This window comes from Phascolarctos cinereus, unplaced genomic scaffold, assembly GCF_003287225.1.
Source record: "Phascolarctos cinereus isolate Bilbo 61053 unplaced genomic scaffold, phaCin_HiC Scaffold_4;HRSCAF=312, whole genome shotgun sequence".
In the NCBI taxonomy this organism is placed as follows: Eukaryota; Metazoa; Chordata; class Mammalia; order Diprotodontia; family Phascolarctidae; genus Phascolarctos; species Phascolarctos cinereus.
This window is the reverse complement of record NW_027555847.1, coordinates 685,946,955-686,480,162: the sequence shown is the minus strand read 5'-3', so window position 1 is coordinate 686,480,162 and position 533,208 is coordinate 685,946,955. Positions and strand designations below refer to the sequence as shown.

General features: G+C 43.1%; 6 protein-coding genes and 1 non-coding gene across 11 annotated transcripts; 6 read left to right on the top strand and 1 right to left on the bottom strand.

The window, feature by feature from the left end:
- The first annotated feature begins 32,253 nt into the window (after positions 1 to 32,253).
- MMP17 (matrix metallopeptidase 17) lies at positions 32,254 to 94,429 on the top strand. The gene is made up of 10 exons (XM_021004328.2): positions 32,254 to 33,895; positions 63,196 to 63,328; positions 69,494 to 69,620; positions 75,948 to 76,231; positions 77,173 to 77,349; positions 80,768 to 80,867; positions 86,011 to 86,093; positions 88,393 to 88,545; positions 91,187 to 91,444; positions 92,925 to 94,429. Exons 1-10 carry the CDS (start codon positions 33,776 to 33,778, stop codon positions 93,257 to 93,259), a joined length of 1,770 nt encoding a protein of 589 aa, XP_020859987.1. The 5' UTR covers positions 32,254 to 33,775; the 3' UTR covers positions 93,260 to 94,429.
- Positions 94,430 to 124,102: 29,673 nt separating this feature from the next.
- On the top strand, positions 124,103 to 182,711 carry ULK1 (unc-51 like autophagy activating kinase 1). 5 transcript variants are annotated; one of them, XM_021004325.2, is made up of 29 exons: positions 124,103 to 125,313; positions 125,935 to 126,027; positions 126,434 to 126,475; positions 141,327 to 141,359; positions 142,036 to 142,072; positions 146,171 to 146,344; positions 149,824 to 149,897; positions 154,854 to 154,955; positions 156,582 to 156,640; positions 157,932 to 158,014; positions 160,460 to 160,510; positions 160,627 to 160,709; positions 161,296 to 161,452; positions 162,511 to 162,571; positions 163,086 to 163,175; positions 163,948 to 164,055; positions 165,582 to 165,727; positions 166,265 to 166,366; positions 168,485 to 168,747; positions 168,995 to 169,185; positions 170,177 to 170,286; positions 170,909 to 171,052; positions 172,936 to 172,980; positions 173,984 to 174,174; positions 176,339 to 176,517; positions 176,688 to 176,806; positions 177,536 to 177,693; positions 179,070 to 179,205; positions 179,840 to 182,711. In XM_021004325.2, the coding sequence occupies exons 1-29, from the start codon at positions 125,224 to 125,226 to the stop codon at positions 179,893 to 179,895; spliced, it is 3,177 nt and encodes a 1,058-aa protein (XP_020859984.1). In that variant the 5' UTR covers positions 124,103 to 125,223; the 3' UTR covers positions 179,896 to 182,711. The 5 variants fall into 5 exon arrangements, with proteins under 5 accessions (XP_020859984.1, XP_020859982.1, XP_020859981.1 ...); XM_021004323.2 differs by having other exon boundaries at positions 163,945 to 164,055; XM_021004322.2 differs by having other exon boundaries at positions 163,924 to 164,055.
- Positions 182,712 to 200,932: 18,221 nt separating this feature from the next.
- PUS1 (pseudouridine synthase 1) lies at positions 200,933 to 230,448 on the top strand. Its single transcript, XM_021004374.2, has 7 exons — positions 200,933 to 201,002; positions 207,125 to 207,274; positions 207,376 to 207,622; positions 212,163 to 212,300; positions 222,468 to 222,570; positions 225,120 to 225,817; positions 230,066 to 230,448. The coding sequence occupies exons 1-7, from the start codon at positions 200,938 to 200,940 to the stop codon at positions 230,114 to 230,116; spliced, it is 1,452 nt and encodes a 483-aa protein (XP_020860033.1). The 5' UTR covers positions 200,933 to 200,937; the 3' UTR covers positions 230,117 to 230,448.
- A 12,643-nt stretch (positions 230,449 to 243,091) lies between these two features.
- EP400 (E1A binding protein p400) lies at positions 243,092 to 505,154 on the top strand. Its single transcript, XM_078154252.1, is given in 110 exon segments — positions 243,092 to 243,303; positions 261,175 to 261,311; positions 263,982 to 265,327; positions 280,056 to 280,146; positions 280,525 to 280,632; positions 281,516 to 281,937; positions 285,534 to 285,830; positions 292,381 to 292,566; positions 293,680 to 293,820; positions 294,769 to 294,847; positions 301,483 to 301,532; positions 301,999 to 302,056; positions 307,304 to 307,393; positions 308,694 to 308,801; positions 320,623 to 320,813; positions 321,340 to 321,517; positions 324,253 to 324,389; positions 326,778 to 326,947; positions 327,599 to 327,773; positions 327,890 to 328,026; positions 328,612 to 328,798; positions 329,889 to 330,055; positions 331,711 to 331,895; positions 332,806 to 333,048; positions 334,978 to 335,142; positions 340,931 to 341,098; positions 345,963 to 346,057; positions 346,710 to 346,993; positions 349,882 to 350,084; positions 350,178 to 350,347; positions 351,415 to 351,611; positions 352,624 to 352,735; positions 352,922 to 353,065; positions 356,687 to 356,845; positions 357,056 to 357,139; positions 357,833 to 357,964; positions 358,339 to 358,383; positions 358,471 to 358,624; positions 359,101 to 359,342; positions 359,525 to 359,698; positions 362,359 to 362,495; positions 362,676 to 362,732; positions 363,225 to 363,303; positions 363,457 to 363,507; positions 363,510 to 363,779; positions 368,129 to 368,174; positions 368,257 to 368,366; positions 370,085 to 370,289; positions 370,420 to 370,655; positions 373,760 to 373,972; positions 377,043 to 377,238; positions 377,979 to 378,103; positions 378,976 to 379,122; positions 379,449 to 379,526; positions 408,887 to 408,930; positions 410,888 to 412,223; positions 416,991 to 417,098; positions 420,723 to 420,810; positions 421,214 to 421,321; positions 425,668 to 426,071; positions 426,416 to 426,712; positions 438,877 to 439,062; positions 442,819 to 442,959; positions 443,051 to 443,129; positions 443,490 to 443,545; positions 444,815 to 444,869; positions 446,120 to 446,206; positions 447,440 to 447,547; positions 450,659 to 450,846; positions 451,207 to 451,384; positions 451,894 to 452,030; positions 452,683 to 452,852; positions 453,908 to 454,082; positions 455,000 to 455,136; positions 455,521 to 455,707; positions 456,476 to 456,642; positions 457,743 to 457,885; positions 458,315 to 458,557; positions 459,475 to 459,639; positions 461,163 to 461,330; positions 463,595 to 463,680; positions 464,197 to 464,492; positions 466,427 to 466,613; positions 466,615 to 466,630; positions 466,723 to 466,892; positions 467,950 to 468,146; positions 473,698 to 473,809; positions 477,120 to 477,263; positions 477,962 to 478,132; positions 478,467 to 478,550; positions 482,810 to 482,941; positions 483,632 to 483,676; positions 483,775 to 483,928; positions 484,593 to 484,834; positions 484,987 to 485,160; positions 486,138 to 486,185; positions 487,579 to 487,715; positions 488,859 to 488,915; positions 489,004 to 489,082; positions 489,378 to 489,593; positions 493,943 to 493,988; positions 494,086 to 494,195; positions 498,039 to 498,243; positions 498,708 to 498,793; positions 501,451 to 501,672; positions 502,163 to 502,316; positions 502,725 to 502,834; positions 503,452 to 503,598; positions 504,020 to 504,097; positions 504,909 to 505,154. Coding segments are annotated over 108 exon segments (18,495 nt in total). The 5' UTR covers positions 243,092 to 243,303; positions 261,175 to 261,311; positions 263,982 to 264,016.
- LOC144457331 (small nucleolar RNA SNORA49) lies at positions 350,815 to 350,949 on the top strand. Its single transcript, XR_013486644.1, has one exon. It is a non-coding gene; the product is annotated as a small nucleolar RNA SNORA49 (small nucleolar RNA).
- A 919-nt stretch (positions 505,155 to 506,073) lies between the features above and the next one.
- Positions 506,074 to 518,515, bottom strand: DDX51 (DEAD-box helicase 51). Its single transcript, XM_021004393.2, has 16 exons — positions 518,418 to 518,515; positions 514,066 to 514,412; positions 513,791 to 513,918; positions 513,398 to 513,548; positions 512,383 to 512,528; positions 512,161 to 512,232; positions 511,442 to 511,548; positions 510,862 to 510,970; positions 510,442 to 510,587; positions 509,939 to 510,134; positions 509,618 to 509,733; positions 509,413 to 509,529; positions 509,049 to 509,150; positions 508,833 to 508,896; positions 508,508 to 508,642; positions 506,074 to 507,987 (listed from the first exon to the last, which is right to left on the bottom strand). Exons 1-16 carry the CDS (start codon positions 518,438 to 518,440, stop codon positions 507,961 to 507,963), a joined length of 1,986 nt encoding a protein of 661 aa, XP_020860052.1. The 5' UTR covers positions 518,441 to 518,515; the 3' UTR covers positions 506,074 to 507,960.
- Positions 518,516 to 518,557: 42 nt separating this feature from the next.
- NOC4L (nucleolar complex associated 4 homolog) lies at positions 518,558 to 529,241 on the top strand. Its single transcript, XM_021004394.2, has 15 exons — positions 518,558 to 518,737; positions 519,772 to 519,892; positions 521,756 to 521,862; positions 522,840 to 522,947; positions 523,588 to 523,740; positions 524,112 to 524,214; positions 524,585 to 524,619; positions 524,772 to 524,822; positions 525,073 to 525,184; positions 525,699 to 525,759; positions 526,248 to 526,358; positions 527,368 to 527,534; positions 528,212 to 528,294; positions 528,525 to 528,638; positions 529,048 to 529,241. The coding sequence occupies exons 1-15, from the start codon at positions 518,633 to 518,635 to the stop codon at positions 529,165 to 529,167; spliced, it is 1,551 nt and encodes a 516-aa protein (XP_020860053.1). The 5' UTR covers positions 518,558 to 518,632; the 3' UTR covers positions 529,168 to 529,241.
- Positions 529,242 to 533,208: the final 3,967 nt, after the last annotated feature.

Here is a 533,208-nt window from a genome sequence, read left to right as displayed (position 1 = left end):
ATTCAATTAGACTTTATTTTCCACAGTAGTTCCAGTGCTTAATATAAGATGTAGCCTATCCTCTTGCTTCGAGGAAAAAAACTCAGCCTTAAATTCTCATAAGCAGATAGGTGACTTTCTGTTTCATACATTGCAGTCCCAAGATAAGAAGTCTTAACCCATCCAGTGATGAGTTTTCTGCCTAAACCAGATCTCTCCAGCCTTCTTATAAAGTTTCTTCCTTCTTCCCTCAGTCCTATCCAAAGGGCATTTTTTGATCGCCAGCTCTGTCCATAAGTGCAGCATGTCCCTGTCCTAAGGAGCTAACTATCTTGTTGGAAACACAAGATGTATTCCCATGAAGCAAGAAACCCTAGATCCTGGGCAGTAGGTGACTAAGGGACAGAGCGACCGATGAAGAAAAGTGACTAAGAGCTCAGGTCCCTGGGATCTAGATGCATGATGGAGGTGGGACTTAGAGAATCTGTAAAGGTTGGAGAGTTTAGGTGAGGGGCGAGGCTTTGTAGGCCATGAAGGGCAGAGAGGCACAAGTAAGTGAGCCTTGCGTGGGGCTTCAAGGACAGGGGCGAAGGCAAGGCCCACCTGGCTGGAGGGAGTTGACATTTCCTCCCAAACAGGAGAACTGTTCTGACAGTCAATGACTTCATACACACACATCTATAACAAACTGCTGTTGGTCACACAGAGAATGTTCTGAAATGTTTTCCTGTTGCTATTTTTCCCTCTGCAGGGAAAGGCTGGGATCATTAACCAGAAATAAAACCTCCCAGATAGGGAAATGGGAAACAATTATGTTGGTACAAAATTAACTAGTCCAGTTATTTTACTAGTTCAGCTCTAGGAGGTCGCTGCTAGAGGTTCATATAACCTCTTAGCCATTAAGAAAAAAAGATACTGGAGTGGTTTGTTTGGGGTTTTTGGTTTTTGGTTTTTTTTGTCAATTTAGAAGTTATTCCCCAGTAGTGATTTCCCTTGTTTTCCCATTGCTTCTTGTCAGATCTTATTTGACATTGTTTATCCTGTTTGTTCAAAGCAGGGATAAAAAAAAGTTATGGCAGCTTTCATTCTGGATCTGATTTAGTCATCCTCACTGAGCCAGCAGGGTCAGAACTCCTCAAGGATAGCTTCATTATTATAGTGAAACGTAGTGTTTAAATAGTTATTGTATGCCCACAGAGGAAGTTGGAATTTACAGTCCAAGGGAGTTTTGAGCAGTCTCCTGAAACCTGATTACCCATAGATCGCACAGAGCGCAGCAGGCTTTTTATATTTTCCCATTTGGGAACATATATAAGTATAACAAGCCATGTTGATGTGTTCTTATGAAGAGAAGCCATTTTACCTGAATTATTTCTGCCTTGGATACCCTCTTGGTGCCCAAGATATGGCCATCTCTGCCTAGGGACATTCTGGTTAGGTCACTTTCCTATTCATTCTTCTAAGTGACTAAGATATGTCCCCAGATAACTACGTTTTTATTGCGTGATATAGGCTAAGGAGGAAGTGCAGTTTGTGTGTGCTGATGGAGAAGAGGAAGTTTGTGGTCAGGATAACTTTTCATCGATGTTTCCTTAGATAAAATAAGTGAAGAAAAGGAAAAACTAGAATAAAACAAGGGACTATGATGAGAAAAAAGAAGGGAAAATGAGGAAGGGGAGGAAAAAAAAGAGGTGAACCTCTTTTCCGCTCAGCATGGTAAATAACTCATGGCACCAAGTTTGTAGATAAATGGTTTTGGTCATTCAGGTCATTCAAAACCAAAAGGTGTTTCTAAAGCTCCAAGAGGTGATTCCTATTGTGGCAAAGTTATTCCATTAGCCCCAGAAAGTTTCTATCAAGGATGAACCCAGTGGAGGTATTCCCAGGCACCACCTCACTGCTAGTCGTCCCAGCTTCCCTACACAGAGCTAGCAATTCAGACCTGGTAAAGTGGATAAGTCTTTGGACTTTCAAAGGATCCTTCTCCCAGCTGGTTCCAAGTTAAGATGGGCAAGCAGATGTCAGAGCAAAAGAGAACACTTCCCTACTTGGTTGCTTTTTTTTTCTGGTGACTAAAATACAAACCAAATAGCCCTTCATTTAAAGGATGGAAGCATAAAGAAGCCAGAAAAGTCTTTACTGGTTTATAACGTAACAAAAGTGTTAGATTCCATTCTACAATTTTTATTTGGGACCCTAGGATTTAACTTCATTAGTATGCATTCAGTAATTACTTAATGAATTGAATTAAGTTTATCTCTTTAGGTGGTCCATCTAATCTCAACCACCTTCAGTCAGTTCTGTTTAACTCACACCAATGAGTATTTTGGTTAACCTCAAGTATGAGGTATGTATCCTCTTAATTGATAAACTCCCTCTTGACCTCCCCAATGCAATCCAACAAGTATTTATTAAGCCACTGCTAAGTGCAAGTCATTGCTTGCTCTGGGAAGGGGACATGCAATGTGTGAAAAGGTAAGTACATGCAAGATAATTCGAAGGGAAGGCAAAAAGCAGGAAAGGCTTCCCTTGGTTGGTAGCTCTAGGGTACATTTAAAGCAGTCTCATCGGGAATATTTACCACTATTAAAAATGATGTCACCAGCCCCTCATAAGTTTAAATCCAGGAAAGTCAAATTAATTTCCCTGTCTGAGAAGTATGTAATTTAAATAGGGAAAGGTACTGTCTTGCCTTCATAAACAGCTAGCAATATGCCCTCAACCTGTTTTGAGTATGTGAAGTTACTTTCAATACAGTCCCATTAATCAATCAAGGCAGATTAGGAAGATGTGAGAGTGAGTTCTCTTCCTTTATTATCACTTTGAAAGTAGAGATGAGTGCACTTTTCTTTCTGTTTCTTCTACTGAGGAGTTCTCCAGTTATTGACCCTTTAAGTCATTTTATTTTAAATATTCTAGTTATATTCAGAAGACTTTAGTGCCAAAATCACTGTAGACTAAATATATGGTCATCCTGAACCATATGACCAGTAAACATGCCAGAACCCAGAGTCTGAAATGTCACAAAGCAACCCCCCCACCCCAAAAGAATATCACTGTAAACAGACCTATGTTCAGGAAGGACTCTACATCCTTTCCTGGGTCCTCTACAGTGTAGGACCTATCTCTCTTACCTCTGGGAGAAGCGTATTCTTCCGATCTTTAACCAACCTCTTCATGACTCTCTATGTTGTACACCTAAAGAGTCTTAATGGACATGCCAGCTGGTTTTTGAGAGAAAAACCAAATTGGAGAAAGGAATATTTTTTCATAGAGTTTAAAAAAAAATGTGACTGAAGCCAGTGACATTTTATTACTTGAAGAGAGAAAAAAATATTGATCTGCACCATGAATTCTAGTTGGTGCTTTTATTAGGAAGTACAATTTGAATGCATCTTTCCTTTTTGGCCGTGGAGGGATTGGCAGCCCTGCAATCACAAAAACCAGCAGGGCATATGTAAGAACAGGTTTTATCAGCCACGTGGGGTACAGTAAGATCAAATCCTTAACATTAAGGGTTCCCTCCAGCCCATCCATCTGTACTATCTGCTTTCCAGCCCTAGGAATAATTTCCTGCTCATCCCAGTGGCTTCTGGCATTCAGTCTATTAAGGCAGAGCAAAGGTGTTAGATTTTTTGGTTGTCCAGTACAGCAATGTGGCTCTACAATGCCAATATTAGAAAAGTTGGGGGGGGGGGGAGTAAACATTACTACCAGCCAGCTTCTTTGTCAGACTGTCAACGTTAATGGCATTTAGAATCCTTACAAAAGAAAGCAAAGCCTTGGTCATATTTGTTTGTTTTTCAAATGTGACATTGTAAATGGCAGCCTCTAATGGCATGGCTTGTTTGGCAGAGGAGTATGGGAGAAGGGACACTGGATTTGGAGGCTGAAGGCTTGGCTGGCTCCTTTACTTACAGCTGTGTGACCTTGGACACATCCTTTCCCCCATCCCTAGATTTCAGTCCTCATCTGTAAAGTGAGGGGGGATGATATTATTGGCACCACCATCCTGGCAAGGATACTGTGAGAAAAGTGCATCCTAAACTTTGAGTGGCTGTGTAAGTATGAGTTGTTGTAAGAACCTTATAAGGAAAAAACTTCTTAATAAAAGCTATTCGAAAATAGAACGAGCTGGCCAGGGGAAGGGAATGGATTCCTTTTTGGGTTCAGGTGGGACTAGATAGCTGCTGCATTTCCTTCCAGCTCAACTCTGATTCCGTGAACCAGAATTCATTTCTATCTAAAAGTCATGGGATGGGGTGGGTGGGTGGATGGGTGGAAGGATGGACAGATGGGTGGATGGATGGACAAACGGACGGATGGACGGGTGGGTGGATGGATGGATGGAAAAAAGCAGTAAGTGCTTACTTACTATGTGCTAGACACTATTAGGAGCATAATTTTAGAGTCGGGAAGGACCTCAGCATCTAGTCTAAACCTCTCATTTTACAGATAAACTGAGACCTAGGAAGAAATTACTTGTCTAAGGTCATTTCTGATGGGTTGAAAACACCAGAGGCAGGATTTAACCCAGGTCCTCTGACCCCGGAAGGATTGCTTTCTCCCCTATGCCATGCTATTTCCCTGTGTTCGATTTTTCATCATAGTGATAACTAGCTCTAGTGAAGTATCTCTAGCAATTACTAGCTCCTATACCTTACTTCAAGTTGGTGTTTTTATTGTTAGACACAACTACCAAAAGCTGAGCATTGAGCTCTCTCTTCCTCAGCTCTCAAAAGTACACTTGACAGAAAATGGTGGCATAACTCAGCTCAAACTTTGGGGGGAAAGGAGGCAGCTAGGTGGCACAGTGGATAGAGCACCAGCCCTGGAGTCAGGAGGACCTGAGTTCAGATCTGGCCTCAGACCATACACTTGACACATACTAGCTGTGTGCCCCTGGGCAAGTCACTTAACCCCAATTGCCTAAAAGTAAAAACTTTTTTTTCCGGTCAAATGGCAAGGTTTATTGTAACCCCAAAGCAGCGATCAGGGTTCCCAGTGAACCTACAACCTCAGCTCAAACTTTTGAATGACCTTTGTGTTCCTGCCCTTTAGGGAATTAGGTAGTGTAAACTAGCCTAGTTTATTATTTCCTGGGCCTTCCCAATGTTGTTCTGTAAAGGAAGTGCCATATTGCAGTAACTAAGCTTAGCCCTTGAGAAGAAATGAGAAAGCTCCCCTCCCTACCTTTGCAGAAGTTGAGGGACTGTAGGTATGAAATATGGCTTATGCTGTCCAACTCAGTGGATGTGTTGGTTATGCTCCTTTTACTCTGTGCTATAAGACATGCATGGCTCACTGGTCAAAGGAGGGGAGAGAAATATATTTGGGAGTGAAAGTGATGTAAAAACAAAAATTTCAATAAAATGTTTAATTTTGGTTTTTTTCCTAATTCTGGACTCGACAAACATACCAAAAATGAACATTTCCATATACAAAGTAAGATTTTTTTTAAAAAAAGATTATATGTAAAATTGCAAATTTCTATTAATTTGATTTTTAAGTATATAATAAATTCAATGCTACTATCAAAGTTTGTTTCCTTCTGAACTTCTTTTCTGTGCATGTTTTAAAAGTTTCAATTACCTTTTTTCTTTTTTTTTAACAATCCTTGTAACAAATAATTAAAATAAAACACAAATCCCCATGTTTGCCATATCCAAAAATCCATGTCTCATTCTGCACCTCAAGTCTGCTATCCCTCAGTGAAGATGTTGGTAATCGATTTCTTCATTTCTCTATAGTTGTGATTGATCATTGAATTGATCAGAATTCTTAAGTTTTTTAAAAAGATGCTTTACAATACTGATGACATTTTTAATACTGTTCTTACTAATTGTTTTCCTGGTTTCATTCACTTCACTCTGCATCAGTTCATATAAGTCTTCCCAGATTTCTCTGAAACAGTATCCTTCCTCATTTCTTACAGCCCAATAATATGCCATTACATTTATATACCATAATTTGTACAGTCATTCCCCAATAGATGGGTATCTCCTTTGTTTCTGGTTCTTTGCTATAACAAAAAGATCTGCTATAAATATTTTTGTATATGTGGGTCCTTTTCCTCTTTCTTTGATATCTTTGGAGTCTGGGACAATTGGTCCCAAGCACAGGGCATGCACAGTTTAGTGACTTTGTGGGGTGTGTTTCCAAATTGTTTTCTAGAGTGGCTAGACTACCTGTAGCACCAACGATAGCACACATCAGTGTGCTTGCCTTCCCAAAGTCCCTCCAGCAGTTATCACTTTCCTTTTTTTTTGTCCTTGTTGCCAGTTTGACAGGTCTGAGTCTTAATTTGCATTTCTCTGCTTATTAGAGATTTAGAGCATTTTTTAATACGGCTAGATATGGATAGATTCGATTTCCTGTAAGAATCTTTTGATTATTGAGGAATGGCCGTAATTCTTATGGGTTTGAATTGGCTACTTATATATCTTAGATATCAGACCTTTATCAAAGTTCCCCACCCCACGTAACTCTCCATTCTATTTTTAACTGGATTGATTTTGTTTGTGAAAAAAACTTTCCAATTCAAATGCTATCCACGTCCAAAAGAAAGAACTATGGAGTTTGAATGCAGATTGAAGCATACTATTTGCTATTTTTTTCTTCTGTTGAGTTTTGTTTCCTCTTTCTGGTGGTTCCTCCTATTGGTTCTAATTCTTCCTTACAACATCACTAATGTGAAAAATATGTTTAAAAGGAATGTATATGTAGAGCCTATATCAGATTATGTGCCGTCTTGGAGAGAGTCATGGGGAGGGAGGGGGAGAAAAATTTTAAACTCAAAAGCATATGGAAGTGATTGTTGATAAAATAAATATCAAAAAAAAAGGAAAAAAACTTTCCAATTCTATGTAGACAAAATGTCCGTTTATTTTTCCCCAGCCATAATAGGGAAAATTATTGAATTCCTCAATCCTCAGCCTTGTTTATGACATAGCCTTTTGTGTCTGTCACATATGTTTTTGGAGCTTCTCTTGGTATGCAGTGTAACATGCTGATCTAAATATGATTTCCAACAAATTGTTTTCCAGTTTTTCTAGAAGTTTTGTAGAATAGGGAATTCTTACCTTCAATAGTTGGGGTCTTTGAGTTTATTGAATACTGTGCTATTATGTTTAACTGCTTCTAAATGTTGTGTACCTAATCTGTTCCACTATCAACCTCTTAATTTAATTTTGTTCATTTTTTGTTATATTTTAAGTTCGAAACCATCTCCTTCCCTCTCTCCCAACTCCACACTAGAGAAAGCCATCATTTGACACAGAGATATAGCTATAGATATGTATAAAACTATACTATGCATACTTGTATTTATCAGTTCTTTCTCTGGAGGTGGACAGTATCTTCCTTCATAGGTCCTTTAGCCGATTTGAATATTTGTAACACTCAGAACAGCTTAATCAGGGGCAGCTAATAAGTGTCAAGTGTTTGGTCTGAGGCTAGATTTGAATTCAGGTCCTCCTGACTTCAGGGCCTGTGCTCTATCCACTTACTAGCCGTGTGATCCTGAGCAAGTCACTTAACCCCAATTGCCTAAAAAAAAAAAAAAGAATAGCTTAATCATTTACAGTTACTCTTCAAACAATATGGCTGTTACTGTATACAACATTCTCTTGGTTCTGCTCATTTCACTCTTCGTTATTTCGTGCAAATCTTTTTCCATGTTTTTCTAAAATCAACCTGCTCATCATATCTTATAACATAGTAATATTTCATCACAATCATATTCCACAATTTGTTTAACCATTCCTCAGTTGATGGGCATCCCCTCAACTTCCAGTTCTTCACCACCACAAAGAGTTAACTATAAATATTTTAGAACATGTAAGTTCTTTTCCTTTTTCCCTGATCACCTTAGGAAATTGCTGGGTCAAAAGGCATACAACAGTTTTATGATTCTGTGGCCTTAATTCCATTTTGCTCTCCAGAATGGTGGGATCAGTTCACAGTTCCACCAGCCTCATAACCAGTGTTTGTTTCCACATCCCCTCCATCATTTGTCATTTTCCCCTTCTGTCATTTTAGCCAATCTAAGAGATGTGAGATGATATCTCAAGCTTGTTTTAATTTGCATTTCTCTAATCAATAATGATTTAGAGCATTTTTCATATGACTGTAGATAGTTTTGGTTTCTTCATCCAAAAACTTCCTGTTCATATCCTTTGACCATTTATCAATTGGGGAATGACTCATATTTTTATAAATTTGGCAGAGTTCTGTATGTATTTGAGATATGAAACCTTTATCCAAGAAACTATCTATAAAATTTTTTCCCCAATTTTTTTCTTTCCTTCTAATCTTGGCTGTATTGGCTTTATTTGTACAAAGCTTTTTAATTTAATGTAATTAAATCTCCAAGTAAATATCATCATTTTTTCTAGCTCTAAAAGTCATCTTTTGGAAGTTTGATTGGTATGGCAATGAATAAGTAAATTAATTTAGGAAATACTGTAATTTTTATTATTTTGGCTTTGCCTACTCATGAGCAATTAGCATTTCTCCATTTATTTAGTCTTTTTTTTTCTGTAAGGAACATTTTGCAGTTGTATTCATATGACCCTAATCATAAGGGTTTTTTCTAAGATTCATAGAAATTGCCTTAACTTCAGTGTCTCCTATGTGTTGGCTTGAAAGGTCAGTTTAATAAATAACACACCACACTTACATAGTGATTTACAATTCACAAGAAACTTTCCTTACCTCCTTGTGAGGTAGATAGTGTTTGCGTTCTTAGGTTGACTTGCAGATATTTTATAATCTTGGTAATATATAAAATATCAAAGAATGGAGGAAAAAAAATCTTTTTAAAGCATGTTAAAACTGGAAGGGTCCTTACAGGTCCTGAAAAGTTCTCCCTTCTCCTCTCCGCCTACTAACTTCCCTGGCTTCCTTCAAATCTAACAAAAATCCCATCTTTTAGTGAAAGCCTTTCCCCACCCCTTTTAATTCTAGTGCCTTCCCTCTGCTAATTACTTCCTATGTAATCATGCATATGGCTTGCGTGTGTATATTTGTTTTCATGGGTCTCCTTCATTAGATGGTAAACTCCTTGAGGGCAGGGACTGTCCTTTGCCTGTTTGTGTATCCCCAGGGCTTAGCCCAGTGCCTGGCACGTAGTAGAGGCTATTTTTTTGAAGATTATCCCTCTCATTTTATAGAGGAAAGTGAGTCCCATAAAAGAGCAGTGACTAATGCACCTCCAATCAGTAGCAGAGCTGGGCTTCATACTCACGTCTTACGGTTCCAAGTCCCTGAAACCTGGGATCAGGTCTCAGTTCTGACACTCACGAAGGTGCCTGACCTCAGGCAAGTCACTGCACTTCCAGAAGGATTGATCCCTCACCTCTAAAATGTGGACAATGAAGAAAAATCACACCACCTACATCACTGGGTTGTAAGGAAAAGTGCTTGTGAACTATAAATCACTATTTAAGTGTGAATTGTTATCTATTCAACTGATCTTCCAGGCCAACACATATGAGACACTCTAGTTAAGACAATTTCTATGTATCTTAGAAAAAAATCTAGGGCTGGAAAGGTCCTTAAAAGTCACCTAACACAAACTCTTCAGTTTGAGAAGTGAGATATTAGTCATAGTAATAACAGCTGACATTTGTGTAGCACTTACTGTGTGCCAAGCTCTTTAAAAGTACTACCTAATTGGATCCTTACAACAGCCCTGGGAGTGAAGTACTGTTATGATCCTCATTTTACAGATAAGGAAACAAAGGCAGACAGAGGTTAAGTGACTTGCCCAGTGTCACACAACTAGAAAGTATCTGAGGTCGGATTTGAACTCAGGTCTTCCTGACTCCAGGCCTGGTCCTCTACCTGCTGTGCCAACTAGCTACCTTCCTAATGTTCCTAGCTGCATCTAATATGACAGCAGGGAACTGGAATGCAAGTGGACCTCCACTGATGGCGCAAACTATGTATGTGAATATAATGGATAAAAAAAATTTTTTTAATGTAAAACCAGGGCAGCGGGGTGGCGCAGTGGATAGAGCACCGGCCCTGAAGTCAGGAGGACCTGAGTTCAAATCTGGCCACAGACCAAACCCTTGACACTCACCGGCTGTGTGACCCCGGGCAAGTCACTTAACCCCAATTGCCTAAAAATTTAAAAAATAATTAAAAAAATAATAATGTGATGGAACATCATTGCACTCCAAGAAAAGACAACTGTGGAATCTGAGGATACCTGGAGTGACTTGTGTGGACTGATGTGCAATGAAGCAGAACCAGAAGACAGCAAGTAAGAAATCAAAAGCCACGTGAAGAGGCAACTGAGCTCAGATCCGATTCCTCAACTAACCCTGGTTCTGGAGGACAGACGAGGCCACAGAGTGTAGAGAGCTCTGAATCTGGAGGCAGGAGGCCTGTGCTCAAATCCTTGTCTCCACCACGTTACCTTAGACGAGTCATTCACCTTTGGAAGGGCATGGTTCGTGACGGCTTCTTCCATCTTCACGTTTCCACCCCCACCACCAACTCCTGCTTTTGCTGGGCTCTGCTGGAGACCAGCCTTAAAGCTGACCTCCTCATTCAGTAAATATCGACAATGACCTTGACTCCCCTTGCCTCCTAATTGAATCATGGCTTCGGGAACATCTGCCATCTGCAGATACTTTTCATCAGTCCTCCCATCCGCTTTGTTCACAGATGTGGTCCCTGCAGCAGCCTCATCTCTGATGGGCTCAGGCACAGGAAGCTGAGGGTGGGGGGGCAGGGCAGGTGCTGAAGATGGCAATGGATGTTTACCAAGCTTGGCCAGCTTGTCTCCTGCCCTGCTGCCCCAGGGCTCTGTTTATACTTGAAGATGCCAAGACAGGCTCTGTGATCCATACAATCAGCTGAGTGCAAGTCCAATGCTTGACCTTGAGGTGGACATGGCCCTCGGGTAGGCGCCTCCAACCTGCTCTGTCTCCATCCCTTCCTTTAGTCAAGGGCCAGATGGCATGGGCCTCAGGTGCTTGGATCCGGGCTGCTGAGTCTGTGAGACTCAGACTGTGTCCCTTTCATGTGAAAGGTTCGTCCCTGCTTTCAATCCCTTCTGTATCTCTGTAAGCCCTGACCTTTCCTAGGGATGAGCAGTCATTGTTTGAAGAGTCCTGAACTAGACGTCCCATGGCCACCCAATCAACCAGTAAGCATTTTCTTAGGTACCGTCCTTACTGTGTTCCAGGCACTGTACGAGGCACTGGGGGAAAGATGTAAGTAAAGCAGTCACCATATTCTAATGAAACAGTGCCTGCCCTCAAAGAGTTTCCATCCTGTTGAGGGCTGCAGTATGTACACATAGGCAGCGATGATGGGATCGATCGACTTAGAAAAGTTTGTAATTGAAGCAGCTTCGCCCGATCGAAGGCAACATGGAGTAGTAGAGATCTGGATATGGAATCAGAGAGACTTGGGTTTGATTTCTGCCTTAGACACTAGCTGTGTGTCCTTAAGCAAGCCACAACCACTCCGTGCCTCAGTTTCTCCATCTGTAAAATAAGATGATCCTCAACAACCTTTAAGATCTTTCCTATCCCTAAATCTGTCTTTCGTGACCTCAGAAGCATTTCACATTTTTAATCAGTCAGTGCGTCAGTAAGCAATTATTAAATGCTTGTTAAGTGCCAGGCCCTGTGCTAAGTAAGCAATGGGAGTACAAAAAGAGGCAAAAGACAAGGATCTCACGATCTAGTGGGAGAAACCAACAAGCAAACATATGTGCAGGAAAAAAGCTATGTACAAGATAAATAGGAAATAACAGGCACTAATTAAATAATTAACAGAAGGCACTAGAATCAAGAGGGGCTGGGAAGGACTTCTTGCAGAAAGGGAGATGTTAGCGGAGACTTGAAGGAATCCAGCAAAGCCAGAAGGCAGAGGTGAGGAGGGAGAGTGTTCCGCACCTGGAGGACCAAGAGATGGACGGTCTTGTCTGTGTAACAGCAAGGAGGCCAATGTGACTGGTTGAAGAATATGTGTCGGGGAGGGAGGTACAAGGAGACTAGAAATGGGGTGGGGCGGGAGCAGAGGAGTAGGCTATAAAAGCCGTTGAACCAGAGGGCTTTTATTTGATTCTGGAAGGAACAGGGCACCATTGAAGTTTATTGAGCAGAGAAATGGCATGGTCAGACCTGTGCTCCTCCCACCCTCTCCTCCTGCAAACTCTCTCCTTTCCAGGTTTTCACACCACTAATCTCTCCTGCTTCCGCTATCTTTCTTACCGCTCCTCCAAGACTCTTTTGCTGGATATTTGTCCATATCACACCCATCCACCCATTGCAGACCCATGTGTATCTGCCAAAGCTCAGTACTCTGTTATTCCACTTGGCTGATGTCATCAATTCCCATGGGCACAATTATTAACTCTAACTGATGGCCAGATCCAAATATATCCAACCCTAGGGTCTCTTGAAGTCCAGACCTTCATCACCAAACTACCTTTTGAACATCTTGAACTGGATATCCCTTAGGAATCTCAAACTCAGGAGGTATGAGAGATTCTCAAGAATAAAATTCTGGGGGCAGCTAGATGGCTCAGTGGATAGAGCGCCAGCCCTGGAATCAGGACGACCTGAGTTCAAATCTGTCCTCAGACACTTACTAGTTATATGACCCTCTGCAAGTAACCCCAATTGCCTCCCAGAAAAAGAGAGAGTTATCTAATGATGTGCAGGGAACTCGAAGTGTACAACGCAGAGGTGAAATGAAGGGCTGGAGCCGGGTTTATTATGTTCAGCTGAAGTGAAGAGAGCAGGAATGGCTGGCAATCATGATCTCAGACAAGGCAAAAAAGGAAAAATAGTCCTAACTGAAAAAGGTAATCAGGGGAAATGACATTACCATAGACAATAAAGTCAAGTCAAAAAAATTTACAGCAAGTTTCTTGGACAAAGGCCTCTTTTCTCAAACATATAGGGAACTGAATCAAATTTATAAAAATAAGAGCCATTCCCCAATTGACAAATGGTCAAAGGATATGGACAGGCAACTTTCAGAAGAAGAAATCGAAGCTATCTATAGTCACTATGAAAAAAATGCCCTAAATCACTATTGATTAGAGAAAGATGGATTAAAATAACTCCAAGGTACCACTTCACACCTCTCAGAAATGACAAGTACTGGGAAGGATGAGGGAAAATAAGTACATTAATGAATTGTTGGTAGAATAATGAAACTGGTCCAACCATTCTGGAGAACAATCTGGAACTATGCCCAAAAGGCTATAAAACTGTTCATACACTTTAACCCATCGATAAAGAGATCAGAGAAAAAAGAAAAGGACTTGTAGGTACAGAAATATTTATAGCAGCTCTTTTGGTGGTGGCAAAGAATTGGAAACCGAAGGGGATGCTCGTCAGTTGGTAAAAGGCTAAACAAGTTGTAGCATATGATTGTGATTGAATGCTATTGTGCTATAAAAAATGATAAGGGCTGGCAGAGCAGTCCAGAAAAACGTGGCAAGACCTATATGAACAAAATGGGTGCAAAATGAAATGAGAAGAACCGAGAGGTCACTGCACACAGTAACAGCAATATTATAATGATGGTCAACTGCAAACGACTTAACTATTCTGATCAATGCAATATCCAAGATGATACCAAAGAACTTACGATGGAAAATGCTATCCACCCTCAGAAAAAGAACTGGCAGAGTCTGAGTGCAGATTGAAATATAATTTTTTCACTTTATTTTTTCTTGCTTTTTGTGCAGCATGGCTAATATGAAAATACGTTCTGCGTGATTTCACATGTAGTATTGATATCACATTTCTTCCTTTCTGAACAGGTTTGAGAGGGGCAGGAGGGAGGGAGAGAATTCAGAATTAAATTTTTTTAATGAATGTTAAAAATAGATTAATAATAATTTTTAAAAGAGAAAAATAAAAAAGAAGTGTAGAGAAAATGGAAGCAAGGCCACGTGTTTTTGCTACTCAGGTTTCAGTAGCATCCAACTCTTCATGGCCCCATCTGGGGTTTTCTTGGCAGAGATACTGGAGTAGTTTGCCATTTCCTTCCCCAGCTTATTTGACAGATGAGGAACGGAGACAAACAGGTTAAGTGACTTGCCCAGGGTCACACAGCTAGTAAATGTCTGAGGCCAGATTTGAACTCAGGAAGACTCATCTTCCCGACTTCAGGCCTGGCACTTGATCCACCACGTCAACCTAGCCTGCCTAAGCAACAAAGAAGATAAATATATTCATGGCACACTCCTATAAAAATAGTGTCAGGAATAATAAAATTCAGAATGAACTGGAGATAAAAGCTAAAGCCAATTAAAAAAGGGGTTTTTTTCAAGTTATCCTAAGAGAAAGGAGAGGATGAAAGAAGAAAAGGCCTTTTGTTGAGAGTGAATGGGATGATGCTATTGGACAAGAGAGAATTGCTGCTCAAGAATTATTTTGTTTCTGTTTTCCTTATAAAGAAGAATAACCTTGTACTGGAAGAGACAAAACACAAATGACTTAAAGACAAGTAAAGAGACAGAAGAGAGCCATGGTAAACTACTCCAGTATCTCTGCCAAGAAAACCCCAAGTGAGGTCACGAAGTCGGACACGACTGAAGCCCCTGCATAACAAACAACACCACTTGGCCTTGCTTCCATATTGGCTGCCCTTGATGAATTCAGGTCACCTGGCTCAGATGAGCTCCATCCAAGGGTCCTGAATGAACAAGGCAGATGCGATGGCTGAGCCATCAGCAGGGACATCTACGAGAACTAACCTAAACTGAACCTCTGAGAGTGGGAAATGGGGGAGAGGTACCATAAGATTAGGGGGAAATGCTCACTGATTGAAGGAGTTCTTTCCATCTCTCAGTCTCATCTTCTGGAAAATGATGGGGTTTCAATGTCTCACATATATCTTAGTAAGTCAGTGATAAAAAGAAAGTTCCCCTATGTATCCAAATGTTCCTAGCTGCGCCTAATATGGTAGCAGGGACCTGGAATCCAACTGGGCATCGATTGACTGTGCAGACTAATGTTATTGTTGTTATTCATCTTGTTTTTGAATAGGACCAATGACATCATGGGTGATGTCTTGACTGGCTAATGAATTAGATCTAAGTAAGAGTTGTACAAAGTCATGAACCTCACTCTCTCTCTCAGAGTCATCAAAGTCCAGTGGCAAGACAAAAGTCAGGATGGTGATGGCCTGGGCTGCAGTGGGTGACCTTGGGGTCTTCCATAACCTGACCTAGCTCTAAGGGTGCCACAGCGCCTGCTTCAGCCGCCTTCATGGCAGTTGGACCAAATTTTCTCATCCACCCATTCTGCCAGGAGAGGTCTTCATGTGCTTGAAGTAAACATCCTCCTAATTTTTTAAAATTAATTCATTTTAAACTTAAATACTAAGACTTAAATACACAATAAGAAAAGAAAAAGAAACATATTATAAACTTAAATACAAAAGAAAAAAGGAGGGAAAAAGCATTGCCATGTGCACAGCAGAACGTAAGAGAGGATTCAAAATACACAGCAATAAATTTCCACTTCAAGAAAGCCTATACAATAAAATACTACACATTGTGTTCAGAGCTGTCCATATTTTCTTTGTCTCCTTATAAGCTTTCTTTCATTCTCTGCTATGTACTTTTTACTTTGTTCTTTTTCTCCCCTTCCCCCCCCAGGCTATAGTTAAGCGTGGAGATTTTATACACACACATACACATACATACATATATAAACCTATACATACACATGCACATACTTAGATATCTATAATCATATAGACATATACATTCATATACATCTATGCAAGACCATACTATACTTGTCCGGCCTCTGAATAGTAGATAGCATCTTCCATCATAAGTCCAAGTCTTTCTACATTTTTCTAAGTCCACCAACTCGTTTCCTACACCACAGCAATATTCCAGCCTTATAATGTCTGGTTATTTTATTTTTTAATAATTCATTTTATTTTCAACATTCACTTCCATAAGATTTTGAGTTTTAAATTTTCTCCCCTTCCCTCTCCTCTCCCTTCCCCAAGACAGCGTGTAATCTGATATAGTCTCTACTCATACAGTCATATTAAGCATATTTTCCCATTAGTCATGGACATCCCCCTAATTCACCAATAAGTTAACTGTAGTATGTTAATGTAATGGAACATCATTGTGCTCTAAGACAAAGATAGGAATCCAGAAACAACTGGGATGACCCTTATGGACTGATGTGGATTGAAGGAGAACCTGGAGACCAATGACAGTGACTAGGGAAACAAAAACCACACAAAGAGGCCACTGAGCTCACATCAAATGTGTTGATTCATCTTGGTTTCAGTTCTCTGACTGCAAACCCAGAATTATTTCTGCCCCACAACGCTACCTCAGCCATCCTCAAACCCCAGCCTTGTCTAAACTTCCCTGTTGTCATCAAGGGCACTACCATCCTGCTAGCCATGAGACCTGAAAGGGGGGACGCGTTCCTCGATGCCTCTCTTTGGCATTTTAAGCTCTTGCCAACCCAGCCCCTTCCTACCTTCCCAAGTGTCTTCCCCCCCACCCTTTATTCCATGAACCACCCACCCTGGTCTTCTTCCTGTTGCTCAAACACAACACTCTAAGGCTCATTTTGATGGGACTCTGAACTGACTTCATCCAGTGCCTAGAATGCTCTACCTCCTCACCTCTGCCTCTTCATTTCCTGGGATTCTGTTATGACTCAGCACAAATCCCACCATCTCCAAGAGGCCATTTTCAATTGGTCCAGTGGCAAGTATCATCACCTCTAGTAGTGCTTTTCATCTAATGTAGCTATAGCTGTATCTATGTATATGTGTGTGTGTATATAATGTATATTTGTTGTTGTTCATTTGTGTCCAACTTTTCAGGACCCTTTGGACCACAGTGCACCAGGCCCTCCATTATCTATCTATCTATCATCTATCTATCTATCTATCTATCTATCTGTCTGTCTGTCTAATTACCTACATATCTATGTGCATATCTACCTGTCTATATACCTACCTATCTACATATCTATCTATCTAACTATCTATCTATCTATCTATCTATCTATCTATCTATCTATCTATCTATCTATCTATATCTACCTATATCTATCTATAGCAATCTATCTACCCATTGTTATCTGTGTATTGTATATAATATGTTATATTACACATATATAATCTCTATATTATCTAAATTCATACCCACATGCCATATACACATATATAACATGCAAATATAAACATATGTGTTACAATACATGTGGATACATGCAATGTATAATGTAACATAAAATAATATTTATGTAAGTGTGTTGTGTGTATATGTATATAAGCACATACATGTGTACATATATGTTGTATTCATTTGTAATTATATAAGCAGATGCATGTATACACATGCATATGATATAATGTATACTATATTGATGTGTGTAAGTATGTGTACATATATTTATGTGTATGTAAGCATGTACATATGCAATATGAAGCATATTGTGACATGAGTATAATATAGAATACATGTATACATGCATGTGCGTGTGTGTGATGTGTACAATATGTTGGTGTGTTATGTAAATATGATATACAACATATGGTGTTATAAGGCATGCTATATATACACACACACACACATAAACATGCATGTGTATATGTATATATTGTATACAGGGCAACTAGGTGACAATATGGATAGAGTGCTGGCCCTGGAATCAGGAAGACTCATCTTCCTTTGTTAAAATCCAGCCTCAGACACTCACTAGCTGGGTGACCCTGGGCGAGTCACTTCACCCTGTTTGCCTCAGTTTCCTCATCTGTAAAATGAATTAGAGAAGGAAATGGCAAACCACTTCAGTATCTTTGCCAAGAAAACCCCACATGGGGTCACAGACAGTTGGATACGACTGAAAGGACTCAACAACAACGAAAAATATTGTGTCTACGCATATATAAATGTATTTGTGTGTATTGTGTGTGACATGTGATATTGTTTGTTATAGATTATACATGTGTATGTTTTGTAAATATTATGCATAATATTATGTTACACATGTTGTCACCCCAATGCTTAGCGCAGTGCCCAGCGCACAGTAAGCACTTAATAAATGTTTGTTGGCTGTGATCCTATGCTTTCTCATCCCCCTTGCTTGCTGGATCACAGCTGCCGTTTCCCAGAGAGCATCGCCCTGCTGCAATGGGCCTGGGCCTCCTCCGTCCTTGGAAGGAGATGGTGAGGCCTTTCAAATAAAGGGCTAGATTTGGAATCGGGAGGGTTACCGTCTTCCCGGAGAACTTGAGTGAGATGAGAAGGGTCTCAGGGATGGGGCTGTGCAGGGAGGAGATTCTTTGGTTGTTTTTATTGTTGATGATGTGTTGTAAGAAAAAGATTGTTTGATCCTGAAGAGAGACTTCTACTTCTTTGTCACTGCACAAAAATAACTCTTCCATATCGATTACAAACAAAGGTAAGAACGCCTCATACTCTTCTCTGCCTAGGGCTATAATTTCCCTTCTTGAAAGCTGGTGAGATTTGAATAGTCGATGAGGATGGTAAAAGAGACATCTCAATTCTGGGTCAATAGAGATGATAAAGATACTGCCAAAGTTGGGGAGGACTTGGGACCAGAGTCAAGAGACTCCTCCTTCAGACATTGCCCAGTTCATCACCCCTGGGCTTGCTTCGCGACATATTCAGATCTGGGGTTATAGGAAGTGCCCACAGTTCACTCTGACTCATACCCCTCCTGGCTTCTCTCCTGGGATTATCAGAATATTATTGATGCTTTGCTGTAGGTCAGTCATGTCTGACTCTTTGTGATCCTGTGAACCATACTGTCCACGGGGTTTTCTTGGCAAAGATATTGGAGTGGTTTGCCATTTCCTTCTCCAGCTCATTTTACAGATGAGGAAACTGAGGCAAACAGGGTTAATTGACTGGCCCAGGGTCACACAGCTAGTAAGTGTCTGAGGCTGGATTTTAACTCAGGTCTTCCTATGGCAAGCCCAGTGCTGTATCTACTGAATCACCTAGCTGCCTCCAGTCATGTCTAGGATCCACAGATGTTGGTGAAAGGGCTGAGTCTTCTGCAAGCACTCAGGTTAACCATATATATCATATACAGGACAGCTCTTATTTCACCCCATGGAAAAAATTAAAATGCACCAAGAACTCAGAGGAGTCCATAAGCATAAGAATTAATTCATTTCAACAAGTACTTGTGACATACATACTATATGCCAGGCTCTGTTCTAGTCACTGGGAATGCAGAGACAAGAAAAGTTTTGCTGAGAATACATTATGCATATGAATAAGTAGACAAAAGAGGTACAATCTCAATCAATACAAATCACTACAAAGTTACTTTCGATGAGGCACTAACAACCTGAGCATCAAGGGGAGCTGGAACTTCTAAGAGGCAGAAAGCGGAGAGCAGCTCTGGTCTGGGGTAGAGCATATGCAAAGGCAAGAAGGCCGGAGTTGTACACATGGAACAGCAGGGAAGAGGGCCCGTCTGGAGTGGAGTGCATCGAGAGGAAGAGTGTATAATCCACCCCCACCTGAAAAGGTAGGTTGGACACCAGACCATAGAAAATGTTAACTGCCACAGAAAAGAGATGGAATTTTATCCTCAAGGCAGGAGGGGCAGGAGAGCAGCATGGTCAGCCCTGTGCTTTACGAACACCTCTTTGGCAGCTGGGTGGAGGGTGGATTGAAGAAGGAAGAGGCTAGAAGCCAGGAGAGCCAGTCCTCCTTACCTCACTCGAGTCCCACTTTGTCCCAGGGGCCACCCAGGAGGTAAGACTTCCCCAGAAGAGGGACATGCTTAGGACTGCCCTAGAGGCAAAACCTCCACCTCTGATAAGCCCCTCTCTCTCCCCCCAGGATGGATCTATATAGTCTCCCAGAGTTACAGCATCACTCTAAGGTTTGGAGTACCCCTCAAGGGAATTATGCACTTAGAGCTGCTAGAAAGTCAGCCCATAGACCATTGCACCTTCACAGTCTGAATGACAGTAGCAGTGGAGGAAAAAGTCCAATTTGTTCCTTCCCTCCCACTCCCTATGCCCATGCCACTACTCACTCCTCCGGATGCTGGGGCCCTGCACCTGATTGGTTGGTCTGCATTCAAGGCCAGAATGCTCTGCTCCACCCTTACCTCTGGCTGTTGCCATCTCTTGGGAGAGGCGACTCCTTTATCCATGATTTCCATCTCTAGGACTGAGGCTATTTAAATAAGTCAACTCTCCAGGCTCAGGGACCCAAGTTCACTGTCCAGAGGCTTAGTTCTGTCTCTGTCCATCTGTCTTTCCCTATATATATATATATATATATATATATACAGAGAGAGAGAGAGAGAGAGAGAGAGAGAGAGAGAGAGAGAGAGAGAGAGATCCCTGGCTCTCTCTTGTGTCTGCTTTCTTGAACACTTGTTGAGGGCCGATCTTAAGAGTCTGATAAGGGTTTAAGATCCAAGGCAGAGTTTGACCTCTGCCCAGGCTTTTACCCAAAAGGGCTCAGTGATTAAGTGGTATGGCTCTCCAATCCCTTCCTGATTAGGAGGTCCCTGAGACATTCCTTCTCACTCTTTGAACCTTAGATTTACACATTCACTCTTCTATGCAGGTGGCACCAAGGCACCTGGGAAAACTTTGGAAAATACAACCCAATCTAGGAACCCTGATAACAAGGAAATGTATGTTGTCATGTTCTCAGCAGATGTTTTGGGAGTTATCTCACGGGGAGTATCTTTGAAGTTAGGCTAGATTTTCTCTGTATATCCTGTACCCTCAGATGAATAAACTGAGTCAGTTTTCTGCTCCACCTGGCCCATGTCTCAAGTTTATTTCATGCCTCTCCATTTGGTGTACAATCTGGTTGCAGGCAACAAACACTGGTTCTCTGTCTCTGTCTGGCTGTCTGGCTGTCTGGCTGTCTGGCTGTCTCTGTCTTTTTCTGTGTCTCTGTCTCTGTCACTCCCTGTCTCTCTCTGTCTCTGCCTCTCTCTGTGTCTGTCTGTCTCTCTCTCTGTCTCTCTGTCTCTGTCTGTCTCTGTCTCTCTGTTCTCTTCAGTGAGATGTAAATGGGCCAATAAGAACCAGACCAGTCATTCGGTCCATCAACAAGCATTTATTAATCATCACTGGGATAAGTGCTGGGGGTACAAAGAATGGCAAAAAAAAAAAAACCAATCCACAGTCCTTGCCCTCAAGAAGCTTCCATTCCAATGGGGAATAAAGCACATAATTAATTAAGTTACATACAAAGTACGGCAGTGAAGTGGCACAGTGGATAGAGTGCCATGCCTAGAGTCCAGAAGATGCATCTTTGCGAGTTCAAATCTAGCCTCAGACATTTAGCCGTTTGACCTTGGGCAAGTCACTTAAGCCTGTTTGCCTCAGTTTCCTCATCTGTAAAATGAACTAGAGAAGCAAATGGGGTCACGAAGAGTCAGACATGACTGAAGGACAAAAAATGTACAGAGTAGATGAGAAATCATCTCAGAGGGGATGGCATTAGTAGCTAGGGAAGAGAGAGAGAGACAGGGAAAGTCCTCCTGTAGAATATAGAATTTGCTCCCAGTTCTTGAAAGGCAGAAGTGAAGAGGAAGAACATCCCAGGCACAGAGGGACAAAAATTTCCTAGCTGTGTGACCCTGGGCAAGTCATTTAACCACTTATCTGCCTGCCTCAGTTTCCTCCTCTGTAATAATACCACCTACTTCCCAGGGTTGTTGTGAGGATCAAATGAGATAAGTTGTAAAGCATTTAGAACAGTGCCTGGCACAGAATAGATGCTATAATAAATACTAGCTATTATTATTATTATTATTCCCCCAGCAGAATGTAAGTCCCTCGAGGGCAGGATCTTTTCTTCCTGTCATGTGTCCCTGGTGCAGGCACATAACAGGTTATTAATAAATGTCTATGGACTTGAACCCTGTCCCTCCTGACTGCGGGTCCAGTATTCTATCCACTGCACCACCCTGCCTGCCACATGGGTAGAAGAAAAAAGTGGATAGAGCAGGCGGGCCAGAGAGCTAGGAGCTGCGGGCAGGGGGCTGGACTCCTCTACAGAGAGCCTGCGATTTTTTTTCTGCCAAGTGAAGGCTTCTCTGATGAATAGGTTGGCTGAGAACTTCCTAGAGACAGCTGGATGAGATAACTCAGATAAGTAACAGGTCTCGGGGCCAGCTGGGAGAAAACCTGAAGATTTAATGTTGTGATTGGACATGGAACCTGGGGCTGGGATACTTGGATCTTGTCTGAGAGACAATTCTGCATTTTTAATTCTTCTCCTCAAATACCAAGAGATAAATTTGAATCCTCTCAACTGGAATTGATTCCCCCTTTAATAACACCTCTAGGTGCCAGAGATTTTGCAAGGCTTAGAAATATTTGCTCTTTCTAGACAGTCTCGCTGAGGGACTAGAAGGAGAGTCTGGGCTCAGAGGGTTGGGAGCAGGGGGCATCTTCCCAGAACAGCAGACAGGAGTCCTGCCTAGTGAATGACATGGGCTGTGAGAAGCAGGGATGGGCAGCGGCCGAGGAAATAGTGAGACCTGATTGACAGGCTCAGCACAGACATTCCATCAGTCACAGAATACTTGGGGCTGATGGAATGGCACCCACCAATGCTTGGTGTATTCTTATAGCTAGTTAGTGCCGCAGATAGATCCCTGAACCTAGTCAGGAAGACTCGAGTTCAAATCCAGCCTCATATACTCACAAGCTGTGTAACCCTAGTCAAGTCTCTTCACCTATATCTGACTCAATTTCCTCATCTGTAAAATGGAGATAATAATATTACCTACCTCCCAGCGTTCTTGCAAGGATAAACAGAGATGATATTTGTGCCATCCTTGGCAAATCTTAAAGTACCACACAAATACTATTTAGTATTCATATACTAAATGCATATTTATAAATATATTTGGCCTCTCTCCTCACAGACCCCCCCCATAAGTATGTACAGAATAATTTTACACACATACACACATATATGCCTATTTGTGTCTAATGTTAGCCATCTCTAGGATGAGGGAGGAGAAAGGGAAGAAAAAAAGAGGAAAAAAAGAAAGTTATATGATAACTTTATTATATATAAAGGAATAGCAAATTGTACATAATAGATTTGCAGTTTCATGTATAATCATCTTTTTTCTTATACTACGTTATGAAATGCTTGTTTTATTCCATAAATTAAAAATTAAATAATTTTTTTAAAAAGTGAAAAACCAGAATCTAAAAAAAAGAGAGAGATTATGACTCTCCCCTCAGCAACCATCCAATCTGGGGATTGGGGGGAGACTTGACCACTGCCTTCAGAACCCCTGTTTTGAGCCCTTTGCTCAGAAAGCCCCCAGTCTCAGTGTAAAGACATGATCTCTATTCTCACAAAACTCCCCAGCATGACTTCTAGGGCTGTTTCCCAAAGAGATTATAAAAACAGGGAAAGGACCCACATGTACAAAAAATATTTATAGCAGCTCTTTCTGTGGTGGCAAAGAATTGGAAATCAAGGGGATGCCCATCAACTGGGGAATAGCAGAACAGGTTGTGGTATATGAATGTAATGGAATACTATTGTGCTATAAGAAATGATGAAGGGGCAGCTAGGTGGCACAGTGGATAGAGCACCGGCCTGAAAGTTAGGAGGACCTGAGTTCAAATGTGACCTCAGACACATAAAACGCACTAGCTGTTTGACTCTGGGCAAGTCACTTAACCCCAATTGCCTCACTAAAAAAAGAAAAAGAAATGATGAGCAGGCCGACTTCAGAAAAACCTTGTATGGACTGATGTTGAGTGAAATAAGTAGAACCAGGAGAACACTGTACGCAGTAACAGCCACGTTGTACGATGACTAACTTTGATACACTTAGCTCTTCTCAGCAATGCAAGGATCTAAGACATCCCCAAAAGTCTGATAATGTGAAATGCTCTCCACATCCAGAGAAAGAACTATGGAGTTTGAATGCAGATCCAAGCATACTATTTGCTATTTTTTTTTCTGTTTTGTTTTGTTTCTTCTTTCTTGTGGTTCCTATTGTTTCTAATTCTTCTTTACAACATCACTAATGTGAAAATATGTTTAATAGGAATGTATATGTAGAGCCTATATCAGATTGCACGCTGTCTTGGGGAGGAAGAAGAGGGTGAAAATTTAAAACTCAAAAGCTTATGGGAATGATTGTTGAAAACTAAAAATAAATTAATTAATTAAAACTCCCCAGCAAAGGGGGGAGGGGGCTGGGCGATGGATAGTCCCTTTCTTTGTTGACCCTCCCTCCACCATCAATCTGAGAGGGGAAGACAAAGTCTCATTCTCAACGGAGGTCTGAGGAGGAGACGTGGTGCCTCTTCCCAGAAGCCTTCCACATGAGGGTGAGACATAGTCCTGCCCTGGAAGACCCCTCCCCCTCAGTCTCAGGAGAGGAGGTGTCACCTCAGATCTCAGGGAACCTAGAGTCTGAGGAAGGAGACATGACCCTGTTCTAAGGGATTGACCAATGGAAGGGAAGGAATATGGCGCCTGTCCTCAGACAGCACCCATAGAAATGCAGAGATGTGTCCTGGCAAGATAGGCCCGTCTCTGCTTTCCCAGCCACTGACTAGGCTTTATCAGAGTTCAACCATTTTTCATGTGTCTCTCCTTATTTAAAACTCCTTCTGCAGCTCACCACCAGGAAGCTAGACCCTTCCCTCTCCTCCTGTGGGCTGGCTAACTGGGGGCTCGCTCCTCTCAGGGAGAGGGGAAGCAGCCAGCTGTCAGAGGCATGGCCAGCTCGGCTCCTCTCCCAGCATCAGCCAGTCGGGAACAGGCATCCCTGTCCTCTCCATCTGCTTGGATTGCACTGTTCCTTGGCTCTTTCCTCTGGGGCTGCCCTTCCTCCCTCTCCATCTGTATAGTCTTCCACCCACCTTAATTGTCTCCGACACTTAACAGTGAGTACTGTTAAATCTGTGCAGCCCTTGTGTGGGCCCAATCCTAGAAATGGAGCCAGGAGGAGAAAAGATGAGCTGACCTAAGATTCTATAGGTATCTCTATGGATAGAGCATGGGGCCTTCAGGAAAACCTGAGTTCAAATCCAGCCTCAGATACTTACTAGCTATGGGACCCTAGGCAAGTCACTTAACCCCTGTTTGCCTCAGTTTCCTCATCTGTGAAATGGGGATAACAGTAGCACCTATATCCTAGGGTTGTTGTGTTACTTTAAAAGTGCTTAGCACAGTGTCTGACACATGATAAGCACTTAATAAGTCCTTGACATTTCTTCTTTCCTCCCTCCTTCTCTTCTTTCTTCCTTCCTCCCTCCCTCCCTTCTTCCCTTCCTGATAAAGGGATTTACCTCACCAAGAGCTCCCCACTGAACCTATAAAAGCTTAGGTTCTAGAAAACAAAAACTAAGCCTCCTCTCCTAAGCCATAAAAAGAGTTGTGATCTGCTTTGACGGAGGTTCACAAACCAAAGAAATAAGGTCTTTGATGGCATCAGCTGACATTAATTAATAATTAATTTATATCTAGCTCAAAACAGATGGGAGACTGAGGCCTGAGAAAGGGGACAAGAATAAATGGTGTGTAGAATCTAAATTGGGTGGATACCTTCCTGGACTGTCTCTTGGGCCCAAGTGCTGGTATCAGCTCAAATCTGTGTTAGATCCGTTGTTAAATTTTCAATGAGAGCATTTACCCCCATGAAAATTGTCAAATGCCACAAATCAGAACTCAATTTATGGTGTTGTTGATTATTTAGGCTTAAGAAAGTGATGGAGAAAATGTCAATAATGCAAATTCAACCTAAAAAGCTTGTTTTTTCCGAAAGCAGATTGTTAAACATTTACCAGCATACCACTGCTTTGGCCCCAGCCCATGGTCCCTTAAGCAGACCCAGCAGTAATAGAGAGCGGGCTGCTGGCAGGAGGTAGTCCTCAGGCTGTCTCTCCCCAGAGATTGTCTGCACTGGGTCCTCCCCTCCTGTAAATGTTCCAGGATCAAATCCATTGGGGAGCGTGATTGATTACAGCTGGCTTTTAAAGACCCTAAAGAGGGGAAGGTAGAAACACAAGCCTGGCTCCAGCTTTCGTATCACTTATTCTCTCTACTTTGCTCCTCAGTTAAGTGGAAAAGGAGAGGGAAAGAAAGCAATTCAATTCAACAAGCATTTCCTGGGCACCTACTCTGTGTGGAGAGAGGGGAGACATAAATGAAAAAGACTGGTCTTCCTATCCAGGAGCTCAGAAGTCTTCTGTGGCAGGGGCCGAAAGTAAGAGCAGAAGGGGCCAACTTCCAGGCCTTCACTCCCTCAGAGGGGACGAAGGTCAATTAACTTTGAACGTAAAAGGGAAGGAGGGAGAGAGGGGACAATCAGAGAGCTAGGTGGGAGGGTCTGACCCTTGGCTAAGGCCTGAGAGGCTGATTTCTACCGTTCTACTGCCTGAACTCTAGGGAAATCAAAATGGCGTTTCTTTCACTTGGGTCCAAAAAGATCAACTTCATAAGTATAAGATGGAAGAGATACAGCAGAAAAAAATCTGGGGGTTTTAGTGGACTACAAGCTCAATAGGAATCAATAGTGTGATATGGCAACCTGCAATCATGTAACCCTAGGCCACCATTGCAGGCTGAGCCTGACTCAGTTCAGGTTTGATAATGAAACAAAATGAGACACTGGTAGGTGATTCAGCAGTTAACAGAAAGAGATTTACTTAGCTATAACCAGAGAATGGGCAGCTAGTGGGAGAATGGGCCTAGAGTCAGGAAGACTCATCTTCCTGAGTTCAAATCTATAAAGAAACTGGAGAAGGAAATATTGAGCCACTCTCATATCTTTGCCAGGAAAACCCCAAACAGCGTCACAAAGAGTTGGACATGATTAACAACAAATAATGTCTGAATAACAACAAAATCTTCACCCCATGAGAAGTCTCTGAGGGATCGCTCCCCTTCCTTTGTGGGGACCAGTTAGATACTTTCACCTCTCCCCTGTTACCAGAAAGCAAGCTCCCTCCCAGCAATACCACCCTTGGTGCTTCAACCCTCCCCAGGGAGGAGTTACACCATGAAGACCAGGTATGTACTGGCAGCAGTGTGAAGGGGCTAACACCAATGCCCATTCTTCTGCCACTGGGAGCCATTCTGAATGGTACTTCTACCCTAGTGTCAGGACAGGACAAGAGCCACTCCTGGGGCCTGAGCTCTCCTGCGCTATCCTGGATCAGAGCATTCCAGTAGGTCTGTGCACCACTACACTGCCTCTGCCGGGGTCCGACTGCCCCATGAGTGCAGGTCCTGACGCTGCCCGCTTTGGCAAAAGTGCTCAGCAGGCGTCTAAGGGTGCTGCTGCTGGGGCCTGACTCTGCCCTCCTGTGATGGGTCAAAGACAGAAAGCCTCACAAAAAGTCACAGAGCCAAGACTTCTGGAGACCAGGACACGGGCTCTATTCTCTCTGTGCAAGGAGTAGCAATTTCTGTGAGGGTGAGGAGATGCTCCTGAGGCCCAGTTCTGTGTCCTTTCCCTGGGAGAGATGGGAGGGGGAGAGACAGGCAGATTGGAAGGGAGGGAGGGAGAGACAGAGACAGAAAGAAGGAAAGAAACATGGACAGACAGTGAGGAGGGAGAGATGAGAGAGACAGAGAGACAGAGACAGAGAGAGAGACAAAAAGAGACAGAGACAGACAGAGAGACAGAGGAGAGAAAGCCAGAAACAGACAGACAGGGAGAGGAAATCACCAAAGAGAGAGAGACAGAGCAGCAAGATAGACAGCAACAGAGACAGGGGGTGAGAGAAACAGAGAGTAGAGACAGAAAAATGGGAGAGAGAGAGAGAGAGAGACAGAGACAGAGAGAAACAGAGAGAGAGACAAAGAGAGAGGAAACTTTCTAGACTTTTAAATGCAGCACCTCTGCCTGTCCTCAGCTAATGAAATGAGGTGCCACTGGCACGTTTGTCTAAATCCCCACATCCAGACACGTTCCTAGGCTCCTGGGGAGGATTGAGCATCGCCCTTCCAATCTCCTCAATGACTTGCACAAAACAATCACAACAACAGCAACAACCCAACAAATCCATGTGGCCAAATTGTGGTTGTTCTCTCAAACTCCAAATGAAAAGATAAGCCCCACTCCGAGAGTTCCTCCAGCACATCTGCTGGACAATCCTAAAATGCCAGAGATTTGCCTTGGGTTTTCATTCTCTCTCTATCAGGTCCCCCCCCCCCCCCCCACCAATGGCTGGCGATGTCCAGAAACAATTATAGGCTGAAGGACCGACGGGCCAGCTGCACAGTCATTTCGAAAAAGTCGTCCAAAACTAAACAGTTTACACAATTAAGAATCCCTTAAAGCTGGCAAGACCCTTTCAGGAGGCTTCCTCCGAGGCAATTGATGGCATTCATTTGATGCAATTCAAAGGCATCATCAGCAAGGGCTGAGTACCAACTAGTTCTTCTAAATTTGTCCTTTTCTAATAAGGGGGGACATCTCTTTCTTGATCCTAAAAAAATTCAATCCCTCCTGAGTGCTTTGAAGGTAAACTGAGTTGTGAAGACGTTTCCCCAATAGAACTTGAGGGAGGTTTTAATTACCTGCCTGGAAGGCTCAGCAAAGCTGGAAGACTTCAAGCAGTTTACTACATTTATCTTTAGGGTCCATGCCTCAAGAACACAGATCGTGCTCACGTCTGTCTCTCCTTGCTGAATGGCCACCTGCAGTTTACTCTCTAATCACCAGGAGTGGGTAATGCCTCAGAGTAAGAAGTTACAGTCTCTGGAGGCACCGTCTTAAAAGTTTTCATTGGCATGAAAACCAATCTGGGCTCACCTTGCTCTACACTGCCTCTCCCCCACTTTCAACTAGCTCATTGTGCCAACTCCTCTAGTGGGTCTGTTCTGGCTCTGCCCCTCGTAATTTTGATGCAGTTCAAAACTGGAACAAAACAAGACGTTGGTCAGAGATTTACCGAGCCATAGCCGGAAAAGGATATTCAACAAGGATAGGTATTGAGGTCATCTCAAGGTGACTCGGTGGATAGAGTACTGGGCCTGGAGAAGACCTGAGTTCAAATCTGGCCTCAGACCAGACACTTGACACTTATTAGCTGTGTGACCCCGGGCAAGTCACTTAACTGATGTCTGCCTCAGGTTCCTCATCTGTAAAATGATCTGGAAGAAAAAATGGCAAACCACTCCGGTATCTTTGCCAAGAAAACTCTAAATGGGGTCACAAGTTGGATAAAACTGAACAACAACTTGATTCGGCTGAATGAACTTCCCATATCTGAGTTGCCCATCATAAACCACCAATGAGGCATCCATTAGTGCCGTTAGACTGCTGAATGTTTCATACTTAAACTGCCCACAAGTGATGGCATCCGCCTAAATCTTTAGTCCTCTGGGCCAACCAAGAATTGAGAATGGTCTCCATAACTTTTAAGGAAAATTTAGCGTAACGTGCATGAAAGTGTTAGGATACTATACTACTCCTGCCATGGCTACATTAAGGAACATAATGAGTTGAAATCTGGCCTTAGACACTTGACACTTACAAGCCATGTGACCCCGGCAAGTCACTTAACCTCGATTGCCTCACCAAAAAAAGAAGAAAAAAGAGGCATGACATCCAGGAATAGGAAGGGGATGGTTGCATTCCCTTTTGCCCTATTCAGACTGTCTAGGGTACTCTGTTCAGTTCTAAGTGAAATATTTAGCAAAAAAAATTTTTTTTGATTGACCCAGAACAGGATGATAAAGGGCTGAAGTAACAAGGCACCTGAAGGAGAGACAGGAGGGCATGTACCAGGCAAATCCTACCACCTGAACACCACCTTGACCACCACCTCCCCTTAGATACAAATAGAATAGCCCAGAACCCTGAACCCCAAAGCCTCATCAATGTCAACTCTTCCCAGAACATTATCCCTGCTTCCAGCCCAGTCCCTAAAGCCATCCTCCAGGGAAATAGCCCTTGTAGAGATAAGACTCATCGACTCCCTCTGCAGCCCCCACCTCCCCTGCAGATTCAGGAGAGACAGTCTTCACCACTATCAAAGTCTTCCACATTGTCAAACAGTTCCATGTTATTAATGGATATGGTTTTATCAGTAGAGATGACAGTAAAGAAGATGCAATACCATTTCCTTTGCCTTTGGCGCCTTAGGGACCACAGGGCCTTTTCACTTGCCCCATAGCTGAATTTTCCTAAGTGTATGTTTTCCCCAATTAAAATGGGAGGTCCTTGAACCTGCGCTCTCTATTGGATCCCCAACACTTTGCACAAAGTTATCTGTTAATGGATGCTTTTCCATTCATTCATCCATTCATTCAAAATCAAGCCCTATGAGATTCAGTGGAAGGAACTGAGTTAACTGAGAGAAGAAAGGACATGGGGAGGACAAAAGAACTGTCTTTAAGTATTTGAAAGGTTGTCCAGTGGAAGAAGGATCAACTTTGTTTTGATTAGCTCCAGAGGGCAGGACTAGAATAATAGTGAGAAGAAACAGAGAGGCAGATTTAGGCTTGACATGGGGGGGGGGGGGGACTGCCTTACACCAGGAACTGTCCCAAAGTGGAATAAGCTGCCTCATGGGACACCCCTCAGTGGAGCTCTACAAAGGTTGGATGACCACTCATTAGGCTAAATGACTCCCAGGGCTCCTTCTCACTCAGAAAGTCTATGATTCTCTAAAACCAGGACAAGAAAATAGGGCGGCATTTATGCAGGTTTGCAAAATGCTGTGCATATATTATCTCATTTGAGATAATGAGATAATCTCACGCTGTGGGTAGAGGAATCCAGGATCTGCTTTACAGAGCTGTGGGGAAGAACACCTGCCTTCGGCCCTCTTGCATTTCCAGCTCTCCCACAGCCTGAATGCTGGTGGTCATGAAACTCTCTCTCTCTCTCTCTCTCTCTCTCTCTCTCTCTCTCTCTCTCTCTCTCTCTCTCTCTCTCTCTCTCTCTCTCTCTCTCTCTCTGTCTCACACACACACACACACACACACAAGCTGCATGTGAATCTTGGCTCTGTTACTTACTACCTGTGGGTCCTCTGGACAGTCACCTAACCTTTCTGTGACTCAGTTTCCTCATCTGTAAAATGAAAGGGTTGGACAAGATGGTCCTGGAGGTCCCTTCCAGCTCTACAGTCTTGATCCTTTGACCGACTTAATTTCTTGGAAGATGGGTGGGAACACAGAATTCCAGTCAAGTGATAGAGAAAAGAGTAATGACCTCAGTCTCCTCTGTAAACTAAGGATCCAATATGCCTGGAAAAGGCATGTCACAGAGTAAGAACAAATGATAACAGATGGACAACATTAATTCTACAAAGGTGATGTTAAAAGACACTGTGCCACCCAACCCCAATGTCTTCACCCAAAGTTACTTTGTATTTACCTTATAATACATGTGACAGTGGAGAAGCTAGGTGGCAGCTAGGTGGCTAGAGCTCTGAGCCTGGATTCAGGAGGACCTGAGTTTAAATTCAGCCTCAGACGATCACTAGCTGTGTGACCCTGGCCAAGTCACTTCGACTGTCTCCAAAGGAGGGGAGGGGAGCAGCACAGCATAGGGGTAAGTCAGACCAGGGTTCAAGTCTTGCCTGTGACATATATTGATTGATTGTGTGACCTTAGGAAAGGCAAGACTAAGATGTGTAGCTGCTTATCTGCTTTGAGAAAGTAATTCCCCTCACTGGGAGTGCTTCATAGGAATGAAATCACAGGTCAATACAAATGAAAGGGGGAAGGGAGTAAATAGAAATTTGGCTAGTTCAAATCAGGAATGTTGAGCCAGACTGGGAGTGGGGATAGGTTAAGGAGTTCGGGTTTGGGGTCCTTAGAGGACACATATGTACCCTTGGGTGGTCGTTCCTTCCCTGGCACTAACCTGAGTACCAGCCCCCTTACTGGGAGGGGGCGGGGAGGCAGGGAGACAAGTCTGCACAAATCTCTGTCAGAGCTCCAGGCACTTAAGAGTCTGATCCCACAGTCCTTCCCAATCAGTTGTTTCATTGTTCCAGGGATGACTTCTCTCTCTCAACCAGACTGTGAGCTCCCCGCCGTGGAAACAGCCCCACTGCCAGTCAGGAGATCTAGCTTTCCGAGGACTCTCTGGTGCCTTCGGACACGTTCCTACTGCTTTCTGGGCTTCAGTTTCCTTCTCCTCTTCCTTAGAAAGAAGAGGATGGACCAGATGGCCTCTACGGGCCCTGCCAGCTCGGATCTGACGTTTTGAGAGATGTAGTTGATCCGTAAACTGGATAGACACAGCAGGAGGGTCTCAGCCCGTTCAGGCCAAGGACTGGTTCGAAGAATAGCTTGACAGCCCTCAGACTAAATTCCTGTATGATCTCAGCCAGCTCACTTCCTCTAGACTTCAGTTTCTTCTTCCGTAAAATGAGGGAGAGGGAACTAAATAATGTGGAAGGTTCCTTTCTTATTCTCAAACCAGGATCCGAGGAATTTCGAACTCCTCCCTGCCGCTCTCTTCCCTCCCTCTTTCCCCAAGGCCCAGGAAACCCTACAGGGGAGGCAAGTGGGCCCTTTGGCATCAGCCTAGGTGAGTGTCGGGGGCGGCAGGAAAGAGGAGCAAGAGGGCGAGGGACTAGGACAAGTGTTGTGCAATATCTTGGATCCCTAGGAGCTTGTCCGGGTAGGCTGTGACCACATGAGGCAAGGATGGGGAGCAGGAGAGCTGTGCCCAGTGGCCCAGGTGACCCAGGGTAGGGGTGAGAAGGGAAGCAGGAGAGGTACTACACCCTCTCCCGATCCTCCCTGTCGGTGGGCAGCGCAGGTGTCTCGGAGCCAACGCTCAGGCAAGAGGGGACCCTCGGCACTTCCGCAGCCCCCAGATGAACCCCACTCCTCAGCTACAGGCTGAGTCAGCACCCTCAGTCCAATCCCTACCCCTTTGCGCGGGCACTGCGGTACCTTCAGCTCGGACGGAGCGGCGAACCGAGGGGTCACTCTCTTGGACCCCAGAGCTTCGGACAGCTCAGACACATATGTGTCCTAGCGCCGGAATGGTGCGAGATTCGGGTGGGGCGAGCTCCCCGAGCAGCCAGCCGAGTCTAACTACCAGGTGGCGCGATTATCCGATTCACTGGGGGAATCCACACTGCCACCGGCTTAAACTCGCTTCTTGGGACTGGCGCAATTGTATGGGCTGTCCGGGCAGCTCCGCCGCGGCCATGTAGACCCGGCTGCCCTGATTCTTCAGACCTGGTAGAGCCCTCTGCCTGCAGCCGGCGGCATTTCCCCAAAAGCCGGCGCTGGCCCTTTAAGGCTTCGAGGTGGGGCGGTTGAGATCTCACCCCCTTCTCCTTCATGCCCCGCCCACCAGGCTGGGCTCATTAGCATGGCCCCGCCCCTGTCAACTGCTAGGCTCTGGCGGCTCCGGCGCTGCCAGTGTCCAGGGCTGGAGGGACGCGCGGCGGGCGGCTCGGAGGTGGAGGTACTGGTTCCGTTTCTCCTGCCCAAGGGAAGGGAGCGGCGGAGCCCAAAGCGAGGGCCTTCTGCACAAACAGTCCGAGAGGCAGGAGTGGGCTTGGGGCTGAGCTGAGAGCTGGAGCCGGAGCTGGAGAAGGAGCCAGTTGCGCCCCGGGCGCACTCAGAGCGAAGAGCTGACCGCGCAAAGGGACTGAGTCTGAGCAGAGCAGCCAGCGCCCGGGGAGGCTGGCGGGGCGGGCGCGGGGCTGCCGGGGATGTGAGTCCGCAAAGCCCCCGGAGCCGGGATTGGAGCCAGCGCGCCCCTGGGGCGATGTGAGTCCCGCGGCCGGGAGCCGGAGCCTGAGCCCGAGCCGCAGCGGGCGCTACGCGATGGTGCGGGGCGCTCCCCGGGGGTTGGGGCCGCCGCTACTGCTGCTCGTGCTGTGGCTGCAGGGCCGGGGGGGCAGCGCGGCGCCCGCGCCCCGGACCGAGGAGCTGAGCCTGGGAGTGGTGAGTGCGGGACCGCGGGGGAAAGGGAGGATGGGCGGAAGGAGGGAAGGGGCGCTCGGCCAGCCTCGACAGTCATTCCCCCGACCCCCGGGCTCTGATCCCTGGCTCTCCGAGCCCGGAGGGCAAAGCGCAGAGGAGGCAGCAGGCCAGAACCCCCCCCCCATTGGCCCCGGGTGCCCGCGAAAGCACGCGGGGAAAAGTTTATCTGGAGCCCAGGAAGAAGACGGGGAGCGGGAAGAGGGGAGGAGGGTCAGTTGCCCCCAGAGGGGCGGCTGAAAATCCTGTCCGATAGACAGGAGGGAAAAGGGAGCGTTAGATGTATGTGGGAGGAGGGAGCTTCACAGCACAAGTGGCCAGGGCGAAGACCCTTAGACCCCTCCCCTCCTTGGGACCTTGGCAGCTGCGGGTCTACCGTGGCCTCAGTGACAAGAGGGCACCCCTACTCATCTCCAGCGTCGGAGGCTTAAAAGCCCCAATCTTTCTGGCCCGGGGCCTCCTTGAAGATGGGTCGGTGTGGTTGTGTCGACGGGCGGGAAGCAAAAGGCAAGCAGGTGCCCAGCCTGCTGGAGTGTCTGGGGCTTCGCGGAGGTGGCCTCCCAGACGTGTTGCACCCAGGAAAATTTGTCTTCGGATCTGGACCTGTCACATGAGACATTCCTAAGTCTGGTTCTTCCCCCTTCTCTGGAGCATCCTTCTTCCCTACCAGTTCCCAGCGCAGCTTCTTCTTTTCCCATGCTGGTCCTAGAGGATTTCTCAGAAGCTGGGAGCCCTGGGTAACTCTGGCTTGGATTATGTTTTGCTTTTTTCCTGGAAGGATTTCTGCCAGCTGAGCAGAAGACGTGAAGCTTCCTCGGGAATCTGATGGTGTGGAGGGTGCCCCGTAAAAGCTCCCTAAGCCTGCCCAGTGCCTAGAGCCTTAAGAAACCTGTTTCCAAGCTCAGGCCCCTCTGATGGTTTCCTCTCTGCCTCCAGCACCCACAGATTTTTTATTCTCAACGGCAGGGAGTAGAGAGATGTACCCAATTTAGACATGTAGAAACTGAGTCACGGAGCTATAGTGCAGTCATACAAGGGATCCAGATCTAGGAAGAGCGATCAGGTCCAAGTCTTTCCCTGGAAGCCTTCCATATCAGCTAATCAGCCCTCTTGCCATTCTTAGTTCCATCTTTCTAAGTGAAGGCGAGTTTTCAGTGCAGACTATTTTTTCCCCCCTTTTCCTACCCGGTAAGTGATGCTGCTGTTGCTGCTGCTGTTGCTGCTGCTGTCGCCCTGGAAACTAACCCGAGTCAAAGGACAAGAGAAAAGTCAAATTCTGCAGTTTACAATGTATGGTCCCCAGAGCAAAACCTGGATTGGCTTATTTTCTTCCGAGGTGTTTGGGTGTGAAACTTCAGCCCCCCCCAATGTCCTATCTCCCTCCCCTCCGAGCTCGAGCACACATACACACACACACACACACACACACACACACACACACACACACACACGGGGCAGAAGCACCAGGATCTGTCTCCTTTCAGAGTGGCATGGGGCAGGGGAGGGCTTCCTGGTGGTGGTGTTGAATGACTTGAATGTTTTTTACCCACCTGCTGAATCTATCTGGACAGCCCCCTCCCCTGAACATGCCAACCTTCCGTCTTCTCTGAAAGCGTTCTTCCCACCCACCCACTCTTTGAAATCCTCCTTTCATTTTTACACTAACAGGATCTGTGCAGAGTCTAAGTGGGCATCCTTGCCCTGCTGCCTCATCTGGGGCCTGTGTTAGCGATCCAAGATGGGGAAAGGGAGTCCAGGAAAAAGGAGACCTCCCCCCCCCGCCCCCAAGGCCTGGGTATTCACAAGGTCAGGGAGATGGGGGTTGGTGCAGTTTGGATAAGCCCAGGGAAAGGGGGTGGGCCAGTTCATTTGGGGGTGGCCCTTTGGGGGAGATGCTAGAGTCACTTTTAGCAGACTGATGGGGAGGGGCTAAAGCTGCTTGAGCTGAGAGTTGGAGGCAATTCATTTATTTAAAGGGGATAGTTGGGGGAAGCAGCAGAGATGCCTGGGCAGTTTCTGGTAGTGGTAAGGGATGGGTGGGGGCAATCCAGCTGTGGTACCCCCAAATCTGTGCAGGCAAGAAGCTGTATTATCTCCTGTGAATCCCTGGTCCATGTGTTGGCAACCCTGTAGGCGTCCTCTTTGAGCTGTGCTGCATCCTGCTAGGGATGGGAGGCGAGTTCTGAAGCCCTTCTGCTCGCCAATTGCCCTGGCAAAGGTCCTCTGTTCTTCCAGTGTGACCCCCTCACCCCACTTTCTCATTCTCAGCTCACAGAACCCAGATCTCTTTCTTTTTGGGTGTTCGTGCCTGCTTCGTCCCACCCCCACTATGGCAGGAAAGTGTCAGTCCCCTCCCACATCCGCTGCCTGGAGACCACATTTGCATTCCTTAATGGAGGTTCCTGTGGGGTCTCCCGCGTGCTTGGCCGGATGTGTTCCGGTTCCTGGAGCTGCCTTTGTTTCGGGTCTGGGGGCACAATTCCGGGGGCTTCCCTGAGTGCCCAGTTCCTCTGGGCTGATGAGGGGAGGAGTGACCCAGCCATACAGGTCAGCCAAGGCTCTGTCCAGCAGGAGTCAGGCAGAGCTGTAAGCCAGCCGTGAGCATACCCCCTTCCCAGGGGCATTCTCTCTTCCACCTGCCAGGACCAAGCTGTGCGTGCTGGTCTGTCCCTCACTGTTCCATCCCCCATCCCCAGTTTTCCTAGGACACTGAGCATATGTTCATGTATGCATGTGTGTATGTATATGTTTGTGCCAGGTTACTATGAGAATAGTGTTTCTGGGGTCCAAAGACAAAGACATTAAACCCACCCCCATACAAGGTTTGGAACAGATACGGGAAAGGGAGACAAATGAGTGGAGCCAGATTCTTCCCACTGATCCTGTCCAGGCAGCCCATGGTAACCTGGAAGTCTAGGATCTGAATCCCTATTTTCCCTTAGACTCTCTTCCTAGCATCTTGTGGACATGTTCACCCCAGCTGCTACCCAGGCTAGAGTCATTTCTTCTCTCTACCCTCCTCTCCTCTCCTCCTCACACAGAACCCAATCCCTGCTGTTCTTTAGGGCTTAGGTCCAAGGGAAGACCAGAGCCCTGGAGTGGGAGTGGGTGGGAGGAAGGGCCCCCTCTCATCCCCTTCTAGCCCTCATTTATGGAGTCCTTTGCACTTCTTCAAGGAGCACCACTGCTATCCTGAGCTCAACAGCTCTCTGCACATCTAGTCATTGGCGTCATTCTCAGGGTATTTCCTCAGTTGGAGTAAAACCTCTCTTGATATGTGACAATTTCCTTTAAACCTCAGGCAGCATCTCAAGTCCATATGCTTCCTTCCACCTCCTCCCCCATCCCTTCTGCAGTCTCTCCAGACCATCCACTCCCTCATATCTCCTCTCTCTTCTCCATTCTAACTATGAATCACCCTCTCTCCCCTCCTGTAGACTGCCAAAGAATGAACATAATTGGAGAGCGAGTGAGAAAACTTGAGGGCTAGATTTGGTTCAAATTCCAGGTCATCTTCCTAATACTTCTGTGACCTCAGACAAATGACCTAACCTCTCTGGGCCTTAGTTTCCTCATTTGTAAAATCAGAGAATTGGACAAATGACCTCTGCAGTTCCTCCTAGCTCCACCTCTATGAGGCTGTTTACTTCAGTTTTTTACATCAGCTTTGTGTTATTCTCCTTCATGATGTTTTCATTTCAATAGGAGATTCTGGGGGGGGGAAGCCTCAAAGATGCAAAGGATTGCATCTCTAATGGTACAAATTCATCCCCATACAAGGTTTGGAACAGATATGCAAAAGGGAGGCAAATGAGTGGAGCCAGATTCTTCCCACTGATCCTGTCCAGGCAGCCCATGGTAACCTGGAAGTCTAGGATCTGAATCCCTATTTTCCTTTAGACTCTCTGGGAGGGACAAAGGAGGGGAAGCTATTGGTAAGTAATATTGAAAGCTCTCTGTTCCTCAGTTCCTTCATCTGTAAAATGGGACCAATAATATTGTACTAATAAAGTTGTTATAAAGTACCTTGCAAACCTTAAATACCTTTAGAGATGGGGGTTGTCGCTTTTATTAATATTACCTGCCCCTAGTGAGACGCCCCATCAAAGGTATTGAGAACCCCAGCTCACAGAACACAGGCAGCCACTCCCAAAGGGAGGCAGTTCAACAGTGAATGGATAGGACAGCGGCTTCTGAGAGCTATGATCCTTAGAATTTTAACATTTATTAGGTACCTACTAGGTACAGAATATAGTCCTGGGAATGATACAAATGTTAACTAAAGCACCAATCTCTTCCCTCATGGGGCTCCTAGTCTAGTAGATGGATTCCTTCTCCTCAGCCACACTGGCATTTAAAATTAAGGTTTCCTATGACCTTGAAGATCTTACTTCGGAGTGTAAGATTACAAACCTCTTCTGTAAGAAGATCCTGGGCTTTCTTAATCCAAGGATCCCCGAGAGGAGATGTGGATAGATATTAGGGGATCCATGAACTTGAGAAAATAATTCTGTCTTTATTTCACTATAATTGGCATCCTTTATAATCCTCTATATTTTATTTCATGCACTTAAAAACCTTATTCCAAAAAGGAGCCTATAGGTTTCATCAGACTGCCAAAGGGGAGGCCATGACAAAAATGGTTAAGAACCCCTGCTCTAGGATACCTCTATTTTACAGAGGAGGAGACAGGAACCCAAGAGGTGAAGGAAGGTAGTTGTTCATGGTCAGCCAGGATTCAAACCCAGGTATCCCAGCTCCAAAGGCAATGGTCTTCCCCCCCCTTCCCCGTTCCCCATGCTGCTGCCCTGTCCTTGGTACCCTGTCCTGCTTGCAATCCCCTCCCTGGACCCAACAGCATTCTTCAATTAAGGGAATTTTTCAGCCCAACATCCCATGGAGTCACCACAGATGAAAGCATGTGCCTCGTTGGAAGAATTAGGTGGGGAGGGTGGCCAGCAGGCTGCCTTTAATCAGTGGCAGGCTTTAACTAACGCTCAGTTCCCCACATGAAAGAGATTTCAGATACAAAGTCACAAATGGGACATTTGCTGATTTTTTTTCTTCTTAAATACATTTGCAGTTACCAATCTCCAGTGCAAGTATCTATGTGCCTTTGGGCTCCATCTCCTACCAGGCAACCTCTCCTTGCTTGGTCTTGAGCTCTTTAAAGCTGAGGCAGTTGGATGAAGTCTCTCTTTGTCACTGACCCTTTCCCATAATTACTGTTCCCACATCACAATGGACCATACACCCAGGGACCTGCAACTGTGCCATGATGTCAGGGCCCTTGGGGTGTTCTCCACCTCCACCAAAAAAATAATAATAATAATCTTCACTATTAGCCTGCAAATTTTTTCCCCAAAGTCCTTTGTTCCTTGCCAATCTCTTAAAATGGAATCACCTGAGAGAAGGACAACACTTGATATTTCTATGGTAATCCGCTGCATACTTGGTTTCATTTGATACCTCCAACAACCTTGGAATGTAGGTGAGAATCTGATGACAAAATCCTCTGAGCCTGGGGCTGGAAGGGACCTCAGAGGTCATCTGGTCCAACTCCCCCCTTTTACAGATGAGGAAACTGAGGCCCAGAGAGGTTAAGTGATTTGGCCAAAGTCATACAAGTAGTGAGCTTCAGAGGTGGGATTGGAAGTCAGGTCCTCTAAATGCAGAACCAGCTTGATTTCCACTGTACCACAAATTACAGGCAGTATTGTCATTCCCCATCTTACAAGTGAGGAAACAGGTTAAGTGACTCGCTTGTCACACTTCTACTAAATGTCAGAGGGGGAATTTGAACTCTGGTCTTCATTACTCAAGATCAGGAGTTTGTGCCCACGTGTGCCCAAAGATCAAATGAGATAATATTTGTAAAGAGCTTAGCATCGTTCCTGGAACTTAGGAGGCATACATGAATGCTTGTTTCCATTCCCATCCCTAGAAGCCTGTGGATAGATTTCGATGGGGTCCATGATAATGGATGAAGGAAAAATGCATCTTTATTTTCACTAACTGTTCTTTACTTTGCAATGTCAGGTATCTTATTTTATGTATTTAAAAACATGATTCTGAAACTGGGTCCCTAGTTTTCACTGGACTGCCAAAGGGGTCCAGAACATAAAAAAGCTTAAGAACCCCTGCTCTGGGTCCACATTCTATCCACTATTGCACACATCAAAGCTACTGCTCAGTCACACCTTAGTGTGAATTAGTTGGTCAGTTCCCTTTGGGAGCTACTGAGAGTCAGGTGCAGGGAAGGGAGGTCTTCATGGGGTGTAAGAGAGAGGAGTTCATTTTAGAGTCAAACCAGGTTCTAATCTCCTTGGAATTGAAGGATTTCTGTAAGGGCATCTTATCCAGTCCCCAGCATTTGTAAAGTCACCTATACAACAGATAGTGGGATACAGAGCCCCGGGAGATCCTGGCAAGAGATACCCACTAAGCATGAGGGGGTTGGGGTGTAGGGGCAGAGGCCTAGTAGAGTTTGGATGTCAATAATCAGGTCAGAAGCACCTTGGTGTGGAAGGTGGGAATTCTCCTGGCCTGTCTTACCAGAGGTGGGGGGAAGGACAGGACAGGACCTAGCCAGGGCAGGTGAATCCTGAGCCTCAGTGAGGACTCAAGTTCCATCAGTGAGTCAAGGGCGACCTCTGGTGGTTGTTATGAGGACAGCAGATGCACCTGCCATTCCTTCCTGAGAGTCCCTAGCCAGGAAGCCTGCCGCCCAAGGAGAAGAGAGACTCCTTTCTCTTGTCCTTCCCCCAGTCACCACCCAAGGCAGGTGTAGAGTTAAGGTCCAGTCTTAGGAAAATGGTGGAGAAAGAGTTTTTTTGAAGTTCTAGTTTCTGTCTTAGCTTCAGGTTGTGGAGAAATTGGCAAAGGAAGTGGGGGGTGGAGGTGAGGTGTAGAGAGGACAGAGAGGGGATTAATTCATTGGGAAAGCCTGCCCTAATTAAGGCAAGTAGCCAATAAGGTCGCAAGTCTGAATTGGGTGGGGAAGGTTTGCACGCTGACTGGCTAAAGGGTCAGAGACTATATCTTGTGGGAAGCCTGGGGATGAGGAAGATGATTTGGGGAGCCCCCTTCCTTCAGGGGAACTCTGTGAGTGGGTTATGTTGGTGGGGAGAGGGCAAGGAATTGGTCTGTCCTGATAATATCTGATCAATGTATAGCTCTCCTCCCCTCCTTACAAACAGCCCTGGTGGGCAGGCAGGATGACAATTTATTCTCCCCATTTTACAAGTAGGCAAGCTGAGGTTTAGTTAAGTGGAAACTCCAGTGTGCCATGCCACCATGAAGAAAAAGCTTCTCTGAAAGGGTTCTAAGAGTGCCCCAAGCCCCTCTGCCTTGATCGTTGATACAGACAGTAGCTCCAGGAGTGTTGGCCTGGCGTGTCCCTCTCCCCCAGCAAAGGTGGTACCCACGCCAAGATTCCTACCCCAGGGGGCCCTCCTCCCTAGGGATGTAGCCTTTGGCTAGGTAGGAGCGGGGGACCAGGGCAGCAACGTCAGAGGGGTTGGCTTCAGGTAGAATGGGCCCTTGGAACTCACCAGAATTTGTTTATTGCCCGAGGTTGCTGGGCAGGCACTAGCGTAGTGAACCTGCCCCATGGTATATAGTGCAGAAGAGAGGATCCTGGACCAGGAGTGAGGAGACGGGGTTTCTACTTCCGCTCTGCTACTCACCGTAGGTGGCCATGGTCTCCAGGACTCAGTCTGCTTCTCTGTACCATGAGGGGCTTGGTCTAGTCCAGGGCTCTCAGCCTTTTTTTTGTCCTGAACCCCTTTGGCCATCTGGTGAAGCCTATGGAACCCTTCTAGGAATAATGTTTTAAGTGCATGAAATCAAATGCAAAAGACTATGAAGTTATCCAGTTGTATTGAAATACAGTTATCAAAATGTTTCTTAAAAACAAGTTCATGGGGAGTAACTACATGTCACAATGGATAGAGTACCAGCCCTCGAGTCAGGAGGACCTGAGTTTAAATCCAGCCTCAGACATTTACTAGCTGTGTGACCCTGGGCAAGTCACTTGATGCCAATTGCTTCCCAAAAAACAAGTTCATGGACCCCCCAGGTCAAGGACCCCTGGCCTAGATGATCTGTAAAACCCCTGCCAGCTCTGGTCATCTGTGAGCCTAGAATTAAATTCAGGTCCACAGTATGTGTTCTTGATGTGTCACACCCTGTGACTGAGAATTGGCGCTACAGAGATGAAGGGTCTGTCCCTAGATTCACACACACACACACACACACACACACTTTGGGGGGTATCTATGTGTCTATACAGAGTAAGGAGAGAGGGTTCAGACATGTCTGTGTATCTTCAGGAATGAAAAGAAGCTCTGAGCCTATTTTCTCTTGTTTTTGCTCTTGTCTCTCCCCATTCCTCCCTTTCTTCCTCTCCTTAACTCTCCTTATCCCTCTTTCCCTCTTGTCTCTCCTTTCCTACTGTCTCACTTTCCCTTTCTGCCTCTGCTGCCTTCCTTTCCTCTCTTTTCTTCCCGTTTCCTGTCTTTCCTTCCCTCCCTCTGCCTCTCCTTCCCTCCTTCTGCCATTTCTTCCCTCATTCTGCCTCTCCATCCCTCTCTGCCTTTTCTTCCTTCCCTCTGCCTCTTCTTTCCTCCCTCTGCCTCTTCTTTCCTCCCTCTTTCTGCGTACCCATCCCTCCTTCCAACTCTCCTTTCCTTCCTCTGCCTCTCCTCTCTCTCTGCCTCTCCATCCCCCCTTCTGCCTCTCCTTCCTTCTGTCTCTGCTGCCTTCCCTTTCTCTCTTCCCTTCCCACTCTCGATCTTCTCTTCCCTCCCTCTGCCGTTTCTTCCCTCATTCTGCCTCTCCATCCCTCTCTCTGCTTGTCTTCCTCTGTGGTGACTTGAGGGACCATCATTATCACTATTACTCAGGTAATCAGAGCAAGCCCCCTCAGGAGTCATTGCCCAGCAAACAGCAAAACAGACCCTCTGTGAGTGGAAGGGAGCCCCGGGCATCAAGCACCCGCTGAACCTGCAAAAGGGAAAGCTGGGGGTCAGCAGAACGACAGACAAGGCTGAGGACAAGAAGCCAGAGAGAGGCAGAGAGGCTGGAGAAAGGCGGCAGGTGGAGAAAAGATAGAGTCTGAGGATACATGGAGCAGAGAGATAGAGGAAAGACAGAGAGACTGAGGAGAGAGAGCAGAGATAGAAGAGAGACAGAAACCGAGCGGAGAGAGCAGAGAGAAGACACTGAAGAGAGACGAAGCAGAAAGATAGGGGAGAGACAGAAAGGCTGAGAAGAGATAGAGGAGAGGCGAGACTAAGGAAAGAAAGAGGTGAGGCAGAGAGACTAAGGAGAGATAGACTGAGAAGAGATAGCAGAGAGATAGAGGAGAGAAAAAGCAGAGACAGAGGAGGCTGGGGAGAGATGGGAAGCCAAGGAGAGATGGGGGAGTGGTGGGGAGGCTAATTAGAGAAAGACCAAGTTAAAACCAACGGGCTTACGTCTTGCAGCTGTTTTCCCCAGGAGCATCTGGCTGCTTCTGCCTTTCCTTCCCAGAATCCCCCTTAATCTGGAGATGTGGGGAGGAATTGTCCCTGTGAGACTTGAGCTGAGCTGGCTAAGTAAGTAAATGACAGAGAGGTGTGCGGCTGTATGCGTGCTCTCCATCCTGGGCAGGTTTTCAATAGAAGGTTTCCACTCTTGCTTGTCTTCTCCCATTCCAAGCCTGTGGGGGGGGGGGGTCACGGCCTGGGAGCAAGAAGGGAGGGGCCAGCTTAGGCCCTGAGGAAGGCCAAGCTTTCAAAAATGTAGGAAAACCAGAGACTGTCTCCATCTTTGGCTTTGAGTCAGAACAAACTTCTGTGGTTGTGTCACATCAGCATCCGGGACTCTTACTGCTCACAGCAAGTAACCATTCTGTCTTCACTGCATCCTTTAAGGGGAAGGGGTACTGGGTTTAGAGTCACACTTACTACCCATGTTATCTTGGACAAGTCACTTACTCCTCTGGGCCTCAGTTTCCTTATCTATAATGGACTACACAGTCTCTGAGGTTCCCTCCAGCTTTGAATGATCCTATGGTGTATTCCCCGTCTCTGGCCTTTGGCTACTGTCCCACTTCTCACCACCCCCAACACATCCCCAGCTGATTCTCACCTCCCTTCTCTGGTAGTCGCAGTCACAGAGAAGGCTCACTGGAGGAGGTGCGACTGGATCTGAACCAAGGATGGAGAAGGCCAAAGCACTAATCCTCTCTACCTCAGTTTTATTGTCTGTAAAATGGAAGGGGGGGTGGTGTTGGCCTCAGTGGCCCCTGAGGCCTCCTCCAGCTTTAAATCTGTGAATCTGTGGGAAGGAAGAAGGCGACAACTCCAGGCAAGAGGACAGAATGAGCCGCAGCTCAGCGATGGGGATTTGGAGGAGAGTCGGCCTGGCTAGAATGGAGGGCAGAGGAGGCAGAGGGGAGCAAGAGATAGATGAGCACATAATCAGGCAGGGGCCAGACTGGAGACCCACACGCCCCTTGGGGAAGCTGTGAGGGGACAGACCCCAGGACCATCAGAAGGGGGCAGCTTCTGCCACTTGCACTTTCTGTCCTCAGAACCATGGCTATGTTCCAGCTCTGGCTCTTTCCTCCTCGGGCTTGCCGGGGAGTTGATCATTCGCTCTCTTGGCTGTTGCTGGGCTGACCGTGGCAGGGCCCCAGATCCAGAGGCCCTGCCTCAGCCTCATCACTGGGGACCGGACTGGGCTTCTCATAATAATCCTAATCCACACAAGTTACTCAGTGGCTAAGGAGAAAGGGCAGCTAGGTGGTGCCATGATAGAGTGCTGGGCCTAGAGTCAGGAAGACCTGAGTTCAAATCTGACCTCAGACACTAGCTACATGACTGTGGGCAAGTCCCTTAATCCCTGTGCCTCAGTTTCCTCATTTGTAAAATGAGCTGGAGAAGGAAATGGCAAACTGCTCCAGTATCTTTGCCAAGAAAACCCCAAATGGGGTCATGAAGAATCAGACATGCCTGAAAAACAACTAAACAACAAATCATGAAGAGAAAGGATGGGGAAGAAAGAAGAGGGTCCCACCTCTGTGTCTGTGGGGATTAACTGATCCTGAACTGGTTCCCAGGAAGTGGGAAGTGTGATGCCATGGAAAGGGGTAGATTTGAAGGCTGAGGATCTGGGTTCAAAACCCAGCCTTGCCACCTAGTGCCTGTGTGACCTTGGGCAAGTTACTTAACCTAGCTGGGTTTCAGTTTCTTTAACTGTATAATGAAAAGGTTGGAATGAATGAGTGAATGAGTTAGTCAAGAAACATTTATCAAATGCCTACCATGTGCCAGGCACTGTGCTAAGCTCTGAGGATACAGAGAAAGGTGAAAGACCATCCCTGCCCACATGGCTAATGTGGAAATACATTGTGCGTGACTTCACATGTATAATCAATATCATATTGCTTGCCTTCTCAATGAGTAGGGGAAGGGCAGGAGGGAGGGAGAGAATTTGGAACTCAAAAAAATTTTTAATTAAAATGTTTACATGTAATTGGACATTTTTTAATAAAATAAAAACATATTTTTTAAAAACATAAGAAAGAAAACCAGAAAAAAAGATAGTCCCTGTCCTCTAGGAGCTTACAATTTAACAGGAGAGACCACATGCAAAAAACCATATACAAAAGCTATATACAGGCTAAACTGGAGATCATCTGAGAGGGAAGGTACTGAGATTAAGGAGGACTGGGAAGGGTGTCTTAAAGGAGGTAGGGCTTCAGCTGAGATGTGAGGGAGGCCAGGAGGCAGAGATTAAGACAGAGAACATTCCAGGCATGGGGGACAGCTGGTGAAAATGCACAGAGTTGAGAGATGGAATGTCATAGGCGGAGAAGCAGCAAGAAGGCTGGCATCTTACTTTGAGGAATCATTCTTGCTTTCTGCTAAATTCAGTTGTTTTTTTTAAAAAAATGTTAAATAGGTTAGATCTAGCTTCTTTCTTTTTAAAAAAGTTTATTATTTTTATTTTTTAAATTAACAAACATTTTAAAAATTAATCTCTCCCTCCCACTACTCCCTACTAAACAAATAAATCACACTGGAAAAAAATAGCTGCGTAATCTGGCAAAACAAACTGCTCCATTGGCTATGCCTGAAAATGTGTCTTTTTCTACATTTTAAGCTCTTCACCTCTTTTTCAGGAAATGAGTGTCATTTTGTCATTTTCATTCTTTTTGGACTTGTGATATCATTGTGTTGAGCAGAGTTGCAAAGTCTTTCAAAGTTGTTTTTCTCTATAACATTGTCATGGTATAAATTATTTTCTTAGTTCAGCTCACCTTGCATCAAGCTACATCAGTTCATAAAGGTCCTCCCCATTTCCTCTGAAATTGTCCATTTCATCATTCTTACAGTGTAATAACATTTCATTATATTCATATGCCCCAGCTGGTTTAGCCATTTCCCAGTAGGAAGACAGCCCCTTCATTTCCACTTTTGGGTTACCAAGAAAATATCTGCTATAATATTACTGTACATACCCTTTTCCTTTTATTTCTTTTGGGTAGAAACCTAGTAGAGGTTCAAAGGATATATGTACAATTCGGTAACTTTCTAGACATAGTTCCAAATTACTTTCTAGAATGGCTGAGCCAATTCACAGCTCCATCTTATACACCTGGTTTCCAACAGCCCCTCCAATATTTGTCACTTCCCTCTCTTGTCAATCAATAAACATCTTTTAAATGTTATAGTAGGCTATGTGCCAGGCACTATGCTCAGGGCTGGAGTTATAAAAAGAGGTAAAAGATAGTCCCTGCCCTCAAGGAGCTTACAGTCTAATGTTGGAGATAACATGCAAACAAATACATATGAAGCAAGCCATACACAGAAAAATAGGAAATAATTAACGGAGGGAAGGCACTGGAATGAAGAGTTAGGAAAGGCTTCCTGTAGAAGATGGGATCTTAGTGGTAGAACCTCAAAATCATTTCAATTCTCTAATTATTAATGATATAGAGCATTTTTCATATAATTGTTGATAACTTGACTGTCTTCCTTTGAAAACTGCCTATTCATATCTTTTGACTATTTATCTATTAAGGAATGGCTCTTAGTCTTATACATTTGAATCAGTTTCTTATCTATCTTGAACATAAGAACTTTAAAAAAAATTTAATTGATTTATTTATTTTTAGTTTTCAACAATCACTTCTATAAGCTTTTGAGTTTTAAATTTTCTCCCTCTCCCTTTTTGCCTCCCTCCCCAAGATGGTGTTCAATCTGATATAGACTCTACATATACATTCCTACTATTTTCACCTTAGTCATGTTGTAAAGAAGAATCAGAACCAATAAGAGGAACCACAAGAAAGAAGAAACAAAACAGAAGGAAAAAAACCAGCAAATAGTGTGCTTTGATCTGCATTCAGACTCCATAGTTCTTTCTCTGGATGTGGATAGCATTTTCCATCATGAGACTTTTGGAGATGTCTTAGATCCTTGCATTGCTGGGAAGAGCTAAGCCTATCAAAATTAGTCATTGTACAACGTGGCTGTTACTGTGTACAACGTTCTCCTGGTTCGAGCATGAAAACTTGTTGCAAATATTTTTCCCAGTTACCAGTTTCTCTTCTAATTTTTGCTACATTAATTTTTTGTGCAAAAACTTTTTAAACTTTGTATGACCAAAATTATCCACTTTATCTTCTGTGAACCCCTCTATCACATATTTGGTCATGAATTCTTCCCCTTTTCAATAGACTTGAATTGTAATTTCTCCCTTGTTCTTCTCATTTGTTTATGACGTGACCTTTTATATCTTTGTTGTGTACCCATTGGATAAGCTTGATCGTTTCTATGGTTCTGAAGGTACCATCAGTGCCCCCATATTTTGGTGCCCTTGAGAAAACCGTGCATATATCAACTTTCCCTTTTTATAATCATATATTGGGGGGCAGCTAGGTGGAACAATGGATAGAGGAATGGCCCTGGAGTCAGGAGGAACTGAGTTCAAATCCAGCCTCAGATACTTACCAGCTATGTGACCAGGACAAGTTGCTTAACCCCAGTTGCCTCAAAAAAAGTCAGTATAATGATATATTGAGGGGAGGGGTCCACAATCTTATGAATCTGAGAGAGTTTGTGTAGTGGAAAGAGATGGGAAAGACATGAGTTTGAATCCTGCCTCTTGCGCTTCCTAAATGTAGACTCACTAACAATGTCTTGCACACAGTAGGCACTTAATAAAAGTCACAAAATCATGAATTTAGAGCTAGAAGGAACCTCAGCATTAGCCTAGTCTAAACCCTTTATTTTACAGAAGTGGAAACCGAGGCCTAAGGAAATTAAGTTTGTCAAATTCACTTGTGTGACCAATGAGTGAACATTCAAAATCTCTCAGTCTCCAGGGCAGCTAGGTGGCGCACTGGATAGAGCACCAGCCCTGGATTCAGGGGGACCTAAGTTCAAATCTGGCCTCAGACACAAAATGCTAGCTGTGTGACCCTGGGCAAGTCACTTAATGCCATTGCCTAACCAAAAACAAAAAACAAAAACAAAAACAAAATCTCTCAGCCTCAGTTTTCTCACCTTCTAAGTTCCCTTCCAATGCTAGATGTATGATCATGCGACATCTAACAAGTGCCTACTATGTTCATGAGGCCATGGAACTCCAATTTATCCCAGTAATAAGGGCAGAGCAAAGAGTGTTTTTCCCCAGAGAGGACACTGACATCCAGACTGTAGTTGTGCTGACTGTAGTTGTATGACATAGGTATGGTGGCACATGCTATGTACATGCTTACCTCCAATGAGGTCATGTGGGAAGGAGGAGTAGGCATTTATGTAGCACCTACTGTGTGCTAAGTGATTTTTATAAATATGATCTCATAGCAACCTTGAGAGTGATGTGCTATTATTATCCCCACTTTATAGATGAGGAAACTGAAGCAAACAGAAGATAAGTGATTTGCCCAGGGTCACACAACTAGTAAGTTTCTAAGGCTGGATTTGAACTCAGGTCTTCCTGATTCCAGGTCCACTATACCACCTAGCTGCTTTTAATGAAGTAAAACCTCTGTGAGGCAGACAAGGCTGGACTAATTTCTGCACTCGGTGTACTTGACTGTGCCTATGCAGAGAGGCCCCTTACCCCCACTATAGGGAAATAGACATCTCTCCTCGACTTGGTCTCCCCAGGACATCCATCCCTCCTGCTGAAGAAGAGCCCACATGGCAGGGTCCCCCTGGGAATCCCAGGCCCTGTGAAAGTTGTACTGATGCTGTCAAACAGTTATAGTCCACATTTCTGTAGCATTTTGGTATTTCCTCCCAAGAACCCCATGAGGCTGACTGTGAAGAAAATGTCAGCCCCGTTTGATGGATGAGGAAATACAGCTTCAGAATATGGGAAATAAGCTGCCCAGAAAATGCTAGAGCTGGATGACCAACCTTCAAGATGCCAGCTGCCCCTCCAACACCTCAGCCTCTGGGCATGAGGTCAGCCTGCCCGGGCCCTGGGCCTGTTGTCTCAGGACTTTCAGGGGCACAGCCAAGATGTTCCTCCTGAGGGTACAACATTCCAGGGCCTGAGGGAAGCTCCCTACCCTCTCTCAGTTTCCCCCCCACCCCCACCAAGACCACATGGAACTTGGCCACCCTCCAGTCAGAGTCCACAGTCTCAGAGCTGGAATAAGGGGACACAAAGTCTCCCCCAGATTCTTCCTGCTGAGCCTGTTTTCCTCAATTCCTTCCAAAGAATTTATTTCTCCAACCACACATCCTGAGTCATTGACCCCTGAGGGTCAAGAGAGAGACTGACAGACATGGGGGAGGGAAGAGAGAGAGAAGAAGAAGAGGAAGAGGAAGAAGAAGAAAAACAAAAAAAAGAACAAGAAAAAGATCAAGAAGAACAAGAAAAAGAAAAAGAAGAACAAGAAGAAGAACAAGAAAAAGAACAAGAAGAAGAAGAACAAGAAGAAGAACAAGAAAAAGAAAAAGAAGAAGAAGAACAAGAAGAGAGGAGGAAAGGGAAAGAGAGAGAGGAAGGGGAAGACAGAGAAAAATAGAAAGAAAAAGGTAGAGAAAGAGGCAGGCAGAAATAGACAGAGACAGACAAAAGTAGGGGAGGTAGAGAGATAAGGGCAAAGAGAGAAAGGGAGAAGGGCATGGACAGAGGCTGAGAAAGTCAGATAGAGACACTCAGACGGGCAGAGAAACAAATGACGGAAGGGTAGAGACAGACAGAAAATTCAAAGATGGGGTAGAGAGATGCAAACACAAAAGGAAGAATCAGACCAGTAAATGAGAGAAAGTTAAAGAGAGGAGACAAAAGGCCCAAATCAAGGCAAAGGACAAGAAAGAGAGATTGACTTCCAAGGCCTGTGGATCATTCAGCCTTTAGAGTAGACAACTAATTTCTCCCCTCAACCACTCATGCCAACCACACAGCTGCTCTATCTTAGAGCCAGAGCTAGGTGATGAAGTGGTTAGCACACTTGGCCTGGAGTCAGGAAGACCTGAGTTCAAATCTGACCTCAGACACTTACTAAGTCCTGTGCAAATCACTTAACCTCTGTCTGCCTCAGTTTCCTCAAGAGCAAAATGGGGATAATAATAGCATCAACTTCCCAGAGTTGTCGTGAGACTCAAATGGGATAATATTTATAAAGCATAGTGCCTGGCACATAGCAGGCTCTTAGTAAATCTTATTTCCTCATCTGTAAAATAGAGTTAATCATGCCTGTAGCACTCACCTCATAGGGATATTGGGAGGATCAAATAAGATAGTGGACTTAGAGCCATTTCTGGTCCTAAAGAGCTGTATACACACCAGCCATTACCATCACTAAGAACGTCATCATATTAATTCATAATGTAGCTGGGCACATTGAAGATGTTCAGTAAATACGCCTTGGTTTGAGTGATCCCCATCTCACAGGTGAGGAAACTGAGACCCAAAAGGGTTAGGTGGCTTACCCAAGGTCACACAGGAAGTTAGCAGGGAAAAAACCAGGATCCAGCTTCACTGATACCAGGAGAGGGTCCAGGTGTAGATTGTCATCTGCCTTATCTTGGCACTGGTCTCAAAGGCTTCCTGTGCTCTGGAACAACAGAACATACTTATGGTTGGTTAGGCTTTATGAAAGAGAGAAGGAAGAGAAGGAAGAGGAGGAGAAGGAGGTGGAGAAGTAGAAGGAGAAGGAGAAGGAGGAGAAGAAGGAGGAGGAGGAGGAGGAGAAGAAGAAGAAGAAGAAGAAGAAGAAGAAGAAGAAGAAGAAGAAGAAGAAGAAGAAGAAGAAGAAGTAGTAGTATTTATTTAGTACTTTAAAAGGAAGGGAAGGGAATAAGTATGTATTAAGTGCCTAGTATGTGCCAAGCACTGTGCAAAACACTTTGCAACATCTCATTTGATGTTCACAACAACACTGGGAGGTAGGTACTATTATTATCATCCCCATTTTACAGTTGGAGAAACTGAGGCAGTCAGAGGTTAAATGACTTGACCAGGATTGCACAGCAAATAAGTGTCTGAGGCTAGATTTGAACTCAGGTCTTCCTGACTCCAAGCCCAGTGGTCTATCCACAATATCAACTAGGTACCTTAAACCTTTGAGGTTTGCAAAGTGCTTTACATATGTAATATGTACTCTCTGCCTCTCAGGGACCTGCATATTACATGTATACATATTATGTATGTAAAGCACTTTGCAAACCTTAAAGGTTTAAGGTATCTAGGACTTGGTGTGTCTTTCTCATACTGTCATGACTCAAGCTTCTGTTTTTACCATTTAACACAAATTAGTTTTTACAAAGGAATATTAACTTCAAATATATACAAAAATAAACATTTCCCTCCATGCCTTGGGTACCTAATGTCCCCTAAACTACTGAGGTGGAAGGAGAGATTGGGCTTGTAATTAGCCCAATTCCTACATAACACTGGTCCCACCAAGTTCACATATAGATGTGGCCTGACTTGTTGGGTAAGTCCTTCCATTGGCTGGAGTCCCATAGGCCACTCCCAAAGATTGCTTCTTCTTCCTCACGGCATTAATTCTGTGTGGGCTGCAAAACCTGAAAACCCAGCCTGGAATTCTGAATCCTTGTTTTCTATGGCCTAGTTCTGAGAACCTTTGAAACTCCCGAGGTGAGAGACCCCACTCCCTTCACCCAGAAGAGAAAAACAAACAAAGAGGCCAAAGCCCAAGGCCTGTTTCTTGGCAAGGGTAGAGTGTGCCATATGCTCTCATAGCGGGAAATGGCCCGAACGACCTTCCCCTTGCCACAGTCTTTCACAAGTCACTGTGGGCAGAAGAGTCACCAAGTGAAGCCAACAGCATCAGCCAAAGCTGACTCAGGCCTTTTTGAAAATGCCAACAGGTGCAGCTAAGCAGTCAGCTGAAAAAAGGCCCTTTCCAACCACAGGGTTAGCCAACTGAAACCAGTGACAGAATGCCCATGCATGATCCACAGTCTCTCCAACCCTCTTCCCTTAAAGCTCATCATAATTTAATTCTATTGGAAGTGAGCTCCCTGGAACCCTCCATACAGAGATGTCACGTCAGCCGAGCAAGCTGGTGCAGTCTATTCACATTACATATACCTTATTTCATTTGTTCCTCACAAAAACCCTGGGAGGGAGAGAGGTGCTATTACTATCCCCATTTTACAGATGAGGAAACTGAGGCTGAGAAACATGAAGTGACTTACCCAACATCACACAGCTAAGAAGTGTCTGAGGAAGGATTTGAACTCAGGTCTTCCCGACTTCAAGTCTAGCTCAATGAGCCACTGGTTTCTCCAGATGGCCCTAAGCAGTCAGTGCTAAATTGAATTATTTCCCTGTCCTTGGGAATATCCCAAACCTCCTGGAATGCAATGGGTCAGCAGAGATGTTTGCTTTACACAGATGGAGGCTTCTTTCAGAGCTGAGGAGCGCACCGCCTTAGCAAGGGGGAGTGGGAGAGGGTTATTTGTGGTTGAAATGAGATCTTTAAGCAAAGGGTTACTTACATGGGAAGGAGACCTGCTCTTGGCTCAAACTCAACCCAGCCCAGGTGGCATTAGCCCCAAACAATGTTTTCTTCATCTTAGGGCTTAGCACCAAGGCCAGCGCTCTGTAGTGTAGCCTCAGGCAAGTTGTAATGGTCCCATCTGGGATGACTCTCACAAAATCTCTATTTCCAAACCAGAGAAATCTGGTCCTTGGCTGTAAGGAACTTTGAGTTTCTCTCAGTCCAAAAATGGGGTGAATGTTGAAGACAAAATGAGGGATGTTTACTGTGAAGCCCAGGCTTTTGAGCATTAGCTAATGGTCATTAATTTCTGAGTCTTAGTAATGACTTAAAGTATTGATTGTTGATTATTGGCTATGAGTAATTGATTATCAGTTATTACCACTCATTGGCAAATTGTCATTAGCTATTACTAATTGGTGATTTCCCGTTAGCTATGGTACCTCATTATTAGCATGGCATGGTGGAAACATGGCTCCACTTAGACTCAGGAGAACTGAGTTCAAATCCCACCTCGTACTTATGAGCTATGTGACTATGGGCAAGTCATTGAATTTCTCAGAGCCTCAGTTGGACTTTTCTGTGAAATGGGATTAATACTAGATGAACTAGCTAACTTAGTGAAAGGTAGCATGGCATGGTATATCAAAGCCCAGATGACCTGGTTTTCATTTCCATCTCTGACACGTTAGCTTTGTCACCCTGGACAAATTACTTGCCCTCTCAATATACTAGACAACTCTCTATAACTCTTAAGTTGCAGAAGAGATGCCTACCTGCACTGGTAGAGGGAGTTTCTCATTTAGAAGTACCCTAAATAAATACAATTTTTATTAAATTGTCTAGTCTAGTCCCTTTTCTACCTAACTCACAGGCCTAACTCACAGGGTCTTTTTTAAGGAAAAAAGATGTTAAAGCATTATATAAATGTGAGTAATTAATAGGGAAAATAATAGCTGAGGCAAACTGAGGAAACTGAGGCAAACAGGGTTAAGTGACTTGTCCAGGGTCACCCAGTTAGCAAGTGTCTAAGGCCAGATTTGAACTCATGAAGATGAGTCTTCCTGACTCCAGGCCTGGCACTCTATCCACTGTGCCACCTAGCTGCTCCTTTGGCTATATTAATTAGTGGTTATTAATTATGAATTGTTGGTCATTGGTTATTGGTTAATGGTTATCATTTCTGAATATTGGTCATTGTCTATTAGATCACTGGCTACTCATCAGTAATTTATTATTGGTCTGGGGTAGGCTGAGGTTAGTTGGGGGATCCTCTGACTGAAATGATATCTCAAAAACAATGTGGGTCCCAAGAAGACATTGGTGCTCCCTTGATCTACCTTGCAAAATTCCTTAGAGAAGGGGGCATGTGATCAATTCAGTCAATTAATCAACAAGTAATAAGTGTTTACTGTGGTGCCAGGCACTATGCTAAGCATTAGAGATAAACATAAGAGACAATTAGGACGTCGAATCAATGAAACTTGGCAATTGATTGGCAGTAGGTGAGGAAGAGAGAAGGGTTGAAGACAACTCCAAGGCTACTAACCTGGAAGGATGGTGTTGCCCCTAGTGAAAACTGGCAGATTTGGAGAAGGGGCAAGTTTCTGGGAAAAGATCATGTGTTGTGCTTTGGCTGTGCTGAGCTTGGGATTTTAATGGTTCATCCAAGTGGAGATATCCAGCGGGCAGTTGGAGCAGTCAGACTGGAGCTCAAGAGAGAGGCTAGGGCTGGGGGTTTAGATTTGGGTGAGAGATGATAATTAATTAAGCCCATAGGCACCAATGAGATCACCTAGGGAGAGAGAGAAAAGTGTCCAGACAGTGCTTTGGAGGACACTTTCATTTATTATCCAGCCAAGGAAGGGAAGAAGGAATGGGGAAGCCAAAGAAAACAGTGTCACAAAAGCCAAGAGAGGAAAACTGTCCAGGAGGCAGGGTTGGCCAAAGAGGTCAAGTCATATGAGGCCTGGGAAAAAGGCTGCTGACTTTAGCAGTTAAGAGATCGTTGCTGACTTTTGAGAAAACAGTTTCAGTTGAGTGGTAGGGTCAGAAGGTAGAGTACAAGGAGTTAAGGAATGAGTGGGTGTTATCACGTCTTGACAAAGAGGTAATGGACTAGAAATACAGGATGAGCCATGCATTCTCGGTCATGGCCTATGGATTCATTCGTTTTGATAGACTGTTCCGTATTTGTTATAAGGGAAGAGTTTTACTGAGGGTGGGATGGGATAGTGGGTAGTGACAGACACGAAGAAGGGAAAGCATCCATAAAGGATTTTGGGAAAATGCGCAGAAAAAAATACCAAGGGGTTCCAAATAGAGGACTTTTGTTACTACCTTGTAAATTTGTGTGTTTCTTTTAAAACTAGCAAAGTATACATAAAGAAGCTTGGTGACTCAGGAGATTGAGTGCTGAGAGTGAAGTCAGGAAGACTTGAGTTCAGATCCAGCCTCAGATATACTTACTAGCTGTGTGACCTTGGAAAAAATCACTTAACCTCTGTTTACCTCAATTTCCTCAAATATAAAATGGGGATAATAATCACCCCTACCTCCCAATGTTGTTGTCAGATCAAATGAGATAATAATTGTAAAGTGCTCAGCACAGTGCCCAACACATAGTAGGTGTTATATAAATGTTAACTCTTATTATTCTGTGGGGGTGGGGGTGTGTTTATTTATTTTTGGTGAGGCAATGGGGTGAAGTGACTTGCCCAGGGTGACACAGCTACTAAGTGTCAAGTGTCTGAAGCCAGATTTGAACTCAGATCTTCCTGAATCCACTGCATGCTCTATCCACTGTGCCACCTAGCTGCCCCCTGTTTGTATATTAAAACGTTTAAGTTCGTTGATGATTTGTAAGTTAATGGTTAAAATTTAAGTGAGTGGGTGGTGGAGAGGCAGCAAGTGTAGACATCTCTTTCTAGGAGTTTGTCAGTGAAATGAAGGAGAGAGAGATGTAAGATGTTAGCTTAAGGAAATGAGAGAATCAAGTCAAGGGGATGTGTGTATGTGTGTGTGGTTTAAGGATGGAGCCCTGAGCATGTTTATAAGGAGCCAAGAGGAAACCAAGAAAGAGGGAGAGATTTAAAATGACGGGGGGACTTGAGAGGCTCATGAATGAGAAGAGATGGAATGGACTAGAGGGAGGAAGCAGAGGGGCTAGCCTTGGCGAGAAGGGTGACTTTTCAGACTTCTCTTTCCACCCTCCCACATTCCTCTCAATGCTAAATTTAGAAGAAGGGGAGAACAAGGGGGAAGCTAGGTGGCACCGTGGATAGAGCACTAGGCCTGGAATCAGGAGGACCTGAGTTCAAATCTGGCCTCAGACCAGACACTTGACACTAGCTATGTGACCTTGGGAAAGTCACTTAACCCCAATTGCCTCACCAAAAAAAAAGGAAGACAAATTATGTGATACCCATTTATCTCCTCCTAGGCTGTGTGGTGCACAGCAGCTCCCCACAAGGTTTGGATGACATGGATGGTAAGTGAATGTTGTTCAGTGGCGTCTGACTCTTCATGGCCCCATGGACCGTAGCTCTCCAATACTAAGGCTTTCTTAGCAAAGATGCTGGAGTGCTTTGCCATTTCCTTCTCCAGTGGATTAAGGCAAATGGAGGTTAAGTGACTTGCCCAGGGTCACATAGGTAGTAAGTGTCTGAGGCCAAATTTGAACTCAGGTCTCCAGGCCCAGTGCTTTGTCCACTGAGCCCACCTAGCTCCCTTAAGTCAACAAGCCTTTATTTAAGTACTACTATATACCAGGCGCCGGGTTAGGCACTGGGGGTATAACAGAAGGCAAAACAAAAGTCCCTGCCCTCAAGGAACTTACAGTCTAACAGGGAAGACAATAGATAAATGACTTGGTAGACATGAGAAGTATAGGGAGTAGATGGGAAACCGTCTGAGAGGGGAAGGCATTAGCAGCTGGGAAAATTAGGAAAGGCCTGCTAGAATAGGTGAGATTTGAGCTGAGCCAGGGGTGAAAGGCAGGGGTGAAAGGGTGGGAGCATCCCAGGTGTTAGGGACAGCTGATGCAAAGGCTCAGAGATGAGAGACAGCATGTCCTCTTCTAGTACAATGTTGCATCATAGCAATCCCTCTGCCCTTAGTAGCTCTGGCCTTGAGGTATGTGCCCCTCAAAGGAAAATGAAGAGAAAAGGACACACAATGGAAAAAAAATAACAGATCAAAAGTCCTGAGTTCAAGTTTTGGCTCTTTGTGGATTTCTCATACATACATACTCATCCCCAGTGAGACTGACTTAGGGAAAGGGCAGAACAGGTCATACCCATCCATCCGCCCTCTCCTTCCTTACTCCCAGACACCCCTAGGCTGTGCTTCTAGCCTTCCTGGGGAAATACAGAAGCAGCCAAGGGCACCGTTAATTTTTCATTACAATGAACAATAATGTATACCTTGTTTGGCCAAGCTTTTATCACTGGTAGATAGAGAAGTTAAATATTTTACAGTCTTGGCTCTGCTTTTAGAAAGTCCCTGGATGGGCAGGGAAAGTGTGTCTGCTGGGCACTTCTCTCTGCTCTCTTCCTCTCTACCAGAGGGACTCAGCCTCCTCCAGGGTATGGATCTTGGGTCTCCTCCTCACACACACACACACCCCCTACTCACCCCCCCCAACACACACACACACTCACAACTCTCCCTTTGGCTCAGATAATCCACCCAGGTTAGGAAAAGCCCCTGGGCATCCCAGGGAGTTACAGCTGGGAGACAGGGTCCAACTTCTGCCTCAAGACCTCCAAGGAGAGAGCCCCCAGCTCCTGAGCCTGCCTGCTCCACTATTGGATGCCTCTCATTGTTACAAAGGTTTTCTTTTTTTTGTTTGTTTGTTTTTTGTTTAGGCAATTGGGGTTAAGTGACTTGCCCAGGGTCACACAGCTAGTAAGTGTCAAGTGTTTGGTCTGAGGCCGGATTTGAACTCAAGTTCTCCTGACTTCACTGTGCCACCTAGCTGCCCCTTACAAAGGTTTTCTGACAAGCCTAAATTGGATTCTTTGCAGTGCCCACTCACTGCTCCTGAGTCTCTGGCCAGAGCTACTAGGACTCTTGTGGACCCTACCTGTTCCCTGAAGTGAAAAGGAAGAAGAGGACCCTCATCCTCTTCCTGTCCACGTGGTGCAGTGGAAACAGAACGGAACTTGGAGTCAGAAGTCCTGGACTCACATCATGGCTCTGCTGCCTGCTGGAGCCTATGTAACCTTGGCCACATACCTTGGGCCTCAGTTTCCACACTGGATCAAATGAAAGGCTTACCTTAGATGGTTTCTAAGGTCCCTTGCTGCATTTTCATACTTTTAGAATTAGGACCCCAATGAGTGGTCCTGGGGCAAGACGTTACCCAGAGGACCCAAGCTCCTGATTTTCTCCATGAGAAAGAGCCAGGGTGACTTAAAGCCCTGGACATTTGGACAGCTGTGGAAAATGGGACTTGGAGGGTGAGGGAAATGGGCAAGGGAACTTCTGCTCTCCCCTACATAGGGACCCTTGGGTTAGCTTAAAAAGATTCTCTGCAGGGGTTTCTGTGAAGAGGAGGAATTGATGCTAGTCTCCTCTATCTAGAAGGGACCTGGAGGTCATCCTGTCCATGCCTCTGCCTTTAGCCAGGCCAGCCACCAGCCAGTGTAGCCCTGAGTAGGCCCCTTGGGTGTTTGCTATCTCTGAAACAGAGCTTTCCAAGCTCAGGGAGACTCAAAGGGCCTTTGTCCCCAAGCCTAGAGAGCCCCCCTTCCTTGGGAGAAGGGGAGTTGTGGGGGATAAAAATTCTATGGCCTGATTCTAGTTATATGATTTAAAGCTAGCCTTCTCCAGTTCAATCAAAGTAATGGCCCAGATCGGATCGATTTCCCCTCGGCCTTTCTCCAGCTCCCTCCTTCTTCCTCCCTCCCTCCCCTGAGCCTCAGATTTTCAACATTTCTTCCCAACCACACCTCCCATCCCAGTCTTCCCATGGCAGCCGCCTGCCTCCAGCCCAGCCTCCATCTGAACAGAGTAGTAAAGGCATCAAAGCCAGAAATGCATAGTTAGTGTCTGACCTCTAAGTCCAAATGCCCTGATCCAAGGGTAACTAGGTTGGCATAGAAAGGAAGGTGTGGAAAAAAGAGTGGATCAAAAGGCCTAGGTTCACTTCTTGTCTGTGACACTTCCTAGCTAACTGTATAGATCACTCAATCCTTCTAGGACATAGTTTCCAGAGGATAATAAAAATAAATAAAAATAGGCCTACTTCAAGGAATTAGGGGTGTTTGGCCCAGAGAAAACTTGGGTGGGGTGAAAATAAATAATAATTAACATTCATATGGTACTTGTTACAGAAAGAAAACCTACTACATTACAATTTAGAATATGTCAGGTAAAAGATTTTATGGGCAGCTAGGTGACACAGTGGATAGAGTGCTTCACCAGGAGACAGAAGACCTGACTTCAAATCTGGCCTCAGACACTTACTAGCTATGTGACCCTGAGCAAGTCATTTAACCCTGTTTGCCTCAGTTTCCTCACCTGTCAAATGAGCTGAAGAAGGAAATGGCAAACCACTCCAGTATCTTTGCCAAGAAAACCCTAAATGGGGTCATGAAGAGTCGATCACTATTGAAAGACTGAAGAACAACGGAAGAAAAGATTTTATTACATCCATGGTTACCAGCCAAGGCAGGGAAAAGCATGAAGTGGCACAAAGATGTCTCTGTGAGCTAAGGGCTTCTGAACATGAACCATTTCTCACATGTACTTTTAGTATGGAGAAAACACAAGGTCATGTTGGCTTCATAACTAGTCAGCCACTGACCTTGAGAGCAGTTTGTTGTATTTCAAGGATGGGGAGACGGAGACTTCCTAATCTGCTAGTCTGTCTTCAACCTCAGGGGTCGGAGACAGGGAAGACCCTCTTTGTCTTGGTGGCTGTCCTTGCACATGATCTGGGGTAAAAGAAGGCAAAACAAAGGGGCTAGAGACTAAAATGTTGGTTTATTATAAAATCACATTATTCATATCAAGAAAAGGGAAATATAATTCCTCCCTTTCTGTTACCTAAATGCTAGTGCCTTCCCTCTGTTGATTATCTCCAACTTATCCTGTCTATATCTGGTTTGTACATAATTGCTAAGTGTCTCCCTCATTAAACTGCAAGCTCCCTGAGGGCAGGGACCCTATTTTTGCCTTTCTTTATTTCCTCAGTGCTTAATACAGTGCCTGGCACATAGTAAGTGCTAAATAAATACTAGTTTTGAGCTGTTATAAATTTCCAAAACAGGTTTTGGTGGGATAGAAAGAATTCCCTGCCAACGAGAACTGCATCAAAGTGGATGGGACCGCCTTGAGAGGTTGGGAGTGGGTCCCTATCGTTACAAGACTCCAGTCAGGGACAGGCTACCACTTGTTGGGGATGTTATAGGGGGTGGTGCAGAGGGGTAGGGTGTGGTTCAGGTATAAGCTGAGTTGCTTTAGATGGCTATCTGTGGTCCCTTCCAGCTTTGAGATCCTGTGATTTCAATGAAAGTGGTTTGTAAATCTTCAAATGCTGTAAAAATGAGAAGTGTGATGATGATGGTGAAGATGACCTCAGAAACAGTATGGGGTAGTGGATAGAGAGCTGACCTCAGAGGCAGGAAGACCCAGGTTCCTTCAGGTGCTACTGCTGACACATATTGGCTATTTGACCTTGGACAAGACTCAGTACTCAAGGCAGCTGTCTTACATATGACTACAAGTCGAAGAGAGGGTTCATTGTCATTCAGTCGTTTCAGTCATGTCTGTTTCTTTGTGACCTGATTTGAGGTTTTCTTGGCAAAGATACTGGAGTGGTTTGCCATTTCCTTGTCTAGCTCCCTTGACAGATGAGGAAACTGAGGCAAACTGGGTTAAGTGACTTACAACTAGTAAGTGTCTGAGGCCAGATTTGAACTCAGGAAGATGGGTCTTCCTGAATTCAGGCCTGGTACTCTGTGCACTATGGCACCATCTCACTGCCCCAGTAGAGTAGGCACAGATGGGCATTGGTAGAGAAAGAATCCTCACTGAGAGCTTTCTGTACTGATGAAATCGCAGGCCCAGTCTAGAATCAATGTATCATTATCATCAGAAGTATGGAGATGGGGCTCAGGCTCCAGGCTGCCTTCATTGTGCTCTAAGGTTACTTTATATCTACCCTGCGTATGTCTTATACATACCATTGGAATCTGTCCTGGGCCATCTTCTCTTCTCCCTCTAGATCAGTTTTGGCAATCTCTTCAGTGATCATCTCTATGCAGATGATTCTATCTCCTTATCCAGCCCTACCTCTCTCCTGATCTCTAGGCTTTGTTCCTGGCTTCCAGGTACCTTCTCCCCCTCCCCCCACTATATTCTTCCATTAGAATGTAAGGTCATTGAGGCCAGGGACTCTTTTTTTTTTTGCTTTTGTTTGTATCCCTATTGCTTAGCACAGTAATTTCTTAATAAAGCAACTAGTATATCATAATCACCAGCATAGCAATCACTTAATAAATGTTCGTTTCCTTCCTTCCTATTGGACATCTCAAACTGGATGTCTGTCCCATAGACATCTTAAACTCAACGTAGACAAAACTGAATTTATCATCTTTGCCATTACCCTTCCTTCTTCCTAACTTCCCTGTTACTGTAGGGAATTCTCCTAGTCACCCAGGCATACAATCCTACAACATCTCACTCCCTCTTGCCCTACCTCCCCCATAGCCAGTCTGTCCCCAAGACTTGTCAATTCTAATTCTCCCTTTGTAGCATCCTTCAAGTATGCCCCCTTCTCTCTTCTGATACTGCTACTGCCCTGGTGCAGACTCTCAGCTCCTGGACTATTGCAATAGCCTATGGGTGAGCTGGCCTGCCTTAGAGCTCTCCTCACTCCAGTCCATCCTCCTCTCAGCTGTCAAATTGATCATCTTTAGAGTAGGTCTGACTAATACAGAAATGTTTCACATGATTGCACATGTATAACTGATATCAGATTGCTTACCATCTCAGGGAAGAAGGGATAAAATCTGGAACTCAAAACTTTTAAAAAACCCACAAATGTTTTAAAAATTGTTTTATTATATAATTGGGGGAAAATAAAGTATTACTTTTGAAAAGAGTAGGTCTGACCGTGTTACACACACACACACACACACTTCTATTCAATAAACTCTAGTGGTTCCTTATTACATCCAGGATCAAATATAAAATCTTCTGGCTTTTAAAGCCCTTCATAAACTCAGGTCTTCCTGACTCCGCATCTAGAACTTGGTCCAGTGTGCCAGTTAGCTGACTATGCTGAGCATGAGGGCACGTGGTCTATTTAGGAATATGATAAGGAGGGGCACTTAATAGCTGTGCAAATAACATAATTTTTTCAGAGCCTTAGTTTCTTCATTTGTAAAGTGGGCATGATGATAGCACTTGCCTTCCAGGATTGCTGTAAAGATCAAATGAAATCATCTATGTAAAGTGTTTTGTAGGCCTTTGAGTTCTAAATAAATGTTAGCTATCAATACTGTTGTATGGCTGGGGCTGAGGTCAAAATGTGGGAAGAGGTCTGGAGCAGAGATGTCAAACCACAGCACCAGCAACACTCCTGAGTAAGGCCCTGACCAGATTAAAATGTAATTGGGAGATATTTACCAAAATAAATGAATACAGTAGAATTTATATAATGTTCATATGTGGTTTTCTAAGTCAATATGCAGCTCACAGGGAACCTTATGTACAGTTCAGTGGCCCCTGTTTCTATTGGGGTTTGACACCACTGGTCAGGAGCATGGGGAGGGAGAGAATTGTGTTTGGGATCAGAACCTACAGTCAGAGAAGGGATCCCAGAAGCTCCAAGTGGGGCTGGGATAATGTGGCCAGAGGACTAGCTATAGGGTGCTCAGGGTTAGGCAGGAATCAGAAAGAAGGTCTGAGCTTTTGCCTCGTGGACATTGCTAGGCTTTAGCCTCCTCGGGGAGGGGTGTGGGGGGTTGTGTTCAGAGTCACACCCCAGTGGGGGCTCCAGTCATCCCCTATAATGGAACTGATGCAGCTGGGAGCCAGCCCCGGGGAAGATAAATGAGCAGGTCTCCAGGACATAATCCAACATTTCCTCCTCTCTGTTCCCATTATCCAGGGCACTTTGCAGCTGGCTGGGAAATTAGCTGTCAGCATGGTAATGCATGAAGGTCAGCAGAGCATCAGCAGTGACCAACCAGCCATGTTTAGCCAGGCGGCAGCTTCCAGCCCCCAGCCCCTTCCTTATCTGCCCCTCTCTCCTCTTCCACAGGAGTGGCTGAGTCGGTTCGGTTACCTGCCCCCACCAGACCCTGTGACAGGGCAGCTGCAGACCCAGGAGGAATTGGCCAAGGCCATTGCAGCTATGCAACGGTTTGGGGGCCTGGAGGCCACCGGTGTCCTCGGTCAGTACCACCAGGGGGTGGGGAGGGGAAGCCAGAAGATGGGAAAGGGAGGCTGGGCTCAGCCGAGATACTCACAACCTAGCCCAAATTGACTTTTGATCTCTCTGCCCCACACACGTCCTTCCCAGACACATCCTAGCGCCCAGTGCCGGAGCATGGGAGCCCAATAACCACCTGCATGGGTCAGCTCAAAGGCTAGAACTCCTACTGTGGGGTTTTCCAGAAGTCCTATTTCATATGATCAGAGATAAAGAGTTGGAAGGGACCAACCTTGTGCCCCTCAATCACAGTGCACCCAGTTCAAGGGGCTGACTTTGCCCCTAATGTATGACCTATTGGAATGTAAGCTCCATGAGGAAAGGGACTGTATTTTGCCTTTCTCTGTATCCCCTGAACTTAGCCCCGCTTAGGTAGCTAGGGCACACGGCAAATAGAGCCCTGAGTCTGAAGTCAGAAAGACCTGAGTTTAAACCCAGCCTAGACAGTTACTAGTTGTATGACAAGTCGCTTGATCTCTGTCTCTCTCAGTTTTCTCATCTATGAAAGGGGGATAGTAATAGTACTGACCTCCCAGGATTGTTGTGAGGATCAAATGAGATAATAATTGTAAAGCACTTAGCACATAGTAGGCACTTTAGTAAATGTTTGTTGACTTAGCACAGTGCCTCAAACATAGTGAGCAATGAATAAGTGTTTGTTGACTGACTGACTAACCTGCACAGAACTGTGGAATAGAAATCCCCAGGGTAGGGCCACTGGCAGGATGGCCCAGCCTTGGCATTTGGAGGAAGGAAAAGGATGCTAAAAGAAGGACACTTCTTCTCATTAAAGGCTCCCTTCAAGCCCCTCCTCCCACATGCTGCCTTCCCTAAATACTGTTAATTATGATTATTTATGAGAATGGAGAGAAGCCAGACTGTTCCTGAGCAGCTCATTACCTCCTGCTGCCCTGGTACCCTCTTCTCCTTCCCCCACCCCCACAACCAGCCTGGAGCTTTGACTGAGGCAGGCTGGACACCCAGCCAGGAAAGCAAGAAAGAATCCTCCTTTCCCTCAGGGCTCTTAACTCCACCCCCTCCAAGCTCCTAGCCCCTGCCACAATGCCCCGTTCTGCCCCACTGCAGCCCCCTGTAGAAATGGAGATTCCAGCTACAGACGCATTAACACCTTGGGTGTGAAACAGTACATATAACATATCACAACCCGCCTTGATTTCTTCAACACCACAACAGCGCACCTTCCACTGAGGCAGTTTGGTACAATCCAAAGAATGCTGCCTTTGGAGTCAGAGGACCTGGGTTCAAATCTTGCCTCTGTCACTTACTGCCCTATAACATCAGACAAGATACTTCACTTTCCAGGTCTCAATTTCTTCATCTGTAAAATAAGGAAATTGATCTAGGTAGACTCTGAGGTCCCTTCCAGTTTCAAATCCGGGATCTCAAGATGGATTCAGCAATGCAAGTGGCATAGCTCTCAACCTCTCCAGGCCTTATTTTTTATAAGCAACCATCACCAAAAAAATTAAAAAATCAATTCTTAGCGGGCAGCCTTTGGTGTGGAGCCCTCTACCCTTAGTGAGGCTGGTCCGTCAGACCATGCTGGAAGCCTTTCCAGTTTGCAAGGCCCTGCCGGGGCTCATGCCCCAGTGGCAAAGCTTCTGAGAATCATGAGGAGACACTTTTAATTTTTTTTCCTGAGACAAACAAAATTTTATATATATATATATATATATACACAGTTTTATGTACAATGCAGCATCACATCATTAGGGCATTTACTATTATTTTACGCATTTGGATATTTTTGAAATACTTCTGACTACAAAACAGAGCATAGAAGAATAAACAGGAATATATTGAATCCTTTAAAAATGTGAAATGATAAAGAATATAAAGTACTGTATTCCTTTCAATACTTCAAAAGAGATTTCTATTTATATGCATATCTATTTCCATACAAGTAACATCACAAAGGAACGTACCTTCACATGCTTAAAGTATTATTTTTTGGCATAAATTATTATCATTTTTTAGACATAAAAGATTTAATTTCTAGTTCTGTAACAATGTAATTTCTAATCCATTCAAGGAAATTCAATGCCACAGTTGCCGTTGCCCCACAGCAGGACATAAACCCACCTCTCATCAATGATACAGGGACAGCCAGAGAGAATGTCTGAAAGCCAGACATGGAGTGTCTTGTTTGTGGAATAGCTAGGAGTCTAGTACATACCAAAGCAGGATTTGAACTTGGGTCTTCCTGATCCCAAGCCCACTCCTCTATTCACTACATGACCTAGTTGCCTCTGAGCTTAAAGCTGACAGTTTGACACAGTTCTACCATTCCTGCCTTCTTACAAAAGAAATCATTCCATACCAGGATTGGCTGAAGGAATTGGGTCCTGGAGAAGATTTGGGGGAGTACCTTCAAGGATTTAAAGGGATATCATGAGGGAGGGAGAGATACAAACCAGTCAATTCTATGTGAACTTGAGGATGTCCCTTCCCCTTCCTGGGCCTCAGTTTCCCCATCTGTAAAATGAGAGGGTTGGACTGGATGACCTTTAAGGTCTCTGCAGGCTCAAAGGCTCTATAAATCTGTCAATGAGTTGTTCTCTATCTATGTAAAGAACTATTGACAGATATAGAGATATGCTTCTGGGTGAAGCCTGTCTTTATAGATAGGGATGTTCACTCCCCTCTGAATGTCCTCAGGGACCCATTGATTTTCTCCAAGGCTCTCTGCTCACCAGGAGTCTGACAACTTTATTAGCTTGAAATAAGGTGCCGTCCTTCATTTAGAGCCTGTCTTCCTCACTAGCTCTGCTTCAGGCCTCTTCAGACCAAGGCAACGGGCTTCTCCTGAAGCCTCCTGGCAGGGCAACGAGTGTATCCACTGATGGAATTAACAGAGCTGATATCCATAGAGCGCTTGAAGGGTCAGAAAGCCCCCTGCGTACATTATCATCCCATCCAGCCCCACCACAGCCACGTGAGGTGGGTACTACTGGTGTTTTCATTGAGTGGGTTAGGTAGATGGTGCCATAGTGATAAAGAGCCTGGCCTGAAGTGAGGAAGACTCATTTTCCTAAGTTCAAATCTGGCCTCAGACCCTTACTAGCTGTGTGGCCCTGGGCAAGTCACTTAACCCTTTGTGCCTCAGTGTCCTCATCTGTAAAATGAGCTGGAGAAGGAAATGGCAAACCATTCCAGTATCTCTGCCAAGAAAACCCCAAATGGGGTCACAAAGAGTCAGACACAGCAGAAAGGAAAACAAACAAACAAACAAATGACTGAAATAAATGGGTGAATAAAGGTTCAGGGAAGTCCAGTGACTAGTCTAGGGTCACACAGCTCATAAGTAAGTGCCAAAGCCAGGATTCAAACTCTGGTGCCTCCTGACACTAAATCAAATGTGATTTCTGCTGCCTCTCAAGGATGGCCCACCAGATCCAGTGTTTCTTGGCCTACCTCGCTAATGGGAAGCTTTGGATTTGCTCATTGCAGGGAGGCAGGCCTGTAATTGAGATACTTACAACAACCCAATAGCTCCCCTGGCCAATTCCTGCCCACATAGCAGAACGGCTCTTTGTCTGGGGGGACCATCAGAACCATTTCTCTAGGTAAATGCTGAGTCTGCTTTCCTCTTGGAGAAAAGGTAGGTCCTTGAATAATAATGAAGCTAGCCATATAAGTAAAAATAATAAAATTAAAATGACAGCTTACCTTAAGGTCTGAGAAATCTTTTTTCCTCACAGCATCCCTGTGAGAGAGGTCATGCTGAGTATTATTATGCCCATTTGAGAGATGAGGTAACTGAGGTTCTGAGAAGTTATATGACTGGCCCACTGCCGCTGATAAGCAGCAGAGACAGTACTAGAAACAGGGTTCTAGTCTCCCAGTCCAGGGTCTTCTCTAATACCCTGTGTAGCCCCACTCCACCCTCTGCCCTAGGCCAGCCCCCCTTCCTCAGTCCTGTATTACCTTGTTCATGTCTTTTCCCCTTGATGTCTTCCTCTATAAAAGAAAAAGGAAGAAGCTGATTTAGATGACCTCTGAGGTCCCTTCCAACATTAAATCTATGTTCCTGTGACCTCTATGAGGCTTGATTTTTTTTTTGGTGGGGGAGCAATCAGGGGTAAGTGACTTGCCCAGTGTCACACAGCTAGCGTGTGCCTGAGGCCAGATTTGAATTCAGATCCTCCTGACTGTAGGGCTGGTATCCTATCCACTGGGCCACCTAGAGCAGCCCCTTGAACCTCAGTTTCACTCTCTGTAAATAAGGCAGATTGGACTCAGTGACCTCAGGTCCCTTCCAATTATAAATTTATGATGTAGCCAGGTGGTGAAATGAATAACACTCTGGGCCCAGACTCAGGACATCCTGAGTTCAAATCCAGCCTCAGAACACTTACTAATTAGTTGTATGACCCTGGGCAAGTCACTTCACCTAAGTTTCCTCATTTGTAAAACAGGGATAACAATAACACCTACCTCCCATGGTTGCTGTAAGGATGCAACAAGGTCATAGTTTTGTGACCCTGGGTCAGTAACTTAACCTTTTCCTGCCTCAGTTTCCTCATCCGTAAAACGGGAATAATAATAGCACCTACCTCCTATAGTTGTTGTGAGGATCCAACAAGATTATAGCTTTGTGACCTTGGGTAAGTAACTTAACTTCTGTCTGCCTTAGTTTTCTCAACTATAAAATGGGAATAATGCACCTACCTCCCAGGGTTGTTGCCAAGATAAAATGAGATTGTATTATTAAAACACTTTGCAAATCTAAAAACATATGTAAATGCTAACCATTTGCTATTATGATTCTGTGACCTTTAGGAGCCTCAGTTTCCCTCTGTAAAGCAAGGGGATTAGCCTAGACGGTCTTTGAGGTCCCGTCTAGCTGTAAATCTAGGACACAATGTTCCTACACTACAGATTTTGATGCCTGGCCCCATCCCATCCCTGGATTGGGGAGCCCAGTGGATTCCTAATTAAATCTTTCTTTTCTTTCCAAACTTATCCTGAACTCCAGGAGGAACAGCCGCAGTCATGGTTCACTACTGCCTGGTTTGCTGTTGGGGTTTTGCAAAAATGAGGAAGGAAAAAGTTCATTACCCTGCTCCTTGTAAATTGTATCTTTTAATTAATTTGCTTTAAAAGTTGCATTCCAGTGGGCTTTGTTAATATTCTCTAGCCATAGACCTTTAGGAAATGATTGCCCTAAGTGTGCAGAATGAATTCCAAGCCCTGCCTGGCTTTGACCTTCCCCAAAAATCTGGGGTGATTCGGGGAAGCAGGGGGCAGGGAACTAGAGAGAGAGGGGTCTGGAGATGTGGACACAGTGCTGGGGGCCCTGCTTTCCACGAGCTACTCCTGTGGGGTGGGAATGGAAAGGGCATTGAGTCTAGGTGAGGCAACTTGACATAGCAGATAGAATTTGGCCCTGGGGTCAAGAAGACCTGGGTTCAAATCCCACCACTGACGCTGACTTTCTAGGTGACCCCGGGCAAGTCACTTAAACTCTTGGGCCCTGGTTTCTCCTTCTTTAAAAAACCTTTCTTAAAAAGTGGTGAGAATCTATCTATTTGCAAACTTAAAAGCACTCCAGAAATGTTTTTTTTCTTTTAATTCAGAGGACCAGGGTTCGAATTCCAGCTCTGCCACTTCTGGCCCGTGCAACCCTGAGCAAGTCCATTTTTAGGGCCTCACTTTCCTCCCCTACAAAATGAGGAAATTAGATTGGAGGATTCCTAAGGTCCCTTGAGAGTCTCCTACCCCAGTCTGACCAGACAGGGCTGATGAAGCTCACAAAGATGTGCCCCCGGAGTCAAGGAGGGCAGGATGTGTTAGGCTAACTCACTGTTGCGCTAGGGACAGGGCTGTCAGTGAGACAGAGCAGAGCCCTGTCCTCAGGGCTAGTTTAGACATACATGCGCCAGATAGACACATCAACCCCAGAGGTGCAAGGGTAAGGGGTGGAATGTTGGAATCTCTTCTAGGACGGAGGGAGGGTGCTCAGGAGAGGGGAAAGGCAGCATGAGCCAAGAGGATAGAGAAAGGACCCCTAAGTCCACACGGGGTGGAAAGAGCCAGCTAGGGAACTGAGGAACTGCCTGGGCTCCTGACCCCTGAGCTCCCCTTCCCACTGCCTTCCACATAGATGAGGCCACCCTACAGCTGATGAAGACACCACGCTGCTCACTGCCAGACCTGGCTATACCTGGGGCCCGGAGAAAGCGGAACACCCCCACCCTAACCAAATGGAACAAGAGAAATCTGTCCTGGAGGTATGTGCATCCTGATGCCAGCCTGGGCTCCTCCTTGGCTGCCCCTTCCCCAAGGAAGAGGGTCTAAGCCCCAGCAGGGTGACATGGATGATGGTAAGTGTGATCTCCACTGCCCTCCAGGGCCACTCACCACTGGAAGCTGGAGGTATCTGTGTTTCTCTGTGGGTGTGTATCTTCTGGCAACTAGATTGTGCAATGGCTAGAACACGAGACCTGGGATCAGGAAGAGCGGCGTTCAAATCCGGCCTCAGACACTGGTGACCCTGGGCAAATCATTTAACCTTTGTTTGCCTCAGTTTCCTCATCAGTAAAACTATTAAGAAATAACAATAGCACCTACCTCCCATGATTGTTGTAAAGATCAAGGTAATATCTGTAAAATGATTAGCACAGTGCCTGGCACGTAGTAGGTGGTATAGAAATGTTAATTATCACCTATCATCTATCATCATCCTCATTATCTGTGCCCCGACATGTGCGTGTGTCTGTGGGTAAGTGTCCATCTTTCTGGTCGTCTCCTTACATATGTGTGTCTCTGTGGGTATATGTTTATCTATGTCCCTATTTGTGTATCTCTGGGTGTATCTGTCCAACCATGTCTTTGCTCAAACCCTCCACCATCAAGCCCTTACAACAGTTGTCCCAGACTCATCCTGAGGTCATCCATCTCCCTCAACCCTTTCCTTCCATCCGTCAAACCTTCTCAGCATCATCAACCCTTCTCTCCTCCTTCCTTCCAGTCACAAAATAAGACATTTCTCACCAAGACTGATCTCTCTGCCTTGTAACCTCGATCTCCCTCCCTCTCTCCTCTTTCAGGACCTTGCACCATCAATCAGCCCCTCTCCTTCAGGCATATTCAATCTCCCCACTGGCTCCTTCCCTTCTGCCTACAGACATGCTGAGGTTTTTCCAATCCTTTAAAAAAGAAAAAAAAAGTCTTCCCTTGATCCTATTTAACTAACACCCCAGCTCTCTTCCTTCCCTTCACTGACAAAATTTTTTGAAAGATTGTCTACACCTGATGCCTCTTCTTCCTCACTACCCACTTTTCAGTCTTTGAGGCCCACCATTGTACTGAAGCTGGTCTCTCAAAGGTCACCAATGACCCAACCAAAAAATCCAATGTTTTGTTTGGTTTTTTTAGTTTTTATTCTCCTTGATCTCTCTGCAGTTTGGGGCCCTGTTGACCACCCACTCCTACTAAATATTCTCTCATCCTTGACTTTACAGATACCATCCTCTCCTGAATCTTTTCTATAGTACAGCGGAGAGAAAGCGAATTCTGGAGTCAAAGGTTCTAGGTTCAAATCCTACCTGTTATACTCTCTGTTTGACCTTAAGTCTCAGTTTCCTGGCCTGTAAAATAAAGGGGCTAGACTAGAAGAGCTTTGGAATCTCTTCCAGGTCTAAATAGATGATCTTATTGTAATGTTTGTCTCTATTCCCTATTAGTAAGCTACTTGAGGGCAGGGACTGACCCACCTAACTAACCTAACCCGACTTTGTATACTCTCTACTTACTAATACTGTGCCTGGCTCATAGTAGGCCCTAATATGTTTTGGGTTTTTTTAAATTATTATTATTATTCAGTGATTCCTACCAAAAAGATAAATGGGGTGGAGTGGAGGGAGTGGAATTGATATGTCTTCTAAGATTTGAAAGCTGTCACTTGGAGGAAGGCTTAGGCGTGTTCTGCCTGGCCACAAAAGGCAAAACGAGGAATGAGGAGGAAGGGAAGAGAGCCAGAGCCAAATTTAGGCTTGCAGTCAATTCTTCCTAATGCTAAGAGATACTCAAAGTGGAATGAGTGGCCTCAGAGTTCCTTCACATCAATAGCTAGCATTTACGTAGCATTTGAAGGTTTACTAAGTACTTTATAAATATTAAGGGCAAATCTGGCCTCAGACACTTGACATTTATTAGCTGTGTGACCCTGGGCAAGTCACTTAACCCTGATTGCCTAGGCAAAAAATAATAATAATAATAATAATAATTTAAAAAACTATATTAAGGGCAACTAGATGGCTCAGTGGATAGAGAACTGGGCCTGGAGTCAGTAAGACCTGAGTTCAAATCTGGCCTCAGACACTTGCTATGTGACCCTAGGTAAGTCTCTTAACCTTGTTTGCCTCAGTTTCCTCATCTAGAGAAGGAGATGGCAAACCACTCCAGTATCTTTGCCAAGAAAACCCCAAATGGGGTCAGGGAGAGTTGGATACAACTCCACAGTGACAAATTATAGATATTATCTTATTTCATCTTCACAACAACCCTGAAAGGTAGATGCTGTTATTATTACCCCCATTTTACAAATGAGAAAACTGAAGAAGAAAGAAATTAAATGACTTGCCCAGAGTCACACAACTAGGTTGTATCTGAGGCCAGATTTGAACTCAGGTCTTCCTAAGTCCAGATCCAGTGCTCTATCCACTGAACCGTCTACCTGCCTATTATTGTTAGAGGCTTTCATGCAAAGGTTGAATGATAAATACATGTAAAGTACAATTTAGACAAGATTCTTGAGGTCAAAGACTATTCGTATTCCTGTTCCCTGGCACCAGGGCCTGGCCCAGAACAAGCCTGTAATAAATATTTGGTGATAGAGTAATTGATGTATATTGATCCACAGCCCTTCCAATACTAAGATTCTGGGATTCTGCGTCTGTTTTTGTATCTTATCTCCTGCCTTTGGGCAAGGATCCCATCTCATCTAAACTTCATCTCCCCTGCAAGCCAAATATACCTTGCATAGCAATCTCTGCGTATAAGGTGGCTTAATAAATGTTGGTTGGTTGAGTGAGTGACGGAATGAGTGTGTGTGTGTGTGTGTGTGTGTGTGTGTGTGTGTGTGTGTGAGAGAGAGAGAGAGAGAGAGAGAGTGAGAGAGAGTGTGTATGTGTCTGTGTCTGGAGGGCTGGCTCCTTATGTCTATAGTAATTGATTAGGAGGTGTTTGGGGCGGATGAAATTTGCCTTGGAGAATTTGGACCTAGTTTTTTCCCTTGATGACTTGGGACAGAAAAAAGCTAATACAGATTTGGTCAATATGGTGTCAGCTGGGGGAAGTGAGGAGAGAAGGGGGAAGGGGAAGGGGAAGGGAGAATCCAAATATTCTCCAGCCCCCCTCCTCTGCAGCCCTTTCTTGGAAGACAGGCCACATCCGGCCTTGAATAAACTCAACTCAGCCCTCGCACACTGAGACCCCATTGCCTCCTGCCTGAGGAGGACCAGCCCAGAGCCATTTGTGGGTCAGCCTTGAGGTTCAAACTAGCTCCTTGAGACCTTTTCCTCTGAGTGTCTCCTCAGGCCTCAGACCTTTGAAGCTTCCTGGCTTCCGGCCTAAGCTCCCTCAGGCCATGGCCCTCCCACGGTATCTGCCAAATGATGTAGTCAGACCTGGCTGAGATCGTTGGAAGCCAACACATTTATTAGGTGAAGCTGCATTAAATTAATCTGGAAATGGAATGCTTTGAGTGAGAGCCAGAGGGAGGATGGAGCAGGCAGTCATCCAAAGGTGTCAGGAAGCAGCTTATTAAGGCCGGGCCTGATTCCCTTCCCACCTGGAGGAGACTCAGCCCCTGGAGGGGAAAGGCGCCTCGGATAGGATGTGAACCTGGCCCCTCCCTGGATCAAGGGAGGCCTGCTCTGTGGAGGGAGCCTGGGGCAGTAGGCACAGCACTGGATTTGGGTTCAGGTTCCAGCTGGACCACTAACTTGATTTATGATGGCCTCAGTTTCTTCATCTATACAATGAGAGAGTTGTACTAGAATGATCTAAAATCTTATTGGCCCTTTCCCAAGATAGAAAAAGCCACAGGCAGAGCCTAAGACCACGGAAACTCAGCCTTTTTGGTTCAGTGGAAAAAGGGCTAGACCTAGGTTCAGATCCTTACTCTGCCATTTACTACCTGTGTGACCTGGGGAGAATCACCTAACCTCTCTGGCCTTCAGTTTCCTCAACCATAAAATGAGGGGTATTGAATTGATCGAAGGTCCCTTACATCTCTAAGCCTATGACCCTCTTAGGAAGAGAAGGAATGAATAAGCGTGTGTTAAACACATTTATGTATCAGACACTGTACTAGATACTGAACAGACAAATACAAGCAAGCAAGATAGTCCCTGACCTCAGAGAGCTTACATTCTAATAAGAGAAGACATCACATATAGGAGAGTGGTAGCCAGGGAGGAGCGTTTTGGACTGGGAGGTTAGAGGAATTGGAGTCACTGGGCCTTTGACTGATATGACCCAATAGGATGTTCTGCCTCAGGAGGTAAAAGGTTCCCCTCATTAGAGGGGAAAATAGATTCTCCTTCATTGCCCAAAGAGCAAAGCATAATGGAAAAGTACATTGAATTTAGAGTCTGAGGACCTGGATTAAAATCTGGCTCTGCCCCTTTGCCCGCAGGTGAAAGGTAGACTAAATGAACGACCCCATGAAGCCTCAGTCACAGACTCAGGATACCACTCACCCCTCCCTGTGCTCATACCCAGACTAACAAGAAATAGAGATTTCATAGATTTATCGATGAGTACAGATGGAAGGAACTTTAGAAATCATTTTTCTCATTTTTATTTTTTAAGTGGTATTTTATCTTTTCTGCCATTACATGTGAAAACAATCTGATCTGATCTTTTCTTTTAAGTTTTGAGTTCCAAAGTCTATCCCTCCCTACTCCCTGAGACAATCTGATGTGGGTAAGGGAAGAATTTAGGACCAAACAAGATACAGAGAGCATTAGGAAAGGTAAGCTCGATCATTTTGATTACATAAAATTAAAAGAAATCATCTTTCTCTTGAACCTCATTGACCAAGTTTCTCCAGCAACCTCTTCTGCTCCACCTGCACATCCTGATTCCCTGATACCCTCTACTCTCCCCCTCCCTCACCCCTGTGAGAGGAGGACAAAGCTTTGGGGGGTATGTACAGAGGCACGTACAGAGACATGTACGGAGGCATGTACGATACCTGGAAATTTCTCTGTCCCAGAATCTCAGCATCTCAGAGCTGGGAGACACCTCAGCCACTGTCCAGGACAAACTACACTTGAATCTGAATTCCTTCCACAACCTTCCCTTAGGAAAGGTCATCCAGCCTCTGCTGGAGGACTTCCAGAGAATGGGAATCCACTTCTTCCAGCCGCTGTGCTTGGGATCAGCTCCAAATGTCAGGAAGTGTTTCCTTATATTTAAAGTGTTTTCCTATTACACCTAGTTCTGTCCATGGTACGAGTCTGATTCTTCGTCGACATGAGACAAATGGTATAATGGAAATAGCCCTTGAGATGGAGTCAGAGGACCTGAGTTCAAATCCTCCCTCTGCCTCTTACCACTAATTTGACTTTAGGCAAGTCATCATAACTTTCTGGGCCTGTTTCCTCAAGTGGGTTTGGACTACATGACATCTAAAGTCTCATCTTGCTCTAAATCTTTCATTGTTGTTCAGACATGTCTGACTCTTTATGACTCCATTTGGGATTTTCTTGGCAAAGATACTGCAGTCGTTTGCCATTTCCTTCTCCAGCTCATTTCACAGATGAGGAAATAGGCCAACAGGGTTAAATGACTTGCCCATGGTAACACAGCTAGGAAGTACCTGAGGCCAGATTTGAACTCAGGTCTTCCTGATGCTAGGCCTGGTGCTCTATCCACTGAACTACCTGGCTGACCCATAGGATCTGTGATCTCTACGTATTTAAAGACAACTGGTATGTCACAGTCTTCCAGTTGGAAAGGGCCCAGAGAAGCCACCTAATCCAACCGGTAGCTGAACAATAATTCATGAATAAATGATAAATTTCAGAGCTAGAAGATATCTCAAAGACCATATGCTCAGCCCCTTCCTCCATTTTACAGGTAAGGAAACTGAGGTACAATGAGGTTTGTTTTTTTTTTAAGTGACTTGCCCAAGGTCATGAGCATATATCTGAATCAAAATTTGAATTCAGGGCTTCTTGATGTCAGGTCTAATGTCCTATGTCCCTGCTGCTTCTTAATTCCCGTTGTGATGTATCCAACAAGTGGTCATCTAACACCAACCTTTGAGGATTTCTAGTGAGGGGGAGCTCTCTACCTCCTGGGACAGCCCCTTCCCACTAGGGGACAGTTAGAATTCTCCACATTCCATTCCTGATGTGGGGAAGGAGAGATCAAGAGGGAGGAGGTAACATGGACCCTACTGTGAGGTGCAAAGACAGGAGAGAGGCAATGAAGCTCCTGTGCTAAGAATTTAGGCCCTCTGACTTGTGTGAGAAGGCGGACAGCCTCAGACCAGGCCAGAGGCCAGGTGTACTCAGGCTTTGCCATTCTCTGCTCTCCAATAGAGTCCGCACATTCCCACGGGATTCCTCACTGGGCCGGGACACAGTCCGGGCACTCATGTACTACGCCCTAAAGGTGTGGAGTGACATCACGCCACTCAACTTCCACGAGGTAGCAGGTAGCAATGCGGACATCCAGATTGACTTCTCCAAAGCGGACCACAATGATGGCTACCCCTTCGATGGCCCTGGGGGCACCGTGGCCCATGCTTTCTTTCCAGGAGACCACCACACTGCTGGAGATACCCACTTCGATGATGATGAGGCCTGGACTTTCCGATCCTCAGGTGGGGAGCAACCTCGGGGAAGACCCTACATATAGCTCAGGGATCCCAAATCAACCTCATCTAGTCTGAGGGGGCCACAGTGATCCCTCATAACCTGAGGGAGCCACACTAACTCCATGAGGCCTAAGAAAGCCCATGTAGGCACCATATATCCCAGGAAGCCTGTGTTAACCACATAATCTCACACTTGCCCATATACCCAAGGAAGCCCACAATGGCCCTATACAAGCTCCTTCCCTTCCTTTCTCCTGCCTTTTGTCAGACACATCTGCCTATAAATTTAAAATACGCCCATATTCTCTCACACACCTCTGTGCGTCCATGTTCCCACAGGCACAGAATGGAATTGAAAAACATATTTTTGAGCACTTAAGACGCATCAAGCACTGCAAATGAGCACTGGAAATATAAATAGAAAGTGAAACTATCCCTGTTTTCAAAGAACTCATGTTTTTATTGGGGAGACAATACATATAGGAGGCTTCAGATGCAGGGCAGATGGAAAGAACTGGTGGTTCTTATAAGGGTATAGTGAATGGGCCAGCAGAAAGGCCCAGGGCCCCTTACAATGTACTGCTGAGAAGTAGAGATACTGATGGCACCAGTAGTGGGCAGGGTCGGGGGTGGGACCGCTGAGAGAAGGAATCCTGCAGGGGCTCCAGGCCCAGAGTCCTGGAGTGTTCTCTGAACAATCAAGACTCAAGTTGGAGAAGTTGAAGGTACATTCCAGGGAGTCCTCTGGGTCTCTTCAATCAATCAATCAATAAACATTTGTTAAGTGTGTATTCTATGTCAGACACAGTGCTGAGGTTCTTGCTTGCATGTGCACTCAGAAATAACCCAAAAGCCTGAGCCAAAATCCTGCGCGAGGAATAGATGCCCTGGCTACCAGGGACCCCTCAGCCCCATTCTGGCTGATGGGTATTTTCATGTTTCCTCAGATGCTCACGGGACGGATCTCTTTGCTGTGGCTGTCCACGAGTTTGGCCACGCCATTGGGCTCACCCACATCTCAGCCATACAGTCCATCATGAGACCCTATTATCAGGGCCCTGTGGGCGACCCCCTGAAATATGACCTGCCCTATGAGGACAAAGTCCGCATCTGGCAACTGTACGGTGAGCTTGGCACCCAACCCTGACCTTTCCGTCTCTTCTGCTAACCTCATGTTCTACCCACCCCCACAACCCCCAGGCCTCCCTGATTCTCTATAGCCTTCCCACCTCCCATCTAAAGGTGAAGCTCAGGGGTGGGGGGGGGGGAGTGATGCCAGACAGGACATGGAGCCAAGTAATCACATTGAACTAGTCAAGCTTCCTAATGAGCTCCTTTCAGCCACACTGCAGATCTCAAAGGAAGGTCAGGGGGAAGAATGCTAAGAAGGGCTCTAGCCCCAGGGGCTAAAACAAGTGTAAGTAGCGAGCCTGTGGCCAAGGCACAGGGACCAGAGCACAGATAACATCTGCCCCTAATCTATACCCAGAGCCTGAAGGAGGGTTCTGTCTCAGGGGCTAGATGGATTCCACTCACCCGTATCAGCCAGGTCATCATTCACCCTTGTAACTACTAGCCCGGCAGTGAAAAAAAATGGCCAGCAGGGCCCAATGACTTGTATTCAATTTCTTGATAGTAAAAGGAGCATCAGCAGCCAGCATCAAAGGACAGGTAGATAAAATCAGGTTTGAGCTTCTGAACTAGGGTAAGACTTTGTGTATAAACTTTCAGGAACCAGAATAAATGGGAGGGAAAAACATTTATTAAGAGCCTACTATGGGAAGAACTTGGAAAGACTTATACAAACTGATGCAAAGTGAAGTGAGCAGAACCAGGAGAACATTGTACACAGTAACAGCAATATTGTACAATAATCAACTATGAAGGACTTAGCTCTTCTCAGGAAAACAACGATCCAAAGCGATTACAAAGGACTAGTGATGAAAAATGCGATCTACCTGCAGAGAAAGAACTCGTGGATTCTAAATACAGATCAAAGCATACTAATTTTCAGTTCCTTTATTTTTTCATGGGTTTTTTTTTAGTCTGCTTCTTCTACAACATGACTAATATGGAAGTGTGTTTTGCAGAATTGCACATATATAACCTTTATAAAATTGCTTACCATCTTAGGGAGGGAGTGGTGAGGGAGGGAGAAAATGTGGAACTCAAAATATTTTTAAAATGAATGCTAAAAATTGTCTTTACATGCAATTGGGAAAAAATAAAGTGCTATATTAAAAGCAAAAGAGGCTGCTATGTGCCAAGCACTGTGCTAAGCTCTGAGGATACTAATATAAAAGCAAAGACAGTCCCTGCCTTCAATGAGCTTACATTCTAATGGGAGAAACAACAAACATAGAGAAGTGGTGGCCATGGAAGGGACATTTTGGTCTGGGAAATTACAGAGATGGTGAGTTGATCCAAAGAAAAGTAAACTGACATATCCCATCCAGGAATAATGGCAGAGTAGATTCGACCATTATTCTAGATCAGAGGTGGGAATGACAGAGGCAGGAAAGGGCATTTGCCAGGAGGCCACACTGTGGAAGAAATGGCCTGAGAGGAGGTGACAAGGTGAAGCGTGGACAGGACTTTCAGTACCACCATGGTCACCAATCAGAAAAGGGAGGCCCAGGAACCGAAATCCCTTTCAGGGCATTGGTGGTTAGACCAGTGTGGAAGCCTTGAGCCAAGAGAATTCTGGAGAATTCTGATGATGCCAACCTAGGTCATGCCCCACAGATTTACCAGCTGATTCATTCTATGGATTAGTCATTCAGCAAACTTACTGAGTGCTTATTGTATGCCAAGCACTGTGCTAATTGAGTGATTAAAAAAATCGAGTGATACAAATCACTTTGAGTGATACAAAGTTTAGCTAAGACTCTGTCCTTGTCCTCAAAGTCTAGGTAGGTTATGAGACTGTAACAAAAAATTAACAAATAATATAAATATAAATACATTAGAATGTAGCTTTGGCCAAGTTACATCTCTGGTTCTCTAAGGTCTCTTATGGACCTAAAACTATAACTCTAAGTATTACAAGACACAGTCCTCTGGGAGTTCCAAGAAGGGAGATTGTTACCCACCTAGGGAATCTGGGAAGTATTCCTGTTAGAAGTGGCATTTGAGATAGATAAGAGGGCATTTCCAGGAGCAGGGAATAGCCTAATCACAAAGGCACAGAAACAGGAGAGCATAGAACATAGTAAAAAGAAACACCAGTTTGGTCGGTCTAACTGTGGAGTGCACAAAGAGGTATAATATGAGATAAGACTGGAAGAGGGGAGCCCCTCAAATACCAGGCTAAGGAGAGAGGGGGGAAAGGGTTTTGTTTCTCTAAACGTTTCTCTTTTTTTAGATTCCCTTTTTTTTTCTTTTACTGTTAGTTGAGTTTTAATGACTCATCTTCCTGAGTTCAAATGTGACCTCAAGACACTTAGGAACTGTATGACTCTGGGCAAGTCACTTAACCCTGTTTGCCTCATCTTCCTCATCTGTAAAATGATCTGGAGAAGTGGCGAACCACTCCAATATCTCTACCAAGAAAACCCCAGATGAGGTCACAAAGAGTCAGACAGACCTAAAAAACTCCTGAACAACAACGGTTTTTAACATTTTTAAGTTTCAAATTCTCTCCTCCCACCAATTGAGAAGGCAAGCAGTAGGGTACCCATTATACATGTGAAGTCATGTAAAACACACTGCAAAAAAAAAAGCAACAAAAATAAAGAAAGTGGAAAAAACATACTTCTGTCGGCACTCGGAGTTCATCAGTTCTCTCTCTGGAAGTAGACAGCCAGGCTACTCAATGGGTTAAGTAGGGAGTCATTGAAGATTCTTGAACAGAAAAGAGATGTGACCAGATAGGTCTATGTGTTAAGAAAGATAAATGTGGCAGTGATGTGGAGGATGGGTTGGAGGGGGAGAAAATGAAGATCAAAAGACTGAGAAGGAATCAGTTGCAGTCATCCAGGTCATTGGTAATGAGAGCCTGGACTAGGCTAGCTGCAACTGCAGTAGAGAAAGTGGGAATGGATTCCGCAGATGTTTCAGAGAGGAATTGACAAGGATGCTCTCACCTCATCCTCACGATACCCAGTAAGGTAGATGGCACAACCCTATTTTACAGAGAAGGACACTGAGGTTCAAACAGGAAATGTGGTTTTGAGTGGCTTTTTTGGATGAAGTTTATTCTACCATGGTATTCAAAGCACCACAATAATTTTTCAAAGCAAGATATTGGAGATTTGTGCAATGGGATTAGAGTTCTTGTCCAAATTCCTAAAACGAGTTGAGTGGTGTCCTGGCTCCCCGCCCTCTATGCTGCACTGTCCCTACTCAGCATTTTTCAATGTTATGGGGGTTTCTGAAGAGTTTTCTTGCTTTCCTTTCCTTTTCTTTGGTCCTAAGTTGGACAGAGAGGCTGGGGAAGAGAGGGGAAGACCAGTGGGAGAGGTGAGGGAGATGACTGGAGTAGGGGGGTTGGCTAGAGGTTACTTCAAAATCTCTCACTTCTTTTCTTATCTCCCACCATAGGTGTCCGGGAGTCTGTCTCCCCTACAGCCAAGCCAGAGGTCACTGAGACTGAGGATCACCCCTTTCTCCCAGAACTCCCAGACAACCGCACCACCATCCCGTAAGCCACCAGGTCACCCTGAAGTGGGGGGAGTGAGAGAAGAACTTGCCACCAGAGACAGCTGAGTCGGTCCCCAGCAAACCCTCAGAGCCACAGCATCTACTTAACCATCTCAGTATCTGATTGCAGATTCTCCACTCTGAGGAGTGTTGAAAGGGAACGTTTTACATCACGTTGGTTGGTTCCGACCCCCCAGTCCACACCTGTACCATTCTACTACTCGTACCATTCTACTACTCCTACCCAATCAGAGGCATAGAACCAGAGAATTCTCAGTTGGAAGGGACTTAAGGGGACATCTAATCCGACTCTTACCCAAAAGGAATCCCCCACTATCAATCAATAGTGAAGGCATATAGTAACAAAAATGAAACAATCCCTACATGCAAGGAGCTTAGGTGGGAAGACAAGTGCATAAAGAATAAACGCATATACAGCATAAAGTGAATAAATACACACACACACACACACACACACACACACACAATGTAGATAGACTATCAGACCTGGAGTCAGGAAGACCTAAGTTCAAATCCAGCCTTAGATACTTACTAGCTTTGTGACCCTGAGCAAGGCATTCTCAGCCTCAGTTTCCTTATCTGTAAAATGAGGGATAATAATAATACGTACCTCCCAGGATGGTTATGAGGATCAAATGAGACAACACATATATGTATAGTGCTTTACAAACCTTAAAGTACTATAAAATGACTAGCGTGGGAGGGGAGGGCATTAGCATTTGGGAAGCTTCATGCAGAAGATGGTGCCTGATCTGGGTGTTAAAGAAAGGGAGAAACTTTATAGAGTCAGATGTGAGGAGGGAGTGCATTCCAGGCATGTGATCAGTGCAGCCTCTGGTTGAAGACCTCCAAGGAGGGGCAACCCACCACCCCAACAGGCAGCCTTTGGGACAACACTAATCGTCAGGAAGTCTTTCCTCATACTGAGCCTAACTTGGTCTCCTGGAAACTTCTATTCATCATTCCTTTTTCTGTTCTCCTGAGTCAAACAGGACAAGTCAAATCCTTCTACATATCAACCTCTCAGATACTTTGAAGCCGGTAATTACATCTCCCCTACATCTTCTCCTTTCTGTCCTCAAAACCCCCAGTTCCTTCACATAACATAGATTCAATGCCCTTCACTTCTGGACACTTTCCCATTCATTGGCATGTCCTTCTTAAACTCTAGTGCCTGGAACAGAACACGATTCCATATTCCAGTTATGTGCTATCCAGTACTGAGGACAGTGGGACGGTCACCTCCTCATTCCTGGAAGCTATGCATCTCCTTAATGAGCCCAAGAACAAAGTGGCTTTTTGGCCACCACATCACATTGCTGACTCACTGAACTTGTAGTCCATTAAAAAAAAAATACAAACCCAAGACTTTTGAAGACCAAATCCTATCTGATCACACTTCCCCCAGCCTATACTTGTGAGTTTGACTTTTTTTAATTCAAGTCTAAGTCTTTCCATTTATTTTATTTGGATTTCATTAGATTTAACCCAGTGCCGTCAAGATCCTTTGGGATCCCAACGCTATTATCCAACACACTGGCTGTCTGTCCTTCCCAGCTTTATGTCAGCTGCGGATTTGAGGAGCAGTCCCTTCTCTAGGTCAAGATTAAAAATGCTTAATAGCACAGGACCCAGTGCAGATCCTTGTGGCACTCCACTGGAGACTTCCAGCCACATTGACATTAAGCCATTAACTACTCTTTGAGTCTAGCCATCTGGGCAGCTCTGAATCGTAACTGTATTACCTTCCAGTCCACAGGCTTGCCATGTTTTCCATAAAAATAGTAAGAGATCTGCTCACTATCTCCTTAATTATCCTGAGCATCAGCTCCTTGTTGGCCACTTCAGTTTGGTCATTTCCTGTACCAAGGTCACTCTTCTTGGCAGAAAAAGCAAAGCAAGATCAGAACTGAGCAGCTTAGCCTTCTCTCTTAATTCAGATATCATTGCGCCATCTACCCAAATGATAGTCCCTTACCATTTTGGGGGGGACAGCTAGGTGGCGTAGTGGACAGAGTGCCAGGACTGGAGTCAGGAGGATCTGAGTTCAAATCCAGCCTCAGACACTAGCTGTGTCACCCTGGGCAAGTTACTTCACCCTGTTTGCCTCAGTTTCCTCATCTGTAAAATGAGCTGGAGAAGGAAATGACAAACCACCTCAGTCTCTTTGCTGAGAAAACTCCAAATGGGATCATGAAGAGTCAGACACGATTAAACAACAACAAACCCCCCTTTGGGGGGGGGCTTCCTATTTTCCCCAGTGTAGCTTTCTAAGAAAAACAACCCTCTTTCTTAGCTGACAACTTTCCTTACCATATTATTCCATGCTATTGTGTTCATCCTCTCCTATCTGCTCGTATCCATCTTCTGGATATCAGGAATGGTTTTGTGAAAGCAGAATCTTTTGGAACCAAATCCCTTCTCTCCAGCACTCCATATGTGAGATGTATATATTCAATAACCCTTTATTAAGCACCTGCTCCATGCCAGGCACTGTGCTAAGCACTGGGGATACAAAAGGAGGCAAAAGACAGCCCCTGCCCTCAAGGAGCTTACGATCTAATGGGGGAGACAACATGCAAACAAAGCAAGCTATATTTCAGGATAAGTAGGAAATAATTAAAAGAAGGAAAGCATTGAAATTAAGAGGAATTGGGAGAGCCTTCCTGCAGAAGGTGGGTTTTATACGTATTTTGTTGTTGTTTTTTTAGTCATTTATCACTTGCGTCCAACTATTCATGACCGCATTTGGGGCTTTCTTGGGAAAGATACTGGAATAGTTGGCTGTTTCCTCCTCCAGCTCATTTTACAGATGAGGAAACTGAGGCAAAGAGGGTTAAGTGACTTACTGAGGATCACACAGCTACCAAGTGTCTGAGGCTGGCTGGATTTGAACTCAGGAAGATGAGTTTTCTGACTTCAGTAATATAGATATAGATAAATACACACACATACATACATGCTTTTATTTCATAATCATCTACTTAACTCTGCAGTCTGGCCAGGTTCCCCACCCCTGAATTAACCCTTCAGATACTTGAAGATTGCAATTAGGTCCCCTATGAGCCCTCTCTTTGCCAAGTTAAACAATGCCAGATCCTTCAACTGACTCTCATACAACATACATTCAAGGCCCTTTGCCATTCTACTTATTTTGCCCTTTTCTGGATGTTCTCCACCTTACCATGGCCTTCCTGAAATGAAGCATCCAGGATTGAACCTAATACTCCTATTGGGGTCTGGCTGCAGGCGTGGGGATCCTGCGGCCTCAAGGTCACATGTGGTCCTCTAAGTCCTCAAGTGCGGCCCTTTGACAGAACCCAAACTTCTGTGAAGGACCTAGAGGGCCACATGTAGCCTCAAGACTTCAGATTCCCCATCTCTGGCTAGGGCAAAGGCTAGAAGAACTAGAAGTCCCTTCTCCTGGATCCTATGTCTCTTTCCAATTTAAGACGACACTGGCTTTTTTGACTGCTGTATAGGACTATGGATTCATGTTGGGCTTGCAGTCCACCAAAACCCTCAGATCTTCTTCAGACAAGCTACTATCTTAACCATTTCTCCATCTTGTATAGAATCATGGATTCAAAGCTGGCAGGGACCTCAGAGATACATAGTTCAATCATTTATATAGTTCAGGGATACATAGTTCAATTCATTTACCAATGAAGAAACTGAGACCCAGGAGGGGTGTGCTTACCCAAGGTCTCACAGCTAACAAGACAGGACTTTAAAAAAAAAAAAACCAAACATTTATTAAACTGAGGGCCAGGCATTATACTAAGCACTTTACAAATATGATCTTATTTGATCTTCCCAACAACCCTGGGAAGTAGGTGTTATTATTATCCCCATTTTACAGTTAAGGAAACTAAGGCAGGCAGTGGTTAAATGATTTGCCCAGGGTCCCACAGCTAGTAAGTCTCTAAAGCAGGATTTGAACTCACATCTTCCTGACTCCAGACCCAGTGCTTTAACCACTGCCTTACCTAGCTGCCTAAAACCCAGGTCTTTTGACTCCGAAGCCATTGTTCTTCCACTGAACCACTCGATATCCCTGCGAAGTTGACTTTTTGACACCAAGTAACCCGATATATATCTCTATTAAATTAATTCAGCCGAATTTTGTAGCCAGTCAGAGTATTTTTCAGATCCCGTTCCTGTCATCCAACATTTTAGCTACACCTCTCAAGTTTGTGTCATCTACGAATGTGAGCAGCAACCAATATGTCTTTATCAAATTGATTGACAAGACTCAGGCCCTAGCGTAGATCCCTGGGGCACTCCACTGAAACCTCCTCCTAAATTGACATTCTGTCATTAATGACTACAAGTATAGCAGGAGATCCTTTATCAAATGCTTAGCTAAAACCTAAGTAAGCTATATCGAAAGCATTCTCCTGATCTACCAATTGAATGGCTCTGTTAGGAAAGGAAATAAAGTTGGTCTAACATAACCTGTGCTTGAGAAAGCCAGGCTAATCTGACTTTTTGTGATTGCTCATTCCTTTTCTAGCTATTCAGTAACCATCCCTTTAATAATATCTGTGTGCGAGAATTTTGCCAGAATCAAAATCCAGCCCACTGGTCTATACTTTGTAGATTCATTCCCATTTCCCCCCCTTTTTAAATTTAGACAGGTGCCCCCTGATTCAATCTTTCAGCTCCTCTTCTATTCAATCAATAACCATGTATTAAGCATCTACTGTGTACCAGACCCTGTGCTAAGCATTTCTCCATAGTTTGTTTTTTAATCAATGAGTATAGTCTCAGAAAAGGCAGGTTCATGTTAATAATTGCTGAGCAGAAAATATTTAGGAAAGCAAATCAAACTTTTTACAAATTCACATCATGGAGCTCAGGGGCTAGGAGAAATTACTGTTAGGTCCCCTGTCACTTTGGATTGTCCCCTGTTGTTTTTTAAATTACTCACAGTTTTGGATTGTAATTAATTTTTATCAGGGGTGGACTAAATGATCCCTAAGTCTTATGATCCTATGAATCATCCAGGTTTGGGGGATTATCTGCTATTTTAAATTACCCAGAGTGGAGGGAGGGCAAGGGGACGGGTGTCTCTGAGAAAGACCTCATCTGACCAGAGAGGGGCTGGGATCTCTCCACAGGCAAAGGAAGGATATACCCCATCGGTGCAATGTTAACTTTGATGCTGTGGCCCAGATCCGAGGGGAAGCCTTCTTCTTCAAAGGTAGCAGCAGGGCGAATGGGTATCAATTTGAAACATGGGGGAAACTGAGGACCAGGGAGATTAGGAGTTGACATATGTATCCTCACCTCCATCAGAGCCCAGAATGGGCCTGTAAATGTAGGGGTGAGGAGGGGAGTGGACTCTTGGGAGAAGGTTTCTGAGGGAGGCAGAGCAGTCGAATTAGTGAAGATGGATGGTGAGGCATCACGTGTATAAATGGACTCTTACGCATGTGACTACATCAGTGTCCGTGTATTTCTGTGCCATGGGCAGCTAGGAGTCATAATGGATAGTGCATGGGACTTGGAGCCAGGAAGACCCGAGTTTTAATCCTGCCTCAAACACTTCCTAGCTATATAACCCTAATCAAGTCACTCCCTCTCTCTCAGCCTCAGTTTCCCCATCTGAAAAATGATAATGATCATAGCACCTACTACACATGGTTGTTGTGTAAATCATAGGAGATGTTTGTAAAATGCTTTGCAAACCTTGAAATACCATATGCATTTTCTGTTATGATTATGTGGGGTACTATGAATATGTGTGGTTATGAGAGTAGATTTTTCAGGATGTATGTATTTCCATGTCTATGTGTGTGAATGCATGCTCATTCTCCACTACTAAGAAACCATCAGACCCCTGTCTCTTCCTGTCCTTGGCCGACTCTGTCACTCTACTTCTGCAGCATTTAACACAGTATGTGGCACCCATTAGTAGTCTAAAAATGGTTGTTAACTGATTGCTCGATGTTTCTGTGCTCCTAATATACCTACCTCCAGCACCTTCCTCCTTTTCCAGGCAGTGTGGTATGGTGGAGAGAGCATTGGATTGAGAGTCAGAAAGACCTTGGATTGAATCCTGCCTGGATGCTTACCAACAGCATGACTGGACAAGTGACTTAACCTCTCTGTGCCTCAGTTTCCTCATCTGTAAGGCCAGGATAATAACAATCAAGTCAATAAGCATTTGTTAAGTGCCTGCTACTAGACAGGCACTGTGCTGAGTTCGGGGGAAAACAAACACAGTCTCTGCTCTAGAGGAGAGCACAGTCTGATGCAGACGGCTATGTACAAACAAGATACATAACGATAAATCAGTGGTTATCCACAGGGGAAGACACTTGAAGTAAGGAAGACCAGAAAAGGCTTCCTGTAGGAGGTAGGATTTTAGCTGGGACTGGAAGGAAGCCCAGAGATGGAAATGAGGATGGAGAGCATTCTAGAAATGAGGGACAACCAGTAAAGATGCTAGAAAGGTCTGCAGAAATCATCCGCTCCACCCAACCACCCACCCTCACTTTGTAGACGAGAAACCTGAGTCTCAGAGAGGCAAGGTACTATCTAGTATAATGGGAAATCAGGTAGCCTTTGTCTATAAGCTTCCAGGACAGTCTGCTTCTTTCCTCAGGAGTTCAGTACCTGGCTCATCCATTCTCTTAGTCTCTTCCCCAGCTCCCGAACTCATACTAGAAAGCTTGAATATACATATTGATACTCCTTCCAAACATGCTTATTTGTCTCCAGTTCATCGTTGTTGTCAGATCATTTCAGGCATGTCTGACTCATGTGACCTCACTTGGGGTTTTCTCGGCAAAGATGCCAGAGTGGTTTGCCATTTCCTTCTCCAGCTCATTTGACAGATGAGGAAACTGAGGCAAACAGGGTTAAGCGACTTACCCAAGGTCACACAGCTAGTAAGCGTCTGAGGCTAGATTTTAACTCAAGAAGATCAGTCTTCCTGACTCCAGGCCTGGCGCTCTATGCACCATGGTGCCATCTAGCGGCCTAGCACATCTCATTTGTACATAGTTGTTTGCTGTTTGTCTCTCCCATCAGACTGTGAGCTCCTTGAGAGCCGGGACTCTTTTTGCCTTTTTTTTTTTGTATTTCTGATACTGAACAGAGTCCTTCACACATGTTGGTCAGTCATTTTCAGTCATGTCTGACTCTTCCTAATCCCATTTGGGGTTTTCTTGACAGAGATACTGGAGTGGTTTACTATTTTCTTCTCTAGCTCATTTGACAGATGAGGAAACTAAGGCACACAGGGTTAAGTCACTTGCCCAGGGTCACACAGCTAATAATGTCTGAGGCCAGATTTGAACTCAGGAACTCGGGCCCAGTGCTCTATGTACTGTGCCAACTGCTGTAAGGGTTTATATTAGAGATTCTCTAAAAGTCTAACTATGAATTTTTCTAATTCATCTTGAGTATTCCAGATGGGTGGGAGGATAAGGGGGAGGAGAGGAGCCTGTAGTGAGCTATGCTCACCCACACTCATGTCCTTTCTCCTTTCCCAGGTAAGTATTTCTGGAGGCTGACCCGGGACAGGCACCTGGTTTCCCTACAGCCCGCCCAGATCCACCGCTTCTGGAGGGGTCTCCCACTCCACCTGGACAGTGTGGACGCTGTCTATGAGAGGACCAGTGACCACAAGATTGTCTTCTTTAAAGGTGAGAGGTTCCCACCCTGCCCTAGAGAAGATATCTGGGACAGGTCTGAAATTTACATTTATAAAGAAAAGTGCCCCAGAACAGGATTAACAAAGTGTCCCCGGTAGAATCTTTAGGGGACTTGCTTTAATAAATGAGAATAAATAGAGACAGCAGTGAATACAGGACTGGCCTCAGAGTTTTGGAAAACCTGCTATATATGGGCTGTGTGACCCTGCACAATTCCTTTAGCCAGCAACTAAGACCATGTGTGCCGGTAGAAAACAAGGAATTTTCAGCTTCGTGGGCACAAGATGGAAAAGGTATGTCTAGACAGTAGCTCATCTGAAAAAGATCTGGAGGTTTTAGTGGACATCACACTGAAGACTGGTCAACAGTATGATATGACAGCAAAAAAAAAAACTAATATAATATTAGGCTGCTTCCAATAAACATTTATTAGGCCCCTACTATATACTTCAGGGTCTGTGATGGATTCTGGGGCTACAGAGACAAAAGCAATGCAGTCTCTACCCTCAAGAAGCTTATATTCAATCAGGGGTAACAACATGGGCCCACATAAGGCAATGCAAAATGTACATATGCAGAATTTCTTTGGGAAAGCTGCCACTGCCAACTGGAGGGTCAAGAAAGGCCTTGTCTGAAAGGCGGTATTTGAACGGAGTTTTGAAGAAACGGGTGATTCTAGAGGGCAGAAGGATGGAGGGAGATTATTCCAGACTTGGGGGACCAGCTTTGCAAAGGCGTGGAGGTGGGAGAAGCATCCTATGCAAGGAACTGAAAGTAGGCCAAGTGGACTGGAACTACTCTGTGTGTGTGTGTGTGTGTGTGTGTGTGTGTGTGTGTGTGTGTGTGAAGGAAGGAAATAAGTATTTGTTAAACACCTGCTATGTTCTGGGCACCGTGCTAAATGCTTTACAAGTATCATTTCATTTATTCGTCACAGCAACCCTGGGACATAGCTAGGTGGTGCCATATTGCATAGAGCACTGCGTCTGCAGTCATGAAGACTTGTCTTCCTGAGTTCAAATCCAGCCTCAGACACTGCCTAGCTGTGTGACCCTGGGCAAGTCACTTCACCCTGTTCGCTCAGTTTCCTCAACTGTTAAATAAACTAGAGAAGGAAATGGCAAACCATTCCAGGATCTTTGCCAAGAAAACTCCAAAATGGTGTCACAAAGAGTCAGATACAACTGAAACAACCGAACAACAACATCCCCATTTTACAGATGAGGAAACTGAGGTAGACAGCGGTTAAGTGACTGTTCCAGAGCTGGATTTGAACTCGGGGTACTGCTGACTCCAGCCCTAGTGTTTTATCCACTGCACCACCTAATTGAAAGGGAGCAATGTGAAATAAGCCTGGAAAGGTAGGTCAGACACAGACAGTAAAGGGCTTTAAATGTCTAGCAGAGCATTTTGTAGTTTATACTAAAGGCAAAAGGGAGCCCTAGAGCTTCTTGAGAAGGGGAGTGACGTGGTCAGACTTATGCTTTAGGAATATCAACTTAGCATCCGGGTGGAGGGTAGATTGGAGAAGGGAGAGGCCATTGGACGTGGCCATTTAGAGGTCATTGGCAACCTCAGAAAGAGCACTTTCAACTGAATGAAGACGTTGGAGGCCCAAGTGCAAGGGGGTTGAGGAAGGAGTGAGAGGAGAAGAACAGGGGCCAGGAGAGTCTTCGAGGAGCTTTCCTCGGCTGTAAAAGAAAAGATCACGGAGTCTGAGAATTCAAGCTAGGAGAGACCTCAGAAGTCATCTGTGTCAGTGGCAACAAATTTAAATAGCAGCAGGGGCCACTGATCCATATAGAGGAATCCTTGCGGGCTGCATAGTTTAACTTAGTTTGTTTTTTTGTTTTGGTTTGGTTTGGTTTTTTTGGTGAGGCAGTTGGGGTTAAGTGACTTGCCCAGGGTCACACAGCTAGTAAGTATTATGTGTCTGAGGCCAGCTTTGAACTCAGGTCCTCCTGACTCCAAGGCCAGAGCTCTAGTCACTGCACCACCTAGCTGCCCCTCAGCTTTAAAATATAATATTATCTATGTTTTATTTTTATTTATTTTGTGAAATATTTCCCAATTACATTTTTTTTTTGGTTAGGCAATGGGGGTAAGTGACTTGCCCAGGGTTACATAGCTATTAAGTGTCAAGTGTCTGAGGTCAGATTTGAACTCAGGTCCTCCTGACTCCAGGGCCAGTGCTCTATCTACTGCACCACCCAGCTGCCCCTCCCCATTACATTTTAAATTGGTTGGCGCTGAACTGGGGACTGTTACGGCTGGAATGTGCACGTTTGACACCTCTAATTTTGAGGTGAGGAAACTGAGGCCCAAAGATGGCAAGTGATTTGCCCAAGATCACAAAGGTTTGTGTGCAAAGACAGGGGTGTGAATCAGACCTCTCTGACTCCGTGCGGTGTTCTTTCCACTGGACCACATGGGTTGAGAGCTTGAGGGGATGGGAGGGTCACTAGGCCTTCTTAGATGCACTCCATCCATCTGTGAGGCAGCTCTGGTCTAGGACTCATCCCTCCCATCCCCTCAGCTGCTACCTTTTGCTGACCTCACCCCTTCCTTCCCAAGCTCCCACCACTTTACAGCTGCCATTTTCTTGCTCCATGCCTGTTTCCTCTCCCCCCAGGAGACAGATACTGGGTCTTTAAAGACAATAACGTTGAGGAAGGATACCCTCGGCCCGTCTCCGACTTCAGCCTCCCGCCAGGTGGCATCGATGCTGCCTTCTCCTGGGCCCACAATGACAAGACTTATTTCTTTAAGGACCATCTGTACTGGCGCTATGATGACCATACTCGGAGGATGGACCCCGGGTACCCCGCAGAGAGCCCTCTGTGGAGGGGGATTCCCAGCATCCTGGATGATGCCATGCGCTGGTCTGATGGTGAGTCCCCTGCCAAGCACAGGAAGCTTCCCAACAGCCTCTGGGGCTCGTCCATCCAAGGCTCAGAAATGTTGCCCACCCACATCCCAAGCTCACAGTCCCAAATTTTGTGTCTGTCCTTAGGCTGTAGTTACATGAACCACACCCTCAGCAAGGCCCCATTGAATGGTTCTGGCTAGAGATCACTTAGAACCAGAACCCAGAGGACCTAAAACAACAATATACTTATCCCGAACATAGAAGTGATGCGGTCCCTGCCATCAAGGTGATTACATTCTAATAAAGGAAACAACACAGTCATAGGTGCTATATACAAAACACATACATAATAGATACAACGTAATCTTAGAAGGGAAGTCACTAGCAGCTACATACACATGCATACAAAGGCACCCTGGTTCATTAGCTCTGGAGAGCTCACAGTCTGGGGAGAGACCAAGATGGTCATGAGGAGACCATAGCCCTGCCCTCAGGAAGCTCACAGTCTCGGAAGGGGAAGACACAACTCATACATACAACATTTAGAGAATAGTACAAGACAGTGTGGTATAATGGAAAAGGAATTGGAGGCAGAAAACCTGGAATCACAGACATAGAAATTGGGTTCAGATCTTGACTCTATTAATAATTCTACTTCCTGGGTGACCTTGGGCAAGTCACTTCCTTCCCCTCTAGGCCTCAGTTTCTTCTGTAAAATGAGAGATTTTGGGGTACAGATAGGTGGCAAAGTGGATAGAGCACCGACCCTGAAGTCAGGAGGACCTGAGTTCAAATCCGGCCTCAGACCAAACACTTACTAGCTGTGTGACCCTGGGCAAGTCACTTAACCCCAATTGCCTAAAAAAAACAAAATATAGTAAAAATGAGGGATTTTGGACTTGATGCTACGGAAGTCCCTTCCAGCTCTAAATCTGTGTATTCTGAGATCCCATAAGAGCGAGGTACAGAGAACAAGGAAAGCTCCCCAGGGCCCTTGGAGACAGCTACCCATGGGGCAATTCTCCTGTGAGATCAGATCCTCCCACCCTCAATGGTATCTGTACTAAAGCTCTTAGATACATGTACATGCTCAAACATGTATGTATACGTCATCAGAAATATATATACATGTATACCCAGGCATATAAACATATAGCTACAAAAATCTATGTATATAATCTATGTATGTATATATATATATACATATATACAAAAATCTATGTATATATTATACACTACACACACACACACACACACACACATCACACCCTGATCAGAGAAGATTCCTTCTAACAACCTCAAATTTAGCCAAAAATCTATCCCATTCAACAGTCCTTCTGCTGCCTAGTCCAAGTCTACCCTTCTGCAGGGCAGGTCCCTGGGCCAGGCCTCAGGAGGAGAGCAAGCTGTGCCCTGTAAGGGTGGGAATAGCAGGAGCAAGGTCTGATCGCAATCCCAACACCGTCCCCCCATGTATGGATGTCTTTGTCTTTGTCCCCAGGGGCCTCGTATTTCTTCAGGGGTAAAGACTACTGGAAAGTATTGGACAGTGAGCTGGAAGCCGCACCTGGCTACCCACAGTCCACTGCCAAGGACTGGTTGGTGTGTAGTGACATGCAGGCCGATGGCCCTGAGAACGAAGTCAGAGCCGAGGGAGCCAGGACTGGGGCCCGCTCGAGGCCCGGCCAGCATGACGAGAGCCGCTCAGACAGTGGTTATGAGGTCTGCTCCTGCACATCCAATGCTTCCTCTTTGGGGCACATCTCCAAGCTGCTCGTGGCCCAGCTGGCAGTGGCCAGCCTCTGGACAGCAGCCCTGACAGCCATAGTGCTATGACACCACTGATGCTGGGCTGGGAGAGGGAAGAGCTGGGGCTGCTCCCCCCAGGAACCACTCACAGCCAACACCAAGGGCAGGGATCCCCCCCTCCCAGGGCTGTGAGATATTCTCCAGGAGAAAATGGCGCAGTTTGGAGTTGCAGTCAACTCTTTTCTTCTAACTCAGCCTTGAAGATAAGGATGAGGCCTCTATCAGCCCATGGTCCAAAGCTCTTTGAATCCTGGTCTCACAGAAACTGGAGGGCCCTGGAGCAGGTGGGGGGGGGGAGCAGCAAACAACACAATTGTCTTCCACTCTCCTAGAGGGGCTGGTCAGACTCTGGCCAGACAGTTAGTAAATCTTCAAGGCTGTTGGACACAGGAAGAGACACAGGGTGAGGCCCCTAACTCACTCTTCCAGGCCCCAGGGCCCAGGAAGATGTCTCTACAAGGAGAACCAATTTCATTTGGCAGCCTTTGCCCTGTAACCCTATATCTGAAGCAAAGGCCCAGGCTGTCTGGGCCCCTTCTTGGGAAGTGACCATCTCTGACCACTATTGTCCCTTCCCCCAGGGAAAGAGCCCACAGAGCAGGGGATTCCCAAAGCAAACATGCTCTATTTTCCCCTCCAGGAGGCTTCGCATTCTCATTTGAGTGTCAAGAAGCATCAGTAAGCCCATCCCATCTCCCCAAATGGCCATCTTGACCTCACAGGGAGAACAGGGTACAAATTCAGCTTGACATTTATTTGGAAACACCCAAGTCTTTACAGTCAAGGTGCCCCGTGGCTCCAAGACAGCCCCATCCCTGGAATTTCCCCACCCCAGAGGCATGGGCTCCATGGTATAGAATACAGGCATTAAAAGACCCATCAGAGGACGGCTCAGCCCCACAGGAAGCCAGGAGTTGTTTGGCCTCTGCTGACAAAGGCTGGTTCATCTCTGAGGCCCATGTCCCTGGGAAGGCAGGCCACAAAATCCCCTGCAGTTGGCCATCTCTCCGCCTTCCACAGAAACTTCCCAGAGTGCAGGTCAGGGGGGAGCGGCTGGGGAATCTTCAGGAGGTGGACATCTAGACATGGCCTCATTGTCTCTGTGTGTGGGATTTGAATCAAACACAATCTCTTCCTGCTTTGTATACAGCTCTGATGTCTGAGTTTCTTGCTGTATAGACTCATCCCGCTTCTTGATTTGTCAGCCCTGAGTGTGTCTGTGTTTCCGAACTCAGGTATGCCCCCAAGTCCAGGGCCATAGCTTCTGCCCTGCCAAGCTGCCCCTCACTGGGAAGCTGGCAACCTTGGGACAAGTTTCCTCTCCAGTCGGAGGGTGGGAGTGGATTCTAGGGAGCATCCAGCACTTAGTAGGTGTGTTCGTCTGGACAGATTACTTCTATCTGGGCCTCATTGCCTTGTCTGTAAAATGAAGGGGCTGTACAAGATGATTTCTAAGGTCCTTTCCATCTCTGGTCCTCAAAGTGCAAAGTCTTTTTGGAGGGTCTGCAAGGTCAAAACTATTTTTACAATAAATACTGAAATTTTAATTTCTAATACAATGAATATTGATAGATATAGCCCACATTTAAAAAAAAAAGCTTTTGGGTAGAGGAGGATCCTCAATCATTTTTAAGAGAATATAGCCTAACTTTTTGAGACCAAAATGTTTGAGAATCAGTACCCCACCACCACCACCATTTTACAGAAGAGGGAGCCGAGACCTAGAGAGGATAAATGACAGCTAAGGTCACAGAACACGTCAATTTCAGAGCCAGGTGGAGAGCCTACATCCTCGGACTCAGCCCACGGCTGTTTCTCCCATGCCAGGATTTGGCAGTCATAGCCAGAGATATCGAGTGGGGGGCGGTGGGGAAGAGGGAGAGTTATCTCCATGCCCCATGCCCCATGCCCCTAAGGCGGTCGCTATTTTAGCTGAAGTGTGGGGCGATGAGATGCTGCGTTAGAGAAAGCCCTGCCCTCCACAGGTCAGTTGGGTCCTGAGCAGGGTTTAAGATGGGGCCAGAGGAGCTAGGGAAATGCAATGAAGATCTGTGCATTTCACCACCAGGGGACAGCAGAGACGGCATCTGGGACCGGCCCTGGAAACTGGGAGTCAGGTGTTCAGATCTCAGTTCCAGGACTGGCTTAGTGGTTACAGCCTGATTTCCTGTAGTTCCTTCAAGGGTCACTGGGGTCTTGGCCCACAGGCCCATGGATTGGCCAGGGCCTCAGGGTTGTAAGATTATAGGGTCATAAATCCAGACCTTAAAGGCACCTTAGAGACTCTCTAGTCCCAATCCCCTCATTTTACAGAGGAAAAAATAGAGACCCAGAGAGTTGTGATTTGCCCAACGTCACTCTGGTAGTAAGTGTGGCAAGTTGTGAACCCAGATTCTCTGATTACAAAACCAGTACTCTTCCCACTGTACTAGCCTCAGGACCCCAGGGTCTTTTTCTGGTGTCCTCAATCTGGCCCGAGACCAGGAGAAGGAGTCAGTGAATGAGGGGACTCTCACTGATCCCCCAGCCCTGACTACTGTTCCTGAGTCTCCCAGCTCCAACTCAGGCTCTCAGCTCCCCCCTTCTATAGGGACAAACTGACCAGTCCTAGCCCTGTCCCTCCCTCCAGTCTGGTCATTAGCCCCTCACAGGCTCCTGGCTCTGTGATTGATTTGGTATGGATGCTCTTTCCCCCCAACAAAGATAATGGAATGCCCTGAGGTGCAGAAGAAAGATAGCTTGATTCAGATTCACAAGGTACTTCACCTTGGTTTTTGGTCTAGAGGGCCACTGAGGTCCCTTCTAGCTCAAAATCTATGCTCTTATAACCTCTGTGCCTTGGTAAATGGTCTTCAAGACTTTCTGGGACTTTTTTTAAAAATCCATCATCCTTGGGCAGCTAGGTGGCACAGTGAATAGAGCTCTGGCCTTGAAGTCAGGAGGACCTGAGTTCAAATCTGGTCTCAGACCAAACAACACTTACTAGCTGTGTGACCCTGGGCAAGTCACTTAACCCCAATTGCCTCACCAAAAAGAAAAAAAAATCCATCATCCTGCAGCCATTCTGTGGTACAGCCTGGTATCAACCTGAAAATGAATTCTAGCTCTGACCGAATCCCTATGCGACTTGCACAAATGACTTCAGCTCTCTCTGCCTCAGTTTCCTCATCTGTAAAATTCAGAGGTGAGATTAGATGGCCTCTGAGGACCCTTCCTGCCCTAGCTCTCCTGCTCTGAATTTAGCCAGAATGGTGCTTGGATGCCAAACATATAGTTCATTTCCTCACTCAGCAGGACCTACCAAGTCTTATGCTTCAAATAGCCTTTGAGAAGAATCAATCAGCAAGCGTTTATTAAGGGTGTGCTAGGCACTGGGGATACAAGTACAAATATACCTGCTTAATACCACACAACAATGTGGTCTCAGGGGCCACTTTAATGGAGAACTGGCCATCCATCTTGGACGCTAAAAGTACAAGTGAATTGGAAATAAGAATGCCTCAGGGGGGAAAGGGGGAGGTAGGAAATCCTTCTCCTTCATAAAAACAAGGCTAATAATCTCTAGGACTAAGAGAAAGTAGGAGCCAAGGTTATATCAGCCAAGAGGGCCTAGAGCAGGAAAGGCCCAGGTCCCCACCCTGAAGCAGCAAAGTCCCTCCCTCCCACTGACCCTGATGCAATTTCCTACTCTGCCAGCCCTGGAGGACCGAACCAGAGGCCAGGGTTGGTGACTGAGGCCTGAGGCCAAAAGTGAGGAAGATGAAGTTACCAGGTCACGGGTGGGTCAGGATTGTAAGACCATAGATTTACAGTGAAGAAGAAAATCACCTTCAGTTGGCAGAGAAGGAAACTGAGGTCCTACCCACCCCTACACAATCCCCCAAGGGAAGTGATTTGCCCTAGGCGACACAGGGAGCAATAACAGAGCCTAGATTAGAACCCAAATCCTCTGATAACCCTGATCAAGGAGGCATGGGAGCAGCAAGCCAAGGACAATGAGTGGACTCTAAATCTGGGGTCCAGAAGTCGACAGGCTGAAGTCCACAGTCAGGCTTTTGGAGCCGGGGGAACTTTCAGGGGCTGAGGTCTGAGCTTAATGATTATTTGTTTCCTCCTTTTGGGAGGGCTTTGGTCGAGTTGGCTTAGGGAGCCAGCCCTTCAGGTCAGAAGGACCTGAGTTCAGACACTACCTGTGTGACCCTGAGTAAGTCACTTCACTTTGTTTGCCTCAGTTTCCTCCTCTGTTAAAATGGCAAAACACTCCATTATCTTTGTCAAGAAAACCCCAAATGGGGTCATGAAGAATCAGACACAACTGGAAAAGATTGAACAAGCTGTGCCAGGCCCAGTACTAGGCCCTGAGAATACAAAGACAGATAAAACAATCCCTGCTGTCAAGGAGCTTTTGCTGTCTTGTATGGAAAACAACAGACACACAGAAAAATTCAATACAAAATATATACCAAGTAATTTCTGGGGGAGGAACGTACTAGCAGCTGGGTGGATCCCCTCCCATCCTCTTTCCCCAAGCTCAGCAGCTGGTTTAAGTAGAGGAATGCAGGGCTCAGCATAGAAGCCAAGAATAAAAGGGTTCCCTCCGTGGCTCAGGCCCAGAATTCCAACTCATCCTGGGACAGCCACGTTCTTTAGTAGACTATGAAATCTGGAATATAGAACCTCTCATTGTGTGACTGGGCTGAGGGCCAAGGTTGCATCAGTCATCCATCAGGTTCTGGGACAGGAGAGGTCCAAGTCCCCTTGCTAAAGAAATAAGACCCTGCCCTCAAATGCTGATGCAATTTCTTCCCCCTCTTACAGGACCAATTCTGTGGCCTGGAGAATGGCTCTGCCGGTCACCCAGGAAACCCCCCCCCCAGCTCTCTACCCCACTCACAGAATCCCTTTTCAGCCATCTGATCCAACCCCTCCCAGAATAAGGATCCCTCTTTGATGTCCCAGACAAGTGGTCATGGAGGGAAGGAGGAATGAGAAGTAGTAATTAAACAGTCAATCGATCAAGTGATTCTCCCCCACTTATCCCTTCTCCACAAAGATTTAGAAATTGTGCCAGTCCAATTCTGATTGGAAAACCAAGGAAAGAAAATCATAATGAATCAATTTTTTTTCCAGCCCACGGCAGCTTAGGAAGATAGAGAGGTCTGTGGACCCCAGGGATAGGGTATGAATGTGGAGCACTCCAGCACCCAGGGATGGAAAGAGGGCCTATTTAGGACAGAGAAATATCCCAAGGGATCCCTGGACAAGCAGTGGGTACCATATGGCAGCTCTGTCCCAATACCCAGTTCCTGATCACAGACTGAGGCCAAGAAGAGTGATTAGGGACTCAGGCCCTTGCTGGATATTGAGCAAGGAAAATAGCCCAGCAGCAGTCTACTGAATCTCCCAACCAGAAACAAGCTGAGCAGCCCAAATTTGGGTCAGGCAATTGCAAGAGCTCTGACAGAAGACCAGCAAGCAGACTTCTCCCGATCCTGGGGAGCAGTGAAAGCTTGCAGGCCCCCAGACTGAGCTTCAAAAGCAATAAAAGGACTTAAGAGGACAGAAGCTCAGGCTGGCCATCTCCCCCACCAGAAGTACCCCTACACAATATCATATCCAAAGTCAAGAAATAGACAAAAAAAAAAAAAGAACCTGACCATAAAAATCTACTTTGGTGTCAGGGAAGCTAAAGACGCAAATCTCAAAGAAGAAAATGACTCCAAAAAAATCTACAGGTGAAGTCTCAAAGAATTTGAAGATTTTTTTTAAAAAAAAGGTTTTTTTAAAGGAGCTAAAAAAAAAATTTCAAAGACCAAATGAGAGCTATTTGATATCAAAAGAGAATTAATAATTTGGAAAAACAGGTACCAAACCTTACTGAGGAAAAAACATCTTGAGGGGCAGCTAGGTGATACAGTGGAAAAAGCACCAGCCCTGAAGTCAGGAGGACCTGAGTTCAGATCCGACCTCAGACCAAACACTTGACACCAGTTGTGTGACCCTGGGCAAGTCACTTAACCTGAACTGATTTAAAAAAAAAACACCTTGAAAACTAGAATTGACAATGAGTTATCCGGTCTCTGCTTGAAGGCCTTTAATGAAGGGGGTTTCATTCCATCCTGAGGCAGCCCATTCCACCTTGGGACAGCTCTAATTATTAAGTTCTCTTGACATCCAGAAAAAAAGCGGCCTTATCCACTCGTCGCTCCTCATTCTTGGTATGTTGAATAGAGTACTGGACTTAGAGTCAGGCAAGGCCTGAGTTCAAATTTCTGAGACATTTACTAGTTATGTGACACTGGGCCGATCGCTTGACTTTGTCTGCCTCAGTTTCCTCATCTGTAAAATGGGATAATAACAGCACCCACGTCCCAAGGTTGTTGTGAGGATCAAATGAGCAAATGCATTGTATTTTGTAAAACATAAAGAGTTATATAAATTCTGATAATTATTATCATTATTAATCAGAACAAGTGTAATCCCCCTTCCAGAAGACAGACTGTTAAGTACCCCAAAACAGCCGTCTCATTCCCACCTAAGGCTTCTCTTCTCTAGGCTAAACATCTTTACTTCCTTCAATGGATCTCCTTTGCTGATTTCATGCTCCCTTATTATTGGGGGGGTTTTTCTTTTTTTGTAGTGGGCCTGTTATTTCACTAGTTCCAGATCTCCTTGTGAAAGCATTCCCTGTACTGATGCAGATGGACAATTTATAGTCTTATTTTATTTTATTTTATTTTATTTTTGCTTTTTGGTAAGGCAGTCGGGTTAGGTGACTTGCCCAGGGTCCCACAGCTAGTAAATATCAAGTGTCCGAGACTGGATTTGAACTCAGATCCTTTTGACTCCAAGGCTGGAGCTCTATCCACTGTGCCACCTAGCTGCCCCTGGCAATTTATAGTCTTAAAGAGTTGCCTGGGATGTTGAAAAGTGAGACTTGTCTAGGGTCGGACACTCCAGACTTTCTGAGGCCAGCTATCTCTGGGCAAATCACTTCAACTCTCTGGGCCTCTGTTTCTCTAACTGTAAAATGAGGGGATAGGGCTAGAAGACATAAAAGGCTCCTTCCAGCTCAATGATCATGTGACATGCTATTTCTCAATATTATTATTGTTAATAACAATATCTCATATTTCTGCAGCATTTAAAAGCTTTCCAAGGGCTTTCATGAACTCATAAGGTGGGTAGGTAGGGTAATTCTTATCCCCATCTTACCGATGAGGAAGCTGAAGCACACAGGGGTTAAGTGGCTTGCCCAGGGGTCACACAGGTAGTAGTATCTGAGGGTGGATTTGAACTCAGGGCTTCCTGACCCAGGTCCCTCGCTCTATCCACTGTGCTGCCCAGTTACCAAATATTTAAGCAACTTTCAAAGTAAATCGATTCTAAGAGCTGCCTCCTGGGAGGAGGAGGAGGAGGAATAAAGCATCCAAGATTCCAGGTATGTGGCCTTTCCGGGTGAGGATCAGACAAAGGGCCTCCTGAGAATCCAGGCAACAGAAGGCTTCTGGGAGATGACACCCGGCCCAGTCCAGCCCACCCTGGCTTCGCGTTGGGGCCAGAGTCTCTCTCGTTTGCCTTTGTATTCCCCAACATCTGGTAGAGTACCTAGCACGTAGTAGGAGTTCAATAATAAATGCTTGTTGCTCGCTTCATTGTGGAGGTTAGGGGGGCAGGCGCAGGGGCCTCAGGAGAGGCACGTGATACCACCAACGTTTCTGGTTATATTCCATAATTTCCTCCCCTTAGTCAGGCTAACTAGGGGAAATCAGGACCACCCTAAGAGTATGAGCACTGACTAGCTCTGGGCCTCCGGGCTTTTAATAGGCTGTGGGCTGTTTCTGAGTTCTCAATAGTGAAGGCATAGGCAAAGAAAGGGAGCGAGGAAACTCAGAAAACCAAGCAGGCCCAAGTCCAGGAGTACCACAGCCCTTCTCTGCTCCTTTTAGGGGGGCTGGAGTGAGGGATGAGGGGAGATGGTTGGTCTGGCTGTGGGCGTCTGGCTCCTCCTGAAGACTCCTCTGTCTGCCTGGTTAATATGCAACTCCTCAGTCCTGGCTCTCTCTCAGCTCTGGACACTCATCTTTATCACAGAGCCCACACCTGGTCTTCGTCTGAACACAAAGGAATACAGAGAAGGGGAAAACCCATTTTCTCTGGCCTGGGCAAGAGCCCGAGGCCCTCCCTCTTGGGGCTGAGCCAGACACTCTGAGAGACCTTCTCCTTCCACCTGCCCAGCCACTCACACCCAACCGAGAGAAGGAGAAAGGGCTGTCAATCTTTGGATTAGGGGTCCTTAATCTTCCCTGGGGCACGGACCCCTCTGGCCTTCTGTTGAAACCTCTAGACCCCTTTTCACTTGCCCATGTGGCATCACAGGATTCCACTGCAGCCTTGGCTCTGAACACAAGGCATACTCACTGGGCATGCCCTCAAGCCACACAATGCCCATAGACAAAAAGGGGTCTCTAGTGGGAAAAGTTTTGGTCTTAAAACCTCTGGGGCCAGGATAATTTAATTCCATTCCATTCGATAATTACTATGGTACAGTAGATGATATCATCAGAAGATGCGGGTTTGAATCCTACCTTAAAAACTCTCTAGCTGTATGACCTTGGGCAAGTCACTTAACCTCACTAGGATTCAGTGTCATTATCTGTAAAATGAGGGCATTTGAACTTAATGTTCTGAGTTCTTTTCTAGCTCTAAATCTATGATCCTATAAAATTTATTAAGTGCCTATTATGTGCCAGAAAGACAAAAATGAAAAGCAGTGCCTGCCCTCATGGAGCTTACATTCACAGATTAACAACATATGAACATAAATCAATTAAAAAATATATATATATACACACACACATAAAGTAATGTATATATTATATATAGCATATGTAATATATGTACATTACACATGTAATCTACAATAATGTACATACATACATACATACATACATACATACATACATACACAAAGTAATTGAGGGCATTGAGGGATTAGAGCAGAGAAGAGAACAATACCTAGAGTGATAAGCAAAAGCCTTCATTTAGCTGAGCCACGAATAGAGGTAGAAACTCCAAAAGACCTGGGAAGTAAGATGTCCTGTACGAGGAGCAGGAACTGACTGTTTTGCTAGAAAACTGAGAGTGTAAAGAGAAGGATTTAAATAACAAACAGAGGAGTTTATAGTTTTCCTGGAGGTAATAGGGAGCCACAGCAGCTTCTTGAGCAAGGGAGTAATGGTCAGACTTGAGGAGTATCACTTGGCAGCTGGCTTAGAAAAGAGGGAGGCTGGAGGCATTCCCTGTGGACTCCTGGAAGCTGGGAGGAAAGAGATGGAAAGTGATGGGCTAAAGGAGGCTTAGTCAGAGATACCATATTTATGGGATGACACATTTGAGTGCATTTCGCAGGGCCATTTCAGAGGAATGGCATTTGCTTGAGAGGAACACTTAGTCAGTCAATTGGTTCAGGAATATCTCCTTTTCCCCAGGTGGCATCTCCTCCTCTCACCCTCTGGACATCCTCGGGCAGCGATAGGTTGCCCTATCTATGACTAATCCCTCCCAGGCTCCCAAACTCTGACCAATCATCCTCCTGGGAATTTCTGACCTCCCAATAACCTCAACAGGCTCCCTTCGGCTGACATCAGAAGCAGCTCCCAGCGACATCTGAGAGCTGAGGCAAATATGCCATCTGACCTTCAAGGCCCCAGGCAGGAGGCCCACAGCTGAGTCTGGGCACACTCCCAGCCTGTTTTCCTGGGAAGTAGGACGTAGCAATCAAACCATCACTCTTCTGTCACCCCCTGAGCTCCCAGCAACTGGGATCCAATTAGAATCTCCCTAGTACTTTTTTTTCCTGCCCCCTACTACTCTGTACCCTTCCCCCACAGGTCAATATGACCCTATACCTGTTATCAGGTGTCATCTATCAAGTGTCAGAGCCCAAGTCTGGCGCAGATGAAAACACCAGAACAGTCAGCCCTGGAGGCGCAGGGCTGAGAATGTAGTCTCCTTGAAGAGTGATTTAAATAAGCTAATTAGAAACTGGCCAGAGAATACCCCACTCTTCTTTATCTTATTAATTTATTTTAATTTATCAACAATCATTTCCATAAGCTTTTGAGTTTTAAATTTTTCTCCCCTTCCTTCCCCACCTCCCTCCCCAAGACTGATACAGGCTATACTTATACATTCCTATTAAACATATTCAACTCTACGTTATCCATAGGACTGGATGGGTGCCCCCCAGAAACTCAGCAGTTAGCAGTGGCCCCTAACCATCAGACTCAGACTTTGCACCGGGGGGAGGGAGGTGAGCTTTTCCTACCTAATAAGAAAACACTGACCCCAAACCAGTGATGGAAGGAGAAATGGTTCTCTTTTCAACCTTACTCTGCCAACTTCAACATTTTAGCTCCTCCCACCCAAGTGTCCCCTTAGAGGAGACTAAATAGGCACCAAAAGGTAGAAAGGAATTAAATTTAAATAAATTTGTCCAACAAAAGAAGTGGGACTCAGTCCTTCATGCTAGATACATCCATCTTAGCTCTCAGGTCATTACTGGCCAGGCCTGTTAGGGTGGGGTCTATACAGGAAACAGACCCGGAACTAGGGCAGGTGAACTGCATTTTGCCCCAGGGCACTAAAATCTAAAGGGTGCAGACCATATGGACAGAACTTGTAGTTCTTCCACAGCATAGAAACGACTAAGTAAGCTTAGCATCTAATTAGCAAGAATAACTCAAATCATCAACAAGAATAATTCAAATAGCAAGCTACCAGTTAGCCAGCTTCTTCCCAGGGACCAGAACCTTGGTGAAGCCCTGGCCCAGTCACCTGCAATGTTTCAGGGCAGAGTCATGTTCTCCAAAATTTCAACTGAATTTTTCAGAAGCTGAGTTGAACTGTCCTCCTCTTTGTTGACTATCTTTCTCCTGTTACAGCTAAATAAATAACATTTTAAAAAAATAAAAGAAGTTGAGTTGAAGGTACTTTCATAACATTTGTCCCAGGAGTCAAGTTTTCTAATTATGACTCTGACATGGCGTCCTTGGCTTATGTCAGACCCCTTTGGTCCTGCTACCTGGGTCACCAGAGCAGATTATTACTACGCTAGTTTGAGCAACATTCAGGTAACTACTCTGGTTTGGATCAGATCAATTTCTGCAACATTGCCCCTACCCCAAAGGATGCACACCCTGTCAGTGAGTCAGGCAACAAGCATTTCTCAGGTCCCCACTATGTGCCCGGCACTATACTAAGTAATAGGGATATAAATAAAGGCACAAGACAGACCCTGCTTTCAAGGAGCTCAGAGTCTAATGGAGGAGATAACATGCAAATAGCTATGTGTAAGGGACAGCTAGATGGCGCAGAGGATAGAGCTCCAGCCTTGGAGTCAGGAAGACCTGAGTTCAAATGTGACATCAGACACTTTGACACTTGCTAGCTGTGTGACCCTGGACAAGTCACTTAATCCCGATTACCACACACACACACACACACACACACACACACCCCAAGCTATGTGCAGACAAGATATAGAGATGATAAATGGAAGGTGATCAACAGAAAGAAGGCAGTAGCATTAAGAAGGAGCAGGGAAAGGCTTCCTGCAGAAGGAGGGAGTTTAGCTGTGACTTGAAGGAAGCCAGAAGGCAGAGATAAGGAGGTAGGGAGATCTAGGTGTGACAACGGCCTGGGGATGACCTTGGCATCTTTGATGTCTGACCAAGCTCTAAGTGCTCCTCAACACCTGCTTCCACCCCTTCAGAGCCCTTTGGGGTTTTGGGGGGCGGTTTGCAAGACATTTGAGGTTAAGTGATTTGCCCAGCTAAGTAAGTGTTATGTGTCTGAGGACGAATTTGAACTCAGGTCCTCCTGAATCCAGGGCTGGCGCTCCATCCACTGCACTACGTAGCTGTCCCTCAAGGCCCTTTGGAATAAATTGTTCACATCGGCTTATATTGCCAGGGAAGTCTTCACATACTTGGGGTAGACAGCGCCCCCCCCAACTCACCAACGGGTTTGAGGCCTGTCAGTTCCCCTCAACCTGGTGTAGGCTGTCTGCCAAGATAATTTATTGAGATGTGGCTGCTGAATATGCTACAGTTTCTTGGAGCCACAGGGCCACAGGTGTGTGGGGGGGGGGGGCCAGGAATAGATGACCGGCCCTGAAAGGGCTCAGCAAGCCCTCATACCAGAGCTGCTGGTCCTCCTTGAACACCTCATATACCTCATGTTTACATGGGGTTCAGAAAAGAATCCAGAGACCTTAAACTGGATGCTGTCTCCACAGTAACCTTGGGTAAGTTCCTGTCCCCCTCTGGATCTCTGTTTGTTCATCTCTAAAATAGACATAAGATTTCTCATGACCTACCTGGAAGGGCTATGTGGAGGATAAAATCCTCTAATGTTGGTGATTCTTACTTAACCTACAAAAATAAGGTATGCTATGCAATTGCAAAGGAGAAATACTTGAATATTTTTCAGGGACAAGAGAGAGGGAACAGAACTGTCTAGGCTGGAGGAGTTACCCCAGGATAGCACCACCCAGGGAGGGTCAGAGAGCCTGCCAGGCTGCTGGCACTTCAGCCCTCAGTCAATCTACAAGACCAAAGTGAAATGGTCCCAGACCTCCTCAAGAAACTTACACACTGATCAGTCAGTCAGTCAGTCAGTCAGTCAGTATTTATTAAATGTGTGCTAGCCAGTCACTGTGCTAAATAGCGAATGATGTTCTACTGCGACATTTTCATAGATAAGTAAATACAGGTAACATATAAAAGAAATACTGGCTGGGGAGGGGGCACTGCTAATAAGAGAGACAGAGACAGAGGAGAGAGGGAGGGGGAAAGGAAAGAAGAGAGAGACAGAGACACAGAGAGAGACAGACAGAGACAGAGAGAGGGAGCAACAGAGAAGAGAGAGAAAGAAGAGTGAAAGAGAGAAAGGAGGAGGGAAAGGAGAAATAGAAAATATTTATTAACTGAGAGAATACAAATACAAGCAAAAAAGACAATCCTACCCTCAGGGTGCTTATGTTCTAATTGGGGGGAGGGATCACATAAAGGAAAACTTGGGGAGGGAGAGGGAAAGATGGATAAGTCTGGACCACCTCAGGAGTGGAGATAGGATAGAAGTGGGCATGAAAGGCCAGGAACTCGCCATTCAGAGATGAGGGCTAGGCAAAGTTGGCTGCATCTCCGTGGTAAGGAGGCTGAAGTTGAGGAGGAAGTGGAGAAGCCTAGAGAGACAGAGGAGTGGAACCAGGGGAGAAGCATTATCAGAAAAGGTCTCCTGAAAAGGGCATAAGCCACCCTCCTAGCCAAGACCACTTCACTGCTATTCGAATCACAAATTAGCAACCTCATGCTCCAGATGAGACTATGCCTCCTGCCTTGATGGCTCTTGGGTGGTGTCAATCCCCCTATTAAGATACAAACACTGGGGCAGTGAGGTGGCACAGTGGATAGAGCACCGGCCCTGGATTCAGGATGACCTGAGTTCAAATCTGACCTCAGACACATAACACTTACTAGCTGTGTGACTCTGGGCAAGTCACTTAACCCCATTGCCTAAAACAACAAAAACAAACAAAAAAATAAGATACAAACACCACTGGGAGATGGTGAGACCTCCCTTCACCATTACCAAAGTGTTTGGTAGCCAAGATTAATAGACAGCTAGCTAAGATCCAAGACCTGAGTCGGGGAGGAGGCTGTGGGAGGCAGACAGAGGGTGGGGGAGAGCAGAGTCAGTGATAACAAGAGGATGAAAAGGGAGGAAGGAGGGGTCAAAGGATAAAGCCGTCTTGTAGCGCTGCTTGCTTTCATCTCTAATTTCCTGCTCTCTGAGCAGATGAGGTGAATAGGGACCTGGCACACCTGTAACCAGAGCCCAGGTGGTACTGCTGAGGCGAGGAGGGACAGAAGAGGTGAAAACAGGCTCCAGGTGGGAACATGGATTGCTGGTTTCTTTTCCAAGGAGTAGAAAGAACAGGCAGAGAACACAGCCTTCTCCGAGAGCAGTTTCTCAGTCCCAGACGTCCTTTGGCCCCAGAGTCAAGGGCTTTGCAAGGGTGGTCCCCTAAGCCATGAAAGCGGAGTGCTTATTTGGAGCACCTTAATGAGAGGTGACAGACAACTCTTCCAGGATGCTGAGAATCCAGGAGGGGCATCCCCAAGGACTAGTGGCTGGCCATGACTCAGGGCCTAAGCAACTTTGACATTCCCAAGGGGTGAGGGCCCTGAGCAGCCCCATCCACTCTACATGCCATTTGGATGCCCAGCTGGGCCTCGTGACAGCAGCCAGGCAGCCTCATCAGCTGGAGGCGAGTCACCCAGGAACAGAAGGGAAGGTGCAGGCCCTGAGGAGGATGGCTCAGATTCGGGTTAGGCTGATGACTTCAGAGTAACCAGCTGGGCCAGCTATGGGAATCATGCCAAACTGAGGGCAAAGTGTTAAGTCTGCAGCCAAGATGGGGAGTAGGGTCACTGCCCTGGCCTCAGACCAGAGCCCGGAGAGGAATAAAACAGGGAAGGAAGGAAGAAAGGGGGAAGGGGAGTTTTCCTGGGAATAGAGAACTATCAGGCTGGAGGTCTGAGAACAGCCTAGGGCCGGGCCTTTGGCTGGGGAAGAACCAAAGGAAAACAAGATTATTACCACTAATTCCAGACCCTTTTCCCCAAATCTCCAGCCTCAGTTCCAGAACCCTTTTTTTTCTGTTTTGCTTACACCTGGATTTCATCCTTGTGAAATTCCCAGTGTGAACACCTCCTCCCCTGAAAAAGAGCTTAGCTAATTGCTTAGGGCTCCGAGAAAGTTAATTGATTTGCCCAGGGTCACCAGGCCAGGAAGTCCTGCTAAGGCAGGATTGAAATCCAGATTGTTCAGACTCCTGAGCCTGCCTACCTTCTATCCACTTACCACAATGACTCTTACTAGGCATTTAATGCTGGATAATTATTTGTGGAGAGGATAACCCCTCCCTCCATTAGTAAATGTTCCCCTACCTCCAACTTCCTTGGTATTTGCTTTGTGTGTATTTTGCATTTATCTGAGTTCCTACCCAGTGAAATATAAACTCCCTGAAGACAAGGGGCTACTCATTTTGATTTGTATCCCTAAAACAGTGCCTAGGAGTGGGATTAAAATAGAGTTAATAAATTAATATCGGCAGCTAGGTAGCAAAGTGGATAGAGCCCTGGGTCTGGAATCAGGAAGATCTGAGTTAAAATCCAGCCTCAGACACTTAACTAGCTGTGTGACCCTAGGCAAGTCACTTAACCCTATTTGCCTCAGTTTCCTCCTCTGTAAAATGAAGCTGGAGAAGGAAACGGCAAACCACTCTAGTATCTTTGCCAAGAAAACCCCAAATGGGTCACAAAGAGTCAGGCACAGCTGAAAAATAATTGAACAACATAAATTAATAAATACGCATTGAATTGCATCTAATTCAATTGAAAATGGAGTCTGTGATCAATCAACCACCTTTATCTCTTTCTTCTAATCCCCTTCCCCTAGGAACTTGGACTTGGCCCAGGCACTTTCTTGTGTGTGGTCTGGGAAGAAATCTCCACACTCACTTCCCCTTTATGCTTTTGTCTTCATCTTCCATTAGACTGTAGCTCCTTGAGGGCAAGGGCTGTCTTGTTTGCTGGTATTAGTATCTTGAGTGAATGGCATAGTGCCTGGTATACCGAAAGGGCTTAATAAATGTCTTCTCACTCCTTCCTTCCTTCATTCAATCAATCAATCACAGAATCACAGAACTCAAGGACCTTCCATACAAAATGCTCACACATAAGTAAATACGATGCATATACAAAATAAATATAAAATGTCTTAGGAGGGACGATCTGCCCCAAATTCCACGATCTAATGGCCCGGGGCCACTTGCTTCTGGCTCTATCCCTTTGCACTGGCTGACTCCCATGCCTGGAACACTCTCCTTCCTCACCTCCACCTCTACCTCCTAATTTCCCTGGCTTCCTTCAAGATTTCACTCAGATCCCATTCTTTCTAAAAATCCTTTCCAGATAATCTCCCCAAAACATCCGCTCAGGGCCTTTTCTCTTCTCCACAGTATATCTCCTATAAGTACATAAATGGGAGAAACACTCAAGTAGGTGCTTGTCAGTAACAAACAGCACTAGGCTTTTTTTTTTTTTGGTGAGGCATTTGAGGTTAAGTGACTTGCCCAGGGTCACACAGCTAGTAAGTGTTAAGTGTCTGAGGCTGGATTTGAACTCAGTTCCTCCTGACTCCAAGGCCAGAGCTCTATCCCCTGTGCCACCTAGCTGCCCTGAGCAATAGCACTAAGGAAGGGGAAAAAGCATTTATACAGCAAACCTATGTGCCAGGCACTGTTTTAAGTGCTTTACAATTATCATCTCATTTGATCCTCACAACATCGCTGGGAGATGATGTTCTTGTCCCCATTTTACAATCGAGGAAACTGAGGTTAAGTGACTTGACCAGGGGTCACACATCAAATGAGGATCTGAGGCTAGATTTGAACTCAGGTCCTCCTAACTTCCAGTCCAATGCTCTATCCACTAGCTGCCCCCTCTGGGTTACTCTTCTGATCCTGAAGGGAAAGGTACCTAGCTAAGCTCTAGGGACCCAGATCAGCAATAGGAGTGGGGTTTGACATAATAGTCCCAGACCATATACTATATTCATATACATATACATATATTTATGTGTATGTTTTTTGTCTCCCTGGTTAGAAGATAAACTTCTTGAGAGTAAGGATTTTTGTTTTATTCTTTGTTTTCCCAGCACATAGTAGGCTGGTTGTCTGATCCAATGATCTGTAAAATGGGTCTATCTGTCATAAGCTGTTCATGTTATCTCCCCAACAGAAGGTAGGCTCTTCCAGCACCAGTACCATATTTTTGCCTTCTTTTGTCTCTGTGGCACTTAATACAGTGCTGGTATAGTGCAGGTGTTTAATAAATGCTTGACAGAGAAGTGGACGTTGGGGAAGGTCTCTGGAAGAAGCTGGCATCTGGACTCTTTGCTGAAAGGGGTTACAAGTTCTCGGGGGCTGAGGGGAGATGAGGAACATGTTTGTGCAAAGGCAAGAGGCTGGAGATAGAATGCTGTGGTCCAGGAACAACTAGCAGGGAGGTTTGGCTGGAATACAGAATTAGTGAGGGTAATAAGGGGTAATCAGCTTGCACTAATAGCCTGGAGCCTGGCAGTGAAAGGCAGCTCAGTGACCCTGTGCAGAAGGCACTAGACTTGAAGTCTGGAAGACCTGATTTCAAATCTGACCTCTGACGCTGGCTAGCTGTTTGCCCCTGGGCGAGTCACTTAACCTCCTTCGCCTTAATCCACTAGAGAAGCAAGTGACAAAGTACCCCAGGATCCTTGCCAAGAAAATCTCATAAGGGGTCTGGAAGAGTGGACAAGACTGAACAACAAAGCACTTTGCACATAGTAGGTGCTGTAAATAAATGCTTCTTTTCTTTCTTACCTTTTAAGTGCTCCATGGGTGGGGAGGATACTCAGCTCCATTATGGACATCCTAAATTTGAAATGCCTCTGGGACATCCAGCTGGAAACACCCAGGAGGCAGTTGGAGGTGCAGATGTGGGAATCCTCAGCAAAGACCGGACAGCTACTGGACCCCTCTCTTAAAATTTGGAAGCGGATTCTCAGTCTTGGAGGCTTCCTTTCCCTATTGCTGCACAAGCAGCCCTGTATATATAAGCCATCAGGGGGCCCCTGAGACCCACAAGGTCAAATACTTGGAGACTCTACCCAAGACTGCAGAAGAAAGAGCTAGATTTCTCCAGGGGCAGTGGATAGAGCACTGGCCCTGGAGTTAGGAGGACCCAAGTTCAAATTCAGCCTCATATACAAACTAGCTGTGTGACCCTGGGTGAGTCACTTACTCCCATTGCCTCACCAAAAAGAAAAAAAGTGCTGGATCTGGAATCAGAGGAGCTGGATTTGAGTTCCAGCTCTGTCACTCCCTCTGTGACTGTTGCCTCAGTTTCCCCCTTTGGATTGGATCATCTCTGAGCTCCCTCTTGGTTCTAATTCTGGCTCTTGGAAACTTTTCTGATTCAGGGCCCATTTTGGCAGAAACTTTAGCATGGGGGGTGGGGTGGGCAGAGTGTACAAGGTTGTCCAGGAGTAAGGACACAGCTGCCTAAGGTGTAGGGGAAAGAACAGGCCAGGTCAACATTTGAATCTGTGACCTCGGGCAACTCGTTTCCCTTCCCACCTCTCTTGGTTAATAGTGTAAGATTAATGATTTCTAAAGTGCCTTTTCAGCCTTCCATCCTATGGTCCTGGGAAAGACTATATATGAGCCTTGGACCCCTCTTCCTCCCTCACCCACACACACCTTCTACCCAAAGTCCGGCTGGCTTCTGGTGAAATGGCAGGTAATTAATTAGAGCAAAAACTTCAATCCTAACTGTGAGGGAGAAACGGCTTGAGAACAGGGAGATCAGCCCCCTACATCTGTAAGAGGGTCTGTGTGGGGAAAAAAAGTAGAAAAAGAGGGGCACTGGGCTATCCCTGAGTTTCTCACTAACATCCTGCCCCTACACCCAGGCACGCACATTATGCTCTCTTTCCCTCTCCTCTCTCTTTCCTCTTTCCTTCCTTTCTTCCTCCTCCTCCTCCTCCTCCTCTTCTTCTTCTTCTTCTTCTTCTTCTTCTTCTTCTTCTTTTCTTTCTTCTTCTTCTTCTCTCTCTTCTCTCTCTCTTTCTCTGTCTCTCTCTCCCTCTTTCTCTCTGTCTCTGTTTCTCTCTCTGCTCTCCCTCTCTTCCTCTCTCCGTCTCTCTGTCTCTGTCTCTCTCTCTCTCTCCCTTGTGTCTACTACAACAAAATCACACAGTCTCAGAGCTGGATGCGATCTTTGTGGCCAAGAAGACCAACCCAAAAGGACTCCCTATTTTGACAGACTGGATAAGCGGTCACTCCTCCAGAGGTCTCCTTGAAGACTCCCCAGTGATCCTCCTCAGGGAGCCAAATGCACTTTGGGACAATTCTAACTATTAGGAAATCTTTCCTAAAGTCAAACCTAAAACTGCCTCTTTGCAGGCTTTCACCCACTGTTCCTCATTGTGCCCTATAGCACCAAATGAAGGACATTAATTTCTCTTCCTGTTCCTAATGGCCCTTCAAAGCCATAAGAAGATAAGTAATCTTGCCCCAGGTCTTCTAGCAGATTTGGAACTGGAAGGGTAAATGACCATAATAATCTTGTATATGATGAACCCAAAGACCCAAGCTTTTGGAACAAAAACTCACTGTTTGACAAAAACTGCTGGGAAAACTGGAAAACAGTATGGCAGAAACTAGGTATAGACCAACATCTCACACCGTATACCAAGATAAAGTCAAAACGGGTATATGATTTATACTTAAAGGGAGATATTATAAGCAAATTAAGAGAGCATGGAATCTGTCGGGATTTATAGGTAAGGGAAGAATTAGGACCAAAGAAGATATAGAGCATTACAAAATGCAAAATAGATTACAAATTTCAAATTATATAATTTCAATTATATACGAATTTCAATTATATAAAATTAAAAAGTTCTTTGCACAAACAAAACCAATGCAACCAAAATCATAAGGAAAATAGAAAACTAGGGAAAATATTTTGCAACAAATATCATTTCTCAAATATATAGAGAACTGAGTCAAAGTTATAGAAATACAAGTCATTCCCCAATTGATAAATGGTCAAAAGATATGAACAAGCAGTTTTCAGGCAAAGAAATCAAAGCTATTTATAGTCATATGAAAAAATGCTCTAAATCACTATTGATCAGAGCAATGTAAATTAAAACAACTCTGAAGTACCACCTCATATCTAACAGATTGGCTAACATGACAAAAAAGAAAAATGTTGAATGTTGGAGGGGATGTGGGAAAACCTGGACACTAATGCATTGTTGGTGGAGTTATGAACTGATCCAACCATTCTGGTGAGCAATTTGGAACTATGCCCAACGGGCTATCAAACTGTGCATAACTTTTGATCCAGTACTACCACTTCTAGGTCTGTATCCCAAAGAGATCATAAAAAAGGGGAAAGGACCCAACATATACAAAAATATTCATAGCAGCTCTTTTTGTGGTGGCAAAGAATTGGAAATTGAGGGGATGCCCATCAACTGGGAATGGCTGAACGAGTTGTAGCATATGAATGTAATGGAATACTATCATTTTGTAAGAAATGATAAGGAAGTAGACTTCAGAAACAGCTGGAAAGACTTCTATGAACTGATATATAGTGAAGTGAGCAGAACCAGGAGAACAGCGTACACAGTAACAGCAACATTGTGCGATGATCAAATATGATAGGCAGCTCTTCTTAGCAATACAATGATCCAAGACAATCCCAAAAGACTGATGCATACTATCTACCTCCAGGAAAAGAACTGATATTGACTGAATACAGACTGAAGCATGCTATTTTTCACTCTCTTTCTTTCATTTTTTTCTTTTATTTGAGTCTTCTACAAAATGCCTAATATGGAAATGTTTTACATAATTGCACATATATAACCTGTATCTGATTGCTTACCATCTCAGGGAAGAGGGAGAGATCCAATTTGGAACTCAGATCTTTAAGTAAAAAATGTTTTTTTAAAAATTGGGGGAAGGCACAGCTAGGTGGCGCAGTGGATAGAACACCGGCCCTGAAGTCAGAAGGACCTGAGTTCAAATCTAACCTCAGACCAAACACTTGACACTTACTAGCTGTGTGACCCTGGGCAAGTCACTTAACCCCAACTGCCTTTAAAAAAATGGGGGGAAAAAAGAACTGGAAGGGAAGTTAGAGGTCATTGATCAACCTGCTCATTTTACAGATGAGGAAACTAAAGCCCAGATGGGTTGTGACTTGCCCAGGGTCACACAGCTAGTAAGAGTTTAAGGCCAAGACTGGAACACAGGCATTCCTGACTCTAAGTCTCTTTTCGCCTGCCTACACATCCTCACTCCCTCCAATCAACCCTTATGTAATATTAATTCAAGGCTCTTTGCTACCCTAGCTGTCCTCCCCTTGACTTCCTGCATCTTATCAATGTTCTTGCTAAACTCTGCAGTCCAGAACTGGATAGACCACTTAAGATTTGAGCTGACAAGGACAGAAAGTTCAGGACTCTTTTTTCCTGGAAAGCTATGCTTCTCTTCTGTAATGCAAGTCAATCTGTGAAGTACCTAGCAGACCATAAATAGTTATTACTATTGTTGCTGTTATGTTTCGGGACACTTAGGCTCTAGTGAGCCTTTCTCAGACTGCCCTCATCTTAACTCCGCTTCTATCTGGCTTTCCTTGAATGGCCAGATCAAGCCTAGGAGGCTCACCATATAGGTCTGGATGGCTTAGAATGAGTGTAAATAGCAATTGTTTTGCGTTCAGGCCAGAAACTGCAAGGGTCTTCCCCTCCCAGATTGATATTTTTGTGATGGTAAATTAGGTCATCTTTTATCTCAATTCTTACTCAGCTCTTAGTCATTGAGTGGGCGGGCCCCAGACAAACTGAGACCTGGGAAAGACCTTAATTTAGAAAGGTCAAGGTTACCGCTGACTCCTTGGCCAGGGACAAGTCATCTTGACCTTTGTCTAGCCACTGGACTTCGATGCCTCTGGAGGAGAGAGCGAGGCTGAGGACTTTGCTCAGCTCTGCCTCACTTCAACACAATTCACAAGCAAGGCAAGACGTCACCTGCATGATATCATTGGTCCTCTTCCAAAAGGAAGGGCCAGCAGCAACAACAACTTAGCATTGTGTCCTTGGAGATAATAAGCAAACAATCAATCAATCAGCATTTAATCCAGGACTCTTTTCTGTTTAAAGGGGCAGAGAGCTCTGCCCTCCCCATCCCCCACCAAGAGCTAAGGCATATATTGTACTTCTCACTTTCTCCTTTACCCCCAGTTTTTTTTTGTTGTCGTTATTTTGGTTTTTTGTGAGGAAATTGGGGTTAAGTGACTCGCCCAGAGTCACACAGCTGGTGAGTGTTAGATGGCTGAGGCCACATTTGAATTCAGGTCCTCCTGATTCCAGGGCCAGTGCTCTATCTACTGTGCCGCCTACCTGCCCCACGGCTCCAGTTTTTTAAGCAAAGGTTAGGCCCTCTGAGGAGCATAGGAGAGATTTCTTGGTAGACTGGCTGAATCCTAGCGGATGCTGGAGTCCTGAGATGGACACCTTAGGTTCCAAGTGCAGCATCTAAGCAGATGGTGGTGAGATAGGTTGGTTAGCTGGTGTATTTGTACCAGTCCCTGGCACATGCTAGGGTTCCCCTTGTAGAATATAAACTCCTTGAGGGCAAGAACTGTCTCACTGATAATACAGGTTATGTACAAAAATATACACAGTAATCGGGAGTCACTGGGAAAATCTAGAAAAGGCCTTTTGAAGGAGGTAGGATTTGAGTTAAACCTCAAAGAGACCTAGGGATTTCAAGAGAGCAGAGGTGAAGAGGGAGAGCACTTACAGGCCTATGGAGAGCCCATGCAAAGGCACAGAGGTGGGAGAAAAATATACTTAATAGCTTCTCCTTTGGATGGCTCCATCATGTAACCAGGAATTGCAAAATCCTGCAGGATCAAAAAGACTGGGGCATCTAGGTGTTGCAGTGGATAGAGCACTGGGCCTGGAATCAGAAGGACCTGAGTTCAAATTCAGCCTCAGATACTTACTAGCTGTGTGACACTGGGCAAGTCACTTAACACTGATTGCCTCAAAAAAAAATTACAAAAACCTTGGTACTCATACTTCTTTCTATCAGTACCCTCCACCCCTTGCACCTCTCTGGAATGCAGAGCACAGTTGCTGTTCAATGTCTTTCTTAACTCCAAATTCAGCTTTCCTTCCATCAGAACACCCTGCTTCAATCTCCTCATCTACTTGTTCCATAGTTGCAGTGATGTCTGAGTCTTCATGATCCCATTTGGGGTTTTCTTGGCATAGATACTGGAGAGGTTTGCCATTTCCTTCTCAAACTCATTTTACAGATGGAGAGACTGAGGCAAACAAGGTTAAGTGACTTGCCCAAGGTCACACAGCTGGTAAGTGTCTGAGGCTAGATTCAAACTTAGGTCTTCCTGATTCCAGGCCCAGCGCTCTATGCCCTGAAACACCTAGCTGTGCCTCAAAGTAGAGAACTCCTTCCAAAACCTCCATTTAAGGAAGATGTCCAGGCCAGCCATCTTTCCATTTTCCATCCCACTGTATTCCTTTCTTTTCCATGGTACTCTGCCCCCTTTTCAGCTTTCTTGCATGTATTGATTTCCCTTATTAGATTATAAACTTCTTGAGGGTAGGCACTGTCTTTCTTTTTCTTATTTATATCCCCAGTACTTAACACTGTGCCTAGCACTTAAGCTTAATAAATGCTAATTGACTGATTGAATGAAGGTCAGTTTGCCCAGACCAGAGGTTCTCAAACTTATTTGGCCTACAGCTCCCTTAAAAAAAAAAAATTACACAGCACACCCCACCCCCAATCTAACTTCTTTAACCTTTTAAGCATTCTTTTAAAAAATTTGCATCATTTCAAAAAATATTTTTAAATGACACATGTTAAATTTAGTAATTTATGGTAAATTCGTGGCTTTTTTCCTGCATTGAAATTTTGATGGTGCAATATTGCTTCATGTAACCATGTAGTATTGTATTATAAACAAGTCATTACACGAACATATTCCTGCTGATGAACACTGGACTTCCCGACAATGTGTGACACACTCACCTGCCAACACTTGCTTGTTAAGACCTGTGGTCAGACTTGACCACTGATTGGTTATAACTTGTATTTTGTGTGTTTATTTGGAAAATAATGTAATCACTAGTACTTGAAACACATATGAACAGTTTTTCAAAATGTTCTCCTTTATGCTTCCACTGCCCCCTTATTTTTATTCAACACCTCCCAATTGCACCTGAGACTACTATGGCGACCCCTTCCTCATCATTTCAGTGCCCCCCAGGAGGCAGTATCAACCCATTTTGAGAACCTATTGCTTAGTGGAGAAAGTTTACTGTATCTACCACAGAGGAATCAAAATATGGCCCACAACAGTCTCTACTGAGACAGGAACCAGTTAAAATATAATTGAAAAATATTTAACAAAATGAATAAAAACACAATAAAACCATAATATTAACATGATTTTCTACATCCACATGCTACCCACAGGGATTCTTCTCTATGGCTTAAGAGACCACCCAATCTATTTGAATTTGACCCCCACTGCTCCTATGATAATGCCCCCCACTGATGGCTGAACCTAGGTCCAAACAGTTAGTCAATAAGCATGTATTAAGTGTGCCGGGCACTGTGGTAAGCCACAGAATTACAAAGAAAAAGCAAAAATAATTCCAGCCTGCAGTTCCTCCGTTACATAGTAAACTCCTCGAGGACAGGGACTGTCTCTTGCCTCCTTCTGTATCCTCAGTGCTTGGCTTAGTGCCTAGCACGTAGGGATTTGATAATGTTTAATGATATCGATCCTGAAATAATAACAATTCCAGCCTTCAGAGAGCTTACTTTTTCACAAGGGAGAGGACGTGTACGTATCAAACATACCAGGCAACCTGGGCCCCCAGCAGAAGGCATTTGAGCCAAATCTTGGAAAAAACCAGGGGTCCTAAGAGACAGAGGAGAGCATCCCAGGCTTGGGCAAGAGCCAGCCTAAGGACATAGAGAAGGGAGATGGGGAATGAGAGGCCAGTGCGGCTGGACCCCAACATCCATAGATGGGGGAAGTGGAAGACTGGAAAGCTAGGGAAGAGCCAGGATGGGAAACAGAGGTGTTTATATTTGATCCTAGAGGTAAGAGGGAGACAGCTCTATCTCTCCCCCTGGCTTCAGGCTCAGTGTTCAGCTAGGAGTCCATAAAAGAGCCCTGATAGTGGGCACCTCTCCTAGTCTACTAGGCAGCCACACCTGTGATCCACAGGAGAAAGGGAGGCCTGCTTTTCTGATTTGCTTCAAATAATCACCCATTCAGGGGAATAAAGATCTCCCTGGGAAATAGAGATTAAAGTCAGGATTATCTCCAAGTTATCTCTCTTTGTACACAGTTATTTACACATTAGTTCCACCTGTAAATCCTTTGATTCACTCAAAGGTGAGTCCTTTGAGAGAAACTTCTTTCCCCACAATCCTGCCACCACCCAGGTGGGACCTTCCTCACCTCACACCTGGACATTTGCAATAACCTGCTATTTACTCTCCTGGTCCAAGTCTCTGTACACTCTGGCCTGTGCTTCGTTCATCAGACAAAATGATTTTCCTAAAGCACAGGTTGGGCTAGTCACCTCTTCACCCACCTCACTCATTATCACCTCCAGGATTAAATACTAAATCCTTTGTTTGGCATTCAGATCCCTTCAAAACCTAGCCCACCCCCTCCCCTCTCCCTCATCCCTTTCCAGTCTTCTTAAACCTTACATCCCACTTTGAAGACTTCCATCCAGTGACACTTGCCTCCTTGAAGTTACTCACAACCAGAGGTAGACTGAGTCAGTCATTCCACAAACATTTATTAGGCTCCTACTGTGGTCCAGGCGTCATACTAAGTACTAGAGATACAAAGAAAGGGTATATGCCCTGGCTAACATGGGCAGTCCTTGGCAACAGATTGGATATGAGAGGTGAGAGATAGAGTTGAGGATGATACCCAGGTTGAAAGCCTGGGTAACTGGGAGGATGGATCTCAATCTCTCTTAATTCTGGTGCCTTCCCTGTGTTAATTATATCCTATTCATCCTATATATAGTTTATACTTTTTATTTGCTTTTTATGTCCCTCAATAGAATTTTATGGGTTTTTTTGAAGGGGTTAAGCGACTTGCCCATAGTCTAAGTTAAGTTAAGTGTCTAAGGCTGAATTAGAACTCGGGTCTTCAGGATTCCAGATTCCAGGCTCAGTGTTCTATCTGCTGTATCTACTGTGGCACATAGCAGCAGCCTCTAGGCTTTTAAGAGCTTACTAGGTGCCAAGCACTGTACTAGATAAGGTTGCAAAAAAAAAAGGCAAAAATAAGGTCCTTGGCTCTGGGAACTTACATTCTAACTGTAGAGACAACAGTAAATTACTAGGTAATGTTCAGTATCACTTGGGGGTGGAGGTGGGAGGGAGCAGAGCCAGATACCAGGATACCTGTAACAGAAGGCCAGTGGGATACCCTGCTGCCCCAGTCCAGGAGCTGATCCCTTCAAGAAGGATACCGCAGAAGAGCAGAGAAATGGATGATTTAACAGATTGGCTGGAAGCTTCTTTTGACACACATTGGCCCAGGGCCTCTAGCCAAGTCATTGAACTTCCACAGTTCTCTAGCCCAGAGGTGCCACATACTAGACCCCACAACACTGCCAGTAAAGCCTGAACCAGATTCAAATGTCATTGAGAATTATCGGTCAAAACAAATGGAAATACAGTAAAACATAGATCAAATTACCTTTTAAAAAGAAGTCAAGATGCTGCCCCAGGGATCCTCATGAACTCCATTCATTTTTGAGTTTGACACTCTCATTAAGAAAAGCCTCATCTGTGGGTGAACCATATCAAAGAAAACATGAAAAGAGTCCCTTTCTATAAACAGAGAAATCCCTCTACCCTGGCTCCTTCCCCTCTTACTTTTAACCAGCATATGATTGCCCAAAAGATGACTACCAAGAGGACATCAGTAGTCGCTTAACCTCTCTCTGCCTCAGTTTCCTCAACTGTCAAATTAGCATAATAATAGCACCTACCTCCCAAGGTTGTAATGAGGATCAAATGAAATAGCATTTGTAAGGCACTTATCACGTTGCCTGGCACATAGTATGCACTTAATAAATGCTGATTTCTCCTTCTCCCCTCTCTTCTTCCCTCCCTTCTTTTCTCCCTCCTTTCCTTCCTTCCTTTTTTCCTTCCCTCCTCTCTCCCTTTCTTCCCTTCTTTCTTTTCTTTCCTTCTTTCCTTCCCTCTTTCCTCCCTGCCTCACTATTTTCCTTCCTTCTTTCTCTCCCCCCCCTCAAAAAAAAAAAACTCCTTCCATTCTTCCTCTGTTACAGTTGAGGGCCCCATAATCCTCCCAGTCACCCAGGCTAATAACCTTGGTGTCATTCTGGATTCCTCACTCCCATTCCCTCTACATATATAATCTAATGTCAAGTTTCATCATTTCTACCAACCCAAAATCTCTCCCCAAAGTCCCTTTCTTTCATCCACTCACATAGCCACCACAGTGGGTCCAAGCTCTCCTCACCTCATGACTGTATTATTGCAATAGTCTTTTTTCTTTAATGTAATTTTGTTTTTTTCAATGAACAAAAAACCACTTCAGGTGCTTGGATAGAGCACCAGGACCGGAGTCAGGAAGACTCATCTTCCTGAATTCAAATCTGGCCTCAGACACTTACTAGTTGTGTGACGCTGGGCAAGTCACTTCACCCTGTTTACCTTAGTTTCCTGGTCTATAAAACAAGTTGGAGAAGGAAATGGCAAATCACTCCATTATCTCCGCCAACAAAACCCCAAAAGGGGTCAGGAAGAATCAGATATAACTGAACAAAAACATTAGCACCTACTTCCCAGAGCTGTTGTGAAAATCAAATGAGATATTTAAAAAGCACTTAGCTAAATGCCTGGTACATGGTGGGTGCTGTATAAATGCTAGCCATTATTTATTTAGATGTGGACTATTCAGCAATGTATTAAGGGGTCCTCCCAGTCCCTCAGGCTGGTACCTTAGGCGTCCTCTTGGACTCTTCACTATCCTAGCTGCTGCCATCTCTCCAATACGCACCCTTCTCTCCTCTGACGCTGCCACTCCCCTGGTGCAGGTCCCATCCCCTCAAATCTGGAGTACTGAAATAGCTGCTGGGGGGGAGGGGGGTCTGCCTGCCTCAAGCCTCTCTCCACTCCTATCCATTCTCCATTCAGCCACTAAAGTGCTTTCCCAAAACCACAAGTTTGATCACATTACCTCCCACCTCAATAAATTCCACTGGCTCCCTATCACCTCCAGGATGAGATTTTAGTTTCGTTTTTGGGTTTTTGTTTGTTTGTTTGTTTTTAGGCAATTGGGGTTAAGTGACTTGCCCAGGGTCACACAGCTAGTAAGTGTCAAGTGTTTGGTCTGAGGTTAGATTTGAACTCAGGTCCTCCTGACTTTAAGGCTGGTGCTCTATCCACTGTGCCATCTAGCTGCCCCCAGGATGAGATTTTTAAAATGCTTTGTTTGGCATTCAAAGCCCTTCACAGCCTAATCCCCTTTTCCCTTTCCAGTCTCCTCATACCTCACTCCCTGACACACAGTCTTTGGTCCAGCTCTTCCATGAACAAGACCCTCCATCTCTCCCATGAACAAGACCCTCCATCTCTCCCCTCCAGACACTGTCTCTGATTGTCCCCCATACTTAGAACGCTCTCCCTACTCCACTCCACCTACGGACCCCCCTGGCTTCCTTTAAGACCCAACTAAAATCCATCTTCTACAGGAGGACTTCCACAGCCCCTCCTTTTCTAGAGCCTTCCCTCTACAAACTATTTGTTATTCGAGCCCTCCAAATCCAAACAGCAACAAAAGGCAACTGAGGCAGGTAACAAGGGGCTAAAGGTTTTAATAGATCTTGGGAACTCCTGAGGAGCTCTCAAGTGCTAGGGAGGTCTCTCCAGAATCGGGGAAACATCTATGATTGGATAATGGGGATGGGGACTCTTATCACTGGCTAAGGGCAAGTCCACCAACCTTTAGGCCTTTCTTAGCAGGTTTCTACTACAGGCTTCTTCTACCCACTAGCAGTCATTACCGACCAACATGTTAGCAGTATTCAGGGGCTTCCCAAAGGTCATAAGGCCCAGTCAGCAAGGCCTTGGGCCTTCTACTTGCTGGCAGTGTTCTAGGGCAAAGGCGTAAAATGCACGTTTATGACAAGTCATCTGTGGTTTTTCAAGCACAGAGCTCATAGTACACTCACAGGAGGTGGCAGTCATACAGCAGACCTCTGTCCCTACCCTCTAAAACAAATTAACATAGGCCTTACTAACACAGTATAGATCTATAAAGTATAAATCTATTCCCTAACCCAAATATAAGTAATATAATCATCAATACAAAGTGGGCAAATGAATTTTAACCCACGTAACTCTTATCCTAATAGTGTTAATCAAATCATGCTTAATGCTATCATACCTAACTGGCTTCCACAATCACTGATACCCATCAGTCACAATGAATAAATACTGATTGCCTCGAGTAGGAATGTCAAAATTATCTTCACACCTATTTATCATGTATATCACTTGTTTGTATGTATTTGTTTGCATGTTGTCTTCCTTAGTACATTATTAGCCCCTTAACAGCAAGGACCCTCAAATGTCTCTTCTTTGAACCCCCCTTATTTTCAATAGCAGTATTAAGGAATGTTAAGGGGTCTCCTTAAGAGTAGGCACTTAATAAATGTTTATTGATGGATTATTATTGATTGAAGGCTTTATTTTGAGAGGTTTCTTAATTTGGATAATTGAAGGATAGTGGGAGAGGCAGATTAATAAAGAAATTTATATATTTTCAAAATTATGTATTTTAAGATTATATATTTAAGTGTTTGTGGGGCAGCTAGGTGTTATAGTGGATAGAACATCTGACACTTCAAATCCAGCTTCAGACACTTACAGTCTGGACAAGGCATTTAATTTCTGTCTACCTCAGTTTCCCAATCTGTAAATGGGGATAACAGTAGCATCTACCTCTAAAGGTTGTAAGGGTCAAAACAAATAATATTTGTAAAGCACTTGGCACAGTGCTTGGCACATAGTAAGCACTAAATAAATGTTAGCTTTTATTACTATTAAAATCAATATTTATTATGCTAAACTTCTATTTCAAAACTATATTCTAGTTATTGATATTACTTTATTACATATTACAATAAGATATGTATTCTAAGAATTTCAAATATGAAATGTGTAAGAATATGCATTTCAAAATCATGTTATATATTTGCATCATCAAATTTACATATTTATAATATATAACCAAATCATATACTAAGTGCATTCTAAGAATTTTATATTTGCTCATTTCAGAATTATATATTATGTATTTGCATCATTAAGTGTTTCATTATGTTTATATATTTGCATTATAACTTAATAAAATTATACATTATATATATTCTAAGAATTGTGTACTTGGGCATTTCAACATTATATATTATATTCATACTATTCATTTTATCATGTACATGTATTTATATTGTACTATAAAATTATTATATACATCATATATGCATATGGAATGTACATATATGTATTCTAAGAATTGTATCTTTGCTTATTTCACATTTATTATAGATTCACATTATTATTTTATATTTGTTTATAATGTATAATAAAATTATGCATATGTATTCTAAGAATTGTGCATTTCACATTTATCTATTATAGATTCATATTATTGGTTACTTTATTGTATTTATGATATAATAAAATTACCATTATATATGTATTCTAAGAATTGCATACTTGAGTATTTCAAAATTATATTATTATGCTAGTTTTAATGTTGGTTATTTATACAACCATATGAGGTTCATATTCTAAGAATTATATATTTATATATTTTTAAAATGAGATCTACTTCTGTCCTAAAGGGCTAAAACTTAGCCTGGGGGCAAGAACCTGAATGTGCCCAGGCCAGCTGCGGGGGGGGGGGGGGGGGGGGGCGGAGGAGACTCAAGGGGAGGGGGGTGGAGTGGGAGTAACTGCCGCCCCGCCCCCGGCGCTTCCGCAGGCCCCGCCCCTCCCGCAGCGCGGCCCCACCCCCTCTCCAGTCTCCGCCCTCCCCGCAGCCTCCGCGGCCCGTCCGTCCGTCTGGGCCGTGGCTGGCTGCCGTCTGTCCGTAGTGCGGCTGCGCCGGGGCGGCCCAGGCTCTGGGGCCCGGGCGGGCAGTGACTCTTTGTCTCAGAGGCCGAGAGGCAGCGAAGGGAGCAGGAGCGGGAGCAGGAGCGGGAGCAGTAGCAGCAGCAGCAGCGGGAGCAGTAGCAGCAGCAGCAGCAGCAGCAACAGCAGCGGCGGAGGCCGAGCAGGAGCAGCGGCAGCAGCAGCAGGAGCAGCGGCAGCAGCAGCGCAGACAGGCTCGGAGCGCAGCAGCCCGCGGGGGACCCCAGCTGCCGCACATCTGGATCCTCGGAGCCCCGCCCAGCGGCGGCCCCAGCAGCAGCAGCAGCAGCAGCCCAGGCTCCGGCCCCGCGTCAGCCGGAGGAGGCCCGGCGGGGGGCCGCGCAGCGTTTGTGGGGCTCGGGGGAGGGTCTAGGGCTCCGGGAGGGCTGTGCGGGTGCCGGACCCGCCGACGAGAGGAGGCCTGAGCCGGGCCGAGGGTCTCCGGCCGCCCCTGCCAGACCTCGCCGCTCCGCCCGGTGCTGTGTACAAACAAGGACAGCGGGGGCTGGCGCCTCTTAAGGTGGACTTGACTGCTTAAGGTGGACTGGCCCCTGTGCAGGGGGGGCGGCGGGGGTGGTCCTTTTTCCCTCCCTATCCCCTATTTTTCATCTTTCCCCCCCTCTTGCATCAGACGCTCGCTGGATTCTGGCGCTGGGGCCGAACCGGGAGGACTTTGACCATTTCCCCACGGGGCTCGATCCTCGGGGTGCCCGGAGTTAAGAAGCCACAGAGAGAGAAGACCGGGAGCAGGAGGACAGACCCCAGCCCCCCAGCCCCCTTCCCATCCAGCTGCCAACAATGCCCCCCACCCATTTGTACTTAAGGGGAGAGCAGCCCATGGACCGGGAAGTGGGGGAAAGGAGCCACAGGCCCAGCGACCCCGAGTTCGTGGGAGCCCTCCGTGGGCCTGGCCAGCCCCGGGCTCATTCGTGAGCCTGCCCGTGCTGGAATCCGGCCCCTGGCTCCTGGCGCCCGCCGCCTGCTCCTGCGTCCAGCCCACGTCCACAGCCTTCTCTTCCTCGGACCCCCCACCAGCTGCGTGCCGGACGCCCCCAAGGGGATGGAGACAGTGGGGAAGTTTGAGTTCAGCAGGAAGGACCTCATTGGCCACGGCGCCTTCGCCGTGGTCTTTAAAGGGAGGCACAAAGAGGTGAGAAAGGGCGTGGGGGTGGGTTTGCTTTGGCCCCCTCCCCCTTCCTTCCCGGTTTCAGCCTTCGGCACCCCAGCCGGCCGGGGAGCCTGTGGTTGTACCCAGAGATGCCGAGTCAGCACATTTCCCCTGGAGTCGGCTTGGCCACGGTCCCCCTCCCCCTAGCATTCCCCCCTCCTCCATAAGGGTTTAGAAGAAAGCCAGAGGAGAGAGGGCTTTGACGTTGTGTTGGTTATCCTTATAGTGCGGGGGCCCGCAGCCCCAGTGAGTGAGGGGTAGCCATCTGTGCCCCAGCTCTAAGCTCAGTTTTCCCCTTGGGAAAGGGCACTGCCTCCCCCTTTCCAGACAATGGAGAACTTCTTTAAGAAGTAAAATTCTTCCCAGATTGGCTTTTTTTTTGGGGGGGGGTCGAGGTGGCTGTTGGTGGATCCAGGAGGAAACCTGGGCCAATGGGATCATGTTCTGACAAGTTTGGGCACCTGCCCCGATGGGGGCTGGGGGCCCGAGGCCCTTGACCAAGCTTGGAAATGTGTCTCTCTGTGGTTGGGGCCTGGTTTTCCAGAAATGGGGTAGGCCCTCCTGAGCCTGGGCTCCCTGAGAACGTGGGTCTTTGGGTTTCAGAAACATGATCTGGAGGTGGCAGTCAAGTGCATTAACAAGAAAAACCTGGCCAAGTCTCAGACCCTGTTGGGGAAGGAAATCAAAATCCTGAAGGTGAATGGAGGGGCTTGGGAGAATCTGGTGGCTTAGTTTGTGGGTGTATGTGTGTATCATATATGTATATCTGTGGGGGAGGCTAGTCGGGGTCCTGGTCCCAAGTTCTGCTCCATTGTGACCTAAAAAGAAGAAACACCTGGGTTCAAATAGCCCTACCACTGCCTACCTGTCTGTCCACTTGGCAAGTTAACTTCTGAACCTTCATCTGGAAAATGGGGCCAGTGCCTTCAGAGCTTTCTTTACGGGGTTGGTTATTCAGTCTGTCGGTAAACAATTTAATATTCTCCTATATTGACTGACTGAGGGTTTTTCCCTATCCAGCGCTTTGCATGCCTTAATTGTGCTATAGACATCTATTTATTATCATCATTTAATCTGTTTTTAACCTCTTCTCCTTTTCTAGGAATTGAAACATGAAAATATCGTGGCCTTGTATGATTTCCAGGTATTGATTTTGATTCTGTGGCTAGTCTTTTGTTTTTTTGAGTTGGGGGGGAGGGAAGCCTCTGGACCACATACTCTACCCTAAGGAGGGGGCAGGTCCAGGCCTGAGCTGATCTCTGCTGACTCCACAAGATGTTTTGGTGCCCACTTGGCCTTCCTGGAGCCTCCAGCTGCCGTGGGCAGCTGTTCCCTGGCACACTAGAGCCCGGGGTCTCTTGAGGACTTTCGGGTGCGTGTCTGGCCCCTTTTCCTGGTGCTAGTCAGGGGCCTGGCTGGGGGCCCTCAGATAGAGAAGGCCCTGAATGGGGCTTTTCTCCAAAGCCTCATGGGTGGAGGGGGGGGATGCTGAAAGGAGCTTCTATCAGCCCACCTGGACTGTTTCTTCTGGGTCTTTGAGGCTTGAGGGGCCCCGGCTGGGGGGGGGGCCTTTAAGAGAGCCTCAGCTGGGCTCTCTTCTGTTTGTTGACATTGCTCCTGGAGGCTGGCAAAGGTCCAGCCGCCTCTTTGCGTCAGAGTCTAAAGCGAGATTCCTTTATGGCCAGGCGTACCGGGATCAGGGGCTCTGCTCCTCCCTCCTGAGTGTCGTCTCCAGGGCTGTCCCTCAGAGGCCAGACTACTTTTCCCACGGTGCCCCTCACCCAAGGGCCAAGGGGGATGTAGCGGGAGGGCAGGGGCTCTTTGTGCCCAGGCCCCAGTTTTTTCTTTGGCTTGGCAGCTCAGGAACCTTGGACATGCTTGGGGGTGGGGGCAGAGGGGCAGGGGTCGGAGATTGGGGGGGTTTGGATCCTGCTGTCAGAGTTGGTACCCAGTCTAGGGATCCCAGAGAAGGGATTGGAGGCTTCGGTGTTTGTGTCAGTGACAGCTGGTCTTGCTGACTAATGGTTTTGAAACATGTTTACCCAGGACGGGAAGTTTCCGGTGCCCCAGGTTGGACTGGGCTGTGGTGGGGCGAGGCTGGGGGATGGGAGGAGGAGGCCTCCTTTTGTGCTGCTTTAACCGATAGGGGCAGCCCTGGTAAAGATCTCTGTCTGAGAAGGCTGGGTGGAGCTTAAGAGGAGAAGGGCCAGGGTCATGGGCTTGCAGATACCTGGAAAACTGGGGACAGAATACACCATGTCCCAGGCAGCCTCGAAGATGGGGAGGGACTTCCTGCCCACCCCCTCTTTCCTCCCTCTGCCCTGTGCGCAGCTCCTGTTTGCTCTTGGGGAGGGGGCTGGGGTGGCTCAGGCATCTCATAACAGGTGTGTAACAACACAAGACAGATTGAGGGGGAGGGGAAGGAAGGTTCTATATTAACCTTTTCTTCCCTGGCTTGCTGCTTTTTTCCTGTGAGGGAGAAGGAAGAGTTTGTATTAGACCTGGATCACTGAATAGAATCAGACTTACAACTGGAATGGGACCGTAGAGGCTATGTAGTTCCACTTGCTTATTTTACTGATGGGGAAACCGAGGTCCAAAGAGATCAGATTTTTTTTGGTCAAGGTCATACATGTAGCATGTGATACTTCCTCTCTCTGGCTTTGGGAAGCCCAGAATGATTGGGTTTTGGGGAAAATGGCCCCCTTGTTGTGGAATCACTGTCTTTAGTTACTTTTGAGGTGACTAGAATATTAGACAAAAATAAAAAATGAAAACAAAACTCTTGTATTCCCCATTACTTAGCTGGACCTGGAATTAGGGAGGCTTGGATTACATTCCCACTTCAGACACTGAACTACTTGTGAGACCATGGGCAAATCATTTCCGCTCTGGCCCTCAGTTTCCCTACCTGTAAAATGGGGAGATTACCTTTATCTACCTCTCTATGGGTTATTAGAAGACTCAAATGAGAAAATGCTAGACACATGTCCAATATTTATCGTTCCTCCTTTTCCAAACCCACTCCCTTGGCAGTAGCAAGGAGGGGGGGAGTCCAGAATCCTCTCTCTGGGTCAACCTGATTTTTCAGAGGGTAGGGAGTTGGAAGGGATTTGTGTTCAGTTTCAGCAATGTTTGACTCTCTCTGTGACTCCTTTTGGGGTTTTCTTGGCAGAGATCCTACAGCGGTTAGCCATATCCTTCTCCATCTCATTTTACAGATGAGGAAACTGAGGCAAACAGGGTGAAGTGTCACAGCTAGGAAGTGTCTGAGGCCAGATTTGATCTCAGTTTTCCAGGTCCAGAGTTATCTCAGCACTGCACCACCTAACCGCCCAGAGAGGGTTTTGATCATCACAATTCCTTTTTACACAAAAGGAAATCGAGGCTTTAAGGAAAGAGGAAGGGCCTTGGCTCAAGGTCAGAGAGGTAGTGTGTTTGGATTTTAAATCCAGTCTTGTCCCGCCTCCAGTCTTGTGACTTCCACACCTGGACATAAGACACCAGCCCTCCCTTCCTTCTGAGCCTGGGGAAGTACTTAAGAGAAACACAGGTCAGGCAGGTGCTCCTGCTTGTCCCCCCAAGAGGGGAGGCTAGCCCCTGGGTTACCCAGACTGACCCCACAGACACAGTGAGGAATGCCCAGGTTTCTGCTCCCATTTCTGGGCCTCCTCCCTCATCATCACCACCATCATCATCATTATCGTTGAGCCCCAGTGGTTCTGGATATTAGGTTGAACTATCATAATAGGTGTCATTTATATTTTATATATATGTATATATGTGTGTATATATATATATATATATATATATATATATATATATATATATATACACACACACATATATTATGTGACTCTTTAAGGTTTACAAAGCGTTTTCATCCCCCCCCCAAAAAAAAAACCTGAGAGGCTAGTGATTGTGATTTTTATTGAGCTAAGAGGTTAAGGTGAGTTGCCTAGGGTTACACAGAGAGCTAGCTAACAGGAGTGTGTTGGGATTTGAACTTACTCTCCCCAAATGCATTGTTCTCCATTATTTCTTGTTTGCTTAATTTAGCAAAAAAGGTTGATTTAGGGGCTGAGGCCCATCAGTACCCTCTGCCAGGGCAGTGTGGAGTAGAGGTGGTGGTGCCCTGGCCATAAGCTGGATATACAGTGGCTGTGGTGTGCCCAAGCTCCTGGGGGATTCTCAGTGGTGGCTGAATGAAGGCTCTGCCCACCCCTCTCCCCATCCCTGTTCCCATCTTTAGTACCTGGGTAGGTCTGTCCTCTGTAAGAACAGCTCCCTCTGGAGCCAGAGGCCCTGGGAGCTGGGGGATCCCCAGCTCTGACACCTTGAGGACTTGTATCTCCACCCCCAGGTAGGAGTGGGTGGGGTGGGCGGGAGCATAGGCTACCAGTGGACTAACCCCACCACAGGGACACAGCACCTGCCTAACCTGTTCTCCCAGCACCCTGGGAATTCCTCAAGATTGCAGTGACTCACAAGCCTTTTGCTGCATAGACTGGAATGAGAGAGGGGGTGTGTATGTGTGTGTGTGTGTGTGTGTGTGTGTGTGTGTGTGTGTATACATACACGTGTATGTACACACTTGGGGATTCTAATTTTTTGCTTTTCTTTTGAAGGCTGGAGGGGAAAGTGTGAGCTCTTCCTAACCCCATTTTCCTCTTCCTGTGTTTAAAGAAAAAAAAATAACTCATAGACTGATATCAGAGCTAGAAGCTTGTAGAGGGGATCTAAGTGCTTTCCCATCTCATTTTGGGTTAGGTTTGCAAAGGCTTTTTCCTGAGCTCTGGTTTGAATAGCCTTAGGACTGTTGGAGGGGTGTTCTGGTAGTCAAGTGGTAGCCCTGGGTAAGGGCCTGGCTTGAGGCCAAGCCAGAGGAACCCTGAGGGTGATGGGAGGTATGCCTTGGGGGCCTGTAGATTCCTGACTTGTAAGGTGAGGTGGAATCTGGGGGCTCTAGGGCAGCTTTTGTCTGAATACTCGCCCCTTTCCCCGTAGGGAGGAGGGGTTGAAAGTAATGCTTCCCTCATCCTCTCTACCACCAGTCTCCCCTACCCTGCCTTTCCCCCACTATGGAACATATCCCATCTCCCATCTTTGTGACCTTGGGGCAAGTTTCTCTGGGCCTTGGTTCCCTCCTGTCTATAAAATGAGCCAGTTGGACCTTCCAGAGCTCTCTTCCAGCTCTACACCTGTGATCCTTATTTTGAGAGACAGTGTGGTTAAAGTATGTGCCTGGGAATCAGGAAGATCTGAGTTCAAATTATGCTTCAGACACTTTGTGACCTTGAGCAAGTCACTTAACCTTGGAATCTACCTCATAGGGCCCCTTGTAAGGAGCAAAAATAAGTAATGTGGAAACCCTAAAGAGCTTTATAAATATGAACTGCCATTATTATTATTAACATTGTTGCTCACAGGCAGGCGGGCAGAGGCAATAAGGCTGAAAAAAGGTTGGTGCCTGGTTATGAAAAGTTTTTAAATTTCAAGTTATGTCAGTTCCCAGTAGACAGCTCTTTGTTCAGTTGTTTTTCAGTTGTGTCTGACTCTTAGTGACCCCATTTGGGGATTTCTTAGCAAAGATACTAGAGTGGTTTGCCATTTCCTTCTCCAGCCCATTATACAGATGAGGAAACTGAGGCGAACAGGGTTAAGTGACTTGCCCAGGGTCACGCGTCTAGGAAGTATCTGAGGCTGGATTTTAGGTAGGGTCTTCCTGACTCTAGGCCCCAGTGCTCTATATCCCCTGAGCCACCTCGCTGCCCTTAAATTCCAAACAGTTCATATTTGATCCCAGAAGGGAATCACTATCTGGAGTGGATAAAGTGTCATGGCCATACCACTGCCCCCATAACCCAGCATGCACATCTGCACGTGTTGTGGGTCTATGTGCAGGCCCTAGACTGACACAGCAGCCCCCTGGAGCCAAGAGCTGATGTGAGCTCCCTGAGAGGAGGGACTAAGGCTTATTTTTTCTGGTGTAGGGGACAGGTTGGCAGGGACCCTCAGAATTGGGAGTATTGGGTCTTTTTAGAAAACAGCTGAATTGGGGCTAGCCTTGGGACCTAGACTGTGCTTCCTAGGGGGTAATGGCTACTAGTCCTTGTCTGAGGCTTGGCTGAGGTGGGGCCCTAGTACCATGTTCTCGGGTCCTGAGGATAAGAGCGTCCAGATTGTAGTTTCTCTGGGGGAGTTAGGGGCTGGTAAGGAAGGAGTTAACTAGGTCAGATGCTCTCTCAGGCCTACGATCACCAGACCTGGCCTTGGCTTCTGGGCTGGGAGATCCTATTAGTCAAAGAGACTTAAGTCTCCCAGAAAGAAAAAGGGGGGCGGGTTGGCAGGCTTGGTGTCTTCAGTTGTGTGTGTGTGTGTGTGTGGTTCTGAGGGGCTGGAACCCCCTCTCAGTTAGGTTTGTTAGCAGGCCAGCTACTGCTATGGGGTCTCTGTGTCATGGGAGTGCACAGACTGTTTTATTTTACCCCCGTGAATGGTGTAAACCCGATGTGGAAAAGTTTAGGAAAGTCAAGTATAAGTGATCATGGGCTTATGCCCCAGTTGAGGTTATATGACCCCTCTTTTGTCAATGGAGGTCATATTTCCTGGGGCGAGTTGTTTCTCTGGTCCTTAGTTTGCCTATATGTAAAATGGAGTTCAGAATTCTTGGGTGCTACCTACCCCCCAGGATTATTGTGAGGAAGAGGCAAGTGTGGTATGGTAGGTAGGGGTATGGGTCTTGAGTCAGGAGGACCTTTTCTGTAAAACAAAGGGGTGGGATTCCAAGGCCTGTAAATCTATGATCCTGGCCTTGGAAGTAATGTTTTTCTATATAAATTATATATAAGCACACACACACTATAGAAATGACAAAGGTTTTTTTTGGTAGTTTGAATTATTAACCCTTTCAATGTCACCAAGATTCCATATTTGTGTGGAAGGCTGGATTTGGGCTCAGAGGACTGATCCCAGGTTTGAATCTCAGTTGTGCCACTTCCTATACTGGTCACTTCAATTCTCTGGTCCTCAGTTTCCCCATCTGTGAAATGAAGGGATTGGAGTAATTGACTCCAATTGACAGGAAGAAGTAACTTCACAATATATAACTTGCAGAGACCCCCATGGTACAGTTCCGGAATCCAGGAGACCTTGGTTGGAATCTCAGTCTCTCATGTTTGCTTCCTGTGATGTTTACCACTTGTGTAAATTTGGGCCTCAGTTTCCTTTTCTGTAAAATGAAGAGTTGATGCTTTTTTTCCATCCCTTCCAGCTCTACCTCTATGATCATACATAGGCTAGGATCAGATTTAAGCTTCTAAATGTGGGGGCCAGGACCTGAACTTGGGTTTCTTGGCTATTCTGACTTCATTGAGTTATCTCTTATTAAAGGTCCACAGATAAATATAAGTAAAATATAGAGCACATGATTTTGGTGTGTGAGGGCTAGAGGGTGGGGGGGAAGGAGGAGACCCCATGGGGCACGTTAGTTGTGTGTATTGTAAAGGGTGTAAAGGGTGGGGGGGGGAGGAGTGCCTTCCTGGCATGTGGACCACCAGTGCAGAGGCATGAGATGGCAGGTGGAATGTCATTTATAAGAGGTAGCAGGTGGGGGGCAGCTAGGTGGTGCAGTGGATAGAGGACTGACCCTGAAGTCAGGAGGACCTGAGTTCAAATGCGGCCTCAGACCAAACACTTGACACTTACTAGCTGTGTGACCCTGGGCAAGTCACTTAACCCCGATTGCCAAAAAAAAAAAAAAAAGGCAGCAGGTGGGTGAGTTTGATTAGAATGTAGTCTAATTGAGAATAGATGGAATTTGGGATTTTTTATTGTTGTTTTTAAAGTTCCCAGGGGTCCCAGCCTTAATTTAGACCTTGAGAAAGAAAGGAGTGAATGGTTCTTTTAGGTGGCAAGCCTGAAGATTGTGGCGGTCCAAGCCATGCCCAGGCCAGGGCCACCTGTTGCCTCCCTGGGGGAGGTTGTTCAAACCAAATTTAGCAGGATGTGATGAAACTTGATGCTCCGGCCCTGGGCAGGGCAGCTCTGACCCCTGAGCTCTTCCCCTGCCCAGGGACCCCTTCCAGCCTGAGAGGAGGCCTGTGCTTTGAGAGCGTCGGCAGGAGACGGGAGAGGAGTCGTTTCTGGTCCGCCATGCTGGGATGCCTCTGGTTGGAGGGAGGAGGGGGATAAGTGCTCACAGCCATTTGGAGATGCCCTAAGGAACTAGGAGAATAGAAGGGCTTCTTATAGTTAGTGCCAGGTGTGAAATGTAGGGTAGAAGGAGGGGGAGTTAATGAGGCCTGGACCCTGAGGGGAGGCAGGGAGGTAGACAATGTGAGTTGCCATTCTTTCTGCTTGGCCCCTTGGACCTCCCAGCCAAGAGCCTGGGAGGGTGGTTGCTTGCTGGCTGCCTGACATCACGGATTGGGGGATTTGGGTCGCCAGGCTCATTCTTCTTACCACTTTGGTCTCCCCAGGACCTGCCTTCCCAGCCTCTGCAGGAGCCTTCTTTTCCACTGACCCTGGCTGGGGAGAGGGGCTCTCTGGGCCCTTGCCCTATCTTCATGATGGTCCCAGACACCTCCCCTCCCTACTCCCCACGTGAATCATGGTGAATTCTTGGGTGGGGGTTGGGGCCTGTGGCTGATATTTCCCTTACTAGTGAGTAGGGGAGGGGAAGTGGTGGCTGTGGTGGTTAGGATTTGGTCCCTTGCCCAGGTCAGGGGGTACACTTCAGATAAAGTAGAGCCTGGCCCAATGAGTAGCCTTGCAGAGCTTAGACAACTGCGGGGATGTGGCCCAGCCTAGGGTCTGGAAGGAGTCCAGCACTTTAATTGACTTAGACCCTGTGACTAGAGGCGGGGATCAAACCAAGCCTGTGGAGACCTGTCTTGCCAGAAGGCCTGTGTAAAGGCTGGAGAGGCCGAGTGGGAGGTAGGGGGCTAAGGGGCTAAGCATCTGAGGGAGGTGCCTACTAGTTAGCATTTAATCAGCAAGCATTTATTAAGCACCTGCTGCATGCCAGGAATCTGCACCTGGGCCCCAGCCTTGCCAAGAGGTAGGGGGAGGGGAAGCAACAGGATGAGAGTGTGGAGTCAGAGCTAGGCCTGGCTTCCTTAGTATCCCCAGGCTGTCCCAGAGTGAGTGAAGCTTCCCACCTTCCAGAATCACTGACCCCTACAAGCATTGTTTACCTATCTGGCCCTGTGCCTTCTAGCATAGGCACAGACCTTCCTTCCCTTCCTCTCTGAGCAACAGGGAGCAGGGTGGTATCAGTGTGATTGATCAGCTCTGTCGTCTCTGGTCCTGTGTGTTTGGGGACCCTCCCAGTGAGAGCAGATGGCTAGTATCTACCTCTCTGCTATCTCTCTGCAGCAGCTGGCTCCTGCATGATGGGGGAGGCTGGGCTTAAGAGGCAACAGGGCTGCAGAAGGGGAGGGCCTCTGTTGTTTCTAGGAAGCGAGAGGAGAGCCTGGCTGGGTCTGCATGGGACCTGAGGACAGGGCCTCCAATGGGAGAAATGAGGTTGCCTCTGTCCCCGAGAACAGGGACCTGCAATGTCTGCCTTCAGATTGTAAAGGCGGGGGGCATGCCTCATCTCATGTCTTAGAATCACAGCATTCTCAGTTGGAAGAAACCTCAGACTAACCAGCCCCCCTCATTTACAGAGCACCCCTAGCCCAGGGAGTTTTAGGTGACAGGTCACAGAGCCAATTTAGGACTACTGTTTCACCACATCTACCCCTTTCCAGCCCAGGTTTCAGTTTGGTGAGCTTCTCTGAGATAGTTCTTAGTTCTAGGAAGATGTAGTCATTTTTCTGTGCTCAGACCTTGGTAGGGTCAAGGACTTGGGTTACCCTCCAGGGAAGTTGAGAGGTGAGCTCCCCTGAAGCCTGGATAAAAATACCTGAAGATTCTGAAGGGCATATTAAAAAGGCTTATTCCCACCACGCCAGGTCCAGAGTCAGGGAATCCTCCAGGAGTACAGGTGACTTCTCCTTACAGTGTCATGCTCTCAGCCTGTATGAGGGTCCCAGGGATATGTAAACAAGCTTTTATTAAGTGCCTAGGAAAGAGGCCTGTCTGGAGGAGGCAGCCTTGGCTCATTTCAGGGAGGGGAGAGGGATGGTGGTAGGGCAGAAGCTATCATTTACATCACACTTGGAAAGCTTTTGAAGCACCTGACATGTGTTAACTCATTCGATCCAGATTTGGGACAGCTTGTATGTGCATAGCAGAGAAGGAAATGGCAAACCACTCCAGTATCTTTGCTGAGAAAACCCCAAATGGGGTTGTGATGAGGAGTCAGATGTGACTGAAAGATGACCCACGTATGTGCATGGAGGTGCCTGGCCGGGGTTCCAGGGCTGCAGGGTCCAGTTCAAGGGACAGCAAACAGTCTGGTACATTGAGACTGGAGAGTGTTTGAAAGGAAGGAAGCGGCATGAACTAAAGCTGGAAGACTTGACTTCAGCTTGTGGAGGGCCTCGTACCAGGCTCAGGAGCTTGACATTTTATCCTAGTGAGCGGCAGTGAGCTGCAAAAGGTTTGGGGGCAGGGGAGTGCTAGTCAGGCCTGCCTCAGAGGCCTGTGCTCACTGTTGGACAACTTTATAGAATACGGTTGGAGAAGGGAAGCAGAGAGACCAGTTAGGAGCTGTTGAAATAAACATTTATTAAGCACCTACTGTGTGCCGGAACCTTTACTAGGTGTGAAGATGCAAAGACAAGAACAAATTGCTTTTGCCCTCAAGGAGCTTATTGCTTATGAGGTAGTTTGGAAACAAGCACCAGGAAGTGGGACCAGGAAAGGCTTCATAGACAAGTTTTGTCTTTTTTTATTTTTTTCCATTTTTTGGGTCAATTTAGTGGATGAGAAGTAGAACCTCAGAGTTGCTTTAATGTGCATTTCTCTAATTACTAGTGATTTGTAGCATTTTTCCATGTGGTTGTAATTCTTCCTTTGAAAAATGCGACTTCATGTCCTGACCATCTATCAAATTGGGGAATGGCTCTCATTCTCGTAAATTTGAATCCCTTCCTATATTTTGGAAATGAGATGTTGATCAAAGAAGCTGGCTACAAAGATTTTTTTTCCCCCGTACTTAACTGTTTCTTGAGTTTTAAGGTGAGGGAAAACAGATTCCAAAGACCTTGAACCAAGGGTGTTGGCTATGTGAATGTTGAGAAGGGGTTAAAGATTTTTGTGGAGGTTGTATCAAGAGGATTGACAACTAAATATATGGGGGGGGGGTGTCCAGGATGACCTTGAACTTGAGTGTCTGGGAGGGATGGTGATGGAAATAGGGTAACTTTGAAGGAGAGTGGGGAAGATTTACATAGAAGATATTCCTGAAAAATTGTGTAAAATATATTTCAGTGAACTGATGCCTTTGAAGAAATTCATTAGTGTTTGGGGGCAACTGGTACAAATTATACACAGCTGGGTTTGAGTCCTTAATTTGCTAGGTAATGGGGTTAAGTGACTTGCCCAGGGTCACACAGCTAGTAAGTGTCTGAGGCCAGATTTGAGCTCAGGTCCTCCTGAATCCAGGGCCAGTGCTCTATCCACGGTGCCACCTGGCTGCCCCTTGAGTCCTTACTATGACTGATGATCATGTCACCTTGAGCAAATCACTTAAAATGTCCAGAAATCAGTTCGTTTAGCTCTCTAGACCTAATTTACTTATCTGTAAAGTGATTGGGTTGAACTAGAGATCTCTAAGTTTCTTTCATTATGTCTTGTGATCCTCTAAATTGATAAATAGGGATAAAATGTGGCTTTGAGCTGTTGTGAACAAATTTCTTTGTAAATTGTCAGTCCTAGAAATAAGAGCTACAGCTATTGTACTTTGTCTAGTTAAAGGAGAAGGAACTTTCCCTACTTTCTTGGCTGTTCCCTTCTTCCCCCCACCCCACCCCAATAATCTATTCTTTGAATTCAAAATTTTCTCCAAGGGCTTAGGGGACACACCATCTTCTAGGACCTAGGAGCTCCAGGGGTATAGATCCAGGATGAAGGATGGTTTCCTGGCTGGGGGAAGGGGGCAGGAAGGACCACGGTGTGCCATCCTTTACCCCCCAAAACCTTGGGTTACATCAAGAGGAACTGAGATAGGGTGATAACCAACATTCTGTGCTTATCCAGCCCCATTTATTCAGTGCTGAGTGCCACAGTTTGAGAAGGCTATTGATAAACTGCAGGGCCACTAGAATGGTAAAGGACCTTGAGTCCACACCATGAGGATGAGAATGTTTGATTGGAAGGAGGTGAGGCCTGGGTTCAAGTATTGGAGTGAATTGAATGTCGTTGTAGATAACATGGATGAGAGGTGCAGTATATCAGAAAAACCTACCTCCAAAGAGCTGGAACCGGGTCTCACACCCAAGCCCAGTGGGGAGAGCCAGGGCACGAGTGAAAAGTTGGTCACGTAGCAAGAACCGAACCGCACAGTACTGGGAACAGCCTGAGTTCTCCACTGGAGTGCTCAGCGTGTCAGGAGAAGGGAAACTTTCCAACGTATTGGGGGGGTTCTCAGTTGGTTTGGCCAAAAGTCTACATGAGATAGTCAGGCATGCAGGGGTTATATGAACCAGTGGAAGGAATTCCAAATAAACGGGGTTTTGTTTGTTCAGTCATTTCAGTCGTGTCTGACTATGACTCCATTGGGGTTTTCTTGGCAAAGATAGTGGAGTGGTTTGCCATTTCCTTCTCCAACTCATTTTACAGATGAGGAAACTGAGGCAAACAGGGTGAAGTGACTTGCCCAGAGTCACACAGCTTGTAAGCGTTTGAGGCCAGATTTGAACTCGGGTCTTCCTGACTCTAGGCCCAGTACTCTATCCACTGAGTCACCTAGCTACCCATCTTGCAGGAGTAGCAAGAAAAAAAAGCAGTGAGGGGTATGGTTTGAATTTAACAAGTTTGATTGGAACAGCAGATAAAGTGGGAGACTAGAGACTTGGGAAGCTGCATTTCCAGTCATAAGAGCTGGGTTCAAAATATACATATATAAAATGTATGCAAAATATACATTATAGCTGCTTAATAAAAGCTAGGTAGTTCAATTGGCTAATCCAGGCATCTCCCCAGCTGTCCCCTAGATGATGGGATAAGAGACCTCTTTCTGGAGTATTTCGATTAAAGAAAAAAGAACATTGCTTAGGTATTAAGAGTTCTGTTCCTACCCTGTCACCCCACCCTGCCCCCAATGTCAAAGGCTGGAGCCCACTTGTCTGGTATGTTGGAGAAAGGTCTTGCACTTAGGTATGATTTGGATTCAATGTCCCATTTCGGTATCTTTTAGCTCTGAGATTCTGTGACTTTATCCAGCCAGTATTTACTGTGCTTGCTGAGTGTTTGAGTGGGATACACAAAAAAGAAAAGCGTTGCCTGTCCTCAGGGAGCTTATAGTCTCTCCCCTGGGCATTAGCAGCCTGTTGAGGCTTGGCTTGGTTTCTTTTGGGGAGGAAGGAAGGAAGAAAGAAAAAGAAAGATTACCCGTTTCATCATTTCCATGGGTGGGGATGAGACTGCGGTCAGGACCAGTAACCACATCAACCCAGGTTTCCTCCTTAGCCCCAAAGATATCCCTGTGTCCTGTCTCCTGCTGAATGAGCGATTTGTTTTGGGGAAAGGGAGGAGTAACTCAGATGGCCTGATTAATAACCCCGCCTCTTGGCTGGTCTGGGGAAGAGGAGGATGGTCATGGGCAGCTAAGAGCTGGAAAAGGAAGATACTTTGGGGACCAATGTCAAAACTCATCGTGTGTGGGCCAGCTGCATTTTTGGCAGTTTTGGGTGGGACAGGTCTAGGGGTGCTCATCCAGAACTGTGACCCCAGCTCTTAAGACATTCCTCCCCCAACCATATTTCTTCAGGGCTTCTGGTCTGCAGTAAGTGAGATCGGATGAATGATATTAGAGCTATGTCCAATAAAATGTGAGCTGCTTGTAGTGGAAGACTTTCTTTCCCTTTTTTTGGTCTTTCTAGGGTAGTGGATGTGGTGGGAAGGTCCTCACTCTGGGGCCACTGGTCAGGTTCATATCCTGACTGACATTTACTGTCTTTATAAGTTTGACCAAGTCACTTAAACCAATGGGGGGCTGTTTTCTCATCTGTAACATGGGGCTGGGGGTTATAGGTTGGACCTCTGAAGTCCATTTTAGCCCTAGATCTGTGGGGATCATCATAAGCTCTTAATAAATGATTGTTGAGTTGGGATTAAACAGCAGCATGGTGGATTCAGGGAAAGGCTTTTTGAGTGGGTATCCACATGGCTGGTGCTCCGGTGCAGCGGCAGCCCAGAGGGTGCTTTACAGTGCCTCCTTTGGGGAAGTAGTCCTAGGCCAAGCAGAGACCGTCTTGGGGGGGCCAAGGGTCTTTATTCAGCCAACAAACATTAATTAAATGCCTACTGTGTGCCAGGTGTTGGGGATTCAAAGACATGAATGAAACAGTTCTTGCCCTCAAGAAACGAAAGGCTTTGCTTGGTCATAGGCTTCCTCATCTCAGACTCTACTGTGTATTTCCAGCCCCGTCCTTTGGCACAAGTGATGCTGTAAATGTAAATATAGCCAAAGGACCAGCTTGTGTATCCTCATTCTCTCAACTTCTGACCTACTATACCCCTGCAACCCCGAAGGCAGCAGAGGCCTGGGGAGCTCCCCACCCCAGTCAGGCCAGGCCCTGATGCTGGCAATGTCATTCATGGCCCTCCATTCCTTACTGGAGGGATCTCATCTGGGCTAGGGGAGCTACCAGGAATCCCACCCCAGATCAGACAGGACAACATGTGGCTCCTGTTAACCATCCAGGATTCAGTCCTCCTTCCCCAAAACTTTCATGACTAGCTGCCTGGGAATATGTGGGGCTCTCCTGGGTTCCCTGGACTAGCCTTACTTAGCAAGAAAGTAAGAAAAAAGATGCCCAAGGTTTAGTGGATTATTTTGTATGTGAGCCTATGGATACGTATGTCTGCATGGTCTTTCCTTCAAGAATGTCAGTAGTTATCTGAAAAAGCATGAGGTTTTTTTCTTTTTGTCCTCCTTGTCTAAAATGCAGACCTACTCCTCAATCTTGAGATTAAAAAACAAGCATTTATTTTCTTTTGTTTACTTCCATCCCCCCCCAAATAAAAGGGCGAAAAACCCCCCAAAACCCAGTAACAGATATGTATACTTAAGCAATACAAATACCCACGAGGTGGTTAACTGTCTTCATCATCAGTCCCTTGGAATCAGAGTAGGCTGCTTGGACCTGAAAGGGGCTTCGGAAGGAATTTTAGTCCAATCCCCTCATTTTACATGTAGGGAGACTGAGGACAGATAGTTTAAAGACCTTGGGTCAAGGTCACATTGGTATTAAGAGACAGAGCTGGGATTCTAGCCCAGATCCAAATTCATTGCCCTTTCTACAGGACCAGGGTGTCGTCTCTCTTTGACTCTATCAGCACATGACTGCATGCACGTAGCATCTGTGTATTTTTATGTTTGGGGATGGAGAAGGATTCCGAGAGCTTAAGAAGGGAGGCCCAAGTCCTACTGGAGGTGGGGCCTCCCTGATACCTAGGGCCTGGGAGTGACCATTTAAATAAAAGGGGGTGGGGCAGAGATGCCAGTAGAATGCCCCACTGGTATCTGTGGCTGGTACAGGCTCAGAGCCCGCCCACTGCTGACATGGTCCCAGGGGCCTGACTCACCCTTGGTGTGGCACTGACCTATAATTTTCCTGGCGTCTTGCATTAAGGAAGCATTGAAATGGGCTGTTCCCACAAACCCAGGGAGGCTGCCTAGGCCTCTGGAGAGGCCGGTCCTCTCCCTTCATTGGCTGGGGAGCAGCCCCAGCTGGCAGTCCTTGGCTGGGGGTCTCCCTTAACACTCCCTTGGCTTGAGGACTCATAGCATCTTCCTCTCTGTGGTGTTGGAGGAGGGGGGTGGCTTTTCCAAAGTCCTCATCCGTTGACCACCAATTATTTACTTTTGTGTCTTTCAGGAGGTGGCCAGCTCTGTGTACTTGGTTATGGAGGTGAGCCCTTTGGTCCTGGCCCAGTGGCAGTGGGAGAAAAGAGCACTGTATGAAGCTGGGCCTCTTCTACTACTAGGAGGAGCTGTCAGGATGGCATCAGCTCAGAGCTGGGAGGACCCTGGTAGCACAGCATGTCTGGGAGGAGCCTTAGAATACAGACTGTCAGAGCTGGGAGGGCCCTTAGAACACAATGTCAGAGCTAGGAAGGCCTTTAGAACATAGGATGTCAGAGCTAGGAAGGCCTTTAGAACACAGACTGTCAGAGCTGGGAGGGCCCTTAGAACACAGACTGTCAGAGCTGGGAGGGCCCTTAGAGTATAGACTGTCAGAGCTGGGAGGGCCCTTAGAACACAGACTGTCAGAGCTGGGAGGGCCCTTAGAACACAGACTGTCAGGGCTAGAAGGTCTCTTAGAGCACAGAATGTCAGAGCTAGGAAGGCCTTTAGAACACAATGTCAGAGCTGGGAGAGCCCTTAGAACATAGGCTGTCAGGGCTGGGAGGGCCCTTAGAACACAGGATGTCAGGGCTGGGAGGGCCCTTAGAACACAGGATGTCAGGGCTGGGAGGGTCTTCAGAACACAGAACGTTGAGCTAGGGAGGGCGCTTTGGAGGTTTTACAGATGGGAAGCTTGTGTCGTGACCACCTGAGGTTGACTTTTCTCTTCTCTCTTTCAGTACTGCAATGGGGGTGACCTTGCTGACTACCTGCACTGTGAGTAACTCAGCCCCACTCGTTAAGAGGGCTCTTGGGATTGAGTAAGCGTGCCTGTAGAGCTGGGGAGGGATCTGGAGTGAGGTTTGCTGAGGATTGCCCAGCTAGTGGTTTGGATTTACCTGGTGAACTGGTAGTGAGGGCCTGGAAGTCAGACAAGGCGGAGTTCAGATCCCTCCTCAGGTACCTGTTGACTGACCCTGGATGAGTTGTTTCACCTGTGTGTGCTTAGTCCTCTTCTCTGTAAAATAGGAATAATAAGAGTGGTGGCCTTTCCAGCATTGTTGTGGGTATCAGTGAGGTAGCATTGAATAGTCAGGAAGAGCTGAATTCAAATCTGTCCTCAGTGCTGTGTGACCCTGGACAAGTCCCTTAACCTCTGTTTGCCTCAGTTTCCTAATCTGTAAAATGGGGATAATAATAGCACCTATTTCCCAGGGTGGTTGTGAGGACCAGGTGATACAATAATCACAAAGCACTTAGCACAGTACCTGGAGCATAGCAAGCACAGTATAATCCTTAGCTGCATTTATTAGTGTAAGTAAAATGCTTTAGCAAACCTTAAAGAGTGATAGAAATGCTACCTGCTTTCCTCAGTTTGGCTTCTCTGTCTTTGCCTTTTTATTATTGGCCAAGGAGGCCAATCACAGGCAGAGAGAATAAATTATTAATAAGATAATTTCTGACCAGAGCAGATGTTTTGGCCATGGAGAGAGAGGGAAGGGAGTGTGTTGGGGTCTAGAGCTTGGCGAGGGTGGTTTGGAGTGGGGAGGGATGAGGGGTGGACCAGCTCAAGGTTAGGACACTCATAGGCCCAAGGTCACTTCTCTCGCCCCAGGGTGGTCAGGCCCTGAGGTTTGCGGCCTGCCCCTCCGGATCTTCTTTGGGGACCCTAAATAAAGCGGGGAGGCATCTCTCCCAAGGTTGGGTGCTCCTTAGAAAGGTGTTTGGATTACTCTTGCCTTTATAGCCGGTGTTGGTGAGAAATGGGGGCTTGCGTTCTCTGGTTGCTGGGCATGACAGGGGGTATTAGTGGGGTAGCTACCAGGAGAGGGGGAGGCCTGTAGGAGCTCCAGAAAGCAAGCCTAGAATGAGAACCAGGGGTGTGGGATGCTGGGGGGAGGGAGCAGGGCTTGCTAGGAAGAGAGTGCTGGCTTTGGAGAGATCAGAGATGTCCTGGGTGTTTACACCTCACGTCTATCTGTTCTTGGGGCAGAGCAGGTCATAGTGTTCAAGCTTGTTTCCTCTCCTGTGTAGGGGAGATGAAAAGTCTTATGCTCCCAAACTCACTGGCTTATTTGTTGCAAGAACATGACAAAGCCCTTCATCTTAGATTCGGATGCTCTAGAAATGTGAGTCGTGTTGGTGATTGTACCTGAAAGAGGCACTATCTGAGGCCTCAGATGAGGCAAGTTAGCACCTTGCCCCAGGGTCATCCATCCACTCAGGGGCTGAGGCACTTAGAGGCTCCTCATTCCTAGACCTGGGTCCCTGCTATATCTGGCAGGGCTGAACATTGACAGATGGGCCAAAGGGCCACTCGCTGGGGTTAGGCCTCCTCCCATGTACACATACACTTACATAAGTGGTAGGCAGTCTGTAAATATTGGGGTTGATTGAAGGTGGTCTCTGATCAGTTAGCACGCCAGCCCTGGACCTAGCCCCCTGCTTTGTTTATTTTTCTCTTTGTCTGGACGGACTGTCTGAGCTCAGAGCTCAGCTCCATGACCTTTAGCGTGCTGATAAGCTTGTGTCCTCAGGGCTCAGTAAGGGGGCCGGCATAGCTGAGCTGTCCAGACTTTCCAGCCAAGTGCCCAGGAGGCCCCTCAGGGAGGCAGATGGCTCTTCCTCTCTAGCCTCTCCCCCTTTTCTCTGGGAGGCCCCTTCTGATCGATCTGTCCCAGAGCCATTGTTTGCTCTTTGTGGGGTGTGATGGAAGGATTCTGATTACAGCTCTGAGCACGGGTTGTGGTCTGGTGACATGCCATGTGGGCCTGGGTGCACGGCTCAGCTGTATGTGGCCATGCGTGCATCTGTCTACTAGTACCAGCCTGTGCACCCGTGGGCAGATCACTTCTTCCTCTCTGGCCTTGGATGTACTCATCTGTAAAATGGGGGAAGGAATCCCTCCCCCAGAGAAGCTGGTATGCAAGAAAGAACTTGAAGGGAGCAGGAGAAGGGGCCACATTTAGTGTCTAGGTAGCCCAGGGTTAAATGCTAATGGCCTGGGTTCAATTCCTCCATAATCCACTTAACTTTTGCATGTTTCCAAATTCCAGTCTGAGCTCCCTGTTTCTGTTCTGGTTATAAGGGGGCTTGGAGGAGAGATACTTTGGTGTTGCCCTCCCCCCACTACTGGCAAAGACCCCCTCCCCCAACATGATGGGAACCATGTCTAACTCGGAAAGACTTCTTCTAGGCATCTGGGCTTTGGGGGGTGGGGAGGGCAGCTGACCCGGTTTTGTCCCTCTGCCCTTGAAGTGTCTTCTGCTGAGTCTAGAGGACCATAGATTGAAAGCTGGGAGAGACCTTAGGGGTAATCTAGTCAGCTTTTTCATTTTACATATGGGGAAACTGAGTCCCACACTGGTTAAATGCTCATCCCCAAGGTCCCACAGCTAGTAAACGTCAGAGGCATGGCCCTGTGATGCCAGGACCATTTCCACAGGGAAACAAGCTGGTGACCACGGAGGCTGGCAAGGAAGGGTCATGGACAGACACAGACACACACACTCACACATTCACACACTCATGCATGGCTGTTCTTTTTTTTGTTCCTGAGTCCCAGTGGTTCCAGGTTTCTCTGGAGGGAGGAGAAACTGTAAGAATTTGCTCTCAACCCTATGACCTGAATGCTAGAAAAACTGAAATTTAGCCAAAACCAATCCTCACATCAGAAAAAAATGTGATGTTATTTACCATGTTCCTGCACCCATGGACCTTGAGAGCAGGAGGTTTAGAAGGGGGAAGGTGTCTTGGGTCCCAGAGGATATTTTTAAACAGATTTCTTAGTTCTTGTAATTTAATTTTTTTTGTTATGAAGTCACATCATTGAAACAGCATTTCAGTGTACAGAGAACTAAAGAGTGTTGTATGTGCAGTTGTTTTTAGAAAATGCACATTAACAAGGTGTCGTTCCTATATTTTTTCCAGAAATTTGCTGTGTGTGTGCATGTGTATGCGCACATGCCCGTGTTTATTTTCTGTTTTTGTTCTTTTGCTCAGTAAGGCCCTCCCCCACCCCCTTTCTCTACACATCCCTCAGAAGGGAGCATCTGGGATAGCCAGAGCTAGTCCTTTAAACAGAGAGCCCTCCAGCCTTATTTTTTTATATCCCCTTGGACGATTTGTTTAGGAGTTCTTGATGCAAACATCTGGTCTTTCCAGATGTTCTGCTGAAGATAAAACACACAGTGTTGTGTGTCCAGGAAGAGGGAAGGAGCCTTTCTTGGGCCTTAGTTGTGATGGTCAGATTACTAAAGGCTCAGATTGGAGACTTTGGACTGAGTTTCCCCCAAATCCCCTGAGCCTGGCCCCAGACTGAACTTCGGTCCTAATCCCAGGGCATGTGTAGGAAGCAGGTTTTACCCCCTATGCCCTAAGGACTCCTCCCACCCCACCTTCTAATTCTCTAGAAGGAGAACCAGAGTGAGAGGTTAGGTCAGGGGTAGGGTTCAGTCAAAGGGCCATACTTGAGGACCTAGAGAGCTACTTGTTGCCTTGAGGCTAAAGATTCCCCACTCCTGGGTTAGGAGGCTTTTATGTGAATTTATCCCTAGTTTTGTAGGTTAACCCTGTGAGCCTAGACATGTGCCTTGTCTTCCTTGGGCTTCAGTCTCTCTAAGATGGGGATAGTGATAATGGATGGTGGCAGGAAAGAGGGGTTTTGGGAAGTATAAAGAACTTCTGAATGGGGGTTGAGAGGTTGGAGAGTTGTTGGATCTCAGGAGGTGGGGACTCTTATGGGCTTAGTCCTTTAGGGAGGGGGGATGTTGTCAGTTCAGGTGAGCCCCAGAAACAAATGGGACCGTGGTAGGCACTTTACAACCATTGATGGTTGATTGGATTTTTTTTTTCTTTCTCTCCCCTTTCTGTCAGCCATGCGGACCCTGAGTGAGGACACCATCCGGCTCTTCCTCCAGCAGATTGCAGGTGCCATGAGGATGCTGCACAGCAAGGGTATCATCCACCGGGACCTGAAGCCCCAGAATATCCTCTTGTCCTACTCTGGGGGCCGAAAGTCCAACCCCAACAACATCCGGGTGAAGATCGGTGAGTGCCCGGAGGCCTGTGTGACCCAGCCCTAGCTCGGAGGGGATGGGTTCTGTCTCAGGACAGAAGCAGGGCCTGGGGTGCCATTTGGGAACTTACTACGCCATGCTTTTCCTTTAAAAAAAAAAAAAGAGAAGAGTCTTGTTTATATAGTTTGGTTTTATATCGCCTAAACTTGCCTCTTCTCAGTCTACAAGCATTTATTAAAGCACCTACTACAGGCAGTGAGGTGGTGTGGTGGATAAAGTCACAGGGCCTGGAGTCAAGGAGACCTGAGTTCAAATCCAGCCCCAGACGATAACTTGCTGTGTGACCCTGGGCAAGCCATTACACCACTGTCTGCCTCAGTTTCCTCAGCTGTAAAATGGAGATAAGAGTAGGACCTACCTCTCAGAATTGTTGGGGTAAAATGAGATAATATTTGTAAAGCACTTTGCAAAGCTTAAATGTGCTCTGTGTGTGTGTGTTATTTATATAATTTATAATTATATAATTATAATTATTAGAGAATTTTTAAGCAAAAAGAGAAAGTAATTCCACAATCTGCTAAATACAAATCTGTTCTCTGCAGTACTGCATGCCCATGGCTGTCCTCCACCTCTGTGAAGGGTTGGGCACCATTTCTCTCTTCTTCTCTCCTTTCTTTGGGGCCAGTTTCACAACGCCCATTTTCTCGACTTGTTCTGTGGTGGCTGTTTTCCATTTCCATTTAAAGCAGGTGCTAAAAGCAGAGTTGACTTGTCAGTCTCCCTAGAGGGATTGGTCCCTTGAGTAGAATCTCCTTCCCCTCCCCCTCCAAACCTGGGCCCATATTTACAAGATAGAGGCAGCCTGCGGCATTAAGGATTGAGCATTAACTTTGAAATTAGGAAGATCCAGGTTCGAATCCTGCCTCAGGCGCTTGTCATCTGTGACCTGAGCAAGTCATTTGATCTCTTTAGCTGCAGTTTCAAATGGGGATAGTAAGCGGGACGGGCAGCTGGGTGGGTGCAGTGGATAGAGGGCTAGGCCTGGGTTCAAATCCAGCTTCAGATTTTTACTAGCATGTGACCCTGGGGAGGTCACTTAACCTTGTTTGCCTCAGTTTCCTCACCTGTAAAATGAGCTGGAGAAAGAAATGGCAAGCTCCTCCAGTATCTTTGCCAAGAAAATCCCAAATGGGATCACCAACAGTTAGACTTAACCCCGTTTGCCTCAGTTTCCTCATCTGTAAAATGAGCTGGAGAAGGCAATGGCAAACCACTGCAGTATCTTGGCCAAGGAAACTTCGAATGGGGTCATAGCATCAGACATGATTGAAGCAAACAGCAACAGAACTTCTGATTGCACATCTGGCACTCTTTCCTAATCGCTGTTAAAGTCAGTGATTATCATGGATATCGACTTTGGGCACATGTCTTCCAAGGCACCAGAGGGAGAAGATAGAAAAGCTCTACCACTGGGGTAACTGAGGTCCAGACCTTAACCTGACCTCTAAAAGCATGACTTCATTATCTAGGCAGCCTTGGAAAGGTTGAGAAGGATGGAATCTGTAGTCCAAAGATTTGGATTTAGAAATCAGGAGACCTGGGTTCAAATTCTACTCTGTGACCTTGGGTAAGTCGCTGAATCTCTGGGCCTCAGTTTCCTCATCTGTAAAAATGGGATCTAAAATTTTTGGTTGCTGATCCCAAAGCCTGATTTTCCTGGGATCATGGATCTGGAGAAGTTATCTAGTCCAGCCCTCTGCTTTTAGAGAGAGGGAAACAGAGGCCCAGGGAGTCATGTGACTTGTGCTAGTTGGTATCTGAGGCAGTCTTGGAACCCAGGTCCTGTGACTCCAAGGCTACCACATGTACTCCCTGGGGGACACCCCTGGGGACGGGCCCTCAGTGAGGGACACTACTGAGCCATAGCTTTTTTCAGCTTTTATGTGGAGCTAAGACCAGGCAGGGTGGAGGCCGGGCCCCCAAGTCTTCTTGTCCCCACTTTCCCTCTCTCTGTCTGGGGCAGCACAGGTTAATGGGTAACCGAGTCAAGAGCAGAGTTGATTTCCGGCTCTGTCTCCCCACAGGTTTGTTTAATGAGTTAGCTTGTTTAATGAGTGCAGATGGGGTCATCTGAGGCCTTCCCCAGGTGTGAGCCAGGCTTTTGTGACTGGAAGATATGGGGGCTCGTGAATGCACATATTGCTTTGCCCTAGTCTTTCGGGGCTGGTGAGAGTTCAGGGACCCCCGCGGTGCAGGCCCCTTCTGGGAGAATTCCCTGGTCCATCCCTCTATCTCCGAACAGCTATCTTAGAATTTAGCCTGGAGGGGCCCTTAGAAAATGGTCTTCTCCAGTTTCCTTTGCAGAAGAGGAGACTGAGACCTGAAAAAGGGAGGGGATCTGAGCAAGGTGCCCTGAGTGGTAAGTGGCTCCCATCCAAACAGCCCCCCGGAGTCAGGAAGCCCTCTTGGGTCCAAACTAAGAATTTCTTGCTGTTGAAGTCAATACATTTCTTCTGACCTTCATGCTGTGGGGAAGCTATAGCATTGGTGATGGAAAGGGAAGGGAATAAGCATTTATTAAGCACCTACCATGTTCTAGGCACTTTGCAAATATTCTCTCGTTTGAATCTCACAACAATCCCTCTCTGGTGAAGGTTATACTATTATCCCCATTTTATAGTTGAGGAAACTGAAGCAGATAGAGGTTTCAGTAACTTGCCCAGGATCACAGAGTTAGTAAATGTCTTGAGTCTGGATTTGAACTCAGGTCTTCCTGACAGCAGGCCTAGCATTCTATCAACTCTGCCACCTAGCTGGGGAAGGGAGGGAGGGTTATAGAAGGCTGACACCTGGGTTCAAAGCCCAGCTCTGCATCTTACTTGGAGCAGCTCCTTTGGGGCTAAGTTGATCCAAAATAAACTGGGAGAGGAGAATTTTAAGCATCTTATTTAACTTGCTGTGCCTGGCATTGTGCCAAGCCCCAAAAGATGAAAAAGCAGTCTCTGCCCTCAAGAAGCTTGCATTCTGTTGGGAACGAGTTGGGACAAAGAAGCACCTGTATATCCCTATTTCCCCTTTGGTACATGACCAGCTGTCTCTGACCACGAGTAGCTAAGAATAAAGGATAGATACTGAGGCCTGGTATCCTTGTGATGGAGCTGAATCCAGGACTCCCTCCTGGCAGGGCGGGGGAGGGAGAGAAAATGGGAGGGGGGGAGGAGTAGGGAGAGAAAGAGGAATAGGAGGAGGGGGGAAGGGCAGCTATTAACTCCTTGGCTGCCAGAGCCTCTGGGCGGGGGCTTGGTAGGGATGGTCTGGTTCAACCAGTGTCTTAACTCCCGGAGGTCTCTGTGTATGTCTCTGGGGTTATGAGTGTCTATGTCAGGAGTTGGTCAGTATCATCATTTTCGGTGGCTTAGGACAGAGGTAGTTTGGGCATTGCTGGGCAGCCCAAGCAAGCAAGGTCTTTGCAGGATCAGCCCTGCATTCATTTTTATCTCTTTGTTGTAGCTGATTTTGGATTTGCCCGTTACCTACAGAACAACATGATGGCGGCCACGCTCTGCGGTTCTCCCATGTACATGGTGAGTGGTGTCCCTGTCTCTTCCCCCTTCCCTCCCACCCTGCCACATACACGCTTGCTTACATATGCATGGGCAGACACATGGGCAGGAAGGAAGTAACATGTAGAGATTCACTCATGTTATTGTAAACGCTACCCTCACACGTGCATATGTACCTATATAACAGATGGAGTTCTGTGTGTGTACAGAAACACTGTCCTTACACATGTGCTTGTATAAATGTGCACTTGTGGACGATAAAATAATTCTCTCATGTCCACAATAGGCCCTGTCCTTGTCCCATGTACACATACATGCGCGTGCACCACTCGCAGGGGTCGTCTTGTGACCCTTCTTCCTGCCCCTGTCTATATCTGTGCACATACAGAACCTCAGACATTCTGGGGTCTACAGACCAGGGTCCTTACTCCTTCCATGGGAGCCACTTGGTTTTGAGTGGCTTAGGAGGCAGATCTGGGATGGGCACAAGGAGGAGGGTTTCTGGCTCAGCTGTGGAAAGCTGACGCAGGGGGTCTCTCAAACTTCTTATCCCAATGTCATACCCATGGCAGGATATACCTTTTCATTTAACTGTTTTCTTCCCTTTAATGTATTACTGTATTTAATGTATTACTGATTTTTTTTCAATCATTCTTTTTCCAATGACTCCCTCCTCACCCCAGTAGAACCCTCCCTTCAGTCAGCAGGCATTAATTAGGGAGAGCCCACCATCAGTCAGTGGGCACACCCACAAGGTAGTTGGCATTGTCTTCGATGCTGGGGGATACATCACTTACACGCTATTAGCGAGTGGGGAGAGTGGCAGGGACACAGTAGAATGTGTCTATATGTAAGAGATAAACAAGGTCATTTTGATGGCGGGTTGGTAGCAGCTGTGAGGGACTCAGAAAGGCCTTGTACAGGGGTTGGGCCTTGAGTTGAGCAGATGTCCTCAGTGAGAGAGCCAGCACACACACACAAGGGTCATCTCTTATGGATACCCCATTCCTTTGACTTCTCTGCCGTGAGGGATACTTGGCCAACAGTCTTGTGAAGTCATGATTGCTCTCTGAATCATGGCAGTCATCATGTAAATTGTTCTTCTGTTTCTTAGAACTCTTCCCCCCGAGTTTCTTAGGATTCTTCATGCTTGTTTTTTCTTGTGAGACCTGTTCTTGACAACTACCAATTCATGTTGATGTACCCGGAGCCAGACTCACCCCAGCAGAAGGTCAGATCGATCTGTTCCTCCATGAGGATGGAAGCTTAATCCTTTGGCAGTTTATGTGTTATTTTTAAAAAAATGTATCACAGTATCAATACTGTTGCCTTCCACCATTCCCATATTAAGAAGGGTGTCGGGGCGAGGAAAGCTTGTAACATAATCATACTCAAGCAAAGCAAATCCATTCAGTGGCAATGTGAGAAAAGTCTCATTCTCTCTGTGGGGAAGTAGGTAACAAGCTTCATCGTCGGTTTTATGGTGATGGTCATGGTTTTGATCAGAGTTCACAGGTCTTTCAGAGTTGTTTTTCTTTACAGTGTTGTTGCAGTATTGATCTCCATGTTCTTCCAAATTCCATTTCCTACTCATTCTCATTTCCTAGGATTCTCTGAAACCTTCCCTCAGGTCATTTCTTTGTGACCTAATAATCCATTCAATTCACATACCAAAGTTTCTTCCAGCCAGTCCCTGATCGATGGGCATCTCTTTGATTTCCAGTTCTTAGCTTTTTATTTTTTCCTTTTCTTTTTAATCCTGTTTTCTGGGTGAAGAAGTTTGTTTTTCCTTTTAAACCATTTGACTCCTTTAATACCATTGGAAGACATTAAGGTTAGGGCATTGGAAGACATTAAGGTATTTTCCCCCATTAGAATATTAGTACTTTATTATCAAACAGCTCCTTCCTGTGTTGCTCAGATATGTTTATCTTTCTAGGTGTCTGCAGAGTATTGTGCTTCCATTTCAAAGTTCCTACTTAGCTGTTATCTTTTCATTAAGAATGATTAATAATCCTATTCCATTAAAAATCCTATTCCATTTTTTTCCCCTTTAGTCTTATACTTAGCTTTGCAGGTAAGTTACTCTTGGTTGCAAGCCCCCCCCCAATATATCTATAGATTTAGATATAGAGATAGTTATCTCTGTGTGTATACATACATAGATACATACATATATGTGAGAGAGAGAGAGAAGGGAAGGAGGGGGAGGGAAAGAGAAGTCTCTTTCTTTCTTTCTTGGTTTCCGTCTTGCCTACTTGAGAGTGAGAGATACAGATTTTTATATATAATCTTGCTTTTTGTCTTCCAAGCTCTCCTCTCAGGTATGGTAGAAGCTGCCAGGTCTTGTATGATTTTGGCTGATTCCCTTCTGGTGGAGCTCCTTTCTGGTTGCTTTATAGTATTTTGGAAATTCTGGATTTTGGCTGTGACATTCCTGTGACTTATCCTTTTGGTGTTTCAGCAGGTGATTGGCAAATTTTTTTCTTGTCTTTATTTGTCCTCTGATTCTAATATATTTGGACAGTTTTAATTGATGATTTCTTGAAATAGTGTGTCTGGGCTTTTTTTTTTTTAACATAATTTTCAGGGAGTCCAATGATAAAATTATTTCTCCTTGACCTATTTTCTAGATCAGTTGTTTGATGTCTGTCTGATATCCTACAGTTTCTTCAGTTGTTTTTTTTAAATATAAATTTATTTATTTTTCATTTTCAACATTTACTTCCACAAGATTTTGAATTCCAAATTTTCACCCCATGTCGCCCCTCCCCCCACCCCAAGATGGCATGCATTCTGAATACCCCTTCCCCTAGTCTGCACTTCCTTCTGTCTCTCCCCCCCCCTTCTCTTATTATCCCCTTCCCCTTCTATTTTCCTGTAGGGCAGGATAGATTTCTGTACCTCATTTCCTGTATTTCTTATTTCCCTGTTGCATGTGGAAACATTTCATTTTCTTCAGTTTTGTCTAAGACTTCTTGCTGACTCATGGAGTTACTGATGAATCTTTTAGTTTTCCGGGATTCCAGTTTTGGGTCAGGTTTACTACTTATTCTCCTTCCATATCTTTCCTCTGGTGTTTGTATTTTGTTGGGTTTCTTTTTTTTCTCACTTCATTTCTTTGATGTGTTGGTGGCCTTGTGGAAAATCCATGTTTTCCTTTGAGTCTCTGCCTATGGTTGTCATGGGATTTTGAGGGGTCTCTGGACATTGGTGGTCAGGGTTCTTTGGTTCACTTTCCAGCCTCAGTTCTTAAACTGGGGGCTTTGTGCTCAGCCAGGCTCCATCTCCTGCTCTGTTTGGGGGGTTGTCAGGCTTGACCTGGATCCCCAGGATCCCTTTACTGAGCCGCATTTCTCAGGGCTGTAATCACTTGCCCCCCATCTCCCATTCCAGCAGACTCCAACGTCTAGTTCTTTGTCCTTCAGACACCTGCTTGCTGCCCCTCTGCGGGGTTTCCAGATCCTATGCTGTGGTTTTCTACCCACCCCAAGTTTTTCTCAGGAAACCCTCAGGTCTTCCTTTCTTCAGACACTGTGTCCTACAAGCTTTGAGAGGCTGCTAGCTTTTTTGCCTTAGTATGGTGCTGCCTTTGCCATCAAAAACGCCCTCTGCTACAGAAGCCTCAGGTTTCTGGTTGACTTTGTGGTGTTCTGAGGTGGAAGAAGTCGCTATACTTTCGGTTTGGGTTTCCCAATCGTTAATTGGCCTGTTTAGGATGTAGATGGTTTTGCTCTTATATGTGGTGGGTAGCTGGTTTTCCTGCCTACTTTCAGGCAGCCACCTTGCCCAGAAAGTCTCCATTTGATAGTGTTTCTCAGCCTTCCCTTTCCCCTCTTCCTCTTCCACTTCCTTGACTGTGGAAGGGGACTCTGGTCCAGATCACAGACCGAGGAAGCCTGTTTCCACTTCTTCAGGGCATGGGCCACCATTCTCTTTGCTTCTTTTACCTGAAAGTTCCCTTTAATCTAGAAAAAATCATTAGAAATGCTCGATCACTTAGGCTCTTGACTGTCCATCCGTCCTAACGATCACTACATCCTCGAGATTTCGTGTATCTTTCAGGGCCAAGAGCCTAGAACCTGGCTGTGTCATCAGCATCATGGTGGTGGTACTGGTGGTGATAATAGTAGTAACAACAATAAAAATAGCTAACATTTATATAGCGCCTTCTGTGTTCCAGCACTGTGCTAAGTGCTTTGTAAATATCTCTTTGGCTCTCACAACAACCTTGGGAGGTAGGTGCTATTATTATCATCCCTATTTTACAGATGAAGAAACGAAGGCAGAGGTTAAGTGACTTGCTCGGGGTCACGCAGCTCCTATGTGTCTTAGGGCCTGATTTGAACTTGGATCTTCTTATTCTATGCACCACCTGTATGACCTTAAAGCAAATCTATTCTTTCTCATTTGTAAAATGAAGGGGGTTGGGCTGGGTAACCTCTGAGGGTCTCTTGCAGCTCTCAAGTCTGTGATTCTGGTCTCTCTGAGATCTGGCTTGGTGGAGGGAGATCCCACACTGAGAGTTCCCTGTGCTGAGAAAAGTCATACATACTCATGAATGTCGGCTCTGTGTGCCAGGCACCGGGGATGTTCCTAGCAGTGACATCCTCCCACCTTCATCTTTTTATGCTCCTGCAAATCCAAGGACAGGCGTCAGGGAGGGGCCGAGTTCTGTGGGGTCACGGACTTTCTTGAGGGCCGGAATCAGCCCTCAGCTGGTCCCCCTGGGAAGAAGCTGTCATTTACAGAACTTGGAGGTGTTCCCTGGAGGTATCCTCTGTCACTTCACCATTGGGTCATGTGTTGCCTCCCACCCCCACCATTCATTAGAACCTCAGGACCTTGAGGGTGAGGACTGTGGGTTTTCCCCCTTTCTTTCTCTCAGCAGTACATGGCATGGTGCACAGCCTGGCACATAGTTGACCCTTATACCATGCTCGTTGACTCACTAAGAAATACTTTATGTTCCCACAGGCCCCTGAAGTCATCATGTCCCAACACTATGATGCCAAAGCTGATCTGTGGAGTATAGGGACAATCATCTACCAGTGTCTGACAGGCAAGGCCCCCTTCCAGGTGAGTACTTAGGGGAGGAAGCCCTTTTAGGGACCTTGAGCCACTCCTAACCAGGAAAAGGGAAGTCCCTTGACTGGGTCATCCTTTTTTGTGTATGGTTTTTTTTTAATAAATCAAAACCTGCTTTTTTCTTGCCCTCTATTTTCCTCCCTCCCTCCCCAGTTAGAGGTAAAAAAAACTCTTGTAGCTAATATTCCTCATAGTCACTTAAAACAAGCTCCCATCCAAAAGTCCCATCTCCTTCTTGACCCTGAGGCCGTCACCTCTATCAGGAGATGGGTGGCGTGAAATCAGGAGTTCTCTGACGTGGTCAGTCATCGCTGTCTGTGAGTTATTTGTCTTTACGATGGTGATGTAACTTTGTAAATCATTCTCCTGGTTCTGCTTACTTCACCCTGGCTCAGTTCCACGAAAGCCTCTCTAAGCTTCTCTTGAACCATCTTTTTCATGTTTTTTTGCTTTGTTTTGGGGTGGGTGGGGGGCAATTGGAGTTAAGTGATGTGCCCAGGGTCACATAGCTGGTGTCAAGTGTTTGGTCTGAGGCTGGATTTGAACGCAGGTCCTTCTGACTTCAAGGCTGGTGCTCTACCCACTGCAAACCCTTTTCATGTTTTCTTTGAAAACAGGCCCTCTTTATCATATTTACATGCCATAACTGAACTCTTCTCCAATTGATGAGCAGCCCCTTAGTTTCCAGTTCTTTGCCACCACAAAAAGTACTGTAATTATTTTTGTATGTCCTTTTCTTTTTTTGATGTCTTTGGGATCTAGGCCTAGCGGTGGTAGAGCTGGGTCAGGGCATATGCATATGCACACTGTAGGAAGTTAAGGAGCATGATTTCCAAATTATGCTCTAGAATGGCTCCACCAGCAGTCTGGATTTTGTTTTGTTTTTAATGGGAGTTCAGTTTTTATTTTATAGCCTTGTTAAATGTGTATGCTATCATTTGGCAAGATTCATTAGATTTATGATCTGTTACATTTACAGTACCAACTTAGACTTTAAGGGTGGAGTCTCATGCCTAGGTATCCAGTCCCACATCAGCAACGTGCATGTTTTCATGTAGCCCCTCCAGCACCAGCATGTCATTTTCCTTTTTTTTGGGGGGGGTAAAGTGACTTGCCCAGGATCACACAGCTAGTAAGTGTCAGTGAGGTCGGATTTGAACTCAAGTCCTTCTGACTCCAAAGGCCAGAGCTCTGTCCACTGCGCCACCTAGCTGCCCCCATTTTCCTTTTTTTGGTCAACTTTCTGGATGCTTCTGGTCCCATCAAGCAAAAAATCTTGGGGTGTTAAAGGCCGCCCTCAGTTTCTAAGCACTTCATCTCTGCTGTGGAGGAAAGAAGGACCTAGTAGACTCCGTTAGTAGTCATGACGGTATAAGGGGCAGCTCAGACCCGAGCCAGCAGAAGAACCCTCTGCTGAACATCCTGCTCCAGCCTTGTAGACCCTGATAAGGAACCGCTACATCCTAAGTCAGCCCATTCCATTTGAGAGTGTGGGTCCAGGTGGGGAGTGGGTGGAGACAGCTACCCTGGTGTAAATGACCTCAGACACAGCCCTTTGGAAGTCTGCCCGATGTGCCAGTTATTAATATTATTATCTGGTGTTTTTCCCTCTTCCAGGCCAGCAGTCCACAGGATCTACGACTGTTCTATGAGAAGAATAAGACACTGTTGCCCAGGTGAGAGTTTCCCTTGGTAGCCCCAGCCCTTAAATCACCTTCCCCATTTTCCCCCCATCCCCAGGATAACCCAGACCTCAGTTGTTGCCTTTAGTGCCAGCTGAGGCCTGAGAGATGATCTAATCCAGTTCTCTTGTTTTACAAAGTAGGGGAGGGGACACTGAGGTGCAGAGAGGTCACCCAGGTCCTGGGTTAAAGGCCCTTTCATTTGAAACTGAGTCCTGGAGGGAGGTTTTTATGACTTTTCTGAGGTTCTGCGTGGACTGATTGTCCATGATGGGATTTGAACCCAAATCCCCTTTGCTCCATGCCCTGCACTCTGTCAACATCCAGGGCAGAGCCAAGTTCCCAGTGTTGGTACTCTGTGTTCCCTGGCATCACGCTCGCTCCAACCTTTGTAGGCTGACCAACGTGGCTCAGGGCAGAGGCGTCCGACACGTGGCTCCATGTAGCCCAAGCCAGGTTAAGATGCAGCTGGTAAATGTTTAACAGAGCAGATGAAAATACATAGATGTTAACAGTAATACACAGTTTTCTAAATCAGTATGGAGCCTGCAGGGATGCTTCGGTATGGATTCATGGTTCCTCTTTCTGTTAGTTTGACACCATTGGCCTAGTTCAGAGAGTTCTCGGCCTGTGAATCAAGGAGACCTGGGTTCAGAGATTGATTGTGGGCAAGTCATGTGACTTCTTTGACCCTCATTCAGTTTCTCCTTCTGTAAAATGGGGGTGATGATAATAGTCCCTATTCCTTGGGGTTGCTGTTAAGCATTTAACTTACATTAAAGTGTTATAGATAGTTAGATATAGATACAGATAAATGTAGCTATTATATATGTATGTGTACGTGTGTATATGTATATAATATAAATATTAGAGAAAGAGAGAGACATCTACATCCCAAGGTTGTTGGGCCTGTAGGTGCCCCTGATGGACAGACGGCCAGGTCTGCAATCAGAAGACTCATCCTCCTGAGTTCAAATCTGGCCTCGAACACTTACCTAGCTGTGTGACTCTGGACAAGTCACTTCATCCTGTTTGCCTCCGTGCCCTCATCTGTAAAATGAGCTGGAGAAGGAAATGGCAAACCACATTGGTATCTCCACCAAGAAAACCCCGAATGGGATCGTGAGTCAGACATGACTGAAACAACTGATGGCTGTCTCATATGTGTATACATACATACATACATACATACATACACATACATATATACACCCACACATATATACATTTTATACAATTATACATTTTTTTGAGTTGACATATTTTTGTTTCTCTGTACACTCAGCATCCCCAGGGAGACATCCAGCCACCTGAGACAGCTGCTTCTGGGCCTTCTTCAGCGGAACCACAAAGATCGGATGGACTTTGGTAAGTGGCAGAGCAGCCCCAGGTTTCCGGAGAGGAGGCTAACAGGGCCTCAGTCTGTTTATTCCTCTTGTAGACTGATTTCCCAGTTGGTGGGGCGAAGGTGTTGTGGAAATGCTTCCAATTACATACTTATGAACTAGAACATAAAGGATGCTCTGTACAGGTTTTTGAAAGCCTCCACTGCTGCCAAAGATACGCATACGTACGTACACACACACACACACACACACACACACACACACACACACCCCCCTTCATGCCCCCAGCACACCTTGCTTATCACTGGTGCACGGAACCAGTAGATGATTTATTCCCCAGGACTTTGTCCTTTCTGTTTTTGTAGGTGGGGTGGGGCATCAGATGAGGGAGGGCGAGCTTGATTTCCAGGCTAGAGGGTGTTGCAGTGTCCTAGGCACTTGGTCCAGTCTTGGATTTATTGGAGGCTCTGGACAAGCCCTTAATTCCTGGACAGGTGGGTAGATTTATAATTAGAGGTCATTCGGTTCAGTCTTTTTATTTTATTTTATTAAGTACTCGCCCTCTGCAGATAAGGGCACAAAGATGAAAATGAAATGATGATAGTGGTGATGTTTATGATGCTTTGAGGTTTCCAAAGCACTCTGTCATCATTGTCATCACAGCTAACATTTATATAACACCATGTGCCAGGCGCTGTGCTAAATGCTTCACAGTGAACTCATTTGGTCCTCGCAGCAACTCTGGGAGGTAGGTGCTATTATTGTACCCATTTTACAGATGAGAAAACTGAGGTAGACAGGTGAAGTGACTTGTCCAGGGTGACTCATCTATTACCTGCCCTAGGCTAAATTTGAACTCGGGTCTTTCTGACTCCAGGCCCAGCATTCTGTTCACTGTGGTGCCACCTAACTGCCTCATATTCACACATAGCTAATTTTATCCTCAAAACAATCCTGGGAGATAGGGGCTTTTATTATTCCTCAGTTTCTCAGGAAACTGAGGCACATAGCAACTGCTTTGCCCAGGGTCATACTACTAGGTCATGTCTACAGCTGGATTTGAACTCCGGTCTTCCCAATTCCAAGACTAGGACTCTCTGTGTTGCACCACTTAGCTGTGCTGAAGGCAGAAGACAAAGGGAGGGGGGCTGTGCATTTGCTTCAGTTGTGGAGGACTTTCTCTTAACTCTGCCCCATGGCGTGCTGGAGTGGAAGGCAGTTTTATGGTCAGCCTGAGGTTCTTTGAATTTGTTTATTAACTGGCATCTATAGGTTTGTAAATGCTCCTTTGAACCTCACAACAACCCCTCTAAGTGGTATAGGAATTATCTCCCATTTTGCAGATGAGGGCACTGAGGCAGAGAAGGAGTCATGCAGTTAACACAAGTGTCTGAGGAAGGATTCACACACACAGGCCTCCCTGACTCTGAAGTCCAGTGTACTGTCCTCATAATACCTAACTTCACTGTGTGTGATACAGGGTAAAATGGGTAGAATAGTTGTGCACTTTTTATATAATTCTTAAGGCCTTAGTATTCTGATCAGTGCAACAATCTGAGACACTTCAGAAGAATTTAGAATGGATGCTCTTCACCTCAGAGGACTGATGGGTGTCGGCAGACCAAAGCATAACTTGTTTTACTTTGTTTCTTGCTTTGTCTTTGCAACATGGCTAATATGGACATAGGTTTTTCCTGATTTCAAATGAATGATTGATATTACGTTTCTTGCCTTCTCAGCAGGTGGGAGAGGGACAGGCAGGCAGGAGGGGAGAGAATTCAAAATTCAATTTTTAGAGAAGGATCCTAAAATAAATATTTTATTTAAAAAACAAGGCCAAAAAAAAAAAAGATCCTTAAAGCCTTAGAGTGTTGGGAGCTGTAACCTAGACTAGACTTTTCCTCCTCTTTCGTTTACCTTGCTGGTCATTGGCTCTGCTTCCTTCTCTCTGCATCAGTTCCTGTAAGTGTCCCTGGAGCTCCTTGCTTCACAGTTCCTGGTCCAGTAATACTCATATTCATGGGGATCGCTGGTCATCTGCTTTGTCCCTAGTTCTGGCCTCTGCAAAAAGTGCTGCTGCAAATACAATCTGTGGGAACATTCTTTGTCTCTCGGACCTCTTCTGAGTGAGACTTCCACACCCACACCTACACCCCACCCTGCTCCATTAAGAATGCAGTGAGGTCTGAAAGAAATTAGACGGCCATAGAGTCCAGCCCCCTGTTGTTTTTTTCAGATGAGCAAACTGAAACCTTAGAGGACGTGCACAAAGTCAAAGAACTAGTAAAGTGGCTGAGGCATGATTCGAACCTCGGTCTTCCTGATTCCAAGTCCAGAGTTCTATCCTCTGGGCCTTCCTTCTTGTGAAATATGTAACTTGGGGCGTGGAGATACAGTGGGGGCCTACCTGCGCCTGGCTTTCCTTGGCCTTCTTGTTTCCTGAACTCTGCTTTCTTTCCTCATTTAGATGAATTTTTCCATCACCCTTTCTTGGATGCAAGCTCCTCCATCAAGAAATGTGAGTGAAGGGACCCCCCCACCCGCCATTACTCCTTCCCCCTCTGTCCCAGGGCCTTGGGGCCAAGGGTGCCTGGGAGTGAGATCAGTGGTGACGCCTGCTCTCTCTCTCTGCAGCTCCCCCAGTGCCCATGCCCTCGTACCCCAGCTCAGGCAGTTCTTCCAGCAGCAGCTCTACCTCCCACCTGGCATCGCCTCCTGTGAGTATCCTCCCAGACAGGATCAGTCAGTCCACAAGCATGTGCTGGGCCCAGGGGAGACAAAGGGAGGGTGGATGTCCAAGGTGAAGGGGCTGGTGTTTTCTCCTATTGAAGCTTGCCCACCACGCCTACTGCTCCATCCTCCGAAGGAGAGTAGGGTTATTGTGGAAGCGCATCCTTTTGGAGAACCTGGGCCTGAGGCTGGGCAGGGTTTGGGAGATCCAGTGAGCTCCCTTGACTTTGCAGATGGCGGCTGTCATTGGCCCGCTGACACAGTGAATTCATGGCAGATCTGGGACTATAACCCCTAAGTCTTCTGACCCCTGTCCAAGGTGCCCCAGTACTCTGGGTGCACAGGAAAAATTAATCATTAGATAGAGAGCTAGCTGTGACCTTCATGAGGTCATCTGGGCCACGTCTGCTTTCATTGCCTTAGATGAGAGTAGAGTAATTCTCTGCTTCAGAAAGCTGGTTAAGGTGAAGGGGATGTGTTCTGTGCCTGCCCTCTCTCCTCTCCCTTCCTTCCTCTGTTCCCCTTCCCCTCCTCACCAGCTGCTTTCCCCCCCTTCCCTCTTGCGTGGAGCAGTCCCTCGGGGAGATGCAGCAGCAGCTGCAGAAGACGCTGACCTCCCCAGCCCCGGATCCTGGAGGCTTCCTTCAGGGCTCCAAGGACTCGGGTGGCAGCAGCAAGAACTCTTCCTGTGACACAGACGACTTCGTCATGGTCCCTGCCCAGTTCCCAAGTAAGAATTGCTGTGAAAGATTGTGGGGGTGGCCATGGAGAGAAGTTCCTAGAGCTGTCTGGGTGCTCTTCCCTAGGCCATATGACTGTCTGTGTGGTTCTCCATGCCCTGTCTCTGCCTCTGATGGGTGCAGAGGTTCTAGCTTTCTGGATTTGCCAGTGGGCTCCTGTTGCTTTTCACCCTCCCCTCTAATACAAGGCAGAGAAGCCATGCAGGCCAGAGGTGTGATTGATAGCAAAAGGCCCATGTGAGCCCAACCCTAGATCACAGGATCACATTATTATTAATTTAGAGCTGGGAAGGATCTTAGAGGGCACGTGGTCCCATCCTAAACTCCATGGTTTTTGATCCCCAAATTCAAGGCGCCTGGTTTAATCACGTGGGGCCTGCTGAGTCATGGAATAATCATAACAATGGCATTTATGTGGTGCTTTATAGCTATCACATCCTTTGATCCTCACAACCACCCTGGGAAGGGAGGTGGTGTTATTATTCCCATTTTACAGATGAGGAAGCTGAGGCCGAGAGTGCCCCCAGGGTCACAAGGTGTTCAAGGCTGAATTTGAACTCTGACCTAGGTCAGGAGGCTCTAGGGTTCTTTGAGGGGCTAGATATGCCTCTAGAGCTGGAAGGCACCCCAGGCATCATCTAATCCGACCCCCTCATTTCACAGATAAGCACTCTGAGGCCCAGAGAGGTTAGTGTGGTCAGAGGCAGAACTGAGATAGGAACCCAGGTTTTTGGATTTCTCCTGGTGCCCCAAGAACGACACGTGTATGTGTATGTGGGTTGGTACCAGCAGGGGTGGGGCATGTTAGGACATGGGGGTCACAGAGGTTGGGGTAGGCTTGAATGCCCTGCTAAGGAGTTTAGACTCCTAGAGGCAGGGAGGTTGCCTAGAGGACTCAAGAGGACAACAGGGGTCGGGATGGTCTTTAGGAATCTCAATCCAGTTATGTTCCAGGCTACTGTGGTGGGGTATATTGGGGGTACAGGTGGAGAACGATGCCTGGTCCTCGTATCACTGAATGAACTTATCTCTTTCTCCCTGAACTCAGCTGACTTGACAGGGGAAGCCGCAGGAGCCAAGGCCACTCAGGACAGTCTGATGTACAGTGGGTAAGGTCCCCTCCCCCCTCCTGACATGGACTTCCCCTGGCCCACCCCTGCCATTCCCTCTGATACCTCAGAGATCATCAAATCCAACCCAGCCCTAAACAGGCATCCCCATTTACAGGGGGTCTAGCCCCTGCTTGAAGCCCTTCAGCAGGCGTGTCCCCCACTGTCCCTCCAACCGGCCCTTTCTAATCGTGGACGGCTTTCCTTTTTGGGAAGCCCAAGTCTGCCTCCTGCCTCCCATCCCGCTGCTCCTCCAAGGATGCCTTGAAAGCTCTTCATGCCGTCTTTATTTGTGCTTCATGACAAGGCACAGGGATTTTTTAAATGAAGTACAGAGAGGGGAGGGGACCAAAACAGGGAGATGAGAACCCAGGTGTCCCCACTCTCAGGAAGGCCAGTGTACTCTCTATCTTAGCTCATTTGCCAAGTTGCAGCCTGTCCTTGGGAAGCTGAGAAGAGAGAGAGGGTCTTGACAGCCTGGTGTGTCTCCACTGAAGGCTTATTGTCTTTCCAGGAGCTCCCTGGTAACTTCAGCTGGGCTGGAGAGCCAGGGACGGACGCCGTCTCCCTCACCCCCCTACAGTGGTTCCCCCAGCCCCTCTGGGTAAGTAGGTTTTGGTGATGATTAGGGGACCAGGGGATTGTCCGTGGCTCAGGGTGGAGGGGGTGATAGAAAACCCGATACCCTAGGAAATCCCCCCCAGTCTGTGGGAGACTAAAACCTCCTGCCCTCAGTTAGCCCATCTCATGGTGCAGCTCTCACAGATCTTCTCATTCGGGCACACACCATGGCCATGCTGCCATCATGTCTTCCTATGGCTCCACCAGAGCGCCCTGCCCAGTGTGTGTGTGAGACTAACCTTGCTCCCAGAACAGCCAAGGAAGCCCCCGGCTCCTTGGCTAATAGAGCAGGTTTTATGCCTCTAATTGGGGTAGAGGTTGGGGGCTGGGGTTCACTCATCCTAGACGCTGCTGTGACCTCAGTGTCAGAGCCAGGAATTCCCCAAGCCCACGATGGGGGTCAGTTTATGGGAAAAGTCCCCAGGGCTCAGCCATGGAAAACCCCAGATGTGTGTGACCAAGATGAAATCCAGCTGCTGCCTGACTGCTGGAGGCTGGGCTGGAGTTAGAGCCAATAGCATATGTGAGGTCCTTTCGAGGGAGTGTCTCTGTCTGAAGAGACTTGGAGAATTGCACTCTCTAGTTGAATTTCCCAAAGGAGCCCAAACTCTGAACATGGAGGGGGCTGAGTAGGGTAGGAGAGGGAGTCTCGCTCATTCCAGCCTTTGAGCAGAGGGCGACTCCAGTCTCACAGCCTTTCTTCTCTTGCCCTTCCTTCTCTGCCACCATAGCCGACCCAGTGCTTTCTCCAGTAGCAGGTACGGCCCGTCTGTCCCCATTCCTGTCCCCACTCAGATCCAGAACTACAGGAGAATCGAACAGAACCTCCAGTCCCCCAACCAGTACACTCCGCCACCCCCACGGTGAGTGTTGGCCTTCCTTCCCCAGGCCAGGGCTGAACTTCCTGGGGCCTTTCCCAGCTCTGGGCTGTGTAGGCCAGAGATTAGTACTATCTGTTACCATTACTAGGTCGATTACTTGGGTAATAGTCATAACCATCCTTAGAACATTAAATTCAAAAGACGAGTAACAGGAGAGAGAGAAAGAAGCCTGTCCCTGTGTCTGAACCTCAGGAAAAAGATGAGACTATTCTCAGTACAGCCCTGTAGTGTAGTAGATGAGGCAAGGATTATTATACCCGTTTCATAGGTCAGGGAACTAAGGCTTATAACGGAGAAAGAGATGGTCAGGGCCATGATTTTGAGACTAGGTCTCCTAACAGAATCCAGGAGGCTTTTTCTGCATTATCCAAACAGTTAGGTAGAAGGAAGGGAATGGAAGGGAATACGCATTTATTAAGCACCTGCTGTGTGCCAGGCATTGTGCTAAAGAAAGTTTGGGGTCCTGTGGCTGAGAAGAGGAGGAGGATACAAGTAGTGCACATGAATCGATCAGCTGGGCAAGATTTTGGGGGTTTTTTTTTGGTCCTTAACTGAGGTAGGCGGGCTATGAATATGAAGTACGGAACTTAGTCATGGGTGAGTAGAGGGGCCCCTCGGTCCACTGCCCCACTTCCTCTTTGAGGCTGCCTTTCTCCCCAGTCTGCAGGGCAGCTTCCTTGGGGAGAAAAGGCCAAAGATCATACATTTAGAGATGGAAGGACCTCTCTTTTTACCAAGGAGGAAACCGAGGTGAAATGGGACTTCTTGTCTATTCTCACCCCCATTTTACAAATGGGAAAACTGAGGTCCATGGCCACTAAGTGACTTACCCTAGGTTAGCTGGTAAACATCAGTGGTCAATGATCATCAAAGCAAAGATTTGAACCCCCACCCTCAGGCTCCCAGGCCTGTGCTTTTTTCCCCACTGTATCACAGTGCTTTTTCTCTGAAGTCTTAGCTCTCCGTCTCCCTGGGGTGGGCTAGCCTAGAGGCTGGAGAAAGGACCCCTCACTTCTTTTATTCATTAAGTATTCAAATCCTTTATCTAAGGCTGGGCCCTTGGGGGAAGGATAGAAAAATAAAAATGAAGCAGGCCCTGCCCTTAAGGAGTTTGTTTTCTCTGGGAAGAAACATTAATCAATCAGTCAACTTTTACTAAGCATCTGTCTGGCTCTGGGCTAGATAATGGGGAGACTACAAGAGGTAAAAGATAAAAGCTGCGCTCAAGAAGCTTCCAGTCTAATGTAAGCTAATCTATACAAAGCCAGTTACTTACTAGAAAAATGTAGGCCAAGGCACCAGCATTGAAGGGACCTCAGGAAAGGCTTCCAGTAGAAGGTGAGAGTTGGAAGGATCTTTGCAGTGGGATCCTCAGCAGCCTGGGCACTCAGGACCTTCTCTTCCTCTTCCCCTGAGGGCCTGATCGCTCAAATGCCACGCTGGGGGCAAGATTACATGAACAGGGGCCACGGTAGGGCACGGGTCTTACTGCCCCTCTGTCCCCCCAGGTCTGGCATGGTTCGGAGGTCCAGCAGTACTAGCCCCCTGGGCTTTAAGACTGGCATCTCCCCCCCGTGTTTCCCTGAGCATGGAGCCACCTTTCCCAGGAAGTCTTCTTTGGGAGGTGCCAAGCCATATAACCCATCTCCCCAAGGTGAGTGCCCCTCCCCTTTCTGCTGTAACTTTAGACCCTGCTCGATCTCATAGATTAGATGCTCCCAGCCCTGTCAGTGCTGTCTCCACCTGCCTGTGTGTCTTTTCCTATGGGCAGAGACCTGTCTTGGGCATTCTGATACAGTTGCACACGGTCCCTGGACCTCAGAGCCTGGTTGGGAGTATATAATGCGAGACTGAGGAAGGAAGGGTGGTAGATGGTATAGTCTGGTGGATGGAGCATAGTCAAGAAGGATTCCCTTGAAAGGAGGGGAGTGTGGGACCAAGTTTCAAGTACGAGACACCTGGATTAGTGGAGACTAGGGGGAGAACAATGTGCTCCAGGTTAGATAGAAGCTGTTTGTGCCCTGAGTGACTGGCTTCGCCCCAGATCCTAGGGGTCCTGAGACCTCATTGGTGGATTTTTTAAAGCCCCATTAGAGGTTCAGGAGTTTGCCAGGACTGGGAGACTGTCAGGCTGGGGGTGTCTCAGTTTCCCCCTCCTGCTAGGACTCTGATTCTTTTATCACTGTAACAGCTGGAGCCGTCCCAGAGCGTCCAGGCCAGAGCGGGGTCCCCTCCCCACAAGGCACTGAGATGTGTGGAGTTGGCAGCGGTGGCAGCAGGGTCTCCCGACCTGGTATGTTTCAAGGGGGTGTGTCGACTCTGAAGCCCCTATCCCTGGGGTGGGGAGATGCGGACCCTCTTTGTGGATTGCCCCTCATTTAAAGAGTCCACTATTGGAAGGCCCCAGTCTGTCCTTAGGAAGTGGCACTATAAGGCCTCAGCAGCCCTAGAGAAATTTATAGCTACTTGGCAGAGCAGATACTGTCATTCCAGAGAAGCATGGTGTTTGATCCTGGGATTCTTAACCTTGTTGGTGTCCTGGACTCTCTGACAGTCTGAAGCCTCGGGATCCCACCCTTCTCAGAACCATGTTTTAAATCCATAAAATAAGAGGATTACAAAGGAAACCAGACATACTGTTATCCAAGGTGGTTTTTTTTTTACATTTAATGATTTATTTTTTATATATTTTATTTTTCCCCCAATTACATGTAAAAACAATCTTTAACATTCTTTTAAAATTTTCAGTGCCATATTCTATCTTCCCTTCCTGAGAAAGCAATCGGATATAGGTTATACACGTGCAGTCATGTAAAACATGTAAAACGTTTCCAAATTAGTCATTTTGTACAAGAAAACTAAAAAAAAAGTAAGTGAAAAAATGGTGTGCTTTGGTCTGCATTCAGACGACATCGGTTCTTTCTCTGGAGACTGAGAGTATTTTTCATCAGGAGTTCTGATCATTGCGTTGCTAGCATAGTCATTAACTGCTGATCATCATACATTAATGCTGTTAGTACGTACAACGTTGTTCTGATCCCACTCCCTTCTCTCTGCATCAGTTCACGTGAGGTTTTTCTGAAATCATTCTGTTTGCCATCTCTTTATCCAAGCATGTTTTAAGAGTTCACAGATGACAGATAAAGAACCCCTGGTCTAACAGCTGACACTTTACAAAGTGCTTTACACATAGTAGGACCACAGTTTTAGATTTGGAAGGAATCCTCTTGATTTACATTTGAGACCCAAGAGGTCAAGCAGCCCAAGGTGGCACGGGTGATGAGCATTGAGGATGGGATTTGAAACCAGGTTCTCTGACTCCAGAACCAAGATCTTTTTCCATCACTTCTCTGTTTCGTTATGCCTTCACAGGCAGTACTGCTATTAACCAGGGATCTCATTGCTGGAAGGGATGTCTGAGGTCTTCACGTAAACAGAGAAAGCTCACAGACACATAACACTCACTAGCTGTGTGATTCTCGGCAAGTCACTTAACCCCAGTTGCTTCACCAAAAAAAAAAAAAAGCTACCACCATCTCCCTCTAAAATAAAATGTTTCTAGTTCCTTCGATGGACCTTCACAGGGAACGTAAAGTCCTGGGTGCCCTCTCGGTTGCTCGGTGTCCAGGGTCCCCTCCCATATGTTCAGTGCCCATCAGGACGCTCAGCACTCTGGGTGTCTGCCCGGTTGCTCTTGAGGTTGTCAATAGCCTTTCTAAAATGTGGCACCCAGAACTGGGTACATGGCTGCACCAAAGCTGTTCTAACCAAGACTGAGTACAATGGGACTGTGACCACCCTGGCCTTGGACTTAACATTAAAAGGCCTAGGATTTAAGAAGGCCCCAAAGGACTGGGCTGTGATCCTTGACAGTAGGATGAAGACTTTAATTTCAGTGTGAAAATTAAAACATCAGTTTGGCTTTACTTGTATTTAATGTGCATTTGCACAGATAGAAGAATGACAATATTTATTATCAAATCTCCTCATCACTTGACACATCTGATGATGCAGTCTAAGGTTGCATCAGCTTTCTTGCTTCTCCTAAACGTTTTTTCAAGTCTGTGCCCCTTGACTCCACCCATTCCTTTGTGTGCTTTGGGAAGCTGTGTCTCTTATTTTAGCCCAGCTCTCTGACCTGGCATGATCTCATTCTGTCTGTTGATGTTAACTTTCCTTCTCATTTTTGCAGATAGGGAAACTGAGGCCCAGGGTCTCATAGATAGTAAGCAGTGCTCAAACTCAGGTCTTAGGATTCTGGATTCTTTTGCAGTGGTGGGGTGGGGATCTTCCCCAGCCATACCAAGGAATGAAGGAGAGATTGGAGTTAAAATGAGTTTAGCTAGGGAAGGGTTCTTGGAGAAGCAGTCCTTCCTTGCGGAGTCTGAAGCCATATTTTTCTGTCCCTCAGGCACCTCTCTCCCAGACCATTCTCCCAGGGGGCTGGGCTACCGTCTGCACAGCGCCCCCAACCTCTCTGACCTGCACGCGGTGAGGCCCAAACTGCCTAAGCCGCCCACAGACCCTCTGGTGGCCCCCTTTGCTTACCCCCAGGCCAGTCCTCCCCAGCAGCACTATGGGCTGCAGCCCTGTCGGACCCTGAGGGCATCCCCGAAGCTGCCCGACTTCATGCAGCGGAACCCCCTGCCCCCCATCATGGGCTCTCCCACCAAGGTAACCGGATGTTTGGGGGCAGTCTGAGGCTGGATCTTGGACTCGGGGTATAAATAAGGGAGGGTGTAACTGGTTGTTTGCCATCCTTGGGGTGACAAGGTCAGGAAGCCCCTTCAGTGGCAGGGTTGGGGGGAGACAAAGTGGAGGCTAGGGTTTCAGGGTGCCAGGGTAGCAATGGTTGGGAGGATGAATTGGAAGACAGGGATGGGAAGACCCACAACCTCAACATTGCCATGTCCCCATCTAGGCTGTACCTGCTTTTGAGTTCCCCAAGACACCGAGTTCCCAGAACCTGCTTGCTCTTCTGGCCCATCAAGGGGTAGTGGTGACCCCCACACGGAACAGGACTCTGCCTGACCTCCGAGAGATGGGCCACTTCCAGAGCCCGCCCAGCCTGGGCTTGAGACCCGTGGAAGAGATCAAAGGACCCTTTGGCAGGTGAGGGAGCTGTGGAAGGGTGAAACTAGACCACTAGGGAAGGCCCTGGTAGCCCCCTGGCAGGAGTTGGAACAGGGGCTGGCACTCCGGCATCTTTTACAGATTTCACCTCTTGCCTCTGAGCTCCTCCCTCTTTGGATACATATCTATCCACGTGTGTATTTAACTTTTCCCTTGTCAAGGTGCTTCCACTTACTGGCTGCTCAGCCCTGGGGTATCAGAGCCCACGACTGAATTCTGGCCTTGATTCTGCCACTAATGGCCTGTGTGACTTCCCTATTCTGGGCCTCACTTTCCTCCTCTGTAAAATAAGACAAAGATTGGACCAGGTGGACTTAATAAGGTCCTGTTCACTTCCCTTCTGGGCCTTAGTTTCTCCGTCTATAAAACAAGGTGGTTAGATCTTAGATTCTCTTAAAGTATCTCCTAGTTCTGACTCGACGTAACTGATTAGTGGAGAGTCCAGAGCAAGTCATAGGCATGCAGTCTCTACCTGGCCCTGTCCTAGGTACTGAAGGGGAGAGCTCAGGGGTCTAGCAGAGACCTAAGCATTGAACCAGTATAGGACAGCGTGTGGTCACGCATTAAGTGGTGTTGCTGTACGCTAATTGGAAGTTGAGGTTAGAAGAGGGGGAGCAGGGAGGCTTTCTTTGATGGGAGTAGTTACTGATACCCAGAGTGGTCATTGAAACCAACAGCTGATTTCTGAGTTGGTAGAGAAGGGGGCTTGTGGAAGGCTGGGCCAGGGCCAGTTACAGAACAAGACTAGGTCTCTCTGGAGAGGTTAGAAGAGACAGTGGAGAAATCTGGCCTGCTGTGGATCTCAGGACCTGCTGGGATCCCCTGCCCTGAAGCTAGAGACCCTGGCCCCAGAACTGGGGCTAGCCTGTATCATGGTGAATGTTAGAGTGGTATCAGAGGGACTGAAATAACTTGATCCTCCCCTGGCATGGTCCCTGGCTCTCCATCACCTGGGTTGCTGTCCCCACAGGTCCCTCAGCACTGGCCGTCTCACTGACCTGCTCCTCAAAGCTGCATTTGGGTCCCAGGCCCCTGATACAGGGAGCAGTGAAAGCCTTCAGGAGAAGCCCATGGAGATAGGTGAGGAGGGCTGCAACGGGGCTGCCTACACTGTGTATGAAAATCAGAGGAGTACCCGGGGGTGCCTCAGAGGCAGCAGAGTATGATAAAAGGAGGATGAGGTCTGGAGTCACTTGCCCTCTAAAATGAGAGGTGTTTGATCTGGGAAGCCTCTGATGCCCCTCTCAGCTCTAGATTTCTGATTGTGTGGTCTGACATTACATATGTGAACTGCGTCACATCTCTTACCCTTTACTGGCCTGTTTCCCCATCTGTGGAAAGAGGGATTTGAATCAGGAAGCTTCTGGGGTCCCATTCAAATCCAAATCTGCCTACGTGACCTTGGGCATGTGTCTTGGGCCTCACTTTCCTTTTAAGTCTGATCCCCAGGGAGAGGGGAAACTGAGGCAGATGTCTAATAGTGAGATGGAGCTCAGTGAGCTTGGAGGAAGTGGGTCCTGAGTGGAGTTTTGAAAGAGATGAGGGTCAGTTGGGGAAGAGTTTATTTTGTTCCTGCTGGAGAGAAACTTTAGCCGTAGTTGTTGAGGAAGACCCTCAGCCAGGGAGGGGTATATTATGTCTGTGGTTGACATTGTTCTGGGACCTGGTTTATACCTACCTGTACTTCTTCTCTCTCCCTCAGCTCCCTCTGCTGGATATGGAGGGAACCTGCTCCCAGGGGCTAGGGCCGGGGGCTCTTCCAGCCCTTCCCCTGTCATCTTCACAGTGGGCTCCCCTCCCAGTGGCACAACCCCACCCCAGATCCCTCGGACCCGGATGTTCTCAGGTAAGGGTGCTCTCTGCAGCCCATCTCTCTGATACTCAGGCTTTGGGTTCTTCTGGGGCTGCTGCGACCTCTGCCGTCTTTTGTAGATGCTCCAGCCTGAGCCCCTAGGCCCACTTCAGTCTGATGTAGACCCGACCCCCATCTCCCTGGCTTGCTTGGAGTTCCCGCTCCTGTGGCTTGTAGGACTTTGGCCGAACCATGGGCCCTCATCTAAAAAATTAGGGTTGCTTCAAGTTCTCGGTGTGTGAACTAGATAGAGACAAACCAGAAAAGTAATCCCTGGCCTCAGTGAGTTTATAGTCTTCTGTGGGGTTTACAGCGTATGAAGAGATAAGCTTAGGTATGAACATTTGAAAAGGCTTCCTGCAGGCATTGCCTTGAGCTCAGCCTTGGAGGGAGCTGAAATATGGAGGGGAGGAAACAAGCACTTATTAAGCTCCTACTGTGTGCTGTAGGACTGTGTAAAGTAGCGCTGTGTTAAGCACTTTATCTCACTTGGTAGCTGGAAGCAGAGGTGGGGAGGTGGTGGGAGATGAGCCCCAGTCACATAGCCAGCAGCACGTTGGTTGGCATGTAGGATACGTGACAGGGAATAATGGGGCTGGCTGAATTTCTCAGAACCTGAGGTGACATCTTGATTGGCCCCCCCAGCTCTAGGAGGTTGGACGGGTAACAGAAGACTGTCGTCTCCATTTCCTTGGTGGGGAAATCAAACTTCCAAAGAGAGAAGCCAGGCCTCTAGACTCCAGCCCAGTAGCTGCTGGTTTCCTTTAGAACCAGCCGACAAGCATTTATTATTAAGGGCCTACTGTGTGCTAAGCATGGCCCTAAATTCAAGGGGTATAGAAAAGGGAGTTGGGGTGAAGATTCCTTTACCCCTCCTTCAACCCTCCCCTCTGCCCTGCCATCCCAATTACATGGAGATGGTCTGCACTTACTTAATCAAACCTATGTTTGGACATGGGGATAACACAACTTGATACTGTGGCTATAAGGAAAGCCTTTGAAACCTTGGGAAGGTCCATACAAGAGAGCCTAGCAGATTGTTACTGAATTTGGGGGTTTCATCAGAGTGGGGAGGACTTTGATGGGTTGTTAAGCCCCGTTTTAAGTGCTGGCTCAGACACTTCTCTAATCACTCATTTTTCTACTTGAAACTAACTTTTGGTGTTTTGGATCACGGGTTAGGGAATTCCCCGTGACCCCTGGTTATTCATAGACTGATTCTTTAAAGAACCTGAAGGCAGTGGTCTGGATTTAAGAAGGCCTGGTTCCAAATTCAGCCTCAGTTTCCTTATGTATAAAATGAGAGGTTTGAACTAAAAAAGCCTCTAAGGTCCCTTTCAGCTCTAGATTTATGGTTGCATGTCTGCCTCAGTTTCCTCATACGTAAAATGGAGATATGGAACAGCCTCTCCCTCCCAGGGTTGTGAGGAATGAATTATCTCAAGCACTTGGAGGGAAGAAACCTTAAAGTGCTTTTTTTAAAGAAGGTCTTCCTGACTGGAAACTCTGCTTTTCTATCCACTGGGCCATTATCATTAGCTGCTCCTTATGAGACAGGCCTTCACAAGGCAGTATGCCTGACACATTATTGGTTAAATGAAACAGGACCCATGCTGGGCCTGGTGCTGGTTCTGAACTTTTCCGAGCCCAGCGTGGTCCATTCCGCATACTGAGCACTTGCTTCCTTTCTGGACCAGTGGCTGCTAGTCATTGGTGTCTTCAAGGCTGTTCTCTCTGGCTGGCTCCAGATCCTGACCTTTGCTTTGGGATAAAGGGCTTCTCCACCCCACACCCCACCCCCCTTGCCTCTCTTTCATTCCCTTTGAGTTCCGTGGCTTAACCTCCATATCCCCTCTGGGAATGTATTATTCTCCTAGGTCCCTGCTGGCTGCCTCTCCTTCACACACATGCAGATACCCTCCGTGAGTCCACAGAATAAGTAGCAACTCTTTACCTGCCTTGCTGATGCCCAGACATGCCAGGCGAGGCGGAGCCTGTGCCCCTGCCCACTGCAAGGCACGAGTCTGTACCTGAAGCAGTGGCAGAGTTCTCCCTGCAGGCTGGGAACCTATAGCTCTTCTCCCCTCACCCCCATCTCCCCCCATCCGACCCAGGGAAAAAGGGGGCAGTGGTTTGGGGAATATGGAATATTGTGGAATATTGTAGCATGGCCCAAGCCCCCGAAGCATGAAGTAGAGGAAGGAAAGAGGGAGAAAGAAAGGAGGACCAGAAAGGAAAAGAGGGCATTTGGCAAAGAAGTTAGAAAGGGAGGGGTTGGGGCTAGTCCCCAGAGAGCTTAGAGATCTCTGCCCCATCCTTCTGTACATTCCCACATCTCCCCTAGGGGACAGAAGCCTGGTAGGATGGCCAGGAGTGGGCTGTGGGACATAGGGGAGTTCCCTGGGGAAATTTGGGGGGCCTGGAATCTTCACTGGGACAGACAGATAGGGAGAAGCAGAGAAGGGGCAGTTAAAGGCATGCGTTCCCCAAGAAGGGCTTCCTCTTCACCGGACGCCCTGTCTCCCTGCATGGCAAGAGGGGGCAATAATTTTTTCCCCAAGCCCTCTTCAGCTGCTGACAAAATCACTGGGCAGGGAAACAGGCTGACATTGTGGGGCATTGTGGGTAGCAGGAAGAGGGTATGTGTATATGTAAAGAAAGATGCCTCCAAAGATTTGTGGTCCCCACCCTTCCCCAGCTCCTTAGACTTGGTGGCCAACCCCTGTAGGTGTGTATTGGATTCCCATACTTTGGCTAGCCTCTGATTTCTTTCAGCCCCAAAGCTCAGCTCCTCCCCTCTCCCAGAGCTTTGCTTTAAGAGGACAGTCCCATGACCCGGATTCTCTGTGCCTGGCAGGGTGGGCTTAGGAATACCATTGGGCATCACTTGGGACCTCACCTGGGACTCCCTCCTCTCTCCACCAGTGGGCTCCTCCAGTTCCCAGAGCTCAGGCAGCTCCTTCAGTGGTCGCCATCTGATCCCTGGCATGGGAGGAGAGGCAGCAGAGGCCCCGGCCAATCTGCGTTGCTACGGCTTCACCGATCCCATCACTGCCAACCTGGAGGGGGCCGTGACCTTCGAGGCCCCTGACTTGCCTGAGGAGACACTTATGGAGGTGAAGGGATGGGTTAACCCTGAGAGCTTGCATGGGAGGAGTGGGTGGGTGGAGAGCTGGGGTGGGGGGGTGGAGAGGAGGAAGAGAATGAGTCACCTTGAAAAAAGAAAGGGAGGAGGGGGAGAGAAAATGCTTAATTTAGAACAAGCTGCTCTGGCTAGATTACGCCTGAAATTCTCATCTTCCCTGTCCAGCCGCATTCTCCCTGGGAGGGAGAGAGTATTTTTATCCATCCTGCCTGATCTGTCTAATCCTGTATTTGGGGGGGAGGGGAGGGAGAGAAGGGCCCCAAGGGCAATTCCCAGTGTGAGGCGAGGGCAAGATCTGCCTTCCTGGGCTTGTCTGGGATGAGTCTAGGAGTCATCCAGCCCCAGGAGCCCAGATTTCCTCCCCCTGCATCTTGCTTAACTTCATTAACAAGGGTTAGAGAGGAGCATTAGTGATAGAACCGGGTATGTTCAGCATGTCCGGCACCTCAAGCTTCCTTCACTAGTTGTTTGGGACTAGCCCAGTTATTTACTATATAACCTTGGTCAAGTGACTTTCCCAAGCTCATCCTTCCCCAGTAACATTCAGGGAAAGCCATGTAGACCTTAGTGACCAATCCCTGCAGCTGTGTGAGTGTTAGATTGCCATACTTTGGCTAGTCACTGATTTCTTTTGGTGTCTTCTGCCTGTATTCTTTTGGCCCTGCAACTCAGTTTTTTCCCTGTCCCCAAAGCCCGGCTTGTTTTATTTTATTTTATTTTTAATTTTTAAAAATTTATTTTGATTTATACATAATCATTTTCATAAGCTTTTGAGGTTTCAATTTTTCTCCTCCGACTCAACTGGTGTGCAATCTGATATATTCTATACATATACATTCTTATTAAATGTGTTTTCACATTAGGAAGAATTAGGACCGATAGGACGAACCACCAGAAAGAGGAAACAAAACAAAACAGATTTTTTAAAAAATAGCAAATATATGCTTCGATCTGCATTCAAACTTCATGGTTCTTTCCTGGCTTGCTTTAGAAGGACAGCCCTGTAGTCTGAGCCTCAGTTTCCCCCATAGGTAAAACTGAAGGTGATAACACACTTGTCTGCCTTTTAAGGCTGCTGGGAAGAAAGGCTTTATAAGCCATAAAGGGCTGTAGAAATGGGAGTTAACTCTCATCTCTCAGATTTTTAGAAGGCAAAGAACAGGAGGGAGAAGCCTGGCTAATCTTCAGTGGTCTGATTGGCCTCTGGATAACCCAGAATGAGGGGGCAGAAGTTTCTGCTTTTGAAATAATCATTCCCTGTTCCTCCAGCTTTTCTTGCCTAGCCCCCACCCACCTCCAAGGAGAGAAAGGAATCAAGTATTAAATACCTACTATGTGCAGGGATTGTGCTAGTCCCTGGACATACATGTAGCAAGGATGGTCCTATGCCAAGTGCTGGGGACAAAATAAACCCTGTCTTCAAAGAACTGACTTTTTGGGGTGGGGGGAGAATGAATGAGAACAGACACACACACACACAGTAGTTTGGGAGGGAAGAATTGGGGAAAATTTCATGTAGAAAGGGATGCTTCATACTGTTTTTTTTCTTGTGGTTTTCCCCTTTTGTTCTGATTCTTCTTTCACAACATAACCAATATGGAAATATGTTTAATATGATTGTACACGCATAGCCTATATCAGATTGCCATCTCAGGGAGTGGCGATGGGAGAGAGGAAAGAGGAAGGGAGAAAAAAGTTTGGGGACTCAAAATCTTATAAAAGTTCATGTTGAAAACTTTCTTTACATGTAATTGGAAAAAATAAAATGCTATTAAAAAAAAGGTAAGTGATGCTTCAGCCTAGGCTTGAAGGAAGCAAGGAATTTCAGAAGATGGAGGGGAGTAGCTATGGGAGTGCTCAGAATTTCCATTGGTTTCCTCACTGGGCCAGTGCTTAAGCCAAACCCCCTCTGGTTTCCATGGGGTCGTGAGTCAGAGTGGATGCTGTGGAAGGAGCCCTGTATGATATAGGATAGCACTTCGGATCTGGTGCGGGCTGAGATGTCTGAGGAAGAAGGTGAATGCTGGATGGAGGTGTTTCGGAGCTCTGGGGGTGCTTCCTCCCCCCTCCATCAGCCAACTTAGCTGGGTTCCCTGGCCCCACTCCTAAGCCCGGTCTGTCTTTTCTTCCTGCAGCAAGAGCACACAGACATCCTGCGTAGCCTCCGATTCACACTGGCCTTTGTCCACTGTGTCATGGAGATGGCCTCTGCCAAGGGCAGTGCGGGAGAGATGGGCAGCTCTGTGGCTTCCGAGTACCAGCTGCAGGAGAGCATCGTGGCCGACCAGATCAGCCTGCTGAGCAGAGAGTGGAGGTCAGAGGTCCTGGCGGGCGTAGACTGGGGCTGAGTTGAGGGCCACCCAAACGCCCAGGGGCAGGCCGTTCTCTGCTGTGCCATCTGTCCAGCCCCACCCCGACCCCACCCCCCGGGGATATGGGCAGCAGGACTTGGGTTCACTGGACACTCTGGTTCTTTCCCCTCAGTTACGCAGAACAGCTGGTGTTATATCTGAAGGTGGCTGAGCTGCTCTCCTCTGGCCTGCAGACCGCTATTGAACAGATCAAAGCTGGGAAACTCTGCTTGTCCTCCACCGTCAAACAAGGTAAGGCCGAGCCCTGCTCCCTTCCCCCATGGAAGATGTTATAGGGCAAACAGATTAGACATGGGGACGTTACAGACACACACAGACCTGCCCATGTCACCTAGTGAGCACATTCATTCATAGGATTATAGGACTGTAGGTCCAAAGCTGGAAGGGCCCTCAGAGGCCATCCACTTCAACCGGATTTCAGCCTCGAATTACAGATAAGGAAACTGAGGTGCAGGGAGATACCATCCCTTAAGGTCATACATAGAGCTGGAAGAGCCCTCAGAGGCCATCTCAAATGTGGGGCCTAAGTTCTAGGCTCACAGTTAGTAGTAAGTGTCTGAGGTGGGACACCCACAAAGAAGGGTGTGAACAGGGATCTTAACACCCAGAGGAAGGGAAGCCTCCCAGAAGTGTGTGCACAGAAAATTCCCGCACACACACAATCATAGTCATACATACATACACGTTCTTCCACATACACATTCTCTGACACACATGCACACTAAACACACACATACATGTGCACACACAATCATAGTCATACATACATACACATTCTCTCACATTCGTTCCCCTGTGCCCATGCTCCCTCCCTCCCTCCCTTCTGCAGCACAGGGCTGGGGGCCATGAGGCTCCAGCCCCCCTGGGTGGGTGGTCCTTGGGGCCGGGGGAAGGAGGTGTTCCATCCAGGGCCTGGGGCTGACCTCACCCTCTCTCCATCCTCCACTTACTGGGCTGCAGTCGTGCGGAAACTGAACGAGCTTTATAAGTCAAGTGTGTCGTCCTGCCATTGCCTGAACCTGCAGCTGCAGAAATTCTTCCTGGATAAGCAGAGGCTCATGGACCGAATCAACAGCATCACTGCTGAGAAGTTAATCTTCAACTACGCCGTGCAGATGGTACGGGGCTCCTTCCCCTCACCCCAAATCCAGGCTTCTGCCGTCCTGGCCAGGCTCCACACAAGAGGGAGAGGGAGGGGGTTTTCAATAGTTATGGGGTCCTAGATTTGTGTCCAGGTCCTCTGGCTGACCTGAGCCAGTGCACCCTTCTGCGCCCGCCGCCCCCCCACCCCCACCCCCGGTAACATACAACAAAGTATCCCAAAAGTCAGCACAGCTTAAAACTCCTAAGACTGGGAACACCCTGTGGAGTGCCTTAAGATATGCAGAGGGCATCATGGGAAGTTTGTTCTTTTACTCTCAGTCTGAAAATGTTTATTAAACCCCCACTATGTGGCTATGCCAAACCCTGCCCTCAATAGCTTATAATCTAATGAGGGAGACAACGGCTCACACCTTGAGAGAGATGGGTGCTTTTATTATCTGCAGGTTTTTGGGGAGTGTGTATGTGTTTGTCTAACTCCAGGTATAGAAAACCCTTCCCCTGGTGGAAATAAGCAACACCTGGGACTTAGTCTTAAAGAACCTGGGGCACTGAGAAGTTAGACCCATTTGCTCTGGGTCTCAGTCCGTATGTTTTGGAGGCCGGTTTTTGAGCTCACTTCTTCCCAGCTCCCAAATATGGCACTGTCCCCAGCATGCCCCACTGCCTTACTTCTCTCCCTGTGTATTGCGCTGGACCCAAGGATCCTTCTCCAGAGCCCAGAATTGCGTTCATAGAATCCTTTTAGGTCACTGGGAGCTTTGGTCCACCTTGAATAGGAATCCCCTGACATCATGCCTTAAAAGCCAGGAAGAGCTGGGTTCCAGTGTCTCCTCTGATATACTGTCACAGGGACAGGGACCCTGGGTAAGTCTCATAACTTGCAGGGGCTCAAGGCAGTTCTCTCAAGAGACTCGAGGGCCAACCTGTTTTGGTGGAGGGAGTTTTCTCCTCCAGGAATTCCCAATGCTAACATCACGGGTACCAAAATAAAAACAGACTACTCTGTAAGAGGCAGCTGTAAGACTTTTAAGATGCAGGGAAGGTGCTAACTGACCTGTATTGATAGAGGTCCAGTCTCCAGTTGTGAAGACCACCCAGTGATGGGAAGCTTCCCACCCCTTCTAGCAGCCTATTCCAGTGCATGTGATTTGAACCTGGCCTTGGTACTGGCAGGTCAATATGGAAGTCATAGGGGCGGTGAGGTGAAGGTAGAAACCCCGGCTCTGGTTCTGGAGTTTAGAGTCTAGGGAGAGGCCCTCAGGGTTCTCAGAAGGGAAGTTTGGAAGGCTCCCTGTAGGGGATGGGAGGGGAACAGTTTGGTGGAGCACATGTGAAGAGAGAGGATCTGCTCCCTGGTTCCTCACTTCTCCCCCGCCTCTCCTCTCCGTAGGTGCGTTCCGCGGCCCTGGATGAGATGTTCCATCACCGAGAGGACTGCGTGCAGCGCTACCACAAGGCCTTGCTGCTCATGGAGGGCCTCCATCAGATCCTCACGGAGCAGGCGGACATTGACAACATCAGCAAATGTGAGTTGAGCTGCACATCAAGGCTGCTCCAAGCAGAACATGGGCAAGCTATGAGAGCCATGGGATCCCACCGGCCCCACTTTGGACTGAGATGAGAACTATCCCAGAGTAGCTTTAGTGACGTGGGATTTGAACCTGGGTCTTCCTGACTCCAAGTTCAGTGCCAAGTCCACCAAGGCACACTGTCTTCCCAGGGCAATCCCTAGACCGAGGGGAAGGAAAGGCCAGGACTAGAGGTGAAGGAAGGTGAGAGCCAGGCCAGCCCTGCCCAGGTTTCTTGGAATAGATTGTATAATTAAATCTGGAAGGGACATCTGAGGTCATCTATTCCCACTCACTTCCATTTTTACGAATGATGAGAACCTCTCTGCTGACTGACTTGCGCTGAGGTCACACAAGGTGTAGTGAGTGCCTGCCACCTAACATTCTTTTTTTTCCCCTGTGACTCATCTCTCTAACCATCTCCCTTTTGGGAAACGTACCATGGTATACCTTGGGCCCTCGGTTCCCCTCCTCGCACCCTGTAGTTATTAAATGTCTCGGCGCCCCCCACCCCTTTTTCCCACCTGCTTTTTTCCCCTCATCCTGCCCAGTTGTAGAGAGTCACTGTCTTCTTTCTTCCCCGCGACCACAGGCAAGATGTGCATTGAGCGGAGACTCTCGGCCCTGCTGTCTGGCATTTGTGCCTAAGCCCCCATGCAGCTCCTCTTGCCCACCCACCACCCTTTTATGCTTCACGGGACAGCCGTCCACCCACTTGCCAACTGGGGGGCAGTTCCTGGCAGCCGTCTGGGCTGCATCACGTCTGCAGTCTCAGCCAGACGGACTTGTCAGGACAAAGGCTTTTGGATCCGTCTCCAAGAATCCACATCCCAGTTTTGGAGCCCTGTGACCTCTGCCTCCCTCCCAGGAACAGAGCAAAGGAGATTAGAAGTCACTACAGTCAGTCACCGCTGGCGCAGCCACCCCAAAAGAGGGGGAGGTGTTTCTCTCCCTGAGGGAGACCACGGAACTTCCGTCCCCACTGTCCCTTGTCCTTTGAAGAGAGTCACGCTGCTACAGAAATAACTTTTACCATTTCCAGGGGTCAGGCCCCTCCAATGCTACGTCCGTTGCAGGCAGTGGACACTGGGACACAAGGAGGGAACCCCAAGCATGAAACCCTGACACCAGGCCAGTTACTTTTCCCACTCCTCCCCCCACCCCCGACCCCCCATGCTTTCTGCCAGTCAATCACTTTTCCAAGATGGCTCTGCCCCCACCTGGTGCTGCCGCAGCAGACTAGCGACCTGCAGATGGCCAGGGCTGGAGCCACCCAGGTGTGTGGGGAACCAAAAAAACCGACCCGACTGTTTGCCTCAAGAACTCGGATCATTTTTGTGTGCTGGAGCTCTTAACGCCAAAATGTGCATATTCTCAGTGGCTTCGTCCTCAACATGCTCAAATGAGCCCAAATGAGAATGCACGTCATCTCTTGCTTTTAATCTGACTTTAAGGGGAATTTAAAAAAATGTAACAGAACAAAAAGCCCCTAAGCCAACCCATACTAGCTTTGTGAATCGGAAGGAGCACTTTACACACTATGGTTGGAGAGGAGGACCTTTGATCACGCTTCGCAGGTTCCCTGCAACCATACTGACTGCTAGAAAAAGCTCTCATCTTCTCACCTTTACTCCCCTCACACCCCCAGTTACTATATTGCACTACGAGCGTGTACATATATATATATATATATATATATAAATATATGTGTGTGAGTGTGTGTATGTTGTGTGTATTTAACAGAACTGTATCCTGTACTTGTGATGGAAACAACAGATGAGCACCACACTGTGCCAGCTTGGGACCTGCCGTTCCAAGAGAAGAGATACAGTCCTTTTAATTTAATGTTCTTATAAGGACAGACAGTATGAATATAAAGCCTCCAGGCTTTCTAATTTCAGAACAGACGTTGAAAAATCTCACACACTTCAGACCTAAAAAAAAAAGTGTTTTTCTTTTTAAAGAAAAAAAAACTTGATATAGAGTTTTGGTTTTCTTTTTGTTGTTTGGGTGGGGGCTGGGTGTGTGTGGGTGCTTGTGTGATTGTGTGAGGGAAAGCTCGATGTTTCTTTTCTGATGAGACTTTGGAGCCAAAATGACACCACGGCTGAATGGCTGAGTGTGTTTGCTTGGTGTGATTGGCGCTGGGGCCCGACTGGCTGTGGATGCATGAATGGAAAGGCGAGTTTCCGTTGGGTGTGGGCTCAGTGACCTCTTGGCTCTTCTGTGAACACAGGTCCTGGCAGCAGTATTGTGCGAACCCCTGAGAGGATGGTCTTCAAGACCACCTCTTTCCCAAGCACGCTTCTCCTTGGGTGACTAGTGACTCCCCAGCCGTGACAGAATATGGATTTTAGTTTGCACGTTCTGTGCCATTAAAAAACAACATGTGCAAGAAACTTCCCTAAAGCCTGCGTTTGGCCCTAGCATTCAGTGAGGGGACCTTCATGCTCTGCATCACAGGAACACCTTCACTGACTTGAGACCTTCTAATGGGGCCCATCGACTTCCAGGTCTTTGGCAGCCGGTTGAAAGGGGTCCAATGGTCATGGCCGGGTCTCCTGGCCTCCCCAACCCATGAATCCAGTTTCTTAGAGTACCTCCAGCTAGGGCAGGTAGTGGGGACTTACCCACAAACCTGAAGGGCAGTGGGTAGTGCCCCCCCCCTCCATCCCAAGCCCCCAACTCAGGTATAGGGCCCTGCTGTGTGCTTGAGAAGATAAAGCCATGTGAGTTGGTCAACCTGTTCCCCACCTGTGCTTCACATTACTTGAATGTATCACAAGAGTCCCCATTCAACCTATGTATGTATATATATACATATATATGTATATACACACACAAATGTGTGTATATATGTATATATATCATATATAGACTCATTGCCTTCCCCCACAAGTGGTTTACAAATTTTATATATGTATATATATATATATACACATGCATACATATATGTATACGTAAGATTCTTCTAGGTGTGTGTATACACATACGTATGTGCACACATATATTTTTTTCTCAATACTTGAAACTTTGCCACTGCTTGGAATTAAGATGGGGGGGAAGAGCGTGCTGTTTCTGTTGCCATAAGCTTGGCAACATTTTCACCTAACTGCATGTAGTGTGGTAACCTTCCCTGCTGATCAGTGGTCCATTATGGAATGCAAACACATCTCAACAGGGAAACATGGCACGGGGATTGTTGCTGGCATCCTCCATGGGCCAGAGTTGTGTCTGTGGCCACATTTGTGTGTTACTAGTGTCTCAATAGGTATTGAGAGCCTAATGATGAATGCGTAGCTTCAGGATTTCGTGGAAAGGACAGCCAGTTATTCTTCACGGTAATTAATGCCTGATATGTGTTGTGGTGTTTTTTTTTTTCAAAGGTTCTGTTTGAGTGATCCCCCTTTTTTTTTTCTTTGAATTGTGTAATATCAATTTAAATAAACTGATTTGAAATTGTTGGGGGCTTGTGTTTTTAAAGACTCCCAATACCCTCCCAACACTAATTATATGACTTTAGAGCAAGCTGACAAGCATTTATCATATGCTGCATGTCCAGCCTTCATCTTTGCTGGCAGCTGGGTCGTGCAGTGCGTAGAGTACCATTCCTGCAGTCCTTATTACTTTCTGATTATCTTGCTTTAAGGTATGTAAAGCATTTCGCATTTATCCTAAAGGTAGGTGCTGTTATTATCCGCATTTTACAGATGAGGAAACTGAGGCAGGTTATGTGACTACCCAGAGTCACACAGCTAGGACGACCTGAGTTCCAATCTGGCCTCAGGACACTCGCTAGTTGTGCAACCTTGGGCAAGTCACTGAATTCCTGTGTGCCTCAGTTTCCTCATCTGTAAAATGAGCTGAAGCAGGAAATGGGACAACCCCGAATGGGTACATGAAGCGTTGTACACAATTGAAATGGCTGAACACACGTATCCAGCCCTCATCTCCACTGAACTCCTGAGCTAAGTGGCTTAGTGGATAGAGCGCTGGGCCTGCAGTCAAACCCAGCCCTGGACACGTACTAGCTATGGGACCCTGGGCAAATCACTTAACTTTTGTCTGCCTCAGTCTACTTAACTGTAAAAAGGGGATAGAGTAGCTACCTCCCAGGGTGGTTTTAAGGATCAGATTCGAGAATTGTAAAACACTTAAGACAGCGGCACATAGAAGCTATCCTCCAATGCTCCATCACCAGCTGCTAGAGGCCTCTGCCTGGATTATCCCAGTTTCCTCCTCACTTGGAGGATACTTCCAGGCACTTGGCATTCAACCTGGGTGTCATCCTTGACTCTTGGCTCTCATTCACTGAGCATAGCCAGTCAGTTCAGCTATGAATTCTTCCTTATTCTCCCTCAACAACTAGGCTTCATTCCCTCTGCACTATTCACAACCCCACCACTGTGATTTCGTACCTTTGTTACCTCTTTCCTGACCATCCTGCTTTAAGGTATGTAAAGCACTTTGTGTTTATCCTAAAGGTAGGTGCTGTTGTTATCCCCATTTTACAGATGAGGAAACTGAGGCAGGTTATGTGACATGCCCGGGGTCACACAGCTAGAGAAGTGCCTGTAGCTAACGCACCAACACTTTCAGAAGGCCTTCCCCGATTCTCTTAGCTGTCAGTGCTCCCACCCCAATCCCTAACCCCCGACAATGTGTATTTTGAATTATATCCTATATTCACTTATCTGTGACTGTTGGATCTCACCATCATAGGGCCCTGGCCTTCATGGGCTCTCTCCCTAATTGGTCTCCCTCCAATCTAGGAGAGAATTTTTTTGGTGGGATAGGAATGGGGAAGAGGCAATGGGAGTTAAATGACTTGTCCAGGGACACACACAGCTAGTAAGAGTCTGAGGCCAAGTTTGAATTCAGATCCTCCTGACTCCAGGGCCAGTGCTTTCTCCATTGCACTCTGCTGCCCCAACAAAAGCGATTTTTCTAAAGCCTCTATCCAGTTGAATCACGCACTCTACTCAATAAATTTCAATGGTTCTCTGTTACCTCTAGTATAAAATAATTCCTTTTTTTGCATTTAGAGCTCTTCACAGCCTTCCTCTCTTTCCAGTCTTCTTACATATGACTCCCTTCCAGGCATTCCGGGGTCCAGCCGTGCTGGCTGCTTGCTTATCCAATGCCCATCTCCCATCTTTGTGTTTTGACTGTCTCTGGGGACTCCACTTCCTCACTTCCACCTCCCTTCAAGACTGGACTCACCAGGAGGATTTTGACAGTCGCCGCCCTTCTCACTCCTGTCTGCAAGGGCCAGAGACATATCATCTGTACATACCTTTCTGTGTACCTGTGGTCCCATCCCTTAATTAGAAAGGAACCTATTTTTTTCCTTTGTGCCCCCGACTTTCTGGCACAAAAGCTTGTTGATTGATTGGTTATTCTCTCAGTAGAATGTAAGCTCTTCAAGGACAGAGACTAGGTCTATTGAAGTTCTACCCTTCAAGGCCCAGGCCGGTTGCCACTCCTTCCCTTCCCTTCTGTCCTTCCCTTGCCTTGGGTTGTAGGGGGGGTTCAGGCAGGACTAGTGCCTCTGGTGTGGGGGCTGCTGAACCCTTTTCAGGGCTGCCCACACCCTTTGGTGTCCACCTGTCACCCAGCTCTCGCCTGTAACTCCAAGAAGCTGTAGCATGCCCAGCAACCACATCCTAATAAAACCATCTTGACAGACTAACCCAGGTTGTGGGTAACCAAGAGGCGTCAAACCTGTCAGCGTTCTAGGGAGACGTCCACCCCAAGCACGTGAAGACTTCCCCTGGTGGAATGGGTGGATGAGGACAATTTGTTCCAAGGCCATGAAGGCATCTGAGGCAGGCACTGTGGAGCAAGGCGTCAAAGATGCCAAGATCATTCACGGCATCCAGGGCCATCTCTAGTCATCCTGACTTTTGTCTGGACACGAGTTGGATGACTCTGAAAGAGAGAGGGAGGCCGGCGACTTCCCGCAGCTCTGCCTCACTTAAATCTAATTTATATGCAAGTCAAAAGACGTTATTTATACCAGGGCAGGACAAAGTCAGGACGACTGGCAGTGGCCCCGGGGACCTTGGTGTCTTCAATGCCCGATCAAGCTTCATGGCCATTGGAACAAATTGTTCCCATCTATCCATCCCCCTCACCCCAAGAAGTCTTCACATGCTCGGGGCAGGCATCCCCCTAACTCACCGATGGACTCCTTCAACCTGGTTTAGCTGGTCTGCCTAAATAGATGGCTTAGCAGATTGTGACCGCTTCACATGTTACAGCTTCTTGGAGCCACAGGTGAAAGCTGAATGCCAGGTGGACACCAAACGTGGATGAGCAGCCCCAAAAAAGGTTCAGCAGCCCTCACATCAGAGATGCCAATCCTCCTCAAACACTTCATACCCTCCCCCCACCCCAGGGACTTGAAGGAAGCCAGGAGATGATGAGGAAGGAAAGCATTCCAGTGAAAATGCCCAGAGTTGGGAAATGGAGTGTCAGAAAGACCTGAGTTTGAATCCTGCTGTAGACACTTGCTAGCTGTATAACCATGGATGAGTCAACTTAATCTTTCTCAGCCTCAGTTTCCTGAGGATGATAATAGCCCCTACTTCCCAGGGTGATTGTGAGGCTCACATGAGTTAATGTGTGTAAAGCACTTTACAGACTTGGAAAGGCTATATAAATAGGAGCTATTATTAAAATAACAACTTGCTTTTTAGTTATATGGCCCTAGGTGGTATTTCTCTTCCTACGATTAGAAAAAAAGTTTACCTTGTCCTTACCTTGTTCTAGACCCTCCCGAGTCGAGGCTGTTTCCTGGGCCCTGGTTTCATTACACCCTCCCTGCCCCTGCCCCACCCCATCCCCCAATTCCTCTGGCTGCGTCTCAGAGGCCGCTTCTGAAACTGCTTTATTTGGAGGATGAGAGAGAACAAATCTGTAGCTGGTCAACCCTGCCTCGACTTCAAGAACCCTGCTTTGAACCCTCCAGTCTGTCCCTTGAGGAGAGAAGAATTCTATGTTTATGTTTCCTTTTTATTCTGAACTCTGCTCCCCTAGCCTGCATCCTCCCTCCCCATCATTCCAAAGTGTTTGTTAGAAAGTGCTGACCTGGATGGTTCCACGAGCCTCAAGTTTGTCTTGAATGAGGTGACCCTGGACAGCCGGTCACACTCGTTCTTGACTATTTGCTGTGTGGGGCCTCTGTCTGCTCACCTTCCTGAGGCCAGGTGAGCCCCTGGATTTTTCTGGTGGGAGCTTTGCCCTGCAAGCAGAGTGCCCCCACCTGCCTGGATAGCCTCAGAAAGCTGGCACAAAGACCGAGCTCCCATCCCAAATAAAGGCTGCCACCAAACAGGAAGGTTTCTAAGAAGGCAGTGACCTGTTAGAAGGCTCTGGGGTTATAGGTGTCCATGAGTGGTACCTAGCCTTGGGCACAGAATGGGCAGGGCCTATGATGACTGCAAACCTTAAAATGGGGTCACAGGTAGGAGAGCACTTGAGTCTCCATCAGAGGCTCCCACCTCCTGCTTGTAGTGAACTGAGCTGGGGGTGAAGCTGGGTCCAGGCTGGCTCCATTCCTGGGTTAAAGTCTAAAGTGGTTTCTTTGCTGCCTCCCACTCATCGCTCCTGGTTCTTCCTCCTGGGGCCAAACAGCTTAAGTCTCCCTCTAACACATACCTCTTTAAATACCTGATGACCACGATCATATCCTCGCCTTGGGCCCCTCAATTTTGTCTTCTCCAAGCTGAACACGGTGACACCTCATGGGACCCAGCTTTTCACCAGCCTGCTCGCTCTCTGCTGGGTGCTCTCTGGCTTATCAACCTCAGGCCCAGGATTAGAGTTGAGATCTAGGCCAAGGTCACGGTCACAGTCAAGGTAGGAGTCAAGATCGAATGCAGACTTGGGTCAGGATCTAGGTCTATTCCATCCGGCCTAGGTGAAGTATAGTGTCAGGAGCCAGACACAATTCTAAGTCAGGATCTAGATCAAGGTCTAGTTCAAGGTCTGGGTCTGCTTTTGGAGCTGGACTTAGGTCTAGGGTTAGTATCAGGGTCTGGGTCAGGTTCTAGGTGAGGTTCTGGGTCTAAATCAGATACAGGCTTGGATCAGCTTGAAGAAGTAAGCTCGGAAGAAGTGCACAGTGGGATGAGGGTAAGGAGGGAGCCTCTTGCTGGAGACTTGGGGTGCGTAAGGCAAAAGGGGGAGTGGCTTTTATTTAATGGGAAGCTCTATCAGCAGTGAATACATCTGTGCTCGGGTTACTCAGGCATGGTTTGTATGAATGTGTTGGTTACTGGTGTAGCCCCTTGTGGGCTACTAGTGGAAAAGGGGAGCAAAGTCTGCAGGGCTTGAGGCCAGTCTATGCCCATAGCTAGTCCTGGGAAGGACATGCTAGTCTCTATCTGCTGCCCTCCCCTCCCCTACAGCAACTATTCCAGCTGAACAGAGAAATTATCTCAACTCAGACCACCACAGCCTTGGGCTCTCTAGACAAAAGGATCTGTCTCCCTCTAAGACTGAGTAGAATACAATGAGCTTCCCCACTTTAAATTAAATTCCTTGCAAGTTTGGGGGTCTGACCGAGGTGGAGGAGAGTCAATGCAATCTCATTATCAGTTAAGTCCTTCAAAAGAAAAGCTGAACTTAAAGTCTGGACTTTGGAAGAAGGGAGGAAGTTGAATCTCCCCCTGATATTGGTCATTAATATAATTTTTCACATATGGAAAGAAATGGAAAGAACACTGGCTTGGGAGTCAGGAAACCTGGATTCTATCCCATCTCTGCCACTCATTTGCTGTGTGACCCTGGGCAAATCCCTTTCCTTCTCTGGCATTTTTTGCATTTGGAGTGAGAGAGAGGACAATGAGCATGTGGAGAGGAGCTCACCTGGGGTGTGACAGCTAGGGGTTGCCAGAGGCCTCCAGAAATGGCCACAAACTTCCCCCTTCCCAGCCTTCCAATCTGCACAGCATTGAGTCAAGATTATTTGGTTATTGTTTTGGGCCTCTTCTAGAACAAAGCACAACAGTGTTGACTGGATGCTGTGGGGATCTGATGGCTGGGAGGGGGGAGATGTGTAGCCATGGAATATCCATGCTCCAGGAATGGCGCTGCCAGTCGATGAGGGCAGCGCCCAGCAAGGAAGTCGTTGTGGGGTGAGGGTGGTGGGCACCCAGTGGGGGTATAGCAGTTGGTGCCCTCTAAATGTCTGAGTGCTTGAGGCAGAGCGTCAGTCACTCCACCCTAGTTACTGCTTTATCTCTAAACCTCCATTATCTCTCTTTAACACAAAAGGCTCCCTAGAGTTCAGCCTTTACATTCCAGGAGTCCCAGAAGTTCTTGACATTTGTGCAATGCTGTCTAGGCTATTAATGACTGCAAAAGGGAAGGTTAACTACTCCCGTCCCTTCCTTCCCTCCCCCACCCCAAAGCAAACCTTAAGCCACCCCGGATATTCAGAAAGCAAACGCTATTTCCTAAAATGCTGTGATATTGGCCCAAAGACTCCTTTAGATAATAGCTCTGCTCACCCCAGGGCTCCCCAGGTTGTGTTTTAAATTCAGCTCTAGCCCTGGGAATCCTGAGTGGGCAGTAAGTGGCTTGTGGGACTGGCTTCTGTCCCAAAAGAGTAGAGAACCCAGCCTGCAGACTTCAAAGAACCCTGGCGCCATTGAGGAAGTGAAAGGTTGGGGACTTTGAAATTTTCAGTCCCAGGAGGGAGCGCTTTCCAGATTTAGCCTTTCTGAAACACATGAAAGTTTGTTTCCCTTGAAACAGGAAATCGAAAAACATAAACAGCAAAATGAGGAGAAACGTTTAGGCTGTGAATAACCCCACTCCCAACCCCACCCATCCCCAGCCTTTCAAGTCTGGGACCCACCTAAACAAAGCTGGGGAAGGTCTTTTTTTTTTCTTCTGTTGCATGTTTCTCCCCCCACACAGATTCTCTGGAAACAAATCTTCCCAGTTCTTGCCTTCTTCTAGGGGACAAAGTCATGAAGAGGTCATGTGTGACCCTAGGTAATGACCTAGACATTCGTAAAGCACTCCCTAATTGCTAAGCACTGTGCTAAAATGGGGAGAGGGTGGGAATAGATGACACGCCTCTTCCAAGTTGAAAATGATAACTCTAAGTCTCCCAGAAACTGATGGGAGGCAGAGTCAGAAGGGTGTGAGTCTGTGAGGGTCTTCCCCCCTGGCTGGTGCCAAGGATGTAACCACTCTTAGGATCATAGATCCAGAGCCTAAAGAAATCTTAGCCATCATGTAGTCTAATCTCATTTTCTAGATAAGGAAACTGAGGCCCAGAGAGTCTAAGTAAGGGTTGGGGAGTCTTCAGCCTTAAGGAGGCCTTCTAGGTCCTTAAGTGTGGCCCTTTGACTGAATCCAAACTTCACAAAACAAATCCCCCTAATAAAATTTTAGTTTATATAATTAAACCTAATTAATAAGGGGATTTGTTTTGTGAAGTTTGGATTCAGTCAAAGGGCTGCACTTGAGGATCTAGAGGGCCACATGTGGCCTTGAGGCTGCAGGTTCCCCACCCTTGCTCTAAGTCATAAGGTCCCACATAAAGTAGTATCACAGGTGGGACTTGAACCCAAGTCCTCTGATCCCAGAGCCAGTGTCCTTTCCATTGGACCACACTGCCTATTTTGGTACCCTGGTATCAATATGAGTTCTACTATGTGCAAGATTCGAAGAGACATAAGATATTAGGTAAGTCAGTGTCCTTGTCCTCATTAGACTAGGAGCTCCTGGAGGGTAGGGAGTATCTTTTGCCTTTCTTTGTATTCCAGGTGCCAGATGCTTAGTAGGAGCTTAATAAATGTTTATTGAGCGACAGATGGATCCCTGGAATTTATATCCGATGGGGATTGGTGGGAGGGGGAGGCAGGGAGGAGAAAATGCTGAATCCTAACTAGGGTGGGGTGAGGGAAGAGGAGCCAAAATCTAGAGGGTGTTGTCTGTACCTACCCTCCTGCAACAGGTAGAGACAATTGTAGTGAGAACCAATCTATTAAGGGGAAAAAAAATGGTTGAAAGGGGAAGGTGCTAGGCAGCCTCCTTCCACAGGCTGCGTGAGCGCCTCCTTGCTCCAGTCCCCACGCCCCCATAATAGATGGCCCAAGAAATGGCCTCCCAATTTCCCAGGGACTCTTACACCATAGTTGTGTGCTTGGGGTTGTGGTTTGTCCATCCTTCCTTCCAGAAGAGGACCGTGTCATCAGGATGGTGATGCCATGACTTGCATTTGAATTGGATTTAAGTGAGGTAGGGCTGTGCAAAGTTACCAGCCTCACTTTTTTCCCCCAGAGCCATCTGGGTCCAGTGGCCAGATATCCCTCGGACTTTCTGTCCCAAGGCCCACCTCTTCTTTCCCCCTCCCCTCTCAGCCGATTTTGTCTTATAAAGTTGATCTGTGGGAGATTTTTGTGCCATTTGCCTCAAATGCATCTGCCAGTGTTGATGCTGGACACCAGAATTGTTTGGTATGGCTCTGGGGAGATGTGACTCTTAAGCAGAAAAGCTAAGGAGATCAAGTGAGTGCTGGGTATCAGCTTAATGCCTTGCATCTAGAGCTGGGAAGGGATCCCAGCGGTCATCTATCTAGGCTAACTCTCCCATTTTATAGATGAGGAAGCTGAAAAAGTTCCATTCCTCTCCAAATCCTTGGAAAGCCTGTTTTATCTGGTACTCTAATGCTCTCTGGCCACCAGACGGCAGTGTCCTACAACCCAAGTGGAAATGGAGGTTCACCAGCCAGGAGGTTTTGAGGTGGTGGGGCTCACATCTCTGGGCCCCAACAGTTAACAATCATCCTGCCCCTGGCTGCAGGGTCAGATCATGGGGTCACAGGCTTAGAGCTGGGAAGGACCATCAAAGAGACCATCTAAGTCCAATTGCCTCATTTTATACAAGAGGAAACTGAGTCCCAGAAAGTTTAAGTCACTGTTTTATATATGTGTGTGTATATATATGTGTATATATATGTGTGTATATATATATGTGTATATATATGTGTGTATATATATATGTGTGTGTGTGTGTGTGTGTATGTATGGATTGACTGAAGACTGATACTGTTTGTAATATTTAATTCTGTATAGAAGTATTGCTGTGCTGATGGGTTCTGTATTACTGAGTCCTGTCTGAGGATTGATGGGAAGCTTCATTTGGCTTTCAAAGTGACCTCTAAAGTGTCCTGCCTTTTGTGAAAGCAAAGCACCCTGCACCTTGTTAGGGTGGGATACTTGTGCCTCCAATCCCCAGAAAGCTGAGGTTTTTTGCTTCTTGTCTAGCTGACCCTACTGGTCTTGTCCCGATAGGAGAGTTTGCAATTTCATTTGATTTGTCCTGACAGTAGCACAGATACATCGAGGCCACTTCTGGTGCTCCTTGCAATGAGGACCCAGAGGACATTGGCTCTATAGGGCAACCTCCTATGGTAGAGTGAGACCCCAAGAGTTTCTGAGTGTGTCCTGTATAGAAAGGGACACAGATGGCCTTGGGCGTAGAGGGAATCATGGGTGAGTTTCCATCCAGAACAGAGTTGTCAGCAGAGAAAGGGGTAAGGCCAGAGAGGTTTCCAGGTCCCAGATTCCTCAGGGGAAAGCTCCAAATAGTCTGGAAAGCTCAGAGAAGACCAGGTTTCCCTGGGAGATGGGAAGTCCATGTTCTTCACCTTTCTTTCACTTATGGGTTGAGAAAGGCCCTACCCATCCAAGCCTAGCAAGGAGAAATATTTGGAGAACTTTGTAAGATATGGTTTGTTTCGTGAATCTGCAAAATTTTTATTTGGGAATAATCATGATTTCCAGGTGTACATGTAAGATTGTATGTGTACGATTGTATAACATTGCCTATTTGGAGACTTGAGTGTAAGCCATTGGAAGATGTAAATGAATGGAAATTGTTTCTGTCGCCCCAGAGTCCACAAATTCTGAATTTGGAACGAAGGACTGTTTGTGGGAGACCCCCACTTTGTTTTTTTTGTTTGCTTTTTTTTTGCTTTGGCAATTGGGGTTAAGTGACTTGCCCATAAGGCTGGATTTGAACTCAGGTCCTTCTGACTCCAAGGCCAGAGTTCTAATCACTGCACCAAGTAGCTGCCCCGAGACCCCCACTTTGAAGCAGGAGGAAAGTGTGTAATGGAGCCTTTGGAGCTGCCATATTCAGGTGGCCCAATATGGAGGCAGTCTTTTTCCCTGAATTCCCTATCTTGTGCCTTGACTCAGGTGACTGAGCTGGGTGTTGGAGCTGTGATGAGCTTGGAGCCAGGATTCCATGGGGGGATGGTATAGCTGGCACCTGAAACTGAGAAGGACAAAGAGAAACAGGACAAGATGCAAACACACACCTCCAGACACACCAAGGTGTGTGTGTGTGGGGGTGCTCTAAAAGGAGAGAAGGGCTGGGAGAGAGGTATCGCACCCCTTCCCTCCTCCAGCTTTACTTCATGTCTATCTCTTTTTCTTGGTGTGATCGTGGGTTGGAGACTCCCTTCAAACCCAGGTCACACCAAGAAAAAGATCAAAAACTCTATTTCAACATAATTGGTTTCCTTTGTAAACCTCTATTATTTTATGCATTTAAAAACATGATTACGAAAAAGGGATCATAAGCTTCACCAGACTGTCAGAGGGGAACACGACACAAAGAAGGTGAAGAAACCATGACTTAAATTCTAGAATGTTGCATTTAGAACTAGAGGAAGGATGTGGGTTCAAATCCTGCTTCTTCCAGTTGCTACCTATGTGACCGTAAAACAGTGACTTAAACTTTCTGGGCCTCAGTTTCCTCTTGTGTAAAATGAGGGAATTGGCCTTAGATGGTCTCTGAGGTCCTTTCCAGTTCTAAGCCTGTGACCCCATGTTCTGGCCCTGCAGCCAGGGGCAGGATGATTGTTGACTGTTGGGGCCCAGAGATGTGAGCCCCACCACCTCAAACCTCCTGGCTGGTGAACCTTCATTCTACTTGGGTTGTAGGACACTGCCCCCCTCTGGTGGTCATAGAGCATTTGGGTACCAACTTCAGACATCCAGATAAAACAGGCGTTCCAAATATTTAGAGCTGAAAGAAACTTTCTGGAGACCATTTAATCTAACCTAAAACACTTTTTTTGCATTTAAAATATATTCTAAATTTATCAAACACCAATAAAATGAACAGCCCTATGCTTCCATCTACTCCTTACTTGTAAAAAACCCCCCTTTTTTTTTTAAAGGCAATTGGAGTTAAGTGACTTGCCCAGGGTCACACAGCTAGTAAGTGTCAAGTGTTTGCTCTGAGGCCGGATTTGAACTCAGGTCCTCCTGACTTCAGGGCTTGTACTCTATCCACTCTGCCACCTAGCTGCCCCCACCCCCCAAAAAAACCCTTTTAAAAATTTACATAGTCAAAACAAATTCCCACATTGACCATATCTTAAAATGTATGTCTCGTTCTGTACCTTGAGTCTACCACCTCTCTGTAAGGAAGTGGGAAGTGTTCTTCCTCACTGCTCCTTGGTAATCTTGACTGGTCATTGCTTTGATCAGAATTCTTCCACCGTTCAGCCTGTTTTTCTGAAGTTCCTGTGTGGATAGAGTACTGGGCCTGGAGTCAGGAAGACTTCAGACACTGACTAGCTGTCTAACCCTGAGCAAGTCACTTAGCTTTACTTGCCTCAGTTTCCTCATCTGTAAAATGGGGATACCTCCCAGTGTTGTTACGAAGAATAAATGAGATAAAATTTGTAAAGCACTTAAGCAGAAACAGTGCCTGGCAGAGTACGTGTCATAGAAATGCTTATTTGCTTCCTTTCCTCTCCTACCTTCTCACTTCAGTCTACATCAGTTCATACACATGTTTCCAGGGTTCTCTGAAACTTTCCCTTTCTCAAAATTTTTGTGGCTGTATAATATTCCATTACCTTTCTGTAGGTTAGCAGCATTTTAACAGTCAAAGTAGCAGGATGATGTAAGAGAAAGAATACTGGTCTTAGAGCTAGGGTCTAATCCATTGTTGTCTTTGTTTCTTTTTCTTGCTAGTTGAGTAATAAAATGAGAATATCAGTCCTGTCAATTTCTCAGCCTTGGTGAGAGGATTAAATAAGAAATATTACGTGGCAAAACACTTAGAAAACTATCAAAAAGTGTCATAGTAGAATCAAGTAATGTGTTTTTTTTTAATTTTCACAAGGCAATTGGGGTTAAGTGACTTGCTCAGGGTCACACAGCTAGTAAGTGTCAAGTGTCTGGTGTGAGGTTGGATTTGAACTCAGGTCCTCCTGACTCTAGGGCCAGTGCTCTATCCACTGCCCCACCTACCTGTCCCCCAAGTAATGTTTTAAAAGATGTAATAATTCCAAGTTGCCATTATCTATTCATTATAGTAGGTTCTCCAAAGCAGCAGTGTTACACTGAAATACCAGCTGCTTGTTGACTTAGAAAACCACAGATTAACATTATCTGTACTCTATTACAGGGGCAGCTCAGTGGCACAGTGGATAGAGCATTGGACTTGGAATCAGGAAGACATGTTCATGAATTCAAATCCAGCCTCAGACACCTACTAGTTGTGTGACCTTGGGTAAGTCACATAGCTGTTTGCCTCAATTTCCTCATCTGTCAAATGAGCTAGAGAAGGAAATGGCAAACCACTCCAATATCTTTTCCAAGAAAATTCCAAATGGGGTCATAAAGAGTCAGACGTGACTGAACAATGTTGTATTACATTTTTGTTAATTTCATTATGTGTCTCCCAATTTTATTTTAATCTGGTTCCAGGTTGCCATGGAAGTTTGACACCTCTGCTCTAAAGGACCTTGGTAAGGCATTTCTAGGTCAATTTTTTTTAAACCAGCTCTGTGAAGTCAAATTACCAAGTATAATATTAAGTCCCTATTATGTACCAGGTAATGTGCTAAGTGCCACAAATACAAACAAAGGTTAAAAATAGTCCCTGCTCTCTAGGAGCTCACATTCCAATGGTGAAGCCAACATGCAGATAACGTTACGTACAAACAAGATGTATAAATGGTAAATTGGAGATAACCTCAGAGGGAAAGCACTAAGATTAAAGAGAACTAGCAGAGGCTTCTTGTAGAAGGTGGGAATTTAGCTGGGCTTTGAAGGAAACTAGAAAAGTCAGTAGATGGAGATGAAGAGGGAGAGCATGGCAGGCATAAAGTACAACCAGAGAAATTGCCCACGGTTGGAAGATAGAGTATCTTGACTCACCAACAGCAAGGAGGTAAGTGTTGATAGATCCTAAAGAACATGGACGGAAGTGAAGTGCAAGAAGATTGTTAAGGTAGGAGGAACTGGGTTATGAAGTGCTTTAAATAGTATAGGCAGATTGGCTAACATGGCAACAAGGAAAATGATAAATGTTGGAGAAGATGTGGGAAAATTGGAACAGTGATGCATTGTTGGTGGAGTTGTGAACTGATCCAACCATTCTGGAGAGCAGTTTAGAACTAGACCCAAAAAGCTATAAAACTGTGTGTACCCTTTGATCCAGAAATACCATTGCTGGGTCTATATCCCAAGGAGATCAAAGGAAAGGGGAAAGGACCTATTTGTATAAAGATATTTATAGCAGCTCTTTTTGTAGTGGCTAAGAATTCGAAATTGAGGGGATGCCCATCAGTTAGGGAATGGCTGAACAAGTTGCGGTATATAATTGTGATGGAGTATTATTGTGCTATAATGACAAGCAGGAAGATTTCAGAAAAACCTGGAAAGACTTCTATAAATTGATGCAGAGTGAAGCAAACAGAACCAAGAAAATGTTGTACACAGTAACAGCAATATTGTAATGATGATCAGCAACTCAACAACTCAATGATCCAAGACAATCCCAAAGGACTCATGATGAAATATGCTATCTAGCTCCAGAGGAAGAACGGAGTCTTAACGCAGACTGAAGCATACTATTTTTTATTTTCTTTCTTTTTTTTAAAATTCGAGTCTTCTTGTACAAAATGACTAAAATGGAAATGTTTTACATGATTACACATGTATAACCTGTATCTGATTCCTTACCATCTCAGGGAGGGGGGAGGGGAGGGAGGGAAAGAGGGATAGAATTTGGAACTCAAAACTTAAAACAAATGTTAAAAATTGTTTTAACATAATTGGGGGGAAATCAAATATTATTTAAAAATTAAATAGTACAGGTAGAGGCTATTAAAATGTCAGTATAGGGAATTCCTGGTACAGGAATTCCCTCTACTAAGGCAGATGGTACCTGCTCTGTAATATATACATTCTTAGAAAGCTGCCTGGAGCTCTAGGAGGTTAGATGATTTACCCAAGGTCATACAGACTGTGATTTTACCCATTTAAAACTTCTGACTTCCTTTCCTCCTTCCTTCCTTTTTTCCTTCCTTCCAATGAATGTCTATTGATAAAATGGGTCAGAATTTTTAAGAAGACATATAAAACATTACTAATTATGGTGAGCAGCAGAAATGATTTAGTGGAAAAAACCTGAATTATATATTTTTTAAGTAAGTCAGAAGTTTTTTCACACGTATAATTGATATCAAATTGCTTGCCTTCTCAAGGAGGGGAGAGAAGTAGGAGGGAAAGAATTTGAAACTCAAACTTTTAAAAAATGATTGTTAAAAATGTTTCTGCATGTAATTGAGAAATATTTGATGAAGTAAATAAAAAATAATTTAAAAGAAAAGGAAGGAAGAAAGAAAGAAATGAGGGAGAAAAGAAGAGAAGAAAGGAAGGTCATAGAGAATTGGACACGATTGAAAATGATGAAACTTTAACAATCTATCCCCATTTTTGTGGTTGGGGATTATTATAGCACCTTATGGTTATTCAGTTGGATCTGACTCTCAAGGACCCCATTTGGGGTTTTCTTGGCAATGATACTGAAGTGGTTTGCCATTTCCCTCTCCAGCTCATTTGACAGATGAGGAAACTGAGGCAAACAGGGTGAAGTGACTTGCCCAGGGTCACACAGCTAGTAACTGTCTAAGGTCAAATTTGAACTCAGGAAGATGAGTCTTTCTAACTGCAGGCCCAGTACTCTGTGTCACCTAGCTGCCCCATGATCTCAAGGGTACAGGGGGCTTGTAAGGTGTAAAAAGACTGGAAAAGTAGGATTAGCTGGATAACGATGACAAACAGAAAGTCAGATGGTCTCTGCTGTCGAGGAGCTCAGAGTGGAGCAGACATCACATATGGAAGGGTTCAGAGGTACGTCAGAGGGAGAAGCCCCATGTGAGACAGAAGTTCTCAGGCACAGTACCAAAGCTGATGGTCAGGCATCTTCTTTCCTGTCATTTTCACTCATAAAACCATACCTATTTCTGGTGCTAAACCATGTGACAATGTCAAAAGCTTTGGTGTCAAGAAGCTTCTTTTCTGGATCTTCAACAGTTGTGCCCACTGGGTGGGATGGCATTTGTAGACACAGTTCCCAGGTTGTGTTTCCACAAGATTTACTTCCTTATGCATTGAATGACTGTGAGGGCCGGATTGGACACAGGGCTGGCAGTCTGGTGGCTGCTGCTATTCCTGGGGTCCTTGGGCATAGGGTTCTGGACTATTTCCACAGGGTCCTCAAAGGAGGTGTTGAGGTGGTGGCACGTCGCCATCCACATCCCTTGATCTCAGCAGTGGGCATGGCTTAGTTCCCCTAGAAGCCTGGAGTGGTAACTAGGGCTGGACCGGGATGGGGGCGTTGGTCACGGAATGCCCTTCTGTCCTGACTTGAGAATTTTGTTACATACCCATATCTAAAGCTGATTTAGCAGAAACTCCCCTTTTAGAGAACTGGCCCTCAGTTGAGGTTAAGTGGTTTACCTAACTAAGGTCAGATACTTGGTCAATGCAAAGTTGGTAACTGAATCCTCTCACTATGAGGTTCTAATTTTCTTTCATTGAGAGGCAGGCTGTAATGCAGGAAGAGCACTGGAATGAGAGTTAGAAGGCCAGGATTCAAATCCTGCCTGTCACTTATTAGCTGCATTACCTTGGGTAAGTCACTTCACTTCTATCTGCCTCATTTTCCTTCTTGTCAAAATGAGGGATTTATTAGGATAACGACTGAATGCTAGAGGAAACTTTAGAGGTTACCCCTTAATTTTATAGATGGGGAGACTGAGGCCCAGAATAATGAAGTGATTTATCCAAGGGCCAGGATTTGAGTACCCACGTTCTTTGATATTCCATCTGACACTCTAACCACATCTCACAGCTGCTTCAGGGTTAAATTTGCACTAGATTGCTATGATTTTTGCCAACCCCATAGTCACAGGTAGCATATTTCATTAGGGCACTATCTCTCTTTCCTTTCTCTTTTCTTTCTTTTGTTTCTTCCCTCCCTCTCTTCTTCTCTTCCTTCATTCCTTCCTCCCTCCCTTTTTCCCTTCCTTTTTCTTTCTTTCTTTTCTCTCTCTCTCTCTCTTCATCCTTCCCTCTCTTCCTTTTCCCCTTCCTCTCTCCTTTTTTTCTTTCTTTCCTTCTTTCTTCACTTACTGAATACTCAGTCACAAAGGACTCTATCTTTATTCATATAACAAAAGAAATTATAACAACTCATTACATGCAATATGAATGCCAGAGAGGCAAAGTACAATGGATAAAGAGCAGGCTTTGAAACCAGGAGAATTGAAGATATCTTCTGGATATCCAGATTGAGATGTCTAAGAGGCCTTTTCTGAGTCAAAAAAGTCGGGGCCAATCAGGCTTCATGGGGAATGCAAGTTTCACTAGGGAAGCTGCTAAGGAAACTGGGTCAAAGGAAGTTTTGTGTGTGTGTGTGTGTGTGTGTGTGTGTGTGTGCGTGCGTGTGTGTGTGTGTGTTGTGTGTGTGTGTGTGTGTGTGGTATGGGGAGGAAGCTGTGTCAGGAAACTTTTTCCTACTACATACTACCCCTCGGTGGGAAGTCCTAATGATTTTCCAGGGGACTTTCCATCATTTAAGTAACTAAATAGTCCTCCTGTCATGAGTAGTACTATGGTAGGAAAAAGAGAGAAAATGTGAAATCCTTAAGTCTTTGCTTCCTTCTTCAGACAGGCTGAGTATCAAAGGCTCATAGTCTGGCCCTTGTGATGGGTGATGCCACATCTTTGCAGTTCACAGTGGGTCCTAATGCAGAGTGGTGTTGATGAACCAGAAGGGCTCCACGAACATCAGAGCCACAGCACAGATGGTGGCACCCCAGCACAGTCGTGGCAGATTTCTCCTACTGATGTGAGGTGGCCACGATGAGCAGGACAGACCGATAGAAGGATAGAAGGGCCTGGCGTGCTATGGTCCATGGGATCACGAAGAGTCGGACACGATTGAATAACAAGCAATAAAAACGGTTCCCACTTTAGAGTGGAGGACAGAGGTTAAGTGAGCTGTCCAAGGTGACAGCTGGACTGAGCCTCAGAGATCACATCTGAACTCAGCTCTTCCTGACTCCTGACCCATCACTCTGTGCACTATGGCGCCCCATAGCGGCCAGTGCCGTTACTTCCGAGATGACCTTGCACCTGCCCAGCACTGCCCAGTATATTTCTTCTTTGTACCTTGTTTGTACCTAGAACTTGTTCATTCTCGCATTGGAATGCAAACTCCCTGAAGGCAGAGTCGTCCTTTTACCTTAGCCTAGTGCTTGTCACACAGCGAGAATTTAAAAAAGGGTGACAGCCTGAATTCTCAGCTTCTCTGGAACTTCATTTCCCCATCTGTAAAATGGTTATGATAACACCTCAGTCCCAGAGTTGTTTTGAGGATCAAATGAGATCACTGCAAATCTCAGAGTACGATAGAAATGAGTGCTGCTATTATTATTGGTGATAATAATATCATTATTATAGGGAGAATCACTTCTCCTCTCTGGGCCTCAGTTTCCTCATTTGAAAAATGAGCTTCTTGCACTTCTAGGACTATATCCTAAAGAGATCAAACAAACGGGAAAAGGACCCACATGTACAAAATATTCAGAGCAGCTCTTTTTGTGGTGGCAAAGAATTGGAAATTGAGAGGATGCCCATCCATTGGGGAATGGCTGAGCAAGGTATGGTATATGAATGTAATGGATACTATTGTGCTATAAGAAATGATGAACAGGCTGACTTCAGAAAAACCTGGGAAGACTTATGTGGTCTGATGCTGAGTGAAGGGAGCAGAGCCAAGAGGACTTTGTATACAATAGCAGCCACGTTATGCAATGACTAAGAATGTTAAACTGAACCCTTCTCAGCATTACGAGGATCTAAGACATCTCCAGAGGCCTCGGGATGGAAAATGCTGCCCACATCCAAAGAAAGAACTATGGAAGTCGAATCGCTATCATTTTTTTCCTCTTCTGTTGAGTTTTGTTTCATCTTTCTGATGGTTCCTCCTATTGGTTCTAATTCTTACTTACAACATCACTAATGTGAAAATATGTTTAATAGGAATGTAAATGTAAAGCCTATATCAGATTGTGTGCCGTCTTCGGGAGGGTGGTGGGGAGGAAGGGGGAGAAAATTTTTAAACTCAAAAGCATATGGAAGTGATTGTTAGTAAATCAAAATAAATGAATAAAATTAAAAATAAATAAATAAATGAAATGCTAAAAAAAAAAAAAGAGCCTCTTGGAATTCCGTAGAATCCCTCCTTCTCTCTTCTTTTTTTCTATTCCACTATTGCAGCGCGTTTTGATAATATTGTCCCTGCCCGGCTGCCGCCGCCTCCCTCGCTAGGCCCCGCCCCTCCATGCGCGCTCCCGGGACTCCTGGGCGCCCACGTGGTCCTGACCCGCTCGGCGCGCGCGCAGCTCCGTAAGTGGGGCGGGGGCGGGGGGTACGGGGCGGTGGGGGCTGCGGAGGGGCGCACGTGGCTGCGTGGGCGGGGGGCGGAGGGGGTGGTTGCGCGCCGAGCGGGAGGCGCGGGGAGGTTGGGGGGAGGGGTGGGTGAGCAGGCGCCACGAGGGGCTGCTGGGGTGGGGGGTGGGGGAGCCGGACCGTGGATGCCGCCGGGGCCGCCGGCGAGTTCTACGTGCCGCTCCGTGGCGCAGCGGGGAGTGCGGCCGCCCGGGGTCCTGAAGATTCGGGTTCGAGTTCTCCCGGAGGGTGATCTCAGTTTGTAAAATGAGGTTGTGACGATCCTAGCTTTGCCAAGTTGGGGTGTCGCATATTAACCCCGTTGTCAGTGCCACTTTTCATTGCACAGCCATGGCCAGCATACAGTAAGCGACCAATCCTTGCCTCTCCCTAGGCAGTAAGCACTTCATAAGTGCTCTTCCAGTGCACAGCTAAGTGGCCCTGGATGCCTGGCCTGGAGTCACTTAAGCGCCTTAACCCCATTTGCCTCAGTTACCTCATCTGTAAAATGAGCCGGAGAAGGCAGTATCTTGGCCAAGAAAACCCCAAATGGGGTCAGGAACGTCCAGTATGCAGTAAGGGATTAATTACTGCTTTTCCCTAGGCAGTAAGTGCTTTAATAAATGCTCCACACAGTAATCTATCAAACTGTGCTCCCTATATTGTAAGTGCTTTTAATAAATGTGTTTCCTGTATACAGTAAGTGATTGATAAATACTGGTATATTTTCTGCATCAGGGGTTTATTAATATATACACACACATACATACAAATACATACATATCTGTTTAGATTATTGCATTTCAGCATCATTGGTTACCTTGGTAATCCCCTTTTTTTTTTGTTAGGCAGTTGGGGTTAAGTGACTTGCCCAGGGTCACACAGTAAGGGTCAAATGTTTGGTCTGAGTCCGTATTTGAACTCAGGTCTTCCTGACTTCAGGGTCAGTGCTCTATCCACTGCGCCACTTAGCTGCCCCACTCTCTTGCTTTTTAAAAAAGCATTTCCAGAGGGGTTCAGGACATGTAAAGATTCTAATAATAATTGCAATGATAACAGCTAGCATTTATAAAGTGCTAAAGCACTTTACATATATTAACTGATACTACATATAATACATTTTACATATATTAACCGATATACATATAATAAAGGCTTACAAGGCACTTTACATATATTAACTTATTTGATACAATAATTTGAGAAGTAGGTGCTGTTACTCCCATTTTACAGATGGGGAAACTGAGGCTTATGGAGGTTAAGTGATTTGCTGAGGATCTCGCAACCAGTGTTTCGAGTTGAGATCTGAACCAGGGTCATCCTGACTCCCAAGTCCAGTCCTCTATCCACTTCATCCCTTCTCTTGAGGGCAGGGAAGAATGGGGGAGGGGTGGTGGTGAGAGGTTTACTGGGATGCTGGTGTGGTGGGGGATGTTCATGTCAGAGGCTGAAGTCATGAGGGGGTGGGGTTGAGGAAGTCAGTAGATACAATTCTTCGAGCATTTACTGAACACGCTACCTGTGTGGTTCAGCTTCATCATTTTACAGACGAGGAAACTGAGGCCCCAGGGAGGTTCACTTAACTTGCTACTGTGGTAGGTGCTGGGGATATCAAGACAGAAATGAAAATAATCTCTGTCATCAAGAAGCTTAAGTGAAGGGGGGAGACCACTTAGACAAAGGTGATTAAATACTGTGTGCAAAGCAGTTTGCTGAATTGGACTGAGGTAGAGATTGGGCAGAGCAGCAAAGTCCTTGTTCACAAAGGTCACTTAAGCTGCACCTTCATGGGTCCCAAGGATTCCAAGAGTCCGGGAATGGGATGTGGAGCCCAGAGCAGCGAGGAGGCCGATTTGGGGGATTCTTGAGTGTGTGGAGGAGGAGGAGGATGTGCGATAAGTCTGGAAAGACAGGTTAGGACCAGAGAGTAAAGACCTGTAAATGTCAGAAGAGTTTGTATTTTATCCTGGAGGCAATTTGGGGAAGAGACATACTCAGACCTGGGCTTTAAGGATATCTGTCTACCTCCCTACATGTCTATCTATCCATCATCTATCTAATAAATAGACTCAGACCTGTGCTTTAAGAATATCTACCTACTTATTCAGTGCCATACCAATCAAACTGCCAAAAAATTATTTTATAGAGTTAGAAAAAATAATAAGATTTATTTGGAAAAACAACAGGTCCAGAATATCAAAGGAACTAATGAAAAAAAATGCAGGGGAAGGTGGCCTAGCCATTCCAGATCTTAAATTGTATTATAAAGCAGCAATCATCAAAACTGCGTGGTACTGGCTAAGAAATAGGGAGGTGGATCAGTGGAATAGGTTAAATATGCAAGACACAGCAGTCAATGACTATAGTAATCTATTATTTGATAAACCCAAAGACCCCAGCTTCTGGGATAAGAACCCAGTCTTTGAAAAAAAAACTGCTGGGAAAACTGGAAAAGAGTATGGCAGAAACTAGGCATAGACCCAAATCTCACACCATATGCCAAAATAAAGTCAAAATGGGTTCAGGACTTAGATATAAAGGCTGATACCATAAGTAAACTGGGAGAACAAGGAATAGTTTACCTATCAGATCTATGGAGAACAGAAGAATTCATGACCAAACAGGAGACAGAGAATATTATGAAAAGCAAAATGGATCATTTTGATTACATTAAATTGAAAAGTTTTTGTACAAACAAAGCCAATGCAGCTAAGATTAGAAGGAAGGTAGTAAATTGGGAAAGAATTTTTACAACCAGTCTCTCTGATAAAGGCCTCATTTCTAAAATATATGGAGAATTAAGACAAATTTACAAGAAGACAAGCCATTCCCCAATTGATAAGTGGTCAAAGGATGTGAACAGACAGCTCTCAGATGAAGAAATTAAAGCCATCTATGGTCATATGAAAAAATGCTCTAAATCATTATTGATTAGAGAAATGCAAATCAAAACAACTCTGAGGTACCACCTCACACCTATCAGATTGACCAACATGACAAAACAGGAAAATGATAAATGTTGGAGAAGATGTGGGAAAATTGGAACCCTAATACATTGTTGGTGGAGTTGTGAAATGATCCAACCATTTTGGAGAACAATTTGGAACTATGCCCAAAGGGCTACAAAAATGTGCATACCCTTTGATCCAGCAATAGCACTTCTAGGGCTATATCCTAAAGAGATCAAACAAAAGGGAAAAGGACCCACATGTACAAAAATATTCAGAGCAGCTCTTTTTGTGGTGGCAAAGAATTGGAAATTGAGAGGATGCCCATCCATTGGGGAATGGCTGAGCAAGTGGTGGTATATGAATGGAATGGAATACTATTGTGCTATAAGAAATGATGAACAGGCTGACTTCAGAAAAACCTGGGAAGACTTGTATGGTCTGATGCTGAGTGAAGGGAGCAGAGCCAAGAGGACTTTGTATACAATAGCAGCCACGTTATGCAATGACTAAGAATGTTAAACTGAACCCTTCTCAGCATTACGAGGATCTAAGACATCTCCAGAGGCCTCGGGATGGAAAATGCTGCCCACATCCAAAGAAAGAACTATGAAAGTCGAATCGCTATCCTTTTTTTTCTCTTCTGTTGAGTTTTGTTTCATCTTTCTGATGGTTCCTCCTATTGGTTCTAATTCTTATTTACAACTTCACTAACGTGCAAATATGTTTAATAGGAGTGTAAACGTAAAGCCTGTATCAGATTGTGCGCTCTCTTGGGGAGGGTGGGGAGGAGGAAGGGGGAGAAAAATTTTCAACTCAAAAGCATATGGAAGTGATTGTTGATAAATCAAAATAAATTAATGAAATTTTAAAAAAAAATAAAAGAAAGCATACACAAAAATTTTTAAAAAAAGAATATCTACTGGGGTAGCTAGGTGGTGTAGTAGATAGAGCTCTGGCCTTGGAATCAGGAGGACCTGAGTTCAAATATGGCCTCAGACACTTGAAACTTACCAGCTGTGCGACCCTGGGCAAGTCACTTAACCCCGATTACCTCACCAAAAAACACCCCCCCAAAATCTACCTATTTTACTTCTATATGTCTAATAAATAAATAGACTCAGAGGCAGCTAGGTGGCACCAGCCCTGAAGTCAGGAAGACCTGAGTGCAAATCCAGCCTCAGACACTTGACACTTACTAGCTGTATGACCCTAGGCAAGTCACTTAACCCTATTGCCCAGCAAAACTAACTAAATAAATAGAATCAGACCTGTGCTTTAAGAATATCTGTCTACCTACCTACATGTCTGTCCATCCATCTATAAACTGTCTATCTAATAAATAGATTCAGACCCGTGCTTTAAGGATATCCATCTACCTACCTCCGTGTCTATCTGTCTGTCTATCTATCCATCCAATAAATATACTCAGACCTGTGCTTGAATGTTACTCTTGTGTGTGTGTTTGTGTGTGTGTGTGTGTGGTGTGTGTGTGTGTATACACACATGTATATCCCTTTGAAGCACAGGTCTGAGTACATACACACACAGTAAGCAATTATATGCATCTTATTTATAAACATTTACATTAAACATGTATACACGTATTTATATGTTGTATATGTATGCATGTGTATGTACACATATGTGTATGTACATGCATGTAAAGTGGCATGTGTGTATATATACACACAATAAAGTGTCTATATATGTGCATTTGCACATATATAGCCTCTGCCCCTCTCTCCCTCTCTCCTCTCTCTCTCTCATCCCCTCTCCCCCCCTTCCCTTTCCCTCTCCCCTCCCTTCCTCTCTCTGTCTCTCCTCTTCTCCCCTCTCCTCTTCTCTCTCTCCTTCTCTCTCCCTCTCCCCCCTTTCCTTCCCCTTCCCTTTTCTTTTCCCCCTCCCTCCCACTCCCCCTCCCTTCCTCCCTCCCTCTCTCTCTCCCTCTTCCCCCCTTTCCCTTTCCCTCTCCCCTCCCTTTCCTTTCTCCCGCCTTCCCTCTCTCTCTCTCTGTCACTCTCTCTCTGCCTGTCTCTCTGTCTCTCCTCTCCTCTCTCTCTCTCCCTCTCCCCTCCTTTTTCCTTTCCCTCTCCCTCCCTCTCTCTGTCTCTCTTCTCTCTCTTTCCCTCTCCCCCCTTTTTCCTTTCCCTCTCCCTCCCTCTCTCTCTGTCTCTCCTCTCCTCTCCTCTCCCTTTCCCCCCCTTTCCCTTTCCCTCTCCCCTCCTTTCCTTTCTCCCTCCCTCTCTCTCTCTCTTTCTCTCTCTCTCCCTCCCTCCTTCTCTCTCCCTTCCTCCCTCCTCCCTCCCCTCTTTCCCTTTCTCTCTCCCCTCCCTTCCTCTCTCCTCTCCTCTCCTCTCCCTCCTCCTCTCTCTCTCCCTCTCCCCCCCTTTCCCTTTCCCTCTTCCCTCCCTTTCCTTCCCCCCGCCTCTCCCTCTGTCTCTCAGCTACTTGGTGGAGGATGGATTGGAGAGATGACAGGCGCCGGGAGCAGGGACACCCATGAGCTAAGCTTCTTGCCTGGGCTCCTCTTGCTCCTCCTTTCCTCCCCCTCTCTTCTTAACTCTGAGCTGCTGGCCTCTGACCTCCTCCTGCCCCTAGGCTGCTGTCTGCAGTTACTAACGCTCCCCAGGCCAGAACATAACTCTTGCATCCAGGGCTGTGACCACTGGGCTGTTCCACAAAGGATCCTCCAGCTCTAGTGAGCATTTTCCCTGCTGGCCTTTGTGCCTGGATGCCCTCCCTCCTCGTCTCTGCCTCTTGGCTTCCGGGTGCGTGGCACATAGTAGGTGCTTCATAGATGCTGATTGATTGATTAATTGATTGATTGGCTTCCCTGGATTCCTTGAAGTCTAAGATGCTACCTTCTGCAAGAAGCCTTTCCCCATCCTCTTTAATCTTGGCGCCTTCCCTCAGAGATTATCTCCATTTTGTCCTGTTTATAGCTTATTGTCTGTAATTATTTACGTCTCCCACATTAGACTGGGAGCTTCTTGAGGGCTGGGGCTGCCTTGTCCTTCTTGCCTTTGCTTTTCTATCCCCGGTGCTTAGCACTTGCAGTGCCTGGCACACAGTAGGTGTCAAATAAATGCTGGTTGACTGATTTCTTTCCCTCTCCATGTGCCCTTGTAGCTGGTGCCCGAGGTACCCAGAGCCAGGAGTGTGGCCCCATCTCCTCTCCATGGGAGCTTCCCTCCTGAAATTTGAGGCTGTAGCCCAGCAAACTGCCTGCAGGACTCGCCCATCGCTGCCTCGGCTGCGCTCTGAACTACACTGCCTCAGGTAGCGGGCGTGCCGCCTCCCGCGTTGCCCTTGCCCCTTTACTGTTCCCACAGATGCCTCCGTGCAGTCACTCCTAAATCCCTTCTCTTGGTTCTTTTCAGACAGACCCTCATGGCTGAACACCTGGAGGCTGTGCCCGAGAAGGCCAAGCCTGCGGCTGTGGCCAACGAGGCCCTGGGGAGCAAGGTTAGGGAAAGCAAGGCTCAGGGGCTGAAGAAGTGGGAGGAAACGGAACCCCAAGCCAAGAGGCTGAAGAACAGTGAGGAGGAGGAGCACAGTAAAAAACTCCCCAAAAGGAAGATTGTGCTGCTGATGGCCTATTCTGGGAAAGGCTACCATGGGATGCAGGTGTGTGAACCAACTCCTGGCCACCTCATGCATGGGGATGGATCTGCTGCATAATTTCTGTGGGTTGATACTTCCAAAAGGCAGGGAGGTAGTGTCGAGAGCTGGCCTCAGCGGCCACAGCCAGCCACACAATTCTGGGCAAGTCACTGGGCCTCTTGCCGTCCCAGGCAAGAACGTGCTGACCTGCTTTGGTGTCGAGTCTCCTCCTGTGAGCTCCCCGTCCCAATAAATCACAGGTCTGTCAAAAAATGGTTAAGTAATGTTTAAATAAAAAAATCTTTTAAGGAAAATGTTCAAGGACGGCTGTGTGGCACAGTGGATAGAGCACCAGCCATGGAGTCAGGAGGACCTGAGTTCAAATCGGGCCTCAGACATTTGACACTTACTAGCTGTGTGACCCTGGGCAAATCACTTAACCCCAACTGCCTTGCCAAAAAAACCAAATGTTAAAAGGTCTTACTCCAATAGGGATGTTTAGATTGGAGCAGATAAAACTAGTGGGAGGAGGAAGGAATATGAGATGATGTTTGTCTCCAATTATTTGGAGGAGACTTACTTTGGAGTGGGATTGAATGTGTTACCAGATGGCCAAAGGTCATCTTCCAAGCAATGCTGCTGCTTCTCCTTCTTCTTCTCCTCCTCCTCCTTCCTCCTTTTCCTCCTCTTCCTCTTCTCCTTCTCTTCCTTCCTCTTCTCCTTCTCCTCCTTCCTCTTCTCCTTCTCCTCCTTTTTCTCCTTCTCCTCTCCTTCTCTTTCTTCCTCCTTCTTCTTCCCCTTCCCATTCTTCTCCTTCTCCTTCTTCTCCTTCTTCCTCCTCCTTACTCCTCTTCCTATTCTTCTCCTCTTCCTTCTTCCTCCTCTTCTTGCCTAGGGTCTCACAGCTAGTAAGTGTCTCACTCCAGAGCCTGTGCCTTATCCATGGCATCACCTCGCTGCCCCAAAGCAGTGCTTCTTCATCTTTTTTTTTTTGCCTCTGGACTCTTTGTGCCAGTTGGATAGGTAGGAAGAGGAAGCAGTCACTCAGTCATTAAAATTTATTTCACCAGGCACTGTGCCAAGTGCTGGGGCTACAAAAAGAGGTAAAAGACAGTGCGTGCCCTCAAGGAGCTTACAGTCCAGTGGGGGAAGACTACATGCAAACAGCTACGTACTAACAAGTTCCATACAAGATAAATAGGAAATAATTAAAAGAAGGAAGGCAGTTGAGAAAAAAGGAAAGAAAGAAGGGGTTGAGAAAGGCCTCCTGTAGAAGATGAGAAGCCTGTGGGCTCCTTCTCACAATAAGGTTTTTAAATGCATCAAATAAAATATGTAGGATCGCAAAGGAAACCAGTTAGGTTGAAATAGAATGATCAATCAGTGTATTAAAGTTAAGTCAAGAAGCTTTTGTTAAGGGCTCACTTAAGTGCCAGACACCTGGCCAAGGCCAAGCCGAAAGACTCCCTGACCTCAAGCAGCTTATAATCGAATAGGGGCAGACAGCGTATTAAAAGGAGCTGAAGAAGTGGTCTCTGAGTCGAACAAAGTGAAGAAAGCCCAGAAAGTCAAGAGAAATGAAGACATGGCTAACCTGGCCTGGGTACTTCCCTAAGGATGGAGGTTCTGGGAGGAACCAGTCAGTCAATGGAAAGGGCTGTTGGGGCAGAGTGAAGAACTTTTAGGGTAAGAAGATTGCTGTGGCCTTGGAGAGAGTCTAGAGGAATCCATGTTCATGGATGCCAGGGAAGAATCCTTGTCCTAAGGCATAGAGGGATCGCTGTCTGTATTGGTAAAGGGAATGGCTGCATAGATGGAGTCACATATCCTTGCCTTATTACATGGACAACCAGAGGGCAGTAGATTCAAGGGGTGGAAATTGCAAAGAGGCAGATTTATCTTCGAGGGGATGGTGGGAAAACTTCCTACCGATTAGGCTCCACTGCACTGCATACTTCCCTTTCTCTCTCCCTGCTTCCCCAGACATTCCCCAACAGTATGAGCAGAGGCTTGATGGTCACTTTTGGGGTAGGCTGTCAATGGGAATCTGGTTGGGGCTGCATGGCACCTCGGGTCTTCTCCGACCCTGGGGTTCTATGTAGGACTGTATTCCCCACCATAGCCTGAAGTGACCCTGGGGGGACTTGAGGAGGCAGTGCCAGCCTCCTACCAGAGGTACCACTGGGCTGGCGTGATCTGGAGCCGTGGCCTTGCATGGTGGGTCCTTTGAGGATGCGGAGAGGCTTGTGAGCCGGTGTTAGCCATTGGGTGATGAATGTCTTCAGCTTCAGCATCTCCTCAAATGGTCAGAGGCCCTTGAGGCATGGAGGGGTTGGTGGAGGGAGTCTCTGTGCTGATGAAGTCACGGATGCTTGGCATGCTGGGAACCACACCAAAGGGAATAGGGCCCAGGCTTCTGGGGGAAGGTGGCAGGTCACATCTAGGACCACGTAGGATCATAGATCAAGAGCTGGAAGGGGCCATCTAGGCCAGCCTACTCATTTTACAGGTGAGGAAACTGAGGCTTGGAGGTGAAGCAGCTTTACTGGTCATACAGCTCGTGTCGGGGACAGCCCTCAATCCTGTGTTTCCACCAGGAATATTTCCTGTTTTGGAATAAATCAGTCCTGCCCATCCCATGCCACTGCACCCCTACTCACCCATCCTTCCTGAGGTCAGTCCATAAGCATTTATTAAACACCTCCTATGTGCTAAGCAGGGCAGCTAGGTGAAGCCATAGTGCGCAGAGCCCTGGGCCTGGAGTCAAGAAGACTCATCTTCCTGAGTACAAATCCAGCCTTAGACGCTCACTAGCTGGGTGACCATGGGCAAGTCACTTCATGCTGTTGGCCTCAGTTTCCTCATGTGTAAAATGAGCTGCAGAAGGAAATGGCAAACCACTCCAGTATCTTTGCCAAGAAAACCCTAGAGTCACAGAGTCAGATATGACTGAAACAACTGAACACCAAAAATGTGCCACACATGGTCCTAAGGTTCTCACACATACACACACATAGATATATGAGAGCTCTATCTAGAAATATGATACATAACTTATTATACATATGTATATATAATACTGTGCAGTCATGTCCTACTCTTCACTCTATTTGGTCTTTTTCATTATGTGATATTACACATGCTCTATATTGATAATGTAATATATAGTATATTATTAATATCTCGTATATAATATATTATAATATAGCATAATCTGATATAATATAAAATTATAAATTTGTTTTAATTCTATTTTTAAGACTTAAGCAAGCCACAGTATCCTCTCCCTCAATCTGTGAGTCTAAAGTCCTTTTACCCTTTTAACTTCACCCTTTACCTACTATTCCGGAGAAACTTGCCTAAAGGTCAGGCTTTTGTCTTACAGTCACCTCCACATTTTCCTGTAGGAGCCCGAGGCCTTTGAGTCTCTGTTCTGTTGCTGTAATTTTTATCTCTAACCTGGTAACCTCACCCACCACACACTCAGCCCAAATTCAGTATCTAGATGCATATCTCATATACCAGTCCCTATATACTCATTGATATAGCATAAATATTAAAAATATCCATTCTGTCACATTAAATATTCAACATATTAAATATTAAAATATATCCAGATATATAGATATGTTGTGGTCGAGTTGTTTCAGTCATGTCCAACTCTCCATGACCCCACTTGGGGTTTTCTTGGCAAAGACACTGCAATGATTTGCCATTTCCTTCTCCAACTCATTTGACAGATGAAGAAACCAGGGCAAACAAGGTTAAGTGACTTCCCTAAGGTCACACAGCTAGTCAGTGTCTGAGGTCGGATATGAGCTCAGGTCTTCCTGACTCCAGGACTGGTATGCTTTATCCATTGTACCACCTGGCTGCCCCTAGATAGATATAGATATCTCCTATACCAGTCCATATACACAAACATATACGTGCAATGTATGTCATGTATGTAATATAGTAATATTATTGTATATAAAGTGTTATGTGTATGTGAATAATCTCATATGACAGTTCCTTCCAATTCACAAATTCTGTGATTCCAAGTGCTGTGCTTTAGAGACAGGCAGCCCTAGGTTCAAATCCTGACCCCAACACTTAATAGTTGGTGACCCTTGACATGTCATTTGACCTGTATATGCTTCATAGAATTGCCTCCTACTTATCTACAGAGGCATAGAACTTCCCCAAACGGATGAAATCAATCACAGATCCTTGGATATTTGAGAAAGATGCTGGAACTGGAGAAATAGGGGGAAGTCCTTCCCCTTTGAGGTTGGTCTCATGGGCTCCAGTCCTAGGCAGGTTTGCCAGAAGTGGTTGAGGTGTCTTGGGAGTCTGGAATTTCAGCTGGTGTCTTGGTTGAGAGAGATTGAAAGTAAACACCATCAGACTTTTTCATGCTCCAGATTCAGGAAAATGTGGGTGATCCCTCACATATTTGACTTGATAGTCATCTTCAATCATGTCATCTTTTAGCTTAGGGCAGGACTTTACCCGAATGGCTATTACCCTCTATTGCTTTGTATCAGCAGTAGAAAATAAAGCACCTTCCTCCCTTTCTCAGAGGAACTTGGGGTCCTCCCAGTTCAAGACTATTGAAGATGACTTGGTGTCTGCCCTTGTTCAATCTGGCTGCATTCCGGAGAACCATGGTGAAGATATGAAGAAGATGTCCTTTCAGAGGTGTGCACGGACAGACAAGGTATTCTCCTTTTCTTCAAAAAACTGGTGCTCTTTAAAAAAAATCCATGTCACTTCCTTCCCTGCCAACCAAAGCTCTCCCTTGTAACAGAGATATAATTGATAATAATAGCTAACATTTATGTAATGCCTACTGTGTGTCAGGCATTGTGTGAAGAGCTTTACAAATATTATCTCATTTAATCCTCACAACAGCATTGGGAGGTAGGTGCTATTATCATCCCCATTTTTAAAAAAAATAGTACTTTATTTTTTCCAATTACATGTAGAGATACTTTTTAACATTCACTTTTATATGATTTAGAGTTCCAAATTTTTTTCTCCCTCCCTCCTTCCCCTTCTCAAGATGGGGAAGCAATCTGACATAAGTTATACGCGTATGGTCATATTAAACATGTTTCCACATTAGTCACATTGTAAGAGAAGAATCAGAACAAAAGGGAAAAATCAAGAGAAAGAAAAAGCAACCAAAAAAAAAAGATGAAAATAGTATGCTTCAATCTTCATTCAGACTCCATAGTTCTTTCTCTGGATGTGGATAGCATTTTCCATCACAAGTCTTTTGAAATTGTCTTGGATCATTGTATTGCTGAGAAGAGCTAAGTCTGTCAAAGTTGATCATTATGCAATTTTGCTGTTACTGTATCATCCCCATTTTACAGATGAGGAAATTGAGGCAAACAGGTTAAGCAACTTGCCTCATATGTAGGTCCCTTGGGAACACTGAAAGGATTGCATATTTGCAGCCCACATCTAATTGTTATCTCAATAAAAGAAAGGTGTTATTCATACAGGTAAAAATCTGAGGCTGGTAAGTGTCTGAGGTCAAATTTGAACTCAGATCTTCTAAGTTCTTGACACAGAACTCTATCCACTTTGTCGCCTACCTATTAGGAAAAAACCAGCCATGCATTGGTTATGTTTGATAATCTATTCCTCATTCTGTACCTGTGATTCCACACCTTTCTTCTAAAAGGACTTTCTTGTTTTTAAGAATTAGATTTTTATTGATGTCACCTTGATGTCCCCTCCTCATCTCCCCTCTCCCACAAACAAAAAATTTAAAAATAAAAAATTAAAGGAAAAAAATTCCAGCAAAGTCAATCAACACTTTGAAAAAAAAAATATGAGACCATGGTGCAGTTCTGATTTGTATGAATGATGAATCCCGTGATTGGTATCATGCATTCAGATTCTCGCTCTTCAAAGTTAGTCATGTAAAATATGGTCATTGGTTCCAGCCCAGCGGAAACATTCTGGAAGGATTAAGCCACTTCACGGGATTCATCAGTTGTACTGACTGGGACCTAGCAGGAGACAGGTAGCATGCTTCTTCAGTGGGAAAATTTATTCTCCCTGAAAGTCATCTGGACTCATTCCATTGATTCCTGGTTCACTTAACTTTTGTGTTGGTTTTACTTGTGTGATTGTGGATGCTATTCTTCTGTCTCTGCTTACTTTGCTCTGCATCGGTTCCTATGAATCTTGGTTCATATTCTCTCTCTCTCTTTTTTTTTTTTTGGTTTTGGGTGAGGCAGTTGGGGTTATTATTAAGTGTTATGTATCTGCAGCTGGATTTGAACTCAGGTCCTCCTGACTTCAGGGCCGGTGCTCTATTTACTGCACCACCTAGCTGCCTTCTTGGTTCATATTCTTTGTGGCACAGTGACATTGCATTACTTACACATTGCCATGGTTTTTTTAGTCATTCTCCCAATCTGTGGTTACTTACCCCTTGTGTTTGCTACTACAGAAAAAGTGTGGCCAGAAGTATTTTTGTACATATGGGACTTTTCCCTCTTTCCTTTGACCTCCTTGGGGTATATATTGTCATGGTTGAAATTAAGGTAAACTGAGAGACAAAGTTCAGAGCATGATAAATTCATTAGTTAGATTAGCAGTAATCAATAAATAGGGCCAATGGCCTCTCAGTAACCAAAAACCTTGAGTGAGGGCTGACACATCAGCTAGATGACAGAGCAAAATCTTGAGCAGCATAGGTGTCTTCTTCTGATTGGTTCTCAATGACACATCAGAATTGAGATTACAAAATTTTGGACCTCCCCTTCTGAAATGCCCACAGCCAAGACTTGTGATGTCACAAGACAAAGGTTCCCAGGCAAAGGAGTAGTAGTCTTCAGTCCTGGGAAGGTGGGAGTTGCTATTATAGTTTAAATTAATGAGATTTGACTTTTTATGTTAATCATGTTTCTCTGGAAAATGGGGTTACAAAGGTGGAGGTAATTGTAAAACTAAAGTCTGATCTTTAGGCAAATTGTTCTATGCCTGGGAGAGCTTTGCACTCCAGCCCTGTCTTCTCCCTCCTTCCAATTAGTTTGTGTACCTTTGGTCTGATTAAGCTTAAAAAAACGCAAACCCTCTAGTCCCTTTTAATTAACTGTCAGGATGATGGTTAGAAGCTAATTGACCAAGTCAGTCATCTCATTTTTAGATTATAAGTTCTTTTTATCAGTTTTTTGAAAATTAGTGAATTCATGTATAACTTGTATCAAGTTGCTTGCCTTTTCAGTGAGGGTGGATGGGAAGGGAGGAAGGGAGAAAATTTGCAACCCAAAGTTGTAAAAACAAATGTTGAAAATTGTTTTCACATGCAACTGGGAAATAAGATATGCAGGCAATGGGGTATAGAAATCTATCTTGCCGTATAGGAAAATAGAAGGGGAAGGGGATAAGAGGAGGGGGGGTGATAGAAGGGAGGGTAGATTAGGGGAAGGGGTATTCAGAATGCATGCTGTCTTGGGGTGGTGGGAGGGGTGAGATGGGGAGAAAATTTGGAACTCAAAATCTTGTGGAAGTGAATGTTGAAAACTAAAAATAAATAAATTAATAATAATAAAAAATAAAAAATTAGTGAATTGCCCACACTCGGGTCCCCTGGGAAGACTGAAAGAATTTCAGACATGCAGTCCATGTCTGCTTCTTACCTATAAAAAAGACAGGTTAAAGTGAGGTATCTCACTTTTCCAAACTATGTGTAGACATGTGTCAGTCTTGTATCCGGCATAGGTGCACATCAGCAGTTTGGAGAAGGAGAAAGCCATACCTGTCGGTTTCATTCTTGTTCAGTTTTTTCTTTCTCTTTTTTTTTCTTAGAGGGGAAATCAACCGCTGGGCCTGGTACTCTGGCTGTGTGTACTCAGTCTTCTTGTCTGAGGCACTTTGAAATGGAGCCCTACCTGTGGACTTCTGTTTATCTCCCCCGTCCCTGCCCCCAGATATGTAGAGCTTGGATTTTTTTTTCTTTTTTTGCTTAACTCTTTTTATTTTTGGTGAGGCAGTCGGGGTTAAGTGACTTGCCCAAGGTCACACAGCTGGTAAGTTTCAAGTGTCTGAGGACAGATTTGAACTCAGGTCCTCCTGACTCCAGGGCCAGTGCTCTATCCACTGCACCATCTGCCTGCCCTTGGATTTCTTTTCTTTTTTCTTTCTTTTTTTCTTTTTTAAAATTTTATTAATTTATTTTGATTTATCAACAATCACTTCCATATGCTTTTGAGTTGAAAATTTTTCTCCCCCTTCCTTCCCCCCACCCTCCCCAAGACAGCGCACAATCTGATACAGGCTTTACGTTTACATTCCATTAAACATATTTTCACATTAGTGAAGTTGTAAGTAAAAATTAAAACCAATAGGAGGAACCATCAGAAAGATGAAACAAAACTCAACAGAAGGTAAAAATAAGTGATAGCGATTCGACTTCCATAGTTCTCTCTTTGGATGTGGACAGCATTTTCCATGCCGAGGCCTCTGGAGATGTCTTAGATCCTTGTAATGCTGAGAAGGGTTCAGTTTAACAATATTAGTCATTGCATAACGTGGCTGTTATTGTGTACAAAGTCCTCTTGGTTCTGCTCACTTCACTCAGCATCAGACCATATAAGTCTTTCCAGGTTTTTCTGAAGTCAGCCTGTTCATCATTTCTTATAGCACAATAGTATTCCATTACATTCATATACCACAACTTGCTCAGCCATTCCCCAATTGATGGGCATCCTCTCAATTTCCAATTCTTTGCCACCACAAAAAGAGCTGCTATGAATATTTTTGTACATGTGGGTCCTTTTCCCATTTGTTTGATCTCTTTGGGATATAGCCCTAGAAGTGCTATTGCTGGATCAAAGGGTATGCACATTTTTGTAGCCCTTTGGGCTAGTTCCAAATTGTTCTCCAAAATGGTTGGATCATTTCACAACTCCACCAACAATGTATTAGTGTTCCAATTTTCCCACATCTTCTCCAACATTTATCATTTTCCTGTTTTGTCATGTTGGCCAATCTGATAGGTGTGATGTGGTACCTCAGAGTTGTTTTGATTTGCATTTCTCTAATCAATAACGATTTAGAGCATTTTTTCATATGACTATAGATGGCTTTAATTTCTTCATCTGAGAACTGTCTGTTCATATCCTTTGACCATTTATCAATTGGGGAATGGCTTGTGTTCTTATAAATTTGTCTTAATTCTCTATATATTTTAGAAATGAGGCCTTTATCAGAGAGACTGGTTGTAAAAATTCTTTCCCAATTTTCTACCTTCCTTCTAATCTTAGTTGCATTGGCTTTGTTTGTGCAAAAACTTTTCAATTTAATGTAATCAAAATTATCCATTTTGCTTTTCATAATGTTCTCTATTCTCTGTTTGGTCATGAATTCTTCTTTCTCCATAGATCTGATAGGTAAACTATTCCTTGTTCTCCCAGTTTACTTATGGTATCAGCCTTTATATCTAAGTCCTGAACCCATTTTGACTTTATTTTGGTATATGGTGTGAGATTTGGGTCTATGCCTAGTTTCTGCCATACTCTTTTCCAGTTTTCCCAGCAGTTTTTTTCAAAGAGTGGGTTCTTATCCCAGAAGCTGGGGTCTTTGGGTTTATCAAATAATAGATTACTATAGTCATTGACTACTGTGTCTTGCATATTTAACCTATTCCACTGATCCACCTCCCTATTTCTTAGCCAGTACCAAGCAGTTTTGATGATTGCTGCTTTATAATACAATTTAAGATCTGGAATTGCTAGGCCACCTTCCCCTGCATTTCTTTTCATTAGTTCCTTTGATATTCTGGACCTTTTGTTTTTCCAAATGAATCTTGTTATTATTTTTTCTAACTCTATAAAATAATTTTTTGGTAGTTTGATTGGTATGGCACTGAATAAGTAAATTAGCTTAGGTAGGATTGTCATTTTTATTATATTAGCTCGGCCTACCCATGAGCAACTGATGTTTTTCCAATTATTTAGATCTGATTTTATTTGTGTGAAAAGTGTTTTGTAATTGTGTTCATAGAGTTCCTGGGTTTGTTTCGGAGGTAGACTCCTAAATATTTTATAATGTCTACAGTAAGTTTAAATGGGATTTCTCTTTCTATCTCTTGCTGTTGGGCTTTGTTGGTAATATATAGAAATGCTGATGATTTATGTGGGTTTATTTTATAGCCTGCAACTTTGCTAAAGTTGTTTATTATTTCAAGTAGTTTTTTACTTGATTCTCTAGGATTCTCTAAGTATATCATCATGTCATCTGCAAAGAGTGATAGCTTTGTTTCTTCTTTGCCTATTCTAATGCCTTCAATTTCTTTTTCTTCTCTTATTGCTAAAGCTAAGGTTTCCAGTACAATATTGAATAACAGTGGTGATAATGGACATCCTTGTTTCACCCCGATCTTATTGGAAATGCTTCTAGCCTGTCCCCATTACATATAATGCTTGCTGAAGGTTTTAGATAATGCTATTTATTATTTTAAGGAAGACTCCATTTATACCTATGCTTTCTAGTGTTTTTAATAGGAATGGGTGTTGTATTTTATCAAAAGCTTTTTCTGCATCTATTGAGATGATCATGTGGTTTCTGTTGGTTTTGTGTTGATATGCTCAATGATGCTGATAGTTTTCCTAATATTGAACCAACCCTGCATTCCTGGTATAAATCCTACCTGGTCATAGTGTATTATTCTTGTGATAAGTTGCTGCAATCTACTTGCTAGTATTTTGTTTAAAATTTTTGCATCTATATTCATTAGAGAAATTGGTCTATAATTTTCTTTCTCTATTTTGACTCTTCCTGGTTTAGGTATCAACACCATATTTGTATCATAAAAAGAATTTGGTAAGACTCCTTCTTCACCTATTTTCCCAAATAGTCTATATAGTATTGGAATTAATTGTTCTTTAAATGTTTGATAGAATTCGCATGTAAATCCATCTGGCCCTGGAGATTTTTTCCTAGGGAGTTCATCAATGGCTTGTTCAATTTCTTTTTCTGAGATGGGGTTATTTAAGTATTTTACTTCCTCTTTGTTAATCTGGGCAATTTATATTTTTGTAAATATGTATCCATTTCACTAAGATTGTCAAATTTGTTGGCATATAGTTGGGCAAAATAATTCCTAATTATTGTTTTAATTTCCTCTTCCTTGGTGGTAGCTTCACCCTTTTCATTCTTGATACTAGTAATTTGGTTTTCTTTCTTTTTTTTAATTAAATTAACCAAAGGCTTATCTATTTTATTGGTTTTTTCATAAAACCAGCTCTTAGTTTTATTTATTAGTTCAATAGTTTTCTTAATTTCAATTTTATTAATTTTTCCTTTGGTTTTCAATATTTCTAATTTGGTGTTTAGTTGAGGATTTTTAATTTGTTCTTTTTCTAGTTTTTTTAGTTGTATGCCCAATTCATTAATCTCCTCTTTTTCTATTTTATTTATGTAAGCATTTAGAGATATAAAACTTCCCCTAAGAACTGCTTTGCTGCATCCCATAGGTTTTGGTATGTTGTCTCATTATTGTCATTCTCTTGAATGAAATTATTGATTGTTTCTATGATTTGTTGTTTGACCCAATCATTTTTTAGGATTAGATTATTTAGTTTCCAATTATTTTTTAGTCTATCTTTCCATGGCCCTTTATTACATATAATTTTTATTGCATCATGATCTGAAAAGGATGCATTTAATATTTCTGCCTTTCTGCATTGGATTGTGAGGTTTTTATGCCCTAGTACATGGTCAGTTTTTGTGTATGTGCCATGTACTGCGAGAAAAAAGTATATTCCTTTCTATCCCCATTCAGTTTTCTCCAGAGGTCTATCATACCTAACTTTTCTAATGTTCTATTCACCTCCTTAACTTCTTTCTTGTTTATTTTGTGGTTAGACTTATCTAGTGCGAGAGGGGAGGTTCAGGTCCCCCACTAGTATAGTTTTGCTGTCTATTTCTTCCTGTAACTCCCTGAACTTCTCCTGTAAGAATTTGGATGCTATACCATTTGGTGCATATATGTTTAGTAATGATATTACTTCATTGTCTATGGTGCCTTTTAGCAGGATGTAGTTTCCTTCCTTATCTCTTTTGATTAGATCTATTTTTGCTTTTGCTTTGTCTGAGATCAGGATTGCTACCCCTGCTTTTTTACTTCAGCTGAGCATAATATATTCTGCTCCAGCCTTTTACCTTTACCCTGTATGTGTCACTCTTTTTCAAATGTGTTTCCTGTAAACAACATATTGTAGGATTATGGTTTTTAATCCATTCTGCAATCCTTTCCGTTTTATGGGAGAGTTCATCCCATTCACATTCACAGTTATGATTACTATCTGTGTCTTTTTCTCCATCCTTTCCCCCCCATTTATGCTTTTCTTTCTCCTTTTTCCTTTCCCCCTTCACTAGTGTTTTGCTTTTGACCACGCCTCCTTCAGTCCCTCCCCCTTTTATTATCCCTTTCCCTTTTCTTCCCCTTTAGTCTTACTGCTTCCCTCCCTTTCCCCCCTTTTCTTTCCCCCTTCCTTTTCTTTCCCCTTTTCCCTCCTACTGCCTATAGGGCAAGTTAGATTTCTATACCTAACTGATTATATTATGCCCTTCTTGAGCCAAATCTGATGAGAGTAAGGTTCAAACAATGCTCCCCACCTCCCTTCTTTCCCTCTGCTCTAATATGATTTTGTGTCTTTTCCTGTAATGTAATTTATCCTTGTCTGCCTCCTCCTTTCTCAATACATTTTCTAAGATCAGATTGATTCACTTATTTGCATCCATTCAACCCACTTGATTAGATTTTTTTTTATCATTACATCAAAGTCAATTAATATCCACCCTCTTTATGTATACTCCTTTAACAAGGTGTAATAACAATAGAGTTCTCAAGGGTTGCAAGTCTCATATTCCCTTGTAGGGGTTTAAACACCCCCCCCTTATTAACAACATATTGTATCTTTCTGTCCCGTTTCCCTTTTTCAGTCCTTCTTGAGTCCTGTACTTGAAGATCAAATTTTTTGTTGAGCTCTGGTCTTTTTATCAGGAAAGTTTGGAAGTCTCCTATTTTTTGAATATCCACCTCCTCCCTTGAAAAATGATGCTCATTTTTGCTGGGTAATTGATCCTTGGCTGCATTCCAAGCTCCTTTGCCTTAGGAATATCATGTTCCATGCCCTGGTCTTTTAATGTAGAAGCTGCAAGATCCTGTGTAATCCTAACTGTGGTTCCATGATATTTAAATGGTTTCTTTCTGGCTGCTTGCAGCACCTTCTCTTTCATCTGGTAATTTTGGAATTTTGCTATTATGTTCCTTGGCGTTGTCAATTTTTGGGATCTCTTTCAGGTGGTGATCGGTGAATTCTTTCTATGGTTATTTTCCCTTCTGGTTCTAGGACTTCGGCAGTTTTCCTTTATGATTTCCTGAAAGATACTGTCCAGGCTCTTTTTTCATCATGATTTTCAGGTAGTCCAATAATTTTTAAATTGTCTCTCCTGAGTCGATTTTCCAGGTGGTTGTTTTACTGATGAGGTATTTTACTTTTCATCTATTTTTTCATTTTTTTGTTTCTGTTTGACTGATTCTTGCTCTCTCATAGAGACATTAGTTTCCATTTGTCCAATTCTAGTTTTTAACAGATTGTTTTCTTCTGTTAGTTTTTGTACTTCCTTCTTCAATTGGCCAATTGTGTTTTTTAGGGACTTGTTTTCTTCAGTGTTTTTTTTTCCAATTGGCCAATTGTATTTTTGAAGGACTCTTCTACCTGTCTCATTTGACTATTAAAATCCTTCTTGAGCTCTTCTAAGAAGGCTTTTTGGGCTTCAGACCAGTTCATGTTCCGTTTTGTTGTTGCAGATGTGGGTTTGTTGACAATGTTGTCCTCTTCAGAATTTCTGTGTTGATCTTCACTCTTCTCATAATATGAATCTATGGTGTATTTCTTTTTACTCATGGTGTTTCTTTATTCCCTGGCCTTTAAAGAGATTGAGCTCTCCTGCTGGGGAACAGAGGTACTGACCCAAGCTTCTTGTGTTGGGAGCCTAGGTCTTGGTCACTGGCTTTGCTTCTGGGCCTCTTATGCTGGCAATTGGAGGCTGCAGGTTTCTGGCAGCTTACCTCGTGTTGGGCTGGAATCAGCAAGGCTGGAACTTTCAGGCAATTCTAGTTTGCCTGTTTTTCCTTTCCTTTAGCTTTCTTCAGCTGCTTTTAGATGGGTGCTACAGGGTGTTTATCTGCCTGGGGCCCCCTGCAGTGTCGTCTCCCTCGTTTCTGCTAATGCACTGGGAGATTCCTTTGCGGTGGAGTGCCGAGGCACCTGGTGGTTTTCTGAGCTGGTTCCCACCAGTTCCCCCCGCCCTCACTGAGGCACTCGGAGGTCCAGGTGTTGGTATTTGCCTGCTCTACCACCTGGGCTTCAGGATTTCTTCACAATTGGAGGCTGCTTGCCTGGTGTTGGGTTGGAATCAGCAAGGCCGGGGCTTTAGGAAGCCTTTAGCTTGTTTTCTTCACCTCCTTTCAGATGAATGCCGCAGGGTACTTATCCGCCTGGGCCCCTTGTAGTTCTGCCTCCCTTATTTTTGCTGAGGCACTGGAGACCCATTTGCGGGCTGCTGCACTACTGCTCCTGTCTTTCTTCTAGTTCAGTGTTCCAGGGTTTTTTTTCTGGGGTAATATTTTCTGGGTTTTCAGAGGTTGATAGGGGAGAGTGAGAGCGACTACCTTTTCACTCCACCATCTTGGCTCCCAGAGGCGGAAGTCTGGATTTCTTAATATAATTCAAATTCTACATGGGAATTCCAACACTGTCCTGTTTGTCTGTGTCCCCCCCACCCCCCAATAGCCCCGCCCAACACCCAACCCCCCCACCCCCAGCTGTTCTAACTGCCTTCTCATTTCCAGGGTGTGTCTGCTGCTGGCCAGATTGTATCCCTGAAGGTGTGGCTCATTGACAACATTTTGGAAAAGATTAATAGTCATCTTCCATCTCATATCAGAATCCTAGGTAAGAATAGAGAAGGGGGAGGACCTGTCTGAGGCTTAATGAGGCTTAGAGGTGGGAGACTATGGGTGTAGAGCATTGAACACACTGGCAGACTTGGTTAATGTGTCCATTAATTCCTGGATTAATTTACTAAATGAGTTATAAAATGAATATATGAAGAGATTGGATTAGGTGACCTCTCACTAGGGTCCCCTTCCAGCAGCAGTATTATTGGATTATAGCTAAAATGATGATCAAAGGTGAATGGTTGACAACCCAAACTTTTGAGTACTTTCTCTGTTCTGACAAGATGCGGCTAGTAAGTGTCTGAGGCTGGATTTGAACTCAAGAAGGTGAGTCTTCCTCACTGTCCGCCCGGCACTCTATCCACTGCACCACCTACCTGCCCTTGGAGTCAAGAAGAGCAGAATTCAAATCCAGCCGCAGACACATCCCAGCTGTGTGACCCTGGGCAAGTCACTTCACCTCTACCTGCCTCATCTGTAAAATGGGAATACTGATAGTACCTACCTCCTGGGTTATTGTGAAGCTCAGAGAAGATGAGAAATTGTAAGGAGCTTAGCACAGTGCCTGGCACATAGTATTCTCTTCCGTCTTCCCCTCTTCCCTGTAGGACTCTGGGAATGTTCTTGCCTCTGTCACACTGTTTTGTATAATAATCTGTGTTTCTGCCTCCAAGTAGAGTACAGGTTCCTTGATATCTTAAGAAAAAAAACAAAAGCAGCTAACGTTTTGCATGTATAGAACGTGCACTGATTTTTATCAGTATGGGGAATGCCACGTATTAGATCTTTCTCCATCAAGATGCGTCCTCATCCCTTGGAGGCTCAGAGAGTTTATAAGATTATCAGATTAGAAGGGACCTTAGAGGTCATCTAGTCCAACCCCACTTGTACAGATGAGGAAACTGAGGCTCAAAGGGGGAAGTCACGGAGAGCCACACAGCTGGCAAGCAAGAGCACTTAGTCCTATAAAGCAAGCGCTCTTCCCTCTGTACCAGCAGTTCCCAAAATTTTTGGTCTCAGGACCCCTTTATATTCTTAAACATGATTGAGGACCCCAAAGAGTTTTTATATATGTGGGTTATTGATATTTGCTGTATTAGAAATGAAAAACTGATAAAATTTTTAAATATATTCATTTAAAGATAATGAACCTATTACATGTTATCATAAGTAATACTTTTTGTAAAAAAAAAAAAAAAAAAAACACTTTATTTTCCAAAACAAAAAAGATTTAGTGAAAAGAATGGCAATTTACTAGCTGCGTGACCCTGGGCAAGTCATTTAACCCCGACTGCTTCACCAAAAAGGGGGAAAAAAAAAGAATGGCATTGTTTTACATAGTCTTGCAAATCTCTCTAATATCTGGCCTAATAGAAGACAGCAGATTCTCCTGTTTCTTTATTCTGTGGTGATATGTTGTTTTAGCTGAAGTATATGAAGAAAATCTGGCCTCACACAGGTGTGTAGTTGGTAAAGGAGGAGTTGTTTACAGGCAAATAACATCTTAATGTTATTTTGAAAATAGTTTGGACCTTGAGGACCCCCTGAAAGGATCTTGGGGACCTCCAGGGGTTTCAGGGCACACTTTGAGAACCACTGCTCTGTCGCAAATTGCCTTGTGCACGTGGGAGATGCTTAATACATTTTTGTTGAATTTTTGGTTGAGGGAGTAACATGGTATCAGTGTACAATATACTTGATTTTAACTCAGGAGACCTAGGTTCTGATCCTGGCTCTGCCAGTCATCGCCTGTCTGACTCTAGGTACGTCACTTACCCTCTGCTGGTCTCAGTTTCTTTGTCTGTATAATGAAGGGGCTGGGCCTCTGAGCTCCTTTGCAGTCTCAGATCTAGAATACTGTGAACAGTAGCCAACATTTTTATAGTGCCTACTGTGTGCCAGGCATGATGCGTGCTAAGTGCTTTACAAATATTATCTCATTTAATCCTCACCACAACCCTAGGAGGTAGGTGTTGTTATCATCCCCACTGGGAGGCAAATATCATTTAAGTGACTTGCCCGGGTCACACAGCTAGTAAGCATCTGAGGCTGGACTGGAACTCAGACCAAGTGTTTTGTCCACTGTGGTACCGGCTGCCTCTATGACTGGATGATTTCTAAGGACAGTCAGTCAACAAGCATTTTATTAAGCCATATGCCCTATACTCTGTGCCAGACATTGGATATACAGCTACAAAGAATGAAACAATCCCTGCCCTCAATGAGCTTACCTTTTAATTGGAGGAGACAGCAAGCACATATAGAATTACAAAGAGCCTAAATGTAAAATTAAAAAAAAAAGATATACACACATACAAAGGAGTTAAATACAAGATAGTTTGGGAGGGAGGGTGCAAGCAGTTGGGGGGATCAGGAAAAGCTTCCTGCGGAAAACCGAGAGATATTGAGTTTTGTGCCTTCTAGGCATGGGGGACGGCCAGTGCAGAGGCCTGGAGATGACAGCTGCCCCCCACTCCTAATCTCATTGCAATTTATAACATTTCAGTGTTTCTTTCCCCACCCTCTTTCATTATTCCTCCCCAGGTCTGAAGAGGGTCACCGGGAGTTTTAATTCGAAGAACAGATGCGACGCAAGGACCTATTTCTACATGCTGCCGACCTTCGCCTTTGCCCACAAGGACCACGACGTCCAGGACGAAAGATACCGCCTGAGCCCGGACACCCTGGAGAAAGTCAACCAGCTGCTGGCTGGCTACAGGGGGACCCACAACTTTCACAACTTTACCTCTCAGAAGGGCCCCAAGGAGCCGAGCGCCAGGCGCTACATCATGGAGATGCACTGCGAGGCGCCCTTCGTGCGGGAAGGCATGGAGTTCGCCGTGATCAAGGTCAAGGGCCAGAGCTTTATGATGCACCAGATCCGGAAGATGATCGGCCTGGTGATTGCCGTCATGAAGGGCTATGTGCCCGAGTCTGTGATGGAGCGCAGCTGGGGAGAGGAGAAGGTGGACATCCCCAAAGCGCCAGGGCTCGGGCTGGTCTTGGAGAGGGTCCATTTCGAACAGTACAATCGGCGTTTCGGGAACGATGGGCTGCATGAACCCCTGGACTGGGTGGAAGAGGAAGAGAAGATGACTGTGTTCAAAGAGCAGTATATCTACCCCACCATCATCAAGACGGAGATGGAGGAGCACTCCATGACGAGCTGGCTGAACAGTCTCCCCAACCACGACTTTGACACCGGCTCCCCGGAGGCCAAGGAAGATGCCGGGGACACCAAGGTGAGAAGGGCAGGGGAGTCCCCAGGAGGAAGCTAATTTCCGGATTTCAGAAAATGACTCTTGGGGTGGGGGATGGTGGCTTACTGAAATCTTGTGAGTTTGAGAACACTAAATTTGGCCCAAGGCTCCCTGAAACTTCCCACCACTGGGTGTCACTTGTGCTCAGGAAGCTTCTGGGACGGCCTGTTGCCTACAGATTCCTTCGCTGGACATTTAAACGTCCGCACATGCTGGCTACAGCCTGTCTTTCCAAGCTGATGACACATTATGCCCCTTGTGACGGTTAAAAAATTATGAGAGACCAAGTTTCTGGGTGAATGAAGATCAGTTTTATTGACTGTGTTTAGGAAGCAGTCAACAGAAAAAGGCTCAGTGTAGCCAAAGAGACCGAACCTCGTGAACCTTCAATATTTATGAAGTCTTTTGAAAAAGGGGTTCACCTGAGGCTGCAGTGGATAGAGCACCAGCCCTGGAGTCAGGAGGACCTGAGTACAACTCTGGTCTCAGACCAGACACTTGACACTCACTAGCTAGGTGACTCTGGGCAAGTCACTTAACCCCAATTGCCTCACCAAAAAAAAAAAAAGAAAGAATATTATAATGGGAGATGGGCTATATGTTAAAAAGAGGGTCTCGGGGATTTTTTTTTGTTTGTTTGTTTGTTTGTTTGTTTTTGCTTTTTTTGGTGAGGCAGTCGGGTCAAGTGGCTTGGCCAGGGTCACACAGCTAGTAAGTAGGGTCTTGGGTTCTTGACTTGTGTCACCCAAGTCTTGCTTAATAGAGACATCAATTTCCATATCACTCGTTAAGACAGAAGGGAGAGTCAGCACTTCCCCAGACGTGTCCGAGCAAACACAATGAGTAGGAATACACCCATTAGCCCAAACTTAGAATTTCTTTTACTGTCTATTAAGATCTTGGCCTGGTTGGTCAATCAGATTTCCCACACTAGTTGATTTCGGGATAAGGAAGCAGAAAAGGGGGAAAACCTTGGTCCTAATACAATAATTAGTTATTAAATACAAGAGAGAAATCTTAATTTCTCATACCCCTCACACATTTGACCTGCTTGCTGTTCCCCATCCATAACTCTCCATCTTTTACCTCCCTGTCTTTGCACAAGTTGTACCCCATGCCTGGGACGCTCTCCCTTTTTAACTCTGTATCTTGAAACATCGAGTACCCTTCAAGAAGTCCTTTTTTTGTTTGTTTTGCTTCTTGGTGAGGCAGTTGGGGTTAAATGGCTTGCCCAGGTCACACAGCCAGTAAGTGTCAGGTGTCTGAGGCTAGATATGAACTCAGCTCCTCTTGACTCCAAGGCCAGAGCTCTATCTACTGTGCCACCTAGCTGCCCCCAAGAAGTCCTTTTATATGAACACTTTGTGGGTACTTCTCTGCCATCTCCACCCCATGCAAACTCCTCAAAGGCAGGGATTGCTTTGCTTTTGTCTTTGCAGCCCTAGTGGCTGGTACGTGGAATGAAATAAGCATTTATTAAGCACTTAGTGTATGCTAGGCACTATGCGAAATGCTTTTCAAATATTTTCTCATTGGACTGTTAAAACAATACTGCAAGGTAGGTGCTGTTATTATCCCTATTTTACAATTGGGGAACTTGAGTCAGACAGTGAGTAAATGACTTGTCCATGGTTACAGAGCTAATAATTGTGTGAAGCTAAATTTGAACTCAGGTCTTTCTGACTCTAGACTTAGTACTTTACCCACTGCACCACCTAGCTGCCTCTGCATGTAATAGGGGCTTAATTTTGCTTGTTGACTGTTTAATTCATGGCTTCATTCCTTGACAAACATAAGGAAGACAAAGTGGTTTAGGGAAAGAGAATTGAATTTGTTATTAGGAGTCCTGAGTGTGAATCCTGGCTCTGCCTCAATCAATCAATCAATCAATCAATCAATATCTATTAAGAGCCTGCTATGTGCCATGTTTCTTTGTGACCTCAGGCAAGTCATATCACTTCTAGCTTACAGTTAACTTCTTAGTTAACTTATAGTTAACTAGCTAACTTCACAAAACAAATCCCCTTCATAAAAGTATTTGTTCTGTAAAGCTTGGACTCAGTCATAAGGCCACACCCAGGGACCTAGAAGGCCACATGCGGCCTTGCGGCTGCAGGTTCCCCACGGCTGATACACAGTAACAGTGATGCTGTCAGGAAGATCACGTAGTACATAGAATGACCTGAATGAAAGAGCAGTCACTAGTAGGGTGTCCCAGGGACCTGGCCTTGTGCTCTTCAGTATTTTCATTAGTGACTTGGAAGAAGCCACAGATGACATAATTATCAGATTAATAGCTGGTATGAAGCTGAGAGGGGATGACTAAACACACTGGATGAAAAAGGTCAGGCTCCTGAAAGATCTTGAAAGGCTAATGTAAGGAGAATGAATGTAAGGCCCTGTATTTGGGTTCAAAAAAATCAACTTCCCAGGGGCCGCTGAATAGAGCACCAGTTCTGGAGTCAGGAGGATCTGAGTTCAAATCCAGCCTCAGACACTAGTTGTGTGACCCTAAGCAAGTCATTTAACCTTGATTGCCTCCCCCACCCAAAAAAATTCAACTTCCCAAGTACAGGATAAGGGAAGAAGTATGTTCAGAAAACAATTGCTATGAAAAAGATCTCAAGTTTTGTTTTGTTTTTTAATGAACTTCAAGATCATTATGAATGAACGTGTGTGTGACATGCCAGCTCTGAAAGCTAACGCTGTCCATTAAGGGCAAGTCATCGGCTGCAGAATGATTGAAGTGACAGTCCTATTGTACTTTGCCCTAGTCAGAGCACATCTCAGTTTGGACACATTTTAGGAAAGGCAGAGATAGACCTGATCTCAGAGAGAATGGCCAAGCACTTAGTGGTGTGGGGTGGGTAAGAGTGCTGGGTCTGGGTTCAGGAATTCCTAAGTTGAAATCCCGCCTCAGACACTTATGAACTGTGTGACCTTGGAAGAGTCACTTCACCACTGTTTGCCTCGGTTTCCTCATCTGTACAATGAAAATAATAGTAGCACCTACCTCCCAGAGTTGTTGGGAGCACTAAGTGTGAATGAACTTGTAAAAAACCCTTTAAAAAATCTTAAAAGTGCTATAAAAATGCTAGTTGTTATTTTTATTGTTGTTGTATTCAGTGTGTGTTATTATACCATCCCAGATGAGGATCAGTTGAAGAGATGTTACCATGTTACCATGGAGAGGAGAATGCTTGGGAAAGACATTTCATGCAGTTTTCAACACTGCTGATTTGAACTTGGTTTGCTTGAATAAGATGAATATCTTCAGACACAAACAGTATGGGAATTTGTTTTGTTTGTCTATACATTTTTCCCACCTTTTCTTCTATTTTTTAATTTGGCAACATAGAGCAGGAGGGAAAGTGAGCTTAGAGATGAAGAATTGCCAAAAAAAAAAAAGAAAGAAAGAAAGAGGTTTCTTGAAGCACTTTTTCTTTTCTTTTTTTTTTTTTTGCTAGGCATTGGGGTTAAGTGACTTGCCCAGGATCACACAGCTAGTAAATATTATGTGTCTGAGGCTGTATTTGAACTCAGGTCCTCCTGACTCCAAGGCCGGTGGTCTATCCACTGTGCCACCTAGCTGCCCTGCTTTTTTTTTTTTAAGGACAGCAGAAGGGAACCCGGACAAGGTGGACAGCTTTGAAAGTAACATGACTGAATTCATATATTTAGAAAGAAAGCAAGCTGTACATAATAGTGATGCACAGTTTCATGTATCAACCTCATTTTCTGCTCTATTTTATTTGGTTTTTGTAAAGTTTGGAATTTTTCAGAACTTACAGAGTTTTTAAAAACAACAACAAAAACATTCTCCGTGGCCCCAGTAGGCAGGACTGAGGGCCACAGAGGCAGATTTCAGGGACTTGAGGTTGGAAGGACTCCGTTAGAGTCAGCAGCTGTCCAGAAGTGCAGTGGGCTGTCTTTCCCATAATTACATGTCTTTCTAGGGGAACTGGGTGACCACTTGTGGGTAAATGTTGTGGAAGAGATTCTTACTTGAGTGTGACTAGATTAAGCTAAATGGCCCCTGAGGTCTTGTTCAGATTTGAGATAACATGGTTCTCTGAACTAGCCTTGCTCAAATGATGCTCATTTGTGTCTCATCTCAAGTTTGGAAAATGCAGTATGGTTTCTGTTTACCAGGTGATACACAGGAGTGCTCACCACTCAGTTTTTTTCTTCTCTTATTGACTCATCTAAAACTCTTCTCTTCTCTCACAGGCTACTGGTAGTCTTAAAGGCAGTGATGGAGGTGGGGATGACTCTGACTGAGAGGTCACACGTCGCCAGGGGAGCAGAGCCGCGATGTTTCTATATCTCACCTCCGGGGCCTTTGCAAATCCCTCTGCAGCACACATCGACATACATCCTTGGCTTATTGACTTGCTTATGATGACCAGTTGCTAATGATAGAAAGGAGCTGGGGAGATAGAAATCATCGGGATCATGGTTCTTGACATAGAGGATGTCAGGGTCAGAAATACTTGAAAATTTTATCCTTAAAATAAAGGACTGATCTTGTTATTTCATTGACTTGAGGATTCCAAAGCATGGTAGCCTTCTATGTTTGGATCACAAAATAAACTGCCTGTAGTCTTCTGTTAGTCTGTTCTTTTAATGGTGCCCACTTCTAGAACATTGGGAAAAGGAAAATACATGTGTGTTGTTTTTTTTTTTTAAAGAAATGATTTTATTAAATTGTGCTTCTCTACTTGTCATTTTTTGGGGGGAGTCAATTTCTTGCTCACTGGGTTACTCTGTGATTTCTAGACTGTGTGAAGTGTTTTTCTTTCTGGACAATTTAACACATTTCCTGAGCATCTCCCATTTGAAGAGGCCCTTTGTTGGGTGCTAAAGGGAAGGCACAGACAAATAAAAGAGGCTTTTGTGTCTTCAAGGGTTCAGTTTAATTCAGCACACACTTATTAACTGCCTACTATGAGTCAGGGAGTGAATCAGGCACTGGGGATTCAAATACCAAAATGGAACTCCAGCTTCATTTCCCATCTGTAAAATGGGGATAGCAAGGGCCTTAACACTTACCCAATAGGGTTATCGTGAGGATCAGAAGAGATATTATATATGAAGCGCTTTGCATTTCGTGCTCTTTGTATCTGTTATCTTTCTTGTTGGCACTAAGGCATAGCACCCACCTCCTACTTCCATGCCTGACACTGACTGTCTCCCATTCTTGGAATACTCTCCATCCTCCCTTCTGCCTCTGTTTCTCTGGCTTCCTTCAAGGCTGCTCTTCAATGCCACCTTCTGCCAGAAGGCCTTTCCTGGGTTCTCCATCTGGCAGTGCATTCCTTCTGAGATGACCTCCTGTCTACTTTCTCTATTTTCTGACTCCCTAGTAATTCACGTTGTTGTCTTCTCTGTTAGGATGGGAGCTCTTTTGAGGCCAGGAGTGATGTTTTTGTCTTTCTTTGTATCCCTAAGGCTTAGCCTGTCACATTGTAAATGCTTAATAAATGTTTGTTGACTGACTAAATACAAAATGAGATGGTCCCTGCCCTCAAAGCGCTTACGGGGGTTGGGGTGGGGGTCGGGGTGGGGGTCAGCATGTTCACAAATAAGTCACCATAGCATATATACAAAATAAGCTGTAACAACCATGGGAATCAGGAAATGCCTTTTAAGGGGGTGGTCCTTGAGCTGAGCCTTGAAGAGAACTAGGGGGTTGAGGAACCGAGAGAAAAGGAGGAAGGGTCTTTGCCTTTGTTCAGAGGCAAGAAATGGAATGTTGTATCATAGCAAGTGTTCCTCATCTGTAAAATGGGGATGATTGCGCCTACCTCCCAGGGTGCTTGTGAGGATTGAATGAGATAATCTTTGTAAAGCACTTAGAACAGTGCCTGGCACACAGCAGGCGCTACATAAATGTTAGCTGTTGTTATGGTGTTTCTAGCACAGTGCCTCCTGTGTAGTAGGTGCTTAACAAATCCTTGTTCCCTTCCCCTTCCTTTCCCACAGTGCAACCTGTAATAATAGATGGCATTTCTGTAATTCTTCAAGATTCACAAAGTCCTTTATATTAGCCTTATCTGGTCCTCACAACAAAAGCTTATGAAGTGTACTAGACCCAGCAACCCTATGAGGTAAGTGTTGTGGGCATTATTATCCCCGTTTTGCAGATGAGAAAACTGGTCCCAAAGTAAGTAAAGCAACTTGCTGCAGGTTTGTTGTTCAGTCTTTTTTCCAATTGCGTCTCACTCTTTGTGACTCCATTTGGGATTTTCTTGGCAAAGATAGTGTCATGGTTTGCCATTATCTTCCAGCTTATTTTTACAGATGAGGAAACTGAGGCAAACAGGGTTAAGTGGCTTGTCCAGGGTCACTCAGCTAATAAGTGTCTGAGGCCACATTTGAACTCAGGTCTTCCTGACTCCAGACCCAGCATTCTATCTTTTGTGTTACCTAGCTGCCCCTGCTGCAGGTTACTCACCTAATAAGAATCGGAGGTGGGATTTGAACCCAGATCTGTCTTCTGGACTCCAAGTATCATAGTCTACCCACTCTACCACAGCTGCCTTCCCTGGTACTCACAGCTGTAGTCAGCTACCCAAAGCTACTGGTTGTTTGGACTCTTGCTCTCACACTCTTGGGTCTAAAGCACCAAGGCTCTGTCCATGGTATTAATGGCCCTTGCTCCTAAATAGTAGTGACGGTGCAGTGGCTTATAGAAAAGGTGGGATTTGGTGTTAGGATGATATCGATTCATTTCCTCCCTCAGATGTTTTTTGGCCCAATGACTCAAAGATTAAGGGATTTGCCCAGGGTCGCAGTGTCAGCACAGTCTTCTTTGACTCTACTTAGAGTGGCGTCTGTCCACTGTGCTGGTTGGTGGTGGTAACCACATTCCAAATGCTGGAATCTTAAGGAGCCAAGAAGATTGTGAGGGGCCCAGCAGTTCAGCCACTGTGCCCCATTCAGATGTGGACTTGGGGGGCGAATTTCTCCCTGAATCTCCATTTGAAGGAAGTGCCTAAGCCCAACTTTACTCATTGCCTGACTTTACTCCTGACTCTCCAGACATCTTTCTCCACCATTCCACCTTTCCCCTCCCCACCTTCCTCTTTTTTCTTCCTATCTCACTCTTCTGGTTGAGTGCATGCCTTCCCATGTGCTGGGGACTGAAGAAAGATTTTTTTAAAAAATCAGTCCTGGCACTGTCTCTGTAGGAGAAAAGGACCTAATTTTTTTTTTCATATTTTATTTTTTAGTTTTCAACATTCACTTTTACAAGATTTGAGTTCCAAATTTTTTTCTCCCTCCCTTCCCTCACCCCTCCCCAAGACAGCAAGCAATCTGACATAGACTATACACGTACAGAAAAGACCTAATCTTGACTATCACATAATCTGTTCTTATGAACAGTGGGCATAGGAGGGGCTACTTTTAGGTGTGTCTCCCAAAGCTTTCCCTGGCTTCTCTTGGTAGTTTAAAGATGTTTAAAGTTTAAAACTGGTAGGAACCTTAGAGGTCATAGCTTTAGAGTTAGAAGGAACCTCAGACATAATCTGTTCTAACCACCTCCTTTTGCAGATGAGAAAACATGTCCAGATTACTGACAGATAGATTGTTCCTAGGACCTATCCCTTTTCCATTGAGAAAGGATTAAACCATCCAGTAGAAAGGAGGAGATTCCTTTATTGTAACTTCTGGGGTAATCCAGGAAGAAATGGGATAGACAATGAGATTTGGTTACTGGGCAGCTCTGGAATATTAGCTCAAATTTCTGTGTTTTCACATTGTGATCTTTTCCTTCTTCAAGGTTCCTCCTAATCTTATCTCAAATAATTTAGGGGCAGAGAGTATGTGGGGCAATCTCAGTTCAGACGTCTCTCCTAGCTAGAAATGGCTTGGACATAGATTCACCGTAAATATGATTGTTCCTGGCAGAAATTCTGAGTACAGTATATGTATTATTGTTATTTTTTTGCTCCCTGATTCAGAGCATGAAGAGATACCCACTTCATAGTCTATTTCCTAAAGAGGGGCCTTTTTAGTTGTTTGTTGAACTGGAAATAAGAGGCAGACGAAAGACTCCTCTGGGAGCCATTTACTTCTTCCCTAGCCTTTCTGAGTGAGGAAGACATAATGGAAACCTTTGGGTGGGGAGAGCTCTTGGGCCCTCCCCCGGTAGGGTGGATATGTAGGCCATTTACAGGGGCTTCTGTTTCTATTTTTCTGTGTTTCTTCATTCCCATTCTTCTAGTGAACAAAAATTGGATGACTGTGACTTTGTGAGCTTTGAAAGGTTGGAGGATTATCCACATTCCAGGAGCTCAGAATCTTTACTAGTTAAGAAGGTCCAGCCCCTGTGCCACATTTCAGATGTAGACTTGGTGGGTAAATTTCCTTCCAGAAACTCCATTTCAAGGAATTGCCTGAACCCACCTTCACTCATCTCCCAGCTTCACTCCTGACTCTCCAGACATCTTTCTCTAACACATCTACTTTCCCTCCTCCTTACCTCCCTCTTTTTAAATTTTTTTAATATATGTGTGTGTATGGGTGTCTATTAAGGCAACTAGGTGGGGCAGTAGACAGAGTGCTGGGCCTAGAGTCAGGAAGATCTGAATTCAGACACATATTAGCAGTGTGACCCTGGGCAAGTAATTTAACCTCTATCTGCCTCAGTTTCCTAATCTATAAAATGGAGATGATAATAATAGTACTTACCTCCCAGGGTTGTTGTGAGGATCAAATGAGAAGAAATAAAGTGTTTTTAGCTTAGTGCCTGGTGCATAGCAAGTGCTATATAAATGTTCATTATTATTAATATTTATTAGAATGTAAGCTTCTTACTGGCCCTGGAGTCAGGAGGACCTGAGTTCAAATCCAGTCTCAGAACAGACACTTGACACTAACTAGCTATGTGACCCTGGGCAAATCACTTATCTCCAAATGCCTCAAAAAAAATTAAAATGTAATATAAAGTTAAAAAAAAAAGAATGTAAGCTTCTTGAGGGCAGAGGCTATCAGTAAATATACCTGTGTAAAAACTAAAAAAACAAAAACAAAAAACCTTAAACAGTCCCACTTGACAGCTAAAAATCACAACTGCTCCAAATAAATTTGTCCAGATTCAACAAAGAAGGAATGTTTCACAAAGTTCATCTGACATTGATACATGCTTACTAACAAGGGCCCATCTTGTTCCTGGAAATAGCCTTTCTCAACCCAAAGCCTGTGAGGTCAGTGTGAAGCTATACAGATTAGGTTAAGAAAATTCTGCCACCAACTTTTTCTAACCCTATAGTCCAAATGACCAGCTTCATTCATTCACTCACTCATCCATCCATCCATCTATCCATCCATCCTTCCATCCATCTATCCATCCATCCATCCATCCATCCTGAATCATAAGGGATACTCTCTAATGGAGTAGAAGGCATTGTGTTGAGTTTAGAGATCTGGATTTGAATCTGGATTCTGCTATCTCCTTTCTGTATAGCCTTAGGTAAGTTCCTTCTCTTAGTGCAAATGTGAAAGTTGTTACTAAAAGCTTTAAAATTATTTTAAGTCCCTTGCAGCTCTAAATTCTAATCATGCTACTAACAAGGGAACAGGTGTGATAGAAGACTGAGTGAAAGCACTTATTGAGGGTTTATATGTGCCAGGCACTTCACTAAGTGCTGGGGATACAAATACAAGGTCCCTGCCCCACCCAAAAAGAGCTGATCCTTGCCCTGCCTTCAAGGAGCTTATGTTCTACTAGGGAAGACAACACAAAAAGGGGAGATGAAAAGAGTGGTGAGGAGAGAAGGCACCTGTGCCGGGTAGATGGTGGTGAAGTCTGGAGAGTGAGAAGCAGAGGCAGGAGAGGACTGAAGGATGGTTGATCTGGGCCCTTCTTCAAAATGCAAGATCTGAGGGGCAGTTAGGTAGCACAGTGGATAGAGCACCAGGGCTGGAGTCAGAAGGATCTGAGTTCAAATGTGACCCCAGACCAGACACTTGACACTTACTAGCTGTGTGACCCTGGGCAAGTTACTTAACCCCAGTTGCCCCCCCCCAAAAAAAAATGCAAGATCTGGGAAGAAACTCACCAATGGGAGAAGGAGGCTTCTGGGGTGGAGGTGTGAAAAATGATCTCTCAGAAGTGAAGCCTCCTCAAAGGGTTAATAGTTCCTGTTAATAGTTCTCACAAAGGGCAGCAATTAGGAGATCGCTGGTCATTTGGAGAGAGCTGTCTCAGTTAAATGATAAAGTCAGAAGCCAGATAGTAAGAGGTTAAGAAAACAGTGAGAGGAGAGAAATTGGAGGCACCTGTCGTAGATGGCCTTCTCAAGGGATTTAGTTGTATTGTTGAAACACACTCCCTTCTGACCTTGTCAGACATCCCCCCCCAACCCCAGACCTGTTTTTTTTTTTTAAGCATGTAGCAGAAAGCATAGCCCTACCCCCAACCTAAACTGTTTAGCCTTGAAAAACTTCCTTTCTTTTTGTTGCCGGGGAAGATTTCTGTGAATAGATTGTGCCCCCTGAAGCCTAGCCAATGGGATAAGGGGAAGGAGGTTAGGGAGGAGGAGCTCGAGTTAGGGTATAAATCAGCCTTGCTTGTACTCCCTGGCTGGCGCCATTAGTGCCACGAGGGGCAGTACCCTTCCTCACGAGAAAGCGATAAACTCCTTTCTGCTTTCTGCCAAGTCTTTGTCTTGATTTTGAGTAGTGTCTCCGTCCCGCACAGAGGGATGCTCCTGAGGGAGGAGGGGGCTAGGCACAGGGAGGACAACTAGAAAATCGGAATCAAAGGTGGGCAGAGAAGTGGCACATAGGAGGGAGTGGTAGCCAAGGAATAGAGTGCCTGGGGAATCATAGGGAGGAGCGGCCGGTAGTCGACAGTAAATAATGGTAGTGGGTAACACTGATTTGCTCAGTTAACCTAGAGCAGGAAGGAGAGAAGCTACGGGTGGCAAAGTGGATGGCAAGATGGCCAGAGCAGAGTGCTAGATGACGTATGAACTATGAGCTGCTTTGGTGAGGGAAGGGAACGAGCATTTCTATGGTGCCTACTATGTGCCAGGCACTGTGCTACGCACTTTTAAAATATTTCATTTAATTCTCACAATAGCTCCGCGAGGTAGGTGCTGCTATTACCCCCATTTTACAGTTCAGAAAACTGAGGCTAACAGAGTTTAATTGAATTGCCCTGGGTGACACAGTGAGCAAGTGTCTGAGGCCACGTTTGAACTTAGGCCTTCATGACAGCTAGGTGGCACAGTGGATAGTGTGCTGGACCTGGAGTCAGGAAGACCTGAGTCTCAGACGCTTACTAGCTGGGCAACCCTGGGCGAGTCACTTTGCCCTTTTTGCCTCAGTGTCCTCATCTGTCAAATGAGCTGTAGAAGGAAGTGGCAAACCCCTCCAATGTCTTTGCCAAGAAAACCCCAGGTTGGGTCATGAAGAGTTGGACACGACTGAACAGGACTGAACAACTTCAGGGTTCCATTCACCGCACTCCTGTTGCCTCTGGCTCACTTAAGCGACAATCGAGACTTTATATAATGAGATTAAAACAAGGATTATTTTGGGATAGAGTTTGTCTCTGATTGCTTTCAGTTTTGCTATCCTGATCTTGTATTGCTGAGGCCAACAGTAATTGTAGTTTAATAGCAATTTAAGCTTTCAGAGAGAAGATTCTCACAGGCCTGTGTTTTCGGGCATTTGAGGAGCTGTATGTTCAAGAAGTTTAGATCTTCTCTGGAAGGGTTAGGGACATTATGGAAGCTGAAACGAAGCCAATGTAGGCTTAATCATAGGATCTTAGAGCTGGAAGGGACCGCAGTGGTCACTAGACCAATCACATTATTTTACAGTCAGACTTCCAGGCTTTGCCTAAGGTCACTTAGCCCTTGATGTATGGGGGAAAATGGCATTGATTAGAAAACCTGGGGTGGGGAAACTGCAGCCTCGAGGCCATATGTGGCCTTGGGTGCAGCCTTTTGACTGAGTCTGAGTTTCACAGAACAAATCCTGCTATTAAGGGGATTTGTTCTTCAGAGTTTGGATTCAGTCAAAGGGCTGCACTTGAGGACCTAGGAGGCCACATGTGGCCTTGAGGCTGCAGGTTCCCTACTGGATTAGACTGATCCCATAGAGGAACATGCTTCCTTAAGAGGTGAAAGTCCCCTCATTGGAAGTCTTCAAGGAAAGGCTTCTTGGCTATGTTGGTCAGTCAGTCAATAAATGACAAACATCAGTCAAGCAACTACTAATAGCCAGGCATTGTGCTAAGTATGTTGTAGAAAAGATCCTTTTTGCCATAGTTAGTGGTTGGACTGGATGGCCCTTTCAGCTCTAAAATTCGGTCACTTTACATGAAGCGGAGATGGGACAGAACTTAGCTTCTTTTTGAAGTTCCACCTTTTCCTTAAGTTAAGTTCTCCTGTTGAAGGCATGAAGTATTATTGCCTTTGCCTGGACTGTTGCAATAGTCTGCTAATTGGTTTTCTTGCCTGGATCCAACTTCCACCCTGCTGCAAAACTGATATTCCTGGGCAGCTAGGTGGTACAGTGGAGAGTACTAGCTCTGGAGACAGGAGGACCTGAGTTCAAACCCTGCTTCTGACATGTATTAGCTGTGTGACCCTGGGCAAGTCACTTGACTCCATTGCCTCTCCTTCCCTCCCCTCTGAAAAAAGAAAAAAAAATGGATATTCCTAAAGCACAGGTCCAAGCATGTCCCTCACCTGCTAGAGATGAAGGAGTAGCTCTATTGCCTGGAAGCTAAAATGCAAACTCCTCTGTTTGGTGTTCAAAGTCTTTTATAACTTGGCTCCACAACTAATGATATACCAGGATAAATGTTTAACAACCAGCTCGGGGTGGGGATGGGGAGCTGTCTACAGGACACTCTTTTTCGTTTCATTGACATTTTCACCATGATTTTCTTAGATTTAGACAACCAATTTAGACAAACAATAAATTGGGCAATAAATTATTATTTATTTAACAATAAATTGTTGACTTCTGAGGTATCAGTGTTCCCAATGACAATTTAGCAGTTGGCCCCAGTGAGCCAGCAGGAGGTGCTTCCAGCACAGGCCTCTAGCTCCAATGGATCTTTCTAGACTTATCTCACTCCTCCTCTTCACTCTTGTTCTGGCCCACCTGGCTTATCATCGCCCCTCCATGTGCCTCTCTCTCTCCAGATCCCAGCCTTTGCAGAGGTTGTTCTCTGTACCTGGAATCCTTTCTCTCCTCACCTCACTTCACCTCTCGGGACAACCTGGTTCCATGAAAGGTTCTGCTCAAATCCTAATCTCTTTAAGACACCTTTCCTGGCCATCCAAGTTATTAGCGATTCCCTCCATCCTAACTCCAAATAATTTTGTAAATATTTGCTATTTTCTTACGTATGTATGTATGTATGTATATATGTATGTATGTATGTGAGCTTCTCAAGAGCTGGCACTGATTTATTTTTGACTTTGCATCCTTCATGTTTATTACAATGCTTGACACATAGTAGGCTCTCACAAAATGCTCTTTGAATTGAATTGAATATTTATTCACCTGTCCCCAGAGCAGTAGTGAAGACCTCAGGTTCCTCAGCAAATCTGAAATACTTTATATGTCTGTAAATATACACACATATATATATGTATTTATGATTCATGTTTAAATTGTAAATCCAGTTTCAATGAACAAAAAAATGGGATAAAAACCATACCAAAATAAATCCAATATAACAACAGAATCAGAAAAGCATAGAATGTTTACAGGGATAAAAAGATAATTAAAACAATAATTTGCCCCCCATTCTCTTTTCTTCCCTTCTTCCTTCTAATGCCCCATTTCCTTTTTTCTCATCTTGCTCTCTTTTCTTCCCCATGCTTCCTTTCCTCCCCAGTCTACTATCTTTATATATTATTCTCTTCCCATAATCCTCCCTAAAATACATCCTCCTTCCTTTCTGTCCTTCTTTAACAACTTCCTATCCTCCCTATAATACATTTTTTTCTTTCTAGAATCCTCCCCAAAATATATTGTCCTTTCTTGCTAACATCTTTCTCCATAAAACCCTTTTCACTAATATTTGAAGAAGGAACCAATCAACAATCATCTATTAAATACATAATTATGTGCTAGGTTAGGGCAGCTCGGTGGTGAAATGGATAGAGGGGCCTGGAGCCAGGCAGACTCATCTTCCTGAGTTCAAATCTGGTCTCAGATACTTACTAGCTGTATTACCCTGGGTAAGTCACAACCCCATTTGCCTCAGTTTCTTCATCTGTAAAATGAGCTGGAGAAGGAAATGGCAAACCACTCTAGTACCTTTGGCAGGAAAACTCCAAATAGGGTCACAGAGAATTGGACAGAACTGAAAAGGACTGAACACCATGTGCTAGGTACATAGTTGCCAAGTGAAGTATTTCCTGTTCTCAAATAGCTTCCATTCAACACAGGGGAACGAAATACTTTACAATGCTAAGTAGATACAACCTACATACAAAGTAAGCTTTCCCCTACTGTTGCAGCCTAGCCTTCCAATGTCCTCAGCTCCCCTTCCTGTGTTTTGTGGCCAACTTCCCTCTGGTCCTCACATAGGGCAGACATCTCTCATCTTCACCCCTTGGTCCTGGTTCTACTCTGTGTTTAGAATGTGCTTCCTTCTCACTTTCTTCACCTTCTGGAATCTTCAAGATAGATGGATAGATATCTATCCAAGCACTTATGATCCAGATACCTTGCTAAGTGCTAAGAATATAAATGCAATTGAAAAGACAGTCCCTGTGCTCTGGGACCTTATATTCTTTTTTTTTTAAATTTTAATTAATTTATTTTGAATTATCAACAATCACTTTCATAAACTTTTGACTTTTAAATTTTTCTCCCCCTGCCTCTCCACCTTCCTCCCCAAGACGGCACGCAATCTGTTATAGGCCATACATATACGTTCCTATTAAACATATTTTCACATTAGTGATGTTTTAAGTAAGAATTAAACTAATAGGAGGAACCATTAGAAAGAGGAAACAAAATTCATCAGAAGAAAAGAAAATAGCAAATAGTCTGCTTTGATCTGCATTCAAATTCCATAGTTCTTTCTTTGGATGTGGATAGCATTTTCCATCATGAGGCCTTTGGAGATGTCTTAGATCCTTGTATTGCTGAGAAGGGTTAAGTCTATCAATATTAGTCATCGCACAACGTGGCTGTTACTGTGTATAACATTCTCCTGGTTCCGCTCATTGTACCATACAAGTCTTTCCAGATTTTTCTAAAATAGGACCTTATATTCTAATGGAGAAAGCTGGAAGCTCTGCTTGAGTCTCTCCTTCCCTCCAATCCAGCCTCCACTCTTTCTTCAAGGTGCAATTCTAACACTACTTTTTACAGAAGCTTTTAGGTACTTTGCATTTACCTTATATTTGTTCTACATTTCTCCTTGTCTTTTCTTTTCTTTTTTGGTGAGGCACCTGGAGTTAAGTGACTTCCCCAGAGTCACACAGCTAGTGAGTATTATGTGTCCGAGGTGGGATTTGAACTCAGGTCCTCCTGATTCCAGGGCCACTGCTCTATCCACTGGGCCACCTAGTTGCTCCCTATATTTGCTCTAAATATACAGTTATTTGCTTGGTTTTGCCTTGCATTCCCAGTGCTTAGCACAGAAAGTCAACAAATATTTATTTAGTGCCTACCATGTGTCAGGCATTGTGCTACAAAGCAAGCTGAAAACAAGGTACCTGCACTTGTAGGGCTCAGAATCTAATGGGGAGACAACATGAAAATGAGTATGTTCAAATTATATATATGTATATGTATAGGTGTATGTGTGTGTGTCCACACATAACAGGATAAATTTGGAGTATATCAGTAGTCAATAAGCATTTAGCAGTTAAGTTGGCGCAGTGGATAGAGCACCGTGCCCTGGAATCAGGAGGACCTGAGTTCAAATTCAGCCTCAAGACACAGATGGGATAGATTGGGGATAATCAGCAGATGGAAGACAAAGGTTTCTTGTAGAAGGTGGGGTTTTCCTGGAATTTGAAGGAAGCTAAGAAAGCGGAGGTGGGGAAGAGGAGGGAGGGTAGTATTCCAGGTATGGGGGAACACCGTGAAAATGCCCAGAGTCTGGAGACCCGACTACCTCCTCGTACCAAATGGTCTGTTTGGCATTCAAAGCACTTCATAACCTGCCCCGCCTCCTACCTTTCTTACCTTCTTACATCTTACTCCCTGACACGTTCTTTTCTGTCCAGTGACACCGGTCTCCTGGCTGTTCCACAAACAAGACCCTCATCCCTCAGCTCTGGGCCTTCTCTCCAGATGTCCCCCGTGCCTGGAATGCTCTCCATCCTCTGCAGCGACTACTGATCTCCCTGGCTTCCTTTAAATCCCAACTAAAATCCCACCTTCTACAGGAAACCTTCCCTAATCCGGTGCTTTTCCTCTGTTAGTGATGTTCAATTCATCCTGTACAATGCTTGCTTTTTATATATTTGTTTGCATGCTGTCTCCCCTCTTAGGTTAATTCACTCATCCAATAAACATGTGTCCACTATGTGTCAGCCACTCTGCTAAGTGCCAGTGAGCTCCTTGAGGGCAGCAGGGTCTATCTTTTGCCTCTTTTAGTATTCTCAACGCTTAGCACAGGCACCTGACACTTAATGGGTACTTAATAAATTATGTTTATTGATTGGGTGAGGGACAGAAAGGAGGCCAGGTTCATTGGATCCCAGAGCACACGGTGTAAGACGACTGCAAATGTAGGCAGGAGCCAAGTTATATGGGGCTTTAAAAGCCAAATAGGGATTTTATACGTGATCCTGGGGGTAATAGGGAGCCATGGGAGTTGCTGAGTCAGGGAAGTGACAGGGTCAGATCTGTCAAATCGGTTTGACAGCTGAGAATGGAGGCTGGATTTGAGCGGAGGAAGCAGAGCTTCCAGAACTCTTGTGGATTCATTTTGTCTTGACTCTAGAATGTAAGCTCCTAGAGGGCAGGGCCTGTTTATTGTCTTTGTTTCTCTAGACTCTAGTTTACTAAATGCTTGCTGATCTTCCTGGGTTGATTGCTTTTCCTTCCCCCATCAAGGCTGCTTACAAAGGCTTCCTCCTGGAGTGGGCATTGTTAGTGGTCCTCCTCCCCCTCCCTCGATCCGTGCTCCTCAGGGAGTCTTCCTTCCCGCCAGCCTCTCTCTCTCTCCCGTCTCCTCTCGCTCGTCTTCTCCTCTCTATCCCTCCCTTCCCTTCTCTATGGCCCTCCGTCTCCGTCTCCCCCTCCCCCCTCCCGCGTCGCGCCCCCTAGAGCCTCGAATTGACGCGCCCTCGCGAGTGGGGCTCAGGCTGGGCCCTGAGGCGAGCGGGGGACGACGCGAAGGCCAAAGTCCCGGCGGCGCCTGTCCCCGCCGGCTCGCCGTGGCCGCGCCGCCTTTCGCCTCTCCTCAGAGCGCTGAAAGGCCGCCGCCGCTGTCGGCACCTTCTTCCCTACCGGGAGCCGAGGTAAGTCGGTCCCAGGAATCGCGGAGGGAGCCTAGTTGGGCGGGGGAGAGCGGGGCCTTGGCGGACGGCTTCCTGCCCCCCCCCATCTCCGCCGGCGCGGGCTCGGCCCGGGCCCCTAGAGGCGCGGCGCGTGGGCGCGCGGGGGCCGCTTCCGGTCGTCGGACCTAGAGGCCACCGGGGCTTCCGGGCCGCCGCCGCCGCCGCCGCCGCCGGACGGACGGACTGACGGACTGACGGAGGGCCGGACTGAGCGTCGGACGGAGGCGCTGAGGGCCGAGGCGGTTCCAAAGCTCGGGCTGGAGCTCAGGTGGGAGAGGCAGCGCAGGGCCGCCTTGGGGCTTTCCCTGCTCTTCCCTCGGCGCCGGACGTGAGTCCGTCGGCTCCTCTTTGTGGCGGGTGGGGGTAAGATGTAGATACCGGCCGAGGGGTTGGGCCCGGGGAAGCGAAGCCTAGGCCCCCGGCGTGCAGACGGAGCCCTCGTCGCCTTGACCGTTGTTGTCAGCACCCGGGGCAGCGCAGGGCGAGAGACACCGAAGACTAGCCAGGCCAGCCTTCCCTTTATCTTAACCGAGGAGGAAACTGAGGCCCAAGAGACCGGGCAACGACTACTTGACCTCTCCCGTCTCCTTCACATCCCCCGGCGTAGCTCTTTCTGCCCTCTCTCGGTCTTCCGTTGTTTTGTTCTTCACCATCCCCTGACCGGGCCGGGCAGGATGTAGGATCGTCCTTGGAGGCAGTGCGATGTTGGGCAAGGGACCAAAGTAACGGCGGAGCTGTCAATCCTCTTCATTCTTCTGTTACCTTTCCCTGGGGTGGAAGTGATCTCTGGGTGGCATCCTACTGTTAGTTCTCAGCTAGGTTTTCTTGAGCCTTCGTAGGAAGACCCTATGGAAACAAGAAACCCTCCCATCGTTTAAAGCTGGTCTCAGGTATAGCTGCTCCAGCGGAAAGCAAGCTGGATGGGTGTCAGGTAACCTGGGTTTCCATCCCAGCTCTGCCACTTCCTACCTGTGTGACCCTCGAAAAGTCCCCTAACCTTTCGGGGCCTTAAAATAGAGGTTGAACACAGATGGTCTTTAAGATACTTTCTAACAGTAAATATGTGACAAATCTAAAAAATAATTCTAATGATCCGTATAGGAATAGCAGTAGGTAGTAGGAAGAACAGAAGGAAGGAAACTAGCATTGTTAGTGCAAGTACATCGTCTTTGTTTTACTTATTTAGAAACTGAGACTCATATCCCTAACCTCCATTGCCACCGCCAGGGTTAATACAGCAAGTAAATATTAAATCCAGATCTTATGAGTCCTAAGTCCAGACCTAATGTAAAAATAAAATCAAAACCCACAGCCCTAAGATTGAATTATAGAATTTTAAAGCTGGAAAAAGCCTTGGATGCTATGGCATTGTTTGAAAATTCTTCATTTTCTTAATAAGCCAGTTTTAAAAAGGTACCTGAGTGGCTTCAACAGTCTTTGACTAGCTGTTTTAATGGGTTGTTTGGATAGTATTTAGTAAAGACCCTTTATCAGCATCATTCATTTTTACACCGTGTTTCTTTTTGCTTTTATGGCTAACCTATTTGGGAACAATTTAGAACAGTGCCAGTACATACAGTCTTTACTTTTTAAGTAAATGGCATTAAAAATGGCATCAAATGATGTTGCTCTTGTGCATACTTAGATGTTATAACAAAGTATTAATGATGTTTATATCCTGCTCTTATTTAGAATATTTTAATTGAGTTAACGGTTTTGAAAGCTGTCATAACATTGCAGAGATGCTCATTTTCACAGAAATTTTACTTTTCAAAATGCAATCTTAAAAGGAAAACAAAATGGGTATTTATTTTATCTTCTAATGTGCTTTTGTTAAAGTGACTTGAAATACTAAAGTAATTTTGATTCTTAATTTCTGAATTAAGGTTAACCAGCCACCTATTAAATTGGAGTCAGTGAAAATAAAATTTTTTAGGGTATAAAAATATGGAAGATGTACAGAAGTAGTTGTGAGATACCAAGGATTGTTTTGGAAATTAGTACCTTAGAATTGTTTTAATCAGTCAACAGATTCAAGATGGCATCAGACATCTCTTCTAGCTCTGGGGTTGTTTGATTTTGAGATTTGAGGAGAAGGAAAAGTGCCCAAGGAGAAAGAGTGAAGAGGAAAAGGGAGTTACTGCTAAGACCAGGGAAAGGAAATTGGTTGTATCTATTTCTGGGCTAAGGAGGTGAGGAGGACAAAGATAACGCTCGCTGTCAGTTTAGCAGTTTTGCTGGGAAGCTGCCCCCCCCCCCCCCCCCCCAGCTACCAGAAGGGATGACAGAAGACAGAGGGTTTTGCTTCCAGAAAGAATAGAGAACTGGGAGAATTTTTCAATGACAGGCACAGGTCATGCATTGCTTGTTTCTGCCAGCACAGGTTGGTCTTCCTAGGGGAGAGAGGGACTAGAAGAACTCCTTTCTGTTCTCAGGCTATCAGAAAGAATGAGGTTTTCCTTTAATAAATGGATGGAGAACTTCAATCTAATAACACAAAAGAAACAGGATTTGAAGAGGCAGGGGAAAATCCTGACCTGTGTCAGGAAATTGGAAAGTGAAAGATTGTGACTAGGGAAAAGGGAAGAAAGAGCCTGAATACTTGAAATTAAATAACAGATAGGAGTTCTTTGCAGCTAGGTTAGTACAGTGGCTAGTTAGTACAATGTCTGGAGTCAGGAAGATCTGATTTTAAGTATTATCTCAAATACTGACAGGGTGACTCTGGGCAATTCACTTAACCATTGTTGGGCTCAGTTTCCTCTGTAAAATGGAAGTAATAAAAGCTCTTATCTCCCGGGGTTACTGTGAGGTAATAAGATAACATTTGTAAAATGCTTTGCAAACCTTAAATTGCTCTACCAATAAATGCTAGGTAACTATTATTATCCAAAGGAGGAAAAGGTAGCTGCTTGTCTTCTAGGTAATGAATCTACGAATGTTACTAGTGAGAGAGAATCCAGTAAAGGTCAGAGTAAGAAAAAAAGGAGTAGTTATGGCTGGTGACTGACTCTGTGCTGAAAGTTATAAAGGCAGCTCTTTGTTGATTGGGCATTAATAATAAAGAGGATTGCTGTCTTTCTGGAACTTATCTAGAGTGTGAAAGAGAACCTCCCAAGACTTGTCAAACTGAATGACTTCTATTCATATTTAGAGATTCATGAGAACGAAATTGATAGTACCAGGAATCTGGACAACTTTAAGAAAGATTATGAAGTCTTGAGTAGGAAATTGGTCACTTCAGGAACATAGATGTTCTTTTCACCTCTGCTTTACATTGAAAACGAGGTTTTAGAAGAGAGAGGTAGATTTGGAAATGAGTAGGTTGCTAAGAGATAATGAACCATGGCTTAAAATATAGGAATAATAGACTCTTAGCCAGAGATGGGAGTGCATGTAAAGATCAGCTGATAAAAAAAAATTCTGTCTTAGGATCTTGCAGATCTAATTTGAAGGCCTCTACACAGAAAAAGAAGGGGAAAAGAGAAAATTTCTTGCATTTATAATAATTTATTTATAATTTTCAATATTCACTTCCATAAGATTTTGAGTTTTAAATTTTCTCCCCCTCCCTCACCTACTCCCTCCTCAAGACAGCGTGTAATCTGATATAGGCTCTACTTATACATTCATATTCCTTGCATTTATAAACCCAATTAGATGCCTTAGGAGTAGCTACAATGAAGGAATAAGAATAGCAGTAGAGATACCCAGGAGATAAAAGTCTTAGAGAAGTACTTGGTCCAACCTTTGGCCACAGCTATCTTTTTTTTTTTTTGGTGAGGCAGTTGGGGTTAAGTGACTTGCCCAGAGTCACACAGCTAGTGAATGTTATGTGTCTGAAGGCAGATTTGAACTCAGGTCCTTCTGACTCCAGGGCCAGTACTCTACTGCATCACCTAACTGCCCCCTCAGCTATTTTTCTTTATATGAATGTACAGAAAATGAGTAACAAACAAGATGAACTAGAGATCCCAAAGTAAAAGGACAGAATTGCCTTATAAGTATCACTAAGACTAGGACCAGTGACTGGTTCTGGAAGGGAGTATCTTTTTTTCATAAGTAAGAAAAATTGGAAAAGGAGGTTGACTAGAGATGTAATGGTATTGTGCATTAAGAATACAGTGTTGGGGCAGCTAGGTGGTGTAGTCCTGAAGTCAGGAGGACCTGAATTCAAATCTGGTCTCAGACCAAACACTTGACACTTACCAGCTGTGTGACCCTGGACAAGTCACTTAACCCCAATTGCCTGAAAATTAAAAAAAAGAAAAAAAAAGAATATAGTGTTATGTGAAAAGATCCAGGAATCAGGCAAGGTTTCATTGCGTTCTAGAGAGGCAAAAACAGCATTATTGTCATTAGAGTAGAACATAGGCCACCTACCCAGAAAGAGGGAAGAAGGAATATGTCCTGACATTAAGGCTCAGTATAGTAGTGATGGGGGATTTCAGTTATGTATTCATATGCTACTGCTAAATGGAGAGTAGCTAATACTTTTTTGGTTTAATTTAATGATAAATAATTTCATTCTTTAAATGGTAGAAGCATTGCAAAGGAGAACTTCTGTTCTGGATTTGATTTACACTAGCAGGGGAAACTGGGTGCTGAAGGAGAAATGATGCCGCCATTCTAGGAGCACTCAGAAAACCAGGCTGGGGGGAGGGTGGGGTGTGTGTGCGCGTGAGCGGGGGAGGGGGGCAGCTAGGTGACGCAGTGGATAGAGCTCCAGCCTTGGAGTCAGGAGGACTTCAGTTCAAATCTAGCCTCAGACACATTACACTTACTAGCTGTGTGACCCTGGGCAAGTCACTTGACCCCGATTGCCTTACCAAAAAAAAGCAAAAACAAAACAACCAACCAAAAAAGCCCCCCAAAACCAGGCAGGTCTGACACATGCATAGATTTTGGGAGAGTAGATTCCAAAGGATTCAGATAAAGGATGGCTAAGATGTGAACTGAAATTCTGTAGTGAAAGCCTGTCCATGAGAGGTATCTGAAGCCACAAAGAAAAACTATTTTTGATTAAGCAGAAAAAAGGGGAATCACCTAAAGGCATTGTTGTATATTTGTAGGGAATTATTTTGACTCATGGAGCTTTCATTTATTTTAAACATTTTTCCTTTGTAGAATTCAACTTATATTGGTTTTTATTTTTAAAATTTTATTGTTATAACTTGTTTTGACAGTAATTTCCTGATATATTCCTCCCTTCACATATGATTAAAAACAGTTGAGTAAAACCAATCAACCCAGTGGTCTATTGACAACTTATGCAGCATTCCGAATTTCTAAGTCTTCCACCTCGTTATTAGGGAGGTGTGTTTCATTGTTCTCTACAATTGAGATTGGTCAGTATGATTAATTAATGCTGGTCTTTTATTGCTTTTATTTACATTATTTTAGTTATTTCCTTTTATGTTGTATGTTGTTCTTGCTTTATTTTGTTATTGGTCCTACTTCACTTTGCATCAGTTCACATTAAGTCTTCCCAGCACTTCTCTGATTGTCATGTTAAGTTCTTATAGTATAATAGTTACATTATATACATTATATATACATTACATATACATTACATATAGTTATAATAGTTATATTACATTCATATGCCGTATTCCACAATTGACCAGCAGTTCTCCAGTTGGTGGGCATCCACACTGATTCTGACTTTTCCTACTACAAAAAATGCTGCTCTGAATATTTTGTGGGGCCTGTTTGTTTTTGGCCTTCTTAGGGTAGAGTCTAGTAGTGGGACATTTGGGTTAAAGGTTATGCATAGTTTAATGAACTTTCTTGCATAATTCAAAATTTTAATAGAGATTTCCAAAAGAAATTTTGGAAGCAAGGGAATGTAATGGAAGACAACATACAAAAGTGTGTTGCATAGCCATTAGTCCTTCAGAAGGAGTTGAGGTTACCAAGGACAGAAAACCAAGATCTTAAAATGTTCCTTGTAGCTGTATTGAAGGCAAGAGGAGGATCAGAGAAGGGTTGATGGAATCAAGGCAGGTTCACAGAGTTAGAGTTCCAAAGGATCCTAAATGTTGAGGGAACCTTCTGGATTTTTTTCAGGCATTTGTCCTGCATTTATTAGGTGCCTACAAAGAGTAAAATGAAACATTCTCTACTCTCAAGGAGCTTATATTGGGGGAAGCAATATATATACATACAAGGAAATACAAAATCTATACACAGTAAGCAAGGTAATTTGGGGGAGAAAGGTGGCACTGATATCTGAGGAAGGGATCATCAGAAAAGGCCTCACTCAGGAGACAGATACATTTGGATTGAGTCTTGAAGGAGGCCAGGATTCCTGAGGGGAAAATGAGGAGGGGGGAATGGGGGATGGGGACGAGAGCCTGGAAAGAGGATGTTGTGCTTGCAGAACTGCTGCTAAGCCATTGTGTCTGGAAGGTAGAATGTGGGAAGAAAAGTAATGTTGAATGATCCAGGAAGGGCAAGCTGTAGCCTTGGAAGGGCTGCTGCTCAGTGGGAAAGTTTGTGTGTTGTATATCCGTAGAAGGGAATACACACGTATAGATATCTACTGTGTGCTAGGCACAGTGCTTTTTACAGATATCTCATTTAACCTCAGTTACGGTTGGGAGGCAGGTACTATTATAATTCTTATTTCACATTTGAGGAAATTGAAGGAGACAGAGGTTAAGTGACTTGCTTAGGGTAAAGCTAGTAATTGTCTGAGGCCAGGTTTGAACTCAGATTTTTCTGACTCGAAGCCCAATGTTCTATTGATGCACTGTACCATCAGCTGCTTCTACCTAGAGAAGGAGACGCTGAAGTTTTTTCAGCAGGGGAGTGACATGGTTGGGTCTCTGCTTTAGGAATATCAGTTTGACTACACTGTGGAGAATGGATTGGAAAAGGGAGAGACTGGAGATAGGGAGAATAATTAGCAGGTCTTTTTTCACTAGTCTGTGCGGGAGTGGGGGAAATAAGAATCTGAACTCAGGTGGCCTCTGAGTAGACAGAAAGGATGTTTGCAAGTGCTTTAGAGTTACAGTCTCTGTCCAGAGTTTTTGGACAGGAAAGGACAGAATGAAAATGACTTAATGCAGAGTTGAAATCTTAGGCAAGTAGGGACATAGTAAGAAGATACATGATTGCTTTGATGTGTTAAAGTCACCAGATGAGTTACGTGCTAAGGTACTGGCATGGAACAAGGTGGATGTGAAGATGAGCCACTGTCAGTTCTTAGAAAGATAATGGAGATGTGTTGTAGGACAGGAGAGAAGGGAAAATATTGCCCCAATTTTTAAAAAAGAGAAAGGAGGGTAGAATGTGCAAACCCTAGGCCAATGGATTTGACTTGGATTTCAAGAAAAATTCTAGGATGTATTAAAGGGATGCAGTTAGTGAACATCTAGAAAAGGAAATGGTGATTCTAAAGAGTCTACATCAGACTTCCTCAAGAAAAGGTCATGCTGGCCAGACTATCTTGACTGATGGATCTGAGGAATGTTAATGTGTGTGTGTGTGTGTGTGTGTGTGTGTGTGTGTGTGTGTATATATATGTATATATATATATATATGCATATATATATATGTATATATATAGTTTGCTGAGGTTTTAGTGGGACGTTTACATTGTCTCTTCATTCTACTTTTGTGGATAGTAGAGAGATGTGATCTAGACAAGATTTTAGTTGGATGGACTTGGGACTGGTTAAATGGGTGGACCAAAGAATAGTTATTTATGATTTATGAATTTAGGTCTGTTTAGAAAATCTGTAGTAGAATAGCTGTGCTCGGTTTGCATTGTTTGATACTTTTCTTAGTGTCTTGGATGAAAGCGTAGATTACATGCATTTCAAATTTCATGTCATAGATTTAGAGCTGGAAGGAATCTTAGAGGTCATACGTAGTCCAAACCCATTATTTTGCAGCTCAGAGACATGAAGTAATTTTCCCAAGATCTCAGAAATAGAAAGTGTGGGATTTGAACCCATGTCCCTCTGACTCCAAATACAGCCTTCTTTCTTTTGTACCATGTTGCCTCAGGGAATAGCAGGGAGGCCAGGGTGACTGCAATGTAGAGTGTGTGAGGGAGAGAAAAGCCCCTATTTCTCTATGGTATTGTGAGCCAGAGGCAAAGATTCTTTTCATCTCTGAAAAGGTGAAATGCTTAGCTCAGTGTCTTATGTGTAGTAGGCATTTTATAACATTTTTGTTGAATTAAATTTAAGTTTGTTTGGGGAAGATTATTGTGGTCCATTCAGTGGTTACTCTAGACCTGGTCTGGGAAGACCTTGATTGATTTTCTCCATGATGATAACTGTATTTTTTTTTTTTTTTTTGGTGAGGCAGTGAGGTTAAGTGACTTGTCCAGAGTCACACAGCTAGTAAGTGTCAAGTGTCTAAGGCCGGATTTGAACTTAGGTCTTCCTTCCTCTAAAGCCAGAGCTCTATCCACTGTGCCACCTAGCTACCCCCCATGATGGTAATTGTAAAGGCTGGGTATCTGAAGCCTTTCCCTTCAATTATTATGGATCGTCTCTTTTTGAAGTGATTTGTTAACAGTATCTGAGGTAATGAATCCCACAGATTTATTACTTTATGTGTAAAAAAAATAGTTTTATTTGTCCTAAACTTTCCAGGTTAATGTTCTAGTATATGGAGACTTGTTAAAGAAATTCATGTTCATACTATGCCTTTCTTGATTCTAAATACTAATACAATGGATATTAAATTTGGAAGGGATCTTAAATGTGATCTTGAACAATCCTCCTCCCAGTGCCTACTTTGGTTCTATTTGGCTGTTTGGAATTTACGTACCTTAATAGAGGATGACAAAGCTGTTAAAGAAATCCAAAACGCTCTTAATAACAGACCAGTATTTCTTTATTACGAAATTATTTCTTTATATTCTAATAAACCATGCCAATCTGCCATGTCCATGATTAGAATTTCAACATAGAAAAAGAAATCTTGGGGGGCAGTCAGGTGGCGCAGTGGATAGAGCACCGACCCTGGATTCAAGAAGACCTGAGTTCAAATCCGGCCTCAGACACATAACACTTACTAGTTATGTGACCCTGGGCAAGAAGCTTAACCCCATTGCCCAACCAAAAAAAAAAAAAGGAAAAAGAAATCTTAGATCTTGAGAACATGATTTGATGTTGTTCTGGCAACTGGTGGTGCCATACTTAGAGTACAGGATCTGAGTCAGGAAGATCTGAGTTCAAATTTAGCCTCACTTAATAGCTGTGTGACCCTGGGCAAGGCATTTCACTTCTGTCTGCCTCAGTTTCTTCAACTGTAAAATAGGGATATAATAATAGTACCTTCTTCTCAGGGTTGTGAGGATGAGATAATATTTCTAATGTGCTGTGCAAACTTTAAAGTGCTTTATTATTTTTTTCCCCTAACTCTTAGCTGGCGTCCTCTCTAACTTACAAATCTAAGTTTAACCCATGCTTTTTGATCCTCTGGTCTAATAGTTTTCTAATTGTTTCATGGGTTAGTTTTCAGCGTCCATTTATACCTTAATGAGTCAGCCAAGCAACAAATGTTTATTAATTATTAAGTACCTGCTATGTGCCAGGCACTGTGCTAGGTGTTAGGGGTATAGTGACATATGTGAGTTTTAGTCCTTGCCCTCAAGGAATTTGTGTTCGCTCTCTTTCTGACTCTCATTTTCTTTTTTAACTCTTTCATTCTCTGCCTCTCATTGTTTCTCGTTCTGTCTCTCCCTCACCCACTCTGTCTCTTTCCCCTCCCATCGCCTTCTCTCTCTCCCTCCAAACACATATGTATGTAGGTGTATTCAGAATAGATACAAGGCAATTTGGGAGGGAGAATACTACTAGTTGAGGGTATTAGTAAAGGTTTATCCTAAGAAGAAGGTGGGTATTTGGTGAGCCGAGTCTTGAAGAAAACTAGAGATTGAAAGAGGGGGAGGGGAGTTGGCCAGTGCAAAGGCACCCCCCCCCCCCCCCCCCCCCCCCCCCCCCCCCCCCCCCCCCCCCCCCCCCCCCCCCCCCCCCCCCCCCCGTTCACCTTCTTTTCATGTGTTGTCTTTTCCTATTAGATTATGAGCTCTTTGAGGGCAGGGCCTGCTTTTTGCCTTGCTTCCTCGAAGCTAGACATTGTTCCTGGCACATAATGGGTGCTTAATAAATGTTTATTGGTTAATTGGTTATGACTGTTTACTAGAGTATATGAATGTGATTAATATTGGAAATGTAGGTTGGAGTCAGGTTGTAAAGAGATTTAAATGTCAAAAAGGACTTCATATTTGCTTCTAGAAGTAATAGGGATGATTGTAGTTTACTGAGTAGGAGATGACATAGTTAGACCTATGCTTTAGGCAGATGTGTGGAGGCTAAATTTTGGTAGGCAGACTTAAGGCAGTGAGACAGAAGACCTCCCCTACTACTTTAAACTTGAAGCAGAAATATCCTTCTACACTAAACATAATGAGCGCTCAGAAAATACTTAGGGACTTATTTATTTAGTTCACAATTTCTTTGTTTATATCTAGAAGTGCTTTTTGTAGTTTCTGAATTTGGAGCATAGTATTGCTTAAAAAATTGAATAGAAACAACTGAATTAACATGTAATTAGTGGTCTTCTTTCTCAACTGTAATCTTACCTATGTAAATTATATAGATAATTGCATATTTAAAGCCAGTGTTACTTATTAAATTTAAAATGCCATGGGTGTTGTTTTAGTAACACCTTATTAAAAAACAGTAGTTTTTTAATATCAAATTTCTTAAATGTAGATATCACAGAAGTGCAGTGTTGTTTTTTCAACACATGTGGGCCAAAAGTAAATTGTAGTTTTAAACATGAGTAACTCTTCCACCTATTTCTTCTTCTTCTTCTTCTTTTTTTTTAATCATTTTATCTGCCTAATTCATGGAGGATAGGGAGATACAAGGTTGGTGTCTAGAGCTTTAGAACTGGAAGCTATCTTAAAGGTCAGCCAACTCAGTACTTTTATTTTACAAGTGGAGAAACTGGGGCCAAAGAAAGTCAAGTGTCTTGCTTAAGTTACAAGCCAGTTTTTCTCTCCATTGATTCTGTTGTACTTTACTGTCTTCAGCAGCTGTTCTAAACTTCTATTCTCTTCACACTTCGTATACCAGTGATGTTAAATTCAAATAGAAAGGGGCCACTAGACTGTAATTAAGGATCCCTGTGTGCCACATATTGACATATAAAACCAACATTATCTTTGTTCTGTTGTATTTTTATTTATTTTGTTAAATACTTCCCAGTTACATTTTAATCTAATTGGGCTACATTCAGTCCATCCCCCATATTTGACAACTTTGTTCTACACTATTCCCCTCCTCTTCCTTTTCCCCCTTTCTCCTCTTTATTGAGAAAATTGAGGGCGCCCCCCATCTTGAGTCTTTTCGTTCTTTTTCTAAAGTTCAGAACACCTCTACATTTTCCTCTATTCTTTCCTCCTTTTCTCTAGCCTCTAGCAGTTCTTTTTCCTTGCCAAGGCCAACCCCTTCACTTGTGTCCTTGATCCTGTTAACTGGCATTCCTGTAGGGAGTTTGACACTTCTGTCATCTCTCCTCTATTCTCCCCTTCACCCCATTTCAACGTCTCTTTATCTACTCTTAGTCCTTGATACTTATAAAAATGCCATGCTTATCATTTGTCTGTACAGAACCTTCACTTGGCTCTGCTACCCCTCTCATCCTCCATCTCTCTTCCCTTCCACAAACTCAGAGAAACAGTTATTTTTTTCAGGCAGTTACATCTTTTGCTTCCTCTCCTCTCACAAAAAGCCATCACAGCTTTTTGATTTCTGACCACTTCACTGCTTTATCTAAGGTTAATAACAATTTCTTAATTCTTAAATTTAATGACCTTTTCTCAAGTCTCATCCTTCTTGACTCTTTGCAGCTTTTTACTTTGTTGACTACCTCCTCCTGGATATTCTCTATTCCATTGGCTTCTCTAACATGGCTTTCCTGATCTGGAAAGACTACTTGATTTGTCGTCAGGGGATATGGGGAACCTCTGAGGGTGTCTTTTTTCCTTATATGGATAAAGGAGGAATCCAATTAAAGTGACTTCTGATACCCTTCTATCTCTAAATCTGTGATTCTTTGTTGGATCATCATTTATTTCCTTCTCCTTTGCTCTGGTTGTCTATCAAACTTTATCTTGGATTCTCTCTTTCTTTTCCTTTCTTCCTTTGTCCCTCTCCTTGATTATTTAATTAGCTCCTATGGGTTCAGTTACTTTTCTAGTTTAGTCTCCCTTCTGAGCTTAAGACTTGTTGGTCATCTCCACCTTGATATTCCTTTAGGCATTTTGAACTCAAGGTATTCAAAACAGAACTCATTATCTTCACCTTCTAGCTACATTTTCTTCAAACTTCTTATTTCTGTTGAGGGTACCACCAGCCTTCTAGATATCCAGGTTTAGGCGTTCTCCATTATTCACTCATTTTCATTCCTCTATTTCCAGTCTCTTGCTAAAATAAGTCTTTTTCAGTTCTGTTGCCATAAAATCCCTTTGAATACCCTTATTTTCATTCAATTAGCTTCCACTCTAGATTAGGCCTTTATCATCTTTCCTTTGTACTGTTGCAACTGCATCATTATTGATCTTCATAAGACCTTCAGTTTTTTTCCTCTGATCCATTGTCCACACTGTACCAAAAGAATCTTTCTAAAACCTGATTCTGAACCTGCAACTCTTCTCAGGTGACTCCCTAAGATAAAAAGGCAGTGTGGTGCAATGGGAAGAGCACTGTTTTTTTAATTACAGAACTTGGTTTCAAATGTTATTTCTGATCTTTACTACCTGTGTGCTTTTGTCCTAGTTATTTAATCTTCCTGGGCCTCAGTTTCTGCCTGTGTAAAATGAAGGGGTTGGACTAAATGGATTTTTAAGATCCCTTCCAGATTAAGATTGATGATGCTGTGATAAAATACAAACTCCTCAGCTTGCCATTTAAAGGCCTTCACAGTCTGGTTCCAGTTTACCTTTTCAGATTTAGTAATTTTATTGATATCTTTTGTTTTTGTCTCACCTCCATTTCCAGACATCTCTTTTCTCTTTCTTATCCTCAGCATGTTATCCCTTATAACAAAGCACAAAAGAAAGAAAAAAAGGCAGTTTGGCTAAACTGATTTAGACATCAGCTGATTCTGGCAGCTGTGCACCCATGGACCTCTACCTTCAAAGGGCAGGAGAAGGGAGGGCATTTCTTTTTGTGTGTGTGAGGCAGTCGGGGTTAAGTAATTTGCTCAGGGTCACACAGCTAGTGAGTATCAGGTGTCTGAGGTCAGATTTGAACTCAGGTCCTCCTGACTCCAGGGTCAGTACTCTATCCACTGTGCCATCTAGCTGCCCTTTTTTTTTCCTCCAAATGGGGAAGGCATTTCTTAGCTCTTCCCTGAGGCTAAGCATATCATAATCATTACCAGTCACTTTCTTTTTCTTTCCTTTTTTTGGTTCTTTACATTTACATTGTTGTAGTCATTGTGTTTATTGTTTTTCTGCTTTTGCTTAATTCACTTTGTGTCAGTTCCTGTAGGTCTTCCCATGATTCTCTATATTTTTCGTATTCATCATTTCTTACAGTGCAATATAATTTCATTATATTCATGTACCATAAAGGAGTTTTGGTCTGGGGAGTCACAGGGGCGATGAATTATTGTATTGGACAGTCAACTGACAGTGAAATATTGGGAAGCAGTGATAGCAATGATTTGATTACTGTCCCCAGAGCGAGAGATGGAAAACAGGGGCATGGGGGGCTGGGAGAGAGTCAAAGATATCAGGTAAGTGGTAGGATGACCTAGGTGGATGGCTGAATGGGATGGGAAGTGAAGCATGATCTGGGGTATGGACCAGCTGGATATATAGTAGGCCAAGTGCCCTCTTAGTTTGCAAGTAGTTAATCAACAAACATTTATTAAGAACTTACTATATCTGACACTGGCTAAGCATTAGGGAGGTGACATATGAATGTATACCATATATTTTCAAAATAAATAAAAGGTAGTTTTGGGAGGGGCTTTGCCAGCAGCTGAGAAGACTAGGAAAAAGGTTTCATGAAGAAGCTGGTGGTTTGAGCTAAGTCTTGAAGGAATTGAAGAATTCTAAGAAGCAAAGATGAGGAGGGAGTCCATTTCAGTTATGAGAGACAGTCATTGCAAAGATGTGGTGACTGGAGAATAGAATAACAAGAATGTGAGAGGGGAGTAAAGTGCAAGAAGGCTGGCAAGGTAGGGACGGCCGAGTTGTAAAGTACTTTAAATGTCAAACTGAAGAATTTATACTTGATTAGATATACATGGTCAGACCTGCACTTCAGGAAGGTCAGCCTTGACAGCTGAGTGGAGAGAGGATGGAGTGTTGAGGGGAAAGGCTAGAATCAGGGATATGATAGAGTAGGCCATTAGAATAGTCCAGGGGAGAGGTGATGAGCTCCAGCACCAGGGTGATTACCCTTTGAGTGGGAAGAAGAGGCTGTATTTGAGAAATGTTATAGGGATATAGATATAGATTTGGTAAAGGTGAGCAAGAGTGAGGAGTCAAGGATGAGATTGAAGCTGTGACTCTAGGGGCACTCACTCAATTACCAATCTTCCCTCCTTTTTTTTATCTACGTATTTGATAGAAGTTGACTTTGTATCCCTGGTGCTTAGTAGGTCTTTAATGAATGCTTGTTGAATGAATGAAGAATGACAGAGTAGGAACCAAGACTTAGGTCTTTTGACTCCAGGCTCTTTGTGCTATGTCATTGACCTGAATTAATTGAGAATGAGAAGGCTGGCTGGATTGGGAGAAGCTGAGATATCAGTTTTACTCAGGTCTAAGGGTCACTCATTTTTGATACCTTAGTCTTGGATTGTAGGAGAAATTTGGCCTTGTTTTTCATGTAGTTCTTGCCTCCTTTCAGCTGCCTTTTGGATACCCAATGCCCTTAGGTTGGCACTTTATTGTAGGATCATAGGACCCTAGATTTAGAGCTGGAACTTAGAGGTTGTCTATCTAGTGATCTCCAGATTTTTTAAATTGTGTCCCCTTATCAGTTAAAAAAAAATTGAGCATGCATCCCCTCTATGTTATTTACTTATAAATTATGCATATATATTGTTGTGCTGGTAATTTTATACATTATAAAACTTATGCAAAAGTAGAAATCACAGAAGTTATGATAAAGTAATATTTTATCGTAAAGTCAATAGGGAGTTAGTGAAACTTACTGAGTAGGGAAGTGACATGGTCAGATCGGCACTTTAAGATGATCATTTTGGCAGCTTTGTGGAAGATTGATTGGAGAGGGGAGACATGAAGCAGAGGGACCACTTAAGAGGCCATTGTACTAGTTCTGGAGAAAGATGACAAAGGCCTGAACTAAGGTTTTTTGAGAGAAGGTTTTTAAGAGGTTTTTTTAAGGCCTTAGAGAAGAGGAAATGGATGGGAGAGATGTGGAAGCAGAAATGACAAGATTTGACAACTGATTGGCTATATGGGGTGAGGGAAAATGAGGGGGTCAGGGGCAACTTGCAAAACGTGAAGGATGATAGTGCCCTTCACAGACATAGATTGGGAGAGAAGTAGTTTTCTTTCTTTCTTTCTTTCTTTCTTCTTTCTTTCTTTCTTTCTTTCTTTCTTTCTTTCTTTCTTTCTTTCTTTCTTTCTTTCTTTCTTTCTTTCTTCCTTCCTTCCTTCCTTCCTTCCTTCCTTGCAGTTGGGGTTAAGTGACTTTCCCAGGGTCACACAGCTAGTATCATGTGTTTGAGGCTGGATTTGAACTCAAGTCCTTCTGACTCCAGGGCCAGTGCTCTATCCCCTGTGCCACTTAGCTGCCCGAAAAGTAGGTTTTGAGACAAAAGGTAACAAGTTCTGTTTTGGGCATGTTGAGTTTGAAATGTCTATAGACATCAGGTTTGAAATATCAGGAGTTGGTGATATAGGGCTACGAGTTGAGGGGAGAGATTAGGTAGGTAGAGATCTGTAGGTATAGATCTGAGAACCATCTGTATAGAGATGATAACTAAACACTTGCAAGCTAATGAGATCACCAAGTTGAGAGAGCGTAGAGAGAATAGAGAAAGGAAGCTCAGGACAGACCCTTGGGGTATAACATACACCTGTTAGGAAGTGTGATGTGAATGATGCAGCAAAGGAGACTGAGAAAGGGGAGTTAAATCAGCAGAAGACTGCTCCCAAGAGAAGCAGTGACATGTTAATCCTGAGAGGAGAGGGTATACAGAGGGGAGAGGGTGAGTTGTAGTGTCAGATGCTCCAGATAGGTCAAGAAGGGACAGAGATTAAGAAAAGGCTATCAGATTTGGTAGTTACCAGCTATTGCCAAATGAAGAACATTTTCAGTTGAGTAGATTATTCAAGGATAACAAGGAAGTTTAGAACTTGGGATATTGGAAAGATAGTGGTGCTATGTATAGAAAGGGGTGGGTTTGAGAATATTTATTTATTATATTATTTAAGATAATGTAATTGCAGCCCAGCCATATCTGTTCATCCTGTGCTACTCTTTTCTAACAAAAAATAAAAGGTGTGCATGAGAATTTACTCACTGAGTAAATTATACCGCAAGCATAGCCAGGTCTTAGGGGTGCCTGAGTAGCCACAAGATGATGGGGAGCAAGGCAGGGTGTGGAGACACTGGTTTGGACTTGGTTATAACAGGCTTTTGGCCCCTCCAGGCTGTTCCCCGAAGCTTAGGAAGGACAATTTGGGAGGGGCGTAGGGGCTTATTGGGGGGTATTGAAGACTGGGATGTGAACACATCTATTATATAAAAAATCTTTGCTGTTTGCTCTGAAACTTTGAAATTTTGTCATTTCTAATGGCACAATAATATTCAAAGAAAGAGGAAACTTGGAAAATAAGGGAGTGATCATCTTTAGGGGAATGGTGAAATGAGTTATGAAATATGAAATGTTTCCAAGTTTTTGCTATTATGAAAAAAGCTGCTATAAATATTTTGTACATATGGTCCTTTTCCTCTTTCTTTGATCTCTTTTGGAAGTACAGGCCTAATAGTTGTATTGGAGAGGGGGCTGGTCTCAAAGGGTTTCATAGATTAGTGACTTTTGGGATATAGTTTGAAATTGCTTTCCGGAATGGCTGGATCAGTTCATAGCTCCACCAGCTTATATGAAGCTGCTTCTTTTCTTGTATTCCCTCCAACATTACTCATTTTCCTCCTTTGTTATCTTTGCTAGTCTGAAAGCTGAGATGTAGAACTAATTTGTGTTTCTCTAATTGTGATTTAAAACATATCTAGTTGTTAATAGTTTTGTTTTCTTCCTTCGAAAACTGTTTGTTCCTACCCTTTGCCCATTTATCTTTCGGAGAATAGCTCTTAGGGGCAGCTAGGTGGCGCAATGGATAGAACACCGGCCCTGAAGTCAGGAGGACCTGAGTTCAAATGCGGCCTCAGACCATGACACTTGACACTTAACTAGCTGTGTAACCCTGGGCAAGTCACTTAACTCCAACTGCCTAAAAAAAAAAAAGAATGGCTGTTAGTCCTCTAAATTTGAATAAGTTCCTTATATATTCTGTATATGACATTTTATCAGAGAAATTTGCTGCAAAAATTTTTGTTACCCATTTTCCTAATTTTAAATGCATTAATTTTGTTTGTGCAAAATTGTTTTCATTTCATATAATCAAAATTTTCCATTTTATCTTTTGTAATTATTAACTGTTCCCCTATCCATAGGTCAGAAAGGTAACTTCTTCCTTGCTCCTCTAATTTGCTTCTAATGTCAACTTGTATGTCTAAATCATAAAAACTTTTGGGTTTTATCCTAACATATGGTGTGAGCTGTTGGTCTATATCTAATTTCTTTCAGACTGCTTTCCAACAAAGCCCCAACTTTGGAGACTGCTGATCTAGTCCAGCCAACTCATTTTGCAGATGGGGAAACTGAGGCCCAGAGATGATGTGATTTGCCCAAGATAAATGCTGATTGAACAGATGAACTAATTAGTAAGTGTTTTTTCAGCTTCTATGTGCAAAGTACTGTATTTAGTATAAAACAAAATTTGAATAAGCGTAAGCCATGGTCCCTGCTCTCAAGCAGTGTACCTTGTGGTTAGAGAGGATGAAAAATGAAAAAGCAGTACAAGATAATATGTAATTGTGTTTAAAGAAAGGAGAAATCACAGTGGGCTGGAGGAGGTCGAAAAATGGGTAGGATAGCACTTGTATAGGCTAGAGTGGAGGAGAAAGCATTTGACCTTGTAAGGGGAATGGTGTGAATGCTGAGGTTGATTATACAGTATCCTTTTAGAAGCTGGGCTTCTTTTGAAGATGATATTTGCTGGAAAGATAGATTGAGAAGGGTAGAGAAGGGAATAAGCTTTTATATAGTACCCACCATGTGCCAGGCGCTGTGCTAAGCACTTTAAATATTATCTCATTTGATTAGAATTGAGCTGAGTAGTTTGGGCATTATCTTTTTCTGTGCAGTGTTTGAGATGAATATTCTACTACTGGGTTAGTTTATTGGTATGCAAAGTTTGTAAGTTTGATATTTTGGTTATAGTATGTGTAACATTAGTTGACTTAGTAATCTTTTTGCCCTTTTAAGCTAAGATGTTTCTAATGTATGACGGTTGTTAATGATAATGAAACTTTTGTTTTCAAGGACAAAAACTTTCTGTTCAGGGAATTCTTTTCTTCCTTTAATATTAGCAGACTAATTTTTTTTTAATGAGTTGTTGTAACTAATGCATCAGCGTTAATTTATTTTGACACATCTTTGTATCAGATGTAACTTTACCTAGTTTTAGAAGAGGCAGCTTTCATTGTGAAACTACTTGCCAGCTTCACAGATAAGTCCTGATGAGTTGCTTGAGGTACATCTTATTTAATGATTTGCCTGGACATAGTGAATGTCAGAAGCGAGGTTAAAACCCGGAGCTTCCCAACACAAAGCTCAACAATTGATCTCTGCCACCTCCATCTTTAGAAATTGTTTTGATAAATAACTGCAGGCAAGAGAAAGAAATATGTTATCTTAGCCTCAGTTTAAAATTATTTTTCTCTTTGGCATTAATATTTCTTACTGTAGGTATCTTGATTTGATGGAAGAAACATGAGACCCGATGGCACAGAATGTGGTTCTGCTGCACTTACAGATTTGTCGTTGTTTTCAAGTCACTTCCTTTCTCTGGGTCTCAATTTCCTCATCTGTGAAAGGACCAGGGGTGTTAGACTTCTGAATTCTTCTGAATTCACTTCCATTTCTAATCATCTAGATTCTATGTAGGCATTTAAACGTCCATTTTTTCCCTTTTGTATTACAGATAGAGTTTTTTGAGTTATCTTTGAGGTCTATCTAATTTATCTTGTGTATATTTTATTTATTGCTTCCATGCTATGCACTTAATATTTGATCCTGGAAGAAATAGGGAGCCACTGGAGTCTGTTGAGCCAGAGGGTAACATAGTTAGACCTGTGCTTTAGGAAAATCTCTTTGGCAGCTGAGTGGAAGATGGGTTGGAATAGGTAGAGATGACTCAGGCAGACCAATTAGAAAGCTCTTTCAATAGTCTAGGCAAGAGATGATAAAAGCTTGAACTAGGGGGGTGGTAATGTAAGTAAGAGATGTTGTGAAGAAAGAAATGACAGGATTTGGCAACTGCTTGGATATGTGGGCTGAGTGAGAGAAAGGAGTTAAGGGTGACATGAGACTGTGATCCTGGGTGACTTGAAAGATGGACAGTAATTGGGAAATTCAAAAGAAGAGAGAGTTTTTGGGGAAGGACAGTGAGTTTTGTTTTAGATATGGGTTTGAGATGCCTATTGGACATCCAGTTTGAAATTTCCAATTGGCAGTTGATGATTCAGTACTGAAGCTCGGGAGAGAGACTAGGTCTGAATAAATTATTCTAGGAATTTTCTGCATATAGATGATAATTGGACCCCTGGGAGTTGATGAGATCACTCAGTAAGAGAGATGAGAGACAAGAACCCAGGACCGAACGTCGGTGGACACTCAAGAAGAGTGAGCATGGTGCAGAAGAAGATTGCACAAAAGTGACTAAGACTGGTAGTGGAACCAAGACAGTAAGAAGGTTATGAAAATGCAGAGGAAGAGAGTACCCAGAAGGAGAAAAGTTATCAACATTGGCAAATGCTGGTTGGACCTGTCCACTAGGAATATCAATTTGTCACTGTGTGGAGAATGGTTTTTAGAAGGAAAAGACTAGAAACAGGTAGACCAATTAAAAGGCAAGAGGTGTTGAGGACCCATTCTAGGGTCATGTGATGTGACTAGAGAAGAGGGTTCAATGTCAGGAATGTTGAGGACAGTGGGAACTGACAGGACTTGGTAACTAATTGATTGGCTGTCAAGGATGATAGTGTGAAGACTAGAGCAAGACTCCTAGGTTGTAGTCCAGTTGCATGTGTTTGAGAATTAAAGAATGCAAATGTTGTAAGTGTTTTGGCTTGTCTTGGCTGAATTAAAAAAAATCAGCTTTTGTTAACTCCTGCTTGATTAATTTCCTGCTTTGGAATTCTAAAAACTAGTGAATAATTAAAATATTCAACAACTCTAGTACTTTTACTTTTATCACACTAAATAAATGATAATTAAAAATAGTGTTTTTGCTGTCAAACAACTCAATTTTAATTTTTTCTTTTCTTTAGGATAGTATTAAATTGGAAGAAAAAAGGAAGCGATAATGCACCATGGCAGCGGTCCTCAGAATGTCCAGCTCCAGAGGTCGAGGTCCTTCACAGGCAGTGAGGGGGAAGACCAGCAGTCCCATTCAAATCTACCCCAGTCCCCTGCAGCTCCATTTGCTCCTTCAGCAAGCCCATCTGCACCACAGTCGCCCAGTTACCAAATACAGCAGCTTATGAATAGAAGTCCAGTAGCTGGTCAGAATGTAAACATTACACTGCAGAATGTTGGACCAGTAGTTGGAGGAAACCAGCAGATCACCCTGACCCCTTTGCCAATCCCCAACCCAACCTCCCCAGGTTTTCAGTTTAATTCTCAGCAAAGGAGGTTTGAGCATGGCTCCCCATCCTACATACAAGTTACCTCCCCGTTGCCCCAACAAGTCCAGTCTCAAAGCCCAACCCAGCCCACCCCTGGGCCAGTGCAGGCCTTACAGAGTGTGCGGGCTGGCACTCCTGGCCCGGGACTGGGTATCTGCAGCTCCAGCCCCACTGGAGGCTTTGTGGATGCCAGTGTCCTTGTGAGACAGATCAGTTTGAGCCCTTCGAATGGTGGACACTTTGTGTATCAGGAGGGCTCAGGCATTGCCCAGATTGCTCAGGGAGGACAGGTTCAACTCCAGCATGCGGGGGCCCCTATTACCGTTCGAGAACGCAGACTTTCACAGCCCCATGCCCAGACAGGCGGCACCATTCATCATCTTGGACCGCAGAGCCCGGTAGCTAGTGGTGCCAGTATGCAGCTTTGACTAGCCCCAGTCATTGCAACGACCAGCTTGCCACCCCAAATCAGTAGTATTATTCAAGGACAACTGATTCAACAGCAGCAGGTGCTTCAAGGACAGCAGTTGAATAGACCCGTGGGGTTTGAGAGGCCTTCGGGTGTCTTGATATCTGGAGTTGGAGGCTCTTCAGCCTTTGGGATGACTTCACCACCCCCTGGACCCACCAGCCCTTCTAGAGCAGCTGTGCCACAGGGTCTTTCCAGCCTTCCTCTCACTCCTGCAGGAAGTATAGGAGTGAAAAAAGTACCTAAAAAATTGGAGGAAATTCCACCAGCGTCTCAAGAAACAGCCCAAATGAGAAAGCAGTGCCTGGATCATCATTACAGAGAAATGGAGGCTCTGAAAGAAAACTTTAAGGAGTATTTGATTGAATTATTTTTCTTGCAGCATTTTCAAGGGAATATGATGGATTTCTTAGCTTTTAAGAAAAAACACTATGCACCCTTACAAGCGTATCTTAAGCAAAATGATTTGGATCTTGAGGAAGAGGAGGAGGAGGAAAAATCTGAGGTTATCAATGATGAGGTAAGAAATTTAATTCTTAATAATTTAGAGGAGAAATGTCAAGGAGGATAAAGTCTATGAAATGGTAAATAATAAGATATTTGTATCAATTTGAATTTTTAAGAGTTTAGTTGTAGAAGGATCTTAGTCATAAAGATTGATATTGTTAAGAATGTATTTTTCTTAAGTTCTTTTTTTCCCATAGGAAGGAACATGTGTTTTGAAAGGAAAACAATGACGATGGTGATTTTTGTAGTTGTAAAGACACCTAAAATGTTTCCATTTAAAAACAGGGCTTTCAGCTTGGTTCATCTAACCAAACTGATTTGACTAATTTTTTTTTTCTTCAATCTAGGCTCTTGGCTGGTGGCTTGAATGGTGTTTTGGAGAGTATTTAGTACCTCAGTAAACATATTCAGTTTGCTTTTCTAGGTTCTGTACCTTATTCCTTAGGGGTGGACTGATCACTAAATAAACGTACACAAAAACATCCATTTGCTTCTAAAAAAAGCTGTTGTTACTATTTTACCTATGGGTTTCCTCCCCACCTCCCCCATTCCTAAACAGAAAGGATGAGTCAATGTGTCTTCTCCATAGGACCAATCAGAAGTAGAATTTCCTAGAACTTACATAGTATCACCCTGTTTGTCATTTAAATGTGATAATAACTATGTACAAATATAAAATGATTTATAGTTTTGGGAAATAGTCATTTTAGGCTTCAATTTTCATGGAGGATATGACTTTAGAATTGTATTTGTAGGATAATTTTCATTTTTGGAAATTGATCTTACTTTGTGTTTAGTGGGTGACTTATTGAAGACTTTACCCAAGCTAAAGGATTCTTAAAAGCTCATGATCTTTTATTTGTATTTCCTAGGCCCACAACAAGTTGATAGGGACGAATTGTACTGTAACACACTGTATATTGTGCTTCTGTGTCCCGTGCTGTGAATCTGTGTTGGTGGAGCTTGTTTTGTTTTATGAGTTAGCTGATGTAATTGTAATCTCTGCCATCTCTTATTCTGCAAAGAAATCAGCCCCTTTGGTACCCAAATGCTAGTCTCTTTGCTTATGCTCGTTGATGTTAATGGATGTATCTGGTGTGGCTTTGTCATTATATGTTTTCTTTAACACTCTGACAATGGGACCATTTCATATCTTTCAAAAGATGAATATATATAATTTGTTTTAAGGTTTTTATCAGAATTGGTATAAAAATAATTAAGTTCAGTTTTTCTTTGCTTATTTGCCAATGAAACAGACTTTGTCTGTAAACTGATTTCTTCTTTTTGTGCATTTTTCCTTTGTCTTTATCACTTCCGGTTGAACTTGGCTCATTGGCCTTCTAGTCCTGCCTCTTCTGGTAGTAGAGTTGGCACCTTACAAGTTGCCTGGACATTGAATGGATTTTTTTTTTAATGAAAGACTGTCTGCCATTCTTTTTTATAAAACAAGAAGTTAACAAAAGTGTATTTCACTTGATAAGTTGGATTTACTGCAAAGATTGCATTTGGAAAACTTTGGCTTTTATAAACTGTCACTCTAGTACCTAGTATTTTTTTTTCCCTACCAAATTTGAGTGGAATATCAGTGATAAAATGCCAAAGCATTTTTGAGCAGCCTTAAAAATTATTTTCCCTTTTTTCTCAAAATATCTTCTCTCAGGTAAAAGTTGTGACAGGAAAGGATGGGCAGACTGGGACTCCTGTTGCTATTGCAACCCAGCTTCCTCCAAATGTTTCTGCTGCTTTTGCGTCCCCGCAGCAGCCATTTCAGGTACTTTTCGATGGTTCTAAAATGTAGTCTCATCCCGGATTTTAGATTCATCCAGATTTGATTATTTTAACCTTCAATAAAGTATTTGCTATTCAATATTTTTTCCCAGTGCCCATTCCTTATTTAAAAAAAATCATAATACAACAATGAACCTTTCTCAAAACTATAAACTTTGAAACTGAAATTTGCATGATTAAGTGACAGCACACTTCTTAGTTATTTTTTCTTATTCATCTGTAAAGCAGTGATAGCTTTCAGCATGCTTGTCATCTAAAACTTATTGTATGTCTGGTTATACATTGCTGAGGATTCTTTGTGTGTGGCATTTTAAATGTTGGGATCTTTCCTGTGTCTTTGAAACTTATCTGCAATTTACAGAAAAGGCGGTACAGTGCAAGACAGAATGAGAATTTTAAATTTAAAGTCTAGAAAAATTTCATAACAGTAAATGTCTACATTAGATGCATGCTCAGCTTTAGTAACATTAGTTCTAATGTTATCTAATCCTCTTCATGGGATCTTAGAATGTTAGCATGGGAAGGGTCCTGGGAGGTCCTTTATTCTGGCCCTGACATTGTCCAGTTAAGGAGGCTCAGAGAGGTGAGGTGATTGTTAAGGTCACACAGCAAGTTAGTAGCAGAACTTGAAAGAGAGCCTGGGTTTCCTAACTTCAAAGCCAGAGCTTTTTTCATTCTAACATTGTCTTTGTTCCACTGGAAGGAAAAAAATAGCCATCTATCTACTTTTGTGTGTTGATTCTTTAAAAAGTGTCCCTTGCATTAATTGTAAAGGTTGAATGATTGTTAAATGTTTTAGGGGAGCTACCACCTAAAACACCCTGAAGACGTAAAATTAAATCTCCTTTTGTAAAGAACAATAATTTCCCTTAACTTGTCTGTTTAGATTCAGAAATTTCTCCATTTAAAATTGAGGTACACTTCATTTTAATACTGTAATAGAGTTAAAAAGACAGTTTTTCTGTTATATTGTGTTGACATTTTAACTGATCAAACTGTGTTTTACTTTGAAATAAGTGAGGACAGATCCTTATATGCTTCTCACCCCTCCCCCCAGCCCCAGATTGGTTTTGGAATTTGTGTGCAAAATAAAGTGGCTTCTATTTGGTGAATAAGTAGTTTTAGGTAAGACAAATTATATGTTGGGGGCTATGATAAATGTTAACTTTAAAATTTTGCTTTGTTGATACCTGTTGCGCTCTTCCTTCTGGATCTCCTTTGTTGGCCCCTCATCCATGTCCTACTACCTCTGCATGGGTACTCCAGGGCTCTGTCCTAGGCTCTCTTGTCTTATATCTTTATCATCTCCGTCTGGGTAGGCTCCTCAACTCCCATAGATTCAACTGTCTGCTATGTGGGTGGCTCCTAAATGTACATTTTCTGCCTTTATCTCTCTACTGAGATTCTAGTCCCTGGTCCCTACCTGTTTGCTGGACATCTCTACTTAGCTGTCTCGTGGGTATCTCGACCTCAACATGTCCAAAACAGAGCTCATGAGCTGCCTACCTAAACCCACTCCTCCCAGTTTCCCGTCTCTAAGGTATCCTCCTTGATTTTTTCAGACTCATCCCCTCCCCTTATCTAGTCATTTGCCAAGTATTGTCAGTGACACTTCTGTAGCCTTTCTTGAATCCGTCCTCTTTTTTCTACTCACACCAGGCCCACATCACTTCTCACCTGTACAATTGCCAGAACTTCCTGATTGAACTTCCCGATCCCAGTCTCCTTCTCCTCCAGTCCATTTTCTACGTAGCTGCCACATTGGTCACTCTGAAGTAGTTGTGTGACCATGCCACCCCTCTGATCAGAAGCTTCCTGTTGCCTTCAGTGTTTGGTATTGAAAACCCATTACTATTTGGAAAGCCTATCTGTCCAAACTGACTACATGTTCTTTTTGTGGATGGAATGCTCTTACCAGGCTCCTTCTTTTTGACATTCTGTCTCAGGCCTCTGTGTCTCTTCACAGATTGTTCTCTCACTTCTGGAATATTCTTCTTCCTTACCTCTGCCTCTTGGATCCCATTCTCTTCAAGTGCGACTTCCTCCAAGACAGTTTCATGGATTCCTTCAATTTGGGCTCTCTCCCTTCCCCCTCCTCCCATCATAGGATTGGAGGATCTGAAACAGACATCAAAGGCCATCTAGTTCAACCCCCTTATTTTATAGATGAGTAAACAGAAGCACAGATAGGTTGTGACTTTTGTCAGGGACCCACAGCTATTAAGTGTCTAAGGCAGAATGTGAACTGAAGTCTTTCTGATTCTCAAGTCCTTTATCCATTTTTTGAGGGGCATAAGATCCTGGGCAGCTAGATGACTCAGTGTTTAGAGCACTGGGCCTGGAGTCAGGAAGACCTGAGTTCAAATGTGGCCTCAGACACTTAACTAGCTGTGTTATCCTGGGCAAGTCACTAATTCTTGTTTTCCTTAGTTTCCTCATCTGTCAGATGAATTGGAGAAGGAAACGGCAAACCACTCTAGTATCTTTGCCAAGAAAACCTCAAATAGGGTCACAAAGAGTAGGACAGGACTGAGCAACAACAACGATAGATCCTGTGTTTGCTAAACTGTGAACATGTATTGTCCTTAGTAGAACATAGGTGCCATGAAGGCAGAGACTGCCTCTATTTAGGTTGCTATCCTGAGAGCTCTGGCACAGTGCATTGTACATAGTGGGCGCTCAGGGAATGTTTGTTGGTTGATTGAGTATGCTTTAAGTGAACTGAAAGAAACAACCAGAAAAAACTTTTAATGTAAAAATAAGAAATCATGAGTTGAAAACAAAACATAGAGAAGCAAATCAGTCTTTATACTTGTGATTAATTTTTTTTTTTAATTTTAACAGGAAGGAAAGAAAAAATACTAACTTGATGTGTACCACTAATGATAGCAGAAATGAAAATCACAGGGGCCTGTTAAGAATGACAGTTGAAGCACAGGCAGCCTTTGTATATCTACTTTTTGAAAGACATCCTGTGACGTTAGTAATACAGAACCAGCTCTCTACAGAAGCAAAATATGGGCTCTCTGTGGGAATCCTGCTTATTTTGGATTGCAGGGCTGTAGCAATTAAAAATAGCTTCTCTTGTCTGTTGTGGTAATTTAAGGACAGATGGATTAATGAATCTGGGCTTGAGAGAGTATCAGGAAAATCATTAAAGTAGAAATCTCATTCATGTGAATATTTGAAGGGGGATGGATAATGCGGTATTGATATAGCTTACCATGAGAAATGCTGTATTTTGGAGTAGCACCAGTAGGGAGCAACTTGAGTATTTTAGAACAGGAGCCCATTGAGGAGGAAGAAGTAGCAGTAAGTTACAGGCCTCCCTGAGTCAAAACACTAGGATTTTCTTTTTTGCAAATTGAGGAAAACTGAAGCAAAGGACGGTAGGTCAGAAAAAGAGTCATAATAAAAATGTGTCCTCTTTTTTATTTTATACTAGCAAAAATAGTCTTTTGTTCAGATGTTTTCAGTTTTGTCCAACTCTTTGTGACCCCATTTGGGGTTTTCTTGGCAAAGATACTGGAGTGGTTTGCCATTTCCTTCTCTAGTTCATTTGACAGATGAGGAAACTGAAGCAAGCAAGGTGAAGTGGCTTGCCTAGGGTCACATAGCTAGGAAGTGTCTGTGGCCAGATTTGAACTCATGAAGCTGAGTCTTCCTGATTCCAAGCCCAGAACTTGATCCACTATGTCACCTAGCTGCCCCAAAAATATTCTCTGACATTATTTTGTTTTCAGTTAAAGGATTTTTGTAATAATAGCATAGATTTAGATCTGAAAGGGACCTTAGAGATATTTTACTTATGAAATGCTAGAAAAAAATTCATAATTTATATCATGACATAGTAATATTGGGCACAAAGTACTACTTTTGTTATAGAAATTTAGGTACTAAATAACATATCCAAACAGGGAAGCTTCTTCTCTTGTTATCATACTTGGTAAAAATTTACCAAGGGTCAAAAAAACCCTGTCTGACAGTTAAGGACAAAACATGGAAAATGGACACCTGTTCAGAGTATTGTTTGATAAAATTTTATAGCCTCTAAAATATAGACATTGTAATTTATAATGATCTAATTTGCTAGAAGTACTTTTAATGCAGGTGTGGAGAATCAAGAACCTTTGACTCATGGAAAAATCTGATTAAAGTTTATATACAATTAAAATTGACTTTCATCTGTAATAGCATACAGGCTTTAAATAAGGAAAACCTTCCTAACTAGAGCTATCCTGTAATTGAAAGGCTTGCTGCAGGAGGTAGTGGTTTCCCTTCAGTGTTGTTTGTCGTTCAGTTATTTCAGTGACGTCAGACTCTTCATGACCCCATTGGGCTTTTCTTGGCAGAGATACTGAAGTGATTTGCCATTTCCTTCTCCAGCTCATTTAATAGATGAAGAAACTGAGGCAACCAGGGTTAAGCGACTTGTCCCGAGTTAGACAAGTTAGTTAGTATCTGAGGTAGGATTTGAACTCAGGTTTTCTTGACTTTTAGGCCTGGCACTCTATCCATTGTGTCACCTAGCTGTCTCAGTAGAGTTCTTCAAACAGATGCTGGCTAGCCAATATAACTTTGTTGGTTATACTGTAGAAAGGATTCTTGTTAAGGTTGGGGTTGGCCTAGATCAGAGGCTCTTAACCTGGGAATGAGAATAATGGCATGTTATGAGATAAAAGGAAAAACAAAAGTGAGACCATGGCAGAATCCCCATTTATGATTAATCTGATCTCTGCTGCTTCCTACTTCATCCTTTTTACCAGCAAACTCCTTCAGGGGCAGTAATTCTCCACCTACCTCAGTAACAGCTGAGTGATCTATTAATTAAATTACTTAGGTCAAGAACATCTTTTCATAAGGATCTTCAGTCCTTTTAAAATAACTTCCTTTCAGCTGCTTGTAGTGGCATTGATCATAAGATCATAAAGAGTTGGAAGGGTCTTCAGAGGGCATGTAATCTAAACCCTTCATCATACAGATGAAGAAATTGAAGCTCAAAGAGATTGTTACTTGACCTGCTTAACACATAGTGAAGATTTAATAAATGTTGTTGGTTGGTTAATTGACCAGTGTCATGCAGCCAATGTCAATGGCTGTACAAAAGAGGTTAAGAGCTCCTGCCTTAAACCTTCTCCTAGATAAACATGGTCATTTTCTTCTCTTATATGGCATGTTTTCAGTATCCTTCACATCCTGGTTGCCCTCCCTTGGATACTTTCCAGATAAACTGTAATGTCCAGAACTGAACACAGTACCCCAAATGCAGTCTGATCAGTACACATTATTACTTATTCCTGGAAGTTATGTTTCCATGAATCATTCAGTCAACTGATTTGTCTGTTACTCAGAGTAATTTCCTTTTAGTTAAGTCAAATAAGTCAACAAGCATGTATCAAGCAACTACTGTGTGCTAATACTGGGGATGCAAAGGAAGGCAAAATGCGAGGAGTTCACAGTCTGCTGAGACAAAATGCAAACAACTACATACAAACAAGATATAGGCAGGAAAAAGAGATGATTTCAGAGGGAAGGTATTAAGATTAAGGAGGACTGGGAAAGGCCTTTTTCAGAAGGTAGAATTTTAACTGGGACTTGAAGAACATGATGAAGAAATGAAGAGGAAGAGCATTCCAGGCATGGGGGACAGCCAGTGAAATTGCTTAGAGTTGTGAGACTCTAAAAAATTTAATATGTCCTAAATTAGTTTGGATTGCAGTGTACATAGGGATAAGTGAGGTATAAGAAGACTGGAAAGGTGGGTCAGGGTAGAGGGAAGGCAGGTTATGAAGGGCTTTGAACACCAGAGGATTTTATATTTGGTCCTAGAAGTGATAGGGAGCCACTGCAGTTTATCATGTGTGTTGGGGAAGAGAGGTGGGGAGTGACAGAGTCAGACCTGAACTTTAGGAAATCACTGACAGCTGAGTGGAGGATGAACTGAAGTGGGGAGAGACATGTGGTAGGCAGACCTCCCCCCTCCCCCCAGCAGGCTATTTTAATAGTTGGAGAGTGAGACGATGAAGGCTTGCATCAGGGTTGGAGGAGAGAAGCGGGCATATTCAGGAGATGTTACAAAGATAGATATTGACAAGCCTCGGAAACAGTTGGGGTATGGAGAGTGGGAGATAGTGCAAAATTGAGGGTGACGCTTAGGTTGTGAACCTGTGTTAATGGGAAGAGGGAAAGTCATGAGGGGAAAGAAATTGAATTCAGTTTTAGATAAGTTGACTTTGAGATGTTCATGTGGAGATAGGATCCTGGAAGAGAAATTAGGGCTGGTTAAGTTAATTTGAGAATCATCAGCATAGAGGTATGATAATTGAATCCATGGGAGGTGATGACATCACCAAGTCATTAATGAAAATGATTAAACTTTAAACAGCACAAGTCCCTGAGATATTCTGCTAGAGACCTTTCCAGGGGACGTCGGACCATTATGACTTCTTTTGAACCTGACCATTCATGCTATTCTGAATCCATTTAACTGTACTCTTTTCTAGTCCATGGATATCTATGTTTTCCACAAGCGGAGGATGAGATGCTTTGTCAAATGCTTTGCTGAAATCTAAGTAAACTGTATCTGCAGCATTTCCTGATCTACTAGCTTAATAACCTTATTATAAAAGGAAATAAAGGTAATCAGACATGAGTCATTTTTAATGAAACCCTTTGTGATCGTCACTTCCTTTTTTTTTAGATTTTTACTCTTCCCTCACTATCTCTTTAATAATTAATTTCCTGAATTTTGCTAGGAATTGACGTTAAATTCATTTGACTGCAGCTGACAAGACTTACTCCTTTTTTTGAAAATTGGAACATTTGCTCTTCTCCAGAGTAGTATGTTGATTCTCTTGTTCTCCTTAGGCTTGAAATAGCACTGATGCTAAGTCAGCAGTCTCATCCTCTAGTACTTGAATATGTAGAACATTTGGGCTAATTACTTGGTTTCCTCAGGAGCAACTAGATGCTTTCTTATTCTCTCCTTATTTATCTTGAGTATCAGTCAACTCCCCATTAGCCATTTTTGTTCTGTTATTTATAGGTTGCTGTCTTCCTTGTTAGGAAAAATGGTCAAAATAAGAATTAAGCAACTTTGATCCTTTTCTTAGCCCATGGTAGCTAAAAATATCTTTTTGGGGTGGTCCTTAACTTTCCTCACCAGCTCTATTCTTTTTATAGGTACATGCTTTTATATTCATATACAAACCATTCATGAATGGTTTTATATTCATCTTCTTTTATTTGTCCTTGCTTCAACACTCTGTGAGTCTCTTAAAAATCTAAGTTGGGCAGTGAATTCTCTGTATAGCCAAATTTGTCTTGGCTCCCATTTTGCTTCTACCTTGGACAGCTCCCACTTCTCCTTTGGGTCTTCTGAATTTCATTCTTCTTTCTTTCTTTTTCTTTCTTTCTTTCTTTCTTTCTTTCTTTCTTTCTTTCTTTCTCTCTTCTCTCTCTCTCTCTCTCTCGCTCTCTCTCTCTCTCTCTCTCTCTCTCTCCTCTCCCTCCCTCTCTCTCCCTTCCCCTTCCCCTTCCCCTTCTCCTTCCCCTTGGATACTCCTTCCCCTTCCTTCCTTCCTTCCTAGTGACTTGCCCAGGGTCACACAGCTACTTAGTGCCTGAGGCCAGATTTGAACTCAGGTCATCCTGACTCCAGGGCCAGTTCTCTGTCCACAGCACCACTTAGCTGTCCCCAATTCCTGTAAGTTTCTTATCCATCAGGTGCTGTTTTCCCTTGTAAAATTTTAGTTCCTGGGTTCCCCTCCAGCTTTCCTTTATACTCTTTGAAATTTCTCTCAAAATCTAGGGCGTATCTTAAGACTGTGGTCTCTGTGGTCTTCTCTTTTTCTCTCCCAAAACTCTGAGACGGTGGTGTCAAACTCAAAAAAACCCAGTAGCTACTAAATTGTATATAAGGATTCCTGTAGCCTATCTAGCCGCCAAAATATTTGTTGTTATTCAGTCATGTCTTACTTTTTGTGACCCCATTTAGGTTTTTTTTGGCAAAGATACTGGAGTGGTTTGCCATTTCCTTCTCCATCTCATTTGAAAGTTGAGAAAACTGAAGCACACAGGGTTACGTGGCCTGTCTAGGGTCACACAGCTAGTAAGAGTCAGGTTTGAACTCAATGAAGATGAGTTTTCCTGACTTCAGGCCAGGCACTCTGTCCTGCACCAACTAACTGCCCACAATATTATTATCTATGTTCTATTATATTTTTATTTATTTTGTTAAATATTTCCCACTTACATTTTAAACTTGAGAGTTTTGCTGGCTGCAGTGCCAGCAGCATGTTTGACTTCTCTGCTCTAAGAGATAGTAGTTATTTCTGCTCAAGGCCTCCACAGTTTTCACTCTTATAACCAGTTCCTTTTTCAGTGAGAACCAGATATAGCATAGATTTTCTCCTTGTTCATTCCTACTAAGTCAAAAAAATGTTAGCTGTTAAGTAGAGAGCGCAGCAGGTATCTAAATAATTGAAGTCATCCATAATTGCTCTGTCATTTTTTTGGGGCCAGACTTGTAATCAGGAAATCTTCTTGGATGTACTAGCAGTTAATCTGGTCTTTATAGGATGGATAGTCAGTCAGCAAATATTTGTTAAGCATTTACCATGCATCACGGACTGTGCTAAGATCTGGGGATAGAAAGAAAGACAATCAGTCCCTGCATTCAAGGAACTCACTTTCTATAGGGAGAAACAGCATGTAAGTAAATAAGTATATATAAGATACACAGAGAAGAGGGAACAGGAAGGCATTAGCAGCTGCATACATTTTCAAAAGGTAGAGATGGAGTCATTAGGGTGTTTCAGGTGAGGAGAGCAGTATGAATAGTGACAATAGAATCTAGGTTGAGAGTTGGAAAGGACCTTAAAGACCATTTCAGTCAACCCATCATTTTACAGAAGAGGAACTGAGACCCAGAGAAGAGTGACTTGCTTGCCTCATGAATTCAGGAAATGATATATAATCCAGTTTGACTTGAATATCGGGTGATGGTAGAGACTGTGTTTACAATCTGGACCAGCCTAACTGACAAGTCAGCTGTCCCAGAGGTAGGATTCAAATATATTTTGACATCAGACCAAACACTTGACACTTACTAGCTGTGTGGCCCTGGGCAAGTCACTTAATTCCAATTGCCTAAAAACAAACAAAAAAACCAAACAAATATATTTTGACAGACAGGTTGAATCTAATAAATAAGTAAATAAAATTTAATAAGGATGAATATAAAATCTTAACTTTTGGGAAGAATTGGCAGACAGATATTGTCTGAAAAGTTTGTGGGGCTGTTACTCAGTGTGATTGAATTCATTCAGTAAGCATTTATTTTATGCTTTGACATATGAAAATGTTGTGTTAGATATGGAGAACAGTGAGGATACAAAGAAAGACCCAGTAAAATAGCCTTCACTCTGGAAGGAGCTTCCATTCTAATGGAGGAGACCAAGGGATGCAAATAATTCCATACAAAATAAATATAAAACAAATATAGCATTATGTGGGCTGTATGGAAGGAAGGTGGTACTGATAATGACTGGGATCGGGAAAGTCTTTGGGGAAGAGGCAGCATTGAGATTAGCCTTGAGAGAAGCTAGAAATTCCTTGAGACTGAGGTGGAGAGGGGCTGTATTTCAGGAAATAGGGTGTGCAGAGGTTTAGAGGCAGGAGATGGAATATTGTATGTGGTACAGTAGGGGTAATGTGAAATTATTCAACAATTTGATAGGGAAGCCAGAAAAGCTAATGCCACAGCAAGAGAGACATGGCTCAGGAAGAAGGAGTTGATAATGTCTATGTACTCTAGCCTGGTCAGGCCATGTGATATTTTAGAAATGACATTGATAAACTGGAAAATATCCATAGAGGGACAACCAGGGTAGTGAGGGACGTCAAGATCACTAGAGATATTTGGCCTAGAAAAGAGAGACTTAGAGAAGGAGCACCTTTAAGTATTTGAAGGATTTTCATGTGGAAGAGGTTTAGACTTGTTTTCCCTGGCCCCAGAGGGCAGTAGGAGCAGTGGGTTAGATTAGAAAGAGAGACTAACCTAAGCTTGATATAAGGAAAACTATTCAATATTTAGAGCCATTCCAGATTAGAATGAATTGCCTTGGGAGGTAATAGGTTCCCCCTAACTGGAGGTCTTCATGGAAAGACAGATGAGCACCTATCAGATATATTGTAGAGGGAATTCTTGAATGTTTAGTGATGGTTTGGTTGGATGGCCATAGGTATCATCTGATATTGAGATTCTGTGATTCCTTTGCTAGCCTTGTTGTTGGAAGGTTGACCCACTAAGTAATCAAGTTTTTTTGGCCATGGTACTCCATCTGTATTGTTTTATTTTTGTCTCTGTATCCCTATTGTCTAGCATTATGTCTGGCATGTAGTATACACTTAGTAAATGCTTGATGGATGATTAATACATTAATCTCATTTTACAGATGAGCAAACTGAGGCCTTTGCCTTAAGGTTACACAGTTGTGGAATTGAGCCAGAAGATTTGGGTCTTCTGACTCCTGGTCCTCTCATGAATGTATCATTTTCATTGACCCTTGCCTAGTTCTGGAGTTTAGCCATCTGCACACATGATATTCTCATTTTTAATATTGGACAACAGCCATTGTTTTTAAGCTGGTTTTCTTGGTTTTGATGTCATGAAAGCCAACAATTCATACATGTTTCCCTTCTGAGTACCTGAGGTAAAACTGGAGAGTTGTGCCATAGCTAATTAAAAGGCAACTACACTATATTTATAGTGTAGTGGGAAAGTAATTGGAGATTTGTATTATTTGTGTGACACTGGGCAAGCTATTTAGCTTTTCATTGCCCCAGGAAACTCTGTAAGACTAATTGCTGAACAGGGAGGATCTAGATTGGCAGGGGAGGTTCCTCCCCTGTAGCTCCTTTTACCCATGAAATAACAGGTCTGACAAAAAGAGGAAAAGAAAGGAAAAAAGGAAAAAAAAGAAGTAGAGAAAAGACAAGAAAGATGACTGGCCTTGGAGTCAGGAAACCTTGTTTTAAAAATCCTTGCCCTCTCATACTTAAATTACCTTTATCCTCTTAGCTTCAGTTTTTTTAACTGTAAAATGGGGGTGATGTACATTAGAAGTTTTACAGAGTTGTTGTGAAGAAAGTACTTCTTAGAAGTACTATATATCTATATATAACATTATAAAAGTGCTACATAAGTTTGTTACGATTGTCATCATATTATACTACATGATAATTATAGTAATTATTAGGACATTTAATTATCCCTTACCTACTTCTAATGAGGTGCAAATTACTCATCTGCCATTCCTAAGTCCCTGTCTTGAGGCTAGTGATGTATGAAATGAAATTTTGTTTCTTCCCAGGTCATCATAAGGAGACATCTTCGAGATATAGATTAAGCAAATCTACTTAATTTGCTTTCGTGTGTAAAGCACTTCAGAGTTTCATAAGGAACATTTATTTTACTATATGGATCTAACTAGTTTTTAGTTTTACAAATTGCATAAGTGAAAAATTTGTGGACTATTTGTGGCTCAAGTCTTTCTGTTGAAATATCATGTCTTGATGATGAGAACAAGCATAATAACATTTAACTGTTTACGTTAATCTGTGTGTAAATTTAGAAAATTTGCCAATCCAGTTCAACAGACATTTCTTACATCTCCATGAACAAAACAAACAAAAAAATTTTACCTTTTACTGTGGGAGAAATTTAGCCTATGTAAATCATAAATTAAGAAAATTTGAGAAGATAGAGAATACTGATTGTTAAAATTGGGCAAGTTACAGTTTAAAAACAAACCAAAAAATGAAGCAGTACATTGGTAGCTTATATTTATTTTTAATAATGGGTGTCCCAAAAATCTTACTGCAAGTCCAAGCTTTAATAGCTATCAAAGCTTAAAACTGCTTTAAAAGTTTTGGGACACTGTATATCTGTATAATATCACACAGAAAATATTTAGGACAGCTAATACTAGGCAGCTAGGTGGTGCCATAGTTGACGGACGCTGGACCTGGAGTCAGGAAGATTCATCTTAAATTAAAATCTGGGCTCATACACTTATTAGCTGTGTGACCCTGTTGGCCTCAGTTTCCTCATCTGTCAAATGAACTGAAGAAGAAAATGGCAAATCACTCCAGCTTCTTTGCCAAGAAAACCCCAATAGGGTCAAAAAGAGTTGGACATGACTGAAACGACTGAACAAGAAAATACTTATTAATACCATACAGTGATTGGAATGGGGTCATTATTTGATATTTAAGCTTATATAGTATTTGAGGACCATTATTCTAAACATCAGTTCTGATTGCACAGAATCGTGGATGTACAACATGTAGGAGATGATCAGATTGGATTTTAATAATCAGGGATGTAACCCAGAACTTGTTTTTCAAAAAAATCAAATTCCTGTTTTCCACCTTTTTTTTTTTTTTGCTCTTTGCTCTTTTTTTCTGATGTTGATGGTATTTAAAAAACATCTAGTTATTTGAGGCTACCAGTTAGATGAATTATGGTGTTTAGAGGTTTAATTGTGATTTCTTTTTAGAAAAGTGTCTTGACTTTTCCTTTGCTTGTTCAGCCTGCTGTATGAAAATATCCTATTGCTTTGAGATTTTCATGTAGGTTGAGCTCTGCACTTATAACCAAGACTCTCTCCCAGAATTAACCCTTTAGTTAGCAAGGAGTTAATTTGTTTCACAAAGGTTTGAAATTATACTTATTATTGTTTTTAAACAATAATGTGAGGAATAATATCCTTTCTAGAGGTAAGTTGGAACTTTGAAAAACTTTCATTTTATTTCTTAATAACATTTAAGTCTTGTTCAAATAACATTCCATGTATATTAAAGAAGGAAGGTAAATGTTTAAATGTAGTTTTTATAACATTCTTGCAATGCACATAAACTTTCAAAACCTCATTTATTAATTTTTCCAGCAGCAAATAAACACAGGGAGCCTAGTGGCAGGGACAGCAAGTACCATAGACACGGAGTCCCTTAAGCGACCGCAGACATTCACGCCAGCAGGTATGTCCATAGCACAGGTTAGATTCTGTCTCAGGGTTGATTCTGTTTTTTAAGCTGTAATTAAAGTTTTCTTACATAGTTGATTCATGACTATTACTAAATAGTGTTTGTGAAGGCAGATATTCTTTGGTTCACTTGCAAATTTAATTTCTCCTTTGTCAACTTGTAGTTAAATTGCATTCTGTTTTTAAGCTAGATGTCACAGTATGGAAGCATATATCTAGAAGATAGGCTTTCTAAACAAATCAGTAGGCTTCATTTTTGTTTTGTACATAACTCTGTTAGCTACTTACTCATCCTAATATATTTGAAGGGCAGAAATACATTTTTGCTAATGACTTTTTTTTTAAACTACACCTTTTTGGAAAATTATTACAGAGCAATCTAAGAGACCTCGGCTTGAAGTGGGTCACCATGGAGTAGTTTTCCAGCATCCAGGGGTGACGACAGGAGTGCCTCTGCAACAGCTAATGCCTACTGCACAAGGTAAAACTTTAGCTTTAGGATATATATATATGTCCTAATATATATAGATATATCTATATATATCTATATATATCTGGCTTTATAAAAATAAAAATCGTTTCTAGCAAAGGATAGTGTTTCTGAAATTAGTTTTTATAATTGGGATATTTCATATAACTCCAAATTAGTATAACAATAACAGTTCCTGGGAAAATTCTTATTAACCTTAATGGAAGCCATCCATTTATTTAAATGTCAGTGATCTTTTTTCTTTTCATTTAATTTTTGTATTATAAGATTTTGCTCCCTGTTTCATATGGTTGCTTACATATAAAACAAAGGACAAAATCGTGCCCTAACCCTCCTAGCCTTTAACAAGAATGAACCAAACAAGTTAGCAAAGGACAAACAAGCAAAGAAAATGCTTGTGTTCGGTATATGCTTTTAACTCTGCCTGAAAGTCCACCACCATTGGGTCTATTTTTCTTTCTCTTGAAAAAAACATAATTGTAGTTAGTATGCATACCGTTCTGGTTATTTTATTTTATTTCATTTTACTCATTGTTAGAGATCTCTTTTGCAATTTTCGTCCTTGTAATTAGTTACTTTTTCCTCCTAATTGATGATATTGCAGTGATATTCTTTTGATATGTACATCTTCCCTGAAACTAAATACAAGTTCAGACTTTTTCCTTTTGTGTATACTTGTGGCAGTTATACTATATTAGTCATTTTCCTGCCATTTAGTTACTGTAATTAACTTGGATGTATTAAATTTGTTCTAAAGTGTTGGTGTCTTGTGGTAATGTAATTTGGAGTTCAGAAGCCATTTTCTGCTTGTTAAATGGGCAGAATACTTTAGGGCTTCAAAGTTGGTGGTATTTAGTTTTTTCTGGTTTTGCAGGTGGAATGCCTCCCACTCCTCAAACTGTGCAGCTCACTGGACAGAAACAGAACCAACAGCAGTATGATCCATCCAAAGGTCCTCCCGTGCAGAATGCTGCAAGTCTACATACTCCTCCACCTCAGCTTCCTGGGCGGCTGCAGCCTGCCAATGTTCCGGGCACATCCCTCCCATCAACCCTACAGATCTCACAGCAGCCCCAGCAGCAGATGATGGAGACTCAGCCCCCGCCACAGCCCCAGCCCCAGCCACAGCCACTGCCCCCAATTCCAGTGAAGACCCAGCCTCCCAGCGTACCCATTCCTGCTGCTCCAGCCAGCCAGCCCACAGCACCCCTTCCACAGCCTCTCATGCCAGCGCTCCATGTACAGATGCAAGGAAAGACGCAGATGCAGGTGTCTCCTCTTCCAACACAGCCCCAGGTATTCCAAAGATGTAACCCTGTATTCTTTAAAAGGTTTTGTTAATTTGAAAAAACTTTTTGTGGAACTGGATAAGAGTGCTATGTGAATTAGATGTATCACATACTGCAAAAACTTTCCCCCTTTTATCTGTGTTCCTTGAGCACAGTTGCTTAATTAGATAGTTGTAGGATTTTTACCTCATCAGATATTTTGCTACAGTTTAGGAACATCATTTTCTGCCATATTATGTAGTAGTTTGTAAATTTGGATAAGGCATTACTTAAAGGTCTGAATTCATGTCCTAATATAATATTCTCACTAATTTAATCACTCTTGCTATTTTAAAATTAACTTTTAAGAAATGAATTTGAGTTCTTATGAATGGTACTTAGCAGTTCATGAGACTAAAGAGCAGTGACTTTATAAAGAACTAGCACCTAGTTTACAGAAAGAAGATTGTAGAGCAGGGGTTTCTAACCTGGAATCCCTGAACTTATTTAAAAAAATATTTTGATAACTATTTCAATATAATTAGTTTCCTTTGTAATCCTATATATTTTGTTTATGCATATATAAACATGATTCTCAGACAGGGTCCATGGGATTCACCAGCCTGCTCAAAGGGGCAAGGGCATAAACAGGGTGAAGAATCTCTGCCACCCCCACCCCTACCCCCAGCCTCCCTTTCCGCAGGCAGAGAAAGTAAACTCTGTAAGGAATTACAAGACTTATCTCCTTCTCTCAGTTTTACAGCTGGGTTGACTTCAACATACAGTAAATATGATTCTTTTTTTTCCCTTCGAAACATTCAGTTACTTGGGATGAGGGTAGGGAGGAAAGGTAGCCTTTGAATTTATGTTCTTGATCATTTCTTTTTTTTTTTCTTTTACTTTTTTTTTTAAAAGGCAGTTGGGGTTAAGTGACTTGCCAGGGGTCACACAGCTAGTAAGTGTCAAGTGGTTGGTCTGAGGCCAGATTTGAACTCGGGTCCTCCTGACTTCAGGGCGAGTTGCTCTATCCACTGCACCACCTAGCTGCCCCTCTTGATCATTTCTAATCTAAAATTTATATAAAGAAACTTGGCCTTTCATGTATATACTTTTCTGTTTTTATAGTAACCTCCTTTTTAAAATAAGAGGTGGGTTTAACTTTCATATTATAATATGTTTTCTTCTAGGGTCACCTATAAGTTTCTTGGCTTAAAATGTTTTTCTTTAGATTTTTGTGGAAATGAATAGTTTTATTTTTGAATGGTTTTTCATGTTAGCTTTTTTACTGGTTTAGTGTGCCAAGGTAAGTTTCACGGGCTCATAAGAGTTGGAAAGGGCCCTAGAAATCCAACCCTCTAATTTTATAGATGAAGCTTAGGCCCAAAGTGACTTCCTGCAGGTCTCCCTGTAGTAAGTGGCAGAGTCAGGATTCAAGTTATGCACTTCAACTCTAAATGTAGTGTTATTCCCACTGTGTCATTTCGCCTCACAATTTTATCTTAAACTTTTTTTTTTATTGTTTAGTGTCTAGCATGCTATTTTTCTCAGTGTAGGTGACTAACATGTTGTTTGATTTGTTGAATTGTATTGCTTAGTGAAGACACTGAAAGAATTTTTCATTTTGAGGATCCTGAGTATAATGGAATTCTGCCTGGTGGGTTTTTTTAAGCTTGTCCAGTATTTCAAGACTTTTTTTTTTCTAGTGGAATTTCATGAAGCAACTTAAAATTACATATAAAGATTCTGGAATTCCTACTCATTGTCAACAAACCTAGAAACTGTATACCCAAGTTCAGTTACTCACTTTAATATTTCATTTACACTAGCTTTAAAAGCATAAACATGAATGAAAATGAAGACATTTGAGTATTTAGTTTTAAGTGGAGCATTTAGTAATAAAGATGCTATGCTTTTGTATTTGGGAAGTCAAAAACTTAAGTTCAGAGCAGCTTACAATTAACCACAAAAGTAAATGATGGAAAAAATTTTACGTGTCTTTGGGAGAAATTCACCTGAGTTATATATAGGAAGAAGTCCTATCTGAAACCTTATCATAATGTGGAGGCAGTTGTGGGTTTTTGAAAGCTAGGTGAGCAGATCAGAAGCAGACAGATTCCACTGCTCTAATGGTGGAGTAGAGGCCTGGCAGTAGCCACTGCCTGGTTTTCTGGGGGCCAGCCTAGCTCAGTACAGAGAGGCATACCAGGAGGGGAGGAATTATTTTGTCATGGCAGCTCAGGATATAAAGAAAAAGACTAAGTTGTTTGCTTTTGTAGTGACTGTGTTAGGAAAGGGGATGGATAGTGTTAAGAATCACAGCTTTTTGGACCAACTATATAAACATTAACATAACTTTTGGTACTTTTAAGTATGAGATCCTTTATATTCTGAAGAAACTGAATCATATTATATTAACGTCTTTTTCTATTGATGAATCCTAAATGCATAAGGAAATGGCAGGTACATGGAAATATGGCCCACAAGTTCTCAGAATGACAAATAGATAATTTGATAGATTGGTTCCTGTTGTGCTCAGAAGATAATAGTTCATTCATTTTGTTCATTTGTTTTTCAGTCATGTCTGACTCTTTGTGACCTCATTTAGGGTTTTCTTGGCAGAGATACTGGAATAGTTTGCCTTTTCCTTCTCCAGCTCATTTTACAGATGAGGAAACTGAGGCAAACAGGTCACACTGCTAATAAGTGTCCAATGCCAGATTTGAACTCAGGTCTTCCAGATTCCAGGTCATTGTGCCACCTAGCTGCCCCCAGAAAGTAATAAGAAACATTATTTCTTGGTACACTTGGTCAACTCCCATTGCAGTTGTCATGATGACCATGAGCAAAAAAATTGTCTTGAAAACAATTACTGTTTATGCAGCAACATCTATTTTAGAAGAAGAGGAGATAGAGAAATTCTACCAAATGGTGCTAAATTATTGGAATTCCCATACTGATCAGTTGGATGTTTTTTAAGGAAGCTCTTTTAGTTTTAAGTGGTATGAGCATATAGACATTCTCAAAACAAAGTTAAGCTTTGGTAGTAGTTATTTATATCAGTTATAGACATGGACAACATGGGAATTTGTTTTGCTTGACTGTGCATGTTACAAGGACTTTTCTTTTCAGTGGGGGGATTAGGAGGACAGAAAGTAAATGCTTATTAATTAAAAATAGTATGTAAAAATTACTTTTGTAAGTTAAAATGTGTTGGTCATTTGAGAATTTCTTAATCTAAAGACTTTTTGCTAATGAAGTTAAACAAGTATGTATTTCATACAATTTTATCTTAATTTTGGCTGACAAAATCCAAAAACCATTCTCTTTTGGTTCTTTGACTTGAATATGTTGGGTTATTTTTAATGAAGGAGAGGAAATCTGGCTTCTTATAGGCCTGCCTTTTGGTGGTTGATAGAGGAAAACCTCTCATAGTCAGGAATGCTCTTTACTGTATTTGGATTCCTCCTGATGAGCTTAATAGTTTAAAGCCATTCACTTCCAGGAGACTCTGAATGATTAGAAGTAAATAAACTAGAAAGAAGTGGTAACAAGGCATTTGGAGTTCTCCTGCAGCTCGCTATTATTTGCAGTTTAATATATTTAAAAGTTATTTTCTCTTGGCAGACTGTGGCTTTAACAAGACCACCTCCAGATTCTGGCCAGCCTTGTCAGCGTTCTGTACCCACCTCCTCATCTACCTCATCTGTCACACCAGCAAGTCTCTCAGGCCCAGTGCCCTCACCTGCACGATCATCGCCAGTAAATAGGCCCTCCCCAGCAACCAACAAGTCAATGTCTCCCATTACATCTCGGTCCCCAGGTGCCACAGTATCTGTCACCCCAAAACCTCAGAGCCCAGCTCAAAATACCACTCAGTCCCAGGATACTGCCCAAGAGAAACTGGCTGAACAAGTAACTCTGGTAAGGAAATAAATGTAAAATATTAAAGTTCTTGGGTTATAATTGAAGAAGAAATTCAGTTTTTGAAAGGAAAGTATAATTTTTTGGTTTTAAAATGAAGTATCTTAAATAAATTTTAAATGTTTAAAATGAAATATTCTAGATTCCAGACAGCAGAGTACTTCAGTTTCTTATCCACTTAGTAGAAATGAAGAGAATTTATTGTGTAAATAATAACCCTTTCACAGTGCCAGAGTTGTAATGGTTGGTTTCAAATGCTTGTTCACTTGACTTGTGTGACATTATAGACAGAGAGCTTTACCTCACTCATGTAGTCAGGAAAACTGAAAACAGTACATAAATATCAGTTGTTATATGTCTGTGATAAAATAAAACTGCCTGAAATACAAACTTGTTTTTGAAACTGAACTCGGTAAGTCCTTAAAGAAGACTTGGGCAAAACTGCATTGCATTTTAAAATCTCATGTGACACTTCTAGGGACAGTAACCTTCAGCGTTGGTATAAATAAACGTGAGCTCTTCTTTCAGTTAGGCAATAACATTTATTAAGAGTCCACTGTATAATGAGCACTAATTTGTATTGGGAAAAACAAAGAGCTGAGTTAAATTTCAGACATAAGAAAAACATATTTACAGAGCATACTTGCTTCTTGTTCTATGTTCCAGTTGTCCACATGGGGTAAAGTAGACCAGGTGGTGAGTTGTTATTGGTTGAAGTTCATAACATTTTCCTTTTAGTACTTGATGGGCATTTTTACCTTGTATTATAGTTATCTGTGTGCACATCTTATAAATACCTTTATAAAAAAATTAATTCATTTTTAATTTTCAACAATCATTTCCATAAGCTTTTGAATTTTAAATTTTTTTCCCCTCCCTCCCCACCTCCCTCCCTAAGACATCATGCAATCTGATATAGGCTATACGTATACATTCCTATTAAACATATTTTCATATTAGTCATGTTGTAAAGAAGAATTAGAACCAATAGGAGGAACCACAGGAATGAAGAAACAAAACAAAACAGAAGAAAAAAAAGAGCAAATAGTATGCTTTGATCTGCATTCAAATCCCATAGTTCTTTCTCTGGATGTAGATAGCATTTTCCATCATGAGACTTTTGGAGATGTCTTAGATCCTTGTATTGCTGAGAAGGGTTAAGTTTATCAATATTAGTCATCACATAACGTGGCTGTTATTGTGTGTAACGTTCTCTTGGTTCTGCTCACTTTACTCAGCATCAGACCATACAAGTCTTTCCAGGTTTTTCTGAAGTCAGCCTGTTCATCATTTCTTATGCACAATAGTATTCCATTACATTCATATACCACAACTTGCTCAGCCATTCCCCAATTGATGGGCATCCTCTCAATTTCCAATTCTTGGCCACCACAGAAAGAGCTGCTATGAATATTTTTGTACATGTGGGTCCTTTTCCCATTTGTATGATCTCTTTGGGATATAGCCCTCGAAGTGCTATTACTGGGTCAAAGGGTATGCACATTTTTATAGCCCTTTGGGCGTAGTTCCAAATTGCTCTCCAAAATGGTTGGACTAGGGGGCAGCTAGGTGGTGCAGTGGATAGAGTACTGGCCCTGGATTCAGGAGGACCTGAGTTCAAATCTGGCCTGACACATAAGACTTACTAGCTGTGTGACCCTGGGCAAGTCACTTAACCCTTTTGCCTAGCTAAAAAAGACCCCCCCCCAAAAAAAAATGGTTGGATTAGTTCATAACTCCACCAACAATGCATTAGTGTTCCAATTTTCCCACATCTCCAACATTTTTCATTTTCCTGTTCTGTCATGTTAGTCAATCTGATAGGTGTGAGGTGGTACCTCAGAGTTGTTTTGATTTGCATTTCTCTAATCAGTAGCTATTTAGAGCATTTTTTCATGTGACTATAGATGGCTTTAATTTCTTCATCTGAAAACTTCCTGTTCATATCGTTTGACTATTTATCAATTGGGGAATGACTTGTATTCTTATAAATTTGACTCATTTCTCTATATGTTTTAGAAATGAGGCCCTTATCAGAGACATTGGTTGTAAAAATTCTTTCCCAGTTTTCTGCTTCCCTCCTAATCTTGATTGCATTGGCTTTGTTTGTGCAGAAACTTTTCAATTTAATGTAATCAAAATTATCCATTTCACATTGCATAATGTTCTCTGTCTCTTGTTTGGTCCTAAATTCTTCTGTTCTGTATAAATCTGATAGTTAAACTATTTCTTGCTCTCCTGGTTTGCTTATAGTATTAGCCTTTATATCTAAATCATGAACCCATTTGGACTTTATTTTGATATGTGGTGTAAGATTTTTGTCTACATCTAGTTTTTGCCATATTCTTTTCTAGTTTGCCCAGCAGTTTTTGTCAGATAGTGAGTTCTTATCCCAGAAGCTTATGTCTTTGGGTTTATCAAACAGTAGATTACTATAGTCATTGACTACTGTATCTTGCTTGCCTAACCTATTCCACTGATCCACCACTCTCATTTCTTAGCCAGTACCAAGTAATTTTGATGATTGCTGCTTTATAATACAATTTAAGATCTGGTATGCTTAGGCCACCTTCCTTAGCATTTCTTTTCATTAGTTCCTGTGATATTCTGGACCTTTTGTTCTTCCAAATGAATCTCGTTATTATTTTTTCTAGCTTTATAAAATAATTTTTTGGTAGTTTGGGGTGGCATTGAATAAGTAAATTAACTTTGGTAGAATAGTCATTTTTATTGTATTAGCTCTACCTGCCCATGAGCAAGTGATGTTTTTCTAGTTATTTAGATCTGACTTGTGTGAAAAGTGTTTTGTGGTTGTGTTTATATAGTTCCTGGGTTTGTTTCGGCAGGTAGACTCATAAATATTTTATAATGTTTACAGTAACTTTAAATGGAATTTCTCTTTCTATCTCTCATAAATACCTTTTTCAAAAGGAATAAAATTGATAAACTGGTGTGAAGAAATTCAGAATGCTTAGGGGAGAAAGGAGGTAGAGATTATTTAGATGAAGGATCAATAGAAGTGTAAATAAAAATGATTTTGTCATAGAAATATACTCTAAACCACCTAGTCAGAAGGAAGAATTCAGTGAGAAGTTTGAGAAACAGATAAAAAATGTCTCACTGCATCATAATATTGTATGATGGAGAACTTCAACTTTTCAGACACTGCTGGAGCTTTTTCTCTGGCCGAGGTGGTCCAGTCGATAAATTTGTCCCTTACTTTCATGATAATTTCATCCTTCAAAAGGTAAAAGAAACAACAACAGCTGTTCTAGACCCAGTTCTCAGCAGTAAGGAAAAACTGAAGTAGAAATAGTAGGTAGATTACAGTATTGTTTCAGTTTTCTTATCCAAGGTGAACAATCTTTAGACTGGGAATTATAAAACAATAATTGTTTAGCAGGAAATGGGAATCTCAGGTAATAGACAAGACGACTAGGTGGTATTTAGATGCTATGAAAGAATTCATGTCACCAGGCCTGGACAAACATACCTACCATATTGACAGAACTTGCCTATTTGATTTCAAAGCTGCTATTGATGATCTTTGAAGTGTTGAGAAATTGCCATAGAACCTAACAGAGCAGATACCCCAAATTTCAAAAAAGGAACACAGATAGATTCTGCAAAGTATAGACCAGTGAACTTCTATTCAAATTCTACAGCATATTATTAAGGGGATAGATTAGAGCACTTTGAAAAGGATAGTGGTGATTATTAAAAGCCAGTGTAGCTTCATCTAGAACAGGTCATTTCAGTTTAACTTCATTTTCTTTTTTGAAAGAGTAATGATATTGGTAAAGAGTGGAAGTCCTATAGACATTGTCAGTGACAAAGTCCTTCCTTTTATGCTTGTGGATAAGAGAGGGAGAATAATAAAAATTGATGACATTGTAACAAGTTGAATGCCTGGATCCAACCATTGGTCACTGATGGGTTTGTGTTAACTTGGAAGGGTGTGTTTGGTTTAGTACCCCTGGTATCTATTGCTTGCCCAGTGCTTTTGGCATTTTTATCAGTGACTTGGATGAAGCCTATAATAGCATACTTGTCAGATATGCAGTTGATAAGTAATTTCAAAAGGTAGCTAACACATTGGATTACAAAGCCTGGCAGCCTAGCATTGGATTACAGAGCCTGGCAGCCTAGCTAGATGAACTGAATTGAACAAAATGAAATTATGAAATTAAATAAGGATGAGTTCTAAACTTAGGTTAAAAAAATGAACTGCACAAATATAGAGTAGGGGAGATGTGGCATAGCAGCTTTTTTTTGTGAAGAGGAGCTGGGTTTTTAGTGGTTGGCATGTTCAGTATGAGCTGACAATGTGATTATGGCAAGTAAGCTAATGCTATCTTATACTGCATCAGGAAAGGTAAAATGTACAGGGAAGTGGTCATCATGCTTTAGTCTTAACTGGGCACCATATCTTAGGTATCAACACACTGGAGTGTGGTACTCCATGAGAGTGAAAGGACTGGAGAGTATCACATAGGGGCTTTTAAAGAAATTGATAATATTTACTATGTAGAAGAGATAGCTTGGGGGTGACAGCAGTTGTCTTCAAATATTTGAAGGCCAGCAGTGGAGAAGGACGAGATTTGTTTGGCTTGGACCTAGTTTACCGAACTAGGATCAGGTCTGGAGGTTGCAGTGAGGTGATTTAGGATTAAAGTAAGGAAAAACTTCTTAAGAACTAGGGCTGTCTTCAATAGCACTTCTAGGGCTGTATCCCAGAGATCATACAAATGGGAAAAGGGCTCACATATACAAAAATATTTATAGGAGCTCTTTCTGTGGTGGCAAAGAATTGGAAATTGAGGGGATGCCCATCAATTGGGGAATGGCTGAACAAGTTGTGGTATATGAATGTAATGGAATACTATTGTGCTATAAGAAATGATGAGCAGGTGGACTTCAGAAAAACCTGGAAAGACTTGAACGGACTGATGCCGAGTAAAGTGAACAGAACCAGGATAATGTTGCACACAGTAACAGTCACGTTATGTGATGACTAACTTTGATAGACTTAGCTCTTCTCAGCAATACACGGATCTAAGACATCTCCAAAAGTCTCATGATGGAAAATGCTATCTACATCCAGAGAAAGAACTATGGGATTTGAATGCAGATCGAAGCATACTATTTGCTCTTTTTTTTTCTTCTGTTTTGTTTTGTTTCTTCATTCCTGTGGTTCCTCCTATTGGTTCTAATTCTTCCTTGCACCATGACTAATATGAAAATATGTTTAATAGGAATGTATATGTATAGCCTATATCGGATTGTATACTGTCTTGGGGAGGGAAATGGGGAGGGAGGGAGAGAGAAGAATTTTAAACTCAAAAGCTTATGGAAGTGATTATTGATAAATCAAAATAAATTAATTAAGAAAAAAAAAGAACTAGGGCTTTCTGAAGGTGTGATGGACTGCCTGCCTTAGGTTGGTAGCAGGTTACTGCTCATCGGAGGCCTTTGAGAAGATACTGGATGATGCCCTGTTTGGAAGTATTTGTAGAAGGGCTTCGTATTTTTTATTTTTTTTAAAATTAATCTTTTCTTTTTTTTTTTTTGGCTAGGCAATGGGGTTAAGTGACTTGCCCAGGGTCACACAGCTAGTAAGTATTATGTGTCTGAGGCCAGATTTGAACTCAGGTCCTCCTGAATCCAGGGCCAGTGCTCTATCCACTGCGCCACCTAGCTGCCCCAAGAAGGGCTTTGTATTGTGTTGGGCTAGATGAAAATCCCTTTCAATTCTAAGATTCTGAGATCCTTTTTTCCTTCTGTGAGTTTTGTCTTATTTAACTTTTGTCCCTGGTATCTAGCACAGTGTCTCACCCATAATAGTTACTTGGTAGATATTTCTTGAATTTAATTGAGTTGAGGGATGTTAGAGATATGAGAGACACTAGTGAGGATGAATTCGTAAGACTTAGTAGCTTAGCTGAACATTAGAAGTGAGGGGGACAAAACTGAATGAGCCCATTATTCTTTCCTAAAATTATGCTCCTATTTCTAACTTTACTATTTCTGTTAAGCTGATGAGCTTATTTTTAAACATCCTGAATTAGAGGTGTCCCTGGGACAACTAGGTTGAGATGTCTCTTAGGCAGTTGGAAATTAGATCTGAATTCTCTTTATGGAGGTCATAGTTGAAACTACAGGAATTGCATGATAATATATGAAGTTATTGAAGTGTTGAGGTATAGAGAGAATAGAGCTAGGCTAAGTCTTTTGGTAAACACCTATATAGGAAACACCCATAGGAAAAGGAAAGGGGGTATCTCCTGGCTGTTCCAGCTCATGTTAATGTCAGTGTCTGTTAATGGTCTCTGAACTTCTGTGGTCCTTGATCAGTACTGTGTAGCCTGACAGTTGATTGTATACCGAGTTGAGTTGTCTTTTGGTTGTTTTCATGCTTAGAAGTCTTATCTCCCTCCCTCTCTCCACTGAATTATAAGGGGACTATGTTTTCTGTTACTTTTGAATCTTCCTAGGTCTAGCATGTGCTGAGTAGATATTGAATAAATACTTATTGATCTGATTTTTCTAGGAAACTCAAATCCATCAAAGAATATCAGAATTGAGAAAGGAAGGCCTGTGGTCTCTTAGACGCTTGCCAAAACTTCAGGAGGCCCCACGACCAAAGTCTCACTGGGATTATCTCTTAGAAGAGATGCAGTGGATGGCAACAGACTTTGCACAAGAGAGGAGGTGGAAAATGGCAGCTGCAAAGAAGGTAGGTCTGTAATATAGGTAGTCCATTTTTTACTGATGGGCTGTGTTGCAGAGTTTAATTTATGATTTCACAGAATTGGTATTTGGAATGAATTTTCCATATAAACGATGTTACATGTGATGATTAAGTTCTCAGAGCAGTTCACAAAAGCTCATTTAATCCATAACTCTCTTGATATCTATCTATCTATCTATCTATCTATCTATCTATCTATCTATATACACACACACACATATATATATATATATGCACACACACATACACATATATATACACACACACATATATGTGTGTATATATATATATATTACTGTGGTCCTTAAAAACTAGGACTGTTTTCCTATGGGAAATTTTGTTAAGAGTGCTAAGCTGGGATGTCAGGAATTTTTTACCACACTATAGCCCTGGTAGCAGAATTTGAACCTATTAGAGATATAAAGAACTGACTGGCCTGCCCTTGAATAGGTACAAGAAGGACTTGGCTTCAAAGAATGGCTATAGTAGGCATCCTCTTAGAGGATGTGGTGGTCAGGGAATTCTTGGGTCAGAATGAAGACAGGGTCTCCTGGGGAGGTTGGAGATGAGGTTCAGTAGATAGAAGGTCCAGAGAGCCGATGGAAGCTGGGACCTGCCAACTGAAGTGAGTGCAGTTGCTGCTGTGGAGTTTACTGCTCTTCCTTCTTTCCCTTTCCCCCTCACTTTACCATTGCCCATTCTGTCACCTTCTGGGTTGTAAGGAGGTTATTGGGTTTGGGGAGAAGGAAGAAGGAACAAAGTAGATTTACTGTGGCCACAACTTTAAGTAGCCCCTGATAGAAAGAGGATTTCCAGAAGTCTATCCGTTTTGTACATTGCATATTTACATAGAGAAGCCAGATTTTGCTCCTTATATCAATCAGTATATATGAATTGCACAAGTATAAAAGGGGATAATTTGGAGCCACAATGTAGAATATTTAATATTTCAACCAAATGTATTTCAGCATCTGATTTTAGGAATTTAATTGTCCAGTTACTAGTGTTAAAAGTAGGTAAGTGTGTTTGACTTGTAGTATCTTTTCCTCTAGTGTGAGACAGTGCAAAGTTTAAAATTTAAATATTTTCACTTAATAGCTTGTCAGAACTGCAGCTCGTTATCATGAGGAAAAGAAGCTTCATGAAGAAAGAGGAAAGAAAGAGGAACAGAACCGATTAAGACGTATAGCTGCTTCAACTGCTAGAGAAATAGAATATTTCTGGTCAAATATTGAACAGGTAATATTGACCTGCTAGTGTAAATTTTCATTTCTTGTAAGGAATTTGTATGGCCTTTTGAGCATTGCACTTAAATAGAATTTTATATTAAAATGTTGACAGTTTAGAGAGAATTTTCTTGCTGAGGCCAATAAATCATGTTGCATTACTTAATAATGTAAATAAATAAAAGTGCTTATACCTTTTCTCCTCTTTGTTTGAAAAATAATATTGACTCATTTGATGGAGTTAGGCATTTCTTTTGCTTTCTTCCTGATGTTTTAGAATAGTGATGTTTGCCTTCAAAGAGGAAAATCAGGATCTTTTTAGGAAATAATACTTATTTTTGGCGAGGTAGTGTGTTGTAGAAGGAGTACTAGATTGGGAGTCTGAGGACCTGGATTAGGGGTGATCCTAGTTCATTATTTGCTAGCTGAATGACCATGGTCAAATCACATGCCCTATTAACCTCTGCTTGTTCATCAAAAGAAAATGCCTCATAGACTGTGGTGAAGCAATACTCTTTTTAAGTCCCAAGTAGTTTCATCAATGTAAATTGTCACTGTGACTGGAGTCTTTGAGGGACACCAAGAAAGCCCAGATATTATTTTTGCATCTATCTGTACAAAAATCCTCTTCATTTTTTATCCCTGGTGCCTTTTGCATAGTTGGTACTTAATAAAATGTTTGTTGAGTTGAATTTCATTACTGTGGTTTTTCTGATTCTTCTTTCATCTTCTGTCCCAGTAAAATCAAATAAGGACGTGAATATATAACTAAACCCAAACAAATGAACAACTACCAAATTGAGAATTTCTAATTAGTTATTTAGAATAGAAAAGGAGCCTATATTTGGGGTATCATTTTTTGTGCTCATTAAAGTTTTTCCTATGTTTTGTTCTAAATCTTCTTGTTTGTAATTAAAGACCTTAGTGCTTTGTTCATTTATTTGACCATTCGTTGTTTTAGGTTGTAGAAATAAAACTGCAAGTTGAATTAGAGGAGAAAAGGAAGAAAGCCTTAAATTTACAGAAACCATCCAGAAGAGGTACAGTGTCTTTTAATTCTTTTTTGTTTTTATTTCCCTGCAATACAAACCAACATTCTTTGTGATTCTGGAGCTGCTGAGCTAGAACATACAGTGCAAATGCTATAGGTAAATTTCTTTAATTTATATTCCAGTAATTCAGAATTTGAAGTAACCAAGACAGAAAGTTGAGGCATAGCTTTACCTAAAGTCGAGCCTGGGTCAGAAGAGGGGAGAGTCACAGCTAGAGGAGAATTGCTTGGATAATCGAGTGGGGTCATTTGTAAATGTATGCTAATTATTTGTATTGCTCAGTGAAGATGTGTTTACTGATTGGAAGTAGGATGTTTGGCTTACTTAAGAGTAAAACCAAATATGTTTTGTACATCTTATAAAACTATTTTATCACTCTTTTGAATACAACTTGTTAATTATTAATGAATCTTAGAGATTTTTATTTAAGAAATAATATTTCATGTGAACTGTTATTTAACCTCAGACTTAAGAAGCTTTAAAAAAATATTCTTCACAATTTAGACTTTTTAAAAATTCTTATTAGATTTCCTGCTCCCTAGTCTGTTTCCATTAAGTCTGTATTAGTGAAGTTTTAATGTATTATCATATTGCAGTTCTGTGGTTCTAATAGTCTTATGATTTTTTGTGATTAATTACCATGTATTTATTACTGAAGTAGTTTTTTTTTTACTTCTCTTTTCAATCTTGAAGTCTTTATGAATGTGTTCTTTTAAGTCTTTTTCAAAGTATTGATTGCTGTGTTTTTTAATTCATTAGGAAGCAGGTTTTATTTGTGAACTTTAGGAACTCATGCGATCGGTTGATTGACAAGAATGTATCTGCTGTGGAAGAGAGGATCTTTTGAAGGGAGTTTAAGATGTCTCCAGGACATCCAGTTTGAAATATCCAATAGGCAATTGGTGATGTGGGACTATAGGGCAGGGAAGCAACTGAGATCTTAGGGTCGATTTTCCAGAGATTCTAGTTAAACCCAGGATAACTGAAGAGGTTACCAGCAGAGCACAGAGGGTGAAGAACAGCTGCTTTTATCACCATATCAGTTCCTGGGATTCTGCCCTCTTGAGAGATTTAATCTCTGCAGCTAGAGCTAGACTCACTTTCTGAACCTTAGAATTCTCTAGCTTAGTTTAGCCTGCCATTGGACTGGTATTAGAGAAACCCTAGGTGTACAGAGCTTGGTTTAGGTTTGTAGAGTTGGGAAAATGGATGAGAGACCACCCTGGACTTAAAGTGCCTGGAAACTCATGTAGGATTCTAGGTGAGGTAGGAGTCTGGCTGGCTTTTTTTTTTTAATTTTTGAAAGTAATATTTATTTGGTGAATTTACATGTGAGTTCATTTACAGAAGAAAAGTTAAAGACAAATGTAGTTTTCAGTGCAGTTTCAAATATTTTAAGAACAGGCAACAGTCTGTGAGGATTTGTAATGATAATATTGAATGGCACATGCATCATTTTCCTTTGTGTAGTTTTTTTTTCTACCCCTCTCCAGGGGGAGGAAGGGAGAAGAGTAGAAGAAAATGTCAATGTCAATGAAAATAAGGCCATGCAAATAAAAACCTGAGAATCAGAGGAATTTTAAGTTGGGGATAAGTAACCCTCCTGAAGTCATCAGTAGTTGTCTTGGAAGGTGCATAATTTAAAGACTAAAAATGGAGAGAGAGTCCTGGTTGTCAAAAATTTTTCACTTTCCAATTTGCTATCTTTAGACCCATGATCTCCTCCTAAAGCCAGGAGTTACCCCTGCTATGAAAGAGGGACCAATCTCATAGATACTTCAAAGGTAGTGTTTGCACTGACAAAGTTTATTTGGTTTCAGAAGTATAAGCACCCAGTGAATGCTGGCCCTTTGGATAAGCAGCATCTCCTCATCCCAGACCCTGTATACTAACAAGATTTTAGTTCCCTAGAGGGATGGCATAAAGCCCTAATATATTGTGGTATGTATTGCCTAAGGCTCAGGCTTAGTGAGACACTATCCAATGCTGGCTGGCTTTTTTTAGGATTCTTATGCATATGTACCTTATTTTTTATTTTAAAACTATATATATATATATATATATATATATATTTTTTTTTTTTCAATCTGCAAAGACCTGCCTTCTCACCCTCCCACCCCAATCTATCCCTTACCCCCACCCCCATTCAGAATAAAATAAAAACACAACCCGTTATAAAATTATGGATAATAAAGCTAAACAAATTTCTGCATTGGCCATTTCCAAAAAAAATTATGTCTCATTCTGTACTCTTTTGAGTTCTTCACTTCTCATTGGAAGGTGGATAGCATGTTTTAAAATTTTTTTTGGAATTGTGGTTGATCATTACCCTAATCAGAGTTCCTAAGTCTTTCTTAAAGACTTAATTGTCTTTACCCTATTGTTGGCTTTGTATAAATTCTTTTGGCTCTGTTCAGTTTACTCTACACCAGTTCATAGAAGTCTTCCCAAATTAATCTGAAACTGCCTTTTTTTTTAGGGCATCTATTTTTTATTTTTTTTAAATTAAATTAATTTATTTGTTTTTAGTTTTCAACATTCACTTCTCTAAGATTTTGAATTCTAAATTTTCGCTTCCTCCCTTGCCTCCCTGCTCCCCAAGATGGCATGCATAGGCTTTACATGTACAATCACATTAAAGATATTTCCACATGAGTCATGTTGTAAAGAAGCATCAGAACAAAAGAGAAAAATCACGAGAAAGAAAAAACAAAAAAGAGCAAATAGTATGCTTTGATCTGTATTCATACTCCATAGTTCTTTCTCTGGATGTGGGTAGCATTTTCCATCATGTGTCTTTTGGAATTGTCTTAGATCCTTGCAGTGCTGAGAAGCACTAAGTCTAACAAAGCTGATCTTCGCACAGTGTTGCTGTTATTGTGTGCAGTGTTCTCCTGGGTTATGCTCACTTCACTCATCATCAGTCCATCCGAGTCTTTCCAGGTTTTTCTGAAATCTGCCTACTCACCATTTCTTATGGAACAGTAGTATTCCGTTACATTCATATACTACAGCTTATTCAGCCATTCCCCAATTGATGGGCATCCCCTCAATTTCCAATTCTTTGCCACCACAAAAAGAGCTGCTATAAATATTTTTGTATATATGGGTCCTTTTCTCTTTTTTATGGTCTCTTTGGAATACTGACCTAGCAGTGGTAATGCTGGGTCAAAGGGCATGCACAGTATTATAGCCCTTTGGGCACAGTTCCAAATTGTTCTCCAGGATGATCGGATCAGGTCACAACTCTACCAGCAATGCCTTACTGTTCCAGTTTTCCCACATCTTCTCCAACATTTAACATTTTCCTGTTTTGTCATTTTAGCCAATTTGATAGATGTGATATGGTATCTCACAGTTGTTTTAATTTGCATTTCTGTAGTGATTTAAAGCATTTTTTTGTATGACTGTAGATGGCTTTAATTTCTTCACCTGAAAATTGCTTGTTCATATTCTTTGACCATTTATTAATTGGGGAATCATTTGTGTTCTTACAAATTTGAGTCCTCTATGTATTTTAGAAATGAAGTCTTTATCTCTCTAATTTATTCTGTTTTTTTAGTGATTGAATGGCTATTTTTAAAAATATAGTTTTCATTTTAGTTTTCAGCATTCACTTCAATAAGATTTTGAGTTCTAAATTTTCTCCCCTCCTTGAAACCATCTTCTTTATCATTTCTTACGACATAGTAGTTTTCCATCCCATTTGTGTACTTTAACTGGTTCAACCATTCACCATATATACCCCCTCAGATTTCTATTCTTTGCTGCCTTAAAAAGAGATATAAATATTTTTGTACATCCTTAGTTTTGTTTTTCTTTTTCTGTGGGCTAATACTTCCCCTAATCTACCCTCCCTTTAATTTCCCTTTCTTCCTTCTCCTCCTATTTCCCTATTGAAGTAATGCATCTTTGTACCCAACTCTATGTGTGTATATGTTCTTCCTTTAACTAGTTTAAATCAGAATGAAGTTCAGGTGTCAACTTTTCCCCCACCCTCTTCCTTGTTTGTACAAATGTCTGCTTGCACAGCCTGATTATGTGAGATAATCCTCTCCCTGCCTCCCACCCTCCCCCATATTCCTTCTTCTCTTCCCATTCATAGAATCACTTCCAGACCATGTCTAATTAGACTCCCTCTATGATCCTGATCTGTGATGATGGTAGGGTTCAGAGAGGACTCATGTATCATCTCTTCATATTAGGATGTAAGCAGTTTATCCTTGTTTAGTCACTTAAGGTTGTTCATTCATGTTCACCTTTTTTTTTTTTTTGGCAAGACAGTTGGAGTTAAGTGACTTGCCCAGGGTCACACAGCTAGTAAGTGTAAAGTGTCTGGTCTGAGGCTGGACTTTAACTCATGTCCTCCTGAGTCCAGAGTTGGTGCTCTATCCACTGCACCACCTAGCTGCCCTTCGTGTTTACCTTTTTAATGTTTCTCTTAACTCCTGTGTTTGAACTTCAAAGTTTCTACTCAGCTGTGATCTTTTCATCAGGAATACTTGAAAGTCATCTTTTTCATTAAAGGTCCTTTTTATCCCCCTATAGCATTATGCTGTTTTTCTTGGCTGCAAGTCTATGACCTTTGCCTTCTGGAAATTTTGTGTTCCTCCTCCTTTGCATATTTATAGTGGTGGCTCCAAAATTATGTGATTCTTACTGTGGTTCCTTGATACTTTTTTTTTTTTGAGGCATTGGGGTAAGTGTCTGAGGCTGGATTTGAACTCAGGTCCTCCTGACTCTAGGGCCAGTGCTCTGGCTACAGCACCACTTAACTCTCCCTGATACTTCTTTTCAGCTGCTTTCAGTATTTTTTCTTTGATCTATAGTCTCTGGATTTTGACTGATGTTCCTGAGAGTTTTCATTTTGGGGTTTTATTGGAGAGGTGATTGGTGGATTCTTTCTATTTCTGCTTTGCTCCTTCATTCTAAGAGATCCAGGAAGTTTTCTTTTGAAATTTTTTGAAATATGATGTTTTGACTATGTTTTTGGTCATAGTGTTCAGGTAGTGCAGTGATTCTTAAATTTTTTTCTCCTTGGTCTATTTTCCTGATCCATTTTTGCTCTGAGGTATCTTAAATTTTCTTCTATTTTTTCAGTCTTTTGACTTTGTTTTAATATTTCTTGGAGTCATTGGCTTGGAGTCATTGACTTCTGTTTGTCCCATTCTGATTTTCAGGGAGTTTATTGCTTGGTCAAGGTTTTGTACCTCTTGGGCTGAGCTATTAATTTCCTTTTTTAATTCTTCTATATCTTTTATTCTTTCCCCCCCCCCACCAAGTTTTCCTCTTGTACTCTCATTTTCTTGATAAAAACTTTTTAAAAAATTCTTTTAAAAACTCTTGATTCTCCTCTTCCAGGAATTCTAGTTGAATTTGTACCCAAGTGATGTTTTTCTCTGGGGCTTCACTTATAGACATTTTGGAATCAATCTCTTCTTCTGGGTTTGTGTTTTGAGTGTTCCTGTCATCATAATAGCCTCTAATGATGGTATTCTATTTTTGTTTTCTCTTTTTTCCTATCTACTTCCAGGCTTCAGACTTGATGTTAGGGCTGGGTTCTGTGTGCTCCTGGAGGGCTGGTCTGGGTTCTTCCTATTGCTGCTTTCTTGGAATATTGACTGTTTCATTGTTCCAGGTTCTCTGGGACAGCTCAAGCTGGGGACCTATAAGTTTTCAGTGTTCCCAAAGTGGTCTGATTCATGTCCCCCTAGTCTGAGCTCTGTAAGTTTCTGACCTGGGTTTGGGTCTGCAGCAGTCTGCTTAGTCAGGTGGGAGGCTCTGCTGGTGCAGAGTGACAGAACTGTATAGGTTCCCCTTTGGATTGAGATTGTTGCCCTGGTTATTTCTACAGAGGCTTCAGATTTGAGTAGATACTGGAACTGAGACCCTCCACTCTCCTGCACTGGTGCTGCTTGCTTCTGAACTTTCTCTTTGCTCTGTACACAGGCTAGGACCAGGGACTGCTCTTTACCTTAGAACCCAAGTCTCTTCCTCAGTACACCTGGATTTGTGACCCAGAACTCTGTAGTGGGCGACAGGGTTGCTAGTTGGCGCCCACTCCCTATATGTTTGTTCCCTGGTGTGCACCATAGGGCGTAGCTTTTCTTTTTCTGTTGTACGATGTGTGGTTGCTCCTCTTACACCTGATCTTTAGTGTCCACAGACCTCTTTGTTTCCTTTGTTGACCCAGGCTGGAAAAATGACTCCCTGTGACTTCTTTTTGAATTTTCCCATCAGGATTCAGCCTGGTACACTTTCTAGATGTTTGGAGGAGTTTTGTCTTGGGGAACTCTCTTTACTCCTTCCTGCCACTCCATCATCTAACTCTGCCTCCGGATATGTATTTTAAAACTGTTTACATAGGTTGATAGATTGTAAGAGGTATCTTAAGAGACTTAATGTCGTGACTGTGGGTCATGTTTGTCTTTGGTCGCTAGGATGGATTGGGCAGGAATTACCTATACTTATTCTTTTTCATACCTAGAAAGGGGTGATTAGGACTGAGAATTAGCCATATTGAGAGGTTCTGAATCTTACATGGTTAGTATCTCAATTACAATTTTAATGTGCTAGCTTAAATATTTATTATTAAAAACCTAATATATTGCATTTGTTTTCAGGGAAAGATTCAAGGCCTAAGGGACTTCATGCTTTCCCAGAGCATTTTATGGTGAGTTTAGAATTGCTTCATTTGTGTAAAAAGAACAGAAAAAACTCCCTCTAAATAAAAAGCAAGAACAATGTGATTAATACTTGTTCTAATAAAATTGTGTTCTGTTTTTATATACTTTTTACTGAAGACGTACAAATAACATTGCTTCAGGAAATTTTTATAAACATCCAACTCAGCTAAGCGTGGGAATTTCGTACGATAGTTCTGGGCTCTCATGGTCGCTGACCCGGGAACTTTGGGAGGGAAACTCTGGTGCCCAGGGAATTGTGAATAAAGTGAGTTGAATAGAACTTTTAACCCTGTATGTGGCATAATCATCTTTGTGCCAGTTTTTACAAGCGAAGATGGTTGGGAAGATGGTCAAAGACCTCAAATGCTATAGTTCTAAACAGTGTAACTTACTAAAACGTTATGTTCTGTATTCATAGGCCTCGTATTTGTGACATTTTTCTTTACTCTTTAGGACTCTGGAATATGTGGAAGAAAAATAAAAGTTAGTACATCCTTAACTGATGATGAAGGTCTGTATCTTTTTTTTTCTCTTCAAAAGATGCCAACTACAGAATGTCCCAAAAGCAGTTGTTTTTAATAGCTTAAACTGCACAAAGACTCTTGGGACATTCTATTTATTGTCTGTCTCTAAGCCTTTTATTGAATGCTACTGCCTAAGAGAGTTAAGACTGATGTATACATTGCTTATTTGCGGTTTTATTAAAATTTTTGTTTTTTTTAATACCACATCACTTTCCAATAGTTTGCAAAATAACTTGCATCAATAACAAAACAAAATTGATATGATACAGTGATCACAATTTTTAAAAAGTAAAATAAATGTTTTATTATTGTCCTTTTATGTTGCTTTCACTTCCTAATGACTTCTCCTCAATGAACCTTCCCTTGGAAAAAAAAGAAAGAAATTCAGCTAAGCTAACCCAGTCTGTGCAGTTTCTGGGTCAATTCCCACTTGACCTCTCCCACCCATGTCCCTGCTGCTGGCATGGAAGGCCTGTTTTCCCATCATAGTTCACTGATGCCTCAGTTAATCATTCCATTGACCCAGAGTTCTTATATTTTGTATTACATTTCTTGTTATTCTGTAAATTGTTCTTCTGTGCCTACTTATATCAGTATGTATAATTTCATACAAGACCTCCCAGGTTTCCCTGAACTCTTTATATTTGTTGTGTCTTAGCAGTAGAGTAGTATATGTTATATTCATATTCCATAGTTTGTTTGCAATGATTACAATTATCAGAGTTATATAATATTCCTTTCTATTGGAAGGAAAGAAGTTAAACTTGAATTTTAATTTTATTATTTTAAACTCATTTGGGAATAGATGTAGGCTGTCTAAATCACATGTATTTAGCTCCATAAATTTTGTATTTTAGTAGGGAAGGAATAAGCATTTTTACAGTGCCTACTGTGTGCCATGCACTGTGCTAAGGACATTTTACAAATATTATCTCTTGTGACCCTCACAATAATACTCTGAGAATTATTCCTGCTATTATCATTTCCATTTTACAGTTGAGAAAACTGAGGCAAACAGAGGTTAAGGTGGCTCACCCAGGGTTACAGCTTACATAGCTAGTAAGTATCTGAGGCCAGATTTGAACTCCAGACTTCCTTACTCCAGGCCCTGCACCGTGTAACCAGCTGCCTCTTAGTAAGCTGAATATATTATATTGAAATACTTCCTTCCCATCATTCTTTCCTCATCCCAGTCATTCTGAACACCTCAGCTGGGTTGTTTAAGCCCTATTCTTGGTCCTCCACTGACTGCTTCCTTATTTCTGTGCCTCTGACCCTTGCCCCACCACCATTCCACTCTTTCCACTGTGCTCTCTGAAACACCAGCTCCATAGGTAGTAATAAATGTACAGAATTCCTCTTAAATCTTTTACCTTCTTGCTGTGTCCATCTTTTTGCACTAGCCCAGATTGGGCTTCTCCCGATGTCACAACTTCCCCGGCCAACCTTCTCAGCATCTGCTGCTTTTTCATTTACTGGTTGGGTAGGGGGTGTGGAATACTCCTTGTTCCCCTTTGTCACTTCTGAAACTTCCCTTTACCATCATCCCTCCTTTGAGGTTCGTTCAGCTCGTATTCATCACTGGGTCAGACTTTTGGTAGCTGTCGTCTGCTGACCTGGTTCCTTCCCCCAGTTAGTTCAGTGTCTGGTGCACAGTCTTTCTGCCTTCTCACCCCCTGCCCTTATAGGAGGAGACTTCAGCACACGTATTCATTTTCCCCTCAAACACCCTAATCTCACATTGCTCAGCTGACTCATTTTCTGTGACCTCCTTTATCCCCTACCTCAGCTACGTACATAGATCATACTCTTGATCTTGCAGTTATCCACAAATATGCTACCTCCGTGTTTGTGAACTCTGGAATGCCTTTATTTTATCAAAATCGGTTGCCATTTCCTCTTTTCCTCTGCTTTGCAACCCCAAACCTTGTTCTTCTTTCCTACTGTAACTTCTTTTCCCTCTCTCTGAGTTCTGTCCTGGGCCCCATCACCCCTGCCCTGGCAACACTTTCCTCCCTTCCTTGTCTTGAGGTGTTGTTGACCTGCCTCAGTTCTACACTGTCTTCTCTCAGCTGCGTCCTTCGGCTCCTTATTGGATCACCACTATTGACCTGCCAAGCCTCAGCCTTGAGTTCCTTCCACCATTCACTGCTTTGCTCTCGCATTTGTACTGCTAGTGGAAGCTGAAGAGAGTCAAGAAAACGTGCTGACTGTGTCCACTCCCAGTTTATTTTACCCAGCCTCTGTTGTGGCCTTATTATAGCAAGGAAGGCAGTCCTTTTATACTTTGCTAATTAACTCACTTTCCCGCTTTCAAACCCTTTTGTCCCTCTTCAGACTCTCTATGGCTTCCTTTGTCTCCACCGTCTCAGCTAATAACTCTGCTTTATATTGCATTGAAAACATTGAGGCCATTTGTTTTCTCTTCATTTCACATCACCCAGATGCCTTCTGTCACTATCTCTTCCTTTACCTCTGTCTCACATGAAATTGTGGTCCTGCTCTTTGCTAGAGCAAAGCCTACTACATGCACAAGCAGTCCCGTGTCATCCTGTCACCTCCAACCGATTGCCTCCTCTGTTACCCCCACTCTCTTACTCATCTTCAGTCTCTTCCTGTCTACTGACCACTTCTCTTTTGCCTGCAGATATATGTCTCTCCTTTCCTCCATTTGATCTGTCCATTCTCCTCAGCTGTTGTCCAATATCACTCCTCCCTTTTGTGACTCAGCTACTCAACATGATGAAGTGTCCTTACTCCTGAACAAGGCTGACCCTGCTTCTTGTTCAGGTGATTTCATTCCATCCTGCTTTCCTCCAACAGATATCTCCCAGTTTTGCGATCCCCATTGCCTACTAACATGCCCATGTTTCTCCCATTCTGAAAAAACTCTCCCTTAATTTCTTCAGCCCTGCTAACTATGATCCTATATCTCTTCTGCGCTTTGTAGCTAAACTTCTTGAAAAGGCTGACTTTAAAAGCTGCCTCCACTTTCTCTCCTGTCGTGCTCTTAACCTCTTAAAATCCATCATTCTACCCAAAAACTGCTCTCTCCAGTGTCACTGGTGGTCTTTTAGTAGCCAAATCTAATGGCCATTCTTGTTGACCTCTCTGTAGCCTTTCACACTTGTTGATCACCCTCTTCTCCCTGACACTTTCTTCTTTAGGTTTTCAGTATACCCCTCTCTCCTAGTTCTCTTCCTACCTCTCTGACTTCTCCTTCTTTCTCTTCTTTGCTGGGTCCTCCTCCAAATCATAGATGTTCCATAGATTCTCTCCTGGACCCTCTTCTGTTCTCCTTCTGTTCTGCTTTACCTGGCGATCTCAACAGGTCCCGTGGATTTAATTTCCATTTCTGTGCTGATGATTCTCAAATCTTATCTAGCCCTAACCTTTTTGCTGATCCCTGGCCTCACTTCGCCAGCTGCCTTTTGGACATCTCAAACTGGATGTCCAGCAAACATCTTAAGTTAGACATGTCCAAAACATAACTCATTGTCTTTTTCATCCAAACCCTCTCCGTCCTGTCTTCCCCATCAGGCTCACAAGCTAGGAGTCCTCCTGGCCTCCTCGCTACCTCTTGTTCCCATATCAAAGCTGTTGCCAAGGCTGGTCTTTCACCTCTGCAAACATCTGTCTAATATGACCCCTTGTCTCCTCTGACACTGCCAACCTTCTAGTGTAGGCACCTATCACTTCATGCCAGCAGCCGTTGGTAGGTCTCTGCCCACTCCAACCGATACTCCATTCAGCCCTAATGTGATTTTTCTAAAACTTAGGTTTGATCACGTCACCACCCTACTCATTAAACTGCAGTGGTTCCTTATTACCTCCAGGAGCAAATACTCTGCCATTCAAAGTCCTTTATAATGTGGCCTCTCTTACCTTTCTAGTTTTTCGTGCATCTTACTCCCTGGCATGTTCCTTTCTGTCCAGTGGCACTGGCCTCCTGGCTGTTCCACAGTCAAGACCCTCCATCCCTCAGCTCTGGATGTTCTCTCTGGCTGTCCCCGTGCCCGGAATGCTCTTCCTCTTCTGCTCTGACTATTGACTTCCCTGGCTTCCTTAAAGTCCCAACAAAAACCCCACTTTTCCCAGCCCCTCTTAATTCCAGTGCTTTCTTTCTGTTAATTATTTCTTATTTATCCTGCATATAGCTTGTTTATGCAGTTATTTCCTCCATTAGACTGAGTTTCTTGAGGGCAGAAACCATCTTTTACCTGTTTTTGATATCCAGTGCTTAGCAGAATGCTTGGCATATAGGAGTCACTGAAATGTTTATTGACTGACTGTAACTTAGAATCTTGAGGAGTTGCCTGGGGGGCACTGAGCAGTTCAGTGACTTGTCTGTGGTCACACAGCCAGCATGTGTCTGAAGTGAGACTTGAACCCAAGTCTTCCTGACTCAGAGGCCAGATTTCTATTCACTGTGCTACACTGTTTCTAGGGTAAACTATAGAATCATGAACTTGGTATCAGTTAGTCCACAAACATTTTAAAATTATCTACCAAGGGCCTTATTGTAGGCTTTGGAGATGCAGAGACAAAAAAGAAACAATGAATTCTCTCAGGGAGCTTTTCTTTCTACCAGAGGAATCAGCGTATCCTTTCCTAAATACATCTAAAATTGATTCCCAGAGCCCTTCCCCATTCCTTTGTGCAGTCTGCCTTGCATGCCTCACTGTGCCTTTTGGAGCTCCTGGCTTAGGGCTCACCTCCTTCAGGAAGCCTTTCCTTGTTTGTTCCCTGGTTGTTAGTGCTCCCTCCCACTTTTTGGTTTCCATATAGCCTGTATTTACTTATCTGTGAACGTGGAAGCTCCTTGAGGGCAGGGACTGTTTCATTTTTGCCTTTGTCTTCCTGGTGCCTAGCACAGTGTACACAGTAGGGGCATAATAAATGTTAAACTGAATTGAATTGGATCTCAGTCATCAGGTTGACTTTGGAAATTACAATCAGTGATATTTGTGTTAAAAGTATTTGCTTCACAGTCTGTAAAATGAAGTCCTTATTTTTAATTTCTTTTAATTTAGATTCCTTTTAAAAATAAACTTGTAGCCACTTGATGCTTATTGTGGAAATTTCCTTAAATTTTGCATTAAATGCATTAAATATTGAATTTATACACATAAACACACGCAGACACACACACACACACGCACACGCACACAGAAAGAGTCCTGAGGTGGTCATTTTAACACTGGCTTTTTTTCTTCTGCTCATATTTGTTTTAGTGGAAGATGAAGAGGAGACAATTGAAGAGCAAGAGGCAAATGAAGGAAATATAGACCATCAAACAGAACTCTCTAATTTAGCCAAAGAAGGTATATTAGAATTATATAGCTTAGTTTTACAACAGTATGGTATTGAACTTTTAAATCCTGTTTACAAGTATTCCTTCTTACATTTAGAGTGTGCTTCACAGTCTATAAAATGAAGTCCTTATTTTTAATTTCTTTTTTTTCTGTTGGCATTTTCCTGTACATATCCATAATACTTTTATTTGATGGTCATGTATTTAACTATAAATGATTTTTACAGACTGTTTATTTTAAGTACTAAAACCTTTGTAATTTTGATTTTGGTTGTTTATGTTTCTTTACTGATATAAGTATATTTAGAATTGGCTGTCTTTTAGCACTTTTACAAAATATTTATTTAACCAACATTTTTGAGACAAGTGCTTATAGTATTTGGGGCAGCTAGGTGGTGCAGTGGATGGAGCACAGGGCTTGGAGTCAGGAAGACTCATCTTCTTGAGTTCAAATCTGGCCTCAGACACTTACTAGCTGTGTGACCCTGGGCAAGTCACTTTACCCTGCCTGCTTCAGTTTCTCAACTGTCAGATGATCTGGAGAAGGAAGTGGCCAACCACGGCGGTGTCTGCCGAGACAACTCCGGTGGGAATCCTGAAGAGTTGGAGGTGACCGAAAAACGGCTGAACAGCAACAGTAACAACAAGTGGTAGTTACAGGATAGGGGTAATGCGATAGATGCAGAACTGTGTAGCCATTTTAATGTCATTTATGTCTGTGCTTTTATGGTTCAGTATTTCAATTTTACTGTTACTCTTATTTTGTTCCAGATTTATATCTATTATTATGTATTGTAATTGCAGTGGCATTACACTGTAATTACAACAGGCAACCAAATTAATTTCATTTAGCATATAAATGCCTAACTTCCTAAATTAATTGCAAAAGTAGGGAAGAAGGGAAGGGAACAAGCATGTTCAAGGCATTGTGCAAAGTGCTTTATAAATATTATCTGATTTGATCTCAATTGATGATAGTATTTCTTCTTTTTTTTCTTTTTTTTCCCTTCTAATTTGGTCTATGAATATGTTAGCTTTTCTTCACTGGTTTGATTAATTCTTCTTCTTTTTTTGGGGGGGGGTGTGAGGCAGTTGGGGTTAAGTAACTTGCCCAGTCACACAGCTACTGAGTATTATGTGTCTGAGGCCAGATTGAACTCAGGTCCTCCTCACTCCAGGGTTGGTACTCTATCCACCGTGCCACCTAGCTACCCCGATTTGATTAATTCTTATTAACATTTTTTGTGTTAAGTGAAAATACTCTCCTTGAAAACAATTAGTGTGACAGTTGGTTCCTCAATTTCTTTCAGCTGAATTGCCCTTAATTGACCTGGTAAAGTTATATGAAGGTGCCTTTATGCCAAGTTTTCAGTGGCCACAGCCTAAGCCTGAGAGTGAAGAGACCAGTGAAGAAGAAGGTAGGCTTTAATTTGGCTTTAAGTACCAGTGTATCTATAGAGCTATTCGACCTGAACATATGTTGGTTTATCATACTGAACTTTATTTTTTTATTTTTTGATGTGATAGAAGAATAATATGGAAAAGAAACCATTTGTGATAACTTTTGAATTAATAGTATTTAATCATATTGATTTTACCCCTCTTTTTTTTTAGACCAAAGCATTTTATATTTAGATCTGAAGAACACTTGAATATGTAGTTGGAGGATTTATTTTTGCTTTGTTGGACATTGAATTTCTCTTTCTACATTTATACCATGCTATATTTGCTCTGAACATTGGTGAATTTATTTTACCTTAATCTATGCTGTATATCTCTCACTGTGATGCCTCTTTGTGGTATGGAGGGTTTACACAGGCTCTCTCAGATATGCTCTGACAGATTCTGTGAAGCTGGAAATGCTTTGAGTACAGAGTTGGCAACAGATGGAGCCTCTTATGGGAAGCCAAGAATGGTAGAAGCCCATCATCACGCTGTAGGTGATGTGTTCTTTAGCTATGATAGCTGAAGAAACAGAAGTGCTAGTGTCAGCCTTGTACACCCTATTTTTCACTTTAATAATGGTGTTGGGATGGTAGAAAAGGGAACAGAGGATGCTAAGAACAGTGTCTAATGACCACTGAGTTAGCATATAATCCCCTCAAAATCCCATCACTATAGATAGTTTCTCATTAAGTGAAACCAGAAAGCAAAAGGAAGAATGTCTCACGAGTTCTCTGTGAAGAGGGTAACAAAGTAGTCAGTAAATTTGGTTTCCTCCTCTGCCCAGAGGTGGTAGATGCCCTTTTTTCTTTTTTGTTGTCTTATCTGCCTTCCTTCCTTCCTTTCCCACGTTTTACCCTCTGGTTGATTAGCTACTCTTAAATCTCTTATCCCTTCATCTTATCCCACTCACACTTTGCCAAACCTCCAGGTATTAGTTGCCCCCAGTGTTCCACCTTATATGTTCCTATTTGTATGCATTTTTATTCTCCTGGACATCATTATGCATCCGTCCTGCTTGTTTTTGCTGTAAATTTGTGTTACATAATGTTAACTGGACCCATCTTCTTGCATGGCAATTTTACCTTGATTGACTCTCTGTTTGGCTTTCCACAGTTGTGTTCTCCAAAACTTTGTCCTGAACCCTATTCTCTTCTCTCCCTAAGTAATTTTATCAGCTCTAGTGACTTCAATTATGTCAGTGCAGTAGATTCTCAAATCAACTTATACAGCTCTAAACTGTTTTTCTGGACTGGAGTCCCACATTACCAAATGCCTACTGGACTTTTCCGCCTATAAGTCCATCCACATCTCAAATTCAGCATGTCCAAAAGGGAACTCACTATATTTTCCCCAAACTCCTCCCTACTCCCAGTTTCTCTTTTTTGTTCATATTTAAAACATGAGAGTTACTCTTCCCACTCTTCCCTCTCTTTCCTTCTCCACAGCCTTTCTGTTGCTGAGTCATGTCAGTTCTCTCTCCTCAACATTTCTTGCATCCATCCTCTTTCTGTTCCTGTAGTCTCTCTTTTTGTTTGCAGGCCTTCATTACTTCTGGCTTGAACAATTGGGATGCCCTCCTAATGGACCTTCCTGAGTATTCTCCCCTCTTCAGTCTTTATTTTCCAGCTGCTAAGTAAATGTTCCCAAAACAGAGATGTGATTGTGTCACTGCCTTCTTACCCAAAAAACCTGTATGTCATCCCATTGCTGTTAGCATGAAAAATCTTCAGCCTGGCCCTTGTAGTCTTCCGCAGTCAGATTAGGGTGTGAGCACCTTGAGTGTAGAGATGGTTATTCTTTATACCTTCAGCCTTGGTCACGGTGACTGCACATAGTGGGATCTTAGCAGATACTTTCTGACTGATGCCTTTCATGAATTCTTCATTTTAGTCAGCCTGGCTTGTTATCTCCCTCCACACTGTTACACACTGACTTTGTCTTTCACCCTTCTGTATAATATGAACCTCTTGTTGTTCAGTTGTTTCTGACTCTTTGTGACCCTGTGGACTGTACTGTCCATCTTTTTTCTTGGCAAAAATATTGGAGTAGTTTGCTGTTTCCTTCTCCAGTGGATTAAGGCAAACAGAGATTAAGTGATTTGCCTAGGGTCATATAGCTAGTAAGTGTTTGAGGCTGGATTTGAACTCAGGTCTTCCTGACTTCAGGTCTAGCACTCTATCCACTGAGCCACCTAGCTGCCAGTATAATGAATTGAATTATTTTATGATACACTTGGTTATCTTATCATGTAGTACTCATGAGCATAAGAACAAAAACAATTACAAAGGTAATTGATTTATGTGCTAGCATGTTTTGCAGAGGATGAAATTTTAGAAAATTACACAAACAACTTCATTGGAACCTCCAGACCAAATCAACATAAACTTGGATATTTTTTAACTTATAAATGGAAAGATGGATGCAGGAGAAGTTACTTTAAAAATATATTGGAAAATATGGTTTATGATTGAGAAATGAAAAGGCCAATAGACTACTCAGAAGCCTTATACCTCTGTCTATCTCTAGTCATATAAAAATGCTCTAAATCACTATTCATTAAAGAAATACAAATTCAAACAATTCTGAGGTACCACCTCACACCTATCAGATTGGCTAACATAACAAAAAGGGCAAGTGGTAAATGTTGGAGAAGATGTGGGAAAATTGGAGCAAAAGGGCATTGTTGGTGGAGTTGTGAACTGATCCAGCCATTTTGGAGAGCAATTTGGAACTATGTCCAAAGGGCTATAACAATGTGCATATACCCTTTGATCCAGCAATAATACTCCTAGGTCTATATCCCAAAGAGATCATAAAAAAGGCAAAAGGACCCACATGTACAAAAATATTCATAGCAGCTCTTTTTGTGGTGGCAAAGAATTGGAAATTGAGGGATGCCCATCAATTGGGGAATGGCTGAACAAGCTGTGGTATGTGAATGTAATGGAATACTGTTGTTCTATAAGAAATGATGAATACTTTTTTCCTAAAAAGATTTGAAAGAAACTGGATGTGGAAAGCACTGAGTAACGTCCTAAATTTTTTAGCACTAAACATATTTTTTATCTTAGACAGTAAAAAACTGTATACTGATGTAGCAACCATATCAATTCAATTTAAGAAACATTTATTAAACACCTGCTATGTGCCAGGTACTGTGCTAAGCACTGGGCATACAAAAACAAGGCACAAGACAGTCTCTGCCCTCAAGAAGTTAACAATCTAAAGGAGGAGATAACATGCAAACATACAGAAAACAAGACATATACAGGATTAACAGGAAATATTTCCTATAATGTTGACCATGTTATTTTCCCATATGAATCGATTTCCGTGGCTCACTGTTATTCCCAGGATCAAATATAAAATCCTCTTTTTGGCTTTTTAAAGCCCATCATCCCTTTGTAACTTCTTACATCGAGTTCTCTGCAGTCTAGTGACACTGACCTCTTTTCTGTTTCTCAAACAATCAATCAGTAAACATTTATTAAGTGTTTACTATGTGCTAGGCACTATGTTAAGTACTGGGGATACTAAAAGAGGCAAAAGACAGTGCCTGCACTCAAGTAGCTCATGGTGCTTACAGTGCCTGGCACATAGTAGACACTTAATAAATGTTTAGTAAATAAAAGAATGAATCTAATGGGGGAGACAACATACAAATATATGCAATATATGCAAATATATACAAAGCAAGCTGTGTACAGCATAAATAGGAAGTAATTAACGGGAAAGGCAGTGGAATTAAGAGTTAGGGAAGGATTCCTGTAGAAGGGGGGAATTGTAGTTGGGACTTAAAGGAAGCCAGGGAGATCAATAGTCAAAGCAGAGGAGGAAAGAGCATTCCTGGCATGAGGGGACAGCCAGAGAGAATGCCCAGATCCTTGAGATGATCTTCTTTATGGAAGAGTTAGGAGGCCAGTGTCACTATTTTGTATTTGTCAGGAAATAAGATGTAAGAAGACTGGAAAGGTAGAAAGTAACCAGGTTATGAAGAGCTTTGAATGCCAAACAGAGTCTTTTGTATTTGCTGCAGGAGGCATTAGGGTGCCTCTGAAGTTTATTGATTAGGAGGTGTCACACAATTAGACCCGTGCTTTAGGAAAAGCACTTTAGTGGCAAAATGGAGGATTGGAATGAGGAGAGACCTGAGAAAGGCAGACTCCAGCAGCAGGCTGTTATAATAATCCAGGCATGAAGTGGTGAGGGCCTGTCCCAGGGTGGTGGCAGTGTCAGGAGACAGTAGAAGGATGTATTTGAGAGATGTTGAAGAGGTGAAATTGACAAGCCTTGGCACCATATTGGATACGTGGGGTGAAAGATAGTGAAGAATCCAGGTTAACTCATGGGTAGCAAGTCTTAAGGACTAGAAGAATGATATTCCCTCTACACTAATAGGGAAGACAGGAGGGTGGGAGAATATGACATATGAACAGTCTCTGAGAGATGTAATTTCTGGGTAATTAATCATTTCATTAATTATGGCTAGCAAATAATTAATAAAAGAATGATCATTTGGCTTTCTCTCATAAACCAAAGACACCAAAGATGAATCTTGGAGGCCTCTTCAATGCTTATAATGCCCTTGGAAAAATGGATATTCCCAACAGGTGGCAATCAACTCTGATTGGATAACAATTAAAATGAGAGAATGAATATTATAATGAGAGGTAGATATAGTCTAATGAGGGGCTGGGGGAACTGTGTCTTTGATTACTTCTTATTCCTAGGCCGCCCCTAGCCTCAGGCAATCTAGACAAAGAGATCTACCCCCAGGCCAACAAGCCATTCTGAGTAGAACACAGTGGGCCAGAATTCACCTAGATTAGATTTTCTTTGTAAGGCTTTCTAGTTGAGTGTGGTAACAGTTCACCTAGATATAACTTTCTGGGCAAGGTCAGTAATGTCCTTCAAAGACTGGCTGTATAACCTACAGGGGTTTATTTCTGAATAATGAAGAAATAGAAAGAAAAAAATCTTAATCTCAATAATTGGCTGTTAATCTAAGAGAGAAATAATAATTTCTCTTATTCTCCCATTTAATTGTATTGAGAGACAGAGTCTCCTCAATGAACCACTAACTGATATGGGAAAGACTTCATCAAGGGTTTCTAACTATGGGGCTTATGAGGGGGAACAATGTGAGGAGCAAAAGAAAGAGATTAATCAGTGCATTGACAAGATCAAAGGGGACAATCTTTGCTCGGTACACCTTATAGATAAAAGGCACATAGGGAAAAAGTGAGTAGTAAAAAAATATAAAATTGTCCATTTAAGGCTCAGAAGTCTCATCTCATACAGCTGTCTGGTTCTTCCGACACAATCTAGTCTGGGTGTAGTCTCAGAGCATTTTCCAGCTGACTGGCTTCTCTGGTTCAGGTCACTTATAGAGATCCCCTTCTCTACTAAAAATCTCTTACAAAATTGGTGTTAACATAATTTTAAATTTGCTTTACCAGTAACCAGGTTAGTTAGAGTTAACTCAAATCTTATGTCTCTATTATTAGAAAATCAAATTTGGAAACTTTTAGACCAGAGAATTTATATTTTTTAGGTTAGCTAATTGTCATATTAATATATGTATGAAACTAAAATACAAACTGAAAATTAGAACCCAAATTTTATACTTGGCATTGTTCATTCCTCCATTAGGAGAATGAGATTCTGCTTAGGAGCTAATAACAGGACAGTTTATATAAGAAGATGGATTCTAATGAATTCTCTCCAAATTTGCCCTACTAACTACAATTACAACAAAAGATGTTGGGATGAAATGTATAAATATCTAATTTAAGAACAGTACATATAAGTTGTTTATAGTAAGACATTTTGAATTTCTAGCCATGTTCAAATGAATAACCCCTAATAATAGATCTTTCTTTAAGTAGATGTCTCTTTGAGGCATTTATAAGATAGACCACAAACCAGACTTCTTTTGAGATAACTAATTGTGCTGCTATTCTTTTCATTAACCCAGAACTGAGACAGTTATGATATTAACTTCATTAAATAACAGAATTTTATCCTGGTTTCACAACTCTTTACATCATTGCCTAGTTATTCCTATACCATTGTGAGAAATTAAAGGAGCTTATCTTACATGGGACTATAAAACTAATGACAGATGATAAGGTTAAATATTCAGTTGTTCAGAATATAGAAAGGATTAAAATTCTATGCCAGATAGCTCAAATCTTGTAACTACATCTCGTTATAGAAGCTCAGAAGTGCTTCCGTGTTAGACTAAAAGATCTGATATTATGTTTATACTGTTCACCTAACATGATATAGAAATTTGCTATAAAAGAAGAGGGACACAGCTACACAGTTAGGGAAAATGTTCTCCTGTCTTGACTGTCACTTCTCATATATAAATGCTCAATTGCATTTAAAGTCAACTCGGTGGGATATTTTCCATGCAAGAGGAAATGTCATCCCGGGGAAATAGTCAGGAGAATCCTACTGCAGTCCATACCTAGAGTCGTTCTCCCAACCATTCCCATGAGAATTCCACCTGCAGTTTATGGGTATTTGCTGGCATCATGCATCATTGGCTTAATAGCACTCCTTGATGATCATACTTGGAGTCAGACTCAAAATAATAATATCAGTTACAGTCCCACAAGGTCTTAAATAGAAAGTTCTAATAATGACAGCTTTGGGTAGATTTGGTATTAAGAATTACATATCCTAAATAACAAGTATCGACTGTAAACTCACATTGGTAGCAATAAGAGATTCATCATAAAAAAATCACAACTCATCTTGCCTTAGAGAGATTTGCTGTAAGAGGAAGAAACAGGGACATAAATTTAACACATCAGTATTGTTCCTAAAGGCCTACGCAATATAAGTCTAGCATATGGAGCCAAGCAAGCATGTTTCTTGAATGAGAAAATGAATTAAGAGAGTCCAAGTTTAGCCTTCACAAGGTAACCCTCCCTACCTTATTCCCAGAGATAGATATTCACTAGCCTTAGTTCTCAGATGTTACTCCCATTGAGTTGCTGACTGCTGATATTTTTCTTCAAGTGTTCATTTGAGGTTGGCCCAGTGACACAACAAACCTAAGAATGAAGCTCAAAAAGGAATATTCAGGGGCCCCCAAAAAGGTTTCACCTCAGACAGTAAAGTCTTACTAATCACAGTAGGACTGGACACAAATGTTAGCAGTACCATCGAATTATTGCGATAAATTCACTGACAAATAAAATTTATCAGGCATTCTAAAAATTACATCAAAGATTATAACTTAAACATACAGATAAAAGATTTTTACTTAAACATTCCTTTCTAAAAGTATTTTTCTCATAAACAGCTTAAAATTTACCCTCGTATAAAAAGATGATCACTAGACTTTTCATGAAGTAAATTAGCTGGAAACCTCTAAACTGACATATATCTCTTTTTCAACCCTTAAAGCAAAAATAAATCTTTCAAATTTTAATTTATCAAAGCTAAGATGGTGTAAAATGTCTTTTAAGTATCATGAATCCTAGAAGTACCGTAAGCAAAATAAATTCCCAGTTACCACAACTAAATTCTAAGTGAAGCTATGCCCAAAGTAGACCCAATTAAATTAGCCTTATTATAATAACTCCTAATAATTTAACAAATATTCTTAAAATTTTCATATGTGATAACCAAATAATTTTAGGTGAAACTTACCTTTTAAATATAGTCAAACCTGAAAATTTATGATTTTTTAAAATTACAGTACTTCAGAATATCACAACAGATGGTCAGCAGGGTTGATAAAATGGCCTGACAGTTTTCAATTTGTTTTTTTTCCTTTCTTTTAACAGTATAATTCATGATCACCTCCAGATTATGAGAAATTGCTTTTCTAACAGCTTCTGATACAATGGTTTACTAAATCTCACAATACAAGAAAAGAGTTTTGGGGGAGGAGAATGAGTTGTTTTAGACATCTTGGGCTTCAGATATCTGCTAGACATCCAGCTTGAGATGTCTGAGAGACAGCTAGAGGTATGAGATTGGGGGTCGGCAGAGAGGTTGGGCTTGTTAAGTAGATTTGAAAATTTCAGCATAAAGATGATAATTAAATCAGAATCATTTGTTTGTATGCAATAAGATCATCTATTAGAGCAAAGATCAGTATCATCATCAAATTAGAAATCTAAAGATGGGAATATCCACAATTGGGTCTTTTTTTGGGTTGGGCAGTGGGATTAAGTGACTTGCCCAGGGTCACGCAGCTAGTAAGTGTTATGTGTCTGAGGCCGGATTTGAACTCAGGTCCTCCTGAATCCAGGGCTGGTGCTCTATCCATTACGCCACCTAGCTGCCCCTAAGAATATCCACAATTGAAAAAGTTTCCATTGACTCTAAAAATGAATTGTCAATGTTGAAAAATTAACATTTTTTTAAAAAAGCAGAAATATGGACCGTATCACCATTTCCTGTAGATTTTTAACTGATGGAAAATAATTGCCATAATCTAGCAGCCAAAAGAGCTCTGAAATTATCTTGGTCTGTGCAGCTCTGATCTTGTGAGAAAGAGAAGGAAGTCAGTCAGAGGCAGTACTTGTTTTGAATATAAACCCTAAGAAGTAGGATGGTGGAAGATTATAAACATTATTCACTTACAAACAGTGAAAAGTAGTAGAAAATGAAAGCTTGCATTGAGGCTCAAGTGACTTAAGACATTCCAAGTGTGTTCATAAAATGGCAGAAGGACAAAGACTAGTGATAAGATGGAGCAATTGGTCAGTATTAATTATAAATTTTTTCATTATTAGGAAATCCAGAAAAGCCAACCACATTTGGACCCTAACACCTTAGTATCAAACATGCTATACAGCTTAACCAGACCACATATATGAAGAAATAATTCAGACAGAATCTTGAATGCATTAAGTGATCTTTTTACAAGATTAATTCAGGAAGGCAAGAGATGGCACTAGAATGGAAAAACCATGTACAGTATTACTTTTCTCAAAAGGCAGTCACAAGAACATCAATAACTGTTTACTCATGCCTACTTTCTCATCTTCATAAAATCTTGATGTGAATAATTTGCATGTGAATTGCAAATATCAGAAAGGAACAGGAAATAAATAATTTTCTAGTGTAGGCCACATCTTTATAGATCTTCATTTGGCTGAAAAGTATAATGAATACAAGATCCCATGGTGATTATTAAAAAATTTTTTTATTAGTTCTCTTTTTATATTATTTTTATTTGCAAATTCATTTTTTCTCTTTCTCTCCACAGAGAACCATCTCGTGTAACAATGAATAAAAAATAGAGAGGAAAAAAGCAATTCATCAAAACCCAGATGGTTCCCCACCTTTGGACAGAGATGAGAGAATTGCATTTTCTCCTCTCTGTGGCCAAACTTCATCACTGTAATTGTTTTATTGTTGATTACAAAAGCAGAAAACAAAACCCCTTGACTCAGAACAACTAACAATAGTAATGTTCTTGTTGTTGTTGTTCAGTCATTTCAGTCATGTCCAACTCTTCATGACCCCATTTGGGATTTTCTTGGGAATCCATAATGGTTTACCATTTCCTTCTCTAGCTCATTTTACAGATGAGGAAACTCATGCCAGCAAGGTTAAGTGACTGGTGCAGAGTCTGACAGCTATTGCGTGTCTAAGGCTGGATTTGAGCTCAGGAAGATGAGTCTTCCTGACTCTAGGCCTGGCACTCTATCCACTGTACCACCTAATTGCCCAGTAGTGATGTTAGCCAAGTTTGTATAGTGCTTTAAATTTACAAAGTATTTTGCATATATTTTCATTTGAGCAAAGGTAATCTTTAAAGTCTTTCCTTCAAAAGATTATCTCATATATATGGTAAATAGCCATCATAATAACTGTTCACAAACCTTTCAATCAGTAACTTCAATTGAGGCATAAAACAGGGAGATTTGTACCTGCCAAAGATACTCAACTTTATTATGGAGGATGTCTTATGTAAGGCCTGAATTGTTGGTGAGTAGGTCCTTTTCCCCCATTAGGCACAGTTTCTTTTAAAAAAGTGAATATTAAATTTAATACTGTAGTAATAAAATTACCTTTTTTTGTTCCTCTTCTGAATTCCCCTCCTATTTTATTTTATTTTATTTTTTCACTGCTATAATTTTCCTAATAGAAGTATAGTTAAGCAAAATAAATTAACACATCTACTTTGGGTAGACTCTGGTCTATCATATATGTTTGTCAAGAGTCAAGAAATTTACACCAGCAGTCTTTTGAAGTCATGTTTGGTTACTGCTGACCAGAGTATGAAGTCTTCCAAAAGCTCCTATTTCAGATGATGTTGTGCTGAGAACCTTCTCAGTGAGATCTGTGATTATTCAAAAGAGATGTATCTGATAGTTCATATAGGAGAAAACTAAATGGATAAAATGCCTGTTGCACATATTATGATGTGAAAATTGGTTGGTCATTCTTTTGAGTTTGTGTATCAGTACATTTGTCTTGGACAGATATAAGTTGGGTGAACTGGGTGTGTAATTGAATAGGAATAAGAGAATGAACTGGATAGCGTTTGAAAAATTATGCATTTGCTTTAGCAGTTGGAAACTTCTTCCTCCTCTTCTTCCTTTTCCTCCTCTTCTTCCTTTTCCTCCTCTTCTTCCTTTTCCTCCTCTTCTTCCTCTTCCTTCTCTTCTTGCTCTTCCTCTTCTTCTTCCTCCCCCCTTCTCTTCTTCTTCATTGGTATGTTCCTTTTCTTGGGTTCCATAGCACAGTTGAGTTTGAACTTCCAGTATACTAAAGCTGTCAGGTCTTTTTCAGATGAACTGTTGTCTTGCCAGTTGTGAAGTTGACTCTTTTAACCAAGTGTAAGACTTTGCATTTATTACTCTTCACTTTGATCTCAAATGAGGCCTATCATTGTAGCCTGTTTTTTTTTCTTTTTGTATCTTAACCATCGTTCAACTTGATAGCTATTCTTGTTAGCTTTGTGTTACCTGGAAATTTGATGAGCATATCACATATGCCTTTATCCAAGTCTGTGATAAAAATGGTAAAAAGCATAGAGTTGAGCTCAGATTCCTTGACAGTCCACTGGAGATCTCTTTCAATGACATCAGACCACTAATGGGCATTTAGTCGCTGTTTATTCTAATCTCCTGCTAAAATGTTATGGTTGCTGTTTTAACATAAATGTGTGGGGACTGTATGGATGAAGGGAAACAAAAGGTTGGAGGGAAGGAAATCTCTTTATCTGTGGACAAGGGCTTTGGTTGGCCCAGTAGGGCTGGAGTATCAAGTACAGATAGGCTTTCAGGGAAAATTAGGGTCTGTTCTATGTAGCTTCACATTTGGGTAGGTGGTGAAGTGCTTTGTCCTCTCTGCACACTGTGGAAGAAGTGTGTTGTTTATTTGCAGGGGGTTGCTGGAGCTTTGGGTTATTTTCATTTGGGAGGTTAGTGCCTAATTTTAGTGCAAAAGTTTATATTGCTCCTTTAGTCACTTGTTACACAGCTATAAAAAAGTCATATTGCACACTTCTTCAGTATGTTGGGCACTGACTGCAAGGAGTTGTCCTGGATTATCTTGGTGTGGTCAGGTTTGATAAACCTGGTTTTTGGGAGCTCACGATTTTAACTTTCTCTGAGAACAGCTCATCTTTTTACCTTTTTATTTATTTTTAATATTTTAATATTTTATTTATGAGTGTCTGAGGCAGGTAATTGTCTTCTTTTTCATCCTTTCTTTGCAGTGTATTGTTTTTCTTTGTCCTTTTGGATGTTAGAAGTCCATTCATAAAATTATGACTTGCTGCAGTCTCACGAACTTTGTTGCATTTTCTAGACACAGAAGACTCTACAGGTGACAGAGTTTGTCAGAAGGAAATGGTTCTCATTGATTCACTTCTCATCATCGATCAGTGTAAAGGTGTGGAGAGACCAAATATTATGAAACCAAACACAAGAGACATTACTGAAGTAGCTGCTCTGGCAGAGGCTGTACTGCCCAAGGGCAGTGCTCGGATCACAACCTCGGTAATGCTTATAGTTCTTATATATAAAGGCTGGGAAGAGCAAATAGGGTCTAGGGATAGGATGTGAGGAAAGGGTGGGCCTTTTCCCCCAACAAATTTTTGCCTTCTAATCCAAAAGGCAACAGATAATGTGAATATAGTGACTTTTTCTTGGTATTTTAAATAGGACATAAAAGCTTACAGTGTACTTTTCTTGTTAGAATAATTTTTTTAACTTCCTGGATCTGGTGACTTTATACTTAAGAAATTATATTTTAATAATCTTTTAAAAAGCTGTTTGTGTTTTCTACAAGGTATCCTTCCTTATTTTTCTTAGTTTGCTTTTCAAAAACAAGCTTTTTTTGGATATATTTTATTTTTATATCACCTACAATTTACAGTATATTCCTTTTGCTTCCTCCCAGAGAGTAATGTCTTAATAAAAAAAGCAGTTCTTTGAAACTGTGGTAAAAGCCTGACGTTATATGTGGTGTTCCACATGCCTGTCTTTGTAGCATTCTTTAATAGTTTGTATGTGATTTCTACAGATCAATTTTAATACCCCGTCTTTGTTGTACGGAGCACTAAGAGAGTACCAGAAGATTGGACTGGACTGGTTAGCCAAACTCTACAGGAAGAATCTCAATGGCATCTTGGCAGATGATGCTGGGCTGGGCAAGACTGTGCAGGTCATTGCCTTTTTTGCACATCTAGCTTGTAATGAAGGTAAGGGTTTTAGTTTTTAATGTCTTTCAGTGTATGTGGGGCGTGTGTGTGTGTGTGTGTGTGTGTGTGTGTGTGTGTGTAGTTCAATATCAGGCTAAAGTCCTATATTAATCAGTTAATATCCAATAATAAACCCAGAGTTTGACTAATGTGAAGTATGTAGCGTTAATGTAAATACCCCCGTCTCTGGGACTTTTAAAGCTTCTATTCAGCTTCTCCTTCCTTCCTCCCATGTCACCGAGATAACCCAGTGAATCATGGGGAACACTGTACCTGGAGGGATAATTGCACCGTATGTTCCAAATGTACTGTAAGTTTTTCAGCTAGCCTTCCTTTTCTACTCAGTGTGTTTTTTCTTCTATGGCTAATGTAACCCTCCAGCTAAGTTTCTAGTTTCTCGTACCCTAATGCTCTTATCCTGATGCACTATTCTAGGCTCATACCCTTGTTTTTTTGGTAGTTTTTCTTTCATGATTTACTTAATTGTTCATACTTGAAGGGGAGTAGGGATGCATGTGAGTGTGTGGGTGGGTGTTTTAGTGAATCCTGAACATAGCCTCAGGCTAATGATGTAAGGGCATGAAACTTTGAACAAACGTTACTAGTAACTGAAATGTTACTGCAGAGTCTTGTGCTAACTCTTATCGTCCTAGTAGGAAGAACAGTGAGCAAAAAAATGAATTATTCTTCTATTTAAACTTTGATTGGAATAAGCAGTATTTAATGTTTCTCTTTACAGTCTTAACTTATTAAAATGTTGACAGACCTGATGCTGTAATTCAGAACCTGAAATTGTGATAAGGCTAGGGATAGGGACTGGCTTTGTAATATCAACTCTGGAATGAAACTTCTACCAGTATAGATTGGTGCCTTTCTTTTCAATTTAGGCTTAGAGAGTTGTCTGGCAACTGAGAGCTTAAGTGCCTGGCTGGCAGTCATGTAGCTTTGTTGTGTCAGAGGTGGAGCTTGAAACCAGGTGTTCCTTGCTTCTGCATCATTTTTCTGTCCACTGTGTTACCACACTGACTCTCATGAAACTTAAATGTTCTTATGAAATGCAGGCACAATTATATAGTGTTTCCTAATCAAAGCAAAAGAAATAAGTATTTTGAAATACAGCAGTGTAATTTTTTTTCTTATTAGGAATATCTATGTAATATACACATGCTGAAATTATTTACAGTATTTTTCACATTGTCAAGCTCATGGCAGTATGGATTGGGGCACTGGAGTTGGGAGTCAGGGAGACCTGAGTTCAAATTTTGCCTCATATCCTTAGTAGCTGTGTGGCTTTGGTCAAGTCATTTAACTGTACCTCAGTTTCCTCATCTATAAAAATGAGGGGTTGAGTTTGATGGCCTTTATGGTTTCTTTAGCGTCTCAGTCCATGATCTTGGGATAGTATATACTTTTTTATTCTTGATGTTTTTGGTGATGATGCTAATCATAAGTCTCATTTATTATTATTCTTTATGTTTAAGATGCACTTTTCTCAACAGTTCTGTGAAGTAGAGAGTACACGTGTTATCTACATTTTATAAATGAGTAAACCAAAACTCACAGAGCCAAAGTGATTTATCCCATAGACCTTGGAGAATTCAGGTGGTCTGGCTCCTGGTTCATTGCTTTTTACCATTATAACATGCTGCTTCCCAATGTAAGAGGCAAAGGAAAGTGGGCAGTCACATGCCCTGTGATTGTGTAGAGAGCAGTATCATTTAAGCACCTGATGCCATGTTTTCCCTCCTCTCTGTTTTCAATAACTAGGATAGAGGAATAGAGATGATTCCTTGGTTTTATAGTGTTAGATAGAGAAGCTGATTACCTGGAGAAGTGAGAATTCTCCTTTCCTTCACCTCTCTGAGAGGAAGATAGAATGGATATAGGCTTTAAATGGAAGGAGGTACTCACTTATTCAGCTAAGCCAGCACTTAGCACAGTGCATGCTTAATAAATATTTATTGACTGATTATTCACACTAGTATGAGCACTTAGCCTAGCAAATAAGAATTTCAAGAAATTAGACCATGTATGATATTTCTTTAGCTCCCAGTGATGCTTCTTGACTTTAAGTGGATGATCTTTTGTATAGATTTAGTTGAGGTTGTCAAAGATCTTTGGCCAACCTTAGACTTAGTTGACTCTCCAAACTTTTGATTGCCTCATCTTTACAAAGAACTTAGTAACCAGTGCATCTGTCATCCCATCAGAGTGGATATTCCCTCCTATATGTAGATTGAAACCCACCCCTGTCTGCCCATCCTTTGACTATCATTATAAGAATATAGTTTGACATCCTTTGACTAAACGCTATAAGAACATAGTGCTCTTAGCCATGAGTTACCCCTCTTAACAACTGAGTAGGTGTTTTAATGGTAATTATTATGGGAGAATGTGGATGAGAGTCACATGGGAGAGTTACACAGGCTGTGCAGGCAGACATGAGTCACCGATCTTCATTGTTGGATGGAATACCTGCGCCTTGATGTGATCACAGACCTATTAATTAGCATCTGATCAGATCTTGGGATTGTTTCCAAACTGTGGCAATGCATAGCTAAGAACACCCTTGTTTATGAGATAAGTGTTTTTAATGGTAAACATTAAAGAGTAACAACTCTACCTATTCAATGTTAGCATTTATTTGTGATCTTACAATTTATTTAGCATTTTAGTTAAAATGTTTGAAACCCTATCACAGCTCTGTACAGTGAGAATCCTCTTTGTTTTTGCAGGTAACTGGGGGCCCCACCTTGTGGTTGTGAGAAGTTGCAACATGCTAAAATGGGAGCTTGAATTGAAACGTTGGTGCCCAGGGCTAAAAATCCTTTTATACTTTGGCAGTCATAGAGAACTTAAAGCAAAGAGACAGGTATTGTTATTATTTTTTAATTTAAAAAGGAAATTCATGTTTATAAGAGCAGTATAAAACTGAGATAACACATGGCCAAGAATGTAATTTTTAATGGCTTATTTTATAGTTTCAGAGGACATCTTTTAAAGAGGGTATAATGGAATATGCTGGGTTTCTCCTGGATGTCTTAAGGCAGGGGTTTGAAGGTCATCCAGCTTCTTGAATTTGGGTTGTGTTTGGGTTTGAGGTTGGAAGAAATGGCCTCTGAAGGCCCTTCCAACTGTGAGATGCTGTAATTCTGTGAAATTATTACTGAATTGTAAGCTCTTTGAGGGTAGAGATTTTGATTTGCAAAGATCCAGTATACATACAAATGGTCTGATTTCTGGGATGGCATAGATGGGAGAGGTGTGTATGGTGAGATATGGTTTCTGCCTGGATTATGAAAAATATTCCTCTAGTTGCTGTGTCCTTTCTTGACAGGTAGTCAGTAGGAATTAGAAATTAAAGAGATTTCCCTAGCAATAAAATGCCAGAAGCTTAAGAAAGTACTATTTCAATGCCTTACTGTAATGTGAAGGTGGTAACTCTGGATTCTAGAAGGCTTTGCCAGTGGAGCACAAATTCAGGTCCTACCAACTTTTCAAGATTACAGTCTCTTTTCTGAGTACCAGTTTAGCTCAGTTCAGTCTTACGACCAGAGTTGGCCATCAGGTGATTAATTGTTTTAGCTATAGAAACCTATTACTGAAATGTGGATGATTTGCAATCCTTGTGTTGATTACTCTGCACTTAGAAAATCACTGATCCTTGAAGTACAGTGTTGTCTGTGGTGATTAGGCACCTCAAAGAATACTATCTAACTCATCATGTAGCTGAAATACAGTATTTATAAGTTAAACGGCTTTTGGGACTAGCCTTAGGAATCTAGCCACCACTTATGGCATTGTTTCTATAACAACAATGTCCTTAATGTCCCATAACCACTTTATGAATTTTTGGAGCACTGCCTTTTTACAATTTGGAGACATTATGTATTTCTCTTGAGTCTGTTGAAGTGCCTGGCGTGTAGTAGGTAAATTAATGGAATCTCAAATATTGGTATAGGGAATTTCTGGTGATGACCTTCACTCAGCCAGTGCAGACCAGCAGCTAACTGTTCTGCCGCTTAAAGTTGTAGAGAGTTGCTTGGGACGTGAAGAGTGATTTGTCCAGAGTCACACAGATGGGTGATATTTGTCAAAGGCACGACTTGGACCCATTTCTTCCCTGTTGCCACTCTCCAACCCGGAAGACTGCAGTTACATTGAAAAATTGACTTTCCTTTCTAAAAAGAAAATTCCTAAATTACTAGCAAGGCCTTTTCATATAATAGCCTAAACCAGGGGTGGGGAACCTGTGGCTTTGAGGCCGCATGGGGCCTTGTAGGGCCTTGGGTGTGGCCTTTTGACTGAGTCCAGGTTTTATAGAACAAATCCTGTTATCAAAGGGATTTGTTCTGTGAAGTTTGGGTTCAGTCAAAGGGCTGCATTTGGGGACCTAGAGGGCCATGTGTTGCCTCTAGGCTTCAGGTTCCTTGCCCCTGGGCTTAAGCTATTAAGCCTTAAGTCTGCACTAAAACTTTTATTTTTACATCTTGAATTATTAATCCTACAATTTAAGATTGTCCATTAGTTTATTATGATAGCATAGAATCATAGCAATAGATAGGTCTGCAGAGACCATATAATTCATAGGTTTTTAATCTTTTTTGTGGCATGAGCCCTTTGGCAGTCATTGTGGTGAAACTTATGTACCCCTTCTCAGAATAATATTTTTAAATGAGTAAAATAAAATACATAAAATTACAAAGGAAACTAAAGGTTAGTGAAAATAAAGATATAATATTTTTTTCCCATTCAAGTTGACAGACTCTCTGAAATCTGTCCATGAATCCTTTCGGAGTCTATGGAACCCAAGGTTAAGAACCCTCCCATCCCAAAACACGAATCTTCTCCACAAAGTTTAAAGGTTACGGTCACATTTCATCTCACTTTAATATCTTTGTAAACCATCTTTGCTGTTGCTCACATGGCACCATAGAATGGGCTCTGATAATTTTATTTCCAAAATTCAGAGGGAATCAGTGGTTTCTGATATGATAATGTCTGCCAATCCTCTGCTTAATGAGTCAGTGAAAGTTCCTGGGATGACTACATTAGAAAATGGCACTTAAATGCCAAATAGAAACCATTTGCTGTTTTCTGTATAGATATGGGCCAGTTGTTAAGGAACTCCATGACTGCAGTTGTGACTAATTTAATTCTGTAGCAAGGAATTGCTCTTGGAATCCTTAGGAATATTTGTCCATTTAAAAAAAAAAGGAAATCAGAACAAAATGTTTAAGATTTATTTTGTATACTACAGGAATGGACTGAACCCAACAACTTCAACATATGCATAACCTCTTATAAACAGTTCTTTAAAGGCCATCACGCCTTCATGAAAGTGAGGTGGAAATATTTAGTCATTGATGAGATGCAACAAGTAAAGAACATGACTGAGAAGCACTGGGAGGCAGTTTTCAATCTACGAAGGTTGGACACTTCAATAAAGTATTTTTTCTTCTAAGTAATTCTGGACTTTTATGTAATTAAATGCATGTTGATTTTTAAAAGTTGTCTTTTTTTTTTTTAAGGGTAGGCAGTGGCGTTAAATGACTTGCCCAGGGTCACACAGCTAGTAAGTGTTATGTGTCTGAGGTCGGATTTGAACTCAGGTCCTCCTGAATCCAGGGCCGGTGCTCTATCCACTGCGCCACCTAGCTGCCCCTAAAAGTTGTCTTTTAAAGAAATGTCAGTTCTAGGGGCAGCTAGGTGGCGCAGTGGATAGAGCACCGGCCCTGAAGTCAGGAGAACCTGAGTTCAAATCCAGCCTCAGACCAAACACTTGACACTTACTAGCTGTGTGACCCTGGGCAAGTCACTTAACCCCGATTGCCTTAAAAAAAAAGAAAGAAAGAAAGAAAGAAATGTCAATTCTCTACAGTTACTTTTCAGTTCTAATTATAGAGCAGCAGGGATAGAAGTCTCACTAGGTTATCTTGTCTGTTTTATTTCTTCCAGGCAGGCCTACACATACATTTCCCAAAAAAGATGGCTGCTTACTCTTTTCTTAAAATCTTTAGCACAGAAAAAATTATGTATGGTAGTGTTTCAAACAGTGTTTATTTCTTGGTTTATTTATAGCCAGTTACGTCTGCTCCTGATAGACACACCTTTGCATAACACCTTGATGGAATTGTGGACCATGGTACACTTTTTGATTCCTGGAATTTCTAGACCTTATCAGAACTTTCCAGTAAAACCAGCTAATGAGGAGAGCCAAGATTACTACCATAAAGTGGTCATAAGGTTGCACAGAGTATGTCATGCTACTTTTTTCAGCTACTTTTAAAAATTAATTTTTGCTCTAAGTGAATGTGTAGCATAGTTCCTAAGAAGAAGACTCACAAGGAAGTGTGTATTATATTTTTTCAGGTGACTCAGCCATTTATTTTGAGAAGAACTAAAAGGGATGTTGACAAGCAGCTGACAAAAAAATACGAACATGTGTTAAAGTGTCGCCTTTCCAGTCGGCAGAAGGCCTTGTATGAGGATGTTATCTTGCAGCCCAGGTAAGAGCACCCACTGCAGGGAGAGAGACATGATGTTATAAGGTGACTTGAAAAGAAATGGCATTGTACAGTGACTCACTTAGTAAGTGTCCTTACTCATGCAGCTTGCTTTAGTGGGAAGAGCTTTGCATTCAGAGGCACAGGACTGGTTTTTGAAAATTCAGCTCTGCTACTTATTACTGCTAACTTAGTGCCTGTGGAAAATTCACTTTCCCACTTTTTTACCTCAATTTTATCTTCTGTAAAACTGGCTGTGTGGATGGGGGGAAGGAAGAGGAGGTGGGGATGTTGAACCAAGAGAGATCTCTAAGGTACCTTTGATCCCTTCCAAACCTTCTGGTCTGGGAATGTAATTCTGCAGGTTTGGAGTGTACATTCAACATTTCCTCTTCTGCAACAGATAAACATTGGAATTGGTAGGAATCCAAACTTGACAATTATGCCTTTAAGCGGTTGCTAACCTATTTTGGAGAGAATGTAATACATAATTATTTTTCAGTAAATAGGAGAAGAGTAAATAATCTATTGAAAGTCCATATGTAAATTGAACTAGATAGCTTATCACTCTTTTTCTTAAATGAACAGAACTCAAGAGGCTCTTAAAAGTGGACATTTTGTCAATGTGCTGAATATTCTGATGAAACTTCAGAGGATATGCAATCATCCTGGTCTGATAGATCCTAGGCTTCCCGGCTCTTCTTATGTTTTGGAAACACTGGAGTATAGATCTGCTTCTCTGATTTTAAAGGCATTGGAATGTGGTTTTTGGAAGGTGAGTAGAAAATTCATAAATTTTATTAAAACAGTAGAAGTGAAGTGTGTGTGTGTTTAAGGAGTGGATACCTTGTGGAGATGTTAGTTTGTACTGGAGAATGATTGCCTGAACTAAACCACAGTGTTTAGAGTGGGATTCTCTAAAGTCATTCTGTCACACCATCACATTTATTGAATGGTGGATGTATGCTTAGCCCTGTGGTATGCACTGTATTCCAGATAAGATTAACAGAAGCAACACAATAGAAAAATGCAGTAAAATAGTGGGAAGGGAAGGGGGTGGGGAATTCCAGGTGAAAGGAAAAAATGTTTAATGTTCCCCTCATCTGTAATTCCATTGTTGTTCCACAACATTAGACCACCTGCCATTGTGTGAACCCCTTGGAAAATTTATTGTCATCTTGTTGGCCATCCCATTTTTTCTTTCCAGCCTCAGATATTGATCTATTTGCTTTATATAGGGGTCACTATATTTCTTTCGTCTGGTTTCTTGCTCCTCACCACCAATTTACTTTTTATAAAATAAGCATATAACTTTTCTTTAGGTTCCATAACTGCTATTAACTTCAGGGAGGTCAGTAAGGGATTTAAAATAACCAATCTAAAGAGGAGAGTTAAGGAAGTATTAAAAAGCTTATGATAACAGGCATATCATAACAGATGCTTCGTAAATAGTATTGAGCCTAGTGATATCCTTTACTTCTTTTGTCTCAGTGTTCTTACTTGGGAGTCAGTGTAAGGCTGGGAAAGATTACAGTGACTTGCTGCTATTTAGTTTGTGGGGAGCTGGGAGAAGGCAGGGACATAGTGAGGGAACCAGCCCATTTGGAATAGGCACCTCAAGAGCTAGCTAGAATAGTTTGGAAATAGAAATCTGTTGCATGCTTTTCAGGTAAGTGTGGCATATGGAGAGCAAAAAGATGAGTTTGGCAGCAGAGTACTAAATACATTGGAGTGGGGAGGGTCTAGGGGATAGGGATGCCAGCAGGTCACAAGATGCCAGTAGGGTGAACATTATTTTCTTGACATCTAAAGGTACTGAGTATATGAGGTAAGTGCTTCTTCTCTTTTCCTTTTTTTTAAATTAGGAAGCAGATCTTTCCATATTTGATCTAATTGGATTAGAAAATAAAACCACTCACTATGAGGCACAAGTGTTGTCAAAGAAAAAGATAACTCGAAAACTTATAGAAGAAATCTTCAGTTCATCACCAGCACCAGCCAGACCTAATGCAGTGAAACTTAAGCCAAGCAAGTAAGTTGTGTATTAAATGTGAGATTATAATAAAAAATGTTTAGTAGGAAGACAGTGCTGAAATTCTTCCCACCTTTTAGAAGAGGATAGGTTTTCCCTGATTAAGGGATTGTTTGGTGGTATAGTGGAAGCAACCTAGGCTTACTCAGGACACCAGTATTCTAGGGTTAATGAGCCCCATAACTTCGAATAAGTTGTTTGGGCCCAGCTGCCTCAGTTTCCTCATTGCTAAAGTGAAGAGATTAGAATGAATGAATTCTTAGGTTCTCTCTGATTAGTACCTCTAGTTCCTCTTGTTTGTTGCCTAAACTTTGGGCATTTTGTACAGACATTTAAGACCTTGGGCTTCATTTTTGTCTTCTTTTTTGTATTTGACCTGCTATGAATTGATGGGTGTTTCCACTACCGTATTTCTGTTTTCTTTGTAGTTACTCTCTGCAGTACCTAACCTGGGGGATATAAACAGATAATCTTCTCCCTTCCTCATCTTTTTTAGTTTAAAGAGCTTTTGATTAGATTTGTAAGATACCTGACAATTAAATTCTTATCAGCCTTTGTTAGGTATCCTCCATCCTCTATACTGAAGACACCAAGTCATTGAGAAAAGGTGAAATTAAATCCACTATATCATAATCTGTAGGGGCAGCTAGGTGATGCAGTGGATAAAGCACCAGGCCTAGAGTCAGGAAGACCTGTGTTCAAATCTATCTTCAAGCACTCACTAGCAATGTGACCCTTCACAAGTCACTTAACTAAGCTGTTTACCTCAGGTTTCTCATTTGTAAAATGAACTGGAAAAGGAAATGGCAAACCACTCTAACATCTTTGCCAAGAAAACCTAGTACTCAGTAAATTGTTATTAGCCCGAAGTTTTAGCCCTACTCTTTAGCATATCCTAAACTGTTAGACTTTGAGCACATTAATAACCAGATTAATAAATATTCCATTGCAAAACCCTTCTTTTTTACTCCCTTTCCTTAATAGTATCCTGAAATGTAGCAAAACCTCTGTGATGTAGACTACCATCATTTGGAAATTAGAATCCTTTGTTTGACCTGTGCTAGGTATAACTTTACCTTTAAACTATCTCAACACCTTTTGGAAGGTCCTACTTTTCCATGCAAATTATTAGTGACAGGTTGTAGAGGACACTGTATATATAGCTCACTTAAGGAAGCATTTAGTTTCTTTTGTGTATTATTTTTGTAAAAACTGGTACTGCTAATTACAGATCAGTCATATCACTTCCTAAAAGCAGACCAATAAGATCTCTTCTTGGAAGCATTTATGTATTTGAAAGTAATAAGAGAATCTTTAAGAGTTACTCTATAATTCAGAGAGCACAAATTAGTGAGATTTTGCTGAAATTAAATGGAATTGCTTCTTTGATATCTGAAATTGAGTGATGTTTGAAATTGACTCATTCATGTACAGTTACCCAATATCAATAAGCCTTCATAGCAACAAGAGTTTTTTTTATACATATATATATATATGATCTTTTTATAATCAGGAATAAACATGTTTTAAATCTTCATAAACAAGACCCTTTTGCAACCAGAAGTACTTTTTCATTTGTATGAAAGAATATGTTTTCTGTTGTCCTTGAACTCTAACTTGCTCTTTGCATTTTATCTTGGTAAACGTGTGTGTAGGTTGTTTCAACCTGTGCAGTATGGACAGAAGCCTGAGGGTAGAACAGTAGTGTTCCCAAGTACACAGAGCTCCTCACGTACAGTGTCTGCAGCAGCTGCTGCTGCTGCCGCCGCCGTAACATCCCAGGGGCAAGTTCGAGGAAGATCACCTATTGCCACGTTCTCAGCCAATCAGGATGCAAAAGGTATTTCTGTAGTAGCTTCATTTCTTTTTTTCCCAGAAGTTCCCAAGGATCAAATTAAGTGCTAACTTTTTAGAGTGGTTTTATAAGAATGGTTTTGCTGTAGGCCTTGTAATTACATGCATACATATGAGGGAAGCTGTCCACATGGTTCACCACCCTGGAGATACAATATATATTGTTCTGAGCCTTTCTTTTGGCCAAATGACAGAATTGATCATTTATCTGGAATTTTCCTTTTACTAATAGTGATGCAGAAAAATAAAGCAAAAATTGAGCTTGTGTAGGCAAGTGTTTATTTAACCATGTTTGATGTGTATTTTATCTTTAAAATTATTGAAACCTCATAATCTTGATTTTGTAAATTTTGTGTGATATCTTTAAATATAAATGGATTGTGTTTTTTAAAAGGGATAGAATTAAATGGCAAAAAAGTAAAAGTATAATTTAACTTTCAAGCATAAGGTTTTCAGTCTTATTTCCATCAAACTTCCCTGAGGTGCAGATTACAAAATCAGTTATCCCTGGATACAAGGATCCTTTGAAAAAACATGAAAGTGAAATTTATATTTGTACTTAACTCTTCAGAAAATAGTTTGTATTCAGTGTTTAGGTTAACAACATGATTGGATTAGTCTCAATATTAATTTCCCACAACTCTGAAAATGTACTATTAAGATTGTTGATGAGCTCTTAAGTAAAAATATTTAGTAAGAATTAATAAAATACAGTATTTCTCTCATATTCCATAGGCTGTATTAGGCCTGTCCTGGAAAAGAGAGGAGTTCTCATTTGAGAAAAAAATGCAAAATAATTTTTTTTCCTTTTTATTTCTTTAAAATACCGGTTTGAAATATTGTCCTTGATTAAGAACCTCTAACAGCTTTGCACAAACAAACCTTATTGATTACAGCGGCCGCAGCACAGTTTCAGACATCTCAGGCTCCTACCGGTGCTCCAAGACACCAGCCAGCAGCGACCTTCACCACAGCAACTAGCACAGCCAATCCTGTGAAACAGCGGGGTCAGAACTCAGCCCAGGCCTCCCAGCTAGGCCAGACCCAGCCCCAGCCCCAGGCCCCCTCGCACACCATCCAACAGAGTGTGCTTCCTCAGAGGCTGGTACTGACCTCTCAGGCCCAGGCACGGTTGCCTAGTAAGTGGCCTCCCCTTTCCAGGTTTTCCCCAACTTTTTACTCCCAAGAGGTTGTACTAAGAACATTAGAATGTATGCCAAGCCTTTACTGTCACTTAACTTTTTCTTTTCCCTGAGCCCTTGTCTGATGTACTGCCTCTAGCCAGTACATCATTTCCTGCCATAACGTAGAGGGGAGAGTGATTTCTCCCAAGAGGTCAGTCAACAGGACCTTCTTTCCCTCTCTCTTATTCTGTCTTCCTGTCCCCATACATTAGACTCTATGCTTTCCTCAAGCTGCTCACTGTGCTGCTTTGGTGTGCTAGGGTATAGTATGGGGATGAGTAGGAATCAATGTTTTGGTGTGTCGATTCCATGGCTCAGCTGTCATAACAGAACCAGTTTAATCAAATGAAAGTTAATGGATCTAAATTTTAGTTCTTTTCCCACTATGTGAATTGGCTTTAGGTTTTTTCTTTTAAAAAAAAAAAAGATCATTTCTTTTTAGTAGGGTGTTCTCTGTCAAATTTAAGCTTGGAGTGAATATTCAGAATCAGAAATGTTATAATATTTACACACACACAGATACACACTCTCTTCTTTTCATTCTGCCATGGGTATTTTTGAGTAGCAAAATTGTGCAAAGGCTTCTCTGGATGGAGGAAAACCAGGTGAATTAGTGAGTGTAAAGAGACTCGTCCATTTTCAAGCTGCCCTCACATGTCTCCTTGGTGCCAGTCCCAGCTTGTGACCTTGCCTGCCTTTATTTGTCTTAAAGATGAGGGCCAGTTGAACATCGCCATCTCACACACTTTCAAGGCTAGTCCCCTTTGCACAAATGAGTCCTTTATTTATCTGTCTTGAGGCTGAGAGGAAGGTGCTTGGTTGCATTGAAAGACAAATGGTCTAGACATTCTCCAGCCCGGGTTAGTTCAAGTTGAGTTATGACTTGTGAACTGAGGAAGGACAACAGCGGCTGGGGATTTCTCTGAGTCCTGTTTCAGTTTCCTTCTTCTGTTCCTCTTCCTGAGATGCCTTTAGGCCAATGTTCTTTACTAACTGTTCTCTATATCGCACCACTAATAAGCCTGGTCTTGACTTCCTTGGGAGGAACATTGAGACTCGAATATCAACCAGTGTATTAAAAAAAGAAAAAGCTTCTCCTGTTAAAACCTGTGTAACACTACCTTCTGAGCCTGTTTACATGTTACACCTTGGGTTTCATTTCATTTGCTTTTCAAGTAAAGCAAGCATTTTAAACAACATAAGCAGTTTCACATTTTATCTCATAGCTTTCAAAAAAAATGTAACACCAAATGTCGGAAAATGTGGTGAAAATGTGAAACTTAACGTTTTGAGTAACGTATATATCAGTTGGTATTGTTTATACTATACCCAAATTTTGAACAGGTTTTGCTATTGAAATAGTTATCTAATCTTTCTTCAGGATGTAATGTTCTTATCTTAACTCTATGAAATCTCTCCATGGAGTTGGATTGAAAAATTGTGAATTTTTACATTATGAGAGCTTCTGAAGATCATAGGTTGATATGCGAGCTTCCTGGTACATTGCAAATAGAGTATACGAGCAAATGCACGATCCTTGTTTTTTACTTCTTAGTCTAAAATAATGTGCTTTCTGAGTTTGTAATTGGGCAGAGTAAAGTGAAGACATTCTTCATAGTTTGGTTCAAAAATGGGTTGTCAAAATGGGTAGCTAAAATCTCTGCCAGTTTTGTTTAAATAGATTGACCAGAGCTAAGTTTGATATTTTAAACTGGTATCCTTAGTTTTTATACTTTTAAAAGAGCATTATTTTCTAAAAGTATTAGAAAGCAATGCCTGCTGAATGTTCCTGTGGTATCTGTCTTTTATACTTGCTGATTTGTGGTGATGCTTGTATATCAGTGTAACATTTTCAGGCTTTCACAAAGTATTACATTTTAACAGGTGGAGAGGTTGTGAAAATTGCCCAGCTGGCTTCCATAGCAGGGACACAGAATCGAGTAGCTCAGCCGGAGACCCCTGTGACCCTGCAGTTTCAAGGGAACAAGTTTACCTTGTCACATAGTCAGCTCCGACAGCTCACTGCAGGCCAGCCCCTCCAACTGCAAGGTAAAATCAATTAATCAATAAAATGACAATTAACATGATGAGATAGTTGGCATGGGACAGTAGAAAGGGCACTGGATGTGGAGTCAGAGAACTTGGTTGTTTTCCAAGTCTGATGCCTGTTGTCTGCATGACTTTGGGCAAGTCATTTAACTTTTTTGGGCCTTAGTTTCCTCATGTGTCAGATGAGGGGTTTAGATGAGATGGTCTTTGAACTCCTTTTCATCTCTAGATCCTGATTTTCTCATTGCTTATTCATTCTCCCTTACTGTCTCTTCATCCATATAATGCCCCCTAACTGTGGATGTTCAAGATTTATCCTGGTCCATCTTTCCTTTTCTCAAAGTGACCTCCCACGATCCCACTGGTTTAATGATTATTTCTGTATAGATGACTCACAGTGTGTCCAGTTCCAGTTTCTCCCTCAAGCCACAGTCCCACGTCACTGGCTGTTGGACATTTCAAATTGAATGAACCAGAGACATTTCAAACTCAACATAATGGAAATGGAACATATTATTGTTTTAATCAATCAGTCAACAAGTGTTAAGTATCTATATACACAAACAATGGACCCATGTAGTCAAAGATCCCGCCTTTGAGTAAAGCTTCATTAATCAACAAAAACTGTTGGGGAAACTGGAGAGCCTACTGACAGAAATTAGATTTAGCCTAATACCTCATATCATTATGCCAAGAGAAGGGGATATGTAACTTAAACATAAATGATCATATCATAAACAATTTAGAGGAGCAAAGAAGAAATTTCCTGTTGTAGCTATGGAAATGAAAGCACTCATGATCAGGCAAATAAAGAGAGGAGAGCAGAGGATAATTTCATAGAGTTACATGAAATTGAAAAGATTTTGCAAAACAAAATCAGCGTAGCTCAAATGAGTAGGGAAATGGGTAATTGGAAATAAAATTTTGCCTCAAGTTTCTCTGATAAAGGTCTCATTTTTGAGATACATAAGGAACTGATTGAAATTTTAAAAAATAAGAGCCATTCCTCATTTATAAGTGGTCAGAGATTCCGAACAGGCAGAATTCAGAAGAGGACATCTGAGCTAGTGAGAGTCATGAAGAAATGTTTCCTATCTCTAATAGATCAGTGCAAATTAAAGCAACTCTGAGGTGTTACCTTAGACTCATCAAATTGACAAAGTGGACACAGAAAGAAGATGATGGATGTTGGAGGGGCTGCAGGGAAAGCAGACTCATTAATGCACAACTGGTGGAACTGAAATTAAGTCCAAAAAGTTAGTAAACTGTGCACGCCTTTTGACTTGGTAGTACTACTGCCAGGCTATATATACTGCGAAGAGATGAAAGGAAGAGACCCAGAATATTTATAGCAAATCTTTTTGTTGTGGCAGAGAACTTGATACTAAGGGGGTGTCCATCAGTTGGGAAATGACTGAACAAATTATGGCATATGAATACCATGCTGTAAAGGTCAGTTTCAGAGAAACTTTGGAAGACTTATATAAACCTGTGCTGAGTGAAGTGAGCAGAACCAGAAGAACAGTTGAAACTAATAACGACATTGTAAACACAAACAATTTTGAAAGACTTAAGAACTCTGTCACTGCATGAACATGCTTGGTGATGGTTTCAGGGTGAAGAATGAGACACAGGTTTTAAACGAGGCCAATGTGGGAATTTGTTTTTTTTCCTTGATGATGTTTTTTTTTCCCCTTTTCTACAAGGGAGAAAAACATTTTTTATATTAATCGAAAAAAGTTTGAGTTTTTTTCTTTTTGTTTGAGACCTTTCAGGTCTCTTTCAGCTTAAAATCTGTGATTCCATTACTTTGCTGGATCATCATGCATGTCACTCAGCAAGCATTTATTAAGTGCCTACTGTGTGCCAGGTATTGTTTTGAGCTCTAGGGATACAAAGAAAAGCAGAATCCCTGTCTTCAAGGAGCTCATGGTCTAATGGAGGAGACAACATGCAAACAAATGTACATACAAAGCAAACTATGTAGAGGATAAATAGAAAATAATGAACAGAAGGAAGGTGGTAGAATTAAGAGGGGGTTGGGGAAAGCCTCCTGTAAAAGATGGGATTTTAATTGGGACTTGAAGGAAGCCAGAGAGGTCAGTAGGTGAAGTGGAGGAGGGAGAACATTACAGACATGGGGTCAGGTAGAGAGAATGGCCAGACCCGAGAGATGGTCTTGTTGGCCAAACAGCCGGGAGGCCAGTGTCACTGCATTGAAGAAGATATGGCAGAGAGTAAGAAGATTAGAAAGATGGGAGGGGGTCAGGTTATGAAGGGCATTGAAGACCAAACAGAGCATTTTTTGTTTGCTCCTCAGGGTGAGAGGGAGCTGCTAGAGTTTAGAGGGAGAGAGAGAGACAGACAGACAGACATTATCAAACCTGTGCTTTATGAAAACCACTTTAGTGGCAGAATGGAGGATGAATTGGAGTACGGAGACACTTGAGGCAGGCAGATGCTAACCCCCTACCCCCCATACCCCACCTTTCCCTTCCCACAGAAGGCTATTGGAGTAAGCCAGGTATGACGTGATGAAAGTCTGCAGTAGAAGGGTGGCAGTGTCAGAGGAGAGAAGGGGGTATATTTGAGAGATGTTGCAAAGGTGCAATTCATAGACCTTGACCTAGCTTGGATTGGGGGGGGGGTGAGACCTAGAGAGGAGTCCAGAATGATGCTAGGATGACTCCTGACAAGCAGGATGGCATTGCCCTCTACAATAACAGGGAAGATAGGAGTGGAGGAGGATTTCTGTTTTGGACAGGTTGAATTTAAGGTGTCTATTAGATATCCAGTTCGAGATTACTGAAAGGCAGTTGGAGATGTGAGACTGGGGAAGGGAAGGAAATAAGTATTTTTAAGCAGCCTACTATGTGGTAGGCACAGTGCTAATAAGCACTTTACAGATATAATCTCATTTGATCCTCATAAGAACCTTGTGAGGCAGGTGCTTTTATTATCCCTGCTTTATAGCTGAGAAAATTGGGGCAAATAGAAGTTAAATGATTTGAGCAGGGACACACTACTAGTAAATGTCTGAGGCCAGATTTGAATTCAGATCTTCCTGACTCCGGGTCCTGCTCTCTATCCACTGTATTGCTAGCTGCTTGGAGGTCAGCAAAGAGGTTAGGGCTGGATAAGTAGATTTGAAAATCATCAGCATGGAGATAGTAATTAAAATCCATGGGAGCTGATGAGATCACCAAGTGAAGTAGTATATAGGGAGAAAAGAAGAGGTCCTAGAACAGAACCCTGAGGGATACCTACAGTTAGAGGCTATAATCTGGAGGAGGATCTAGCAAAGGAGACAGAGAAGGAATGGTCAGGTAGGTGAGGAGAAGCAGGAGAGTGCAGTGTCCCAAAAACCTAGAGAGAGGAGAGGGTGATCAGCAGTGTCAGTCACATCCCCTAACTATGGGTATTCCCCAGTGCCCTGCATTCTGCTGTCTTCTCTAACTACACTCTCTTGCTTAATGATTTCATGAACTACCTTTACTTTAATGATGATCTCTGTGCAGAGAACTCACAGAGAATATGTATATATTAGGCATGCATGCATGCACATGTGTATATGTATATCTAGCCCTAGTCATTCCTCTTGAGTTTTATTCTCACCATCACTGATTGCCTTTTGGCTCTTTCATACTGGATGTCTTAGAAACCTCTTGAATGGAATTTGTCAGAGCTGAGTTTGTTTTCTTTCCCCTTGAAACTTCCTTTCCTGCACACTTCCCTATTTTCTGACTAAGGTGCTATCATTCTTCTAGTCTCCTGGGTTCATAACCACCTTGGCACCATCCTTAGCTTCTTATTGTTCCTCACCCCACACATCCCATCAGTTGCTAACCCTTGCCTTTTCCACCTCCACATCTCTCTTGTCTCCTTTTATAGAATTGTAAACTCTTTCAGAAAAAGTTCTTATGACTCCAGCACCTAAAAATACCTGCCACATAATTGGCGTTTAATAATGCTTCTTGATTTATTGCAATTGCATCTTCCTTGGTCAAATTTGAAATGCTTTCAAATGTTGACATGAGGATATGTGTACAAAGTATTTAATGTTAAAAAAATTTGATAACATGTGGAAAGCCTAGCTTAGCGGTTCGTGCCTGTCATCTCTGCTATCACAGAGGCTGAAGTTGGGTTAATCTCTTGAGGCTGGGACGGTGTATGGTGATCGGCTGTCTGCCATAAGTTTGGCATTAACGTGGTAACACCCAGGGGCTGGAGAGGAAGATGGTTACCAGGTTGCAGAAGAAGGGGTGAAGCAGCCCAGGTCCAAAGTATTCAGAGTTCTCATGCTAATCAGTAGTGGGATCAAACCCATAAGTAGTTCTTTTTCCTTTTGCTTGGGTGAGATAGGGAATTCCAGTCTTTAAAAAAAGTGTATAAGACATTCTTTATACTCGCACCATGTATATATTAACACCTGTGTAGTATATCGTAGCTTTTCAACTCCATGAACAGCCTCATACACCTATTACTTGTAAATAGAAATGCATTCACAGTTTTGGAAATAAAATATGGTAATAAAATTTGCATTGTATGTGCATCTGAGACATCTTCTAAAATTCTGTTCTGAGGCTTCTTCAGTCTAGGTTTTTGAAGGCCCTGTCAGGAGTACTAAGCCCTTACAGGTACTAACTAGCAAGCTGGAAGATCTACTAGTACAGGTTCCGTTTTGGCCTGGGTTCCGTTTTGGCCTGTAAGTCTGATATCGGTGACCGACCCTAGCTAAGACTGGAGTGGCTCAGCACCAGGTTGACTATTGGGAGGCTACTTTTTTTGGCCATAGATATCCTCAAAGGTCATCTGCCAAGTTAAAGAGGGTCACAGTTTGCACTGTAGAGAAAACCATCATTGAGGAAATTACGTATTTTCTAAGCATTGAAGTGGTATGTGCAAAGTAATCTTTGAGGGGGTAGGTATGTCATAAAAGTTGGGATATTTTATTTTACCTTCATTTTTTCATAGTGATGAATTTGGTGAATCTTGAGGGAGAAGACGTTATATACCTCTGAAGTCCAAGAAGGTAGAAGATTTAACCATCTACGTGGTTAGAATGAGGAACTTTCAGGAAGGTGGCAGTTAAGAATTGGAAGACGCTAGAATTCTGAATTACTTTTTTTTTTTTTTGCTTTTTTGGTGAGGCAGTGTGGGGTTAAGTGACTTGCCCAGGGTCACACAGCTAGTATCAAGTGTCTGAGGCCGGATTTGAACTCAGGTCCTCCTGACGTCGAGGCCAGAGCTCTATCCACTGCGCCACCTAGCTGCCCCCTATAAGTTATTTCTAGGCTCATGTAGTAGTTGTTTTGAAAATGTAAAACTTAGAGAAGATGTTACTTTTACTAGGTTTTACTAGGATTTACTAGGTGCTCTTTTACTTGCTGTGTTTGACAAAATTAATCACCTTGTGACTAACCTAGTGATTAATACCCTCAAACTTAGGCGTAATTGTACTGGAAGCCTTTCCATTTTGTTCAAACCTGCCTAGTCTTGTGCTCTTTTGCTGCTGTTGAGAACTTGTGGCATGATGTGGCATCAGAGGAGGAGTGGAGTGGAGAAACTGTTCCTTTTATCTTAATAGTAGTGGTGATCCTTGTCCTTTCCCTCTAACATTTACCTTAATTTTATGTTTATCTTATTTAGTAATTTGGCTTGTTTTTTAAAAATTTTTATCACACCCATCTTATATTCCTGGACAATTTAACAATGAAGGTAGTCAATAAATAGAACAGATGTTGACCATTAAACCCCACAGTGATCCCTGGTGTGATTTAAATTGCAGGAAGTGTTCTTCAGATTGTCTCTGCTCCTGGACAACAGTATCTGCGCCCTCAAGGCCCGGTTGTTATGCAGACAGTGTCTCAGGCTGGTGCTGTCCAGAATGCTTTGAGTGCCCTGGGAAACAAGAACCAAGCAAATGTTCCAAGTTCCACACCAGGAACTCCACCAGGTATGTCGCTTTTCTTGTTCAGAAACAAGGATTCTGTCACTTAAACTTAATTATCACAGTTGTGTTCCAGTGATTAAAATGAATCAGTTTTGTGGCTATTACTGAATGAATAGTTCAGAACTACAAATTAGGTTTGTGATGAACTAATTTCCTTGGATGTGACAATTAGTATCATGTTGATTGACCTTTTTTTTTGTCCTGAAGACATTTGCCTATTGTAGGCTATCAGCATGCTTAGATTTTGAGCTCACTAATGTAAATGCTCCTTTTAGACTTCTCTGTGGATTGACTGGGTAAATTGTCAATCACACGTGGAACTGAGCCTGGTTAGAATTTTCCCTGTAAACCACTCAATGGACCCTATTGTGGTCCAGGAGTAAAAAGTTAGCTGTGGGAGCTGTGTTTTCCTGTCTCACACAGCCTTTCCCCCTTGGCTGTTCTGGATCTTGGTCTCATTCCTACTTCCTTGCAGATGCTGACTCTCTCAGCCCCCAAGCCTGCCTGGCTCTACTTGGCTCTTGACTTTGATTCCCTTTCAGAGTTTTAGAAAATGATGCATCAGGTGATGGTTTGGATGTGGTAAGAAGTAGAGGAATCATTGAATGTAGGGTGATGACCTCCTTCTTATTAATAGCTCACCAGCGTATCATTCACTTGTCTTTCTTTTTTAGTCTGAAGTCCCCTCCTTTTCAAGGAAGTGTTCTGTAAGAATTGGTCCTGTACTTAGAGAACTTGGGTTCAGATTTTCTATCTGCCTTTTTTCTGAGCCCTCATAGGTGATGCATTGCTGGGACTGGAGTCAGGAACACCAGAGGTACTTACTAGCCGAGTGACCTTGAGTAAGTCACTTCACTCTGTCTGCCTCAGTTTCCTCATCTGTAAAATGAGGAAAATAATAACACCCAATACCCAGGGTTGTGAGGATCAAATGGGATAATACTTAGTGCCTGGCACAATAGGTGCTTAATAAATGTTTGTTCCTTTCCTCCCTATCTGTATGACTTTGGGCAAGTCCCTCACCCTCTTTGAGCCTCAATTTCCTGATCTATAAAGGGAAGGAATTAGATTAGATGGCTCTTTAAGGTGCTTTTTACTGCTACAACTATGGTTCTTCTAGCTTAATTTATATTCTTGAAGGAAAACTGTAAAAAAAAAAACACCAAAAACACATGGATTATTTACTGGTGTGTTTTAAATGGAAAAAGCTTAAGATTAGGGTCTTTTGAGATACCAGTCAATAAATCAGTAAACATTTTTTAAGCGTCTACTATATGCCAGACAGTGTACCATAGCAATAGAGAAATATTACAGCAGCCTTTTTTCATCATATGACACATTTCAAGATGTCTACATTTTTCACAATACACCATGATTAAAGCTGAGTAGTACCTGTGTAGCTGAGTAGTGCTTTGTGTGAGAAGAGTTTTTTTGGCTAAGATGATGAAGAGAACCAGAAAGAAAGAGAAGAATCATTAATGGGGAGGGGGGAGGGAGGGAGGCAGAAAAGGGGAGCTTATAGGGAGAAGAGAAACAGAAAGAGGTAAAGATGAGGAAGAAAAAAGCAAAGAGGAGAATAACAAGAAAGAACGATGGAACATTTATTCTTTCCTTGTGTGATGCCTGGCTTTTGCAGAAGTTTATTGGCTCTCTTAATGATTGACAGATGTGGCTGGGCAAATGGCTGTTTGGGGTGACTATTGTTATAAAGCTTTTTCTCCATACAGTCCGTGTCACTGTTTGTGTAAGACTGACCCAATGAGAAACTCAAGTCTCTCAAGATTTATATGTGTGTATGTGTATGCTGCACACATGCATATATATGTACATATAAATATACATATATACATAAATATCTTTATATATGACATTTTATATATGTCTATCTATACTCAGACCATTATTTTAAGCACAATTGTTTTTTTTTTTTTAGGATTTAAAGGAGGGAGATGTTATGAATAGAATTCATTTTTAGAATCTATCTCCATTTCCGTTGTCATTTGTTAAGTATTAAATAGGAAGTGTTACAAAATGTTACAATAGAGTAAAAATACACTTTTATATTATAAATACAGGGTTGTTGATGTATGACCTAGGTTAATTTTCTATCTATTGTAATTTTTAACTAATATTTACATATCTTTAATTAACATAATCTCAATAAAAATTCAGTAATTTGATTAAAATGAAGAAAATAAAATTTTTTGGTCCAGAGCTAGAAACACCAATTATGTTGAGCCTGATAGTTGAACTTTGGCCTACTCCTTGCTGTTTCTAATTTTTTACAAATAGGAGATGAGTATGATGATGTGCCTAATACACAGTAATATTCTTTTTTAAAAATGTTTTTTCTAATTAAATGTAAAAACAATTTTTAACATTCTTATCTGTCTGTCTGTCTGTCTGTCTCTCTATCTTTTTGTGAGGCATTTGGGGTTAAGTGACTTGCCTAGGGTCACACAGCTGGTAAGTGTCAAGTGTCTGAGGCCGGATTTGAACTCAGGTACTCCTGACTCCATGGCCGGTGCTCTATCCGCTGCACCACCTAGCTGCACTTTTAACATTCTTTTAAAAAAATTTTGAGATCCAAATTCTCCCCCTCCCTCCTGCTTGTCCTTCTTTAAGAAGGAAAGCAATTTGATAGAGGTTATACACATGCAGTTACGCAAAACATTTCCGTATTAGTTATGTTTTGAAAGAAAACACAGACCAAAAAAAGCCAAACAGACAAGAATAAAGTGAAAGAAAAAGTATGCTTCAAGCTGCATTTAGATTCCGTCAGTTCTTTCTCTGGGGGGGTAGATAGAATTTTTTATCCCAAATACTTCGGAATTGTCTTAAATCATCGTATTGCTGAGAATTAAGCTAAGTCATTTACATTTACAATCAAACGATATTGCTGATACCATATGCAATGTTCTCCTGGTTCTGCTTACTTCACTTTGCATCAATTCCTGTAAGTCTTCCCAGGTTTTTTTGAAACATCCTCTTCATAATTTCTTATAGCGCAGTAGTGTTCCATGACAATCATATACCACAGCTTGTTCAGCTATTTCCCAATTGATGAGTATCCCCTCAATTTCCTATTCTTTACCACCACAAAAAGAGCTGCTATAAATATTTTTGTCGTTTTTGGTTCTTTTCCTTTTTTTTTTTAATTTCTCTTTGGGATACAGACTTAGTAGTATTATTGCTGGGTCAAAGGGTATACAGTCATATAGCCCTTTGTGCATAGTTCCAAATTGTTCTCCAGAATAGTTGAATTAGTTCACAACTCCACCAAGTACTTTAGTGTCTCAGTTTTCCCACATCCTCTTCAACATTTGTCATTTTCTTTTTCTGTCATATTAGTTAATCTGATATGCGTGAGGTGGTACCTCAGAGTTGTTTTAATTTTCATTTCTCTAATCAATAGTGATTTAGAACATTTTTCCATATGACTATAGATAACTTTGATTTCTTCTTCTGAAAACTGCCTGTTCATACCCATTGACCATCAAATGGGGAATGACTTGTATTCTTATAAATTTGACTCAGTTTCTATGTAGTTGAGATAAAAGGCCTTTATCAGAGAAACTCGCTGTAAAAAGTTTTTTCACCCAGTATTCTGCTTTCTTTCCAATCTTGGTTGCATTTGGTTTTGTTTGTGCAAAACCTTTTTAATTTAATATAGTTAATACTCATTTTACATTACATAATACTCTCTATCTCTTGTTTGGTCATACATTATTCCCTTATCCATAGGGCAAGTCACTTAACCCAGTTTGCCTCAGTTTTCTCATCTGTAAAATGATTTGGAGAAGGAAATGGTAAACCTCTCCAGTATCTTTGCCAAGAAAACCCCACGTGGGGTCACAGAGAGTCAGACATAACTGAAAAATGATCTAATAACAACAATGCTCTCTCTCACTTATTTGGTCATACATTCTTCCCTTATGCATAGATCTGCCAGATAACTATTGATGCTCCCCTGTTTGCTTGTAGTGTCACCTTTATGTCTAAATCACGTAAGCATTTTGATATTATCTTGGTATACTGTACGAGATGCTGGTTGATTTCTAGTTTCTGCCAAACTGCTTTCTAGTTTTCCTGGTATTTTTTGTCAAATAATGAATTCTTGTCCCAAAAGCTTGGGTCTTTGTGTTTATCAAACACTAGATTACTGTAGGCACTTACTACTGTATATTGTATGCCTAATCTATCCCATGGATTCACCACTATATTTCTTAGCTAGTACAGGATTGTTTTGATGATGATTGCTTTGTAATACAGATTATAATCTGGTACGGTTAGACTGTCTTCCTTCACATTTTTTTTTCATTGATTCCCTTGATATTCTTGACCTTTTGTTCTTCCAGATGAATTGTTATTATTTTTCCTAGCTCTGTAAAACAATATTTTGGTAGTTTGATTCACAGTAATAATCTTAACCCTATTCTTAACATTGTAGAGGCTGAAATGGCAGAAATAAATTTTTTTCCTTGAGCCCTTACAATACCATAACCCTGTCATTGAGAATGCCAAAAACCTAAGAGTGTTTCTATGTCCCTATTTCATTTTTCCCTGAGCCAGGTGGAATAATTAAACATTTTTTCAGGGTTGTCTTTTTCTTGTATTTAATGCTGATGCTAGCATGGTTTTTTGGTGCTCAGAATTTCAGAGGAAGAACTTCAAAGGAAAAACGAAATGTAATTTTTCATGATATTAAATTTCTAGACACTAAATTAGCCCGTTTCAAATTAAGTATTTTGTCCACTACTCAGAATTATATTGTGTTTTGATTATATGAAAATAATGAGATTAATTAAAGAAGTTTAACTTTTTTCATGTAGATATGAATTAATGCTGGGTATTTTTGAAATTATAGTAGGTATTCCAGGGAGAACAGCAGTTAATTCCTTGACATCAGGAGAAACTGGAGTAGTACCAAAAATGGCTAGTCCTATAGGAGGCCCAACACAGGTTTGTAACTTAATGAATTCTAAACATATTTTTTCCATTTGTTAGAGCAGATACCAGTTATATAGGTTGCTAAAGGGACTTATAGTATTAATTGGTAGTATAAACATGCGGTTTTCAGAAGTTACAAGTTACCTTAATAACATGGCAAGTAATGGCATCTTATTTAAAAAAAAATACTCTGAGCTGTCATTGAATGAAATTTTAAAGTAAGAATTTCCTGTTATAGAATTACAAAAATAGTACCGTAAATGTCATTAAAATTTTGCTTTCCTGTAGTCTAATTAATGAGGTAAATAATGAGGTAACAGTAATCCTGTTTTGTTTTACTCTAAAATATGCTTATGCATTTTCATTGTTTATTTGAAGTATTATAGGATCTTAACTAGAGATGCTCATAAGAAATGATTTTTAGACTTGCTAGAGAAAATGAAACTTTCCCTCTCTAATTCATTGATATCATTAGCTCCAAAGAAGCAGGGAGTATGACTGTTATGTGTTACAAAGCGTTCAGGGCGAGACCATGCACATGGGAACTCTGTAATTACTATCTGATGATAATAACTTGATGATATTACCGTTTTTTTTTTAACAATTTAACTGTCTACTTCTCCATACTTGAATGACCAAGCTCTTATTACCATTTTACCCAAAGGAGGAAAAAAATAGACTTTTGAAAGAACGACTGGACCGAATTTATCTGGGCAATGAGCGGCGCTGTTCCAGAACTCCTATCTATGGCAGCGATTTGTTAGGAATTTGTTCTGTGATTAGTCGGAAGAAGACACCTCTGCGTGGGTCTGCAGATAGAAATAAATGGAGTTGGGCTGGCATGGTGAACTGTGGTGCTTCATCCTCAAGAAATACAACTGATGTACTTCAGTGTTTGATGTTGACGTTAGAACAACGAAGAGAATCCCTCCATGATGTTATTAATAGGTATTATAACCTGGGCACACTTGAGTTTTGTTTGTTTGTTTTTGTGGTCTCATTTGGTGCAATTTTCGAATTCGTTTTGTGAACTTCTTGCATTTTTGCAGTTGTTCTTTGAAAATCCTTCTTAAAAATTGTTTAGAATTTGGTGAAAATAATACTGGAAAGAGCAATGAACCTAGACTTTGGAGATGAGTTCAAATCCCAGTTCTGATCTTGTTTAGCTATGACCATGTGCAAGTCATTGTTTTCCTTTAAAAGGAGGCTTATGTTTGCTTATGTAGCTTACTTTACCGGGTTATTGTGAAGAATAGATTTTTTTCAACCACAAAGTTCTATATTACTGTAAAATCATGATCAACAAGTATTTGTTAAGTGTCTACTATGTCTTTGACACTCTTGGTGCAAATATAGTGAATCCCTCTTCTCAAAGGGCTTATATTCTAATGGAGAAATAGGTTCACATATAAGTATATTAAGTACATACCATTGGGTGTGAGGGCTGGGGTTAAGCAGGGCCTCATGTAGAAGGTGATGCGTCTTGAAGGAAGAAGGTGATTCTGTGGCAGAAGTGAGAAGAGAGTGCATTCCAGACAGGGAGGAGGCCAGATGGGGCAAAGATCAGGTCAGTTTGGCTGACACTCCCTCTGACAGTCACTGACAAAGTGAGGAAGAGGGTAGAGTGTCCCACAAGGCTGGTTGTTGGGATCAGGTTGTTTGGAACTTTTAAAAACCATGAACAGAGAAATTTGTATTTTATTCTTGAGGCCACAGAAAACCAGTGGAGTTTGATTGGGGAGTAAGATGATCATAGCTGTGCTTAATGAAATTACTTTGGCAGCAGTGTGGAGGATGGATTGGAGGGGGCTAAGACTTGAGGAAGGCAGACCCATTCAAAGGCTGTCCCTGTAATATGGGTGAGATGATGGAGGTGGGCAGGAAAGTAGTAGCTGCAGAAGTAGAGAGAAGGAGGTGGATGTGAGAGGTATCACAGGTAGAAATGGCAAGGTTCAGCAACTGAACAGCTATGCAAGAGTGAGGAGTCGAGGAGGGTTCAAGGCTGTGACTTTGGGAGCCCCCTTACAGGAACAAAGAAATAGGGGAAAGATACTAAATTTTGTTTTGGATTGAAACAGCAAGGCACCTCCCTGAGGGCTTATTTAGTGCTTCTTAAGGAATGTGTCTGCGTTTTGGGTAGCAGTCACCAGGTGGATGGTGGCATGAAGCTTTGGCATTCCTATTTGCTCTCAAGGGAGGGAGGATTTGGGAGAGTTGAATGAATGCAGCTCATGATCCAATCTGTATTGAATGAGAAGATTTAGAGCTAGAATGGGGCCTCAGAGACAATCTGGGCCAAACCCTCATCTTGTAGAGGAGCATTTGGAGGCCCAAAGAGGCCAAAAAGAATGGACTGTCTCAGTATCGTATAGTCAATAAGTATCAGCCTATCCGTAAGCCCATTTCTCTTACTCAGATCCATTGTTCTTCCATTATTCTGCATTGCTTTTAAAATCAAATGAAAACAGGGGCAGCTAGGTGGCGCAGTGGATGGAGCACCGGCGCTGAAGTCAGGAGGACCCGAGTTAAAGTCCAGCCTTACACACTTGACACTTACTAGCTGTGTGACCCTGGACAAGTCACTTAACTCCACTGCCTAGCAAAACAAAACAAAACAAAAAATCAAATAAAAACAAAACAAGCCCTCATTCATATTTTAGTTGTTTACATATCACAATAAATATATACTCAAGAAATTTCATAAGCACTCTTAGATGATAAAAGTGACTAATTACAGTGGTTACATGGGGTTTACTTTCTGGATTTCCCATCTGTGATACATTGAGTCTGTTCACAGCTCCATTCAGCCCTCCTAATAATGCTTCAGCATTTGAAATTTGTCTTTGGCTTCATATATGTCATCACCCTCATCTCTATATTTATTACTTCTGAAACTGTAACTGTATCTCATGACAACATCTAATCTAATCTAATACCTATTCCAGCTCCCTGGCAGAGGCTCTAAAATGTTCCCATCATAAACAGTTTTTTTTTTTTTGGTGAGGTGATTGGGATTAAATGACTTGCCCAGAGTCACATAGCTAGAAAATGTTGTGTCTGAGGCTAGATTTGAACTCAGGTCCTCTGGACTCCAGGGCTGGTGCTGTATCCACCTAAACGATTTTTCTTTTATCAGATTAGAAGGAAAAGTTGAAAAGAAACAAACCAAATTGTGCCTTTTTCATCTTGTTTGAAGAAGACTTCCTTTAGGCCTCAGACCTATGATTATCTCTTCCAATCAGGAGGATATAATTACCCGAGGGATCTTGGCCCACTGTCCATGCAGTCTTCATGTTAAACTCAATTTTTGTGTTAGTTATTTTGCGTTTCCTGGACCAACAGTTCTCAAAGTGTGGCCCACAGAGACACTTCCAAATGTTCATAAGGTCAAAATGATTTCCTTAATAATATGAAGACATTTTAATTTCTAGCGTGGTAAATATTGATAGATATAGCCCACATACACGAAAGCTCTTTGGTAAGGGGAGGAGTCCTCAATAATTTTTAAAGAGTGTAAAAAGGTCCTGAGACCAAAAGGTTTGACACTCACTTGGCTAGATTACAAAGTTTTTAAGAACAGGTTCTGTGTCCCTCATAGCACCTAGCCCTGATCTTTCAATGATTGTGATACTGCAGATGATTCATTAAGGTACTTCTTCAGCTTTTGTAGTTGTTTTACCCTTCAAAGCTGGCTTATTAAATAGCCTTTCCTTTTTCTTCTTTCTGCACCCTCGGACACATTTTGAAGAGGGCAGAAGAGCTTCCCTGCAGCCGCCTGACAGTGAGAGGTTTCTGTTTCCTCTGTGTATAACTGAGGAATTCTGTTCATTTCACAGGGTGGCCTGTGTCCTTCCAGCTGTAGTGGCTGCTCCTCCTTGCTTGTATGTAGCCAAACCACCACCTTCTTACAGCCACAAAATGAAGATTTTCCGGCACTGTCTGAAGGAGCAGACTGCTCCCTATTTACAACAATTGCATGAAATAACAAACCTCAAGGTATTGCAGTTTCCTGAGCTCAGATTGGTGCAGTATGATTCAGGTATGAGCAAAGATGGATATTTAGCAAAAATAAATTATAACGGCTGGTATTTTAATCTTTTTGTCAAGTACTCTCATGGTATTATCTTTATAGGAAAGCTGGAAGCTTTAGCTATCTTGCTTCAGAAGCTAAAATCTGAGGGACGTCGGGTGTTGATCTTATCACAGATGATTCTGATGTTAGATATTTTGGAAATGTTCTTGGACTTCCATTATCTTACCTATGTAAGAGTTGATGAAAATGCTAACAGTGAACAACGCCAGGTAAGAGAGGACTTGTTGATCACTTAGGGATTTAGCAATAGCCAGCAGCTGATTTTTAAAGAATGGAATTTGTGACAATGCAGTTAAGTAATTTAGTGATGTCTCTCTGTCGTTACCTTTTTTAGTCCCTTCTTAAGGTTACTGTCTGCATAAACCAAAACTGAATTACTTGATCTTTCAGAATTTCAGTAAATCCTTTGATTCTGACCTGATTGACATAAATTAGGGACATATAGTTTAGGTCATGCTATTTATTGTATTCAGGCAGCTTGATGGTTGTGTAGTATTTTGGTGTCAGCATAAATTAACTTAATGACCTATGGGGATCAGTCCCTAGAGACTAGTATGTTCAGGTAATAAAAATATAAACTTTAAGTAATATGGTTTTGAAATTCAGTAAAGTCCAGTTTTTTTAAAGTATTTTATTTAATTACCACTTGTCACTAATGAGTATGTGTGTCTCCCTTCTTCCTCAGCCTTACTCCAGGGGCTTTCTTACCCATAGAGTGCCCTGGCATTGCCTGAGGAGATATCAGAAAGCACATTTCCCTCCCCAATAAGAGCTGGATTTTCTTTTGGGGTCTACAGTTGGAGCTGACATTAAGTGTAGAAAAGTATTTTATTTTTCCACTTTTTTGCGACTGATAAACCAAATATAACTCAAGCATTCTGAAAATTTTTTTATTATAAGTAGTTAAAAATCACTATATAAGTGCAGAAATAAGTCAGCATATATTTTGCTAAAAATTAGGACATTTTTAAAAGTGAGTTTCAATATTAAAATAATCACAGTGCTGTCTTCCTCAAATAAAACAGTCGTTAGACACTTTAGATTTCAGAATACAGTCTAATTTGTGGATAGCATTTAAATGCTAACTGCAGAAGGAAATGGCACAACAGTCCAGTATCTTTGCCAAGAAAACCCCATGGACAGAATTGGTTTGTTATCGTCCATGGGGTTACAAAGAGTTTGACATGACTGAATGACTGAATGGCAAGAATTAATTGCTATTCTTCCATTTAATTTTTTATTATTTACTCTTATAAGCATTTCGTTTCTAATTTAGGAACTGATGAAGAGTTTCAACAAAGACAAGCGGATATTTTGTGCCATTCTTTCCACCCACAGTCGCTCTACAGGTATAAATCTTGTAGAAGCTGACACAGTTGTGTTTTATGACAATGACTTAAATCCAGTGATGGACGCAAAGGCTCAAGAATGGTGTGATCGAATTGGGAGAAGCAAGGACATCCACATATACAGGTAATTTTCATGCTAAGAATCTAGTTTTGTTTATGTGACTAAAAGCTTCGTAAAATGCTTCCTGACATTAACCATGTATCTAACAAAAATAAAAGATCAACATTTTTTCTACAAGCAAGAGTAAAACATTTCCCCTTTCAGATGAATTGACCTCTTTTTTTATTCATTTGTACCTCATTGATTTTTATATTAATTTGTTTTTGTTATTCTGCCCTTTTTATTTTTTCATTTGTTTGGCCCCTTCCTCAAATACTCAAATTCTAGGAAGGCAGTTGATGTTAATGGATGTACTTAAAATTTTACAAAATATAATTAAAAGTTTTTGAAATAAATTGAACTGATTTTTCTTACCATTAACTGCAAACATTAGAACTATAAACCAAACGTGTGTGTGTGTGTGTATTTAAGAAAATTACAAAGCCCTGTGGTGTATACTTTTAGAGCTTTCTAAAACTTCTGGTCTCAGAACTGTACAGACCATAATTCTGTTTCTAGTGTTTAATGAGCACTCTTAGTTACAGCTTCTACAACTTCTTATACATCTCTATGAAATAAACAACGTTTAAGTAGACATCTGTGTCTCTTGTACAATGTCTTTGTCTTTCATGTTAACACAATTCAACATTATTTAGTTGGGTCTCATGTTTTTGGTATGTAGTCAGAAGTGTGTGGGGTCCAGGTTGGTGGATTCATCAGTAGGGTCCCAGCTTAGGTTTTTGGCTTGACTACACTGCTTTTTAGTTGTGCTGCCTTGGGTAGGTCATTTACTTCTCTGAGTCGCAGTTTTTTTTCATCTGTAAAATACGGATATCTACCCAATCTACTCTACACAATTGTGAATACCAAATGAAATGTGTGAAAGTGCTTTGGGAGCTTCAAGACCATATGTATTTAAACTTTATCATCATCATTTTCAGAAGCAGTCCCTGCTGTTATTATATCAGTGCCTTCTAGCTCTGTACTTTTTCATTGTCACACAAAACTGTTTAATAAATATTTTCTTCTTGTGTAGGCTTGTGAGTGGTAATTCAATAGAAGAAAAATTGTTGAAAAATGGAACCAAAGATTTGATAAGAGAGGTTGCTGCTCAAGGAAACGACTACTCTATGGCATTTTTAACTCAGGTATTTTTAATGTGTTAAAAATCCTCAGAGTCAAGTTTTATCACACAATGTATTGCATTGTTTTTAACAGATATTCAAAACCTGATAATTATGTATTAATCCTTCACACTTAGAGCTTTGAGTTAGGGTTGGATATAAAAGTATGTCCTTAATTATTGAAAGACATCATCATTTTTGTTTTTTCAGCAAACTATCCAGGAGCTATTTGACGTTCACTCTCCTGTGGAAGACTCTGGTTTCAGAGTTAAAGCTGAAGAATTTGTTGTTCTTCCTCAGGAGCCCTCTGCCTCAGAAGCAATTGCGCCTAAAATTGCAAGGCCTTTTATAGAGGTAACTTTTCCTGAAGAAGCAGCTGGCAGAAGGATGTCCTTTTTAGAGATCCCAACTACTTTACCATTTCTTTCTCCCCCTTCCTCACATCACTAAAGTTACACATCACTAAAGTTGCTGCACTCTAGCCTCCCTGGACCTCTTATCACACAACCCTGGTTATTACAGCTGGTCCATCCACTCCTTTCCAGCTACACTTGAATCCATTCTGAGTCTTAACTCTTTAGTTTTCTATGTTAGTGTTACCTACACTGCCACTCCCTTGCCTTTTTGAAATTCAGTGGTCTGCCTCAATTCAGGAGCACGCCAACAATATGTTTTTTAGTTCTTTCAGGGCACAGCAGTTGTCTACTGAAGAAAGACACAAAACTGCATAGACTTGACTCATTTATATTTGGGTTATAGGTGCTTTACAGTCATTCTTTTATTTATCTCTTCGATTTCATTAGTGTTTAGTACACCTCCTGCTTCCTCTCCCCCATCTGTTGTTCATTAATTTTAGTGGTGTCTCTTTGTGACCCCATTTTGGGGTTTTCTTGGCAAAGATACTGGATTGGTTTGCCATTTCCTTCTCCAACTCATTTCACAAATGAGGAACTGAGGCAAACAAGATTAAGTGACTTGCCCAGGGTCGTACACCTAATATCTGAGGCCAGATTAAACTCATGAAGATGAGTCTTTCTGACTCCAAGACTAGTGCTTTATTCATTGGACTACCTAGCTGCCTCAAACCTATCCCAAATAGCTATTTCAAGTCTTCTCCTCTGTTTTCAAGTCTCCAGTTCTATCATGTCTTCCTTCACTGTTAGCAAATGATTTATCTCCTATTTTAACTGTGAAGATTACGGCCATTTGTTTTGAGTGTCCCATCTTGCCTCTTCTTCACTTGAGAAAACTTCTTGTTACAGAGAATTTGTTCCTTATCTTTTCTAAGGCTTATTACTCTTCTTTCTGTTTTCTAGATCTTGTGACATTGTGACTTCTGAAGAGTCTTATTTAATTAGTTACTCATCACCTGAGTTGATGTCTGAAATGAATTTCTCCCCTCAATTTCCACTTGTTAACACCCTTCCTTTTCTTCAAGACCCAAAAGTGTTGTTCTTCAAGTGTTGCCCTTCTATAAAAATTTTTTGAATCCCTTAAATTTCTTATAGCGCCTTGTCTGGGCCTTTCCTCTGTACTTACTACATAGCAGTTTGTAACTTATATTTGTACTTGTCCCTGTTAGATTGCAAATTGTTGAGGGGAAGATCTGTAACTTAACTTTATTCCTCGTCATTTAGTACAATGTCCTGCACATTTTTAGATACTTAACAGATGTTTGATTGAACATTTTAATTCTGAGCCTTTCCCTTTCCACTGTCTCATGTTTTTCTTTCAAATGTATAGTTTCCCCCATTTTGGGGGGAAAAAAAACCAACCTCAAAACTTCTTTGACCCTACTGACTACTCTAGCAATTCAGATTTCTTTCTTTGCTTTTCCTGGCAAAATTCTCTAATATATGGTCAATATCAACTGTTTCTGTTTCTTTGTGACAATTCTTGACCCCCTGAAATCTGACTTGTGACCCTACACTACAAAAACTAAACTGAAAGTCACTTCTATTCTTCATAAATCCAGTGGCCTTTTCTCAGTCTGTGATATCCTTAAGGTACTTGATCTAACTAGTCTCTTGGCCTTGGCTTCTGTGATGCTGCGCTCCCATGGTTTTCTGCCTACCTTGATATCACTGCTTTTCAGGTAGGTACTGTAGACATACCCCAGGATTTAGACCTTAGCCCTCTGAACCTGGAACCACAGAATCTGAGAGTTGACAGGGATCTCACTGACATATAGTATAGCCCATAGGTGAAAGGAATTTGTCTTATACATGATGGGATCCTCCAGCTTCTGCCAAGAAATGGAACCCTCCTCTGCTCAAGGCAGTCTGTTCTTCTTTGGTAAACTGCTTGTTGGCAGTTCTGTACATTGTGTCTGCCCTTCAGGGCCAAAGAGAAAAAGTCTAAATCCTTCTCCATATATTTCCATAAGGATTCACATGTTTAAAGACAGATCACTCCCTGAGTCTTCTTTCCCCCAGGCTAAATATGCCTAGTTTATTCCACTGATCTTCCTTTGTTCTCAAGGCCCTTCCGTCTCCTGGTAGTCCTCCTTTGTTCAGCTTTTTAAGTTTTGCTTACTTCAGATGGAATCTGTTCTGATGAGGTCAGAGGACAGGCAGACTCTGAAGCTATGCTTCTCTTCATACAGCCCAAGATCCCATTAGCTTTTTTGTCTGCCTCACCACACTGCTGGCTACCTTTTTATAGATTCTTTTCCATAATGAACTCAGTGGACATCTAGAATGGTAGGGCTGGAGCAGAACTACAGTAGGACCTTCAAGATCAATGAAACAAACCTTATTTTATAGTTTAGTAATCGTAGGCCCAGACACTGGGGAGGACTTAAACCGAAGTCCCATAGCTAGGGCAGAACCAAAACTGGAAACTGGGTCTCCTTATTTCTTATCCACTTCTTTTCCCACCCTGTTGTTTTTCTTGAGTCGTGTCTAACTTTTTGTGACCTCATATCAATTGCTCCATCTGTTCTTCCTTTGAAGCATTCATTTCTTTACTTTCTTCTTCATTCCTGGGATTCTCTACCTACTCTAGGGACTCATCACCTTATGCTTAGGTAGCTGCAGTATTTTATCATGCTTTCTCTATTTTTTGCCTTTAACTCCTTCAAGTTATCCTTCGAACAGCTGCCATAGTAATCTTTCTAAGATGTGGGTTTCATCTTGTGGCTCCTTGGGAATCTGTGATCTCTACTTGCTTTACTAGAAGAAGTCACATGGCTGGTTCAACACACTCTGACACAGTGTGGGTTTGCTCCAGGCAGCTCCTGTAACCTTTAGTGTCTCTCAGGTTACCTGTCGTTCTGTATCCTGGGATCCTGTCTAAACCTTTCATTCTGTCCAGAGAAGCTGTTGGGTACATGGGAGACACTAGGCCTGGGCTCCAAGTCTGGCTGTGCTGCCCTTATGACCTGGGGCCTTCCATTATTCTTCTCTGGGCCTCTGGCTTCTTTGTTTATAGAATAAAAAGTTTGGAGTGGATGACTTCTGCGGTTATCTTCTAGCTTGAAGTCTATAATCCTGTGATACCGTTTCCCATTGTCTTCAGAACATTCTGTATTCCCAACTCAGAGTTTCCTGCATATCCTTCTTGTCCTGTCCACCTATTTATGTCCCACTTATAGCTGTTTTGAGCTTTGAGTCCAATCCATCAGGGATGAACTTTAGATGTATGTACTTTTGTAATGGGTGGGAGATTGAACTAGGTGACTTTTAAGTCCTGTCTGGATCATTGTTTTTAGGTAAATTAGTTTCTCATCAAAATCTTTTATGTATATATCTTTTCTCCGTAAGTAGGCTGTAAGAAATAGCGTTGTAAACTTTTCCATAATGCTACATGGATAAATATTTATTCAGTGGAAGTGTCAATAGTCTTGCAGAGTGGGTGTGGGGGGAATGTGATTTTTATAATGTGCCCAGTTGAATAAAACATTTTAGAAATCTTTTCTTTTTATGATTCTTTAAAAAATGCACAAAATTTTACTTGAAAATGTGTTTTCTCAAGGCTCTTAAGAGTATTGAATATTTGGAGGATGACACCCCAAAATATGAAGAAACAACAGTGTCTGAAACAAGTGCTGATATTCTCTCATTAGAATTAGATGATCCAAGAATTAATGAAGAACCTTCACAATTAGAAGAATTAGCTGACTTTATGGAACAGGTACCATGATTTAAAAAATTTTTAAGCTTTTTCATTTTTAAGATTCAAGCTCAATGTGGGTAGGAACAGTATTGATTCCTGCATGGAATGCTTCAGATTTAATTGGGACATGTAGTATGATTCATTATTTTAAATGTTGGGGTGAGAAAGAGCCTTGGATTTCATTAGCTTCCTACTAATGACCTTTGAAAAATGTGTATTTTGAAACAGCTCACACCAATTGAGAAGTATGCTTTGAATTATCTTGAATTATTCCATGCTTCCATTGATCAGGAAAAACCAAGAGACATTGAGGTAAGAGAAGAATTTTATGCATCTGAGTTTAAAATGGATGTGACCTACATGCAGTTTCAAAAAAAATCACACCATAAGAACTATTTGAGGAGTAGTAATGGTAACTTATAAGTACTTAGCTATTTATAAGTTACAGTGTGCCTTCTTTCATACCAAGCCTCTGAAATGAGGAAACTTGGGCTCCTTGCCTTGCATCATGCAGATAGATAATGGATATGATTGTTGATAGACTTGGAGAAGCTTATGTAAGCAGAGGGATGGATTTGTATATAACTTTTGTATTAGAGAGAGATTGTGTTCAAGAATAATGGAATGCAGAGGCAGTTAGGTGGCTCAGTGGGTAGAGCATTGGCCCTCTAGTCAGGAGGACCTGAGTTCAAATCCAGCCTCAGACACTTGACACTTACTAGCTGTGTGACCCTGGGCAAATCACTTAACCCCACTGCTTAGGCTCCCTTCCCCCCCCCAAAAAAAAAGAGTAATGGAATGTGTCCTAGATTACAAGTCATAAGTAAGTGTTAGTGTCAGTGTAAGAAAAGGTAGTCTGTGTTTAGTAAAAGTTGTGAAAAGAAGAGAAAAAGGAAGAAGAAATTAGAAGTGAAGGTGGTAGCACATAGCAGAAGTTGTGCTTATGATTTTCTGTTGCTAGCCAAAATTTTTAGAAGTGTCTTTTCTGATGAATCCTGTTTGTAGGAGGTAGCAATAGCTTCAAAGGAGTGGGAATCCAATAATATGAGACAACTGAAAGAGAGGGATGCCACAGCACTGTTAGAAGAGGAGGAGGAAGAATTACTGACGTACACCAGAGAAGATGCCTACAATATGGTAATGTTAGGGTACCCCTCAAACCCCAAGAAAAAAACTGTTTGGGCATTGTTGTTGGAGGTGTTTGTAGCTGCATACGTGGTTGCATATATTTTTTAATATTAAAAACCATTAGCAAGTGTAAGTTAAAATCAAGAAACATATCTTCCATGAAAATGTGTAACTGACCCATTTCTGATTAAAAACATAAATAGCCTTCTGGGGCGAGACTTTGTAAAGTCTTACTAATTATTAGAAAAAATATATATCTTCCCTGATACGCTGATTGTACTTATTTTAGATGCAGCAATTAACATTCTTTATCTCGTTCTTAAGCAGAATGCTGCATGTTCAGTGATCTCTTAAATCTTTAATATTCCCCATTTCTCCTACAGGAATATGTTTATGAAGATACTGATGGGCAGACAGAAATTATGCCAGTGAGTCACTTCATTTAATTTCATTTCACTGTCAAGCAGATTTCACGTTATATGACAAATGTAATAGAAAATATTTTCTTTATACAGCTTTGGACTCCTCCCACTCCTCCTCAAGATGACAATGACATCTATATTGACTCAGTCATGTGTCTGATGTATGAGAATACACCCATCCCGGAATCTAAGCTGCCTCCAGTGTATGTGCGGAAGGAGCGTAAGCGACACAAGACAGATCCCTCTGGTAAATGGGGCCATGACAATTCCTAGGTGGACTGACTTACATTACCTGTTTGCTGGTCTGGGCAATTTGTGTATCTAATCTTATCGGAGTGTGCAGTATCACTTGCTGTTTGGAGGATCTGGTTATTTGGCTCATGAAACTTATAAAAGGAAGCTAGTAGTTGTATTCAACTATTTTTGCTCATCTTATCTCTTTTGTTTTAGCTACATTTGAGTTAAAAATTAAAATGAGACTTACTAAAACCCTCCAAATGTAATTTATAAGGCATGTGAGGTCATATGCATTGTTAAGCCTTTTTGTACTGGGAGGGAGGGGACACACTAATTTACAGTTCACATTTTTTGGGGTCTGACAAGCATAGCACTTTGTAGACACTGTCTCTTTGCCCAACAGTTTATACCGTTTCCTTTGCTCATTGTGATCACTTTCACCAATGTTCTGTTATCTTCTTGCTAAAGAAGGCGTCTCTTCCTTAGCTGTTGGTCGGAAGAAGAAGCAGCGGCATGGGGAGGCTGTCATTCCTCCTCGATCCCTCTTTGACCGGGCAACTCCAGGGATGCTAAAGATGCGGCGAGAGGGCAAAGAGCAGAAGAAGAACATTTTGTTGAAGCAGCAGACTCAGTTTGCCAAACCTTTGCCAACTTTTGTCAAACCAACAGCAGAGTCTGGGCAGGACAACCCGGAGTGGCTAATTAGTGAAGACTGGGCATTGCTGCAGGTGAGCAAGACCTTGCCCATGATTCTTTCAGTCTGCTTTTCCCCACCCTTGTGCTATTCCAATCTTCTATGTTCTTCTGTAGTCTTTCTTAGACTGTGTCCTTCTGTGTCTTTCTTAGACACAGAAAATTAAATTCATACTTTTGTTGACATATTTTAACCTGAAACTTCTTCTCTCTTTAGGCTGTAAAGCAGCTGCTTGAGCTTCCTTTAAATCTCACTGTTGTGTCACCAGCACACACCCCTAATTGGGATCTTGTTAGCGATGTTGTTAATTCCTGCAGTCGAGTTTATCGATCTTCCAAACAGTGCCGAAACCGCTATGAAAATGTCATTATTCCAAGAGAAGAGGGAAAGGTGAGTTTAAGCTCGGTTATACTTTTCTGGAAACTAGACATAGAAAAACAGTAATTTAGAATTTTTATTGCTAGATCAAATGATTTTCATCAAGCCACTGTAAAAATCTGACATTTGAAGCAAGCCTTTCCACCCAGCAGCAAAATTCTATTCTGAAATTGTCATCAGTGAAATCACCTTATTATTATATCATATCATTATTTTCTGTTTAACAGAATGGTGGATTAAGAGTGGAAAAATTTCTCCTTTATACTAGTCATTAGTTTGGTTGCAGAAGAGATTATTGAGCTAGTTTTTATCCAAATTGTTTTGTCACTAAACCCTCCCTTAATCTCTTAGCATGTTACGGTGGTTTTGGGGGACTGAGTTGTGTATTGATTGTTTCAAGTTTAAAAAAAAATTGAAAATTACAATATTTACAGTACATTTACAACGTAGCCAACTATTTAGTAACTTTTGTTTAAAAAAAAAAGAGATGCAACATGCTAGAATAGGTGTCCTAGCTGAGAAAGGAAGAGGAATTTTTTTTCCCTCTAGAGATAAAAAGCACTCAGGTCTCCACTTTGCAGTGTTTTTCCTCTTGGACCCTGTTTGGTTGTCTCTTTATGTTTTTTCATCTGGCTTTCCTCATGCAACTACCTCTTTCATGCTGCATGACTGCTTGACTCTCTTTGGGGAGAATCTCAAAACTGTACAATATTGGAAAGCATCTATCTGGCTTTAGTCCATGTCAGTAAAATACATTTTGTTGAGTGCAGTGGTCTTTCTCTTTGTCATGCCCTATTTGTTGGTGATGCAACCTATTAAGTGAAGGGATTTATCCCAACAGAAGTTACAAATAGGCGATAGGATCTACATCCACTCTAACCACATTCTTGGATTCCTGTCACAGCGTGAACACATGCTTACGTCTTTCCATCAGTAACAGGGTAGAAAGTTAGGCATTTTTAGGGAGTCCTCCAAAATTTTAGTTGATAAATTAATATTTGGGGGGATAAATTTAGAGTTTTTTATTTATTTCAGAAAATTACCTAGTTTCTGTATGAATCATCTTTGCATTGTTTGAAAAATTTTAATCTCAAAAGGAAGCATTTGTTTGCTTCAAACAAAACAAATTTTCTTCATAATAGCATTAGGAGGTACCTTCACAGAAGAGACTTCCTGAAGTGCTTTATGTCTGTGTGTTTTGGAAGCATTAATGGTAATTAGCCATAGCCTTAATATGGAAAAAAATAAAGCTAAAATGTTTTCTTCTCTTATAGCTGATTTATGAAGCTAATCCAAAGAAAAAGGCAAAAAATATTTATAAGGTATGAAGGTGATATTCTGAATACATTGGAAAACCTTGTTTTAGAGCTGATGCAAAGAAGCACACATAAAAAGACAGACTCAGAATTCTTTTAATAGTTCACAAAAGTTTAACCATTCAGAATTTGCCACAGTGCCTTTCGTTCCTACAGCTGAAGGATTTGCTTCTGGACATTAGGGAACAGATAGTAACCCACTTAACACCAGCGGGAGGAGACTTCCTGCAGCTTCCACCATGGTTATTCTAGCAGAGTTCATAATGGTCATAGGAACCAGGTGGGAGAATCAGGTCCCAAGTCCCTGGTGTGGCAGGATGGGGCCTGCTGGCACTAAGGAGGCAAAGTGGAATTCCTTTACCACTCAGTCTTCCTTAACTTTGACTTTTGCATAATTTCATTATCTGGTGTTGTGGGATGCTCTCAGTCTTTTTTTTTTCTTTCCACTTTTCTTTTCTCACTGTCTTTCTCTGCTGAATTTTGTGTTTTGGAAATGCTACATACATAGGACCATAGAACAATTAATTATAAGTTATCTTGTGATATCTTAATCTTGCGTGTATGTTTTCTGGTTCTAAATTTCTTTGGACATTATCTTCCTTAATTAAAGGTGTTCACTTAAGAATAAATGAACTGCTTATATCTATATTTACTTATGTACATACACATTCTCATAGGAAATACAGGAATTCTGGGTTCTCTCCATTTGGATTGGGTTTCATTGCCGTTGTGTTTATGATGAGAATTTGTAGAGGCAGCACTGTGAAATGAAGAGGGCCCTGGACTGGAAATGGGGAGAGTTTTGGTTTTGAGTCTTGGCTTTGTCACTAATTTGCTCTGTGATTTTGGACAAGTCACTTCCCTTCTCTGAGACTCTTCTTCCTTATTTATAAAGGGAAAGGGTGGGAATAAAATAAACACCATGTCTCTTCTAGCTCTAATGTTTTGCACTTTTAGGATTTTTTTGGGAGTACTTATTATTTAAAGAGAACTTTATTTTTCCAGAGTTTGGGTCAAGGGAAAATTTATCTTAACACAGTAACTCAAACCTTTTCCTAAGGTGGTGCTTTCATTCATCATTGAAAGTTTGTCATTACAACATTCTTCTTAATGTATGAAGGAAACTTATTTCCCCTGCTGAGTTCCATGGCACATAAATTTGGACACTTCATCAAGTTTGTACTAACATAAATATTTGATAGGAGTAAGGGAAGTTTGTGAGTATTTAATCTTAGAAAGTTTAACTTACGTGTCCATTAGCTTCCAAATAAGTAAACCCTGTTTTTGATGGATGGGGTAATTACAGGTTCCTGTTGATTTTTTAATTTTGGTTGGCTCTCATCTCATTTGTTTCAGAGCAAAAACAACCGTCCTCTTCGTACAAGCCAGATATATGCTCAGGATGAGAATGCTACCCATACCCAGCTGTACACAAATCACTTTGATTTAATGAAAATGACTGCCGGGAAGAGAAGTCCCCCAATCAAACCTCTGTATGTTTCTCGAATGCTCATTTTCTGTTAACTTTGCTTGAGGTGTGAGTACAGTGTCTCGTGGTAAATTTTTTTGTGTATGTAGTGAGTTTGAACATCTCCCTTTCCATCTGGCAGACTTTGGTTTGGAAAAGTTTTATGCTTTCAGCATTTCTCTCCTCTCTGTTCTGTCCATTTCAGACTTGGCATGAATCCTTTCCAGAAGAACCCAAAGCATGCTTCAGTGCTAGCAGAGAGGTAAGTGGCTGTGCATTTTGAACCTGGATTCCCTCTGAGGCCTTACAGTAGCCTTGGCTGGCTTTTGCCTTGGCTTTCCTGTTTTGAGTCCCTAGAGAGCTATGGGAAGGATGTATTGGAAAGGCTGGAGGCAGGGAGACCAATTATGAGACTGTTGTAGTAGTTCAGGTGAGAGTTGATGAGAGTCTGAATTTGGGGTGGTCACATGAGTGGAGAGAAGGGGACAGAACTATGTCTTTAGTACTCATCTGGCTTCTAAGCTGCAGACCTAAACTGCATTCCTAAAGACTCCTGTGTCCATGGAGACTGAACAATTGATGGCCAGCAGCTTGGGAAATAAAGGATTTTAGCTGTCAAGAAGGTCCTAGGAAAATATAAGCACCTGAAGGCAGGGCAGGGACCGTTTTATTTTTGTCTTAATATATGCAGCACTCAGCATAGTTACAGGGCATGGATGCTTAATAAATCTCACATTTTTCCATTTACTTTCAGTGGAATCAACTATGACAAACCACTGCCTCCAATTCAGGTTGCATCTTTGCGTGCTGAGAGAATCGCAAAAGAGAAAAAGGTATGCAACTACACTTCAGTGAGACTGTATATTCTAAAGCTTGAGAGAAAAAGGCTGTGCCTGTCAGTGTGTGTGTGAAGACAAGAACCCCAAGGAATAGTGTTTGTAGCTGAGATCTCTCTCATATCTCTTTTTATCCTCTTGCTTTTTTAGGCTCTGGCTGAGCAGCAGAGGGCCCAGCAGCAGACTGGCACCCAGCCCCCCCCCAGCAGCAGCAGCAGCAGCAGCAGCAGCAGCAGCAGCCACCGCCTGTGCAGCAGGGAACAGCTGGACAGCAAGCAGGCCAGGCCCAGCCTCAGGCCCAGCCTCCTGGGGTCCAGCAGCAGCAGCAGCAGCATCAGCAGCAGCAACAACAGCAGCAGCAGCAGCAGCAACAGCAGCAGCAGCAGCAACAGCAGCAGCAACAGCAGCAGCAGCAGCAGCAGCAAACAAAGGTGCAGACTACAGTTACCACTGTGGCCAGCACGGCAGTATTGGTGAGAAGGGAGAAATTTAAAAACAAAAATAGACAAACATATGGTTCTGACCAATTGACATGAACCAAAAAACAGGTGATTTTTTTTGTGAAGTTGTGAATGTTCTGAAGCCTGAATCACAAAACAAAAACTTAACTTTGTTGTCTTAACCTAAATGAAAAAAATTAATAGTAGCAATGTAGGTAAGATAATACCGCATAGCATGGAGGACATTTTTTGTTAAAAATCCACTTAATGTGTTTTTGAAATAAGAAATTGATACTAATTGGCTTTGAATTACTTTTTTCCAATGTCCTACCTAGCACTTTATTCACTGTTTAATGGGATTTTTTTTTATGAAGTACATAACTAATATGGGAGTGATGAATCAACCAAGAATAGGGAGCTTATATGTGACTGAAAAATACTTAAGTTACAGACTGCCAAAGGGCTTGTGAATTCAATAGCTGTTTTTCAGTTCTTCAGTTTAATTCAACAAGCACTCAGTAAGTTCCATGCCCCAAGCACCACCATGCTCAGAATTGAGATAGCAAAGATGGAGGTCTCTGCCTTCAAGGAGCTGCTCCTGGGGAGAAACAACATGTACCCAGATAATTCTGTACTATAGACACATATACACACATGTAGGTAAATGAGAGATACCATGGTATAGCTGACCCTAAAACCAGGAAGACATGGGTTTAAGTGCCACTTCTGACACACACAGGCTGTATGACATGGGGCAAGCGCCTTATCCTCTCTGTGCTATAGATATCTCTATAGGACTCTAACTTGCAGAAAAGGTGCTAACCTGCATTGGTAGAGAGAATTTCCTCCTCTGGGAGTTCCTTATAGCTGTAAAATCATAGGGCTAGTCCTTTGGCTGCCCTGCTGCATTCAGAATAAGTACAGAGTAATTCTAGCCATGAGATTGGGGGATGAGAATGGAGAATAACAGTGTGGGGAATTGGAAAAGATTCACTTTTTTAAAATCAATTAATTTATTTTGAATTATCAACCATTACTTCCATAAGCTTTTGGGTTTTAAATTTTTCTCCCCTTCTCTCCCCACCTCCCTCCCCAAGATGGCACGAAATATGATATAGGCTATACATATACGTTCCTATTAAGTATATTCTCATGTTAGTGATGTTGTAAGGAAAAATTAGAGCCAATAGGAGGAACCATCAGAAAGAGGAAACAAAACACAACAGAAGAAAAAAAATAGCAAATAGTATGCTTCCATCTGCATTCAAATTCCATAGTTCTTTCTTTGGATGTGGATAGCATTTTCCACCATGAGACCTTTGGAGATGTCTTAGATCCTTGCATTGCTGAGAAGGGTTAAGTCTATCAATATTAGTCATCACACAGTGTGGCTGTTAGTGTGTACAAGGTTCTCTTGGTTCTGCTCACTTCATTCAGCATCAGTCCATTTAAGTCTTTCCAGGCTTTTCTGAAGTTTGCCTGTTCATCATTTCTTATAGCACAATAGTATTCCATTACATGGAACTGGAAAAGATTGTCAAAGGTTGGCTCTTGAGTGGCTCTTTGAAAGGGAGTCCTTTGAAAAAGGAGGTCCAAGAGGTGGAAGTGAGGGCTGAGTGAAGGCACAGACAGGGAGAACAGTAGCCTTGATGAGGCAGACCAGGTAGGCCAGGTGAGTTAGAACATCAGCCGTATAAGGTGGGGAAACATAGGGAGGAGCCAGTTTGTGAAGGCCTTTCAATGTCAAAGAGAGACCCCTCCATATCCTGGAAGGAGGAGGGAGCCTCTGGAACTAACTGAACAGGGGAGTAACTTAAGAGTATTGCTTTACTTTGGCAACTAGGTGAAAGATGGATTGGAGAGACTAGAGGCAGGGAGACCAATTAAGAGACTGTTGATGAGGGTCTGCATTTGGGGTGGTCCTGTAAATGGAGGGAAGGGGACAGAGCTGTATCTTCAGTCCTTATCTAGCTCCTGAACTGTGTTCCTAAAAAACTAACTGCCTGCTGGAAATCTCCACTTAGGATGTTCCATATTTGGCATGTCCAAAATAAAACTCAGCTTCCCCCTCCTCCAACTGTCATTTCCTCTTTTCTGACTTCTTTGTTTCTGTCAAGAGTACCACCATTCCTTTAGTCACTCTGGCTCACAGCTCCAGACTCATTCTCCACTCTTTGTTCTCACCTGCCCCTCATCCAACTCTCCAGCCCCTGAAAGATAGAGACCCCTTTTTTCTCCACTTCCACAGTCATCGTGTAGGTTCAGGCTCTTTGTCCTAGACCATTGTCATAGCCTCCTCATCATTCTCTCTCACTCCTCTCCCAAATAGGGGTTTTTTCTTTTTCTTTTTCTTTTTTGTTTTTGTTTTTGTTTTTTTGCTTTTTGGTGAGGCAGTCGGGGTTAAGTAGCTTGCCTAGGGTCATGCAGCTAGTAAGTGTCATGTGTCCAAGGCCGGATTTGAACTTGGGTCCTCCTGACTCCAGGGCTGGTGCTCTATCCACTGCACCACCTAGCTGCTCCCCAAATAGGTATTTTTAAAGCTCGGGTCTCACCATACCCTTCCTTTTGAATAAACTCTGGGGCCTGCCAGTTAGCCCTGTGACAAAAGAGAATGTGGGCATTTAAAGTCCTTCACAATCTAGTGCCAGCCTGTCTCTGCAGACATTCTTCCCTCTCCCATTTTTACATCTCTTTGTAATCTGTCTGCCTTGCCTAGAGTACATTGTCTTTTAGTCCTCACCTTCATCGTGCAGAATCCCTGGCTTCTTTTTAAACAAGTCAGGGGCCACCTTTCCTGTTCTGAATTGTATGAATTCTCTTCCTGGAGTGTGGTTGAATCTAGCATACAGGTTACTTTGGGTGTATTATGTATATGTCTTTTATTTAGGTTGATGTATATACATGTTTTTCTTCAGTAGAGTTACTTGAGGGCAGGGACTGTTTCATTTTGTCTTTGTATCCTTGGTGACAGGCACATAGTAGGTGATTAAAAAGCCCTTGTTGAATTGGAGTGATGGGGGGGGGAGTTGTGGAGGTAGAATCAGTCCCCAAGGTAGTCAATCTCCTGTCTTTTTGTTTGATCTCTATCCCTTTATGCAACCTCTGTCTCTAATATAGCAAAACCAAAAAGAGCCTCATTCTTCAGTCAAAACAGGATCTGTTTTTTTTTTCTTTTCTTCAGAGTGATATTTTGCCTTGCACCAAACAGGTTGAATCTAATGGTCTTTCTGTATTTGCACTCATTAGCTCTATAAACTTGTTACTTAGGTCATCTGGGTAACCTATTGGATGTAGTTCTTTAAGTAAGGGTTTTAAATTATACTGTGTATTTCTTGTAAACATGTATAGCTTTTAAATGTTAATCCAAGATGGAGATAAAGCCTTGATCCTCCAAACGTACTTACAGCTTCTCCAGTAGCAAATAAGACTCACTGATCTAGCGTCATGAGCTTCCTGTGTCACAAAGATTTGAGTGGGGCGCAGCCAGGTTCAAGTTCCCAAAGTACAAGAATATTAGTGAGAAATCCATAGACCATCCAAATAATTTTTAGGTAGTAGAATTTTAGTGTAGTGAGTATTTGCTAGAAATTACATTTCTGGTCTGAGGGACAACGTATATTGAAGTGTAGTTTCTTTCTTTTCACTAAATCAGCATTTGAACATAAGGGACAAATGCATTAAAGAAAAAAGGGATATGTTGTACATGTGCATTTTTCATTTTTAACCTCTTCACTCCTTGAATCTGTAGTTGTTTTAATGAATATTTTTGGTAGGTTTCTGGTATAGATTAGTGTTTAAGTTGAGGAACTTGAAGGCTGATTGATTCATTGGTGGGAAAAGAGTAGAATAATGGAAACCTTATCTCATTTTTCCCCAATTCATTTGCATTTATATACAGCTCATAGTCAGATAACATTTATACAGTGACCATTATATTTACATGGACTAAAGAAAGTATTTTGTTATACAGAATTATTCTTCTAGAGCAAGAATTCTTAACCTAGGGTCCACAGACTCCATGGGTCCAAAGAGTCCATGGATAGATTTCAGGGAGTCCATGAACTTGGTTAGGAAGAAAATGACATCTTTTCCCCCCTACTATCTGATTCTGGGCAGAGGTGCATCCCTAGGCTTCCCCAGACTGACTGCCAGAGGAGGCCAGGACACCAGCCTGGTTACCAAACCCCATTCTAGAGATCCACTGTTAGAAGCCATGCAAGAGCACCATCGTCATGAGTCACTGGCCAAATGTGGAAATAACTTTCTTATGACAAATGCATCTTATATGGTATTTTATTTGTATTTGAGAAACTCAAAATATTTTCAACTGCAAAATAGTAACTTAAAATTTTTAAGTCACTTGACTCTTCTCTCTAAAACAGGCTGGAGCAATTAAAACATCAGCCACTGGGACAAGCATGCCAACTGGTAAGAAGACTAAGAAAGCTTTGAAATAAGAAAACATATTCCAGTCTTATGTGTTTTCCTTAAGCATATATTTTCTTTGCAGGTACGGTTAGTGGAAATGTTATAGTGAACACAATAGCTGGAGTCCCCGCCGCCACCTTTCAGTCCATTAACAAGCGTATTGCTTCACCAGTTGTGCCTGGAAATTTAACCGTGAGTTAATTCTCAATCTGTTGATGCTATGATGTTATTAGAAGGCCTTTGGTTCTTCCTGTACCACATCAGTTCACTGCTGGGTGAAGGAGCAGCCCTTGCATCTTCTCCAGCAATGAATAAGAGGCTCACTGAGGTAGAGCTCTGAGCTACACAAGTACAGCAATGTTCAGGAGAAGTGTCCTGCTGCATACCTTCTGGATAGTAATGGAAGTCATTGTTCCTTTCATTAATCACTGGGGTAATAACAGTAGGAAGACCCTCCAACTCTCAAGTTTGAGTTCCAGGCCTGATCTGACCACTTATTAGCAAATCACTGACCCTTTGTGAGCCTCAGTTTCTTCATCTCTAAACATGGGGCTAGTAAATCCTTTCTTTTCTCCCAGGATAGCTGTGAAAATCACATGAGGTGATGCAAGAGGGGGAAGCACTTTGAAACATTGATGTAAGGCCTAACCACTGTTAAGATAATCAAGACTGGCTTTTCCCTGAAAGTTATGTTGCTTGTTGTAGGAGGGAGAAGGATCCTCTGGCGTGGGCAAGCCATCAGGTTCTAGCTAGCATTGGTTAGAAACCTTTCTCTGCTTCCCTGCTTTTCATTCTCATTTCACCCATAGACCAGCTCACGCACAAACAGAAGTTTAAAAATCTCTGTATCTCTTGAGTCATAGAAATGAGGGAAACACTCCCAGTTCATTGAGGGGTATATTATCTTGAGGTTCAATGACAGGTTGGGAAGACAGCATTCCAAGAGGAAACGTTGTAGTCAGTACCTTATTAAGAGGGAGATAAAATGAAGCTTCTAAGGAATGGTAAAATTGCTCTTTTCTACCAACGTAGTTCTGTAGTCCCCAGCATTTTCAGCTGTTAAAAAGCAGCTTTTCCCATATATGACATATGCTAAAATTGCTGAGAATTGACCCAGGTCTGCATTTTGATGAAGATGTTGTTGTTACTTAATTTTTCTCTTCTGCAATAAAAATATCCAGGTGAAGACAGGAGCTCCAGGAAAGAAGACTTATCTTGTACACAGTGGCACTTAATAAGTGTTTGTGGAATTGGGCAGTATGGGCTAGGCTTGTGGCAACAGGAGTACTGTGAGACCATGGCCAGTGCTTCTGTAGACATCTGAGGGATTCATTTCAGGGGGTGAGAGCCAGGGCAAGAAGCAAGGAAAAAATGGTCACCCATTTCATCTTAAATAAGACAATTCTTAATGTGTGAAAACACCAAATATTATTTAAGTAGTTATTATATTAGGCAAGAAGATAGATTCAGAGGATAGTCACAATTTCCTGATCCTCAGTTGAAAAAAAGAAGGTCCTCCAGGTGAAGACATGGAGGTGAGGTGGGTCTTTTATTGTAAAGTTGAATGGTTCTCTTCTTAACATAGGAAACTAATTATTTCCATAACTGAGTTGGAATTCTTTAATGAAGCATTATGTGATAGTGAATACAGCCATCCATACTTTAAATTGTTGTATCGATAATATGATACACTTTAGTTCATCAGAAACTCCAGCTGTAAAATTAGAATGTAGTATACTAGTTTGTTTATATTTGCATAATATTTTTCTTTTTAAGAACTCTGTCATTTATTTTTCTTCCTTCTTATTTTTTGAAAACTTTATTTTTTCTTTGAAGATTCGTCATGAACATCAGAGTGCTTCCAGATTGTCTGAGATGAATTGACGTTTGCACCTTTCTGCCTTTTTTAGGCTGCGGGCAATGCTTCTCCTGCTCAGGTGGTTCATGCGCAGCCTCGAACAGTCGCCACACCTGCTGCATCCACTGAGCTGGTGTCTCTAGCGTCCACCCAGGGGGTGCGTGCTGTCACTTCTGTGACAGCCTCTGCTGTGGTCACCACCAACCTGACTCCGGTGCAGGCTCAGACCAGGTCTTTAGTGACTCAGGTGACTCAAGGTAAAGACTTGATTTCACTTTCATCTTTTGGCAGTTGTACTATTATAGTTCTTACTTCTTATCTGAAGATGATGTGGAACATGGGGTAGGAAGAAAGATGCAGCCTTTAATGAAGGAACTGTCTTTTCAGCCACAGGGGTTCAGCTTCCTGGCAAAGCCATCACCCCAGCCCATTTCCAGCTTCTCAGACAGCAGCAGCAGCAGCAGCAGCAACAGCAGCAGCAGCAGCAGCAGCAGCAGCAGCAACAGCAGCAGCAGCAGCAGCAGCAGCAGCAAACCCAGCAAGCAGCCCAAGTGCAAGTCCCACAGATCCAGGGGCAGGCCCAGTCTCCTGCCCAGATGAAAGCTGTGGGGAAGCTAACACCGGTGAGAAGTGTGCTTCCGAGAACTAATGATAGGAAACTTTTTTTAGGCATAACTAACGTTGTTATATAAAAACAATGTAGTGTGTTAAATCTCTGATGCCTGGATCATTCAAAATCTTTTCCTGCTTCATCAAAACCTAGCATTGTTTATATAGGTAAAGTTAGTTTGTGTTGTCTTTAAATGAGAATGTTTTACATATAAATGCTGATTTTTTGCATCTTGTTTTTTGTGGGACATTACAGTACCTTACCACTGATGACCCTTCCTGATTCTGGAGGTCCTGCTCCTGGTTTTTTAGCTTCTTCTTTTCCTTTCTACTTAACCTCACTGTCCTTTGCATACCCCGGTCCAGTTCATCTCCTTGGACTTCTATCCATTTCTTCCTTCTCTTGGCATGAGAAAAGTTTAGAAAGATACTATTGTGTGTGTGTGTGTGTGTGTGTGTAAAAGAGAGAGAAAGAAATCAAGAGAGAAATCAGGTTGTAAAATCCTTAGGAGCTTCAGAGAATGGACAGAGTTGTAAAGAAGGAGGAGGTGTGTACCGTGAGTACTTTTTCCTCTTGAGGCTCAATATCCTCATCATATTCTTGGCGTTCTCAGAGTCCTGCCCATATTTACCCAATCTGCACACTTATACTTCCCTCCCCACCCCACTCTTGATCCCTGTCTTTGATACAATACCCATCTTAAACCTTTTCCATCTCATCATTCCTATCAAGATCTCTTTTCATCAAATTTTTACATATAATAATGTGAATTAGTTTGGTGACAGCTTAATGTAATACCTCTACCAAAGGACCTTGTGTTTGAACACAGGACACTTGCCTCAATCAAAGCAGTGTATTCTCAAGGGAAGAATTTCAGAAATAGACAAATTGATGAGGAAATTTTTTTGTGAAGGGGGCTGGTCAGATGCTATAATCATTCTTGAAGTTTGATTTTTCAGAGCCGGAGACCAATAGGTTTTAGATACCTAGTTTTTCTCTCTTTTAAATTTGTTTTTAGGTTTTATTCACAAGAGAATGTACACATTCAGAACCATTCACCAGAGAAAGGTCATTAATCATGAAGATAAAAGAGAAGCACTTGGTCCTAGCCCCCAGGACTAGGACTCTTCTAGGTCCTCAAGTGTGATCCTTCGACTGAATCCAGACTTCACAGAACAGATCCCCTTCATGAAAGGATTTATTCTGTAAAACTTGTACTCAGTCAGAAGGCTACAATCACGGTCCTAGAAGACCACTTGTGGCCTTAAGGCCAAAGGTTCCTCATCCCTGCCCCAGGCTTTGTAACCTTACCTTGAAGTAATATGTCTGAGATGGACTCAGAGTTCTTAACCCTTGCAGTCACCCAGACTCAACATCAAACAAGGACTCATTCAGTCAGTAAATATGTATTAAGTGCCTACCGTGTGCCAGGCACCATGCTAAGTGCTAGGGATGTAAAAAGAGGCAAAAGACAGTCTTGTCTGGTGGGGGACCCCTCCCCACCCCACAGGAGCTCACAATCTAATGAGGGAGACAACATGCAAACAAATATGTACAAAGGAAACCGTATACAGGATAAGTCAGAAATAATTAATACTGGGAAGATACTAGAATTAAGAGGCATTGGAGAAGGCTTCCTTTAGAAAGTGGAATTTTAACCGAGATTTAAAGAAAGGTAGGGAAGCCAGTAGGCAGAGATGGGGAGGTAGAGCATTCCAGAATTTGTATTAAATAGCTCTTCCTCTTGTAGACATAAGAATTTTTCAATTAAATAGCTCTTGATATCGTCTGTTTTTACATCACTTATATTTCGCAATGTGTCCTTTTCCTCTACCCTTCCCAGAATATCTCTTATAACGTGTTTGTAACAAAGAATAAAAAAGGAGAAACAAAATAGTTCAGGAAAAACTAACATTTCAACCAAGTATGGCATTAAATGGTATTTCACACCCATAGCCCCCATCTTTGCTAAGAAGGTGGGAGACTTATCTTCTCTGCTCTGGGGCCAAGGTTTGTCGTTATTATTGCTCAGCCTTTAGTGTTATTGTTTTGTTGTTTTTTCCATTTACATTGTTGTATGCCTTTTGTACGTTGTTTTTCTGGTTCTGATGACTTTAGTTTGCATCATTTCATATAAGCCTTTCCGTACTTGTCTACATTTACTGTATCATTTTTCTTATAGTAGCACAATATTCTGTTACTTTGCTGTGCTACAACTTGTTTAGCCATTCCCCCAGTGGATGGGCATCTGCTTTGTTTCCAATTCTTTGCAAATACAAAAAGTGCTACTGTAAATACTTTGGCGTATATAGAGCCTTTCTTTTTGTCATTGATCTTGTTGAGGTGGTAAAACCTCAGAATCACAGTGTATGAAAATCTTGTTACTTTCTTAGCATAATTACAAATTACAGAATAGTTGAACTACTTCATACCTTCATCAATAGTGAATAGGCTTAGTTTTAAAAGAAAATGTATTTCTTGATTTATTTGAGGAAACTGCAATTTGTTAAATTAATTTTCTTGTGACACTTGGGAATGCTGATTTCTTCTTGTTATGGACTTGCTAATTGATCACGATCTGTTTTGTCGTTTCATTATGTAAAGTTCAGAATCTGCTTTCGTAAATGTGAAGTTCATGATAGTCCCCGACTGCTCTTAGTGCTGAAAGGGAATACATCCTAGTTTGGATTATAAATCCCAGGATGCCAGTAAGTTCTCAAATCCTTGTTACATATGGAAAGCACTTTAAAAACCATCAAGCAGGGGCAGCTAGGTGGCACAGTGGATAGAGTACTGGCCCTGAAGTCAGGAGGACCTGAGTTCAAATGTGGCCTGAGACCAAACACTTGACACTTACTAGCTGTGTGACCCTGGGCAAGTCACTTGACCCCAATTGCCTTAACAACAAAACAAAACAAAACAAAAAACCCAAACAAACCATAAAGCAGAGTGTATATGTGTATGTAATAGATTAGTTATTATTAATGATTATATTCTCATTAGTTATTAAGACTTAATTTATGCATGGGGCCATATCAGTTTGTTTACAGTTTTCAAGGGAGTAAGTTTTAAAATTGAAACATTTTGCAAAATAATGGACAATTTATTTGTTCTTAGGAACATCTGATCAAAATGCAGAAACAGAAACTGCAGCTGCCTCCCCAGTCTGGCCCTCAGCAGCAGGCCCAGCCGGGGGCACAGCCACAGGCTGCCCAGGTTCAGGTACAGCAGCAGCCACAGCAGACAACGCAGCTGGCAGCAGTGGCAGCCCCCAGGCCTGGAGCTCTTCTCACGGGCACGACGGTAGCCAACCTCCAGGTTGCTCGTCTCGTAAGTTTTCATTTAATGTGGTTCATGTTGGGAAGACCAGCACATAAATCAAGGCTTTGAAAGAACAGTCAAGAACATGTCTGACATGAGTAAGGGGTGTAGGAGCAGATAAAACCCCGGGTGAGGGGGGTGGGGTTTGGGAAGGTTTGTTAGAAGTTTGATAGGCCCACCTTGAGATGGTGCTGAAGAGGTGGTCACTGGCTGCAGTGGAGGGAGCACACGTGAAGGAAGAATGAATGGTAGGTAAGGTTGGGGAGACCTCTAATGCCAGACCTGGGGTCCTGGACTATAGCTAGTGGTGAATCTTTGAAGGTATGGAAAAAAATAATCTAGGCTTCCTTTTGGCTTCTCAGAGGCATTTTATTAATACATAAGCATTTTTTCTTGGAGAAAAGTTTTACAGGTAGAATTCCTCAGCTAATCTTGGGACCTTTTTGTCCCATACAAAGTTTACATTTTCTAGTGATTTTGAAATAAATGATGAAATTCTGCATCAGAGTGAAAGACATATACATAGTTTAAGTTTTATGATTTTTTATTTACTAGACAGAGCAATAGAAGTGTTAATGTCCCCACACTTTGGAAGAAATAGAGCATTTCCTCTTTCAATGTGGTCAGCTGTAAACAAAGAGTTTGGGACTGGACCTATGATTTCATTGACATAAGGAACTCCTGGCTGAGGAAACTGTGTACCATTTTAGGTCAGCATCTTCTCTGCAACCTGGAGTTCTAGACTATTGGCTAGAGGCATGAGAAGTTAAGTGGCTTGCTTAGAGTCACACAGCCAGTGTGTTCAGAGATGAGACTTGAGTCTAAGTCTTTCTTCAAGGCGAGAAAGACATTCTCATTTTTAGTTTGGTCATCGTCATTAAAAGTCAGACACTTTCTACTGACCTAGTCTTGGGGTCTTAAGATTTCCCCCTTGAAAGTAATTGTCCTCTATCCCCTTTATTGTCCTGTCTTTCCTCTCTTTTTATCCAGGGAATCCTAGGAAAAACTATCTGCAATGCTTCCACTTCTTCTCCTCTTACTCATCCTTTGCAATCTGGAAATCACAACATTCTACCAAAACAGCTCTCTCTAAAGTTACCAGTGATCTCTTAATCACCAGATGTGAGGGTCTTCTTGACATTTCTGCTGCATTTAACACAATTGACCACCATCTCATCCACTCTGGGTTTTTGTGATGTGACTTTTTCCTGGTTTTCCTTACTGTCTGACTACTTATTCTTATTCTCTTTTGCTGATTTATCATTCTTAACAGGTCCCTAAATGTGGGGGTGTCTGTCTTCTCTCTCTAGACACCCCTCAGTGGCCTTATCAGCTCTTAGGAGTTCAGTTACCATCTCATTATTTAAGTGACTCTCAGATCTGTGTATTCAGCTGTATCTCTATTCTCTCCCTTGAATTTCAGTTATTTCAAACTGGATGTCCCAGAGACATCTCAAACTCCACATACCTAAATTGAACACATTCTCTTTCCCTTCCACATCTACCCCTCTTCTAAACTTCCCTTTGGCTGAAAAGGGCACCAGCATTTTTCCAGTGTGTTGCTGGTATTATCCTCAGTCTCTAACTCTCCCTCACGACCCCTGCCCCATCCAGTCAGTTAGCAGACCTTGCAATTTCTGCTTCTACAACATCTTTAATGTGAGCCCTTCTTTCTGCTCACCTAGCTACAGCCTTAGTCCAAGTCCCCTTCATCTTTGGCCTGTAATGTTGCAGTGACTTCCTAACTGTTCTCCCTACTTCAAGTCTCTCCCAACTCTACTCCATCGCATACATCTGCCAAAGTGATTTTCATTAAGTGCAGCTCTTTCTCTGTCATTCCTTACTCAGTAAACTGCTATGATTCCCTGTTGCTTCCATGATAAAATATAAACTTCTCTGTTTGGCTTTTAAAACTCTTCACGACCTTGCCCAAACCTCCCTTTTCAGCCTCATCATACCCTTACCACTCTTTCCTCACTCAGTGGTACAGTTAAACTGACCTTCTCTTTGTTCCTCTCATAAGCACTCCATGTCCTCTTTCTGTGCCTTGTGCTGTCTTATCTCCCGTGCTTGGAATGCACTCCCTCCCTCCTTACCCCTGCCTTGGAGATTCCCTCTTTTCCTTCAAAGGGAAGTTCAGGGACCACCTTCATACCTTAGTGTTCTGTGCTTTCACGGATTTTTTGGGGGATAATGGGATAAGGGGAGGAGGGCATAATGCAGTAAAAGTTGTTTTTCTAGTAATATTGATCTTTAAAAAAAAAGATCTTAAAAAAAAACTTAACAGAGATGCAGCAAGAAGGATGAAAGTAGAGAGTTTGATGTTAGAAGACCAGAGAGTATATTATTACAGTAATTGCAGTGAGAGTCAGTGAACCTAGATTTATAGTAGTGGCCATAGGCATAGAAAGAAAGAGCTTTAGAGGAGAAATAACAGAAATCTTGTAGATCAGAAATAGATGTCAAGGAGAGAGAAATAAATCCATCACCAGATTCGGTCAGTCTTTCTTTTCTAACTTTTCTTATCAATCTCTTCCCTTTTGTACCTATTGCCACTATTGTAAAGGCTCTCTGGCTCACCTGGGGATTGTTGCAATAACTTACGTTATTGTCTCCCTGTATGCAGACACTCTGTTCCAGTCCATCTCGTGAATCATTTCCATCTTAATGTTTTTGATGCCTGTTTAATTTTCAAAACACAACTCTTACCATATTATTTCTCAAACCTTCAGAGTCTCACCACTGTCTGTTGATTAAGGTCCAAGATCCTTAGCATGGCATTCAGGATTACTTAAAAATTTTGAGTGTGTGGCAATGTGGTGTAGTTGAATTCTGATCTATGGTTAATGTTGAAATGAGCTAATTTTGCTATAATCATGTTCGTATGTATGCAGGAAGCCAAGCTATTTGGTGGGATATGATAAGGAACTTAAGACTTTTCCTGTGTCATTTCCTGTCATTTGTACTTTCTGGCTAGTTGATATTAGCCATAAAATATGCGCAGCGTAGTTTCTTGATGTGATGAAGGTTAGAGAATTCTGAGTTTTTCCTAAATAATCTGTTATTTCTTATTGTTTAGACTCGTGTTCCTACTTCCCAGTTACAAGCTCAAGGGCAGATCCAAGCTCAAACAACTCAGACTGCTCAAGTGGCTTTGGCAAAACCACCAGTTGTATCTGTGCCAGCAGCTGTCGTATCATCAGCTGGGGTCACAACACTTCCTATGAATGTTGCTGGGATTAGTGTTGCTATTGGACAGCCACAGAAAACAGCAGGTATTTCTCTGGAAGTTCTCCCAATAGTAATTTTTGGGCAGTAGTTACTTCTCTAGCTTTCACTCAGTTGTTTTTGTGGTTACCAAGTTTGTAGGATATTGAAAAAAATGTTTTATTGGCTTTATTCTATCAGTGTGAACTTTTGAAACTTTAGCAAGTATAATTATTTATAATTATCTCATTTGAGAGGCAGCGTAGCATAATGGATAGAGGATAGGCCTTGGGGTCATTGTCTGCCAAAAGGCTGGACCTGGGTTGAGGTCCTACCTCTTGACACATGCTAGCTGTGTGATCCTGGCTAAATCACTTAACCTCTTTATGCCTCAGGCAATTCGCTAAGCCTTAAGTTACAGATGATTTAGTGATCCGAATCGGTAGAAAGTATTTCCACATATGGAGTTCCCTTCACTGATGAAATAATACGTCTGAACTAGGACCTAAAAAAAGTGTTGGGCCAGCAGCCAGATAATTGGACACAAGGAGACTAGAATGTCCAGGTTTCAAAAGTTATTTTTTAAATATAGCTAAAAATAGAGGGACATAATTTGAGCTAAATTTTCTTGCAGTAGCTTTATAAATCTTATCAAAAAAATAATCCTCAACGCGGTTGTAGACCTCGATGCTCAGCATCTACAGGCTTCTTGTTGAGTAGCATCTAGTAAGGGACCCAACAAGTGGAGATACATTCGTCAGGTTGGTCTCATATTCTTTGTCTTAATAGAGTGTTTGGTGATTTATAGGGCAAACTGTGGTCGCACAACCGGTGCATGTTCAGCAGCTTCTGAAGCTCAAGCAGCAAGCTGTTCAACAGCAGAAAGCCATTCAGCCCCAGGTGGCTCAAGGTCAAACTCCTGCGCCACAAAAGGTATTTTGACGTATTAGGTTTAATGTCCTTTGGTGCTCATGTAGAGCAGAGCTTCTTAAACTGTGAGTGAGGTTGCAAAAAATTTGGCAACAGTAAAAGGTTTCTGAACATGCAACAACCAAAAATTAATTAAAAATCAAGCCTGTAGTGAATCTGAGGTGCTTCTGGCAGCACTTACCTATGTTTCATCATGCAACTTCACTGCAGTCTTGGTTCTGAACACAAAGCCCGTGCACTTTGCACTGCGCATGCCATGCCAAAGAACGCTGCCGGAACACAAAAAGGGGTCCGAGAGTTGAAAAAGTTTAAGAAGCCCTGATGTAGAGAGCACCAGTTCTTCTCTCCTTTTTATTTTCATACTTAATCATAGGGCTCATACTTAGGGCTGCAACAAAAGTGAGGTTGTTTTGAGTGTCATGGACTATGTAGTTAGTGACTACTCCCCCACATTTAAAAAAACGATTCTTCTATTTCTTCAAAAAGCTTTGGCAGGTCTGAAAAGCCTTTACATATAAACCAGGCAGGCAGCAGACTGCCTGTGGTCTTTCACGTATCAGCCAAGCTGTGGTCAGAGGGGGGCTTATCACTAGATGAGATAAATGATGAATTTTTTTTTTATGGCCACATCTACTCTTGGTAGCTGTCTTTCAATTTGTAGAAGGGTTGTGATCTGAGATAGTGGAAAGAATCGCTTATGTTGATGAAATCCCAGATCCTCGAAGTCTAAATTAATCTAAAAATGATGTTTCCTTTGAAGTTAATTTTTAATTTAAATTGGCTAGTCTCTTTGTAGCTGGTAATTTATTTTTTGATGATGTTGTTTTAAGTCAGAACTTAATTAGCATCATTTAGAATCATGTCTTTCTTTCCAGATAACTGCGCAACAGATAACTGCCCAAGGCCAACAACAGAAAGTAACCTATGCCACCCAGCCAGCAATTAAAACCCAGTTTCTTACTACACCTATTTCCCAGGCTCAGAAATTAGCGGGGACCCAGCAAGTGCAGACCCAGATACAAGTGAGTATCTATTAGCATGCTTGGTGCAGTAGTTAATCTGTATCTTTGTTTTCCTGTTCACTCTTTGTGACTCTCCAGAGTGGTAATTTTGGATATATGTGCAATCTGCAAAACTAGGAAGTTTAGAATGTAGCTCTTTTCAATTTTAGGTTGTAGTGAAATAATCAACACTTGGTGAAGATTCAAATTGCAAGGAAATCTTATAAATTGGACCTTGTTGGTAGTAATCATATTTGTGCAAAAATAATTGAGGATGAAGGAAAGGATACTAGTTAGTGGATACAATGTACATGAATTTCTTGTAATTAGACTTTTTTATATTGAAGGTTGCAAAGCTTCCTCAAGTAGTCCAACAGCAAACAGCCGTGGCCAGTATTCAGCAGGTGGCCTCTGCTTCTCAACAGGTAAGATCTGAAAACAGCTTGATAACATTGAAAACACATGGCATTTTTTGGTGTGTTTGTAGCTTTAGACTTACTTTCAGTCCTTTTTATGAAGTCCAGAATAAGCTGTGTTCTGTTACATGGTCATCTTTTTTGGCTCCTCATGAAAACAGAGTCTTAACTGAAAAAGGGCCCATGTTTTCTGTACTCAAATAGCTCGTTGACCTCACCAGTGTGGGTATTCTCTCCAGGGATGCAGATTGCCACCCATTTGTGCCTGCTCATCCTGTTCACTCAGTGAGCAGATGGCCTTCCTTCCTCTTGATGTGGCCAGGATGCCAGTGGAGCATACAGGCTGCCCCTTGGTTATCCTTTTCCCCCATCACAGGACTGGCCCAGTTTCTTTCTTACACATACATTTCTTTGATGACATCCTTTCCACCATTTCTCCATCACGGCTTACATGTGCTCTGTTGCAGGCTGCTCGCCCCTGCTGGGGCCTTCCATTGCCTTTGGGGTGAACCTCAACTCCGTGACTGACAGCTGTGCCACAGTATCTATTTAAAAAAACAATCTCAGACAAAAATTGTCATACTGCTCTTATGATTAAGTCCTAGCACAGACGCAGGCAAGCGAAAGCATCTTAAACTTTGCAGAAGTAGACCATGTGTTCATTTCCTGGATGAGGTCTTTCTTCATCTTTTTCTCAAGGACATAAAGTCTTGACAATATGTATTCTTTCATTTTACTTTAGTGTTATCAAATGGCAGTTATGGCCACTCAGACTACCTGGGGATTATATAAAAGCAGGGATTTTGTTTTTTCCTCATTTACATGTCGCTGGAAGCTGAAGGCCTCACTTTAAATGAATTCCTTAACAAAAATTTATTAATCATCTACTATGTGCAAGACCCTGTACTAGGTTCTAGAGATATAAAGACATCATTGAAAGAGTCCCTGCCTCTAAAGAACTGATATCTCACTGGAGAAGGGGGTGGAGAAAAGAGAAAACATGTATAGCTTTAATTTGTCAGTTTTGGTTTCATAAATTCATACATGGAGTGAGCCAGTGTGGCACAGTCTAAAGGACACAGGGTTGGAAGTCACTGGACCTTGGGGAGACAATCCCAGTCCTGCCACTTCCTCCCTGTGTAACCTTAGACAAGGCACTTCCCACTCTGGGACCCAGTTTCCTCATATGTACCATGAAGGGGTTGGACTGCTGAAGGGATGCCTGAGGCTCCCTTCTACCTCTACATCTAGGAACTCAGAGTTTTCAAAGAAGCTCCTCATTTAGTTCTCTTTCCCAGAGGCCCTAGCCACACATTTTTTTTTGTTTCTGTTGTAGCATTTTCATAACATATGTGAGATTTTTCAGTTAGCTTGTCTTTTCTTTTCTCTGGGCTAGGCGTCACCACAGACCGTGACACTCTCTCAAGCAACAACTGCAGGTCAGCAGGTCCAAATGATCCCTGCAGTGACTGCAACAGCTCAGGTGGTTCAGCAGAAACTCCTCCAACAGCAGGTGGTGACAACAGCCTCCACGCAGCTTCAGGCCCCAGGTGTACCCAACCCCGCCCAGGGGCCAGCCAGCTCTGATGGCCAGAGTCAGCAGGCTAAGTTACAAATGAGAATGTCGACTGTCAGGTTAAAGACAGCTAACAAGCCTAGTTGAGCCGAGCGTGGGAAAAGCGGGGATATTTGTTTTCTTTGGTCACGCTCCAGCTGCAAAATAGGCACACCCTTTCTATTTCCTGGTCTTAAGGCAGAAAACCACTGTCTTCATAGAGGACATTCTATTTATTTCTGAACCTTGGAACCATCCTCACACCAAAACACACGACCTTTGGAAAATTCTTGTCAAAACAAAGTAGTGTAATTATTTTATTAAAGTGTATCCTTCTCTTACAGAAAAGTGATCCTTCCTGAAAGCCTCTCTGTACTGTATAACTAATGGAAACAGTGACCATGGTGATCAGTACTCTCCTTCTTCATTCATGGCAGTGTTTTCTCCAGAGCACTAGTACTGGGTTTTGATAGCCACTTAGTAGAATTTCTTTGTAGTAATACAATATTTTGCACATGACATTTGTGCTAATCGGTTTGTGCAGTGAGTCATAAAATGGAAAGTCTTTTTAAAATTTAAAAAAAAATTCTAGATAAGACGTTAACTTAATTCTTTCACCTTATCCAGAAAAGACAAACCATGGTCCTTTTAGTGGAGGGAACAGCTAGAGTCAGTCACCTGTAATTGAGTTTTCATTCCAAAGAGTAGCCATTGTGTTCTGTGCTTTCTAAAATTGATTCGTTTTCATATTTTTAAAGGAAATGTTTGGTAATGCTGTTCATCTAAGCACATTCTAGGTGCATTCCCTGTATTTTGTGTATTGCCTTTTTAACATGCATTGGGCTGCTTCAGATTGTTTCAGGAAAATGTTGGGACTCTGATGTCTTGGGCTAGTTAGAGCTAAAGTGCCATAGAAGCGTCATAGGCACCCCTGTTTTATTGCTGTATAATCTATGGTGACCTTAGTCTCAGTGTATGTAGAGTGAGAGCTAGATGGAGAAATGAGAGTAGAGATGGCAAGAACTTTCGGAGGTCCAAGCTTCAGGGGAGCTGAGAAACATTATATAAACATATATCTATATGTATGTAGATGGAGCATCTGAGGGTCCAGAAATAGACCAAGCGATCTATGTATTGTAAATGTGTACAAATTTTTGATACATTGGGGAAAAAAAATACACTAGTCTTAGTAAGCAGGATGTTCTGGGCAGTCACCGCATTTTCATTTTCCAGGGTCTTTACTTGAGCAAATCTTGGTTCAGCCTAGTAAAGGTGAGAACCTTAACCATCTACTATTTGTGGAGCTGTATGATATTGAAGGAGAAAAAGGGAAGATTCCTGTTGCAGGGTTTTTTGTTGATGTGTTTGTTTTAAATAAGGGAAGGCAGTGGATGGAATGTTAAGTGGCTATGCTGGTTGATGATGGCATCTAACATACATATCTTTTGCCATATTTTTAGTATGCAAAAGGAAAAAGCCTAAATAGTACCTTTTCTCCATGGGTATATTTTGCTCATTTATGTCCAGGGAAGGGTAAGGGTATACTGGTTTTTTTTTTTCCTTTAACAAATGCCAGTTATGTCTTATAGCATTCAAACCTTAACATTTTTACTGAAAAATCTATTTTTCCTCTGTAAATGCAGTATTTTTCCTTTAAGTTTTCTTAAGTAATTTGTCAAAGAAATTAATCGACTTTGCAATTTAAAAAAAACTAGCATCCTGCAGATTTATTTGGACATAATCAAACACTTTTCTAGCTCTGAGTAAATAGGTAGACAGTAAAGATCATATGTTTAAAGATCATAAAATTGAAGTTGTTTGAAAAAGAATGGAGTACTAAAGCAACTCACTACTTTTATGAGATTTCATAATTTGTTAAAATTTTGATTTTCAAGTGAATTGTTCACACAGAAATACTTGAAGTGAAAATGTCACATTGTGCATGCTGCTTTTCAGTATGACAGTTTCGAATATTACAAGTATTCTAAACTTGCATAATTAAAATGTATAGGAATTCTCCAAACTTATTTCCATTTGCCCACCCTGATAGTTTTTCTCTAGATCGTCAGAGTGAACCTTTTAAAATGATGATAGAATTTGAATGCATTTATTTTAGAAATGCTGAAGAATTCTCAAAAGGTAATTAATTGTTTAAATAAAAGCCCCCTGTTATCCCATAGCAGTCTGGTAGACAACTTAGAGCCAATTGCAAAAAAACTTTTAAAAGTTTAAATACTGGTGTTTTTATAATTGCTGTATGTAATTCTTGTCCCTGTCACTGCCGGTGAGAAGGCATCTGGTCTCCATATCCTTGGCAAGGAGATTTTAGTTAAACTTCAGTAATCCTAATAACACATAAATTGAACTGACGTGCTCACTGGACTTATACCAAGAGCGTACATATTTAAGAGTATAGCATTGAAAGGTTACTCCTAGTGCCCTAAGTAGTGTTCCACATAGTCATTTGAGTTACTAACACTCCATTCCCAGTGTTCTGACTCATCCACTTTCCTTAGCTTCATGTTTGAAAGGTCAAGCTTTCTGTTTTTAAGAAGATAATGAAGTTTGGTTCAGCAAAGTTGTCTAGGAAGTTTCAGACTGTTACTGTTAGCAAAATTCTGTATTACCATGCAAATCAGGCTTCTCTTATTGCGCTATAATGATTCAAGGGTATATTCAGGTACACAGCAGCAAAACCGTTGTGAGATTTTACTTCGGCCACCATTGAAACCAGTTACCCAGTTATTCTCTAAGAGACATTTGTTTTCATTCAGGTCAGACAGTGTTGTAAAACGTTCAGTGGGGAAGCACATTGCCTGCGTCCAAGTGCTGTTCAGATGTTGTGCCTCAAGGGGGAATGGTTTTTCTTTTAATAAATAAAAATGCTGGCTTAAAAACAAACAACACTGTAATCGGATAGCTGTTGTGTTTTAAAACATACAGGAACAAGGTTGAAATTGTAAATACTTTGTAAACATAAACATTTGTACTTGAATAGTAGGATTTTAAAGAGCACTGACATCCTACCAGATAAAAGGTATAATAAAGTGTCCTTTTTTATAAATCTTTGTTTTGTTTTTCCTAGTACAGTATTTCAGTGATAATAAAACACTAAGTCTTCATTATTTGTCTGTAAAATAAGCTGCCTTCTCACATTGTTGAGACAGAGGGTCAGTCTTCTCTTGTTGTCAATTCACGCTCCTGGGTCTAGAGGGGAAGAGCTGGAGATTTTTTCTGTAAATGCTCTTGGTGACAAGGAGAGGAGAAGTCTGTCAGTGTGTCAGGCAGCACTTTGATTTAGAAAGCTAAGTCTTACGCTGAAAGCTTGGCGCAGTCCTTCTGAATTGGGGAATGGGAGGCGCCGGTCTGTTTTCAGCAGTAACAATTCATTTAATTGTGTGACCTGGTGGCAAATCACCTTCTCAGCTTTCTCATCTCATCTCATCATAGTGTGTGTTTATATGGAGCCCTGTGCCACCACCAACCACCACCATCATCACCATCATCTTCATCACCACCATCTTCATCATCACCATCTTCATCATCACCGTCATGGCAGCTGACATTTGCACTTTGACATACATTGTCACATGTCAGCCCCCTAGCAGTCTTCTGCAAGTGGGTTAACGTAGCATGCATTTAATAAGTAACTAGTATACCTAAGGCACTGGCACTGAGGCCAAGAGGCAAAATAAGGAGTCCTAGACCTCAAGGGGCTTACATTCTACTGGGGTGAGGAAGAGGAAGAAGGGCCATAAACATAGAGCCAGAAGAGACCTTGTAGTTCATCCAGTGTAACACCCTCATTTTACAGATGGGTTAACTGAGGCAACATTGACACAAATGATTGAGTACAATAACTGAGGAGGGGGAGAGCCCTAGCTGCCAGGAGCACCAGGAAGGAAGTGAAGGAGTTTCAGAAGCGGAGGTGAGGGAGAGCAACCACCCCCAGCCCCCACATCCCATGCCAAGGTTTGGAGGGGAGGCTAGGGTGCCCCCTTCTGAAGACACTGTTCCTGTTCCAGTTTGACTGGAAGAGAAAGTGCATGAAGGGGAGCCAGTGGGGAATCCCAGAGCCAGGCTGTGGAGGGTTGGTCTTCTGTTCTAGAGGCAAATGGGGTCCCTAGAGAATGGTTTTCCTTTCTCATTTTATGGATGCCTTTTGTTGTTACATCCATCATTCCATAACATCCCTCTCTCGGGTTTGTCCATGTTGTCTCCCATATGGCCCAGAGCTAGGCAGTGACCAGGGAGGACCTGGACCACCGTGTGCAGGGATGGAACTCCATCCCCGGACCCTGTCCGGGCCTGGAACTCTGCCTCCGTCCTCCCTGAAGCCCCTGCCAAACCCCAGCCTTCTGCAAGAAGGTCCTCCCGACCCCCCTCCAGTCTAGCGCCTTCCCTGTCTAGATGGTCTCCACTTGGCTTGTCTGTACAGTTGTTTGCGCATTGTTTCTCTCATTAGACTGTGAGCTCCTTGAGGGCAGGGACAGTTCTGTAGCTTTCTTTTAATTTCTGTTTATCTGCCTGGCAAGGTGCTTGGTACGTGGTGGGCGCTTAATAAATGTTTGTTGATTGAGTTGCATGAGAGCCTAGGAAGCTCTGAAATAACTCGAGGGTAGTTTATCCCTTTTGCAGATGAGGACGCTGGCCCACAGACGTTGTGATCCCACCGGTGGCTCCTTGGTGCGGCTCCCCGCCTGCCTCCTGGGCTCCGCTCCCGTGCACCTCCTCGAGGGTGGGCAGGACGAGGCTCCGGGCGGCCGGGAGCCTTCGCGTGTGCCCCGTGCACCGCCGAGCCCTCCTCTTGCTTCTCCTTCCTCTTCTCCCTCCCCCACCTCCATCCGACGCATGCGCCGTGGGATCTCCCTCGGTCCGGCCACATCCCGCCGCGGTCCGCCCGGGAGTTCGCTGCGCCTGCGCGGGGAGCTCCCGGTCCCGGCGCCCCGACCGCCGGCCCGCCGCGGGACAGCCGCCGCCCCGCCTCGCGCCCCGCCCGCCGGGCCGGGTCTTCCTCGGCGCAGCGCGTGCGCAGAGACGCCGCAGGGCTCGGGGCGGGGGTGGGGGGTGGGGGTGGCGGGGCTGTCATTGTGTTCCTGGAGAGGAGGAGGCGGAGGAGGAGGCGCCGCCGCCGCCGCGCCCATGGATCTCCTGTCACGCCGCGGGTGAGTGGAGGGCCTGGCTGACCGGCGGCGGCGGGGAGGGGTGGGGGGGGTGGAGGGGGAGGGGGAGAGACAGCGCCCGCCCCGCCGGAGTGACCGTGGGCGAGTCCCTTCCCCTGCGGGCCTCAGCTTCCTCGGCTGCCTGAGGGCTGGCTCAGGCCCCACTGACCCCGGGTCGTGGCCCCCTCGAGGTCCGTGACCTCCTCTTCTCCTCGGGCTGGCTCTAGCCTGGGGGGGTGGGGCATCGCTCGGAGGGGACCCCGGTGGGGGGAGAGGCAGCCGGCCCAGCATCTTTCCGGGACCCGAGCCCAGGAGCCCAGGGCTGAGGGATTCAGGTCTCCCACCCTGACCCTCTGTGCTGGGTGCACTGACGGTGACCACGTGGGGGGCTGAGCAACAGTGGTAATGACCCTGCCCAGCAGCCCTGGGAGGTGTGCCCACTTTATGGAGGAGGAAACTGAGGTGGGGGAGAGATACCAAGTGGCCAGGGGGGTCCCACAGCTAGGCAGCATTTGAAGTGAGGCCTATTGGACTCCAAGGCCAGTACTTTGTCCACTGTGCCACCTCCATGGAGGGTGGCTGATGGTAGACTGACCCAGTCATGGCAGAGACAGTGATTGAGACAAGGAGAATGACAGTTGCTGGGACTAACTACTTCCAGGTGCTAACAGAGGCTGACAGTGGCCCAGAGGCCAAAGCTAAGGATGGATGGACAGATGGACACAACAGCAGGCTGAGGGACAAAAAGACTGATGATCAAGTGACTTAGGGACGGTGCCAGGGTAACAGACACCACCACTGCCATCATCATCATCGTCATCAACTTTTATGCAGCACTCTAATGTTCACACAGTGATCTGCATTTACATTAACTCTGGGTCAGGAGAGTGGTGGGTAGTGACTGACCAGCCGTGATGAGATGGCAAAGTGCTGGGCGTGCAGACCTAGCATCAGAGCAATGGGCGTGACGAATTGTGACCAGCTGACAAAAAGGACAGACTGACAGAGGGACTGACTGACGCAGAAGAGAGTAACCTTGACACGGAAACAGCAAGGGACTAACTTCCAGCGAAGGCCCCAGCGATAGACTGACAGGCACATCAGTGTCATCAGGCCGAGAGGCTCACCAGCAGATGGGTGGACATGGTAATAGACATAGGTTGTAAATTAACTGACAGAGTAACCAAGTTATGGGCTGATGAGTTGGGCTAATGGACTCAGTGACTGAGTAAGGGATTGATGGACACAGGCGGACAGATGGAGAGGTTGACAGACAGTGAAGGACCCAGGGACCGGCTGATGGGGATCCTCTTGTTATTGTGACAGATACAGGACATTGGGACATGGTGATAGGCAGGCTGATAGGGACACACTCGTTATCATGGTAGTTATAAAACTTTGGGACATAGTGATAGGCTGATAGGGACACACTCATTGTTACCATGATAGATATAGGGCATTGGGACATGGAGATTGACGGTGATGAGCAGATCACTGACAGTGAGGGACAGGCTGACAGACCAAGAGACATGGTGTTGACTATGGGATGACTGGCAGTGATGGATACAGGGAGGGGCTGACTCTACATGGTAACAGGCCTAGTGATCACATGGCAAGAACAGACCGCTAAATGGACAAAATCTCAGGCTGATAGTTGTCATGAGCATAGGGACTGACTGATTAGCTGGTGGACCTCATTCTTGTCCCCTCTGTCTAGAACTGTCATTCCATCCTCTCCCGTCAGGGATGTCACCCCCTTTCCCTATCCCTTTGCTCAAATCTGTTATCCTTATTTTCATCCTTTCTGACCAGAGTTTTCATCCCATCCCTAGTCCCCTTTGACCAACAGTTGTCACTACATTACTGTCTTTTCTGATTAGAGTTGTCACCAACGTCCCTTTTTCTGCTAACCAAAGTGGTCATCTCATTCCCTTAGCTTCAGAGCTATTACGTACTCTGTTCCCAGAAGGTAACCCACCTCTTGTCATTCTCCTATTCTAGTCCCATCTGTTTCAGGTTTTATCTACTAGCTAATCCTTTTCCCCCTAGACCATACATTCTCATCCCTCATCTTGGGACCTCTCAAATCCCTGCCCCTAAATCCTTGTAACTTGAACTTAACTCTTAACTCCCCCAGCTCTTCAAGGTATAAGTTACCTAATGTGCCACTTCTGGGTCTATTCTAATCGTCCTCAGTGAAAGATTCCTTTGTTGTTTTTAGGGAACAAAGTGGAAGTAGTGTCCCCTACACTCACTTTATTCAGCCCAGGTACAGGGAAGGATAATTGTGCCTTTTACAATATCTCTGAAAACTTACTTCAAGAATAGTCAGAAGTGAACTAAACATTGTTGTTTCCTCCTAACCAGACAAATGGAAACAGACTAAGGAGCCCATGTGATCTTTGTCACAAAAAAACTTCTCCAGAAATAGCCATCGGTGGTAGAGGAGTCGAGGTTTATGGGACATCTCTCCTTTACTTTAGCAACAGAGACTGGTCCAGTGATTAGGAAGCTCCCAGATGAGTAAACACCCTCTACCAACCCATGTCGACACCTTCTGAGAGCTGCCTAGAGCACTGAGAAGTTCAGGGACTTACTTGCCCAGGGTCCCATGTGTCAGAGGCAGGACTAGAAATAGGTTTTCCTGGCTTCAAAGTCAACTCTATGTCACTGTGCCAGCTGCCTCTGACACTTTATCTCCTTTACTTGCAGGCAGGTAATTTGAGAACTTCAGAGGGTTTGAAAAACCACTAATAATAGTTTATAATACTGCCTGGGAACTAGCTAGATACTCCTTATATATAGATTGGCTCAGTTACAATCCGTAGGGATTAGAGATTTAGAGGTAGAAGGGACCTTAAACCCAATGGAATCCAACCCTCTTCTTTTATTTTACTGAGGCCCTGAGAGGTTGTTACTTGCCTAAGGTCCCACAGATTAAGTGCCGCTTGCCTAAATGACAGAGACCGAATTTGGATCTTCCCAACTTCAAGTTCAGCGTTCTCTTCACTATACCATGGTGCTTCTTTTAAATGGTTTGTTTAAGGTTAGGTGAGTAAGGGTGTGTTGGAGCAAGCTGTGTCACTTTTCTATATAAACTGCTAGTCTCTTAAGTCGTATTTATTAGGGTCTTCAAGAAGCCTCAGGTTTGTCAGAGGTGTTAAGATTCCCTCTACTATATCCAATATCAGATGCCACTCTGGGAATACTAGAATAGATATTATATATCGATTAATAGATTAATATATAATTAATATGTAAATAATATAATATATAATGATAGATACTAAGTGTCTGTGCTTGTAATCTTTCACCCAGTTGCTAGGTGTCTTGCTTGTTACTGCACACAGTTTTAACCTTTGTTTTCCTATCAGAATAATCACAGTAGATGCTTCAAGTTGCCTAGCCATTAAAATGTGTGGCAGAAATAAAGAAAGGCAGTGGAGCTTTAGTCATCTGTCCAGAGAAGAATAGAGAGAAAGGAGCAATGTTCCCTATTCTTAGAAGCTGTGTCTCTTAGGTATAGTCCTAGATCACATAAGCTTTTTTTTTTTAGCTTTCCTACCCTACTGGTGTCTCGTGTTGAGTCTGTGATCCACTCAAACCCCTAGATCTTTTTCAGGCACACTGATTTCTGACTATACCTCTCCCTTCTTGAACTAGTGAACTTGATTTCTTGAGCTCAAGTGTAAGACTCTGTTTGCCGTGTTAAACATCATCATATTGGATTTTGCCCAGGGTTCTGGCCTTTTCAGATTCCTGATGGCATCCAGTGTGTTAGTTTTCCTAGTTTTGTTTCACTTGCGTGTTTGTTAAGGATGCTGCCTCTGCCTTTTCTCCAAATCTTTGGTAAAAATGTTAAACAGTACAAGGCCAAGCACAGTTCCCAGGGGGGCACTACCCTGGAGACCTCCTTTCAAATTGACATGGAACCATCAATCAGTCAATCAAGAAATATTTATTAAGCATCTACTGTGTGCCAATCATTGTCCTAGGTGCTAGAGGTAAAAGAACAAAAACGAAACACATCCTGCTTTTCAGGAGATTATTTTCTGTTGGGGGAAACATAAAGAATCCATTTAAGTGAACAAAATATTTGCTAAGTGAATACACAGTAATTTGGGGGGACTTTACCAGCTGGGGAGATCAGGAAAGGCTTTAGGAGGCAACATGATAGCTAAGTTTCGAATGGAGCCAGAGATTTTAAGAGGTGGCGATGAAGCGTTCTAGGCATAAGGGACAGACAGCCTGTGCCAAGAACAGAATCAGGATGTGAAATACTGTGTACAAGGAATCCTTAAGAACTCCTCTTTGAGTTTGGCCATTCAGCTAGTTCCAAATCCACATAACTGAAACCTTTTATCCAACTCACATCCCCCCCCCCATCATCCCTACCCCTACCCCAAGAATAGCATGAAAGACTTTATCAAGTGCTTTGCTGAAGTCTGGGTAAATTATTTCTCCTGCATCACCCTTATCCACCAATTTATAAACCCTATCAAAAAAGCAAATAACATTAATCTGGCATGACCTTCTTCCACATGACAGCCTTTTTAAATATTGAAGACCCTTCTCTCAGGTAATGTAACATATGCTGTGAATCAAATTCCGTGCTTTGGGTTAAAATAATTGCCTCCCACAAAAAGGACATTTAGGAGTATGGTTACAGCACATTCTCCAGGTTACAGAGCTACCACTGAGCTCAGTTCATACACATTTACTTATTTTTCCCTTAAATTTATTTTTATTTTCAGTTCCACATTCTGGCCTGCTCTCCCTCCCTCCTGCAACTATAGAGAAAGCAAGAACTATTATAGTCATTATACATATATAGTCACACAAAACATTTCTGGATTAGCCGTATTCTGAATAAAGAAAAATAAGGAAAAGAAAAAAAATATGCTTTATTTTGCACTTTGAGTATAGCAGTTCTCTTTCTGGAGGTAGATAGCATTTTATATCATGAGTCCTTTGGAGTTATGGTGGATCATTGTATTGATCAAAGTTACTAAGTTTTTCACAGTTGATTATCTTTACAATATTGTCATTGTATAAATATTTCTTCTCATTCTGCTCACTTCACTTTGCATCAGTTCATAGCAGTCTTCCCAGGTTTTTCTGAAACCGCCCCTTCATTGTTTCATCACAATAGTATTCCATCACAATGGTATGTCACAGTTTGTTCAGCTGTTCCCCAAATATAGGCATCCCCTCAATTTCCAATTCTTTGCTGCCACTATGAAAAGAGGTACTATAAATATTTTTTGTATGTATAGGTCCTTTTCCTCTGCTTTCTTCGTACCCCTCTCTTTTCTAACTTAAACATCCCCAGTTCATTCAACCGGTCTTCATATGGCATGGTTTCCAGTCCCTTCAGCATCCTGGCTGCCCTCCACTTGACATATACGTTCAGCAACACTCTTCCTAAACGTGTAAATGAATATAATTCATTCACCTCAGAGTGCAGCAGGTCGGTTCAGTCCTTCGTTCTAGACTCAGTGCCTCTCAGTACAGCCCCAAGAGTGTTCTTAAGTTTTTGACTGCCGTGGCATACTATTCTCTCACATTGGGCTTGTAGTTCTTTAAAACTTCCAGATCCTTTTTTTTTTAAATGATATGAACTGTTGTTTAGCTAGTCCCATGATTCTGTTGTCATTTAAGCAGGGGGAAAATCCCCAAACCTATTAACACTGTGATTCCGTTAGTAAAGGAATCATGAAGGTTATGGTGATATGGTGGCAATGGTGCCTTTTCATCCTTGGCCTAGGTGTTGCACCTCTCTCTCTCTCTCTCTCTCTCTCCCTATGCTGTGGGGACCTTGGGTGTGTCCTGTCCTTACCCAAGACATTAGACATGCTTTTAGCTGAGGAGGCCACTCATGGCTGGCTCTCTGGCTTTGTTTGTTTTTGGCAGTTCCCTAAGTATCTGCAAAAACATGACTGTGCCCTTTGAGAGACAGGGGCTTCCCAAGGACAGAAGAACTTACCTCAGGCTTTAGAAAGCAGAGTTAATTTGCATGGTCTACTGGAGGTTGAGCAGCACAAGTCTAATCCCTCTCTTTGATAACAAGATCTTAAATCAAGAGTTGGAAGTGACCTCAGAAGCCATCTGGTCCAGGGACCTTCATTTTACAGATGAGGAAACTGAGGTCCAGAGAAATTAATTGATTCACCCAAGGTAGCAAGTGTCAAAGGCAGCACTTGAACCCAGGTCCTCTGATTCTAGGAGTGGTTCTCTTTCCACTGCATCACATGCCTCCCTTGATACTTTTATCAAGTGGAAAGGAAGTTTTCAAAAATTATTAAAAATCTTATATTTTAAAAAACTTTGTCTCATACCCCACTAAAAGTTTTTTGTTTTTGACTTATTGAATGTATGGGGCAGTGTCCACTAATGTGTCTTGATGCCTTCTTTTGGTGTGAAGATGATGGGAGGTTCTTGAAGGCTGTGGAACTGGCACTTGTACCAAATCTGGCAGGTCCTCCCAAACTGGAAGCTTCAAGGATAAGTCCTGCCATGGCCTTCTGTCTGTTGTACGAGTACTAGCCTAATCAGCAGGTCGGCTACAAGAGGATGAATTTTTTTGTCCGTAGTAACTTTTGAAAACCAGAATACCAAGTTGTTGATAGACATTGGTGGAGGAAATATACCAATGAGATGACAAATTCTTAAAATTAAAGACGTATGGGGCCGTACATGGTGATTAGGAGTGATCAGAAGGCCCTGATTCTTCCTGTCTGATGCTTAAAATTTTGTTTCTAGAAAGTCTGATTCCATAATTTCTGAGTTTTTCAGTTAGTTCAGTTTTTTCAGTTATATTGAATGTGTGTGTGTGTGTGTGTGTGTGTGTGTGTGTGTGTGTGTGTGTGTGTGTGTATGTGAAAGACACTGTGCCTAGGTTCTGTGGGGGCTATGAGACCATCATCCCTTGCATCAGGAAGTTTACAGTGCATACGGGTAAGTAAAACATACACTAAGGCAGCTGACAATACAAGGAAATTTATGCTGTGTGCCAAATGAGTGGTTTATATAGTAAGCAATTTAGGTGTTCAGAGGAAGGAGACGCCACTTTCGGACACATAATCAGGTAAGGCGAGTACATGAACGGGGCTTTGAAGGATAGAGCAAAGGGATTCCAATCAGACAGTCAATCAGCCAGCATTTCTTAAATATTTAGTATGTACCAGAGACTGCGAAGCAATGGGGATACCAAGAGAAGACCAAAACAGCCCCTGCCCTTGAGGAGCTTACATTCCTGGGGGGGAGACTATGTAAACATATGTGCACATACAAGATAGAGACTAGCAGTTGAGGGGACCAAGAAAAGCTGTGTGCCGAAGGTGGCATTTGAACTGAGTCTTGAAGGAAGCCAGGAATTCTGGGAGACAGAAATGAGGAAAAGCCAGGTGAGGGGGACAGGTGAGTGGGTGGGAAGGCAGGCAACCTGAACAAAAGCACAGAGGCTCTAGTGGCTCTTACATACACACTCCACTGGCTGTGTGGCATCAGGGATTCAAAAGTTCCCTCCATTAATGCAGATCCCAGCCCATCCTGTGTGACTCCTGACCACGTCCTCCTGAAAGTCCAATGGAGCAAGCCATGCACTGTTACATCTGAATAAAACTGTAGTGTCACCTTTTTCATCCTCTTATCCAAAAATCCTGTCACCTGCTCAAGGTAGCTAGCATGCAGCCTCCTTCCCTTTACCACCAAGCTTCTCTAGGAAGGAGGTTTGTATCCGCTGTTTGCACCACCTCACCACCAGTTCACCCTTCAGTATTCTGCTCTTTGGCTTTAACTACATTGGAACTACTCTCTCAAAAGGTTCATTATCAAGTCCATTGACTTTTTCTTCCAACCTCATTTTCTCTGTGGCATTTGTCACTATTGACCACCTCTCCCATTTTTGAAAGTGTCCTTCCTCTGTTTCTATGAAGTCAATTTTTTTTCAAATTTTCTTTTTAATTCTGAACTTGACATCATGAATGCATTCCTATACAAATAACAGATTGCATGTGAAACTGAATCTCCACTACATATACCATTTTGTGTATATTTCAAATTTAACATGGTGGTTTCAATGTTACCTTGTTTGTTTCTGTCCTTCTGAACTTCCTTCTGCTCCCTTCTATGTATTTTTAATGATTCATTGACATTCTTTTTTTTTCTTCCATTGATTAAATATCACTATTACTGTTTCCACTGTCCTTCCTAATTCTCTCCCTCTCCCTGCCTCCCTTCCCTTAAGCCCTCCCTTTGTGACAAATAAATGTTAAGTATATAGAACAAATCCACACATTGGCTATTTCTGAAAATGCACATTTCAGATTTTACCTCTTGTCTGTCAACTCTCTAGCAAGACATGGGAACCATGACTCATTCGTTACCAGTCTTGGGAATGTGATTGGTCTTTGTGTCAATCATAATTCTTAGGTCTTAACAAATTGTTGTTTTTTTATTTTCACAATACTATAGTAAATGTATACATTTTTCTCCTAGTTCTGCTCATTTCAATTTGTATCATTTTATTTAAGGCTTCCCAGGTTTCTCTGAACCTGTTCAGTATGTGTTTGTTGTTCATTTACTCCTATTTGCTCTTTTTACCCTACCAGGTTGGATTTCCCCAGGTATAAATAGTCCTTCTCTGCACTGGGAAGTTGTTTCAAAGGAGCTGTAATTTTCCCTCAATTTTTTCTAAAGCTCTAAGCCCCCCTGAGACAGCAAAATACTTGACAAAACACCTCACTGTCAGATCTACTTCTCCCTTCTTCAGTTAGTTGGCTTCTTGTAAGTACACCCAAAGTAGCAGGAGCCTCTTGGTCATATAAACAAAGAAAGGTAAACAGATTTTCACATTCCATGAAGGAAAAGCTTCTAACTTTTCCTGGAGCCAGAAGGAAGAGAGGTGATTCAAGATTACTGTCCTCCCTGTAGTGGCTCTAGAGGAAGATGGGGAGGGCAGGGTTCAGCAACACAACTTCTGTCCAGACATTCTGTATACCTGTCCAAGCAGATTTGATCTCAGATCTATGGCCCCTTTCATTATGCTTTTCCATTCTCCCAGCTTCTCAAAGTTTCTCCCAGCTTCCCTTTGACCCTTGTTAAGGAGCTGGATTCCCCTTCTCCTCAGAGGTGTGGCCTATCATTCTTCATTATCTGGCATTGTTTCCTTTTTTATTTATTCAACAGACTTATTAGGACCTCATCAAGGGATCACCTGGTATGGTCTAGTTATAAGGCCCCTGTTCTGTAATTGGGTCTGTGAAAGACCAACTTCCTTAAAATTGTATTACATTTATATGCCATAATTTGTTTGACCATTGTCCATCTGATGGGCACTTATTTTGCTGTGGCACAGCCTTTTCTTGGTGTGGATTTCAGCTGTTCCTTCCCTGTTTTACTCTATTTTCTCCTCTTGTGCCTCATGGCACTTCAATGTTGGCTTTCTCCAGGATTCTGTTTTGAGCCCTCTTCTCTTTTCTGTCTGTGCATTTTCCTTAGGGAAGCTTACATGTTAAATACCATAGCTTTCAATATTAACTCTTTGTAAATGACGATTAAATCTACATCTCTAGTCCTGGCCCCCCTTTTATGCTCAGGTCAGCATTTGCAACTGTTTCTTAGGTACTTCCAGCTAACTGGTACTACAAGGCTTCTATCCTTCCTGACCCTTATTGCTCATTTGCCAAGTCATGTTGATAGTACCTCCCTGACTTCCTTCTTTTCTCTGCTCGCACTACAACCACTCTGGTTCAGGTCCTCTTCACTTCTCTCCTGAACTGTTGCAATAGCTTCAATACCTCTTTGCCTCCAGTCTCTTTTCTCTCCACTCCATCTTCCACAGAGCTGCCAAGGTGATGTTCCTGAATGTCACTCTAGCTCAAGAAACTTCAGTGCCTCTCTATTGCCTGTAGAATGAAATATGAATTTTTTCATTTAGAGGTCTTTGTAACCTGATTCTCATCTGCCTTTCCAGGCTCACCTGCTTCATGCACCCCATGGTCCAGCCAAACTGGCTTTCCTGCTTGTTTTCACACAGGCTGTTCTACTTCCTATCTCTTGTGTCTGGAATACTCTCACCTCTGTCTCAGAATCCCTAGCTTTCTCTAAAGCGTAACTCAGCCTGAGTTGAGCCAATCAAAGAAGAGATCCAGAATCACAGTGGATGCAGCACTCCACAACTATAGTCCCTGTCTCTTTACTCGGAGGAAGAAAGTGTGTTTCATCATCTGTCCTCCAGAACTAAGATTGGTCACTGCAAGTGTAGCGAGGCTGTTACCCGCATGTAGCACGGGTGTCCTTTGTGGCTTGCAGGAGGAGGTAATAGATGGCTCTATTCTTTTCTCCTTCCCCTGTTCTCCAAGGGAGACTTTAATTCCTGCCAAGAGGGGGAGCAGGAGATGGAGGTCAGAAGCTGACTCTTCTCTCTTCAGAGAGAGGAGGCACTGAACTGGAATTGTATCTGTCTCCTCCTTTAAGTGGTTGATTGAGAGGATGTGGTTTTCAGGTTCAAGTGAAACTTCCGATCGCTACTCCTTAATGGGGAGCCCAGGACCCCAAGCTTTCTAGTCACTGCTTTTCCACCAAATGCCAGTTCTGTAATGAACACACATAGCAATTGGCAAGGAAGATCACTTATCTAAGTTGATAGCCAAACAAAATCAGAGAAAGTATTAAATTGAGAATACATAGCAGACAACACAGGAGCTCTTGGGAATGAAGTAACATCTCAGCCAAGAAAGAGGACCCTAGATCTCATCTGAGGGAAATTCCCTGAACTCTCCGATGTCGCAAGCTGGGAATGGAGGATGTGATGGATGTTCTCCATGTGGTCTTCTTCCCAGAGTCTTTTTTTCCCTTTAGTAACCTCAAGTGGGGTTGATGTTGTTCAATTCTCTTAAAGCAGGAAGACAGAAGAGCCCCAAAGGGACTGAAGACACTGGATCTTTCTTCTCTCTCGAACTCTGCTCTACGTCGACCTCCACCAGTGAGGAGAGAGTCCCATCCTAATGGGCTTTGGGACTTGGATTACACCTGTAATCTGAGATTTTGTTCAGTCTGAGTTCAGATGCTTTATACTGCTTTTTCCCGTTTATTTGTAACCATTGTGTATATTCTTTTGGTTCTGTCCTTTCCTAGGGTGAGAGATTTAGAGCTGGAAGAGATCATAAGTGATCGAAATCTAATATAGTCTCCTCATTTTAAGAAGAGGATAAATGAGTAGCCTCTCTCACTTTCCTCTGTCCAGTTAGTGGTCTGAGCTTATCTCTCTCCTCAGCATCCCTCATATCCCTTCTTTTCTCTTTGCTCACATGTTTAGTACCCTAGTGCAAGGCCCTCATCACTCCTATCCCAAACAATTGGGATAGCTTTCTACTTAAAGTGTGTCTTTGCCTCCAAGCTCTTGCCTCTCCACAAACCATCCTTTATACTTCTGCTAAAAGAATCTTCCTAAGGATAAGGTTTGACCTTATCACTTCTCTGTTCAAAAAACTCTATTTACTATTTATTTCCCATAGAACAAAATGTAAATTTCTGAGACTGGCATATCTAATACCTTCTGAAATCCTGTTTCTGACATACCTTTCCAGCCTGATTTCTTATTACTCTCACACATTTTATATCCTAGCTAGACTGGACTAGGAGCTATTCCTTGAACTCTTTATGCCATCTTATACCACTTCCTATTTAGATTGGTCATCCCCCATTCCCATAATGTATTCGCTCTTTGACTATGCCTTTCAAAATCCTGTATTTGAGAGGCTCAGCTTAGTTCAGCTTAGATACTACCTCTTTCATTAAGTTTAACCTGAACTTTCCAGCTAAAAGAGTTTGCTTTGTCTGCTTCTATGCTTTGCAGTTATTTCTCTCTACTTTGTAAATATATACTTATCTGCATGTATCCCCTTAGTAGAATATAAATTATTTCAGTGTATTGGGACTGGGCCATTTTTTAGCCTTTGTCTCCCAATTTCTTGCCCATAATGGATACTTAATAGATATTTGTTGAATTGATGTGACTTGCAGACACAGAACTGTGTAGGTAGCAAATGAAGCTAAAGTTTGGACTCAAGTCCTGTTTCCATTACCTCACAACTACATCTGATATCTTCACCTCACCATATGACCTATTCACCTTTTCATCTTACTGTCTACTAATCAGTTCTTAAGTGTAGAGATAAAGACCTCACTTCAAGTATTCTGTTCAGCTATGTGTACCACAGTTTGAGAAGGACATGGATAAACCAGAGAGTGTCTAGAGGAGGGCAACCAGAGTGGTAACATCCATGTCCTTTAGTCCATGTCATGAGGACTGATTGAAGTCTGGAGAAGAGACAACTCAGGGGGAACGTGACAGCTGGGCTCAAGTATTTGAAGGGCTGCTCCGTTTGGGTGGAAGTTCCAAAGATACAAATTTAGGTTTGATATTAGGAAAAACCCTGTCCCAGAGTCTGCCTTGAAACCCTTCTTGGAGGTCTCCCAGCAGAGATCAGGGAGGAGCACTGTCAGGGATATTATAGTCAGGGTCCTCTCGTGTAAAGGTGGGACTGGATGGCCACTGACATCCCAACTCTCAGATTCTCCGATTCCTACAGGAAGCCTTTCCTGATGCCTTTGCCAGCCTCAAGTAATTTGTATTTATTTTGAGCAACTTTTTATAATTGAGAAGCAGTGTGGTGTTGTAGATTAAGAGCTGGCCTCCAAGCCAGGGTTTGAGTCCTACTTCTGATACAACCTGGCCCTGGGGCCCTGAGCCAGTGACTTGCCCTCTCAGTGCTTTAGGCAGCATTCTTAGGCTATAAATTACAGGTGTAACCTTCAATTACTATCACGCTCACGGCGATAAGGCAGATTTTTTTTTTAAATGACCCAGGTTCTTCATAATTCTGCCATTGGAAGCGTAGGGATGAAATGGCTTGTGTTGATGTGCCCGGTAAGAGGGCAAGAAGTCTCCTCCAACAGTAAGCTCCAGCCTTGTGCCGGGAAAGGCCACGTTCCCCTTTGTGACTCTCAGGCCTAGAACACAGGGACACCAGCAAATGCAAAGACAGCATTAACCACAGGTGTTTATGAGAAATAGGATTAGAGCTACCAAATGCAGTTTTTAACAGAATAAAAATAAAAGGACACAATTATAAATAGGTGCCAGGTGTACCCAGCTCAAGTAAGGCAGAAGTGGAGTAAAAATGTCTATTTCCTAATGAACCCTCACAGTAAAAAAAAAAGAAAGAAAAGAAATAACCCATATACACCATCATTTACGTCTCTCATGGTCTTCTGTGGAGGCTTGGGTTTGGAGAAGGGGCCTGAAAATGTTGCTACCTCCACACACTCACACTGCTGTTTTGTGTATGTGTGGTTAGGGGGCCGAGGGGTGTGGCCAACACTTCCTCCTTATTTCCCTGTCCTCTCGTTTCTCTTTCTCTAAAGAGATCCTCAAAAGACCCCCTGCACTGGGCAAAATCCTTGCCCTCAGTCGTGATCTTGTGCTAGCTTCCTCTCTTCTCAAGCTGGGAGGACAGAATTTGTTTGACCTGAGGCTTTGAAATTTTGAAGTTCCTTGCAAAATCAGATGTGACAAGGTTGGCACCAGTACCTTATACAACTTTGAACCAAACACTTATTAGTATATAACAGAATGAAGGTTATCAACCAACATCCAAGGAAATCACCTTAAAACACCTTGCACAGCACAGAGATGGCAACAATTCATGTGACATACATGGTACAGTGTGGAGCATCACTTGGCAGGCTGTTGTAGTGACTACAGGCCTAAGTCACATGTAGGTTGTGTCGTATGCACATTTCACAGAAGCTAGTGCATATCCACAAACAAAAATAAACAGGCATAGAAATCATAACAATGGTAGACCTACTCAACAACATGATAGACCAAACAACAAAATTAAGCAAAGTTTACAAACTAATGGAGCTGCAAAACAGGCACAATACCAATGTAAAGAAAGAACACGACATGAAAATGTGATAACCAGAAATGTCTCTATAAAGCTCCGTAACTACATTCAAGGTCAGCACTGGCATTGTTATCTGGATACATAGATGACCATATCCTCAGTTTCGCCTGGGGCATTATCAGTTAGTCTGGTCAGTGAGTGTCCTAACCCTCCTGTGACCTCCTGTGACCTATCTGTACCTATGCTTGTACTAGTGGATGGTAAGGGCTGATCATAATCCTCATCAGAACTATAGTCTTATCCATCTAAATCTGATCTTATAAGGAGCTCAGGTTGGCTAGTAGTGTTATTGTGTTCTGAGGGAGTTGTCTGGCCCCAAGGAGGCTCTCGGGCAGCAGTACTAGGCTGGATTCAGTCATCTTTAAGTGTCTCTCAACCTGACCATCCAGGAGTTAGTCAATAAATATTTGCTAAGTGCCTACTGTGTGCCAGACACTGTGCTAAGTACTGGTGATAAAGAGAAAGGCAAAAGACAATCCCTATTCTCAAGGAACTGACAATCTAAACTAAAACACAAAAGAAAACTGTGGGGGAGAGAAGGCATTTTCTCCATCATGCTGGGAAAATCTAGAGGAGTGCAGCCAGGTAGGAAACAAAGAGATGGCTGACCTGGGCTTATAAATGGAGGCCATGGGAAGAGAAGTCTCCAATCTCCAATCAGAGGGAGGGAGGGATCCTAGGGACGGAGTGTATTGACCTGTAGGTTCTAGGGATAATGTGATCTCACAGAAAGAGGAGGTTCCTGAGGCATGATGGAGAGGCCAGATGGGAAATGAAGAGGCCCACTGACTCAACAGCTGGCAATAAGTGATTATGATAAATGGTCTTGACTGGGCCCCCACTAGTCTAGGGGCTACTTCATCAACACACAAGTTGCCTAAGCTCTCCACAACTAAGTGTGGAGTTGCTTTCCATTGGTCTGCTAACTTGTATGGCGAGGTGTCTTAACAGGACTCTGTCACCTTATAAAAGGGCCTGACAATGAATAGGAGTATCATATCACCATTTATCTCTTTTAGTATTCTTCCAGGATGAAGATGTGACTTGGTAAGCTTTGTCTTGTGAATTGCTCCCTATGCACATCTTCCACCTCACTCATGCATTCTTTTATTTCTCAACAGATATTTTAGTCATGAATGCTTGCACCCCCCCCCCCCCCGCATACAAGTCAACTGTAAGCATGGCTCTTGCCTAAATATCAACAAGCAGGGATAAAGCCACTGGTGTTATACCAAGTGGAGTTGTGCACATGCAAAAGAAAAGTCACATGCCGATGCCACTGACATTTTCATTCTTATTTCAGCGTTCCTAACGTGTTCATCAGAGAGCAGCTGAAATGTTCAGTTTATGTGTCCCTTTGAGTGTCTCCTCAAGGTTTGGCTTAGCCAGAGCTAACACCCCTTTGAGCATTCTGCTTCCTGTTCTCTGCTTGGTCCTGACTGAGTCCTGGTAGGAGGCCCATTCACTGAGAAACACCTCTTCCACAGTACTTTGCCAACTTTGGAGGCTTTCTGGTTCCTGGTCGTATATGCTTGAGCATACCTAGTGAAATTGGTGTTATCACCAATATATGATTTATGTTCTTGATAGCTCCTTCCAGAAGTAGGAAATAAATGCAGACAAGTTCACAAGGTTTGCTAGTAATTATGTTATCTGAGTAACCAGCATGAGTTGGTAGTACTTTTTTTTTCACACAATAGGTATAAACCTCAAATTCCTCTATGATATTTATGGCCATCTTAGGCCAATAAAATATGTTTCTCACTACCTCGAGACTCCTTTCTTGATCCATATGGCCAAAATCATAATGTAGAGCTTTTATTACAGAGTAATTTGCCTTGGGCAGCATTAACGCTTCTTGGTATCACATATTTGATCTGTTACAGCCCAGAGTGGTCCTCCATTGTTCAGCCCCTGCCAGCCTCTCAGTATTAAGGGCCTTTTGGGAGATGTGCACTTCTCTTTTTAGCTTGTATGACTTCATGCGACCTTTTGTCAACTCTCTGCTCTCCTCACTGTCATCCACAAACACCGTTAGTAAAGAAGGTTGGTCAGTGAAGTGAGTGGGATTCCCATTTGCTGCTCCCATATTGTCTGGTAGAAGTCCCAAATTTTCGGGTGTACCACCACCTGCTCCCATGCAGCTTCCGCTCCTTCTTCAGGTGTTATCCCAGCTTTGATGTCCTGTGGTCTTCTGGATAGTGCATCGACATTCACAGTAGTCTTTCCTGGTCAGCAGTGAATGTTAAATTCATAGGTAGCTAGTGCCGCCACCTGTCCCTGGAAAACAGCATTGAACTTAGCACAGGTCAGAGTATGTCAGTAGATGTTGTCAGTCCGTACTTGGAACTTTGCTCCATCCACATCGTCTTTAAATATCTCTTTGATAGCCCACTTCAAAGCTGAAACTTCAGAGGTCTTATTGCCGTTCGAGCCTGTCCTAACAAATGCAGCTAATTTTATGTGAGCATCACTTTGTTTCTGCAGCGCTGTTCCCTAGCCTTCTGAGCTGGCATCTGTATGCAAGACAGGCTTGTTTGGGTCAGCAGAGGCCAACACTTATGTGTCCAGCAGTCGACCAAGTCTCCAAGAGGTTCTTCGTGTCTGTCAGTCGAGAGGTCTTCGGAAGGGTTTGTTGGCTTCAAAACAACTTTGTGTTTCTTGTCTTTCTGCTCTGGTGCCTTTTTTAATCACATGTTCATGAGTGAGGTCGGTCAGTGGTTTGGTAAAAGCAGCATAGTTTTTTTTTAAACCTTTGATAGTAATCACTGAATCGAAGAAAAGCTCTCAGATCTCAAAGGATTTTGGCCATGTCCAAGTCAGGAGCACTTCTGTCTTTTCTGGGTCAGTGCTCTTACTGTGTTGTGATATCATGAGACCCACATACTTGACAGAGGCTCTCAAAAACTGCCACTTGTCAACTGAAAGCTTCAGCACCCTTTTCCTTCAGCTGATTCAGCACTTTCATCAGTCTCTCTTCATGTCCTTCCAGGGTCTTCCCAAAGATAATGAGGTCATCAATACCCACACTTGAAGGTAATTCATGTCACCAGCTACTTTCTCTATTATTCTTTTGGAAGGTGGCAAGAGCCCCACAGATGCCTTGAGGCTTACATTTGAGTTGGTAAAATTCAGCTGGACAAATGATAGCAATCCTTTCTTTATCTTACTGTGCCATAGGAATCTGATAATAGTCACTGGTTTAATCCAGCCGGAAAACCAATGGCTGATGATCAAGGGCATCTTGAACCATTGGGACGGTATCCACTAGGGTTCTCTTATTCCAGGGGTGGGGAACCTGCGGCCTCAAGGCCACATGTGACCCTCTAGGTCCTCAAGTGCAGCCCTTTGCCTAGAGGCCACAGGTTTCCCACCCCTGATTTATTCACAATCTAGTGCTTTGGACACACAGATATTTCCATTCTTCTGTAGTACGACCACTATGGGCTATGTATTGGTCCCTTTATGTTCTGTGATGATACCATTTCATTCCCAGGTTTTTGACATGTTTTCTGAGGTCATCCATCACAGATAAAAGTATCTTTCTAGATCTTTCCTGGAATGGTTGCTAGTCTGATGGTCTCTGTCACCACTTGACTATAATTCTTCTCTACACAGGCTTCATGGATCTGCCTGCCTGTGAGCAATTAATATTTCTCCAGGCATTTAGATCTGTCTTGCTTTGTATGAAGTGTTTTGTAATTGTGTTCATGTAGTTCCTGTGTGTCTTGGCAGATAGACTGCCAAAATTTTATGTTATCTGTAGTTGCATTAAATTGAATTTCTTTTTCTATCTCTTTTTTGTTGGATTTTATAGGAAGCACACAGAAATGCTGATGATTTATGTAGGTTTATTTTATGTCCTGCAACTTTGCTGAAGTTGTTAGTTTCATTTTTTTTTAGTTAGCTCTCTCATTTTCAAAAAGTGGTAATTTTGTTTCTTCTTTGCCTATGCTTATTCCTTCAATTTCTTTGCTTGTCTTATTGCTGTAGCTAGCATTTTAAATACAGTATTGAATAGTGATGGTGGTAATACACATCCTTACTTCACCCCAATCTTAGGAGAAAGACTTCTAGCTTATCCCCATTACAGACAATGTTTGCTTTTGGTTTTCAATAGATGTTACTTATCATTTTAAGGAAAGCTCCAGTTATTCCTGCGTCTTCTAGTGTTGTTTTGTTTTTAAATAGGAATGGAGGTTGTATTTTGTTGAAAAGCTTTTCTGCATTCATTGAAATAATCATGTGATTTTTTTGGTAGTTCTTGTTATTGATATGGCCAGTTATACTTATAGTTTTCCTACTCTTGAAACGGCTCTGCATTCCTGGTATAAATCCAGCCTGGTCACAGTGCGTGGTCTCAGTGATACATTGCTGTAAGGTCCGTGCTCATATTTCATTTAAAATTTTTCGCATCAACATACACCAGGGAAATCGGTCTGTGTGTTTTTCTTCTTTGTTTTGATGTTCCCTGGTTTGGATGCCAGGAACATATTTGTATCATAGAAGGAATTTGGGAGGAATTCCTTCTTTACCTATTTTTTCAAACAGTTTATGTAGTATTAGAATTAATTGTTCTTTAAATATTTGATAGAATTCACATGTAAATCCATCTGGTCCTGTTTTTTTTTTTCCCCTTAAGGAGCTCATTTATGGTTTGTTAAATTTCTTTTTCTAAGATAGGGTAATTTAAGTATTCTATTGTGTATTCTTTTAATCTGTTAAATTTATATTTTTGTAAATATTCATCCATTTTATTTAGGTGATCAGTTTTATTGGTATCTACTTGGGCAGAATGGTTCTGAATAATTGCTTTTATTTCATCTTCATTGGTTGTGAATTCATCCTTTTAATTTTTTTTTTAGCTAGCCAGTGGGGTTAAGTGACTTGCCCAGGGTCACACAGCTAGTAAATGTTATGTGTCTGAGGCTGAAGTTGAACTCAGGTCCTCCTGAATCCAGGGTCAGTGATCTATCCACTGCACCGCGTAGCTGCCCCACAACCCTTTTCATTTTTGATATTGGTAATTTGGTTTTCTTTTTTCTTTTCTAAGGAACGATTTTTTTTTTTTGGGTTAGGTGGTTGGAGTTAAGTGACTTGCCCAGGGTCACACAGCTAGTAAGTGTTATGTGTCTGAGGGCGGATTTGAACTCAGGCCCTCCTGAATCCAGGGCCAGTGCTCTATCCGCTGTGCCACCTAGCTGCCCCTCTTTTTTCTTTTCTAAAAACAAAATAGCCAACGATTTATTTACTTTATTGTTTTTTTAAAAAGTAGCTCCTAGTTTTATTTATTAGTTCAATGTTTAATTTTCTTAATTATAAAATTTTATTAATCTCTCCTGTGATCCTCTCTATTTCTATTTTGGGGTTTAATTGGGGATTTTTAATTTGTTCTTTTTCTAGTTCTTTAGTTACATACGTAATTTGTTGATCTCTTTCTCTGTTTTATTGATTTTAGCATTTAGATATATACATTTTCCCCAAAGTACTACTTTGGCTTCATCCCACAAATTTTAGTTTGTTGTCTCATTAATATTATCTTTAATAACAAATTACTGATTGTTTCAATGATTTATTCTTTGACCCACTCAATCTTTAAGATTGTTATTTAGTTTTCAATTTTTAATCTCTGCGTCAAAGACCCTTTACTGAATGCAGTTTTTATTGTTATGATAAAAAAAAGGGACATTTAATATTTCTGCTTTTCTTCATTTGTTTCTGAGGTTTTTAATCCCCAAATACATGGTTAGTTTTTGTAAAGGTGCCATGCACAGCTAAGAAATAGGTTTGCTTTTCTGTAAACCCATTTGTATGTATATGTTTAGTTTTCCTTCTTTGAGCTAGTTCAGAGGAGAGTAAGGTTCAAGTATTGCTTGCTCCCCAACATCCCCCATTCTCTCCTCCATTGCATACATTCTTCCCTGCATATCACATTTATGTGAAATAATTCTCTCTATTCTTCCTTTCTGTTCCCCTCTCTCCCGGTACATCCATTCCTCACCCATCCATTCTTCTTTTGGGATCATCCCAACATAATAGAACCACACCTGCACCTTCTGTCTAAATAGACTCTCTCATAGCTCTAGTGATAATAAAGTTCTTCCCATATTGGAATGTAAACAGTTTAATCTTGTTTAGTCCTTATGACTTCTTATTCAGGTTTCATTTTTTGCACTTCTCTTGAGTCTTGTGTTTGAATTTAAAATTTGCTGTTCAGCTAGGAATCCTTGAAAGTCTTCTGTTTCTTTAAATATCCAATTCCCCCTTCCCCACCCATAGGATTATACTAAGTTTGCTAGGTAGGTTATTCTTGGCTGTGATCCTAGCTCCTTTGCCATCCATAATATCATATTCTGTGTCCTACATTCCTGACTACGACTCCATGATATTTGAATTATTTTTTTTTCCTGATACTTGAAGTACTTTCTCCTTGATGTGAACGTTCTGGATTTTGGCTCATATGGTCCTAGGAGTTTTCATTTGGGCTTACTTTCAGGAGGTGACCAGTAGATTATTTCAGTTTCTTCCTTGCTCTCTGATTCTAAAATATCTGCATAGTTTTCATTTATAATGGCTCTTTTCTTGTTCATAGCTCTCAGGTAGTCCAATGATTCTTTTTAAATTTTTTTTTTTTAAGGCAGTCGGGGTTAAGTGACTTGCCCAGGGTCACAGAGCTAATAAGTGTCTAAGGCTGACTTTGAACTCATGTCCTACTGACTCCAGGGCTAGTCCTCTATCCTGTCTGTGCCACCTAGCTGCCCCTTAGTCCAGTGATTCTTAAGTCATCCCTCCTTATTTTCCTGGTCAGTTGTTTTTCCTGTGAGACATTTCACATTTTCTTCTACTTTTTTAATCTTTTGAGTCTGTTTGATTGTTTCTTGATGTCTCTTGTAGTCATTAGCTTCCATTTGGCCAGTTCTAGTTTTTAAGGAGTGATTTTCATTAACATTTTTTATGCCTCTTTTCCATTTGGTTAATTCTGATTTTTAAGGAGTTATTTTTTTATTAGTATTTTTTTTGTGCCTCTTTTATCAAGCTGTTAATTTTCTTTTCATAATTTTCTTACATTGCTCTCATTTCTTTTCCCAATTTATCCTCTACCACTCATTTCATTATTTTTTTTTCTCTTTTTAAAAATCTTTCTTTAACTCTTCCAGGAATTCTTGTTGGGCTTGCATTTCATGTGCATTTTTCTTTGAGGCTTTGCTTTTAGGTGTTTCCAAGTCATTGTGTTCTTCCGTGTTTGTGTCTTGAGCTTCCCTGTCACTGCAGTTGCTTTCTGTGGTCAGGGTTTTTTCTTTTTTTTTGCCCATTTTCCCAGTCTACTTTGTGACTTTGAGCTCTACTCACTTCTGGTGGTGGGGGTGAGAAATGGGGGATGTTTCTGTCCTGAACATCTGTCTTTTATGTCCTTCTGCTATTTTCACAATTCAGATTGGGGTCTGTTAAGTTTTCGGTGCTTCCAAAGTGATGTGATCTGAGGAGGGGGTCTGTTCACTGCCTTCCTATTCTGAGCTCTGCAGATTTCTGACCCAGGTTTGGGTCTGTTGGCTTGCGTGTAGTTGAGTTTCCATAGACTGTTGCTGGACTCATTCGTTGTTAGCTGGAAAGTTCTTCGTATTCAGAGTCACTGAACTGCTGGTTCCCTCTTTTGGGGAAACTGATTGGTTTTGGCCTCCTGCTCTGTTTTATTCCATTGCAGGCGTGTGTGCAGACTAAAGGCTTAGAACCGAGGCCCTGTTCTGTTCTTGGGCTCAGAACTAGGGCGCTAATTCCTGGTGACCTCTCAACTCCTGAAGCTATAACCCAGCACTGGATAATGGGTAACAGAGCCATCTAGTGGCACCTGTTCCTGCTCCAGGAGTCTAGTACAGGGGTCTCCTGGGATCTCTTTCATCCCTGGTATTCATGCCCTTGCTGCCTCTGGGTTCCGGAGCTGCTCCTTGCTGATGTTGCTACTGCCATGGCCCTGTGCTGGTTTCCTGCTGCCGCATCATGGCTGTGTTGTGCCGTGCTCCTGGCCAGCCCCCACCCCAGTGTCTGCAGATCTCTCAGTCTATCTTCCTAAACTACTCTGAGTTGGAAAAATGACTCCCTGTGACTTTTTCTTGGCTTTCCCAATCAGAATTCAGTTTGGTGTGCTTTCTAGGTCATTGTGGAGGAGGTCGTGGAGGAACTAAGGCAAAAATGCTGCCTCTCCTTCTACCATCTTGACCCTGCCTCTTCTCTCTATTCCTTTCTCTTTCCCTCTCTCTACCTCTCAATCCTCCCTTTTCTCTTTTCTCTCTCCTTTCCCCTTCCCCTCCTTCCCTCTCTCTCTCCCTTTCCCTCTCTTCTTGCTCTCTGTCTCTCTCTGTTTCTCCTCCCTCCTTTCCCTTTCCTCCCTTCCTGCATTCCCTTCTCTCCCTTCCTCCCTCCCCCTTCTTCTCTTTTTTCCCTCCTTTCCTCCTCCCTACCTTCCCCTCCTTTCTTTCCCCTTCTTTCTCTCCCTCCCTTCTCCCTTGCTCTTTTCATCTCTCACCTCCCTCCTTCCTCCTTCCCTTCCATCCCTTCCTGTACCACTCTTCTGTCTTCCCTCCTTTATCTTTGTATCCCTGGCTATTTAATATATGCTTGTTGATTGCTTAATTGATTGCTAAAATTTGAATTTGAAATATTTTCACTTTTCTTTTCAAGGTATTGGAAGAAGGAGGGAAGCAAAACACAGGGCTGAATATCAGGTAATACTGTTTTAAGGTTATATTTATAACGCAATCTGATAAGCACAATAGCATTTCAATATATCTGACAGGATAAGAATACTCATCATCTGCCTTCATAATAAGTTCATAATAAGTATAATCTCAAACTTTGGCTTTCATATTTAAATTTTATGATGTTCTTACTCTCATATAAGTAATTAGAGTGCTATATATATCATCAGCTGAAAAAAATTGTGCCAAAACCGCTTGCAAATGAATGTGTTACTTTATCTGATGTACTTTGCTTGATATGGAAAGGTATATTTTGAAAGTTGTTATAACTTGAAAACATTTCACCCTAATTTATCACATATTCTGAAAGAAAAATAAGGTGAATTATGAACCATATTTTTGGTGGTCTCCTGTCCTCTAGAAGTTAGCTCCAAATTATGGTAGAATTCAGCGAGGTGAATTTAGTTTCCTTTGCCTGCCAACCCCTTAGGCTTGGGAGTAGCCAAGTACTGCAGGCTGAGTAGACCAGTTGGCGTTAGAATGTGTTGCATTGAGAGCTGCTTTAATTCACACCAGCTACTCCAAACTCTGTCTGTCTGTCTGTCTATCTGTATCTATCTGTCTGTCTGTCTGTCTGTCTGTCTATTGCTATTCATTTGTATAGTGGCCATTGTAAATCTGTTTTATAAAATTTTCAAAGTTTTAAGTAGATAGTCATTCAGATAACAAGCATTTATCATGTGCCTACTATGTATCAAACGCTGTGCTATATGCTGGGGATACAAAGAACATCAAAAGGCAGTCCCTGCCTTCAAGGAGCTTACAGTCTAATGGGAGTGACACCATGAAAGCAATTATGTACATGCAAGACATAGAGAGCAGAAATGAGAGGTAATCAGTAGAGGGTACATCAGGAAAGAGCTGAATCAGTTAATGAAGTGTCATGGGTATTCATAAGGAATCCCCTAGAAGTTACGGGACTTTCTGAAGATCCCACAAGTGAGCAGATCACAGTGAGGATTTGGATCCAGGACCACTGATGCCAAATCTAGCACCTAAGACACCATGCTGCCTCTCAGAGGGCAGCGTTTGAGTCTTCAGTTCTGGTGAAGCCCAACTACACTGTGAGCACATTTATCCCCATTTGAGGCTTAATACAGTAACAGCACAGAGAGACAGCCTGGCGGAATGGACACAAGGCTGGTGCCAGAGTCTAGAGGCTGGCAGTCTCTTAACCTCTCCACGCAGCTCTTTGATCCAGGCATTAGTTAACAAGCATTTATTAAGTGCCGGCTGTGTGTCAAGCACTGTGCTAAGCACTGGGGCTACAAAAAGAGGCAGAAGACAGTGTCTGCCCTCAAGGAGCTCGCATTCTAATGAGGGAGACAGCAGGCAAATATGTGTGTGTATATATATATATGTATATGTATATGTATACGTATAGACAGGCTGTAGACCACAGAAACAGGAAATATTGAAGAGAGGGAGAGAGGGTACTGAAATGGTTGGGAAAGACTTCTTGTAGAAGGTGGGATTTAGTTGGAACTTGGTTGTAAGTTACAGATGCATGATCAATGGAGAGAGTTTTCTCTAAGGAGAGTTCCTTATCTCAGTGAAAACTCAGCACCATCTCCTCCTAAGCAAAACAGAACTAAAACCCACTAGGCAACTGGAAAGGACTAAAGCAGTCAGTTGGCAGTCATAAATAGGATGTCAGAAAGCTTCACTGCACTTCTGCTGTTGAGCATTTGACATCTGAAATGAGACATAGCTGTGCATAAAAGTTTGCTTAAGGTGGCTTTAGTGTCAAGTGTTGTTTACCATTGAGGTTTGTTTGTTTGGTATAAAATCAGGGAAATAAATCTGTTTCTTCTGTATTTTGAATCACAAGGTAAACTTTTGAAGTTCTCCAAGATTTCTGATACAGCTGGTTAGAAGCCATATTTTCTTTTGCTGAATTTTATTTTTCTGTGGATTTGTTTAGAATTTATTTTAAAGAAGAGGTGATAATGCACCATGGCGGCGGTCCTCAGAATGTCCAGCTCCAGAGGTCGAGGTCCTTCACAGGCAGTGAGGGGGAAGACCAGCAGTCCCATTCAAATCTACCCCAGTCCCCTGCAGCTCCGTTTGCTCCTTCAGCAAGCCCATCTGCACCACAGTCGCCCAGTTACCAAATACAGCAGCTTATGAATAGAAGTCCAGTAGCTGGTCAGAATGTAAACATTACACTGCAGAATGTTGGACCAGTAGTTGGAGGAAACCAGCAGATCACCCTGACCCCTTTGCCAATCCCCAACCCAACCTCCCCAGGTTTTCAGTTTAATTCTCAGCAAAGGAGGTTTGAGCATGGCTCCCCATCCTACATACAAGTTACCTCCCCGTTGCCCCAACAAGTCCAGTCTCAAAGCCCAACCCAGCCCACCCCTGGGCCAGTGCAGGCCTTACAGAGTGTGCGGGCTGGCACTCCTGGCCCGGGACTGGGTATCTGCAGCTCCAGCCCCACTGGAGGCTTTGTGGATGCCAGTGTCCTTGTGAGACAGATCAGTTTGAGCCCTTCGAATGGTGGACACTTTGTGTATCAGGAGGGCTCAGGCATTGCCCAGATTGCTCAGGGAGGACAGGTTCAACTCCAGCATGCGGGGGCCCCTATTACCGTTCGAGAACGCAGACTTTCACAGCCCCATGCCCAGACAGGCGGCACCATTCATCATCTTGGACCGCAGAGCCCGGTAGCTAGTGGTGCCAGTATGCAGCCTTTGACTAGCCCCAGTCACATTGCAACGACCAGCTTGCCACCCCAAATCAGTAGTATTATTCAAGGACAACTGATTCAACAGCAGCAGGTGCTTCAAGGACAGCAGTTGAATAGACCCGTGGGGTTTGAGAGGCCTTCGGGTGTCTTGATATCTGGAGTTGGAGGCTCTTCAGCCTTTGGGATGACTTCACCACCCCCTGGACCCACCAGCCCTTCTAGAGCAGCTGTGCCACAGGGTCTTTCCAGCCTTCCTCTCACTCCTGCAGGAAGTATAGGAGTGAAAAAAGTACCTAAAAAATTGGAGGAAATTCCACCAGCGTCTCAAGAAACAGCCCAAATGAGAAAGCAGTGCCTGGATCATCATTACAGAGAAATGGAGGCTCTGAAAGAAAACTTTAAGGAGTATTTGATTGAATTATTTTTCTTACAACATCTTCAAGGGAATATGATGGATTTCTTAGCTTTTAAGAAGAAACTGTATGGACCCTTACACACATATCTTAAGCAAAATGATTTGGATTTTGAAGAAGAGGAGGAAGAACAGTCTGAAGTCATTAATGATGAGGTAAGAAGCTTAATATTTAACAATATGTGTATATTATTAGATATACAGTGGGTGTATTATGTGCAGCATAAATTAATCAGTGCAGTTTATTAAATTTTTGTTACTGAAAACTATGATTTTGAAAAACTGCTATATGCATGGGATATCAGTAATTTTCTTTCAAATTAAATTGATATTGAGAATAGTGCTAGTCCTTAGGATATTTAAGTGAAAAAAAGTTCTCAAACTAGGAAATACCAAGTATGTAACTAGTACTCTTCACGTTTTCAAGATGTAAGCTGTAGATGTGCTTTTGTAGGCAAATCTACTAGTATTTGTCCTTGATGCAGAATGCTTTCTTTACACACCTCTCCTATTTCCAGTATTACTTTGTTTTTCTTTCTAATTATATTAGAAAGAAAATACTGATTTTGATGTCATTGATCTCATTTAACACTTACTACTTTCCCATGTAATAAGGAAAATGTGCCCTGGATTTAAGGCCGGTTGCAGATAGTAGCAACAGCCAGTGGGTGAGGCTTTTGGTAGCGCTAGGAATTTTGGTAGCAGCAGGAAGAAACTAATGTTCAAAAGTGAGAATCCTAAATCTAGGATGACTCAGAAGGGTATCCTTTTATATCTGTCCATGGCAAAATGTTAAGTCTTAAAAGAAAAGCTGCAACGGGCTAGATCCTGATACTTAAACTAATTCTCCTATAAATTCGGAGAGTTTTAAATTTAGAAGCAGTCATATAGAATCTGAGCTAGGAGCTTAAAGGGATAATATGGTAATTGTTTTTGAAGGAGAGGCAATTGGGGTTAAGTGATTTGCCCAAGGTCACACACCTAGTAAGTGTCTGAGGTCAGATTTGAAACTCAGGTCCTCCTGACTTCAAGGCCAGTCCTCTCTCCACTGTACCACCTAGCTGCCTGAAAATATGGTAAATTTAAAACTTCAACCATTTTCTCTCCTTTTCTATTTGAAGAAAGAATCCTGCATGTTGAGTTCAGCTAGAGATATTTGAAATCCATAAATTGATTTAGAGTGAAAATGTTTTTGTAAATTAAGTTAACTAAATGTGCTTTCAGGTTATTAAAATGTTTACACATGGGATTGATGTCAGAAAATAAATTACTGTACAAGTCTTTAATCTTGAGAATAAAATATCCCATCAATTTTTAAGAAACATATTTTTATTTAAAAAATGCTTTAATTCAGTGTTTCATAAATATAACAGGTCTTTGCTAGGTATATGCCACACATATTTAGAGTTGAGCGAGACTTTAGGGATGACTTCTTCCAACCTCTTAATTTGTGGTTAAGGAAACTCTCAGAAAATCCCAGAGAAATTAGGTAATTTACCCAAAGTGCTTATGATTATGATTTCCTTGTTGGAAGTTTTAGTGCACCTTTCTCGTCACCCAAGCCAGCTCAGAGAGTTTGCCAGGGAGCTGAGAAATTACAGGGTTTGTCAGGGTCCCCTAGCCTGGCAGAGCCTCTTGGACACCAGATGTTCTTCTCCAGCTCAAAGTCATAGAGCTAGTAAGTTGCAGAGAATGTGGGAATGTGAATTCAGATCCTTTGTCTCCCAATCCAAAGCTTGTCCTGCTCTATGTGGCTGTTGCCTTTTCACTTGTCTGCAATGCTTTCAGGTTGATAAAGCACTTTTCTTTATGCCCCTGTGCTACAGGTTATAGCGGGAGTGTTGTTATCACAATTCTATAGATGGGGAAACTGAGACTCTGCGAAGTGATTTTTTTTTTTTTGGCTAGGCAATGGGGTTAAGTGACTTGCCCAGAGTCACACAGCTAGTAACTGTTATGTGTCTGAGGCTGGATTTGAACTCAGGTCCTCCTGAATCCAGGGCTGGTGCTCTATCCGCTGCTCCACCTAGCTGCCCCTCTGAGAAGTGATTTTAACGACTCTCAGAACAGGAATTTGAAATGAGTTCTCCCTGCCCCAAGTCCATCGTTCTTTCCACCACATCTGCAGTTATGTAATTTGTGATCTCAGGACCCTTTATACTCTTAAAAAGTATTGAGGACCCAAGGAGCTTTTGTTTATGGCCATTGATATCTACCATATTATCAGTTAGAACTAATGACATCTTAAAATATTAATTCATTTAAACTAACAATAATAAACCAATTACATGTTAACATAAATAACATATTTTAATGAAAAATACTAAAACAAAAATAATAAAATTACCAAACAGAATTTAGTGTGATGAATGGCATTGTTTTACATATTTTTTGCAAATCTCTTTAAATGTCTGAATTAGTAGAAGACAGCTGGAATCTCTTATTATACCTTCATTCAATCTATTGCAATATGTTGTTATGGTTGAAGTGTATGATAAATATCAGTCCTCTTACAGATGTGTAGTTGGAAAAGGGAGGAGCATTTTCATAGGCAAATAGCATCTTAATATTACTAGGAAAATATTTTGACCGTGTGGACCTCCTGAGACAGTCTTCAGACTCCCAGGGGTCCTTGGACCACTTTGAGACCTGCTTCACTATACCAATCCCACATTCATTTTTAAGGATTTTTATTTTGTTCATGACTAGAACTGAAGTTTCTTCCTGACAAGGAAGCCTTTTTAGGTTGATATTTCAAAATTTGAAACACATTGCAAATTGTTGAGCTATCTGGATAGTGCTATATCTGTTGTAACATCTTCATCCTTTTCATTTTATTACCAGAAGAACTAACCACAACTGATTGGTTTTGAATTCCCTAAATTTACATTCTAAATTTGAAGGACCCTGGGTTTGGGGAAGGGTGAGAAACTTTAAAATCATCTAGTCCAACCCTTTCCCAACCCAATCCCTCCCTCCATTTTACAGATGGGGAAACTGAGAGAAGAAAGGATTTAAGATCATAGGATATTCAGTTTAGGTGGAAGGGACCTTGAGGGCCATTTTAGTACAACCCCCTCATTTTAGAGATGAGGAAACTGAGGCTTGAGAGGTGACATGACTTTCCTGAGGTTAGCTTATAGTAAGTGGCATGAGTTGAGCCTGACCCCAGATATTCTGACTCCAGGTCTACCAGCTCTTCCCTTTGCCCTTGGTGCCCTTCCCCCAAGACACTGTCTGGACTTCCTCCCATTTTCACCCCCTACCCTTATGCTCCTTCCATTGCTCTCATTTCCCCCACAACCTTTGAATCCCTTCTTTCCCAGGCATCTCTCCCCTTCTTCCCCTGGTCTGGATGAGACCCTCCCCTCAGGGTCCCGTCTTCCCTCTGCTGATTCAGATCTCTGTCATCCAAAGCTCTGTGTTATCCATTGGCAAAGAAGTCCTGTTGACACTGTCAGCTCTTTCTGAAACTTTAGATGACAGGGCCCCGACTGAAACTGGCAAGCAGGGAAGGGCCAGTCTTTTGGCTGATAGGATAGGAGGTTGACTGTATGGTGAGATGTGAAGGACACTGTCCAAAGATCTTGCCCCCAGATTTTCTCCCTCATTAACTTCCATACGATGGTGGGAATTCCTCTCACTGGAAATTCATTCCTTTGGGGAGGAACTCTCTTGAAATCCCTTTTGAAATATAAAGACCAAAAGGCAATCTGGCTTGGTGGTATAGATACCTAGACTTGGAGTCAGGTGGGCCTGGGTTCAAGTCTTGTCAGTACTACATGTTAGCTTTATGAGCTTGGGCAAGTCACCTTTGAGTTTCCCAGGCAGCCTACTACATGTTGTGGAACAGTTGCTGATCTGCATTGATAAATGCATTCTTTCTTCATTCTGTTATACCAGTGAAAGCATAGGTTCACTTCTCCCTCCATTGTGAAACTACTTCTGGGAATGGTAGGTGTTAGCAGCCATTAATGTCTTAGACGAATTATCAGAGATTTAGCTAGTATGTCACAGAATGAGAAGTAAGCGGCCGTTTTAAAATTCATAAGTGGATTTTTAAAAAAAAGACTCCAAGTCCTCATTATTTTCTTTGAGTATTATTTTCTACTAGGTAATGATACATTTTGAGTTGTGGTTTGTATTAATCACATTGATTTTGGGGAGTTATTTGCTGAATCAATCTGATTTTCTTTCTGGTTCGTTTCAACCATCTTCAGTTTTTTCTCCAACTCCCAAGCTGTATCTGGACCCTTGATGCAAAGTAGTATTTGACTTCAGAGCAGTTTAATATAATTTTACTGAGTATTAGATTTGAATAGGCTCACTCAGGGAAGTTGCTTGTTTCTCCTGAAAGATTTTTCATTAGCTTAACTGTTGAAAGCTTTTTTTTTTTTTAAAGTACTTTGCACACCTGAAAGCAATATGTAAACGTTACCAGTTATTATGACTGATTTTATCCTGTGATAAAATGAAGTCATAATATGTCACTGTTACCTTCTTTGTCCTCTGTAGAGTTTTTGTCTTTCTCTCTTTTCCCTTTTTTAAGCACTTGCAAACCCCGAAGACCTCCTTCCCTATGGGGAAAGCTGATGGCTTTAGGATCCAGGCTAGCCAATCACTGGGTTTGTCTCTTGTTAATGTTCAGGCACTTCTTGGTAAAGACCATCCTGAGAAGCTATTATTGTCTGCTAGGTGAGAATGAAATGTTACCAGCCTGAACTGAACTTCAGATCTACGTTATCAGTGACAGGCTCTTAAAGTAAATTCTGTTGGAATAAAAGTATCCTCTCATGAAGATTGAATTATGTCCCCTCTTCACTGAGGTTCCACCCATTTTAGCGGGCAGTGGTTGTACAGTATTGATCAACTTAAAAATTGTTTTCCCTTTTCCCCCTTTCCTCTCCAAATATCTCCTCTCAGGTAAAGGTTGTGACAGGAAAGGATGGGCAGACTGGGACTCCTGTTGCTATTGCAACCCAGCTTCCTCCAAATGTTTCTGCTGCTTTTTCATCCCAGCAGCCATTTCAGGTACTTTTCGATGGTTCTAAAATGTAGTCTCATACCAGATTTTAGATTCATCCAGATTTGGTATTTCCTAGAATTCAGTGGTTTTCCAAGAACCTATACCTTGTTATTAGTCAAGGACCTATGTTTGAAAGTTTTTTTTAAACTTCAGAATTTTAATGCATTGTTATTTTTTCTTTCCTCTGAAAAGCGAGGAAATTACGCGATTCTATTTTTGGATTTGGGGCTTGCTTTCATTAAATTTCACCTGGACTGTTTTTGTTTTTGTTGTTTATTTCTGGATATCTTTGGTTCTTTTATGCTTTTTTGTGTAGCTGTAGTTTGTCTTGAATGTAAATGTAGATTTTGTTTGCTCTGGGAAACATACATCTTTTAAGAGAAATACTTCTTATAAATTCTCTTCTTTCCTGGAACAAAGTTCTTTTAATAGTTGTATTTATAAATATTTGATGTTTTTATTCCAAGAACAGAAAATGAAGTGTTAGAAATAAAACAAGCTCAGTAATTATTTTCCCATACATTTTTCTTAGTGTTTCGTAGCAGAAGAGTAATATGTTCTTACTGAATTCTCAGGGAACAGTTTTAAAGTTTTAAAAAATTGTTAAAGGTTCTTTGTTATGTACAATTACAGCCTCTGATTGCTTTGTATTGATTCAGGAAAATGCTTTCCTCTTGGCCTAGGACTAAATTTACATACTTGTCCCGTTTCCTGCCTTGTTGATCCTATGTTTTACAAATGATAGAATTTGTTACGGTTCGTCTTGTAAAGGACTTACTAAGTGCAGCAAACACAGTGGGATCACCCCTTCCAAAAACAGTACAGTTTTGTTCAAGCAGGTAGACTTGCTCACGTTTTTGTACATGCCGTGCTTCTTCCCTGTCCCAGTAGAATACATGCTTCTTGAGGGCTGCAATCATTTTCTTTATCTTCATATCCCTGCACGTAGCACTGTGCATTGCATATGGTAGGGCTTAGTAAATGTTTGTGGAATTGAATGAGCACCTTTAATGGCTCTCTACTGTCTATAAAATAAAGTTTAAACTCTTTAGTCTAGCATTCAATTCAAAGTCCACAACCTGGACTCACAGTTTTTCTTTCCATCTTTATTCCCGTTCCTCTTGTGCCTAATTTTTTGGCTCCCCCAAAAAAGCCCCCTCTATTTGTTATGTTCAGAACATATTAATTCATTCAAAAAAACACTTATTATTATTATTGTTATTATTTTTAGGCAATTGGGGTTAAGTGACTTGCCCAGCTAGTCACACAGCTGGTAAGTGTCAAGTGTTTGGTCTGAGGCCACATTTGAACTCAAGTCCTCCTGACTTCAGGACCAGTGCTGTATCTACTGGGCCACCTAGCTGCCCCCCAAAAGCATTTATTAAGCACCTACTATATGCCAGGCACTGTGTTACACAGCCTATATTTTTTGGCCTCTAAACTTTTGCTTCTTCCATTATCTACTTTGGAATGCCTTGTCCACTACTTTCCACTTACTAAAAATTTTCCCATCCCTGATGTATGTGTTCAAACCTTACATTCTTTGTGAAACCTTCCCTTATTACTCCTAGAGTGATCAACTAATGAGGTTATCCTCTCATCTACTCTAAGAAACAGTTATCATACCACATTGCCTCTTTACCCCTGTCCTGATTGTCCTTCTCCATCACAAAGTCCTTTTGAGCCTTACTCCCAAACGTGCTGCTTTTGCAACCTAAATAGCATAAATGATACCCAAAAGCATCTTGGTGGATTAAAAAAGATCCTTTTGATACATTATCATAGATGTCTACAGCTTCATTGGTAGGGTCTGGGATCATATTGTGATGGACAGTTTTCAGAAGAAGTTCAGAGTTGAGGATATGCATAGGTGAGGCTGAAGGAATGGGAATGTACAGGGAGTTAGTGAGAACAGTACTGAAATGATTGGTTATGAAATACAGAATAGGGAGATAGTCAAGTGATGAGTACAAGGGCTCTAGGAGTGGCAGCACTCCCAGCCCATCTGTCCTCCTTCCAGCCCAGTCCCTGCAGCCCTCATTGAGGGGGCCCCCATTACCACCAGCAACAACTGCTGACCAGCATACCCAGGAAGTGGGAGCACCTCCTGATCGCTTGTCTGGCTTCTAGGCCATCCCTCACAGCAGTTATCTGGGAAGGGGATCTTGTGGAAGGAGGCTACCAGTCATCTCCACTGACTGCCACCCATCTGGCACTCATGGGGCAGAAGGGCCAGGCTAGCTGAAGCAGCGAGGTCTCCTCTGGGAGGAGCAGGAGGCAGCATGTGCCAGGCAAATAAAACTGTCACAGCTTAGCCACCATCTCCGCTCATGGAGGCATCCCAAGACCCTGACCCCAAGAGCCTGGGCAGAGCAGTTCTTCCAGCCCAGTGCCCCAGCCATCATGCTGGGAAGCAGCCCTTGTGGAGGGGCAGCCTGGCAGCAGACTGCAGAAGTGGGCTCCACAGCCACAGCTCCTAAAGGACCTGAAAAGAAAGTTCTTGTCACCGAAGTCCTTGACACTATCAAAGGGTTCAACATTAGCAGTGGATCGGATTTTATCACCTGGAGTAGCATTCAAGAAGTGCATTACTCTCTGCTTCTGTGCCCTAGTCACAGCAGTGCTGGTAATGTATAGCCGAGTCAGGGTTTTGGTGTAGCGGCCAGTTCACCCCAAGGAATGCAACAAGAACAGATGAAACTGCTTCAGTGTGCTGCTTCTAACATAGGGGTTTTTACCTTGGTATCTGTGACCTCGGCTTTAAAAAAAAATTGGATAACTGTTTCGATATAATTGATTATCCTTTGTGATCCTGTTGTTTCGTCATGCTGCCCAAGGGCAAGAGAGGAAGAAAGAAGGGAGGGAGGGAAAGACAAGGAAAGAAAGGGAAGAAGGGAGGGAGAGAATGAGAGACAGAGAGACAAGAGTCCTCCTCTCTTGTTCTGACTTGGATCGGGTCCTTGTTCCAAATGGAATATTGGATCCTTAAAAAAAAATTATGCTTGGGAAACTTGTAAAGCTAGCACCTTTATATTAGGCACCCAGGATCCTTTAGGGTTTCATGATTTTTCTTTCCACATTTTTGATGATGACTGAGGCTTTGTGTATGAAAGGACCATGTCTGTTCCACAGAGTTTACCTAAGCTTCCTTCTGACTTGTGTCATGGAGTTATATTGTGCTTGCCCTCTTCTGCTTAGTGAACATTTTCTAGCCAGGTGGATATAATCACTTTTCCCAGGAGCACTGAACCCACTTTTAGTTTTGACGTACAGATATTTTCACCAATGAATCAACCCTCATTCATTTATACATTTGATGTCACATATGTGTGTTTGGACATGACATGCTCCTGACAGAGCTTGTGGAGAACAGTTCTGCTTCCTCTTCAGCCAATGAAAAACATGCTGAAAAACTCACCAGCCTTGTTTATTTTCTTCTACCAATTAAGAACCAAGGGAGAGTGACTTTTGTTTAGGAACTTATTATGATCAGCAGGTACCTTGTGGTCATAATGGCTTTTTTTTGGTCATAGGAACTACCTGAATTAGTGGAGAGATTCATTATTTAAGTTCAGTGTCATATCAGTTAAATGCATACTAAAATTTATAACATTTTTGTTTTCTAATAGCAAATGCACACAGGTTCACCAGTAACTGGAACTGTGACTACTTTAGAAATTGAGACATTTAAGAGACAACAGACAATGACCCAAACAGGTATGGAGCTTTGAACCAACGTACATTTTTTTAAACTTGCAAGATGTCAATAACCTAGAATTACACAACTTTTCCTTTTTAAATCACCTAGTGCTTATCTTCTCCGAACTTTGCTAGGCATAATTTCAGGTCTCTTGTTTGAGTCATTATTAAATCTGATTTGTTCTTGTTGTGAATGAAATCGTATAACATCTGCTAGATGTAATACAATTCCTGATGAATCGTTTTGCTTATCAGAAGTACAGGTTATCATTGAAATACGTTCTCCTGGGTTTGCTGCATGTGTTCTATGAAGTTACAGTTTTGTGTACTTATATGAAAAACATTCTGATATAGTATTTGCTTTGTAAAAATGAACCTGCAACTCTCATATGATGCCACAAATGGAATTTAAATATTATAGATTCACCTAAGAGACCTCGGATTGATGTGGGCTGTCACGGGGCAGCCTTTCAGTGTCCAGCGGTGACTTCAGGAGTCCCTCTTCAGCAATTAATGCCAACAGCACAAGGTATTCTGTCACCAAAAGCCATGTACATATTTTTCTGTCCAGAAGGTTTCATGTGGGTGAGTCTAGGGCTCTAATTTGGATTTCTAGTTGACTACAGATTCTTATGTATAAGTGAGTACCTAGTATGCTGTGCTTATTATATCTGTAGAGTTGGGTGATAGGTTTTCATGGTATATGTACAGACTTGAAAATGGTAACAAGTGCTGATTTCAAACCAGAGTTAGTGAATATCATAGAAACTTTGGAGGAAAAGTCAGGAATGTGCCTGGCACATGGTAAGAGCTTAAGAAATTACAGTTGACTGACTGACTTATCTGTTGGAAAATGGCTCCTGGTCTTATATATTAGTGCCAATTTCCTGTATATATTAGATTTCTCAGATATATTAAATGCAAAGATTTTTTCTCTACTCAACGGTATTTTTAAAAAAATCTAGTTGCACTGATTTTGTTCATGTTTTTCCAAATCTTATGTAATCACAATTGTTTTCTTTGTTTTTTGTGATGAGCTCTATTCATTGTTTAGTTCTGCTAGCTCAGTTTGTGAAAGATACCTTCAGTTGTTTTCTAATTTTTTCATTATGTGGCTATTTATTTTTAGTTTGAATATTCATTTGGAACTTATTGCAGTGGTACTGGTGTAAGACCACTTCTGCCAACCTGCTTTTTTTTGGTTTTTCCAATAGTTCTTGCCAAGTAAGTTCCTCCCCTAGTATTTATATGAGCTTATCTGACACTAGGTTACTATGTTTGCTTGTCTAGCCTCTTCCAGTGATGTATTTTTAATTTTTAAAACCAGTGTCAATGAGTTTTAATGATTATTACTTTATAATATAATTTAAGACTTACTAATGCTTTGTGTCCATTATTCCTGCTCTTCCCTCCACCTTATTTACCTTATTTCTCTTGAGATTCTAGACTTTTGTTCTTCCAAATGAATTTTTGTCATTATTTTATCCAATTCTTCAAAGTAAACCTTTAGGAAATTATTTAGTATAGCACCATATTAGTTTAGTGTCACCATTCATTTTATATCATTGCAGCTCTACTATGAGTAATGAATCTCCAATTATTTTAAGTCTTTATCTCTATAAGGAGGTATTTAAAATTTTATCTAAAAAAGTGCTGAATTTGTCCAGATAGGTTAATTCTCAGATAGTTTAGGCATTTCGTAATTATTCTGAATGGAATTTTTCTTACTTCTTTGTCCTTTTTTCCCCTTTATATTACTGCATAGACATGCTAAGGGAAACCTACTACTATTTTTCCATTGCAGATATGCTAGCTCTTGGTTTTAGGCACTTTTGATTATATTTTAAAGGTTTTTTTTTTTAAGCAAATGAATATCTTATTTTATTAAAATTTTTTTCTGCATCATTAATGTATCACATTTTTGTTGTTTATATAATTATGTTAATTATTTTTCTGAGTTGAACTATCCTTGCATCTCTGTTATGAATCCAGCTTAGTTGTCATGAATTTTTAAAAGTATATATTGCTATAATTTCTTTGCTAAAATTTTATTTTAAATGGTTCATCATTAATGAAGTTAGTCTATAGTTCTTACTCTTTGCTTTGTCTCTTCTTGATTTGAGTATCAGGATAATATTTGTCTCATAAAATGATTTTGATAGAATACCTTATTTCTCTATTTTTGAGAATAATTTTTATAATATAGGTAAACATGGTTCTTTCAATGTTTGATAGAATTTGCTTGTTAAATTTATTTGAACCAGAGTATTTTTTTCATTGGGAATTAATATTCCCTCAACTTCCTAACCATCTTTTTTTCTCCAGTATCTCTCCTTTCCCAATCTATTTCTTCTGTTTCAAATGCTCCTTTTTCCAGCTCCAGCTTTCTTCTCAAGGCTCATTTCAAATACAGTCTCCCCAGTGCAACTTTCCCTGATCCTATAGCTAGAAATAATTTCTCCCTTTTCCCAGCTAACCATGGATAGCATTTTATACTTTACTTATTCCATTTTTGTTTTACATCTTGTATTGAAGTTATTTCTGTAATGTCTCATGTCTCCTATTAGATTCTAAATTGTATGAAGGTGGGATCATGTTTTTTGTCTATTATGTAGGTATTCACACAACACCTATCAAGTACTCTACACTTGATAAACGTCTATAGAATGAACTAAGGAGTTCATAATTTTAAAAAGAGATTCAGAAGAGATGGAAGGAAAAGCAGAAATAACCAAAGATGAATCCAAAAGGGCCCACACTTATAGGAATAATGTCAGTAACTCTAATGTCTGGGTCAAGCTAATGTTCACCAAAAAAGTTAAAAATTTAAAAAGGGACATTTTTAGCTGTTTTTGGAGCAAGAAGAGTACATAGATTCCTGGTAGAATTATTTAATGGACTCTTACACAAATGATTTGTGAATACTTAGAAAAGTTAAAAGGAGTCTCACAGCAAATGAATTTTATTTCTTTAAAAAATTATTAGACTTTTGGATTAGTTATTAAATTGGTAGAGCTACTGATAGTATAACTGTCTTGGTATGATTAGAGACCTTGATTTTAGCAAAGCATTTGACAAATTTGACAAATTCAAATTTTTGTAGATATGGTGGAGAACTGAGTGATAATCTAGGTATGGTACATTTGTAACAGGGTGAACCAACCATAATTTACAGAGTATTGATTAATGGCAGCAAGTTTCTGGAGGCTTTATTCTTGGCCCTGTTCTGCCTAACATTTTCCTTAATATTGATGAAAATATAGAAAGAATACTTATTAATTAATTTGCATATGACACAAAGCTGGTAGGAATAATTAAGACATTAGATAACAAAATGAAGATTTAGAAAGACTTCAGCAGAAGGGAATAGTAGGCCCAAGTTAACAAGATGCAGTTTAACAGAGATAAGTATAAAGTCTTGCATTTGTATTCAAAGAATCAATTTCACAAAAACAGGATTTAGCAGTTATGACTTAACAATTCATTTGGAAAAATATCTGAGTATTTTCATTTCATTATCAGAAACCCATTATAAGCCAACACTGCGGTCACTGCTAAAAACAAACAAACAACTAATATAACTGTAGGCTGCATTAAGATAACTATAGTGTTTATTTCAAGAAAGATAGTAGTCCCACTGTATTTGGCATAATAATTTATAGTACTAGGCACCACATTTTAAGGAACATTAAAAAAATCAGTGTGTGCCTGCAGGAAACCAGTGAGCAGGATGGTGAGAGATCTAAAAAAACCATGTCATGCAGAATGGTTGAATGAACTAGGTGTATTTAGCCACAAAAAGGCAAGAGGGAGAAACTGATAGTATTCCTGTTGGCGAAAATTCATAAGAAAGCAAATTTTGTTTCAATATGAGTGGTTCAATAACAGGATGGGATGTTTTGTACGATAATGAGCTTCCCATCACTAGAAGTATCTAATTAGAGTCTGTAAATTACTGCATAAATATAGGGTGTTCCAAAGCTTCTTAAAAGCTTAAAACCTGCACTAAGACCTTTGGAACACCCGGTATAACCTATTTAGTATTTCAAAAGCTCTCTGGTTTCGTCACTGTGACTATTTCTTCCAGCAGTGTAGATTGTAACCCCTATATACTGCTTCAATAGACAATTTTATGACTTTTCTGCATCAAAAGAATGTATTACTTAGCTAACTTTCTGATGTTAGGCTTCTCTAAAGTTAACTAGGTTTGTCCTTAGCAGACATGGGGTCTGATGTCAGATCCATATGTCAGGACATTCTTGTTTGACAGCACCTCGAGAGCGTGTGCTCCACCATCATAGCTTTTGAAAATTCCAGGTGTCACCTCCATCCCACCATGTGTCACCTGACTTAGGCCAAAAGATCTGGAGCTATCAGCATTGTTATTATTCCCACATTTTGCTGGAGTTTGGAAGCCCTAAGGTTCTCTATCTCTGTGATTGTGTTGATTTAGGATGAAGTTTGGAATTCAAAAATAAATTAAGCATTCATAGGAAATAAATATTGTGTAAGGTAAAATGTAATAATATTTCAAATCAGCTACTTTTAAAAGTCACTAAAAGAACTGAGCAAAAAGATTCATGTTGTTTGTTATGATATTTATAGCTAATTGTTCATAGATTTTAGAACCAGAAGGGATTTTAGAGGTCATCTAGGCCAACCATTTTACAGATGAGGAAACTGAGGCCCAGATAGGTTAAATGACTTGCTGATATTATACAATTTTGACAGGTTTTCCAAAGCGATGTAATCTTTGGGTATAATGTATTAAAATCCTAAAGTATTTCCTCTTTCCTGCCTAATATTTTCTTAGATGAATTTCCATTAAATTTGGACATTTTAAAATTGCTATTTGATTTCTTTCTGGGTTTGCAGGCGGAATGCCTCCCACTCCTCAAACTGTGCAGCTCACTGGACAGAAACAGAACCAACAGCAGTATGATCCATCCAAAGGTCCTCCCGTGCAGAATGCTGCAAGTCTACATACTCCTCCACCTCAGCTTCCTGGGCGGCTGCAGCCTGCCAATGTTCCGGGCACATCGCTCTCATCAGCCCTGCAGATTCTACAGCAGCCCCAGCAGCAGATGATGGAGACCCAGTCCCAGCCCCAGCCCCCAATTCTGGTGAAGACCCAGCCACCCAATGTACCCATTCCTGCTGCTCCAGCCAGCCAGCCCACAGCACCCCTTCCACAGCCTCTCACACCAGCGCTCCATGTCCAGATGCAAGGGCAGCCACCTGCACAGATCTCTCAATCTCAGGCTACAGTACAGCAGCAGGTATTCAGTGATTTTGGTTTTACTACATCAGATTATAATCTAATAATGAAATGTTTACTTCAGAGACACAGAACCTTATTTTTATTTGCTAGATTTGTGGGGGTTCTTAGTTACCTGTGATAAGCTAAATAATCATCTATGTGTTTCTCTTGTGTTCACCTGCAGAGGAACAGGACTTTTTTGTTGAAGTGCTTTTAATTATGAACGCTCTTGAAATTAAGTTGTCAGATTTATAACTTGAGACTACTTGGTCTGCAGCTTCTAGTGGGATGTAAATGTTAAAATGTTATCTGATTTCAATATAGCTTTTTATATTCGTGAGTAACAAAATGTTTCCCGGACAGACTGTTTCACTGCTGCGACCATCTGTAGATCTTGCACAGGCTTCTCAGCATCTTCTGGCAGATTCTCTGCTTTTCTCGTCTCTTCCACCATCAGCTTCTTCAGGCGCAGCGCTACCCTCTGTATATCCTTTGCAGACAAATAGAACTTCCCCAGAAACCAAATCCTTATCCCCAGTTGTTTCCAAGCCCCTAGGTTTAGCTGTAGCTACAGCACCAACAATTCAGAGCCCAGCCCAGAATGCAGTGGGCCTGCCCCCGGAGAGTTCCCAGGACAAGCTTGCTGAGCAGATAAAACTGGTAAGAACTATTTTTCTTGTCATTTATGTTTAAGCGATTTTGTAAGAGGTTTAAATTGATTGGAAAAATCAGACTGTGAGTACATTTGCTTCAGAGATCGTTGGGAGAAAGTTGCTTTGTAAACAATTAATTGATATGGAAATATGAGCTAGCATTATCAATGATAATAATATACTACTTGCTTAGGGCCCACAAGTTGAAAAGCTGTGTACAAGGTGCTTAAAGGGTACCTGGTAAGTCAGAGACACAGTTTTTATCTTCAAAGAGCCTAATACTCAGTAAGAGAAATGATACGATCAAAGTAGCCAATAGAAAGAAATATGTACCAACCCTGGCATTCTTCATTGGAACTGTGGTCCTACTGATGTGGCCTTGCTCTCCAGCAGTGCAGATTGGGATCCATTGGTGTCTTTTTAACTCTGCAGGTGTGGCCCTGGTTCTCTTCTAGATTCCTTGCTTTGGTAAGGTGACAAGTGAGTGGAGTTGAATAATTTTAGTTTTTTAGTTGAATTAATTTACTTTTATTTGTTTATTTATATTTTTGGTGAGGCAGTTGGGGTTAAGTGATTTGCCCAGAGTCACACAGCTAGTAAGTGTTATGTGTCTGAGGCTGGATTTGAACTCAGGTCCTCCTGACTCCAGGGCTAGTGCTGTATCCACTGTGCCACCTGGCTGCCCCCAGTTTACTTATATTTCTAATGAAACAGGCTCTTACATAGGCTACTTTGATAGCCCTTGTTACCTAGGATAAGTGAGCGAAGTGCTGAGATCATGTCAGAGTGAGAGAACTTGAAGAGGCCTCGGAGGAGGTGTTCCTGCCCGTTCCCCTCCTCTTGCATGGAAGGACAAGAGGACCCGGGAGTTTACTTGATTTGCCCAAAGCCACCCCTCTAGTTAGTGGAAGAGCTGGAGCTCAAGCCAGTTGTCCAGGCTTCTGTCTGATGTCCTTTCTAGGCATTGTTTCGGTTGACCTTGTGTTTGATTGGTCATCGAGTCATAGTGTCTTGGAATGTCACAGTAGAGGTCTTTCAGGCCCAGAAAGGCCTTGTGGCCTGTCCAGATTCACCCAGAGACTTAGTGATGGGGCCGGACTCCAGCTCCTGATCTCAGAATTTCCTGCTGATGTTCTTTCCTCCTGTACTCACCATTGCTTCCTCTTTTGAGACTTGAAGCTTCCTTCTTTATAGTAGATCTATGCGGAAACACCCCCCCCCACCCCCCAAGACTTCCTAATAGGGCGATGTTAAGTGGAATGGGATGCCTTGAGTGGGATGGGGCTTACCCTCATTGGAGTCTTCAGGTACAGGCTGTATGATCACTTCTCAGCTATTTTCAGGCATAAATTGCAGTAGATGCCATGAAGGTATTTTCAACTCTGAAATTCTTGGATTCTGCAACTTTGGATTGCTATTAAGAATGGTAAGGACTTCCAGTGCCAGGTGGCAGAGTGAGGAAGGAACCCTCTGAAGCTCTCCCAAATTCCCTTCTAAACAACCAGAAACCCACCTCAGAATTGATCTAGGTGCAAGGAAGCAGCTAACCATCCAGGCGGGAAAGGCCTGTCTTACTGGGGTGGAAGGGGAGCAAGGTCCAAGAGCAGCAGCAGCAGCAGCCAGCCTCATAGCAGAGGGCCTGCAGCAAGGCTCAAAGCCTGGGGAAATCCACCAGGCCCAACCCTCCTGCAAAGCAGCAGCCCCCTAGGCAAGTGAGCAGTCTGTGCAGCACAGCAAAGCCCTACCCCCAGCACAAGCCACCAGTGACGCCTTGACCCCATTGCTGACCAGTAGTGAAGTCCTGCCCTGGGGCTGGCCAACAGCAAGACCCGGCCCCTGGTGCCTACCCGCAGAGAGGCCCTGTTTCCAAAGGAACCCAGAAGCAGGGCCCCACCCCAGGGAAGACCTGAAATAAGATCCTTCTTCCAGGGCCAGATATCAGAAAGACTCTGTTACCATAGTAATCTAGCATCAAGGCTTCCTACCCCTGGAGCAGGCTAGCAGCTAAACCCCACACCCAGGGGAGGCCAACAGAGAGACCTCACTCACCTCCCAGTACAAGCCAGAAGGGAAGCCTGTCCTCCAGAGAAAGCAAACAGCTAAGCCCTGAAGCCCAGTGAAAGGTAGCATAAGACCCAGAGCCCCAGCACAACAAGCTGCGGACAGTGCAGGATCAGAGCCCAGCTCTTATATAAAAACACCAGGACATGAAAAACCAAAATGAAACAGAACAAAACAAAAAAACAACCCCAGAAAAAAATGAGCAAAAACAAAACAAAAAAAGAGCTTGACTATAGAAAGTTACTGTGGTGATAGGGAAGATCAAGGCACAAACTTAGAAGAGGACAGTAGTGTCAAAATGGCTACATGTGAAGCCTCAAAGAAAAAATAATTTGGTTTGAGGGCCAAAAAGAATTCCTGGAAGAGTTTAAAAAGGATTTTATTATTTGTTTGTTTGTTTTCTTTTTTAGGCAATTGGGATTAAATGACTTGCCCAGGGTCACACAGCTAGTAAATGTCAAGTGTTTGGTCTGAGGCTGGATTTGAACTCAGATCCTCCTGACTTCAGGGCCGGCAGTCTATTCACTGTGCCACCTAGCTGCCCCATAAAAAGGATTTTAAAAAGCAAATTAGTGAAGTAGAAGAAAAATTGGGAAAAGAAATGAGAGTAATACAAGAGAATAATGAAAAAAGAGTCAATAGCATGGGAAAAGATACACAAAAATTTACCAAGGAAAATTACTCCCTAAAAAATGGAATTGGCCCAATAGAAAAGGAAGTACAAAAGCTCACTGAAGAAAATAATTCCTTAAAAATTAGAATTGAACAAGTAGAAACTAATGGCTCTATGAGATATTAAGATACAATGAAACAAAATAAAACAAGGAAAAAAATAGAAGAAAATGTGAAATTTCTCATTAAAAAATAACTGACCTAGAAAATAGATCCAGGAGAGATAATATAAGAATTATTGGACTACCTGAAAGCCATGGTAAAAAAAAAAAAGCCTGGACAACATCTTTCAAGAACTTATCAAAGAAAACTGTCCTGATATATTAGAAGCAGAGGGCAAAATAGAAATGGACAGAATCCACTGATCATTGTCTGAAAGAGATCCCAAAATGAAAACTCCCAGGAACATCACAGCCAAATCCAGAGCTCACAGATTAAAGAGAAAGTATTGCAAGCAGCCAAAAAGAAACAATTTAAATATCATGGAGCTACAGTCAGGATTACACAGGATTTGACAGCTTCCGCATTAAAGAACTGGAAGGCTTGGAATATGATATGCCAGAAGGCAAAGGAGTTAGGATTACAACCAAGAATCACTTACCTAGCAAAATTGAATATAATCTTTTAAGCAAAAAAATAAATGTTTAAGGAAATAGTGGGCTTTCAAGCATTTCTAATTAAAAGACCAGAGCTGAATAAAAAATTTGACCTCCAAATACAAGCCTCTAGGGAAAAATAAAAAGATAAAATGAAACAAGAAAGAGGAAAACATAAGAAATTCAATAAGGTTAAACTTTATATTTCTATATGGCAAAATGATATTTGTAATTCTTAAAAACTATTATTATAAGAGCAATTAGAAGGAGTATATGTAGACAGAGGGTATGGATATAAGGTGACTTTGATGAGATGATACCCCAAAATACAAAATGAAGGGGGTGGGAAAAAAATTGCACTGGAAGAAGAAAGAGGGGAGAGATTGAATGGGGTAAATTATCCTATGTAAAAGAGACATGAAAGTGCTATTATAATGGAGGGGAAGATGGGGGTGGTGGTAGTGGACAGAGCTTAAACCTTACTCTCATCAAAATTGGCTCAAAGAGGGAATACCATACACACTCAGTTGGATGTAGAAACCTATCTTACCCTATAAAGAAGTGAAAAGGAATGGGGATTATAGAAAGGGAAGGGAAGGACTGATAAAAGGGAAGGTATATTGGGGAAGGCAGTGATTAGAAGTAAAACACTTGTGAGGAGGGAAAGGGTGAAGGGTAAAAGAAAGAGGGGGATAAACAAGTGAAAAATAGCATAGAGGAAAATACATAGTTATCATAACTATAAATGTGAATGGGATGAACTCAAAGCAAAAGAAAAAATAGATCTAATTAGAAGAGATAAAGAAGTAAACTATATCTTGCTGAAAGATACCATAGACAATGAAGTCATAGATACTAAACACATATGCACCAAATGGTATAGCATCTAAATTTTTGAAGCAGAAATTGAATGAGTTACAGGAGGAAATAGATAATAAAACTATACTAGTGGAGGACCTCAACTTTCCTCTCTCAGAACTAGATAGATCTAACTAAAAAATAAACAAGAAATAAGTTTAGGAGGTGAGTAAAATTCTGGAAAGGTTAGATGTGATAGATCTTTGGAGAAAATTTAATGGGAATAGAAAGAAATATACCTTTTTCTGAGCAGTACATGGCACCTACACAAAAAAATGACAGTATATTAGGACATAAAAACCTCACAACCAAATGCAGAAAAGCAGAAAAGGTAAATGCATCCCTTTCAGATCATAATGAAATAAAAATTATATTCAATAATGGATAATAGAGAGATTAAAATTAATTGGAAATTAAATAATCTAATCCTAAAAAAAAACCCAAGTAGGTCAGAGAACAAATTATAGAAACAATTGATAATTTCATCAAAGAAAATGACAGCAATGAGACAGCATACCAGAATTTATGGGATGCAGCCAAAGAGGTACTTAGAGGTAAATTTATGTCTCTAATTGCTTACATCAGTAAAGTAGAGAAAAAGCAGATCAATGCATTGGGCATGCAACTTACAAAAAAAAACCCAAACAAACTAGAAAAGGAACAAATTAAAAATCCCCAATTAAACACCAAATTGGAAATTGTGAAAATCAAAGGAGAGATTAGTAAAATTGAAAGCAAGAAGACCATTGAACTAATAAATAAAACTAGAAGCTGGTTTTATGAAAAAGCCAATAAAATAGATAAACCATTGGTTAATTTAATTAAAAAAAGGAAAGAAGAAAACCAGATTACTAGTACCAAAAGTGAAAGGAATGAATTCACCACCAGTGAAGAGGAAATTAAGACAATTCTTATGAGCTGTTTTGCTTAATACATGCCAATAAATTTGACAGTCTAAATGAAATGGATGAATATCTACAAAAATATATTACTCAGATTAACAGAAAAAGAAATAAAGTACTTAAACCAATCTAAGAACAAGAAATTGAGCAAGCATCGTCTGTAATGGGAATAAGCTAGATACCTTCCCAGTACAATCAGGGGGGAAGCAAGGATGCCCATTATCACCTCTGTTTAATATTATATTAGAAATGTTAGCTATAACAATAAGAGAGGAAAAAGAAATGAATGGAATTAGAATAGGCAATGAGGAAATAAAACTCTCAGTCTTTGCCGATGATATGATGTTATTCTTAGAATATCCTAGAGTATCAACTAAAAAACTACTTGAAATTATTGACAACTTTAGTGAAGTTGCAGGATATAAAATAAACCCACATAAATCATCAACATTTCTATGTATTACCAACAACGTCAGCAGCAAGAGGTAGAAAGAAAAATTCCATTTAAAATAACTATGGTATTTTACAAAATAAAATATTTGGGAGTCTGCCTGCAAGATAAACTCAGGAACTCTATGAACACAACTATAAAGCACTTTTCACATAAAGTCAGATCTAAACAATTGGAAAAATATTAATTGCTCATGGGTAGGCTGAGCCAATATAATAAAAATGACAGTTCTACTTAAGTTAATCTATTTAGTACCAAACCAAAGTATCAAAAATTATTTTATAGAGCCAGAAAAAATAATAACAAAGTTCATCTGGAAGAACAAAAGATCAAGGATATCAAGGGAATCAATGAAAAAAAGTGTGAAAGAAGGTGGTATAGCCGTACCAGATCTCAAACTGCATTACAGAGCAATAATTATCAAAACACTCTGGTACTGGTTGAGAAATAAAGTAGTGGATCAGTGGAATAGATTGGGTACAAATTACATTATAGTAAATGACCGTAATAATCTAGTATATGATGAACCTAATGATCCAAGCTTTTGGAACAAAAACTCATTATTTGACAAAAACTGCTGGGAAAACTGGGAAGACTGCCAGTATGGCAGAAACTAAGTGCAGACCAACATTTCATACCATTTACCAAGATAAGGTCAAAATGGGTACATAATTTATGCCTGAAAGGTGATACCATAAGCCAATTAAGAGAACATGCAGTAGTTTATCTGTCAGATTTATGGATAAGGGAAGAATTTAGGACTAAAGAATATATAGAGAGCATTAAAAAATGTAAAATAGATGATTTTGATTATATAAAATTAAAAAGTTTTTGTAGAAACAAAACCAATGCAACCAAAATTATAAGGAAAGCAGAAAAGAGTGGAAAATGTTTACAACAAGTATCTCTGATAAACATCTCATTTCTCAAATATATAGAGAACTGAGTCAAATTTATAAAAATACAAGTCATTCCCCAATTGATAAATGGTCAAAGGATATTAACAGTCAATTTTCAGAAGAAGAAATCAAAGCTATCTATAGTCATGAGAAAAATGTTATAAATCACCACTGATTAGAGAAAAGCAAATTAAAACAACTCTGAGGTACCACCTCACACCTATCAGAGTGGCTAATGTGACCAAAAAAGAAAATGTTGGATGTTGGAGGGGATGTGGGAAAACTGGGACATTAATGCACTGTTGGTAGAGTTGTAAATTGATCCAACCATTCTGGAGAGCAATTTGGAACTATGCCCAAAGGGCTATAAAACTGTGCGAACCCTTTGATCCAGCAATACCACTGCTAGGTCTGTATCCCAAAGACATCCCCCCAAAAAGGGAAAAGGATCTATTTGTACAAAAATATTTATAGCAATTCTTTTTGTGGTGGCTAAAATTGGAAACCAAAGGGATATCTATCAATCGGAGAATGGCTAAACAAGCTGTGGTATGTGATGGTGATGGAATATTATTGTGCTATAAGAAATGACAAGCAAGATGAAAAACCTGGAAAGACTTACATGAATTGATGCATAGTGAAGTGAACAGAACCAGAAAGTTGTACATAGTAACAGCAATATTATTCAATGAAAAATGGTGAATGACTTCGCTATTCTCAGCAATACAATAATCTAAAACAATCCCAAAGGACTAACGATAAAGCATACTACCTGCCTCCACAGGAAGAACTGATATTGATTGAATACAGACTGAAGCATGCTATTTTCACTTTCTTTCTTTCATTTTTTCTTTTATTTGAGTCTTCTTGTACAAAATGACTAATATGGAGATGTTTCAAATAATTGCACATGTATAATCTATATTGCTTACCATCTCAGGGAGGGATAGAATTTGGAACTCAAAACTTTAAATAAAAAAGCCTAGTAGACCTTAAAAGAAGAGAATGTTACACAAAATACAGCCAGCATTAAAGTGTCAGGAGAGCTGAAGTACCATCCTATAGAGCCTTTATGATCCCATGAACTTCCCTTTTATCATAGTTTTGTCACTTTGGAATAGCCATTAAATACTGTCTTAAAATAGGTAGTTATACGCAGTGTGAAGCTGAGCATTTAACTAAAAGGGAAAAGTTAAACTACTTGCTGCAAAAGCCAAAGCTTGACATGGGTACCATGATTTTATTGGTATTAAGTTCTTAGGATACTTTAAATTAATAACTCCATTAACTGTATTTTCAGAGTTAGAGAAGGAAAAGTTAGTGGGTTTTTATCCTATAGTCCAGTGCTGAGATCAAGCATTTAACTCATTTATAAACCTTGGAGTTGTTCTGCATTTCTCTTATTAGTGATTTGGAGCATTTTTTCATATGGTTGTTAATAGACTGCAGTTCTTCTTTTGAGAATTCTTTGTTTAGGGGTTGGCCTGTGGTGGCCCTTCCTGCTAAGGATGATTTTTACATTGTTTAAATAGAGCAAAACTTATTTAAAATAACATTTTATGTATAATAAAACTTTATTTAAAAATGCAAAAAACGTTCTTAGCTCAAGGCACATAAAAAACACACTGGACCTGGTCCATAGTCATGTTTTGTTGACCCCTGCTTTTAAAGACCATTTTCTGTTAGGGAACTGTAATAAATACTTTAGTGGAATGAGCACTGGACTAGAAATCAGAACACCTAATTCAATATTTGTGAAATAGGAATAATAATTTCATCTCTGTCCTAGGATTTTTATGAAAATCAGGAATGACCTATAGACAGCATGGCATAGTACTAAATTTAGTCAAAATTGTACATTCTCCAAAAAACTACAAATATTTGGTTGATACATGGTTTATTTATTTTTCCATTTATCTCTCTGGGGAATATTAGCTGCTTCCTATGGGCTGGTCCTGGAAGTTGATCCCTTTTATTAAAGCTCAAATGCAGGAAAGATCTTTTGGTTCTCCTGTTAATCTTACTATACTGCCCCTTTCCTTAAACTCTGCAGACCTGGCAGACTGCATTTTCTATCTGGGATTCCAGAATGGAAAACCGGAGGCTTTGGGGAGTGTGACTGAGATAAATAGTTCCCTAATATGTTTAAACCCTTCCTCTGCTCCCTGCCTAATTGTTGGAGCAGATGGAGATGTGTTTGGAAGCTTGATAATCATCTGGCCAAGTAGGGATCTTGAAAAGGAAGTCTCCTCCTCAGTGTTAGAGGGCATTGGTTCCTGAAACTGAAGTTACTCGACATCCCAGGCTTGGAAGTCTTCATGAATCAAACAAGTGTGGCATGCCCGTTCTAGCTCCCATGTTCCTTACCTGCTGTTTAGTCTTGATCTTAAAAACAAACCTATCTGTGCCAAGGGTAATTTTCTTGAAACTATGGGACTAGCCCCACCCTGTATGTAGACTAGAGATCAGATTAGGTGAGCAGGATGAATAGTTCATCCCACTTACTAACTTCCCCATGTCTGTGTTAGTGTCACCAGGCATTGGTGTTCCAGTGTCTTTCCTTCACCTCAAGATGGAATCCATTGATTTCTGCATTGGTGAAGCTGCCCTTTTCCTGACAGGGGTGAAGTAGGCCTTGAAGGTGTCTTGGAGAACCCAAAGGACACTTGTGTATTGGGTGCCCATTTTAAACTTCTTTTTAATAATCTTTTATAAAGAAAATGCTTGTTTCCCTTGCCTAGTGCAGTTGACCCCCTTATTCTCTTGCTCCTTTCTTTTCAGTGCCATTCTGAATCAGAAAGCTATGGCTAGCAGAAATTGTGCTGAGACCACCTCCCTTGCCCCTGGCCACCTCCTTACCCACTCGTCTTTCCCACTTCCTTCCTTTTCATTATTATTCTGGCTTTTTTTGGTTTGTTTGTTTTTTGCTAGGTAATGGGGTTAAGTGACTTGCCCAGGGTCACACAGCTAGTAAGTGTCATGTGTCTGAGGTCGGATTTGAACTCAGGTCCTCCTGATTCCGGGGCTGGTGCTCCATCCACTGTGCTGCCTAGCTGCCCCTTCATTATTATTCTGGATGGAAATCACACACTGCCAGCCAAAGCCTTTAGGCACTTCTGTATAATTCTATGGGTTTTGTGGGTTTTTTCTTTTGTTTTTGCTTTGGTTTTTATTTTAATTGTTCTTCAAAACCAACAGGTATTTGGAAACATAGGAAAACTCTCACCAATGGTTGCTGTTAGTTAGATCAATAAAGATCTTGACTAAAAAAAAAAACACTCAGAACAACCCTGTCAGGTGGGTGCTATTTATATCCCCTTTTCACAAATAAGGAAACTGAGGCAGGTAGAAGTGAAGTGACTTGCTCAGGGTCACACAACTAATATGTGCCTGAATTTAGGTCTTCCTGACTCCAGGTCCAGAACTCTATCCATTGTACTATTCAGTTGCCTCCTAGAAAACCATTTGATAAAGTATCTCATACTATTTCTGTAGGAAAGATGAAGTGAAATGGGCTCTACAATAGTAGCAATAGATGCATTTGGAATGTTTGGACCTAAAAGGTAGTCATTAATGGTTCTGTGTTACTTTGGTGGTCTCCAGTGGAGTACCAGGGGGATCTGGGTTGACATTGTGTGGTTTGTTTTTCTTTTAATTAATCATCCGCACAAAACACATTTATTAAGGCCTAATAAGTACAGAGCTCATGCTGATGCCTTCCCCTCTTCTCCCCTGTCTCATATGAAGAGGTGGCTCCTTCTTGCCAGAGCAAACCCCTTGACATGTGCAAGTGATCACATTCCATCCTGTGTTCTCCAACAAATTGCCCCCTCTATCATCCCCATTCTCCCACTTATCTTCAATTTCTCCCTGTCTTCTGATTGTTCCCTTACTTCCTAAAAACACACCTATGCTCAAAAATCCTCCACTTGATTCATCCGTCCTTGCTAGCTATCATCTTACCACTCTCCTCCCTTTCGTGACCAAACTTGAGAAAACTGTCTACTTCTGGTACTTCCACTTCCTTTCCTCTTCCTTTCTCTATGACTCTCTGCAGTCTTGCTTCTAACCTTGTCATTCATTGAGACTTTGATTTCCAAAGTTACCAGTGACCCCTTAATTGCCAAATCTAATGGGCTTTTCTCATCCCTAATCCTTCTTGACCTCTCTTCAGCCTTTGACACTGTTGACCATCCTAGTCTCCTTGATACTCTCTTCTTCCTAGGTTTTTGTGACACTGCTTTTGTGGCCCTCCTCCTATTGTCTCCTTTGCTGATCATCCTCCAGGTCACTTCTATTAACTATGAATGTACCCAAGGCTCTGTCTTGGGCCCTTTTCTCTTCTTCTTCTTCTTCTTCTTCTTCTGTACTATGTATTTCACTGAGAGATCTCATCAGCTGTAATAGATTCAATGATCATCTCTCTGCAAATGACTCATAGATCTATTTGTCCTGCCCTAACTTCTTTTGTAACTTTCATGCTCTTGTCTCCAACTAACTATTGGATATCTCAAATTGTATGTCTCATAGCCATCTTAAACTTAACATGTTCAAAACTGAACTCATTATCTTTCCCTCAAACCATCCTTTCTCTTTGACTTCCCTGTTACAATTGAAGATACCACCATCCCCCCAGTTCCCCAGACTCACAGCCTGAATGTCATCTTCTCTTCCATACTCTCTCTCAGCCCCCACATCCAAATAGTTGCCGAGTCCTGTTGTTTCTCCCTTCGTAACACATCTGGTATCTACCCCCTTCTTTCCTCTGATGGGGGCCACCATTGTAAAAGACCTTGACAGGTTAGAACAGTGGACAGGATTGACTGAGATGAAACTGAGTAGGGGTAAATGTAAAGCCTTATCCTTGGGCTAAAAAAACCATGAGTACAAGAATGAGTGAAGACATGGTTAGACTTCATTTGTCTGAAGAAGATCAGAGTGTTTGGGAGGATTTTTAAGCTCAATATGAGTCAATAGAATGACATTGTAGGCAGCAAAATTAACACGACCTTGGGCATAATTTCCACAAGTAAGGGAGTGCTAGTCATATTGTTCTATACCCCAGTCACACCATATCTATAGTATTCCTTTCTAGGGAATATATTTTAAGAAGGATATTGTAATCTGGAGAACATCCAGATGAGGACAACAAAAGGATGAAAGCCGTCTAACCCATGCCATAGGAAGATAGCGTGAAAGAGCTGGGCACGTTTAGCCTGGGGAAGAGAAGAATCCTAGGAGACCTGATGGTTGTTTTCAAATATTTATGTCTGTTATGTGGAAGAGCAATCAGGCTTGTTCTGTTTGGGAGAACTAGGATAAATAGATGGAAGTTGTAAAAGTGTCAGATTTAGGCTGGATGGAGGGAAAAACTTGCTAAGAGTCAGAGCTTCCCCCAAATGGAATGGGCTCCTTGGGAGGCTTGGGGCCCTCCACCATTTGGCATTTTAAGCAAAGGCTGGAGGAGGGCTTGTTGGGTATATTGTAGAGAGTGTCCCCTTTAAAAAAAGAATTATACGTATTTTTTTTTCAAACGGCAAAAATCCGTTTTCCCTCCCCCACACCTTCCCCATTGAGAACAAAAGAAAAACAAAGCCCCTATTACAGGCATGTATAGCCAGGCACAATAAATATCTACATTGACCAAAAGTGTTCTTTTTCAGGTTTGGGTTGAATTTGATGGCTGCTGAGGTCCCTTCCAACTTGGAAAATTCTGTGATTCTGTGTTTTAGGAAAACAACACCCATCAGCGAATTGCAGAGTTGAGAAAGGAAGGTTTGTGGTCTCTTAGACGTCTGCCAAAACTTCAGGAGGCCTTGCGTCCGAAGTCTCACTGGGATTATCTCCTTGAAGAGATGCAGTGGATGGCGACAGACTTTGCTCAAGAGAGAAGGTGGAAGATGGCCGCAGCCAAGAAGGTATCTTGTTTATTGCCACACTTTGGGGTCACTGCTTCTCAGCAGAACAACCAGCTGGCATTTTTGTAGAGTGAAACAAGGCCTCTTGCTGCTTGGGGCAGAAGCTACAGTGAATCATGTCATGTCATCTCAGCTGGCCCTCACTACTGCAAGGCAATCCTTTCACTGTTCTCTGGCTGTCTCTCTGTTGCCATATCCCATGCTGCATCCCTGCCGTCCCCTCTCCTCCCTGGCATTGCCCTCTCTGGGGCATCACCTACCTTTGAATCTCATTTTCTCCTTTTGAGATCATTTTCCATGTCCTGCCTTCTCTGTGTAGGGGTGCCTGCCCCTGCTACACTGCCTAGGTGACCCCTCTCTGATGCCCAACAGCATTTTGTTCGTGCCTCTTTCATGAAAATTCCCTCATTTCTCCTTACATTATAGTTATTTGTATTTATGTAGCGTCTTCTATGTGCCTGGCACTGTGCTAAGTGCTTTACAGATATCTCATTTAATCCTGACAATAACCCTGAGAGGCAGGGCCTATTATTATCCCTGTTTTACAGTTGAGTAAACTGAGGCAAACAGAGGCTACGTGACTTGCACAAAGTCACACAGCTAGTAAGCATTTGAGGCTGGATTTGAATTTTTCTTCCTGACTCCAGGTCCAGTGCTCTATCCACTACCCAGCTGTTATGGTGACGATGGAATATCTGAGTGGAAAGTCCAGTAGGCAGTGGTTGGAGTTCAAGAGAGAGATAAGGACAAGATCTGTAATTTGGGAATCAGCTGCTTAAAGATGCAGCACCTGTAAGAAATGATGAGGTCACTGAAAGAAGGCAGAGAGCAGGGTCTATGAACTTGATTTATATATATCATACATACATATACATGTACAGATATTCATATACATATATGTATATATAAAACAAAGGCCATATGTGTAGCACAAACAACCCTGGGTGCAGAGAGCAGAGCAAAGAGATGAAGGCCTGAAAGAGCCTGTGAAATCCCTATGTGTAGTGGGATGGGGAGGAAGAACCATGGCGGCAGAGGCGGGGAGCTGAAGAGACAGCAGGAGGGCCAGCGGTGTCTGGGAGAAGGAAGAGGGCTTGCTCCTGCAGAGGCCTGAGAGGGCTGGAAAGAGTTCAGAACAAGGGAAGGTTTAAGGAACTCCAGGTGAGGACCCTCCCTCCACCAACATAGGCTGGTGTGGTCTCTGTCATCTAGGATTTTAGAGGATTGCCTGAGTACTGGAATAATCAGTGTTTTGTACAAGTTCATACAGCCAGGACGGTCAAGAGGTAGACCCTGATCCTGCGTCTTCCTAGCAGGAATCACAGAACTTGAGAGTTGGCAGGGACCTCAGAGGCCATCCACAAAAGGAACCCTCCCCATAGCATATCCAGCCAGTGGGACTCCATTGCCTCTGGAGACAGCCTGTTTCAGCTCTGGACGGCTCTGTTAGCAAGTTTTTTCTGGGCATCAAGCCTAAATTTACCTCTTTACGGCTTCCACCCACTGGCCCTGTTCTTCCCTCTGGGGCCAGAACAAAGCAGTCTGATTCCTCTTCCACATGACAGCCACTCCAATACTTGAACATAGCTATCATGCCTCCCCCATCTTATACTTGCAAAGCAGATCTTTTTGTACCTAAGAGGGAGACTTCACCTTTGTCCCTGTTGAATTTCATCTTAGTAGATTGAGCCCAGTGTTTTAGCCTGGCAAGAGTCTTTGGGATCTTGACTACTATCTGCCATGTTAATCTCTTTTCCAGCTTTGTGTCACCTACAGATCTGACAAACATACCATCTATGTCTTTATTTAAGTCATTGATAAAAATGTTATATAGCACAAGGCAAGAGACAGGAGCATTCCACCAGAGAGACCTCCTGCCATGTCCCCATTGATCTGTTTACAGCTACCTTTTGAGTCTGGCCATCCAAACCAGTTCTGAACCTGTCTGATTTGTTTTTGTCTAACCCCTCTCTCTCCGTCTCCATCTCTTACATCAGGCTGTCTTTCCAAGGAGGATTTTGATTTTAGGAACAGCCGTTGGGTTTTGTAAGTAGGAGGCCATTGGTGATCTTTGAGTAGTTTCAGTAGAGTGCTTTGCAGGGCTGGTGGAAGCCAGATTGCTAAAGGTTAAGGAAGAAATTTGAAGGAATGTGTGTGAAGAAGTATAGACAGTGAGTCTGGGAGTTTGTAGGCAAAGGCAAAGAAACAGAGATGGCAGATTGAGTAAGTAGCAGAGTTGCTCAAAGGGTCTTTGGGGATAAAGGAGACTTGATAACATTTGTAGATAGAAATGAAAGAACTACGGGAAGGGAAGAAATGGAAGATTTAAAAAGAGATAATTAATTTAGGAGGCTTCTGGAAGAGGTGGAAGGAGATGATACAATTCCCTTGGTATATCTACCAATAAAGGCTGCCCCATTTTACACAGGAGATATGTTTTGGGCATGTTCAGTTGTATTTTTATTAATTAAACTGTATTTTGCAGTTATTTCAAATTCTGCTCTTAGTGAGTCCTTAATTTTACTTATTTCATCTTTCAGTTGGCAGTAGTGCTGGGAATACTTTCATTTTTAGTTTCTTTGCATCTTAGCCTTACTGTGAAGTAGCTAAGGTTCTAAAAATATTTAAGTGCAGCAGTTCACGTTTAACTTAATATTCTCTGTAGATGATTCTTTGGTAAAGAATCACTTTATACAACATAGGAGAGTCTTGTTGAAGGAATTTAGCCTGGAGAAGGAAAAACTCAGGAGGGATATGAGAACATTTCTTTTGGCATTTGAACGGCTGTCACCTGGAAGGGAAAGATCAGCCTTGTCCTGCTGGACTCTGGAGGCCAGAACCAGCAGTACTCGATAGAAGTTAAAAAGGGACAAATGTGGGCATCGATGTCAAGAAAAATGTCCTAACAATGAGATTTATTCCAAAGTGGAGTGGATTGCTGCCTAAGGTGGTGATTGATGATTTCCCTTTTATTAGAGGCCTTCGGGCATAAGCTGTCTGACTTTGCAGATGGAATTTTTGTTTAGGTATGGCATTGATTAGATGGTCTCTGTGGTCCTTTATAACTCTAAGATTTGATGATTTCCTAAATTCTTTTGGGAATAACATTCCTTTACTTACTTACTATATAGATTTATTCTTTTCATTTTTGTTTTTCTTTAAGCATACAATGCATACACTGCATACAGTAGTTCAGCTTTCCCTCTTAGTTGAATTTTCCCTGTAAATTTAGCTAGATGTATTGATCACTTTTTCCATTCTCAATTCCTAAATTGACTTTTTCAACTTAGAGTCAGTTTAATACAAGTTAATATTTCCCTTATGGCCAAAATGCAACCTAATTAAGATCTTTGGTAGAGCAAGGCCATCAGATGACTCGCTGCTCATTGCTTTAAAATTAGATTCCTGAAAATGAAAGTCCCAAAATTTTTGAGTAGAAAGGTGTCTGATTATTGCGATTTGTGTTGAGTTCACTTTGACCTTTTTTTTTCAATTAAGGTAATTTTTCTTTGCCTATAAAACAATTAATTATGCAGTAGAATACTTACTTCCCTGTGGAATTTTGTATGACTTTTTTTTCTTAAAGTGTCAAAGAAGGATAATAAATACATATTGAAGATAAAAATTTTAGTTGAACTAATGCTTTAAAATTCTACCTATCAGAGTACATGTACTTGGTTAGTAAAGAGAAGCTCTAATATTAGGATGGATTGTATTTTTGGTGAGTTTCATTTTGGATATGATGATTTTTATTAGATGATCAGAACCGTGGCTCGTTACCATGAAGAAAAGAAACTCAATGAAATGAGAAACAAAAAGGAGGAACAGAACAAATTAAGACGTATCGCCGCGTCAATTGCCAGGGAAATTGAGTACTTCTGGTCTAATATTGAACAGGTAGACTCTTGCTTTTTAAGCTTAGTATGTTAATATATTTGATTTTTAAAACCTAGACTGTCTTGTTTCAATTTCTGTTTTCTTCTCCTAGGTTGTAGAAATAAAACTGCATATTGAATTTCAAGAGAAGCAAAAACAAGCATTAAATATTAAGAAATATTCAAGACAAGGTAACTAATTAATTGAAATGTGATATATTCTAATTAAAATTAATGCATTTCTTTTTTTTGTTTTGTTTTTTTTGGTTAGGCAATGGGGTTAAGTGACTTGCCCAGGGTCACACAGCTAGTAAGTGTTATGTGTCAGAGGCTGGATTTGAACTCAGGTCCTCCTGACTCCAGGGCCGGTATTCTATCCACTGCGCCACCTAGCTGCCCCCAAATTAATGTTTTTCTCAAAGCCATAGACCATTCACTTTAGAAGTGATACTCTTATTAGTAAATATTCTGTGGAATAAAAATTATTTTGTATTGTGTTTTTATGATTGAATAAAATAAAAATCCACAAGCCTTATCAATCCAACTTTGTAGGTAAGGACCTAAAGCCACTACAAGCTAGTGTCAAGATAGAAAATGAAAGCAGTATGGTAAGTGGTTTCTTTTTATTATTCTAATTTTTGAGTTAAAGGAGATCTAAGAGATTAGCTAGTTTAAACTATTCCTCTATACTTGACAGCAATCATTCAGTCCTTACTTGAATGCATTTGGGAGCAGAGAGTCTCACAGGGCAGCCCTTTTCATCATCAGACAGTGATAATTATTAGAATAATTGTCTCTTATTGAAGCAAAATATGCTTCTCTGTAACTTCTGCCCATAGGTTCCATTTCAGCCCACTAGAGTAATGCTGAATAAATGACATTTCAGAATAGAGTATCTTTGGATTGTATGAAGTAATATTAAGATATTCAATATCCAAAATCTTTCTTCTTAATTTGCATGAATATAAAAGATATTTGGATGTTCCAGCACCTAGCACTGTGTCTTGGACATAATAGGTACTTAGTAGAGGCTTTTTGCATTTAAATAAAAGTAAGAGTGTTTAGGAAATGGAAAATAATCTTGTTCTTTGGGTTTTAAAAGAATTTTTATAAATTTAATGAGATGAGCACACAGCTATGGGCAATAAATTTGCATTATTTTACAGAAAGTATTTCATACCTATATATTTAACACTGTCAAGTCTGTCTACAGGCATTTATCAAGTGCTTGTTATGTGTTAGCCACTGTGTCTGGCATTGGGGATTAAAAGAAATGCAGAAACACAGTTCTTACCCTCATTATGAGTTCTGTTTTGGACATGTTGAATGTGAGATGTCCATAGCACAGCCAATTCAAGATGTCCAAAAGGCAGTTGGTGTTGCAGGACTAAAGCTCAGGTGAGACATTAGGTCTAAAAATAAAGATCTGGGAATCATTCGTATAGAGGTGATAATTGAAGCTATAGGAGCTAATGAGGTCACTAAGTGAGATAGTATAAAGGGAGAAAAGAAGAGGACCCAGGACAGAGCCTTGGGGGGGCACCTGTTGCCTTTTCATTTAGTCATGTGATCACAAAGTATTTCCTAGGATTAATTCTCCTAGACTTACAAGTTTGACACAGTTGAAAAAGTTTCCATTACTTAAAAAATAAACATTTTTAAAGAATTAGTGTAAGTATGGGAATATGTTTTAATATTAAGATGCAGTCTGTATAAGTTCAATGGATTGTTAACAGAAAATTTATTTTTTTCTAGGCTACAAATAAAAATCTTGAATCAGGAAAATGTTTAAAAAAGAGAATTTGGTAATGTGTGCTCACTGCTTTCTTTATAGAGTGATAATACTTGATTTTCCTTTTTTTTCTTCTAAATTGTAGGCTTCACCACCAGGAAAGAAGAGAAAGGCAAGCCCATCTTTGACTGATGAAGAAGGTTCGTTTCTTCAGAGGCTAGGTTTCTAGGTGTTTGTGTCTTTGTTTCTTTCCATTAATTAAAGTATAGAATATTCTATTTCCTTTCTTGGAGTGAGGATAGAAAAATGATTATTAAGGATCAGTTTTGGTGTTCATTTTTGTTAATTGATAATTTGGCATGCATATTGCCACCACCTTTACTCCTGCAAACTTTTGTTTATTAGTATGAAAGTATTGGCAGGAGAGAAGCATTTTGCCAGAGTGATGGCTCTTCCCAGTCCAAGAAGAACTGAACATTATATTGGACATTTGGAGGACTGGAGTCAGTGATGCTGGCCGAAGGCTAGTGATGGCCCACGAGGCAGGAAGTGAGGGTCTTGGTAGAGATGGAAATGAAGAAGGATGGAATAGGCCTGGAAGACCAAAGGAAGAAGTTAAAACATTGCTGACAGATTGGGTGTGGGAAGAAATGTTTTTGGCTTTGACCGACGCTCTGTTTTATTCTTGTTTCCTCTTATTTATTTTTATGTTTTATATGTATATTTATAGTTTTATTATATATTATATTTTTTATTTTATTTTTCTTTATTCCTTTATTACAGTAATAAAGTATCGGAAACTGCTAGAATAAGATGAAAATCAAAGACTAGACGTTACTTCCAATTTAGTTTTAAAATTTCATTATTTTTGTTTGCTTAATAATAAGAACTCTGTAGCCTGAACTACAAAGGATATCTTTTCAAAGCTGGGTAAATGTCAATGAAATTTTTCTTGGGGGTTCAGGCACAAGACAGCAGATTTCAGTATTTTGCAGTTCAGCAGAGAAGTCAAGAACCATTTTTTTCCAAATGGTTTTATATTTTAGGCTTTCCATTTCATATCTTTGTATGTAAAATGTGTATAAGATTTCATGTCTTCATGTGGAAGATGGCCACTTGAATGTAGTACTACTAAATAAATGTCTCCAGTTCATATGAGCTTAGTTATTTATTCTAAGGGTAGCTCTGTATTACCCAGTCTTTACTCCCTCCTGTGCTGCTGGGTCAGGTCATTGTTTAGGCATGCTTTTAGGAACGAACTTTCCCCATAGGACCACCCTTCTCCGCTGAGATACGTTTGATACGTCAGAGCTGGGGTTTTTGACCCCCAAATCTCCTTCCTTAAAATATCAAGAACAAAAATCTCTTGCCAGTGTAGACATGAGTTCATAGAATCATGTAATGTTAGAGCAGTAGTCTAATTACATTCAGTGGTTTCTTTTGTGTTCAGTGGATGATGAGGAGACAATTGAAGAGCAAGAATCAAAAGAGGCGAATGTAAACCATCAGGCTGAGCTGTGCCGCTTAGTCCGAGAAGGTAAGTGGGCAGCATGAGCCACCATTTGGCTTTGTTGTTGAATTTCCCTAGTGGTTTTTGTTACTCGTGTTCATCTGAACCAAGGTGGCCTGAAAAGGCCTACCAAAGCCCATCTGAGTGATAGCAAGAGTTTATTTCAACAATAGAAATAATCATCTCTTGAAAAAGGGAATCATTGTTAGTTTAGGAAAAAAATTGATGTGCAGGTGTGCTGATTGATAATTTTTTCATAGAGCTGGTCTTCTGGAAGCAAATATCTAAGGAGTTATTCAGTAAGTCCTATTTCGACTCTTTACTGCAGTCTGACATGATTGGCTAAAATAGCTTGATTTCATTTTCAGTGGTTTCCCTGCCTTGAAGTGACAAACAATGCACATAAAAACAAATTGAACAGATTTCTATGTATTATAGATCATTAGCACAGTTGGGGGAAGTCCTTCCATGTTGAAAGTGTGGGACCCATGATGGCTTGTATTTGTGTTGTCTGAGGAGTAGCCTAACTCATTTTGGAGAGGGCTGTTCACTTCTGGCGCTGACTGGTTCATGCATCTGGTGGCCACTGCAGCTCCTGAAGACCCTCTTGTATCTCCAGAAGGGTCACATTTTACCTCAGTAGAGCAGTGCCCTGGTGATCCTTGAAGTATTTGAAGTAAGAAGTGACCAGGGAAGTTTTAGAACTAATCTAGTAATATTTATACAGACAAATTAAAATTCTTGGGGCAATCAGTGACATGTAAGTAAATCAGGTAATAAATCTTTCCCAAAACCTCATAACAAAATGTTAATTTTTCTTTCCTGCTTAATCAGTGCCCCAATTTCCCATAACACCATTGGAAAGGAAGGGAAAACATTAGAGTAGAAAGAAAGTGCTTCTTCTAAGATGACCTTCTATTCCATAGTGCTTTTTTCTTTTTTTTTGGTGAGGTGAATGGGATTAAGTGACTTGCCCAGGGTCACACAGCTAGGAAGTGTTACGTGTCTAAGGCTGGATTTGAATTCAGGTTCTCCTGACTCCAAGGCCAGAGCTCTATTCACTGCACCACCTAGCTGCCCCTGTTATTCCATGGTTCTTTCATCCCGTGAATGTGCCTAGAAATGTTCTTCATGAACTCTGCTGAGAAATATTTAGCATTTATTCATTTAATTTAATACATATTTATTGAACGCTTACATTTATCACTGTGCTAGGCAGTGTGAGTGAATGATGCCTCATTTTCTCTTGACATTCTTCAGCTGAATTGCCTTTGGATGATTTAGTCAAGTTATATGAAGGTGCTTTTGTAGGAAGTTTCAAATGGCCACAGTCTGTGTGTGACAGTGAAGAAACTACCAGTGAAGAAGGTAAGTTCTAATGAATTATTTAATTAAAAGACATTACATTTTTCTGTTCTGGAAAGCTGGAATAACCATTTGTATCCAGGGCTAATAAAATAGATTGTTTGTGTTTCTGTCAGGAGTATATAAATTACTTTATTTTTTAAGAACCACTTGTTTTAATCATTTTAAGTTCAAGTTCAAATCCAGTAAAACTTTTGAATCCAGTTCAGCAAATATTTTTTTAACAGCAAATTCATTTTATTTATTTATTTTTTTAGTTTTCATCATTTACTTGTATAAGATTTTGAGTTCTAAAATTCTCCCCCCCCATCATCCCTTCCCCAAGACAGGATGAAATCTGATATAGGCTATGAATATATGATCATAATAAACATATTTACACATTAGTTATGTTTTGAAGATGAAGCAGAACAAAAGGGAAAAACCTTGGGAAAGAAAAAACAAAAAACAACCAAAAAAAGAGAAAGTAGTATGCTTCAATCTGCATTCAGACTCCATAGTTCTTTCACTGGCTGTGGATAGCATTTTCCATCATGAGCCTTTTGGAATTGTCTTAGATCTTTGCATTGCTAAGAAAAACTAGGTCTAACAAAGTTGGTTGTCACACAGTTTGCCGTTGTGAACGTTGTCTCCAACGTTCTCCTGGTTCTGCTCACTTCATTCAGCATCAGTCCATCCAAGTCTTTCTAGGTTTTTCTGAAGTCCACTTGCTCATCATTGCTTATAGCACAATAGTATTCCATTACATTCATATACTACAACTTGTTCAGCCATTCCCCGGTTAATGGGCCAGCAAGTATTTGTTACGTTCTTTCTAAGTGCCAGACACTCGACATGGAGGTAAAAACTAAACCTGCAGAAGCTTACGATCTACTGGCAGGAAGCAACGTGTCCATAGAAAAATCAATTTCAGAATCTCTAGCTTCTTTAAGAAGTCAGTCCAAGTGCAAACTTCTAACTAGATAAGATCTTTATTAATCCTTACTAGTGTCCTCACCCTCCTAGAATTACTTTGCATATAATTTGTTTATTTATATGCATACATGATGTTTCTCCTCAATAGAATGTATGCCGCCTGGGGGCAGGCACTATTTCATGGCATGATGTCTGGCACATAGTAAAACTTAATAAATATTCATTAAATAAATAAATGAAAATCTATATGCAGTAATTTCAGAATGGGGTAGGAGGGTACTAATAAATGGGAAAATCAGGAAAAGGCTCTTATAGGAGGTGGCACTTGGGTAGGGCAGCTGAGGAGGGAGAACACTCCTGGCAGGCGTGCAGGGAGGCAAGGAGGTGGGATAGAGGCCGCTGTGAGAGGCATCAGCGAGCGGCCTTGTTTGGCTTCAAGGTAAAGGACATAAAGGGGAGTAATATGAAATCTGTGTGGAAGGAGAGTTTAGAGTCAGATTGTGTTTGCTTTGGAATGTTTTAAATTTTTAATGGATTTTTTTGTATTTCTATTACCTTCATTTCCCAATATTGTCATCCCCTGCCCCAATTCCACTCAGAGAGCCAGCCCTTATAACAAAGAATAAGATGGGGAGGTGCCAGCAGCTCAGCAGATATAACTGGCACATGCCAGCCGTGTATGTAGTCTACTGCACCTGTGGTCCCTGCCTTTGCAGTGAAGGGAGGGGGTGTTTTCATATATTATGTTCCACGCTTGATCATTATATTTACACAGTGTTCTGTTAAAATTTGTTTTTTGCTATTTTGGAGTTCAGGGCTTAGAGTGATGTCTTACGTGAAGGAGAATAGGAGGGTTTCCGACTGGCATGATCCAGTGATCCCTGTGGTATAGACCACTTACCCCTTTGTGTCACACAAGGTGGAGAGGGCGCAGACCCTGTCCTGGTGTGAGTCTTCATTCTGTTCTCGCTCATTACCTGTATGACCCGTGGGGCAGCGTGCTGCCCTCTTTGGGCCTCGGAGTTCTCCTCTAGCATGGAGGTCTTGAACCTGGCAATTTCTGGGGCCTTCTGGCTCCCAGGCCTGCCCCTTCTATCCTCTGACTGTCCTGTAGCAGCTTCATTTGTAAAGACAGGTTCAGGAGGCATTCTCCCCAAGCTCTTTGGCTTGATTGCAATCGAGAGGCAAGAGAGTGGACGTTTTCTTAAGCACTTACTGTGAGCAGTGTTGCACGAGGTACTGAGGGGAGAGGCGATGTTTCTAACAAGCAAGGTCCCTGCCTCAAGGTTCTATGCGCTCTTCCATGGGAGGTCACAGTCTAGTTGGAGGTTGATTAGGTCCTAACCAAGGGCAGCTGGGTGGCGCCGTAGTGTATAGAGTTCCAGGCCTGGAGTCAGGAAGACTCATCTTCCTGAGTTCAAATTCAGTCTTACTAGCTGTGTGACCCTAGGCAAGTCACTTAAACTGTTTGTCTCAGTTTCCTCATCTATAAAATGGAGATAATAATAGCACCTATCTCCCAGGGTTGTTGTGAAGATCGAAGGAGATAGCAGTTGGAAGGTGCTTGGCACAGTGCCTGGTTCATAGTAGGTGCTTTATAAATGTTAGCTATTATTATTATTACTTGGTATGTATAAAGACACAGCTAGGTGGCTCAGTGGATAGAGCACTGGACCGGATGTCAAGAAGAACCGAGTTCAAATGTGGCCTCAGACACTGACTAGCTGTGCGACCCTGGGCAAGTCACTTAACCTCTGTTTGCCTTAATCCACTAGAGAAGGAAATGGTAAACCACTGCAGTATCTTTGCCAAGAGAACCCCATGGACGATATGGTCCACGAGGTCATGAAGTGTCAGACACAACTGAACAACAAGAAGTATGTATAAACCTAATTCTTCTGACCTTGGCGTCTCAGAAGAATCCGATGCTGAGGGAAGCAGAGGAGTGGCATCTGACTTTGGCTTTTGACTGTCAGTTCCAGATCCCCAGACCTCTACCTTCCCAACCTCAATACAGAGTCTGCAGGAATATTTTATTTAAGTTTAAAGTGTTTAAATTTAAATTTTAGTAGGCAAATCCAATACTTAAATTTCATGTCAGTTCTCTTAAAGTACTTATAAATTATAGAAATCATTAAATGATTATTATCCTTATTAAACATAGACACATATATTCATCATATTTTGTGTCTTCTCTAGACCTAGAAGAGACCACCAATGCCAGAGAAAAGGAGGAAGTAGTTGTCATAGATTCGCTCCTCAGTGTTGGGCAGTGCCGAGGTGTGGAGAGAACCAGTCCTGGCAAGAAACACACGAGAGATATTGCAGAGGTGGTGGCGGCAGCAGAAACTCTGTTGCCCAAGGGCAGCGCCCGCATCACAACCGCGGTACATCTGGTGGTTTTCGATAGCTGTGGATCTCAGTGCAGGGGCCTGGGGATAGGCCAGCTCCTCAGCCAGGGTGCCAGCACGAGTTTGATTCCAGCGGGGGCTGCTGGCAATAAAACCCTTTAATCAGTGTTTGTTAAATCCTTCATGGAAAACTTAGGGCAACACTGGGCACCTCTGAAAAAGGATACTTTTGCTTTGTCAGTTGGTTGATTTTTACAGAGAAATTACTTATGCCATTATTTTTCAGAATATCTGTTGGCCTAATTTGAGAAGCATTTGTGCTTTTCCTTGATTAAAAAAAAAGAGAGAGACCGTTACTAGTAGTTATGGGATTTTTTTTTCTTTTTTCTTGAACAGGTAAAGTTCACTACTCCATGTTTATTGTATGGGGTTCTCAGAGAGTACCAGAAGATTGGACTGGACTGGTTAGCCAAACTCTACAGGAAGAATCTCAATGGCATCTTGGCAGATGATGCTGGACTGGGCAAGACTGTGCAGGTCATTGCCTTTTTTGCACATTTAGCTTGTAATGAAGGTAAGTAAATCAACTGAAATTTAGGTGTTTGAAATATTGTTTGCATCTTGATTTCCGTGGTGAAATTTTTCTGTAAGTGCTCTTTATATCTGTTTTTGGGGTAAAAAGGTAAATTATTTTTAATTGCTGCTGTACATTTAAAAGATAATTTATAGTATTTAAAATAATATACATTTATGGATTTCTAGTTTTCTGAAAGAAATGTTGATTCTCTCTCTCTCTCTCTCTCTTCTTTTTTTTTTTTCTGTTGTTGAGGCAGTCGGGGTTAAGTGACTTGCCCGGGGTCTCACAGCTAGTGTCAAGTGTCTGAGGCCGGATTTGAACTCAGGTCCTCCTGACTCCAGGGCCAGTGCTCTATCCACTGCACCACCTAGCTGCCCCTGTTGATTCTCTTTGACAAGCAACATTAATCTCCAGTGGGGTTGACTATGTCGGGGTTTTTATTTTACCTCAATTTCATTTGAAAGTTGTCACCTTTAGGTTCCATTCTGTCTCTATCTTTGCTGTAGGTAACTGGGGCCCCCACCTCATTGTGGTTAGGAGTTGCCATATATTGAAGTGGGAACTTGAACTGAAACGTTGGTGCCCTGGTTTGAAGATTCTTCTTTATTTTGGCGGCCAAAGAGAGCTTAGAGCAAAGAGACAGGTATTATGTTCTGGACTGTCGACATGAGAGTATTTCTTTTTTGTTATCATCCCTGCTTTTGCCATTTTCTTCTTTACCTTCTAGTAACCAGTTGTTTTCCATATCCATACCTACATAGGAGAGAACCAGAGAGATGGGATAGACGTTGCAGGAGGTGGGACTTGTGTTAGAAATGGGGAATGTTCCCCAGCATGGAATGGGTGACCAAAGGAGGTGGGGCCATCTCTTCTCCAGATAGCGTAAGAGCTGGAGAAATATGCCAGTCATTGATAGTTTTCATCAGTGTCCTTTGGAAGGGTTTCTAAAGAAAGCCTAAAAGTGATGGTCCATCTCCCGTAGGCTTTGGCTGCAGCAGGTTTTTAGGTACCATTTGCCTCTTTTGTGTTGTATTTTTTTCCTTATTTAGGCACTTGGGGTTAAGTGACTTGGCCAGGGTCACATGGCTAGTAAGTGTCACGTGTTTGGTCTGAGGCCGGATTTGAACTCAGGTCCTCCTGACTTCAGGGCCGGTGCTCTATCCGCTGCGCCACCTAGCTGCCCCTCCATTTGCCTCTTTTGAAAGATACTTTATTCTGCTGTCACCATGTTGGTTTAGTGGCAGTCCTGCAATCCTGGAATGTCGGCTTCATAATGGAATCTTTCTTTTTGGAAGGAGTGGACCGAACCCAACAGCTTCAATGTGTGTATCACCTCCTACAAGCACTTCTTTAAAGGGCACCAGGCCTTTGCCAAAGTGAGGTGGAAGTACCTTGTTGTTGATGAAATGCAGCAGATCAGGAACATGACGGAAAAACACTGGGAGGCACTTTTCAGTCTCCGGAGGTCAGTCTGACACATGTAGTATTTATTTTCCTCATGAAAGTAACTGAAATACTCCCTCCTCTTATTTAAAAGGGGAGCAAAAAGACAAGTGTTAGCAGAATCATGGTTGAACATTGCCATCAAATGTGTGTATTTGGGTGTGTGAATGCACCCTACTAAGTAGCAATGAAATGCTGGGCATTAGCAGTGTGCATGTATTTTGTGTTTCCTTTTAGCCACATACTTACGTCTTTATAGCATTTCTTTAGAGCTCAATTTGTATATTTTATCATAAAGTAAATACAAAGATCATCTTGTATACTTTTAATAGTGTATAATATGAGATGAATAGTCTATATAAATGATACATATAAGTAATGAAATAGTATTTGTCTGTTCCCTTTCCTCCCTTTCCCAAATCTCCACACTTCTGAATCTCTGCTTCTATGTAAAAGCAAGTAAACAGAAATTTTCAGAAATAATAACTGACTATTTTCTATATCTTTACTTACAAATGAGAATATGGTTAGGTTAAATCCAAAGGAAATTTTTCAACATTATCTGAAAGGCTTACTGTTGGAAATATGCCTATGGCACACTTTATATGGGCCTCAGATTTAATGAACTTCGATTTAAAAGCATTGGGGCCAGTAGGCCAAATTTAGTGTTTTAGAAATGAAAAATGTTGATGTTAGGTAAACTTGGATATTAGGTAGGCAAGTTTTATATATTGCACATTTGAGGTGAAAGTATAATTCTGAATGTTAAATAACTTTTTGCAATGGTACTACTGGAAGGTTAGTAACAGGAAAACCTTCTGTTGAGTAAATTTAGCTGAAGGAGCTAAGGTAACATTTCTAAGAGACTTGTTTTCCTAAGAGTAATGGAAGGGATCAAGCATTAGGTCTGAGAGTTTACTCAGCAGATAAAGAACTTGATAAAATGCAGATAGAACATTGATCATTAGCTTTTTAGAAAACATCAAATTTCTTTCTACTGATATTTGTCGGGATAGTAAAGGTTTCTAAAGGACGAGAATAAGCACTAATGAATTATTTTATCCTTCCTTTTCGTAGTCAGCATCGTTTGCTCCTGATTGATACGCCTTTACACAACACCTTGATGGAATTGTGGACCATGGTGCACTTTCTGATTCCTGGAATATCAAGACCATATTTGGATTTTCCAGTGAAAGCTGCTAGTGAAGAGAACCAAGATTATTGTCACAAACTTGTCATAAGGTTGCACAGAGTATGTCAGGTTTTTTTACCCTCCCAGTCTCAGTAATTATTGTAGTGGACTATAAACTACTAAAAAAAGTCTACATGCCCCATATTCTGCCACTGAAGGCGTATGTGGGTTTCCAGAGATTCTCCAATGGGACTTACCCAAGGGTACCTCCACTGCTTAGTTTTAAGGATGAGTGGTAGAGAAAATAAAGAAGGAATTAAACTCCCCCTCTTTTTTTTTTATCATTTCTGTCTATTTCTTGCTAATGTGTGGCTATTATTCTTATTCTTATTCTAAGGTTTGCAAAATTTGGACTACCTTGGTACACTAGATAGTGAAAACAGTACATGACCTGAAGACACTTTTCTAGAAGGAAAAAACCCCAGACAATTTGTGTGTGAAAAACAGATCTGTAGTTAGATGAGACTCTCTCTCTACCTTATTCTCTTCAGGTTGAGTCAGTGGAGGAGGTGAGATCTGAAGTGGACTTGATAGAGAAGAAAAGGAGGTAGCTCAGTGAATATAAAGGAAAATCGTTCTTCTGGGCTTAGGGAGCAGCATTAGAGAAAGCTCAGCTCAAAGGAGTCAAGAGTGGGTGTGTTTGTCTGGAGCTGCATAAATGACTAGAGGAATGAAGAAGGAACTGAGAAGTTCCCCAGCACCAAGTCCCTGGATGAAGGGGTTCAAGCTCAGAGTGAGGCACCAAGGAGGCCTCGGTGACGATAGTGTTGTATTCAGTGCTGCAGGTGGTATATTCAGAGTCACAAGTATGGGATGGTTTTACCTAAATATTCAGGCTTGTGCTGTGACTTCTGTAGGCAGATCAGCAGTGTGGTCTGTTTGCATGAATCTAGTTTTCTTTCACACATTATGATAGATAGTACAGGTGTAATAATATTACTAAGAATTTCTGTAATAAAATGTGTGTATTTTCCTAGATGATACAGCCATTCATTTTACGAAGATCAAAAAGAGATGTCGAAAAGCAGCTCAGTAAGAAATATGAGCACGTGTTAAAGTGCCGCCTTTCTAATCGCCAGAAGGCCTTGTATGATGACGTGATCCTCCAGCCAGGGTGAGACCCTGCAGGGCTCCCTCACTCCCTTCCTGGTCTTTCCTTCCCCATCCCCCTCAGAGGCCTGGCCCAGAGGCAGTCCCCCTTCCATCATGGATGATGGATGCTCGGGTGGGTGGACAGAGGGCTATAGTTCTGCTGATCATGTGGAGGGAGTCCACACTGATGTGTGTGCGGTCCTGCCTGGGCTGCCCACTATGCCCACCCAGCCAGTGGGGAGCCCACATTCTAAACGGTGGCATTGAGACAGGCCAAGACAAGGGTACGACGGGGGAGGTAGAAATGGGGTCTAGAGCAAGGGCCATTTGAAATGAGTTCTGCACATCCCCTCTGATCAGCTAGTGGGACAAAGGCTGAAGGCTTCTTCTCTTTCTGTGTTCACAGAACCCAGGAAGCTCTCAAGAGCGGACAGTTTGTCAGCGTCCTGCACGTCCTGATGAAGCTGCAGAGGATCTGTAACCACCCCGACCTCATTGACCCCAGGCTCTCAGGTGCCTCGTATGTGCTGGAGGCCCTCGAGTTCAGGACCGCCGCTGCCATTGTGCAGGCCCTGGAGCGTGGGCTCTGGAAGGTGAGCGGGGGCTTTGCCCATGACCCACACTGGGCCCCTGATGAGGGACAGTCTCCACAAGCTGCTCTGGGGCAAAGATGTCCTCCTGCTTGGGTTACAGGTCACCAGGTTTAAGCTGTAGTTCAGAGCAACTGTCTGTATTTTTGGTGGATTTTCAGACTGTCTTTTCTGTTGATTCCTTTGACTAAATTGTTGGCTGATGAATTCTGATCCTTGATGACGTCAGTGTGTCAGCTGAACGTTAGTCTGTCATCCGACTGATCGGAAACATAGCTGGTATGTAAGGAACACCCTGAGGTTGTCAGCCTGATTTCATACAATCCCATTGGATCCTCACAACCTTGTGAGGTGGGTACAAGAGCTACTGTACCCATTTTATAGATGTGAAAACTGAGGGTCTAGGAATTGAAACAGCTTACCCTCCATGATCATATAGCTGGTAAGAAGCAGAGGTAGATTCAAAGCCAAGGCTCTCATGACTCCATTGCCAGGGCTTTTATGCCATACTACTCAGTCGTATTTAACTCTGCTAGAATTGATCAGATAGAAATGTTCTTGGCCTGCATCAGCTCCCTGAAAGATGTCTGTCACACTCTTGGGGTGGTTCGATGTCCTGTTCCCTCCAGAAGAAGAGGCCCCCGCCATGACCGCCCTTCTGAGGGCCACACTTTAAGTCACCAGCTGCCTTGTAGGCTTTGTATGATATTTGAACTAAACTTCGTTGTTGAACGTCTTGGAGACAAGGTCTTTGCTTTTGTTTTCACCTAGGACACTGACATGTCTATATTTGATCTGATTGGGGTAGAAAATAAAATGACACATTATGAAGCCCAGGTGCTGCCCAAACAAAAGATAAGCAGGAAGCTGATGGAGGAAATCTACACATCGCCTGTGCCCCAGTCAAGGCCCCGGCCTGTCAAGATCAAGCCCAACAGGTAGGGGAAAGCTCCCTGCAGTCGATGAACCATTGGCCTCTTGGGTTTTAAATGTGAGAAAAGAGGGTGCAGACTTCAGGGACACGGCTAGTTTTAGGTTATGGAGTGATAGGAAGAGTCCGGAGGACCTAAATTCAAGTCTCACTTCTGACACATACTTATGGTGTGACTCTGGAGAAGTCTCACTTGACTTCTCAGTCAAGTGCTGATATGCCTTGGTGAGGGAGCTTTCTTCTCTGGGAATTCCCTATGCTAATGAAATCGTGGATTCTGGCCACATGTTCATATTCTTCCTGCTTTGTTGTGTTGGGTCTGGGTCCTTCATTGGTTGGCTCTTAGACATGAATGAGGACAGAGTAGGGTTAGGGTTTTCTTGGATAGGAAAGCCATATCAAGGCTGTTGCAGGGGGCTTTGGCCATATCAGTTTGGGGTACATACATTTTCCAAGCATAGATTTCTCTAATAGGGTCGTTGTCTGTAGCACATCATGGGGCAGGTGTATTTACTCAGATGACACTGAATGTTTCCCAAACACTTCTTGACACCTGTCCCCATGCGTCCTCACTAGTCTAGACTCTGCAGGGACTTCGACTTGCACCGTGGATTGGGTAGAAAGAAGGACCCTGGGCTTTGGGACCTCTTCCAAGACTGTCGCAAACTCTTTGTCTGCCTTTTGGTTTCTGATCTGCCCATCCATCCCTTCCACTTGTAACAGTCATATCTACTCTGATAAGCACGTCCTTGTTTCCACACCGTCCCAAAGTGGTGTTTAATGTATCTGTGAAGGCACTGCTAGAGCATTGTTGCAGCTGCGTTTAAGGCTGCTTTTCTGTTCCCTTTGAAAATATACTGAGAAGTTGTTGCTATGCTCTGAGTGGAAATCATATGCACAAGATATACGAAATAGGGTACTTCTCTCATATTCCATAGATTGTAGTGGGTTTGACCTGGATGGGATGGATATGTAACATGCTCCTTTATATCTTTAATGTGACTGAGAATCATACTTTAAAAGGTCACTGAGTATCTGTTCTCATCTACAGCTGGAATAGTTTTATTGCTCTCTACTTGTCTGCTGTTTGCTAATTCTGGTTTTCAGGTTGTTCCAACCTGTGCAGTATGGACAGAAGCCAGAGGGCAAGACTGTTGTTTTCCCGAGCCCTCAAATACAGCGCACTCTCATCACAGCTACAGGAGCCCAGTCAGGGCAAGGACGAGGAAGATCCCCCATTGTAGATCAAGGTAAGGAAAGCCAGTGTTCTTTTGGAGGGTATTGAAATATGCCAGTATTATGACAGTGATAGGTCTTGAACTATCCTGCCTGGCCCATATGGCACATGACCCACTAGTATTCTGCTAGCATATTGGCAGATGAGACTTTAGGAGGTCTAAGTAGCATGATATAGACTGGGCAATGGATGATTTTTATTTCAGCCCTAATGGTGACTCCTCAGGCTTGCACTTCTGAGTTCCCTGTGCTCTCGTTTATATAACTGATCTTTAGAAGGCAGTTAGATTGTGCTTTTGTGAAAAGGAGTTGGTCCCAAGATGGATATTCTATAAGAATGTATCTCGTTATCATCTTGAAAGGTTTCTTTTTAAATTCGAGTTGTTTCAAGTAATAGTTGAAACCTCTAACAGCTTTGCACAAACAAACCTTATTGATTACAGCGGCCGCAGCACAGTTTCAGACATCTCAGGCTCCTACCGGTGCTCCAAGACACCAGCCAGCAGCGACCTTCACCACAGCAACTAGCACAGCCAATCCTGTGAGACAGCGGGGTCAGAACTCAGCCCAGGCCTCCCAGCTAGGCCAGACCCAGCCCCAGCCCCAGGCCCCCTCGCACACCGTCCAACAGAGTGTGCTTCCTCAGAGGCTGGTACTGACCTCTCAGGCCCAGGCACGGTTGCCTAGTAAGTGGCCTCCCCTTTCCAGGTTTCTTTCATTGACTTCTTACAATAACATCCTAAGGTGTGGTCAGTCATTCGTTTCCAACTCTATGAATCAGCCCTGCTCACTTCATTGCTTTTGTCAAGAAAAATCGCAGTTTAGACAAGAAATGGTAGGATTTCAGGCAAAATATGTTAGTGGTGGCAACTCAGTTTCCTACTTCTGCATTTTCCTCTGCTGGGAGGATTTCCTTCAGATCAAATACTTTAGCTTTTTTCTCATTCTTTTGTGCTAAATACTGATTTGTGTGGGATGGTCTTTTTATCCAAGCATTCATTCCAAGAAAAAAAGAAAGGGAGAGGCCCTGCAGGAAGGTTGGGAGGTCCTGCTTCCTGGTATGGGCATTGATCCCCCAGCCACATGAATGCTGGAATTATGTCATTGATGGGGGTACCAGCACAGCTGTCTGTGCCATCTGCAGTGGGTATAACAGATTGGATACTTAGGGTTTTAAACTTTCTTGTAGCTCGCTTTCATCAAATCTGTCCCTCACCTGCTCAAGACACTCCTGTCTCATTTGTACTGTCATGACATCACAGCCAATTTGCTTTGGTGGCAAATTTTGAAATTTAGCTGCTTATTATGATTTTGATTTTTCTGTTGACCTTTCCTGGTGAAATGGCATGTAATTCATTTTAGTATCTGTTTTATCACAAAGTGTTACATGAGTGTTCAAGTTGATTTAATAATATATGTCACAAGAGATGATAGAAGCTTTCATGGAAGTTTACTGACAAAGTGATTCCTACTGAACATCCATTTGACCATTTAGATGTCTTCAATGTAAGCATGCAGGGGTGGGGCTCCTGCTCTGTTTGCTGGTCCACTGGAGAGTTATTCAAGCCAGGGATGGGGCTTACTCTGTTTTCTTGTTTTTCAGGTGGGGAGGTGATGAAAGGTGCTCAGCAGGCTTCTCTCACAGCAACTCAGAACAGGATAGCTCAGCCGGAGACCCCCGTGACCCTGCAGTTTCAGGGGAATAAGTTCACCCTGTCACATAGTCAGCTCTGCCAGCTCACTGCTGGCCAGCCTCTGCAGCTTCAAGGTGCTGTCACCTTTGAGTGGCTGACTTACCCATGGCTAATGGGGAGAGTCGTCTGTTGGAGAGAGGACTGCGGTTGTCCTAATGAGCCCCTCCAGGGCTGTTATTCACAAGATATTACCCATGATTTGTTTGGGGGCATTCTTCTTAGATTTTGTTACCTCTTAGAAAGCAGAGAAGGCAAACATTCCTTTTTGGGTAGTGTTTTAACTGAAAGATAATTGCCCTTCATTGATTATTATGAAGGACGCTAGCTAAAGCTTCCCAAAAAGCATGTGGTTAGGGGGCTGGGCAGTGAGCATTGGATATATTCTGATGTACAATGAGAAATACTCAGGTGGGGTAGCAGTGCTGGGGTCCGAGAAAAGGTTCTCTAAGGAACGTGCAGCCATAAACCATTTGCAGAGGAAGGTGCCTTAGAGATGATCTAGGCTAGCACCATCGTGTTATAAACCAAGAGTCTTAGGGATGTGAATAACTCGCTAGAACTGCTTCTAGTCAGTGGTGGAGTCTGCTCCTGACCTCCTGTCTCCAGACTGCAGGTCCAGTGATCTTCCCCCAGCATCTGCTCCCCTGCTCCCCATGGCCTGATGAATGGCCCTGCCTATGGCTGTGTCTCCCTTGTCTAGAGACTGGAGAGGTTTTGTGGGTATCTGTTGTCTTGTATAAAAACAGGTAATAGTTAAGTGGGACTGGCACATTGTATTTCTTCTGTCTGTCTCTATGGTACCTACTTTAGCAATAGTATTAATAGCTAGCGTTTATATAGTGCATTAGGATTCGTAAAGCACTTTACATGTGTTTACACACGGGCTCTTAATAATGCTGACAGATTGAGAATCTCACCTGGCCCCCTAGTGCCACCTCCATCAGAGCTCTGCCACTCAGCCCTTTGGATTGGTTCACTTTCCCCCATGCTTTTCCTCTACTTTCCTTTTGTTTTGTGCCACACTGCACCAAGAGGAACAAGGCTGCTTCAAAGCCTCGTATGTTGGGTATTTCTTCCCGGTGCTCGATTGCCATTAGAGTGGGATGTAATCTTTGGTGACAGAGGCATGATGAACTGGATTTGAAAAGTAGGCTTTAGGGAACAGTATCTTTTCTAAAATATAAATAATTTAGCATAAACCTTTTCCCTAATTCTGAATTTTTTTAATACTATCAAATAATTGGTAACTTATGTGAAATTGTTGAAGTAAACAAAGCTATATAGAAACAAAATTTGGCACGTATATGTTGAGAGGAAAATAACAGAACAGAATGAAACTAATTGGGTTAAATAACAAGATATGTCTTCCTTCCATTTTCCTACCATTTTGTAATTGTATTTGGTAGATGACTGATAAAATGAATAGATATAAAAAACTTGATGGTTGTATGATGACTGATGTCATGCCTATGCTGATTTTAGGTCAGACGTTCTCCAAAAGTCAGTATTCTTTACCTGTGAATGTAATTTGGCTAGATTATTACACTTTGATATATTTTTTTTTATCATGACTCTCAATTAAATTGCTTTCTTGTAGGAAATGTTCTTCAGATTGTTTCTGCTCCAGGACAACAATATTTGCGTCCCCAAGCATCTCTTGTTATGCAGCCCGTGTCTCAGGCTGGGACAGGACAGAATGCTCTCAGCACACTAGGAAATCATCATCAGGGAAAGATGCTGGGCTCTGCAGCAGCCTCTCCCCAAGGTGGGCCACTTTCTTACCGGGCATGGCCTACTTTAGTCTAAGCTTTAGTTCCACATTCTCAGGTGAAATGAATCCTTTTATCGGGTGAACATTATGTGCAATAAAACTTTCCCACATTTCAACCCATAATGTTATTCTAGGCTCCAGAATGACACCGGTAGCTTATTAATAGTCATAACATCCTTGTGAGAACATTGGAGATCAGATTCTGTCTCATGAAGCCTGAGAAGGAATGGGATACTCATCTGTTAGTTCATTCAACAAACATTACTAAGCATTACTCAGCACTAAGATTTGCTGTGTGCAAGTCAATAAATCAGATCCTCCATAGAATACAAGAAAGAATAAAACATGGGTCTTACCCTTAAGGTGCTTATAATAATCCCATGAGATTCTGTGAAATTACACGCAAGCCGGTGGTGTGACATCAGCAGTTGATCCCTGGTCTACTGATTGCCATTTCCTCATCGACCATGTCATCTTGGTGAAATTGCAGCATTGTACTTATACATAGAGTTACATGTAAGGCCTTACACAGGTTCTTAAAAAACAGCTTCGCAAGTAGAAGGGGAGATAGAAGAGATCCAGGACAAGCTTAATCATAAGTCATCAGTGAGACACGGCAGTCAGAAAAGCCAGTGCAATCCTTGGGTGCGTCCAGAGAGGATGGGGAAGTGATAATTCCACAGATATGAAGAACCTTGACCCTAGTTCAGATAATCCTGCAGAAGCTGATAAACTGGTGTGCCCCGAGGAAGGTGACCAAAATCCTCAGCGTGGTGTTCAACACCCTTCATGACTCTCCCCCTCCTACCTTTCTGGTCTTCTTCAACCTTACTCCCCAGCCCTTTCTTGCTGATCCGGTGGAACTGGCCTCCTAACTGTTACATGAACAGCCTGCTCCGTCTCTTGGCTCTGGGCACTTTCTCCAGCTGGTCCCCGTGCTCGCTATGCTCTCCCTCTTCATCTGTGCCTTCTGGCTTCCCTGGCTTCTTGAACTTCCACTAAAATCCCATCTTTTACAGGAAGCCTTTCCTCTCGTAACTATTTCCTGTTTGTCCTGTGTATAGTTTTTTTTTGTCTCCCCAATTAGACTGTGAGTTCCTTGAGGGCAGGGATTGTATTTTGCTTTGTTTTGTGCCCCTAGAGCTTAGCGCCGTGTCTTAATAAATGGGTCTTGATTGATTGACCAGTGTGTTGAGAGGTCTGGAGGCCATGCCGTGGAAAGATCAGTTGAAAGAACAGCAGGTGTTTAAGCATGGGGCAGAGAAGACTTGAGGAGGACATGATAGGAGTCTTTAAATATTTGAGAGGTGCTCAGATTTCTCCCGCAGAGTTCTTCTGCAAAAGTTGTAGAGAGATGGATTTAGGAAAAACTTGACAAGTAATACTATTCCTAAATGGAGTCCCCGTCTTGGAGGAATTCAAGCAAAGGCTTGCTGTTGTTAAGTCATTTTTCTGTCATGTCTGACTCCCCACGACCCCATCTGGGGTTTTCTTGGCAGAGATATTGGAGTGGTTTGCCATTTCCTTCTCCAGCTCGTTTTATGGATCAGGAAACTGAGGCAGACAGGGTTAAGTGACTTACCCAGGGTCACACAGCTAGTAAGCACCTGAGGCCGGATTTGACTTCATGAATATGTGTCTTCCTGGCTCCAGAGCTATATGCACAATGGTACCACGTAGCTGCCCCATGAGCAGGCTGGATGGCTGTTTGTCATGGCTGTCGTAGAGGTCTTTCCTCGTTCAGCTGTGGGGATGGACTGTTTGGTGTCTGAGGTCACTTTTAACTTTGAGATTCTGTGATTCTGTGAATCTTGACATTATTAGGTGAGGATTTTGTGCAGTGTAACTTTTTAAGTTTATTTTGTTCTATAAAAGTCTTCTCTGATCTTAAATAGCATTATCTTAAATGATTCCATCAACTCATTAACAAGTCACGACATCCTTGTGAGAGTATTAGTGGGGCAGAGAGCATCTACTGATGCGCAGAGAGCTCAGTTCCCTTCATTCATTCAACAAATATTCCTACACACTGCTGTGGTCCCCATTCTGGGAACGTAAAGTAAAATAAAACATGATCTGTGTCCACAAAGAACTTAGAATGATGTGATCACAGCTTGGGGACATGTCAGTGACTCCCATCTACTCCAGGGGTCTCCAGATTCCTACTTAGTGGTCATGTGACGTTAGTGAAATTAGAGCATTCTAATCATGTTTGGGAGGGGAAATGAAAAACAAAAAAGCTCCTCTTTATTTCTCAGTTGGTGTGTCCACCAGAACTACAGTTGTTAACCTGCCTTCTGGGGAGCAAAGAATCATATCCAAATCAACAGGAACTCAAACACAGGTAATTATTTACTTGGTACTAAATTGAAGTTTACAAATATGTGATTTTTTTTTAGGACTTTTTAAAAAAAAATTGGTTCTGTGGTTTCCTTGGTGTAAGGAGTTTCCGGTGGGGAACTCCTACCAGTGCAGTCAGCCACATCTCTGTAATTTACAGTTTTAAAGAGTTGCCTAGGTATCTGAGGTTAGGTGAATTGCCCAAGGTCACACTACCAGTATGTGGCAAATGTGAAACTTTAACCTAGTCTCTTTTGCTTTGAGTCCAGTTCTTAAATAAAAGAATTGGATGATAAAACGGTTTTTATCTGTTCACAAATTTTGCTGAAAATTCCAGTATTTGCTAAAATTTTAAATTTTACACTGAATAATTATTTTTGGCATGAAGTGACAAGTTTTAAAATGTAGTTTTAATATATCAGGCAACTTACCCCACTTGCCACTGTTGACCATTAGCAATTTTATTTATTGTATTTAAAAAACACTCTCTATCTTCTCTCTGTCTTTGGGGTGGATGAAGATATCATTGGCAGAAAAAAGCAGACTTTTAAAAGAGCGTCTCGATAGGATATTTTCTGGCAATGAACGGCGTTGTTCCAGAGCTCCTGTTTATGGCAAAGATGTATTGGGAATTTGCTCATTATTTGGGGAAAGGAAAGCATCTCAGCCTTATTACCCTGGAGACAAATGGAAGTGGGCCGGCTTGATGAATTGTTGTCCTTCCTCGTGTACACCAGAAAGTTCAGCAGACCCACTACAGTATCTGAGATTGACATCGCATCAACAGAATGAATCTCTACAGGATGCCGTTAAAAGGTTATGATTTCCAGATCTTCTTCCTGTCATGTGAATGATCTGAAAGAATCAGTAATATTTTCCAGTGTTTGAAAACTAGTTTTGTTTTTGTGGTCTAGACAGAAAATGAGTTTCTAAAAATAAGCATTATACTCTTCTCATTTTTGTTGATAAAGTAAAAAAAAAATAACCCAAAACATTTCTGTACTTACTTGCCTTTTGGATGGTCCTAAATAGCTTTTACATTTTACTTATGTAGTTCTGGAGAGTTTTGGAATTTTTGTGATCGAGTTTTTAAAGTTATTTGTGAAATTGAAACACACTTAAGTGCTTATTATTGTAGCCAGATTCTGTACACTGAAATTTAGCATATTTTGAGATTGTCCATCCAGGCTGAATGAGGAATGTTTCTCTTGATTATACAATTCAGAGTTCAAAAAACTATTTGAAATTTAAGCTTTCCTACATGCTAGTGTTTCATGGTTTTCTAGGCAGTTGCCAGGCCAAGTAAACTCCAAAAAAACCTTTAGATTAGAAGAATTTATGTTGATTTTGAGTTAATGATCACCTCATGTTGAAGGGCTGCATTTGAGAGGCCATTTCTGGCATATACCCTTGACATTTTCCATTTTCATTCTGATAATTTGTATTTATTTAATGATTGTCCAAATTGTAAGAATTCATCCTTAAGCTGCTGATCATAATGTGGTTGAAAGCTCATTGAGTGGACTTGCTATTGGCCCCATTGTAACTCTAGGTGTTGTTGGGAAGCCCAAGGGCCTGTGCTATCTTCCCTGCCCTCTGTGCTCACTCTCTGAATGGAGCAACACTCGTCTTCCAGTGGAAGTTGAAATGAGCCCCAAATTCAAGTTTTAGGGTTCTGTTATGCTTGGGAGAATTCTAGAATATTTCATAAAATTGAACCGTGTGACCAGATCATCCCCAGGGAAGTCCTGATCTCTCAGCTGAAATTGCAGGGTCCTAGCACAGGTGGTTTGTGGAACACCAGCTCCCCCAGGCCTTCCCTTCATGATCCCAAGTAATGACTTGCCCACTGATGGGGGAACAGACTGATTCTGGTTTACAGAATGCCACGGGCAGTAGTGGCTGGCCTTGGAGGACTTAATTGGGTTCTTTTAAGCTGTGCCTACCCGATGGAGGGAAGAAGGAAGGGGAAGAACCGCTAGGCCTTGCATCCGGCACGGGGGGAGTGTGAGCAGGGCTAAGGACGTGCTCCTCTGCCTTCTCCAGTCAGGCTGCAGAGGCCCTGGGGTCTACTGTGGGACATGGTAAAGGGACCACCCTCTTCCCTCAGGGAGTTAGTGAATCCTGCAGGTGACATTTGAGAAAAGCAGGGCCCAGAAAGGAGAAGGTGTCTGTCTAAGGTCACAGAGAAAGTGAAATGGCAGCAGCAGAGCCGACGTTGCCACTGTAGGGCCCTGCCTCTGAGTCTTGTGCTTTAGCTATGACCTTAACTCTTAATACCTGTGTAACTTTTGGGAAGTTGTCTGACCTTTCTCAGATTTTGTTTTAAAAGGAATAACATCACTCCTTAAGACTTACTTAGTGAGTAAGCCCTGGGGAGACACATGGAGGTTGACTGACTTGCCTGGGCAGGGCCCAGAGCTAGTAAGTGTTGGAAGGAAGATTTGAACCTCAGTCTTTCTCATTCCGTGCCCAGCACCCCACACGTGATGTTGCCTCTCTTAGTGTGAGGATGTCATGAACTAAAATATTTTTGAACATTATGACATGCAATGAAACACAACTGTAGCCTCAAGATTGCTCATTTGAAAGGTGGGGGTGGGGGGGAAGACCATGGCCTTTGTGGTCCTGGGCCTGGCCTCTGCCAGACTTGTGGGTATGTGGACTGCCAGAGACATCTCCCTTCTATCAAGGATCACCTGAGGGCCCCTGCAGTACTAATGTGCTCTGGGATTTGACATTTCCCACAGGGTGCTCCGTGTGCTACCAGCTGTGATTGCTGCGCCCCCTCACCTCTGCACGTCAAATCCTTCTCCATCCTACAGCCAAAAAATGAACCTCTTCAGACACAATCTTAAGCTGCAGCTAGCTCCTTATTTGCACCAACTGCAGCAGATAGCAGCTCCACATTCATTAGAGTTCCCTGACCTCCGACTGGGTGCAGTGTGATTCAGGTATGAGAGAAGTCAACGACCCCAGGTGGTATTGGCTTTAGGGCTAACTGCTTGCTAACTCATTTTTGTCTCTCTTGTTTCACTTAAAATAGGCAAGTTAGAAGCTTTGGCAGTCTTGCTGCAGAGATTGAAATCAGAAGGCCGCCGGGTGCTAATTTTGTCCCAGATGATTTTAATGTTAGATATCTTGGAGTTATTTTTGAACTTCCATTTCCTCACATTCATCAGGATTGATGAATATGCCAGCTATGAGCAGCGTCAGGTGAGGTGTAGTGCACAGGCATGAGCCTACATGAATGTTCAGTTGAAAACCCATACATAAATAATAATAATAATAATAACAATAATGCTTCTATAATGCTTTAAGGTTTGCGAAGAGTTTTACCAAGTGTGCCAACTCAGATACGTAACCTGTGTAAATAAGGGCCCTTGGAACTTAATGAATGTTGTGTAGGAAAATAAAAATCTGAAATTGGAAATGTTCACGTGATATAACTTTCACCGAAGTCCTATTATGGAACCTTATTGTTGTATGAAGGGGATCCTGCGTTCTCCAGCACTACACCCAGGAGAACACAAGCTCTGGCAGCTTCTACCAGGCTCATGAGGCTTCCAGTCCATTCCTCCTTAACAGAATGGAGGTCACTGGTAGCTAAGTTCAGAAATGCAGAGAACTAGGTTGGCCCTCAGGTGAGACTCAACTTGACTAATTATAGAGGTGTTGCAGTCTGTTTTGGTGGAGGGAACATCTACACCAGTGAAACTACCAGTCTCTGAAGTATTGTATATATTATGCTATACTGCTGAGTGCCCAGCAGCATTACTTGACTACTGATAATAGCTGGGAAAAATTGGGCAGATAATTGCCAGAAAGGAGGAGAGATATAGGCTTGGAGAAGAGCAAAGGCAAGAAATTTTGAAGAGAGCAAACCAAAGGACATCAGAACATTTTCCCTTCTGAAGTCTCAATGTATGTATGTCCCATGTTGGAAAAATTGGGCCCCCAACTCATTCCTTGTTTGCTCCCACCTCTCACCATTTGTTCTTGGCCACTAACCTCTTTTGACATGCTGCCTTGATGTGAGGATTAGAAGAAGAAGGCTGTTAAGGAGCCAGGTGGAAGGTCTGACTTGGAGGGTTAGGTATTTAATACCCTAAATCTTGGACAGGAAATCAGTATACAACCCTACGTGTCTTAAGAATTATTTTACATTTGAAAAGTTTGAGAGGGTCTTCTTATCTACATTTTTAGACCATATTTAAGCCAACTTTTTTTATTATTAATAGAATCAATACTAATGAACTTTTTCATTATTTAGGAACTGATGAAGAGTTTCAACAGAGACAAGCGGATATTTTGTGCCATTCTTTCTACCCACAGTCGCTCTACAGGTGTAAATCTTGTAGAAGCTGACACAGTTGTGTTTTATGACAATGACTTAAATCCAGTGATGGACGCAAAGGCTCAAGAATGGTGTGATCGAATTGGGAGATGCAAGGATATCCACATATACAGGTTGCATAGAACTGCTTTTCCATATTTTCTTTTTCAGTTTAAAATTAGGAGTTGATAATACACATAAAAAAGTAATAAGTGACAACTTACTGTACTAAAGTTTATCTGTGATATCATTGATATGGTTATTCCCTTCAGCAATGCAGATGGAACCTCACCATGCCTGCCCATCTTGTGTGACTCTTGTCTCTGTCTTCCCTTTCATTCACCATAGAGGGTGGGCTTCTATCTAATGTGCTGGTGGCCTTCCTCACTTCTTCTTGACATCGTTTGAGTCGAGCATATGGGCTGTCAGTTTTCCCTTGCTCTCACCACATGGTCAGCCCATCTTTTTTGAGCATTGATTTCTTTGATGACATCTTTTATTCCTTTGTAATTTCTATTTATGTGTGTTGTAGCCTGTTCATAGCCACCCCATGCTGTTCTATTGGCCTTGAGTGATAATGATTTTTAATTCTTTGTGGTCTGTAGGGTTTCTGACTTGCAGTAATACAGTACACCAGAATACATGGTTCTTGGTTTCGTGTGGAAATTTGGGGTCAGTGAAAGAACTTCCTTCCTTCCTTCCTTCCTTCCTTCCTTCCTTCCTTCCTTCCTTCCTTCCTTCCTTCCTTCCTTCCTTCCTTCCTTCCTTCCATTCATTAAGTGACGTGCCCAGGGTAACACAGCTAGTAAGTGTTAGGGGTCTGAGGCCAGATTTCAACTCAGGTCCTCAACTCCAAGGCCAGAGCTCTATCTACTGTGCCACCTAGCTGCCCCCCTGAACTTTGTGATTTCTAAAGGTAATCCAGCTTACTTAAACTTTGTAAATAGACAATGAATTGGGCCCAGAATTAAACAAAGGTAGAAAAACATTAATCTGTGAGTAAAGGAAGGAAACAGTAGTACTGATTGTCCAGTAAAAAAAGACATTTAAGAATGAAATTGAAAGTACCTCAGAGCTATACCCTTGGTCTTTTCTTCTCCCTTTATATTTTCTTGGTGACCTTATTGGTTCTCATGGCTTCACCCATCACCTCTATGCGCATGACTCCCAGATCTTCATATCCAGTCCCACATCTCTTTCCTGCTAGGTGTCTCTACCTTTCTATCTTCATAGGCATATCAAATTCAGCATTCCCAGAGCAGAACTCATCATCATTCCCCTGAATCTACCCCTCCTTCTGATCAAGGCACTGCTATCCTTGCAGTCACCCAAGTTTGTGGCCTGTCACTCATCTTCGTCTTTATCTTTTTCTCTGCCGTGCATATTCAGTGCACCAAATCTTGTTGGTTCTACTTCTGCACAACCTCTTATATCTGTACTCTTCTTTCCGCCCATACTACAATCTCTAATTCAGTCTTTTATTGCCACTCACCTGAACTACTGCAGTAACTTTCTGTTGGTTTCCCTGTATTTAGCTTTGCCTTTCTCCAATCTGCCCCACAAAGCTTCCAGTTTTCTGTTTCTAAATCATAGATCTAGCCATTGGTGCTTCCCTTTACCTCTTGGAATTTAAAGACCCTCTGATCTATCTTCAACTAATCTTTCCAGATTGACCACCTACTACTCGACTTCCTCCCTGCCCTAGAGTGCATTCTAGCCAGACTTGCTCACTGGAAAGTTATACTACAGTCTCTTTCCTGGTTCTGTGCCTTTTCATTTACCTCTGCCTCTTGGACTCCCAAACTCCCTTCAAACCTCATTTTTGTGCCACCTGCTATTAGAGGACCTTCCTGATTTCCCTAGTAATTAATAACTCTCTTTTTCTGTCCTCTGAAATTACTTTCTGTTTTGTATACATTTTGTAGGAACTTATTATTGTATATGTTGTTTCTACCATTAGATTGTAAATTCCTTGAGGTCAGGGAGTGTTTCATTTCTGTCTTTGTGTCCCAAGTACCTAGCTCAGTACTTGGACCATAATAATTGCTAAATGAATGATTGATGAATTGATTTAAATTTCAAGAATGACAGCAAACAAATGAAGAAGAAAAAGGTCTGCAAAAAAAATTTTTTTTTAACACCAAACACTTTTCACCATAAAGGAAGGTGGAGCCAGTATATTTGATCTTGGATGTACTTATGGGGAAGTTGAAATAACCTGATGAAAACAAAAATGAGAAAAGCAACTAGACTGCAATAAATATACATATACACAGAGGAAGTATGTGTTGGAGCTTTCATAGTTTCTAGGAATTGAAGGAGCAGTTCTCAGGGTATCTGAAAGAGGGAAAGATACTGAAGGTATGGAAAAAGAATATCACACTTTATTGACAGAAAAAAAATGGTGACTGAGGGAACCTCAACAATCAACCCACATATCTGCTTTCCCATTCATATAAAATTTTTTGAGACTATATATACATTGAGGGTATACTTTGTGATGATTTAAGAAGAGAAGAGTCAGGCTTTCTCAAGTGCCATGCCACAGTATACCGTGTCTTTACCATCATATAATTGACTGGAAAGTGTAGTAAACATCAGGTTTCACTATGTTTATTGGTTGTTGACCATAAAAAGTATTTAACTGAGTAGAGGAAAATGACATTTTAAAGACTCTTCCAACCTATGCATACATCAACATTATTCAGTGTTCTTTGAAACGTTTGACAAAAGATTCATTTTTCTACAAGCCTCTTTTATTATATCCAATAAGTAATAAACAAGGAGATGTTTATTTGCTGAAGGTATTCATTACTGTCATGGAGGAGATCCAGCACAAAATCAGAGTGAAAGAGGGATAGGCGATGAGGTCTTGTAGACCTTTCTTTTTTGAGATAACATTGTGTTGATTTCATTTGGCCCCATCTGAGTAAACACTCAAAAAAGTTTGGCCTAATTGCCCACACTGGAAAAGTCGTGGGGAAGAAGGCATGTTGTCCAGACAGTGATGTGCAGTATGGTAGGAAGCAGAAAAAGCTCATCTATCAGTACACACACACACACACACACACACACACACACACATTGTGCAGGCACCGTCAGTGCCCAGTGAGTGACGTCTAGAATTGATTAAGAGCTGGGTTGCCTTTGGGAAATTGCCAAGTTCTTTTAGTGACCCTAAGCTTTCCCCTGAAAGGAAGGCTTATTTTATAAATGACAATATTGTGCCAGTGATGCTATGTTGCTGTGAATCATGGAACACCATAGTCCCCAAAAATTCAATCAGTCACTCAAGTATTTATTAAACACTTAGTATTCTGTACTAGGCACTGTACTATGGACAAGGATGCAATTACAGTGAATGAAAAAATTCCTTTTCTCAAAGAGCTTACATTCTAATAGAGGAGATGGCAATAACATATAAATATGCACAGAATGAATAAAAAGGATAAATATAAATAAAACTAGTTAAATACAGGTTAATTAGAGAGGATAGCAGCAGTTGAAAGGATAATGAAAGGCTTCATCTAGACAGTCATGCTTGAGCATGACTCTCTTGAAGAGGGGGATTCTTTGAGGTGAAAATGAGGAGGGGAGTGTATGGTGGGAGCAGGAGACTGCCAGTGCAAATGCACAGAAACTGGAGATGAAGTTTCATGTTTGAGGAACTGAGAGAAGGTTAGTCTGGCTCCATCTCAGAGGGTGGGAAGAGGAGTCGTGTCCAGTGAAGCTGGAGAGATAGGTTGGAGCCAGTCTGTGAATGGCTTTAAAAACTAAACAGAATTTATATTTGATTCTAGAGGCAATAGGAATCTCAGGAGTTTATTGAGTAGGGAAGTGCCACAGTCAGATCTGTGCTTAAAGAAAATTACTTTGGCAGCATTGTGGAAGATGGCCTGAAGTGGGGAGAAACTTGAGGCAGGGAGGCTATGGTAAAGATCTAAGTGAAGGAGGCATCTGTGACTAGAGAGAAGGTATCAGATGCAAGAGAAGTGGTGGAGAGAGAAATGGCAAGATGTGGCAACAGATTAGCTATGTGAGGTGAGAAGTAGGGAGGAGCTGACAGGAAAAAACCAAGGTTACAAATCTGGGAAAATAGAAGAACATTGTTGTAACTATGAAGTACTTCTGTTGAATTACTTCAGCAGAATTAGAGAAGTCTGAGAGACGGGTGGTTTTTTGGGGAAAGATAATGAATTCAGTTTTGGACAGGTTGAGTTTGAGATGTCTTTAGTGCATCTAGTTTGAGTGTCTAATAGGCGAGTCATAATGTGAGATTGAAGCTTAGGGAAGAGACTGGTGTTGGATGTATAGATCTGGGAGTCATTGACAGAAAGAGAACAGTTAAATCCATGGGAATTGATGAAGTCCCTAAGAGAGTGTAGAGAGAAAAGAACAAAGGGCCTAGGACAACCACAGTTAGGGACTGTGATGTGGATGATGAATGAGCAAAGGAAACCGAGAAGCGGTTAGATGGGTAGGAGGAAAACCCAGGGAGTTTTGGTTCCCAAAAAGCCCAGAGAAGAGAGAGTATCTGGGAGGAGAGGGTGGTCAACAGTGTCAAATGCAGTAGATGGTTGAGAAAGATGAAGACTAAGAAAAGATTATCAGATTTGGCAATTGAGACATCACAGGTAATGTTGGAGAGAGCACTTTCAACCAAGTGTGGAGGTCAAGCCAGATTGAAAAGGGCTGGAGTGAGTGAAAAGAGAGAAAGTGGGGGCAATGACAATGAATTTAGATGGCTCTTTCTAGGAGTTTGGCTCAAAAAGAGTGGGGACTGTGTAGGACAAAAGTTTGATGGGATGGGATGGTCTTGGTGGAGGTTTTTTAAGGATTGAAATTGAGTATTGATATCTTTGTAATATCTGGAGAACTTGAGGAAGGCCACCCAGCATGTTGATTAGATCTCCTGTGGAACACTTACAGGGGAAAATTGGCAGTATTCATACAAGCTGGGCAGGCATTAAGGGGTTGTAATTTGCAACACTGAAGGGAGTGCACACATTGATGAGATCACAGATCCATTGGCATATGTACAAAGCTAGTATGTTTTGATTGATGTTCAGTATAACTGAACCAATGGTTCTAGGGTATGGTTGTTGAAAAATGACTGTATTTATCATTTTCAAAAGTGAAATATGTGAAATTTTGTTGTTTTCTTTTCAGTAGTGGCTTATAAATAATGGTAAAACAATCTACTCAGGTCATTGTTTTCTAATTTTAATAGATGTTGATGGGTTTTTGTGAAGGGTCACACATGATCTTTCTTTACAGAACAAATAATTTAAAGACAGAATCAGTATCTAGGTACCTAGACAATGAATTGCACGTAGTAGGCATTTAATAAATTTATGAATTGAAAATAAAGAGTTGAACAAAAAAGTTATTTTTAAGTAGAGTGGTTTGCCTGTTTATTTCTGCTTTATTTAATCTTTCAGATGGCTTATTTGAAGTATGTCTAAAATAAGGAGAATTTAATATAGATTTCTTTTATCAGTAAAAAACATTCTTAATCCTACAAGCATTTATTAGTTGCTGCTTTGTGCCAGACATTGTGCTAGATTGAGGGGATATACATATGACTCCAAGTTATGAGTTAAGAATATTATTAATTTAGTTTTGAAATATATGAATTGACATGAAAGCGCTAATGTTTAATTTTGTATCTGGTATTTTCTCTAGGCTTGTAAGTGGTAATTCTGTAGAAGAAAAGCTGTTGAAGAATGGTACCAAAGATTTAATTAGAGAAGTAGCAGCTCAAGGAAATGACTATACCATGGCATTCTTAACTCAGGTATTTAACTTTTGGTAAAACAGGAAGGGTGTGTTTCTGAAGTAATTCCTCATTAGGAATTTTAGATTGTGTCTACACTTAAATCTAGCTCTTGGTGCACTAAATTGTATGACCTACCTGAGCAGCTGGACATACTTTGGAAGGAAATGACTCACGTCAATCTCACTATGATATTCAGTGACTGAAATGCAAATGTGGGAATAAGTGTGGATAGTAAGAACTATATTAGAAAATGTTCATCAGGAATAAGGAGTGAGAGAGGTCAGAGACTTGTGGACTACAGAAAAGTTTCATGTCTATACATCATGAGATGCTACTTTCTTTGAGAAAAGAATTGAAAGGCATTGGACTTAGTATGCAACGAGTAATCTCATGAAAAAGGAAATTGGTCATATTTTAACATAAAGAAGTAATTTGTTATTGATAGAATAACTTGTTACTGGTAATACTCACATCATTTATCTGTGTCTGTTCAGACCCCAGACTTGATGTAGCAAAGACCAAAATTAGCTAGAGGAAAGAATAAAAACATGACGATATAACATGTAATGAAAACGACTCTGTCCTGACCTATTTAAATGAGTTGTTGAGGGTAGGAAATGGAATAAGAATGGAAGAAAGGACAACTACAACAACTACAATAATTTCATACAGAAATCTAACTGATGTAAATGAATTCCCATAACAAGGAGACCAAAAGAATCTAAAAATGACTTAATCAGCAAACATTTGATTTACTTGCCATGTGGAAAATTATGGAAGATAAGCACAATATCACTTTAGAATAAAAACTCATTCGTGTTTATATTCTAAAGAGAAGAGATGACATATGATGATATGTATTCTAGAGAAAGATGATAGGGGCAGCTAGGTGGTGCAGTGAATAGAGCTGTGGCCTTGGAGTTAGGAGGACCTGAGTTCAAATCCAGCCTCAGACACTAAACATTTACTAGCTGTGTGACCTTGGGCAAGTCACTTAACCCCAATCGCCTCACCCCCTCACCAAAAAAAAAAAAAGCAAAAAAAAAAAAGCGAGATGATAGAAGACTGAGCAGTATTGCCTCATGAAACAGAAAGCAGGAATGGAGGGCAAAATCAGTTGAAAGAAAGCTTGGTTATTGTGCAGAATCATCCCAAGGGCCTTGAAGTATGAAAACGGAAGGACAGCAAACAGAATTAAAATGGAAAAGATCTGCAAAGATTTCTAAAACAAATTCTTTCCATTATCAAAGACAGTGAATCCATAACACTTGGACTGTTAGCTTTTATAGACCTGCATGTGCTTATAGAGGAGATAGAAATGGTGCAGAAGAGACCAAAGAAGTGAAAAGCAGCTGGCTTAGTCATGGAGATCCTTGCTGAGGGCTATGCAATTGTGACAGTGTTGAGGGATCAGTTCTCAGGCTCTCTGAAGGAGGAGAAGACCAAAGGTGTGAAAAAATCTTGGACCTTCATAATACAGAAAAAAGGCAGCTGAAGGAACATCCACCACTACTGATCTATATTCCTGATCTCCCATCTAGATGAAATGTTTATGAGAATTGTCTACAGATGCATTGATGGCATCTTAGGTGAAGGCATTAGTAGGGAGCAAACAGATTTTAGCTAATGATATTCCACAGTAGACTACATCTTTGCCATCACACAGTTGATTGAAAGATGTAGAGAATACAAGATACTCTTGTGTTTATTGTTTGTTAATTATAAGTATTTGATCAGTAGAACAGAATACTGCCTAACAGCTCTTTTTCAACAAGGAGTTCCTCCTACACAGATCAGAATTATCTAATACTCCTTGAGAGATAAAGCAACAGGAGCAACTAGGTGGTGCAGTTTATAGAGGTCCAGCCTTGGAGTCAGGAGAACCTGAGTTCAAATCTGGCCTCAGACACTTGACCCTTACTGGCTGTATGACCCTGGGCAAGTCACTCAACCCCGATTGCCTCACCAAGAAAGAATGAAAGAAAGAAAGAAAGAAAAGAAAGAAGGAAAGAAAGAAAGAAAGAAAGAGAGAGAGAAATAGCAAGTATTACATAAGGCAAAGTATACACACACACACACACACACACAGAGTGAGTTGGGCACATGATTAAACAGGAGGAGAAGAGTAGGCCAAATTGCCTTCAGGAAATTTCAGAGTTCCTTAAATTACCCAGAATTTCTCCTCTCTTTCAATTACCAGTATTTTTCTGGTAGTGATATATGCCTGTAGTCATGGATACCAAAGTGTCTGAAGATTAAAAATTAGCATTACACTGGAGACAATGGAAGGGGCAAGGCGGGTAGAGTCAGGCTGCAGTATATAGCAAGGCACTACAACGAACCTGCGTAAAGGATGTCATCAAAGAAATATTATAGAAAAAAAGATAGGTGGTCACTGGGGAGAGGGAAGGACAACTGACAGTCAACTAGGATGCTTGCTGTGTTGGGAGAACTTGAGGAAGACTGGCCTGCAGGACATTGGGTGGTCCCCTTGTGGTGAGCTTATGGGAGGACGTGGACAAGATCACCTAATGGGGGCAGGCCAGACTGGCTTTCCATCTGCATTGCTGGAGAGAGCACTTGGGTGGTGGGAGCATTGCCATTACTCTGTGACCATGGACAGATCATTGAACCTTTCAGTGTCCCAGCCATGTCTCTGAGACCACAGCCTGCATCAGTAGAGGAAGGTCCCACTGGAGCATTTTCCTATACTGATGAAATCACAGGTCTAAGCCCTTTCCTCCCTCCCCTGGCCTCTGTAATTTCTCCCCAAAGCTCTGAAAGTAAGAGAAAACAAATATTTGTTCTGGCTTGTTATAAACTACATATGGGGTGAGAAGTTTCTTCTTAAAAGTGGACTTTTATCCTCTTGGTTATTATCCCCCTATGTTCTGTTAAAGAAGGAGAGGCAGCATACCTTGAGTAGACCAAGGAGAGAAGCTTCCCAAAGCACATGTGGTAATTTTCAGGGTGAGAACCCTGATGTAGTGAAAGAAGGTCTGACTGGAAGCCTGCAGACCTGGCCTGGAACTGTCACTCATCCTTGATAGCTGTGTGATTCTGGGTCACTTTACCCTCCTGAGCCTCATCTGTAAAAGGGGTGTATTGAACTTGAGGATCTCTCAGCCTTTTCTGCTTTCCTGAAGACCTCTAACTTCTACTTTGAAGGACAGAAGTTTCGGAGACAACATTTCCTTAATGTTAAATATTCCCTTTTAGGAGGTTTAGATGTTCTTAAATGAATGCTAATGAAATGTCAGATTCAAATCATTGCCAACAGAAGAATTATGCTGACAGTTAACCGTACCATTTTTTCTTTTCCTCCCAGCAAACTATCCAGGAACTCTTTGAGGTCCATTCTCCTATGGATGATACTGGCTTCCGAGTGAAAGCTGAGGAATTTGTTCTTCTCTCTCAGGAACCTCCTGTGGCTGAAACAATTGCCCCCAAGGTTGCGAAACCTTTTATAGAGGTAAGAAATAGTGGCAGAAATGGGAGAAATGAGTCAATGGAATAAGATAAAAATGGGAAGTTTGCTTTGGCTTTTAATTTTATACTTAATGTTCCAAAACTTAACATTATTTTGACTTAGATTTTATACCAAATTTACTTTTCCCCCCAGAAAGCAAACCTTTTAAAAAATCCCACAAAATATGTATTTTTATTCCTAATGAATTTCAGCTTTCTAGTCCCTCCTTTTCTTAGAGTTATTTTTAACTTTTCAATATTTAGGTATTTAGAAAAACTAAAATATTTTCTATCTGATAGAAGCACTAATATATTTTAGACAAGATTTAATGTAGCTATATTTTGATATGTACGTTTGGGTTTCTCTCTGATGCATATAGCCTTTTTTTTCAGTAGTCTGTCTATAATAAACCTTCAATGTAGTATTAATTGAATATCAAAAATCAGAATGTGAGAAATAAATGAATTGTTGGAAATTCTATTTTTTAATATATGATTCTAGAAGTTACCCCACTGTTGTTGGTTCAACAGGCGATAAAAACTATATAGTAATCTTTTTAGAGAGGCAACTGATCTGGTCATTTATTGAAATCAGAGCCTTCCATTTTCTCTAGTCAAATGATGGTTGAGTCTGAAAACAGGCTAAAGGATTCAAAAACTTGGGTTTAAATCTTCCTTTTCCCAAACCTTTTGTTTTAAAAGGCTTTGAACAGCATTGAACAAGAGGACGAAGAAGAGCCAGTCAAGCACGCAGAGGAAGTAAGAATGACTGACATGGAATCTCTCCCCACGACTTTCATCTCAGACCTGGATGACTTAAAATGTGAAGAAGAGCCTTCACAGAGGGAAGAATTATTTGCCGTTGTTGACCAAGTACATATTTTCTCTCATAAATCGTTCATGCTTATAACAGTAAGGGGACAGCTGATTGATATATTCAGAAATGCTGCATTTTGCTAGAAGCATTAAAAAAAAGATTAGTCGTGATCCATTATGTGAATTAAATACTTGTCAGCTGATCAGAGTTAAAGTATAGAGATCTGCCTGAAGGCAGAGGAATGGGCTAGTGAAACCCTCCAAGTCTCTTCCAGCGTTATATCTTATTTAGAGTAGTGTTTGTGTTCTTCAGAAAGCACAATAAAATTGGCTCAAATATTTTTTTAAAAGAACTTGGTAGTAACTGAACTTTAAAATATTTTTCAAATAGCTTACTCCCATAGAGAAATATGCATTGAATTATCTGGAGCTCTTCCACGTTTCTGGTGATGAGAGTGGACAAAGAATAATAGAGGTAGGCCTTCGTTATGAATGAATTCTGAATTCTGAGGGTCTGAGTTGTATGAAGACCCCAGTGGGTACTTGGTTTAGGTATTTGTTGTTTTGTTTTCCCATTTTTGTATACTTTCATTGGCACAAAATAACCAGTAAGGTAGTCATGGGCATTGACTTACTCTTTTGACTTGGGCTTCATAGTTGTAGAGTTAAAGTGTTACAAGGTCATATAATTAACATAAAGTGTCACAACTAAGAAGTTTAAAGGACTTTATGGAAACTTCATCAGTTTCTTTTTCCCTTTTTTGATTTGGACCTGTGACTTTCATCCATGTAAGGATTTCCTGGTGTGGGAAATGTCCCTCCACCAGCGGAGACGGGAAACGTGACTGTGACTGGTCGTATCAGAACGTTGTCTTGGGGCAGCTGTAAGTTAAATGACTTGCCTGTGGCCATGTAGCGAGGCAATACTTGAACCCTTGTCTTTCTGACTCCAAGGCTAGCCTTGTATTCACTGTTCATTACTTATGCTCTCAATGACTACTTATTGCCCCATTTAGCAGAGTTCCTAAACTTTAGACAGAAATGAGATGGATTCCATAAAACACATGGACATTTTTATAATTGTACCCATGTAGTTTGCTTTTTCTATTGACTGTGCAGAAGTATGATATGGTCCCATGGAAAGAACATTGGAAGAAAAGTCAGATACCTGAAGCGCACTCTGGGTTCACCTAAACAAACTACATGACGCGGGGGTAGTGCTCGGCACATACTGAATGCTTAAGAAATGCTTGTTGACCCCAGTAAACCTATAGATGAAATTGGATTAGATGATTTCTGAGGTCTGTTCTGGTTCAAATAAATCCTCGTGTGATAGTGGGAAGAACACTGAATCCAGAGTTAGTGGACCTGGTCTGAATCTTGACTTTGCTACTGTGACTTGTACAACCTGTCTGAGTCTCAGTTCCCTTATCTGTAAAATTAAGGCCCTGGGCTAGATGACTTGTAAGGTCCTATCCAGCTCTAAATCCTATGAGGGAAAGGGAGGGAACAAGCAGTGATTAAGCACTTTCTTTGTGCCAGGCACTGTAACTGAGCACTTTTTACAAATATGATCTCATTTGATCCTCACAACAACCCTGGGAGGTAGGTACTATTTTGATCTCCATTTTACAGATGAGGAAGTTGAGGCAGACAGCAGTTAAGTGACTTGCCCAGGGTAACACAGCTATTATGTGTCTGAGGCTGGATTTGAACTCAGGTCTTCCTGATTCCAGGCCCAGTGTTCTATCCACTACACCACCTATAAGGAAGTTTCACTAAATGATTATTGTTGTATTTGTTAATTAATAGAAAGTTATATTAGAATAAGAAAATCCTGGAGTTGAAAGGAATCTTACATGTCTCATGTAACCTATAATCAGAAACAGGAATTCCTTTACAATATCTGTGGGAGAATCTTCTCTAGCGTTTCAGCCACAGGGACTCACTATCTTACAAGGCAACCCGTTCCATTATTGGACACTCCTAAATATTAGAAAGTTCTTCCTTTAATTAATTTAAAACCTGCCTCCCCCTGTCTTCCGCTCATTGGCCCTGGTTCTGTCCCCTGGAGCAATTTGTCTTCAAATATCAGAAGACTGCTCTTGTGCCCTCCAACAACTTATTCTTTGGGCAAAGCATGTCAGTGTCTTCAGTGGCTCCTGAGAGTCTTTCATCCTCCTCTGGATCTGGTGCTGAGACCTGAACGCATTTCCCCATGTGTAGTTTGAGCAGTGTAGAACAGAATGATACCATCTCTCCCTTGGGTCTAGGCACTCTTCTTCTTATACTAGGGTCGATGATCAGGCTAGATTTTTAGGGTCGGGCCTATCATATATTTGATTCATATCAAGTCTGTGGTCAACTAAAACCTTAAGTCTTCTTCAGATGAGCTGTCTTTAAGCCATTCGTTTTGTATCTGGTCCTCATACAATTGGTTTGGTTTATTTTGTTTTATTTTTGGAACTAACCTCTGGACTTTACATTGATCTCATGGTGCAGTGGGAAGAATGCTGGGCTTGGAGTCTAGAGAGTGCCAGGTCCAAATCGAACTTCTGACCCTTAATGGCTTTCTGAACAAGGCTGAGTCATTTAAACTCTGAACCTCATTCCCCACATATGGGACAAGGAGGCTCTGACATTTGGAGTACCTATCTTACAAGGTGGTGTGATAATCAAATGAGATAATAGCATCTACTTTGTAAACATCAAAGTGATACAAACATATCAGCTGCCCTCCTCCTTACCCTCATCCTCATCTTGTTCTCATCTGCTTTGATGGAGTTCGGATAGAAATGGTTCCAGAACTGGTCACTGAGCCTGCCAATATTTTTAAATAATTAATATTCTACAGACTATTGCATGGGTGGATAAAAGATCTCCTGGTTCGATAAAGGTAGTAGGATGCAAGCTTCTTCTCTGTAGGTTCCTTGAAAGTACTCTCGATACAGCTTGAGTGGCAGACAGGACCACAGCGATGACTTGCACCTCGTCCTGGTTTTAGGTAGTTTGGGTCTTCTCTGCTAGGTGTCTGTGTTGTGAAAGGTTTTTTTTTTTATTCCGTGTCCTTTGGAGATTGTTAGTACTTGGTATGTTTGTTCACAAGTTTTATGGACTGGTGGTTTGCCTGGGCAGTTGTGGACAATGGTCCAGCCTGTGATAACGAGCCTGTTCTAGGATTGTTGATTAGTAGAGCTCTCCCAAAGATTGTGAAGACTGTATTTGGAGCACAGGGTATTTATCATCAGTTGGTCCGTGGAAGATTATGAGCTTCTGGGGTGTAAGAGAAGGGGAAGAGAAGGAGGATTTCTGTAGTGCCTGTTACGTGCCAGGAACTGTGCTAAGCACTTCACAAATATTATCTCATTTGATCCTCACAACAATCTAGACGAACAGAGAAGTCAGGTGACTTGCCCAAGGTCACACAATTATTAAATATCTGAGGATGGATTTGAATTCAAGTCTTCCTGACTCTTGGCCTGGCACTCTGTCTACTGGACCACCTAGTTGCCTCTATAATTCTAGTCATGAGGTTTTGGGAGGTATTTGGTTGGCACTAAATATTCACAGCCTGCAGTGATGTATTTCACTACTACTGTCATTTCCTTGTGTCATCCATGTTATTCATATTACCATTATTATTATTTGGGCCAAGCCTGTGATTTCATTAGTAGCAGAAATTTCTTACATAAAAAAGAAAATCTTAGCATGGATTGGCTTATAGTTAATGAAACTATGTTGGCTTATTGTTCTCATCATTTCTCATTCTAAGAGCTCACAAAACATCTTTTGATAATCTCTTCTAAAATGTTGTCATAGATTGGTGGTGAATGTAACTGGTCTGTAGTTTGCACGATTTCCCTTTTCTTTCTGAAAATCAGACCTTGTCTCCATATCCTTCTTGTTCTCATCTCCACAATTCCTTCACTACAGTGATTTCATCTGCAGATTCTTTTCCCATCCTGATTTATCATTCATTTGGGCCAGGGCTTATTTAATTCTGCTCATTTAATGTACTGCTGGGGGTTTTCTTACTACATTTTCATCCATCCTGGGCTTTGCTTTCTTTTAACCATCCATGTTTGTTTTATATTTTCCAGTTTAAAGGCCTTGTCTAACTTAGTAAAGAAGGTGTAAGCAAAAGGTAATGAGGAAGTTTAACTTCATTGTCCTTTGATGACACACTTTGCACACGAGGAAGTGACCTGTTCCTTCCCTGTTCTTCCTGTTCCAGACATCCCAGAGTGCCCTTTTCTTTTCCTTAGTCATTATCCCAAGTCTCAGCTTATCCTGGGTTTCAGTTTTCCTAAGAGTATATTGTTATAGCTCTCCATCAGCCTTTTGTATGTCTTTCTCATTCCAGCATCTGTATACCAACTCTGAGCTGCCCAGGGAGCTTCCTTCCGTGTGTAGTCACATTGGTCTCATTAGGTGCTTTCCCACTCTCTTCCTCGTCAGATTCATTTATGATTAGTGTCAGAACTCATTCAGTCCCATCCCTCTTCAGCTGTCTCTTCTTTTAGAGCCATAGGCCGAGAGATCATGCCTGTGACTTTTCTGAACTTTTGAAATCTGCTTTCCTAAAGTCTAGGGCTTACGTCTCACTGTGTCCCCAAGGGTCTTCTCCTTCCCACGCTTGACTATCAGGACTCAAATGACACGGTCACTTTCTACTGATGAATATTTAAAAAATCTAAACATGTAAAGCTTCCTTGTTGTTCAATTTTGAAATAGAGGAAATTGAAGAATGTGAAGAAAATTTGGGAACTCCGTCATATGAGAGAATTGAAGGAAAAAGCAGAAAGCATGTTTCTAGAGGAGGAAGAGGAGTTATTGACTTACACGAGGGAAGATGCCTCTAATAAGGTACCTATCCTTGCATAAATGCAATGTGTGATATCTTACATTATAGGACGATAAAATCTGCTACTGAAAAGTTTTCAGAGTTTAAGGCATCTAAGAGAGTAAGTTCACTGTAAACCAGGGCTATCTATCCAGTGTGCATTGGGCAGGGCACTGGACAGGGACAGAACCCATTTTCCATGCTTTACTTTCTTGCTTTTGTAGGGGCACAAGCTTGTCTGTCTGTGAATCCCTTGAATACTTTTCCACATAAACTGCATTCACTTGTCACTTACTGAAGGGACTTTTAGTGCAAAATGTAAGAACAAATCTTGAGAATCGTTTTACTGTTCTGAGCCTTAGAGAAATAGCAGCTACCCATAACCGTTTTATAAAGGAACTTGCTGAAAGGAAGTATTGCCTTAGAATGTGCCCTGAATTCTACAAGGTAAAAAATGAACTGTGCATGAAGGGCTCTTTTTGTTTTATTCTGAAGATGCACTTTGCTTGAGAGGTTCCCAAGCCCTTGCTTTCTATCAGTAGTTGTGGCTTTGCACATTGTCAGATTTAGCTGTGGATAGAAAACTTGCCTGGAATGGACTGTGATGTGGGAATTGCAAAACTGCCTAGTTGTCGGTGGCGATTTCTCCGTTAGCAATGGACCATGTGTTGCCCATAACCATCTGACTCTAAGAAATTGTGTCTTTAACACAGGAATATGTTTATGAAGGTCCAGATGGGCAAACCGAGATAATGCCAGTAAGTTAAACAGGCTTTCTTTTTGTGTATCTGAGAAGTGTAGTCCTGCATGTGCACCGAGCAGCCGTGTCACTAAGTGTGATCTTACTGTTTTGCAGCTTTGGACCCCTCCCACTCCCCCTCAGGATGACAGTGACATTTACGTCGATCCCGTCATGTGTCTAATGTATGAAGCTACGCCCATTCTGGAGTCCAGTCTGCCGCCAGTGTACGTGAGGAAGGAGCACAGACGACCCAAAGCAGAGCCGTCTGGTAACGACGTTTTCCATTGACAACTTAGTGATAGAAAGACACTTGTCTTCAGATTCAGAATCTTCTTTTATCCTCTTGGCTGTACAGAGTTTTCTGCCAGCCAGATTTCTTTCTTACCTTTCCTTACTCTGTGAAATATTGGCATGAGTTCTGGTTCCTTGTGGCTTTTTAGGGCCCTGGCACAGTCTGGCACCCAGAGTGGGTAGGATTGACTTGGTGCCCTACAGAGACCACTTTTGAGCTACAGCTACACAAACACAGTGAGCTAGGCCTGAGGGGCCAGACAAGGGGTGCCCATCCCAGCTGGGATGCAGCTACCACGCAGACACACTGTAGAACATCAGGGTGCTCATTTATGCATTCAGACTTAATCTCGTTCATTGTCAGTGGACACACGTAATGGTTTCAGCCCGGTGGGATTTTAATGATCAGCTAGGCGCCTTTTCATTGTTGCTTTGGTCAAAGTTAATAGGGGAAAGAGTGACAGTGTAGTGTCTGTAAGATGTTGGAAAGCAGCAGCTATCTAGAGTGATAGTGGAACCAACATTTATTTGTGTCTAGATTGTATTTACCGGTGTTCCTCAGCTTGCCACAGCCCTTGGACGTTTGCATTCTGTCTTCCTTGTGCTTGCCTTTACAAATGTCTCTCGTACTGTCTCCTTAGCCGTCGGTCGGAAGAAGAAGCAGCGGCATGGGGAGGTCGTCATTCCTCCTCGATCCCTCTTTGACCGGGTGACTCCCGGGACGTCTAAGACGCGCCGAGAGGGTAAGGAGCAGAGGAAGAACGTTCTGTTGAAGCAGCAGACTCAGTTTGCCAGATCTTCTCCAGCAGCGGTCAAACCGACAGCAGAGTGTGGGCCAGACAGCCCAGAGTGGCTCATTAGTGAAGACTGGGCATTGCTGCAGGTGAGGGACTCTCCAGACAGCAGTGGGCTTTTGATGACCCTTTCTGCTTTCCTTTTTAAATTTGGGAAGATTTTCTAGTCTCGTGATTTGTGTTGGATATTTACATTTGAAATGTTATGTATAAAAATGATGATTTTTTCCCCCCATTTTAGGCTGTAAAGCAGCTGCTCGAGCTTCCTTTAAATCTTGCTATTGTATCACCAGCACACACCCCTAATTGGGATCTTGTAAGTGATGTTGTCAACTCCTATAGCCGCGTTTACCGCTCTCCCAAGCAGTGCCGAAACCGCTATGAAAATGTCATCATTCCGAGGGAAGAAGGAAAGGTGAGCTGATTTTTGAATTGCTCACAAATCTAGGTGTTTCCCAAGTTTTACAGGGATGTTTTGTGCCAGTAGGAGAAGGCCCTTGATCAGGGACCCAGGAGATGGGGTTCTGAGTTCTGCTTCTGACCCTGCTGAGCTTTGGACCTTGGGCACATGGCTGCCCTCATCTGTAATGCAGAGAGAACATTTGCTTTACATGTACTTGTATAAAACTGCCTTATCCATGCTGCAGCACTAGGCTGATGTGAGGTGAGGCTGTTGGGATTATTGTGAAGGGCTCTCCTGTCCTGAAAGAGGAAACGTGCTGCTTTTGATGCTATGTGAAACCTCATGTAGCCCTTTTTAGGGCTTTCTTTCAGCTGCTGTTTTTGACAAGATGTTTTCCATCTGTTCAGTCGATTATGTTCTGTTGCTCAATTCTTACAGAAACATTTAAATAACTAACCCTTGTCCTCCCCTGGGCTGGAAGAGCAACAAGAGTTGATAAAACGCTGCAGGTCCTCGTTCTGCTTTGGTGCTGTCCTTTGGGAGGGGAATTGTGTTGTCAGTGTATGCACAGAGGGCTGCGCACTGGAGTCAGGAACACCTGAGTACAAATCCTACCCGGGAGACTTACTTAGCTACATGACCCCGGGCCAGTCACTTCATCTTTTTCAGCCTCAGTTTCCTCGTTTGAAAATTGAGGATATAAATGCATCTGCTTTACAGAATTATTGTGACAGTTAAATGCAACAATATTTGTAAAGTGTTTTGCAAACTTTATATATACATGTTAGCTATCATTATATGGAAGAAAAACCTACCCATATACTATTTTGCAGAGTTGGCTATGAAGTAGAGATTATGAAAAATATTCGCTAGTCTCTAAATTGTTTTTATTCTTTTTCCACACTTGAGAAAACAAACTCTCTTTTATTAATAAGGCTCAGAGGAAATCGAGTGCTTTTTGATATTAATTGATTTTTCCTATTTGACAGCTCATGTTTGAAGCAAACCCTAAAAAGAAGGCCAAAAACATGTATAAGGTAGGTATTATCAGATGTTTTAAAAATAAGTATTTGAGCTAGTACCAGTACAAGTATGGTAAGGTATTACATGAAAAATAATTCTTGCATTATGTCCAGCCCATTGATATAGGAGTTATATTTGCCTAACAGGGACATATATACTATATTTTATTCTCTATGGAGTGCCTTCAACCAACATTCTCAGTGGTCTTTCTGGGTGAATTTTGTGTATTTGTGTGTCTGTCAACAAATACTATTTGTGATGTACCTGCAGGGTCATATCCCAGGTGCTGAGGGAGCCATGAAGCTAAGATGTGAGTCCTGACTTGTAGATAAGGCATCGAGATAAAGAGATAATTAATCCATGGTTATGTGTCTGTTGTTCTGTCTATGTGCCAGATAGGGAGCATAGCCAGTGAAAGTAATATAGTTTAGGGGAGGAATGTGGGTGGGGATCATTTGGGAAGACTTTTTGGATCTGGTGGGATTTGATCTGATGCTGAAGGATAGGTAGTGATTATGTAGAGAGAAGGTTTAAAGGCATTTCCACTAATGGTGAGGCAGGAAGAAGGTGAGAAGAAACATCAAAGTAGAAGTGCACAAAGGATATTAAGAGCATGATGAGAAGACTAGTCTGGTTTGAGCAAAAGTTGAATGTCAGATAGGGAAGGAAAGACAGGTCAGAGCCAGAATGGACAGGGCTTTGATGGCAGGGCTTAAGGAGTCTGGCCTTTGTTCTGTAAGCTGAGGAGGGCAAATGGAGGCATTTGAATAGGGGTGGAGTGTCTGTAAAGCAGTGGCAATTTAGGATGATTAATTTAGCAGTAGTATATAGGATAGATTAGAGGAAAGAGACCTGGGAGATGTAACCCCCTCCCATTCATGGAGAGTATGTTCTTCACATATAAGTGCTAAGAGCTTATGATAGGAAATGGTGTGTGGGGGATGGATCCGTGCCTGAACTCTGCTAGTGGTAGTGATTTCCTCTGTTCACAGAACCTGAGGGCCATATTTGTGCCTTGTAGTCATTGCCCCATCACATTTAGATACTCTAGGTAACAGTTGGGTCCTTCTTTGCAAGGATCAGTGCCATATTTGCCATAAACAATGATTGTCCTCATTTGGAGATGATATGTACTTGGGGCCATCTGTTTCTGTGACTTTGGGGATATTTTCAGATTTGGGGGATAGTACAGCTCCAGGGTGTGGCCATCCTAACTTCAGGGCTCTGTTGACCCTAGACGGTTTGATGCTGGGTGTTTCAGTCTTCAGAGGAGAGTCTGCAAACTTTGTCTTGGGTTCAAGGGCCTTGCTGCATTGGGCCATGAATTCGGGACACAGACTGTAGGACAAGGAAACAGAATATATTGGGGGATTATTGTTCACACCTTTCTCTTACACTCCTTTGTAGACCAAGAATAGTCGTCCACTTCGCACCAACCAGGTCTATGCCCAAGATGAAGGTGCCACCCGCATGCAACTTTATATCAGTCACTTTGAGATGGCGAAAATGATTGCAGGAAAGAGAAGTCCCCTGAGTAAGCCCCTGTAAGTTATTTATGATTGTTCTCTTTTCATCTAATTAATGGTGTTTTTGAGCTGAGTTGGCACATAGGGGGCATCTGCAGGCATAAGAGCTTTCAAACCTTTCCATTAGGAATATCAGGGTGAGGGTGAGGATGCTTGAAGACATTAGGCATGTGTGTGTGTGTGTGTGTGTGTGTGTGTGTGTGTGTGTGTGTGTGTGTGTGTGTGTGTGTGTTTGTGTGTGTACATGTGTACCTGAGGGATGGGAGAAGTGTAAGGGTATAGGGCTTCCAAACAGGTAAGAGGAATTGGTTTATGAGGGGAACTTCCTGTCAGGTTAATAGATATGTTGTTGATTGAATCAATTCCTAGACAAGATGATTAATGTAACTGTGTCCATGGGAGAGAAGGCTTTGGCAGAGTGCTGAAGGTCTCTGTCCTCTGTCAGCATTTTTATCAATGTCTTAGATTGGGGGATTGTAATCTTTTTGTATCTGGGGCCCTTTTGGCAGTCTACTGAAGCCTATGAGCCCTTCTCAGAATAATTTTTCAAAAAAATTCATAATTAAGGGAAATTTTAATTCAATTAGAAGTTAGTGAAAATAATGACATTGTATTTTCCCATCTGAGTTCGCAGACCCCCTGAAATCTCTCCATGAACCCCATGAACTCTGGGGTTAGATGAAGACATAGGGGATATTCTTATTTCATCTGCAGATGACACACTGCATATCTAATGCATTGGATGATAGCATTTAGGTCTAAAAGAATCTCAGAACTCGAGCCTGATGCTAGCAAGATGAAGTTTAATAGGATAAATGTAAAGTTATGCCTTTAGATTCAAAAAATAGATGGCACAAGTATACAATTATAGAGCTCTACCTGAAGGGCAGTTCATTTGAAAAAGACCTGGGCTTTTAGTTACTCAGTATGAATCAGCAATATGATGTAGTTGCCAACAGGCTTTTTAATTGTGGGCACCATGTTTTAGGAAGGATTGTGACAAGCTGGAATAAAGAGGATGCTGACCAGGAAGGTGAGGAGATGTCATGTCATATGATGATCAGTTGAATAAACTAGACATTTATCCTGGAGAACAGCTATTGTTGACAATAGCAACAGTAATAGTAGCCACCACAACAGTAATATTTGCTTAACTTTTAGGCTTGGAATGAATCCTTTCCAGAAGAATCCCAAACATGCATCAGTGTTTGCTGAAAGGTAGGGACCCAGAATTCATAACAGTTCTCAATTATAGGGAGCGGTTTTTCCTCTGAAATTTTCTATAAATCTTTACTTCTCTTTCTAGTGGAATCAATTATGACAAGCCCCTGCCTCCAATTCAGGTTGCTTCCTTACGGGCTGAACGTATTGCTAAGGAGAAGAAGGTAAAGTAGCCACTAAAGTGTCTCCTAACTGATCATACTAACAGTTCATGTGTTGCACATCGAAGAAGAGATAATCTCCTTGTGCAGCATGATTCTGTAGTGAAGCACTTGATGATGCTTCCAGCCCTCCTGGGAACTGCCCTTAGACTTCCTCTGTAGATTTGTCCTTTCATACATGAAAAGATTGATTTCTGTGCCAGGGTTATCCCAACATGCTGTAATATGGCAGACTTGAGTGCAGATGCTCCTGCTAACTGTGTGGGAAATGGTGGTGTTTTTCCCCACTTGTTTCTAGGCTTTGGCTGAACAGCAGAGAGCCCAACAGCAAACAGGGATGCAGCAGCAGCAGCAAACCCAGCAAGCAGCCGGGCAGCACCAGCAGCAGCCTCAGGCTCCAGTGCAGCTCCAGCCCCAGCCCCAGCCCCAGCCCCAGCCCCAGCCCCAGGTGGTCCAGCAGCCCTCAGCTTTAGTGCAGCCTGCAGCAGCTACTGTAGCCACCTCTGCAGTCTTGGTAAGAACTTGTGGAAAAGAAACTATCATTCTTCTAAGTTTATATTTTAAGAAAAGTTCTTCATGTGTGACCCCTCCTTTATTGGGTTGCTTGTGATACCCAGTGCCATATATATTGAGGAACCTGTTAAAGGGACATTGTTCAGATCCCCTGAAATAGCCGTATGACCAAACAGTACTTTTGGGCACTTGAGGTGGGGTGGGGGAAAAGGGAGAGGGAGAGAAGGAGAGAGGGAGAGAGAGTGCCATAAATGCATAAATGGCAAGGATTAGGTTTCACTTGAATTCACCAGATCTAAGTTAAGTGACATTATGCAAGTAACTGAGAATAAAAGTGAGTAAACTTTAAAGTTTAAGGCTATATTTATGTGGATAATTACTAATTACAATCCAAGTAAAATTACTGAATCAAAGAATCACAGAATTACTGTCTAATGGCCCAAAGGGAACTCACTGGCATTTAATTCCATCTACAACTTAGTTGAGAAGCAGTCAACCCAGCCTTTGCTTGGAGACCTCTTGTGAGGAAGAGCCCATTGCCTTTGGAGAGAGCCCAGGGCACTTTGGGGGCCTCTGATTGTTAGGAAGTTTTCCCCTTGTATCAGACCTCAAAAGGCATCTTTGCCATTTCTGCCCATTACTTCTAGTTTTCCCCTCTGAGACACAGCAAAACAAGCTTAATTCCCCTTAAATACAGGAAGGCAGTGAGCATGTCCTTCTTAAGTCTTCTCTGCTCCATGCTGACTGCTCTGTGAACCACAGGTGTCCAACTTGATCAGAAAGGAGGACCAGTGAAGCACTTCAAGATTCGTGTGGGCTGAATGTTGACTTAGAAAATCACACATTCACATTATTTATGTTCAATTTATGTTGTTAAATATTTCCCAGTTATATTTTGGGAGTGTTGTGGGCTGCATGAGGCCCACAGGCCATGTGTTTGACACTTCTGTATAGACATGGCAAAGTCAACATGTTCAAAACTGAGCTCTTTCTCTTGACCCCAAACTCGGCCTTCTCTGAACCTTTAATTTGTGTTGAGAGCACCACCTTGCTCTTGGCCTGACTAGGTTCTCAGGCTTGTTGTCATTCTCTGCTCCTCTCTCTTGTTTATCTCACACATCCAGGCAGCTGCCCGGTCTTGTTACATCTCCACAGTGCCTCTCGCATCTGTCCCCTTCTTTCCCCTCCCGTGGCCATCCCCAAGCTCAGGCTCTCCTCTCCTCTCCCTGGGCCAGTGCGGTGATCTCCTAATTGATCTCCCTGCCTCAGGATTCTCCCCTCTCCAGTCCGCCCTGCACACAGCTTCCACACTGATTTCCTGAAACATAGACCTGACCGTAGCACTCTTTTACTACACAAACTGTGTCCTCCCATCATCTCTAGGATCAAATATGAAATTCTCTGGTTGGCAAAGAATTCACAGCCAACCCGCCTTTTCATTTGTCTTCTACATACGCTTTGATCCTGCCAACAATGGGCCTTCTTGCTATTGGTCATCCGTGGCAGGACATCTCAGGCCTTCACACCTTGTCTTGCCTGTCCTCCAGGCCTAGAGTGTCCTCCCTGCTCGTGTCCATTTTTCAGAAGCCCTGCTTGCCTTTAAGGCTTATAGCAAGGCCTTTCTGTCTGAGGCCTCCTCGGACCCCGATGGCTGCTTGCACCTTTCCCCAGTTGACCAAATTACCTCTCACGTATTTTGTACGTATGCATACATGGACATGTTGTCTCCTTCAGCTAGAATGAAAGCTCCTTGAGGGCAGGAACTGTTTTCACTTTTGTCTTAGTATCCTCCGAACCTAGCACAGCGTCTGGAACATACTAGATGTTTAATATCATCAGTTATTCCACAAGACTTTATTTGAACACTTACTATGTCCACTGTGGGAACGTGGAGAAAGGGAAAAACAGTGTCCTTGTCCTTAAGAAGAGAGATAGAATGTAAATAAGCAGGTACAGGCCAGATATGTTCAGTGTAAGTGGGAAATAATCTCAGAGGGAAGGCACTAGCAGGGTGAGGTAGGAGGAAGGAGGCTCTTGTAGAAGGTGGGATTTGGGCCAAGGCTTGAAGGAAGCTAGGGGAGCCAGGAGACAGACAAAGAGCATTCTGGGCATTGGGGACAGCCCGGCAAAGGGCACAGAGTCAGGAGAAGATACTTGTGAGCTGAATGATGGTCTTCACCAGTCTGGTCGCCGTCTTCTGAAGGCTCACCTGCTTATCATTGCCCTTCCTAAAGTGTTACACCCAGAATGAAACATCATACTTCAGATGTGGTCAGGCTGCAACAAGAGCAGCATGACTGGGGCCTTTCTTGTCCTGGAGCACAAGATTGGGTTGCTTGTTTTGGTGGCCATAGCACTCAGTTGACTCCCATTAAGCTGAGTCTCCCTCATATGCCTGCCAGAAATTCTGAATTGGATGTTCTGTGGGCACCTCAGACTCAAAGTCTCCAAAACAGAATTTGTAATTTTAGCCCTAGCCCCACTCCCCTCCTGAGCTTCTCTGTTACTGTTGGAGGCCAGCATCCTTCCAGTTACCTGGGTTTGCAGCTCAGGGCCCTTCTCTACTCCTCACTCTCACTCCACATAGCCAATCAGTTGTCAAATTGCATCATTTCTGTTTCCCCAACTTCCATCTATCACTCACAGCCCTGTTCCTCCACTCACATGGCCACCACCTAGTTCAAGCTCTCATCTTCTCCCTGGACTTTAGCAATAACTGTCCACTTGGTTTCATTTTCTTCTAAACTCCACTTAACACAGCTGCCAAAGTGAGTTCCCTAAAGTACAGGTCTGACCCTGTTACCCCCGCCCTCTCCCCTTCCCTTCCCATGCCCTGATGCTCCAAGCTGCTAGTGCCTTCCTTTCCAAGACTGCTTTGCATTTCTCTCTCTCTGTGTATGTATATATCCATATAGCCACACGTCCATATATACACAGTATACATACACAGTGTATGTATATGTGCAAGTGAATACATAAGTATGTAATAAATATATATATGTATATCCATCCATCCATATATATATATGTGTGTGTGTGTGTATGTATGTATATCCATACATATGCACACATATATACTTTCTGTTATTTTCTCTCCAGTTGAAAGATTATTCTCCTTGGCAAAAGTAGCAGAAGCCAAAGTCACATCAGACCAGTCTGTCATCCTCTTCCTCCTCTCTCCTCTGAGCGTTGTCCCCATCTCTGCCTTTTGTGGTAATCCTTCTTCTCCAGTATAGCTTGGAAAAAAGATTTCTGTTGTCCTTAACTTTCCTAGGTGACTTTGGCCCAGTCTGAGCCTTGGGGCTTCTGCTCCTGTTCCTTGAACTCACCAGGGTTTGTTGTCATTTTCTGACCTGCCCTCTTGCTTTCATCTTTTGTACATGTGTTGGAGAATCCGGGTTGGTCTGTGAGTTCCCTGGGTATCTGTATAAGTTTCCTCAGAGAAGAGGCTTTTCCTCCTCGGGAGAATTGCTTCTCTCTCTTCCTTCTGGGCTGACTTAGCCTGTAGAATTTTGGTCAGCTGGAGTCAGTATTACTGCAGAATGACTGAACAGCAGCAACAGATGCTTTGCTTGGCACTTTGGAGCGTGCTCTCCCAAAACTTAAGGGGCATGTCCAACTATTCCTTTTCTGCTGTATTACAGATGGGATGTTGGAGTAGTCACTGCCCCACAGAGCTGCTACCGTTCCCTTCCCAGAAACCAGTTCCTCCATGTTGATGACACTTCTCCCTGTCCATTCTTCCATCTTTCTGAAGAATGAAATTAGCATTAATCCCAGAATTACTGATTTATAATTGAAAAGGACCTCAATGACCATCTAGTGCCTGAGAAAGAAGCCCCCATGGCAGTTAGTAAGTGGAGGCTCCCCTTTCCCTGCCATACGCCAAGCAGAACAAGGCAGGCCAAGAATTGATTAGCTTGTTTGCTTTTGGTAGAGAAAGAGCTCTTGTATGTACACATCCAGGTAAGTGACGTCTCTCATTCCTGCTCTCTCATGTCTACATGCTGGTTTGTGATCTTTTCCCCCGTAGTCCTCATCTCCTGCCTCATTTTGTCCAGGTGGGCGCCAGTGTCTGTTGATAATATCCCTCATGTTTGTGCCTTGCCCAAGGCTGCTCGGTCCCACTGTGTCTGTGAACCAAGCAGAAGCAAGCAGAAAGGGCACGTGACTTGTTTAAGATCACAAAGCTAGTCACCAGGGGCAGAGCTGGAGCTCCAGCCCAGGTTTTCCAACTCCCGAATCCATCACTGTTTCCACTCCAGATGAGCTCAGAAAAATGCAATGTCCTGTGCACAATGTCGGATATTATTTTGGCTTATACTGTGACTTAAACTGTCTTTTCAACAGGCTGGAACGATCAAACCTGCTGGCACAGGTACAAGTGTCCAAACAGGTAAGAGCTTTTTGTAACAGCATTTTATGATTTGGAAAGAAAACCAGCAAAAGTCTTTTACTTTATTACATTTTCCCTGGTTTTGGTTTGTTTTCAGCTACCGTGAATGGAAATGTCCTCGTGAACACAGTTGCTGGCGTCCCAGCAGCTACATTCCAGCCCATCAATAAGCGTCTTGCCTCACCAGTTATGCCTGGACCACTGGCAGTAAGTAATGGCTCGGCCTCCTTCCTGCCCACAGTCCAGGTAACACAGCACAGGTCCCATTTTCTTAGAGTCTTATTGGCTGTGGTGTAATTAGTCTAAACTGCTCCCAAAGGACAAACCTAATCTTGTGACTAGGATGTCTGCCTGGTCAAATTAGATGGTGTATGCAAAAAACTTTGTAAATATTAGCTATTATCATTATTTTGTTAAGCACTCTAATTCTTTAAATAAAGAGGCATGATTTCGTCAGTGTGGATGCTTATTCTGCCCCTGCAGATAAGAAGCCTTTCATGCCTCATTGCATGATTTCTTGAAATTCTTTGGCCAAAACCCATCGTAATGAGTCAGTCAGCTCCAAGGTGATGGATGAGCCTCTGCAAACTTAACCTGCTCTAAGAGGAGGGGTGTGACCTAGATGACCTAGAAGGTCTCTTCCTGCTCTAAATCCATGACCCTGTGATCCCAAACAAATGGCGCATGGGCTGGCCTCTCCTGGAAGCCTTTCCACCTTCATGGGACCTGCCAGAACTTGAACTTGCTGACAGCCTTGGGGGAGCCTGGGTTGCCTCCACACCGTGATGAAGCACTGGAGGAAGACTTTAATGGATAGTTATAAGAGCAGCCACACCCCATCTGTCTGTAGTGCTTCAAGGCTCACAAAGTGCTTTGGTCCTAACAACCTTGTGAGTGCAAGTTTGCCCCATTTAACAGATGAGAAACTGAGGATCGCAGTGGTGAAGTGACTTACTTGTCTGGGGTTACAGATTGCCTTTCTCTATTATTTCCCCTTTTTGAGGGGAGAGGGGTAATTTATTTAGTTACAATTGTATTTAGCTCTCTTGTACTTTTGTTGTCTGAAGTGTTTGCAAAGCAAATCATCTGTTCAAATCTGGTTTTCTTTGTAGGAATGCCTCAAATTTCTCTTTTGAAATTGAATGTCCATCTTTTTTCATTGATGATTAGGCTCAGGTTTGCAAGGTATGTCACCATAGGTTGTATCTCCAATTCCTTTGCTCTTTGGAACACATTATTCTGTTCCTTCTTACGGTTTTTGGTGGGTACAGAATCGTCCTGGGTTGTTCCATTTTCTTTTCTTTTTCAGTTGAAAGTCTTTCTCCTGGTCACTTGCAGAATTTATTGTTTGTCATTGAAATTAATTAAATTTAACCACTATATGTCTTGGAGTTTGCAGCCTGGGATTTTCTTCTTTATCTCCTGGAGATGCTCTCTGGATTCTTTCAGTTGGCATTATGTTTCTGTGATCAGAAGTTCTGGGCTATTTTCTTGTATTAGTTCATGTATTGGGGTGTTCAACTGTCTCACGTTTATTCTTCTGGGAGACTTATAATCCTTAAGTTGTTTCTATACATCCTCTCTTTGAGGTCAATATGTTCTCCTTTGCATAGAGAGTAGGTCTCCTTTTAAAATTGTTGCTTTTTGCTTTTCTGAGGTAGCTCAGGTGATACAGTGGATAGAGCACTGGATAGAGTGAACCAGAATTCAGATGTGACCTCAGACACTTCCTAGCTGTGTGACCGTGCGTGAGTCACTTAACTGCTGTCTGCCACAGTTTCCCCATTTGTAAAATGGGGATAATACCTACCTAATAATACCTACCTCCCAGGGTTGTTGTGAGGATCCAGTGAGATTATGTTTGTAAAGTGCTAAGCAAAGTCAGCAACATGTGAATCTGCAGTAGCCATATCCCAAAGTGTATGTTTTGTCACCTTCTGTCCATGACCTCTCCATCAGGAAGTGGGTAATGTGCTTCATCCTAGGTTTTCTGGAGGCATGGCCAGTTACTGCCTTGATAAGAGTTTTGAGATTTTTCAGAGTTGTTTTTCTTTACAGTGTTACTGTCTTTGTATAAATTACTCTCCTGGTTCTGCTCACTACACTCTGTGCCAGTTCATACTACTCAGGATTCTCTGAAATCATCTTTTATAATTTCTCATGGTAAAATCATATCCCATTGCATTCATATAACATATTTTGTTGGCCATTCCCCACCTAAGAGGTGATCTAAGGTACCCTCTTAGATGATTAGTTCTTTCATCCCCCCCCCCACTTTTGACCCTTACTTCAGGGTCAGGAAGCTTATTTTGCTTGTGTGTATGTGTTATGTTCAACAGTCCTCTGTCCATTTCAGATGTGAGTTAGTTCATCTCATGGCCACTGCTCCACCCCTTTTTCCAGGTTTGTATGCTCATCTCATGCTTTCCAGTTATGAAAAATCAAACAATTCCTTCCACTTACTCAAATTTCCTTTCTGGGTTTCTTTGTTTTTTTTGTGTTTGTATTTCAATGGTCCTACTCAGGTTTGTTTGTTTGTTTTTTTTAATCAGAAATGTTTGAAAGTTCTTCATTTCACTAGAGATCCATTTTATTTTCTTTAAGAAATATATCCAGCTGTGCTGGGCAAGTAATTCTGGGCTATATAGGCCTAGATCCTCTGCCTTTTGGAATATTATATTCCCAAATCTCTTTCTTGTTTCTTAGTAGAAGTTAACAGGTCTTAAATCACCCTGATTTGATTGGTAGTTGAGCTGCTTCTGATTATATGTTTACAGTATTTTTCTTTGACTTGGGAATTTGGCTGGATTTTGGCTATAGTATTCCTGGGACTTTTACTGGGGGTTCCTGTCAGGAAGAGATTGGTAGATTATTTCTACTTCTACCCTCTGGTAGCTCTAGACTGTTTGCATATATGATATCTTGAAATATTGAGTCTGGACTTTTTTTTTTTCATTAAATCATGATTTTTTTTTCTCTCCTCTTCCAGGTCCATGTTTTTGATATTAGATATTTTATATTTTCTTGTTTTTTTTCAACCTTTTGATCTTATTGCGATATTTCTTGCTTTCGCATGGAGTCATTGATTTCCATTTGGTTTATTTTAGTTTTCAGAGATTTCCTCTTCTTTGGTAAGATTTATCACTTTCTCTTCTAAGCTACTTATTGTCCTTCCAGTTCTTTCCTCAGAAGCTTTTACTTCATTTTTGAAAAATCTCTTGCTAAGTACTTATGTAGTCTTTGTGGAAAAAAATCCATTTTTGCTTTAAGTCTCTTCTGATAGTTATTCTGGAGTTAATCTCTCCTTTTCCTGGATCTCTAGATTCGAAGTTTAATTGGCCATAATTGGCAGGTGTTTTCTTTGCTTGACTCAACTCTCCAGCTGTAGTTCCTGGACTGAGGATTTGTGGTAGAACCAGGCTCTTTTCCCAGCATGGTCTCGCCCTGCACGCCCTGGATTCTTGTGCTGACTTCCACTTCCCAGAGTCTGATTCTCTGGGATCTTTCAGGGTCAGAGCACTAGATCTTCAGGGCCCTCTTTGGCATCTCAGGACAGTGTTCAGGATGTCTGACCCCTGCATTTCAGACCCTGCCTTTCTGGATCTGAGTATCATAGTGCCATGCTGTCCACTGTATTGTTGCCTGCTGCTCCCTCCCTAGGGCTCCCAAGTACCGCATCCCAGGGTTTTCTGACTATTCTGGGGCTTGTTTAGGGCAATCCTGTGCTCTTGCAGTGGACTTGCAGGCTACATATCTCATCTCCAGACATGCTAGACTTGTAGGCAAATTTTTTGAGTAGCTCTGGGTAGATGAAGTCACTTACTATGGTTTCTCATTGGATTTCTTGATCTTTTTTCAGTCTGGTGTGAACTGGGTGGTCTACTTACCATTCAGGCAGCCATCAGTGGCAGAAAGCCCCCATACTCCCATAGTTAAGCATTAGCTAGTCACAACAAACTGAGAGGCACTGACTTTTTTTTAAAAGAATGTTTGGTTTATATTTGCACCCCTTTGAAGAAAAGTTCACATTTGGTATTCTTTTTAAAAAAGGCTTCAGGAGGTGGCACTCCTGCTCCAGTGGTTCATAGCCAGCCTCGGCCAGCTGTCACACCTGCAGCTTCTGCCGAGCTCCTCTCTGTCGCGTCCACTCAGGGGGTGCGAGCACTCACTCCTATCCCAGCGTCCACTGTGGCCATGACCAGCCTGACCCCTGTGCAGGCTCAGACAAGGTCGTTAGTGACTCAGGTAACACAAGGTAACAACTGGGTTTTCTTACACTTTTACTTGTAAAACAGATCTAAAAAGGGCCTGCAAAAATAGAAACATTAATTTTGAACACGTACAGTGTTATTTATTTATTATTTATTAGCTGTGCAGATCATTTACTTTAACTGTGTCTACAGCACAATATATGACATGCGTGCTGGTTTCATTGCTGTATGTATAGGTATGATAAAAGGAAGCCAGGAAACCATCTTTTATCTGAAAATTATTTTTCTTTATCTTTAGCATGTGTTTGTGTCTTCTAAACTACCTCAAAATCTCCAGACTTTTCCAGGGTTAAATCATCCTTCCAAATCATCCTTCCTAGAGTAGAATCCTTTCTAGCATAAGCTAAGGTGTTACCTATAGATTCACTAATTTTATCATCCCTCAAAATATAGATTTGGGGGTTTCTTTTCTTTTTTGGATTTGAGCACTTCTCTGTTTTCTTTGCAGGGACAGCCACAGGAGTTCAGCTTTCCAGCAAAACCATCACTCCTGCCCACTTCCAGCTTCTCAGGCAGCAGCAAGTAGCAACTCAGGTGTGGGTCCCACTATTTCAGGGCAAAGTCATAGGCTGGTGCAGTTTCCAGGTCCAATAAAAACCACAGGAAAGGTATCCTAGCTTAGAAAGTCTTTGTTGTGAGTAGAATGGCTTTGGTGATAAGAGGTCCAATGGGTATTAGTGAGAACCTGTACTAGAATAGTGGTGGGAGTGGAAGGAGAGAGGATTGTATATCTGCTGTAAGAGATTTTAGGAGACAGAATGACCCCTTGGACTTCTGAACTGTTGGGGTAGAGAGGGAAGGGAGAGAGGATGGAAAGACAACAAGGTTTCACCCAAAATAATGAATGAACAAGCATTTATTAAGCACTTCCTTTGTTCCAAGCACTAGGCTAAGGACTGGGGATAGAAACACAGAAGTGAGACAGTCCTCTCTGTTTTCAAGAAGCTAGTGTTCTTTTTGGGGGAGACAGTGCATATGGAGGGTTCAGCTCAGGGCAGATGTAGAGGCTGGTGGTCCTTAGGATCTGGTAGAAGGGGGATAGCAAGATACAGGGTTCTTTCGGATACACAGCATCAAGGGAGTTGATGATGCCCAGGGGTCTGGAATATGGTGGTGGCAGAGCAGACAGTAAGGCTCAGTGGTTTTCCCTCTTACTGGAAGGGTTGTAGCTCCTGACACTTTGCTCATCCAAGTGTGTGAGCGGCGGTCATATCCTTCCTGTGGAGGGAAAGTGAGGTGGAGGGGCCCAGTCTATAAATGCTGGGAAAGGGGAAGTGGGCCAAGAGTCAAGGCTTTATTGGGGTTAGCGTCCTGATGGGAAAGAGAAAGCAGAAAGAGGCATTGGGCGGAAGGTCAGATGGGCAAGCTCTCTGTGTTGCTGGCACCTGTGGGATCTGGTGGTCTGGGATAGAGGAGAACACTCACTGATGCCAGGCACTTATGGGGATCTCAGGTAGCAGTAGGCAACAGGTGGGTTTTCTTTATTCCTGTATCTGTACAGTGTATCTCAAGGGACTCAGAGAGTTATAAAGTGTCACACAGATATCGCTATTAATGTGTGTTGTTGTACACAGCACCTAAAGTTATTTATTATCTTAATGAAGTCAGAGGGAGGAACAAACTTGGGGGAACAGAGAATGAATTACTTACGGACTGATCCTTAGTATGAGGTTTTTTTACTTTTATTTTTTGAAACTAGCAACCACTTGCTAACAGATTATTAAAAGACTGGATGTTGTAATCCAAAGCCCATCAACTTTTTGTTTGCTTTGCTTAGCTCTCCAGATGACCTTCACTTTCCCATTATTTCTGTACTTCATGAGTGCATAATTTCATCATTTAGGATGCTTCCTTCACTATTGCAGATTTCAGCCCCACAATGACTTGGTAGAAGTTCTGTGTTCGTGTTGGGGTAGCAGAAAAATGCATCACTCTCTGTAGCCAACCTGGTAATGAACTTCTCCTAACTTAGGCTGGTCCTTGGATGACAGATTTTATAATCTGTCACTAGACCTGTACTCGAAGCCTTTCCAGATTGGTAGGACTAACCTCAAGGGTGTCTTGGAGCTAGCTTGTGCCAGCTGATTGTTACATTTTTAGTGTGAGCATTTACACTTTGGAAATCAGCAAATGCTACAAATCGGGGCTTCACGTATTGTTTTATTAATTGTCTAGACTTAAGACAGTGATGGGAAAAATGTTAATAATGCAGATTAACCTTAGAAGTATGCTGTGAGTATATCCCCTTCACCTCCCCCCCTTCCCCCAAGAGCTGGTTGTTAAACATTTACCACCACATCCTTGGGAACAGTATCAGAGTAGAGGTCACTCAAGGAGCCCTGGGAAAACTTTCATGTTTATAAAGAATTATTTGGTGATGACATAGATAAAAATACTGGTTAAAATTAAGTCAATATCAGGGAGCAGCTAGGTGGCGCAGTGGATAGAGCACTGGCCCTGGAGTCAGGAGGACCCGAGTTCAAATCCAGCCTCAGACACATAACACTCATTAGCTGTGTGACTCTGGGCAAGTCACTTAACCCCAATTGCCCTCACCAAAAAACAATAACAAAATTAAGTCAATATCGCTCACTGATTGAAAACAAACATGTTTAATGATAAGTAAGTTTGCATTAAAATGAAGAACTGCTGACATTTTAAGCGTGGCTGGGCTTGCAGTTGATTGAGGGTTTCCTGTACATTAAACAGTTGATACGCTAAACCATCAATTAGTCAATTCAGGTGCATTTACCCAGACATAAAAAATTTCATTACAGTAGGGAATGAAGAGATTTGAAAGTCCATAATCAGTGAAGATGTTCATTTCCTATTTTGACTATTGCTGATTAAAGACCCAGGCAGTCATTCCATATCCATGAACATCAGTTGCCTCATGATATTAAGACTAATGTTCCTATAGCAATATAGTATCTTGTCTTAATGTCTCTATTCTTCATTATGTAAAAACATGTACGGTATTTTAGCATACATACGTATATATAGATGTATACATACACACACACACACACACACACACACACACACACACACACCCACACATTGTGGATGCAAGGATGAGTTTACTGAATTTTCAGCCTTCCCAGGATCCATAAGTAACAGTGTGGGAGTTACATAAGCGTTGGCACTGCTCAGTAAAACAGACTAAAATGAATGTTCTTGTCTCTCTGTAGGAGCACCTGATCAAACTGCAGAAGCATAAACTGCAGCTGGCCTCCCAGCCCATGCCTCAGCAGCAGCCTCCACCAGGACCACAGACAGCTCCGGCGCCTCCTCCACTGCCCCCTCTGCTGCCGCCTCCAGCGCCGTCCCCCCAGCTCACTGCCGTCCAGACCCCCAGGCCCGGAGCCGTACTGGCTGGCACCGCCGTGGCCAACCTCCAGGTCACTCGCCTTGTGAGTTCTCCGTCCCTCCTGTTCAGAGCAGCTTTTCGAGTAGACGGATTCTGGCCAAAGTGGCCTTGTCTCTCTGGGCCTCTGCACCGGCCATCCCTTGTGGCTGATGGCCTGACCCCTCGTCTCTGTCTCAGAGTAGGTGCCCCATCTGCAGATCAGGCCTTTCCTGAACCCCCAGTCACTACTAGTGCTCTCCCTCTCACACTGCTTTGCATCTAGCCGCTTTGCCTGTGGTGGTACTTAATTAACTTAACCTGTGTGCTGCATGTGTGTGATTAGGTCCTTGTTATCTCTCTTGTCGGATCGTTTGCTCCCTGGGAGGAGGGGTTGTTTCATTCTTTGGTCTTGTGTCCCCAGAAGCCAGCCCAGTGCCTGGCACATTGTGGGAGCTTCAGAAATACTTGCTGATTGCTTGATTCCACCCTTTAAAGACTCATGATGGATCCAAGGTACTGGGAAACTAACGTGACCCCTGCTTCTTCCCGCGTAGACTCGTGTGGCCACTTCTCAGCTTCCGGCTCCAGGACAGACTGCCCCTGCAGCTCCTGCCAAACCTCCTGGGGCATCATCGCCGGCAGTCACAGCCCTCGCAGTGAACAGGACAGGAATTGGGGGGGCTGTCAGCCAACCCCAGAAAGCCACAGGTGCTTGACTGGATCTTCAGGCATTTTGGTCAGTTAGCTTTAAGATGTGAAGGGCCTCATTTCCACGATGTGTATCAGGCCTATTAAAGCCCTTCAGCGTGGAGCTTGTTGGTTTTATTTTTTCATCAGTGCAGTCTGTGGCCAGCTGAGCCTTTGCTCTCTTAAGAATGGGAGACAGAACCAAAGCATTTTTGTGTGAAAGGAGACCTTGGGTCTAACCAGTGGGAAGCCCAGGACTGGGGTGGGGAGGTGGGGGAACAGAAGAAAGCCTGTTCACTTTCCTGTTCAGTAGTTGGTTTCAACTCCCATCTTCTGAACAAATGAGCAAAACGCTAGAGAAAATCCACCTCCTGTAATACGGACTGGCATTCCAGCATGCTAAGTGCCATTGTTGTTTTTCTTATATAGGACCAACAGTAGTTGCTCAGCCATTGCATGTCCAACAACTTCTGAAACTCAAAACCCACCAGCAACAGAAAGTCATTCAGCCTCAGAGTCAAACGACTGTCCAGCAGAAGGTAGAGTTTTTCTGTGAGCCCCTTAATGGGTACGGGTATGGACTTCTCCTGACATACTATAGAGGCTGTAAATTTTACTGCATTATGGGAAGTTTGTACCATTCCCAGGAAACCTGCGGGCTTCTTCTGGGCCCCTCCAGGATGTCTCTCTCTTTCTCCAATCTCTCTCCCTCCCTCCCTTCTTTCACCCTCTCCTCTCTCTTCTTTCCCTCCCTCCCTCTCAAGGTCCCCCTTCTCTCTCCTTTCTTTCTTCCTCTCTCTCCCCACTCCTCTCCCTTTTCTCTGCCTCTCCTCTCTCCTTTTCTCTCTCTCTCTCTCTCTCTCTCACTCTTCTCTTTCTTTTCTCCCTTTTCTTTTCACACCCCACCCTACCCTCCCTCCGTCTTTCCCACCTTCTCTTTTGTGGATATTTACACACTTGTAGTCAGAGTTTGAATAATTCTCATTGATGTTTGTCATATTTTCTGACTTTTACTTTTTCTTTCTGAATCAAGTCCTCAATTTAGAAATACAGATTTGACATAATTTTGAGCAGATTCCCTGGCCTAAAATTATAATCATTGCTACGTTACGTATTTCCCAGAACCTCCTCTGCAGACAGCTGTTTTGTTCTCTAGATCAGTGCACAGCAAATCACTGTCCAGGCCCAGCAGCAGAAAGTGACTTATGCTCCTCAGCCCAGCATTAAAACTCAGTTCCTGATGACACCTCTGTCCCAGACCCCAAAGCCCACAGGAGCCCACCAAGTGCCAGCCCCATTACAGGTATGGCAGGGGTGTCGCTGTACCCCTAAGGTGTCAGAGGTAACGCCTCCAAAGGACAGTCAGGCCAGTGTGCCATTGAGGTGCAAATTGTGCCTCTCAGAATGACCTTGCCCTGCTCCTCTTCACTCTTGCTGTGAGAGTCACAGGGAATGAAGGGCTCCTCCTATCCCTTGGCTTTGAGATCTGGGGCTCAGGAGTGGAGACAGAGAAGGTTCAGAGGCAGTAGCAGAGGGGATGGGGCTGTAAGGAAGTGCTCCATTACTGTAGGCCTTTTAAGTGCAGGCTGGATGGCTCCTTGTTAGGGACGTCTAGGGGGAATTCCCCCTCAGGCATAGGGTAGTCTCATTGGCCTCTGAAGCCCCTTCTTACATTGAAATTCCGATTCCCTTTTTATATTAACCTGCCCTCATACTTCTTTAAGGTGGCAAAGATTCCTCAAGTTGTTCAGCAACAAACAACAGTGGCCAGTATACAACAGATGGTTTCTGTTTCCCAGCAGGTAAGTTTCAGAAATTACTGAAAGTAGCTGACCATTGTCTGTATCTACAATGTTCATTCCATTACCAGACCTCAGTCCGTGTTCTGGTTGTCTTGGCCACTCTACTGTTCCACACTGTTTCCTTCCTAGCCTTCCCACTTCCCACCTCTGGCCTCTCTGCTGGAGTGCTGGCTCCGTTCTCCCACTCTTGGGCCTGTTTCCTCCATGCCGCTCCCTTCTCTGGGAATAGGCTCCCCTTTCCCATCTGGCAAACTGCTTCTCTCTCCCTTATTCAAACCTCTCTCCTCAAAACTTCTTCGGGAAAAGCTTTCCTAGGCCGCCGTAGACCCTCAGAAGATAGTCGGTGATGGGCACTCTGAGCTGCTAGCCACTGTCGTCTTTGCATTGGTTTTCCTACTGGACTGCACTTGTTTTGTCTTCCTGTTGTAGACTGGAAGTCCTTGGGGCAGGAAGTGGGTCATTCAGATCCAAAAATAAATTCAGTAGTAGATAGGCACAGTCTTAATTTTTATCTTGGGAATGCTGAGGCATTTTAGCTTGAGCTAAGCTCAAGCACCTGATTATTTAGGGGGTTCAGTGGGGAGAAGCAGCCAGTGGCAGCCAGTGTTGGTTTCTTAGTGTGTCCTCATCCTCTTAACTGTTGGTAAACAGTACCTAAGTATGAGGGCTGGTAAATGGGATTTTACCTGAGTGAGTGGGACAGCAGTGACTGTGCTGCTGTTTGTCCTCTCTCCAGAGGGAGCAAATGAGCTTTGGGCCCAAGCCTTTTAATGTGGCACCATCTACTTGTCCTGTCCCCTCAAATGTTTAGGTTCAACCTCAGCCACAAACTGTGACTACGTCCCAGACGGCGGCCGGCCTGCACCAAGTACAGGGGCTCCCTGCAACAACAGTGGCTCCACAGACAGTTCAGCAGAAACTTGTACAGCAACAAGGCGTGAGCCCTGCCACGCCACAGCTGCAGGTCCCGCCTGCCTCCGAAGGGCACGGTCAGCAATCCAAAGGGCAGATGCGGATGTCAGCGGTCAGATTAAAGGCACTGCCCAAGTCCAGCTGAAGGGCTGCCTGCATACAGTCAGCCAGAGGGAATTTGGAAATGCCGGGGAACGGTTATCTGACATTGTAAAGCACCTGTTAAGTTGCATTTTAATCTATAACTGTATGCAATTGCTGACTTCTTAAAAGATGACTCTTGCTCTTATTGGACCATCATTTCTAAAGTATCGATGCAAACTATGTAAAGAATGTCAGCTTCCTGTTCTTTTCATTTGAGAGCTCCACAGAGCTTGTCAGAAATCATTTTCTGTCCTGTTAAAAGTGGATGGTCCACCATGGCAGCCCCTGGTATCGTAGGCCATTCTGTCTGTTCAGAAGTAGGACTGACTGGCCTGGGCTGCAAGCTTTCTGAGTAACTGGCCCCCCTCCCCTTCCACAAGCAGTCCTGCCTAGTACAAGTCTGGGTGTAACGTGGTCCCTTAAATCTGTAGTCCTTCAGTGTGACCATCTGCGCCTAGCACTGCTTTGCACATTAGTAGGTGCCTAATAAATGTTTGTTCAATTGAATCTGGATGTATAGTTAAGATTTTAACAAAAGTTCATCTTCCATTCTTGTAATTCTTTTGAACTGGTAGTTCTGTGTACATTTCCTGAAGCTGTGTGTACGTGTGTGTGTATGTATGTGTGTGCGTGTTTGCTTTCATTCTTCACTTTGTGATAATGGTTATTCTTGGAATGTAACGAGTGTGTTCATCCTAGTTCTATGTATAGTAAAAACTGTAACCTTTTTGTAAAAGGAGTATTCACTTTGTATCTTGGAGAATTTCCTATTTGTCTAGTTTGATACTTCCAGTGTGGGAGAGTTTTTAACTGCTGGGGTTTAATTTAGGTTTCATTTGCTTTTGTGATGTTTCTGTGTTCAGTATAAAATCTATTCAGCCTTCAGCTGGGGAAGAGAGAAAAGTAAACAGAACCCAAGATTAATTCTGAATTGTGCAAAGAATACACTTTTATATGATTATTTTACTAAAGTGAATAAGAATAACGAATGTATATTCAGGTAGACGTTTGGAGGATGAGGTCACAGTCCAAGACTATCCTAAAGGAGCTTGCCTCCTTTTTAAAGAAATGATAGCATACAACATAGGGTACCAGGACTTCTCCACATAGGAACCTTCTGCAAATAAAGCTTGCTTACGGAAGAGGCCCAAGGAGCTTCTCTTAAATTGGTCCTGCCTTTTACTTTGACTGTGGCTCATGTGACAGCGACAAGGAGGATTCTTTCATCACATTTCATAAAGTGCATTTTTAAAAAGTATTTTTCCCCTGCAATGCAGGATTATTTGATGTTTTGGTGGTGGTTTAATTAAAAATAAAAGCATTTTTACTTTATAAAACAACTTTAAAGATATGACACCATTATTGGGATTAGGTGAAATGTAATGGCAATGCAAGAGATAGGGCTTCTCAGTTTCAACTAGGAAATACTATGTCCACTGGTTCTAGTCTAGGTCAAAACTATCAGGTCTTCTGGGCACAGGAATATTTTCTGGGCTATGCCCTTTCTCTGGGTCCTGACTGTGAAACCACTCTTTGATACCCACTTATCTTTCAGGACTTTCTAGATGGGCAGTGAGGTAGGCTCAAGGTGCCATCTGAGTTGGTTAAGTTTGGCAACAAAGGGAAGAAACATTTTGCATCCCTGGCATGTTGCTGCCTGTTTCAGTTAGCTTGTTGTTCCTTTGGAACATTCAGCTCTGGGTCCTGCACAAATATTGCACGGTCTGCCAGAAGCAGCTGGTTCTGTGGCCCATCAACCAAGCAGCAAAGATGGAAACACCGTTCTTAACTTGGAAAAAAAAACTCTCTCTCTCCCAGTGGTCAGCTGGTACTAGGAAGGCAGGGCCAAGTACGAATTACTGATGAATGTGGGCGCTAACTGTACTTGCTTTGTAGGACTGTATGGAATTGTGATGTATCCTACCAAACAGAGAGTGTAATAAAGTGTACATTTTTATAGTTGGTGGCATTCTTTCCAACGTAATACGGTGTGCAGGGTAAAATTTGAAATTTTTAGAAACTCATAATGAATAAACAGTCTAGAGGCACCCAGGGATTCACTCAGATAGGACATGTTTGCCTCCCCCTCGTCGTGCAGCTCCTTGCACGATAGGTGTGGGTTAACAGCTGATTTGAATCCAGCCTGATTGCCTCAATCTTCCCATAGGATGGAGGTGGTTTTCATTTCTGAAGTCCCTTGACCTTGTCTCTGTGACGGTCCTGGCCCCCAGCAGCACCGGTATCTGAAGTTTAGGTGTTCAGGCCATATGCACCTGCTTGGCCAGGAGAATGTCCCCTCCTCTACATTCATCCAGAATGAGCCTGGAGATATCCCATCTTCTCACTTCACTTGAGATCAGTATTCAGTACCGGTTTCTATCAAAACAAGTACAAAGAATGTTTTCTTTTCTTTCTTTCTTTTTTTTTTTTTGGCTTTTTGGTGAGGCAATCGGGTTAAGTGACTTGCCTAGGGTCACACAGCTTAGTAGGTATCAAGTGTCAGAGGCTGCATTTGAACTCAGTTCCTCCTGACTCCAAGGCCAGAGCTCTATCCACTGTGCCATCTAGCTGCCCCATGTTTTCTTTTTAAAATTAAGTTCTCTTATCCCATTCCCGCTATGATTGGTGGCCCAGCAATTACTGGGCTTGGTGGCTTGTTTTCAGGAGGCAGTTCCAGACAGTGATCAAGTCCGGTTCCCCGCACATCTGTGGCAGCAAGCATACACCAGCCCCCAAGGCCCAGTGGGTCAGCAGCACAATGCCTCCTTGGGCTTAGCCGAGCGCACGCCATCCGTGCCCTGCCAGACTCAGGCCTTCTTTTGTTTCCATTCGTTCTGTGAAGACAAAAGCCAGGGTGAGAAAAGAAGGCAGGGATCAGATCTCCCCAGAGCAGCAGGCTTGAGACTGAGGGGACAGGCAGAGCTGCTGCAGTACCCTCCTGCCTAGGAGACCGACCCAGCAGGCTTGTGGGTCTGCCTGGGGAACCAGCTCTGCTGCTTTGGCTTTTTCTGGGTGGGTAAGACCAGCCCTTCTTTGTGGGCAGCGCTGGATGCATGGTCTTTGCATCGCCCCGTGGGTCTATACTCCCTTTTCTGGTGAAGTCCTAGGACCCCAGACCTTGGGCACATTGGTAGCTAAGGCTCTTAGCCCCGGGCAGCTGGGTTGCTGCCAAATTCCCAAAGGAATGCTAGAAGTAGGCATGTCATTCAGATACACTGCCTAAACCCCTGGTTTGGCTTTGCCTACTTGGTCATTACCAGGTGTGAGAAGCTGTGGCTGCTACATTCCCTGCTCCCCTAGCGTGGGGAGCTGGCCAGCCCTGTGGTTGCTGAAGATGTCCCCCCGAGCCCTTACCCGGATGGTTTTCTGGAGCTCGGACAGCGCTTCCTCATACTGAGGCACCAGGGATTTCAGGTGCTCACTGCGGATTACATGCTTTCCCAGCTCTGGAGCTCTTGCCTCTCTCAGCATCTGAAGGAATTTCTGCTCCTGGAGATGAGAACAGTTCCGGCCAGGAGAGAACTGGGGTCATCTTTCCTCAAGCCATTCCTCAAAGGTAACTAGCTACTAGGAACAGATTCTTCTCTCCCAGGATACAGACCCTGACACAAGGAGTCTAAGGCACATATGGGGAGGGTGGCAGGGATGGGAACAGGACTTGTATCCTCATGGGGCTTACCTGGACTCTCAGGAGCAGAGTGAATGCCAGCCCTGTATTCCCAGCTCTGGCTGTTCTGCCTACCCTGAAATCAGACACAACACGGAGGCAAGTGCCCTGTCATTCCAGTTCAGGGGTTAGGTTAGTAACACAGATAACCAGAACCCCCAGAAGACTGGGGTCTAAAAGAAGAGGGACAGAAATACCCCATCCCCGATGGCCCCACACCCTCTTTACCGGTGCACATAGGTCCTGATGTACTGCGGGGCATCGTAGTTAAGAACAAGTTTCACTCCCTTCACGTCAATGCCTCGAGCAGTGGCGTCTGTGCTGATCAGGCTGTAATGAGGTCAAGGGAACAAATACTGCCCCACAGCCCCACTCTTCCCAGGCTGGACACTAAGCATCCCCTGTCACGGGCCTAGCTCACTGGGCCCATACTGGGCTGTACTGCCAGTGGAGGGGTCCGGGGGGCGCTGCTGGTTTAAGGACAAACAGTGAATGACCAGGGCTAAGCTGGTAGCTGCATTCCAACAGCATCCCCAACCCTTCTGTGTGCTCTGCCCTTGGTCCTCCAGCCCCCTCCCTCCATAATACTCACAGCTGAATCTTGCCCTGTTCAAACTGCTTCAGGATCATCTTCCTCTGGCCAGGTCCGAATCTGGAGGAGAACTCAGCCACAGGTACCCCCCCAAAGGCCTTGACCAGTAAGAACAATCTGGAGAGAAGTGAAAGAGGTGCTTAGCGGAGAGCGCACTCATTCCCATGGCACGTCCCGTGGCCTCTTCTGTGCTTCTGACCCTCACCTGTGTGAGACCTCCCGGGAGTTGGTGAAACACAGAACCCGTGAGAACTTCATGTTCCGCACCAAGTGCAGGATGGCCAGTGGCTTGGAGTTGAGGGTGCAGGGCACATAGAAATGCTGTGAGAGAGATGGACAGGGCTCGATGAGACCTACCTGGTGATCTGCTAGGAAACTGCAGAGTTGGCTATTACACCCATTCTTCTCAGTTGGGGACTGGAAGCTGTTCAGATTCCTTTCCCTTTTCCCTTATATCCCCGCAGGGTGGCCAGCCTCTGTCCCCTCCCGGGATCTTCCCCTGGGGCCCAGGAGGCCCTGCTCTTACTGAGAGCCCTGCAGGGAAGGCATACTTCCCCTCCCCATCTTGCTCAGTCCCTGGCTGAGCTACGGATCCTTGGCTGTCCGGGCCAGTGGAGAAGAGCCGGGGCTGGTAGAGGCCCAACTCCTGAAGCTTCTCAGGATTCCGAGTCAGCGTGGCCGAGAACAGCAGCTTCTGGAGTGGCATCTGAGGCTGGCTTGTGCTGAAACAGACAGAGCAGAGTGTCCGTGTGGGGTCTGGAGATAGCAACACTGCCAAACCCTGTTCTCCTGTGCCATTCTTCCAAGTTCCTTCCCCCACTAAAAAAGGAAATATCCTCCACAAGTAGGACTAGATGGCTGGCTGGCACGTGCGCCTCTTCCCTTCCTCCTCTCCCCACCAGGCCTGGCTCCTTTCTGAAAGGGGACCTTTGTTTAACAGAAATGACCAGTCACAGTCCCATTTTCCTGAGGAGGTGGGTGGTATGATGTGGATTAGTGGTCAGAGAAAATCCAGCCCCGTTCCAGTACCTGGCAGCAGTTATAGCTCGGGGTTCCACCCTCTGGAAGAGTGGGCTGGAGCCTGGGGCACTGTCACCCTGGAAAACTGCTTTTACCACCCGCGGCAGCCAGGACTGGTGCATGCTGTCAATCATGCGGTCGGCTTCATCGATGATCTGTAGAGTGGTGGGTGGCCGTGCTCAGAGGAACCCTGGGGAAGCTCCTGAGTGACAGGGCCCCTGCTCCCAGGAATGCTCCAGCACTGACATCTCCCAGCCACCCCGTGCCTTCCCCCACCAGCAACCAACCAACAGGTAATACTGTGCTCAGTGCCCCAGTGGCCACTCTGGTCATTATCCCCAGCTAGGCTGCACCAGGTGGCAGACAGAAGCCCAGGCACTGACCCAGACTAGGTCTGTAGCTGACAAGGCAAGTCCCGGGCTGACTTACCAGAAAGCGAAGCTGCCTGAGGCTAAATCCTGGTGTCTGATCAATGTGGTCCACCAGCCGGCCAGGGGTGGCTACGACAATGTCTGCCAGGCTGCAGTACCCTGAGTCCCTGCAACACCGTACAACACCACTGTGACTCTGGTGACCAAGTCTGATTCAAGATGGAAGGAGTTTCCCTCTTCCTTCCCACTGGTCTTGGAAGGGCCGCTCTAGCCTTGAACTTCCCCCAGAAGAGGCACAATCCTAAGCACCCTCTTTCACAGTCCTCACAACAGCCCCTGGGGGTCCCAAAAGGGTCTGGCATTAGACACAGTGGAGCATATTTAGTGTGGGAGGAAGACCAGGTCAGCTCTCTTGTGGGACAGGCCACACAGGAGGCAAGCTCCTGCTTGTGGAAGGGTGTAGGCATTGTCCAAGGGAAGAGAGGCAGGGAACTGGGTGCCAGGAACTCAATTTCAGAGCTGACAAGGCCGGGGACACGCTGAATGTGCCTGGCCAACATCAGCCAGGGAGGGAGAGCTGACTCCACCGGCCTAAGGGGCCTGACACAAGGAGTCAGCACGGACGCAAGAAAACCTACGTCTTCTGGACGAGGATCTCTTGTTCCTTCGCTAGAGATTTCTGCCCCGTGATCTGGGCGATGCGCAGAGCTGTGCCATCGGCATAAATGTTGAACACTTTGCTCACCTGGAAGGAGGGAGCAGGGTTCAGCACTAGCAAACATACAGGATCATCTCTGTGGAGCACAAGCTCCCTGAGGTAGGGACCATCAGCCTTTCCCACTTACATCCCCAGCAACCAGGTCAGTGGCCAGCACCAAGCAGGCACTTCATAAAAGCCACCAATGGACTGGCCAGCATAAGGCCTGCAGTGCCCAAGAGTAGCAGCTGGGCTCTGTGGGCAGAAAGTGCCCTGGAGACAAACACTACTAGGATTCAGCTCCCTCCACAAGCAGCCATCCACGTGATGCCCCAAAAGCAATACTTTCAGCCAAATAAGCAGGGACAGTAAGAGCCTATGTCCTGAATGCCTTTGGGAGTCCAGTGAAGCCTCCCCTTCTCCCAATATTTTTAGAGCATAAAATAAAATAACACATGATTCCAATGAAAACCAATGATATTGAAATAAAAATGTAACTTTTTTCCCATCCAACTTCACGGACTCACTGAAAGCTAACCACAGAGCCCCAAGGGAGGTGGGGGCCTACAGAGCCCAGGCTACGAAGCCCTGGACTGGAGGGAGGAAGGACTTCCGGGCCAAAGCAGCACAGCACACCAGGGAGAACAAAGGGCCACTAACCTGCTGGGCCAGCTCCTTCGTTGGCAGTACCACCAGGGCCCGTATGTGGCACACTACCCGCTCCGACAGGACCTGGGGACCAATCCAGAGAGCCTCAAAGACGCTGCCTTCCTGCTGACCCCCGCCTGACCCCTTCCCCGTTCAGTCGGGGACTGTGGCCAGGAAGCACTCAGCAACCCTCTGGAGGCGGGTCCCCCTGGAGCAGCAGAGCTCCTTGCTTACCTGGATCACGGGGATGACAAAGGACAGTGTTTTTCCACTGCCTGTTGGGGCAGACACACAGATGTCACTGGGCTGGTAGCCACCCCTCCCCACCAGGAATCCATGGGATGCACTCTCCAGGAGGGCAGGAATCACCGCTGCCTGAACTGGACGGAGCAGAGAACAAGATGGCGGCTCAGTAGGGAACAATAACAATGACAACGATAACAGAAACAACGGCTGATGCTTACCTGTCAAGTGCTGTAAATACACCCTACCTCACATGATTCTCATAAAGCAGGTGCTACAGGTAACAGTACCACCGTTTCAGAGAGACAGATTGTGGTCTAGAGAGGTTCTGCGATGTGGCCACTGTCCTACTGCCTTTAAATGTTGGAGGTGGAGTGCAGGGAGCCAATATTACATCATACCACACGTCTCTAAGGATGGACATCACCAGAGCCATTCCTGTCTATACAGGACAAGCCAGACTGAAACCCGGACCGAAGGCCACAGAGCATGAGAGAAGCAGAGGGCAAACGAGTTGTAAGACACTGATGTGGCCGAGGTCATCCTACTGTCCCAACTTGATGGAGAGAAGGCCCACGTCCAACTTGCCCCAGACTAGAAGGGGGCCATCATCAGGGCCAGAAGAGACAAGAGCACCTTGTCTCCTCAGCCGAGCTCGCACTGCCCTCCCTGCTATCCTTCTGGGTCCGAGCCTCTGCCCATGAGACTCTCATAAATCACTGGTTCTCACACCACACTGCGGTTTTAAGGACACCATGACCATCAAGACACAAACCAACCAAAGGGTGAGAGGGCAAGGCTGCCTCAGACTGCCCCTTGTGTTTTCAAGGAAGGCAAAGCAGCTGTGTGCAGTCTTACTTTCCCGTAAGGGATAACCTGAGGTCTCAGAGAAGAATGTCTGGGTGTGAAGGACAATACTTTGCAGCTCTGGGGGCTACTACTTTGGAAACAGCAGACTGGGGGGGGGCCTTGCGGCTGAGGGAGCAGATCGTGGTATCGAGGCTACCTGGAAAATAGGACATGATGCCGTTTGTCTTTAATTTCTTTTGTAGGCAAGGATGGATTCCAGGGATATCCTGGATTGGGACAAGGTCATTTTTGACGCTCTTTTGGACCTGGCTGGGTTCTGCAAGCCATTTGGGTAAGAAAGGCTGGACCTGTGAAAAGAGTGACAGAACAGTAAAGAAGGGCGTAGGAAATAAAATCAAGACCAGGGACAAGGCTGATAGGCACACTCACACTGCCCTGTAACATAGGCGCATCCCCAAATCAACACCATCACCCGCAAACCTCTCTTCACCGGCTAACACCAGCAGACCTGTGGCAAAGGTCAGAGCTGCGGTGGGAGCAAACACTGACATCCCGGATGTGAGAACTCGCTGCCCTGTCACCAGCCTACCTTTGGAAGGGCCTTCTTGTCTGGCACTCCCAGAATGAGCACGCTGTGCTGGGGTTCACTGGCCTCTGCCGAGGGCTCACAGGCTCTTGTGGAGTCCTTTTTATCTCCCTGCTCTTCACAGCTTTTACCTGAAAAACAGGGAATTGGGAGGAGGGGGTGTGAGAGAGATAAACTGCATCAGTCCTTCTCTGACATGTGTAGCCTGTGTGCATCACTAATGCTGCCCATCCTGTGATCCCAGCTTCCCGGTGCCATCTTGGGCAGGGTTTTCTCACCTGTCTTCTTTTTCTTCTTTCTCTTTGGTTTTCTGGGGCTGCTGGTCCCTTTTTGGCTGGACATGGGGTCTGTCTCTGATTCCGACTTTTCTAACCTGCGGGGGCTCCCATCCCCTCGTTTCCTCTTCTTGGCTTTTCTTTTAGGCTCCTCTGGGGCTGGAGAACTTAGGCTAGTTTGTGCAGGCCCGGGGGGTCCTGGGGCCACGTCCCCAGGGGAGCTGGTCTCAGCCTCGGCCTCCTGCTGCTTTTGCTTCTTGAGCTGCCGCTCCTGGGCCTGAACCCGAAGCCTCCGCAGGAGCACCTGGGCTTGGTCCTCAGCACTACTTGATTTTTCTTGTTCCTCATATCTGGGATAAAGGAAGTCGTTAGTGCCTGAGCCAGGCCCTGACCTCAGAACAGTGTGGGTTGTTGGGGTGGGGAGAGAAGCACTCTCATTCCCTTGGCCCTATCCAGTCAATTGTTGCTCTTCTCTGACCCTAATTTTTTTCACTCCTTTTATTTTTAAAATAAGTTAGCAGAAACTTAAATCCAACAATTAAGTCACACCTAATGACAATTACACCTAATTCACAACCAAACTCATGACCTTCAAACATAGAGAATTCTAGGACAATCTAACAATGCTCATTTATAAAGTACTCCCTCCCAACAATCCTGACTAAGATAATGTGAAGGTTATCATCTCATTTTACAGAGGCGGAACCTGAGGCTTCATGATGTAAGGACACATGTCCAGGGTCCTGTTGGCAAGCAGTTAATTGGGCCTGAAGCCTTAGTAGTCTGACTCCAGGTCCCAGGTGATGTTCCCGGCACCGTGCCACTTCTGACGTACTGCCTTCCTCTGGGCCCCTTCCGTCACCATCATTTTCCAGACTGCCCCTCTTTCCTTTGCCCCAAGAAGGCTGGAGGGCTCGGAAGCAGAAAGGAATCATCCTTCTTCCTCACTTTTCACATCCAACCATTTGTCAGGTGTGGTCAGTTTTCCCTGACATCTGTCCCCTCCTCTCCCATTCATTCCTATTCCCACAGTCCTGCCTGGACTATCAGAACAGTCTCCCAACTGGACCTGCTTGCCTCCACCCTCTTCCCCTTCTAATCCATCTTTCATACATGATGCCATTAGATTGATGACAAAGTGATCTGTAACTGCCCAGGGCTGACCACATCTACTCCTCTGCTCCAAGGCCTTCAGTGACTCCCAAATGTCTACAGAACAAAGTGTAAACTCCATAGGCTAGCCTTCAAGGCACCTTGGAGAAGGAGACAGAGCACTGGCTTACAGCTAGGGGAGACTGCTTTGAATCTCCACTATAATACTTGCAAACTCTGACCACAGGCAAATTACCAGACATGTCTGGGCCTCAGTTTCCTCATCTGTGAGATGTAACATGGGTAGCACCAACCTCCCCAGGATGCTCCTGGGTAAAAGAGGCATGCAGGGCAGGTGCTTTGTGCAATGTTGATGTCTGCCATAAGGATCTGGTTTCCCAGACTCCTATCACTCTACTCCTCTCCACAACCCTTCTTCAGACTCAGTTCAACAAAGAGAGTGTCTACTATATGCCAGGCCTCAGGAGGTGCCAGGGAGGGAGGAGGGAGGGATACAATGATGAGAAAAGGCAGCCTTCATCCTCAGGGAGCACATAAATCTTTAAGGGATGATATGCCTCACTGGTTAAAAAAAAGCCACGCAAAGTACTATGGGGACAGAAGGAGAGACAAAATGCCATGGGAAAAGTTTTGGAGGGAGAGATGAACTTCAGGTAGGGGGATCAGGGAAGGCTCACAGTCTGGAAGGAAGAGGTCGATCTTGACAGGCAGAGATGAGATGGGACATTCCAGGCATGGAGGAGGGGACAGGCTAGGTATGTGCAAGCAGTAGTCCAACATAGCCGGAAGAAAAAGTGCATGGAGGGAAGGGGAAGGGGAATGAAATAAGGCTGGAAAGGTAAGATGGAACCATTTTGTGCAAGGCCTTGAACGCCAGGCTGAGGAGTCCATATTTATTTTCTCATAGAGGAAATGGGAGCCACGGAAGGTTTTTGAGCAGAATGAAGTGGTCAGACATGTGCGCTGCTTCAAGCTGGGCATCCCCTCTGCCAGTGCAGGGCACAGCCTGTTCATGCCTGCCTGGGCCACTGATGGGACCGGCACATGAAGAGCATTAATTTGGCAGCTCTGTAGAGGATGAACTGGAATAGGGAGAGAGTGGAAGTGAGGAGGCGAGTTAAGAGGCTATTCCACCAGTCTAAGAGAAAAGGATGTGGGGCTAAATTGGAAGGGCTGCACTGAGGGGAGAAAAGGGAGCAGATGTGGAGACAGAAGTGACAGGGCCTGGCCACTGAATGGCTGCTGTGGGTGAGGGTGAAGGAGAAGGCGCCAGGACGCTGGTCTGTTAGCTCCCTCCTCCACACCTGCCTCCTGAAACCCTTCTGGTCCTTCGAGACTCAGCCTGGGCCTGGCCTCCTCCAGGAAGCCTTCCCTAATGCCCTTGGCTCCTTCTTCTCCTCTGTCTGGATCGCCACCTTTTCTCCATTCTGTTCCAGATGAGAAAACTGAAGCCTGGAGAAGGCCCATCACTTGGCAGCGTTCCTGGGTGGCGCAAAGCCATGACACCCTGGACCAATGCACTCTGTGTCTATCACATGACCCCTTCCCTGTCTTCCTCCTCCGCCCTCTCTGCAGCACTTGATGGTCGTGTGCCCTCCTGGGTTTTCTTAATCTTCTCTCCTCCCTCGGCTTCTGGGACGTGAGCCTTTCTCATGTAATAGCTATTATTACCATTATTATTTTTTTAAACACAAATAGTTAAGGTGGGATTTGAATACAGGTCTTCTAACTCTAAATCTGATGCTCTTTATTCAATACCACCTGTCTCTTATCATGACTGATATTTAATACTTGAGAGTTGGTATATCACTGAACATATGTGAGCTCACACATACAGGTATTATCTCTTTTCTAGATGAGGAACTGAAGGTTCTGAAAGGCCTGACTTCTCAGAACTAGAAGTGTAAGAAACCAAGGACTTCCTGACTCCAAGTCTACTGTCTGTCCTTTGGACCACACTTTCTTTTTTTGGGGGGGGGTGGAGTGGCATAGGGGGATGAGAGCTATTTCTCACAGACAGGATGAGTGAGAGTTAGGCCTGGAGCCTAGCCTGGCTCTGACTGACATGTAGCTTCACCGTCTCCACACATTATCATAGATTTAGAGATGGAAGGCACCTTAGAGGTCATTAATCCGCCTCCCCTTGATTTACAGATAAGGAAACTGAGACTTGAAGAAAGTAAGTGGCTTGAACAGGGTCACACTGCTAGTGTCTAAGGTGAGATATGAACCCAGGTCTTCCTGCAGAGCAGTGCCCTCTCCACTACCCCCTGCTTCCTTTTATTATCATAAAAAGAACTGGCCTTTACATGTTGCTTTAAAGTTTATACATTTTAGGTTTGCACGTTTTAAAGTTCACATCTTCACAGCTCTGTGAGGCTGGTTCTCAGGCCCATTTCACAGCAAAGAGATGAAAATTCTGACTGAAGGTTTGCTAAGCTCTTCCCATGCATCATCTCATTTCATCCTCACACCTCTGAGGGAGGTGTTCTTCTCACTCCTGTTTCACAGCAGAAGAAACTGAGTCTCAGACGGCAAGTCACTTGCCCACAGCATGTTCCACAGACCAGATCCAAGCCCTGACTTCAAGAGCTCAGCAGTTTATCCTTCACATTCCTCGCAGGTGAAGCTTACCTCTGATCACATCTCCTCCCTAGCTCGAAAGACCTTCCATGGCTCACTGCTGGTTACTGAATAAATTCTGAGGCTATACTTGGCATTCAAGGCCCCCTATAAAATCTGGCTCCAATTTATCAGCGCATTGGGACAAACTCGCTGTGGGGCATAAAGCGGGTGCTTAAGGGAGGTGGGATGGAAGTGGTGGTGGGGGGGGGAGGGGAGGGACCTTCCCTCCTCCCCTCCCCTCCCCTGCTCCTTCTCCCCTCCCTATCCTGCTCCTCTCCGATTCCCCCCCCGCCCCTCTATCAATCCCCTCTCTGGCCCCGCCCCTCACCCCAGCCCCGCCCCTCTCCCATCCCTGCCCCCACTCACTCCCTTTCTGGCCCCGCCCACTTCCTCAGCCCCCGCCCCTTACAGGCTCTGGCCCATCTCTTTTTCTCTCTCTGCCTCCGCCCCTCCTACCCCTGGCTCCGCCCCCCTCCTCCAACGTGGGAGGGTGGTGGCGGTAACATTCTTGGGGCAAGTAACAGGGAAGTGTCCCGGACGTTCCTGGCAGCAGCCAGACCGTCCGAGCCCACAGCGCCCGAACGCCAGGAGTGAGCCCTGCAGCGCGCCCCGCTTACCTGGCGATCCGGAAGAGCGCCATCCCTCGGGCCGGCTCCGGCGCTCTCCGCACGCGCCTCCAGGTGCTCTGCGCAGGACTCCGGCGCGGCGAGATGACGTCACGACACGCGCCTGCGCTGCCCACGACGAGAAGGGGGCGGAGCCGGGTCTCCTTGCCCCACCCACTTCACTTCTTCCGCCCTCGCGAGCCTAAAGTCACCGACCTGAGGGCCACATGGAGTCGGAGTCTGGGGCGGCGGAGCTGGGCCGTTGGCTGGAGGCCGCCCTGAAGAGCCGGAGCGGCGCCAACGCCGTGTTCGACATCCTGGGCGTGCTGCAGGTGCGAGGGGCCGGGGAGAGGTGGAGTGGGGTTCATAGGGAGACAGGAAAAGCCCTAGGGAGGGTGAGATACCGCGGAGGGACACAGGGGGCGCCGTGCGCGGCGAGAGGCCCGCGGGGGCGGGGCACGGGAAGGGGACCGGCTGGGGGTGCTGTGCGGGGTTGGGGGGACTCCACTTGGGAGGGGGCCACGCAGCCCGAGTAGTGTGGAGAGCCCCCAGAATGGAATTCCGAAAATACCCGGTGTCCCCAAAGTCTTGGTGCAGTGCTAAGCGATTGACGTCAGTCTTAAGCTATTGAAACCTTAAATGGGTTAAAGGCGTTCTGAGCTGTTTACTGCTTACGTAAATCACTTAAGTTTTAAGCTGTTCAGTCATTTTTCAGTCGTGTCTGGCTTTTTGTGACCCATTTGGGGTTTTCTTGGCAAAGATACTGGAGTGGTTTGCCATTTCCTTCTCCAGCTCATTTTACAGATGAGGAAACTGAGGCAAACTGCGTTAAGTACTTGCCCAGGGTCACACGGCCAGTAAGTGTCTGAGGCCAAATTTGAACTCTGGGAGAAGCCGCCTTCAGACCCAGAGCTCCTTGCACTATGGCACCACCTAGCTGCCCCATTGTTAGCGTAAATGTCAGTAAGTTTTAAGCTGTGGGTAGTTTATGGCTTAAGTAAATCACATTTTAAGCTGTCCATAGCTTAAGTAAGTCACTTAAGTTTTAAGCAGTGGACAGCTTAAATAATTTTTTTTTAAAGATTTCGATTCAGTAAATAGTTGTTAAGTGCCTACTAGGTGCCAGGCGCTGTGCTAAGTACCAGGGATACAAAAAAAGAGGCAAAAGACAGTCCCTGCCCTCAAGGAGTTTACAGTCTAATGTGGGGGAGGGGAAGCACAACATGCAGACCCATATATGTATGTAACATGTTAAATGCACACAGAGCACAGCTTAAATAATTTTAATAAATTTTAAGCTGTTGAGAAGAGTAAAGCAGTTGAGGACTTGTTACTGACCCCTCCCACCTCCTGTCCCCACTCTCAGTCTGATGAGGAAGATGATATTCTCAGCGCTACCCACACCTGCAGCCGGCTCTTTGGGGCCCTGCTGGAACGAGGCGAGCTCTTCGTGGGTCACCTCCCTGAAGAGGAGGCAGCAATGGCAGGTGAGGATGCCTTGTCCTAGGCAGACGTTCCCTCTGCCCACCAAGATACCAGCCCAGCCCCAGTTGTCCATGCTAATGGAAGGTGCAGTAGTCCAGAGAACAGAGGTAGTGCCTCCTACCTAGTGGCTCTTATATTCATTTAAGGAAGAAAAGCTGGAGGTGGTTCAGAGGAGGGTGAGGAAACCAAGATGGTCAAGGGCCTTGAGATGCTGTTGTGGGAGAATCTCTCTTTTTTTAAAAAATTTTATTAATTTATTTTGATTTATCAACAATCACTTCCATATGCTTTTGAGTTGAAAATTTTTCTCCCCCTTCCTCCCCCCCACCCTCCCCAAGACGGCACACAATCTGATATAGGCTTTACATTTACATACCTATGAAACATATTTTCACATTAGTGAGGTTGTAAGTAAAAATTAAAACCAATAGGAGGAACCATCAGAAAGATGAAACAAAACTCAACAGAAGGTAAAAATAAGTGATAGCGATTTGACTTCCATAGTTCTTTCTTTGGATGTGGACAGCATTTTCCATCTCGAGGCCCCTGGAGATGTCTTAGATCCTTGTAATGCTGAGAAGGGTTCAGTTTAACAATCTTAGTTAGTCATTGCATAACGTGGCTGTTATTGTGTACAGAGTCCTCTTGGTTCTGCTCACTTCACTCAATGTCAGACCATATAAGTCTTTCCAGGTTTTTCTGAAGTCAGCCTGTTCATCATTTCTTATAGCACAATAGTATTTCATTACATTCGTATATGTGGGAGAATCTCGTGTAGGAACTGGGGCTGTTTAGCCTAGAAAAGAGAAGATTGAGGGGAGATCTGTGCTGCAGGCTTGGAGTTAGGAGGGCTTAGCTTCAGATCTTGTCCCTTCACACAAGCCATGTAACCTTGGGTGGGACCCTTCTCTTCTCTGGGCCTCAGTTTCATCAGCTGTAGAGTGGGGATAATACGGACTAGTGCCTGGCTTGTAGGGCAGTTGTGAGGCTCAGTTGAGATGGTAGGGAGGTAGATCGATCAATCAATCTCTTTGCCAACTGTAATGTGCCATGTAATTGGATGTCGGTTATTACTTTGTGCTCCAGGTGTTAGACCTAGAGCAGTGTGCAGAAGTAGAGATGGATTTAGGCTCGATGTAAGGACAATCCCAGTAACAGTCTGAGTTGTCTATCGGTGGGCTACCTGAGAAGAAGGTTCTCCATTATTGGAGATCTTTCAGTAAAGGCATTTGCCATGCTGCTCATGGAGTAGAACTTATGGGACATCAGACTGTATAGTATCATGTTCAGTTTGGCCTCTTCTTTATGATGCCTGTGATTCTGTGACATTTCTATAACATTTTAAGGATAACAGGGATTTCCTTGTAACAGCTCTGTGATGTATTGTCCCCATTTTACAGAAGAGGAGACCGAATGTCACAAAGTTAAATGACTTTCCTGGGATCACAGGGATAATAAGTGGCCCAGTCAGGATTCTAACCCAAGTCTTCTGACTTTCAAGTCTAATACTATTTCTTTTTGAAGAAAAATTACATACTACATAGTAATCGAAAATCCTTTCCCAAGTTGACTTCAGAATATATTTTGTGGTATGTTTGGAGGAGAGAGGGTGGTCACTTATCCTGTGGTGGAACCAGAAAGTGCATAATTTTGGTTTGACTGTAGCCTTTGGGCTTAGGACACTCATGAATGTTGTCTTCAAGTGAACATGAGGGAGGCTGCTGGGGAAATCTCCCATAAACTTGTGAGGTTTTACTGTGGTGTGGCTGGAGTGCTTTCGTAGACTCTGCCTCAAGACATGAGCTACTGCATATTGGGGATTGTGGAAGAGAGAATGCCAGGGCAGAAACAATGCTTGTCCCCAGGCTCTGGCAGTGCCCTGCAGAAGTATAAGGTGTGGATGAGACACCGCTATAACAGCTGCTGCAGCCGCCTCGCTGGGCTCTTGGGCCATCGTTCTTTCAAGGTCAAGGTGAGTCTGGGAGTTAGAGAGGCCAAGTTGCCCCCAGCTGCTTCTTTTCTTCCCCATCCTCCATTTGCCTCCAAGACACCTTCAGCAAAACTCCAAAGCTGTACAAAGCAGCCAGTGCTTGGAGAGCAAAATGAGTGTGTGGGTCGGAAGGAGGAATGGATGGGATAGAAGACATGGGCCTGTGGCACTTCCCACTCTCCTTAGTGGGTGCAGAGCTTTTTTTCCCCATTGCTCTGGAATGGAGCATTTCATTTCCTGTTAGACTCCCTGCTGCTCTCTCCCTCTAGCTCTTAGAGACTTGGAGCATGATTTCTAGAGACTGACTTTTTAAGGTCCAGGTGTGAAAACATGGGATTTGATGTGACTCTTTGCAGATCACCCCCTCATTAGCTGTTCACATGAGAAGAAACAGGCTAGGCCATTGGTAGCCGACTGATATAAGCAGTGCAGGTGCCCAGTTATCTCTGACTAGTGTTAGGCAGCACAAACAAAGCTTTTGGATGAAAGAGGCTTATTCTGTTTTTCTGAAAACAGACCTATTCGTCCTAATAGTCTCAAATGCCCTTAAATGAGATTTAGGATGGTTTCTGCATTTTAGCACAAACATCATTGTAACTACAAATTCCAGCACTGAAAACATGATTGGGTCATTCTGTGCAGTGAATTCCTGTGGCATTTTCCCTAAGTCCACCCAGCAGGCTGCCCACAGGCCCTCCATCTGCACTCAGGACCAGATAAGAAGTGGAGGCTGGACCCTAGGAATAAGAAAGCTAGGCTAGTTATAAAGAACACTCTGTCTGCTTTCACCCCCCCCCCCCCGCCCAAAGCAGCAGTTCTTGTTGCTGAGGGTGAGCTTTCCCGTGGCCTGGGCTGAGAGGATTCATGGGCTGGGTGCTGGCTGCTTCCCACTCCCTGGGCCTCCTGTTGTGGGATCCATGTGTTCACTCTTGTCTCTCTTCTCTTCCCTCCCTCCTTAGGAACTGGCCCTTTGCACACTCATGAAGTTTGTGCAGCTAGAGGGGGCACACCCACTGGAGAAGTCCAAATGGGAAGGCAACTATTTGTTCCCTCGAGGTCTCCTCTTGGTATGGTGCTTGGTTGGGGAGGACTGGGGGAATGAGGATGGCTTAGTTTTTTATCATTGGTGGCTGTGGAAGCGAGCAGTGGGACAGCTAGTTCAGAAATCGCTTTTGCTTGGTTTTGTAGGACATTATATATTTTGGGATCTTTTTCATTTAACTAGTGTTTATTGAATGCTGTGTGCTGGGCACTGTCTCCTTGTGGTTTGGCTCAGTCTCATTTAGTTTGCATTCTGGGGGTGTGGAGCTGGGAAGGGGAGCTGCCCTGGTATTAAAAGTTACTCTCAAATAAAACCCCCAGAGTAAACAATGGAAATTTGCTCTATTCATGTAATGAATTCAGATCCTTTTCTTTCTTCCTTCATCAAATCTATATACACACTGCAGATCAAAACAGGCAGTCCCCTGAAATTCCTTTTGTCTCTGCCAATGAGATTGAGAAATTGAAGTGCTTCCCTATCCCGTTTCACCCCATAAAGGGACCAAGAGAGGGGCTGTCTCTGCCGTTTCCTCAAGTGTAAACAGCTAAAGCATCAACCTTCTCCCCAGCCTCTCAAAGCAAATCTCGCAGCATCTCAGAGGAAAGGTCTTGGGGCCTTTCAGAGAGTGAGGTGGTCACGAATTCTTCTTTTGTCTTGCCTCCTAGTCTGTGGTGGCAGGCCTGATTCCAACAGAGGTGGATTCATCTCTGCTGATTTCCCGGTTCCAGGAGTACCTGGAACATGACGATGTCCGTTACCATACGATGCAGGCTGTGGTAGATCTGGTGGCCAGGGTCACAGACACACACCAGCAACAGGTGACAGATGGTTGGTGGGTCTCCAGTTTGCATTCAGATTTTTATTTGATTCAGTCGGGTTTTCTTTAGGGTTATAGTCTGGTTTTTTTTTTGTCCTGGGTCTGTTATGTATATAACTGCATTTGAGGGGTCATGGCTGAGAGATAGAGCCAGGGTGATTGAAATCCAGCTGTTGTGAACTACATCCTTGTGGAAGAGGTAACAATTAGGTGGCCATGAGCAACGATGTGGTATTGGGGTTGGGGGAGGGGGAAGCCAGGAGCTTGGGTGATCAGCATGGAAGAGGGATACTGTTTGGAGTTGAAGGAAAATGGAAAGATCTGGTAATTGCTCCAACCCTCTTCAGTCTGGTGACTTTGTCTTTCCGTCAGGGTGTTCCCCCCATGTTCTGGAACAACACTTTCACCCTGATCTCGGCTGTGAGCCTACCCCGCCAGCAGAGCGACATCTCAAATTTCTATGTGAAACACAAAGGTGAGGGTCTTTAGGAAGAGGGAGAGAACCTGTAGGAGGAGTTTGTACCTTGGGCCTGACTTTTGAGTGATGAAGGGGCTTGTCTTTGGTTTGGGAAGAGGCGGAGGAGAAATGAGCATGAAAGGATTTTGGTCTCCTGGGAAGGACTTCCCATCCATCAGCATTTATGACGTTGTCATTTTAAGTGAGCTCTATGAGGACTTGAGAGTCCTACCCGAGTAACAGGCCTAGGTCATGTGGAAGGAGAAATAAGGGTTGACGGGGTCCAGAGTTGGGTTCTCCCCCAGCGCTTCATCCTCAGTGGCTGCTGCTTATTGTAATTGGGACTTTTAGGACACTTCGTAAACCTCCCCCATCCCTTTTCTCACAGAGATGCTGGAGAAGTGGAAGGTCACTCAGCTGAAGGTAACGGTTTGAGAGGGGAGGGACTGGGGCCCCCCATGCAGCAGTCGTTCTGTGCTCTTTGGGCAGGAACTGAAGCTGCTGCCCCCACTTTCCCTGCAGTAGAATTTGGAGTGTGAGATCCTCTAAGCTACTGCCCTGTCCTTGTGTTTCAGGAGCACAAGCACGTCTTTGAGAAGATGTGGTTCAGTTTTCTCAAGCACAAGGTAGAACTGAAGCTGGGGGCTGGGGGTGGGCTAGGGGGTTCCTTGCTAAGGTGTGTGGGGGTGTGGTCTGGGTCTGGGTCGTCGGTTTGAAGAGAGTGGGTCTCTGCTCCTTGCCTTCTGGCTGCATCGCTTCGTCGGCTGGGGCTCTGATGTCGGCGGAGCGAAGGCACTGCCAGCTGCTGAGGCCTGGAGCAGGGAGGAATAGCGGAGCCGTCAGGCAGCCTGGACATCGGTGTTGTCCCCACTGCAGCTGCCTGTCAGCCTCTACAAGAAAGTGCTTGTGATCGTGCAGGATTCCATCCTGCCCCACATGAGCCAGCCAAGCCTCATGATTGACTTCCTCACGAATGCCTATGACATTGGTACGAGGCATGGGATGGCTGGGTCTGGGGAGCAACCGAGGGTGGGGTGGGCGGTGATGTCCATGAGTCTGGGAGGAGTATGTGTGTCTTTCTTGGTCAGAAAGTGTGTTTGAGGGGCCGAGCAGCCTAGTGTTAGGAGTGCTGGACTTGGAGTCAGGAAGACCTGGGTTCTAATCCTGCCTCTGATAGCAGGTGTGGGGCCACAGGTAAATCATGTCCCTTCTCTGAGCCTTCAATATTGTCACGTGAGAGGGGGATGATAGCGTAAGTGCTTGCCTTGGAGGGTGGTTGTGAGGGACAAAGAAGAGATGATATATGGAAGGTGCTTTGTGAACCTAAATGTTATAGAGGTATCAGCTTGTTTTATTGTTTATGTCTCGGGGTGGGCTTCTGGGTGTCTGGGGCAGGCTGTCTGGATGTCAGGGGGCAGGCTGTCTGGTTATTGGGGTCAAGGGATGGCTGTGTCTTGGTCAGAGGCTGCTGTGGGTTGACGCCCTCTGTCCGTCTCTTGCAGGTGGTGCCATAAGCCTCCTGGCCCTGCATGGGCTCTTTATTCTGATTCATCAGCATAATCTGTGAGTGGGATTGGTGAGGGGGGAGAACAGATGCTGGAGATCATAGGCCAGGGAGGCTGGCGGCGATAGTTGGGGTTCTGAAGTTTGAGCTGCCCCACCTCATTCTAAGCATGGCCATCCCCCTTTTCTATCTGGTCACAGTTGCATATCCTCAGCCATGACTGTGCCTTCTTTTACCCCCTTGGCTCTCTCCTCAAGTCGTCCATTGCTGCCAGAGAGTCGGGCACTGGAAGCAGAGTTGAATGATTAGGGGTCCAGGGTCTTGGAGGAGGGGAGATCTATGTATGGATGGTCATTCCCCCATGAGATTGCCATCTAACGCAGACAACCTCTCCAGGCCTCAGTTTCTTATTCTTTTCTAAGGGAGACGATTTTCTTTTCTGCCCGTGTGGGAGGTATTGTGAGGAGTAGAGAGAGTGTGCTAGAAGGGGACCAGAGCCAGGCGCTCCCAGTCTCCTGAGTCTCTGATCTGTTCCTTTCCGCCTTAGCGAGTACCCGGACTTCTATCAGAAGCTCTACAGCCTGTTGGAGCCGTCTGTTTTCCACGTGAAGTACCGAGCGCGCTTTTTCCACCTGGCGGACCTGTTCTTGTCTTCCTCGTGAGTATATGTCCTGGGAGCTTAAGAGCATGACAAATACCTTTTGAGCTTGGCCTCAGGCCCTCCCAGCCTAGTGACCCTGTCTGCTGAGTGTGCGAGGGGTATGTTACGTGAGAGTCTGGCATCATCTTCTCAAACCCTGAAGGTCACTTTCCCTGGCCCAGGCAGAGCCTGTGGAGTCTGGGGAGCTGTACTGACCATTCCGTGGTGGGGACCCAGAAGAGAGTGAGTGGGCAGGTGCTAACTCAGTCTTGAGGCAGAGTCGGGTAGGGACCTAGAGTTGTCGTCAGAGCTTAATGGCGGCCATGGAGAAGAAGATCCAAGGTACCTGAAGCCAGCCATTGTGATGAGGAGATAGATTTGGGCTAGTCTCGATCGTGGCCCTGCAGCCCATCACACACGTCTAGGTTTGCAGGCTGCCTTAGGGGTCCATGTCAGCCATGGAACAAAACCACACCAGCTGGCTTGTGCAGACATAACCTTGAGACTCTCGGTAGGAGAAGCTTTTTAGAGATGGAAGGGAGTTACTCTTGTCATTTTACAAGTGATAAGGTTGAAATGTACAGAGTTGAGTTTGTCCAAGCACATGGATGGGCAGGGGCCCGGCTGGACTTGGCCTAGGGCTCCTGACGGCCAGCCAGCCCCAGATGGGCCAGGTCACACATGGGAGTTGTGGAGACAGGGAAAATCATTAATGCCAGACACGAACAAGCAAGGAGCAGGAAGAAAGAGGAAGAACCTGTGTACATCTATCTTATTTTAGCCAGGAGATACTGTTTTAAATTGAAAATTTTACAAATCAGACCTACGTTAAATGAACCAAGTAAGTCTTGTGGTGAATTCTTTTGTTATATAAATTGCCCTCGGTTTCTGCCTTACAAGGTCTTTAGCGTATCAGGTTTTCCAGTGCACGGTTCTCCTTTTCTCATTGGAATGGGCCTCCCGGGGTTCTACAGGCAGGGGCTGGGCCTCTTCTCCCCACCGGGCCCTAACTGCATATTTTGGACAGGCACTTACCTGCTTACTTGGTGGCTGCCTTTGCCAAGCGCCTCTGCCGCCTGTCCCTGACTGCCCCTCCGGAGGCGCTGCTCATGGTCATTCCCTTCATCTGCAACTTGCTCCGAAGACATCCTGCCTGCAAGGCCCTCATCCACCGACCCAGCGTGGAGGCCAGTGGTGAGGAGGGGTGAGGGTGGCCTTGGTCTTCCCACATGTCCTGGGCCTTGGCCTTGAGCACAGACAGACAGAGACCCTCTTCCTGCAGCCGAGGGGTGCACTTTGGGCTCAGGCCCAGGAGGATCCTCCCCTCCCAGCATACCCCAGACAGCTGCTGCATCTCCCGAGACAAGGAGATCCTCATCCCATGGTTTAGGGGAGATCAGCGGGGAGGGTGGCAGGAAGCGGAACACCAGGCTTAGTGAGAAGGAAACCCTTTCCCACCATCAAGCTTCATATATGGCTGGATTTGAGGCTCTTCTGCCATCAACCCTTGTAAGTGAAAAGTTGGATGTTTTGGTAAAAGGCAAGAGGGAAGCAGGACTGAGGGCCCGAGGAGTCCATGGAGGAGAATCTGCAGCTCCTGATTGGTGTGTGTGGGTGCAGACGCCTTCTCCCTCTTCTCTTTCTGTCTCCTCCAGCCCACTTCCTTGTGCTTGGGGAGCAGCCAGCACTTTCTCAGCTGTCTCTGCGGGGCTCTATGCCAGGAGCCCTGAGCCGGGAGACAGGAGGCTGTAGTCCTACCTTTGATGTTAACTTTTCTCTGGCTGCCAGCAGGTCCCAGCAAATCACTTTCTGGGCCTTGGGTCCATGGTCCCTTGGAATGGTTTCTGTGATCCCTGGCTTTTTGTCCCCAGGTCTGACTGCTGACCCCTATGACATGAAGGAAGAAGATCCAGCCAAAAGTCATGCCCTGGAGAGTTGCCTGTGGGAGCTCAAGGTGAGTGGGCTTAAACCTCTCCAGTGGAAGCTGGTCCCTTTGCATCCCAGCCAGCAGGAACAGTATGCCCCCTCCCCATGCCAGGGGCTGCCCGTGGAGGAAGGCCTGGTCTCTCCCATGAGACCCAGGACTTTTTAGTGAAGGCAGAGGTGGATGGGGAGACAGGTGAGCTGGCTGTGGTTCTGCTCGAAGGGGACCTGCTAACGTCGCTCTAATTTGATCTCTTGAAGACTCTTCAGAGACATTATCACCCCGAGGTAGCCAGAGCAGCCATGGCCATCAACCAGGCCCTGTCCCCTCACGAAGTCAGCATTGCTCAGCTGTTGGAGCTCTCCCCTTATGAGGTAGGGGGGGCGTGCATGTGTGCGTGCGTGTGTGCGTGCGTGTGTGTGCGTGCGCGTGTGTGTGTGTGTGTGTGTGTGTGTGTGTGTGTGTGTGTTGGGGAGTGCTCCTGTTCCTCCTTCGATGACCACTCAGCTTCCTCAGGGGAGTGGAGTGCTGGGTGTGGTCATGGAGGGAAGCTTCTGGCAAGGAGAGGCTGGGTGGCCTGATGTTTGCCATGATGGCTCTGCCATGAAAGTGCAGAGATGGGGAGGATGTTGGCGTACAGTGTCTGGTGACCAAAGCCGCCGCTTGTCACACAGCCATGGGCTGGTTATTGGTTTCTAGCATACCCAGTGTGTATGGCACCTTCCCCTGAGCCCGTAACCTTGATTGGCATTACCACACCTCTACAATCTCTTTCTTCTCCAGATCTTCGAGAAGGACTTTAAGAAGGAGGAATCTGGCCCTGTGCCCTTGGAGTTCCTGCAGCCCCAGGGGCTGCTTGGCCGGAGAGGTGACCTCTCTGGAGAACACTTTACCCTGGATTGATATACTTGCCTTCACTGCAGTCTCCCTTAACTTCTGCAACCTCCAGATTTGGGATTAAATATTTTTTTACAGAATGACTTGGCGTGTCTCATTTGTGGGGAGTGTGGGGCAGATCTGGTGTGGGGTGGTGGTGTACCTTTGGCAAGGCCTAGAAGAGTCTGTGTTCACCCTTCCCTGGGGACCTTGAGATGTCTCTCTAATACATGGTTCGTACCACAAAATCTCCATATTTTCTAAGACTGAAAATAACTCTAGAAAGTCATAGTCAGCTATGTGGCATCTTGAATTCAAGTTTGGCCTCTGACGCTTGCTAGCTGTGTGACCCTGGGAAAGTCACTTCCCTCTGTCTTCCTCAGTTTCCTCGTCTATAAAACGGGGATCACACTAGCACCTGCCTTCCAGGGTTGTTGTGAGGATCAGATGAGATCGTCATCGTCAAGCCCTTAGCACAGTGCCTGGCACACAGTGGGTGCTATGGAGATGCTTGTCACCTTTCTTTGGTAGTTTGAAATGCCCTTTGTGCTTTCTTCTTTCCCTGCCACGTTGTGCCATCGATGGAGAGCCGCTTCACTTATCCTGTCTGGTGCCCGTGGTGTGGCCTTGCTTAACTCTGCAAAGGATCCCATTTTGATCTAGTCCCTGCAACTTTTTTCCCTCAAGGCCTCTATGAAAATGCTTACTCAGTACAATGGCATTGTCTCTGCCAGACTCATTTTGTCCACACGCTGATCTATAAAACAAGCAGAGAAGTTTTTCTGCCCATCTGTCTCCTCTCTGTTGTTGGCTGCGTTTTGGCAAAAGCAATAAATAGTTATTTTGAGGGCAAGTAGATCACCCAGTTTGTGCTGCCAGCAAGAGCAAACCTAAATGATGTTTTTTTGCTGCGTCTTAGATACACACACACACACACACACACACACACACACACACACACACACACACACACACACACACACACACACACACACTTCTCCCACTTCTCTCCCTTTGTGCAGTGGTCACCAAAGGAAATGTACATCAATGTAGGGGTGGCACCAGGCAAGGAAGGAAGTGCGGTCTTCAGGAAATAACCAGAAATCTAGGCCAACCCTGCTAAGATCCCTTTCCTTCCCTAGTCTGACAACCATCCAATGGTTAGAGGTTTGGATAATTTAGTCATTTTAACCACAGACTTGTGTCCGACTGCATCTTCTAATGTCCTGTGATTGTGGCAGGGAGGTGAGCAGGTTCTTGAAGGGGTCACACTGGTGGAGCTATCACAACTCTACAACAGCGTCTGAGGCCCAGTTGAGAGAAGCTCGTCACCCAGTTCTTTCAGGATGATGCTTTTATTTTGGTCCACAGCAGCTCTCAAGAACACCGTTTTCCATGCTGTATGAGTGTTGCAGGTGGGAATTGTTCTGGAGGGAGTTAACCACGTAGGCTGATAAAGGAGTGTTTACATTCAGTCAGTCCTAGGCCAGTGCTGTTGCTAGCAGCTCTGAAGCCTGGTGGGCAGATGCAGAGACTCTGACTCATTTCAGAAATGGGTATTATGTTTGGTTTTGATGCCATACTCTGACATTCCAATGGGTCTCTGTCCTCATCTGTTTGGGGTTTCCCTCGATGCATTCATGTTTGCCCATTCCAAGCAGCTTCTGTCCATGTTCTTCACTATTTGCTACATGGAATTCACCCACCATACTGGAGGTCTTCCTTAATGTCTTGACATTGCATTGGAACACTCCACTTGCCTTTCTTCTCTTCCTATCACATATTTCCTTGATGATGTCTATAATTCCTGTTCTTCAAAGTTCCTCACTGGCCTGTACACACCGCCCTGTACACACCGCCCATGGACCTGTGTGATGTTGCCTTTGATTCTTTAGAGGATGTTTTCTTCTTTATCTCAATACTATTCAGACCCTTCCTATATAGGGATTTTTACTGCTGTTTCAATGTCTCCCTGCCCATCCATCTGAGAGACAGCAGTAGAGACCTCAGGGGATGATATCAGGCTGCCGCTGCCTCTCCCTTTCCCTCCTCTTCACTCCAGGGAAGGGTCAGCCAGTGGGGTAATGCTTCAGGCTTTCCCCCACCCTGACCATAGGGTGTTCAGAGTGGTCTGATTCACCTGTTTCTGGGTGGAGATTGTGGGAGGGGTGGTAACAGAGACATACCTTGAATTGAGTATTAATAAGGACATCAGCCAATCTTAGTGACTGACAAGGCCAGTGTCTAGCCTCAGAGAGCAACCTGAAGTTTGGCTTGCTTTATGCTGAGGATTTCAAGTGCTGGGAGTTTGGGGATGAAATGTGGTCCTGGCATCAGCATAAATCCTTGAGAGTTTTATGAAATAATTCTGCTAGTCCCCAGCTGGCTCACCATTACTTCATTGGGAAAAAAATGAATGTCCACCTTAGATAGCAGGAGGTTGAGTAATCCTTATTCCTATGGAAGAAATCAATTTATTACAGTCCTGCAGTGGGTATTTATAAGGCTTTGCTCTTTGGTGTCAGTAGACTTTGAAAAGTACTTCGTTTTCTGGACAAAGGAGGAGGAAAGACAAGTGACCCTGGTGCTCAAATAAGAATTTTTTCCCTGACTTCACATCTCCCTCGGTGTAGGAAATCTCTGGAAGAGAGACGGGGTCAGGGAGGTGTATTGGAAAGAGCATTCGGTTTGCACTTGGCTTGGAGTTGAAATCTGGCCTCTGCCGTGTTGTACTTGAGTGATCTTAGAGCAAGTCCATTAATCTCCCTGGGCCTTGGTTTTCTCATCTATGAAATGGGTGTGGGGTGTGTGTGTATATGTTTTAATTGATCTCTAAAGTCTCTGCTTGCTCCAGCTCCTTGTTTGGTCATTTCAGGCGTGTCTGACTCTTCGTGACCCCATTTGGGGTTTTCTTGGCAAAGATACCAGAGTGGTTTGCCATTTCCTTCTCCAGCTCATTTTACAATTTTTTAAAAAACATTTGTTTTTAAAACTTTGGGTTCCACATTTTCTCCCTTCCTCCCTCCCAACCCACCCTCATTGAGAAAGCAAGCAACTCGTTACAGTTTATACACATGTAGTCATGCAAAACACTTCCATAGTAGTCATGTTGTGGAAAACTAACTAAATTTCCCTTCGTCCTACCTTGCCCCCAGTTTATTCTATTCTCTCTTTTGACTCTGTCCGTCTTCAGAAGTGTTTGCTTCTGATTACCCCCTCCCCCAATCTGCCCTCCCCTTTATCATCCACCCCACCTGCTTTTTATCCCCTTCCCCCCTATTTTCCTGTAGGGTAAGATAGATTTCCATACCCAGTTTGAGTGTGTATGGTATTCCCTCCTTAAGCCAAATCCAATGCAGCTCATTTTACAGATGAGGAAACTGAGGGAAATGGGGTTAAGTGACTTGCCCAGGGTCACACAACTAGTAAGAGTCTGAGGTCAGATTTGAACTCAGGTCGTCCTGACTCCAGGCATTCTACCCACTCTCCCACCTAGCTGCCCTCTGGCCACTGACTCCACCTGCACAGAATAATGGGCCAGATGTTCAGGAATCTTCACAGGTGGTGTATACTAAAATATTGACCCCTTAAAAGGAAAACAAGCCAGAATTGCTCATTGGGAGTCCCCAAAGCAGTGTTTGGGGACTCTTTGTACTGAACCACAGACATTCATTCTTTTAAGTCTTCATTAGGTAGGCAAATCCCTCAGAAGCTTCTGACGATTCAAAATCCTGCTCTGATACTTGGTGTCTGGTGACCCAGGGGTAAGTGATAACGTCTCAGTGCCTCCGTTTCCTCATTTGTAAAACGGGGGTAGTACTATATTACCTGCCTCATGTAATTATGAGGAAAACTCCATTTGTTATAAAAATGGGTCATGAAATATTAAAAACAGTGGACTTAGGAAAGAGACCTGAGATTATTTTCTTTAAAAAAAAAATTCATTTCATGTTCTTCTGAACTTAAACACCAAATAAAAGGAGCATTTCAATATACAGGGTGTCCCAAAGGCCTTACTGAAGTTTTAAACTTTAACAGTTTAAAATATCACACCCAGGAAACTGTGGA

Excerpts from the sequence above, each read along its gene's own strand:
- MMP17 (XM_021004328.2), top strand. The coding sequence starts at position 33,776 with ATGGTGCGGGGCGCTCCCCGGGGGTTGGGGCCGCCGCTACTGCTGCTC. Across the intron at positions 77,350-80,767 it reads CCGCATCTGGCAACTGTACG|GTGTCCGGGAGTCTGTCTCC; the intron begins GTGAGCTTGGCA and ends CTCCCACCATAG. Across the intron at positions 88,546-91,186 it reads CAAGATTGTCTTCTTTAAAG|GAGACAGATACTGGGTCTTT; the intron begins GTGAGAGGTTCC and ends CTCTCCCCCCAG.
- ULK1 (XM_021004322.2), top strand. The coding sequence starts at position 125,224 with ATGGAGACAGTGGGGAAGTTTGAGTTCAGCAGGAAGGACCTCATTGGC. Across the intron at positions 162,572-163,085 it reads GACAGTCTGATGTACAGTGG|GAGCTCCCTGGTAACTTCAG; the intron begins GTAAGGTCCCCT and ends TTGTCTTTCCAG. Across the intron at positions 165,728-166,264 it reads ATATAACCCATCTCCCCAAG|CTGGAGCCGTCCCAGAGCGT; the intron begins GTGAGTGCCCCT and ends TCACTGTAACAG.
- PUS1 (XM_021004374.2), top strand. The coding sequence starts at position 200,938 with ATGCGCGCTCCCGGGACTCCTGGGCGCCCACGTGGTCCTGACCCGCTC. Across the intron at positions 201,003-207,124 it reads CTCGGCGCGCGCGCAGCTCC|CTGGTGCCCGAGGTACCCAG; the intron begins GTAAGTGGGGCG and ends GTGCCCTTGTAG. Across the intron at positions 222,571-225,119 it reads ATCTCATATCAGAATCCTAG|GTCTGAAGAGGGTCACCGGG; the intron begins GTAAGAATAGAG and ends ATTCCTCCCCAG.
- DDX51 (XM_021004393.2), bottom strand. The coding sequence starts at position 518,440 with ATGGCGCTCTTCCGGATCGCCAG. Across the intron at positions 512,233-512,382 it reads TTGTCATCCCCGTGATCCAG|GTCCTGTCGGAGCGGGTAGT; the intron begins GTAAGCAAGGAG and ends ATTGGTCCCCAG. Across the intron at positions 510,135-510,441 it reads CGAGCTATAACTGCTGCCAG|CACAAGCCAGCCTCAGATGC; the intron begins GTACTGGAACGG and ends TGTCTGTTTCAG.
- NOC4L (XM_021004394.2), top strand. The coding sequence starts at position 518,633 with ATGGAGTCGGAGTCTGGGGCGGCGGAGCTGGGCCGTTGGCTGGAGGCC. Across the intron at positions 527,535-528,211 it reads ACCCAGCGTGGAGGCCAGTG|GTCTGACTGCTGACCCCTAT; the intron begins GTGAGGAGGGGT and ends TTTTGTCCCCAG. Across the intron at positions 528,295-528,524 it reads GTTGCCTGTGGGAGCTCAAG|ACTCTTCAGAGACATTATCA; the intron begins GTGAGTGGGCTT and ends GATCTCTTGAAG.